This window comes from Hippocampus guttulatus, chromosome 4 (genome assembly GCF_054856545.1).
Source record: "Hippocampus guttulatus isolate MCC_2025c chromosome 4, RoL_Hgut_1.0, whole genome shotgun sequence".
NCBI classification, from domain to species: Eukaryota; Metazoa; Chordata; class Actinopteri; order Syngnathiformes; family Syngnathidae; genus Hippocampus; species Hippocampus guttulatus.
This window is the reverse complement of record NC_141264.1, coordinates 4,892,013-5,401,552: the sequence shown is the minus strand read 5'-3', so window position 1 is coordinate 5,401,552 and position 509,540 is coordinate 4,892,013. Positions and strand designations below refer to the sequence as shown.

General features: G+C 42.0%; 17 protein-coding genes and 1 pseudogene across 31 annotated transcripts; 10 read left to right on the top strand and 8 right to left on the bottom strand.

The window, feature by feature from the left end:
- Positions 1-5,955: 5,955 nt before the first annotated feature.
- Positions 5,956-9,899, bottom strand: il17c (interleukin 17c). Its single transcript, XM_086109457.1, has 3 exons — positions 9,375-9,899; positions 9,074-9,303; positions 5,956-6,647 (listed from the first exon to the last, which is right to left on the bottom strand). Exons 1-3 carry the CDS (start codon positions 9,471-9,473, stop codon positions 6,401-6,403), a joined length of 576 nt encoding a protein of 191 aa, XP_085965583.1. The 5' UTR covers positions 9,474-9,899; the 3' UTR covers positions 5,956-6,400.
- A 5,327-nt stretch (positions 9,900-15,226) lies between these two features.
- zc3h18 (zinc finger CCCH-type containing 18) lies at positions 15,227-48,421 on the bottom strand. Its single transcript, XM_086109259.1, has 20 exons — positions 48,275-48,421; positions 46,346-47,319; positions 45,931-46,015; positions 42,967-43,115; positions 40,077-40,172; positions 38,003-38,145; positions 35,591-35,620; positions 35,309-35,423; positions 34,103-34,368; positions 31,600-31,782; positions 31,264-31,389; positions 28,558-28,650; positions 27,284-27,589; positions 26,692-26,808; positions 24,164-24,172; positions 23,771-23,979; positions 23,458-23,672; positions 21,128-21,227; positions 16,631-16,730; positions 15,227-16,295 (listed from the first exon to the last, which is right to left on the bottom strand). Exons 2-20 carry the CDS (start codon positions 47,303-47,305, stop codon positions 16,097-16,099), a joined length of 3,501 nt encoding a protein of 1,166 aa, XP_085965385.1. The 5' UTR covers positions 47,306-47,319; positions 48,275-48,421; the 3' UTR covers positions 15,227-16,096.
- Positions 48,422-61,900: 13,479 nt separating this feature from the next.
- Positions 61,901-79,260, top strand: trhr2 (thyrotropin releasing hormone receptor 2). The gene is made up of 5 exons (XM_086109024.1): positions 61,901-62,292; positions 64,171-64,303; positions 64,688-64,839; positions 65,297-65,405; positions 75,239-79,260. The coding sequence occupies exons 1-5, from the start codon at positions 61,901-61,903 to the stop codon at positions 75,812-75,814; spliced, it is 1,362 nt and encodes a 453-aa protein (XP_085965150.1). The 3' UTR covers positions 75,815-79,260.
- A 34,875-nt stretch (positions 79,261-114,135) lies between these two features.
- zfpm1 (zinc finger protein, FOG family member 1) lies at positions 114,136-214,738 on the bottom strand. 2 transcript variants are annotated; one of them, XM_086109681.1, is made up of 10 exons: positions 214,259-214,738; positions 167,080-167,226; positions 158,483-158,620; positions 136,665-136,801; positions 121,548-121,650; positions 121,098-121,343; positions 120,478-120,711; positions 120,143-120,385; positions 116,780-119,263; positions 114,136-116,688 (listed from the first exon to the last, which is right to left on the bottom strand). In XM_086109681.1, exons 1-10 carry the CDS (start codon positions 214,296-214,298, stop codon positions 116,627-116,629), a joined length of 3,834 nt encoding a protein of 1,277 aa, XP_085965807.1. In that variant the 5' UTR covers positions 214,299-214,738; the 3' UTR covers positions 114,136-116,626. The 2 variants fall into 2 exon arrangements, with proteins under 2 accessions (XP_085965807.1, XP_085965806.1); XM_086109680.1 differs by having other exon boundaries at positions 114,136-119,263.
- A 2,465-nt stretch (positions 214,739-217,203) lies between these two features.
- ces3 (carboxylesterase 3) lies at positions 217,204-234,005 on the top strand. The gene is made up of 13 exons (XM_086109485.1): positions 217,204-217,457; positions 218,445-218,646; positions 218,742-218,880; positions 220,179-220,312; positions 220,494-220,647; positions 222,823-222,927; positions 226,277-226,378; positions 226,462-226,602; positions 226,718-226,798; positions 229,535-229,676; positions 231,568-231,717; positions 232,347-232,419; positions 233,582-234,005. Exons 1-13 carry the CDS (start codon positions 217,391-217,393, stop codon positions 233,763-233,765), a joined length of 1,674 nt encoding a protein of 557 aa, XP_085965611.1. The 5' UTR covers positions 217,204-217,390; the 3' UTR covers positions 233,766-234,005.
- An 811-nt stretch (positions 234,006-234,816) lies between these two features.
- Positions 234,817-253,492, top strand: kiaa0513 (KIAA0513 ortholog). Of its 2 annotated transcripts, XM_086109483.1 has the most exons (13): positions 234,817-236,634; positions 240,504-241,026; positions 241,486-241,585; positions 241,820-241,893; positions 243,264-243,334; positions 243,503-243,710; positions 243,798-243,838; positions 243,967-244,039; positions 244,891-244,968; positions 245,191-245,220; positions 248,289-248,369; positions 249,147-249,241; positions 250,105-253,492. In XM_086109483.1, exons 2-13 carry the CDS (start codon positions 240,671-240,673, stop codon positions 250,152-250,154), a joined length of 1,257 nt encoding a protein of 418 aa, XP_085965609.1. In that variant the 5' UTR covers positions 234,817-236,634; positions 240,504-240,670; the 3' UTR covers positions 250,155-253,492. The 2 variants fall into 2 exon arrangements, with proteins under 2 accessions (XP_085965609.1, XP_085965610.1); XM_086109484.1 differs by lacking the exon at positions 245,191-245,220 and having other exon boundaries at positions 235,384-236,634.
- A 1,187-nt stretch (positions 253,493-254,679) lies between these two features.
- On the top strand, positions 254,680-276,671 carry herpud1 (homocysteine-inducible, endoplasmic reticulum stress-inducible, ubiquitin-like domain member 1). The gene is made up of 8 exons (XM_086109385.1): positions 254,680-255,041; positions 262,405-262,482; positions 269,914-269,991; positions 270,526-270,707; positions 271,213-271,323; positions 272,420-272,794; positions 274,966-275,083; positions 275,172-276,671. Exons 1-8 carry the CDS (start codon positions 254,889-254,891, stop codon positions 275,355-275,357), a joined length of 1,281 nt encoding a protein of 426 aa, XP_085965511.1. The 5' UTR covers positions 254,680-254,888; the 3' UTR covers positions 275,358-276,671.
- Positions 276,672-282,843: 6,172 nt separating this feature from the next.
- cetp (cholesteryl ester transfer protein, plasma) lies at positions 282,844-296,702 on the top strand. Of its 3 annotated transcripts, none has more exons than XM_086109754.1 (18): positions 282,844-282,979; positions 283,348-283,684; positions 287,499-287,613; positions 287,688-287,819; positions 288,165-288,235; positions 288,349-288,436; positions 288,620-288,689; positions 288,789-288,849; positions 289,523-289,614; positions 289,885-289,984; positions 290,307-290,386; positions 290,486-290,536; positions 290,653-290,799; positions 293,195-293,262; positions 293,765-293,804; positions 295,583-295,652; positions 296,026-296,111; positions 296,193-296,702. In XM_086109754.1, the coding sequence occupies exons 2-18, from the start codon at positions 283,468-283,470 to the stop codon at positions 296,289-296,291; spliced, it is 1,587 nt and encodes a 528-aa protein (XP_085965880.1). In that variant the 5' UTR covers positions 282,844-282,979; positions 283,348-283,467; the 3' UTR covers positions 296,292-296,702. The 3 variants fall into 3 exon arrangements, with proteins under 3 accessions (XP_085965880.1, XP_085965881.1, XP_085965882.1); XM_086109755.1 differs by lacking the exon at positions 282,844-282,979 and adding an exon at positions 283,062-283,219; XM_086109756.1 differs by lacking the exons at positions 282,844-282,979; positions 287,499-287,613 and having other exon boundaries at positions 283,465-283,684.
- Positions 296,703-301,659: 4,957 nt separating this feature from the next.
- On the bottom strand, positions 301,660-326,341 carry chka (choline kinase alpha). Its single transcript, XM_086108635.1, has 12 exons — positions 325,842-326,341; positions 323,410-323,518; positions 320,047-320,100; positions 315,274-315,387; positions 314,645-314,778; positions 311,659-311,763; positions 311,235-311,293; positions 311,059-311,146; positions 308,067-308,175; positions 307,845-307,951; positions 307,666-307,747; positions 301,660-306,612 (listed from the first exon to the last, which is right to left on the bottom strand). The coding sequence occupies exons 1-12, from the start codon at positions 326,075-326,077 to the stop codon at positions 306,553-306,555; spliced, it is 1,257 nt and encodes a 418-aa protein (XP_085964761.1). The 5' UTR covers positions 326,078-326,341; the 3' UTR covers positions 301,660-306,552.
- Positions 326,342-327,399: 1,058 nt separating this feature from the next.
- On the top strand, positions 327,400-332,411 carry LOC147205723 (uncharacterized). 3 transcript variants are annotated; one of them, XM_086110013.1, is made up of 4 exons: positions 327,400-327,650; positions 328,483-328,604; positions 328,761-329,105; positions 330,443-332,411. In XM_086110013.1, exons 2-4 carry the CDS (start codon positions 328,575-328,577, stop codon positions 331,028-331,030), a joined length of 963 nt encoding a protein of 320 aa, XP_085966139.1. In that variant the 5' UTR covers positions 327,400-327,650; positions 328,483-328,574; the 3' UTR covers positions 331,031-332,411. The 3 variants fall into 3 exon arrangements, with proteins under 3 accessions (XP_085966139.1, XP_085966137.1, XP_085966138.1); XM_086110011.1 differs by having other exon boundaries at positions 328,483-329,105; XM_086110012.1 differs by having other exon boundaries at positions 328,438-329,105.
- A 3,356-nt stretch (positions 332,412-335,767) lies between these two features.
- Positions 335,768-359,864, top strand: anpeplb (alanyl (membrane) aminopeptidase-like b). The gene is made up of 20 exons (XM_086109922.1): positions 335,768-336,567; positions 340,445-340,587; positions 340,688-340,818; positions 341,217-341,337; positions 342,763-342,917; positions 343,893-344,006; positions 344,199-344,342; positions 344,474-344,539; positions 350,257-350,322; positions 350,425-350,573; positions 351,844-351,923; positions 352,193-352,317; positions 352,888-352,943; positions 353,078-353,225; positions 353,327-353,415; positions 355,089-355,205; positions 357,018-357,185; positions 357,336-357,476; positions 358,632-358,695; positions 358,825-359,864. Exons 1-20 carry the CDS (start codon positions 335,969-335,971, stop codon positions 358,975-358,977), a joined length of 2,829 nt encoding a protein of 942 aa, XP_085966048.1. The 5' UTR covers positions 335,768-335,968; the 3' UTR covers positions 358,978-359,864.
- A 1,416-nt stretch (positions 359,865-361,280) lies between these two features.
- On the bottom strand, positions 361,281-373,077 carry arpin (actin related protein 2/3 complex inhibitor). The gene is made up of 6 exons (XM_086108581.1): positions 372,978-373,077; positions 370,610-370,685; positions 370,175-370,307; positions 363,818-364,024; positions 363,512-363,675; positions 361,281-363,005 (listed from the first exon to the last, which is right to left on the bottom strand). The coding sequence occupies exons 1-6, from the start codon at positions 373,067-373,069 to the stop codon at positions 362,997-362,999; spliced, it is 681 nt and encodes a 226-aa protein (XP_085964707.1). The 5' UTR covers positions 373,070-373,077; the 3' UTR covers positions 361,281-362,996.
- fam169b (family with sequence similarity 169 member B) lies at positions 372,980-379,683 on the bottom strand. 3 transcript variants are annotated; one of them, XM_086108580.1, is made up of 8 exons: positions 379,328-379,681; positions 377,395-377,524; positions 377,203-377,305; positions 377,018-377,103; positions 376,324-376,486; positions 375,211-375,272; positions 375,090-375,139; positions 372,980-373,117 (listed from the first exon to the last, which is right to left on the bottom strand). In XM_086108580.1, the coding sequence occupies exons 1-8, from the start codon at positions 379,459-379,461 to the stop codon at positions 373,111-373,113; spliced, it is 735 nt and encodes a 244-aa protein (XP_085964706.1). In that variant the 5' UTR covers positions 379,462-379,681; the 3' UTR covers positions 372,980-373,110. The 3 variants fall into 3 exon arrangements, 2 of the variants coding, with proteins under 2 accessions (XP_085964706.1, XP_085964705.1); XM_086108579.1 differs by having other exon boundaries at positions 372,997-373,117; positions 375,133-375,272; positions 379,328-379,683; XR_015100644.1 differs by lacking the exon at positions 372,980-373,117 and having other exon boundaries at positions 375,121-376,003; positions 376,099-376,486; positions 379,328-379,680.
- Positions 379,684-379,690: 7 nt separating this feature from the next.
- Positions 379,691-397,558, top strand: ldhd (lactate dehydrogenase D). Of its 2 annotated transcripts, none has more exons than XM_086108574.1 (11): positions 379,691-379,910; positions 380,617-380,729; positions 381,729-381,870; positions 384,358-384,499; positions 389,037-389,196; positions 389,342-389,541; positions 389,704-389,832; positions 391,061-391,188; positions 391,687-391,777; positions 392,275-392,386; positions 395,320-397,558. In XM_086108574.1, the coding sequence occupies exons 1-11, from the start codon at positions 379,836-379,838 to the stop codon at positions 395,510-395,512; spliced, it is 1,485 nt and encodes a 494-aa protein (XP_085964700.1). In that variant the 5' UTR covers positions 379,691-379,835; the 3' UTR covers positions 395,513-397,558. The 2 variants fall into 2 exon arrangements, with proteins under 2 accessions (XP_085964700.1, XP_085964704.1); XM_086108578.1 differs by having other exon boundaries at positions 379,821-379,914.
- Positions 397,559-404,306: 6,748 nt separating this feature from the next.
- Positions 404,307-451,911, top strand: znrf1 (zinc and ring finger 1). 3 transcript variants are annotated; one of them, XM_086109383.1, is made up of 5 exons: positions 404,307-405,328; positions 427,598-427,693; positions 446,263-446,368; positions 448,018-448,108; positions 450,521-451,911. In XM_086109383.1, exons 1-4 carry the CDS (start codon positions 404,935-404,937, stop codon positions 448,073-448,075), a joined length of 654 nt encoding a protein of 217 aa, XP_085965509.1. In that variant the 5' UTR covers positions 404,307-404,934; the 3' UTR covers positions 448,076-448,108; positions 450,521-451,911. The 3 variants fall into 3 exon arrangements, with proteins under 3 accessions (XP_085965509.1, XP_085965510.1, XP_085965508.1); XM_086109384.1 differs by lacking the exon at positions 427,598-427,693; XM_086109382.1 differs by lacking the exons at positions 446,263-446,368; positions 448,018-448,108; positions 450,521-451,911 and adding an exon at positions 429,401-430,020.
- A 4,549-nt stretch (positions 451,912-456,460) lies between these two features.
- On the bottom strand, positions 456,461-458,575 carry LOC147205717 (uncharacterized; annotated as a pseudogene). The gene is made up of 2 exons (XR_015100672.1): positions 458,408-458,575; positions 456,461-458,109 (listed from the first exon to the last, which is right to left on the bottom strand). The product of XR_015100672.1 is annotated as an uncharacterized LOC147205717 (transcript).
- Positions 458,576-458,951: 376 nt separating this feature from the next.
- On the top strand, positions 458,952-465,447 carry gins3 (GINS complex subunit 3). The gene is made up of 3 exons (XM_086108845.1): positions 458,952-459,193; positions 459,589-459,822; positions 463,779-465,447. The coding sequence occupies exons 1-3, from the start codon at positions 459,023-459,025 to the stop codon at positions 464,007-464,009; spliced, it is 636 nt and encodes a 211-aa protein (XP_085964971.1). The 5' UTR covers positions 458,952-459,022; the 3' UTR covers positions 464,010-465,447.
- Positions 465,448-465,963: 516 nt separating this feature from the next.
- slc12a3 (solute carrier family 12 member 3) lies at positions 465,964-487,375 on the bottom strand. Of its 3 annotated transcripts, none has more exons than XM_086108843.1 (26): positions 486,980-487,375; positions 486,722-486,850; positions 485,093-485,168; positions 484,904-484,999; positions 483,507-483,646; positions 483,081-483,191; positions 480,720-480,831; positions 480,486-480,616; positions 480,295-480,379; positions 479,112-479,272; positions 478,565-478,672; positions 477,520-477,643; positions 476,943-477,044; positions 476,470-476,625; positions 476,289-476,388; positions 475,235-475,346; positions 474,704-474,829; positions 474,140-474,246; positions 473,947-474,029; positions 473,713-473,784; positions 472,597-472,698; positions 472,409-472,520; positions 470,395-470,481; positions 468,500-468,638; positions 466,677-466,744; positions 465,964-466,597 (listed from the first exon to the last, which is right to left on the bottom strand). In XM_086108843.1, the coding sequence occupies exons 1-26, from the start codon at positions 487,259-487,261 to the stop codon at positions 466,456-466,458; spliced, it is 3,063 nt and encodes a 1,020-aa protein (XP_085964969.1). In that variant the 5' UTR covers positions 487,262-487,375; the 3' UTR covers positions 465,964-466,455. The 3 variants fall into 3 exon arrangements, with proteins under 3 accessions (XP_085964969.1, XP_085964968.1, XP_085964970.1); XM_086108842.1 differs by having other exon boundaries at positions 472,597-472,701; positions 486,980-487,374; XM_086108844.1 differs by lacking the exon at positions 476,943-477,044 and having other exon boundaries at positions 472,597-472,701.
- Between the last annotated feature and the right edge of the window lie 22,165 nt (positions 487,376-509,540).

The window sequence follows — 509,540 nt, the reverse complement described above, 5'->3', positions numbered from 1 at the left end:
ATTTTGCCACAGTACATGACGTTCCACTGGGTTACACAATGTACACGGGAGTACACAATGCATTGTCACATGCAAATTAAAAAAAATGGAAATGGAGAGAACACATATGGCAGCGTCATCAACCATACTCTTTAAGTGGGTGAATGTTTTGTTACTGTCAATAGAATAGTTGACATTTATTAACTTTCCAACCTGGATTAGCGGTTGGCATGCTGATTACTTGGCAGGTTTGTCCACGACAAATAATTTTATAATTATAGGGAAAGTGTTTTTTTAATTGACTCATTTTGTGCTTCAAACTGTACCAAGCATACAGAAAGTATTCATACCGCTTTCATTTTCCACATTTTATGTTTCAACATTAAAATGGAACAAATTTTCGCAAGCAAAAAAAAGAAGATAAGAGCATGTACCAGAAAACATTGACATCATTCTACAGCATTTGTGCAAAACTTTGGCACACCTCCAGTATGTTGGGCCAGGTTTTTATTTCAGTATTCTTTATGCTGGTGATCGATACGATAATCCGTGGGAACAGGATGCACCTGAGCTCAAGTTTGAGCTTTATTGTAAAGGCTAAGCATAAATGTGTATGTAGATATGATTCCAAAGTTTTTAATTTTAAACAAATGTGGGGGGGGGGGGTTGCAATTTACACAGTGAGGCAAACGCTGAATAGAAAATGGATGGATGTTGTCTTCGTAGGAAGAAAAATAATCAATTATGGAATAAGGAGGTAACCTATCACATGGAGAAAAGGAAGTGAAGTACTGTTCACAAGCATGTGCATAAATAGATCCCGGGTGATGCTCCAGCACCAGCCCTTTTGCCCTGGTTGAGAAATGTTCCTTTTGCCTAGCGTCCATGTTTTGTGGATCACAGTATTCTGCTGACTCGTTTGCAGCACTTGGTGGGCATTGGCGGTAGCGCTCTTGAGTGGTTTAGGTTCTATTTAGCTGACAGAACCTTTTGACTGAACTTAGCTGCTCTGAGTCCCGCACTGCTCCCCTGTCATGTGGTGTTCCACAGGGCTCAATTCTGGGGCCGCTGCTGTTCTCGCTGTGTCTGCTCCCATTGGGTTCCATCTTAAGGAAACATGGTATTTCCTTCCACTGCTATGCAGATGACTGCCAGATCTATGTCCCACTGAGCAAAAATGACGCCTTCTCATTTAGGCCACTTCAATCCTGCCTGGAAGAAATCAAAATCTGGATGGCACAAAATTTCTTGAATTTCAATGAAAAGAAGACAGAGGTGATACTGTTTGGTCCCAGTGGCCCTTGTACATCCCATCCTATAGACTTGGGCCTCCTGTCTCCTTATCTTAAGTCAACAGTCTCAAACTTGGGCCTTAAACTGGACAGTGATTTCAAACTTGACCGGCAAATTGGTGCTGTTATTAAATCCAGCTTCTTTCACCTTAGACAGCTGGCCAAAGTAAAACCTCTCCTCTCTCATGAACACTTTGAGACAGTAATACATGCCTTTGTCACATCCCGGCTCGATTACTGCAATGCCCTTTACTTTGGAGTCAGCCGGTCCTCCATTAAACGCCTTCAGAACGCCGCTGCTCGCCTCTTGACTGGTAAGAGGGAGCACATAACTCCTACTCTGGCATCCCTTCACTGGCTCCCCATTCATTTTAGAGTTATTTTCAAGATCCTCTTATTTGTTTTCAAATCTCTAAATAATCTCGCGCCACCTTACCTCTTTGAGCTCATCCGCCCCTACACACCTGCCCGGCGCCTCAGGTCTGCGGACCAGACATTATTAGAAGTACCAAGAACTAAACTGAGGCTCGGAGGGGATCGAGCCTTTTCTGTTGCTGGTCCCTCTCTCTGGAATGACCTCCCACTGAACATTCGGCAAGCCTCCTCGCTGCCCATCTTCAAAACCCTCCTCAAAACTCACTTGTATTCTTTCGCATTCGACTCAGCATGACTTAGATTTGTTCTTGGTTTTGCTGTTCGGTGCTTTCTACCGTCTTTATTACCGATTTGTTTTACTGTTTGTTGTATATGTTAAATTGCTCCATGGACAGCACTTCGTATGCAGTGATGGCTGTTTGAAAGTGCTCTATAAATACAGTTGAGTTGAGTTGAGTTGAGATCCATCATCAAGTTTCCCCAAAGTTGGTTGATACCAGATGAGTATTTGAGTACTTGTGCGTATTGTACCCATCACTGATCTGCATCCACACAAGCCTTCACTATTTGAACAGGGGTGCGTTGTGACTTTTTATATCCACCGTAGCTTCCCTTCACCTCCTTTGTAAATCATACCCGAGCGCTCCCACAGAATTTACAAAGATCAAAAACTATATTCTTGTGCATTTTTTATACACAAATTGTACCCCGCCCCCTGAGATATGTATGTCATGAATAAGGCAGACTACACCCTGAACTGGTTGCCAGTGGGTCCCAGGGCACATATAGAGACAAATGACTATTCACACTGTCACTTGAGTGGGAACTGACCCCACCCTGCTTGCGCACACAAGTCCAGCGTGTGAACCACTACACCATCATCGACGATATATATACAGTATACACATACACACAATTTGTCAAGGCAAGATAGATAGATGTGCATATATATATATACTGTATATATATATATATATATTTACCGGTATATATATTAGAGCTGTCAGTTTAGCGCGTTATCTGCATTAATTTAAATAAATTTTATATTTACCGGTATATATATTAGAGCTGTCAGTTTAGCGCGTTATCTGCATTAATTTAAATAAATGTTAACGTGATTAAATTTTTTATCGCGAGATAAATGCGGCAACACATCACAGCGGATGCTACCTTGCTCGATAAATAAACCGGAAACAAAACAAAATGCGCGCTGCACAGGTCCACGCCCATGTCTGTTTTGCCAGCCACGGCAGCGCGAGACACCGAAAACGGATATTGAAAGAGTTTATGAATGGAAAGTTTACTTTTAAAAAGTTGCCAGATAGTTCCACTGACAAGACCAAAGTTACCTGGATGTTTTGCAGTCGTAAACTGAGCTATCATCATAGCACTTGGAGTCTGAAATACCACTTAATGGCCAAGCACGCAGCTGATGTGAGTACTCCGCCCCCTCGTCTAAGACAGACAGCTATGGAGAATTTCAAAGCGAAGAAAATGGATAACACGACGAAGAACAAATTTGCTGAAGCCAGAGCTAAATGTATGGCTACTGCATGCAAGCCAACTGAAGACCTTCTAAAATTTGGCCATGACACCTATTTTGAAAAGGTGAACTAAGAGAGCACTGGTCAGAACAGCAGCCAAAAAGGCCCATGGTCACTGGAGGAGCTGCAGAAATTCAGTTTAATTTTGGGACTAAATACAAAGCGCTCTGTGGCAAAAGACAAAGCACTGCTCATCACCCTGAACACACCATCCCCACTGTCAAACATGGTGGTGACATTATGCTGTGGGGATGCTTTTGTGCTTTCGCTCATCAAGGACAGGGAAGCTGGTCAGAATTGATGGCAAGGTGGATGGAGCTAAATACGGGGCAATATTGAAAGAACCCCTGTTGAGGACTGCAAAAGACTTCAGACTGGGAAGACAATTCATCTTCCGGCAAGACAAGACACTATACAAAAAGAAACAATAGAATGGTTTAAATCAAAGAACACTCATGTGTGTCGAATGGCCCAGCCAAAGTCCAGACCTAAATCCTTTTGAGCATCTGTGGCAAGACTTGAAAATTGCTTTTCATATCTATCTATCATCCTATCTAATCGACCTGAACATGGGGTGTGTAGACTTTTTATATCTATTGTGTATATTCCAATCTGCCTCAACAATGTTACCACCTTCACAATATTATGAGCTGCAACAAAAGAGCTATATTAAAAAAATACTTTGGAAGCTTCATTTGCAACTCAAATTCCAATGAAGCTGGGACATTACCGTATGTTAAAAACAAAAATAAAAACGATACAATGATTTGCAAATCATTTTCAACCTATATTTATATTTATACTTAAAATTTGCAACCCATTCCAAAAACTCTGGGACAATTGGCAACAAAGACTGAGAAACTTGAGGAATGCTCATCAAACACCTGTTTGGAACATTCCACAGGTGTATAGGTAAACGATAGGAACAGGTAGTAGTTGCTACACTTGGGTCGAAAAGGAGCTTACCTGAATTGCTCAGTCTTTCACAAGCAAATAAAGGGCGAGGTTCACCTCTTTGTGAACAACTGCATGAGATAATTGGTAAAGGATCACCACAGAGGCTCAGGAACACTTCAGAAAACCGATGTCAGTAAATGCAGTTCGGCACTCCATCCGTAAGTGCAACTGAAACCTCTACTACGCAAAGCAAAAGCCACGAATCAACAACACCCAGAAAGGCCGCTGGCTTCTCTGGGCCCGAGCTCATCTAAGATGGACTGATGCAAAACGTGTTTTGTGGTCTGATGAGTCCACATTTCAAATAGTTTTTGGCCTTTTTTTGGACGTCATGTCCTCTGGGCCAAAGAGGAAAAGAACCATCCGCACTGTTACAGACACAGAGTTCAAAAGCCAGCATCTGCGATGGGATGTGGCTTTGTTAGTCCCAAAGGGTAACGAACACATCTGTGAAGGCACCATTAATGGTGAAAATTACAAACAGGTTTTGGAGAAACATATGCTGCTATCCAAGATTTTTTTATGGATTGCCCCTGTTTATTTCAACAAGAAAATGCCAAACCACATTCCACGTGGCCTCTGTAAAAGAGCGCAGGGGTACAAGACTGACCTGCCTGCAGTCCAGACCTGTATTCCATTCAAATTTTGTGGCGCATAAGGAATCGTAAAAAGATTTCCTGGACTGTTGAACAGCTGAAGCTGTACGTCAAACAAGAATTCCACCACTAAAGCTTCGGCGATTAGTTCTCCTCCGTTTCCAAACATTTATTGAATGTTGTTAAAACAAAAGGTGATGTAACAAATTCTGTAAACATGACTCTGTCCCAGCTTTTTTGGAACGTGTTGCAGCCATAAAATTCAAAGTCAATGTTTATTCGCTAAAGACAATAAAGTTGATCAGTTTGAACATTAACTATCATGTCTTTGTTGTGTATTCAATTAAATATAGGTTGAACGTGAATTGTAAACCATTGTTGTCAGGTTTATCAATGAGACATTAATGAAACACCATAGAATGAGTGAGAGAAAGAATGACACCATTTTTTCTCAAGGGGGAATGTGAAGAAGCAGTTGTGGTTCTCGCCAACATTGCCCAAACTGATTCTCCGTGAACACCCTCCTTGGCTGGTCCAAGGTTGGAGACACGTGAATGTGTTTGACTATGTGTGTGTATATGTCGGTGTGAAGTTACCCAGTACATGTGTGAAAGCATCGGCAACAGTGAAAGTATTTGCAACACGTCAAGTGATATTTTGAGCATGACTCTGGAGACTTTATTCCTCTTTCCTAATTCTTATTTGAAAGAGAAGTGTATCTTTTGAGCAAGGATTTTTTTTTCATTGCACACAGCTAGCAAAACATTCATTAATAAGAGAAGAAGTATGTGTGTCGGGAATGTATGATAACTAAAACATATAATTATTCCTTCAATTGTATTCTGTTTTTACTTATGTTCGATACAATGTCCCAAGGTGATGGGGATTGGGGATTGCAGCTACAAAGGAGCTTAACTGTATGGGAACGGCTGCAGTGCACTTTCACATAAGGGGAAATTGCAACGGCAATTAAAGAGGGAAGGGTGACTTGTGGCTTTTGTATTTCTTGTACGGCGTCACATCTTATCCCGATTGTGCAAAGTGTCATTGTTGCTTATGGCGTGAATGATGAGAAATTTTGAGGAGCTACAGGACAGGTTGTTAATACTGTGAATGCATTTACAGTCTACGTCATGAGTATCGACAGTCAATACACAATGAAAACGTCATCATAACGTTTAATTTGGTTGAAGCTAACCATACAATTCCTGTTGACTGGATCAAGTCCCACTGGGACAATATGAACACCATATCAGCATCGATACATAAATTCACCGGCTTCAAAAGTCAGATCTTCTTCATTCACTCCCAAATCATCTAAACCTTGCGGAAAAGATCAAATGAGTCCAGTATACTGTATGTTACAATATTAGAACATCTTCATGAAAAACAGTGTTTTCGAAATATCTGGTGTACTTAAGAGACAAAATGCAGCTCTGTAAACATGAAAAATAAATAAATAAATAGTGTCAAATAAATAAAGGCTTGTTCAGCTTTGAGCCTCTTAAGTCTGACTGAATTGTGGCAAAAAAAAAAAAAAAAGAAGTAAATGATCAACTCTCATTGTTCTGGCATATGCCGCCATTCAAATGATCCTGACGTCCACAATCCAGGCAGAGATCAAAGTCGACCTTGCAAGAAGTGTGCCAAGTGGTGATTACACAAGATGGGGTCTAGCACAGGTGCAACCCACCGTCACAACCACCGAGACCGGCTTCAAGTAATACTTTTGCCCGTCAGTGCAGCGCTCCCGCTTGAGAAACACTCTGGTCTGGGTGAGGGGAACCGAGTTGTAGTCGTGGCTCAGCTCGGGGGTCCCTTGGTTCTTGATCATGATGCACCCGGAGCACAGACACTGAGCTTCAACGTAAGTGGACGGGTAGTGGTCCTTCATGGGTTTCCATCTGGAGAAAAACGGCACAGCAAGGTGAGCGATGATGATGAAGCCATCGCTGCTAATCAGAATCAGAATCATCTTTATTGGCCAAGTATGTAGAACACACAAGGAATTTGTCTCCGGTAGTCCAGGCTACCCTAGTATCATCAATAACAAGCAACTACGATAAACAAGGACAGGACAAATAGGTATGAAAAGACATTCCGTAATGTACGGGTAACGTTGTGCGGTGGTTCCACCCAATGATAGGTGCGAGACAATGTGCAAAGTATCAAGCAGAGCTAAAGTGATCAGTGGTTGAATACAATACTAGAATAGTTGGTGGAGAAAATCATTGCACCATTTTAAAGTGACCAGTAGCAATATTTGTGCAACATCTTTAAGTGTGTAATTGTCCAGATGTCCTTGAGTGCTTCAAAGTGTCTGGTGCTGTGGAATAGAGATCAGTGACAATTGTTCAAGTCAGAACACAGCTGGAGCTACAGTGATTATTGTGGGAATGCTGTGCCGCAGGGGTGTGCAAAATTGCAAAGAGGCACTATACAGGTAGATTTGGGTTGCTGTTTAGGGAGTTAATGTCTGGAGGGAAGAAGCTGTTTGAATGTCTGCTGGATTTAGTGCGCATGGATCGGTAGCGCTTGGCTGTGTGTGTGTGTGTGTGTGTGTGTGTGTGTGTGTGTGTATATATATATAAATGCATTCATGGAAGATATATATATATATATACACACACACACACACACATATATATCTATATATATATAGATAGATAGATAGATAGATAGATAGCTGTATATGCACACACACACACACACACAATATTAGTTAATCTGTCATCCTCACTCATGTTTTTGAAATCATATTTTGGCCGAAATTGGCAATGTGCTTTCGAGTTGGGCTCGTTCCATTTCGTCTGGTGAGCATTCCCCACCTGTTGTTTAACTGTAGTATCTGTGATCGCGTTTGACTGATGACAAATGAAACGCAAGTTGCGGGATGATGAAAGCCTGGGAATGCCGCCATGACACAGCATGACACAATTTTGCTAGGCAATACATTGCGTCAGGTTGCAAGTCCTTTTCATTGCTGAGCGGGACTTTCCCTTTGGGTGATCACACGAACGCGTCATAATGGCGAGAGAGTGATACCAGAGGCTCGAGAGCAAAAGAACAATTAAAAGTGATGACACCGAGAATCGCACGACAGAAACAAGTGACATCAGTCTGTCATTTTGTCATCGCGCGAGGTGAGTAAATAAAAACATGAGGTAATGTTTTGGATTTTCTTTGTTTTGAGGACGCGGGGAAAGACGTTTCAAACACCAGCATTCTTCCGCCAAGGGTAAAACACGTGTCACTTCAGGAAATCTGGCATGGAATGGATAATCTAATAAACAACAGAACTCACAAACATTTACGGCTACTCAGCTTTCAAGACGAATTGCATGAATACGGTAACTTCAAATCTTGAAAGGTGAACTTAATTAACCTTCTCGAAACTATTGAATGTCCAACTATTTTTTAATGCTTCGCTATTATTATTATTATTATTATTATTATTGAACTTGCTATGCTTTGACAAGGAGTAGAATGGCAAAATTCATTTCTCAGGTCAGGACGTTCACCTCGATGACTTTCTGTGACTCTTCCAGTCTCGCTGTATTAACTTGTTGACGAGACTGACTCTGACCTATGAAAACACCCTGTTTGAAGCCTTGCAATGCCGAGGGAGTCTTGAGCAATTGTTAGGGTGTCGTCTTTGTCTGATGGTGTCAAACGGTCAAGATGATGATGAAGAAAATGGCTCAAATATTACTTTTGATATAGCCAGGAACCATTGACTGTACATTTGCATTCAAAAGACTGAATCAAGTAATATTCTACTCGGCGCTACACCGTAGTTCAGGGGTGCTATACACCTGCCACGAATCTGTGGAGCCCTTCCAGCATTTTATTTGACATCTTAAAATATTAAAATTTTAGCCCTGGAGAACCCACGGGGTCAAATTTGGCCCCTATGAATTCTGCTACTCAAATGCTACCCTTAAATCCCAAAGGGTCAAATTTGGCCCTAATTCTAAATTAGGATTAAAGCATTGAATAAACATATATTTTGGTGTTCAGTGAACATATAGCAGTCATTTAATGTATAATTCATCATTTTCCAAAGAACAAAAGGGTTATTGGGTTCTCCAGGGTTAGAATATTTTTTTCAGCAACCAACCGCATTTCGGTCAAGTGCCTGATTCTACTGTAGTTCTACCAAATGTATTTTCTGTTCAGACACTGCTGTCATTTTATTTGATTTGCGTTAACGTAACCCTTAATTTATCCAGCTAAGACAATTAAGAGCTGATTCCGGGTCTCATTTGCAATGCGGTCTTTTCTACAGGACTGGCTCACGCACGCAGATAAGGATGACGAACATACTTACACATATCTCCAGGGAGACAGGGACCTCTGCTCCAGGTCCCAAGGCATGAAGAGGTCCAGGGGGCACGTCAAGGTGGAGTCGTGGGCCACCGCCCCCCGAGGCTCCGGAGGCTGCGGGTAGTGACTCGCCAGCTTCCTGTGGGCCACCTTGCTCAGCTCCTGCTCCTCGTAGCAGCGGTTGAGGTTGGACGTCCACGCGGGCCCCACCATGAGGACCACTATGGCCATCAACTGTGGGGGATGCAGACCGGCTTAGAAGCAAGACCGGAAACGGGACGGCCAACTGACGTGCACTCACTCACCTGAGTCAGTCCACCCATCTCTCGTGGTTCGCCTCGTCTGCTGTGTGTTGCCGGCAGACATGCTCGAGTCTTTATTAGACTGGGAAGTCTCGTTGGCATGAGGAAATGGTAAGATGGAAACGCTGCTCTGAGAGGAGTTTGGGTAACTTCCAACTTCCACGCACACACCCCCACGGCGAGCCCGCGGTTGTGTATATTTGCAGGTGAGATCACGTGATTGTCTATTTTTAGCTCATGGCTACCTTTTTTAATTGTTCAACAAATACAGAAGACAATGTCCAAGATGACGCAATATTACGTCACGAAGCGTGCGCTTTATTACTCAACAAAGTACTGTTTAACCAGCGCATATGTGAGGGAGGATGTGGCAAGGAGGAGCGCGTCGCTTTTTGAATGCGTCGATGATAGTTTGACCGCTTTTTTCTCCTATTAATATGTCCCTTGCAGTGATGAATAAAATCAATGAACGATAGGAACATTTTAGGTCAAGGTAAGGATAGGGTTTATGCTCCAGTATAAGTGAGAGCAAATTTCAGACAGAACTCCCAACTTGTAAAATTGCTTGTCCACTGACTGTGCTTACCTGTCAATCAAATCAAACCTCACTTCAAAACCTTGGCAAAATGGATGCCATCATATTTCTCATGCCTGCTCCATGTTTGAGTCGCAAAAATGTCTGCTTAAAGTCCTACCGGTTGAAGCCCCCCCCCCCCCTCCAAACGACCGCTGTCACATCAGATTTTTTACATCTCTTACCTCGCTTTTCCACTTTTTCTCAACGAAACGTGCACACTCGCGTTCGAGGCGCTGTCAAGCAGCCACGTTAGTCCTAAACGCCAGTCTACACGCTGGCTTTGAAGGCTGACAATTAACAAAAAATAAAAAATCCCCTCTCATTGCTATTACACCTTCACCGCCGACAATGAGGTGCTCTCAAACGTCATGCCAGCACATTCTGTTAAGGCAGTGGTTCTCAATTATTTTCTGTCATGCCCCCCCTAGGAAGAGGAAAACATCTCGTGACCCCCTCCCCCCGCACGACTATAAATAGTATCATTTGTCTATAAAATAGTAAAAGTACACCTTTGAATAACACTGTATCCTTATTAACGTATAAGAGAATAAAAAAGAAAGAAATACAGACTAACTTACAACAAAGAATAGCTTTTGTAACTGGAACAGAAAAGATTTAAAGTGCATCTGAAATTCAAAAATTACATCCATCCATCCATTTTCCGAACCGCTTGATCCTCACTAGGGTCGCGGGGGGTGCTGGAGCCTATCCCAGCCGTCTCCGGGCAGTAGGCGGGGGACACCCTGAATCAGTTGCCAGCCAATCGCAGGGCTCAAAAATTACATTCAATCCTTAATTTAATGATAAATATTTTTTGACTGACCATGTCAAACCATACGATACTGAAAAATAAAATTACATAAAATCAATAACTAATAATGCATTCAAACTAATCACCAACATTATCTCGGGAGCACAATATTAAAAAAAAACTTTAACCAGCAAAACAAAAATATATAAAATGATTTGTGTTTTTTTTTTTGTTTTGTTTTTTTAAAATCAAAGACGATGTCTGGATTAATGGCTACAATGAGCACGTTTTGCGAGGTTTGAAGCAGGAACTCTCGGCTCCTGCTCAATGTGTAGCCGGGACCTGTATTTCAGTTGACTGAATTAGCAGTCACAAAGGGCATGATTGTTGGCAATATTCGGCACGTTTTTGCTGGAAAAATAAACACTAGCAGCTTATCAGTGTGATTGGGGTGTAATGTCGTTAAGTGGCGCTTTAATTTATTTAGCACCGATCTTTCCTCGTCTGCCACCGTAGTCACAGGGAAGCCAAGTGCTACATACATCTTACTTCTTACGTACTACATACACCTTAGAATGCTCCCTGCGCAAACTCTGCCAATGAGAGCGCCACTGCCCCCTAACGCAGTGGAGGTGCAACTGCACGTTATTTTAGGACGGTAAAAAAAATTAAAAAGCATGTTCCCCGAGGTCACACGCGCCTGCCTTGACGGAGCCTCGCGCCCCGCCGGGGGGGCGCGCCCCACTATTTGAGAAACACTGAACATTCGGCAAGCCTCCTCGCTGCCCATCTTCAAAACCCTCCTCAAAACTCACTTGTATTCTTTGGCATTCGACTCAGCATGACTTAGATTTGTTCTTGGTTTTACTGTTTGGTGCTTTCTACCGCCTTTATTACCGATTTGTCTTACTGTTTATTGTGCATGTTAAATTGCTCCATGTACAGCACTTTGTATGCAGCGATGGCTGTTTGAAAGTGCTCTATAAATACTGTTGACTTGACTTGACTTAAGGGAAGATGCATTTCCAGGGTTTCAGCATACCGAGATGGGCATCAATGGTGTCAAATAACCGCTGGTGCGAAGACGTCAAATTCTTATGACATGGAAGGTGTCATCTGTTTTAGCCAACTCGTGGTCCCCAATTTTTTCTGGCCTGAACATATTGTACATTTCAACCGCACCACTTATCGATGGTTGCGCAGAGTGGGTATGACAGACGTTTGGAAGATATGCAAGCCAGGTATTATAAGATTTACACAGCAAGGTGAGAATATGCCTCTAAATTGTCAACAATAAAGACTTGACACCATTCCATTCACCCTCACTTTCTGCACATCTGCGGATCTTACTGCTTTCACTTTTGTCTTCACTATAAGGGAGAGGTGCCCAACCAGACATCGCGATTGATCGGTAGCACACGGACTGGTCCCGAGTCAATCACGAGAGGTGTAGCGGGAAATGGAAAAAAAAAAAAGATGTGTGTGTTTGTGAGCGTGTTATTAACATGATATATTTTTGTGTTAGTGCTGACTACATCCTATCAGTTTCACTTTCACAAAAAAAAAGTATTTAACCCTCTCAGGGACAGTGGTCACTCCAGTGGACAGCTCATCATGTCATCAGGTTACAGGTTATCGTGATTGGTGCCTGAAAGGGTTTAAAAAAAAAGCAGGTCACCTTTAACCTCTGGTGGCGGGTGACCCTGCATCACTGGAAGTTGTTAGCGGTCAGCAGTCTGCGATCACAGTCCACGGCCAATTACCAATTGGCCACTCTCACGGCCAATTACTCAGCAACTCTTTTTCCTTCTTTCTTTCCAGCATTCTGATACAAGTTGAACTTGATTTCAAGAAAGACGGCTGAACACCATTTCACTGTAAACACCATGTCATTGTAGTAGGTGTCAAATTTCATGTCGGTATTTTAAGTACCTGTCAAATGTCTGTCAGTATGTTTTATCCAGAGGGAAGTTTTGATTGTTCCCCAGGGCTCACATGTACCGGTATTTCATTTTTCAGTCCTTAGAAGACAAGCAAACGGCTGGTTCTTCCATGAATGCGTTTAAATTTGTCACACCACAACCTTTGTAGCCGTTTAAAAAAAAAAAAAAAAAAAAAAAAAAAGCACATCCATGCCCACTCATAAATTCATCATCACCTTGTTTCTCTCTGTACTGAATATAGCCAATCACTGTATGTTCCCCCTCAAATTCCCTAATGATGACCAAAACGATGAAGTAACTAATGTGGACAACCCAAATAAAGGAGAAATTCTTCAACCTTTTGCCCTCTCACCTTTCACTTCCCAATGACAAATCTTTACAGAAAAGCCAAAAAGGAAATGCCAACAGGGGCCAACCTCTCATAAAACACAAGTTCGCATTTCAGACTCAGCATACAAGTGCAGGTAACAAAATCATCGGATTCAGATTACAGGCATTAAATAACAAGTGTGAAATATTGACTCAACGAAGTAGTACTTCACTGACAATCACAGTGTAACCAAGTGCCGTGTGCAAGCCTCAACATAAATATACACAAGAAGTAAAACAATGTACTGTCTTACAATTCACGAAAATTATGGGATACAATATGGATGCTGAAATTGTAATCTCACACTCACTTGTAGGACATCATTTGCATTAGCTTTCAGAGTTCAAGTTTGAATGTAAACAACTGCAGTTTCCTAGCAGCTATTAGTTTGCCCATCGACAAGTAACGCACATTCAAATGAAACGATTCAACTCTCACCCATTTAGTCATCTCTACCGCTTCCCTTCATTTTACAGGAGCATCTGGGATTTTTGTTTCAAAGGTACAGTGTGTAGAATTTAGTGCCATCTAGTAGTTAGCTATGGGTCGTGATCGAAAGAACGAGATCCCAGATACAAGCGGCCGAAATGAGTTTTCTCCGCAGGGTGTCCTGGCTCTCCCTTAGAGATAAGGTGAGAAGCTCGGTCATCCGGGAGGGGCTCAGAGTAGAGCCATTTCTCCTCCGCATCGAGAGGAGCCAGATGAAGTGGCTCGGGCATCTAATTAGGATGCCTCCTGGACGCCTCCCTTGTGAGGTGTTCCGGCCATGTCCCACTGGCAGGAGACCCCGGGGACGACCCAGGACACGCCGGAGAGACTATGTCACCCAGCTGGCCTGGGAACGCCTCGGGAAGTGGCTGGGGAGAGGGAAGTCTGGGCTTTTCTCCTAAAGCTGCTGCCCCCGCGAACCGACCCCGGATAAGCGGTGGAAAATGGATGGATGGATGGATGGATAGCGGTTAGCTAACGGAATGCGATGACCTAAACTCGAAGTGCGTGCAAATTGAAGCATGTGCACTACGGTGTCTCGGAGAGACCACATATTTTTTACGCTTACTGAAGTCATCGTAGTGAGGAAATACGTTAAGTTTGTCTCCTTCGGTTATCCGTAACAGAAAGAGGTCTTTGAAACATGGCACCCATCTGTGTGAATTGCGCACCAAATCATATAATTAACGTTTACTTCACCTCTAATTTCATTTTTAAAAAATGGAGAACATTTTTTTTTTTGCATGTTATTGAAAAGATGTACCTGTTTTTTAAGTGAACATTGAGAATCAACATTTTTACACACTGGGCCTTTACCCCCTGACAGTTGAAGAATATTAAGTCCAATGTGATTTTGATGCATGTGAAGGTCATCATAAGGAAAAACAGTCTGTCTGCCAAGGAAAATCGGAATTTGTTCACAAGGCACTACAGACATGCAACCAAAGAATGCAGCATTTTAATTATTTCAATAGCTTGTAGCCAAAGAATACAACATTTTGATTATGCCACTAACATTTACTCTTATGCGACTTTGTTTAAATTCCTTGGAGCTCGCAAAAGGCCACACTCTCTCTCTCCACACTTGATTCTTTTGATGATGAGTATTTTAAATACATACAGGTATTCCAGTCACCAATGCTGTTGGGCTCAGTTCGCGCTCAGTGATGACGTGAAGAATTGTTATTGTTATTAAGTGGAGTGGGTCGGAAAAAGTGTGGGAGTCGCTCAGGTTTGAAGTGCTCAGTAGGCGTGGTCATGATGATGGCATGTTGGCACTATTTCAGACATCTGAGGCTGCTGGAGGTGGGGCCACACGGTTAACTCAGTCACCTCATTTCATCTCATCTTGACATGCGATTGTGCGGCCAATTAGCGTGATACGACGTTTGCTAAGTGCGCTCCGATTGCTCCTGGCAAAGGCACATTTCAAGCGCTTAAAATACTGAGGTGCAACGTACGTAATAAGCACACACACACACGCCATTCACACTTGTCAAACAGCTGTAAACAGAGTGCGTCATTCTGAAAGACCGCAAGTCAAAGGAACGGATTTTTGTCAATGGACACAAATGCAACAAGTTATATAAAGCTGTGTGTGTGTGTGTATTATATATATATATATATATATGCGTGTGTGTGTACATACAGTATATGCAGGCAACATGTTGGGACCCATGCTTTTAGGTCTGGGTGGGGGGGGGGGGGAAGGGGAGTCAACAGTGCTCTTTATCAAAATAGTTTATTTAGGCTTTTGTCACAAAATTTGTCTCGAATGTCCCATTTGCAACCTCTCTCCCCCAACTACAAATATGACAAATAAACCATTGGTTTATAACTTCTGAGAAGAGCTATGAAGAAAATAAAATGCTTTTTTTTTGTGTGTTAAAAAGGCATACCTCACCACAGCTATGTATACTTTTCTTGAGCCCCTGATGTGTGACAAACAGGGTGTCACAACAAAACTCTGGACAGACCTTTGGTTTAAGGTGGACCTATGAGCAGTGTTGTCACTTACAAATAAACACTAAAGACTTGCAACAAATTTCAAAATTTTACAAAGGATTGGGAAGCCTTGCAGTTGTCATGTCCTACTACACTGAACTTACACTTCATACAGAAAACAAACAACGGGGTTGGGTGGGGGGGATGATCTGTTGGAACAAAAATCAAAAAGAGTCCACAGACAACAAACAGCGAGAGCAGATTCTAGAGAATCTTGCTATTCATCAGGCGCACAAATAATAGACTGTTTTCCCACTCAAAGATCAGAGCGACACCTTCTGTTGGTTGGTAGACAAATTAGACTTTTCTATCCCAGCATGCCTGTGGTTCCCCTCCTGCTTTTCAACGACTAGGCCAAAGAGGGCATTTGGGAGTGAAAGATGCTCTAAGACAAAACCTGTGGAGGCCACATGTTCACTGACACAATGTACACATGAGCCATACATTTGTACATGTCCACTGGAGGCAGAAGAGTCAAGCAGGATTCACTGGGAATTGATCCGACCTGCGAGTGGCCTGGGCTCTGCGCACTGTGTGCTGGCGTGGACAGCACAGCCAGCCAGCCAATAGGAGCGGGGAACGGATTCTCTCTTATTTGCTGGGGATCTTTGCTCTTTTCCGAGCGATGGCGTCTTCCACGGCCTTCAGTTGCTTGAGTAGTTCCTCGCGACGAGACAGGGTGTTGCTGGGTTTACTGGAAGCGGCAGCTGGAGCCGTGGCGGCGAGCTTGCCAGACTGGACTCCGGGCCCTTTTCCAGATGATTTCGGGGGTGGTGACAGAGGACGCTTTCTACAAAACCAGACAAGAAATGCTTACATGATTCACGATGGTATTACTTGACCACACTCATCTGGAGATTTGAAAATTGTGTCAAATGGGTGGACGTGTTGTTTAATCATTGGGTTCTCATATATTACCGTAAGAGCGATTAATTTAGTCAATTTATGGCATGTTCCTCATTGAGGCCAAACATTTGTGTGCAGAGCAAACATTCCTGCAGCTGCTGCTAACGATGACAAATGTGTGTGCATTTGTCTGTGTGCACGCATGAATGAAGGGTTGGGGTAATTAAGAAACCACGCTTTTGACATCATGTCATGCCAACGTCGGACAGTTCCACTAACCTGTCCCCCTGGGGGGGCAGTGGCCCCCGGGGTCCTTGGCCTCTGGGGCGATCCATTCGAGGGGAGAGTGGGGGTCGACCAGATATCCTCCTATCACGAGCTGAAAGAGGTTGATGAGGCAATTAGCATTGATTCTTGGCTTTTTTGGGACCACTGCTAGATTCATCAGAGATAAGAGGACAATGGAAGACCATCCAGCATTTTGGGCACTTTTCAGTCAGGAAAGACAAACGTTTGTTTGGGTTAGGGTGGGGGGTGTTGTGTGGTGTTGCACTACAGTACCGGTACCAGTACCGTGATATTTAGCCGACAAAGTAATGCAGTATTATAATTCCCACATGGGGGGAGAAAATGCATCAAAAGTGTGCTTTGTGGTTTTTCTGGTACCAATTAACCGCGAAATTCGAGGGATTATTGTATATTCAAAACATTTGTAATCTACTCAGCTGAGAAAGTCTCATGGAAAGTGTGAATGCAGCACTGAGGGCGATCCCTACCGTAACGATCACGGAAACCAATGAGCTGATATACGCTTCAGCATCAGTGATCCTTGAGATGCTTGGCTATAAGAGCAACCATGGAAGCCATGAGATACGTTACCCACCATGGAAAAGACGGTTGGAGGCAAAGATCAAGGCGGCTCGGAAAGATGTGAGTCAACTGACGGAGGCCCAGAGAGGTGTGATGAAAAGGCCGATACCCGAGAGGTACATCCAGATGACCATACCTGAAGCACTCGAAACTGCCAAACAAAGGCTCCAAGCCTTGTCCAGCCGCCTAAAGCGGTACACGAAAGAGAATGAGGCCAGACGAATAAACAGGCTGTTCGCAACACAACCTGCGAAAGTGTACGTTCAGTGGCAGGGTCCTAACAACAGAGCTGACCCACCAAGACTGGAAACTGAAAGGTACTGGAAAGGCAAATGGGAGAAGGAGGTTGCACATAACAGCAGTGCACAATGGCTGGTGACCCTGAGAGAGGAGCACAGCAACCTCCCTGAACAGAACCCAGTTACCATAACAGTGGCAGACATACAGGAAAGCGGCTATGGCCAAATACCTCCAGCGAGTGAAGAAAGTCCTAAGAAGCCAGCTCAATGGCAAGAATAAGACCCGGGCAATAAACAGCTATGCCCTGCCAGTGATCAGATACCCTGCAGGAATAATAAGGTGGCCAAAGGAAGAGATTCAGACCACGGACGTTAAGACCCGAAAGCTCCTAACCATACATGGAGGGTTCTATCCCAAATCCAGCACCCTGAGACTGTACGCAAGCTGAAAGGAAGGAGGCCGGGGACTAGTGAGTGTAAGAGCCACTGTCCAGGATGAAACATCCAAGCTCCATGAATACATCAAGGAGAAGGCTCCAACGGATGACGTACTCAGAGAATGTCTCAGACAATGGGGAACAGAGGATGAGGCGCTGGAAGAGCGACCATCATGGGAGGACAAGCCCCTACACGGGATGTACCACCGGACCATAACTGAAGTGGCTGATCTCAAGAAGTCCTATCAGTGGCTAGAGAGGGCTGGCCTGAAGGACAGCACAGAGGCACTCATCCGGGCTGCTCAGGAGCAGGCCCTGAGCACCAGAGCCATTGAGGCCCAAATATAACACACCAGACAAGACCCAAGGTGTAGGTTGTGCAAAGAGGCACCTGAGACAATCCAACACATAACTGCAGGGTGTAAGATGCTGGCAGGGAAAGCCTACATGGAACACCATAACGAGGTGGCTGGCATAGTCTACCGAAACATCTGTGCGGAGTATGGACTGGAAACCCCAAGGTCAAAATGGGAAACACCTCCGAAGGTGGTGGAGAATGACAGAGCTAAGATCCTGTGGGACTTCCAGATCCAGACTGACAAGATGGTAATGGCGAACCAACCAGATATCGTGATCATAGATAAAGGGCAGAGGAGAGCCGTTGTAGTGGATGTAGCGGTCCCAAGTGATGGGAACATCAGAAAGAAGGAACACGAGAAACTTGAGAAATACCAAGGGCTCAGAGAGGAGCTGGAGAGAGCCTGGAAGGTAAAGGTGACAGTCGTGCCTGTGGTGGTCGGAGCACTCGGGGCAGTGACCCCCAAACTAGATGAGTGGTTGCAACAGATCCCGGGAACAACATCGGACATCTCAGTCCAGAAATGTGCAGTGCTGGGAACAGCAAGGATACTGCGCAGAACCCTCAAGCTTCCTGGCCTCTGGTAGAGGACCCGGGCTGAATGACGGACGGACACCACCCGAGGGGTGAGATGAGGATTTTATATATATATATATATATATATATATATATATATGTACGCACACACACCTGGCCGATCACCCATGAATTAGTTTACACAAAACACAATTCAAATACTCGACATTCAATGACTAATCTTCCTTTTGTGTGCACACGTGCACCCTTTGTGGCTTCCGTTCTCGCCAAAATTTCCGAGATATGGCGAGGCCATGAGAATGCGAGGCGAGGATATTACTGTTGTGGCGACGCCACTCAAGCTAAGCGAGCCTCAGCAGTAGATAGTCCGCTGCTCTCTGCTGTGCGTGCTTCAGCGCAAACACGTACGCAAGCGCGTCTTTTGATTTCAACCAATCAGCGCCAACGCAACGACGTCACACAAGACAACAGATAAGCTAAGCTAGCCGAGACGACACTCGAAGTCGGATGGACACATTTTTCTGCCAATCTGTGTGTTTCCCTTTTTGTCCAAATATATTTTTTACGACAACTGTCTTTTATTCGTTCCACTGCGGTTTAGCAAGTGTGTTTATAAAGAGACGAAAATCTCTTTACTGTTACTAGTGTTCGTGTCTCAACATGGCTACGCTCGTAAAAGCAAAACAACAAACTCAAACGCGTCTTCGTTCAATGTTGTCAGCTAACATCCGGATTAAGTATGTGTAATTGTCGGCTTTCCGTTGAATCAATGTACATCGGAGTATCTATTCATCCATCCATTATCCGAGCTGCTGAAATATTTTTTTCATCAAATGTACAGAAGATTCAATTCAAAGCCTTTGAACAATTAAACAAACATACTGTGATATGTTTTCCCCCAGTGCAAACGGCTCCTGTACATAAAAGTTACCATTCAAGGATGGCAAAAAAACTGCAGAACAGCAAACTCGCGTCAAAGGCAAGAACTAGTTTTGTGCATTTTTTTCACAGAATCTAACTCACTCAAAGTTATTATCGTATTCAGGTACAATATTTGTCCTGCATATCATTTAAAATTTACCAAAAATATTAGGCCTACTCACATTGCAGTACAGAGCAGTAGAAGACCCGGCATAAGCACAAGTATTGAATTGAATTGAATACGTACAGCACATTTGACAATAAAGTTGTATTCAATTCAAATTCAAGTAGGCCATGTTAGCAATCTAGTGGTGAATGGTAATATTCCAACTTCAAACTATAAAGTGGATAGGGACAGGGCTGGCCCTTCCATATCGAAAATCTGCATGTGATTGATGACCACTATAATGCATCGATCGTTTTTTTGTAATCCCCCAATTTATTTTTGACTAAACACTGATAAAAAATACATTTCCCATGAAAAACAGGGGTTGCTTCCAATAAAAAGCACCAAAACAGTCTTTAAAAAAACAAAACAAAACAAAACTAAACAAAAAAACCCCATCCCTGATCGACGAAACAGTGTGACTACACAAGCTGTCAAAGCTGACACCTATCAAGAAGAATTCCAAAAACCCGGAAGACTAAATTGTCCGTACGTGTGAAGGTTTGTCGATTTGCGCCCTGCGATTTGCAGGTGACGAGTTAAAGGTGTACGATGCCTCTTTCTCAACGACAACTGGGATAGGCTGCAGCATGCACGCAACTTTAGAGAGAATAAGCGGTTGGGAGAATGGACGGCACTTGTTTTGAAAGTCACTTGTGTCACAATAAATAGTCAAAAATCCCCGCGCCTTCATTCTCCATTCGACAGTTTTGGTGGTTGAGAAAATGTCAAACGGTAAATGTTCAATGATATTTTATCCTGCCAAAGGTGGATATAAGAAGCAATAAATCTATTGGTGCCATAATAGTTTTTGCACAGTACCGGATATAATTAGAAATATCTAGTGTGTTTAAAAAAAAAAAGGGTTGTTTTCCATTCTGTATTATATCAAAATGATTCCAATGATGATCCGTATAATAATTGTTTGAATTAATACGAATAAAAAGAAAAGTCGTCAGGCTGTGAGCTATTATTCCGCTGCTTTTTTTTTTAACTGATGACTTTAGCTGTTGCCATGCTATCGGTTCAATGCGGGCATTAAGGTACTTTATGCAGGCATAGTATGAAAGTCAATACTTTGGTATCAAGACTACAAGTAGTCTTGGGCTCCCTTTGTAGTCTGCCTCTACATTTGCAAGTATGGTAGCACTATTTGTGGCAACCCAAAAGAAAGGGTGCAATAATGTGGGACAGTTCAGATCAGTTGTTTTGTTGGCGTAGTGAAATGTGCATTAGGATGTTTCTCACCTCTGTCAGGAGACATGGCCATTCTCTTGCTGAGGGGGGAACCAGGCCGGTGTTTGTCTGAGGGGAGATAGCGCTTTCTGTTTCCCCTATCACCACCTTGCTGCTGGGGGAAAAAAACAAAACAACCCCCCCCCCCCGTCAATTTACGCGTTAAAAACAAAAACAAAAAACCCAGTTGCACCTTTCCTTATGTGTTTAACTTGTACCAAGCTCGTAAACCAATTTACAAGTACAATTGTGTGTCATTTTGCAGGTGCACGGCCTTGCAAATGATACCAGGAGGCCGGTGTCAGTTGCGCTAGCGAGTGTGAACGTCTCATCCATGCCCCTTGCAAATCTTTTCATTTTCGATTGACTATGTGCGCTGTTCAATAAATGAGTCAAAGGGGACAGGTGACTGTAGCACTACCGCCCAAAAACACACACACACATTTTACGGGGGATCTGAAGCTGCCTGCACCCGGAAAACCAAGTTGTGGCACTCATAAGTCATGGCACTACGGTATATTGAGGGATGTATACTGTATATTGTACCGTATTTTCCGCACTATAAGGGGCTTCGGAGTATAAAGCGCACCCTTCAATGAATGGCCTATCTTAAAACTGTTTTAATACATACGGGGCACCACATTATAAGGCACATAAAATCAAACCTACAGTCGTGGCTGAGGTTGCGTTATGCATTCACTAGATGGCACTATGCTAAAGTGAATACAATACAATCCAGCTCCATTTATAGAGCGCTTTCACAATTGCTGCAGCTGTAACAAAACGCTTTACAGAACATTTAGAATACTACGTCGAATAAATCAGAATATTGATCCATATGGAGCTCCAATAGGATGTAGCATGAAGCACGACACGTAGTCCATAAAAATAGTGTTTATATCCCTTGGCCAACTGTGAGAACTGGTCACAAACACAGATGTGCAACATGTAAATACAAATGGCATTACAAAACAATAAATGAAAGAATTAAGTTATGAAGACAACTGATTCAACAAACAGGCACAGAAACCTCATGGGCTCACATCCACAAGGGGCTAAATATCGCCTAGAAGTTTTGCTAGTAGTTAACTATGCTTTTGGTTTTATCTTCGTTTCATAATGGCTGCGCAGAGTTCACAAAATCGCTGTCTGTTTGTTTGTTTGAGTGTGTGTTGGCGAATGCACATGCCAATTAGTGTCAGGCAGAACTTTTTTCGGTTACAATTACTTCCTGCAAATAATCAGCACTAGATGGCATAGGAACATGAACAGGGAAACCACTCAATGGGGAATAGAAAGAGACTCTAACAGCATATCTAAGTGCTTTTGGGAAAATTGAATGCTTTTCAATTTTATACGCCTTATAGTGCGGAAAATACAGTATAATATAGCCTGGACTCTGACCCAAAATGTCACTTCCTGCTTACATGACTGAATGATGTTTGAATCAATTCACGTCATGTGCTTTTCTGAAAAAAACATGTCATAGTCCAATAGATGTCCAATCCAATTTGATTAAAATGGGAAATTGAGTGCACTTATCGAACACTATCTACAAACAGGTGTCAAAGTGCGGTCCTTGAGGGCCGGTGTCCTGCATGTTTTCCATCTCTCCATGCTACAACACACCTGATCCAAATGATCAGCTCACCAGCAAGCTCTAAAGCCTGATAATGATCCTGATCATTTGAATCAAGTGTGTTGCAGCAGAAATAGATGGCAAACATGTAGGACACCGGCCCTCAAGGACCGCACTTTGACACCTGTGATACATCATAGGGTGGGGGTGCACAAAGAGCTTCAGAGAGCCTCACATTCACTTATTTGCAAACTTAATCTAGTGACGCATCAAGCAACCACCAGCATTCAGTAAAGGTGTCGGCTGCCTGCAGCCGTTTTAACCTTTAAAAATGCCCCCCCCCCCCAAAAAAAACAACAACTAAGTTTTATTTTCAAAGGGCTTCCCACTCCGCATTGTGGTCTAATTTAAAATCCAGGTTGTTTGTTGCGCCTAGTGGTGTGGTACAAAAAAAAAAAAAAATCCCAAATTTATTCAATAGTTGAGGAGACGCCATGCATGATGGTGTAAGATAGAGGTTAACAACGCACGCAGATGTTGATACACTGTCGAGTTGGGCTTCATTGACCGTACTACTTAACAGTTTATTTAAAGCTCAATAGATGGCTAACTATTCCAACACATGTGCATCCACAATAGCGGTTTGAATTTGATCAATTGTTCAACCCATAACTCATTCACTCCCAAAGACGTTTTTAAACGTCTTTTCAGACTTGGTCCAGAATTGGCTGGCACTGAATGAGTTAATAAGATGGGTAATTACCTTACTGAGAAGGGTGAGTTTGATGTCTTTATGGGAACTGGGACCACCATAGATTCCCGGTGGGGGCATATTTCCAGTAGGGTGGTGTGCAGGGTGACCACCTCTGTTTCCGGGGACTGGTCTGGGCATGGGGTGGCCTCCTCTGGGTGGGCCGCCAGATGGGTTCATCTTCCTGCGATCCTCCCTTAAGGGTTCGTCTTTCTTCACCACCCTCTCTATGATAACGGACCACATGAGGAAAACATCTGTACGGGCTGATTCTACACCGAATTGCCCACAGTCCGAAGAACTATGCATTCCATTCCACACTGACCCCTGTTCTTGTCTCTGTTCTGTGGAGGTCGATCCCGAGGGGGGACCACTCGCTCTTTCCGTGGGTGCCCTGGCGTAGGTGAGCGAGTGCTGGCTGAAGACACAGGGCTAGCCAGGTCAGCATACATGTCGTCAGAGTCTGCGCTACGCATGGAACTACTGCCCGATGAACCCGATGATACCGAAGACACACTGCTCACACTCAAAGACCTGTGGCAAGGGAAAGCCGGTGATCCAAAAGCAATTGCATCAGTTATGTGGAAAGGAACAAGCATTCACACATTGCGCAACATTGCCATCAGCATGTCCACACACGAACATGTCAGGTTCATTACTTTGCCAGCACAAACACAGGCACTTCCCTTAACACACAATATAAGGGAAAAATTCATACCTGGACTTCCTGAAAGGTTTCCCAAGATCAAGCATGTGGAAACAAGAGAGATTTTAAAATTAATGTTTACAGTACGTGTAACAGTAAAAGGGTTGTTCGAGTTAAAAATACAGGAGGTGAATGAATCACTTACTCGGCACCTGTATTTCCACCTAAGACTGCTCAAACTTTACTTTGAAAATGTTCTTGTAAACACAATTTGTCCTCTTGAACAGATTTGTCTTTTCTCATCGCATTGAGAACTGGTTGACCAGGACAACAGATTTTGTTCAATGTGAAAGGTTCGACTACGCACTCAAACCATCCAATTCAACAACAGTCTCGATTGCTCCTGTCATAAGTGGATGCTCGGGTCACAATTTCACAACACTATGAAATAAGATTCAAACACATCTCAAATTAAATTTAAATCCATGTCAAAATTATCGTAAATTCAATTGAAATAGAAAGAATAAATGAAACTACATTTGTGGGAGTTATTAAAGATGAAAAATAATGTTAGAAATCACACATAGAAAAGGTTCAAAGAGAAATCTAAAGCTGTAGGTATCCGGTAAAACGCCAAGGATCTCCGAAATAAGGCATCTTTTTATACATTATATTGCTCATTATTGCCGCCATATCTGATAATGCTGTAATACTTGCAAAACAAATACTCCGTCTCAAATTCAAGCTACAAGAAAAGAGCTACACGAATTATTAAGCATGCAAATTATATAGAACAACAAATCCATTATGTATCAAATCAAACATTTAAACTCTATGATTTAGTAAATCCAAAACAGCACAAATCATGTACAAAGCACACAATAACCAACTTTTTCCACAGAATCCAGAAGCGGTTTGAAATCAGAGAGGTCTGCATTGTGTAAAGGGGTACAATAACAAACATTTGTTTCTGTGAAAAGTGTTAATTTATGGAACAAATTATTAAATACAATCGAAAAGTAGGTTTAAAACAGAGGTTTAAAAATATAGTATCACAAAAATATATCAATGATGTATTAACGTGAGTAACTGCATTGAATCTGTTATTCTCAGGACTTTAGGTTTTAGTTTTAGAATTAGATGATCTATATATATGTGTTTGAAGGGGCGTGCCTGTTTTTTTTTTCTGTTGTGTAAAAATTGAGGGTCGACACGTCACGCTCAGCCAGTTATTTGACTGTACGTAAAGAGAAGTGTTTTTTGGGGCCCCGGGGAGGGGTGTGGGGGTCGGTTTGGAATATATATTGGTACATATTTATGATTAAACCTATTTGTTTATTAACACGACAAAATAAATTTTCAATAATTTATAGAGAACAAGAGGGAGGACCAGATACGTTTTTCCGACTTATTCTTACTAGAGGTAAGATCTTAAGCCCGAGCCAGACCCAAATTTCGGGTCGGGCCTAAAATGTCAATCATTGCTTCGGGTTGGGTCGGGCCGGGCCGGGTTTCTCTCTCGCTGACTTTTTGTAAATAAATATGTTTAGTGCGTTGAGGCGTTTCGAGGCCGTGAATAGTTTTGGCCACGAGAGACTGTGGTTCGCAAAAAAACAAACAAAAAAAAACAAAACCACCCCCCCCAAACAAACAACCCCCCCCCCCCCCCATAAGATGCCTCATCACAACACGTACTGTACTAAACTCTTGCAATGACAATTCAAAGAACTCCTTCCTGTCGCTGTATATTATCCACCCGTCATTGTTCTTCTTTGTCTCTTTGCTACTCTCTCAAAGTGCCGCGCTAGATTCTTAAGGACGTACTGTGGTTAATGGCCCAATTTTCAACCCGTCAAAATGATGGACGGCCTTAAATTTTTCCGGTCTACTCTTAAAAAAATCCGTCAATGATGGAAAATTGTCGGTTACCCTCTAGAGAAACAGAAATATAAAAGATGTAAATGTTTATACAATCTTGTTTAACTTAGATTTCGTTACAAAAGACAGGCTTTAATTTGTTATCATAAATCACCCTCCTCCTCCCGAGTCCTCACAAATAAAATATGAAATTTCGGGGTTCCTTCGGGCTCGGGCCTGCAAATCAAGTAAATTGGTCGGGCTCGGGCCGGGTCGGGCTTTAATAACCGCGAGCCGGATCGGGCTGGATTTTTTAGGCCTGATCTTACCTCCAATTCATACTCTGAGCATACATACCGGACTGAAGCATGATCCGAATTGAGATTTTTTCTTTGATTTTGTTTCTGTCTTTCACGTTGGGTTTATATGTTCAATCAATCAATGATTTCTCATCAAGCCCTCCCACAATGTTTCCAACTTCTGACGTGACTTGCCACCTAGCTCAATTAATTCCAATGTTTTTCTAATGTGGATCTCATTGTGCGTAAACCAAGCAACATCATCACATTTACAAAGCTTAACTGAAAAAGTTATTGCAGTTCGATTGCTTAACTGTGTTAAACAAGGTACCTAATTATAAATACCACCACCACCACTACTACTAGGAACAGAAAAAACAAACAGAAAAAAACATCTACTTTTGCGGACAATTATATACATGCAACAAAAAAGTGTCGACGTACTTGGATTTTTTGGATCCGGAACGTGAATGTGACAGGGAGTTCGAAGACGATCTGGACCGAGAGCTTGAACCAGAGTAACTACTGCCACTTCCACTAACACTCCCACTTACAGTCCGCCTAAAAGAAGAGACGCAACCGTAGACGAAATAAGTGACAACACAGCGTAAACAGGCTTGCTTTAAAAAGAATGACCAATTATCAGATAATGAAAGGATACCACTAAATCTTGAATTATCCATTTTATGACTGAATAATTGCTCCATTGTTAAGTGTCGTCTTGGTCTCATTATGTCAAAATGTGAACCGCACGATGAGGTCGACACCAGCTCTAATTGAACCAGGACACTTATTGGTCAATGTCGTGAATTTTGCTGTTGAGCCCCTCGTTAGAGAAAAGCAACTAGTGCAAAAAGTACTGAAACATATCATAGTTGGACATGTGCATTCAAAAGCTTAGAGAAGGTCACATGAAGTTCACCTGTCAAGGTTTGAATGCATTTTTAGGCTCGTCCCGAATTTCACCCGAAAGCCAAATATCCCAAACAGTTTGTGAGTCGTGCAAATCAACATTGATTTTGACATTCCTGCCTACCTCCGAGGAGGATGCTGCTGCCGTTCTTTCTGCCTTCCTTCCCTCTGGTTGGGAGGCTTGCCAGGTTCCCGGGAAGGTAGCTGTCTCACCATTACACCGCCGCCACCACCAGCGGCACTAACATTACCACCGCCCCCAACAACAACGCCGCTGGTCTCCCGAAGATTCGCGGAAGGCTTTCCCCCCTCAGGCAAGGGTTTGAAAGGCCTGCTCATTGGTCCACTTGGCGGTGGTGGAGTCTGAGCTTTTTTCATGGGGGGTTTATCCCTGCGCGGAGTGGGTGCAGCACCCTGCTTCAACGGCATGCTGTGGAGTGGGGGTAAAGGGGGGGGGGGGGTTAAGGATATTTTGAAACGTTCAGACAACACAGGGAAAACATACTATCAAAAACAATACAGAGAATTACTGTCACATTTCATTACTGGAAAAAAGACTAACCCTGTATCGTGTATGGCAGGGGTCCCCAAACTACGGCCCGCGGGCTGGATACGGCCCGTCAGCACATTTGGCCCGGCCCTCTAACCCTCCTGTTGTCCTCGGGTCAAAATGACCCGTCACTGTGTTAAAAGCGCCCCAAAAAAACCCTAACTGCAAACAGCGGTGTCTACAAGCCAACTGGAACCTACAAAAGGATTATAAGGAAGGAACACAAGAACTTTAAGAGACTGCTCATATGTGTCAGAGAGATTCTGCTCTGACAACTGAGCTGAACTTTTATCTGTTAAGATTGTGCATGGCACAACAGAAAGTTAATGTTCAATGGCTTTTTTTTCTATGAAGAACCCAGAGAGAGTTATTTAGTTATTTATTTCCTGTTTTTTCTGTGAAGAACTCAGAGAGGGTTATTTAGTTATTATTTATTTCATTAATAGTGTTATTATTTGTTTCCTGACTTTTTTTCTGTAAAGAACCTGGAAAGGGTTATTTGGTTATGTGTGGCTTTCTAGAAAACAAAAAAATTTTTTAAGCTCCCCTACGATTGTCACACTTTTTCTGTTACAAACCGACACCGGCCCCCCATCAGAGAAGGGAAAAGTTATGTGGCCCTCACAGGAAAAAGTTTGGGGACCCCTGGTGTATGGTGACATCAAAACTCAAAGAGACAATGTGCAAAGTTTGTTTGGATGAATACTTTATCGTAGGAGTGGTAGAAGGAGCAGCTGAGGGGTTGAAACATGCTTTTGCAGAATAGAAATAACTTTGTCTGACCTGAAACATTTGATTCTATCAATCTATTGTTACAGCTCAATAAATAATATGAACTTAGTTTCTACCCTTTAGCAAGCAGTGGAGGAACGTCTGGTTTATTTTTGGCATTCCTTGGTACAACTGGAGCTGGTGAGGGAGACGTGGAGAACGATCTTGACCTGAATCAGAAGTCAACAAGAAAAAGTTTAATGTAGCACACAAGGACGTGTTTTTTCTTATTCTGACATGTTTTTATATACAGTGCTCAAAATAAAATCAGGGCAAGCCCTTTGTAAAGTAAGCCTGCTTTCCATTTCTCAGGGAGAAGGAAAAACTCACCTGTGGTTGATGATTTCTGTGCACTCTTGTTTTTGACACATCAAATCGTCCGCAAAATGACATCGTGTGTTCAAATCTCATTTGCAATCAATAGCTCCAGTTGTTGGAATTTGTAAGACTGCTTAGTGTCCCATAGAAATTACTCAAAGGCATGTCAACGTTTTCTGAAAAAATCAGTTAAGGTGTATCCATTTATGTCGTTTATTAGTTTGAAATAAAAACCACCAACCGCCCAAGGAGCTGAAACAATAGCCCTTGCTATAAACGTTTTGAAAGGGATTGCCTCCCTATTGAAACATGTTTATATTGCCAGTGTGTGCAAGCGGCAACTAAGTAAGTCCATTTTACTGACATAAGGACTTCACATATTTATAGAATAGTCACACAATAAATAACTTACATTCCTTCCGTTTTATTCATTTCGGAATCTGAAAGATGTTTTATTTTGAAAAATTACCGCATTCTCTGTTATGCGCGCATCTCGGTCACGTGATAGGTTACCGCATAAAAAACAAACGTCTTTGAAAAGTTTTTTCGGGAAGGGGAAAAGGCCCAGCCAGGAGACAGAAGAGGAGCCTATGACTTTCAAGAAAGAGAAAGCTACAATTAATAGACAGTATCAGGAGTCATATTTCAAATACGGCTTCATCTCAACGGGAGATTCACACGCACCAAGCCTACTCTGCATAATAAGCGGCAATGGTGAGTGGTATTTTTCATGCACTTTTAATTTGTGGCGTATCTTATTTTGAAGGCACGTTTAAACGTTACGTAGCGACCAGAGAATGTTGCGGCCAGATAGGACGTTCCTCGTGTCATGATTCGTGTTAATTTTTATGTTTCGAAGATACCACACTTTTCATGCAGGTCATATCGTATTATATTGTTGTATCTATCCGGCCTTAAAAAGACTGGTCCCTGAAAATATTGTCTGACATGAAACCGGTCCGTGGGGAAAAAAGGTTTGGGGACCTCTGGTCTATGTCATTCGGGAATAACTCCACAAATGTCAAACTAAACAAAACATATGCTGTCCGGTGTGGCTGCTCTTCATATGTTTTATTTGAAATTCTTACGGATCCAGACATGCTTTTTTTTGGGATGCATCAAATGAATCTCTTGGACAAGCATTCTTTTTTGTGTCAGCGTATAGAGGTTCCAATGACTAGAAGTACTTTCAATTTGATGTCTGACATTTGTTTCCATTTGGTCAAGAGTTACATGTAGATTTTTTTTAAACATGGGAACAGGGGAATAGGAATTCCCCAATGGTCAAACAACAGGGAAATACTGTAAACCCTCACAGGACCATCTGCTCAAGGTGATCGGCTGAAGTTAATATGGTCCAAATGAAATAAGATTAAGTTGTGGAGTAGGTACTAAGCATTACGAAATGGAAACTTCACCATGAAATATGTGGGTATGCCTTTTTTGACACAAGTTTCCTGGAAAACAAAAGATATCACCCCTGTAAAACAATGTATTTGCTAGGGAAGATGTGGGATGAATTTCAGGAAAGTTGATCAAGGTCTTGTTCTAGTGATACTTTTCTTTTGAAGATTGGTCCAGTGATTTCCAAGTTATTGGGGGTGCAAACGTTGGCTGCGACGCCTGCTTTTGACGAAATTTGAATGATTTGGCGGGCTGCTTCTCCCAAACTGCTGGCGCAGTGTCAGCAAAATTTGGGATTTGGTGCGGTCAGGTCATAATAAGCAAGTTCGTCCTATTATGAGATGCTCAGATTAATTGCATTGCGTGAATTGAGCTGGAACAATTCAAATAAATGGAAGTTCATTCCACAATTTGGCAGCAACGGACTGCAAGGCTCAATTCACCTTTAGTTTACTTCTTGTGAGGAACAATCGGCAATAGGCTGTCACGACAAATCCACGGCATGTGGAGCCTGAACACTCAGGGCTCTTGTGACTTAAAATGTACTGAATCCTAAAAGGAACGGAGAGCCAGCGCAAGAACGAGAGTGAAGTAGCTGAACGGAAAATCCAATCTGAACTCAATGGAGAGGGTCCAATGACGATATCTTGAGCACAGGTGAAAAGAGAATCGCAATTGTCAAGATATGAGGAAACCAAGGCATAAATGATCCTTTCGAGTTCTGACTGAGATTACATGGACCTAAGTTTAGAAATATTAGTAGTTGGAAAAAAGCAGGAATGGGTTAGTTTTAATATCTTAATTGAAAAAAAGCAAGGTATGATCGAATATGACCCAAGTTTTTTTTCTGCTGGGAATCAAAGCAGTGCTCTCACCTCTGTGTATGGGTGTGAGTCAAGTGTAATCCCCAGAACTATGGCCTCTAAAAAGTCAGCAAGGAATATGAATTTGAGGGCTATTTGAGCTCATCTCAATTTTGTGTGATTTTGTGAGCACCTGCATTAAAAGCAGCAAAGACTAGGTACAAAATTATTCCAAGGGCGCAAGTGAGGCAAACAAACCTAGAGCGGCTCCCACTGAATGAGCTGTGACGGGAGGAGTGGCTGGTGTAGGAACTGAATGAGGTGGAGCGGCTGTGGGACCTCGACGACCCAGAGCCTGTGTAGGACGAAGAGCGAGACGAAGACCTGCGGCAGACAAACAGCGTAACATTGCCGAGATTAAGGAACAAAGAAAAAAGGTGACACAAACCAAAAGATACAGGGACACCGTGGAGGGCTGTAAAAGAATCTCACATCATTTGATGCAGGTAAAAAAAAATAAAAAATCACAAGCTATATATAATTTCTAATTAATTTTTCAACATAAAAGGCATGGTGACTCGCTTGCGCGCATACCGGGAAGAGTTTGACGGTGAAACGGAGGAACCCGAATGATGATTTCTCCGACGACCTCGGGGTGGGGAGCCCAGAGCAGATCTTCTCCTGGGGGATTTTGACCGACGCCAAGGGTCCTTCCACTCATCTGGTTGTCTCATTGCTGGCACAAGCTCTTTCTTTATGGGAGGCTCCATTGGTCGGCTGAAAAGATGGGAACAAGATGAAACGTCTGATCAGACGAGTCTGTATAAAACGACTGCTTTGATGATTTCTTCAAGTGCTGCAGGTTATTAATATAGCATGTAAATAACCATTTTTTTGTTTTGTTTGTACATTTTCCTCACAAATGACTGAGTTTAGACTGATACAGCATCAAATTAATAACCGACTGCTATACTTCCAACAATGAACAAGTGGCACCTTGTCAAAACATTTCATACCATCAGAGACTACTTCTTGTGACAGTGCGAAGGATCAGAGAAGGGTTAATCTGCGGCAAGTTAATGTTGGAAAAAGAGGTCATCACACAGCAGGGGGCCTTGACATTTGTTTGTGTCAAGCCAGAATTTAATTTAAGCAAAGCATGAATCTAAATCTTGAAGGGGAGGAAATGAAAAGGCAATGGGAACACACCACTCTTGGGTTTCTAACCGCTGTTAGCAAAGTGAAATCAAAGCACATTTGCATGTTTTGGTTGATTGTGACAAATCTGATCGTTTAAGATGAGCACCACACTACACCAGGAAGAACAGAAAATTAAACTAAATGAGCTTTGTCTGGAGAGTTGGCAATTATCTCATCCAGCGCAGATGTGCTGACATATTGTCTTTGTACACTAACTGCATGATTTGTGGTCTATGACATTCCATAAGCGTGTGATGCCAGAGCAAATAAAAGACTCAACACACGCATTACGTTGCTCGAATTAAAAATAGACTCGCGTGCTATTTTTAGGCCCTGCACATTTGACCAAGAATTTAATTGGCTCATAAAATCAAACGAGTTAAATATAGCCTGTCAACAATAATGCAACGTAAACAAAGATGTTTTCACAGCTTATCAGGATAATGAAATTACTTTATGAGGCTTCAGGAAAACCATAATCCAGTCTCAAGTGAGGTCTTTACAGGAAGTTGAGTATAAACGCTGAAGCAAACATTGCATCACGCTTCAGTGAAAATGTCGAGCTGTTATTTATCAACCTTTACACGACATGACGCTATGATGAATGAGAACACCAATACAGTACAGTGGCAAAAAAGGCTAGGAGTTGCTGCCATATTTAAATAATTATTTCAAGGCAAAGACATGCACCAAAAGTCTTTTGGTAAATGGTGATCCTAAAACTATAGTAGTCATTTGTAGACCCCCAAGAAAAATAAAAAAGGAAAGGTTATGGAGGGATTTTAAGAAATGCTCTAAGCAAGCTGTATTGACTACAACTATTTGGTCATAACTGGAGACTAACATTCACGTTGCTAGCAATTTGGATAAAAATACCAAACAATTTGATAATATACTCTCACCATATGTAAAAACTCCAACACATACTCACGAGGGACATTCTTGATCTTATTATCTGTAAAGGTGTCCTCTGTTGATGTGAAAGATCTGGCTATTTCGGAGCAATTCTGCGTGTTCTTTGAACTACAAATAATCCCAAAAATTCAAAATCTCTGTTGCTCCCATTAAAAAAAAAAAAAATTACCTAAGATCATGTCAAATACCTTGAAGGTGCAATATGAGCATAATGATCCAAATCAAATATCGCCAAGACTCCTCTCAACCTTTCAATGCAATTAAGGTTATTTCGGCTCCACTCTATTGCGAGTTTTCATTTGTGACCATAACTTCACCGATTGCAGTTTTACCTCGGTATTTTGTGGGTTGTCTTGCTATTTTTTCTTGTAAGTCGGAACAGTCAAAAAAAATTATTATGGGTGCGTTCTGCAGAGGCGCAAAAGTATTGATGTTTATTACTCAAATAGAATTATAGATATTGGGATTTAAAAATGCTTTAGTAGAAGTTGAAGTATCATTCAAAAGGGTATGATGCAGTGAGTTTTTTTGTCCTTTGACATAAATAATGAATTGGCAGTACTGCACATGTGGCATTTCCTTCGAAGACATCTCCACAATAAAAGATAAACCAATACATATCTCAATATATTCTCATCTTTTAAATCAAAACAGATTTGCTGATTCAAATAGGTTTTTTTGTTACACCTTTCGTAAAAATGTTTGAAAACTACTGCCGGAATCAACTGATATTCTACTTTATCACTGATTAGCAAATCATCAAACCAAGCATGAATATGACAATGAGGACTTTTGAGTCATCAGTCTCAAGTTAAGTCCCGATTCTTGGACTCCCAAGTCAAATCTCAGGTATTTTAGTAGTAATTTAGTAGATAAACGGAGACTCAAGTCGACTCCAACCCAAGTCACAAGTACTCAAGTCACCATCTGTGCTTGCTTGTGTCCTAATATGTGAGAGAGGTTGACATTGGTGAAATCTTACTTGGGTGGCAAAATTAACGGTGACTGTGGTTTGAGTTTGTTGTCATCTTTCTTCTCCCGCATGTCTCGAGGGGGACGCATCTTCGGTCGTTCCTTTTCATCTCGCTTTATCCTGTCCCTCTCCCACTCCTCTTTCCGCCTCATTCGCTCCTTCTCCCGCTCTCTCTCCCGCTCTCGTTCCCTCTGCCGGCGCTCTCTCTCACGGTGATCTCTCTCCCGCTCTCGATCTCTGTGCCTCTCCCGAGGGTCCCGTTCCCTTTCACGCTCCTGGAATGGTGATAAAATCATGCAAATAAATTTGGTATTCGTTTAAATATTTTCAACAACCTACAGCAGAGGTGTCAAACGCCAGTCCTCGAGGACCATTATCCTGCATGCAACACACACACGCACACACACACCTGGCCGATCACGCATGAATTAGTTTACACAAAACAAAATTCAAATACTCGACATTCAATGAGTAATCTTCCTTTTGTGTGCACACGTACACCCTTTGTGGCTTCCGTTGTTGCCGAAATTTCGAAATCTCCGAGATATGGCGAGGCCATGAGAATGCGAGGCGAGGGTATTACTGTTGTGGCGACGCCACTCAAGCTAAGCGAGCCTCAGCAGTTGATAGTCCGCTGCGCTCTGCTGTGCGTGCTTCAGCGTGAACACGTACGCAAGCGCGTCTTTTGATTTCAACCAATCAGCGCCAACGCAACGACGTCACACAAGACAACAGCTAAACTAAGCTAGCCGAGACGACACTTGAAGTCGGATGGACACATTTTTCTGCCAATCTGTGTTTCCCTTTTTGTCCAAATATATTTTTTACAACTGTCTTGTCCACGGTGTCTTTTATTCGTTCCACTGGGGTTTAGCAAGTGTGTTTATAAAGAGACGAAAATCTCTTTACTGTTACTAGTGCTAGTGTCTCAACATGGCTACGCTCGTGAAAGCAAAACAACAAACTCAAACGCATCTTCGTTCAATGTTGTCAACTAATATCCGGATTAATTTGAGGCAATTTTTCCTCAATTCTCCAGAGATTTTCATAAAAATTTGAAAAACCCGGAATTCCGGAGGACTTTCATCTCTGATACAACTTGAAATACGTGTCCAAGTTTATTATTTATCTTTAAAAAAAAAAGGGCCGCCGCACTGTGAGCACGAAGCAGATGACCCGCCTATATAAATCATTGCACCAATGAGGCATACTTACATTGTAGTGGTAAGGAAGAGGAGCTTCTGTATACTGCACTCGGAAGTTTTCATACTGCCCACCTCGCCATAGAGCCTCCATTTCATAATCATAATATGGATCAGCATATTGATCACTGCAAACGCATGACAAATGTATTGAATACAAATATGGCTACATTTATATTCGAGTTAAAGGTTTGCTGATTACCCATGGACCCCTTGCCTTTTGCAATAGCCAGTAATTAACTGTAAAAACTGGGATAATAAAGCAAGCTTTCAACAAAGAATAGCCTATACATACCCATATATTGGCTCTCTGATGTCCACTTCTCTGAAAGGGCAAATCAAATGTTAATGAAGAAACTGATTCCGGTCTATTGATGGTCTTAGAAACAAAACGTAACATTGCATCACATAAAATTAAATGATTAATGTTGAATTTGACAATCTAAAGCTGTAAAGATCTTATTTGGTCACTTGGTGACTGAAAATGAAGAATACAAAACCTTTTCCTGTGATGCCTTATATGAAAATCATGAGAGCCGCCCTGAATCCCGATCATGTGATCAAATCGGGACATCCCTCGCAATGGCAACAGTATTCAGTGTCATTTAATCACCAATTCCATTTACCAGAGAAAAACGGACAGCTTGGTGATAATGTCATGTAGTGACAAACCTAAGTCACACCAGTTCTAGTCTCAAATACGTCTCATGTCTTAACCATCAAGATTGAAAGTCCAAAATCATTTCTTTCTTGGGGAAACTCAGGTCACCTATAAATGCACTCTTGCCTGCAGTATTTGGTCGTCATAGGAAAAAAGACCAATAAGGTCAAATAATATTGTGCAATTTATAGAACCTGCATGTATGCATAACACGTCCCTGTATATTTAATACACTTCACACGTCATAGCGACTTTAATAATCATGTAAAACCTATTTTAAAAGCCTAACTTCAAAATATTTGTAAAACATAATACTCTAAAAGGTCTTAATCTGCAAGATGAGTACCATGAGGCCTCATAATGATTCAATTTAAACACTCACAATTGGTGTGCTAGACTATGATCCCCCCCATTGTAACTGGGAAAAATACAATACAATACATGCTGATTTATATACAGTCGTTGCATTCTGAAATGTAAATCTTATTTACTTGAAAGCAAATTTATTCAATTGATGTTTTTTAAGTTAAATGCACTTCATTTTAAAAACATTGGACCCCCGCTATTCACAGCACACCGGCCAGCGAATATCAAAAATCCGCAAGTAACTGACACCTTCATTCAATTGGACTGAAAAGAGAACTTTTTTTTGCAACCCAGAAAGTTCTTGAATAAACACAGATTTTACAAAAATAAAATAAAACATTTGTGGGTTGCCCCCCTCCTTCCCAAAATGAAAATAAAATAAACCCAAAAACCTGAATAGGGTAATCCGCGGGTGGCGAAACTTGAGTCGGCGGTAGCGTTTTTTTGCATGGGGTTTGATTGATGGATTAATTGGCTTAGTCCTCCAATCACGATTCCTTTCCCTATGTGCACTCCCAAAGCGACAGGTTATATATTATATCGTATTTAATTTCACATTTTATCTTTAAAGTTTTTGAAGTCAAGATGGCGCCCGAGTAGGCAGCCGTCGGCAAGTGCTCTCATGAGCCTTGCTTTATTTTTATTTTTTTTTTGTGTTTGTTTTGTCACTTTGTGTTTGTTGTTACGTCGTGTGGACCTGATGTGGACTTTTTTCAGCATTTTTTGGCCACGACATTCATCAAGAAGGAGACTCTGTGCTTGGTGGTTGCGCCTTCTCGGCAGCATGGGTATACCAGCACTGTTTTTGACTGGGAGGAATGTCGGCGCCATTTGACTGTCGTTGCTGGACAGTCCCGGGGCGCTTGTGTCTTGCGCCTGTAATGGGCAGCGGAGAGATCGGTGCTGTTGAACGGTCTGCGGCTGGATGGATGTAAGTCTTGAGGAGCCGACGATGAGAAGAAAGGAGCGTTTAGCGCGGAGCGCCGATGCAGATTTGGAACTGGGAGTCGCGGCTTGGAGTTTGAAGCGGATAACGTGGGACAGGAGAAGTGAACTAATCTCTTTTCGTCAATGGACACTACAGCTTCGTGTTTGCTTTCAAAACTTAGCTTGTAGCAGACGTGTGCACATTTTCAGCATGACGTCTCTGATCCACTGGTGAAAGGACAATTTGATCCTCTCCTCTTTCATCTAGAACTGCTTCAGACAACAAAGTGTATGTAGAAAAGTGGTGAAGATTGCACGACTGTCTGTGTCCTATGTGTTGTGTTGTGTTATTTTTGTTATTTTGACTTCGAAATGGCGCCGCGAGAGTGGCTGCCTTTCAAGCAGCTCCTATATTTTGTTGTTCTACTTCTTCCTTTCATAACTTTGCTGCTGTGAATTGGGAATTTCTCCATTGCGAGACTAATAAAGGTTTTCTTTTCTTTTTCTTAAAACGTAAATGAACAACAGTCAAGTCTGTCAAGTCATCAGTCAGCTCAAGTCAGGGGACACTGTAACTTCCAAGACGAGTCTCAAATCTATTTTGATGCCAAGTGAATTCACAAAATAGTGCCAGTCGAGAGAATAGACTCGGGTCCCCATTTCAGAACATCCCTCCTGAACAATTGAAGTGGTTACATAAAAGGGGCTAATTTCAAATAAGGAATCAGTGCAGTAAATGCAAGTATAGCATACTCTCTGATTATGCGGTAGCTGCGTTCCCTGAAGAACTCATTCTCCTTGTCAAACTCTCTCTCATCTTCTCCAATTGTCACATTGAAACGTTTCTCCTCAAAGTCTGGCTCTTGTTCCTTTCGAATGGTGGCCTTCTTCAACATCTACAGGAATCAAACAAGCAAGCAGAATTTGTTTGAAACATGAACATAGCAATATCAGAGCGCATGTTGGTGGTTCCTATGCCCAACATCAACTTTGAAGATGTCATGGAAAGCATTATTCCCGAATGCTCTACTCCTTTCGGAATTTGACAAACATAACATCCATCACAAATGACGATGGCGCCCATCTTGACTGTCAGTGGTTTGTTTGCAAGGTACACGAAACCTAGCCTATCGCAACCGGCTGATTTTTGAATACCGTATTTTCACGACTATAAGGCGCCATTACAAGTCTTAAATTTTCTCCAAAATGGACAGGACGCCTTATGATGCGGAGCATCTTGTGTATGCACTGAGTTCCAAAACCTGACCGACAGCCGACACGCTGTTTATATAGAGAAAAGGCGGAGGTGAGTGTGGACAGCCATGCGGCAAAGAAGTCGGCCAATCAGTGAAGGGTGGGCGTGTATATATACTTATATGGAGAGAGAGAGAGAAAAGGCGGACGTGAGTGAGGACAGGCATGCGGAGAAGAAGTCCGCCAATGAGTGAAGGGTGGGCGTGTAAGTGGACGCTAAAGGGACGCCCCAAGCAGGTACCAACACCTGTATAAAGTGTGGCTATGTGCATTATTAGAAAAAAACAACTTCGGTTTTGGTTTCTAAGAACCCCCGAAAATAAATTCTACAAAGAGACACGCCTACGAAGCTCAGTTCAAACTTCAAGCCATCGGTTATACTTTTGGCATGCGTGCCCATCTCACAGCAGCGGTGAAAAACCAAGTCAAGCAAATTAACTCTGAGCTTGCCGTCATTCCCGCAGGCTTGACTAAAGAACTCCAACCGCTGGACATCGGCATCAACCGGGCATTCAAAGTAAAGTTGCGACCGGGCGTTCAAAGTAAAGTTGCGAGCGGCATGGGAACAATGGATGATCGATGGCAAACACAACTTCACAAAGAGCGAGAGGCAGCGCCGGGCGAGTTACGCCACAATTTGCGAATGGATTGTGGCTGCTTGGACGAACGTGTCTGCTTGCACTGTTGATCGAGCTTTTGGCAAAGCCGGCATCATTTCTGTGGAGCCACATGGCAATGAGAGTGACTCTGACAACGAGAGGGAACCTGGCATTTTTGATGGATTACCAGTACTTGCACAATTGTTCAATTCTGATACAGAAGATGAGGACTTTGGTGGATTTCTGGGTGATGATTGATCGAAAAACGTGAGTACATTGTACGATGGCTAAATAAAATACAACCAAACTCAGTTTTGCTTCCGTTGCCTTTTTAAAAACGTGTTTTTAGTGTGTATCCGTATGTCTTGACATGCTACCGTATGCTTCAAGCTAACGTGTTTTTAGCGTGCGCGCATGCATGCCGTATGTTTAAGCTGGCGTATGTTTTACCACTGTAAAACTGCGCCCAATAATACAGTGCGTTTTGTCTATGTGTCAAATACAGAAATAGCACCCATTAATGAGACTGCGCCCAACAATACGGTGCGCCGAATGGTCGTGAAAATACGGTACATGACAACGACAAGATATTTAATGTTCAAGCTGTTGAAGTAAAGTTTGAACATTGAAGGTTGTTGTTTTATGTCACTCTCATTACAAAATTAAGAATAATGAAATCATTGATTCAACCCAACAGCCTCAGCTAAATACTACATTCATGAAAGATTTTGATGTACTCTGCAAAACAAGTGTGCCAAAACATTCTTTGGCACACTGTATGAATATGAAGCGATTATTGACATCATGTTGTTCTCCAGGCCAGTCGAGATTTGCCATGACCCATCTCAACCGCTTATCTTTTCAAACTGGAATTATGTGAAAAATTATTCTTCTGCTAGTTCAGTTGCCTCTCCTCATTTACTGGCACAGCCCTTTCAAAACACGTATGTGATTTATCCAATTTTGACACTTACCTCTTTGGCGTGCCTTAGGCCCCTCTCCCACGCACTTTCCACAGGAGGTTCCACTGGAGGTGGGGGAGGAGGGAGCTCCTCTACCGCAGGTGCAGTCTAGAAGACAATAAATAATGGTCATTCGAAGAAATGGAAAGAAAGAAGTCTGTGTCAGTCGGGTTGATGCATCAAGTGCTAATTTGCAAACTGGTTGTGCCGCAGTGCTGTGCAACCAGAGGTAACGCACTGTCCGACACATGTAACTCGTTTTTGTGGTGGCCCTTTTTTCATGTTGTGATGGCTCTGCCAGAATTGGCAACGACTCAGTGTATTCATGATATCACACATTCAATGATAATTACATTAAATAGACTTTTATATCATTCTTGCTAACATTGCATAGTACAATATTGTGTCAAAAAATGTTGCCCACTCAGCATCTATGGCAGCCTGACGATCCTGGAAGGGGGATTCTCCCATCTGCGGCCCCTTCTCAATGTTTCTCATTTTTTCCCCAACTGGAGTTTTTAAGAGTTTTTCCTTGCCCTCCTGTGGGTTAAGATTAGGGGATGTCGTAAATATGTGTCAACTATGAGCATGTGAAGCCCTTTGACAATGTTTGTGATTAAGGTAATGTATATTATATAAGTAAATGTGACTTGACTTATATTTTGTATTTCTATACTGTATTATTTAAGCCTTAAAGAAAATACAACTTTAGTGCAGCTTTTTTGCCCTTATTGTATAAAATCTATTTGATAATGAAAAAAAAAAATAAACAGCTGAATGGAGGATCAAGGAGGCTGTTAGTTACAAAACATTCCTGGATAGTTCTGCAGCCATGAATCTATAAATCTTCTGAGTCTTTTTGCCACATACTGTAGTCATCTTGTGCATTTTTCTTATCAAACACTCCATGGTCAAAAAGACTGTGCTGTGTTGCCATCGTATTCTGGCAAGAAATGAGAATTGGAAATCCAAAGTCAATCTGATGCCCAAACTCTAACATGAGAGAGTGAGTGTTCTGAGCGTTAGAGAGTGGGCTCCCTTTCTTTGAATTAACGAATGGTTGTGGTGAGGGTGTGTGCGTGCTGGAGTCGTGGGGTGACGTTTCACATCATACTGCTCAAAAACGCACACAAACTAGCGCACGCACACGCAGACACACACGTCAGTTAAAATCATATGGGTATCCAGTCAGTTAGCTATTCGGTGGCACCTGGTCTTAACATGAACATATGCATGGCAAAAGTGTGCTGTTCCTATCTCAATTCAAAAAAGGAGAGTAGGGGTGTCCGACCACCAAGTAAGAAAAAAATGCTCGGTAACTCCGAACAAACAACATCAACAGTGACCTATGGTTAAATGAATTATAAATTAGGGCTGGTAATAATAATATTGAGAGGTAGAGGAAATTTGCCACATATGTAGATCTGTGGTCACCGGTTTCCACGTGACGTAATCTATTCTGATCTGCTGTTTACATGCTTTACAGGGTTAATCAGATCAGCCGTGAGACACATGGAGATCGATGAAACACCACGTGGTTTATCAAGACGGAGTGGATTCATCAACAGTGCTTGTGAGCGTTTTAACCGTTTTATTCAAGCAACAGTTTGATTAAAAACAAGTTACAATTACTGGAAAACAAGTTTGACTGTTGCAGACGAGCTTTGGTAATTCGCTAGAGCTGGGCGATAAGACAGTATATATTGAGAAGACAATAGATAACTTCTACTATCGCGTTATCGCCATCTGCAGCAAATTACATGCAATTAATAAGTTAAATAAGCTTGATTTGATGGGAAAAGGCTTTCACTTTTCAATCTTATGCCACACTTATGCCATGAAAATCGGCTTTTATGGTTTCGCCCTACCGGAATTCATTCACTGCTATCAACAAGATTTGCGTTGTTGGGAAATTCACTCTGACGCCATAACATCAATCTGAGAGTGTGTGTGTGTTCGGCAAGGCAGAGCGCGCTCACTTCCCATTAAATTCCGAACGCAGCCTATGCTCTAAAACAACCTGCAGCTCGTGCTATCTGTACTGCTTGACGCATTGGGCTCCGGCACATTTTAACAACAGTTTGAGTGAAGCGGTACGGCCTTGGAGTGTTTTTCCAAAAACATCTAACATTAGGGAACAAGGATTTTGGGTGTGAGTTCGAGCTCTGCTGTTGTTGGTATCGTTTTTTACTAAAATACATTTCCCCCAAAAATGTGATTTATATTCCAAGGCAACGAATGTTTATCTTCTTCTTCATTATGGCATTGTCTGCTGGTCAGGCAGCATCTCAGCCCGGGACAGAAAGAGACTGGAGCGACTGGTGAGGAAGGCCAGTTCTGTCCTGGGCTGCTCCCTTGACACTCTGGAGGAGGTGGGCAACAGAAGGATGCTAACTAAGCTAAAAGCTATGATGGACAGTCCCTCCCACCCTCTCCAGCCCGCCCTGACAGCACTAGGTAGCTCCTTCAGCCAGAGACTGTTACACCCGCGCTGCAAGAAGGAGAGATGCCGACGCTCGTTCCTACCGACTGCTGTCAGGCTGCTGAATAAAAATAGCAACAATAATATTAATAATAATTAAATGATGTGAAAAACAACTGTAAATAGCACTGCGATTTATCCATTTTGTATTTATATTGCACTTAATTGAACGGTGTTCGTTTGTTTTTTCTTCTTTCTGCCTACATTCTTGCTGCTGGAGGCTGTAAATTTCCCCAGTGTGGGACAAATAAAGGATATCTTATTATTATTCTTTTTTTTTTTTTGAGTGGTACAACTTCTACCCTGACGCAACAGTAATAATTTTGGCACGTGATGAATGTTACTGTTTTTTCCCCCCCGTATATACTGTCATTACAAATAATACAAATACCCATTTGAACAAGTGAGACGGAGACTTACCCAGGAGTTGTTGGGTATCAGTGGCAGGGGTCCTGCAGGCTGAGCGCCATTAGGTGAGAAGAGGTCTGGCTTCGTGATGAGGGAATAGTTACCTTTGTCATTGACACCAGGGTGAATAAACCGACAGTTCATACCCCAAGTACAATTCCCTGGTGAAACAAAAGAATTCTTGAAAGTTCAGGAAAACAGACCAAAAAAACAGTTTGGTATGACAGATTCTTGGAAAGATTTCGGTTCGTGTCAGGAGTGATTCATCAATGGCAATCAACAAACATCCTTACGCATACCTGTCAACTTTTCGGAACGCTAACCTGTATAAACTACCCAAAAAAATCCTTAAAGAGCAAAAAATCCATATAACATACCAAAGCATTTTATATGTCAAAATAACAGCAGAAAAAAAACCCACGAAATTTTCAATGATATTTATTGTAGATCTCCATAATACAATGTCTGGTTAATGTCTAATCATCATTCTACTTAGTGGCATTACTGTGTTCAGAGTTGTATTCCGGAAATGAAAGCATTCGAGTAGACGGGGGGGGGAACCAAAAAACGGAAATTTTCAGAATCCGTATGATTTGTGTGATACGGCCATATACGTAAGATTCACCACAAAATCCGTATGAACTATGGCTAAACCGTATGAGTTGACAGGTATGCTTACGAGCTCTGGACTTCAAAACACACTGACATTGTCAATCAGTGAGCTGCAAGTATGGAAAAGGGGCATATATATTACATTAGAACCGTTTAGCAGGGAGCTCCCAATGAGATCACATGATCAGAAGTAGAAATTGAACATCGGAATTTCAGCTGATAGTGTTATTTTCTGAACATTTAAAGGTCACAAAGCTACCAGATGTGCAAATTCCAAATAGAACATTAATATCTTAGTTTTAAAGTATATAATGCTATTTTTTTGTTTTTTTGGCGCAATGTAGTGAGTGATACACACACCCGCAGAGGCATCTCCTCCATTGTGCACAGGTCTACGACAGACACAGAGCGGTGGGTTTGTCTTCAAAGCTTGTTTGGAGGGAGCGGCAAGACGAAAGGTGCTCCTAAATAAGTCTGCCTTGCCTGATATAAAGCAGCCTCGTAGCTAAACGGCAATGACAAAGAGTTGAGAGTGCCGAGAGCGGGATAGACAGGTTAACAATTGTGACACGTCCAAACGACATAACTTCAAAGTTTGACGAGTATAAATGATTTGGTGACAAGCAAGCTTGGGCCCTACTGGTTGCACTTCCAACGTGGTCATAAATTAGTGTGTTTCTAAATGGGAGAAGCCTACACAAGCCTATAAATAACCGTGTATTGTCTGTTTTATGATGTCTCACCTATTCGGTTCTTATTTTGGTCATCGTGGTTTTAAAGTTTTATGTGTCTCACTGTGCTATTTTAGAAACCTGCCTTGGAAATACGGCTGAAAACTAGCATTTATGCTAAGTCCGGTGCATTTCCACTGTGTTGATTCTGAGCACTGTAACAAAGAAATATCCATCCATCCATTTTCTGATCCGCTTTATCCTCACAAGGGCCGCGGGGGGTGTTGGAGCCTATCCCAGTTTTCTTCGGACAGTAGGCGGGGGACACTCTGAACCGGTTGCCAGCCAATCACAGGGCACACATAGTCGGACAACCATCTGCGCTCACGCTCACACATATGGACAACTTAGCGCTCAACCGGCCTGCCATGCATGTTTTTGGAATGTGGGAGGAAACCGGAGTACCCGGAGAAAACCGACGCAAGGCACGGGGAGAACATGCAAACTCCACACAGGAAGGCCGAAGCCAGATTGAGTCCATGACCTCTGCACTGTGAGGCCGACGCGCTAACCACTTGTCCGCCCATCAATGAAATACAGTAAATAATTCAATGTAAATGTATTGTTTACCATTAGATAAGTCAAATGTATGAAACAGAGGAATCCCTTATTCTGTGGTAATGCTTATTGGGGCCATTCAACCAAATTGCTGACATTTGCGTCCCCAGGCAATTACATGTTTTTGTTTTGTTTTTTTAAATTAAGCGTCCTGCCACATTGATATGTATTGTGTTTAAAGTTAACTGTCAATTAGTGTACATTGAGGCTGTTACGCCGCCATCTTCCTACTACAGATAACCTAAGAAGACAAACTTAGCGAACATAGTTTCGCAAGATGATGACTACAGCATGTGTAACAAATGCCATGCACTGAACTCTGAGGGAATACAAGAAGTCGTTTGGGATGACATTTTGCTTGCACCTCTGCTAAAGAAATTGGTGGTCGGCTTTCAAAGTTTAGTGCCTCTGAGGCCCTGAATGCATGTGCTTCAAGCTTAGCTCGTTGTATTCTATTCGTTCACCACTCGATGGCACTAAGTTCTACACTATCTTTAACTTTCTTCACCACGTTTATTTTTTAGGGCACCTCCTGCTTCATAAGGTTCCAAAATACAGTATATCGCGATTTCAAAAAAATAAAAACGTTATTTTGTCAAATGCGCCACCATCCATTTCAAAATTGGGGAGGATAAAGTAAGCCAGCTTTTATGTACAAATTGTTTCAATAGTTTGCACCCGGATTGGTGAAGCATGCTTGCTGCTTTCAACACGATGGCAATGCATGATGGCAAAACACTTTGGTAATAGAAATACATTTGTACAACAAGCTCAGATGAATCATTCCTCTGTTTGAGCGAGCTTTCGGGATGCTCAATTGATAGCAAGCAGCTGGAAACCTTTCACTGATGGAGAATTTGTCAAGAAATGTTTGAATGCTGTCGCGGAGGAGGGGTGTCCCGAGAAGAAAGATGTCTTCAATGCCGTGAGTCTGTCGGCGACTACTATTACAAGACGCATTGAAGAAAGAGGTTTAGACACCTCTGCAATCGTCATACTTTTTGTTACAAAGTGCCTATTACGGGTTCTCTGCAAAAAAAGCTAAAGTGTGGTCACATGTTCTAACATTACTCACCTTTGATGAAGAACCGACAGATAGGACGTGGTCTGATCTTTCGATCTGAGGGATCTTTCACTTCCCCCTCCTCCAAATCATCATCCTGTACATAAAACAGAAACATACACCTTTACATTAGACAGATCAGTCTGATTGCCAAATGTTTAAAGACTGAAATAAAGTCTTACTCTCAAGTGTGAATTTGACCTAACAACTCTTTGAAGGTATGACCTGGCCCATTCAACATACAATGCCAATTACAAAATCCAAATAATGCAACACATCCATTATTTGTAGCGGAAAATTTACGATACACTGTCTTTTACCGCCGACATACTGTATAGTCAAGCCATCCAGTTAGGAGTCATACCATGCCATTGTAATTTCCCCATTGCGGGACAAATAAAGGATATCTTATCTTATGCCGACTTACATCAATCTCTCCTTCATCAATCTCTCCATCATCCTCTTCTTTCTTCTTGTCTTTGAAAGAATCTCTGTGGATTTTGGAGTCATCTGTTTTCCTGGATTCCCCATCTTTGGGGGATGGGGGTAGGATTGGTTTCTTCTCTTGTTTCTTTACCGTCGTGTCTTCGCTCACCTCCTCTTCCAAGGCTAGTTTTGCATCCTCTTCTTCCTCATCGTCGTGTGTGGGGATGTTGGGCTCCTCTGGGACCTCCTCATCATAATCCAGTTCATGTTCATCCAGCTCCCTGGAAACAGACGGCGAGTCTTCCTTAATCCTTCTCGACACAGCAGCTCTCCCCTCTCTGGTACGTAAAATATAATTCTGCTCTTCTGCAACTCTTTTCACTCCTTCCTCTTCCTCCTCCTCTTCTTCTTCTTCATCCTCCACATCAGCTGCATCCCTTCTGTAGTCTCCATATGCTTCTGATAAATCTTTGTTGTTTTCCATCGTGGCAAAGTTCTTGCCTTGTTCTGGTTCTGGTGACTGGGGAGGGTCGAGTACTTGATCATCTGCAACTTCTACCTCATCCTCTCCATCCAACTCATCCTCCTGTTGTCCATCATCATCTTCATCTTTATAATCATCTTCATCATCATCATCCCCTTCCATTAGCAAAATTGCCTCATTCTCTTGTCCTAGCCCACCAGTTTCTGCAACAGGTTCATCATCCTCTGGCTCAGAAACAAAGTCAGGTACAACCTCATCCTCTTCTCCCGTCACCGCCTGTGATGGCAGACCTCCTCCTGAGATTTCGACTGTATCCTCATCTTCATCGTCCTCCGCCAGTTCTCCATTCTCTTCATAGAGTAGCTCACTGTCTGAGATGACCCTATCCTCCTCCTCATGAGGAGAATCCAGGAAGTCACTGTCAGAAAGGTCCTTTTCATCTACAGGAGACTGCAATGGGCTTTCGGGAGTATCCATTTGAGAATATTTTACTGTTGGCAAAAAAAGCACAAGTACAGTGTAAGTTAATACAGCACAAGATACCCTTTATTTGACCCACACTGGGGAAATTTACAGTCTACAGCAGCAAAATTGGGGGGTAGAAAGAAGAAAAACAAAGTGTTAGCATTCGCAAAAATGCTAACACTTTGTTTTTGCTTGTGTTGTTGCATCATGAGGCAATAGCATAAAGTAAAAGTATGCTGCTATAGTACACTGAAATAAATACAATCTTTTAGCACACCCAAATTGTGAGTAATCAGGCTAACAATTTCCCGCTGTTCAAGCCTCTTGGTATTGTTAGTTTTATTATCTGTAATGATACTTGAAATAAAGAGGATGGAAGTCGAATGTGGCAGACACTTGCAGAAAGTTCTGTGTGAAATTAAAAGGGGAGCCACAATTCAAACAAGAGTCAATACTTGCACGTTGTAGTGAAATGTAAATGAGCAAATTGTGCACTGTAATCGAAAGACGCATTTGAGGTCTTAAGTAAAACCTCCCCTTAGCATTAGCAAACTAGCCAATTTGCTTGTTGGTAGTATGGGTTTAGGATATCAAAAAACCAAACGTACAGTCATTAGTGTCACCTACCAGTGCGTATAGTATTAGATAACGGTGCAGAGTAGGTAAACACAACAATTCAGTACAGGGTCATTGACTGGTAAGCATGCTAATAGCCGGGACGTGCTAGTCGGAAACAAGGCCCATAGAGCGAGGGAGCATATTTTACAGGCTAATCACCGAAGAACAACCAACTATCTTCGGAAAATTATGGAAGAAACTAGTTGGCTTTATGTTCTGGAGTTACATCCAGAATCATACCAGCGATATCGGTACACATTTACATTTACAAACAATTCACCAACAATGAGCGCCTGCCCCGGTGGTGAGCGATCAGCCGAACGCTACTATGCTAACAATTAACAAACCCTCGCTGTAATTCACCTTGCCGATTGGAACTCCTTAAACGTGTCACTGTTGCATTAAGAACAACCCATCCACACTGATACGGGTGTTTGAAGTCTATAATTACTCATATACGATACAATTTCACCAATAGGATGGAGAAAATAAAACACCCCACTCGACACAGCGAGGGTTGCCGTAAGTGACGTCATAAAGACACGACGAGCTAACGCAAAAACCCTGCGCCAGGGAGACTTCTCCGCTCGGGGAGAGATTTTTTAAACGCCTGGTCGTGGTGTGTAGAATGGGGAAAAAAGAGTCTAAATATTCTCCGTTAACAACGTGAGGTTTGGAGCAACCCGAAAATGCCGTAATTTCATTTCCTTTATGAGAAAAGAAATGACCGCAGTCCTGTCACATTTGCTACCCTGAATAATAATCCGCCAGTATGGAAAAAAATTAAAAAGCGGAGTGATAACCGTTTGAAGTTCGAACAGAAGCTGCTTAAGGATACTTGGGGAAGAAGGGGACGCCTGGAAACGTCGACTTCAAAGTGAGTGACGCCGAATACTCAACAGAAACTAATTCACAAGTGTGGAACACACAGAAACTCACGCCAAGGGCGCAATGGAGAACTCTAAAGTCCAAACCAACATCTCAACCCAGAAGTCTGTCAACAAACGGAAGAAAAGAGACTCCAAAGACAACAGTGAAAGTTCCAATTTTAGCGCCGACTTTTTGTCAACAAGCCAAGAGCTCTCGAATAAACACGAGACGTCCCATAAGATTTCAACTATTGAACTCATGATGGAAACAAGTTCAACATCTCGGCGCATTGAAAGGTTAACTTCAACAGTCGAACAGCTTGGAGTGGATGTTAATTGCCACAAAGACGTCCTGAAACAAACGAAACTGGAAATTGAACAACTGAAAAAAGAAAACCATCTGTTGAGAGCAGAAGTCATTGAAAACAAGCGCTACAGTCAGGGACGCTTCTAGAACAGAGTGCAGCAAGGAGAACCAAAGGGACCCCCCCCCCCCCCCCCCAGAAAGCAGGATGATCGATTTGAAAATATATATTTTTTACATAATTGACATATACAATTAATAAATAACGACCAACAGGACTGTAACTGGGATGCCTGGCATGTCATTGTTTCCAATTGTATCACATATATGGACCGTTATCAGCCAACAGCAAGTTGGGCCCTTATGCAGGGATTTCTGACACCGTGCCTTTGTTTTGTCATTCAATGGGACAGTGTCAGCCATCTCTCTCTGCAATTGTCTGTGTTGTCTGAGAGAAGAGGTGAATGGAAAAGAGCTGTGTCTCACATAATTGGGAAAGTTATTCCAAGATTTAAGGACTATTTTCACAGATTGTGTCAACACATTACATCAGCGAGGGCTTAAGAGAAAGGACAGTAACCATGGGCAACTATCCTATTTGCCCAATGCTGCATCTGTAGTGCTGTTTGGCACAGTACCAAGGGCTGCACATTTTTGAAGAACACTCTAAAAATGCTTATGTTTCACGAAGGCACTGTCCCCAGATGATCCGGCAGCCAGCGAGAAACTTTGTGGCTAAAAAAAAAAAGAAAATGGAAAGTGCATCATTCATCCTTATGCTCTGATAGATGGAAAGAAGGTTGACTAGTTGGACGATAGTTAAATAATCTTGAAAAACGGTTTGGTAAATTTAGTAAACCTCTTCCTCCTGGTCTTGAGAGAGAGGTCACACAAGTACTGGTATATTACAGTATGTTAAATCTGTACGATTAGCTGGTATCTCTCTGGGACGAGTGATAAAAAAAAGTTAAAGTCTCAGTTTGTTAATATTGCACCTCGTAATGTTTGCAAGCAGTTTTGGACAACTTTTTAAATGAGATTATAATTTTATGCAGTATATATATGCAATATGTCAGATATTTTCTTAATCCATTGTTCGCTCAGTTTCCATCACAATGTAATTACTCATTCAACTATTAATGTACCATTACTTTTTGAGCAATACGTTTGTGTCCTTAATACATAGTCTGAAAAATGTAGACCAAAAAAGGAAAGAACATTTTTTTTCGAATGGAAATATTCTAGAGTTGACCTATTTCTGAGTGTATATATATTTATTAAACAAGATCAATCGTATACATTTCTGAAGTCATATTTTTCACTATAACTTCCTTTAGGAATGCAAAACACTTCAATTAGTATTTGTTTGTCGAGAGCTCAGATTTTTATTTTGAACCTGTTTCATTCCCTTTTAAAATATTGTTTTTTAAAACATTTTTAATGGCTCTCAAGATTGATTCTCTAATAGTAATGTCATTGTCATTTCTTATTAGTGGTATATGCACCGGCACAGATGGCAGGTGGATCAGAGACCCCCCGCACCTCCCCCCCCCCCCCCCCACACCCACCCATTATGATGACTGCATTATGTCCCTCTGCTTTTGCCACGTCAGCAAGTTTCGAGCTCCAAACCGAATTTTGTTGAAACGCTTCGATTCAGCCCGTTAACTTCACCTTCTGATCACACGCACGCATGCACACACACAGACACACACACACGCACACGCGCGCGCGCGCACATATGTACCGTATTGGCACGAATATAAGACGGTGTTTTTTGCATTGAAATAAGACTGAAAAATTTGGGGTCGTCTTATATTCGGGGTCTAGACATTATACCCATTCACGACGCTAGATGGGGCCAGATATCATTGAAGCGAATGCTGAACTTGACTCCCCAGGCCAAAGTGACCCCCTGTCTCGAAGAATAAAAATAAAAATAGCGGTAAGAAAGAAAAGAGAAGAAAATAATAGAAGGGACAACAGAAAATGGAGAAACATAGCGACAATCTGGAGTAAAGTGGGTAGAAGATCGGCCAGGTTAATCGGCAGCTGAGGAGAAGTTATGATGTAATTTACATTTCAAAAACCAGAAGCCATTCATTGAAGAATGTGATTACACTTTAGTTTACATATTTAAATGTTCAGATATTAAGATTTGAATGAGGCAAAATAACATGCTTTTTCTCTCAAATATATTGTTAGAATCATTTGTTTTAGATGTACTGTCATTATTTTCTGTATAAAAATTAATTTGGTGTTCAAAAAGTCTTTTTTCAAACTTGAGTCTTGAAAAAGAGGGGGTCTTATAATCAGGGCCGTCTTATATTCGGGCCAATACGGTGTGTGTGTGTGTGTGTGTGTGTGTGTGTGTGTGTGTGTGTGTGTGTGTGTATGAGGCATCTCCTTACTGAGCATCATGGGGAAACTCTTCGCCCGAGTGGTCCTGAACAGACTCCAGAAGCTTGTTGACAGGGTGTACCCCGAATCACAGTGTGGCTTCAGGTCGGAACGATCCACCATCGACATGATTTTCTCGCTCCGCCAGCTCCAGGAGAAATGCAGAGAGCAGAACCAGTCATTGTATGTTGCCTTCATTGACCTGACCAAGGCCTTCGACCTTGTGAGCCGCGACGGCCTCTTCAAAGTCCTTGACAGGATTGGTTGCCCGGGGAGGCTGCTGAGCATCATTCGTTCCTTCCACTCCGGAATGAAGGGTGTCGTCCAGTTTGACGGCGTAACATCTTCCTCTTTCGAAGTGAAAAGCGGTGTTAAGCAGGGATGTGTACTTGCTCCGACCCTCTTCTGCATCTACTTCGCTGTCATGCTCAAGCAGGCTTTCGGGAACTCCACTGAGGGTGTCTACCTGATAGAGAAATCTATGAACAAAATTGTATCATGTTTAAAGTTTCGGTTAATTTGGGCATGTCTGGACATACTCAGCGCAGAGGTGTCGGCCGTTTGGGCGGAGGGCCTTTCCTTGAGGAATCACGTCAAAGCAAGGGGGGCGAACAGATGGAAGAAGGCTAGATTCAATCACAGAGTGGGAATAAACAAATTGGGAACAAAGAGTTGTTGAATACCAAAAGACAGTTTGGGAACAGCTGTCACGCCCAGGTGGACATTAGTCATCAGCAAAGTCTGTGACTTGTGTATTCGGGTAGATCAGATCACTACCGAGGGGCCGGACTGGGGGGCGCGGTATGCAAATCTCTGGGGCAGTGTCTTTCTTGTATTTTGCAATAAAAGTTCGAACCGGCGGAGAGGGAGCCGAGTGTGTATCATCGGAGCAACTAACCGTCGTTCGCTCTCAGAGATCCGCTCCCGCCGATATTGAAGACAATTTTCCTGTGTGCCGAGTCATTCCTTTAACTTAGTCCGAGAAAATCTCTGACACTACCTCCATACTCGCTCTGACGGTGGCCTCTACAACATGGCGAGGCTGAGGGCCAAGACCAAGATCCGCAAAGTCCTGATCAGAGACATGCTGTTTGCGGACGATGCTGCTGTCACTGCCCACAAGGAAGAACATCTTCAGCATCTCATGGATCGTTTCTCGAGGGCGTGCAGCGACTTTCAGCTGACCATCAGTCTCAAGAAGACCAACATCTTGAGTCAGGACCCGGAGAGCCAACCCACCATCTCCATTAACAACTACCAGCTGGATGTGGTCAAGGAGTTTACTTACCTTGGCTCCACGGTGACAGACTCGCTTGACTTGGACCCTGAACTGAACAGAAGGATCGGCCGAGCCACCACAACTCTTGCCTGGCTCACCAAACGCGTGTGGGACAACAGCAAGTTGACGACCAACACCAGGATGGCAGTCTACAGGGCCCGTGTTCTCAGCACCCTACTTTATGGCAGCGTGTCCTGGACCCTGTATGCACACCAAGAAAAGAGGCTCAACACCTTCCACATGCGAAACCTCAGGCGAATCCTTGGTATCAAGTGGTCCGACTTCATCACCAACAAAGACGTCTTGGAACGTGCCTACATCCCCAGCATGTACACCCTCCTCCGTCAGCGTCGCCTTCAGTGGCTCGGCCACGTCCGCAGGATGGAGGACGGTAGGATCCCCAAAGATCTGCTCTATGGAGAACTCGCAGTTGGAAAGAGAACACAGGGCCGCCCACAGCTTCTTTTCGAATACATTTGCAAGAGGGACTTGAAGGCTGTTGAGTTAGATGTGAAGGGATGGGAGTCACTGGCCCAGAACCGCCCAAAGTGGAAACAAGAACTGGCACGTGGTCTGTGCCGAGGGGAGGAGAAGATGAGAGCATCGTCAGAAGACAAGAGAGCCAGGAGAAAGAACAGCCAGGACAAACAAGCGCCCCCCTCCAACTGTGCGTTCAGGTGCATCCACTGCAACAGGTACTGTCACTCCCGGATCGGCCTCTTTAGCCATACCAGACGGTGCTCCCAGTCAGGCACAAACAGATAATCACACTGTGATTGAAATGCCAATGATGATGATCCGTTTTCGGTGTCTCGCGCTGCTGTGGGTGGCAAAACAGACATGGGCGTGGACTTCTGCAGCGCGCTTGTTGTTTTGTTTCTGGTTTATTTATAGAGCAATGTAACATCCGCTGTGACGTGTGCCGCGTTCATCTCGCGAGAAAAAATTTAATCCCGTTAAAATTCATTTAAATTAATGCCAATAAAAACGCGCTAAACTGACAGCTCTAATATATATACTGTATATATATATATATATATATATATATATATATACACACATACAGCAAGGATCCTGCGCAGAACCCTCAAGCTTCCTGGCCTCTGGTAGAGGACCCGAGCTGAATGAGGGACGGACACCACGTGTTCCGTGTCCATATAAATAAAGGGGGTGGAGCTTCTCTGTGTTCGTCTGACAGTGACGGTGCGCTGAGGCACGTCGAGAGTTCAGCGGTGCAGTGGTAGCGACCACACTGAAAATAAAACATCTCCAGAGTTGTGCCTCGAACCAAGTGTAGTCATCCGAAATGATGTCTACACAAAACCATAGAGAGACTTCCGCGCAAGAAGGACCAACAGAATCAACATAGCCTGACTCCTGTGTTCAAAGCAAATTTGAGAAAAACAAATTATGCAAACATAGCTTCAATCCACTATAGGCTGAGTACTAGTTTACCTTAGATGTACACTCTATAGTTTTATATTGCTCTGTTTTGATTCCCTAAAAAGAGCTGTCAAAGGAGCTGTTGTGTGACAAAATATTTTTTCACTGTTGTTGATGGACAGTAATATTGTGTGAGAGATTATGTGTGAATAACTGCTCCAAGTGAAAAATGTTCATGTAAAATTGAAAATCGGAATTGTTGTTTCAGTAAATATTTGCATTTTGCACGTAGAAAACGGATCCATGATTCCATGTTGATGAGAGCATTAAAACGGGAAAAAATAGGACAAAAAAAAATCTAAAAGGAAATTTAGAAACAATAAAAAAATATGTGAGTAATCACGATTAATTATGAGTTAATTATGGCAGTTATGTTTTTAATACGATTAAATATTTTAATTGTTTGACAGCGCTCATATATATATATATATATATATATATATACACAGTATATATGTATATATGTGTACATGTACTCTGGTTTCCTCCCACATTCCAAGATCATGGTCGATTAATGGTTCACTCTATTGTTCGTAGGTATGATTGTGAATGGGTGTTTGTCTCAGTGTGCCCTGCGATTGGCTGGCAACTGGTTCAGGGTGTACCCAGCGTACTGCGCGAACACAGCTGGGATAGACTCCAGTATGTCATCTTTAATTAAATAAAAGGGGTTGATAAACACAAGTCTGACACTACTCCCTGGGTATAATTAACATCAAACATGAACAACGTGATTCTTACTTCCAGTGCGTCAGTAAATTTTTCCAGTCCACCATTCATCATTCGCCAGTGGCCAGGGCATCCATCCATCATTGTCAATCCGTCATTATTTCAAACCAAAATTGTAATCGTCAGTCGGTCACTCAGTCATAGTTAATTTAGCCACGCTTCTGATTGCCAAATTGCAGTTCCTCACCGCAAATCGCAGGGCACACATAATCCGCACTCACACTCACACCTACGGACAATTTAGAGTGTTCTATTAACCTGCCATGAATGTTTTTGGAATCTGGAAGGAAACCGAACTACCTGGAGAAAAACTACACAGGCAAGGAGAGAACATGCAAACTCCACAGAGGAAGGCCGGAGCCGGAATCGAACCCTGTACCTGTGCACTGTGAGATCGACACACTCACCATTTGCTCACTGGGCCGACCTCTATCTGTCTGTATCTCTCATCTTGTCCATCATTTGTCTGTCTTATCTTTCTGTCTGTTTATCTTTTGTGAGCCCAATTATCAATTATACTGTACTTTGTACATCACTACTTGTGTGTAAATTAATTTCAGTATATTGATTATTTCATTTATGATTTACTGACTGGGATTATTTCCTGGAGCAAATATCTGTTCCAATAGTTGTACTGTATTTAAAGAAATGGCCTCAAAAAATCTCCATGAAGTCTGATGAAACGCACGTTGTAGGTTTTTTTCTTCAGTTGTTGTCAGCGACTTTGACAGATCAAAAGCTGTTGAAACATACCCAGGTGCTATAGCAGCCATTTCATTTTTGATTATCCTGTCAGAATTTGGCTTGCAGCAGAACTGTGATCCACCCGCCCTCTTTTAGTACGAAGCCTATGCAAGTTAATACAAGAGGGAGCCTATTTTGTGAGCAATTATCAAAATGAGAGTACAGCACTGTATATAATTGACTGTAAAATTCACTTTTACTTTTGTACTTAAGTACATTTCAATGTCTTTGTTGATTTACATTTCAGAGTGAAGTACAGTTGTTGAATCCATGGAGGACCCAAAGTCACATGGAAGAAAAAAAACTGATTACGACGTGAAGATAAATTCTCCAATTCTGGAATAGCTCATATCCTGTACTGTATACGTTTGTAAGGTGCAGGTGTCATTGTTGTCCGCCTGGGGGCACCATTCTCATGTCTGTTACCATGGGGGCGGGGGGGGGGGGGGGCTAAACGAGGATAAATGTAAATTAATAAATAATTTTCATGTGTCCGTCGATGTCTCGATATGTTCACAATGGATTGAAATGATTAAAATGTCATTACACCCTGAACTGGTTGCCAGCCAATCACAGGGCACACATAGCCGTACAACCATTTGCACTTGCAGTCACACCTGGGGAGTATTTTGAGTGTTCCATTCACCTTTTGGAATGTGATAACCATTCACTCACCAGGCTGCTAATCCATAGTCTTTGCAATCAATATTTTCAATCAGCTCTTTGACCTAACAGTTGGGTTAGCGGTTTTGGAGAAGTTACTCAAATGAATCATTTTCAATTATTTAGGCTTTATGAATGTTATTTTGCTCTTTCTACCTCTTTGATGTTATTTCTGAGTACTTTTTGTGTCCCGACTGTATTTGTTGATGCTCTTACACTAGTTTTCATTTTCGCGAAATCATTGTTGATATAATGTTTAATAGTGATTTGTTCAAATCATTTCTTTTTGTTCAAATTATTATTTTTTGTTTATTTTACAATGATGCCGTTTTATTCGCAAGACAAATACATCTGCGATTGGCTTGATGTACCCCGCCTATTGCCCGAAGAGAGCTGGGATAGGTTCTAGCACGCCTGTGTCCCTTCTGAGGTTAAGCAGGCTGGAAAATGGAGAGATGGATGGACATGTACATTTGTAAAGCTCAAACATTTTTGTTTTGGTGTTTTTAAAAGCAAAAAACTGTACCAGTAAGAATACCGTTAAGGCACACGGTCGATAAACAGTGTCGCTAAGAGTAGTGGTACTGTATTGGTAAAATCTTATTGATACCCATCCCTAGTCAATCTTACCATCAATAAGTTCATTTGAATCAATTTAATATCGTGTCAATCACTGAATTCAATCATTCTTATTTGTACTCTATCTTGAAAATAAAAATGTTTTCTAAAAATGTGAACAGAAGTTATTCATCAATTAATGATAACGTCAATTGAGAATAGTGGAGCCTGAATCGTGCAAGCCACAAAGTAATAGAGTAATTTATTGTGAAGGTATTTTGCTTTTATTTTGAAGTCTCACACGCACTGCTTCCCAAGTTGTACGGAGTGGTGACTGGTGACTTATCTTGCGAAGGAGTCTTCCAGCAGGTCTACCACCGACAGTGTCATTTTGAAATCGGTGCAACCAGACACGTGGGGAACAAGTAATAGTATTGATTATGTAACGAAAGATGAACTCCTTACATGGATTCTGGATGAAGATAACATATTGCAGAGAGACATAAAGTAAGTAACTTTTATTATTTTCTACAATTAGATTTTTAAAGCAATTGAGTTTAGGATCAACACGTGTGGATTATGTCACACTGATACATTCATTCCAGTGTTTTGCATTCAACAAGGTTTTGACACACAAAATGAGTCAATCAATTGAAGCAATTAAGGCAGAAAATGAGAATTATTACAGCCACATGTGATAATGATGTGAAATATTTTATACCTCAATACCGGTACCTTAACCTAATTATGCACCCTTTGAACATTTATCCTGTCTGCATAACGCTCGCTTTGTCACGTAGCAGGTAAGTTTGGACGGCTTGACACTCATGATAGACTGTTTTATTTTTTTCCCCCAACCAATCTTGCGCCCCTTCTACTTTGCATGTTGCATGCATGTGCAGGATTTTGGAGCCCAAGACATATCTCCTTCATCAGCATTCTGTGTAATACTTATAACTGTTCACTGTTTGGCAGCGTTTCAACATATAGGAAGGCATATATTAAAGTGTTGTATGCCAATTACCCTTCGTATTTCCTATGTACTTTATTTTTTAATTTAAGATTTAGACATCTACTAAAAAGAAATTGGGCACCTGATCATTACGCTTGTTTATGGAGAAAATATCTGAAAATATGGAGTTGATCTTTTTGGAGTTTCTCAAAGTGCTTTCTTATGTCAGTTACACATTTGGACAAGACTTGCTGGCTTGTCATATGCACTGTAGATCTCCCTAACGATTTCTGATTGTGTTAAGTTCAAATCTCTTTGTGCGCCAATTAAGTTGGAGAGACAGACAACCATTCACAGCAGGTGTCAAACTTGAGGCCCACGGGCCAAATGCGACCCACAGGACGGTAGTATAAGGTCCCCGCCTTGATAAGAAAGTTTCATGTTCGTGCGGCCCGGGTGAGTTTGATGTTGATGCTGTATGCGTGAGCACTGCCTCCGTGCTAAATCGTTAAGTCTGTTTCATTCAAAGGCCGACAGCTTCAAAGCACCCGGACGATAGCGGTAACGTGACCGTGTCCATGGTGCGCCGCACGAACTCCAAAAACACGTGTAAACCACGGATGTAAGCAACCTGTAAGCTGCCTTCTCTAGTGTTGCTGAATATACATTAAAAAAGTTGAACAACACGCCAGTGTGACTGTCACCGGAGCCGGGTGCTCCAAAGCGCCAGACCTGACGTGACACTTGCACAGGCACGGAGACGCTAACACTGAGCTAGTACTACAGTATTTCATACCCACAAGCGAAGTTTTAGGTACACGTGTCTGTGTTAGTGTTAGCTCCATGTTACCTACTAGCCGAACTTTTCAAACTTTATTAATTTTCAAATTGAATTTAGTATTAAATGGCTACCACAAACAATTTTTGTTTCCATGGATTCTGACCTTCAACTAATCAAGAGCTGTGCCGTGCTCGACGTCATATGCAGGCGCGGGACCCTGAGCTGATCTGCCACCAGTGGAAATTACGCTCTTTGATTTGTTTATTTATTTATATTTTTCATCTTATTTTGTGGGTGGCCCGGGAGTCCAGTGGTTAGCACGTCGACTTCACAGTGCAGAGGTACCGGGTTCAATTCCAGCTCCGGCCTCCCTGTGTGGAGTTTGCATGTTCTCCCCGGGCCTGCGTGGGTTTTCTCCCGGGACTCTGGTTTCCTCCCACGTTCCAAAAACATGCATGGCGGGCTGATTGATCACACTAAATTGTCCCTAGGAGTGAGTGTGAGCGTGCATGGTTGTTCGTCTCTGTGTGCCCTACGATTGGCTGGCAACCGGTTCAGGGTGTCCCCCGTCTACTGCCCGTAGATTGCTGGGATAGGCTCCAGCACCCCACCGCGACCCTATTGAGGATAAAGCGGTTCGGAAGATGAACGAATGAATGAATCTTATTTTGTGTAGAAAAATACAAATTAATATATTTGAGAACAGTGGAATGTTTTATCAGTGCTTTTTTTTTGCATATTTTCAAAGCATATTTTTTGAAAAGCACCTGTTGACAAAGGGGTTACAAAATTGAACTAAATTCAATTAAACTGAGCTTTACTAAACCGAGATTAATTTCCATGGTGCCACTGAGCTCTGCTTAATTTTAAAACCAGATTAACTCATTCTAAGATTGGTTTTACTCATTTAGAGATAATCTTTGATTACATTTAACCTTGGTGCAACCCATTTTATTTGTCTGTTTTGTGGTGTACAGTAATCCCTCGTTTATCGCGGTTAATGGGGACCAAAACCACCCGCGATAAACGAAAATCCGCAAAGTAGCGACCCCCCCCTCCATATAGTTACATGTACATAATATTTATGAGGCCAAATTTAATGGTATACATAAGATAAGATAAGATAAGAAACCCTTTATTAGTCTCGCAATGGAGAAATTCCCAATTCACAGCAGCAAAGTTACGAAAGGAAGAAGTAGAACAACAAAATATAGGAGCTGCTGGAAAGGCAGCCACTCTCGTGGCGCCATTTTGAAGTCAAAATAACAAAAATAACACAACACAACACATAGGACACAGACAGTCGTGCAATCTTCACCAATTTTCTGCATACACTTTGTTGTCTGAAGCAGTTATAGATGAAAGAGGAGAGGATCAAAATGTCCTTTCACCAGTGTATCAGAGACGTCATGCTGAAAATGTGCACACGTCTGCTACAAGCTAAGTTTTGAAAGCAAACACGAAGCTGTAGCGTCCATTGGCGAAAAGAGATTCGTTCACTTCTCCTGTCCCACGTAATCCGCTTCAAACTCCAAGCCGCGACTCCCAGTTCCAAATCCGCATTGGCGCTCCGCGCTAACGCTCCTTTCTTCTCATCGTCGGCTCCATGCATGTAGAAGTAAATTTTGAAGTAATTAACATGACTTAATGCTATATACTAATAGATTTAAACATGTATAAGTTAGGTTAGTTTATGAATAACAAAATACAGTAAACATATACATGTAGTATATGTTGCTCTATGTGACTCACTGTTGTTTTGCTGTCTTTCGCTGCTTCTCGCGGACCTTTTGTGGACTTTTAGTGGACTTAAAAAAAAAAAAAGAATATGTTTGAAAAAATCCGCGATGCACTGAAGCCCCGATAAACATAAATAGCAAGGGATCACTGTATTTGTTGAAAGTCTCTCCCCGATCGTACAGTCTGCTGAACGGCTTCTCAATTGATAGTCACACTAAAATCCTTGGATAAATCAAATTCCCAAAACTGAGTGTCAGTCTTGATTTAACTTTCAAGACGTTTTTGTGAACATTCAAATAAGAGTAGAGTGAAAGCAAGGTTGATTGGCCAATAAAACAGAATTTGCGTGACATTTGATTGTGGACTCCGGTTGGTGTTGGACTTTTTGGCTTAGTCCCTTTTAGTCAGCGGTTGCCACAGCAACTCGTCTGATTACTCACATATCTTTGTTACATCCGAAGACCTTCAAGTGCGTGGAACTCACTCTATAATAAATGTTTTTCTGTCTATTTGTCAGCCCTGCGACTGATGGGTGATCAGTCCAGGATTCATCCTGTCCTTCACTTGCTCAGAGTCTGCTGGTAAATGCTTCGTCCTTGAGATAATGGGAGTATGGATAACTATTGAAGAAAATGCATCAGCTGCAATTTTCACGAGAATGCAAATAGAATGTATGGGGACATCATTTCAAGGAGATGTAAGCAGGCCACTTATTTTGATGCGTGTGCTCAGATATGAGGTTGATGCATTTTGATGAACGGCAGAGTAGTGTAACGAAATTACTTTATTTCATGTCCACCTCAATTTATTAGAGGCGCCCCACCTGGGAGAGAAAGTCCAATATGTGCTTGTGCTTTGTCGGGGAGATGAGGCAGGAGAGTAACGTACGCCTCCTTCCCTTTCACACTGTTGTCCACGGTCACTACATTTTGATCAGGATGAAGACAACCTAAAAATTATGCCAAGGTTAAAGTAAATTAAACTGACCTCAAAGTCTACAATCACAATTTACTTCAATCACAAGTCCTCCAAGTGAAGGACATATCAAGCGTAGGCAGTTTGAATACAACCCTCTATTCAAGTGTTTGAACTTTGTGCTACTGTATTGGTTTGCTGCCACTGTGTTTTCCCTTTGAATGTTTACTCAACCAACAGTCACTGTGGGAATTAAATCCATTCACCAAATAATACCCCCGGTGACGTACTACCTCTAAACATGCTTGGAAAGATAATTGATACACATTGATCCCTTTCTTCTCTTTCTTATGTTTTCATTTTTCTAGGTGACTGATTATGGGATTTGAAATGAAGACCCGATGACTACATCAAATAGAGACTAAAGCCACTAGCAAGTTTCTTATCACAAAATAGTATTCCAATCGTTTTAAATCAAATCGCATGAAATGAGAGTCAGCTCTCAATGCAAGGGAAGGAACACGTCCCATGTCAATTTCTTTTAATTAAGTGATTCTAGACTTTATTAACTCCCACTTGGAGAAAAAAAACATCTCTGCTTGAAAAGCAGAGATGACTGACAATGCGAGCTCCAGAGTTGACAAACTTGACACCCCAACTAATATTTCCCTGAGTCCCAGCCTTGCCATTTCCCAGTCCCTGGAGTATAAGACGGTGTCTGTCTTCTTGGTCCTGTTGGTGTGTAGTGTCGGCATTGTGGGAAATATCATGGTGGTCCTTGTTGTCCTGACCACCCGTCACATGAGGACACCAACAAATTGTTACCTGGTGAGCTTGGCCATAGCTGATCTAACTGTACTAGTAGCGGCTGGACTTCCGAACGTCTCAGACAGTCTCACGGGAACCTGGGTGTTTGGGCACGCCGGCTGCTTGGGAATCACCTACCTGCAGTACTTGGGCATCAATGTGTCATCCTGCTCCATCACAGCCTTCACTGTGGAAAGGTGAGCATGACCAATTCACCTTTTGATAAAGCACATCAAAAAACTGGTTTTAACTTTCTGACATTGTATACAGAAACGTGATAAAGCAAAAAAAAAAAAGACAAACACGCACATGCAAATTAAAAACCTCACAAAACAACTGCCAAACAAAAAATGCCGCAAGTAAGAAATGTTGCACACGGCCAAATGCTGCAAACACAGGTATAATGCAAACAAAAAACATCAATGCAAAAATAAAATAAATAAATGTAAATGCAAGAAAGAAATGCTGCAATCACAGCAACATAGTGGAACCAAACATTACAAATTATAAACAAATGCAAAAAAAAAAAGGAAAAATGCTGCTTTTAGCATATTTTTTTTCTTCTCCATTTGTTTTTTTGTTTTTTCTGTTTGCATCTTTCCTGTGTTTGCAGTGTTTGGCCATTTGCAGCACGTTTGCCCATCAACCACCATAGTTTTAGGCGTCTGCAACTATTTCATCAAATAAAATAGCACAGTCATCAATCGCATTTTCTTTTTATTTGGTTTCATTGGTTGAGCCCAATCCTTTCTTATTGTCCGATAGTGAATGATAAATGAACCAAGATGGTGCTGTAGATGGTCACCTCGGTACTCACTTTCAGTATTACCGCACGACTGGACACCTTACATTGTTTAATGACTCTCTCTACTTATGTGTTTGTTCTAAATCTCTGGTCCATCATACATATCTTTTCGCAGCTAATGCGTATTGCAGGTTATCGCTGGGGTGTAGAAAGGTAATCACCGACAGGTGTGGGGTCTGGTGTAGGGTATTGCCGACGAGTTAACTACGGTAATTGCCGAGGTAGGGGGCGTATGTCCTCCTTCGGAAGGTAATGGCCGACTCCTTGCTGTCGTCCTAGAGTGGCTCCAACTACCGGAGACAAATATCCCTCACATACTTGGCCAATAAAAATGATTCCGATTCTGATGAGAACATCACTCGCAGTGTTACAGGCTTTGATGTTCCACGTTGTAAGAAAACGTCGGTGATATAAATGATTTGAAATGAGTAACATTCCGGCAGCACGGTTGAAGAGGAGCACATTTGGTTTTGACTTTCGGTTTGAGACATCTTGTGTGGAGACTGGATGTTAATGAGATTTTAGTTGGATAGCGCTATTCAACCGGCAAAGTATTTAAAAGTGCTTTGAGAAAGATTCCTCATTCATCTACTTGGTACTTATTGAATTTTTATCATCACTTTTATTCTTTGCTCATCAATTTTCTTCTGTATAACTTTCATTCTCATTCTTGTGCCCAGGTCGTCTATCCTGACTCAAGGTCCTTTTCACTCTATTTTTGCCTTTTAGTGTTACTTCACCTTTCAGTTCCTTCCTTTTCTCGCTCCATTGTCTTCCCAATCCTGCCATTTGCAGATATTTAATAGATGTTTGCGCAAATTACTTTACCTCATACAACCGAGTTGATTATCATAGTCCGCAGATGTGGGCAGGAGTCACCCGCCTATGCACACTCACCCGGGAGACTGACGAGAATCAAAATGCAAAAATACAGCAGTGGCAGACGTACAATTAGAATCATGATGTGCTCTGAGACATATGGGTCCCCAAACGAGGTTGTACTTTTTGACTTGCCAAAGATCAGTCGGGATAGGCTCCAGGTCAGCTGTGACCGTAATAAAGATACATAGTAAATCAAATGGATGGATGGGTGGATGGATAGAGTAACATTACATTTATAGCAACGCCAACTGTAACCTAAAAGCGGTTTCTACAAAGCTGTCGTTAAGAGGCTACATTTTTCCGAAGGCAATGTTTGATTCTCTTCAGGTAGAAGATTTAATATTGTGTATTAATATGGCGTGCCTTACCTGGTTGGTCACATATGCAGGTACATCGCTATCTGCCACCCAATGAAGGCTCAGACTGTGTGCACAGTGTCCAGGGCCAAGAGGATCATTGCAGGGGTTTGGATCGCCACCTGTATTTACTGCATATTATGGTTTTTCCTTGTGGATATACAGGTAACAGTAATAATGCCTTTTACGACACAAGTTGCCAATATATTGACAAGCAAGCATTAGCAACCTTTAAAGCAAAATGGAATATGAAATGCAGAAAGGACAAGTGTTTGTGTTTGAAACACTACAAAATAATCGAGCGGTCGGGTTACATTATGTTTTCAAAACGTGTTCCCCATTGAACATACTTAGTAGTCCTCCAATCAATAGCGGTAACCTTTCGTGGGCATAAAATGTTAAAGCGATCCTCTTTTGTACACCAGCTTGCTCAACAATAAGTGGATGTCAAACGGCATTTTGAGAGCATTATCAGTGTGCTGATGTAAAATGTGAATGAGCGTTCCAATGTTCACTCCACTCTTATTTCCCCAACAAATGTGTGATCAGGTGAGCCTGGATGGACATGTTCAGTGTGGGTACAAGGTGAAGCGGGAGCTCTACCTGCCCATCTACCTCATCGACTTTGCTATTTTCTATGTCGTCCCATTACTTCTCGCTATTGTGCTCTACGGACTGATAGCACGGATTCTCTACCTCGGGTAATTACTGTTTCATTATTGACAATATCGGTGCACTACTATTATAGTAGACATATCATTCATTTATATCAATGGTTTATATCATTCAAGTACGGTAATCTTCTACAACAGGTCCATTTTAAGTATTTGCACAACACTGTTTTTTGCAACAATCAGTCTTTCTCCATCTTTCAATGATGTTTCTAATTGAAAAAGATGCGTTTCCTTTTCTCATATTACTGGTACATAAATGTTTTATAAATAGTGTGTTTTTAAAATGCTTTTGATGTCTGATAGCATCACGTTAAAATCATGTCCCATGTTCCTAAGCCATAGAACATAATTGTTGTGGACATTACTGTTGGCAAATTCAATACTGTCTTCTGAGTTCAATTTAATTCAAATCAACAAACAGTGGAACAGTAGTGGAAATGCTGCATTGGGTCAGTTTGGAGTTGGTGTTCATATGTCCCTCCAGACCTCTGCCAAACCAACCCGAAACCAGTGCTAGCTGCCAACAGGTCACAGAAACGGGGAAAAGAAGTCGACCACGCCACCCGAAGAATGCACTGTCCTCCAGGAAACAGGTCTGTAAGTCACGTGCACATTTACATTTTACCCATCAACAACTTCTTCTTTCGCATTTGTCGTAAGACTCCTTTTTATTCTTGAACTTTTTCTTTACAATCTGGCTTTGTGGGGATCGCTAACATTATAAGGTTGAAACTACATACATCTTTTATTTTTCTTATGACAACTTGAGTTCTTTAGGTTTGGTAAAGTGAATTGAACACTCACAAGAGCACACGAGAGAACAGAAAACAAAGTTCTCGTCTTGTCTCAGCGGGAAGCAATGGTTACATTTCCACAGGCTTCACTTGCCTCCAATCTGCACACCGTCAACAAGTAAAATTGCAGCGTCAAATGCAACCAATATTGTCATTTGTGGGTGAAAATCAGAGGTTGCAAAAGTACTGACATTCTACACTTGAGTCAAAGTGGATAAAGAAGAATGTGGAAAAAAAGACAAAGATAAAAACAGAAGTACTGATAAAGGCCTTTTACCTAAAGGGTGCATGCCAGTATTATTTATTTTTCTCATAATCTTTGGTGTCCTAAGCACAGTGCTTTTGGCATAAATAATAGTGCATGCCTTCCTCGGTATGCCTGAGCTGGGTAAACGAATTCAGCCACTGCTTGTCAAAACCACTGGCTCGTGTGTTTTTGAGACGTTATGGAAAGAGGAACAAAACAGAATGTTTCAATGACGTACATATTGGCTTTGCGTGGTTATGCTCCTCATTGGAAACGGATTTATGCAGCCTCGCCTGACCGACTGGTCCTGTCCTGCATTCTGACCCTCACTAGTGTTTCAGACCAAATTTCCATTTGTTGTCACCACCATGAATTTTTCATGTTAACTGCCCGTTGCATTAATTTCACTGCTCTGTTTCACCTGGACTCGACTTTCCTCCTCACCGGGTCACTTTTTTAAAAAAGTGGCTAAAAATCATCGTTATTTTGACACGAAGGAAACGTACATTTTAATAAACGCGACATGTTAGGGCGCAAAAAAAAAAAACAGGCAATATTTATCAGTTTTTCTCATTGGCCAGGGAAAACGCCGATAGTACTGACTGGCGTAGAAAAAACACAATGTGATGTTTCTTCTTTGGTAGTTGCTTCAGGTCTTTTCTGTGCACCGCTGGGCTGTTGCTACAGCGCATTCATAGTGGCGCAACACTGCAACTGCAGTTAAAATACGAAGCTGCCGCTGAGGTACATCAATAATATTGATTGACTGAATAATATTGCTCCAAGGTAGCACCAGAAGGAGCAGCAAAACGTCCATGGAAATGAACAAAAAAATGTTTGATTCTTACCATTCTATTTAATTAGGTCTTTACTGTAAGGCCTAAGTATTCATTATAATAAATAGAATAGTTATGAGTCTGCACACAGAACAAATTGAATTTGTATTTTCAGGCACCACTATATCGAATAATCTGCCCATGTTTTTATCCCCCTAAGAAACAAGTTGAACACACTTTTGGATGCCACCTGAAATTTTGACGACTCAAAATATGGAAAACGTGTTATGTACAATCATTGTAAGGCTCCAGCAAGCCTGTGACCCTTGTGAGAATAAGAGCTTCCGATTATGGTTGGATAGCTGTTTACATGATATTACTGCTGCAGAGCATGTGTGCGTTGTAGGCCTGCACACGTGTGAGTTTATTTTCTTCACTCAATAAACGTGCTTGATCACACATTGTTTTAGTGGAAACAATGATTGATGGCTTTATTGTCTCCTGACTATATTTAGCACAACAATGGCTACATTTCTCGCATCATGGAAACAGCCGAATCATTGTTATTCTGCAGGTGCTGGCAAGCATTCTTGCCATTTCAAGGCATTCACTCATTGTTCCTGTCATACAACATAGTGATAATAGTATTTTGTGAGAGCAATATTCTGCTCAGTTCAACTTTGCTCATAATGTTGCAAACAGTAATAAGGCTCTCTAACAACACTAGGACAGATTAGTCACAGGTTTTGTAAGTATAGCTCGAGTATTTCTGGAATAATTGCTTTAGTAATCCACTGGTGGATAAATAGATACTGTGTGTTATGCCATCTCAAAAAAACATGCTAATGGCATCAAAGTGTAGTAAAGTTTTCTTGCCGTTCTCAGTGGAAACATTTGGAACGAGAAAGAAAGGTGCATTCCTTTCTACATATACAAGTTTCTTTCAAATGTGCGCCAACATCCTTTTTGCACTGCCAGACAGGGGCGTGCAAAGGGTGGGGGATGACGGGGCAGGAGTACTCCGGGTGTCCACCTCCCCACCCTAACCATCTAAAACACTTTAGGGGTCTAAGAATTAGGTGCGTGTCACAGGCATCCGCTGTCCTTTGCACACCACTGCTCCCAAGAACTCAGATAAAAGCCATGAACAAAACAAATTCCTCACTATTAACTCGACAATACTGATCTTGCTCATATACTGTATTTTTACTTTGTTTCATCTTCTTTTGTCATTTTCAAGGCAATGTGGTGAGTGATGTGCCTGCGCCTCGCACACTGTATTGGTCTGCCACTGCTGGACTTTTTTTTCCCTTGTCTCCTCAAGTAAATAAACCTTTAATCGCCCTGTGAACAGCACAGGCGTTACATGCTCTTACTGATAAAACCTCGGTACTGGCCGAAGGTGGATAGAGCGACCGAATGCTTAAAATAGGAACATTCGCCGGATTTGTACGGAAATTGGCTGTCGACATAGCCTGCTGGGTTTTTTTGTTTTTTTTTTAGTTATTCTATGTTTTGGGTCCAGAGGCCAGAGAATCTTTTACGTTTGGGTATTATATACAGTATATACATGAAAATACATATTTTGTTATATTTATGAATTAAAAATATACTGATATGTTGACAAACTATACAGTAGAACACCCAAAATGTCATACACTGTTCCTCCTAAAAAACGCCATTGCCAATTTGTTTACTACACCAATAATAATAATAATAATAATAATACATTTTATTTGTGGGCGCCTTTCTAGGAACTCAAGGACACCTTACAACAAGCAGTTAAAATAACGAATACAATGTTAAAAACAACATCAAATAAAATAAGAAAAAAATACAACAAAATAAAAATAATGGCTTTATGGTCCGAGTGAATAGGCTTGTCTAAACAGATGTGTTTTGAGGCTGGATTTCAAATGTGTTAGTGAGTCTCAATACATATAACCTTTTTAATATCAGTCATTATTTTTAATTTAAAATATACACCCTATCCAAAAGTATCAGGAAAGGTTGTCTAATTCCTTTTTTTTTTCTTTTCGTTTTCGGCTGATAACATTCGGGTTTGACATCAAAACATTAAAACATGTCAAGAGACTGACATTTGCAGCCCAAAAACAACTTTTATGAACACCAGCAACAACCTCTGACAGGAGCTGAGGTATCACAATGTAGTTTATTTCAGGGGTCTTGATTAACAAAAGTACAAAGGCTACACATGCAGATTCTAATGAGCAAAAAGAATAGAAAGGCCAGACTGGAATTTGCCAAAATGTACCAAGACAACCCTCAAAATTACAAGAGAGGATTTTATGGACGAAGATAAATCAATACCAACGTGTAAAACCCCATCCAAATCTTTGACAACAAATGCGACAGTTGAAGTTCAGAAACACTTTGGGCAGAACCGCACATCAACATACACAAAGATCCACTGCAGTCTTGGCAATGACGAAAACAGAATTTCCCTAATTTATTCAAACTGGCACTCACGTACCTTTTTTCAGCAGCATTATCTGTGCCCTGTGAGAAGATTTTTTTCCTTAAGCAGGAGAAATCGTCATCAACCCCCACCCCCCAAAAATAAAAAAAAATAAAAATTAACCCCCTCAGCCCAGCCACTTTAGACTTTTTTATTTATTTACAAGCATTAATACAAAGTAACAGAAGCATATTCCTATTTCTAATAAACTTTCCACTGTGGTCCTATGACTTGTTTTGTGAACTCTTGATGGCGCCATTGAGTAAATGAGTCCAACTGAAGTGTTGGTACATGAGCCGGCACAGTTGGCTGGAAGTTTCGATGGTTCATGGGGCTTCATCTCACCATCACTGCCCATGATACCACATGTAAAATCCAGATAATATCATGGCTTGTGTTAACATTGCTTCTTCTTGAAAAGACTCCTCCATCTTGAATAACCTACCATCCAAATGAAATCACAAGTCTACAGAAACATTTTCATTCCCAATATTTATAAACCAGGGCCGGTAGTCCAGTGATTAGCGCATCAACTTCACAGTGCAGAGGTACCGGGTTCGATTACAGCTCTGGCCTTCCTGCGTGGAGTTTCCCCACGCTTGCATGGGTGCATGGGTTTTCTCCGGGTACTCCAGTTTCCTCCACATTCCATAAACATGCATGGCAGGCTGATTGAACACTCTAAAATTGCCCTAGGTGTGAGTGTGAGAGCGAATGCTTGTTCGTCTTTGTGTGCCCTGCAATTGGCTGGTAACTGGTTCAGGGTGTCCTTTGGCTACTGCCCGAAGTCAGCTGGGAAAGGCTCCAGTAGCCCCCATGGCCCTCGTGAGGATAAAGCGGTTCGGAAAATTCCATACAAATGGCACAGGCACACAGTTAACGGAAGCACACAACTCTGTTCAAGTAAGAAACACCTACAGCAGTCACTAAAATAACTGGGGAAAGCATGTGGACCAGCCTCTTACCTACTCTCTGGAAATGCCCCTTGACGGATGAGACAAATATGGAGCTTTTTACCGAGCCAGCAGCTATAATCTGGATCAAAATTTCCTTCCTCGTGTCAGATGGCTTGGTCACAATTGCAGGTCATGTGACTTTCAACAGGATAAAGACCCAAATCACACGGCTTGAATTGGTATATTGAATATTGAATGATTTCAGTTCTTCTCAAACTGAGGGGTAGGATCCCCTACAGGGGCACGGTGTGATGTCTCGGGGGAGCGTGTAGCCTGGGAACATGCTTTCTTTTTGCTGTACACTAATAGTGTATTTGCACATCATCTACAGTAGGTGGCAGCCCTCTCATTGATTTGTTTATTAATTCATTTTTTAAATTTAATTTCAGGCAAATTGATGCACTTCAAATCTGTCCTCTGACAGACTAAGAAAAAATGTTAATAAAGTTATTCTGTGCTTTACGGAATCTATTTCTTTTTTATTTTCTTTAATAAGGACACAATGTTATGCAGAGCTGTACTTCTCACAGTTTTATATAGAAATGATACATTCATTCATTTTCCGATCAGCTTCATCCTCACTAGGGTCACGGGGAGTGCTGGAGCCTATCCCAGCTGTCTTCGGGCAGTAGGCGGGGCACCCTGAACCAGTTGCCAGCCAATCGCAGGGCAAGAAATGATACAATATTGTATTTATAGTGGCAATGGAGAGTTGTGAAAGCACAAAATGTTTTCTTCTCCCTGGGGGGACGTGATAGAAAATAATTAAGAATCACTGGACTATTCTGATATCCTCTTGAGCAGTGGCCCCCAACCACCGGTCCGCAGACCGGTTTGGTACCGGCCCGCACAGCGACAGACCTGCGACGTCGACACACATTCACTGTGTTAATTTATAGAATAAAATATTTGTTGTGCTGTAGAATAACACTGATTGAAAGGAATGAATGTTAATAAAATGTTGAATTACTCTACAATTATCATTGTTGTCAGTACCAGTGCTTTACAACTGGCAATGAAAAAAAAATGGTTGCTGGTCCACGAACAGTATGTACTTCCCTCAACCGGTCCGTGACACAAAAAAGGTTGGTAACCACTGCTCCTGAGCATCTGACAAGCAGCTGAAAGATGCAGCCTTGAGAAGGCAACTTGCTCACAAGGAGTCGAACAAAGGCCCGTCACCCGTGCACACAAAGCTCCGTCAAAGTTACTCGAGTCATTCGACTGCATTGATCGTCTCAAAAGGTTGTGCAACAAACCATTAAGGGTAACATCCCTTTTTTCCAGGCCAGTTTAATTTTTGAGTTATAAATAAATAAATACAAAAAAGAAGAACCCCAAAATAAAGCAATATGATTTTCCTCAGTTTTACCTTCTTATTACTTTTGTCAGTTTCAAATTACTGTGACCATTGTGTTTTTTTCCTTTAATGGTCTCCACGTGTCACTGCTTGACATTGACCTCTATCAGATGCATCGATGTCAACGGCAGTTTGACCCAAGCCGCGCACTCCTGTTCATGCTTTAAGAGCCTTACCTTTCCAAGGAAATGGCTTTTCATCATGCTTGCATTCTGAGGCACTGTGCCCAAGGTCTGAGTTTTCAAAGATGGCTATCTCCTGTAGTCAAGAGCCTCCATCGGAGAACAGAAGATTTGCATAATGTGATTTGGGATTTACAAAGAAGTGTTGTGAATACCACTGATGGTTTTTCCCTCTCTGTTCTTCAAAAGACACTTTTTTTTTCTTTTCCAGTCATCATTTGGTAGGCCCGCTTAATCTGATAGGATATTGATAAACTTTTGCACACTGAAGAATTGCGCTTTTATGAACGGAGATTAAAAGTGTGCCGTCAGTTTTAATCTCATTTGATTCCCCCGCGGCTATGATCTTATGATGTGCATCTTGAATAAGAAGATATGGGGTCATTGTTGCTTGTGGCATTTTGACAGCCCAGTGAGCTAAATCCATTTTATTTTTTGATTCAGAAGACAGAGAGAGATGTTCTACCAATTCCTAGAGTGGAATTTTCCTTATCTTCTTGTTATTTTAGACCCAAGTAGCCTACAAATCCCATTTTGAATTTGCATATTCAATAGTGCCCACTGCTGGTCTGCTCATAACGACATCATTTGAAAGCTTTAAATCAAACTTTCATTTTAAATCAAACTTTTTGCTTTGCATACACATTTTGTCTTTATCTACCTGCTGAAGTAGCTGCAGATGCCGTACCACGCAGTTTGGACTTGGAACCTTATCTCAAAACACACTTATGACATACTTCGTCTTAGCAAAAATAGTGAGAGGGAGGCTGCTTGGATTCCCCATTGTTCTTTACCTCTTGGTGAAAATACAGACTGCTGCATGAAAGGAAGCTTGTACACTTGAGTGAAAAAGTCATGGCTTCAACAAAGGTTGTGGGAAGGCTTTTCCAACCAAAAAAGAAAAAGGAATAATGACAGCGAGAGCACTGAGGCAAAGATGGCTACGAGGTTAAAGGTGTGCAGTATTAGTGGAGACTTGTAACACTAATCACTGGAGGCTTACAGACTGACCCCCCCCCCCCCACACACACACACACCCTTTGGTTCTGTGATGTTCAGAAATATCTGCGCTGTTACCATGGTCACTGTGTGGTCATGGCTAAGTGTTGGGAGGGGGTAAGCCAACAAATGATGTTCACAGACACGCACACACACACACACAGTAAATAAAATCTTGATAGTTAATGAATAAATACCTCTTTGTAGTTACACTTTCGTTAGATTTCCAACTTGTGGAACCTGATCTTCAGAATGACAGGTGAACACCCTTTTCTATCGAAGCCTATCTTCTGCATTCTCTTCTCCATCACTAACTGCCCTCCTGTCTTCTCTCAGTACCGCGATCAATCTTCTTTTAAGTCTTCCTCTAGTCTTCTCTCTTCACCTTCATCGCCCTTCTACCAATCGAAAGTACTTCATAATACCCTCGAAATGTGTCCACACCATCAAAGTTTTGTCTCGGCAACTTTATCTCCAATACATCTAACCTTGGCTGTCCGTCTATGAGCCAATTTCTAATCTCAACCTGGAGGTACAGTAACTCCTACTGAGTGAACCTCAACAACTTCATTTCCGCCACCTCAAACTCTGCCCTCTGTTGCCTCTTCAGGGCCACTGTCTGGAAGCCCTAAATCATTTCTGACATCACCACTGACTTATAAACCTTTCCCTTCACCTTCCTACCTGCTTGGAATCATTTTTTCCCCCTTCTTTCATCACTCACTATTGTTGTGGATCGTCATCTCAAGTATTTGAAGTCCTCCACCCTCAAAATCTCTTCTCTCTATAACCTCACTGTTCCCTCTCTACGCCTCTCATGCTTTCACCTAGAATTAATATATGTGGACAAAATATGCTAAAGTCTGTCATACTTCAGCTAGTCTTTTGCACATGGCTCTACAGTGCTTTGCCAAGCGTTTCTTCCACCTGCTCCCCGCTCTCACCGCAGACCACAATGTCATCTGCGAACATCTTGGTCCATGACGATTCCAGTCTGACCTCATCTGTCAGCTTATCCATCATCAATGGAAACAGGAAGGGGCTTAGTGCTGATGATCCCTGACGTAGTCACACTTCCACCCTAAACTCCTCTGTAACACCCACAACACACCTTGCCACTGTCCTCCAGCTCTCACACGTGACCTGTACTATTCTAATATACTTCTCTGCCCCATTAAATTCCGCACACACCACCACAGTTTCTCTCTTGGTACCGAGCTGTAAGCTTACTTAAGATCTACAAAGACAAAATGCAGCTCCTTCTGTCCTTCTCTGTACTCCTCCATCAACACGTACTCTGAATTCATCCTCAAAGTAGTCTTTCCAACCAGCACACCACTAGCACCTGTCAACTCATTTCCATGTCGATCCTTACTCACCCTAACCTGCTGCAGCTCCTTCCCATCGCTATCTCTCTGTCTGGCCAACCCGCATTGACCTTTCTCTTCCTCTTCACAACAATCTCCCGGTATACCGCACGTTCACTGATTTTTAAAGAAGAAACTGCAGACAGCTCAGAACAATCTCATTGAGCATTATTCTAAAAGTTCATGCTCGTACCTCTGAGCACTTTAATCCTTCCATGCACTCTGTAACCTGATAACATGATAAGCTCTCCATTGTAGTAACCGCTGTCCATGAAAGGGTTCAAAAAAATAAATAAACTGGTTACATGTAGCGAATCGCACAATTCACATGAAAATGTTTCTCATTTTGCAAAATCATTTCGAATAAGGTTCCCATGTACCTGCAAAATAATTGTTCGCTTGTCAGTAAAACTAACCAGTATTCTACTCGTTCAACAGATTTTGTCCAATGTAAATTCAAAACCATAATGGGTAAAAAACTGTGTATTTGTCCAGTACAATGCTGCAATTGAACAAAGTGTCAATGGAATTAAAAGCAAGTGGTTCCTTAACTACTTTTAAAATAGTCCTCAAACTTTGGCTACAAAACAAAACTTAAAAGGATCCCAAATGAAATGACACGTTTGCTCTACATCAGGCGTGCCCAATTGTGATCCTTGAGAGCCCCCATGTTTTACACGTTTCCCTACTCCAACACCTGATTCAAATGTTCAGATTTACTGAATCAAGTTTGGTTGACATTTATGATCTGTACAGGTGGTATTTTATCTCGGTTCCATTTGAACATTCTCAATTTTAGCATTTTATCAAGACTCTCATTAACGGTGCCCAAATTGCAAAATAAACAAACAAAAATGAAACACAAAGCAAAACCTGTGACGCCCACTACCGATCTCTCATGCGATAAAAATGAAGCGGTCCTGTATAATGTCAGAATCAGAATCATCTTTACTGGCCAAGTTTGTAGAACGCACAAGGAATTTGTCTCCGGTATAACACGCTGCATTAGTATCATCATAAACAAGGACATGACAAATAAGTATGGAAAAAATAAGTATGGATGGACATTTCGTAATGTAAGTGAACCGTAATGTCAGGAAAATGGGATTTCTCTCATAATTCCCTAGCTGATATATTAGAACCGTTGGGAATTGATTGTCTTTCCCAATTGTGGTACGAAAAACAACCCGTAATGCTTGTGATTCCGTGGAAACTAAATCACTGTTGTGTTTAATGCAGCCTCGCCTCTCTTCTTCCTTTCTATAGGTGACAAAGATGTTAGCTGTGGTGGTGATCCTATTCGCTCTGCTCTGGATGCCCTATCGAACATTAGTTTTGATCAACTCTTTTGTGTCCACACCTTATTTGGATGCCTGGTTCCTATTATTTTGTCGGACGTGCATTTATTCCAACAGCGCAATCAACCCCGTGATATATAATGCAATGTCTCAGAAGTTCCGCTCAGCATTTCGTGGTCTGTACCACTGCAAGCAGCAAGAGGGAAAACAGAGGAGATTGTCAGTCACCCCTGCAGGCTTCGTTACGGTCCGCGATCCTCATATGTCAGTGTCCAATATGGGTGGACCAAATGAAGAAGCCAAAAGAGCGATTGTAAATGCTGCTACAGACGTAAACATAAAATGTAATGGAAATGATCATCAAGAGACGAAGGGGATTGATGGCAACCAAGCAGACAATTTTATTTGGCCAGCATCTTATTGTTTACATGTCAGTTCCATTGACACGGCCCTCCTAAGTGATGTGAAGGAGTCTCATTCAAATGCTGACACAGTTTATTTTCCTGACACGCATCCAAAAAAAACTCAACTGGATGCTCCATGAATATATAGAAAGCTACTTAATTTAGAGAAATTTGAAATACCCATCGACCTATTGATGTCAAATTATTTCTCAGTCCCAAAAAAAAAAAAAAAAATCTGTAAAAAATTGCGGGTGGCCCAGTGATCCAGTGGTTAGCGTGTCGACCTCATAGTGCGGATCTACCGGGTTCAATTTCAGCTGTGGCCTCCCTGTGTGGAGTTTGCATGTTCTCCCCGGGCCTGCGTGGGTTTTCTCTGGGTACTCCGGTATCCTCCCACATTCCAAAAGCATGCATGGCGGGCTGATTGAACACTCAAAATTGTCCCTAGGTGTGAGTGTGAAACAGTTCGTCTCTGTGTGCCCTGCGATTGGCTGGCAACCGGTTCAGGGTGTCCCCCACCTACTACCCGAAGACAGCTGGGATTGTCTCTAGCACCCCCCGCGACCCTTGTGAGGATAAGCAGATCGGAAAATGAATGAATGAATGTGTGAAAAAAATTTCATCAAGTATTAACAGCAGGAAGTCAAATCCAAAATGTTCTCTGCGACAATATTTTCGATGTACCCGCACTGCTCTAGTCCGTATTCTTTGTGGAATAAGAATTAAGAGGACTAACCCACCTGTTTTCAGCCATCCAAAGAGGCTGACATTGTAAACAGTACTGCCACCTGCTGTTGACTGAAACTGAAGACCAAATGCCCTTGTTCTCGCCGAGGGAACACGCTACCCGATTTTCTAGGTTTAGTCTTGTGACTTTTCCAAGGTGAAAAAACAATCCCAACCAGCACCAGAACACCATAGTTCATTGACTGTGTTGCTACGGAGAAGTTGTGTTAATAAACCCAAAATAAATGTTCGTGTCATCATTTAACAATTTCTGTCTTCACTGTTGGTTTGAATAAATGTTCATAATGAGTTGATTGGATGAATTCCTTCAGGGAAATAAAAAAATAAAGAGTTTTTATGACGTTCCTTAAGAACACTATACAGGATATCAAAACGGCTCTTTTTCTTTTGGTATGACATCTTGATCTTGTATTTGTAAGGTTTAGTGCTGCGAGTGTCATGTGATCGACTACTTTTGCATAACTCTGCCTATCTACCCAAAAATACTCCATTTGTTTATTTGGCCCTAAAAAGAATGTATGCGTATATTGTTTGTACAGTATAGTAAGCAAATGTGAAAGCTCACGCTGAGTGAAGTAAAACCTAAATGTACAAACAAACTTATCATGCCACTGGCAGTCAAATTCATGAGTCAATCCAATATTTGTAGCATCTAGTTGCTAACTTTGTCTGGCTGCTGTTCTTTCCTACTGATTGTTATGTCCAGTTAATACATTAAGACGGCCTTATAAAAACTGCCCTTTATACGATTCTGTGCCGTGAATAAGTATTTGCCCATCTTCCTGATTTCTGTGTTCTTTGCATATTAATATGACACAAATATTTCAGTTTCATCAAGCCAATTTTAATATCACACAGAGACAACCCAAGGAAATACAAAATGCAGTTTCTAAATGACAATTGATTTGGATGCACAAAAAAATCCAAACCTACCTGTCCCAAAGTAATTGCCCCCTGAACCTAATGATGGGTTGTGCCACCCTTGGCAGAAATAACTTGAATTTGTTTTGGTGATGAGTCTTTCACATCACTGTGGAGGAATTTTGGCCCACTCTTCTTCGCAGAATTGCTTCAACTCTGCCATTTTGGAGGGCTTTATTGCATGAACTGCCCATTTAAAATCACACCACAGCATCTCAATTGAATTCAAATCGGGACTTTGACTTGGCCACTCATTCAGAGGTGGACTTGCTGTTGTGTTTCGGATCATTGTCCTGCGAGTTATCCTGGTCCTGAAGTAGCAAAGCAGCCACAGAGCATCACACTGCCCCCTCTATGCTTCACTGTTGGCATAATGTTGTTTTTATCAAATGCTGTGCCATTTTTACCCCAGATGTAACGGACTGCACATCTTCCAAAAAGTTCAATTTCTGACTCTACAGTCCACAGAATGTTTATCCAAAAGACCATCAAGATGTCTTTTGGCAAATGTGAGACAAACCTTTGTGTTCTTTTTGGACAGCAGTGGTCTTCGCCTGGGAACTCTGCCATGAATGCCATTTTTGGCTTGTGTTGTTCTTATGGCAGAGTCATGAACACTGACCTGAACTGAGGCCAGTGAGATCTGGAGTTCTTTGGGAGTTGTTCTGGGTTATTTTGCAACCTCCTGGATGAGTCGGTGTTGCACTCTTGGAGTATTTTTAGCTGGTCGACGACTACTGGGAATGTTTGCACTGTTCCCAGTTTTTTCCATTTGTAGTTTGCTGAAGCCCCGGAGTCTTGGAAATGGCTTTGTAACCTTTTCCAGACTCCGATTTCAATAACTTTCCAATTTCTTCTTGAATTTCTTGAATGGCAGGATACGTTTGTTTCTTGAGATGTTGTAGCCTATTTCACCTTGTCTGACTGATTCTTTTTATGTAATTTCTTGATTCAACAAATGCGGTGCTCGGGTGTTGCATGTGAAATTGAACTCAGCTTTCCCAAAACGGTTGTTTGTCACAGTCACTTTGTGATTGAACAGTTACTTTTTCACGTAGGGACAGATAGTTTGGGATTTTTTTGTGCCTTAATAAATTTAATTGGCATTTAGAAGATGCATTTTGTATTTCCATGGGTAATCTCTGTGTAATGAACTAAAACCTTTGTATATGATTAATATGCAAAACACACAGAAGTCAGGAAGGGGCAAATACTATTTCACAGCACTGTATGGCTTTCCGATTCAGTCTCAGCCTGTACTTCAGTCAGCTCCTTCCTGACTTCGTTCCATGTTTTGAGGGAAAAAATGTGAAATATAGTTAAATGATTTATGACAAGAATTGCAGAATATGTGTCACGAAACATTACACGTAATTGATGTACAAAGTTGTATTGCTTTATTGACATTAAAAGTCTGGTTTTGACAACTTGATTATTTGTGTTTATACTTCCCTGTAAAGCTGCTTTTGTTGCTTGGTGTATTCAATGTGTTGTAATTACATATCGCTGCGGTTGGGCCTGAATTTTCTGTGGCACAGTTTGGTAAATTTCCCATTTTTCCACAAACCTATAGCATTGGTCAGTACACACGTCGGTGTTATTTTTACAAATTACTGACCGGTATAAAATGTTGACAATGGATTGCTGTATTTGACAAAACAATGTTAATGGTTGAACAAGCGTGGCTTATTGGAGATCTCCTGAAAAGTGATGATTTTGGAGGTATGAGAAGTTCACCCGACATCAGCGATATATTTAAATACAGTATTTAGAGTTTCAAATTGACTTCATTTGTATAATATGTTGCCAATATTGTACTTGTTAACCTGTTCTCTTTTTGCTGTGTAATTTGTGCGCTAATAGTAACTGTTTTCCCCCCATGAAGTCAATGTGAATAAATAAATTAGTTTGCAGAGCATCTCTTGGTCACGGCTCATTTCTCAATAATTAAATGCCACTCAAAAGAATGACTTGGGCGGTGGTGGGCACAGACCATTTCTCTCTTCTCCACAAGGTTGTTTCTGCAGCTCTCAGAAGTAGTTCAGTTTGGGCCATATTCTCCAGTTTGCACATAAATCTTTTTTTAAATGGATTTTTCATTCTTATTTTTTGCCCCCTGTAATCTTTGATATCCTTTTATCGGGTTTGCAATATAATTTGAATTTGGGATGAGCAGGATGCCCTTTTTACAACCTGGTTTTGTTGTTCAGAAATAAGTGATTTTGAGCACTCAATTTTCTCATGAATATTCAAAAATCTGCAACAATTCAATATCGTTGGCTCCAATTGGGCCTGTGTTCTCCTTTATTTGACGTGAAAAATAGTTTTCCTCTGATTGGTTTCCCGGTATGTGGGCGTATTGTGGCCATCGTGTTCTTTCACTTGAAATTTAACCGGCCATCGAAGCAGTTTTACTCGGCAACAGTGCACCCAGAGGCAAGGCGGCGGCCTGATCCCCCCTGGAATGTGTATGTGTGTAGCTTGAAACCCGGAAATGTACAGTATTTTTGAACATGAAGGCTTATGTTTCAGAAAAGAAAATGTGCCCAAACACAGCGCAACCATGGTTCCGAAATGCTTCGGAGTGTCTCTTAAGTAGTTCATACCATAACTACTCCGAGGTTGGTAGCTAATGTAAAGTTTAACATGCTGTGCTGTCAGTCATTTTTCCTGAATTTAGTGGGCAAACAATGAAGTTGGCATTTACTTTAACAATAAATGATGCTTCTATGTCCCTACGGTCCCAAATTCAAATCCGATCATTTTGCAAGCCGTTGACGTTTATCTGCTATTGCTTCTAATCCAAAAACAAAGCCGTCACACTTAGAACAGGTCACGCTCATTTTGACAACAATGCGGGAAAAATGGAGTATGATGGAAGGGCACTTTTCTTTTTAGCATATTCTCCCAAACAGACTTCTGACAAATCCACTACATGTTAACTCAATGAATACTGAAACACACAAGAGGTGTGGTTCATGGACAACAGAGGCCACCCATAATTAATCCAAAAAAGTAATCTAATATCATAATATTGTGTTAACAACTGAATGTATGATTGGAAGTCTACAAATGGATGTGTGTGTGTGTGTGTGTGTGTGTGTGTGTGTGTGTGTGCCTACATGATGGGAATTGAAAACACATGAGAACCAGTTGCCAATCATTTGATAGCATAGCTGCTCAAGTAGACACAGAGATGAAGTTCTAAAGAGGCAAGTGATGATGTGTTAACGTCTCTGACGTTGGTTACTTGTGAGCTGATTTCAATAAACAGTCTGTGAAATGAGTGTCAGTTTATGTTGTGCGAGAATGCATCAGTGACAGTTTGGGAGCACGTCTGCTTCTCGCACTTCTCTGGGATGGGTACCAGTCGTCGACTTGGCGTGACACGGAAGGGGAACTCGGGGCGGGGCACCGCCGTTAGGCTAGATCTGTCGGGCCCCCTCTCTCTCTCGTCATCATGCTGGAAGTTTTGGCATGCAGGAGACAAGCCTCCAAAATCACACAATTAGCATAGGCTACACATTCACACCAATGGAAATATTTTTCACCCGACAGTTCTGAGCTCATAAATACACTATTCAAGATTTCTTGGGGCTAGTGCACGGCAAGTTTTTCATTCTGTTTCCTGGTCCAAATGCGCCACTACACGTTGTCCAGGTTTTAATGCATTGCACACATTCATCTCCTAAATTCTTTTAATGGATTACATACGTACATCCTGGGAGGAAGGGGCAGTTTGATCTGGATTGGAGGTGCAGGATAGTACAGCCCTGCCTTTTGCACCACGGACGTGTTTGGGACAGGCAGGATTGAAAGAAATAATAATACATCATGAAATAAATCACCATTGTGATGAATATACCGGTACTTGTAATTAGTGGGGACCCCATCAAAGGCTTGTCTTTTAATGCAGACGGCACAATTTTTGAAGTGAAATCGTTCAAGACATTAAAAAAAAACAATGACCAACAGAGGGAGACAGATTGAAGACGCCTGATGTGTCCCCAAACAGTGTGCCAATTTTCTTAGATGAAAAAGAAAATCACAAGGAAAGAGAAGGGTAAAAAAAAAAACAAGTCCCAAACTTTGCACTTATAAGAGAGGGGCACAGTATGGGATTGGAAAAAAAAAACTCCATGAGAGCCACGGGAATAGGAGACATAAACAACAATGACTCAAATACCAGCACATATGTGGGAGGGTAGGTTGTATTGCATGGGGGCAGACGTAAAAGCCCAGACACCCTGGGTGGTGACCGCTGCCTTTCAAGGTGCACTGCACCTCCTCTGCACACCGGGACTATCACTTGAGGAAGGAGGAAGGTTGGGGGCAAAAAGACGATGGCAGGTTTGTGTATTGCGTCATGAGATCATGTGAGTGTGTGTGCGTAAGTCTATGTCCTCGGTCACCAGCCAGCACACCAAAACACATTGTCTTGTTGCCATGGAGATGACCTCACCGACTCCTGAACAGTGACACAAAGTACATGCAAGAGAATGAGGGGGTAGGCAGCATGAACATCCAGGAGATAAGGGTCCAGGAAATCAGTTGCTTTGGGAACAGGCCAACACTAATTTGAGTCAGCCTTGAGTTTGTCACTGAAGCTCTCAATGGGCATCAATTGGCTGAATTTGAAATAGTTTATTTATAACGATCTTTGCTCGGTGTCTTTACAAATACCCTCCATATTCCAACTGTTTTCAAAATTCAAGTACTGGTGTGCTTGACTTATTCCAGTCTCTAAGGCGTGTACCAGAAGGCTTGCTGTATATCCCAGCACAGTGTGAGGAGTGTGGGGGGAGACAATTTGAGAAAGGGGAGGTGGCCAAAGAAGAACACTGCAAATACACTGTAAGCAAAGTTGTTGGACTCAACACTTATGATGGAATTTCTCAAATTCGCATCCCTCTTGCGGCCCACATGATTAAGATACAATAAAGACAAAGATGCAATACTGGTAAAACATATGAGGCAAGCATTAGATTTGCAGTGTTATTTTCTGTCAGTTTTTCTAATTGAGTAAACAAATGCAGAAATAATGTTACACCAATTATGATTATTGTAAAAAAAAAAATTACTTGAGTGCAAACAGAAGAAATACTATATGGCTCTATATGAACAAGTATAACGGATTGGATTGGAAAACAATCATGCACTGGGGCTCTTCAACCATCTATGAAGTGAACAGGAACAGAATTATGATCACATTAAAGTAAATAGTGACACTCTATGTCATAGGTGTCAAAGTCAAGGCCAGGGGGCCAGATCCGGCCCGTCACGTCATCTGATGTGGCCCTCCGAAAGAAAATCATGTGTGTCAACTTGCATGATCCTTGCTAAAATCTGTACCAACATGTCAAATTGTCATGTATGCAATAATATTGTTACCCTGTTTACACTCACTTATACACAATAATTGACTATTGTAGTTGACTGATTTCAAAACTAGTAATACATTAAATAATGTGATGAGACAACATTTTTGTGGTTTCACTGTGCCCGCGACAAAAATTAGTTTGACACCCCTGCTCTATGTCAAGTTCAAATCACCTTATTGTTGTGTTTCTACATCGAAAACGTATCTCTAATGAGTGTTCCTCAGATCCCGTTGCCAGGAACAGGGCACCTGTCAGGTGCCGAATAAAGGTTTAATTATAGGCTTAGCACGGGAACAGTGAAGAGTCCTCTTCACCTGTATAATGATATTTATGCTAATGTCTCACTGTTGAGAAATAATTACTCATTCCTCAGTCAACGTTAGGAAAACGAAAATGGTCCACTCTTCTTACCAACACCAGACCAAAGGTCACCACCCTTTTTCAAACTGAGAGCTACTTTTGGGGTACTGCAGAATGCGTGGGGCTAAACATACATACTCCTGAAATGAATTTTCTCAAAAGAACTATGAGCGATAAGAAATAATATTGTTCTATAGATGTGAACGTGTTTTTGTCAGTTGTCAGCTAAACAGGAGTGCGTCCCCAAAGGACGAACGGAACTTCCGTTGGTACTGAAGCACTTCCCACCACTGGCGTTAATCACGATTCGAGTGGCAGGTGAAAAAACGTTTCCGTCTGCGCTTAGTCCATCACTGCTTCAACGTTTCCATCAGTCGCCAGTCCTCTAGCAAAATGGAAATCCATCAGTGACGAACTTATGGACCTTCCGTCCGTAAGGCCCACCTCTGTAAATCACAATGTCTTATCACTGGTGAGCTAGTTTTAGAACAAGGCCTCCGGGCTACTCATGCAGTCCTTAAGGGCTACCTCGTGTTCGCGGGGGCCATGTACATGTAGCTGAATCCTGGTTTAGACGAGTCCATATGAAATAGCCCCTTATATCTCGAAGCAATTATCATCAATGATAACAGAGAGTACCTTCAATGAAAATTGCCAGACATAGCGGCATGCAATATTCATACACATGCACCACATATAAGGCAAATAAATTATGTATGAGTTGAGCTACCACTTGTAATGTTGATACAACTGTTAGTTATTCATCAACACTCCTGTTTTTGTCATTCATAGCTGCTATTTACATGTCAGTAAAATGGGGTTCTTACCGAGGCAAGGATGTGCATGCTATACGTTTAATCTCTCGTCATTTCATTCTATTCATGTCTGTCTAGCGTTGACTTGTAGCTGCATATGAGGTGCGGTCTCACTGAAGTTCTCACTAAATGAAACTCAAAGAAAAGTACATCAATAATTCCCAGTGCGACATCCATGCAGTCTTGTGGTGAACAACTGACAAAGTTTTTCAGTCCCAAAATCACACGCAGACTAACCGGAGGTCACGTCTGTTCCTTGTGCATATCCAATCTGACACCAAGTGTGTTTTCTCCCACTCTGTTGTCTCAGCTTGAACTGCAGTCTGGAGCAATGAGATTTTTTTTCTGCGACAAGGATATGAGCAGATAGCAACGGATGTGTTGGCCTAATAACAACAAACGTCTCCCACCCACACACACACAAGAGACACACACATGTCAACCTATACCGGATTATAATTTCATTCTGCAGCATTTTATTGTTGTATCAACACTTTTTAGCTTTGTTGTGATGAAAATCAATCTTTCTGGGGTCATGAAACACTTGGGAGTAGCCTTCACACTACCAAGTCACAGTGGCAAGAGGGTAAATGCTATATGTCAAAGATTACTGGACCAAAGCGACCCGGTGGTCCAGTGGTTAGCGTGCTAACCTCACAGCGCAGAGATTATTGTGTTCGGTTCCGGCTTTGGCCTCCCCGTTTGGAGTTGGCATGTTCTACCCAGGCCTGCGTGGGTTTTCTCCGGGTGCTCCAGTTTCCTCCCACATTCCAAAAACATGCATGGCAGGTGAATGGAACACTCTAAATCAGGGGTCAAACTATTTGCAAATGTATTTCAGTGATAAACAGTAAATATAGATATATACTGTATATATACAGTATATATATATAAATATATATATAAAAATAGATTACATTTGATCATAATAACAAGGCATTCTGTAAATTGAATGTGAAAATGATTTGGTAGTTTTGAGTGTATTTATGTTTTAAATACAGTGACATCAACCACATAACGGTCTATCAGACGAGTGTATAATCTGTCTTTCTGAGCCTGGATCAAATCTACCCAAAATTGCATTACGCTACCAGCAACACAACTTGGTCCTGATTTCACCTGGTCTAAAGTCTAGTTTACTTCCTGTCACCAAATTGTAAGGTGCGCTGGGGCATGGAAAAAAGATGTGGCCTTGGTTCGCTGGAATGGAGGGGCAGTGTGGGCTGCCAAATTCCCAAATATAATAAACTAGATTTCCCCCTGCACAATAATGTGCCTGTGTAAGAAAATAGAGCCCCAAATGTAAATATATAATGTTGCCATGGGCACTTTCTTAATAATATTTTCGTGTATTTTTGGCCACTTGTAAGACATCCTGAGTGTGTCAGAAAAGGTGACAGCATGCAAAGCGTACTCTTTCTGAGAAACTACACATGTCCCCAACTTATTGAGCCAGCAAGGGAATGGAATAGTTCTGCCAACTGAGAATTCCATCTTTGTGACCCTGTCTTCCTGTCTTGTCAGTGATTTGACACTTACGGCTAGAGTCTTTTGTTTGATAAGATTGCAAGGGAGCTTTGCTTCTGGGAAAACTGCGATGCTGCAGCAGATCCAGAAAAAACAACAATGTGAGTCTTTGTGAGCGTTTTTGCTCTGTGATTGACAAGTGATCAGTCCATCTTACTCAGTTTCAACACAAAATCTGTGAAATTGCTGCAAATGTGCCAAGACTGAGAACTAAACGAGGAACCATATTTCCTTCTGACTGATGACCCCTGCGTTTGTTCTTTAGGTCTTTCTTGACCGGCCTCAGCAGTTCACAGTAGTTGGCAAAAAAATTCAAAGTGATGATGAAGTCAAAAGTGTTGTGAACGACTGGCTGAGACATCAGTCCAAAGATTTTTATGCTGAGGGAATATCGAAGCTTGTGCACAGATGGGAAAAGTGTGTGACAGTGCTGGAAGACTATGTTGAAAGAAAAAAAAAAAAGCTTCTGTCTGTATTCGAAGTCCTTATACCGAAAATCACCTTATTCATATATATATATATATATATATATATATATATATATATATATATATATATATATATATATATATATATATGAATTTCTATAAGAATTTATAAGAAAAGAAGGGAAGAAATTTCATCTGTGCTGTATGTTACACATGCAGTACATTTGACAATAAAGCTTATCCAATCCAATCCAATCTCTCTCTCTCTCTCTCTCTCTCTATATATATATATATTTATATAGATTATATATACAAAAATTAGTCGTATACTGTATATATAGAAAATATATACAGTATACGACTAATTTTTGTCGCGGGCCACATTAGTTATGGTTTGCCGTGGAGGGCCGTTATGAATTTTGTGAAACCATATAAATGTTGAATCACCTCCACATATTACATACGCAGCGCACAACAAATTGATGAATAACTAGTTTTAAAATCAGAAGTCAACAATAATGACTGTTATTGTAGATGACATATGGCAATTTGAAATTTTGGTTCAGACTTAAGTAAGCATTGTGGAACTTGACATGCTTGATTTGCTTTCGCGGGCCACATAAAATGATGTGGTGGCCCAGATCTGCGCCCCCGGCCTTGGCGTACACAACAATGGAGTATACAAACACAGGGAATGTTTGTCGCATCGCTCATTTATTCATTGGTTTTCCAATCCGCTTAATCCTCACAAGGGTCGCGGGGGGTGCTGGAGCCTATCCCAGCCATTTTTTGGCAGCAGGCGGGAGACACCCTGAACCGGTCGCCTGCCAATCGTAGGATACACAGAGACAAACAACCATCCACAGTCACACTCACACCGGGGTAAAATTTAGAGTGTTCAATCAGCCTGCCATGCATGTTTTTGGAACCTCTGAGGAAAACGCAAAAAAAAACAAAAAACAAAAAAGAAAACCCAAAAGATGTACACATTGTTACAGCATATGCAAAACTGTATAAAACTGCATCAAGGTTCTCACAAAGTAAGCCAGGTCATTAATGTTCAATTCAGAAAAACCTACACACATGAGGGGCTTAAAAAAAAAATCTAATTTTGTTTGGCAGAGTCTTTTGTCTCAATCTGGTGGGTAATTTCGGGAAACACTTGGCATAATATGAATTTGACATTTATGCTCTTTCCTTTAAGTTTGTTTCAGGAAAATTAATGTCAATATTTCCAGTTAAAGATGGCTGCTTTTACCGAAGGTTTAACCAGGCTCGCCATTCTTCTTGCTGATCATTTCATCGCTCCTCACAACTTGTTCATTACTTGTGTGCTCATCTGTGCAACGGTCCTTGCTTTTGTTTGTGTCAGCACCTACCCAACTCTCCCACCGATTGGTGCGCACTGAAATTTGCCTTCGCCTCAGCAAGTCATCATCTCACCATCGCAGTTGTGGGTGTCAAAATGACTTCTGTAAAATATTTGGTGCTCATACTTGACTTTTTCTGCAATGGAAAAAACAAAAAAACATGTCTTCAATGGAAAATCAATTCGCATGGTAAAGCTTCTTCGGCTGATATTGGAATCATGAGAGAAAATGTCACGGTGTGGCCAGTATCATCCGCCTGACATTAAACCACCGGTAATTGACAACCATGTGGAGCATCTATTTCGACAGTAGTTGTCCCCCAAATAGCAAACATCTCAATTTAAAAAAACGTTTTTTTAATTGCTTCTGTAGTAAGACCAATTAAACCAAGATTTCGCACCTTCAGTATGCTGACCTTCAGTCTTGCTAAGTGAAGCAAGTACAGTTAGTCAGTGACCTTGTTTGATTCCTGTACTGTATGTGAAAAGAATGTTGCCTCACCCTTCTCAAACTCCCATGCACATTCATCTTGTTGCCTTGGAGATTTTAGATGGGCAGTACACATTTGGCAAATGTGTTTTAAAACTTGTGACGTGTATCTCCCAGTTCTGTCTCCTGGTGTATTTTTAACAGTGTTAACAAGCGTTATGTAGCAACCATGGCGTCACAGACAGATGATGTTTTGACCCTCACCCCACGCAAGCTTTTTGGTGTCACAGCAATCGCTTCTCTAATACTTCCAAATGTCAAACCCATCTGTTCTCACATCCCATGTTGTCTCACACGGAATGTACAAAAGGTGAAGGCATTTGCTGTACTGTCAGCAGGAGTTTCGATTCCAATTGTGAACTCACATTTATTATTTGGTCACAAAGGAGAAAAATCCACCGTTGCATCTGGATGATGTCTCATCCATTATGAGTTTGAAATCAAACGAGACAGATTTTTTTATTGCCTTATGTTTCTGTTGAAAACATATTTATTGGCACACTTTTTACCTTTGGTAGGTTAGGGTTAATTTTTGTTGTGTCCACGGCCGGCCTGAGCCCGTCGTAAGCGAGATTTTACATGGCCATCCACCCGCCCCCTTCATCGACGATTTACATATGCTTAACAAAGAAGACACATTTTTAACATTTCCTTTAATTCAGAAGGTACCATAACATAATTTAAAATATAAAAAGAAAGCTGCTCTTATTTTGTTTTTTACTGTTTTGTTACTGTCGAACAAATGCAAGTGACTTGTTACTTTTTGGGAAACAGTGATTTATTTTTCAGTGTATTATCATTAGTTGTAACATTAATTCGGAATTGCTTAAAATTTTAATATAAGATAGATTATCAGAGTTGGTTGTCCAATGTTTTAAAGATGTGAGGCTTCCAACCAGTTCAGTAGTGTGGTAGTTCTCCTCATGAGGGTTGCGGGCATACTGGAGCCTATCCCAGCAGTCTTGGGGCAGTGGGTGAGGTATACCCTGAGCTGGTTGCCAACCAATCACAGGGCACACATAGATGAACAACCATCCGTGCGCCCAATCACACCTAGGGGACACTTTGGAGTGTTCCATTAACCTGCCATGCATGTTTTTGGAATAAGGGAGCAAACTGGGGTTGAGATCAATTCACCCTGGTCCTTTTTTCATATTGATTTCAATTTACTTTATTTCCTTTTGATTTGAAATTAAGAATTATTTATGTTAATTTTTTTTTGAATATAATACATTGATAATTATTTTGAAGATGAATTTTGGCGCCCCGTACAGTCCACGGACCCCTAGCATCTGCCTATCTTGCCTAATTGGGCCCTGGGTGTGTAATGTTGCGGAGTTATTTGCACTTACCAGAAAATATTAGTTAGTTAGTTAGTTCCGCCCGCTCCTATTTGGAACATTGGGCGACGAGCCTCCTCCATTTGTTCCGGTCACTGGTGACCCTTCTTGCTCCATGCCAGCTGACACCCATCTCACTGAGGTCTTCTTTGGCAGTCTGTCGCCACGTCTTCTTTGGCCTACCTCTCTTCCTCTTTCCACCCTCTGGCATCCAGTCCACGGCCACACTTGCCGGTCTCTCTCTTGGCAGCCGGAGTACGTGGCCGATCATTTTCCTTCTCCTTTCAGAGACAATGTCTGACAGTTCAGCCACTCCTGCCCTCTTCATCACCTCCTCGTTGGTGATGTGGTCTCTCCATGAGATCCTCAGGATGGATCTCAGGCAACGCCGATGAAAGACATCTAACTTGTTGGTAATGTTGGCTGTCTTCATCCATGTCTCACAGGCGTAAATCGCTGTTGGGATAACCACTGACATATAGAGGCGTAGCTTGGTGGTCGTAGTGATGGCTTTCGATGACCAGATGTTGCGGAGGCGTTGGAACACTCCCGCAGCTTTACCAAGTCTACTGTTGACGTCTTTCTCCACACCACCTGTATTTGAGATGTTACTCCCAAGATATGTGAAGCTGTCAATGTACTCTATGTCATGTTGGTGTAGAGTGAGTGGTTGAAGGTGTTGGTGCTGTCCGACGGCCATGGCCTTGGTCTTTTCCTGGCTAATTCGTAAACCGACCTTAACTCCGTGCTCATGCAGATTGTTGGTCAACTCCTGGAGTGCGGGCTGGGTGTGACTTAACAGAGCCAAATCATCTGCAAATTCCAGGTCAGCTAGTCTGCTCCCTCCCCACTTGATACCAACTTTTTCCCCTGTGATGGACTTCCTCATCACAAAGTCAATTATGATGATGAAGAGTAGGGGTGACAGAATGCAACCCTGTCTTACACCAGTGACAATGTCAAAATCATCAGTTGTGCCACTGTTGGTTTTGACACAACAGGTTGAGTTGTGGTACAATGACCTGAAGATGTCGATGTACTTGAGGGGTACACCATACAGCTGGACGATCTGCCACAGTGACTCCCGGTGGATGCTGTCGAAGGCTTTCTTGAAATCGATATAGTTGATCATGAGTGGTGTCTGAAGTTCTTGGCACCGCTCTATGATGTTTCGAAGGGTAAAGATCTGTTCGGCGCAAGACCTTCCCTTCCTGAAACCGGCTTGCTCTTCCCTCAAGATGTTATCCACTTCATCTTTAAGGCGATGTAGCAGGACACTGCAGAATACCTTGCTGGGGATTGACAGCAGTGTAATGCCCCGCCAGTTATTGCAGTCTGCGAGGTTTCCCTTCTTAGGAAGCGTGACAATGACCCCACGTCTCCAGTCGGCAGGAACCTCTTCAGCATGCCAAATCAGGTTGAACAGGTGGGTAAGGCTCTCCACAACAGCGTCTTGGCCGTGTTTCAACATCTCGGCAGCTACCTCATCGAGTCCCGGTGCCTTGTTGTTCTTAAGGCCCTTGATTGCTCTGGCAACCTCAGTCTCGGATATCTCCTTCGATGTAATATTTAGAGCTGGAGCTGGTGTCTCTTGATCGAAATTGAAGAGCACGGGAGGCATTGGTTGGTTGAGAACCTCCCTGAAGTGTTCCAGCCATCTTGCTTCTTGCTCCTCGTCGCTTAGAAGTGTCCTGCCATCCTTGCTCCTGATTGGCACGCTAGAGCTGCTCCTGGAGTTGGTTAGCTCCCGCACGATCTTGTATAGGGTCGTCGTGTTGTTGTTCTCGGCTGCTTCCTGTGCCTCTCTTGCTTAACTTTGAAGTATATTTTAATTAACTCCAAAAATGATAGAATCATAATGTAAAACCAAACAATTACCTTTTCAGTTTCATACCGTTCATCAAGGTCGGACCAAAGTTGCTGCGCAATTAACCTCTTCTAACCCTGCATGGCAAAGTTACTGCTCTCAAGCTGCGAGCCTTTTGATGTGTGTGTGTGTGTGTGTGTGTGTGTGTGTGTGTGTGTGTGTGTGTGTGTGTGTGTGTGTGTGTGTGTTTGTGTGTGTGTAGTTCGATTGAATTTACAAAGTAATTTCCTGCTCAACAGTTCTTTGACACCAAGCAGAAAATGTTCACATCCGCTCACTTTGTGTGTGAAGATGACCCCAGAATGAGTAATGCTGCAATTTGATTGTAAAACAAGATCTTGGGCGCGAATGTTATACCTTATCTATTTTCTATTGAAAATAATGTATTCAGATGCCTGGAAACAGTTTGTGTGTACTCTGAAATGGACATGTAATATACACAGTCAAACCTCGGTTTTCGAACGTCTCTGTTCTTGACCAAATCGGTTCTCGACCAAACTGAGCGCACTTGAATGCACCACTCGACTCCTCCCGCCTTCCTTACACGAAGAAGTGAGGCTTTAAAAAAAGTTATTTTCCAGACTAGATCTATCTATCTATCTATATCTATATATATACATATATATAGATATATAGATACAGTATATACTGTAGATATTGGCCATGTCAGCCTATGTGACATTGTCAAGATAAAATATATTAAAAATATAAATAATCTATCTGTTGGGCTTCGCTAGAGATGAGCACAAGACCCACAGGCAGACAAAATGATCTCAGAACGGATTTTATTGTCAGCAAGTGAGACAGGTCGAGGTGGCAGGAACTGAGAAGGAGTCAGAATGACCAAGTCGAGGGATGCAGGAATGCTGGAGCGTAACAGCTCGGCAGAAGCGAGTACAGCAGGAAAGATTGCTGGCGGGTGGCTCTTCAGGCTGGCTTTTACGCTGCAAGTGGCTGACGTGATGACGACTGACAGGTGAGTAGGGGAGGCAGGTGCACTGATTAGGGAGACTCCCAGCCCACACTGAAAAAGGTAACAGAACAAAAGGGAGGGGCGACACCGTGGACTGGATTTAACTGCCATATGCTTATTTATGTGCTTGGGTCTTTTTTTATCCTGGACTTAAATTATCCTCAGAAGAGGATAGTTCGAGCGTGGTTTTTTTTCCCTCTCCCTACCCAGTGTTTTCCTTTCTGAACTCTGACTGTAAATTTCCCCATTGCGGGACAAATAAAGGATATCTTATCTTATCTATCCAGCTGGGAAATTTAATAAGCACCATTGGCTGAAGGGAGTTGGAGAGAAGTACAGTATGTGATGAAGAGAAGGGTCAGGACTTGAAGATCAGCTTTGATAACCATCATTACTTTATGTCGCGCTTGTGCCAGTTTTAATGACAGAATAATTCCAGGATGTGTCACCACAAATGTGGAGTCCAATTAAAAAAAACTCATCATCAGTCATACCTGCAGTTCAAATTGATGCACAAAGTTTAATAAACCGTGATACAGTTTGGGCCCCTAGTGGGTCTCCAAGGGGGCTGAATGCCAATTGCTTTGTATTTGGGGCCCCCAAAATGTTACGGTCCTGCGTTTTGCCAGCTGTCGTAGCAAAAATTTTGCATAATTTGCCATGTTTCAAGTTCAAGTTTCCTGCAAAATCAAAAGCAGACAGTGAAACACGGCAATTAAAAGGAGAAGCAAAAACCTAAACAATCGTATTCTTTCACCGTCCAACCAGCACAACACACGTGAGAGCATGTAGAAGAACTAACTGCTTCCTGTAATATTCCTGCTTTCCTAATCACGCCCACTTAACATCATATAAGAAGCTGTGAGCTGGAATGTTTATGTTTGCTGGCACCAGCCATGGAGGACCGGCTGAAGGGTTGGGGAACAAGTTGTCTTTGTCTCCTCACACATATCAACTTTCATGACCACACCGGATAACACTGGATATATAATAAAAGGAAATGGCTCCTGAAAGAGAGGATGGTAATTGACTGAATATGAATTTCTAAAACAGATTATAGAGACTCTGCTATCACAAAGTACCGTATTTTCCGCACTATAAGACACACCTAAAAGCATTCAATTTCTCAAAAGCTGACAATGCGCCTTATAATCCGATGCGCCTTATATATGCAACAATATTCTGATTTTGTGGACGTAGTATTTGAAATGTTCTGTAAAGCAGTTTTTTTTACAGCTGCAGCGGTTGTGAAAGTGCAATATAAATAAAGCGTTATTGTATTGTATTCCTTTAGCATAGCTCTATCTAGTGAATGCCACTATTGTAGCTTTTATTCTATGCTCCTTATAATGCGGTGTGCCCTACATATGAAAACAGTTTTAAAATTGGCCATTAATTGAAGTTGCGCCTGATACTTCAAAGTGCCATGTAGTGCGGAAAATACGGTACCAAGTCTGCTCTCATGCTACCTGCTGACAGACAGATAAAACACATTAGCAACTTGCTCAAAAACCGCCATTTGCCTTTACCATTTTAGGCTGTTAACCCTTAAAACACAATTTATATTTTTTTAATTTGAATTGGGTTGTTTTAATTTCATATATTTTTTTCCGCTACATACTATTTTCAACAATAGAGTGACAGGGCATTCAAAACGTTTGCAGTCTTGGATATCTCACTGGTCAGCATCAAAATTGATCTGTCTACATTTATATTTTTAATGTACTGTAGTTCTAAATACCCCCTCTGGACAGCTTCAAGGTAAATATTGCATATTGTATAGTGTTGACAGTCAGTTAGTGTTGTCTATATACTGTATATACGTATTAACTAACATTGCAACAATGTTAGTTAAGGCTCCTCAAATGCAAACCTCTTCGCCATCCGCATGACCAAGCACAAAACCTGGGGGGATAGAACCTTCTCTTTCGCCGCCCCCACCCTCTGGAACTGTCTACCTCAACACATCCGCAACTGTACTGACCCTCCTTCAAATTATTTCTCAAAACGTACCTGTTCCGCGATGTTTTAAACATCTTTGTTATTCATTTCTTGCTTTGTCTTTCTTTTCTTGACATTTGTGTGTTTTAAAATTTGTGTATTTTCTGTTTGAAACCATATGTTTTTATGTTGTCTCTCTTAATTCTTTCTGTAAAGTGTCTTTGAGGACTGTGAAAAGCGCTTTCAAATAACAATTATTATTCATTCATTCGTTTTCCGAACTGCTTGATCCTCACAAGGGTCGAGGCGGTGCTGGAGCCTATCCCAGCTGTCTTCGGGCAGTAGGCGGGGGGCACCCTGAATCGGTTACCAGCCAATCGCAGGGCACACAGAAACGAACAACCATTCGCCCCCACACTCACACCTAGAGACAATTTGAAGTGTTTAATCAGACTGCCATGTTTGTTTTTGGAATGTGGGAGGAAACCGCAGGACCCGGAGAAAGCCCATGCAAGCACGGGGAGAACATGCAAACTCCACACAGGAAGGCCGGAGCTGGAATTGAACTATCTCTGCACTGTGAAGTCAACGTGCTAACCACTCGACTACTGGGCCGCCCACAATTATTATTATTCTTATTATCATTATCTGAATAGTGCACACCGCGCATCTTTGACTAGTCACATCTTAAATGCAGATTTCCAAAATCCGACGTTCTATGCAGCTTCAAAAATATACTGATTCTACTTCAATAGTGACATTTCAAATGCTTTTCATGAGTCACATCTTGTCAGGATGAGCACGGTAACCATGATATCATTCTCTTTGGATCTGCGAAGGCGCTAGCTGTCACACTCATTCCAACTATGGACAAACGTGATGATCTAAAAGGCAAAATATCACCCAAAACAAAGACATTTCCCAACATTATGCAGTTCATGAGTAATGAGATTACAAAGCGCGCGTGTGTGTGTGTGTGTGTGAGAGTTGTGCATATTTGGCTGCTGTCTACCTGGCAGTGGGTGATCTTGTTGGTTCTCTGAGCAGACAGCAGCAAACAAATAAACACAGACTTACAGAGTGTTCACATGCCAAGTGAAAATTGTCACTAATTCAAATTAGTTGGACTGAATTGAGAAAGGTGTGCGCCGCCAGAGCAGTGACAGAAGGCAACTGTAGGACATGTACCAGATTAACAATTAAGTGTTACTAACATGACACTTTCGACCAGCCAGTTGGTGCAGCGTCCTCAGGCAGCCACTAAACCAGAATTGATTCTTTAAGCTACCACGGAGCCAAAACTGAAGGCTTGATCCCAGCCTGAACAGACTTCTGCCATGGAGGTTTGGGAAGAACAGAAACAATGGCCGCAAAGTGTGTAGGCATGAGAGAAGGTAAGCAAGGTCAAATCAAAGTCAAACAGATTTGCACCACGGAAGGTGAAGTGACAACAAACTCGATGTAGAACGATGTCACAATGAAGCAGGGTCAACAGGACAACTATGACATTTAATTTGGTCACTCTGTTGGCCACCACATTATGGCCCTTTTTAATGGCCAATCAGCTAATCAAGTAAAGGTCAGACGGCACATATGAATGTGAACAATGAAAACATGACAAAAACTGAAAGTGACTCAACAAACCACAAGACGGGAACCAGAGAAACCAACTTCCGAATCAAAAATCATGTGTGACTAGGGAAGAATGTTGCCACAGGATAAGGTAATGTATAAGGTGGAATATGATACTGAAAATGTATCATAGGAAACACAGTACAGCAGTGAGAAAGACACATGACAAATGATAAGTGGTCTGACTGGCTGAGGAATAACTTAGCAGCGGGTTCATAGCAGCAGTGAAAACAGCGTTTTGTTGCTAGGGTGATCTTTTTTTTTACAGTCAGGATGTTTGTCAGTGTAAAAATTAAAAGAAGGACACACACAGGCAAGGCAAAAACAGGTTTTTATTAAAGAAACAAAGGTGGTGAGCACTGTACTCAAGAGTGCCATCAAACAATATAAATGTTTAATAAATTCCACAAAACTGAGATAGAAAGAGTGAATGCTCGGAACCGACTCACAAGGCCACATGACAACATGGACAATGATCCGAAACCGGGAACTACATGCAAGCAGACTGATGAGAAATCAAGGCAAACCTGGACAAGACTAGGAACTGGCGAGAGCTGATTGGCTGACACCAGGAGCAGGGTTGACAAGAACAGGTGGAGACAAATGGTTGTATCTTCGTGGCACTATAGTGACTTCTTTTTCTTGTTACAGTACAAAGATAGGGTTGGATGAGTTTAGGGTTGAAGAGCAAAATCCCCAAAACAGAGATTGTGAGCCAGGGCTTTGTGATCCAACATCACTGACGTTGCACTTCTGAATGCATTTTCAGTTCCTGAAGGTGAATTGCCTTTGTGACTCAATATGTGTCGGTTCGATACCACTTTTTTTTCAGACTGATAGCAGTACATGTACTCACTTTTTTCAGTACTCACCGATACTGTGTCAAACTGCTGCAACGTGACACCAAATGCTGCAATGGAGGACTTACTTGATGTCCTATTTTATGGTGGGCCTGGTATCGTCAGCATCCATAAAATAATGGAGGTGTCTGCCCGATACCGATACCTGGTATCGGTACTCGCCCATCTCTGACTAGGTGTGTGCATTCGAAGTGCATACCTTACGTCTTCTATCACTGTCATCTGGCAGCTGATATGCAGACTCAGCAGGGCACAGTTAAGGCTACCTTTCTGAAGCTATAATGACATTCATTTATAATTGTACGTGGGATAGTGCAGTCACATGTTTCACCTTAAAGCAAGCAGAGCTCAAGTTTTTCAAGCCACTTATATTTATGTGGAATAATAGACGGATGATTTCCACTCATTCCTCTATTATAAGTCAAGATGGCGCCCGAGTAGGCAGCCGTCGGCAAGTGCTCTCATGAGCCTTGCTTTTTTGTTGTTGTTTTTGTGTTTGTTTTGTCACTTTGTGTTTGTTGTTACGTCGTGTGGACCTGATGTGGACTTTTTTCAGCATTTTTTGGCCACGACAATCATCAAGAAGGAGACTCTGTGCTTGGTGGTTGCGCCTTCTCGGCAGCATGGGTATACCAGCACTGTTTTTGACTGGGAGGAATGTCGGCGCCATTTGACTGTCGTTGCTGGACAGTCCGGGGCGCTTGTGTCTTGCGCCTGTAGTGGGCAGCATTTTTCACAGCCCCGCTCTGTTCAGCGGAGAGATCGGTGCTGTTGAACGGTCTGCGGCTCGATGGATATAAGTCTTGAGGAGCCGACGATGAGAAGAAAGGAGCGTTAGCGCGGAGCGCCGATGCGGATTTGGAACTGGGAGTCGCGGCTTGGAGTTTGAAGCGGATAACGTGGGACAGGAGAAGGGAACTAATCTCTTTTCGTCAATGGACGCTACAGCTTTGTGTTTGCTTTCAAAACTTAGCTTGTAGCAGACGTGTGCACATTTTCAGCATGACGTCTCTGACCCACTGGTGAAAGGACAATTTGATCCTCTCCTCTTTCATCTATAACTGCTTCAGACAACAAAGTGTATGCAGAAAAGTGGTGAAGATTGCACGACTGTCTGTGTCTTATGTGTTGTGTATGTTATTTTTGTTATTTTGACTTCAAAATGGTGCCGCGAGAGTGGCTGCCTTTCCAGCAGCTCCTATATTTTGTTGTTCTACTTCTTTCCCTTTCGTAACTTTGCTGCTGTGAATTGGGAATTTCTCCATTGCGAGACTAATTGTCATGATCCGTATTCGGCAGCAGGTGGCACGCGTTCACTTCTGCCGCCTGCACACCTGCTGCCTATTTGCCAGAGATTGCACCTGCTATATCTAGGCGCTCCGGCGGTCGACCCATTGCCGGAGTATTGCATGCGGTGCCATTGCTATTGCCTATGATTACACATATTGTTCGACACCATTCGCGGTTGGTTATATTATCGTCGTCCCACGGGAAACATTTTCTTAGCGTACGTAAATCAGTACTCGTTTAACATATTTTTCCTTGCCGTTGTTTTGCAAGCGTTTTCTGTTGTCGTATTTCCTTATTTCCTGGTGCTCGTTTTTACCAGCGCTTTCTGTTGTCGCGTTCCTTATTTCCTGGCTATCGTTCTGAGACCAGCGTTTTCTGTTGTTTTATTAGGCGGGATTTTATTATTATATTAATTATATTATTGTTTTACAAAGTCCTTGTCGGTGTCTGCTATTTCGGGGATCCGCTTGTTTTCGTTTTCTCCGTTACGTACGAAGCAGTTCCCTTTTCCTGCTTCGTGCGTAACGTGACACTAATAAAGGTTTTCTTATCTTTTCTTATCTTATTAAAATACTCAACTCCAATGCTTTCACAACAACCCCAGCTGTAAAGTACTATAAATCCATCCATCCATTTCCTGATGCGCTTATCCCCACAAGGGTCGCGGGATGTGCTGGATCTTATCCTGGCTGTCTTTGGGCAGTAGGCGGGGGACACCCTGAACCGGTTCGGTTTGCCAGCCAATCGTAGGGCACACATAGACAAAGAACCATTCGCCCTCACACTCACACCTAGGGACAATTTTGAGTGTTCCATGAACCTGCCATGTATGCTTTGGGAATGTGGGAGGAAACCGCAGTACCCGGAGAAAACCCATGCAGGCTCGGTGAGAACAAACTCCGGAGCCAGAATCGAACCCGGCACCTCTGCACCGTTAGGCTGACACGCTAATCACTCGACCACTAGGCCGCCAGTACTATACATAAAACGTAATAATAATAATAATAAAAAACCCGGTGGTAATAATGAAATTCCAGCTCCGGCCTCCCTGTGTGGAGTTTGCATGTTCTCCCCGGGCCTGCGTGGGCTTTCTCCGGGTACTCCGGTTTCCTCCCACATTCCAAAAACATGCACGGCAGGTTGATTGAACACTCAAAATTGTCCCTAGGTGTGACTGTGTACATGTATGGTTGTTCGTCTCTGTGTGCCCTGTGATTGACTGGCAACCGGTTCAGGGTATCCCCCACCTACTGCCCGAAGACAGCTGGGATAGGCTCCAGCACCCCCTGCGACCCTTGTGAGGATAAGCGGATAGGAAAATGAATGAATGAATGAATGAATAATCATGAAATAAAATATACAAGAGCTCCCTTCTCATTGTCATTTCAGATACAAGAGGTGCAGTTTTATTCCTTCTTGTTGTACAATCCACATGTGTTCAGTGTTTGTCTGTGAGACATCCATAGGTAACACAAATCCAATTTATTCCTCTCTCTCACATGTCGCTTTATTTTCATGCCAGCTCTCTTTGACATAAAAAAGTACTAATTTTGACCGAATATTGACTAGATTTAAATGCAGTCAATATTCGGTCAAAATTAGGGCTACTGAAACATCCGGAATAACCTGTATAAATGATAATTGCGATCTACTAGAATATCTTCATCGAAACCGCGACACACGGACAATGTCTTGATGCAAATAGATATAATTTCCACTTCTTTTTTTATATCATCAATACATGTCCCTCACCACACTAACTTTCCTCCTCACCCCAAAAGTGTGCTTTTACGCTGCATCTGAGTATCGCCATGTTTGTTTATCTCTATTTGTGTATTTTCAGTGGGTTGCACTCCAGAGGTGGCATACAAGTACTTCCTATACTCAAAAGACCAAAATTCCTTGCGGATAGAACATGCGCGAAACACAAACCAATGTTCCTTTCAATTGAGCTCTTCGGATACGCATCGATAAGATACGAGCAAGGGGTCTCATCCAGTTTAAAAAAACAAAAAACAAATATGAGAATATTTAGTTTTTTTTTTTGTTATTGTTTATATGGCATTTTAAACCCCCAATATTGCTAATATTTGGGTTTGGAAGGGGTTATTGACTGCATGTAAACATAGTCACATGTCTAACAAGGTGTAAAAGTAGAAAAAAAAGCACACAATTTAGGGTTTGCTGGCGTTAAACCTACAGTGTCATTCACCAATCTTGTGCACCAGAGTGCGGTGAACAACACGGTTTGTGTAATAAAAGCGATTTAAAATCTAAATTCACTCACAGTTCCCTCAGAATCACTTTGTGCTTTTGAATAAATTCCCTCTGTAGCCACGATAATTGCCTATGCAAAATGGTTACCTTTCGAGCAAATTTTTGCTGGATCCAATCTGACTCTCTCTCACACTTACTTTGAAAGGGCCCCATCCAGAGTAGTTCAAAGGGAACCCATGAACCTGCAAAGCCTAATTGCACCACTTGGAAATCAATCACTTTGACATTTTGCTTCAAAGACGTTTTTCCTCAAGCAATGCCTTATGTCCCTCTGAGTGTACACTCAGAAAATAAGCTTTATTTGATGCAAAGAGGTTTACATAAATAAAATCAGAGAACGTTATTGATAGACCTTGGGCCGAATGGGATTTTTTTCCCCCTTTTTTTGTCAACAGCTTCCTGTACCACTCTATTAATGCAGATAAATGCTTTGGTTGTGATATATCCATCTATCCATTTTCAACATTTATCCTGAACAGGGTCACGTGTTGTGCTATAGCAGGGGTCGGCAACCTACGGCTCGCGAGCCATATGTTGCTCTTTTGATGATTGCATCTGGCTCGCAGATAAAACTAAATATTCTCGCTTGTTTCATCGATCCATCGATTTTTCACTGCTCATTTCCTGTTCAGGGCTGCAGTTGGCTCCAGGAGCAATTTTGATTGGATGATATCGGCCTACGTTGGCTGTTGCTGCATAAACAGGTAAACGCCCCCTTTTGAATCAGCCCGCTCGGTCATTAGCTCAAATCTAATCCTTCGACGAATAAGGTGGCGAAAAGAAAAAAAGATGACGAGTATGGTACACTTCGGGACGAATGGACTGAAAGATTTGCCTTTGTGGAGAGAACAGGTTCTGTGTCTAATTTGCAATGACAAAATATCATCGATGAAACGGACGAACGTAAAGCGGCACTTTGACACGCGCCATGCTATGTTCGCATCACAATACGCTGTGGGAGAAAGCAGAAAGGAAGCGTGCAAGCTACTGAGCAGGTGCAAACTAGCCAGCAGCAACTCCGTGTATGGACCCAGCAAGCTGACTATAATTCCGCTAGCTTTGCTAGCAATTGTGAGGAACGGAAAACCATTCCCATTAATGGTGAGTATTATCACAAAATTATTTAAAAGAATGCATTCAGAGGCTTATTATGCTGACATTTTGTTGAATTCACTTTTAAAATACAGTTTTATACAGGTATACAGTATATATACAGTGTATATATACATACATACACAGTAATCCCTCGTTTATTGCGGGGGTTACGTTTCAAAAAGAACCAGTGATAAGTGAAATCCTTGAAGTAGGATTTATAAAAAAAAAAAAGCAAAAAAATGCGAGAGGGACGAAATTTCATGTTTCACATACAGCACATCCGACAACAAAGTTGTACCTGGTACTTGATAGTCAGCTTTATTTTTTACAGTTATTACACAATACTGAACTACATATGTACCCAATGCAGAGGCGATTGCTCTAAGACTGCAAGCTCAGCTTCCCCTTAAATGTCAAAAAGTAAGTGATCAAATATATGTGTGTACGTACAATTGTGTGGACATGTCATTGACTAAAGATGCGCTACAACACGCTCAACTTTTGTTCTGAATCAGCTTCTTACTACTGGTTACGACGACTCTCTTCTCATTCATTCCCACAGCTTCACTGTGCTTTAAATTGTGTGGACGCTGAGCATCGACCACGCGGACGCTGGGCGTCTAGAGCAGGGGTCCCCAACCGCCGGTCCGCGGACTGGTACCGGTCCGCAGGGCATTTGGTACCGGGTCACACAGCAAGAACTTGCCTTAATTCCATTTTATTTATTTCGGAATACGAAAGATGTTTTATTTTGAAAAATTACTGGATTCTCCGTTATATTCGTCTGTGTCATGCTTGACACACGTCAAGCCACGCTTCTCCGTCACGTGACCGATTACGCTAAAAACTAAATGCCGGAGCTTGCAAAATGAGTAAAATAACTGCTGGAGATCGCAAATGACAGCGGCCTTAAAAGTACGTTCGAGACAACTGGATTAAAGTTATGGCTGAATACTCTGAGATCGCCACAATAGCACTGTTGCTATTTCCGACATCCTACCTGTGTGAGGCGGGGGTTTTCTGCAGCAACGGCGACTATAAACAAAATTACGAAGTAGACTGGACATAAACCACACACTTGAGGTGTCATTGTCTCCTATTTCCCCGAGATGCGGCCATCTGGTTGCAGAAAATCAAGCTCGGGGCTGTGGTGAGTCGTCATTTTCATGCACTTTGAATTTGCGTTGTATCGTATTTTGAAGGCATTAAACATTCTCCTCCTTGTGTTTATTATTATTATATTTCGAAAACACCACAGTTGTCATGCAGCTCATACCATATTATTTTGTTGTATTATTTCCACCACACCTTAAATGCCGGTCCCTGAAAATATTGTCTGACATAAACTGGTCCGTGGGGCAAAAAAGGTTGGGGACCCCTGGTCTCGAGAGTTCAGGTTAGGTTGTCCCAATGCATTGAAACGAGACGAGTCATTGAATAAATGCTGGTTTTGTCCTGCCCATTGGACCCTCAGCGTCTCTGGGAGTCTATGGACAGTGGGCGTGCAGAAGCTCAGCTTTTCTTCATGATGATTGTATGATCTCGCTGAGGCTGAATCTCTTTCTGATTGACAGCGAAATGAGCCAATGATCTTATGGTGAAGGCATCCTTTTCCTTTTCATTTTTTTTTTAAAGGAACAGAGAGTAGAATTCACGTACAAAATAAACGGACACATTTTATGATGTAGGCCGAAATTGAGCTTCCCCTCCTTGACAGACCAGCATCGGTCACGGATACAATGAAACCAAAGACCAAAAATTTGCAAAGGTAAATTTGGCAAGCTGTACAGAGACGAGGTGTGGAGACTGTTCACGTCGGTCAGTGCCTTAGCCAATCAGGATGCAGAACGCAATTCACTGCTTAAAAGCATTTTAAAAACGGCACTAAAAAAATCTGTGAAACAGCGAAGCCGCGGAAAGTGAACCGCGTTAGAGCGAGGGATCACTGTATACATAAATATTGCTTTTATGGCTCTCTTAGTCAAAAACGTTTCCCGACCCCTGTGCTATAGCGTATTCCAGCTGACTTTGGGTGAAAGGCGCACCAAACCCTGAACTGCTTGCCAGTCAGTGGCGTATCACAGACATGATGATGAAGATGAACAACCATACACACCCACACCGCCATTGAGTCTGGCGAGTGTACAACTACACCACCAGTGACTACTAATTATGATATTCTCTATCAGAAATATTATCATAGCAAGTACCGGTGGCATTACAAATTGTACCTAAAATGCATAAGTACCTCAATCAATCCATATCTCCCTGCATCCAGCTATCCACCCATCCAACCAACGTCATCTTCCCCTTGTCTGCGTGTGGTCCCGAGGGCTGAGGTTTTAGCAGCAAAGCCCTGACTAGCCTCTTCCCAGGAACTCTGTCCACCTCTTTCGGGATTGCAAGACTGCAAGATACTATACTGTACTTGAACTCCTCCACTGGGGGCAGGATCTCATCCCTGTCCTGGAGAGAGCACTCCACCTTTTTCTGACCGAGGACCATCGTCTCAGATTTGGAGGTACGTATTTTCATCCTAACCACTTCACACTCAGTGAGAGTTGAAGATCGCATCTCAATGAAGCTAACGGAACCACATGATTCACAAGAAGAAGAGATGGAATCCTGAGACTACCAAGCCAAACGCCTTCATCAACTCGACTGCAGCAAAATCTTCTGTCCATGAAGGTTGTATATGGAAACACGGACTTAGAGCATCCGATCGGCGGAGTCCCACTCACTGGAATGAATCCGAATTATGGACGAGAATTCGGATCAAACTCTGGCACTGATTAAAAAGAAACCGCACAGTCCAAATCAGGGGGTGCACAAGTGCAACTATGTCCAGTTCTTTCGGGGGGATCCCAAGGCCTTCCCAGGACAGCTACGAGTCAGGGGGTGCACATTCCAGGATAGAACTTTGCCTTTCACCCTAAGTCACCATAGATAAGCTTTTTCCCTCACCTTGAATAACATCTAGCCATACAGCCAAAAAAACATTATTGAGATAACGGACTATATTCTAAGCAGCATTTTTAAGGGTTACCTTAAAAATGCATTCCAGTACAGTTACAAATCACCTTTTAAAACATATATTGTTAGTCCGTAAGGTAATCCAAGTACCATATTATTAAGATACAGTAATATGAGTAACAAGGTTACTGTTCAAACTGATAAACTTGATTGTTTTTAGCAAATCATTATTATCTTGGAAATGTATGGCTAAAACACATTCCAAAAAGATGAGACAGGTGGCTAAAAAGACTGAGAAAGTTGAAGGATGCCCATCAAACACCTGTTTGGAACATTCCACAAGTGCACAGGCTGACTGGGAAAAGTTCAGTATTACATGCTGCAATTTGTCCTGGGAACAGAAGAGAGGCTGAAAGGTACAAGAGTACAAAACAACAGATTTGATTTCTTCACTGCTTTAAAGTGCAGCAAGTGAAACCAGATTCCCATTCATGGTCAACAAAACTCTTCTTACTTGCATTCCGTATAACAGTGGGCTCTTTTGAAAGACATTTATATGCTGTGGGTCTCACACTTGTTTGTACACTTACATGCAAACAAAAAAGGTACAGAAATGTTCCCTTTAACTGTTTAGACCACAGGTGTCAAACTCAAAGCCCGGGAGCCAGATCTGGCCCGCCACATCATTTTATGTGGCCCTCGAAAGCAAATCAAGCAGGTCAACTTGATGCTTGCAAAAATCTGTAACAAACTTTCAAATTGTCATATGGAATAAATAGTCATGTTGAAATATTGGAAGCATTTTCTTGCCCCGTTACGACAGTAATTTGAATAACAGTTGAGCAAACTACTTTCGTTGCCTTTGGATTTCAAAGCTAGTTATCTATTAATTGTGTACTGTATATTTAATCGTACGAGGAGGTGATTAAACATTTATAGGGTATCACAGTCATAATGGCCCCTGGAGGGAAACTGTAATTACAATGTGGCCCGCGACAAAAATGAATTTGACACCACTGGTTGAGATCATTTGTGCCCCATTTCCAACCACAAACAGGACTCATTCGTACCTAGGGGTTCGATTCTTTGGAGAACAAAAACTGGACCCGTAAGTACCGTACCTTTTATTCTGAGTGTGTTCATGCACTTTTTCATGAAGTAACATTTTTAATTTATTGTGATTTATTTGCGAACCAAAATGACATGGAAATGATCAGGTAATATGGGCCAGCGCCAAACAGAGGGTTGAGATTTAAACAGGTACTTACGTATATGCGTGCATGGAGCCCCAATGTTTTTGGTATGAATATCTGAATTGCATTGCGTTTTGAGCCATGGCCTCAAAAAGAGATACCACATCAATTTGAAATGAGAATACAGGGATTTGTAGTGCTTTGTTTTGTTCTTGTGACAGTAACATTAGCATGTTCTCAACACTGAATGCAGGGGGAACAGCCTCAATTCATTTCCATGTCAATACACGTGGTGTTTAAGTGCTGAGATGATATGAAAACATGAGAGCCTCCACTCCAAGAGCGCTTTGGTGTCGATGTATATACAATACACACTCCTATCCAAGAGTACAGAAACAATGAGTCCAGGCCTTTATTTTTGCAAAACATTTGTGTTTAACAACAAACACTGGATATGAACTCACCTATTTTTCACAGGAGCAAAAGTATTGGAACATCTGATTGACGGGTATATTTGTTGCCCAGATCTGTGCTATTACACTGATCAATCAGGATGCTCGATTTCAGAGCACACTAAGGCATGGATAGAGAAGCCAAACAGCAGCTAATGGTCAAGAGTGCAATCACCCATGACTGTAAAACCAGAAGCATGCACTGACCTTTGCACTGCCTGGAATGACTTTAATAAAGCCTATGATTCATTTCCACACACCGCGATAGTGGAGTGCTTAGTTAGACCTATGTAACATCAACAGGATTCTAAGAACCTCCATCAAGAACTCCATGAGGCTCTTGAATACAACTATGGAGGCCAACTTTAGGCCAGTTGCACAGGTGAATAGTGAATGCCTTGTTTCTTTCTGAACACATGAATGTAATGAGTATACACTTAGCTCACATGGGTTTGCTGTGTCGACAGGCAAAAGCAGAGCACTGTGGTTACCCAGTTCAGATTAGCGGCAGGTGAAGTGCGTGTGAGAGAGAGAGAGAGTGAGAGAGAGAGAGAGAGAGAGAGAGACCTAACATCCCCACACCTGTAGGTACAGAGTTGATACTTTTGAGTTGATACATTACAGGGGGGGGGGGGGGGGGGGAAATAAGCCACCAGCAGAGTCTCTCAGCCACCAGCAGAGACGATCCCTACTGAAAATGGAAAGATAATAGCAAGAGTGCTTGGTTGCATTTCGTGGACGCTAATCATTTCGCAATAGACGCCAAGCGAACCTGCCGATACGGCATCAAGACTTTTCTGGACCAGGTAGGTAATGCACTGGTGAAACCTCAGATTGATAGAAGATGGTGCCCTACTAGAGAATCAACAGCTGCTGCAGCCATTTGTGAGGGACATACAGACAGAGGGGCGGCCTGGTGCGTTACCTCACAGTGCGGAGGTCGTGGGGTCGATCCCGGCTCCGACCTTCCGATGTGGAGTTTGCGTGTTCTCCCTGGGCGTGCATAGGTTTTCTCTGGGTACTCCGGTTTCCTTCCACATTCCAAAAGCATGCATGCCAGACTGATTGAATCTAGGTGTCCCTAGGTGTGAGTGTGAGCGCAGATGGTAGTTCGTCTCTGTGGGCCCTGCGATTGGCTGGCAACCGGTTCAGGGTGTCTCCCGCCTGGGATAGGCTCAGCACCCACAGCGACCCTTGTAAGGATAAAGTGGATCAGAAAATGGATGGATGGATATAGACAGAGATAAACACCCAACTCCTCCATTGGTACAAACCGCCGGCAAGAAACGTGGCAAGTGTCTCACACAGAATCCTCCCCCCCTCCCCCCCACACACAAAAAATATTTAAAAAATAAAAATTAACTCTGTCACAGCCTGTCCTATGCCCGTATAACTAGTGGAAGGGTATGTGAGACTTTTCTTTTGTGTGAGACAGATATGTGACAAAAAAAGTAAACATGTTCATGACGGGAGCGGGCGGGGTTGGAAAAGGAGGTTGCCAACATTAATCAATATACTGTGAGAGTCATGAATGCACACTCAAAATTAGAAAAGATTTGGATTAAACATAATCAAGCGTCTAACTCTAAAATGGAATTTTTGACCTGATGGTGGCGCTACACGAAAGGTCATTTCATCACCAAAACCAATAGGTTTCATCCTCTTGTGGCTATAAAATGTCAGAAAATTTCAAAAGATTTGTATGGAAACTTTTTAAGATGCCTTAATTCTCATTTTAAAGTTTGACCTGATGGTGGCGCTACAGGACAGCTCAACTTGCTGATAAATGTTATTATCAAGGGGGTATTTATGTATTCAACACACAATCAAAGCGCCTGACACAAAAACTGGGTCAACAAATTCACAGATACATAATTTTCTGGAGCCAAATATCCCTTGAGGTCAAATTAACCCCAAGGGTAAAATGTGTCACCATGGCAACGAAACCATACAGCCATCCATTGCGACGTAGTGTCTTTGAAAGGTGAGTCTGGATCGCTTTTGGGGTCGCAGGAGTAACTGCCTGCACAGGATTCTGGTCATGTCACATCACACACACACACACACGCGCGCGCACACAAACACACACATATTTCTTACATTTGTGGGTGATGTATGCATGTGGGAGAAGCACACGAGCCGTGTGACACCACATTGTATTCGAGAACAAATCATGGAAACCTTTGTGGTTGCACGGGAATATTTATCCAGACATCGAGCATTAAATTCATCTGTTAACCAGTGCAGGAAGCCCATGTGAAACACTATATCTACGCCTTTGCCTTTGTTGGCTCACCACTTGCCTCTTGCCCTCACAACGGCAGACGAAGGGAGTTTGGCCAGAGAGGACACCAAAATATACCGGCTCGCTGTGGAAACAATGCGAATAATTGCAATGATTTCTTTCTTTTTTTTTCTTTTTTTTTTTTAAATCGATTGACTGCCTTAGTTTGTGTACATTGTTTTTGTTTGTGATTTATTGTAATTTTCAATTTTAATCACGAACAAGGTCCACATGTAACTTGAATCACCTGAAACACTTTTCAACGGCATGTAGTTTATTCGATTCGTAACTATAACGAATTATTTTTTTTAAAGTCATTTGTGGAGCAATGTCAATGACTCAAACACCCGCAAACACATTACTGTGGAACGCTGAATGATATTTTCATCTTGAAATAAGTCATCCAGACATTTGCGCTTTCTTGCTAACTGTCAGCAGCCGAGTCAGGTCGAATCTCATTTACAGTAAATATTGGACAGTCTGTAAAAGGTTATTTCCAAAAACTGCTGTCGGTCGTCAACAAACCTGGCCCTGCAGTTGCCCATTTTTGTTTTTGTCAATTGAGACTGTACTTTTTATTGTTTTTCCCGAATGCTTCGTCAAAATGTAATTGCTTGGTCAGTACTTCATTTCAGTCAACTTGTGGATTGACAATTCCGGCTTGCGAATTCCTGCCTGTCCCTCAGCATTTCCTTCCATTTTGTCGTCCTTTGTTTGCGTCTACGACGCACTCTTAACGTCCCCCCTTTCAAGAATAAAATCCCCGTTTAACAGGAAGCTTTTAAGAAAGTACGACGTGATAGACAGCCTTCAGAGTGAAAATGAAAACCTTTTTTTCAGCGCTGCCTGCATCAAAGCATGATTAGGATTAGTACTTTCGTGCTTTACCACTTTAATGTGGCACCCAAGGCCCCACTCTAAAAGGCAATTAGCAACCTTTTCTTTGAATTCAAATTCATTTTCCTATGCATATAGGTTTTGGGGCTGCAGCCTTTAAGCCCTCTAAGAATCCACTCATTATGAAAACATCATCTTAGTGCATGTTATTAACTGACATATACGTGCTTTGATGCTTTAAACAGTACGCATTAAGTTCATCATTGCAGCAGTTACAAATTTTACATTTTTTACAGAGATTGTGTTTGAATGATGAGTTGCTGGAGCTGTAGCGCTTAAGACGTAAATTGAGGTCCGTTATTTAGTCCTCCACAATTGCAATCTTCGCTGGGTACACGTAACGTAAATGGAATAAAAACTCTGACAAACTGATTGCGCACAGCTTGTGACAATGTACAGCATGATAGAGCAACATGTTTCCATAAAGTTCACAATCCATATTCCCCCTCTTTTCCCAAAATGTACTGTATGTCTGAGCATTCACACAAACTATCAATATTCCTGTGGAATATGGTGAACAAACATTGGACATGCACACGGCAGCCAAACCAGTAAAAAACCTGTAGAAAGCTGTGATGATAAAAAGTTCTTAATGTTACCCCACCCGAAAAAAAATCGTAACAATATCTCAAACTCAAGGACAGAGATTTGGACCGTGGATAAAATGAGCCAGAGTTTGTAATGATCAGTTAAGGATGAAAAATTTGAGGCCAGTTTTTACGTCGTGATTTGGACCAAATTCCAGAAATCAATGTACCAGTAAATACCATATTTTCCGCACTCTAAGGCACACCTAAAAGCATACAATTTTCTCGAAAGCCAACAATGCGCCTTATAATACGATGCGCCTTATATACAGATCAATATTTTCTGCACCAACGCGCGCAGCTTTGAGGGAACGTTTCTCACAATGTCTTCCTTTTGATTGAACACTGTAAGTTTGACCTGCCCACATCAGGCTTGGTGAAAACATGTGATCCGAACATTCCATTCATTACTTTCAAGGTCGTTGACAAGAGGCTCATTATAACGGTGAGTGATTCATTTTCCTCTTCAAGGTGTTGTGTTTGTACCATTGCTCCACTCCAATATAAAGTGAATGGGTGACGTGCGGTCTTGCAAGTACTGTTTCGTAAGCTAACACATTCTCATCGTAAAACATGCCGTTCATTGGAACTTCTACTTTCTTAAACATCTATTTTACAATGACATTTTATTTTGAATTTCTTTTCGTGCTTCTTTTCTAAATCGGAGAATGCCGAGGAATGCAATGACTCGAGACCTGTTGCACTTTCATCCCTGGTCATGAAAGTGATTGAAAAAGTCAGAAAAGACGTGGAGAATCTAAAATCCCACGCAAGGATTCTATTGCTGATTTCTCTTCCGCTTTCGGTCAGATGCAGCCTCACATTTTAATTGGCCACCTAACATCATATTTTGAGTTACCCGCTCATTTCTTCATCTTGCCTTTAGACGTCTTAACAAACATAATCCAGCAGGTGCTGGTGAAAGAACACATGTCCAGCACCAGACTTTCAGGCTCACCCCACCGGATGATCCAGGGTTGTGTCCCGTCTCCTTTGCTTTGTATTCTGCACACAAACAGCCGCAAGACATCACAAGAAGGCTGTTGTATTGTCACATTTTCAGACGACACTGCCCTCCTGAGCCTTCCTCACAGACAAACCTCAGATAATCGTCAAGCCTTACTCGTATTTGGGTTAAAGATATTTGGGGGGATTGAAATGTACTTCAAACTAAAGAGTTGATCCTCAGTTTTAGGCAGAACAGCGATATGCCCAAAGAAAGCATCAATCATGAACCAAAAGTGGAAGTTCCAAATATCTCAGCACTGTTTGAATCAAATCTGAAAGTAATATTCCACATATACAGTATGTATGCCATTTGCACAAGTAAAATGCTATTTTGTGTACAATTTGATAACTTCATTCTTTTTCCATGTACATCGAATCACTTTAATAACGATTTTGAAAATAGCTGGCCCCTCATGTTCATGAAACACGTCCCTAGGTAACGTCCCATATGTGGCAACTTTTGGACTAGACTGCATCATGATATGCAGCCACAGCCAAGCCAAATGGAATGCATCTATCGTGTGAATTCTCAAAGAATGAAGTCATGTTGTTTTCAGCCCATTCTATGAAATAAGTCTCCCAAGTGAGATTACAGCGCCGGATGGTCCTTTGATGGCAAAAAAAAAAAAACATTTTGGAGAACGAGTGATGTTCATTTGCTTGCGAGTCAAACTTGCAATGCTGGAAATATTTTCCTACTACTTTGTGCACATGATGAACAGAGTGCTGCTTTGGTCCGGTGTCTCAGCAGCTTAATTTACGAGCGTTGACTCTGCTCACATTATGGACATACTGGAACTGTAGGAAAGGAAGATGCATTTACCGAACATTATTTGTAAGAAAAATAGGAAGTAAACTCGAAATGCAGCACACACACACACCAAAAAAAAAATCTCCCGTCCCGATCGCACCCCTCCACCCTTAATTACATGGGGTAATAATGTCAACAAACGTCACACAGGCCAAATGATTTCGATTCCAGAAGAGAGAGTATTTTAGTGTTGCAATGACACCTGCTCCATTTTGCAGCAACGTGTGTTTGTATGTACACAACAGACATGCGCACATACTGCCATTTTTCACATCCTCACTATATGATCCATGCCCGAGCCTGCAATGCCCGAGTGATCATGCGGACAGCTGGTATTGGCTCGTCACACTTGACCACTTTTGTCATCGACAATCATCGTCCAAATTCAATGGCAGCTTGCCGTTGGGCGCTATGAGTAAGTGTGTGTATTTGTGTTGGGGGGCGGTGGGGTGTGAAAGGGAATGAGTGATGGATTCTTATTTCTCCGTTTGTGAAAGTGAGTTCTGAAAGTGGCAATCTACCTCCTTTTGACCTTTCGCTCCATTCCGAATCTGGGGTTACATGGTCCAGACAAGAGCGTCCATGCTAACCGAGCCTTTAAATGAGAAATTAAGTTGACTCCAAAACCTTTGATGAAAGGCACAGGTTGACCTCCTTGACCTCTTCTTAACCATCATTGCAAACACATAAATACACATTTTTATACCTTTCCAGATATATACCCGGAGGACTGATGACATGTGGGTGTGTGTGCGTGAATGTGTGTGTGTGTGCGCGCAATATATCATATATGTTTTTTACACTCCTGCTTGCCCGTCGAGTACAGACCTTTGTCATCTATCAGGTATGGGTGGGTATATATACTGTATATATTTTTTTTAATCCTCGTCTCACCTCTCGGGTGGTGTCCGTCCCCTCATTCAGCTCGGGTCCTCTACCAGAGGCCAGGAAGCTTGAGGGTTCTGCGCAGTATCCTTGCTGACTGAGATGTCCGATGTTGTTCCCGGGATCTGTTGCAACCACTCATCTAGTTTGGGGGTCACTGCCCCGAGTGCTCCGACCACCACAGGCACGACTGTCACCTTTACCTTCCAGGCTCTCTCCAGCTCCTCTCTGAGCCCTTGGTATTTCTCCAGTTTCTCATCCACGACAACGGCTTTCCCCTGCCCTTTATGATCACGATATCTGGCTGATTCACCATTACCATCTTGTCAGTTTGTATCTGGAAGTCCCACAGGACTCTTTGTGTATGTGTGTGTATGTGTGTATATATATATATATATATATGTGTGTGTGTGTGTGTGAAAGTACATACATATTTTTAAAAATGAAATCAACTATGCTTGCAACCAGGCACAATCACACATAGACCGAGCTCAAGCACCTACCCTTTTGCACTGGATGAAAAAAGAGCCCTTTTTGCGGCAGCCCTTCCCGCCACCTTCATTTATCAATGTATCAAACTTCTCCCTCTACTCCTGCCTCAGCATCTGGCATCCGCTGATTGCACTTAAACATCACACTACCTAACTTTAACCCGCTATAATCACAAGTGCCCTTGCTTGTCTGTTGATTGCTATTTATTGTTTTATTTGTTTATATTATATACATATTTATGCAGTTCAGTTTCACTGACCTTATTTTTAGCTGTGTGTGGTTTCAATGCACTGCATATTTGCACTGCGGGTGAGAGGAAAGAAATTTCATCTGTGCTCTATGTTGTGCATAGAGCATATTTGACAATTAAGCTGACTTGACTTGACTAAAGGGACGGTTGGTTTCACAGTGTATTATACATTAAATGTGAAGTATGTCAAAGTGGCCCTTACATCTTTGGATTTTTCTGCATATGGCCATTAAAAGAAAAATACTCCTATGCAGTGCGACCACTTCAATTTTACTTTTCAAAATCATCTTTTTTCTTTTGATTAGCATTTTTTGGGGGGAATAAAGTACCTGTAGTAGCTTCAGGTCACAGATTTATACATTTCTACAGTTTTCTCATTGCATAACATTTTCAAAGTTTATTGTGCTCAACCTAAGAGTGAATTCTTTTATTAGACAGAACCAAATCAAACCTTCACGGTCTCTTAATAGTTTCTACAGGGAGGCTAAAATAGGGGGAATAATGTTTCCATCCCTCCTCTGTACCACTTGTCCTAATTAGGGTCGCGGGTAACAGGAGCCAATCCATCGCAGCGCACAAACATCGATAATTTCGACTCTTCAAATGACCTACTAAGAATGTTTTGTGGATGTGGAGGGAAACCGCAGTACGCAGGAAAAGAAAAAACAAAACCCCACGAAAACATACAGACTGCAGAGATGCTAGCCACTATTCCACCATACTGCCGGGAATCATGCATATTTCACAACTATTGATTGGTTTATTCATGGCATATTGTCTTCCCGTTTGTTTTTTCTATACTGTAAAGTATATCTTTGCTAAACAATATTTCCAAGACAAGAAGTAAATTTAAGCCTTGCCAGAGATTGCAATAGCTCAGTTATGGAAATGAGTTAAATACGTAATGAGATGCCATTAAGCCGTATCTCCCCAAATTAATGCATTTCTGCCACACGTGTACCGGAAGGATTCAGGTGAAAAAGCATAGGACACCAAATCATTTGTAAAAATAAGCAATATTGATAAAAGCTGTTTTTGTCTGTGTGTTTCTTTGCATTGATTTAAAAGCAATCAACGATCTTAGAGCCACCACTCTTCCAGAGACGATCTTCCATACATGTGCTTTTAAAAGGAAGGCTGATGAGTCATTCAAGGTCTCGTCACGAGCCAGCATCAAGGAAGCTACGTAGCAGTGACTAAGCATATGTATGTTTCAAACTTAAAATCTCCCATTTGGGCTCATCATGGAAAGTGCGTATAGAAGCTGACATCACAACAAAGTACATCGCTATAATGAGTCTCAAAAGTTGTTGTTGTTGTTTCTTTTTTTATTTCCCATGCATAGATTGGACAAGCTTGTAGTGGAAATGAAATATATGAAAATAAAAAATAGAGGTTTTGACATTCATTGTGGCGTTCTACATTTGAGGAAAAATAGAGTGGGAGGGTCCTTCATAATACAACAAGAATTAATCTTTTATTTTGATAGGGAAAAGTGCTGTATAGAATAAATATAGTTGAAGGAAAAAAAATCCCTAAAATAACACATTTCAAACAACACAGTGCAACAAAATGTGAAGAAGGCCAATAAAATGAAATGAAATTCCAGCACTCCACAATCTGATTCTGACTATGACTCAGCTCTCTCCCAGTAACTGTAGACTATTTTAGTGTAATGCATCAAGGTTTTAAAAAAAAAATCGATTTGAAGTTTTTGGGGGGATTTGTACATTTGTATTTGGTATTTGAAATCAAATGTGTCCGATGAAATGCAGCAGAGCAGAAAGATCACAATTAGGTTCCAGTTTTAGTCTCAGTCCAACATGGCACATGGCCTACCAATGACAACATTGTGTAACACTTTTCACAAATACGGGTTTGAGTTCATAAAATTAAGAGAAAGCACAGCACCTGGAAAATACCTGAAAGTGGCAAAATCATCAGCCTCGTATTTCGATTTAAAAAAATGGTTGTTTTCCCATGAGGCTGTTTCAATGTGTCCATGGAATTAAGTGAGTGGCAACCAACTGAGCTCGATGTACCTCATGGAATATTTAGGTCTGGATTTATTCAGTACTAAAATAAGGCTGATTCATTTTGTCTGATTAGTACAACTTTACTTAAAGATGAAAAGAAATGTAGGGACTTTTTGTTGTCATAGTTTATTATTATTATGATTAAAAAAAAATTATTGTAGGAAAACTGGCTTTCAGACACCTCTCACACATCCAATACAAAAGAGTCATGTTGGTCAAAAATGCTTGCGGGATGGATCAAATCCAACTGTACTGACATTTTTAATTAGAATTATATCTTGGATCCGATGAAATGAAATGAAACGAAATGAAAACGGGCCTTCGATATCTGCACTGCAACGGCAATAGCTTGCGACTGCGCTGCTGCGCGTGTATGAAAAATGACAAATAAAACGAAAGTGTCACATGGACTCTCACCCAACAAATTATTATATAATGATATGCTTCCTGTAGTGCACGGGGTGCTGTAATGTGACTTGACGATTCCTTTGCCCAAGAGAAACAATCACTATAATGAAAAACATTTTAGAATTGGGTGGGTTGATGTCTATCACTTCATATTACACAGAAAAAAAAAGTAAGAGCGTGAGCTCTTAAAGGTCAAAAGATGCCAGGAAATAAAGCGAGAATGAAATTAGAGATGTTATATCGCGTAAGGTTTGGAAGGTGACTTCATTGCCATCACAGTACATAAGCAGCTGTGTCCGAAATATACTCTTTTTTTTTTGAAGCGATGAGTGACAACTGGATGAAGTTGTGCTGCTCATCCACAAATGGACTAATCAAATTAAATTTGACTGTCACCATCAGACAGATTATAAAGCCAAAAAAATGTTTACATGATCAGAAAATTCAGTGTAGTCCCAGGGAGAAGACATTAGATATCTACACAAAAACACTTCAACACACCGAGAGCCACACAGTTCCTTCTAACAGCATGAAAATTAAGCAAAAACAAAAATACTCTTACACAATAACTAGGTAGCTTTGTGTTGTCATGAGATCAGTGAGGACAAGAAGATAAATATTTCACATTTGTCTCTCCTTTGCATCTGAAGAGGAAAAAAACGCTTGCATGAAGGGAAAAAAAATGTTAATTTTGAAATATCCTTCGCTAATTAGTAACATTTCAGACCACATAGTTTTCTCTTTTATTTTCTTTACAAAAAAATGCCGTAGCTTCTTCGAGTAAGCATAAAAGGGCCAGTGTTGAAACCTAATGCATTATAGAATTCTTTTTTTAGACATATGCACAGATATGAAAAACATTACGTGATCAAGTCTTTTCCATCCAAGAGGTTATTCCTCTGTTTACAACATGAAAAGACTGGAGATTTGGGAAAATCGGCATCATCGTTTATCAACTGTTAGAATCTAATATCTGCTCAGTTCGACAAAGCCAGAACGAGGCTCTTCACACAGAACCTTTTAACGTCCCACAATGCAAAATATTGAGAAGTGGTTGCTGTTTCATTTGGGATGAGAAAGTGACCCAAGGGACGAGACACACTTTAGTGTGCAGGTAGACACGTGCGTAGAACGCCTCTCAGCTCGCAGTTTTGCGACCCGTGGGAGAGGAATAATCAGTGAGTAACATCACTGGCAAATTCTGCTCGGGAGCAAATACGCATCAGGCCCTGTTCGTTGAGTGACAGCCATTCTTTGCGACTTTGCAACTTTGGCACCTGCCTGCGAGAACTGACTGACTGCAGAAAAGGGTGCACGGGGAGCTTCTTGGAGCTGAGCGAGGCGTCGCATCTACTCAATCGGATTAACGGAGGGAAGGAGAGAGAGGATGATGTGAATCGCTCGGCTCACTTGACATGCTCAGCACTGTGGGAGGAACAGTAGTATTTTTTATGCGCTATGAATGTAGAGAGGCTGCTGAACTTGATATTGCACAGCCTACAGAAGCGAGAGTTACCGTTCTGGACCGGGGAGATGGCGGGGGGTTTCGGACTGGAGGTTGGGGCAGGCGGCGGTGCAGGGAGGCCAATGGAGGCAACGGTTGCTGAAGTCTTGTCTGGAGGCAGGGAGATGCCCACTGTTTCTCTTCGGTGGTCAGGCACAGGTGACAAAGTCAGAGGGGGAGCCCTTGACGGGGAAACGGGTTGAGGCGAACTCGCTGATGAGGATCCGCCTTCAGCTGACGGGCTGCCATTTAGCAGAGGGGAGGACGGAGAATTGGTGTCGCTCCTTGCCTGCCCATTCATACTATCTCTGGGAATGCGAGGGACCAATTTGGACGGGCCGATTTGGCTACGGGAGGTGGTGGCTGGGACTCCATCTCTCGGACTAAGGCTTGGGCTGGGACTAACTATGCTGCCTGGCTGGGGTTGAGCCTCTTGGGGTGACTGAATAGATACAACCAGGCCGTGGACAGTCTTGAAGTGCTCCATGAGGTCACATGTGATGGGCTTGTTAGGACAATATGGACAGAGCATCTGGGAAGAAGCCGTGCTAACGCCTTTGGCACCTGCTCCTGGGGTGGCCGCATGTGTGCTTGTCGCATCAGGGGGAGATGTGGCATCGGAGGCAGTTAAGGCGGAGGTATGAGGACTGGTTGGTGAGCCTTGCAGCTGGGTCATCCAATCTGCGGGAAGAACTTTAGCTTCCATGGGCCGAAGAAGATCTTGGCGCTCCTGGTGAGACTTGCTCTTTGGAGAGGTAGAAACGGATCTTTTTAGCCTGTGGAGCTGAAAGGTATGCTGTTGGAGGGTGGTGGCGGGGCAATAGTAGGTTTTATGAGCCAAGTAATTCTCAATGCTATTGAAGCTGATACTGCAGGCGGTGCACTTATGGTAGTCATTGAGCGGCAAGGCAGAAAGAATACCGCTGGCGCCATGATGAGGAACTTCGTGGAGGCGGGGCCTCTTGCTCAGATCAATCGGACCATCGCCTTCGGGGCTGGAGCTGCCTGCGGCATGAGGAGAACCCTCTTGCTTCACCGCCAAGCCAAGTACAGAAGGAGACGGAGCAGAAGCGGCAGCGGCGGCAGTGGCGGCGGCAACCGCCGCCGCCGCCAAGGCTTCTGTCCGCGCCATATGAATTTCATACATCTTCTTCCTTTTGCGTGTACGAATGGGCTGAGGTTGAAAGGCTGATGTGGCGGTCGCCTTTGCCATGTGTGTGACTCGTTGATTGGACGGGTCGTGACGCGATGCACAGTAGAAGCGCTTGTGAACAGTGTAGTTTTCGTGGCGGCTGAAGCGAATGTTGCAGGCCTCGCAAAAGGTTCTGTTGGGATCATCATCCAGGTCTTCAGCTGACCCGCTGGCAGGACTCTGGCTACCTTCACTGGCTCGCCCTCCTCGACTGCCTGTACCCTCACCTTCAGAAGAGGATGATATTCCATCCCGGCCCGCAGGAGTTTCGGTCTTCACCGACACCCTCTTGGACTCCGCTGCTCCCCTATCTGCAGCAAGTTCGGACTCAGAGGGAGAGGCGGAGGCCGCTCTGCTCATTGCTCCATCATAAGGAGACGCTGACGAATCTTGCGCCTTGCTGGAGGGCAAAGTGGGTGGGGAAGTATCTCTTGCTGATCCGGGGCCTGAAGCTGTGGTTGCACCTTCCCCGTGGTGCCTACTTGAGCAGTAAAGCTTCTTGTGTGCATAGAAATTGTTTATATTGTTGAATGTGATGTCACACTCAAAGCAGGTTGCTCCTTTTAGAGGCGGAGTTGCTGTGGCCGTTGGTGCAGTTGTTGCAGAGGGGAAGAAGGGGGCTGCGTTACTCTGGGGAATTGTCTGGCCCTGCTTCAGACGGCTATGAACCATCTCAGACATTTTAGCCAGGATCTCGGAGGCCTGGGGCAAAATGGCTGTTTCAGGGTTAAACATGTACTGAGGCAAAAACATTGACCCGCCGGGGAAAACGGAGCCAGCACCACCTATATGACTTGGGCTACAACCAGGCGTGGGACTCGTTGGTTCTGCTTTTACTGCTGTGGTGGCAGGACTCTTTGGCGAATTTGTTGTCTGACAAATGGAGTTGGGGGTTTGCTTCTCCTTTGTGTTCTCCGCTTTCTGGTCAGCCTCCTCACCATCGTCCTGAACGTCCATCTGATGTTCTTCTGTCTCAGATTCTGAAGGAGGCTCTTCTTTGATTTTTAGAGTGCTGGTTTGGGCATCGGGAGGACTGCAGCCACGTGGAGTCGCAGAGCCCCCGTTAGCACCCGGGCTGGAGGAATCCGACTGTGGCACGCAGCCTTGGGGCTCACCCTCCGGTGTAGCCGGCTGCAGCTGGTCGACAGATGACGGGGTACTTTGACGAGGGGTGGGACTCCTTTCAGCGGGGACTCTCACTTCTAGGTGGGTTCGGACATGCTGCTGCAACTGCGAAGGAGAATCAGAGTTGTGGCCGCAGACTTGACACTTCAGCACCACACCAGAGTCTCCTGGGCTGAGAACTGACAAAGAAAAAATACGTCAAGTCAGTCGCGCCTGTCTGGCAAGAACACATGTTGCATTTCATTTCATTTCAAATGTAAAACAAAACCAAGAGGTCGACATAAAACCGTTTTAAATTCCAACTTTCACTTGCCTGCCACAGACAGCGGAAACTGGCATGTAACGTACACACACAAGCCTTGACTACCCGCTTTATGAATTATTATGCATCAAGAAGGAGTGGGCCTAAATTTCCTTCAGTGATTACGATGAAAATTAACAACAACATTCTCTCTGATTGCTCTGAACTCCTGCATTGACAGCGTTGCTGTATTGAGCAGAAGAACACCAGCGAGAATGTCTGCATGCATGTGTGGAGAGTGCCGCTGCTGGTTATAAAGAAATAGTCCACGCTTTATTTTATTACAGCTGCCTAGGATTTTCCAAATTAAAGAGACAATCCAAGACTTTGCTGTGTATAGGTGAAACGCTTCTGTTAGGTCTTCCTTAAAGACCCCCTGGAAAGTTTGGCTATGCTCCTCATTAGTCTCCTGACCGAAGAGCTGTAGTAGTTTTGCAACTTCTTGTTGCAGGACTGTTAATGGTCTCTCATTAACAGTGCCCCAAAATAAAGACACCTTTTTTCACTCAAGTTCAGAGGTCTTCGCCTGGATAATTATAAACAGAGATGTTGCAAATCGCTATTGCTAAACCAACTGTTGCTTTGACTTGGACACAATGGAGAGGTTTGCCATGGTTTTTACTCAACAACAGAAAATGGAATGATCAATTCTTGCAAAGCTTGAAATGTCTTCATAGATCCGAGTTAGTCAGAATGGAAACCAATAAATCCTTTGACATTACATCTGACACGATTTTCCAATGACTGTGTGACTCACCAGTGGACAAGGGCAACTTGGGAAGGCCAGGCCCTGGAGAGTAGACCTCACTGCGAGATCCAGGCTGGCAAACCATGTGGCTCGTCACCAAATGGCTGTACAGAATATCCCTTGTAGTCGAGACAAAGCCACAGCCATGGCACACCCCTTTCAAAGTGTCAGTGTGGACCTTCAAATGGCGCTCACAGTTTGCTTTAGTGGTGAAGGCAGACAGACAGATGAGACAGACAAATGGACGCTCACCTGTGGGAAGAACAGCAAAGTGAAATCAGTCAAGGAAACAAAACTGTTGCTGTGATTAAAAGCGTCGAGTACACGGTGCATCTTGTTCTCACCGCTATGTGTACGCATGTGAATCTCCAGTGAACTTGCGCTCGGGCAGCTCTTGTTACACTGAGGAAAGGGGCAGATGCGCTCATTGGGATAGGACTCTTTAGGTTTGTCTTGTGGGGGTGACGAGGCCGCAGCCGGCTGTTTCTGTCGGCTGGCACAGTAGTACATGAGGTGGGCTTGCAGGTTCCTTTCACTTCTGTACCAAATCCCACAGTCTTTGCATGGGAAAATGTCCTCTAATCACAGACAGCACAACATACGTCCCATTGAGTTCATCCAAGATGTACAAACAGAATTTAAGAGCCTTTGTACCTTTTGGAATGTTGCATTACTCGCAGTAGTCATCTAAGTTAATTTTTATCAAGTTAAGTTTAGCTACAAATGCATCATGCATCAGCCATAGACAATGCGGCACTCTGTTAAACTAAGGGTCAGAGCTGATACTTGCTGCTGAAGACTCACATTGCCCTCATGTGGCTAAAAAGAATATCACTACAGGTACCTGTTAAAATATTCCCATTACAGAATGTGTAATATTAGAACGGGATCAAAACTCTGAACGAGGTGGCGCTCTATTGATTGCAATGCCTAATTATATTCATGGCATTAAAACAACACTTACTATTGACGACAGCTGTAGCCAAGATTGCAGCCATGCCTGCTTGCTGTGGGAGGAGCTGGATGTCCGTGTGGAGCGCTGCAGGATACAGTGGCTCCTCTTTGACCACAGATGTTTTTGGGGTGACAATGGTGAGAAGAGGTGAAGCCCTGGCGACAGGGGAGGAGGGTTTTGGAGGAAGCAGCGGCGTGGCCAGGAGTCTTTCTGCCTCAGGAATGTCTCTGGTCAACTTACAGAATAACTCTTCACCTGAAAACACACAGGGCCAGGACACATGATTACATAACTGTCATCTCTTCCCATTTTAACTTCGTTTAAGGTTCACGAATTGCGTCTACGTATGGCTAGACCTCACATTATTGTTCTGTTAGTATGTGACATGCAGTGCAGCTCTTCAGGCAAAAATAACCATCTGACATGTGTCAACAGCAATATCTCTGTTGTAAAACTCACCTTGGCTGGAGATGGTACAGTTGGCCTCTGATGGGTTCGTGGTCAAAGCAAGACAGGTTATCCAACAATCTGGATCATCACATACCAAGGTCCAACTGGGATTCTACATACAAACAGATGCACAGCAGAATATATGACCATGAAGGCACACATCTCCCTAATTTCAATGCACATATAGCCAGTATTTGATAATGTCGAATCAACGACCAAATAAACAGAAAATGGATGCATGTCAGGTAGGACATCGTCCCAAAACCATGAATCATTTGTCGTATTTTCAAGACTACAAACCTCTACTTTTCTCTCTCCCATGTCCTGAGCCCTACGGATTTTAATTCTGACGCTGTTTAGTTCTTAATTTTAACTTCAAACCATTATATAATCCCCTATATTCTCGTCACAACTGACCAATGAAACTGTCCATGTCCGCCCTCATACTGAATATTCATCAGCCATCTTTGGTTATGGTGCACATGCAGGCTGCCTAAAATGTGGAAATTTGCATGTATAGCAGTACCAGGGCTGTGTAGAAGTGAATATAAATGCTATAGCTGTTCAATAGTAGGGTGAAAAATCAGCAACTTGAATTGATTTTAATGAGCATAGGGCACGAGTGCCATAAATACAGCCATCCAAGCAGTGTGACCGCGTCCATCTCTGTTGTTCGTCTGTTGACTGACTCCTACCGACGGCAGGCGCTAATGGCTAGCCATGGAAGGCAGCATTTCTGGACATGGAGCGACATCCCGGATAGGCAGCCATCGGCAAGTGCTCTTCCAGAGCCTTGCGTTTTTTGTTGTTTTTTGTTGTTTTTGTCTCTTTTTGTCACATGGTGTTGTTGTTACGTCGTGTGGACCTGATGTGGACTTTTTTCAGCATTTTTGGCCATGGTATTCATCAAAGAAGAAGAATCTGTGCTTGGTGGTTGCGTACCAGCACCGATTTCTTGATTGGGAGGAATGTCGGCGCCATTTGACTGTCGTTGCTGGACATCCTCGGGGCGCTTGCGTCTTGCGCCTGAAGTAGGCAGTATTTTCACAGCCCCGCTTTGTTCAGCGAAAAGGTCAGTGCTGATGGACAGTCTGCGGCTGGATGGATGCATGGATTGAGGAGCCGCCGATGAGAAGAAAAGAGCATCAGCGCAGAGCGCCGATGCGTATGTGGAACTGGGAGTCGCGGCTTGGAATTGAAGCGGACTTACATGGGACAGGAGAAGAGAGCCAATCTCTCTTTTTCGTTAATGGATGCTACAGCTTCTTGTTGCTTTGTTCTTGGTTTTACTGTTTGGTGCTTTCTACCGCCTTTATTACCGATTTGTCTTACTGTTTATTGTGCATGTTAAATTGATCCATGTACAGCACTTTGTATGCAGCGATGGCTGTTTGAAAGTGCTCTATAAATACACTTGACTTGACTTGACTTTCAAGCTTAGCTCGTAGCAGACGTGTGCACATTGCAGCATGATGCCTTTGATCCACTGGTGAAAAGGACACTTTGATTCGCTCCTCTTTCATCTATAACTGCCTCAGACAACAAAGTGTATGCAGGAAAGTGGTGAAGAGTGCACGATTGTCTGTGTCTCATGTGTTGTTTTGGATTATTTTGTCATTTTTTTGTGAACTTTTCTTTTGATAGCGGCGTGGACACCCGCAGCGGCTCCTCTTGTTTTATGTTGAGAGGGAAGAAATTTGATCTGTGCTGTATGTTTCACATAGAGTACATTTGACAATAAAGTTTATCCAGTCCAATCCAATCCAATCCAATCCCTTGCGTCTCTCAAAAACGTAACAAACAGATTTCCAAATGCTGCACTGCTGCCCGATGAAGCTCGTCTGCGAATTGGCTTCGTGTGAAAACAAGTGTGACTAAGAAAGGTTCTGGGACCCCACTGTGTAATTCACCTGCGTTTGGCATGGTTTGGGGTGGGGGGTGGGGGGGTGTCTACCTGTGCTTAATGTAAATAAAAGTTTTGAAAGTCAATCTGTATGACCTCATTCTTTGCAAATATTCCATGTTATAACGTGGCGACACACAGCTATTTATACGTTTTTGTGGCTAAATTTAGCTGGTGCGGTTTTTAATTAGGTGTCTTTTCTCGTCTGAAAATTATGATGGTCAAATTGAGGAATTTTGAAAATCAATGAACAGAGACTTGGAGTTAATGAAAAAATGTTGAGAGATGCTGAGAAACAAACTGTCAGATACAAATGACATGACTGATTCCAGTCAGTGGTGCCACCAGGGATTTGGGGCTCATTAAAAAAAACAAAAAACAAAAAAATTGCGCTTTGGGGTTAACCCGCCACCAATTGAAAATACTGTTTTCAAGTGCCCCGTTCAGGAATGGGCTCTTAGAATCATCATCACTTTCTCTGATTCTTATGGCTACATTGGAACTGATGCAGATTCGTCAAGTACACTCGTCATTCATTCATAAATAGCAGACATGGTGGCACATGCAGTCACTTTTAATAGCCAGTCGGGGGTAGCATTGCTTCAATGTTACGTCATAGAAAATGGCAGGGAATTTTATTTTCAAGCACATTTTCATCAAAGAGAAATTCCAAGTGGAAACAATGACAATACTTTTTAAAATTAAAAAACGGGTACGGAAAGGCTTTTTAGATTAGAAAACAGTTTTCCCTGAATGCAAATAATACAGCAGCACTACATGTGATTACTTATGTTTTATGCATTAGATAGATATCATTTCGAAGTAATCAGTACAATACCACATTCAAATGCTTCATGGCATGAGTGAAAATATCAACTCTTTGTAATGTGAGAATGTTTATTTGTCTGAAATGTTGCAGAAGAGGCCAAGATTATCAAGTTTGTTCAGGCATAAGCCCTGATATGAAAGTCTCGCATACATGTACACTTGTGACTAAAAAACAACAAGGTGAACTGAAACACCTGACAAAGATGGAAATTATGCGTGGGGTTGTGTGGGATGGAAAGAAGAGTGGGAAGAGAGGAAGAAGCTTCTCATGCCGTTCTCCAGCAGAGATCGAGGCCGAGCGTATTGTATTTCACGGGGAATTTAAGCTGATGGGACGATACGACTGCTTTTGTTTTAATTTGTAACCCAATGCTGGAGCCATCTGAGTCGTAAGTACTTCTAATTTGTTTCAGACTAATTCATCATGACCACGACTTTGGAATGCATTACGAAAGGGCAATTGGGAGATCTGAGGAGCACGCCGGCTGAAAACACAAACACACATCCGTACGTGTGCAAAAAAGCAACAACACCGTCTTCGAAGAATCTTAAATCAAAAAGTTAAAATCTCAAAGGGATGATGTTTAGCATTGTACATGTAGCTTATCAGTCTTGGCCAGGTGGAACTTTGGCCACGCCGCAGCAAATTGATTTTATCATTTCATCTGTGGTAAAACTGTAACAGTTACAAACTAAACATACAGCTAGTGTGTTCCGTCAACAAAATAAGACACAGGGCTAACTGTAAGACTGTAAACATTTGTAACACGGTTAACATGTTACGCGGGGAGCTACAGACACACAGACATTGCTTCACAGTAAGATAATGAGAATTACAGGCGAAGGGTCAGATCATACTTTGTGAGCGCGTGTGTAATTAACGGGGCCGAGAGAGATGTGAAGCAGTTAAGGAGAACGGAGAGGCCATCGTACGGTTTAAAAAGCCTTTTCACCTAACTTGTTCTGTTGCCCGTCCCGCTCAATCAATGGCCTCACATGAAAAGCATTGTTGGAATGTCATTATTGAAACTCTTTTGTATGAAGATTCAGGTTAGGATTTTCCAAAAACAAAACATGGCTGGCAAAAGTTTTCAGTTTTTAAAGCCAATAAGAACAACCAATGATATAAAAAAACAAACAAACACTTGTCGAACTTCCATAACAGTTGTGAAAGAAAAAGTGGTCATGTTCTCTTATGGACTTATAAAATCCTTCATGGCTTAAGGCCTATTACAGCCCAAAGTCGACCAAAGAACTGTTAACATAACGAGCATGTTTTACGCCATCATTCCAGTGAGTGGGCCACTTGTTGGAGCGTCACTTTGCCGGCTATTCCACAATGCAGTGTGTTGCATCACGTAGTACTGAGTTCACCCTGCGTGCGTGTGTGCGCGTGTTCGTCAAGGATGACGAGTGGACTTCGCCATGCTTTTTTTTGAATTTGAAAAAGCTCTGTTGTAGAGTTAGCTGCCGGTATTCATCCATGTTCTCAACACCACACTGCTTCCGCACGTCACCTCGCAATGTAGGATCACCGTACCACACCCCCACACCCACTCACACAGTGTGCGATCATTTGATTTATCACAATTGAAGTCATTCACTCGTAAATATTTTTTAATCCAAAAAAGAAAACATTCAAAATGTATTCTTACGTTTTGGCATTAAATTAGTTAATATACAGGTACTTAAGTACTGAATCTGTACTGTAGCACGCACTGTCAAAAACTAGCTCCCATGGGAGTCCAAAACAAGTTTTCGCCATACAGATAAATAATTGATGATAAAGGCCTTTTTACAGGGAGACCCCACAAAGTTAGGACCACCCAGGTCATGGGCACAGAAGTAGGATTATAAGATTTACTTGATCACATGATCGGAAATCAGGGCCAATGATGTGATTTTCAGATGATCGATATCATTGAAAAAGAACGGCTTTTTAAATGTTCTGAATTTCCAAAGTAAGAATAAAATATTTCGGTTTTTGACTTCATTTGAACCACTGCTGACTTACAGCCACCCAAAAAAGGCATCATTTTGGGATTCCTTTGTTCAAAATAAATAAATAAATACGATAATGGAATGAAAACGGAATTATTTTTCTTCATTGCACTGCATTGCAGAGGTATTGGATCAAGACTCAGTATGGGCAGATACTCAAAATCCAGTCATTTGGACAAAAAAAGTGGTCGGGACATCTCTATATGCTTCAAACAATTGCTCATATGACAAGCCACGTCGTACCTTTAAATGTGTTGAATGCGCATATTTCAATGATCGTTTCAAATCGGGAATTGTGGTCTCGGACTTTAAGAATTGCTGTTCTGTACTGATGATTCTTGAATAGAAACTTTGAAAGTCATCACCTCATTTTCCATGACCACAAAGAAGTCATCCAAACACAACCGCAATAAAAACAGCAACGTATAATCCAGTCAATCTTTTCAAAGGAGTTTGGCCGAGCTCTGCCTTGAAGAGCTCGACTTCGCAATGATACAAATCTAAATCAAGGCATCAACAGCAGTCAGTCTTGATCATGTGGACTCAATTGTGATTATGGAATGATGTCTCAGTTGTGAGATATTATCATCTGATGCCCGGACGTCTGAGACTAAATGACAGTTTATATGTGGAGTTGGGCAGATACTCCTAAACAGTCTGCCCCCCGAATCTAATAGAGGCCTAAACTATTTCTATACTGACAACTGAAATGCAAGATGATTGAAGACTTGATCCTGGAGGATATATGCTGCGTATATTGTTTGTTAATATCGCATGCCAGCCATATTTCAGTTATTAGTTCATTAGATAATGATCAATAAATCCACAGAGATGAAGATGTATTCAACAGCAAGACATTTTCTTGGCTGTCATATGAAGCGCCAATGCAGCCGTCCACCTATCTATCAGTCAGGCGTCTCCGCTACAGCTCCATCTCTTGGTGGAGAGCGCCGCCTTAAGCCCCATCAGCCGGAGGAGAGTCTTTGAGCCGCAGTCTAAGCCCGGACCCTGGTCCCCTCATGAATATTAACTAGCCTTGAGCCTGGCTTTAATCTGCCTGATCCTCGCACTGCTGCTGCTGAGACGATAGCGAATCTAATTATTTGGTCTGATATTAACGCCCCGCTCCCAACAGCCCCACCACACGCACACGTACACACACACACACACACACATGCATACACAACGCGCTCACTCGCCAAAAGCATGTCTTCGCTGTTATGGCTGTAACATTCAAATGTGCGCGCCGACGTAAACACACACGGACTGAACTCTAAGCCACCTTCTCTTGCTAAAGTCAATTCATGCATCACATTTGTAAGCACACTCAAGCTCGCACGTCTCTCCACCAACCCCCGTCACCTCCAGCACAGCCTACGACGCACTCTCCTTATCAGGCCTCAAAACACCCTCCTCCTTCGCTGATAAAACTTGAATGCAAATGATGCCAGGCTGATTTCATTTCTTCATTTTCTTCCTCCATTCTCTTGTTCACTATCAGAATGCCTCCTTGCTCTCTATCCCTCTCCTCGCTCAATCTGTATGAAACTGGCATATGACGGAAATGGGGATGAGAACTTTCCTTGAATTAAACCGAAGAGCCTCCTACTTCTCACACTGGCATGCGACGTGTGCACTCACCTCAATTATTGTCAAAACAGGAGGTATTTAAAAGATGGAACTTTGAGCGCTTGGCGGCTTTCGCGCAATTATTTGGAGCGATTCATTTATTTTCTGTAACTCAGTAATATCTTGGTTTGGCCTTTCCCGCGAACACTTCCAATTCCATCATTTCAAACTTGATTTTGCGCTTTTGGGGCTCTCACAGCTTTTTCATGTTGAAAACCATCAGACCCACTCAAAGCACAAAACTCTCTTTTATATACAGCAGTCTCCATCATTTTTACACCTGTTGCAAGCGCAATCTGTTAGCGCAAACAAGTAATTTAGCACTCGCTCTTTAGGATCCTAGAAAATCAGACCTCGAAGGGTTGCAGTTATACTCTGCAGCCTCTCTGAAATTCTCAATATTCAAAGACTTTGTCATAATCTTTATCAAGAACTACTCATCAGGTTTCCTGAATCCAAAATTGTATCGCACGGGTTCACAAAAAATAGCAGATGGCTATATGTACATTATGTCACAAAGCTTTATGCTTTCCATAAAACGGGGTCATTGAGCAACATTTAGACAGATGCAGTGTGTTGAATACATACATGAAGAAGACTTTTCAAATAGTGATTACATTTGACTGGAGTGGACTTGAATCGGGCCAGGTTTGACCACTGTTATGACAAGCATTATCAACAACACCAACAAAAAAATCCAGTCAGCAAAAAAGAAAGAAAAAAAAAAGCTCCTGCTATGTTGAATGACACGGTTCCAGACTAATTTGTTTTCACTTGGAGGAATTTTAAGGATGCACCTAGAAAATTTGGCTGTGCACACTGTAAGTGGACTTGCAAAGTTCACTATACTCATTTTCACTATAATGCTGATAAATGGGCTAGAGTGGTGGTTGGCAACATGCGGCTCCAGAGCCGCATGTGGCTCTTTAGCGCCATCTGGTGGCTCCCTGGAGCTTGATAAAAAATGTTTGAAAATGGAAAAAGATTTTGATAGTAGGCTAATATCGCTCAAATAGATATAGATACATGTTGCAGCTCCGAAAAAGGAGAGCTGTGGTGTTTTGTTTTTAACGTACACTTTATTTATGCTTTTAACAGTCTCGACAAACACAGACACGTCTGCGTCCGCCTCCGTGCCTTCACTCTTCTCGTTCGACTCGAGAGGCGTTCAAAGACAGCCTCAGAAAAACGGAAATTAATGATCACTTCACTGACACTAAGAAAAGCGAAAACAATGCACCAAAACAAAACAAAACAAAAAAAATCACGCGAGGAAATTACAAAATAAATTCTATGGGGGCGTTTGTGAATACACAACTAAGGAATGAATAACACAAACAATTCTGAGACAGTCCAGTCTCCTACATACATACAGCATGTGTTTCCTTCATTGTAAGTTTTATAGAAGGCTTTTATTTTTTTGCGGCTCCAGACATATTTGTTTTTTGTTTTTTTTGTCCTATATGACTCTTTCAACATTTTGGGTTGCCGACCCCTGGGATAGAGTGTAGAAAAAAAAGTTTACATCAAATTTAGTGGTCACACAGACACAAGAAGATGACAAATTTACTTGCGATGTCCCAAATGTTAGGAGCATAATGCCACCATTAAGGGGCAGTATGGAGGTAACTGAAAGGTAACTTTTACTTCTGTGATTATTCTTTCAAGTTACGCCCAGTTGCAGTTTGTCTATTTGCTTGCAATGTGATATATTTCCTCGGGTCGCCCATATTTCGAAAAAAATAGATCTAAGAACTAATTGACTTTCTGTTACACACCTGAAGTGTGGGACGCAATTTCATTTGAAACGCTTCATGACTTTAGTAGTTGAACAATTTCATCTATTTTGAAATTCTTACTCATATTGCTTATTTCTATCTGGTACTCCACTGGTCCCCCACGACAACAAACAAACAAGAACCGTATATGTTAAATCAATTGGCAACTCATTTCTCCAAAGGTGCAGGTGAGTGGGCAAAGGTACAGTGTGTGTGTGTGTGTGTGTGTGTGATTGAGTGCGTGGGGATGATTTGTGGTATTTCTGGCATAGACTCCAGCTCACCCGACCTGAACAGGATAACGGGTCGAAAAATAATCAATAAATGGAAAAAGTTGGGCTTGAAATACCGCCTCCCTATTGGCTTTGCTTTCCTTTTGAAATTTAAGCCTGACAGAAAAAAAATTCTATCAAAATAATATTCCAACCCGGAGGTAGTTGTATTCCCAGCCTTATCATTTTGAAGCATTTGGAGCTCCTGTAGCTGGGAATCCTACTCCTCTTCTGACCTTTTCAACCATTGTTCATTCATTCACCCCTTCACAAAACCAATCACTCAATCGTCCGATTTGCCCACTTCCTCTCATCTCCCCATTCAACTGTCTCTCCGACGACACCCTCTTCCACGCACACACTCTTTCCCCCCCCCCCCCCCCCAATTCGCTTCCTCTCTCAAAGTTCCATTACTCCCCTTCTGTCCACCAGCCTCGTCATCTCCACCATAGCACTCTCTCCTCGATCTCTCTTTTTTTCTCCTCTTCCATCTCTTACTACAGCGAATAGTCTCTTTGCCCATCCAGGGGGTCACCGGGGGGTACTCACTGTCCCAAACAAAGAGGTCACTGTGTGAATCCTCCAAAAATGCAAAGAAGAAAATGAAGGCAGATAAAAATCGGAAACCTACTCCCGCTTGTCCCATACACATCCCCACTCTGAGGCTTATTCCTGCTCGCAGCAACGTGCAAGTTGAATGTCAGAAATGTCAGAGCTTCTTGAACAGAGGAGCTTCAGAATGATGCTCTCGCAGGGGCATGAACGCATACCTCCATCGGGAAAAAAATAAAATCAGAGTCAAGTTTGATTGAATGCGTGCTAATGACATGTAAAAATATAAATGTGGAATACTGACATCTGGACTTTTGACAAGAGATTGGAAAAGGAAGTGGGCTCCTGAACAGCCAAAGATGAGGTTCAGAGATAGAAAATGAAGGAGCACTTGCCTTCCTCCTCCACCAGGCAGGAGATGATGCAGGTGACAGTGAGATGCAGATATCAGTCGGTCATTGCGCCAATCTGTTTCATCTTCCTCTTTTGCACTTACATCACATTCCTCCCAACATTCCTTCTCTCGCTGTACCTCTCGCAGATTTGGTTCCAGGTGATAGAATTTCCTCGCTTTCTCTTTATTATTTCAATTTAACATCAGAAGCCAACAATCTGAGGTTGTTTGTCCTTGGGAAAAGTACAAAGCAGCACATCCTTTACTGTAATGTGTTAATGCTCGCCGAGTTTCTTTGACCCGCGAGCCGAAAAAGCGAACATCACAATTTGGTGTTCATTAGGTAAAAGTATGAACATACCATTGAGGGAAGGAAGCAAGGATCAAACTTGCAAAATCAAGTGTGCTCGATACGCGGCGTGCCCGTTTCTTGCGGTTTTGTTGCTTCCAAGAATCTAACTGGTGTATTTCTTCTGGGGGGCATCACGGAAGATGCCTCACCGTAAACATCGATTTATCATCTTATGAAGGAGCATCATTTTAATTAACATTCTAATTTGATGGGCGGAGGAGACAGACAGCGAGAGAGGAAAAACTGCTGATGAGTCCAGATAAATGCAAAGATGGAAATCAAGACATAAACAAATTGGCTTTGGATGAAGGAAAAAAAAAGAGAGAGAGAAAGGAGGCCGCTCTTGGGAGGATAAGGAGGTGATCACCTTCACTCGTCCTTCCAGAAGAGGAAGTGATGATGGAGAAGCGGCGGGATGACGAAAGTGGAGGAGTTCGAGAGACGCAGAGATAGAGAGTGGGAAGCGACTACCCCAAAAGTGTTTGAAAAGCCGTGGGTGGCGCGCCTTATCGCCCAAGTTCTCCTGGAGAGATTATTGGGGGATTAGTGCGAACGCTTGTTTCTAAAACATGATGAAAAGACGTTTGCGCGTGATAACGTTTTGAACTCCACTACTCTTCTAGGATCGTGCCTTGAGGCTCCCTTTTCCAAGAAAGACAGCGCCGGGGTTTGGTGAGACTCTGGGAAGCGCTGAAGGAGAGAGAACAATCGGAATGATGTTGTACACGGGCGTTTGTGCACGTCGCCTTTGGACGTCCGTCAACTGGAGAACGAACGGATGAATTTCTGGGAAGATTCCTGCATCATCCCCGTTCTTCAACTCTGAGGCCAATTGCCAACAAAGATGAAACTTTGGTCCAATGACACGCATCTGTACTATCAGTTAATTAAAGCAGGATCCAATCAAATAAGGGACGATTTTATCTCAGATTAGTGATAGATGACCCCATCTGTGATCAGCTCACTGTGGGGTTGCCATGGGAGTCCTGCCGAGGAGGACCCGGTTGCTCACTCAACCAAAAATTGGAGGAATCGGCAGCCATGTGATCAGTCGATCAGTAAACATTATCATGGCCCTGTTCTAAACTGCGGCGGCCATATCAGCTGGAATATGTTTAACTAGATAAATGGCTTCACGCCTTTTTCTCCAGAGATGCAAACGGGAGGGTTTCCATACGACACAGGCCAGTTAACACGTTGCTAATCTAATGAAGGAGATCTGTTTCTCACCACTGACAAGCTCGCTGCTACCCACATGATAAACAAGCACATATAGCGGTTGCACACGCCAACACCCGCACACAGCAGCAAATCCAGAATATATGTTTACATTCATTTAGATAAGAAATAAGTCTTATGTATCGCTGTGCAGCATCTGCACTTGAACTTAAATAGGTTGCTACACACACCAAATTCTTTCCGTCCAGGTAGTGTTGCTAAGTAGACCTCCTACTAAATTGATAGCTTATCTTGCTGGGCCAAATACGAAGCATATTTGTTGAGGGATAAGTTGAGAGAGGAAGAGCGATGCCAGAAGGGCCATCGCGGGCCGGGCTGTGCCAATCCCTTCTAGAAATGGGGGGCAAGGCCTGCAGGTTTAACTGACGACTAAGGAAGATAGGTAAAATGTGATAAATATAATTTTTTTAAAAAAGTGACACGGCAAAAAAAAAAAAAAAAAAAAGTTTCAGATTATAATACGAGAGGTTAGTGAAAGCAATTACTAAACAGGAGGATGTGGCACAATACAGCTGCATCTGCAAAGTATGAATATTGAGCCACATGGAAAATCTTGTACTGTATAAGCGAAAAACAAATTCAAGACTACCGTATTGGCCCGAATATAAGACGGCCCTGATTATAAGACGACCCCCTCTTTTTCAAGACTCAAGTTTGAAAAAAGACTTTTTGAACACCAAATTAATTTTTATACAGAAAATAATGAGAGTACATCTGAAACAAATGATTATAACAATATATTTGAGAGAAAAAGCATGTTATATTGCCTCATTCAAATCTTAATATCTGAACATTTAAAGATGTAGTTGTAGTTGTAGTTGTAGGACACTAGTGAAGTCCCTGGAAAAGATGCCTTGTTGGTATGACAGGGTCACGGAAAATCCCATCTGAGGAAGTGGCATGTGCGTTTTTAGCATTTTGACGGCTCACGTGTCCATACTATCCTACATAAACAGCAACGGTGGGAGGAGAGAGATTCGCATTTTCAAGACGGAAATAGTCACTATTTTGAGTTTGTGTCATCTAAAAACAAAAATATGAAGGTTTGTTGCATACTACGTGCTGTTGACAGTGCGTCTTCTCCCTTCAATAACACGACGTCAAAGCAAAACCAAGCCATGGATCTCAGCGCAGTGTGCAATCAAGGCCACTCAATTGTGTGACTGCACGTGGTCCCCAAATTTAATTGTTTCATTTATAAACAATGATCATTATAATGATGAGTTTTGCCACGACAACACAATATACAGTAATCCTTAAATATGTAAAGTAAAAAAAATGTTATTCAAAAATGTATATATGTTAAGTGATATATTAAAACCAAGCAGCCCAAGAGAAATTCAGATAAAAGACTCATTATTTGTTTAAAATAAAAGTAATTAGGAAACGTCAAAAATGTGTCTTTATTTTATTGAAAAAAAATCGTAACTGTCACTTCCATTTCAGTGGTCATTTTTTTTTGTTGAGCAGGGTTGTCGGTGTCTGCTGAATGTAACTATTGAAGTCACTTCTAATTTCACTCAGTTCCTTTTAAAACCAATGAATCAGAATCAGTTTTTCAAGAAAATTGGCAACATTGCTCCGCTGTCATTCAAGTTCAGTCTCAGTGTTTTATTACTTTCCCGCGCTACTATTAAAAGTCATTTACTGATTTATTTGTATTTTATTCTTTTTAGAATTGTATGATGTTACGTTAGCATGGCTTGTCTAGTTACTCGATGTTTTATGATGCAAACAGACTCTCAGCATTGAGTTGATTACTTCCATTATTCCCACAGGAGGAAAACTATCAAGACAATTCAGTCGCAAAAAACATTACGAACAACTTTCGACTTCCACTATAATCAACTGTCTGAAAGATTGTAATTTCTCAGTTTGCTTTACATGGGCACATCTCTCTTTTTCCAGGATAGCCCTGACCCCTGCTGACCCTCGGAGGGATGGAGGGAAAGTCAGAGGAGGGGGAGGATATAGAGTGAAGGGGAGAAACAGGAGGAATGTGAGATTACGACGGCTATCTCCTATAGATACTGAAGAGCCGACTCCTCCCTCCTTCAGTCCACTTGGTAGCACGTGAGGAGATGAGGAGGGAAAGGGAGCAGAAGATGAGGTCGAGGAGAGAGCACTAGTATTCAGGATGAGTGCTAAATACTGATCATATGAATACGAGCCTTCAAGGACAGTCTTCAGGACAAACCGGACGGTACGGACAAAGGAAGGCAGAAGAACAAAAAGATGATGGGTGATCAAGCGGGCGCCGGCTTAGCCGACTGCACTGGTGTGTGTGAACACGCACGCTTTATCTGTCAGCTCCCTGCTAATAAACAAAATCTTAGAAATGAGAGCCTATCAAACAGAAATCAATCACTGGGGTTTGCTGTCCAGGAGGATGGCGCCACACGGAGATAAAAGTCAGGCGGATGTCTGGGGAAGGAAGGGAGGAGAGGTAAATGACCGGCTTAACTAGAGGAAGCCTCAGTCAAAAAATGAACCAGGCACAACCTGAGTGACCAGTTGGTATTGAGCATGATCCTCTGGGAGAACGTGGAACAGCGAGCACCCCGTACCAGGAAGCCTCGCCCCGCATCAGCATCATATGATTAGACGGACTAGCGCATGATGCAAAATGACGGACTCTGATAGGGCTCCATCCGGTCCCACGCACACGCATGAGCGCACACAGACAGACGCATGCACGCACAAATGTCAATCATCCGTTTTCATTTCTAGTCAGTCAAACAATCAATGCAAGAAAATCTCTGTTCTCGTCCGGGCATTTGACCCCTGACCTTTCACCTTTCAAATTAAAACCGCACCTCTTCTACTTCAGCTTCGTGTCGGTCTACAACAACAACGAGCGTGTGTTTCGGAAAACAACCACTTTGTAATTCTGGCCCAACGACAGATGTCATATTCAGAGCGTGAGGAACGGGCTGACAAAAAAAGCAGACGCTCATACTCTCACCCAGCAAAGTGCGGATTTTAAACACAACACCAACTTATACGGGATTGTCTCATTTTATAGCTCAACAAAAAGCTTCTGGCTATACAGTATCATAAAATAAATACATAATTAATCACCCAGCCCTGCTCTCATTTATTGCAGATGTACAGTATGTCTAAACGCTTTCGCTACAACTACTCCTACTACTAAATTAATCATTAATCATCTTGTTGTATGTTGTCTTGAGAAGGAAGGAAGAAATTTCATCTGTGCTGTATGTTGCACATTTGACAATAAAGTTGTACTTGACTTGATTAGCACTCGTGAGGTCATCATTGTTCCACTAACTTGTTTAAATCTGCAAAATAGAGCGTTAAACCGTTTGGCAGTCAATCTGGAATCCAACCTAAGATTTAAAAGAAACTATGCTTCAAAAGTCAAACCAAAAAGGAAAAAGCAGCTAGGCATCAAATGATCTCCGCGCCTCCATTTCCAAGTTCAATGTCATGCGTTAAGGCGTACACACAAAGACAATCTTGTTGCTGTTTTTGTCCTGATTTTCCCCCTTCCCGACTAAGGACGTCAAACGCTTATCATATGTCTTGTAAGGTTGTCCTAAAAGTTGATCCTTTTGTCTGAAGTGTGTTTTGTTTTCTCTACATCCCTCGCCGTCGACCTGAGACTAGTCCGCAAGCTACCGGGCGATCGACGGATTGGGCCCCCTGGTGTAGCCAATCCAAAAATCAACCTGACTGACGATTAAAGAAGCAGCGGTAAGTAACACAAAATAGGTTTTATCTGACGTTTTTGGAAACACTTGGCCAAGCTTCTGTTTTTCTTCATTTTCGAGAGGTCATGTGTGATCAGGTGGACATCGGTGATGGAAGAAAAGCTTTGTGTGTGTGGAGGTCTGTGTTGAGATTACACAAAACTGTTAAATGTTTGATTTTCCATCTTTGTGTGTGCGATCTGTCACAGATTAAAATATGTTGTAAACGGCTTTATTTCAACATCTTTGGTTTTTGTTTTTACACTGTAGCTTTTGACAAGGGTATTATTGACTTGAGACAAACGTTACTAGCAATTCAAACCACACTTCAACATAATTTCAACCTGCAGAGTATTGCAAGGTTTTATGGGAAAACGTTGGGTCCCTGCACCTAATTCCTCTCCTTTTGTTTCGTATATTTTCGTTTCACATGAATCCTATAAGAATTTTGGTTAGAGTCCTCACCCCTGATGCTGCCCCATCATCTGCGCTGGCATCTGACTGGAGGCTTCCAGGGTAGGGTCCCCAAACTGTGTCCGCGTGGAGGTCCCGGCGAGCGACAACCTTTCTGCCGTTGCCTTCTTCATTAAAATCCAGCTCATCTGTCAAGGGATTAGAAGAATATCAGTATTACATTCAGCACCAAATATTCTTGTGTCTCAGTAAGGAAATAATACACATTATGACCATATTTAGAGATATTTAATAGCATTAGCCTTGTGTTTTGCTTTCAGGTATTGCCATGTTAAGTGCAACTTTTAATCCAGTCAGTACATTCTTGTGGTTAGTATTAATGATCACATTTATTGGGAAATGAATCCTTTGAACATCAAATCTGTCCGTTGTTAAATTATTGGAAAGATTCCCATCACATTAACTCAGGAGCATGTGAGGGCTTTCAGAAAACATTTGACCTGAACTTGACCTGAACCCTTGCAACACTAACAGCAGTGCACCGAAACAAACAGTCCATGGCTCATCAGCAGGGGGCGTTTGATATGAGCTGAGCCGTTTCACTTCTGGCTCAGTTCAGCAGCTTCTTTTTGTGTATTTCCTCTACGTGATAACTAGAAGGATGGCAGTGACAGCTGCGGTCAGAGCCCAGTGCATCCCAGACAGATAGTGGGCTGTGGGAGTGGTCTGCACTTTCGAGACGTTCCAGCAGATCTGAGGATTTGTGACGAGCCAGTCGCGAGCTGGCTATGGTTGGACTGGATGACCACTGCTGAGTCTGAGGGTTGAAAATCTGTTGAAAATCTCAGTCATTATAGTCATCCACGTCACCCGGATAAAAACAGATCCCAATTTGGCCAAACCTCTTCTTATTTCGCCATTTTCATCCATGGTTCAGGAGACTGTTTCAGGGGGTCGGTCTAAAGTGTTGGGCCTGATAAGACTGTTTGTCTAACACTCTCCATGTCAAAACACTCATCTATCTTCTCTGTATCTATCCCCACCAGAGAACAACGGACAGACGCTGATAACATGTCTTTCCCACAGTTGGTGGGGGTGGAGGTAGAGGTGTCGGTGTGGGGAAGGGAGGGGGGAAGATTTATGAGGAGGTGCAGAAAGCAAGGTTTGAGAAGGAAAGTTAGGTTGCAGTGCATTAAATGCTACGCTAATTACACACAGCAGTGGTCAAATCATCTTTGAATGATCACGTTCATTTCTCTTCTGTTGACACTGAAAACTAAACACTGACACTACATTTGTATGTACTATGAAAATCAAGCGCCTGAAATTGTAAATCAGAATCAGAATCAGAATCAGAATCATCTTTATTGGCCAAGTATGTAGAACACAAGGAATTTGTCTCCGGTATAACACGCTGCATTAGTATCATCGTAAACAACAAATCATTGAACCATTTTAGAGTAACCAGTAGCAGTATTTGTAGTACAAGAAGAGTGACTACGTCAGTGACTGTTTAAGGAGTTAATGGCTAGAGGGAAGAAGCTGTTTAAGTGTCTACTGGATTTGGTGCGCATGGATCTGTCGCGTCTGCCTGAGGGGAGTAGCTGGAAAAGGTGGTGGGCAGGGTGCGGGGGATCCAGGAGGATTTTCCGTGCCCTTGTCTTGATTCTTGCAGTGTGCAAGTCCTCAAGAGTGGGTAGGGCAGTGCCAACGATTTTTTCCGCCGTCCTAACTGTCCGTTGAAGTCGGATTTTGTCCTTTTTTGTGGCGGCCCCAAACCAAACCGTGATGGAAGAACACAGGATTGATTCGATGACTGCCGTGTAGAACTGTCGTAGCACCTCCTGTGGCAGGCCATGCTTCCTCAGCAGCCTCAGGAAGTACATCCTCTGCCGGGCCCTTAAACCAGTAAAACTGTCAACTTCACCCGACGTGCCAGTCAGGGTCAGGACTGGGAGCAGTTCGACTTTTTGTTCGGTCACCCTGTTGCACATCACAACATGGCGCTGACACTTTAGTGCTTACATTAGTGCTGGCAGGATGTTTAGTTCTTCCATCTTGAAGACAAATTAAAACAACTTGTAGGCAAATTTGGGTCATGTCAGCATCAGATAATTGTTCCAGGTCAAAAGCCCGCCCAAAATGACTTGTTAGTCAGTCGTTAGATTGACTGCTGGCATCAGTGCTTGAAGGCCAATGTCCGTCCAGTCTCTCTCCAATATTCCCGTGGACTTCTCTTTGGCCGCTGCGACCCTTCTTATCGCAGCAACCCATCGGTGCCCAGCCTGCATTTGTGTTATTGGCTGATCCTCACCACACGGGAGTCTTATCAACCTGACCAGCGCCGTTCACCCTTATTGTGAAATAGTGCAAAGATTTGACCTTAGTGAGCCAACACAGTTATCAATTTATAAACAAGCCTGACAACAGCGTTAGCTCGTCATTTATCAAGACCGAATACACACGATCACATTTGCTTCCATGGTCCGTGGAACAATATCTTCCCGTGTCATCATATCCACAGGTGACTCAAACTAGCCAAATAATTGTCTGGTGTGCAAAAGGCCAATGTTCATATACGTTTGTTTCTCTTAGTATGCAGATGCAGTGCTGAAATGATTAGAGACACTGAAATCCACTTTTAAAAAATGGCTACAATTTTAAACATCATGATTAAATGAGTGGAATCTCAAAAGTCATACTGATGAAGCAACCACACAGCTACAGAAGTGTTGAAAATGTAAACTTTAAATGATGCCTACCGACAGACAGACAGACAAGACTTCCTTATTCCAGCAATATCTATAAAAATAAAACTAGCTGACACAATTGCTTTGCAAACACCATCAATGTTGGCCACGCGTCATCAAAAATGATTAACATCTCTTTGTGCTGAAATGTTCATGTTCATGTCAACTTTATTGTCAAATGTGCTACATGTGCAAGGTACAGCACAGATGAAATGTGTCAGGAGAGAGAGGAGCCGCTGCGGGTGCCCGTGCCACCATCAAAAGAAAAGTTAACATAAAATGACAAATAATACAATACAACACAACACATAAGACACAGACAGTCGTGCAATCTTAACCAAGGAAAAAAAAAATCAATGTTGTCTCTGCCTTTTTCCACCCCCTCCATCCAACCCAGTGCACAGTCTCACAGACCCCCAGACTTTACTAACCAATCAGAGGAGGAGGAAAAAACACAAAGTTAAAATCCATTCACTTCTTGAAAAATTGCCACTCAACAGTTGACAAATGAAACGAATATGTTGCTGACAAAAGGAATGAAAAAATGTGTGCATATTAACACTTAACATACCAACCTTATCGACACTTATTAATTATTTCTCCAATTCAATTGCCTCAAGAACCAGTAAATGTGCCATAAGGCATGTTTTCTATTTTGGTATATTTTCAACAATAATATGCTACATGACCCCTCAACTCCCGTTACTTTATAAGTTAAATTTTGACAGCGGTAAGAAGAGGAAAACAGAAAATAATGAACACGGTGCAACATGACCAGTCAATTCCATTCAACCCAATGATACATTTCTATTTGTTCGTAGCTGCACGCATTGGCTGCAACAAAGCCCAACAAAAGACTGCAAACTTGCAGAATAATTTTCTGTATTTCATGTGAATGAATGATTGTAATTTTTCAGCTAACGAGAACACAAGGCAATACATAGTGTATAAATAAATGCAAATGATGGAATCAAGTGGGTTAATTAAAGGAACTCTGTCAGGGTGGTGCGCTTTATAAAAGCCTTACTTTCGGATGGTTATAACAACTTCACTAATTACTACCTCTTGTTAATCTCAACAGGTTTACTGTACGTACTCGCTGGGTTACCATGAGGCCTACAACAATCTTAATCCCTTTTAATTACCCCCCTTGCTCGCCATAGACCTGAGCAATAGCCTGACAGGCCTTATCAATATGACTGCATGCTACTCTCACTGCACTGTATGATACTATCCCCGTAAACGGTACACAAATTGTGAGTGTGCGTGTGTGTGCATCTCACACACCTTTTCTCTGTCAGTGCTTGATGACCCATTCAAAAAAAACAAAAACAAAAACAAAAACAAAACACAAGGCAGCACAAGCTTGTTATCAATACTAACCAGCTCTGCTACAATATAAACCACACTGCCATTGTCTCGCACACACACACACACACACACACACACACACACACACACACACACACACACACACACACACACACGCACGCACACACGCGCACACACGCGTGTGGTGTGATCAATATGGATGCTTCAGCATCCACAATAGCATCCAGGTCTCTGTGATGAGCCAATACAAAAAAACTATCAGTCGACTATTAATTAAAACGAGTAACACAATTAACCGTGATTTGACGGTTGGAAGAGAGCGGGAGACACTGACATTGTGTGAAAGAGAACCTAGAAAAGAGGATGATGGGATTTTGAGTGGACCTCCTGAGCACCTGTGCTTTGCGTAATGTTTGTCACTATTTTAATCACAATAATAATGAATGTGGGTGCAAAAACACACTGATGTGATCCCGTTTTTCATTTTTCTCTTTTTTTTTTTTTTTGAATTGTTAAAATGACTGAATGTGTGCAGTGCTAGGCCGCACTGAGCGGCCTGTGGCTGAGGGCCGGGACACAGGATGCATGCATTTTTGCCATGCTGAACCTGATGCTGGTGTGCGGGAAAACGGCTGTCAATGCGTATTTCTCGGACTTTCCTAATGATTTCCTAATATCTAGTTCTGTGATTCATTTTTAAAGGGGGGAAAAAGCTACTTCCAGAAGGTTTAAAAAAATAAATAAAAAGAGTCACCCTAAGCATGAAAGCTGTTTCTAAGTTACAGTACATCCACACAATAAATGGCCATTCCTAAATCTCATCACTATGTATATATCACATTTTAAAAGCTGAACGAAACTAAAAATGATGTTTCTGTTGTAAGCCTCTCAGAGAACGAACTTAACTGTTTGCATCGACCATTCAGAGTATTAACTCAATATCGTTACTTGTGACTGAGGTTAGGTTTGCATTTTGCAGGAAATTTGATCTCGATGGGCTTGGCTTTAATTTCATTGTTGGTGGTTCTCAGAATATGATGCAGACAACTCTTTGAGTAGCACTCAGCGATGTATACTTTGTAAAATCAAATTTAAAATCGTATTCTTACCGATGAAATATGCATGTAGCGCTTCTCCCTAACTTCTTAGTACAAACCGTGTGCCATACAGAATTTTCGCCATCGAGACAGAAAATAATGTGAAAATGCAGCAATGAAATCAATGTGTTCAAGGTAGGCGGGCTCAGCGAATGGCAACTATCAGGTGGCCAATGGTGGCTTCACTTCTCCCGATGGCGAGTAAGTGGTCCATTAGTCCATTCATTTATAAGTCTGTGTCTGGATGACAAGAGAGTCAGAGAGAGAAACTCAGCGACTCAACGAGAGTGACAGAGGGAGAGAGCGAGATCGAGCGAGAGTAGTGTTATGTCCTGTGACTGATTTTTATTATCTTGGATTTATCTACTACTGGGTTACTGATTATTGATTGAATGTTTGAGTCAAAGGGATGATTGTAAAGCTTGACTGCAAATACTATGGAATATATGTGTTTTAGTTTTCACGGTACGTGGCATGGTTCTTTATTGAAGAAGATACACTGCTTGTGCTGCGAATGCGTGTGAAGTCGTAACTAGTCAGCAGCAGTAGTAGAAAATGGAGAAGCTCTGTCTATCCTATAACAGTGGCCTCAAACTGTTATTTAGAGACTATGAAGCGCATTTAAAATAACGATGACGGAGTGACGTTTACGGTCTGGTTCGGCTTGAAACCATGTCTGACTGATGATAACGCCGCCGGCGAATGACGGGCCAGCAAAAAAGAGAAAACCATTCGCTTTAAGAAGCCTGTCAATGTACATTTCGTTTTCTTCTGAAGCATGTTCCAGTAAAAGTAAATTGGGAATGTTCTTATATTCCCAATTATTTTCATCTCTTGCGTCAAATATTATGCAAAATGCTGAGACCTTGTTTTGACTGTCAAGTGCAGATGAACAAAAAGATGATGGCGCAACAAGGCTTTGCATGAGTTCCTGACGCAGTCAACCAATAAGCATCTTTCCTAAATGACGGCTTACGAATAAGTATCAGAAAGGAGGAACCCCACGCTGATGCTTTCCTCTATTGCACCTAATTGACTAAGAAGAACTATTGGTGATATCAAATGAGAAGATCACGGCAGAGCTATTGATTTTTTGACATGGTACAACAGGAAATCTTTATCAAGGTGCTACTCCGACCCCACACTAATAGTTTTGGGTTAAACTAGGTTGATTTTCACAGGCAAATCCCGTCCCTCTCGCTCTCCTCTTCTTACAATCATGATACGAAGAAAGGCGCAACTAGCAAAGTCAGGAAAAAAAGAAATGGTGTTCAATCTACCCGCTACTGTCAGTTTGTCCTGGACTGGACAGTCCATTCCCAGTTTTGAGGAACTCAAGTTAGATAGCTCTCGATATGTATAAAAACCAAAGCTTCATACAAGTCCACACTTGTTCCGTGGCTCTCGCATTTTCTTTCTCCACTTTTCACAGTTGGCCCTTTGCCGTAAGTCTGTGCGCTCGCTATTCAGTGCTAAACGTGGCCAATTGGGCGATAGGCTTTTATAGCTAGTAAGAGTATTCAAAGACACGATGTTCATTTTACAACTCTCGCGGCCAGTTTGTTCGATAAAGGGCCTCATCCGAACAACAAGAGAGGTCTGATTGCTTTTCATTTTCTCCTTGTTACTCTCTCACAATGATCTTCCACGTCGCACCCGAGAGTCCAGCAGGATGAGCTCAGTGGCAGATACGTATTTCTGGGATAGGCATCTACTGCTCCGGACCACGCAATCATTTCCATTTTACCCTCTGTTGCACAGTCAAGATAAGACACCTGCGTTGTCGCGCTAATCAGATGAGCTTCAACAGAACTTTATCATTGACATTTACCACTGTTTACCCAACTAATTTCTCTTAACTGCACTGCTGAACTTTTATCTACAAAATACATACACTACCAGAAAAGAGCAAGAAGCAAACATGCAAATTCACAAATATGCAAAGAAAGATAAAATGAAAGGGCGGGGGGACTAAAAGCATTTTTATTCAGAAGAGGAAGGAAGTGCAGACAGAGGTAAAGTTGCCTTGCTGCTGCTGATGAGATGAAAACAGTTTCTCCCACATCCACCTGCTCCAAACAAACAAACAAACACAAAGAACATTGACATTCACCAGAAAAAAAAAAACGTGTTCAAACTGACTGATGGTAACCTGTTATTTTGTTTGCTGATTACCATCCATCCGCCTGCCCCAGGAACACCCAATCAGCACCATCTTGGCCTTCAACCCCCAGTAAGCTGGCTGGAGACGACCCAGAGGTGCCCCATGCACTCGCTGGCTGGACGTAATAGCCCTGGACCTTGGAGCCTGCAATGTGACCCTGGCACAAGCTCAACATCTTGCCCACAATACACCCAGATGGAGAGACCTGGTTGCTATGGCTGGCTCTATGTGCCATGTAGTGCCAGAGGATTAACGAAAGAAAGATGACCAAAAACAACTATTCTTTGACCCCGTTGTATGAGCCATGGGATCATATGGGAAGAAAATCCCATTATCTACCATAATGTCACATTTTAAACCCGTTGACTGACCTGCTGCATACAGGTATATTCTAACTAATAATTTGTTCATGTGTATACTTGTGTTTTTGTGCCACTGTATATACAAACTTCACCATGTACTCGAAATCACACCCCCTCAAAAACATGCACTCCGACATATGTCAGTGCCGTAGGGGAAGAGTTATTGTACTTAATAAATAAATACATAAATAAAAGGTGAAAATACAATTATTTAGATTTCCTTCGTTTCAATCAAACCCACAAAATTTGAACATTTGAATATTTTTTTCAGACTTCCACCTCAGGATTCATATAATAGCCTGATATTAGCGATCTAAGTATCATCATCGAATGCTGTATCGCTGCTACCATTTTGTGTTTTGACCCAAGTCCAAAGCTGATTGTTTTTATCTTTATTAAAATAGTGTATCATGCTCAACAAATTTATTAAACCACCACCCAATGCAAGATTGATGCCGCAGGTGACCATTAAGAGCACTGCCGGCTTACCAAAAATTTCTGTAGCGCTTCTGCCGACAAGGTCTCGATCGAGCTGGACTCGATTCCGGCTGACTTCAGGAGAGGGGCGGTGTACGCTCTGGACTGGTTGCTTGCCAATATCAACTAACCAGCATTCATACTCACATTCATGCCGAACGACAAGTTAGAGTCTTAACTGAACATCGATGCTCTTTGAATGTCAGAGGAAGCTGGAGTAAGTACCCTGTGAACACCCACACAAGCATGGTGGGGGGGGGGGGGGGGGGGACATATATTTGAACCCTGAACTTCAGAACTTTGAGGCACCAGAAATGGCCTAGACCAGTGGTCCTCAACTAGAAATGCTGTCGGTCCACTTTATTTTTTTTAATAAGACCAAGGTCCGGTCCCATGCACGGCGGTCATGGGGAGCAGGGCTATATGCCCATTTAGTATGGTCAAGCCAAGCTTATACAAATCAACATTCCTCACAACCAACCAATAATGGGGTGCATGAAAATAACAATTATTCACTTTGCCAGTACACAGCAAATAATGAGAGGTATTGTGTTGAGGCACAGGAACTCTTTTATTTTGTTAAGTTGTGCCTGCTTAATAATAGAAATAGCCCTTTTAGGGAAATAAGACATTTTTACTTTAACTTTGTTAAACAGTAGTTGTCTTTTTTCCCCTTAATTTAACAAAAACAAAACAAAATACTCATTTTACCAAAATAAATACTAAACATGAAAACAAAAATATCCTTTTCATTTGTACAATTCCCCTTTTCACATCCCCGCTGTAATCACTGAAAAATATATCAGAAGAGGAGTTAAGAACCATTTTAAATACGGACACAAGGGAGCACAGGAATGTGCAGTGCTGTTCTTCCACTAAAGGTGAATGCAATGTCTGAGGCATGCAAATATTATTTGAGGACGCCATTGTGATGTTCATTTACCATGTTGCGCTGTTCTGCTGTTAAACAGCTGCAAAGATCCCCGGGTAGACGGGAGCAAAACTGCACACAATCGAAAGCTCCCGCGATTCGTCTTGTCTAATTGTCTGTGTGCGGCTCTCCTGGGCTGAAGCTGTGAGCACACTGTGGCGTCGCGCATGCGTCTGCTTCCTGACACAATCATCCATTTTGAATGCGTGACGCTTATGTATGGGCACACCTTAAGTTCAGAGGAGCCAATCAGCGCATCGTTATCGCCGACATGCCCTGCTCAGCCAGGGTCTCCAGTTAGTCAAAACATTATACACACACAGTCGCGCTGCTGTGGTCCTCTGCAATACATCTGTTAGTGCACGCAAAGAATACAACGGATAATTTTAACAAGCGATCGCGGTAATGCGCAGATTATAGTCCAAAAATATAAAATGTACAACGTAAAAATCACTTTATAATTTATTATTTTATACAATTTGACGAGGGTCCGGTCGTGGATCGCGGTCCGCCAGTTGAGGAAGACTGGCCTAGACCACTGCCGTGCGTTGCCGCAATAAATGTCAAAATATGTTGTATTATGTTATTGCAATGAGTAACACACTATGTGGAAGCTCTTCCACCGAAGTGATAGTTTCAGTGCTAAAATATAATTAGCATTACCCATATATTTTCAAAGGTAAAGGTTAACCTTACTTGTATTCCTGAACAGGAAAAAGAAATGTGGCTGCATTTTTCATTTGATTCAAGTCTGACTTCTCAAAAAAAGCTTGTTAAAAACATCAAATCCCGACTGAAAATCAGTGTCCACATAAAAGCGCTTCATAATACCGGATGATCTCTGAGACAAATAAGTGGCGGTGGTGGTCTAGGACTTTGTCAAAAAATGTTCTTTACAATTAACATTTGACAGTTAACATGGCTGTTTGTGCCAGAGGCTTTTAGGGCATGACCAATCATGGCTCACCTGTTTTGGGGGTTTTGTCATGTGATGTTCGCAAGCTGAGCTTTTCGGCCAAAGGTGTCCAACCTCGGTCCTCAAGGGCCCATGTGCTGCCTGTTTCCCATCTCTCCCTGCTGCAACACACCTGATTCAAATGATCTGAAGAAGGAAGATAATGAGTCTGACCATTTGAATCAGGTGTGACATCGGCCCTTGAATGCCGAATTTAAACACCCCTGCTTGAAGCACTGTGATGTCATTTTCAGTCAACAGCAAGTGGCAAAATGGCCACCCCGAGATGGAAAAAAAAAGGGTGGATTTTGCTGTTTACGTCATATTCCACAACCACAATAGTAATCAGAATACAGTGTTTAGAGCTTGCGAGGGATTTCTTAGGTACTCTAGAATCCACCTACATTGCAAAATTATGCGTCTTAAACTGAAAAATATCAATCGCCCATCGATGCGAATGGTTTTCTAAATGTCATGCAATTGACTAGCGGCTGGGTGTAGCCCACCTCCCGCCCGAAGGTATCTTGCTCGCTAGCTGAGAATGGATGCCCGTAATTTGCAGCCTGAATGCCCAGCTTTAAAGTCCACTTTTCCGAGTTGCTACCTTTGAGTCATTGATGTTGTCTTTGAGCCTTCTCTCCTCAAACCCATTCATAATGAGTCAGCCATTGTTACAGGGTGGGAAATGCTAATAGGATGTTTCGAACAGTGCAAATCTTGTTGTTACTTGAGTGAAAAGTAAATCAGCTGTGAAAGTTTGAATCAGAGCAATCAAGACAATGTAAGTCCATCCAAGCATGTGTTTTAGGAGCTCAGCCAGTCGCTTAATCACACGCTGGCCTCCATTTCCATCAGCCCTTCCTTTTTGTTCATCTGTAGCCTGTCACAAATTGAAAGTGAAGACCTTCCAGAAACTATCTCTGATAATCACGTAAATTAATTAGAAAACGTTACTTGACATTCTCCAAGCGCGGACAGAATGGGGGGGCGGGGGGGGGGGGAGTGAGGCAAAGCCACAAAATTAATTGTATGGTATGTGACTCTGATAATTAATTCATGCCTTCTTTAAAAAATCCTTCTGGCACTCAATGAAAAAGGATGTTTCAATCAAACCAGTATCGGCAGTGGTCAGGAAAGGAAACATCGAAAAGTTAAAGAGTGACAGACTCACTCGACATGCTCAGGGTCATTTGGAGGTTCACCAATTAAACGGAAGCGACCAGAAAGGGAAGCGAGAACAAACGAAGACAACATGAGAGGGACCCTTAAAGACAGACAGTGTCCATATCTAGAAAGAGTGCCCAGATAGTGTGGGACAAAAGCCGTGACTGCTTTAATGGTAACTCAGAAGTTTTTGATTTTGAAGTGGAGAAGATTTGAGAGTTTGGATGATTATTGCAATTATTCTTTGAAGGCATCAGCCCAGCCAGGATCGATTCATAGAGAGCAGCAGGTCGCAACCTTTTGTTTGCCCTGGAGCTCCTCTGTAGATGTTGAATGATTTTGTGCACAGCCTACAAAAGTAATATACTGGAAAATAAGAAGGTACATTCGAACAAGATATAGACATGAAAAATTCATCAAGTTGCTTTGCCGCTGAATTGTTCCCAGACCTGCTTTTGTGTGTCACTCCAAATTCTAAATGCGAGTTATTATTCTGGAATTTTAAATGTGGTCAAAATTGAGTTTTATTTGAATAACTTAAACACTTTTTTTTCATCCATCACATCAGTCTCGTACATAGTCCTGCCTCAAGTGCTTTGATCATTCATTGATTGATTCCCTTTTATATTTAGTTTTATCAACGTTACAATGACAGAACATAATGGCTACTTTTTTTCCGAACGACTAAATATAAAATAAATAAATAATGTTGCACTAGCATAATATTCACAAAGAGCATCTTCACCTGTTAACCCTTTCATGCACTCTGTAACCTGATAACATGGTCAGCTGTCCTCTGTAGTAACCGCTGTCCCTGAAAGGGTTAATCTTAAGACCCACAGTCGAGTGCCGTTGTGACATAAGGCATATATGTCAGGGATTTGTTTTCAGAGGAGAGGCTGCGGTTCAAGCCAAAAATGTGATGAACTGGGAATCGGCCTGCCAATGTGCTGTCTGGCCGCAAACACCCTCCAGCTGTGTGGCAGCCGTACGTAACTGAGAAATGTCCAAGACGACGAGCACATCGTGTTTCAGGAAAGGACGAGGTGAGTGACACCTCACAGGGAGGCCAGAGAGAGAGGAGATGTACTGTAGGTGAGAGAGAGGACCGTTTTTCAGTCAAATCAGGAAAGGCGAGGGAAGACAAAGGCTGCAGCCAAGTGCTCCTCAGAGTGCTCAGTTCAGATCATATATTTAACATTAGCAATGACCAGAACTGATCGCTAACCAGGAAGACTCATGGCAGGGTTCTACATTAACCGTGGTCACCCTAAGTTCACTTATGCTTTCTCGACCAGGCCGGTACTACAAAATCAACATGTTTTTGCTTTTCTAATATTCTATATTTTGAGTTCTGTCTACTTCAACTGATCAATCGGCATGGATTGTTTGTATTTGTTTGTGCATCAGGTTAAACCCTTCCATGAGGAATGACTTGAAGAAGATGACCAGAAAATGTCAAATGTTAAAAATTCAGTTTGATTTTACACTGCAATATATAAAGATACTAAGTATGAGATGATCATTGAAAGTGACCATATTATATTCTTAATAGACAGGGCCGGTGCCGGTTTGGGCAGGGCGACCACAACATGTCTCATGATGGTCCGACAAGCCCACCTGTACATTTTTCTTGCACATCTCGGTTTCAACTGAATAAAAAGTAAGTCAATCGTAGTAGAACATTTCACATGGCTGCCGACCAGTCCAGAGTACCCCGCCTCTCATCCAAAGTCAGCTGGCATAGGCAACAGCTCACCCCTCAGCCTACTGAGGACAAGTGCCTTTGAAAATGGATGGATGGAACATTCTCTGTCAATTTTATTCTGATCTAATTGAGAAAAAGATATTGAATTGAATAATTGCAATGTCGTCATATAATGTTACGTTCACAGGAGGGTGAAAGGCATCCTCAAATACCCCACGACGCATTGACCCCAATGTATTCTTAACATTTATTCAAGGCCTAAATACCACCTGGGGCCAAACAAATGGATGTGCTGCCTGCAGATGACTACTTGGCTTCAAGGAGCAGCTGTGCTCTCTTTAGTCTCAACTAGTTTGAAAACAAGAACATCAGCGATGAGAAATTGTGATAAATCCACTCAGGCGTCTTGTGCACAAGTTCTCATGGCAGTACGACAGTGCTTTAGACCCAGATATCCAGAACACATACAAAAAACAAACATACAGTATATTTGATCAAATAACGATCAATCCTTTAATTTTCTCTGCAGCTGATCATGGAAATGCAGTCGAACGGCACTGATGGCAATAGCTGGGTTATAGTACAAAAAACAAAAAAGAATGTTCATACTGACCAACAGAAATCGCCATACACAGATAGGTTAAATTGTTGGTCATAGTGACTCATTCAAGAAAGAAAGAAAACCCCACAATGATCACTGAAATTACTTCAAATGATGAATGACAGAAAATGGAATGAAAATGAACCACTGACAATAAGGGGTTGCTTTTTTCCTGGTTCTCGCAGACTTATGAAACTAACACTGGACAAAAATGATACTGAGGATAATGAATAATATTGATGGCAACCTGACTAAATATTTTTATGCCAATTTTTTGTGGGGAATGTAACATGAACATGTTATAACAAAAGACTGACCGGCAGCTCGGCGTCGTGCAAATAGCGTCGCTCGCCGAAGATTGCTGAAAAAAGCATTTTCGTTGTCACGCGCGTTGCTCTGGGTCTAACTAGGAACCTGGGTGAGTTGCGTTTAAAAAGCGAATGATCGTATGCTTGAAATAGTTTTAGCCCTCAATATTACACAAAACATGGTTGGCCAGGTTTACTTCACACCTGACCTTTAAAGTCTCTCAGTCTTTGTCCAGACCCAAACCTTTCTTTAAATCCTCCCATTTTCTTCAATCCTTTTTAATGTCATTGTTTGTTTCAACCATGTATCGCTCCATTGTTCTATCTCGCCTCATTTAACTTTTTAAATAAATACATACGGTACATATTTATGTGAAGTGAACATCTTTAAAAATAAACGGTTTTCCAAATAGTGCAATGAACACATTACATGATTGCAAGTCCTCAAACATCACAGAAGCTATCAGTAGTTTTCGGAATAAACCCCGTTTCCTTCAACATGTTTTCAACATCCATCCAAAAGGAGGACACAACATAAGAATGCCAAAACAAGTGTGTCAAGGACTCTGACTCCGCGAAACAAAAACAACATTCATTAGACTCAACTACGGGGAATCTCTAAATATTTATTATTTTCCTTGAGCGCAGAAAAATGACATACAACTTTAATAAGATGATATCTGTAGGTCTACAGTGGCATTATAAATTAACTTAAATAACCCAGGGTAAAGGTCAATCAAATACGTGTTCCCACCGCCTGCATGCATTGTATGGGGCTATCCCAAATGGATTAAAGCCTGATATTGTACCATTTGTTTTCAAACATTTGAACAATTTTGAGCCTTGGATGGGTGGATGACAAACTCTAAGTTTTACAATATTTTCCTACTGCTGCAATTAATGGCATGCATGAATGAAGGGGTTGAACAAACTGGACCGTCTGGGTCTAAATTCTTCACAAAAAGTAACACCTTGGTCCACAAGTTTTTCCCAACAAAAAAATATTCCATCAATTAGGAAATTGGAGTTAAACAAAATAATTTGGTATAAAATATCCTCTCTTTTTTCTGGTTTACAGAACTGGAAAGAAAAACCCCACCAGGACTACATAATTTCCTTAACAAATAAAGACTTTTCAAACAAAACTTCTGCATGCAAGAAATAGGAAGGACTTATTTATATAATGCATAAGTTAATAATAAAAAATAAAAGTTTTTAAAAATCTTTTTTTAGTCCAAAAGTACACTAGTGTATAATTCTTCATGGTGCCTTTTCGTGACTGACACAAGACTTGGAGCTTCAGCAACACATTACATACAATTTCTACCTTTAGACCGCTAATCCCAAATATTTCACATTCATCTCAATTAATCTTAAACACAGATTGCATCCAGAAGATACGAAAAAGGAAGCCTGTATCATCAGCGTATATTGATATTTTACTGTCAATATTCCTGGCAACCTTTTGAGGCAATCTCTACATTCAAACTAGTTTGCTAACTGAACAAGACTTCTGAACTTGTTGACAGGTACCTTGTTCATTTCCGTCGATTTGTATTTTGAAGTGAACTTCAGTCAATTTCAAGTCACTTCAATCGGCATTGTGGCTCTTTCTTTCTTTCAGGGTTAGCTTACCGGTACCAAGAATTTTGCTTAGCTGTGTGGACCAAGACAAACCTTCACAATCTCTGTCAAGTGTGACCCACACTGGCAAGACAAGCCCTCTGGCCATGTGACAGCCAATCACCACCCCCTGCCATTTTGAGTGACATCTGAAATTGACAGCCCGCAGAGGGGCACTTTTCCCCTGAGATGCAAGGGGATCTGCTGGCTGGAGATATGGTGCAAGGAGACAGAGTTGGAGCACAGTCAACTCCACGTTTGCAAGAGATGGATGGATGTGGGTCAGCTCAACTCTCGCGCAGCTCACGGTTATTCTGTCAAGACGCTAACTACTCTCCAGTCCTTTGCGTTTCAATCCTTCCACGACAACCCACTGAAGAATTTGAATGAAATTACAAACAGGGACTTTAGAATAAAAATATTTACTTTCATTCCTTCAAAGATGTCTTTTTGCACAAATTACAATTTTGTCCAACATTCCACTGCCATAATCCAATCTTAAAATTTCTACTCTTGACTGAGGGCTTGAAAAACAAAACCAACAACAAAATAGAACTTCAAAACAAAAGATGAACAAATATATAATTTTTACCTCGCGAGAATGCACCCAGATGTTGCGTTATTTAAAAAAATCTCCCCCGCCTCCCCAAAAGGTGACAATGTTCCTCCATCTTTTAATTCCAAAGATCCTCCTACATACTAAAACGTAACATTTCAATGATGGCTATGATAAGAGAGAATCTTAAATTGAGAGCCAAGCTGAAATGTGATGCTTAAGGTACTTGGGTTGACAGAGGCAGCAAGACAAATGATATCTCCCTCAGCCTTCCAACTCTTAACCCGAGCCACTTCCCATCGTTCACCTCTAATTTGACTATCTGAATTGGCCCTCTTAAATCTCTCACCCCTCATCTGTGCCTCTCATTGATCCTTCATCCCTCACCCATTTTCACCCCTCATTATCTCTGTGCTCTCAACTGCATATTCTTTATTCTTCACGGTCTCTATAAGGGTCGTGCTCCCTCACCTTTATCTCACCTGTCCCTGTAAAGGGGAAATACTATAGAACATGTACTTGGCAATTGCTTGTGCAGGATTGTATATAAATAAATGGGTGGTGGAGTATCTTCCCACCCATCAAGTGTGAAAATATACCACAAAGTAAATCTGTTGTGAGCAGAGTATCGCCTAAAACAGGGGTGCCCATTACGTCGATCACGATCGACCAGTAGATCGTGGACTGGTCGCAAGTCGATCGCGAGGGGTGTAGAGGAGAAATCAAACAAACAACCATTTGTGTGTCTTTATGCATGTTAATAATATCTTTTCTTGTGTTGATGTACGCTGCACCCTAATCATCCTATCAGTCTCATTTTCACAAAAAGTATTTCATATAATAATATATAATAATAAAATACTATGAAAAATAAAATAAAATAAAATAGAGCAGGTAAATCTTTAACCTACGGTGGCGCGTGACCTGCATCAACGGAAGTTATTAACGCTCAGCAGTCTGCAATTGCAGATGCATCTTCTACCTGCGGAGTTGGAGGAGTTGTTTAAAAGTGACAGAGAGGATGAAGGTTTCATTGGATTTAGTGATTTGGAGTGACACTCATGGTTTGGTAAACTTGTTAGCATGTTCTTTATGTTATCTGAATAACTCTTAAAATGTTACGTGAACATACCAGGCACGTTCTCAGTTCGTCGTTTATGCATCATGTAACGTTAGCATATCGTACATTTATTCAGCCTGTTTTGTATTTTATTTTTATTTCAAATTGCCTTTCAACATGGCATGTACGTTCTTGGTGTTGGATTTTATCAAATAGATTTATACTCAAGTGCGACTTATTTTCTTCTTCATTATGCATTTTATGGCTGATGTGATTTATACTCTGGAGCGATTTATAATCTGGAAAATACAGTAATACTTATATACAGTTATACCTCGGTTTTTGACCATAATCTGTTCCAGAAGGCTGTTCGAAAAGCGATTTGTTCGATATCCTAAACTATTTTATTAGCCCATGATTAGGGGCTAATACACTAAGCAGAAATAAAAAAAATCAGTCAGATTTGCGTAAATCACATCAAACACGTCAGCTCACAATGAATGTTATGTCACTTCCTCGTGTAAGGAAGCCGAGAGGAGTCGAGTGGCGTATTCGGGTTTGCTCAGAAAACCGGTTTTCGGTCGTAATCCGAGGCGTAAACATCTCGAATTTTCGGGTCGAAATCCAATTTGGTCGATAACAGAGATGTTCGAAAACCGAGGTTTGACTATACCACCATTAACAAGCATGGGAAGTACATGGCTTCACTGTGGCTACAATAATTGGACTTTTTTTTTTAAACAGAAACCAACTGTAAAAAGGTATGGATTTTCTGCAGTTAATTGCTATATAAAAAAGTGCAATGTTAGTTGTTTTTTTTTTTAAACATGACTTTCAGTCTCAAAAAAAAATCTCTACTTAAATTTTTGATTGTTCCTTCATATTTTTCCCCCCGGTACAATTTTGGCAACTGCAGCTGTCAGAATTTTACTGTAAATTTGCCAAAACATTTTTTACATTGAATGCGGGTTTAACCTCAAGGGTTGTACTGTAGACATCAAGGTTATCTTCTTTTTTTTAAAGAGCTTGCGAATTTGATCATTCATCACACCGTATATCCATTCATGCTGTGTTGTCCTTGCAATTGGACATAAGGCACTTGCACAATTTAGATGGAGAATCTCTTTGGCCACTGACAATGGAGTTATAAGGCAAGTATGCAGGGAGACTGCCAGGCAGCCAGCTAGCAAATGACAAGGGATTACTGTGACACCATTTGCATATCAAGAAGTTAAAGCTGCGAGGGGAGAAAATATCGAACCTTCAAGCCTGCAAGGTCATTCAAAGATTTTTTTTCTTCACTTCATAATTTATTTTGCATATCATGCAATATGGACAAACTGGAGATTAAAAAATGGGAGCTTTAGCAAATCATGTCGTCCCTGATAGGAAGCAGCTCCCACCTAGACCTTTCTTAAGGCACCTTACTGCCATTGCTTGATCAAAATGACAAAAGAACACACACGCGCACGCACACACACACACACACATATACACACTGCTGCAGAAAGCAGATGTCATCTTGATTGTTTCAAAATAGAGTACACATCCGAGAACTGAAATTTGCTGGACTCACTAATCCATTCTGAATTATCACTACTTTAATTTATGTCTTTTCTTATATCGGCAGAGGCCACAAAGTCATTGTCTTGTTTCTCACTCCGCTGCGAATAATAATGAAGAGAAAAGCGTTGACCGCCATCTAAAGTTAACATACGCATTTCAGCCAACCACAGACAACTGCACCAAATATATTGAATGAAAAAGGTCTAGTGATTAAATAATACTTTAATGTAACAATATAGAACATAAATCATTCTAAATGAGTTTAAATATTCTATTTTGCCAGATCATTGGTCGTGGAAGAAAAATCATTACTGTATTTAAATAAATTAAGAGACATTATGCGGTCGCAATATAAGGGCAGATTGCTATTTAACAAATCCTAGCAATTCAAAGTAAACAGAACTGATGCACCAAAACCGTGGGCAAATATACAAAGTGTAGGTGGATGCAAGAAAATGGTGTGGCAGTGTCCAAAAAGGAAAAGAACATTGAAGGAGATAAAAAAAAGAGAATGAGGAAAAACAACTATTTTTTAAGAGTAAAATCCCTGGTAGCTGGAGCTCGAGGCCGCATTCAACAATAGTTTCCAGCTGATCTTGCAGGAGATAATGAAAACCTCAGCCAATGAAAATGCAATCCAAATCGGATTGCATTTCAGTGCATTGGAAGGCAGTGGTGGATATACTTCATTATTAGTTGCCTTTACATAGAAACGGTGATTTCAGTCATCGGCCATTTGTTCTCCGTGAGTTGGCTTCTTAGTGAAGTTCTGCGCCTTTATGTGGAACATCAAAAGTGGAGTGCTTCTGAAATCGCACATTTCTTATTTTGGCAACATTTCGGAGAAGTAAGTCTCTACGGTATTCACACTTCAACTCAGCTCCATTTTAGCCTTCATATGAGGTGCAAAAGCAATTAACTCTCTCTGTGGGTTCACCACAGAGTTAGTGAATACAGAATCATTTATAAAACAAATTCCTGTTCACAGCGTTGAGATTTTATTTACATTTGTACGACAGTGAAGAGTGTTGACAAGTGAATTCTTCCCCCTCTCCACTTTTTTCACTCTGCGGTCAACAAAAATTCAAATTTATTGTGTGCATGCACTTGCATCACTGTTAAAAAATGTTAAAATATGGCAAGAACTCCATTTCCATTATTTCAAAATAGCTGCAAGGTCAAATCAAAGGTCAATCAGTGTCCACTAGAGTTTGGGGTCACACCTAAAATGTTCCCCTCAGTTGATATTAATAAGTTAACACAGCTCCAAACATTGTGACACAGTGCTAAAGGTGGTTCATGTTGACACTCTTGAACAACTTGGCACAAAGTAAACGGCAAAACCCCAAAAGATTTAAACACTAGGAACTTCTCGTCCCCAAAGCCAGTGTCTACAATCAACAAGAGTGAGAAACGAGTGGAATGCCAACACTCCCAAAAGAGATAAAACCCTGTTTACTTCCATTCTAGCCAACACACACTTTCTCTCTCATGCGCTTCTGGGAAGTGTCTGATACATGATGAGCATTTTGTATGGACAAGAGTACATTGGCTGGTGGCGCTCCTCCACAATGAGAGAAAAGCGAAGAAAAGAAGCAGCAAAGAAAAGCGGTTAGCGATGTATCGTAGGGTGTTGGAGAGGAGAGAAGGAGGTGGCAGACGGTTAGCAGACTTGTTAGCTCGGCTGTGTGATGGAGAGACCAGAGGAGGAGAAGGTGGATGGATGGAGGAAGGGACCCAAGGAGGAAGGGGAGGCTCGACGATAAGAGAAAAATTCAGACTGGTCAAAGTTTCCTTTTTGCCAATCGTGCTCCTGATAAAGACAGCGCCTGCTCCGGAGCTGATAGAGGGGCTATCTCTCTCCCTTTCTCTCCCCCACTCTCCACCACCTCGCTCAGCCGCCAGTTAGTTTGTGCGGAGGAGTGCGGTGGGGGGGGGCTTAAAAAAACACGAAGGACCATATCAAAACAGCATCTTGGTGCTACCATCAACCAGCCACCACGCAGCAATTAATATCGCTCCGATTACTGTTAAAGGGACAAGGCTGGGACAGGACGATAATGAACACATCCTCCCCACTGGAGGAATTAAAACAGACACACACACACACACAAACGGCACTGTGTTCACATGCTCAAACAAGCAAACACATAAAATGACCACAGCTTGAAAAGGAACTAGTGAGAGATGTCGCGCTAATCTTTGTGCACCGTTTAACTCATTGGAGACAAAAGAAACAGCAAAATAAACAAAGCTTGATAAGAAAGGTATTTTTCTTGTTATCTCCTTCTCGCTGTATGTATGTCCGTTTTGTGTTGTTGCTGTTTTTGAGTTGAATACATTTGCATCCATGGCCTGTCATATTCACATCTCCAGAAGGGAAAAGGTAGGACAACACAAAGGACATTGGAAGACGCTGACACAATCGAGGACCTGTTCAGATCTACGGGGAAAACGTTCCATGTTTTTTTTCAATCGATTTCTGACGACTATGATTAAGGGGACTATGCTCACATGGACCTATTTTATTATTGTTGTTGTGGGGGTGGGGGGGGGGGCGGGCAATGAGAAAATATTATACATGTACATTGAAGTCTGATTAAAGTTGCCATTCCCTGTGTGCCCCTAAGGTGGCGAGTGACGACATATTTTCATCAAAAGTAACAAAGGCATGCAGGTTGAATGTGGCTGGCTGCTGAAGATGAATAACTTTAAGTTGAGGCGCAACGGGTGAGAAAAGGCTCCACAATTTGTCAAATAGATTAGTTACCCTGTTTGTAACGTATATATGGGTTTATATATTTGAGATGTTGTGATTCAGGATTTCTGAAAAAGTCAATATATCAAACATATTCACAAAAGAGATGTTTTTCTATTAACTAGAAATAGAACAGCATATTTGTTCAGAGCACTCCAGTAGGAAGGTGATCACACGAGGATCCTTTTTATGGCTTTCTGCGATCAGAACTCATGCACAAGTCAGGATTTGGGGAAGGACAGTGGTGCCACCATGGGTTGGCACCACACATATTTTATTTTGATCATGAATTTCTGCTGACTTCCCAACCCGAAGTCTGCATGGCCTTGAATATTGCACATTTGATTGGAGTCAACGCGAACAGCAGTGAAGGCCCAGCTTACTGTAAAGGACCTCAAGGGTGACACAAAATAAAAATGATATGAGCATGTGAGTTCTCTGAAGGGTCATTACTCACCTGGACCGCTCCACTGCAACACCCCATCCTCTTCCTGCCCTTCCTCTTTCTCTTTACCACTACTGTCTGCCAGGCGACGCTCGCCCTCAACTTCACCAGCCTCATCAGCGTCTCCATGAGTGTCCTGCGTTCTGGGCTCTAGATATAAAAACATACAGAGTCGTTCAGGACAATGCCTGCGAGCTTCAGACTAAACGACATATAATGGCGGCCATTCAAATCTGGACATTCATTCAGCTAATCTGGTGTGTGTTTCCAAGCTACGCGTTTTTGTCCTTGCGCTGTGTGAGAATGTGTCTGGGCAGTGGCTGTTCCCGTCTGCTGATCAAAGGCTGCTGTGAAATGACTAGCTGAGCTGTGTAATACAACACCTCGCCACACAGAGATGGGTCCTTTCATACAACTTTGGAGAATCAGAGATGATGCTTTCGCTCTTCTTGCTTTCACCCCCCTCATTTTGGGGCTACATTATTGCCTCTTGTCTTTTGCCAATATCTCATTTTTGGGGCTTTATCGTTGTCCACCACCCTTTTCTCTCGTTCCCTCCACTAAATGTGAGAGGGTAGCGGGATGGTGGTGGTGGTGGGGGGGGGGGGGGGGGCTGTTCCGGGCTTGCTCTTTTGTCGCTATCTCCTTCTTGCCCTGTGACATTTCGCAAAGACTGAGACTGCCAGTGTTGTTCTAATCAACACTGATATACCTGCCATTGATCGAGCTGATTACACAGCCCCATGCTCAGTGATCAAAGAGATCAGCGCGGATCTAACCAGTGTGTGTGTGTGTGTGTGTGTGTGTGTGTGTGTGTGTGTGTGTGTGTGTGTGTGTGTGTGTGTGTGTGTGCGTGTGTGTTTGTGTGTGTGTGCGTGTCCTGAAAGTCCTCACGTGTGTGTTAATACAAAGCGTTTATCCATGCATGTGTATACGTGAACTTTGCCTGTGCTGCCGTTATCAGTCTGTTTATCAAACGGCCGAGTCCCTCCCTATTAGCACAACTCGTGATTAGTCAAGATTAGATCAATAGTTACATCACAGCACCTCCGACTATCTGAGTAAAGATCACGCTTTTCTTGTTCTAGAAGTCTTGCGACACAATCAGGACAAGGGTTATATGAAATTTGGATGTTTCCATCTGCATTTGTTTGTCATTGCGTTTCCGTTCTGACTCAACACCGCCTTGCATCTTTCAGGACTTAATGCTTTTTATTTTCTTATCCGACCCCATGCAAAACCACTGCTCTTTTGTGCCAAAGTACAGAACTAATCCTGGGGCCATCACACCCATTTGTTGACGCTTTGTCTGCCAAATTCTTAACGTGAGGACAGAAGACGTTTCCATTGTTGAAAGGATGAAAAACACTCGTCACTCTCAATTGCCAAAAAAAGACACACGAGGATGTGTAACGACTGCATCTACAATATAATTTTGTTTTCGCTGCTTTGACTCCTCACCCCTGGCGTGTTTTTTTTAAGGCGCCGACGCTTTCGCTTATACTGCACACAGGCCGTGTTTACCCTTACATTCCCACTTTGATAAAGAGCAATAGTGTCCAATCAATACCCATCATAAAAGGCCAGACGACCACGAGACACACCCTTCAACGCCAACATTAATAATGTAGCCGTTGAAAGATTGGAATCGGAATGGTCAAATACAGCGACGCTCTCATTCTCACTCATTTGACGTCTACCTTTCAAACCATTCTCCATGCAATCGCTTTATGCGGCAACGTACTGTACAAACAACAAAAGGGCAATCCAAACACAAGCACGCACAAGAACACACACCCACACAAATACGCCACCCCCACCACCCCCACCCATTATTTTCAGCTATAAATCACATTGAATGGCACATTGATTTTATCCTGCGGGGGACGGAGAGTGGGAGGGGAGCTCGAGACACAGTTATTGCGTTTAATATTATCAATATTATCTCCCATATCATCTCAGACAGGGAGGCAGGTATCAGGAGGAGTCGACAGACACTTCTCTGCCAAAACCCTCCCTCCCCCCACATAGCAAGACAGTCTCCATCAATCTGATAAGCTGAACTTGCCCTGTCAAACTGGCAGGGCAAAGTCATCCAAGAATCTCACCCCCTAACTCATTTCTCTCTCTATATATTTATATGTTGTTGTTGTTGGGTATTTTCTTTGGAGTGGTGGGGAGGAGGGTCTTCATTCTGCCCTTTTGTGTTTTTTTCCCCTTCTTGCAGTACTGTAGTGGCTGTATAGAGGCTGACACAAGGTAGATGTGACCTTGCCATAGCCGTGTAGCTGTCTTTGCAGCACCTGCACCAACGTCTGGAATGGTACCATTCCACCACAAACTCACAGCCCACTGAACAATCTAATGTGGTGAAGAGCGGAATAACAGAGGAGGAAAAGAGTCCGTAAGCGTCCGTGACGATTCACTGCATCATACAGACATGATTCGCACCAAAATGATGCGTTACTGTACTGTGCAGTTGTATTGCATTTTTTGTTATATCGTCAACGAAATGTTTAACCGCTTGAACAATCTGCTACAGTCCAATTTAAAAATATATATTTTCATAAGTTACAGTACATTACATACACAGATTTGTTTGGAGTTTTATATATGATATTTTGAAAATAAATTTGGCTTCTGATTTTTAAATAATATACAGAAGGCCTACTTTGACTATGACATTTCTGGCCAAACTCTGGCACAAACGGCTATCGTATTAAAGGGGCCATACCATGCTATTTTTCAGCTTTCCACCATATATATAAATAGGTATAATTATGACTCTTGGCACAATGGCAATCTAATTTACCATGAAATATGAATATGTTATTTTGGTGGCTATTTTTCTAACTCGTAAGTTAAGACGCCTGTTCCACGAAAAAAAAAAAAAGCCTCTAACTTGTGTGGCTGCCACACCACCTTTCATGACGTCCTAAACCTGGCCGCTCACCACCCACGGAATGGTAAATAGGAATAAAGATATATTGTGGAGCCTTATATCCTCAGTCTAGGTCAAGATGCAATTTTAATACGGCATCGATGTAGTATTCATCCATGTACATGGTAATATGTGTAACAAGTCCATTTTTCTTTTTTATGCATTGAAATACGTCTGACTTATCGTGCTTGACAACAAAGCTAACGTTAGTGCATTAATCATTTATGTCATCACTTTACTAGCGGTTTGATTTATGTACAGTTCTGTACTCTCCAGCAGGTTTGATAGTGATAATTGTGCCAGTTTTAACGTTTAATTTCCACTTTTGCTCTGGCCAAAGTTCACCAGACGGTGCTCTGAGAAATGACGATCAGACAAACAGCTCCTGATTGGCCTGACGCAAGGGAAGCCGGCGCCTATGCCTTCACCGGATACGCTTGTCGGTTGTACCGTTGTCGGCTTGGAGAAATTGAGCATTTGTTTTAGTCTGCAGGGCCGGTCGTGGGGTCCTGACTTTGTGATGTAGAAAAGTGAGGACCTTTACTTGGAATGGGAGGGGCTGGTGCGCAGAGAGCAAGAAGGAGCAGGAATGCACCTTTGGGGTTGTTTTGGTGAGGAGTTACCAGTTATTTAAAATGAACCCCCCCCCCCCCCAAAAAAAAACTAGAACACACTTCAAAAACAAGTTTGGAAAATAATTTAGTTTTTTCTCAATGGAGCAAAGCTTAACAAGTTTTTGGATGATTTACTGGTTACTGTTTATCGATAGAATGTAATTCATCTCCCTCTCTCTCTCTCTCTATATACAGTATATATCACGAATCACAGACATATACTGTATGGACAAAGAAGAGTCAACTATCTAGCCTGTGCACACACTTTTAAACAAAGGAGACTCATGCATCCGGTCTCTTGAGGCCAAGGTGAAGCATGAGAGAAAGAATGTATGAGTCCAAACATTTCCAGTGGGAGGCCAGCCAAGTACCATATCTTCAATTTCCCTCTCATCTCACTGGCGGCTATCAAGCCATAAATATTTTTTCAATGAAACACAAAGGTCTGCAAATTCTTTAACCTTTAAATTAGTCAAGTCAACTGAGTCAAGTTTTAAAATTATTTCCGGTTCCCAAATAATGGTAAAAAGAAATTTACCGGTAAATAAAAACAAAGATATATGGATGAATGGTTTTGTACATTGCCCCCTCATGCTTTTATGTGCAATTTAAATGTTCTACCTGTAATGTTGTATGTCAAGTCAAGTCAAGTCAACAGTATTTATAGAGCACTTTCAAACAGCCATCGCTGCATACAAAGTGCTGTACATGGAGCAATTTAACATGCACAATAAACAGTAAGACAAATCGGTAATAAAGGCGGTAGAAAGCACCAAACAGTAAAACCAAGAACAAATCTAAGTCATGCTGAGTCGAATGCCAAAGAATACAAGTGAGTTTTGAGGAGGGTTTTGAAGATGGGCAGCGAGGAGGCTTGCCGAATGTTTATGTGATCCGACTTTCTCCCACAGTCCAAAATCATATTATGTTCACTACAGTAGACTCTAAATTGTCTTTTGGTTTGAATATGAGTGGAGATCGTCAACTGTCTCAATGTGTCGACCAATGTGGTTGACTGGTGGGTGATCTGTCCAAGGTGTCCCGGTGCTCACCCTAGTTCAGCTGGAGGAGAGTCTGCCATCTGCATGAGCCTACAAATGATTAAGTGGTGTCGAAAAAAGATGAACAGATGGTTATAGAGAAATAAAGGTGAAAATATCCTCCTAAACACGTTTTTTTAAGATTTGCACTCAAAATGTACAATGCAGTATATCACGGTCCATCATGATGCAACAGAATAGGAATAATATTTATGGATTGCATAAACTTCATGTCTCCCAGTCAGCAGTAGAATAGATTTAAAAATTCTGCGCGAGGTCCATAAATGGGTGGAATGGTTTGGGTCCTGAATACATTAAAGAAATGCTAATTGAATACAAACACAGTCGGGCTCTGAGGTCTGCGGGCTCGGGTCAATTGGTGGAGCCCAGAGTTCAAAGCAAATGGGTTGAAGCGGCATCCAGCTGTTATGCCGCAAACAAGTGGACTAAACTGCCACGAGAATTGACCTCAGCCCCAAGTGTAAATGTTTTTTAATCCAGATTAATTTTATTTTCCTCTACCTTTGATGAATGTGGTTTAAGCATGAAAAACAATTTCACTGTGAGTAAGAAAGCTACTTTTTATTTCTCTAATTGGCTTTTGAATCTTTTTGTGGTAAATGTGTTGCCAACGTTGATTCTTTTATTTCTAATTTTTAGTCAGTTGCTTTGGTTCTCTCGGTATTGTCTTTGCCTTTGAATGTCTTTAGCTGTTTATTTGTAAATGTTTTTAGGTGTTGTGTGAAGCACATTGAGTTGCCTTGTGTATGAAATAAAGCTGCTTGGCCTTGCCTACAAGAACAACACATGATCAAAATTGGACGCGGATGGCTCCAAAAAGGACATGACAGTCAGAGGTCAAAACTGGGTCACGAGTCAGTAAGCTTTTGGCCTGGCTTCCTGTGATCTAGAAGAATGATTGTTGAAGGTTTTTGTGAAAAAGGAACACACGTTTGCAACTGTGGAGAAATTCTGAGAAGAGAGAGGAAAAAGAACAGAGGAAAAACAAAAACCCACAACAGCGAACGAAAAGAACATATGGCGGGAGGGCTGTGTGTGTGCGTGTGTGTGTATGCGCGATAATAAAATTTCCTTCAAAATCTGGAGTGTGTTATGGATGGAACTGAATGCATTGTTGTGGTGCTTGTAGAATGTGTTTTTCTTGCTAGTTATCAGGTGTGTTTATCACCTGTGTGTGTGTGTATGTGTGCGCGTGTGTGTGTGTGTGTGTGTGTGTGTCAGCGATTGTCTCTCTCTCTCTCGCACTCGTTTCCAGATTGTGGATAAGAGGCCTTGCCTTATTAGCCAGCGTTGGCCAGATAAAGACCTGGTATTGATCCCAGGTTGAAAGAGCAGGTTCGTCAAACATGGCTGATTTATAGTGAAGTGATAATGGCAGCGCTGTGAAACCAAGGAACCCCAGAGGAGCATGTGAAGGGACGGTGCATGTTGGGGGCCGAAGAGAACAAAAAAGCTAAAAGAGCTTCACGAATGACAAAGTTGGTTATATTCTATTGTAACCATAACCTACCGCTCACCACCTTTTTTTCTCGCATGCACACGTGCACGCGTGTTCTCAGAAACACACGCACACACACGCGCACGCACGCACACACACACACACACACACACACACGCACACACACACTTTCCTAATCTCTAATCTTGTCTCGATTAGCACCTGACAGAATTTCCATGGCTTTATCAAACCAACCAACCCAACAGACGCTTATCACTCCCAGCCCCAAAATTTCACAAGTGCAGGAATTTTTGAGATTACAAAAACACAGCTAGAGAAATCTTGAATAAGTCAAAAGAATATGACTGAACACTCTGCTATCAGACAGTACAAGCGGGAGGCATGGGATAAGAGGTGCATTGAGGGGACAGATTTACCGGGCTCTAGATTGAGCCAGAGGATTTTTTTTTAAAAGAAAGATATATTTTTAAAATATGATGAGGGGGCACTTTATTGGGTATGTATGAAAAAAAATGTGTGTGTGTGTGTGTGTATATATATGTATATACTGTGGTATATACATATATACATATAGAGAGAGAGAGAGAGACAGAGAGAGAGAGGTGCTTGAGAATTACATTTAGTATGGTTTCACATCTTTCTTGTCGTGACCTATCTAATCACACTCATCAATATGATCAGGAGCTGTTTTACTGGAGTTTAACTGATTTGCAAGGCCTTTGATTATTGTGTTCTATTGCAAACTAAACATGCTGAGAAAAAATGTGTGTTTCTGTCTTTTTCCATTCTTTAGCAATCAGTATCAGAGAATAGTTAAATTTCATCAGCTTTCCATTTTCTGAGGAAAAAACTGAGAGAAAGACCTTTTGGCAAAAGCGTGCATTTCGAGCATAATTTCAAGTATGGCACCACATTTTTTTTTCTTTTGTGACATCTCAAACACCTAAATAAGACTTTCTTTCTACAAAACAACAAAAACAACACCACAAAAGCACTTTTGATAACAAAATTATTTATCTGCACTCCATTGAAGTGATGAAATGAACTTTGAAGAGAAGTTCAGTGAGTGTGCACTTGTATGTTTGCATGTGTAAGTGCACTATACGTGCATGCACATGCATGTGTGCTCCCTTCACTCTGCAATTTATGCACATTTTTTTGTGTGTGATGCAAAATGAATCAATTGCCCTGATACGAGGGCACACAATATGTCTTCGGGCACATTCTGGTTTCACTTGGCTTGCTTTTGCGAAGGCACCTTTGCTGCGGTGGGGCTTTTGCATTAGGCAGATGATGTTCGTGCGCACGAAGCCTCTTTTGATGGCTGCTTGTTTCTTTTACGCGGACGAAAGCATCCTGCTGCTTTCAGCAACTCCATCACCCTCGTCATGATGGAAGATTTTCTTCCCCAAAAGCAATTCTCATGGGTTAATTGTTATGTTTTCTCTTCTTCCACCACTGGTTCGAATGCACATGCTACTCCACTACTCCACCCATGCATCCCTCCCCTTCTGCTTCTACTTGTTTTGCAGCATGATTCTGGCTGATGACTTACACACGCCGCTGGACAGATTTTAAATGATTTACAATGCAGACAAGCCAGATCCTGAGTCAGAGGCTTCGTCAGACCCTTCTGCACTCTATGACACTAACTAACTAACTAACTGACTAAATAGGAAATGACGTATAAATATGTCATGGGTAAGCGGTTGTAGTGGCAATTTTTTTTTTACATATTTATACATCATGGGTAATAAAAGAGTTTAAAAAAATATTTCTAGACTTCACATAACCACTTTACTTCCTGCAATAAAACATCAGCGTGCTGAAAATGTGACTTGGTGCATGAGTGACATCACTCCCCTTGACAACTGGGCATCGAACATGCGTGCAAGGTTAATTGAACACTCCACATTGTCCCTAGGTGTGATTGTGAGCGCGAATGGTTGTTCGTCTATGCGTACCCTGCGATTGACTGGCAACCAGTTCCGGGTGTACCCCTCGTGAGGATAAGCAGTTCGGTTCATGAAAGAATTTTTAAAAAATCCTAATAAAAATAATTATAAAACAAGAGAAAGGGGCAGAGTACAATGCCATTAGATTGAGTAGGCACTTTTAAACTCGGTGTGTTTTGTGTTGTGAACGAGTGTCTTCCGAACTGCCATTGTTCTGCCGCTGTGTTTTTGCCGCAAAAGCAGCAGCATTTTGACTTTGCCATATGTGCAGTCAGGGGGAAAACAGGTACCAACCGCACTCAAATGTCAAACTATCCTTTGTGAATAGGGCATGAAGACGAAGCAAAATGTGGGTGCAAATAAAAAGTGGAATTAAAGGTGCTATGACTGTTTGTGGTAGAAGATCAGTCCAGATCAGACAAAAAAACCCCACCAATTTTAACGTACTCACCAGCATTTTCTCATAATTACCATGAACAAGAATCAGAACAAAAAGTGTTTTCGCTTCAAAGGTGCTGTAATCCAGATACATGTCAGTGAAGCTGAATCAGCTTTATTGGATTGTGCCGAGCATCTCACCATCACTGTATGGCGGTGTGTAGGGCGGTGGACTACTGCTGTCCCCCTCTGCTGAATCAGATAGGTCTGAGGCCTCTGCCTCCTCTCCTGAGAGGCTCAGGTTGTCAACGGTGTTGTCCTCATTGCCGTCAAGCTGGCCAAGGGAACCTGCAAGGCAAAGTTGAGAAGTAAATTTGGGTCCGATGCTTCTTTCGATTTACTTTTAAAATGCGACACCGCTTGCTCCGACGACAGAGGACTGTTGACAGTACGGTGTAAAAACAAAGAGCCATCTTAAAATTGAAATGCCTTTTTTGTCTTCTTTTCCAATCTATTTTCCAAACCATTCATTGTGTTTAGTGAGAAGCATTTGAAGGACTTGAGGAAATTGTCCTTCTACTCATAGCAACACACATGGATTGCCATGACGGGAAAGGCAAATTGCCAAAGCATAAAACAGAAAAATACTTGCAAATTGAACCACTGGTTAAAAAAACAAAACTAAACGGTTTCAAGCCAGGGACCCGCTGAACGATCTAATCCATAAGATTAATGGCAGAAGCCAAAGGGGACCTAAAGCCAAATTGCAATATACCTAAAATTGAAGCTAAAAGAGTGATTAGTGAAGGGCTGATCTATATCAATTACAATTTCACAATCCCTGCTGACCATAGTAATTATGCAGTACTTTTGATCTATTTTAGCCTGTTTGAAGATTACATCCATGAAAAGGGAAGGAAAAAAAAAAACGGTTTCATTATTAATGCCCCCCATTTAAGATTAATATATCAGCCTTCTTAAAACAGTACATTGGGACCTCGGAACCGTCTCTTGTTTGCTATATTTCAAACCTCGGTTGGGATTCCTCATTTGCTGGTTTATTGCCAGAAAAGAGTAGTCGCCATTTTCATTTTCCGAGAGATGGTGAAAAACTGAATAATTGAGTCCAGGTGGCCATTTCTTTTCAGAGGATTTGAGAACTTGAGTGAGACTGAAACGGTTACTCGAATGCGCTCCCTGTCAAGGGAGAACACCAGATGACCAAATACTCGAAAGAAGGAATGGCGCAAGGTTTTAACGCTTTTACATTGAATCCAGAGAGAAAGCCATGATTCTGCTTGCCACAGCCCGCTGCCTCAACACACACAGGTTGAAAATTAATTCTAATTTGGTTGTATCAAACCAATAGAGGGATTGTTGCAGAAGCAAAGCCGTGACTTGGGGCGTATATATTTACAATGCTGAAACAAAGGAGTCTATAATCTATACAAAGCGCACAACAATGCCTGTGAATGAAGAAGCTTGTAGAAAAAGGGAGAGGCAATTTTTCTAATTCTGTTAATTTCACTTGCAAAGCAATTAAAAGCAGGCAGAGATAATGCTTGGAAACAATCGCTGCCTGACAAAGTGTTTCTGTCTTTGTAAATGAAACATCTTTAGGCTAATTTCAACTTCCACGCCTGCATGGTTCGCTCTAATTTCAGATAAAATTAACACAGCTAGATTTGGACCTTCATAAGAGAAAAAGATAGTTGAGGGGGGGGGGGGGGGGGGAAGAGATCGATCCCTTGCACAATATTTTTAGAATTAGGCCCATGCCGTCCAAGCGTTGCTTTATCTGGCTTTCAGTATCTATGAGGACATTTTCATACAATTAATTTTGCTTTAATCATAATTGTACAAAGGGACTTCTCTGTATAAAATTCCAATTACATTTTGTGTTTCAAATGTGAGTTTGAATTGTGATTTCTCTTTCCTCATTACAGCCCTGGTTTAATGAATCAATCACTGCATCACTGCTTTCGGACATGGAATGGTAACAGAAAAAGTTTCAGCTTTCTTCTCTTATCCAAGGAGAAATATCTTCCCCTTCTTGTGTCTTGGAGAGTTGGTCGCGAGGATAGTGGGAGGCTGTAAGATTGAAGCGGTGCACTTTCCGCTTCATCTGCCAGTTGAAGTGTTAAGGCTATATTAATTGTTATTCTGTGATATATCCATCAGGAAAATTGGACTGAACTAAAGGAGATGTAGAAAGAGTCAAAAAAATATAGACAGAAGGCGCACTTGTATTATCAATTGGGCTGAACTCATCAAATAGCACTGAACTTTCTGACTTTTGAAGTAATGGCGCACAATCCGCAGCTCATAAAAGGAACCTCGGGCAGCCTAATTCCCAAACTAAACCATCACAGGAAAATAAAGTTTTAAAGAAGTTTTGAAACACAGAGGATAGAAAGTTAAGAGAGATGGAGACCCCCAAATACCTCCGTCACACAAAGGGGGCGGGGGGGGGGGGGGGGGTGGTGGGGGGTGGCTTGATTCAATAAAAATAATAATCAATTACTTGAGGTTACTTGGGTTCAATTTTAAATGGTGTTCTCTAAAGTGACCCAAAACCATTAAAAATAAATAAATAAATAAAAGGGTTTCCACGTGATAGTGAAAGGTATTTCCAGTTAAGATAATGAACTAAGAAAATGCATTTTTATAATCTCTGATAGGATAAAATGAAATCTAGTAAATGAAGAGGTTGCTTCAGATAGATTAATTTAATCCATGAAGTGCTTATAAATCCTGACGTCTGAGAAAAGCAAGATTTATTAGGATACATCTATACATTTTTTACAGCAACTGTTTTATTTGTCTCGTGTAACAAAATATGCAACTCAAATCTATATTTTCAAAACCACTGATTCCCAACCAATGTGCCGTGGCACATTATTGTGCCATGAAAGAGCACCAGGTATGCCGCCGCAAATGCTCTAATGTCAATTACTTTCATGAAAAATAAAAAATTTGTGACTTTCGATTTTTAAAAAAAAAAGTTTTTAAAATATATCTAGGTCAACCACCTATAATTTCAGGCACAACAATTAAATGTTCATTCACTAGATGACGGAAGGTACATAATTGGGTTTCTGAAATCACAGATATGAAAATGTCAGCGTCTCATTGATTTTAAAACGGCGCAAATGGCGTGCAAAGCAAGACATCATTTCTTACCATAAAGCATGTGCATATCGGCCCGGAGTGTCGGGTGGTCGAATGGTCGACCTGACCAACTTAAAGAAAGCCCAAGAGCGATTTATGAATTTTAAAAAAGATTTCACACTTAATTGTTTGAGAAAAATACATAGTCAAAGATGAAACTTTGTATTTGGAAACGGTAGTTTTGATTGAGGTATATTATACAAGGCTGATTTTTTTATTTAATATGGCTGCTTTTTTTCTGCTTTATTTTGCTTTTCATATATTTTGTACATGAGGATTGGTCATTAGCTATTCAGTTTTGCGATTATATATACAGCATATAGGCTGGCAACCAATTCGGGGTGTCCCCCCGCTGGGATAGGCTCCAGCACCCCCGCGACCCGAGTGAGGATCAAGCGGTGCGGAAGATGAATGAATGAATGAATGAATGAATATACAGTAATCCCTCGTTTATTTATATATATATATATATATATATATATATATATATATATATATATATATATATATATATATAATGTGTGTGTGTGTGTGTGTGTGTGTTTTGAAGAAACTCAATGAAATGTTTTTTTTTTCCGGAAATTAAGAGTGGGGTTCAGGCATTTATAAAATCTTAATTCAAATTCAAATGAACCTGTGTATCCACTTGTTGTGAGTCGGTGTTGTGCCGTGAGATGTTTTTTTTCCACTGTGAAAAATGTGCCTTGGCTCGATAAAGGTTGCGAAACGCTGATATAAACTACAAAGTACAAGAGCCCTAATGTATGCCAACCTTATGTTGATTGTCGTTTGAGTTGGCATTTATTCTTTTGGTGGTCACGTCTTTATAAGCACGGGGTGGGCGTGATTTTCACTGAGGCGCCACTTCGATATTTTTCTGTTGACCGGTAAGTAACATTTAGATGTTTCATGTCATTTAATTACATTTTGATATGTTCTGTTCAATTTATGTTAAATAAATACTGTGAACTGCACCTAGACTTGAATGTGCTGAGGAGCCCACTCAGTCTCTTCAGCGGCTTTTTTGACACAAAATCGTGGCTCCATAAACCTAAAAATAAATGAATGAGAATTAGGCGAAATGGGTCAGAAATGTATGATGAGCCTTTTAGGACATTTTAATTTTTAAGAACTTGCAGGGCTGCACACTGCCCCTAAATGCTGGCATTTTGCCACCAATATTTGAAGGTTCTGCGAGTAAATGTTTCATTTATTTGCACATGTGCGACCAGTAAATTTGATGATGGAATAAAAAAGACATTAGACTAACTGCTCCACACTCCAGGTCTTTTATCAGGAATCTAGCGGGACAAAGAAAATGTGAAGATTTACTTTGCATGTCAATTTAAAATATGCGCTAACTTTTATACTGACGCCCCAATAATTCATCTTAGATGCTGTTGTGTTCCTAGTAGAAAAAAAAATGAGTCTGCACCCCTGACCAGTATAAATACAGTATGTAAACACATTCGGTAAACATGTGGAACCTGTGATCGAGATGAGTTGATTAAATAATTACTAAACCTAATTACATAACAAATAAAACCGCCATCCATCTACTGTTGCATGGTAAACAATACCTGCACATTTCAGTCAATTCGATTATAAAATGCCGTGTCGTATCAGTTCGGCCCATAATTATTCCAACTTTTTATTTGAGAAAAAACATCACAGTGCATACATGTGAATTGATCTACAATGGCAACGAATGTAAATGATGAGGTCATGTGTAGAATCTATGAATTAATGTTGATTCAAACGAAAACTTTGTCTTCTGAGCTTCAGACAGAATGAACCATTTCCAATTAAACAGTCAACTCTTTCTGACGGACGTTTTATCAGTGTAGGCCACAAATGCAAACAAGAGATGGGAGAATCTGAGCAAAATGCATCGTCATAATAGTCTGTCTTATGATATTATGATGATGACCAGAAACATGCACTGCATCTCTTCAAACTTTATCTATCCATCCATCCATTTTCTGAACCGCTTTATCCTCACAAGGGTCGCAGGGCACGCTGGAGTCTATCCCAGCTGTTAAAACTTTATTTTTAAAAAAAAGAGGACAAGAGAAGATGGTAACATTTATGTGAAATTTCGAGATGCAGTCAAAACTGTGTTGTCATTCGGGAAAAAAAAAAAGCTCTTGGAAAGTCTTTGTCAAACCGAGCAAGTTTTGGTGCACCTAGCACTTCATGTCCTGCAAAAGGGTCGCAACATTTTTTTTAAGCGGGCAATGTGGACATGACTCGGCAAAGTACACCAGATTTACTTTGAACTACTCATGACGAATGAACACATCCATCCATCCATTGTCCGTATTGCTGATCCTCACAGGAGTCACCAATCCCAGTCGACTGAATGAGAGGCCTGCTGCACTCTAAATTGGTCACCAGCCACAGGGCACATGTGGACATGCCTACTGAAAATTTAGAGTCTTCAATTAACCAAAATGCATATTTGCGGAAAACCAGTTTGAGCGAAAACCGGAGTACCTGGAGAAAACCCCCCGCAGGCACAGGGAGAACAACCCTTACCCAACTCCACACAGGAAGGCCGGAGTGTGGATTTGAACCCGTGACCGTTGAACTCGGTATTGATTGTAATTGGGCTGAATTTCATTGTTGACGGGGTGTGCTTTGCGCCGCCTCCGGTGATGGACAAGAACATCCCTAATTCATTCACACACACACACACACACACACACACACACACACACACACACACACACACACACACACACACACACACACACACACACACACACACACACACACACACACACACACGATGATGGTGTGAAGGTATGTCAAGGTTAATATTGAAAGCAGGACTTAAGGGTGTTGATGAATCGAAGCTCTTGCTGACACAGAGCAGCATCAAGATGAAACGAGAAGAATTTCGTCGAGGAGGAGAATACTTGAGCTGCTGCTCAGGGACTGTCGCTGTCTGTCTTCGAGAGGCACGAGGAGAGGCAGAACAAAGTGATGCAGCTGATGAAGGCACCCAAGATACTGCTTTATTAACTCTCCATCCACATCAAACCTGCGGCAGGCAGCTCGGTGATTAAACACTGAGACAACACACATCAAACCTGTATGCTCAACAAGCCTGATTAAACAGACGCAAGCCTCGCTGCTCTTACGCTAATAACCCAACGCACGGGGAAAAAGAAAAGGAGAGTGGGGGGTGTACTTGTATCAGACAATCATTGACTTAGTAAGAGAAAAAAAACACGAGGAAAAGGATATTTAAAGAAAGACAGGAGAGGATGGGAACGCGGCAAACGTGACTGGAGAGGGGCCACTTACTGATCAGTGTCAAGAGAAAGACGTGAGAAAATCATTCGCTCAACTTTTCGCTCCCTTCCGGCCATGCGCTCCCTGCCTACAACCCAAACCAACTCTTCGAACACCCCTTCGAAATACATCTTATTGCAGTGTAGCGCCTTGACTTAAAACGAATTATTTCTGTGGCTGCGCTCGTAAGCCAAATCATTCCTTGCAAATCAAGGTGCTTTAGTAAAATGTATGGAAATGCCTTTAATCCATATTTAGCCTCCCCGCAAAAAGTTCTGCTTGACATTTTTATCCAGCCATCTATTTTCTGATGCGCTTTATTTACACAAGAGCCTATCCCAGCTGTCTCCGGGCAGTAGGCGGAGTACACCCTGAACTGGTTGCCAGCCAATCGCAGGGCACACATAGGCGAGCATCCGCGCTCACACTCACACCTAGGGACAATTTAGAGCATTCAATCAACCTACCATGCCTGTTTTTTGTAGTGTGGGAGCAAACCGGAGTACCCGGAGAAAACCCACACATGCAGGAAGACCAGACCCAGAATCGAACCCTGCACCTCTGCACTATGAGACCAATGCGCTAACCAGTCAACCACCGGGCCACCTGACATTTTTATTCATGCAAAAAGCTATTTTCCTCCACAATTTAGGATAAACCAGCTGAGTTTCTAAAAAGTTACCGATGCACAACTGCTGAATACTAGAGAATGGAAAAAGGTAGACATTTTCTTTTCTGTTACAAAGCAGGCTAACCTGTAGTTGTGCTGGTGTGTAAAGCCAAGTTATGGATCAAATGAGAGACATGCCATTTGTAAGAATGAAATGTCCCTGATAAAACTTCAAAATGTGGGTTTTTTAAAATACAGTGGACCCCGTACATTTAAGGCACCCGCGGAGTTGCATGTTTGCAGATTTTTTTTTCTCAAAAATTTCCCCACTATTTTGTATTATATTTTGGGGGTTTTGAGGGGGATTCTTCATTTCCCACCCCATTTTGTTTTTGTTGAAATAACACAGTGAATGTTTCTCAGCCGTATTTTGAGGGCGTAACATTTTTCAGTGTGGGGGTGGGGGGAGGATTATGCATGGATTTTTGCTATTTGTGAGCCAGCCTGGTCTCGCCCGAGGTATCTCAGACGGGAAGAATGGGCTGTTGGCATATTATTTTAAGAATCATCATGGCCTTGACAAATGTCCAATTTACTGCCACAACATATAGGGGAGATGGTTTGCCATCACAATTATCGCATTACATTATGGACCATAGAATAGCTAAAGTCCTTAGAAACAACATTCAAGTCCAGTAGAAGTACAGGTAGATTAATTTTTTTTTAAAAAGTTATCGGTTGCACAAGATTAGAATGCGGTATAAGAATGTAATTTTCCTCCCTTTTCCTCGGAAGATATAGAACAATACATGTTAGGCGGTGGGTGGGTTTTCTCCGGGTACTCCGGTTTCCTCCCACATTCCAAAAACATGCATGGCAGGCTGATTGAACATTCTAAATTGTCCCTAGGTGTGGATGTGAGCGTGGATGGTCGTTCGTCTCTGTGTGCCCTGCGATTGGCTGGCGACCGGCTGAAGGTGTCCCCCGCCTACTGCCCAAAGATGGCTGGGGTAGGCTCCAATGTTTACTATCATTCAGTGAGATTTTGAAAATGTATTCAAATTGTTGAAATAATCAATAAAATTACATTTTTTAATTGTTTTTAAAAAACAAGACATTCCACGTGGAACTTTTTTTTTTTTAAATAAAGACCAAATACCTACACGGCAACTTAAATACCTTGAGTTCAAAGGAATTCAAGGCCTCTTTAGCACAACTGAATGCACGTATAAATGAAGAACATTCTCTTGGTCTCTATCCCTCATTCTCCTTTCTGACCTGCCGTCTTCCACGTTTCTCTCCTTATCTTTCTCATCTCCTCTTTTACTTTATTCCTCTTTGTGGCCCTTTTAATATCTGCTCTGCTCTCTCCCCATTCCTGAGAGCCTCACCTTCCTGTTCCCTCTATCTTTCCCTTCACCTCCGTCTCTTCCTCCTCCTCTTATTTTTCAGCGAAATAGCAGAGTGACTGGGAGCGTCACTCTGTGCGGATAGCTGGGAGCCGTTGGCGGTTATCGGCTCCTGCAGACTCTCTCTGCCGGTCTGATCTGTCTCCTCTTCATTAAGCAAATACGCCGACGTGGAAATGAAAACATAATAGCTATTTGATTTCCAGCGAGATATTTTGCATATTGGTTCGGAGCTGATAGCGGAATTTCATCAAGTCGTTTTTTTTTCTCGCCCCTCTCTCAGTCTCTCTCCCCCACTCCCTCTCACGCCATCACCACTGCCGCTGCTCCCACCCCCCAAAACTCCTTGTTCCCCCTTCCCCTTCCCTCCATCCACACACTTTAAAAACGGAATTACTGAGATGGGCCGACTTTCAGAGAGATTTCTTTGCATTGCTGGGAAGAGAGGGGGGTGGAAAAAGAAATCTGGTTCCCCAGGAAGACTACTTAAACGATTAAATACCCCCCATTCTCATCTCTTTTTTTCCTGCTTCTCTCTCTTTTGATAACAAGGAAGAAAATTTAAAGAATTCACAGTGCTTTAGGTTGACTGCACTAATCAGAGATAGGAGGGAGAAAATTAACTCCTTAATGAGCAGAGCTGTCTCCCCGATAAAGGTCCTGGTGAGACAGCGAAGTGGGACACTGGCTGAACCTTGGGAGGGAGACTGTCAGGCGGAGATGGAAAGCGATAGAGCCGGCCAGTGGACGGCTTGTAATTGAAACGGAATGAGTGAGACCTGACACCATGCAGGGGAACAATTAAGTTTTGCCTTCTTTTCCTCTGGGGAGACATTTGCTTCTGGAGGTAAAAGCGGGGCAGGTAGTGAGATAATAGCGATTCCGGCCATAGAGCATCACAGATACCCTTCGCGTATTGCTTCGGCACCAGACGTGATGAATGGCCCGGCAGTGGGGTGTATCCTTCATGACCCACCGAGAGGAAAAACTACTGTAGGACTGGGAAAGAGGATCTGCAGCTTCTTCACCACAGCCATACAGTATCTGATAGTCCTATGTCTCTCACCAGGACTGTTCAGTGCCCATGAACCCAAAGAAATAAATCGCCCTGCTGCTGTGTTCCATGTTGGAACACTGTTTTGCTTCAAGCCTGATAGCAGTGCTGCCCTGTTCGAACTCCAGCTCGTGTGGCATTGCACAACTTACAGTACCGGGTACACAGATGTGGAAGATAAAATGCACTGCGTTGTCAAAAAGAGTCTTAATTGATGAAAACTGACGTCTTGGCTTTTTTTCCCTCTCCAACTGTTATCACACGGATTCATTCCATACCATTTCACCTCAATTCAATAACAAGTACTTGAGTCGTGCCAAGGCGGAAAAAAAATGGGAGGGTTGCATCAAGAAGGTCATCTGGCATTAAAAAAAAACAACCTTCAAACGTCATGGCTCCCCTGTTTTCTTTGTTTGGTCACATGATGATCACAAAGCGAGACGTCATTTTTCTGCGTTAATCTTTTTATTGCACATGGTACAAATGATTGCAAAGAACATATTTGACGTGGCTTCTGCTTTCAGGGCTTTTGAATGACTAGCTCTTTGTCTTAGTTGATAAATCTGTGTTGACTGCGTGCCTATCACATTCATTTATGGTGAGTTAGTATTGATTTGTATGTGTTGTCTTTTTAGGTAGAATTATGTTTTGCTCGCCATCATAGATCATGATTGTTAACATAGTAGGGAAGGTTCTACTGTAAGAAAGTCAATCATCTCCACTACACTGCCATTAAAGAAGAAATCTTTTTCTTAGTTTGACAAAGTATAATTCAGCAAAAAGTTTAAAGTGCCATGAAAGTCATCAGAAAATTGTCTCGATATTTAGTGAGGCATGAAAAGTTTACACACGTCACATCAATACTGGCATGTTGTTGATAACATGTTTGAGATGGTGCATGTCATATTTCATCACCTCTGACAGAGATGTAATCAGTCTTATTTGGCTCCTACAAAGTCAACTCCCTGCTCCACACATCATCTCTTCTTTCATCGCTATCTTCAAATACCGTAGCTTATTGAGTATGGCGCATTTTGTAAACAATTCCCATATAATAACAGAATGGCCTTCAGACTGCATTTTGGAGCGGAGAATAAAGGGAATATCGAACATGTTTGCAATTTGTTGTCATGTGGGACCAAAACAAGTATTTGACTTAGTACCCTAATACAGGGGTCCCCAACCACCGGGCCGCACAGAAAGAATAAATAATTTACATTCTTTCCGTTTTATTCATTTCGGAGGTGGGTCGTATTGTTCATGCACTTTTTATTTGCGGCGTATCTTATTTTGAAGGCACGTTTAAACGTTAACATATAGCGACCAGAGAATGTTGCGGCCAGATAGGACGTTCCTCGTGTCATGATGTTTATTATTATGTTTCGAAAATACCACACTTTTCATGCAGGTCATACCATTGTTGTATCTATGGCCGATCCCTGAAAATATTGTCTGACAGGAAACCGGTCCGTGGGGGCAAAACAGTTTGGGGACCTCTGCCCTCATGTATCAATGAGGTGTGTCACCAACAAGGAATCAAGTCTTTACTCTGGTACTGTATTCAGTTTCTGTGTTTCTGTCAGCACTTCAGACATTACCCACATTCCACCCCATTCCTGAATAGACCACCAATAAGCATCAGTTGGAATAGAAAATGAGCAGTGCGTGTTCATAAAAAAGGAGCGTATGCGTATCGTGTATCTATTTGTTAACGCCTTTAAAACACAGACAGCTTGTCAAAATATGTAACTTGTTTCTGTGTTGCTGCACTCCAACCTTCACTTGTTTTCCACTAATCATATAATAATAATAAGAGTTCGTACCAAAGAAATGTTTTGTTTAACAAGTATAAAGGCTGCTATTTTGAATATTGAGAGGCCCACAGTAGTGTGAGTTACTATATCTTTACTGTCGGTTCAAACCTTCCGATGCTCAAATTTTGGTCAATTGCTAATCTTCTCATTTACATGTAAAGAATGCCAAATCATCTGCACTCTATTGAACTTTGTACATCTAGTTCAAGTCAACTTTAACATGCCATAGTGCGCTTGAATCATATTTAACATGACCTGCTTAATGTGGAATGTCACTTGACCAAAACCACGGCTGATTTCTTGCTGTGTGTGATAACTAGCATAGCTACGAGCGGATGATGTGATGTTTAAACCGGAATATACTAAAATGTTGTTTTCTTTATGGTTGGTGTTTTTTATTTATTTCATTTTGTTTTTAATGTGATACATGTTAAGAGAAAGCCTAAACATCTGACATGGTCAACTTGGTAGTTCTTGAGGACATTTTGTGTGTGAATCATTTGCTATTTCTACAGTTGTGTCTCAGTTGCCTGCAATTGGGCTCCACCCGTCACCTGAACCAGAAGCAAATGTTTCGACTGCTCTACCAAATGTGGAAGACCTATACTATCCGACAACAAAATTGTGGCTAGTGGAAATGCTGAGTGGCTAGTAACTGTGGCCACAGTCACTCGTGAGCAAAAAAAGTCAACGTTAAGCCATGGATGCAATGCAGTATTTTGATAGGAACAGGTATTCTGGTCGAATCACATTTGACTGTGCAGTTGCACCTAATGCCATGGCTGATTCATGAAATAATCAAATCGATACCATGTGCATTTATGATGCAGCAGTGATGGTAAAGATGGAGGAGAATGGTGGTTTAAAACAGGTGTTGGTTGAAAATGCAAAAAGAAAAGAGGGGAGGAGTTTTGAATCAGAGTGATAAAGAGCAGTTACCATGCAGCCTGAGCTAAGACCCTGGACTATTGAAGCCAGGCATGCAGACGAGAAAGCCAGCTGATAAGCCCTGCTGATAAAAGATGGAAAATAGCAGCAGATTTGAACTTTCCCACCATCCTCAGATCCATGGGAGAAGGAGGGGTTGAGTCTACTTACTTATTGAATCCCTCTTCCTATCTAACCCCTCCACCTCCCACGACACACACACACACACACACACACACACACACACACACACACGCCACCCGAACCGTGTTAACTCGAGACACACACACACACACACACACACCACCCAAACCGTGTTAACTCGAGACACACACCAACAAGGCCAACGGACAGTAAATGATTTCACCAAATGCACACAAAGTGCAGGGGACTCTGAAATAACTTCCAGCCTTCTGAAGAAAGAAGAGCAAGAGACAATGACGTACGTTATTCATCTCATTCATTCCAAAATACGTGGCCTTGAGGAAGACGGTGAGAATTTTCACACACACAGTGTGATGAAATAAGGTCCTCCCAGTATCCAGCATGGGTGGGGCCATGCCGCGGAGTCCTTGATGAGGTCTTTTGATACTTGGAGAAGCCATTATTCCGCAGGTATTATCATAGATAAAAGCATTACTTTGTGAAAAATAAATATAATACTCTTTGTGCAACAGCTTGCCTATGCAAACACATTATCATGTCAAGCTTGTCCTGGAACAGCTGCTTTATCAATTCAGCAGCATGATTATGAGCACATCAATGTCTCCTTTAGAGTACAGTACATGAACCAATGGTAGCAAGGTCGCTACCTAATTGGAAAGCACCAGGGGGTGAGGGTTTATTATTTCCCTGAGACGCAAGAATAAGGTTACCCTTAGATGTGCAGATTGTCTACTAATTACAGGCTATTATTACAAGTCTGTGGTCTACAGTATGTCCATTATGCTATGATTCAAGTACCCGCTGCCAGCAAAATAGGATTCCAGTCCTGGACATTCAAGAAGCTCAGACCCACTTCAGCAAACTTAACCACCTTACGATGACTAGCATTTCAAGCTAGCTCTTCCTGGTGACAGACACGTTTGAAATGTGAAGGACAGATGTAGTAAAGTGAAATTGAGAAGTTTGATTGTCCCAACATCTTATCTCTCCAGATCTTTAATTCAGTTCTTCATCACTCTCCATGGTTGTTCCACAAAGTAACCCTCTTCCGCTCATCCTCTAAATAACCATGGCCTTCGTGCTTACACTTTATCGGAATGTCTCGTGAAAACTCATGTCACCTGTAGAGCCACACGGGCAGATGAAACGCACGAACGCACACATTTCTGCTGCTTCGAGAGACTAAACAACTCAGAGGGAGGAAGGAACAACAGTTCCTGCAAAGAGACAAAAACATTCATGGAAAGTGTAACAAGATTTTCCCCGAGGGTGGCTTTCCCTTTGGCGGTGTGGTGGGATTGAGGAGATTTCATTTCAATATGATCAAAGTGAAGAGACATTTTGAGTTCTTCTTAAAAATTGACTGTTAATGTTGCAACAGAAGTACCCCAAGAGAACCGACACAAGCACAAGGAGAAAACTTCATACTGTTTCTTCTTTTCCGATGATCACTTGGGCTGCAAATTGCCGCCAAATACCAACTAATTGACTGTAATTCTTAAATGGTGGTCATTTTTTTAAGTCTGAAAAGCCCACCCGTCAGTCTCATCTACGTTTTATTTATACTCCATTGTGGTGGAATATGAAGAACTGAACTTTTTTTTTCATTTTCCAAGCACTTAAAATGGACATTGGATGTCAATCTTCATATTAAGTCAGAGAATAATGTTAAGATTTAGGCCATTAACTTTCACTTCTACTTTACATTGTGAATGTGTAAGATCAGAAACGGATTCAAAATTCCATTTGGTGAGACAAAGCTCAAACCTATTGACAGGGAACCAGTTTCGTTTTGATTCGTTGCTTGAGATTAGAAAGTCTGGATTGCGAGAGATATCGGTCCTCTCATCTCTTGGTTGGAAAGGAAGTCATTATAAAGATATCCAAAAATGTTAAGACAGTCAAGAGTCAGCAGCTCACGGCCTGCTTTTATTATTCAATAATTACATTGTAAAGATGGCCTACTTTTAATATGCCTCTTGGTTCATGTCCATGCCAAGTTCCAACACTTAACATCCAGCGTGTGTGTGTGTGGGGGGGGGGGGGGGGGGGGGGTTAGAGATGAAATGAGATGGGCTGGGTTGGGGGTTGGGGGAGGGCAACAGTCACAACTTGGCTCTGCATCCGTTATCTCCGCCTCCTGTCACAAGGCTTAAAATAAAAATAAAAATAAAGTGAGATGGTGGCAGCAGTGTTGGGCTGATAGCCCTGTGGAGCATGAAGAGAGGATGTAAAAGAGATAGCTGGTTAAATATAACCTATTGCATGGCTGGCAGCAGCAAAGAAAGGAGGCATTTTCAAGAGGCAGGGCATCAGTGGCGCCCTCGTTGCCCTGATAACATCCACGTTAAGTGTGTGTGTGTGTGTGTGTAGGCAAAAGACATCCATAATTACTCTGCAGATGGAAAATACACACAAAGCACACGACTACGAAAGCTAAGTCATGAAGGATTACTTAAACGCACGGACAAAGAAAACACACAAAGCGGTAGCACAGCCAAGAAACGATGCGCTCACCTACATCCCCGCATCTTTCTGCCTTGGCAAAGGAAGTATCAAAAGCCCCCTCTCGCTCACCCCCTTTACAACGCCAAAAGTCACAACAGGATTTTTGATAGGAAAAATGTGCTTTCCTCAGATGATGGTTAGATAAGGGGGGACTACGGCCAAATGTCAAATATGATAAATGGAAGGGTGCAGAGACGAGATCACTCACGCAGCACAGGCAGGCAGACACACGGGGAAATACTCCTTTTCATTTTTTGCGAAGAAGAAACACAAAATAGGGTACAACTGTTTCTTCCGTGTTAAAAGTCACGAAGATAACGGCAAGAGATTTTCTTGTTGGCTAATGAAGTCTGATAAGTTATCTGGAAGTAATGACATATTGTGTGTTCGATCTCAAAAATACTTGCAAATTCCATTTTTAGGGATCACATACGCAGGGCGATTTTGCACCAAAAAAAAAAAAAGTGACAATGTAGTTTTGGCCCCTCGTTCATGGCTTGACGAAGACTGGAAATACAAACTTGAAAAATGGGCTCAAAGATGTCCTGTAAAAAAAAAAAAATGTCCTTGTAATGGATTTCTTTTGGGGCGAATACATTCATGACTCCTCATTCGCAACTTTGCATGCTTCTGTGACAACCTGCTATCCCCCCCACCCCCTCTGAAGAAAATGTCCACAACACTTTTTTTTTCATTTACACAAAAGTATTTCAAGCCCGTGATGAAACAAACACTAATGTACGTTTCAATCATGCCTAAATGTAAGTTTAAAAAAAGCTGAACTACTCTTCTCTGCCAGGATGCGAATCCATCCTGGAAGAGTATGTCATTTTGGCTTTATTTGTCACTTCTGCCATCGCTGAATTTGGACATGTTGCTCCTCTTTAAAAATGTCATTCTGTTGACTAGATTAGCTCATGGTAACCTCAGCACCTCACCATCTGCTGACATCTGTGATAGCATCATGTCTTTGCAGGACCCTGTCGGGTCTTATGTCTTTTGAGGCCATGTCGCCTGGCCTTGCTGAGCGTGTGTGTATGCGTTTGCGTGCGAGAGAGAGGATGACAGAGGAGATTATTTTAATATCTCACTGGTGTGGATTCCTGATAAAGTTTTAAGGCAAGGCCCAGTGGAACGAGTGGTGGTGGTACCTATCTGTAATTAGTAACCATTCGCTATCACCGATAAGATAAACTCGGCCTGACCTTTTCCATTCGTCACCATGGTAACCCGAAACACCCCCAACCAGCACTCATGCACTCCTTTTGTATTATTTTTCTGATGAACCTGCAAATGATGCCACAGATGGGAGAAGTCGATGGCATGATGAATAATTGTCCTCCGCAGGGTTCTTTCCTATTCTCTGTGCGCACATACATGTGGACTGAGAAGGGAGCCATCCGTGTCTATCGGTCCCGAGACTGGCATGGCTTGGCTTTTGAGGTGAATAATGCTCATTCAGGAGGAATCCAACAGCTTTTCTAACCATGGCAGAGCTACACGTTGATAGATAATGAATGCAAGATGCCAGGGTAACCCCCCACTGCACTTCACACACACCTTGTGGTTTTAGAGTGCCGATAGGAAGCACATTCTTCAATTCAAGGAACTTGAATTGAGATACCAGGTGAAATCTGTGATGAATGTCAGTGACTCAGTGGCTTTTCCTGGAAAATCTTTGTGGAACTTGTGTGAGATATCTTCAAGTGTAAGAAAAACAACTAATCCCAGTGATAATAAATAAAAATGTGATGGAAATTAATTAATTTAGTGCTTAATTGTCGATTAATCATAATTAACTTTGACACCTTGAGTGTATACTAAGCACTATGCGTACAGTACACTTTAATTGCACTCCATTTACCATTTTGATCACATGGGGTTTTCATTTGTGGGACTATGATGTAGGTTTTTTTTCCAGAAAACTGCATGGAATAACCATTCGATTCCATTCAGAAGTCATTTGTTACTGTAAACACAAATAGCAAAGCGGCTCCTCTTGTTGCATGTTGAGCGGGAAGAAATTTCATCAGTGAAATTGTATGTTGCACATACAGCACATTTGACAATAAAGTTGTATTTGACTTGACTTGAATTGGGCAATTCCAAACAATACCATATCTTCACACTTCCGAGCACAGAAATGGCTTTGATGATTTGTCCACAATTGTTTAAAAGGATTCAGTTTGAGCCTTTGGGAAGGCCATTTCAAATGTTCAATGTTAGCCTGATTTATCTGTTCCAACAACAATTTTTTTTAATCCTTTTCGAATAACCCTTCATGCAGTGAATTTGAAGCATTTGGTTCTTAAATGTTCTATCCATATTGTTCAGTAATTGGGACTAATTCTCTCAATCATTGTCTCGTCTGACCACAAAACTCTTGGCCTAAAAGATGTCTTTTCCATTATAGTGTGTTTAGAAGAGGGACTTTCCCACTCACAGGTAACACGCATGGTATCACAAGTGGGAATGCAAAGCATGACTAGTTGAATAAAAGGTCAGTATCGGAAAGAGAGCAAATCTGTGGCCTCCCAGGTCTTATCAGTGATATCCCGTAAATCAGGCATGTCCAGCTCCGGTTTTCGAGGGCCGCTGTTTTCCATCTTTCCCTGCTTCAACACACCTGATTCAAATGCTCAGCTCATCAGTCGGTCGGCTCTGAAACAGCATGAGGACGATGATCCTGACACCCCTGCTTTAAATGAATGATATCAAGATGAAGGCGGTACTTTCCTATGACTATATTTATGAGGAGGATTTAACCTTCCAAATTTTTCAGAGTAGTACATTCAGGGCTCTAGACTAATTTTTTGGACTGGTTGCAGAGGTGCACCCAATTTTTTTCTTAGTTGCACAGCAGTTAAGATAGTTGGACCAAAATATTTCACCGCATCACATTCATAGAGCTGCCAACCAAGAGAATCGGAGGAGCTTTGAGTGGCAAGCCAGTAATTTTAAAGAGTGGTCTTACTGAGTTGGCGGCGTGTTACTTTCATGCATAGCATGTACACTTCTTGCAGTTGGCTTTACTTTTTCCTGACAGTGTACACGAAACAAATATATAAACATATGGGTACCCCAGGCAGAAAAATGCCTCATGCATTATTTATTAATCAGTGAAACTACTCAAGGACTCATTTTAGTCCTATCCATTCACTTACAAAAACGCTCTGTCAGCCATGCATGCCATTTATTTCCAGATAGTAGAAAGGGCGCCAGTGACAGTATCGGTGATTGGTGTCGGCAGCCTTTTGGACACTCGATATCTTGAAATAAGACTGGTCTAGACCTGATACTGATAACTGGTATCGATACTCTCCCAACCCTAGCTTCACAAGGTTGTGCAACAAAATATCATGTTAATGATACAATCACTTTCGTCCACGCCAGTTTCATGAGTTACATTTTTGAAATGTTTCTATTGGACCGCAAAAATAGAGCAATGCCTAATTTTCATTATTTAATTTTTAGTACATTTGTCAATCTCAAATTACTTTAATGACAATTTCTTCCTCCAAAGAAAGAGCACCAACAGGGTGTAAAATGTAGTGACCGTGAACTCATTAGTAGAACGAGTGACCACTTGCTCCCCAGCGCCAGCATAAAGATGGCTGTCACAAAACTGTAACCTTTAGGGTTGGAAAGGTCTGCGGTATGTGCTCGGTGAGAAAGACTTAAGCCAGATCAGGTGAGTGTCAATGTGATATTTTAAAGATCATGAACAAACCTGGGATATTTCTGGAAAATTTGTAGAGAGGCTGGTAACGGATGCAAAACAATGCTGAGCGATGTGGCTTAAGGTAAGATGAGAGTTACACAAGCAATATACATGCACACAAACAAACACACACACACACACACACACAGAATATATGCTTATATACTGTGTGTGATGCTCGCAGTCCTCCGAGCACATTGTGTGTGTAGGATACACACGCATACGGATACACATCCACACTATGTCTGCATGAATGCTTGAGTAAGCGAATTGGCTTCAGCAATGGCTGAGGAGGCAATATGTTTGCAGAAAAGAGGGATAATCTTTTATCTTTCCCCCTCCCAAATGATTTCTTAAAGTCTATATCACTTCTCTGGCAGTTGACGTTTCGCTTTTTCTGCTTTAATTATTTATTTATCTATTTCTGCTTTGTGTGGGTTCAGCTAAAATACTTCTAAAGCGCTTAATGGCCCTATCACTGCCACAGATCTGCTGCCACATGCTGCCTTTTCCTCGCTTCCCCATTTTTGGGAGATACTCTGTGGCCCGGACCCAAAAGAACCGACACTTTATCAAACAGTCTTGACGAGAATGACACGGCCAATAATTGATGAATTGTTCCTTCACAGAATGACAGTAATACAAGGAATGGTGAAAAAGGGGGAGAGTGACTATTGGCATAATGAGTGCCAACCCCCACAACACGCACGCGCGCACACACACACACCACCCTAAAACAGGCCTGAGGAGACAGGCATCTATCAGATTCTATTAAGAGCTTGACACTTTGGGGAACAAAGCTGGCCGCGCCCCGCCACGCATTAACTGCTATTATATGCTCATGAACTCATTTTCTCTTCTTTTTTTTTTCCTCAACATTTTTTCTGCTTTTATGCACTTAAGAACAGCGTCAACTTGTGTGTGTGCTTGTTTGAGCACAAAGCGTGGTGTCAAAGACTACTACTGTACTGTTAGTGTGTATGCGGAAAAGACGACAACAACCAAATAATATTATAATACTATAAATACATATATAATTATACTCATCCGGTTATCCTCACAAGGGTCGCAGGGCGTGCTGGAGCCTTTCCCAGCTGTCTTTGGGCAATAGGAGGGGTACATCCTGAAGTGGTTGCCAGCCAATCGCTGTAAAATTTTCCCAACATCCTAATTATCTCACCTGAAGTTATGATTCGATGTAAAATCTTAATTTAGTAGGAATTACTTGCCTTTGTCTTTCTGAGGATGACACACTGGTTCAGCAAAACTGCAAGTAGTGAAACATGCAATTGAATGTTTTCTAGAATATATTGAATAATATTCACATTATCCTTCCAGCAAACTGAAATGTCAGCAAATACGCAGGGCTGCATCTTTTATTGAGCAGATTGCCTCCAGTAACTACCGTATGATTATGCGTATGATAGTACTGTACTATAGACCTTTAACAAAAACCTTCAGTAACAGTGATCTGGCTGACACCGGTTGAACTAGAAACAGCTGAGCAACTTCAATAAGCTGAACATTGGCCATTTAGAATGTCAGAAATTATAAGGTCCAGTATTAACAGTGTGATTCATCATCATTCCACCATTGAATGTTTTATCATTTGTCCTATTGCTTTTTTGAGCAACCACTCTTATCAACTGCATTATAGTTGTGGGACTTTGAGGCCTTACAAGACCAATTAGCCGCAGAATAGAGGCTGGTCCAGTCTCATGTGGACAGATAGACAGCGGAGCAGGCGACCAATGACAACCTTCATCTTGAAGCATTTCAGGCCAGCCAGAATAAAAATAAAATAAAAAATCACCCCAGATTCAATAGCATTGCTGTAGTTGATGCTGTCATTTTGGGCAGGATGAGATTTTAACCATTCATTTGCTGTTTTATTTTTTTCCAACAATGTTCCTAAAACAAGACTGGGAATTTAACCAAAATATATTCTGAAAGCCACAAGGTAAAATGAAAGAAAGGTAAAAGTATTGTCACAATGGGTCAACAGGGGTGAAGACTTTTCGTTCTTAGACCAAGTGTAGCACAAAGCACTGTCTAACTGCGCATGGGTGGAGTTTTTTTTTTTTTTTTGCGCGACAATTTGCACAGGTAGAATTGGGGGGAAATGAGGCATTTGTGCCTGTGTGCGCTGTTGTGGAATGGAAGGAGCTTTTCTTTGCCAATCCTTGTGACATAAAAATCAGGGCGCAATACGCCCAGGTACACCATGCTTGACATTGAAAGAATAGAAATAGACTCGCTGGCGTGCATGACATTGGCAGTTAAACTGCAAGCTCTTTCCTTGAAGATGATGTAGTCGGCATTGCATGTGACGTGGGCATAGCTACGGGGGTGCTATTAAAATATTGTGAAGATTCTAATTGTTATAATCCGTTCAATGAATTGATTTCTACGATGATTCAGAGGGATTGCACCACGCTAATGTGATATTTCTGAATGAGATCCGATGACATCCATCACAGACAACGAATTAGTCTGCCTGAGCCTCGATCAAATACACCAAAGTCACATTACACCACCTTAGGTGTAGACCTGCTAAAATCGAGTTTACTTTTTGTAATCAAATGAGCAGATGTGGCAATAGCAAATCAGCAGATGTGCCAGTAGCCGCTGCAGAAACATGCTGAACTATACCATTGCCCTGGCACGAAACTGACAATGCACCGTTTATTACGCCAAGCTACTTTCTGTTACTAAATTGCTGGATGAATTGGCAGTGAGGCAATTCTGTGTGTCGGAACACCTTGAGAGGTGCAACATGGCCCCAAATAAGGTAGACTAGACTTGGACTGGCACGAAAATACAGTTACGCCCATTTTACACGCCAAACGCACGGACGCCATTCTACCAAAATATAGCCCTAAATGTTCGAGTCGTCATTACATTAACAAACAGAGGAAAGTTGTGTTGTTAACTTGTGACCACTCACTGATGCCTCTCTTTCTTCCTCTCATCAATCTGACTCTTTTAATCCGTCGTCCACTTTTTCACTCCTCCGACTAGTACTTGCTTCTGCTCCACTTTGGCAAGTCCACGTAAGCGGCAACATGGGTGTAGTTTCTTAGCATTTATCATCGCTGAATTTTATCAGCTCCGGAAAGTGGCGCCACAGCCCCGGCCTCAGCTTTCTTAGCTCTCAGATAGGGCTGATAATAAACTGATAGATTACAGAAGATTGTTTAACTTCAGGGAACACTGCTGCTGCTAATGCTAATACACAGACAATAGTGTGGTGACAGAAGGAGAGGCGAGGGGAACCGAGTAGGGATTAAAGGGGCACATGGATGTGAGGGAAGAATGCAAGGGAGAACTAAAGGCTGATAGTCAACATGTCTTTGAAAATATCATTTTGTGTAAAAATCTTCCTAATAAAATGTATTTTAAATGATTTTGATTATTATCAATACTGTTAATTTGGGCAGTTTTGGCATAAGCCATACATTGGGTGGCGGTCTAATAAATACATCTGTCACATACTGCATACCGTACCTCAGAGGGAAATGTGACATACAAACAGAAGAAAAAACAAGATAATCTAAAATGGAGCTGCATTCCATTTCATTCTTCTTTCCACTTATATTGTCTGGCACAGTCTTTTTTCATACAAGTGCATGCCAAACACGATTGCATAAAAAAAAAAAAAAAATCCATGAATATGAGGAATGACCTTTTGTGGATAGCTTCAGGCCAGGTCCAAATGGCAGCGAACGCTAAATGAAATTGGGATGCCTGCAGCATTTGAGGACAGTATGCAAATGCTTCTATTTTTGCCAATGGTCATATAATGAGATTTATATCGTTATTCAACTTTGTGTATAAAAAAGTGAACTTTGCAAACTAGTGTTGTCAGGATACCAACATTTTGACTTTGATACCATGCCTGTGTAAAGAACCTCGATACCGGTATAGAAATGATACCATGGCATTTTTCTGTTTGAAATGTTCAACTGTGTTTGAACGGGCCTAGCGGCTAATGCCGATTGCGAGTGATGGCAGAGTTTACTCCCATTATAAAAATTTAGACAGAAGAACTAAAACAAAAATTAATTCAATTGAAATCATCTGCATTTTACATAGCATGAGTAATCCAACAGTGAGCCACCTGTTTTCCCTTCACACACGTTGCCAGGGTTTAAGCTTGTAATCGCTTGACAGTTCTAGACATTAGTGTGTGTGTGAATATGTATCAAGCCGGGCTTGATACATATTCTCTTTTACAATAGTACCTAACAGCATTTGTAATTCCACATGCACCATTGGATGAAAGAGATAAACGTGCAGTCTCCATTGCCAAATTTCAAAGAGTGGGTCACACGGCGCTTCAATGATGGGAGCGTTGAGAAAACCAGCTGAAAATGTTTTTTTTCAAATTGTGTTAGTTGAATGAGGGAAAGTTAACATCCAAACTCTAATATTAATTTCGTTATTTATAAGGGAAGGAATTAACCTAATGCGCGTCACAGACAGGCGTCCACCTTCTGTGTGATGTGCTACGTGCAAGTCCCATGGAACGCAGTTTGAGGACTTTGGATGCATTTTTTTCCCCCTGAAGTATCGATAGACGTGTTATTTTTGCCCCTTTAAAATTCACAATACAGTACTGTTACCGGTACTTAGTCAACTATTGCAAACCGTCCATCTGTTCATTTGAGTCCTTGGCATTTAAATTAGTCTAAATAAGACATGCATGGATAGCGTTATAAAATATAGCCGTAGATTTTGAGTTTGGAGGGGTGGGGCTGGGGGAATGTACTTTCTTACTACTATTTGGGATGAGGGAAGTGTTTACTTTCAGCTGGTCAATTGAACATTGTACATGCATGAGCTAACACACTGCCAATCAGCTGGTACTCCAGGGGTATTGTGTTAAGCACAGGCACAATTAGCGATTCAGATGTCAAGTGAGGTCAAGTCGTTGACCTGCCTGTCATCATGTGCCTGCCTTCAGTTGAGACGCCATCAGATGTCTCTGTCACAAAACGGGGCAATCGAGGTGTCCCATTCATGCATCACTGACGTTGTAGCGCTTCATTGGGGAAACTAAAACCTGTCCATCATGAGTTCTTGCCTCTCTATTAGCATTAGATTAGGGACTGACCTTATCTGCATCCACCAGAATGAGTGTGTGTGTGTGTGTGTGTGTGTGTGTGTGTGTGTGTGTGTCCTACTCATAGAAAACAATGACAGATTGCACATTAAAAAAAACACAAAAAAACAATTGTTCCAATTAATTACTACAAAAATTATAAAACTTGCTAGAGCGATGACAAATACCTCTCTGTGTTGTCCCTATTTTCCTAACCTCATAAATAATCCACACAGTATTTTTTTCTTTCTACTCTTTCTGTTCTTGGCATTTTGGTGCAATGAGATAAGGGCTAAAAACAACAGAAGGGCTTACAGAGTGAAAAAAAGGCAGATAGATAACATTGATATCAACCCCTACACAACACAGTCCCTCGCTTATCTGTGCTTTTTATCATTTTTCATTTTTTTGTGCTTTCTATTTTTTTTTTCTTTTTCGGCCGTCGACTCCCCGTCCTTTGTGGACCTAAGACTCGTGGGACACAAACGTTGAGACATGGTTTTGTATCAAAAGTAACTTGATTCAGATTTTCTTTCTCCAAATTGAGGTAATGTGCAAGGATCAGTTACACAAAGATGTATGCAAAACAGTTGACCTAGTAAGGTGAAATTGAAGATGCCGACTTGGAGCCAAAAATGGAAAGATGTGTCAGACGCACACATGCGTACACACCAATAACCAACCTTGTCCAGTCCCGGACTGAAACCATCATTCTGAGCGAGAGGAAAACTGTTTCACATACACAGGCTTATCATTGCTATGTGTCAGACAGAAAAGCCTCTCTGACTCTAATCTATCAAGGTCAGCTATTGCGGCCTCGGCCAACAGCTTGTTGTTTCATTCCAGCGCTCCTGGTTGGAGAACACAACATTAAACTTGCTTGATGATGAGATGACGAGCATGCCAGCGTCACCAACTGTAATTTCACTATGTTATAACATGGATAAAATTATCTGATGACAGACAACTTCTCAATAAGTGATGATGGATCTGTTATTCTAGTACCAAGAATAAGTGAAAACTTAATACAACTACAGTGATCCCTTGCTATTTCGCGGTTCGTTTATTGCGGCTTCAGTGCATCGCAGAATTTTTATTTCTGCTTTGTGTGGGTTCATTTTTTTAAATTCATTAAAAAAATGATAATAAAAAAAATTCATATACACTGTACACGGAGTACAGTGCTGTATATGTTGCTCTATGTGACTCGCTGTTGTTTTGCAGCTTCTCGCGGACCGTTTGCGGACTTTTTGTGGACTTAAAAAAAAACTATTATATGTTTATTGGTCGCGACTTCGTGGATTTTCGTTTATCGCGGGTGGTTTTGGTCCCCATTAACCGCGATAAACGAGGGATTACTGTACATACACAATGGAAGCTCAAAGGTTTACAAACAATTCGAGTGACGCAAATTTTTCTGAGAAAAATTACCTCTATTTATATGGTACATACAATAGTGCCAATATTCGGCATTTGATAGGCCATGTAAACCGGCCAATAAATGAGCTCCTGGGGGGCCTGTTTGAGTAAAAGTGGATGTGGCTAAAGACAAACTGTGTCAGGCATTTTAATTTTGGACCTAGATTTGACACTTTGATGTTTTTCTTATTCTGGCACAGCGTAACGATCACTGGCAAGGTGCATAAAACGCATTGCTGTAAACTGAAAAATCATTGTATCCATCTGCAAAGGAGGAAATCAGTTACATATGTAGGCAGAAATGCTTGACTTCTTATTTAATAATAAGAAATACTATCTACACTGCGTACAATTTGTTATTTATTAAATTATAGTGTATCTTTAATGAAGACAACTAATGTAATCACGTCCAAATAGCCATCCGCGCAGGTTGTCGCAAGAAGGAAGTTCCACTTATATGTACACTTAATTCACCCAATCACGTCAAAGAAGCCTTCTGTAAATAGAAAGCACTCACTGGTGATAGCTTGTGCGAAACAATCCCAAAAAATTGGAAAAATGGCCAAAAGAAATGTTCAGGGAATTCATCTTTTCAATGACAACGTGACATCCAGCTCAATTATTTTTTGGAACAGAAAAACAAAAGTTTATTTGAATTGGTCTGCCAAAATTAACCAATAAATTAGAAAAAAAAAGACAAACTAAAAACACAACAACAACAAAACACTTGAATAAGAATTGTCACATTTTATTATGGACTCAGACTCTTTTTCAATTGAGGACCTGTAGTCCTCATGCACTTTATCCCCTCTTTAGTTATATTTTATAAGCAATAAAAACTTTGCATATTTTTAATTGGATTGTTTTCTCTCTAAAAGTATGCTTTTACCTACAGTATTTCTGTTGTATGATATATTTATTTTTAACCACAGATTGGTTGAAAAAAAATTAAGTATCACTAAAATTATAGGGCTGCAACGGAATAATTGCAATGCTCTTCATTTCAATGGGAAGTGTTACCTTGATTTATGAAATTTCAGGTTACAAATGGGTTCACAGAACCAATTAATTCATTCAATACTAAGGACATTTTTTCATGTTTTTTTAAAAGAATCCAAGCATTCAATCCCATAGTGTCGATGTTTTTTGAAATGTTATCAACGTGGGAGGATAATTAAGAGTCAGAAGATGGCTGGCACTGAAATTAAACGCGTAATTTGAGGCTGTGTGTATAGTTCATGAAAACAGCATGATTGTCAAGCATCACGGGTGCATGTAATGCAGCCAGTTGTATGGGAACAACTATATGAATGCATCTTCTCCTCATTGTTTTACATAAGGCCGGATTTGATTATTACTGGTTTTAGCAACATCTATACATAAAAATGTCAAAAATATTTGTCCTGTTTCAATGTCAGTGTTGTATTAAGCAAATTACACCCCGATATTTTGCTCTTCTGCAGACCACAAAGTAGTTGAGACTGAATCAACAGCGCCTTAGCTGAGTGCCGCCAAATAGAGTCGTCAATTTGGCAGGCTGATTGAACACTCTAAATTGTCCCTAGAGTGAGTGAGTGTGAGCGTGGATGGTTGTTCGTCTGTGTGCCCCCTGCGATTGGCTGGCAACCGGTTCAGGGTGTCCCCAGCCAACTGCCCGAAGACGGGTGGGATAGGCTCCAGCACCCCCCATGACCCTTGTGAGGTTAAAGCGGATCGGAAAATGGATGGATGGAATTTTGTCTCATTTGCTTCAAGATATAATTAAATCCTAAATGCCAGACAGTCTACCAAATTATTTGAGTTAACCATTCCATTAATATACCAATCCCTAACAGGCAGAAAATCGCATTATTTGTGTTCTTGCAAGAGTGGGATGTCATGTAAATTGGCCATTCGTGCCTTGTGGTGAGGCGCAGAGGATGAGGTAATAAAGTCGAAAATTGTTGTGTCGCATTCCACGTGATTGGAGTAAAATAAAAACAGTTTGTTGGTTTGCGCCAAAAGAACACAAGTTCCTTCATTCTGGTCTACCAAACACGTGACTTTAGAAGCCTCTGGACCTCAGACGCTACATTATTTGAAGAAAAATCCCATTTACAGGTCAAGACATTTGCAACACACTCTCATCAAAATCCAGCCGGTTGTGAAAACTGTTGGTGGTTGTTTGCCGCCATCGCAAGATGAAGCTGAATTAGGGCACATGTAGTTATTGGTCACTGTGGTCTGTAAAGCAGCGTAGAAATTATTCTAAAGCAACATGTTTTGAGAATCCACACCATATTCCACTTTTCAAATGTACACAAATTAATCAAATCATCGAGAATGGCTTCAGATTTTATTGTAATCTCTTTCACACAAAATGTCCTTCAGTAATCATTTGGAATCAGTTTCTGCCCCAGAACAAAGGGGGGGTCAAAGTCAGCCACAGAGGGACCGCTGATCTGTAGTTACAGACATCAACACAAAATGGGAGGATCGGAACACCTGTCAATTAAATTCCTATTGCCAGACAGTGAACAATTTGGAAGGCAGATGTCACTTCACAGCAATGTTTGCCAACTGGCCTGTTTCATGAAAGGACTTACCTTTATTAATTATACAAGAATCCCGTTTTGGATTGGCTTCTAGATTTATTTAGCCTTTGGATTGCTAAATGGTAGCACAGTAGAAGAGCGGCCTCAGAGTGAGAAGATGTGTGCTCGAGTGGGATTTGGCCAGATACTCTCTCACATTCTCTAAAACTACACACGAAGCAGAGAGAACTTTCTAACGATCACGTAGATGTAAAAGTGAGTGGGCATTTTGTCTACATGCTCAATTTGCCGGTGATCAGTTCACCCCGCCACTGAATGGAAGGGGGACGGAGGGAGATGCAAATTTGTTCGAGGATCTAGATGCAGGGAACATATCCATCAGTGATCGCTACTGATATCAAAGTCACAGGATCAGTGATTACAAGAAAAAGTCTACCTGGAAATGGCTCAAGCTGCAGTTCAGTGGGCTACAAACAGACCAGTGTAGTCTCCATTGCCAATCTGTCTGTCCATCTCTGTGTCTTACTACACCTTCTAGCCATTCTTGTTCCCTTTATTATGACAGGAAATGCCAGTAATAGAAATTTACTTTTGGGTCTCGGTCACTTGCATTTCTGTATGTGTTTGCCACATGTTTTGTACAGTTCATGATATGCTAATAAATTACAGGTTGACACTTCAACAGTTTCTCCAATCAGACGACCATTACGAAACATGCCATTCCTCCTTTAAACGTGCTCTCTGCACTTCCTCCTCAAGAGAAACAATGGAAACGAGAAATGAAAAGAGTAAAGGTTTTTCTTTCCGCTACACCCACCCCTTTCTCAATAGAGAGTGAGAGAAGAACAGAAAGGAGAGAAACATAATTTATCTGTGTATTATCAAGAAAGGCAGACACTTTAATCAGTCAGCTATGAAGTCAGTATTTCCATCCTTATCTGTCGCAGGAGTGGAAATGGAGAGGAGATAGCGTTCTGGGAGCCCATCGGTGGGCAGGAATGATAATGGTGAGGGGGTGGGGGTGGGGGGTGCAGGGCGAGGCTATTGGACCGCTGTGTCAGCGCTATCTGCACCCATTATCAACGCCCTTATCGGACCTACCATCAGCCTCGCTGTAATGGGGCCAGTTCAACTTTCCACATTATCATACCGCCAAGACCTGGTTCGCCAAGGCTAGGGGTCTGGCTGGAGACAGAGAAAGGGGGTGGAAGCGGGGAATAGATAGATGGAAAGAAAGAAAAGACGATAGAGAAGTTGAGGTGGAAGGCTAGCGATCGAGAGAGTTTAAAAAGCAGGATTGAGAGGCAAGATTGTTTGCAAAAGGAGTAGAAAATTAGAGAAATGATAACATGATGGAATTGTACGAGGTCAAGGCGGAGGGGTGTGAGCGTGGTCGCATGATGCTATAGGATTCAGAAACTACCAGGGAGCGAACAAACACATTACAGGTTTTGTTCACGTCAACTACACTCAGTTGTTGTGTCTACAAGCCTGGGCTGTGTTTGGAGTCAAACATCCGGCCTCTATGGGCTCTTAAGTTATATTAGATCAACACACCCAAAAAAGATGCTATCACAGTGTGGCTTTAATAAGCTTGAAAAGTACAAATTAGTTTAATCTTGGTCATCGGGGGAAAAATGGGAGAAGAATTTTAATGGACTATCACAAAAAATTATTCTATTATTATTATTACTATTATTAATGCAATCCACCCATTCATTTTCTATATCGCTTGTCATCATTTGGGTGTCGGATAAGATCGAGCCTATCCCAGCTGAAGGGACGAGAAGCGGAGTAAACTCTGCACTGGTCACCAATCAGTCGGAAGTCACATATAGACAACCAACCATTCACACTCAAGTCTTCAATTTACCTAAGATAACCTTGATTATTTTCCAAGTATGTGTGCTACATGTGGAAAAATATTAGATGTTTATTCAGAAAATAACACTTTTGACCTCAGGCACTTGTATGTCGGATATAATGTCGGAGAAGAAAAAGCAGAAGATGCTTCGCTAGCTGTTAGCTTATCTGCAACTAAATGAAGGTGACAATTTCTTGCCATTTCTTCTAGTAGTCAAATTTTAATTTTAGTGAATGACTAGGTGGGCACATTCTACAAACACTCAATGTAAATGTGCTGTCATTTTTGTTTGTTGGTTTAACATTCACGATTGTTTGCACCAATCATTTTCAGAGCAAATGGGGAGAAAAAAACAAAACACCCTTAATACACCCCACACAACAGGATAACGAAGCAGGATCATAATCTTTACAGATGTCACCTGATTTTGGCCGGAAAGGATTAATTGGGATTAAAATCGACCAGATTCTATTCATCAGGGGTGACCATTTAGTTGATCGTGAGCTTCTGATGTAGATCGATCGCATGGCATTAACTCAATCATTGGTAGCTCTCCCAGGTTTTGGCTATTCATATACAGTAACTGCCTGTGAATGGTCGTGAATGTGTTTAAAAAAAAGTAGGTCTTCCTCCCATCATCCAGTGTGAAATTTGTCACTTGATTGACATACAAGGCAGCCAGTTATACGTCTGTTGCCAGAGGTGGTCATTCTGTCAGTTTGGATTGAAGGTCCATCGATCCGCCACTGACGGACGCTTGATTTTCTGACGGATGATGACTAATGACAAAAAAATAAAAATAAACATCGAATAAGATCTAACGGAGGTGAGTTTACTTCCATCAGTGTAACTGTCACAAACCGGGTCAACTACCGACGGGCCTCTCAGTCCGTCACTGACGGAGGCCCCGCTTCACTGACGACTGTTGGAAACACATCCCACCTGTCTAGCGTGTGTTTGTTTGAGGCAACAGCAGGCTTAATGGACTTGCTTGAGTAGACTGTATTGACGATATATGTACAGTAGGTGGCGGTAGGTGCCAAAGAAACAATAAAGCATGCATTCGAACATGCCATACAACAACTAATTAATGAGCTAATAGATCACAAAGTGGGCGGCCCGGTAGTCCAGTGGTTAGCACGTCGGCTTCACAGTGCAGAGGTACCGGGTTCGATTCCAGCTCCGGCCTCCCTGTGTGGAGTTTGCATGTTCTCCCCGGGCCTGCGTGGGTTTTCTCCGGGTGCTCCGGTTTCCTCCCACATTCCAAAAAACATGCATGGCAGGCTGATTGGACGCTCTAAATTGTCCCTAGGTGTGAGTGTGGGCGTGGATGGTTGTTCGTCTCTGTGTGCCCTGCGATTGGCTGGCAACTGATTCAGGGTGTCCCCCGCCTACTGCCCGGAGACGGCTGGGATAGGCTCCAGCACCCCCCGCGACCCTAGTGAGGATAGAGTGGTTCGGAAAATGGATGGATGGATGGATAGATCACAAAGTAGCTTTTTATAAGTAGATTTTTTTTTCAAGAGAAATTCTTGTAAGTTAAGTTTCACATTTGTGTTTTTATTTTTGGAAAGAGAAGGGTTAAATAGGAGGCTCTGTCCTATTCAGACCCACACTTCATCTCAGAAGGTGGCGGTAATGCACCAAAAGCTGTTTGACAACCGGCCAAAAGATAGAAGAAGACAAAGATGAAGACGAAAATGAACACAAAGAAAAAGAATCTGATTAGGATGAGGACGTTGGAGAAAACCCATACATTAATTGTCATGACAACTTGGTTTTGTTTTCCACAAGGATTTAGGGTGCGCTTTAAACCACCAGGATTGTACCTTTGGCAACAATGAGACACGAGATTCTGGTGAAGGTAACAAAAACGTTAAGTGCACGTTTTATGGGTCAAAACGGTGGCAGGCAGCCGCCAGTGTGCTCCAGGGTTCAATAGATTGGCAAATAAGTGTAGGCTCTGTGAAATGAATGAAAGTGGAAAGCTCTCTGAGCAGCACCGTATGATGTCGATGCACTGATATGCACTGATGATGTAGTGCACTCCATTTACCATTTTGATCAATTTGGATTTTTTTTGTCTGTTGGACTATGATGTGTTTTTTTGGGGCGGGCTGACAATAGATGGACTATTCAACCACTGAAATTTACTGAGGGAAGCGCAGTTAAAATAACTTGACATGCTGATCAACTGATGATGACAGCTTGGTTCGGCTTGGAAAAAAAAACGGACTGATGAGGACGTACCCAGGCTACTAACGAACGACGAATGACCAGCAAAATTGAGTAAATTGCCCATTTCTGCCTGGGCATGCACATACAAGGGCAATAAGGGGCAAAATCTGCGGTTTCTATTGTTTTGTCTGATCTAAATTTAATAACGTATAAAAATGACTAGGGGACCAAGTAAACTAAGTATTTCCACATATGGTGAAAGGGGTCTCACTCCCACCTCTGGATAATTACACCACAGTAAGCGCATCCACAAAGTGACACAGCATTCTGCGAGCAGATGTGTGATTTGTACCGTCCACTGTACTACAAAATACTTTTTGGAGAGAAGCAACCCAACAGGGCAGGAGAAGTGTGACCCTGTAGTCCAGAGGTCCCCAACCGCCGGTCCACGGACCGGTGGCGGTCCGTGGGTCATTTGGTACCGGGCCGCACAGAAAGAACTTACATTAATTCCGTTTTATTGATTTCGGAATACAAAATATGTTTTATTTTGAAAAATTACCCGATTCTCCGTTACATCCGTCTGTGTCACTCTTGACGCAGGTCAAGCCACGCTTCTCCGTCACGTGACAGATTACTTCAAAACAAAACGGAGGAGCTTGCAAAATGAATTTAAAAAACTGCTAGAGATCGCAAATGACGGCGGCCTTAAAAGTATGTTCGAGACAACAACTCTGCCGGTGTTCTGGATTAAAGTTATGGCTGAATACTCTGAGATCGCCACAATAGCACTGTTGCCATTTCCGGCACCCTACCTGTGTGAAGCGGGGGTTTTCTGCCGCAACGGCGACTAAAACAAAATTACGAAGTAGACTGGACATAAACCGCACACTTCAGGTGTCATGTTCTCCTATTACACCGAGATGGGACCGCCTGGTTGCAGAAAATCAATCTCGGGGCTCGCACTGATTTAGCATTGTGGTGAGTGGTCATTTTCATGCACTTTGAATTTGCGTTGTATCGTATTTTGATTAAACATTACCATAGCGATCAGATTAGACGCTCCTCGTGTTCATTATTATCTTTTGAAAACACCACGGTTTGCATGCAGCTCATACCATATTTTTTATTTATTTATCCGCCACACCTTAAATGCCGGTCCCTGAAAAGATTGTCTAACATAAACCGGTCCGTGGGGCAAAAAAGGTTGGGGACCCCTGCTGTAGTCTATTTTGCATTGTCACAGAAAGAGGTGCCCTTGGTGAAAGGACTACTTTGTCCTGACATTCTGCATATTTTATACAAAATAGTAATATACTGTAGGAAAAATGACGGCTTGACCTGTGTGTGTCAGACACTGTCTCCATGGGTATAATAAATAATACAGAGAGTCAACATTTTTCCTCTCAGGTTAATTAAGTACAAAAAAATTGTGTAACCTGTGATATGACCCTTCAATAAAATACTAAAATATGGCATTGTATTCCCAATTTTAAATCCTAGTGCCAGTGCACTCAAGTTAATAATGTGCATAATACATAACAAACGTAGTAGACAACAACACTATGATTTGCATGCAATGAAATGGAACCTTGAGTTCTCCATTTTTTCAGACAGCCCAATATACACAATGTACTATTGCACTGTTTTTATGCCTCAAATGCATAGCCAATCCTTTCTTCAATTGCACGCACGCACGCACACACACACACACACACACACACACACACACACACACACACACACACACACACACGCACGCACACACACACGCACGCATGCATCCAAAGTGATCAATAGAGCAATGCTCGCTCATAAAGTACAAACTGAGGCGCTTACTTGTAATGGTGTTCGTTAGTTCAACAAATGCAATCAAGAAGATAAATATTGCATTTAAAAAAAGGAGACGTTATTTATGGCTTTTATCATCCTCTGTTGGCAGCCAGATGTAACTGCAACAACTGACTGAGCTTCCGGAGGTCTTGTCTGCAGCTGATAAAACACAGAGGGAAGCAGAAGACAAACAAGCAGACAACAGTCTCTTTTAAAATGGAAAGTATTTAAAGAAAACGTTCGTTATTCCCCCCGCCCCCCATATTCTTTTCCAATACATTTATCGCTGAAGGTGAAGTCAGATTATAGAGATTGATAACAAGAGGTGCCACAAGTCTAAGCTCCTCTGTTAAGGTGGATCCCAGGAGGATCACACGGCATCTCGTCTTTCTAGTCCCATTGTCTATGATGCTGAGTCACCCTTATCACCCCATTGCCTCTCAACCTCCCAATTTCCTCCTTCAAACACATGCTCTCCTTTACACTTGCCTTCTTCACCTGGGCGAGATCATATTGTATCCTCCTCTTTTTTTATGTAATTGATATACAGACAAGGGACATTCAATTAACACTTTGCTGTATATTTCTTTGCACACTCCACAGAGGACCAAACCACACACATGAATGCATACATGCATGCAAGTACTGTATTGATATCTGAGTAATGTGGAGTGTAAATATAGTGACTGCGTTTGTGATCTGAATCTGGGAGAGGGGTTCAATGCCTTGGCTTCAGGGCACCTCAACAGCAGTTTGGAGGCACAGAAGTGTCTCACAAAGAACACTGCAGGACAAATTGCAATTTCAATCATATACTTTCACCTTGTATGTCACATTTTCCATCCACCCATGCATCCATTTTCTGATCCGCTTGTCCTCACAAGGCTTGCGGAGCGTGCTGGAGCCTCTCCCAGCTGTCTTCTGGTAGTAGGCGGGGCACACCCTGAACTGCTTGCCAGCCAATCGCAGGGCATACATAGACGGAACAACCATCCGCGCTCACACTCGCACCTAGGGACAATTTTGAGTGCTCCATTAACCTGCCACGCATATTTTTAGAATGTGAGAGGAAACCGGAGTACATGGAGAAAACCCACGCAGGCACGGAGAGAACATGCAAACTCCACACGGGAAGGCTGGAGTTTGCGAACCCTGTACCACTGCACTGTGAGGTCGACGTGCTAATCAGTCAACCACCGGGCCGCTCATGTTACATTTTATGACATAATATTCAAGCACGTATGACTGTAAAATTATTATTTGGGGGAATCTAAATTCCTGGAAAAATGCGCCTCTCTTACAGCGGATGTCACATGAAAAAAATTCCTTTACAATATGTTCTATTCAGCCTCACTAGTCTAAACACAGTATTCTGTTGAATACTGCGTTTGTATAATATGAATTGAGCAGCTAAACCCACCCAATCTGATCCCAGAAAATGATGTGACCATTACTCGGGGTTCAGGTAACCAATTACGTCTCACCTATTTTCTTAGCTTAATCATGTTACGTTAGCAAGCTGAGCTGTGATTGGTTGTTCTCTGAGCCCTGAGCAATTATGATACCATTTTTAGTCAACAGCAAGCAGCAAAATGGCCGCTCCTGAAATCTGAATTTTTCTGCTTCTCTCATGTTCCACAAACACAATATTAATCAAAATGCTGTTTTTAGATGAGTGGATACGCAAAGAACATATAATTGTCAAGAAAATGTTTGACTTGACTTTACCCTTAAATTTCCTCAAAATGTAAATGTAAACCAAATGAATTAATAATGCAGTTCACCACGACCAGACTGATGCTACTATCCATTCATCCATCCATCCATTTTCCGATCCGCTTATCCTCACAAGAGTTGCGGGGGGGGCTAGAGACTATCCCAGCTGTCTTCGGGCAGTAGGCAGGGAACATCCTGAACCGGTTGCCAGCCAATCGCAGGGCACACAGAGACGAACATCCGCACTCACACTCACACCTAGGGACAATTTGGAGTGTTCAATCAGCCTGCCATGGATGTTTTTGGAATGTGGGAGGAAACCGGAGTACCCGGAGAAAACCCACGCAGGCCCAGGGAGAACATGCAAACTCCACACAGGGAGGTAGGAGCTGGAATTGAACCCGGTACCTCTGCACTGTGAGGTCGACGCGCTAACCACTGGACCACCGGGCTGCACCTGATGCTACTCGAGTACATGAAATTCCATTGCAGCAGTCTCTTATACTGTGGATATGTGGACAATAAAATATTGTCACAGATGAATGACACTAAAAGTACCTCATACATATACAGAAGGCAAAACAGTGGAACAGATTACGACAATGGCAGATTGTTTAAATCAAACATATTGTGTTTCAATGATGCACATGGATATCAGAGTGAGAGTTGAATTTCCCCTTGAGGGACCTGTCAGTGTAATAAATAATAAATAAATGAATTAATAGAATCCAGTGTGTCGTTTTCAGAATCTCCTCTAAAATATATAAATAAACCAAATCAATACACAAAAATTAGACTTCCAGTAACCCACCTCCTGAAGGAACGAAAAAAATGTATCGTCAATGATCCTCCAAAATATTTGTAATTGCTTATATGAATAATTTAAACCACAAAATAACAACAAGCAATGATCCGTTTAATATCCTTTCAAACTCATCTTGCATTAACCTTGAAAATAAATTACCAACAGATGATTTGATTTTGACAGAAAGTCACATGCACTGAAAGTGCGGATGTACATGCGCATTCTGCAAAGACTGTCCATAACTTCCGCTCCAAACCCAGGCTAAAATTAGCTCCTCCCCAACATATCAAGCTTTTCTCCGAGTCGAGATGTACCATGAAACCAACTGCAATACGACTTAGCCGTTTAGACAGGGCTTGGGCAAAGTGTCGTGGGATCGAATGAGCAAATGTCAATCGGTCTTTTTTTTTAAAATTTACTACATTTTACGGTGGTGTGAATGAAAAGAGACAATTTCAAAAGAAATATAAGTGAGGGGAAAAAAAGACACTGAAAGGGTACGAAGGGTCACATGTCAACCTGTGTCAACATCTGGATGTGGTTCTTATCTCATGAAGTGGTTTCTGCTTTTCTCCACAATGGTATTGATAATAGGCAACTTGTCCAAGAGCATATTATCTAGGCATGCTGGCAGAGGTGCAGCTGTAAAAGCAGGCTGCGCTGCACTGGACCTGAGCAATCCGAACAGTAGGAGAGAATGGTCTGCCTTATCAATGCCACTGGGGGGGCCTTGTCATAACAATCGCTGTGTGTGTACATCTCTCTTAACTACACACCTTCAAGTGTCCAGCGGCATTCTGAGCGGAATGCTCGGGGACGTGCGGCTCCACAGCCGTCTCCTAAACAAACATCATCTACGACTTGATGGACTTTAACCAAAAAGAACCAACACTGATGACATTAAAACCTTGCAGGTGGACACATGAGAATGTTTGTTCAAGCAGGGATCTGAAAGCAAATATCGACTGGATAGTGCAAAGACTGGTGGCCTTTATGAGTTGGTCGTGTCAAACATCCACCGTGTCTTATACTGTATATCATCTGTGATCTAAGTCCTCGCAAATCTCCCAGGGAAAAGCTGGCAGAGTGGTAATTACCACTTGAGCAAATAGTTTGGACATAGATTAGGCTACTGCTCGTCAGGGCGATGTTTTCTTTCTTCCCTCATCTATGGAGCTGTCAGCATCAGGGTCAGGGCATGAATCGAAAAATGGGGAACCGTTGCTGTGTTACACAATCGCAAGGGGGGGGGGGGGGGAGAAAAAGTTGACAACGGACTAGTTAATAAAAGGAATCCTGCTTGGTGGAAGACGGACTGAGCGAAGCCTAGTTTCAGCGATTGCTTGTCAGCTGTAAGATGAAAAAGATCAACTTTGACAAACGTCCGTCCCAGGCAAGGGAATGCACCAAACATTTTCATTATAATATCACTGCTATATGTAAACGTTTTGTGATAAAGAGCCATTGTGTCCATTGTGGTTGCCTTTTTATTAATCTCATTTAAATGTGTTTGACAAACAAGGATCATTTAAATTTGAAAAAATATAAATGAGAGAATTATCGGCCAGGCCGATTATCTGTGCGTTGTCATTCCGACAAATATTGCCATCCGACTTGTTTTTCGTTTTTAATTTGATGGCCGATAAGAGATCTAAATTTTTTTAAACTAGGTTAACTTCGGGGAATTATTTATTTCGGGGAACTCTGCACTTTTTGTTCTTGTTTGAAATTAAATCAAAGAAGAGTGAAAGTTTACCTTTTCAGTTATTTTGAGTAGAAATGTTGAAAACTTTAGGGGACTATTTACATGAACCCTAGAGAACCCATAGGGTCAAATTTGGCCCCTATAAATTCTGCTACTCAAATGCTACCCTTAAATCCCAAAGGGTCAAATTTGGCCCTAATCCTAAATTAAGATAAGATAAGAAAACCTTTATTAGTCTCGCAATGGAGAAATTCCCAATTCACAGCAGCAAAGTTATGAAAGGAAGAAGTAGAACAACAAAATATAGGAGCTGCTGGAAAGGCAGCCACTCTCGCGGCGCCATTTTGAAGTCAAAATAACACAACACAACACATAGGACACAGACAGTCGTGCAATCTTCACCAATTTTCTGCATACACTTTGTTGTCTGAAGCAGTTATAGATGAAAGAGGAGAGGAATTAGGATTAGAGTATTGAATTTTTGAATAAACATATATTTTGGTGTTCAGTGAACATATAGCAGTCATTTAGCAGTTCATTTTCCAAAGAAGAAAAGGGTTCTTGGGTTCTCCAGGGTTAAGTTCTCATTTAACCATTCACTGAATGCTTGCACATTGTGTTACATTTTCAAATAAAAAAATAAAATAAAATAAAAAACTTCAAAATGTTGGCAATCTGAAAAGTTGCCTCATAAACGTATGCTTAAAGGCATTTCAACAAAGGTAAGAGTTGGAGTTTGTATGGATGTATTTATTTATTTATTCAAACCAATATTTTTCCTTTTACTGCAAATTAATCTCGGCTCCAAATATCAGTTATCGGCCTCCTTGACTATTAGTAATCGGTATTGGAATCAGCCCTATAAAAAAATAAATAAACTATCGGTCCACCTATCAGAAAAATTACACTTGATTCTCAAATGAAGAAGCACGACTATAACAGAATTGCAGCAACGGTGCACACGATTTATGGCTCGCAGGTAAGCGCAAACCTCAAAATGTGTTTACGACATGGTGCAAATGTGCATGTCATATTGATCGCTTCAAGGTTGTTTATTGTTTGTTCGCCGGCGCATCATCTGGAGGTCGTGCGTCCAGCCATTGGTCAACTGCACATGAGGGGCTAACAATTTACAACGTTGAAACTTCTCCAAAATGTAGCCACACACGAGGTAACCGAAAACATCAAGCTCCCACAAAGGAGGCCGATGCTTTGCCATCCAGCCTGCCCTTGCAAAATGCACCGGTTGCTTGCATTTGAACTCGTTTCCGACTTGCCAAGAAACGCAACAAATGCACAGCCTTTACATCAGCCAACAACGCGCCTTTGTTTGCATGGGCCGTCGCTACAGAACGGTGGATGATGATGTCATGATGACGCGGTGCCCAAGCCCAATTCAATATGCCTTTCCCAAGGTAAATAGCAGGAAAGGGTCATAACTCATCTGCACACTGAGCACAAATGGTGTTTCCTCTGTAAGCCGGCCAACTTCCCCCTTTAGTGTATTTGACCATATGTCCACATGCATCCATCCACACACACTTTGCTCAGATAAACGCAAAGCAAACATATACATATTTTTGTGTCACTAAGCCAGTACTCCCAAGTGTTGGTTATAAACGACAGCTTTTACGAGCAAAGTATCCAGATGAATAAGGGGGTTGAGGCAAAAGAAAACATGTCCACAATCAGGCCAACTTACGGGACCTGACAGCTCATGTTGTTAAAGTGCGTGTGGTGTTTGCACAAACTCCACAGAGCACGCTGAATATGCAGGCATACCGTTGGTTTCGACTAACGACAGTTATATGCAACTCTCAAGCGAGAGCCATCTGATTATGAGCATGAGAATTCGTAGGTTCCAAAACCAAATCAGACACCATCTAGCTCGTTCAATATCTGCCAGTGGAATCAAACCCAGTGCGAGTCATCTTGCTGATTCAGCAACTTTGCTCTTTTTTTTCTCCCCTCGCACTGACTGCGCTCTCATGACTTTACAGAGAAAAGAGGATTTCAAAGAGAAACTGGCGATAAGCATCCGCAAACATAAAAATTTCCTAACATGTCAACTCTATCTTACACTTCATCGGAATGAGTAATACATGTTATTAAATTTAATTTAATTAATCAATGACAATGCTTGTTAAGAGGTGCAAAGAAGGAGATAGGCGAGGCGAGGGAGAAGGAGGAGAAAGATATGGTTTGAATGAATGCGAAAAGACTGAGGGAGGAAAGAAGCGCATTCACACCTATCATCTAATTATACAACAACATTAATCCCATTACGACTGGAACTGATTGCCAGGGTCCAGACCGTGGCTGCTCCTACCGAGGCCTGTTGTTATTGCGGTGGAGCTTCGGCTCCCGCCTGCTCTGGCCAGATAACAACTTTAATCATGCTTGGCAATCTCTATCTGCACCGGAGATCAGGCCCTGCGGCTTATCGCAAGTTCACATCAAGCTAAAAGCAGAACAAAGAAGGAAAAACAAGGCAACGCCACCAAGGCACAATGAGTGCGTCTGTGTGTGTGTGTGTGTGTGTGTGTGTGTGTGTGTATGTGTGTGTGTGTGTGTGTGTGTGTGTGTGTGTGTGTGTGCGTGTGTGTGTGTGTGTGGGGGGGGGGGGGTTAGAGAGGGAGAGAGACAAATGTAGATTGCTTAAGCATTTCAAGTGGGTTTTCTTAAAAAGAAGTGAATTCATTTCTCGATTGTACATCCATGACATAATTACATAACAAGCATGATGACTGATAGCGCAGTCTGACATTCCTTTCACAAGGCAAACCACAACTTATAGAAGAGGGGAGTGGGGGCAGTAACTGTCATCTGACGAATGGGAACCTTAGTTGTAAATTTCCGTGAAGTTACCTGGAAAAATAAGAGTACACAAAAAAAAAGAGGAGGTGGGCTTAGTGATTTCCTTGTCAGGGATCTGCAGGCTTCCAGGTTTGCTTAAAGCTGTAGGAGGGAGCTATTATTCATACTGACCTCAGAAGCTCCAGCTTGGCTGTCATAGAAACCAAGCTTTCTCACACAGATACACACACACACACACACAATCAGCATTCTGGATCTGCTTGCTGTTATCTATCTATCATCAGCAGGCCTCCTTATCAGCATCAAACATCTTCCACAGAAGGGTGGGGGAGCAGCAGAGCAGTCTGCACTGCCATTAAAAACACACCACAACACATTCATCTAACAGCTATATATTCGGCAGGCTTTTTCACTCTACCGCTGCCTACCCCCACCACCCAACTATGTCCACTCCTCTGCATCTCGTCTCTTTTATCACCCCGCTCTGCCTTTCTCCTCTTTACTTATCTGGAGATCCACCCCCAGCCAATCGCAAACAAAACTAATGACAACAGCGCGACAATGCTGGAAGAATGGCATGCAACAGCCAAATGTAATTAAAATGTGCCCTCCAATCTGGATCTTTCCTTCCATCTGCCCTACCTCTCATCTCTTTCTCTCTCTTCTGCTTTGTTATCATCAGCGGTGATCACCGCCGTGTTTTATCATGTCTCCCATCTCAACTGCCAAAGTATAAGCCCAGGGATCCAGCCTCAGTGAGCTGCCTGCCCGCCTTCCGAATCCCCTCCCTTACTCCTATCTCTCCATCATGGAGAGGAGCATTATCAGGCTCAAAGATCTCCAACTGCAGGGGAGGATGACGCACAAAAAAAGGCACAGACAAATATCTATCTGCTTCACAAACATCCTCTTCTTCTATTGGCCACAAGAAAGCCTGAAACATAACGTACCGCTGTTAGGGGATAGTGCAATGTTGTCCTCATGTACGACTTCGCTGTAAAGGGCCTGTAGGGGTGGTTTGCCTTTTGGGTGGTTTTAACAAAAATGCAAATGAAAAGGTTGGTGGATGTCACATGTTGGATGATGTTGAGCAACACAACTACAGATAAATCTTGATAAAAACCTGATAAATATGATACAGTAACTTATTTGTTTTTTTAATGAAGCAAAGGCCTGCTCTGGGATACTGGTTGACTGTGAAAACTATTTTCCAATAGGAAAGAATTAACCTCACTCAATACGTGACAAGCTGTTTCCATCATAAAAACTACCCATAGAGGCAGGTAAGTTATTTTTTTTAATTCTTAACAACGATAGCAGTGTACAAATAGGTAAAATGACCACTGTTAAGACAGAGAAATGTTAACTTTAATGATGACATCTCATTTTTAGCATGTACTTCATATTCACACGAGTATATAAAACAGTTAGCACTCTTGCATGCAGATAGCATATAAACAGCTGGCCAGTCCACAGCTAGGTGGAGGCTATCTGTGGCAGCTAATGTTAGCAGTCAATCTTTTGAGGCTTAAAATCTTCACTTTCTGCTCCTTTTGTGTGGGGGAGGGTGAAAGTTGCATCCTCTCCAATTTGAACATCATGTGACCAAACCCAGAAAACATGTCCGATGCATGCTACGAAAACTCGCTTAACTATGGGTTGATGACATGGTGATTCCAACCAAACTTGCTAAAATGTGTTTTCCTGTTTTCCTACTGGCTGGTGTCTTTGAACAAAAGTTAAATACAGCGGTATCTCTACTTACAAACGTCTCTTCAAACGAAATTTTCAAGTTACGAATGCCTGAACAAGAAAATATTGCCTCTAGTTACGAAAGAAATTTCAAGTTACGAAAGGTAAAAATACAGTATGGGCTGCAATCACAGCTCCGAGTATCCTGAATGCAACATATAGCTGCTCTGCTATTGGCTTGCACCGAGCATCATCCGGGCATCCCATTGGCTAAGAGGAACCTCTACCGAATGTGTCTCTGTGTGTAGATAGATAAATAGATAGATATGTCGATGCAGCGTCCGCGTCATTTGCCTCTCGGGCCATGAGGTGTTCCGATAGTTTTACGTAAATGTGAATCACCCTCAAAAAGTTTTCACCAGTCGGGCGACGCTCACGATGCATTTTCGAAGGATTGTTAAAAGCCTACAAAAGCAAACGTCCTTGGATTGGTTTGTAACAAAATACCAAGCAAAAACCACTTCTGAAAGAACATGAACTAAAGAAGGCAAAAAAACGGTGAAAATTGTCTGTTGAAAGCCCGGGAGCCGCATTGAACCAGCCAAAGAGCCGAATGCGGCTCGCGAGCCACGGGTTGGCCACCGATGTCCTAATGGGTAAGACAGACACCAATTCTCAGCCACCATTGGGACCGAACTCGCAGAATAAAAGAGTTGGGCGCATCAAGAAGGCCAACCAGTGCAAAAACATACAGCATAATCACTGTGGCAACACCTAACGAGACGTGTCCCTAACATGGTACTGTAACTGAGTGCAGTGACAACTATACACAAAAAGTTTTTTACAATGAATTTATGTGTCCTGGAAATTCCTGTGAATGGTGCACAATGCTGTCGGCAATGCATCGGGGCAAAGAATTTTGCATTGACCATTCTTTGTGATCGACTTGGGTCACTTTTTTTTTCTCCATTCCAATTATAATTTTTGAGTTCCCCCGCCACCCCACCTTTTTTTTTGGTTGTTTTTTTTACAGTTGCTCAGGGCTTGGTTAATTAACACCCAGTCAGTCATAGCTCAGCTTCAAGCAACAGGTGAGCCAAGATTGGTTGTAACCTGAGCCCTCAGCAACAGTGATCTCGTTTTCAATTGACAGCAAGTGGCAAAATGGCTGCCCCCCAAGATGGCTAAAAATGGGTAGATTTTGCTGCTTTTACTCATATTCTCCGAACAAAATATGAACCAGAATGTCGTGTTTCGACGAGTTGGGGTGCAGGGAATATATTATTGTCAAGACAATTTTTGGGTTGACTTCCCCTTTAAGAATGTGTAATACCTACAGCATTGGGTTGCAATGTTTGCCAGTTTCACAATTTAAGTGGAAAACTGGGAAGCATGCATCCCATAACCCATTATTTTTTCCCTGATATGAGAGGTAACACAACATTTTGTGCTCCCATGAAGCCTTTCCTATTAAAAACCTGTCGTGTGTTTTGAAGCCTTTAAGCAATGCGCCTTAATTTCAAATTGCATTGTTGAACTGACATTATGAAAATTCCTGATCCACCTCTTACCAAGACAAATCAAGGCAAATATATTTAACATACAAAAACACTGCTTTCCAAATGTTTTGCATGAAAGAATTGCCTCCAACTGCAGCATGTTGATGACAACAGAAAAGAACAGACCAATCATCATTATCTTTAAGCATTATCCCTGCAGTGTAAATAACACTGCAGAAACGCTGCATTGTTCTGAAGAAGGACAGGAAGACAGAGGCATGTTTAGTGTTATGCTACCTTGTAGAACTATACCTTACGTGGCCAATACCTCACATCAGTGACTAAGTATTAGACTCAAAATAACATGGTGGACCCACTGCTTTAATGGTGGTTATGTAGTTGTAAGAGCACAGGCCCACACCTCTGCTGGACCCCCTCATAACCTAGATTAACAAAGTCCTTATCACTCCTCACTCTTTCCTATCAAAATGTCTGCCAAATCACAAGAGAGTCACGGGGCTGAGAGCCGGCTGGCCTCGACTACAGCCGGGTCTGCTGCACTGGGAAGCATGAGGGACCAAAAGCACTGATAAAGACGGCCATGACATCCCTGAGATGCACACATACAGTACAGTATGCTCTCTGTGTCTCCTGTTGTCACTCATACGCAGCCCAGATTAGACACTCCAGCATTGCATTTGACATTCTCAAAAGCATTTTTTGATTATTTTCTAACCCCCCCCCCCAATGTATCCATCAAGGCTGCCCTCAGCCCCTGGAGAGGAAATTTCTGGCACCGTGTCAGGATCCATCCATCCATTTTCAACACCATTTATCCTGAACAGGGTCATGGGAGGGTGCTGCAGGAGTCTATACCAGCTGAGTTCAGGCAGAAGGTGGACTATACCCTGAACTACTCGCCAGTCAGTTACAGGAGATGTTTCGAGAGACCAACAACCATTCACACCGTCACTAAGTGGGAACCGATCCCATGCTGCCCACACATAAGATGGCAAGTGTACCACTACACCATCAGCGGCTGTCGTGACTGGATGTGGGGCAAAAATGAGATGCACTGCTTACTAAAATTTCTGAAATAATGTACCAGTTAAAACCTCAATAAGGTGATTTGTCACACATTTTGGCCTTCTGGTGACCAAATATTCTCTTTTTTTCCTGGTGACATCCACTTCTTCGGGTGTGGGAAACGCATCCTGCTGGGACTTTACAATCATTTGTGATTCCATTAACTTCGTCGGGACGTATGACGCAACTTGCTGTCACTTGCGTTTAAGTCACAAACTGCCTACCACAATTAACTGCAACTATTGTTTGGTTGTTTTTTCTACATTTGGAGCCGGCAATTGAATATAAGTAAGCTAAGGGTGTGTGTTTGTATGTGTGAGATGGTGTGTGTGTGTGTGTGTGTGTGTATATATATATATATATATATATATATATATATATATATATATATATATATATATATATATATATATATATATATATATACCAGTAATAATAATGTCAAAAATTTAATACCAATAATATCATATTTTAATACCAAATAAGTCTTGAGTAGCCCCTAAAATGCCTTTTTCTCTTGTCCCCCCATGACCAAATTGAATCTCAAATAAAGCACTTTAAATGACATCTAAATTTCTTTTATTTTAACATTATTTAATTCATTGCTGTCTCTCATAACTGTGGAAACATTTTATTTAATAAACATAATATTTTAAATAATAACTATTATTCATGGAACGTGTGCCCCACAAGATGCAACTTTGTTATTCATTTGTTCAGAATAAGACAATTCTTAAAAAGAAAAAGCTTTACTTATTTACATACGGAAGGTAAATTTGTCCTCTTGGTCATCAGCAGGAGCAGCTAGCTAAAAAGCTAGCTTCTACTCCTGAGACAAAGCTAACATTTATCTGTTTTGCAACCCTGTTACCTGAAACCTTGGTCCTGTGATTAGATTACAGTAACGATAGATAGATAGATAGATAGATAGATAGATAGATAGATAGATAGATAGATAGATAGATAGATAGATAGAAAATTGTATTTTGTTTTAGGTCTTAATAATAATAATAATAATTAATAATAATAATATTATTATTATTGGTGACTCAACAACCCCAATACTTGTTTGATTTTGCTAGGTTAAGTTAGAATGCTACAGCACAAATTCCCAGTTTTAAGATCAGATATCTAATGCTCATACTGTACATAATCACATCATGACATGGGCAACATCCCATGAATTTAAAGTTGAACAAATATAATTTTCTGATGGCTTCTTGAACAGCAACAAAATTGCAGCCCTTGTTGTGCAATCTCTTTTCAACTTACAAGAAACAATTTGTTGATCAGTGATGGTGTTCATAGAAACTAATAGCAACTGATTTTCTTTCAATTCACAGTCCGGTTGTTCAATATTGTCCAGTCGTATGTTAATCAGCTATTTATAGTTGCAATTACAACACACAGGACTCCTATACATAAATAAAGATGATTCAAGTTGAGTTGGTCCACAACTGCATACTGTACAGTACGTTGACAACACGGCACTGAGTAGTTAAAATGGCTCCTGAAACTCATGGGGGGTTTTTTTTCAGTGATGCCATGCAGTTCTAAGTTTCCAAATTGTGTTTTAATGAAAAGTGGAGGTTTACATTACTGGTTGAGTTCTCCTTTTTTTTACATACTGAAGGACTGCCAAATGCTGCACTCAAGGTACAAATTTACTTCTTAGAAAAATGCAAAGTTCCATTTTCAATGAACTAAGAATGATTCGAACCGCATAGCACCAAAAGCAAGTAACCAAATAACCAGCAAAGAACCAGAATAATTAGTACTGACATAAAAGGACACGTGAACAAATGTCTAATTGTGAGCAGCGATGGGGAGGAAAGATCAGCCGATCTGACGCCCCATCTTTGGGAAAAAAGAAAAAGAAAAGTGAAAAGCCGAGCGGGAAATGCACCGGCGGCCTTGGCGCTGCTTGAGACGGAAAAAAAGATCCATTTTAATCTTTATCAGGGCTCACATCGCAACGCTGTTTTATCTCAGTTCACATCGGCTTTCTCAAGCAACACTGACGTTTTCACAACAAAATTAAACAGGAAGTCTCGGCTACAGTTTAGGCTAACAATGCAAACAACTATTTTGTGGAGAACATTGGACTGTATTTTATTTTCTGCGTTGGGTGAAGAAATAGCGTAGTGTGACACTCAAAAAAAAACTTTTTCAGGTGGGGGTATGTCATCTGCGCTGCATGAGAAATTCAGTGAGATTTCAAATCTAAAAGAAGCAAGAGATTGTCTCCCATAAAATGGTACAATAAAACTCTGCTACTGTACGAAAAGTCAGGCATTATAGTTGGACCTTGTCCTTCACTTACTAACTTTTAGGATGGAGCGGCCCCTCTGGTACGTCACTAGCGAGGTTCTTCTGTTTGGCCGACAAGTTTGACTCCCAGCGAAGACTGTCAATACCAAAACAAGTGCTTTCGTTTCAAGTTACTTACGCTTTATCTGCCGGGGTTTGCTCTGCTTTCTCCTGGACATTGTGGCTCTTCCTGGGACCAGGAGCCCAGTCGGACGGACGCGGAGTCGGAGCGGCGTGTTCAAGTCTTCTCGGTTCTGCTTGTGTTCGACCTCCGCCGTTCCACAGCCGCGACTCGTCGCTCGGGTCAGAGACTAAAATCTACATGACCCACTTGCACTTTGAGATCTTCTGCCACGACAGCTTCCTACCTGTGGCTCCGTCCGTTTACTGTCCTCCCTCCAAACGTGTCCAACAACACCTCGCCTTCTCAGGGCTTTGCCACTGACGTTAGTCCGCGTTGTTCTTCAGCGCCTCGCGAGGCAAAAATGCCAGATCTTGTTCGGATTCAGATACGAACACTTGTTTGGAAGCTCGTTGTCTTCTGTTGGAGTGTCGGCTCATCGGTCCGCCCGCCCCCTTGTCGGTCTGCAGCGTATCTCTCAAGCGAGGTCCTGGACCACGATCCAACAACCACAGTCAAGTCGGCGTACTACTGACTGCCCCTTATTTGTGACGTAAGAGATCGCACTCTTCTCCTATTGGGTCAAACTTGATGCACATTTCATGAAGGAACTCAAACACGCAAATTGTTGATGTCGAGTGACGCGTCTTTCATTTCATTAAAACTCAAAACGATTCTTGCTTCATCTGTTATGTCTGCATGTGTTTAAACCAGACACATTATATTATTTCAGTACCTTTAACAATATTAGTGGGTGGACCATGGGCCTCCCTTTAAGCTTCGACTATATTTTATGATATTATATATCACTTGTTTCGATTCACAAACACAAAATGTTCTTCAAAAAATACAAACACAGCCTAATGGGGTAAGATCCGTGTAATAACGTCAATATACAGTATATGTAACCCAAATTAAGGTGTGACCAGTTCCCTCTCATTACAGTAAATTGTCTTTTCCAAACTAATGGGCTCGCCACCATTTATTTTCGATTAGAAGATCCAATGCTGTCATCTAGTGGTTAATCTTTGTACTACGTGAAAATCAAGTGAATATTTGTTTCTGCTCGTGGACTCAACCTATAGGCGTCCAGTGGAATAGCCTTTCAAGCAACTTATAAATACGAATGAATATACAGTATCACCGACATTAATCATCCCTTCCCCCCTGCGATCGATTGATTTCATTTAAGCCTCTTCCAACCCAATTACTATCACCTCTATACTGTTTTATCCGCTTGCTGTGACGAATGCTGTAACTGGAGGCCTGAGTGCTTGGAGGAAGAAAAAAGACATTCTTTCACACATTGCATGCACATTCATCTATGTCTGCAGTGTTGATACGCATTTAGGTCGCAGGTGAGCTGCAGACCATCTCATCTGAATTTTGGGCAAGAGGCACGGTACACTCTGGTCTGCTGGACTGGTTTCCATTCTGTCACAAGGCACATAAACAAACGTTCACACACACTTTCACACTTCATGGAATATTTACAGTCTTGAGTAAAACTAACATGCATGTGTTTTGGGACATAGAACCTCAGAACGGTAAGGCAGAGGTGCTTTTTTTTCAATCTATTTTTAGGAAAAGTCGACACTATTTCTTTATAATTGTTGATCTTCTGCAAAACAAAATGTCATGGTTCTGTTTGTTTTGTTTCAGAGTAGGCGAGATCGGAGGACATTCCATCTAGGGCCGTACCTGTTCAGCATCTTCATCATCTGCCTTTAAAAGATGCAAACGGTCAGCTCGATGTCAGATTATTCAGCCTTGCTCACAACTCTCGTACAAGTGGTTGTATTTTCTAGACATTCATCATCTTGCTTTGTAGTTCTCTTGTCACGTTTTGTATTTTGCAACTCATAAGTGCTATTTTTGTGATTGTGTGTATTTTGGCGTTTTCTCGTTTCACGTAGTTGGATTTTCCTTGTCCTTTTGTGACAAATGATTTTGCGTTGTTATTTCCCCTTGCATGTTGCAAACACTTTTTGTTTTGTTCCATCCTGGTTCTTTGTTACAGTACCAGCGTTTTACGTTGCACTTTGTCGGGCTTGCATTTTTCCTCAATAAACATTTGTTATTAAATAATATGAATCCGTCTATGTTTGTGGGATCCGAGACTGGTCTGGGTAGTTTTGGAACTCTAGTCTGACACAATATCTCCTTTTTCCAAATTCATTGTTGACAAAAGTAGCTACTTACACTCATGGTACTTATCATAACACCTTAGTATAACACTTAAACACTTATCAATGTGTGTACTTAAGTAAAGGTACAAAAAAATGTAAAGACTCTGAAAATGAAAATTTAATTCTAAATTAACATTTTGCCATCACGTATATAGAATTCCTATTTGTATACTTGGGGTACACCAGGAGGAGGCCTCAACATGTAGAAGAGACTCTGTCTGCTGGCTGGCCGGAAAGTGCCTCAGGATCTCAAGGAGGAGCTGGATGAAATGTCTGGGGTGGAGTGAAGCGGCTTATAGTATTTCTCCAGAAAATTATGGTGTCACCATTCATATTAACAATAAAGTTTGCGTGCAAACAGTGGCGGATGCTGGTCTAGCAAGAAGCTCAATTTCGGCCTATATCATAAAATGTTGATTAATACGTGGATTCTACTCTCCGTTCCTTTACAAGAAACCGTTCCTTTACTTTGCACTGCAAAGCAACAAGATAGTTTCGCCCCTGCATCTGTCGTTAAGCAACAAGTGCATCAGATAGCATAAAAACAAACAAAAAAAGATGCACCCATAGTCGTGGGAGTATTGAATTTCTCTTGTCTAGTCATCATAAAAGATTCTAATGACAGTTTTCAGACTTGAAGTGGTTAAAAAAGAGGTTTTGTCTTTCATGACTGTGGTCAGAGTACTGTTTGTTCATTGGAGGTCAAATCAATGGAGAAGTGGCTGTGACGCGAAAGGTTGACAACTGCTTGTGTGTGCAAGGGTATGTTTGTTTTGTGTGTGTGTGTGTGTGTGTGTGTGTGTGTGTGTGTGTGTGTGTGTGTGTGTGTGTGTGTGTGTGTGTGTGTGTGTGTGTGTGTGTGTGTGTGTGTGTGTATGTGAATGTAAGGGGGTCGACAAGAGGACTAGGAGAAAAACAAGGCAATCATTCTCAAAGTGGCTGGTTTAGGTTACATTCGGGGATGAAAATAATACTGATCATTTCTTATCTGCTTTGTCCTGTTGCTTTGAAAGCACAGGAAACACAAGGTAAGGTAATTATTATATTTTATTTCAACACGTGGTCAAGGGTAAATTTCATGAAACTGTAAATGTAAAACATCGGCTTTATCATAAGAAACACATAAGCCCGTGGTGTGATTTGTTTTCTATTGAGCGTAAGCACAATAGCAAAACCTTGTACATTGTATGTGATAGGGGGCTACAAATTGTTGTGCTTGTAAAGACAAATGTGTGAATCCTGCTGTGCTTTTGAGGCAAAAATAAAATATACTACTTAAACAAGATACACATTACCATATTGCAAAGAACAGCCCTGTGAATACTTTTGCCTCAATGAAGTCGGTGGCTGTCGATAGCGTGGTTAGATTATTGTATAGACGAGGATCAATCAATGAAAGTTGAGTGGAGACTCAGTTAAATAGTTGGCTTGGCTCGAGTGAGTCATGGTCTAAATCTGCGTGGAGGCGGGCTAGAATGGATTTTAATATTTTTGCTGTGACAGGCAACTAAAAACAAACGTTTAACGCCATTGTGGGAATCAACAGAGGCTATCTTTAATATCTGGACTGCAAGTCAAAGATTTTCATTGTTGTACAAGTGCCACTGGTAAGGCATGCAGGCTCCCTCTAGTGGTACGTGAGATAATCAATTACAATTTTATGCTCTGCATGTTACAGGACCATAAACGGTTTAAAATCCAGAACACTTAGTTCCAGTTCCGTTGTATTTAACTTTAAAACACAATGCATTTCAATTTAATATTTAGAACTGTTTGGACTGAAACATTTAGGTACAATTTTTATTTCTCTCCCCATGATGTCCCTGGAGTTGCATTACAAAGTAAAGGCAGACATGATCATGTGGGACAGAAGGGGAACAAAGAAGGAGGGCTGAACTATCAAAGTACTGCATGATGGATGGATGGAAGGATGGATGGATGCATGAGCAGAGAGACAGAAAGGACTTTTTAATATATGCATTTAAAACTAGATTAAGTGTCTTTTACTTCTTTAGGGAGGAGCATTGGCCCTGTGGTCTCACTGACAAATGGCCAAATCAGAGGAGAAATTGTTTCTGTGAAAGGGACAGAAGTCAAAGTGAGGCAGTTCCTGGGAATACCTTTTGCCCAACCGCCAGTGGGGCAGCTCCGACTAGCTGCTCCCAAAGAGGCAGAGCAATGGGAGGGGGTCAGAGATGGCACACGCCAGCCTCCTATGTAAGACCACTCAATCACGAAGGACAAAGAACATGAAAAAATGATCATATTACAGCTTCCATCTGATTCTCCCTTCTTCTTTTTTTTAATCTCAGGTGTATTCAGGACTCCGATATAATTGTGAATGTTTCCAGAATGATGTCAGTAGAATACACTCCTCCAGAACTTTCAGAGGACTGTCTTTATCTGAATGTATACACTCAAGCTGAGGCGAAAAGAGGTGAAAAACTGCCGGTAGGTTGAAGAGACTGCACATGTGGTACATTGAGCACATTCCCCTTCATTGGTATCGAAAAAGAGAGGCCAATTCCAATTTTCATCTAATGAGCTGCGAGAAAACAGATCGACATTTTGTTTTTGTTTTCAGGAATTTTCTCTTGTCTGATACACAATTTGAAATAGTAGCCTACAGCTGTTGTTAGAAGCCACTCATTTTTCATGTGAGCAAAATTATTATAAGGACATGTGCCCCAAATCTTTTTGCCCGGGTAAGTCCTAGTACACGGATGTCAAACTCATTTTTTGTCACGGGCCACATTATAGTTCCCGGTTCGCTTGGAGGGCCGTTATGACTGTGAAACCATATCAGGAAGTCAAGAATAATGGTTTATTCAACTCTAGTTTAAGTTACTGTCATGAGGGTTTTGGTTACAAGAAAACTTACAAGAGCTCTCTTGCATATTATATATGAGAATTTGAAATGTTGGTTCAAATTTTAGCAACCATCATAGAAGTTAACATGTTAGATTTGCTTTCGCGGGCCACATCAAATGAAGTGGCGGGGCAGATCTGGCCCCCGGGCCTTCAGTTTGATACCTGTGTCCTAGTACATTGATTAATGCAGCGCTAAATTTCCAAGTTCAGTTTCAGATCCGAGGTATTCGTGCTGAGACTGCATTTATATACCAATTACAGGTGTAACCAATGTAAAAACCAGAGATAGATGTCGAAAAACAGTCAGAGCCATTGCACATACATTAACCCTTTCAGGGACAGCGGTCACTACAGTGGACAGCCTATCATGTTATCGGGTTATAGGTTATCATTAATGGTGCATGAAAGGGTGAATATAGAACCAATAACTATTTGGGACATCAGCAACAACATCCGGAAGGCAAGAGTGAAGGCATCGCAATTTACTGTTTCTAGAACAGAAAATGCAAAGTACACATTTTCAAGATCAATAGGAAGCTCAAGCTCAAGTTTTCCCAGCAGTACAATGATAATCATCACAAATTCAACTTTAAAAGTGATGTGGACAGATAAAACAAATATGAGCCTTTATCAAAGGGAGGGGAACACTAAATCAACGATCCACATGAGCGCAACATGATGATTGCAGTTAAGGTGAAGCTATGCTGGCATGACACATAAAACGGATTACATTTTTTGTTCAACTTTCGAAGTAAACTGTTACTGGATTACATTTTCGTATGCCCAAGGGACATTCATCTTCCGATCATCCATCGTATTTATATTTGCCAAATGTAAATAAATAAATAAATAAACAAATTATTTTCTGGGATTGTCAGGTTATGGTGTGGATCCATGGAGGAGGTCTGGTAATGGGCGCCATCTCTCAGTATGATGGCGCGCCATTGGCTGCATATGAAAATATTGTAGTGGTTATCATTCAGTATCGCCTTGGCATTCTGGGATTCCTGGGGTAAGACACTATTGTTCACCAACTTCAAAGACACTTACTTAAACATAACCATAACATCACTGAAATGTTGTCTCGTACATTCGTACACATTACACATGGACTGTATTTTTCGGAGGTTAATGTGGGCAAGATTTTTTTGTGGTGAAATAAGCTGAATAAAGGCAACACTGCCATCCAACAGCACTGGCGATGAACATCTTCGGGGAAACTGGGGTTTCTTGGATCAGCTGGCTGCTCTGAGATGGGTGCAAGAAAATATTGAGGCCTTTGGTGGTGATCCTCTAGCTGTTACCATCGCTGGCGAATCTGCAGGTGGCATCAGTGCATCTATACTGGTAAAAAAAAAAAAATGCAAATCACATATATCTCATTTCATATATGTGTGTGTGTGTGCGTGTATACGCACACACACACATTATATATATATTAGAGCTGTCCGTTTAGCGCGTTTTTATTGGCATTAATTTAAATGAATTTTAACGGGATTAAATTTTTTCTCGCGAGATTAACGCGGAGCACGTCACAGCGGATGTTACGTTGCTCTATAAATACACCAGAAAGTTTCTGGTTTATGTTTTGTTTCTGGCAGAAACAAAACAACAAGCCCGCTTCATAGGTCCACGCACTTTGTTTTGCCAGCCACGGCAGCGAGAGACTTTTAAAAAGTTGCTAGATTGCTCCACTGACAAGACCAAAGTTACCTGTATCATACAGGTATACGATGTATACCACTGACGCGATTGTTACTTGTTTGGAACTATTTTTGTGTGGAAGGTTACAGTGTTGGGCGGCCCGGTAGTCCAGTGGTTAGCACGTCGGCTTCACAGTGCAGAGGTGCCGGGTTCAATTCCAGCTCCGGCCTCCCTGTGTGGAGTTTGCATGTTCTCCCCGGGCCTGCGTGGGTTTTCTCCGGGTGCTCCGGTTTCCTCCCACGTTCCAAAAACATGCAGGCTGATTGAACACGCTAAATTGTCCCTAGGTGTGAGTGTGAGTGCGCATGGTTGTTCGTCTCTGTGTGCCCTGCGATTGGCTGGCAACCGGTTCAGGGTGTCCCCCGCCTACTGCCCGAAGACGGCTGGGATAGGCTCCAGCACCCCCCGCGACCCTTGTGAGGATCAAGCGGTTCTGGAATGCCCTGCGATTGGCTGGCAACTGATTCAGGGTGTCCCCCGCCTACTGCCCGAAGACGGCTGGGATAGGCTCCAGCACCCCCCGCGACCCTTGTGAGGATCAAGCGGTTCTGGAATGCCCTGCGATTGGCTGGCAACCGGTTCAGGGTGTCCCCCGCCTACTGCCCGAAGACGGCTGGGATAGGCTCCAGCACCCCCCGCGACCCTTGTGAGGATCAAGCGGTTCTGGAATGCCCTGCGATTGGCTGGCAACTGATTCAGGGTGTCCCCCGCCTACTGCCCGGAGACGGCTGGGATAGGCTCCAGCACCCCCAGCGACCCTAGTGAGGATCAAGCGGTTCGGAAAATGGATGGATGGTTACAGTGTTCCGTGTCCATATAAATAGAGCGGGTGGAGCTTCTTTGTGTTCGTCTGACAGTGACGGTGCGCTGCAGTGGTAGCGACCTAGTGAAAATATAACGTCACCAGTGTTGTCATCGAACCAAGTGTAGTCATCCGAAATGATGTCTACACAAAACCGTAGAGAGACTTCCGCGCAAGAAGGACCAACAGAATCAACATAGCCTGACTGCTGTGTTCAAAGCAAACTTGAGAAAAACGAAGTATGCAACCATGGTTTAAATCCACTATAGGCGGAGTTATAGTTTACCTTAGATGTGCACTTTATAATGTTATATTGCTCTGTTTTGATTCCATAAAAAGACCTGTTGAAGCAGGCTGTTGCGTGACAAAATATTTTTTTCACTGTTGTTGATGGACAGTAATATTGTGTGAGAGATTATGTGTGAATAACTGCTCCAAGTGAAAAATGTTCATGTAAAATTGAAAATCGAAATTGTTATTTCAGTAAATATTTGCATTTTGCACATAGAAAACTGATTCATGATTCCATGTTGATGAGAGCATTAAAATGGGGAAAAACTGACAAAAAAATATCAAAGGAAATTCAGAAATGATCAAAAATGCGTGAGTAATCACAATTAATTTTTAGTGAATTTGAGTTAATTATGAAAGTTGCATTTTTCATTAGATTAAATATTTTAATCGTTTGACAGTTCTAATATATATATATATGTGTGTGTATATACAGTGTATATATATATAGTATATACATACACACACAAACAATTGATTGTTTATTAACATATAGTATGCCTAAAATATCAACCAATTACTATTTTAGAGCTATTATTATGGTGGCACGGTGGGCGACTGGTTAGCAGATTAGAAAATGGAAAAATGGATGGAAGATGGAGCTATTATTATTTCTTTGTATGTATGTTGTGTACAAGAAGCATATTGTATGTATGTCCAAATATTTTTATGTACTGTACTATTTATGTTCATTGATTTGTATCCAATATGTTGTATTTCCTCAGACATTGTCTCCGCAAGCTAAAGGATTGTTCCAAAAGGCAATTTTTCAAAGTGGAGTCGCAACAGTTGGAAACTACATAAGCATCCATTCATTGGGTCTTGTCAAGGTATAGGCCCTAAATCAGTTAAGATTAACTTTTGAATGGGGCGTCAGTGACTCAATATGTAAGATCTTGGTTTGATAAGCATTGGATTGAGCGTTTTAATCATGCTGCAGACCAAAAGTATGAACATTTGTATGGCCTGCTTCAATCATAATCATGTTCAGGATGACACTGTTGGCATGTTTGATCACGCAGCCATCTTTTGCTTGCATGCCCACTGAAGCCATTTATGTATTGGGTCACTTTCACCTGATTCAGTTTATTTTGTTTATTGACACGTACGTATACATTTGAATGCAGGCCTACGGGGTACGCAAACCAGCGTAAACTGTTAGCTGGTCTCAAGCCTGGGTAAATGCATCCGGCTTAAAACTTTGTCAAAAAAAATATGAGAGTTCATCCTAAGAAATGCATCCCAGATCAGTCGTCGCCTAAGTTAAGAACAACGGCATCAGCAAGGTTAACCCTCGAGGACGGCAGTGGAAATTCAGCTGCTGTGGATCGAAGACCAAGGAGAGGTGGATAGCGAGTTCAAAGGCAGAAAAAGACGAAGAAAATACAGACCACAGATCTGAAAGTGGTGTCTTTGGTTGATGGGACTATGACGGGACAAGCTCGGGATTTGGTTGACAGACGATGATTATGAGAAAGGTAGCTTGTGTGTCCAGAGACCAGGTGGACAGGCAGCAAATGTAGAAGCTAAGCGGCAGGGTTCCAATTATTTTACCATGGTGTGGATGGGAAGAGAAATGGAGTAGAGGTTCTTTTCAAGCAAGAGTTAGTAAAGAATGTGATCGAGTAATGAGGCGGAACCTTGAACTCGAGGGTGTTACGTTTAATGTAATTAGTGGTTATGCTCCACAGATATGGCGTGAACAAGAAGCGAAGGAAAGATTCCGGAAGAAACTAGATGAAGTAGTTCTGAGCATCCAAGCTGAACAGAGACTCTGGATTGGTGCAGATTTTGATGGACATGTTGGGAAAGGAAACAGGGGTGACGAAGAAGTCAATATGGTATCAAGGAGATTAACTTGGAGGCACAGATGGTGATAGACTGTGCTGAATGGATGGAAATAGCTGTGTCGAGCAGTTTCTTCCAGAAGAGGCCCGGAACATAGGGTGCCCTACAAAAGCGGAGGTAAAAGCACGCATCTTGTGCAGACAATGTCATCTGAAGGAGGTTAATAACTGTAAGGTGGTAGGGGATAGTGTGGTGTGAAAAACAACCATATTGAGGATGAGGAAGATTAGTTTTCGGAAAACCGGACTGCTACAGACAAATTGACCAGGGAGACAAGCAGGAGAGTGCTTGTAGTGTCTTCTGGAAGGAAAGGTTAGAAGGACACTTGGTGGTGGAACCAGAAAATGCAGGGAAGCAAACAAGGAAAGTTAGCTCATAAAAGTTGCACACAAAGAGGACTGAAGTAGAGGAGAGAAGAATCAAGGAGATGTGACTTAGGGCAAAGGTGGAGGTGGCAAAGGCCAAAAAAGATGCATATGATGACATGAATGGCACGTTGTACAGTCAAGAACGTGAGAAAGAGGTTGCCCAGACAGAGAAATAGAGATGGAAAAGACATGCAGCAGGTTAGCGTGATTATTTATAGAGAACGAAACACCAGCACAACTGGTGCCAGTTGTGCTGAATAGATGGAAGGAACACTTTGAAGAGTTGATGAATGAGGAAAATGAGAGAGAAGGAAGAGTAGAAGAGGTCATTGTGGTGGACCAGGAAGTCGCAATGATTGCTGAGGAAGAAAGTAGTAAGAAAGTTTTAAAGAAATGACTCGGCACACAGGGAAAATTGTCTTCATTATCGGCGGGAGGGATCTCTGAGGGCAATCGACGGTTGTTGCCCCGGTAATCACGCTCAGAGTTCCCTGTCCGCCAGTTTGAACTGTTATTGTTACTTATGCAAAATCTAAGAAAAACACTGCCCCCGATACAGTATTTGCATACCACGCCCCCGGTCCGACCCCTCAGTAGTGATTGGTTACCTTGGTTTAAGCTTTGAACCACGGGTACGTTGACGCTTTTCTGTCTGGTCTACAACGAATCAACAAGTTGTAGACTTCACAGATGACAAATGTCCGGCTGAGCGCGACAGCCGTTCCCAAACCGCCTTTTGATGTTCAACAACGCTTTGTTCCCGAATTGTTTATTCCCACAGAGTCTAGCCTTCTTCCCTCTATTTGCCCCCTTGGTTTGACTTGATAATTGTGGACTTCAAAAGCCCTCCGCCCAGACGGCCGACGCCTTTGCGCACAGGCATTTGGGGGCGCTGGATACGCACCCAAACGTCTGGACGTGCCCAAATTAAATGAAACTTTAAACATGATACAATTTTGCTCATAGATTTCTCTATCAGAAAGGCAGAAAGGTTTGAAAAATTCTCGAGGGTGAGAAGATGCCTTACGGGGGGGGGGGGGGGGGTGATTCATGGGGGAGACAGAGATTTATGACGCAGGTCAAAAACATGACCTGCGTCATGTTTCTACCAATGCAGGGGGGTGGGGGGGGGGGGGGGCGCGGTTGTGCCCATTTTTAGGGCGATATGCAGAGTTGTGGGATCTATAGAGCAAATAAGTTGATGAGCCAAACAAGGAAGTTATAGGAAAGAGTAGTGGAAGCTCAACTCGGGACAGAAGTAAGAATTTGTGAGCAACAGTATGGTTTCATGCCTAGGAAAATACATTATTGGCCTTGAGGGTGTTAATGAAGAAGTACAGAGTAGATCAGCTCTAAGCCCCTTTCTCTTTGCAATAGGGATGATAGGCTGGCATCCTCATGGAGGATGATGTTTGCAGGTGACATTGTCACCTGCAGTCTAAGGAGGGAGGAGGTTTAGGAAGGTAGACGCATGCACTGGAAACGAGAGGGATGAATATTAACCGAAGTAAGACTAATGCATGCAGAATGTACAGTATGTGAATGAGACGAGGGGAGGAGGAAAAGTTACGCTACAGGGAGAATAGCCAGCAAGTGGAGATGACTTTAAGTACTTCATGGTCAACAGTCCAAAGCAATGGTGACGGGGGCAAGGAGGTGAGAGGTGAAGGAATAGATGGATGAAACTGTCAGGTGTGTCATGTCATAGAAGAGTCTCTTGGATGAAGGGGAACATTTATAAAACAGTGGTGTGGCCAGCCATAATCAATCGATCAATCAATCAAACCTTTATTTATAGGGCACCTTTCACACTTAAAAAGCAAACAAAGTGCTTCACAAAACAAATGTTGCAACACAAACAAATTTCTTCCATCGCACCCGCGTTCTGTGGACTGCCAAGGCAAAGCTGAGCAAAGAGACTGGACTGGAGAAGAAGTTAAATTCACCGTTTCCTTTCAATCAGATTGTAGCCAACCTGACTGGGTGTGATGACAGTACATCGCAGCAACTGGTTCAGTGCTTGAGAAGAAAGAGCAAAGAAGATTTAGTTGCTGCAACTAAAAAGGTACATGGAATGCATTCAGTATGCAAAAGCAAAAGTTGAGTGGCCTGGATTTATTTTTTATTTTTTTTAAATGTTGTTTTTAGATGAAAATTTACCTGGGAGGCGTGGTAGATGGCGTCTTTCTGACTGATACCGCAGAGGAACTTCTAAAGAGAAAAGAAGTAATGGCTGTTCCGGTTTTGATGGGAATAACCAACCATGAGTTTGGGTGGATTCTGCCTCAGGTAATTTAATTCTAAACATCAGAATATAAGTGTCCTCGATATTAAGTGCATTTGTCTTAATACTGATGATAAACAAATCATTTCAATTTGTACACACTGTTAATATGGTTTGCAGAGTTTTGCTCCTCCTGGCTGGGAGAAAGGAATGACCAGAGGGTCTGTGCTGGCAATGCTGAACATGTTCAACCCTGGAGGGGTGAGCTTCATGAAATTTGTTATGAAAATTATGATGACAAAAAGGGACATTTTTCTGGGACTCATTCTTGAACAGTTCTTACAAAGCTTTTCTTCCTCAAAATGGTGTTTTAAATCCTTATGAAGAACACCCAAAGATTTATAGAGCAATTTTGAGCCCTGTATATTATGGTTGAGCAAATGATATTAGGAGACTTCACAGTGCAGAGGTGCAGGGTTCAATTCCAGCACCGACCAGAAAATGGATGGATGGATAAACACACACACGCTCCTTTAGATCTCATATTTACCCGTTGTTCTTTTTGTATTGTTCTAATGAAGCTAGAGTGGCTCGGTGGCCCAGTGATTAGCACGTCAACCTGCAGAGTTCGTGGGTTCGATCCTGTGTGGAGTTTGCATGTTCTCCCCGGGCCTGCCCTGGGTACTCCGGTTTCCTCCCACATTCCAAAACCATGCATGGCAGTCTGATTGAACACTCTAAATTGTCCCTAGATGTGAGTGTGAGTGCGGATGGTTGTTCGACTATGTGTGCCCTGCGATTGGCTGGCGACCGGTTCAGGGTGTCCCCTGCCTGCTGCCAGAGACAGTTGGGATAGGCTCCAGCAACCACCGCAACCCTTGTGAGGATAAAGCGGATCGGAATATGGATCCATGGATGGTTGGATGGATGGATATACACACACACTCACACACACACACAGTCACAGACACCCTCTCCTTTCGTTCTCATATTTACCTGTTCTGTTTGTGTAGTTATAATGAAGCTACAGCAGCCAAGGCAATCTGCTTCTTCCTTGACAATCACAGCATGTTGTTTATGATTCAATATAAAAAAAAAATAATAATAATCATAATGCAGTACAGTGTGTGCACAGCCTCAAAATATGGTTTCCTGACGAGAACATCAGGCAATAATTTGTTAGATGTGCGAGGGTTAATTGCCAGGTGCGCAGGTGTGAGTCATCGACTGTCATATGTTTGTCCACCTCAGTCGTGTTCGGATGCATCACTCAGTGAGTGGCGGGGCCTTGGTGGTGATGTTGAGATTACTGCTTGTTCCGACGGCTTTAACTTAATTCTGGGTCTTGATAAAACAGCCGTGGTTACCTCAATGAAAGGCTCGGTCAACCTTTTCTTCTGATTCGATCGGACGGAGGGATACCTGGAAAACAAATCTCCACACATAGCTCAATGAGTCAGGTTGAACAAGTTGAACATTACCTGAACACATTCTATTTGTTTTCCCGCAACCAGGGGAACAGTTCCCTGAAATGGTTTTGCCTTTGCTCAGGCGATAAAGTTGGTTAGTTCAGTGTTTAAAATGAGATAAGATCAGACAATCCTTTAATGAGCCCACAGAACCCCCACTTCGAAAAATAATGATTGGAGCCACATCTTTCAGCGATCACAGAGAGATGAAGGGTGCATATAAGGAACATCGATTGTGAAAAATGTCCATCAACACCCTCCTCCTAACTGGTCACGGGTCTCAATCTCAATTGCTGTAGATCGGGTCTGGGTGTGTCTGGGCAGCATCAAGTATTCTATGAAAAATGGGTTCAAATATTTAAAAGAAAAAGTCCAACGAATCCAATCTTCTCAATCTTTATTAATAACAGTTCAAAACTTTAATGATTCTTCAGAACTTGTACATGGTTGATTACCAAGTCCTTTGCCTCTTACTTTACATACTCCTCAACAAAAAAACATATTCTCCTATTTTCCTTAAAATTGGCTGTTCTCATCTCAACATTTCTCTTCATGGCAGGTTTTGAAAAATACATGACTTGGACTGGGTAACTGAGGATCTTTTTCTTCCACTCTGTGTCACTTCAGAATAACGTTTCGTCGAAAGCCGTCATGATCCTGAGCTACGGTAGCCCATAAGGGACTTACAAACACAGACAAACAAACACCATGGGCAACAACACCGCAAAAAATGTGGGGGCCGCACTAACATTAAACATTGATGTCAAGTAGGCGGCAGCAAAATACCATCCTATGGCCCACAATTGTCCCTTGGCTGTGAGTTTCAGACCCCTGGTTTAGGTTTATGTCTGCCATCGTCAACAGTGGCTCATAGCACTTGTAGAAGAGGCATATCAACTTCAGAACCCCCTTGAATACAGAATTGAAAATGAAAAATGAAAAAAGCCTTACTGTGCAACTAAAAGAGGATGTTTTTTTGTTGTTGTTGTGTTTTTGTTTTTGTTTTTGTGAGGGGGGGCATTGTTTTTGTTTTATTTGAATTGACTTTACTGTACATGAATATTAAGATACCACGATCTTCCTGTTCCATATTATAAATTCATTCATTCATTCATCTTCCGAACCGCTTTATCCTCACTAGGGTCGCGGGGGGTGCTGGAGCCTATCCCAGCTTTCTTCGGGCAGAAGGCGGGGGACACCCCGAATTGGTGGCCAGCCAATCGCAGGGCACACAGAAACAAACAACCATTCACACTCACACTCACACCTAGGGACAATTCGGAGAGTCCAATCAGCCTGCCACGCTTGTTTTTGGAATGTGGGAGGAAACCGGAGCACCCGGAGAAAACCCACGCAGGCCCGGGGAGAACATGCAAACTCCACACAGGGAGGCCGGAGCTGGAATCGAACCTCTGTACCTCTGCACTGTGAAGCCGACGTGCTAACCACTGGACTACCGGGCCGCCTATATTATAAATTGAAAACATCAATTTAAACTCTAATGGGCCGACCATTATTTTTGGTTTAGGCGTCTTTAGCCAATGATCTTATTGTGGATGAATACCTGAAAACTGCCCAAACTTCACATGCCATCAGAGACGGATTCACTGAACTCATGGGAGACCTCCTGATGACGCTACCTGTTGTCAAAGTGGCAGACTACCTCACAGGTCAGAAATGTATTTATTTATATGTATATATCACTTGCGGATCTCATCTGCACATGCGTGAAAATCAAGCTTTTCAAAAAATGGCTATCAAAACAACAAGTGGTCATTGAAATGTATTATGCCTGTGCTAAGTGTATACCTAACTACACGTTAAAGCTTGCAGGTGTGTAAGCCTTAAGTGAGAAAAGAGCAAATGCACTTTCTGCCCTGTTTAACTGCTCCAATGGAATTTACAGGCTTGAACCCTGGGGGACAAAAACACCACTGCAAACCTCTAATAAGTTCACCCAAAGACAGAAAGAAGAAATGCGGTTGCAACCTCTTTTCATTTTTCACAATTTCCCGACAGAAAAGAAAGATACAGACGGCTGTAAAAGATAGACTAAAGTTGTAAATTTCCTGAGCACATTTATTTTGTCAATATCTTGTGAATGAGGGAACAGACAGAGGCTAAGTATGGTAAGCAACGAGCGGACAGCAAGTCCAATGGAATTACAGAACGTGAAATTATTTCCAAGTCACTGTCACCTTTTAAATCCTGAAACATTTCCACATTGTGCGAATTGGCGATCGATTCCCTTAGTCACAGGTGTCAAACTCAAGGCTCGGGGACAGATGTGGCCCGGCACATCAATTTATGTGGCCCGCCAAAGCAAATGATGTGCATCCACTTCATATTTTTTGCTGAAATACCAAAATTGCAAACTTTCTTCACTTTTAAAAATGTTGAGATTATTGCAAGCATTTTTGTTCCCAATCCCACTTTTTAAAATAAATGTAATAATATTTGAAAAAAAAAGTTTTTATTGGCCTCTGATTTCAAAACTAGTTTTTCACCAATTTGTCATGTAGCCCACACGTAATTTGAGACGGTTCTACATCAATTTGGGTTCGTAGGAAATCATAGCTATGATGTGGCCCATGACAAAAATGAGTTTGACACCCCTGCTAAGTGTTTCACTGTCTTCAGATCAACTTCATTCACATTGGTTATGTGGTCAAAACAACACTTCCGTTCATGCTATTTGTGGTTTGCTAGCAGCGTTGGGAGCAATGCATTACAAAACTAGTGATTTACTGAGGCATTACATTTGTCAGCAAAGAAGCAATGCAACATAGAATACTATAGGAAACTAAAGTGTGCGACAAAGACATTGTGTTACGTTCTATTATCCCCATGCACTAGGGCCAAGCCCCGCAGCCATTGATTTAGAGCTTTCTTCCAGCCCTTGACCCATCACTAAGGAAAGGTCCTACCTGTCTCTTCCCCAGTGTAACTACTTGGTCCCGGTACAATACACATACTGAGCCAAATGTCATGAAACACTTGACTACCGGTAAGCTTCATAATAGTGTCCCAGCAGAGAGTGGCCATTGCACTGCATATGAAATGACACAGGCTGTGCATTTTCCAGTGGTTGAAATGGTCCAAGACACAGCTTTATTTGTTGTTTTCCACTATTTATGAATACTGTTTGGTAGTCAAAAAAAAAAAATCCCATTCCCCATAATGCGCCCGTGGCCCAAAACCTGCAAGTCATTTATAATTAATTTTCAGACACAGTGCTACTATAATTTGTTTTAAACCTCATCCAGTTTGATGAAAGGTAACCCCTTGAGGTGCCAAAGTAGCAAAATTGCACCAGGCAACATTTATAGTATGCCTTTATCTGTAACCATTTTCAAGCTACAACCTTTTGAAACAGTGATATCAAAACTGAATATTTTGTTGAAAAATAATTCTGGCGCCTAATGGGAAAGATATTTCAGGCCTGCCTCTTACGTACTGTAAACAAGTGATGACAAACACCAATGACAAATTTGTTAAGCTGCATCCTTTAATTAACCTTGTCCATCCATCAGCTGTATTGAAACTGTCTTTTATGTTTAGATGCGGGCAATCCAGTTTACATGTATGAATTTGGATATCGTGCTGCCATGCACAAAGGCTCCAGACCCACTTTCGTGAAGGCAGATCATGGTGACGATGTCGGCTTTGTGTTTGGTGGATGTTTCTGGAGTGGAATTGTAAAAATGATTGGTATGTTGCATATTATATACAACCTTGAATTCATATAATACTATAAAACAGGGGTGTCCAAGTCCGGTCCTTAAGATCCCCTATCCAGCCTCTTTTAGATGTCTCTCTTCTCCAAAACAGTTGGAGGAGAAACACATTTACACACCCGTATTGCTCAACCCGTATTGTTTTGTGTTTTTTGTTATTGTAAAGTGTCCTTGGGTGTCTTGAAAGGCGCTTATAAATAAAATGTATTATTATTATTACTATTATTATTTAAAACAGACTGAAGAGGGGCTCTGTATAGAACCACACTATCAATGAATGAAGTAATTGTTCGGAGGTGCTGTTGATGCCGAAAATAACATTTACTTCTCACATGCACCCACAAACCTCTCACAGTCTCTTACCTTTTTAGTATGCGGGTGGTGGGGGGTAGTTGCTGTGAGAAAGTTGTTGGGGTTTTTTTATTTTATTTTTTTTGTGAGTGATGGTTATTTCGGTGTATGTGACATGTTTTTGCATGTGAGAGGATTTTGTGATGAGTGTAATAATTTTTGGGGGTGGAGAATGTGAGAGGTAAATGTTATGTTTGGCTCATTGCATCGTTGTCCATATGACTTATCTGATTACCTTGGATGTATTTTCAGGAAATATGACCACAGAGGATGAACAACATTGTTTAACGATAATGAAATACTGGGCCAATTTTGTCCGTGCTGGGTAAGTAAGAATGACATAAAGCAAAATAGCTTTCCATCTATGTATTTATTTATAAAGCTTCCATTATCATCATGGTAACAATTTCTTGGGGGTGTGTATCTATGACCGCTTGAACAATCCAAACAGAGAAAAGAAACACCAGCAGTCTCAAGAGAAACATGAACACTAAAGTGATGGACAGGAGTACATGCCAGAAATTTTTCAATGGGGTGGAAGTGTGACGCAATTCACTGAGGACAGCACGTGTCTCATATCTCTCTGTAACTGAGTCATTGTTTATAATAACTTGTACAGTCGGGGTTTCATGAAATAAAATGTACAAATACACGTATACAGAACCTTGCCCAACACATTCATAACACAAGAAGGAAAAACGGTCATTTTAATTGTCTACATCATACCATTTTCTTTGCTGTTGCTTTGCTTTTGTGTACTATTTCATAGTTTACTTCTGGCTCATGCGTTCATTCATTAGCTATCAGTCAAATAGAGTCATCAATTGTCATCGACGGCCAATGACATTTGGCGTATTGCGATCGATGGTTTGTTCATTCAAATCATATCTGAAGAGAACAATGACACAAATATCTTGTAATTCTTCACAAGTCTAAATGTCGCTTTTTATATACCGGTACGTTTGTTCCCCCCTTGTATTATGAGTGTGCTGGGCAAGATTGGTATATGTGTGCATTTTATTTCATGAGAGCTGACTCTGGTCGGTGTGATAAACCCTGACTTTTCCGCCATGTTGGTTGTTGTGAATGTTGTGAAAGTAATGATTTTGAATGGCGTTGACTGTAACAATCAAATGTTCTTTAGTGAATACAGATTCAGTTACAGTTTGCAGAAAAATCCATTTTAAATATACAATTAATATAAATGTTTTGCGGCAGAGTAACAAGGGATCTAACAAACTGCGTTTGCGTGAAAATGGCAGGCCGCCCCTAGTGATGAACAAGATTTGTAATTTATAGGATCAAGACACTTGTTTTTTCATTAACCACTTAAGCATTGTATAACCCCCAACAGCAGAATCATTTATCATCAAACCTTGTGACATACATACAGACATATATACATACACACACACACACACACACACATACATACATACATAATACGTTGACTATTGCAATGATGGCCTTTTTATGTTTCTCCTTAGTTCACCCAATGGGCCAGGCCTGGTCGCTTGGCCTCAGTATGACAGGCAGAAGCAGGAGTACATGGAGCTTGATGTGAAACAAACTGTTAGAGAAAAACTGAAGAAGGATAGAGTCCATTTTGCAACGGTCCTTCTCCCTCAGAAAGTGGAAATGTTAGGTGCAACAACCATATCTGGAAACTGAAATCTAAAAATGGTTGCTTTGTGTCTATTGCTACTCCTTCAAGGATGGAGATTGTTTTATACCTCTGCTGCAAATGAGTGGCATGACCCCTTGTAACCTTTGAATAATGATTACCGGACTAGAGTATGTTCAAGTATGTACAAAAAAACATGGCCTGGTTATTCACCTGATGTATATTTCATAATAATTGATGTAATCAGTGGAAATCATTCTCTGCTAATAAATACAACTGCCATGACACATTTGAAGGCTTAAATGCCTTTGTGAACTATCTTTGGCGTTGTGTTAAAAGGCTTCTACAGGGCAAACACACATCTATTAAGTGGCTTTTCAGATTGTTTCATGAAATATAAATTATGGACGATGAAACAGAATTGCTGAAAACGTGAAAACGACTAAATGAGAACGACGTAGTATTGAATGTTGTAGCTGTAGTGTAAAATAGTTTTCTAAACTTTTTGGGCGTGGCCAAATCACGGCCCAGTGAGGCCAATGGGCAGCCATCATTTGTCGGCCCTCATCCCCCAACATAAGAACTAAAACCCTTCATTGACATCAGTACTTATGCAACGCCCTTACGAGTAACATAGTGATTTCTAATATGCCCATTTCTACCTCTAAATCATGCGGTCAGCTAGGTGGCAATGCTGAAAATGCATCTTCATATAAATTATGTGGGCGGCCCGGTAGTCCAGTGGTTGGCACGTCGGCTTCACAGTGCAGAGGTACCGGGTTCGATTCCAGCTCCGGCCTCCCTGTGTGGAGTTTGCATGTTCTCCCCGGGCCTGCGTGGGTTTTCTCCGGGTGCTCCGGTTTCCTCCCACATTCCAAAAACATGCATGGCAGGCTGTTTGGACGTTCTAAATTGTCCCTGGGTGTGAGTGTGGGCATGGATGGTTGTTCGTCTCTGTGTGCCCTGCGATTGGCTGGCAACTGATTCAGGGTGTCCCCCGCCTACTGCCCGAAGACGGCTGGGATAGGCTCCAGCACCCCCCGCGACCCTAGTGAGGATCAAGCGGTTCGGAAAATGGATGGATGGATATAAATTATGTGGGACCCATCCATAGTCGAAACAGGGTGTTCTGATTCATATTACGTTCATGCAAGAACAGTTAACCGCATTCATGCATCCATTTTCATCAATGTCAAAGATTCTGCCATCTTGTCCTCGACTGTCCTTTGCTGGCACCTGACGTTGATGTCAAAGTATCCACGGACTCACATTACGAACATCTTATGTACCAACACACAAAACAGGTGAGCCATGAGGTTCGCAATGCAAGCCTAAGGGCACTTTGATGCATGTGACATTTAAAATACAAGCACTTTGACATCGATTTCAGTCGACAGCAGAGGGCGGTAGAATGTCAAGATGGCTGCTTCCTAATATGGAAGAAAAAAGGTGGATTAATCTACTTAATTATTATTTCATACAATATTAATCAGAATACCACGAGTACACTCGTAAGGGCACATAGAATATAGTATTGGAAAGAAAATTATTGTCTTGTGTCAGAGGGGTAATATCATGGTGCTCGGCCCTGGTGCAAAAACAAAAAAAAAGAAATTGTTCCCAGACCCCTGCCCTAAACACAGGCGCTTGGCCTCACACACATACACAGCCACTCGGGAGAACTGCAGTTGTCACCATGTATTGTTGCTGTATTTGGTAGTTTTAATATTGTGATTAACAATATCACGAACAAAAATTGTCTATTTTATTATATTCTGTTTTACAGCCTCGAATACTGTTTGAATATATGCAAAAAGCTCATCACGCCCGAACAAAAAACAAGCAAACAAAAAAAAATTAAACAGCAATAGATTGCCATCGATGTAAATCCCACTAATTCCCCTTCACAACAAAAAGAAGCTGGACCCACCCATGAGAAACTCATCTTACGGGCCTTGCACTCAGCAAAGTCACTTCGGTCTAGAGTGCACAAGCAAGTTGCTGTTAAATAGCTTCAAATACCGTGCCACTATCTCAAAATATAAATACAGTATTTTATAGATATATTTTATAGATATATATTTCTAGAGACTTCATTTAATGATATAATGTAATGATAATGATGATAAGACGACAAAAGTAAATAACTTAAACTGGCAAAGTCATTGTTTCCTAATGTGCGTGTATTTATTCACTGAGTACATGCTGTTACTTTACTGCAGTGACTTTACTTTACGAAGTCACTAGGCGGGATGCGAAAAGCAGAAAAGTCTAAATTCAAAACAATAAATAAATGCATACATACTACATACACGCACACACTCTCTCTCTCTCTCTCTCTCACACGCACGCACTCACACACGCGTACGCGAACGTACGCGCACACACGCACACGCACGGTTTCGGCAAACATCTGCACGGTGCATTGGCAGTTACAGGAGAGCACCAGAGAAAACGAGGTCACTCAAGGGAACTTTTTGCTGATGAAAATAAGAAAACGTGAGCATAGATTTCATTCAAGGGGGTCGCAAATAAGCGTAGGAACACAGAACTGGCACTTACGCTGTAATGACCAAACTGACCTGGCAGAAGGTTCACATAATGATAATTTAGCGTTTTTTCGCAAATTTTCGCCCAATCTTTTTTTCCGTCGTACCGTACTATAACAAATGTTTTACTAGTCACGATAATAATAATATATATCAAAGAGTTATCAACACCTGAAGGAGCTGGATCCACATGGCGCTGGTGATTGGCTGCACTGCCTTCAACGTCATTTGGGTTCTCCTCGCGTCATTCCGTTCTTGCGCATGCTCACTTCTGCAAGACGAGAGTCACCACCAGCGAAAGCAAAAGCGACAACACTAGACAGCAGAGAGAAGCAGCTCATCTTCCTGTCGGCAAACCTCCTCTCCTGTACGTACACCTCTACTTTATGTTTCGTGACATTCATAAATACATTGTAAATGCCTCAGACTTTGTCAGTGTTTAATGTGTGAACGCAACGATTGTCTGTTTGGTTATTTGAACGGTGTCAGAGTTCTCTGTCCTGTCCTGTGCTTTCTGTCAGCGCTTTATTTTTGGGAACCGTTATGGATGCTTGACCATAATAATTTCGCGAGTGTTTGGCCTCTCAACGAAACCGATTTCTTACCGTATTTCGTAAAACATGGCCACGCATCGACGCTTATCACATTGCAGCGTGCAGCGTTCAGGAAACGTCAGCCAGCCAGCCTTTTGCTGTTTATTCAGTGCTGCTTCCTTCCTTAACAACTCTGCGTGCACCTCTCAGGTTCAAATTACAAGTCTGCGGTGATGAGCAAGAATGATCCTTTTATTTAACATTGCGCAATAAAGCAGACTTAAGACCATAGAATGGAAAAATAAGTTATTGCCACTGTTTGAAGATGTTCGTGCTTCATATTTTAATACTGTCCTACTGTTCGATTAGATGAAAACACAAATGTCCCCCCCCCCCCCCCCGCTGTTTTATTTCTGTCTGGGAAGCCTTTTTCTTGTGTGACTTTTCTAAATAGAGGTCTTGTTTAAGCTACAGTGTACTTCGATGCGGTGATTGACAGTCAGCCTATCTTCTGTGTCGTTCTATTCCTCTCACTGTCTCCCCTGCAGACGCAGGAAGCAAGTCATGTATCTGTCATATTGTGGTGGGTGATACGCACGGTTGGGAGGGGTTTTAATTCAAGTAGCTATCTTAATATTACTCTATGTATATATGGCTGGCTGCACGATAAATAAAAATACATCGTCATCAAGATAATGGCCCGTTCAATATGCGTTTTGCAAAGACGTGCGACAGACATACATACGGATAGATAGATAGATAGATATCGTCGCGTGCATAGAATGAATGAATGCACCATGTTGCTTGAGTAGCAATATGTCGCATATGTGATTCAGGACTCCCTGCGTGTGCTTCAAGCCTTTTCATGACACCCCAGTTAGAGTTCACTGTAAAACTAAAAGCATTATAGACATTGTACATTTAAATACAAGACGTGCTTGGTTCATTAAAAAGAAAGAAAGAATGAAGACAATGAAGACATTGCCAGTGCTAATTCGAAAGTCACTGAAAATCCCGTTGACATGCAAGCGGAAATTTGCATCCGCTTCCCAGAGTGGTATTCCTTCAAATAACGAATATTCATGCACACACTAACAAATGTTGGAGGAACACATAAATACAATTAGTATAACAATACTCAAGTGCACATATTCTTCTCAATGTCAAAAACAAGTTCAATTAATAGAGCTCTTTCGCAACTTTCTTCTACTCTTATGTCATTTTAAGTGTGTGTTCTATGCATGCACATAGTGCGCTGAAGAAGCCAATAAGGAACAGCTTGTATTTTCATCCATTCATCATCTGAACCACTTATCCTCATGAGGGTTGCGGGCATGCTGAAGCCTATTCCAGCCCTCTTTGGGCAGTTGGCGGGATAGAGCCTGAGCTGGCTGCTGGCCACTCGCAGGGCACACATATTTTGTATTTCTTGTTTTTGATTGCAGTTATTTTAGGTATGCCTCCCATTGATTGGATGCAAGACTCCAATTCCTTTTTCATATGGTGATTTAAGCAACACACCGCGGAACTAAAATTTAGACAAAAAACACAAAAGCCAGCATTGCTTAGCATCAAAGCTAATCACAATATAGGCCATGTATGCCGGTGTGCATTATGTACATATATTTATCTGTCAGGGATGAAATGTTTGTTTTGTTGTACTGTAGAAAAAAAAGGAAAACAATAAAAAAAAGCTATTCGCGGCAGGCAATGCAAAATAGTACTGACCACTATGGCCTAATTTCAACCAACGGTAGTCTTCTCCCAGAGAGAAACCCGTACAGTCAAAAATGTGATGCTTCGACAAACTTCTCTTTCAAACTTTGTATATTCACTGTCCTTTGGCAAAACAGAAGAATGACCAGGGAAAAAGGAACCAACACGCATAGCCAATGCCACGATGATAAGTGCTTCTCAGTCTATACATGAGGCTTATGGAGATGCTCTAACACGCAACTTCTGGTTTAACTTTTTTTTTTTTTGAGCCAACACACATATTTATGGCTCAAAATACAATACCCAGTGTCCCAGGTTAGTTTGCATGTGTCTACTGAGTGTATGTTTGCTGTCTCGTTGTAAATAAACCAGACGTTACTACATGAAATGACACATCAAGTAAAATATTCTCTCCTTATCGGTCTGTGGTGGTACTCATTGGCTAACCTCACTCTCACCTCCCGTATCTTGTCAGCTACTTCTGCTTGTCATACATTTATTGCAGCATTTGATGCTGTGAAATTGTCACAGTGCTTCTTTGAGAGATGGGAGAGCCACTCCTAACCATATTTAATTTTCTTCAAACCCACGCTTGTAACCATAACATACGTATACACAGGACATTTAGATATAGTAGTAATCCTTACAATGACTGTATATAAAATGTATTCTTATCTTTTTTTGATTTCTTCATAAAACACATATGTAGAAAAAACAATAACAGGAATAAAAGACATAAAAATGCACTAAAACATAGAAATCCGGTGGAATAATAACATGAAAAATATCTGGCAGTCCAACCAAGGAATGTACACTGCTGTATTTTACATGGCATTGTAGTGTAATGCACAATAACACTGCTTTATTATGGAAAATAAAACAATCACGATTGATTTTGGTTGATATTGAAATCCTGTTTCATAAACACCATTATTCATTGTTGTAACTGAAACAACCACAAAATAAATAACAGCTCACCTGGGGGTAGCAGAGGCAGACATACTTAAGTCATTTGATTCCCCTCTTGTGCATTACTGGAACAATGCAAGTCATCAGATTTAATGTCCGAGTCAATTTAAAGCACATTGCAGACTTTATGTTGAAGAAAAGTTGGAGCCAACATTCCTGTCTAATTGCAATCACTGCTGCTATTTATAAGCCATGAAAGAGGTGTGAGTACGCTCACACGTGCTCTACACCTCTCACCGTGGGCAACTCCAGGGTGGAGGAGAGTCCAACCCCTCTTGAGAGAGAGCTGGTACCAGAGCCCAGGCTGTGTGTGGAGGCAAGTCCGACTATATCCAGTCGGAACTTCTCTGCTTCACACAGCACCTTGGGCTCCTTTCCTGCAAGAAAGGTGACATTCAATGTCCCTAGAGCTAGCTTTTGTAGGTCCCACGCTCCCCCCGCCTTTGGCTGCCGCGCAGCTCGCATTGCACCTGACCCCTTAGGCCCCTCCCATAGGTGGTGAGCCCATGGGAAGGGGGGCCCATGTTGCCTCTTCGGGCTAAGCCTGGCCGGGCCCCATGTGTGTTGGCCCGGCCACGAGGCGCGCCAGCGAGCCCCACCTCCAGGCCTGGCTCCAGATTGGGGCCCCGGTGACCCGCGTCCGGGGCAAGGGAAACTCAGTTCCATATATTTTTGTCATCATAAGGGGCTTTTGGAGCCGTGCTTTGTCTGGTCCGTCACCTAGGACCTGTTTACCATGGGTGACCCTACCAGGGGCATACACAAAAGATTGTGTGGCAAAATACATTTAATTCATGATGCTGCCACAAGACTTTTTTTTCTCCAAATTGCATCAGTTGCTAATTACCAATCCAAATCCTTGTTGTTTATGGCAGTGAGTGCCGCTTTACATTTGCCAAACCAAATTGTGGTAACTCGTCGTTGCTGAAGACCTGAGCACCCCAAACGCAATCTTTTCACAGAAAGCAAAGCACAATCATGTCATACAGTTGCCATGTTTTCTTTCTTTTGTTTACAGATGCAGAGTGTTGGTGATGTCCAAATTAGCAGAGATTTCAGTTCAACGCAATCAAGACAAATTAAACCTCATGCGGCCTCACTTGCAGCCACAGTTCTGTTCCCGCAGAGCACTTAGTAGCTCAGTCTGAAACCTAAAAGGCACGAACCAGCGTCGAGTCGATTGCAATGGACAACCTCATAGACTTTGATCTGCCATCTGAGGCGACAACTCTTCATGAGGCGCGAGACAATCTTCAGGGCCATTCAGACGTACTCTCCCCACAGCACCTGTCCTCCTCATTATCTGAGCCAATTACACCCACCAAGACCAGTTCACATCACCATCATGACGACGAAGAAGAAAACGAAAGTGATGCCACAGGATCTGCCGACAGTGAGAATGACATGGATCCCCCCTCCACTATGTGGGAACTGAGGCGGTCGTCATCCTCATCTGTTCACAGTAGTGAAGACGCTGATGCCGAGGCCTTAGAGAGAAGGGAGTTTATGAAGATTTATGTGGAGAAAGTGTTTCATGGAAGGTAAGGCACGTGTTCGTACCTCGGCCAAGCGTGAATCAAATTGAGTCTGGTAGATACTTGAGTCGTTCATTTGTTTGTTTGAGGAATGACACCAAACATAGCCAATCCATTTGGAGTGCCACAAAGAACATTGAAATGCTGTTCTGACTTAAGGTGCAGAGAGCATCTTATTTTGTTTATTGTGACATCCATTCTGCATTGAGCCAAGTGGGACAGTAATTCCAGCAGATGGAGCTGTGTCACAATTTTGTGTAGTTCACATTCTGATCTAAAGGTACCTTAATTTGGACATTTTTGTAGATTTTTACATCCCTGTTCTAGTAGTTTTGAGATCATTTGTGTCTCTTGTGTCATCACGTTTTTTCTGTGGCATTCATCAACCGTTGTACATGTTTTTCCAACTATAGGCTTTTGGTTTTAATGTTGCCTTCATTTGATTTTTGCACACTCTTTTCTCAGGCAGGACTTGGATCAAGAAGAGAAAGCTCGTTTTGGAGAGCTCTGCACTGGCGAGAATGGCAAAGGCAGGGAATGGTTTGCGAAATACGTCAGTGCACAGGTGAACAGGAAGAATTTCTGAATCTAGAACGACATGGTTTTGCTAGACTATATTTACGAGATACCAAGTGACAGAAGTGTGACCCCCCCCCCCCCCCCCCATGTAATCATTTACTGTATATTGTGTGTTCTTGACTGACAAATTGTCCCTCTCGATTGAAAATCATAATACCTGAATACTGTATAGGAAATGCAGAAAATAGGTTTCATTTTAAATTCTCTCCTCTCTATTCAGCGCTGCCACTCTAAATGTGTGGCCGAAGCTACTTTCTATCGACTGGTGCAGTCATTTGCAGTCGCGCTATTTGAGTAAGTGAGTTTTGGAGATCGTTTGAGTGTAAAAAAAAAAAAAAAAAGATATCCATAAGTGGGGATGCACGATAGCTGTTATTTTCTACCAATACAACAATCGATAACTTTTTGCTTCACCAAACTGAATATTTTAAAAGGTAGCTTTTTTGTGTGTGTGCTACAAATACAGTAATCCCTCGTTTATCGCGGTTAATGGGGACCAAAACCACCCGCGATAAACGAAAATCCGCGAAGTAGCGACCAATAAACAAAAATAAAAAATGTTTATGTCCGCAAAAAGTCCGCAAACGGTCCGCGAGAAGCTGCAAAACAACAGCGTGTCAGATAGAGCAACATATACAGCACTGTACTCCATGTATATGAATTTATTTATTTATGTTTTTGGTGTTTGAAAAAATCCGTGATGCACTGAAGCCGCGATAAACGAACCACGAAATAGCGAGAGATCACTGTATATTTGTTGTTGTATCTTAAAAGAATGAAACATTTCAATCCCACTTCTTACTCATGTAGCGGGGCGAGAGGATGACATAAAATATTGGCCAATGACAACGTAGAGCATGTTTTACTACGGTACTTTCTGAACTCTTGTCCCTGAAATTGTGAGGCGATGAGGGATCTCAAAAGCATTGATTCGTGTTCGTACCTCTTAATAACATCACGTTGGTCATGTTTCATTATCACCCCCACTAGTGTTTTATATATATTTAATATGAATGCTTCAAACAATAAATCACTCATAAAATTATTTATTACTTAGCAACGATAGTTCGAAACTTATACATACACACGCTTACACATATCTTTAAAGGTAGCACCTGAAACATTTTAGTGCTACTGGCCATTTTCATGTGAAGACGTTTTCAAGGACCCAAATAAAAAAACAAACGATGAAAACTATCACACATTGTAGCTGCATTTCACTGAGCCATGGCCATTTGTATGCAGTAGGACACAGTGCAGTGTCATAGCCATCCATCTATCTATTTTCAAAACCATGTTTTTGCACCAGAATCACATGCTTGCAATAAAGTTGTTGTTAGTTGTTGTCTGTGCCTATTTGACAAAATAATCTGGCAATAAAAGTTCACTTGAAGCCGCTGCGAGATTCTGAGTAAGTAGTCAGGTTTCAATGAGTAATAAAATGCAACAGTCCACAGTCAATGTATTTCAAACGGCTCTTTTTGTCAGTCAGTTTTCATTTGGAATCTGATGTCATTCCTTTTTATCGGTCCAATAGGTTATCGTGCATCCCTAGCTAGAACTACTATTTTTAGCATTATAACTGTCAACAAAATAATGAAATTCATGACCGCTGCTGTAGACATCAAGTGCAAGTGTTATGTTTTGGTTCTGATTTTTTTCAGATGTTATCAAGTGGATGACTACAGCCCAGCCAAAAACCTCATGACTATGTGCTTTACGTACTACTATGTTGGTAAATTCATTTTTCTTAGACTTTCATAGACTTCTACTAATATTTAGAAGAATAATATCACATAGAATGGAAGGTCATTTAATTATTTGTAATGTATAACTCGGGGGTTAAGTTACCCGGCAATTGGATGGAAGTGCCTTTCTATTGACTTTTTTTTTTCCTGTATAGGAAAGTCCCAGCTGTCTCCTGCAGAACTGTTTGATCGAGGTGGTCCTCCAGCTGGTCTGGACTCATATTTAAACAAAGCCAACTCCTGGCTCTCTGATAAGAAGGACGCTGCGGAGCGGCTCCTGAAGAACTCATCGAAGACTGATGTCAAAAGCTTTTTTGGAGGCTTAGAAAGTAAACTGAGAAGCACAGTCACTCCAAAGACAGAGTATGCAAATATGTTCTTTTGGATATTCTCATAAACATAATGCTTGTTTGCCATTAAATGCACCCTGTCCTCTTACATTCAATACAGGGATGGTGAAAATCCAGTAGAGCCAAAACCCAAATCAACAGGTAAGGGGCATTAAACTTAAATTGTGTGGGGGGTTTTTTGGGGGGGGGGGGGGGGGGGTTCATGAAAAATTTCTCTTGCACTACTTTCTTTCATATTAACAACATTTAACACGTTATTTTCACCCTAGTTTCAGAGGCTCCAGAGGAAAAGAAGGGAGAAAAAGTTTACTTGTACACCCATCTGAAGCAGCAACCCATCTGGTATTTGTTTTCTCTCTTTGCGCAGTGAAATGGAATTTTTAAAAAAGCAAAAAGAAAAATCACTGTAGTTTCCATCTATATCTCGTATCGACAGTGTTCCCTCGTGACTTTGCAGTTTAGTTACATGTTTTGTGGCTTCACTCTATCGGGGCATTCATTTGTGACCATAACTTAATTCATTGCAGATTTACGTTTCTCTGTTGTGGGGATTCTTGCTATTTTTCTTTCTTCTAAGTCAGACCAGTCAAAAAATTTGATATTATGTTATTTTATTTCTTTTTATATGTTTTTTGGAGGAATGTGTCTTAGAAAAACCAAGACCATGAGCATGAGACAACTTGACGCACCCAAAATCCCCGTTCCGTCATCGCGGGTGCATTTGGAAATACGCTTCGAACACGCTGCTTCCCTCAGACAGTTCAGAAACGCAGAACATTGTTCAAAATGCACCGTTCAGTTATTCAGAGTGCCCCCAAAAACGGAGCCCAGTGCAAGCGTAACATCCCACTGTATTTTAAAAGCAAATACATAAAATAGGTTTCTTTTTTGGGGGGGAGGGGGGATGCGGAGTACGGTACCTTGAGAAACATGCAAACGCCACACGATAAGATATTTGAACCCTGAACCTCTCAAATGTCAGGCAAATCTGCTAACCACAAGCACACTGTTCTGCCAACAGGACAAAATATAAAAATGTATATTTCAAAAAAAATATGCTTCCTTTCTTTCTCAAAGTGCATTACTTTTTGTGCAAAGGCATAAAGAACTTAAATACCATAAGAATTTCTTTAGAAGTAACAAAAGCATATTCTCAATCTTTTTTTCATGTGATGTTGTTTGCTCCATGTCAGGCACACGTTGCGATTTTGGAATGCTGCATTCTTTGACGCAGTTAATTGCGAGAGGAAGAAGAGGTCGCCAACAACAAGGTGAGTCCAAATGTCATCGGAGACTAGATGAACAATTCATTTGATTGTTAACTGTGTTTTCCTCCATTACGTGATATTGAATTGGTTGATAAATTACGAGAAAATGTCCTTTCTTATGTGTGCTTCTGTGTGTCTGGGAAAAGTTTGCTCCTCTTTCTTTGATTCGCCGTCTTCCTGCATGTCGACTTAACCCTTTTCTTCTTGTGCCTTGCTGCCGAGCAGGGGAACGCAAGATGGGGATAAAGATAAGAGGTCGGTCTTCCATTTGTCTGCTGCTCTCAAAAAGGCCCAAAACAAAACAAACAAAAAAAGAACAGCAAGACTTGAGATTTTGCAGGAAAATCTGATGTAATTGTGGCTGTCCTTTATTCGCATGGCTTCATGTGATTTATGAGGTTCTTTGCAATGGAATGTTTTTTGGTTATGTCACATGTTGGTTTGTGATTTTTAGTTTGCTACATTTGAGGTCTGGGGTCCTATTTTCGTGCCCAACGCAAGTGTAGTGTAATCTAACTGTGTGCAAGGGTGGAGTTTTCTTTCTTTTGGTGGTTTTGTAGACGGGCACAGTTAAACATGGGCGTTTGCGCCGTTGTGGGAGTGAATACAGCCGATGTGATTCCCAGCCAATCAAAATGGCTCCTTTCATTTTCTTTAAATTCAGTGCAGGTGAGGTTCACGGTCAGCATTGGCGGAAGCATACTCACTCGCCGGAGTGCATGTGCACAAAATATGTTTATAAGTATTCTCCATCATCTCCGCATTCAGATGATGAAAAGTTGGCCGCTGTAAAGCGAGCACTTGGAGACCGCATTCTGCCCCCAATCGTGTGATTGTGAGTCAAGACTTGAAATAGTGGGTTTCACAACAGTTTGCGAGGCAAAATTGGCATTTTACGGCACATCAAAACATATTTGAGTAGCACGGTGCTACTTATGCCGCACCAGCTAGCTACAAGTCTTGACTTAGTGCCATTTTTCTAATGAATTTCAAGGATTCTGTTTCTCTTTGATTTTTTTAGTTTTTTTTTTTTAGATTTGGTCTGTGGATAAGTACATTTACTCCAAAACTGCGTGTTTTAGTATTTTGTATGTGGATTATTTAAAATTTGATGGGTGGGCGTAAATTCTAAAGTTATTGTGGGAGCAGATTTCGTATCCCTTCATTAGTGTCAGAGTAGAAAAGAGACTATTCTCGTTAGGGAATAGAAAACATGATGCTAAAACTGCTGGTGCTCAAAGGAACGCATCCGGGCGAAAAAAAAAAGCATTCATCCTACGGTTGTGCCATGTTCTTGTGTAATGCATACAAACATTTTCATTTCATTTAGCCTTTTTTTTCCTCTATAAAATATTTTTGGGTTGGAATTTTTACTCATTTGTACTCATCCTACTATCTATTCTTCTGTCTTTATTTGGCATCGGCTTAGCATGTGATGCTGTTGAAAGAACGTCTTGTTTCCCGTTTGCTTTTCAAGTGACGCTTCCATAACTAGCAATTAATGTCATGAATGTGCTGCTGAGACATTGCCTGGAAATACATTTGCTGTATTTCTGGAACAAACAGATCCACTGCTCGCTGTTCATATCCGCGTCACGCCTCACTGCATCATTTTCTCCTTTCCTGTATGCTCTCGTTTTTTGAAACATCCTGCTGCTATTTTGCCATTTTACAGCAACATATTTCGCACAAAAAAAAAACTGAGCACAAGCACCCAAAATGTTTAAATGTATCTTCTTGTGTGTGTTTATTTCACCTTTTCCTGCACCCTGTAACATGATCATGATAAGCTGTCCAATGTAGTAACCGTTGTCCCTGAAAGGGTTAATGTTCTGAAATGCTGACGTGGACATACTCGATTTCTCCACCTGTGGTATCAATGGCAAGGACATACTGTAGTGAACACTACTGACAACAAGTTGGTGCTTGATCCAAGACTGGGCCAGTACGTTTCCTGGTTGACTTGTAATTGCTCTTTAAACAGTCCTCTTCCTCATGCTGTTCGCATTGTGACATCACAAGACCACAACAACATCGAGCTGTTGATGAATAGTACCTCGCCATTGCGACACTTCTCAAACTGGATGTTTTTTTGTTTAATTCTGTTTAATTAACCAGACGGGAAAAAACAAAAACATTGGACTGTTGGTTTTGATACAAGTACGCACAAAAGTAAGATGGGAACATTCCGACAATGGAATTTGAAACAAAAGTAAACCAGTGTGAGAGTCTGTGGACATACTGTACAGAAATGGATACTTCGCAACCGCATAAAGCGTGCAATGATGAAAACAATTTTCACAACCAGTAACAAAACCAGAGCACAATTGCACACACTCTCCAGTTTCTTCAGGTGTTGTGCTGGTGCAGTCATTTAAAAAAAAAAAAAAATCTGATCACCGTAATCTTTCTGTTCTCGGAAGGGAAGCGGCCACTGAGTTTAGGGTTTCAATGTCCGGTTGAAACAGATATACTGAAAATTTCACAGAAAGGACTTTATTCATCAAAGAAATCATTTTGCCATTCAGCCCCTTGTTCGAGCAGTGCCAAAAATGTACTGAAACATTGCGGACTTTGTTGAGAAAGTCCAAGGAAAGTCAGGTGTAAAGGTGAGAGTCCATTATGGTGCAGCCCAATAACGTTTTGTGAGTAGTGTATGTGGAAACATAATCATATAATAATAATAATAATAATAATACATTTCATTTATAAGGGCCTTTCAAAACACTCAAGGACACCTTACAATTAAAACAAGAACAATAAAACCACAGATAAAATTATAAATAATAAAAGGAAAGATGAATTTAAACTGAATATAGCGACTCGAAATAGTTGACGCATATCTCTCAATAATCCATCAGGTTTTTTTTGGGCGGTTTATACACCATACCACCGAAGCAAGTCTTTATGTAATGAGTAGGTACTTACTTTACTGAATGACTCGGTAGTAGTAGCAGTGTAGTGGAAAATGTAGCCACTGAACGGACCGTAACTACATTTAAACCTGCACACATTAATCAGACTCATTTCACAGGAAGTCTGCATTTTTTTATTCATATTGTTAAATGATTACGTTCATGAAAACCCACCGACCCGTGAACAATGTTGATGTGTGTTGAAGCCGCTTAAATCATCGTTTTCGTCATTCCTGATAGCTGATGAACTTGGTCTGTCCATGTATTTTCTTAAAGATAACCCCTTCAAAGTAAAAACTTGCTGATCGTCTTTCTAATCTCGATATAAACTATAATTTCGAACCGGAATAAGAACTTTTTATTTATTTATTTTTTGGTGAATTTAAGGCAAACTTTTTCTGTCAACAGGGAGAAGTGGTGTCACATGACCCAGGAGGAAAGAGACGACACCTCCAAAATGGACGAGAACATTGCCTTTGGCCAACTCGGGTGAGGAAGCTGCCGACGTGCACATTGTTGCAAATCTTATTTGTGTGGCCCTGACCAGAAATGATACTGTCACCTTAAAATGTCAGTTAAAAAAAAAAAGCCTCTGCTAATTTTGTGTTTTGATCACAAAGGTGCGCAGGCATGGGTTTGAGCCCTGCCGCCTTCTGTTTGACACTTTTGAGTGTAACTGAACACCACGGCAAATTAAAAACACAACAAAACTGAGCAGAACAGTAAAATAAAAAAACAAAACAAAGAAGAATAACAAAAAATGATGGCAGTTAAAAAAAATAGAAAATAAAAATAATGAACCACAACAGCAATTCAAGAAACACACCAAAAAACTCTAGCATAGCATCATATAAAAAGCACAACAACAAATAACGAAACACAATTACATTGTTGGGATTAGTTAATTTTTATCCCTCCTCTGTTTGGCATACAGTGGATAGTTTTACCTTGGGAATCCCGAAAGTGTTGGGTGTCGTCCTCAAGAGGAGTCCCCTTGTTTTATGAGATGCAAATAAACTGCCAACACTGCACCCCCAAAAAAACTGCACGCTACGGTTGTGCCATGTTCTTGTGTCACGTTTGCTTGGTCTCACCAATGTTGAGGTCGTTACACTCCTCACTGCGGTCCTCGAGAGCCCCCATCCACACCTGATTCAAACGATCAGCTCATTGGTGAGCTTTGCAGAAGCTTGATAATGATCCAGAGCTACACCTAAAAATAATCATTTATGCTCTTATGTTCGCTTTTATGGATGTGTTTTTCAGGACATTTACTCACAACATGCTGGCATTTGGGCTCAGTAAAAAACTGTGCAATGATTTTCTGAAAAAGCAGGCTGTCATCGGAAACCTGAATAAAGGTAAGACATTCTAAAATATGCAGTATGTATAAGCCATCGGCGTTATTTTAAGTGTGCAATCTATCAAGTTTTCAGGCATCTTACTTTAAAATGTCCTACAGTGAAACTCCTCGACAACGAAACCTACATGGGCGAAAATACCCCCTAGTGTGAAAAAATTTCATGCATGAACGCCATTCCCACTTTTCTGCTCCCCCTACAACGAAAAGTCCCCCTGTTCCGTTATACGAAATGTTTTTCCCTGTGCTTGGTTCGCAACGAGATTCACTACAACAAAAACAAGCCTTCCGTCTAATCCAACCTCAGCATGCCACAGCGACCTCTACTGATTCGTTCGGAAACGGCAACAGCAACCATCACTCTGGTTTACACATGCGCAGTAGTACAGGAAGTATTTGTTTCAGACGCAGCATGAACGTTGAATTGCTAAAATGGCGACAAAAGGGACTTTTGCATACCAAGGAGTTAAGAAAAGAAAAGCTTTAACGCTTGAAGACAGGATAAAGGTAATAAAAATGAAAGATGGAGGAAGCAAAATAAAAGACATTATGCAATAAATGGATTTAAGTTAAAGTAAATGCTGATCGTAAAATTCGCAATTTCTTTCCCTTTTTTTCTTTCTGGGCTGGCTATATGAAGTGTCAAATAAGTGTATGCTCATACTTATGCACTATTGGAATAAAATAAAATAAATTTGTGTGTTCGTGTTTACGTCTGAGATCAAATTTGCTACAGTGAAAAGTCCCCTGTTGTGAAAAATTTCTTACTGCAAACATGATTTCGTTTTAGAGGAGTTTCACTGTATGTTGATTTTTTTTTTTCTTCCCAAGAATACCAAAGTGACACCATTTGAATCTTTTCAGAACAGTACAAGTTGCTAAGTGACCATATTGAGAAAATGGCTACAGAGTGAGGGTCCGGACGACATGCTGAATTTCAAAGCCTCCAGTCTTCGCGTCGCATGAACCTCGCCTAATCACTGTCAAGTGGAATGGCAAAACACATGACTGTATCATAGCTGTAGCAAAGCCTATCCGTCCAGTTTGGGTGTGCTCTTCTAAGCACATCCTCCATCAGCAATAATAAATCAATATTGGCAGCAAAGCAACTATTTGTGAAACCTGTAAGTTCTATCTGCCTCTGTGTTGCAACTGTGCCGCTCTCCATAAGTGTAGTACACAGTGCAATAACTTCTTGTAACTGGTTTAATCTGCTACTAACTATGACTGAGTATCTTTTTCCTCTCATGAGAGCGCATAATACTGTACTTCGTCAGAAACTGCTTTGACAAAAAAAAAAAAAAAAGGAGTAGATCCAAGTGTCTGTGTAGCATTTACAATAACGCAAAGATTGTTCCGGAAAAAACATGCCTTTCACTCCATCTCTGTCTCCATTAAAATAGCATTTCGCTGATGACTGAAAATGACATCGAAGTTGCATGGGGCTCAGGTCATGGCCAATCACAGATCACCTGTTTTCTGACTTTGGCCATGTGATGTCCGCAAGCTGTGCCGTGAGCCCTGAGCAACTGGGTTGTCATTTTCAGTCGACAGCAAGTACTAAAATGGCTGCCCCCTGAAACGGATTAAAATGGGTGGCTTTTGCTCCTTAATTCATATTCTACAAACACAATATTAACCCTTTCATGCACCAACAATGATAGCCTGTAACCTGATAACCTGTTAAGCCGTCCACTGTAGTCACCGCTGTCCCTGAAAGCTTTAATCAGAAAGCCCTGTCAAAGCAAGTCTGCTTTGAACATATCACTGTCAAGACAGTTATTAGCCTTCCCTTTTTATTAAATTACCGGTAGATACGTATATGGATCCATTGCCATGAGACTGTCACCTATCTTAGAGCATAAAGACTCTTCAAATCCATCGTCCAGTTTGTTACATAATGTCCGACTGCATGTGTGCCACATCAGTGACATCTGGGCGTTACGACAATTAGTTTTCAGTTACTTGCGGAATAAAACTCCACTGTCATTGTAGATGATCGTTATGTTGAAGGAGTTTTAGGGTTACACCTATATTTGTTTTCAACATAATCGTATTACTTCATAAATATACAGGTCATGAGTGGAATTGACACAAGCGAATATGTTTAGAATTGATTATTCTAGTGATTATTCCATCAATTAATCAGATGAAATTTTATTTTGCATGAAAGTGTATTGCAAAACCAAGTAGTGATTGATAATAAATTGTTTTTTTTTTAAAAAATATTGTTTAGTGATTGTAAAAAAAACACTAAAGAACACTTAAATATCAGATGAGAAGTATTGATATAGGGCGGCCCGGTAGTCCAGTGGTTAGCACGTCGGCTTCACAGTGCAGAGGTACCGGGTTCAATTCCAGCTCCGGCCTCCCTGTGTGGAGTTTGCATGTTCTCCCCGGGCCTGCGTGGGTTTTCTCCGGGTGCTCCGGTTTCCTCCCACATTCCAAAAACATGCATGGCAGGCTGATTGGACGCTCTAAATTGTCCCTAGGTGTGAGTGTGGGCGTGAATGGTTGTTCGTCTCTGTGTGCCCTGCGATTGGCTGGCAACTGATTCAGGGTGTCCCCCGCCTACTGCCCGGAGACGGCTGGGATAGGCTCCAGCACCCCCCGCGACCCTAGTGAGGATCAAGCGGTTCGGAAAATGGATGGATGGATGGAAGTATTGATATACTCGCCAGCCTTTTTGAAAGTGATTCACTGACTGATTTGGTCATTGTTTGCAAATGTCTTTATTTTGATTAAACAGCAAAGCTGATTGGTCTGCTTTAATGAGGGGCTACAGAAATCTGTGAATATTTACTCTTGCGAGGCTGAAATCTGAAGATTTGGACAGTTTTAAGTGAAACAATAGCCCGAAACAATAACTTGATTATCAAAATAGTTGTTGATTTGATGATTGATTAGTTGTCGATTAAACATGAATTTTGACGGCCCTAGTCTTGAGAGGTAGATCAGGGCTGCCGGTGTCAGTGTAGGTTTGTGATGATGCGGTGTCTTCGCAGGACTATATTCTTGTAAGATTACAACATTTTTTCCTGAAAATGTTTTTGAAAGTCTTTATGCTAAATAAAACCAACAGTCTCAGAAAAGAGTGATTTAAAATAAATGATGTCGTCTAATTCTGCAATTCTATCACCAAAAATGATCACTTAAAAGATTTCCTCATCTATTTAATTGAATATTTCTTACCTTAAATTGGACAAACAAGTCTCGCTCAGGATTGGTTTAGGAAGAGCAACTGATGGCATAATTCTTCACTGGAAGCACAATTTATGCTTTTAAATGCTTGTTTCATTTGAGTGTTGCAAATCTTTTAATGCAGTTAAAATGAAGTCATTCAGCAGATTAGCAAGTCCTACAGTATGCTCTGTGAAGTATTTCTCTATATTTGTACATGTATAAACAATATATGTACTGATGATCCATTAATGTCGATGAACCTGTCGTGTACTGAAAACAACCCAAATCTGTTATACATCCTCATTTCGAACGATTGTGTATTCATGAATAAACCTGTCTTTACGAGATGTTGCACATCCCCTTCAGAATATCCATCAGCTTATTTGCCAAATTGCACTATTTTGTATGATTTTTCAACTGTCACTTACTGTGCTCCAATGTTGGCCACTTTAAGGCTCGAATATCGGTTAGGTAACCTGTTGTTTATTTGTCTTTGTTTGTTTGTTTGTTTTGTTTTTTCCTGGTGTGAGGTTGAACGCACCATGTGGCAGCTTTAGGATTTTTTTTTAACAACACCTATTTTGCTGTTGTACACAAAATGCATGTCAATATCTTGTTTGAAACATTTATCTGTATACCGTAGTCTATCTGTACAGAAAATAATACTCTGCCTTTACTTTTGATACCTGCTTCAGGTATCCAGCCAGTTCCCCCTGGATAATAATGCCTTTGTTCGACTCATAGCAGTGCACCGACATTCCTCACTCGTGAATTGTGAACAAAGGAAGCATGTGCAGGGGTGATTATAATGTGGCACCACTTGTAGCACCACTTAATATTTTGCGGTCAGAGAAATAATTAAGATATCAAAGCAAGTACGCTTATATTTCAACTAGTAGAAATTCATGAACTGGGCACTCATAGCAAAGAACGCACGGTTAATATTTCAATTGACTGACAGTTGCAGCTCTCAGAAATATGTGAATATTGTTTGCTGAATATTTATTTTAAATGCATGGAGAAGTCAATGTTAAATCAAGATGCTGTAATAAATGTATTTTTCTGGTGACATTTTGTGTTTTTCTAGGATATCCATTCAAGTCCCTGAAAAAAAATACAATACGTACACCAAGCTAAAATACAAATGCAACACTTGTTTTTTTTTTTTTTTGTAAGCTGACCATAGATAGCTAGGACATTTACTACATAGAGAAAAGTTCCACTTCTCTCAAATATTGCTCACCTTTGCTGGGATAATCGACCCACCTCACAGGTGTGGTATATGATTAGATAGGATAATTGCACTGGTGTGCCTTAAACTGCAACTTCACAAGGACACTAAAATGCGCAGTTTTATTGCACAATCACAATACAATGCCACAGATGTTCAAATTAGTTTGCAGTTACTGAATATATATGTACATACTATACATATTGCTGGCGTCAGGCAAAAACCTCCGATGTCACAATTTGGTAAATGTCATTTTTGTTCACTTTATACTATATATAATATATATAGTATATATAGAGAGAGAGAAAGAGAGAGAGATACACACACATACTGTATCAGTCCACACGTTTGGCTGTTATTTTTTTTTTTACAAATTATTGACCAGTCTTAAGTGTAGCTGAGAATATAAACGAAATCAAATAAGTGCAAGATGAAAGACAAAATAATTTCAATCCAAACGAGGAACTAGAGAGCAAAAACGACTGACGAGAGACGAGGAGTCTAACTTTTTTTTTTTTTAGAATTCGAAAAATATGTTGTTGGCAGTAAATAAGAAAATGTTCTTCAACTGGTCATTTACAATAGCGATGAGCTATTTTTATGACGCCTTCCAGCCCTCCTCAAATGATGCAACATTATTTATGTAACCAATCATGGCTGTGTGCTGCTCGTTGTACAGAACCTACCAACGAGCAGCACACAGCACTCACTCTTTGAGTTTCCACATGAACAGCACTTTCCGGGGATGTTATAGTTCCCCAGCCTTTACTGTAAACCTTTGGTTGCTAAGAGAACTGAAAATCACTCAAAAATCATTTTCCTCGATCACCTGAGGCTTCTTTAATACAGCACATATAATTATCACACGAAATGGCATTGCAGTTCAAAAGCTGATTTAAAAATTCAGTTTAAATAAATAGACGATCTTTTTTTTCAAGTAGGATATGCGCATGCTCAGTACACGTGAGTTTCTGAGACTCCACGTCGGAACGCGAGCAAGATTTGACCAATCAGGAGCGGCCACACTGTTTGTTTGGAAACAACATTCCGTCTCGGCGCAGTTTCGACAGCATATGAACAGCGCCTTTGTAAAAGGCTAGCTGTTTCGATCTTGACGTCAAAAATATATCTCATTGGTTCATTTTTGATGACCGTAAAATTGTTTTTTTGCACATACTGTGCTGCGAGATAGAGTTATCACCGAAACGTGACACCAAACGTGAGAAGTGGAAAAATGGACACGGAGGGCTCTCGACCGAAGACCATCGCGATTCTCATCAAAACACCCAGCCAGGCCGTGGAGGACCAAACAATCGAAGGAGTCCATCTGAACTGGACGGTGAAAGACCTCAAGACACATCTGTCGGCAGTATATCCAACTAAAGTGGTGAGTGTTTTGAGGCGTTGGCTAATGTTAGCGGAACCAGCTAGCCCAGTGTTGGAATGTCAAGACGAGCTGCCTGGTTGGCTCGGTCACGTGACGGACGCTTCTGAACAACTGTTAAAACTGCAATATGCAGCTTCTCCATTTCCAGCTCGCATACTTCAATGACTTCCATAATAAGGGCCGTTGTTCATTGCTACAAAATAAACAAGACGCAATGTATATTCCTATGAACACAACCCTGTTTGTATTTGGAATAGAGTGTCGTGTTTTTTGTTCATCAACTGCAAAATAAATTCAGCACAGATGAATATGTATGTCTAACCAAATACTGGAATTTGTGCAGTGTCTTGCATCATAATTTATGCACCGAGCAGCAACATTCTGACCTTTAATACCCCTCGGATACCTCCATCAAAACCGAGCGTTATATTCGACGGCAGATTTTTTTAAAATTCAAAGCAAATTTAAAAAAAAACGAAAGAAATATATATATTGGAGAAAGAAATCAGAATCTACAAGTCATTCAAACGTAGGTACAAACCCAATCCCATTGAAGTTGGGAGCTTGTGTTCATTTTAAATAAAAACAGAATACAATGATTTGCAAATCATTTTGAAACCACTCTCCAAAGATAAGATATTTAACGTTCAAACCATTACACTGAATTGTTTTTAGAAAATCATCATTAATTTTGAATTTTATAGCTGCAACACGTTTCAAAAAAGCTGAGACAGATGGCAAAAAGGAATGAGAAAGTTGAAAATCCTCAAGCCATTTAACGACAATGTTCCTTAATTGAAGAATTTAGGGATTTCATAATCTCCGATCCATAGTATTATCAAAATCTGGAAAAATCACTGCATGAAAAACAACAGTAAATGCCCGTTAAATTCGATTCCTCAGGCGGCACTGCACCATAACCGACATTAAGGTGTAAGAATGTCACCACTTGGGCTCAGGAACACTTCTGAAAACCAGTGTCAGTAAATCTGGTTCAGCGCTACATCCATAAGTATAACTTAAAACTGTACTTTGCAAAGCAAAAGCCATTCATCAACCACACCCTGAAAACCATGACCCTGTCGCAGCTTTTCTTGGAATATGTTGCAGCTATAAAATTCAAAGTTCCTCATTATTTGCTAAAAAAAAAAAACAAATCAAGTTTATCAGTTTGGACATAAAATATCTCACCTTTGGAGTGTATTCAATTGAATATAGATTACAAATCATTGTTTTCTGTTTTTATTTATGTTTCACACATCATCTCAACTTCATTGGAATTGGCTTAATAAAAGCACATATGCAAATTTTTCTCCACTGTGGGACAAATAGAGGTTTTCTTGTCTTCTTATCTTATGAAGTCATTGCATCATACTCCCTCGAACTGACCACTGAGTTGAACAGAATCAATTCATACCACTTTCAAATCAAACTGTCTTTAAATTGCTTTGCACCCCATGTATGGAAAACCGTATCAAATCATCTTTTGTGAAGACGCACACCCCTGAAAGCTTGTATTGGATTTCATTATACAATATAAGACAATACAATACATGCTGATTTATATAACGCTTTCACAACAGCGGCAGCTGTAACAAAGCACTTAACAAAACAGTTAACATAAAGTAAAATAATAAACACAATACATAACATAAAACACGTACAGTCGTGCAGTCCTAACCACTTTTCCGTCACACGCTTTGTTGTTTGAAGCAGTTTGAGATGAAAGAGGAGAGAATCAAAGTGTCTTTTAACCAGTGGATCAGAGACGTCATGCTCAAAATGTGCACACCTCGGCTACAAGCTAAGTTTCAAAGTCAAGAAGAAGCTGTAGCATCCATTGACGAAAAGAGATTGGTTCACTTCTCCTGTCCCATGGAAATCCATTTCATTTCCAAGCGGCGACTCTCGGTTCCAAATACGCATCCGGGCTCTGCGCCAACGCTCCTCTCTCCTCATCCTCAACTTCAGCAGCCATCCATCCAGCCGCACTAACGCCGACTGTCCAACAGCGCCGACATAGCCACTGAACAAAACGGGGTTGTGAAAAATGCTGCCCATTACAGGCGCAAAAAACACAAGCGCCCAGGTCTGTCCAGCACCGACAGTCAATGGCGCCGACATTCCTCCCAATCAAAATCTGTGCTGGTACAGGCATGCTGCCGAGAAGGCGCAACCACCAAGGACAGATACTTCTCCTTTGACGAATGTCGTGGCCAAAAAACGCTGAAAACAGTGCATATCAGGTCCACACGATGAAACAACATGTGACAAAACAAAAAGAACAAAAAAGCAAGGCTCTTGAAGAGCACTTGCCGAAGGCTGCCTACTCGGACGCCATCTTGGAAAAAAAAATCAACGCTTGCAACAAGCTGTGTCTAAAATCTGGACCAAGTACAAACAGCATGGGAAAGTTGTTAAAGGCAAGCATACTGGTAGACAAAGGAAGATTTAAAAATGTCAAAACAGCAAACTCAAGCAACATGTCTTAAAAACAGAAAAGGCAAAGCAAAACAAATGAGAAACCACTGGGAGGAAACAGGAGTTAGTGTCTATGACCGAACTGTAATCCACCATCTGCAATATAAACAGCATAAACAACAACATAAACAATGGCGCTTGTGGCTATTGTGGGTAGAGTGAGGTAGTGCATTGTATACACGTCATCATCAAATCAGTTTGTTCAGTCTGTCAAGTGGGTTGGCTGCAGGGATTTTGAAGGTCCAGCAGGTGGCAGTGGTCAGCGACACAGTATCAGTACAGTATCAACACAGTGTGTCATTGTGTCGACACGCCTCATGAGGCCTCATGGACCCATCACTACAAAGCGGTGAACAAGAGCAATAGTCTGACGAAGGAGACAGGTGGTCGGTGTCTTAAGTAGGCAGCACAGATTGCCTGATTCAGCACAGGTGCACCGCTGGAAGGTGACGCCCCACACTCCAGCTGGTGCTGAAACACTCAAAACAAAGACAAAGCAAACCTTGACACCTATGTTATACGTCCCTGCTATTTTCAGCCATTTTTATCATCCATAAAGTTTTGAACAATGATAATTATATACTGTACCATGCAAAAACCACCATGAAATTTGTTTTTTTTTTTTTAACTATTCTATCGTGATCGTAACTAGAATGTCACTCAGAAGAATGAAGATCTCTATTAAGTCTGGACTGTTCACAAAAATTTACTTCACTTCGAGACACTTTATTTACAAGTCCTCTTTTATTGTTTAATGTGAATGTTTGTTATGATGGTGTGATATACTGAAGTCTTGTTTTACGACACCTTTGCCATATTGTCATGTTTTTAACTGTGAACTACAGGTACTGACCTTTCCTTTTTTTAATTTGATTATCACAACCATGCAACAAAAATCTATTTGCAAAGAAAATGTGAGCCGACTTAAACAATAAAAAAGCTTCACCTACATTTAACAAAGGCTAATTCATGCAGATACATGCTGTACATTTACGTAATTTCGAATTTAATGGACACACTTGGATAAGCAATTTAGTTATTTATTTTAAAATTTTGTAGTCATATTAAAAGGACAATGAATAGTGCGAGAAAATTCACACTGAGTTTACATGAAACGTCCAGAAAAGACTCAGCAGACAACATGAAGTTAGATATTGTGACTGAAAAACTGAATCCCTGAATTGTTTGCAATAGACTAGGGATCGGGATCTGTTTGACTAAGAGAGTCATGAAAGCAAAATATTTGGACATGTATTTCGGTGAGAACCATATATATATACAGTATATATATACAATACAATACACTCGCACTGCTAGTCGTTTCTCTGATGCCTTTAATAACCTTTGCGTACCCTCGTCTAACACAGAGGAACTCAGCTCTTGGTTCAACTCATCATGCCGTGCCATCCTGGATTTGATGGCTCCTTCAAAAACTGTGCTCCCAAAACCTAAACCCGAGCCATGGTTTAACGACATTACCCGCGCAGCTAGGCAGGGGTCTCGCAAAGCCGAACGCAAGTGGAAAAAAGACAAATTGCATGTCTCTTATCAAATTTGGAAAGACTGCTGGCGTAACTACCAGCTCACAGTGAAAGAGGCCAAAAGAGAATAACCGCCACAACCCATGCGCACTATTTAAAACGATAGATTCTGTACTCAAACCCCCTCTGCCTACTTGCTCGGATTCTTCACCCGAAATGTGCAACAGATTCCTTCAGTTTTTCATTGATAAGGTCTCTACAGCTAGGACTCCGGTCTCAAATACCGCATCTGACCCCTCTGTCCATGTTCCATGTTCAGCTGTGCTAAATTCTTTTGAAACTGTGTCCTTGACGCTTTTGGAGGATGTAGTTCGCCAGACGAAGCCATCTGGCTCCCCTTGTGACTCTCTTCCCCCGCACTTCTTTCAGGAGGTTCTCCCGAGTGTTGGCGCATCGCTCTTACATATCATCAACAGCAGCCTCTCTTCTGGTATAGTTCCCCAACAGTTTAAACATGCTGTGATCCAACCCTTGATCAAGAAACCTGGTCTTGATCCAGATGTGCTGTCAAGTTTCAGGCCCATTTCCAAACTGCCTTTCATTTCCAAAATTCTGGAAAAAGTGGTGCACATGCAGTTGAAATTTTTCTTGGATGAACATAACATCTTGCAGGTCTTCCAGTCAGGTTTCAAGACAAGCACGGAGTAGCCCTGTTACGTGATTCTAATGACATCCTCCTGGCAAATGACGCTGGAGACCACGTGTGTCTAGTTTTATTGGACTTAACTGTAGTATTTGATACTGTGGATCACAGTATTCTGCTGACTCGTTTGCAGCACTTGGTGGGCATTGGCGGCAGTGCTCTTGAGTGGTTTAGGTCCTATTTAGCTGACAGAACCTTTTGTGTCAGCCTTGGCTGCTCTGAGTCACGCACTGCTCCTCTGTCATGTGGTGTTCCACAGGGCTCAATTCTGGGGCCTCTGCTGTTCTCGCTGTATCTGCTCCCATTGGGTTCCATCTTAAGGAAACATGGTATTCCCTTCCACTGCTATGCAGATGTCTGCCAGATCTATGTCCCACTGAGCAAGAAAGACGCCTTCTCATTAAGGCCACTCCTATCCTGTCTGGAAGAAATCAAAACCTGGATAATAATAATAATAATACATTTTATTTATAAGCGCCTTTCAAGACACCCAAGGACACTTTACAATAACAAAAAACACAAAACAATATGGGTTGAGCAGATGGCACAAAATGTCTTGAAATTCAATGAAAAAAAGACAGAGGTGATATTATTTGGTCCCAGTGGCCTTTGTACATCCCATCCTGTAGACTTGGGCCCCCTGTCTCCTTATCTTAAGTCAACAGTCTCAAACTTGGGCCTTAAACTGGACAGTGATTTCAAACTTGATCGGCAAATTGGTGCCGTTGTTAAATCCAGCTTCTTTCACCTTAGACAGCTGGCCAAAATAAAACCTCTCCTCTCACATGAACACTTTGAGACAGTAATTCATGCCTTTGTCCCATCCCGGCTCGATTACTGCAATGCCCTTTACTTTGGAGTCCGCCAGTCCTCCATTAAGCGCCTTCAGCTGGTCCAGAATGCCGCTGCTCGCCTCTTGACTGGTACTCGTAAGAGGGAGCACATAACTCCTACTCTGGCATCCCTTCACTGGCTCCCCATACATTTTGGAGTTATTTTCAAGATCCTCTTATTTGTTTTCAAATCTCTGAATAATCTCGCGCCACCTTACCTCTCTGAGCTCATCCTCAGGTTTGTGGACCAGACATTATTAGAAGTACCAAGAACTAAACTGAGGCTCAGAGGGGATCGAGCCTTTTCTGTTGCTGGTCCCTCTCTCTGGAATGACCTCCCACTGAACGTTCGGCAAGCCTCCTCGCTGCCCATCTTCAAAACCCTCCTCAAAACTCACTTGTATTCTTTGGCATTCGACTCAACATGACTTAGATTTGTTCTTGGTTTTACTGTTTGGTGCTTTCTACCGCCTTTGTTACCGATTTGTCTTACTGTTTATTGTTTATGTTAAATTGCTCCATGTACAGCACTTTGTGTGCAGCGATGGCTGTTTGAAAGTGCTCTATAAATACACTTGACTTGACTTGGCAATACAATACAATACATGCTGATTTATATAGCGCTAACAAAACAGTTAACATAAAGTAAAATAATAAACACAACACAGAACATAAAACACGGACAGTCGTGCAGTCCTAACCACTTTTCCGTCACAAGCTTTGTTGTTGGAAGCAGTTTGAGATGAAAGAGGAGAGAATCAAAGTGTCCTTTAACCAGTGGATCAGAGACGTCATGCTCAAAATGTGCACACGTTGGCCACAAGCTAAGTTTCAAAGTCAACAAGAAGCTGTAGCATCCATTGAGGAAAAAAGAGATTGGTTCACTTCTCCTGTCCCATGGAAATCCATTTCAATTCCAAGCGGCGACTCTCAGTTCCAAATACGCATCGGCGCTCTGCGCCAACGCTCCTCTCTCCTCATCCTCAACTTCAGCAGCCATCCATCCAGCCGCACTAACGCCGACTGTCCAACAGCGCTGACATAGCCACTGAACAAAACGGGGTTGTGAAAAATGCTGCCCATTACAGGCGCAAAAAACACAAGCACCCCAGGTCTGTCCAGCACCGACAGTCAATGGCGCCGACATTCCTCCCAATCAAAATCTGTGCTGGTATAGGCGTGCTGCCGAGAAGGCGCAACCTCCAAGCACAGATACTTCTCTTTTGACGAATGTCGTGGCCAAAAAACACTGAAAACAGTCCATATCAGGTCCACACGATGAAACAACAAACAACATGTGACAAAACAAAAAGACAAAAACAACAAAAAAGCAAGGCTCTTGAAGAGCACTTGCCGAATGTTGCCTACTCGCGCGCCATCTTGGGAAAAAAAAAATCATTACACTTTGCAAGTGGTCCAGTGCTGTGGCTGGTGAGTGTATAGGGTTTAATCTGCTGTGAAGTCAAGTTAATGCTCTGGGCCGACAGCAATAACATGATCATTCTTCTTTTCTTTTTTTTTTTTAAACGAGTCATGTCTCTTTACTTGCCACAGCAAAACTGACTGTTGCAAGCTGCAAGCCACTCCCTTTTAACTTTTCATATTCAACATTTAGTTACAAGAATAGTGCAAAACAAAAAGAGGATGTATAAGATTGAAATTACAACATACTCAAAGGATTGGAGTAATGTTGCTCTCAAGGGTGTGGTCTTGGATTTGCTCCATATGGAAAGTGCCTGGAGATTAGTGCTATGTAAACAAGTGCTATGTAAACAAAATGGATGGAAGGAACTTCTACTTAGGTAGTTGTACGATAAAGTCCAAACCGACTGTGTCATTGTTTTCTTTGTATTTGTTCTCATCAGGCTGAGAGCGACCAGAGACTCATCTATGCTGGCAAACTTCTACCTGACCATCTTCACATTAGAGACCTCTTCAAACAGGTGTGTTTGTGTGTGTGTGTGTGTGTGTGTGTGTGTGTGTGTGTGTGTGTGTGTGTGTGTGTGTGTGTGTGTGTATATACACACACACATATGTCTGAGTTAGTATTTGTCTGTCTGCCCATGCTGCTTTAAGGTATGGTTCACCAATGTGGGAAGTAAACAACACAAGGGTAACTATGGAAAATTCAGTTCGCGATATCATACAGAATTTACTTACAAGTGGATCATTTAGGGTTGGGCGATATGGCTGAAAAAATTATCACGATATATGCAGGGTTCTAAATTAACACCCGCCAACCTGACAATTGCGGGTTAAAATTCCTTTTGGCAGGTGCTGATAAAAACTTACCAGCCAGTTTGATCGGTGATGTCAAACTCATTTTTGTCACAGGCTAGTATGTAGTTAGTTTCCCTCAGAGGATTATTATGAATGTGAAACCCTTTCCATGTTTAATCACCCCCTTGTAATATTACATATAAAGTATGGAATTAATGTGTAACTAGTTTTAATATCAAAAGTCAGGAATAGTAGTTTGTTTAACCGTTTGTTCAAAAGCTTCTGTTATAACATAAGAAAATGCTTGCAAAATTGTAACATTTTTTTATTACATATAGCAATTTGACATTTTTGGTACATATTTTAGCAAGCATCATGGAAGTTGACCTTGATTTTCTTTCTCAGGCCACATGAAATGACGTGGTGGGCCAGATCTGGCCCCCCGGGCCTCGAGTTTGACACGTGTGTTAGGCAATTGTGTCAATCAGATATACCGGTACTTTGAGTTTGGTCTCAAATCTCAAGAATCGATTGGAACCAGGACTATTCTCCCAGAATCGTTTGCATTTCAAACGTTTTTTATATTTCAAAATCCCCGTTAGGTGCCTCGTCCACTGGCCAGAGGTAGCACTTGCTGAGACCAACGAAAAGTGCACGCATGTCGCACAGATGCACCCGGTACTAAACATAAGCATGGCTTAAATTGGTTAAACTGAATAAATAGTCGCCTCAGTGCAACAGGTAAAACAAGATAATATTGTGCAAAGGCGATTGATGTATAAGTTAATGGAGTGGCGTTCCTCCCGCTCCAAGCCTTTAACCTACACCACACTGAACTTCAGTGTCTTAATCGAGTGAGTTAAACAATAAAGTATGTCTATTGCCCACAGTGACGCTCTCGAACGAGGAGCTTAACGGCAAAATTCACAGCAGGCATTTGATCATTGAATCGACCAATAAATGTCCTGGTTCAATTTGAGCTGGTGTTTACACAGTCGTCTTCATCATGCTGTTCACATTTTGACATCATGACACCAAGACCACTCTAACAATGGAGCAACAGTACCTTACCATTGTGATGCCTCAAACAGGACGTTCTCAGACAGAAGTGGCCACTGAGCTCAGAGTGTCATGGGGTGTCATCAGCAGATTGTAACAGATATACCGAGAGAGTTGAAGAGTCGCAGAAAGATGTAAAAGTGGACGTCCGTTGGCCACATCCCATGCTGATGACAGCTACATTGTGAAAAATGCCCCGAGAACCGGATGTTGAGTGCCAATCAACTCCAGGCACATTTAAGGGAGGTGAAAGGCTCCCGAGTGTCACATCAGACCATTCGAAAGCGTTTACATCAGCGTGGTCTGAGTGCTGCGAGGGTACCTGACCACACCACCTGGCATAGGCGTCATCATCTTGCATGGGCCATGGAGCATTTACGCTGGACCATTATGTGGGCCAGTGTTCTCTGATGAAGGTTGATTCAAGTTCAGCAGAAATGATGGTTGCTAATGATGTTAGAGAAGTTGAGGAGAGCGCTAGGTATCAGTCACTCTTCTCACCATATGAGCTTTTGGTGGTGGCGGTATCACAATGTGGGCAGGTGTGTCCAGTCGGTACAGAAATGCCCCATGCCTTGTGAATGGCACAGTGACAAGCCCGTACTACCTGAATAACATTATTAATCCCGTGATTGTGCCACCAAAAGAACAACACGGGCCTAATTTCATTTTAATGGAGGTCGCATAATCAGGGAACATCTGTTGGGAGACTGGTGTACCTCAAATGGAATGGCCTGCACTTTCTCCAGACCTGGATCCTATTGAAAACCTGCAAGATCAGCGGAGTCACTGTGCAGAGCAGGGGTGTCAAACTCATTTTTGTCACGGGCCACATTGTAGTTACGGTTTCCCTTGGAGGGCCATTATGGCGGTGAATTTTGTGAAACCATATAAATGTTTAATCACCTCCACATTTAACATACACAGTGCACAACAAATTGATGGATAACTAGTTTTAAAATCAGAAGTCAAGAATAATGACTTGTTTCAACATTTTGTTTTACTGTTTATTGTATATGTTAAATTGCTCCATGTACAGCACTTTGTATGCAGCGATGGCTGTTTGAAAGTGCTCTATAAATACAGTTGACTTGACTTGTTTACATGAATATAAAAGAATCAGAATCATATTTATTGGCCAAGTATGTAGAACACAAGGAATTTGTCTCTGGTATAACACGCTGCATTAGTATCATCATAAACAAGGACATGACAGATAGGTATGAAAGGACATTTCGTAATGTAAGTGAACCGTACTGCGGTGGTACCACCCAGTGACAACTGTGAGACAATGTGCAAAGTATCAAGCAGAGCTAAAGTGATCAGTGGTATAATACAATACTATGACAGTTGTACAGTTGGTGCAGAAAGTCATTGAACCATTTTAGAGTGACCAGTAGCAGTATTAGTTGTACAAGAAGAGTGACTTTGTCAGTGACTGTTTAGGGAGTTAATGGCTAGAGGGAAGAAGCTGTCATTATGGATTACCGTATTGGCCCGAATATAAGGCGGTGTTTTTTGCATTGAAATAAGACTGAAAAGGTGGGGGTCATCTTATATTCGGGGTCTAGACATTATACCCATTCACGACGCTAGATGGCGCCAGATATCATTGAAGCGAATGCTGAACTTGACTCTCCAGACCAAAGTGACCCCCTGTCACGAAGAATAAAAATAAAAATAGCGGTAGCACGAAGAAGAAAAATGAAAAATAGCGGTAAGAAAGAAAAGAGAAGAAAATAATAGAAGAGATTACAGAAAATGGTGAAACGTAGCTACAATCTGGAGAAAAGTGGCTCGAAGATCAGCCAGGTTAACCGGCAGCTGAGGAGGAGTTATGATGTAATTTAAATTGGGCAGGTACTGGTGAGTACAACGCTTTGCTTGAATTGTTGCCACCTGACTGTGGTTTCCTCGATACCCCGAGGACATCAGGCCGTGGTGGAGGAACGGTGAGCATCTTTAAGAACAATTTCAAATGTAAACGGTGCACATTCACCACATCGGCCACCAGCTTTGAAGCAACCTTCTTTGAAGTCGGTCGTGTTTTCCCGGTGCTCTGTGCTGTCATTTACCGTCTTCCTAAATACAACAAAGACTTTTTAAGCGACTTTTCAACCTTTCTTGCGGAAATCAGGCTGAGATATGATCATATCCTCCTAATGGGGGATTTTAATATCCATGTGTGCTGTCCGGAAAAAACGCTAGCAAAGGACTTCTTAAGACTTATCGACTTTTAATTTCGTGCAGTATGTGACCAGCCCGACACATGAACAAGGTCATATTTTAGACCTTGTCCTTGCTTATGGTCTACCGGTGTCAAATCTGGAAGTCCTTGAAAATGGGATTTCTGATCACATGGCAGTTTTATTTGACGTAGTCTTATCGCATGCTGCTGTGAAATCTGCCACTCCTAGTTTTAAACGCCGAATTTTTAACCCTCGCACTGCTAGTCGTTTCTCGCCTTTAATAACCTTTGCGTACCCTCGTCTAACACAGAGGAACTCACCTCTTGGTTCAACTCATCATGCCGTACCATCCTGGATTTGGTGGCTCCTTCAAAAACTGTGCTCCCAAAACCTAAACCCGAGCCATGGTTTAACGACATTACCCGCGCAGCTAGGCAGGGGTGTCGCAAAGCCGAACGCAAGTGGAAAAATGACAAATTGCATGTCTCTTATCAAATTTGGAAAGACTGCTGGCGTAACTACCAGCTCACAGTAAAAGAGGCCAAAAGAGAATATCTGTCGGACCTTATTCAAGCTAACCGTCACAACCCACGCGCACTATTTAAAACGATAGATTCTGTACTCAAACCCCCTCTGCCTACTTGCTCGGATTCTTCACCCGAGATGTGCAACAGATTCCTTCAGTTTTTCATTGATAGGGTCTCTACAGCTAGGACTCTGGTCTCAAATACCGCATCTGACCCCTCTGTCCATGTTCCATGTTCAGCTGTGCTAAATTCTTTTGAAACTGTGTCCTTGGCGCTTTTGGAGGATGTAGTTCGCCAGACAAAGCCATCTGGCTCCCCTTGCGAATCTCTTCCCCCGCACTTCTTTCAGGAGGTTCTCCTGAGTGTTGGCGCATCAGTCTTGGATATCATCAACAGCAGCCTCTCTTCTGGTGTAGTTCCCCAACAGTTTAAACATGCTGTGGTCCAACCCTTGATCAAGAAACCTGGTCTTGATCCAGATGTGCTGTCAAGTTTCAGGCCCATTTCCAAACTGCCTTTCATTTCCAAAATTCTGGAGAAAGTGGTGCACATGCAGTTGAAATTTTTCTTGGATGAACATAACATCTTGGAGGTCTTCCAGTCAGGTTTCAAGACGATGCATAGCACGGAGTCAGCCCTGTTACGCGTTTCTAATGACATCCTCCTGGCAAATGACTCTGGAGACCACGTGTGTCTAGTTTTATTGGACTTAACTGCAGCATTTGATACAGTGGATCACAGTATTCTGCTGACTCGTTTGCAGCACTTGGTGGGCATTGGCGGCAGTGCTCTTGAGTGGTTTAGGTCCTATTTAGCTGACAGAACCTTCTGTGTCAGCCTTGGCTGCTCCGAGTCACGCACTGCTCCCCTGTCATGTGGTGTTCCACAGGGCTCAATTGTGGGGCCTCTGCTGTTCTCGCTGTATCTGCTCCCATTGGGTTCCATCTTAAGGAAACATGGTATTCCCTTCCACTGCTATGCAGATGACTGCCAGATCTATGTCCCACTGAGCAAGAAAGACGCCTTCTCATTAAGGCCACTCCTATCCTGTCTAGAAGAAATCAAAACCTGGATGGCACAAAATTTCTTGAGATTCAATGAAAAGAAGACAGAGGTGATATTGTTTGGTCCCAGTGGCCCTTGTACATCCCATCCTGTAGACGTGGGCCCTCTGTCTCCTTATCTTAAGTCAACAGTCTCAAACTTGGGCCTTAAACTGGACAGTGATTTCAAACTCGATCGGCAAATTGGTGCCGTTGTTAAATCCAGCTTCTTTCACCTTAGACAGCTGGCCAAAATAAAACCTCTCCTCTCACATAAACACTTTGAGACAGTAATTCATGCCTTTGTCACATCCCGGCTCGATTACTGCAATGCCCTTTACTTTGGAGTCAGCCAGTCCTCCATTAAGCGCCTTCAGCTGGTCCAGAATGCCGCTGCTCGCCTCTTGACTGGTACTCGTAAGAGGGAGCACATAACTCCTACTCTGGCATCCCTTCACTGGATCCCCATTCATTTTAGAGTTATTTTCAAGATCCTCTATTTGTTTTCAAATCTCTGAATAATCTCGCGCCACCTTACCTCTCTGAGCTCATCCGCCCCTACACACCTGCCCGGCGCCTCAGGTCTGTGGACCAGACTTTATTAGAAGTACCAAGAACTAAACTGAGGCTCAGAGGGGATCGAGCCTTTTCTGTTGCTGGTCCCTCTCTCTGGAATGACCTCCCACTGAACATTCGGCAAGTCTCCTCGCTGCCCATCTTCAAAACCCTCCTCAAAACTCACTTGTATTCTTTCGCATTCGACTCAGCATGACTTAGATTTGTTCTTGGTTTTACTGTTTGGTGCTTTCTACCGCCTTTATTACCGATTTGTCTTACTGTTTATTGTGCATGTTAAATTGCTCTATGTACAGCACTTTGTATGCAGCGATGGCTGTTTGAAAGTGCTCTATAAATACTGTTGACTTGACTTGACTTAAATTTCAAAAACCAGAATCCATTCATTTACGAATGTGATTGCACTTTAGTTTTGTTCAGATATTAAGATTTGAATGAGGCAAAACAACATGCTTTTTCTCTCAAATATATTATAATCATTTGTTTCAGATGTACTGGAATTATTTTCTGTATAAAAATTAATTTGGTGTTCAAAAACGTCTTTTTTCAAACTTGAGTCTTGAAAAAGAGGGGGTCGTCTTATAATCAGGGCCGTCTTATATTCTGGCCAATAAGGTGCATATGACAAATTGAAATTTTGGTTCCGACTTTAAGCATCATGGACCTTTCCATCCTCGATTTGCTTTCGCGGGCCACATAAAATGATGTGGCAGGCCAGATCTGGCCCCGGGCCTTGACTTTGACACCTGTGGTGTAGAGGCTTGAAACTTTGCACCGCAGAACCTCAATGACACGAAGGTTGCCCTTCAAGAAGAGTGGGATGCCATGCTTCAGCAGACAATAGGTCGACTAGTGAACAGCATGAGTCTTCTTTGAGAAGCTGTCATCGATGCTCTAAGGCAGATGACGAGTAATTGAGGCGCTGACATTTTTTGTTCTGGTGTACTCACCATTCTTGTTGACTTTTGTTTTGAATGAATTGTTTGAATGAGGAAATGTAATCAATGCATCCTTCTTCTCAAATGTCCTCCTTTCATGATATGACATCACTGCAGCGGGAACTTATTATATTTTCCATAAATTTCAGCTGAAAGCCAAATATAAAAAAAAAACAATGAATAGCTTTTTGTGAGTAGTGTAGAATGACTGAGGTGTGCTGGCATTCTTACTCTTTGGGGTATTTCGATGAAAGCATGTCAGATGTTAAGACGCCAACAAACTTTTTTAAATTACAGGATAAAATATGTGTACATTGTGTCGCCTTCAAACACTAGTAGCGTTGCCCTGCTTTTTCCATTGCACTTGAGCGAAATGAAATGTGTGTGTCTATCAATTTACTGCTCATGCTGACTGTAAGAGTGTAACACATTGCACATACATACGTAAGAAGTAGAAAGGTTTTCATATCATTTGCTTTTCATCGTCATTGTGGTCCATGAAGCCAGCATCAAAGGTGAGATATGATGCAGTTCGATGAATCCCTCTCTGACAAAAAAACAAAACAAAAACTAAGTGGGAAGATATCTGAGATGTTTGCTTTTGTTAATGTACTGCATCGTTTTGTGTAACTCGGCTCAACATGTTGTGACGACACTTTAAGCAACACAACAAGCCTCGAACTCTTTGATCCAATTGGTATTTCCAAAATAAAGGAAGGGAATGCAAAAGATGAATCTATGATGAAAGTGGAGACAAACTGAGCCTATTTTCTTTTTTTGGGGAGGGACACAGTTATCTAATGCCTCTCTTTGCTTTTTCAGACAGATACCATTCCCACACTGCATCTAGTCTTTGCTGTTAAAATGCAACCCGACGCACATCTGGGCGCAAGACCAAAGGTGAGAAGAGCAACATTGCACATGGTGTTGAATTGCTCAGGAAATGTGGCACTGACAGCTGCAGTGCGATGAAAAACTATTCGTCCGCTTTCTGAGATATATACTGTATATGAATATATACAGTATATATATATATATACATATATATTTGCTTTTTTGTCATACTTTCATTCCGATGGTTTTGGTATCCCACTAAGACAACACAAGAAATTCTAAAATGCTTTTTTTTTTTATCCCAAAAAGTGAAAAAGTAATTGGCCTCCTTTTTTGAGTTGTTTTTTTTTTTAAACCTTAAATTAAATTCCAGGCAACACCCAGACAACATCTTTGCCAGATTAAAAAAAAAAATCCTTCAACGTGATGTGAAAACGAAACTTGACCTGAAACGTAAGTGCTGTAAATAGTCAAACACATTGTCATTCAGGAAGTGTGTAAATACTTTGTCACGGCACTGCATGTCACCCAACATCTCCCGTTTGATATCAGATGATTGTCCTTTCTTTAGAAGTAGTGTCTTTTATTTGTATTCTTTAGGTGAAGGAACCAGGCCAGCCTCATCCCTCTAGTCCCAGGCCAGTGCCATCCTCTGCCTCATCCAGTAGCACAGCCGAGCTGAGACAGAGGAGGCAGATGTCTTCAACTTCAGCCGCCACTCCAGTCAACACGCACATGCCGGCTTCACCCGCAGGAGTTCCTGCATGGCCCGGTGCTAACGGGTAAGAAAAAAAAATGCAAAGGCTATTGTGTCAGTCAGTATTTTTGGATGCACGCTTGAGTTAAATATTCTGACTTTGAATTGTTTATGTCGTCTGAGTGGATTTCAAACTTTCCCGTAATCATTTTAATATTAAGCCATTAAACTGCATAATTGCTGACCAATAGTCTTGGTTTTACAGAATAATTACAGTACCGTATTTGTTTGACGACAATAATGTGACGTGCAGCAAGGTCTTTTTGAAAATCAACTCCAAGGGTCTATATTTAGAAACCGCAAAGGAAGCAGGTGTTGAAACATACCACTGACCCGATTTGCATCCTGTCAGGTTTGCCATCTTCGTCTTTACACGACTTGACAACTTGAGCCTTGTGTAACACAGATAATGTGTTTTTTTGCGTTAATACTTCTACCTCTGTGGTTAAAGCTCAACACGTATATGTGGCGGTGTTGGGCAGATGGTTCTGACTCAAGACTGTAATTGACTCCCTCATTTCGTCCTGCAGGACCGGAACACCCGAAATGGCTCAACCAACATTTCCAGCCTACTCTCTGTACAGCCCCCAACAACTTCTGTGGCTTCAACACGTCTATGCTCGACAATATTACATGCAATAGTGAGTTTATTTCCCTATCACTTCAAAGGGACTTTTCAGATGTCAGTGGTACATTCCCAGCAGTTTACTTTTGTAAATTCAGTGGGGGAAAAAAAACTTGAAAAGTTCACCACTGCCTTACTCCGGTGTCTCTTGTGTCGAGGAGACATGAGTGGTTTGGTGTGTGTTTATTTTTCATTCTGTCATCATTGATTCCACAGTGCATCCAGTCAGACTAATTGATGATAGACACCGACAGAAGCAAATGTTTAAGTCTGGCCAATTTCTGTGTTCTCCTCCAAACATGACAGATTTGCTCAAGATAATAGTTTAAAATATAAGTGCACAAAAAAAGGACAACCTTCAAAAATGTTTACAAACAAGTACTTTAAATATGAAAAATGAATCACAAATTTTCAATTTTATTGCATCATTCCAATATTTAATCCAACAACAAAAAGACATCTCCTTTTTATTCCTTTAGCACTTTTTTGCTCAATAAGGATGAGGAAGAGCTTGTTTTTGAACTAAGCAACATCTAAATCTAAACGTTATTGTTTTCCTAATTTTATAATGAGTCTTAACTTTGATTTCAGAAAGCAAAAATAAGTCTTATTAATAATGTTGCTCTTTTTTGCAAAACCGCAATTGCATTTATTGCCCCTCAACTCTACACAATGGCACAAATAGGGGAAAACTCAAGGAATAATAATGTGGAAGTAAGGCTTTATGATTTAAATGTCTGCTGATGCCTTCCATAATAATTGATGTTTTTTTTTAAGCTCCATAACTCCAAGGAATTTTGTTTCAAAAAGCTGTTTAATACTGACATTTCAAATTTCTTGCATGATACCTCTTTATTTTTTTTCTGACCCCAAAAACCATAAACGAGGCTATCTTGATTTTAGGAGATAATTTCTTCTCATGAAATCGCAACTTTAGAATTTCTAGCTCTATTCTGTCACACAATCGCTCTTTGGAAGTTTTGCCCGAACAAAGCAACTTTGTGTCATCTGCTTTTTCCAAAATCTTTAACACTGCAAATCATGAATGTATTGGAAAAGTAGTTATGGTAACTTTTTCGAGTTGTGCTGATACTCGTGTGTTCTCCTTACAGTCAAGCAGCCATGGTAGCAGCTGGCACCGGTCCCTCCATAGCCCCTGCAACTGTTGGCCACCACCCACCCGTACCCGCCCACCAGGTACCGGTGCCGGCACCCATCGCCAATCAGAACGCCATTGACAACCTGCAACCAGCAAACCAGAACCCTGCGCAGGATGGTGCGTTCATTGACCCAGGCGTTGCCAATCAGAACATGCAAATGAACGCTCAAGGGGGACCCGTAATGGAGGACGAGGAAGACATCGAGCGAGACTGGTTGGACTGGTTATACTCGGCGGCGAGGCTTGGTGTTCTGCTCATGATTGTGTACTTCAACTCCAACCTGAGTCGCTTCCTTCTGGTGATGGGCACCCTCTTCCTCATGTACCTGTGAGTCTACTCTGTTCACCTGACCTATGCGGGCAAACAAACACACACTCTGTTCCAATAATCCTAAATTGTGTGACATCTGTTAAATGTGATCACGTGATTTAACATTTTAATGTGAGAGTAGAGTAAGTCTACCCATGCTAAAGAACTCCCTTTCAGTAGTGTACCATCCCTGAGTGTGGCACACTGCCTAAAACGAGTCAATCAATCACGTCAGATGTGTACAAGCTTGGTGTTGTCTTTCCACAAGTTAGTTGCACTTTCAAGTCAAGTCAAGTACAACTTTATTGTCAAATATGCTGTATGTGCGACATACAGCACAGATGAAATTTCTTCCCTCTCACAACATACAACAAGAGGAGCCCCTGCCGTTGCCCGCGGCGCCATGAAACTTAAGCTCAGTTCCGTTCTTTGCAATTAATCTTTACGGATCATGATCACAATTTATTTTGAGATTCAAATAACACATTGAAGTTTTGAATAAGCACGACACTTATCACTTTATCATATTTATTTGATGTTATTTTCACAAGTCATGGACTTACTGAGCTAGGGGATTGCTTTTCACGGTTACTAATGAAGAAATGTGTGTTGGGAGGACAAAAAAAGTCATTTGTATCCTTGAATTTAGAGCAAAGGAAATGTCTTGAATCCTTAAACTGAATTTTGAATATAATTTGGACAACAAGAGAATGAATAAGTCAGAAATTTGGACAAGAATACACTAAAGTGGAGGCCTCATCTGTGTGGAGTTTGCATGTTCTCCCCAGGCCTGCGTGGGTTTTCTCCGGGTACTCGGGTTTCCTCCCCCATTCCAAAAACATGCATGGCAGGCAGATTGATCACTCTAAATTGTCCCTAGGTGTGAGTGAGGGCGTGCATGGTTGTTCGTCTCTGTGTGCCCTGCGATTGGCTGGCAACCGATTCAGGGTGTCCCCCGCTTACTGCCCGAAGACAGCTGGGATAGGCTCCAGCACCCCTCCCACGACCCTAGTGAGGATAAAGCGGTTTGGAAAATGAATGAATGAATAAAGCAATAGCAATTGAAAAATAATAATACTGTACCGGCTGTTCCTGCATGTTTTGGCCTCTTGGGGTCAGTGTGGTGCCATGCATGAATGAAGTACACGCTTTCAATGAGAACAGAAGAAAGTAGCGATTTCACTCAATTTAAAATGATTCTTTTCTCACAGATTGGGAAGAATTTGTGCCTTTGAGTAGCGTTATCGTACCCGTGTGCATGTGTTGCCACAGCGTTTGAGCGTGACAAATCGTAATGTGAAGGAATATTCAGAAGTCGATTTTGTCCTGTCAGCATTTGAATGGGATCCTCCTTTGACTTTAGCTCTCGTGACCGTTTTAAAAACGAAGCACGTTTTGTATTTAAATACACTTTTCGTGTAATTATTTTTGTCGTATGTTTAGTTTGACTCCAACTGTGATGTCATTAACGTGCTTAAAGGACGCTCGGGGACACGTACTCTACTCATGCATTGATGTCCCCATTTTGTTAGAATCAGTGAACCTGATTTGAAAAGGCACACTCATGTCTATAGAAGGCTAAAATATTTTCCAGTCAATTAAATAATGGACTCTAGATGAACAAAATCAACAAATGACTGCTTAAAATCCAAGTGTCACAGCAAAGGGATTTATCACACATTTGAGTTTTCCTCTTTTTAAATGCATTTGCGAATATAAAAATAAAGTTTGAACTTGTTCAAACTTCATGTACATGATTGAAAAAATATTTTGGCACAAAACTGCCCTGAAATGAATGACTTTATCGCACGCTCTATTTTGGCTAGAGCCATGTTATCATCGGTGGCTAATGATAGCAACCTTATTGTTGCCATGGCAAATGACAGTTGGGAAAAAGTCAGTGTGGCCAGGTGTCTTTATCTGCCTGTGCCAGTGTTATCATCACTTCTCACCGGCTTGATCACGTCCTGCAAATATTTGGTTTGTATTATGTAACCCAAGCCCACTTGTATCTACATACACGCAAATTCTCAAGGACGAATCACATCATCAGACATGTGGCTCATATACAGTAAATATATCTATATATAAATTGGGTTTTCCGTCTTTAGTAGAGTGTTCTTAGGAGGGCTTGAGAAAGTGACATAGTGGAGTCATTTTAAATAAGTTGTTGTTTCTTGTATGTGCAGTCATACCACAGGATGGTTCATCCTTAGAAGACGACAGCCGTTCCAAGAAGGACCCAACCGCCTGCAGCCCCCCGAAGTCCAGCACAACCAGGAAAATGAGAACAGAATCCCAAATCCTGTATGTAGACTACCACTGTTCATATTGACTTGATGATAAATTCACTCAGTCATTTCTTTTTTAAACCCTTGCCGTCATGTGTTCTTAGGATGCTGAGCCTGCTGAAGAACAGAGGGAAGTGTCTGCTGAAGCTGAAGGTTCAGATGAACGTGAGCCAACGCCGGCTGTGTTGGTACCTCCGCACAGGGTGTCTGTCATGTGGACAGCCTGGGTCTTTTTCAAAACCTTCTTCTCCTCGCTCATACCTGAGGCTCCTCGGGTTGTTGCCAACTGACCTGCTCGGACAGACCATCCCCAAGCTACTTGAGGCGCAGTTTGCCATGGAGTTGTTCTTATTCATAGTGGAAGCAAAACTGCCACGGTGACCAAAAAACAGCCGCATCATCTGCGCTGGTGTGAGAGACTGGGGCCGGCCCAGTGGGCAGGAGCAGTCCTGTAGCTCTCTAATAAAGGACAAGAATTGAAATTTAAAACCTAACCAAAATCCTGCGATGCTAAATAAATACGTCGATGACTATGAGGTGGGGGAGGCTGTCAACTGATTGTCTGACTGGTTGCCTCAAGGGCGCTTGTGAAGCTCCGAGCTGATGAATGATTTGGCCTGTGCAGAGTTTAATGCCTGTTAGCCTCTTCATCCCAAAAATAGACCCATGTGTCAAAATTAGATGGTTTAGAAAACCAAGCTTCACCTTCTATTTCATGTACTTTTGCTGCATGTTAAAATAAGCGAATGGGATTACGCCGTGTCTCATGTGTAAAGCAGAAAAATAAGGTTTTGGGTGGGGTGCGTGTTCATTTTATAACCTTGTTCAGCAACGATAGCCAAGAAGTTTAAAGTGACAGTTAAAACGACTGACTGGATACATACAGTATACATTGCTATGCATAAATTTATTTTACGCAATGAGAAGAAATACTGTAAGCGAAATCATCAATCCAGCAAGATTCACAGGAGAGCACATTGTACAAAGACTGCCTCTTTTTGCCCTCTGTAAATTCCATGTTGGCATGATGAAAATATTGTACATACCTTTATAACGCACTTTAATACGATATGCAAGCATCTTTACACCAGGGGGGTTATTGCCATAGTTGTTATTAAAACAATTATTTAAAATAGAAATGGTAGAGACTGAGATTCGACAGGTCTATTGGAATCTGTTTCAACACTTGTGAATATGGGGGGGTAAAAAAAGTAATTTACTTTTCAAATGACTTGAAAGCCCTCCAGATGGAGTTCCAACTCTTTCCAGCATTTTCCTCATCAGATCTTGTTGCTAATCACTTGTGATCATTGTTGACAGCGTGCTATAAGTGCTCCAAGGGTTGATAGTTCACTGTTACCAATGTTCATTTTCAGTAGTCTTTGGATGAAATGTGCTTTTCGTCCCCTGCAATTAAATCATTTGTATGTGGGGCAAACAGTGAGCCCCATTTGCTGGCTTTATAACCCTGGTGAGGGAGAAGATTTTCTGGCCTTGTCCACCATGGACAGTATAAATGAACATTTGCTCAATGACGTTAGATTGAGTTGATTTTGTATGTTGGAAATACTTGCAACAAGATGCAATAAACTTCCTAACTTAAACATTTTTGTGCTTGTTATTGATGGGCCTCAGTGTGATTGCATTTTTGAGTTCCCCAAAAGACTTCAAAGTTGTTTTTGACCCCAGGCTGAAATGAATGGATCTGGCATGTCAACACAACGGCGTGATAAATATTTACTCTTGAACAAGAGTTTGCTCTGTAGTTTTGAATAATAATAATAATAATAATAGATTTTATTTATAAGCGCCTTTAAAGACACCCAAGGACACTTTACAATAACAAAAAACACAAAACAATACGGGTTGAGCAGCGGCAGCCAAAACGCGCCAGCGTTCACTCAACCCGAAAGTCAGAAAGAAACAAGGGAGGGAGAGGGGGAGAAAAAAAAAACCCACGCTCGAACTACCCTCATTTGAGGATAATCTGAGTGAGGCAAAAAACTCCTGCACAAGCATATGACAGTTACAACAGGTCACAAGACATAAATAACTCGCGCATTAGTCAAATGCTCCCAGTGAAAACAGTGGAACATCCATGTGATTCAAAGGTGTGCCATGTCTGCAGGAGCCTCCATCGTATCCATTGGTCAGTGCAACAGTGGATAATAAGGTTTACTTTGTTTGGCAAATACTACTGAGTCCTCCAAGCCAGTGTTTTTCAAACTTTTTCGAGCCAAGGCACATTTCTTTCTTTGAAAAAAATCCCGCGGCACACCACCACCTGAAAATGTGGGGAAAAAAGTTAATTTTAACAATTAATTGTTATATTGTTACAATAAGCATTTTTTTTAACATTGAAAATTAACGCAATATTATAACACATCGAATAGGAATAAAACATCAATCCAATATTTGGTGCTTTCGTTTTAATGGCAAGTAAAATATAGTCAATTCGAACTTTAACTTGTTCAGGGTCGGATTTTTTTCTGTGTGGCCGCCGGTTCTTTTTCTCCCTGTCGTTTGCGCTCTCCTGCAATATTGTACCAACCCTTTTCCCACCTTGAGTCTTTGAATAATTCCAACATCATTCAAATGACTTTTCTGCAGAATGTGTCGCTTGAGGTAGTGTATCTTTCATATAGTGTAGTCCATATCGGAAAATGTGCTTAGAGCTAAAGCTTTGCTGCATGTTTTGCAGAGCAGACCTTTCACCCGAAAAAGAAAATATCTCACCCAGTTTCACTGCTTGTTCTTCCATTTGCACATACTCCGACAGCCATTCCAACTTGGAAGAACCGCACTTCATTCTTATTTTGGTTTGGGGAGTCGACGTATCACGTTCACTGCCCGGTCGTTTCGCCATGATAAAGGATTAGCATTAGCGTCACTTACCGCCGCCGCACCGTTATTGTTATGGAGCAGAGAACATGCGCAACTACTGGCAATGCCGTGATTGCCTGCATAGCGTCATCGCATCGTATCGTGTGATTCACTGGACACCTGTCTCTCACTGAATTCCACAGCAAATTGATACAGAAAAATAAGTCATAGATTGAATTCATTTGCAGTGCGTTCACTGCGCTGGATAGGTTTTCTCGTGCGCTGAGAGTGTGCGACCAGTGCGCAGTTGCGCGGTTTAGAGGGAACATTGGTGCCGTTGCATCTCCAGTAAACGTAAACCTAAATGAAAGAGACCTTTCACTGTTTTGCCTCGCGTCGTAAACTTCGCTTGTCTCGAAGCATATCCTCCCGACTACCAGTCGTTCAAATGTGTCCTCTGTAGAGAACATTTGTGAACTTAAATATCTCCCACCCAGTGCCTCCAATCGCATTAACTCATTTTGTGCTCGAAAGAGGACACTCAGTGCTTTCCAATGATACCAAATTTGTAGGGAGAGGGGGTTTGTTACTTTGACTTCTCAATAGAAGAAAATGGCTTCTCTCAGTGCAAGTTTGCGTCTCTTGTACAGCAAATGACTCCACAAGGGGGCGCAAATTCCAAGTGATGTCACACAATTGGGGGGGGGGGGGGGGTGGGGGGGGGACTTAAATGGTTTTCTAAATGAAGCAATGGCGCCCTGTGCTGCAGCACATAATGCATAAACTGCAACTGGTTCTACATTGTGCAAATTGAGCTGTTTCTTGTGTTGATTACAATATCTATTGCTGAAGAGGACCTGCTTTCTGCTGATGGGCAACAAACATTCCGGGATAAAGTACAAAATTTTCGTTGTTCCCTAAGAGCAGAGGTGTCAAACTCATTTTTGTCGTGGGCCACATTGTAGTTACAGTTTGCCTTGGAGGGCTGTTATGAATTCTGGGACACCATACAAATGTTTAAACACCTCTATGTATTACATACACAGCGCAAAACAAATTGATGAATAACTAGTTTTAAGATCAGAAGTCAAGAATAATAACTGTTATTGTGGATTACATATGACAATTTGAAATGTTGGTTCAGACTTTAGCAAGCAACATGGAACTTGACATGCTTGATTTGCTTTTGCGGGCCACATAAAATGATGTGGCAGGTCAGATCCCGGCCCCCGGGCCTTGACTTTGACACCTGTGACTAAGAGCAACACGAGGGCGATCATGAGATCATACCAAGTTCACATTTCGTATCCCTTCACCCTTGGGGAACATTTTTGATACCTGCATACCGGCCTACTGCCCGAAAACAGCTGGGACAGGCTCCAGCACCTTGTGAGGATCAAATGGATGGATGGATAAATATCTAAACGACTCTGATCACGAGCTGCAATTGTAGACTGCTGAGCTGACAAGTGCCTGTGATGCAGGTCACGCGCCACTATAGGTTAAATCGACAGATAAAAGTGCTAGGTTGTGCATGTATATAATCCCGATCCAAACCAAAAATTGCAAAAATAGAAAAGTATAGCACAGATAAGGGTAAAAGCATTAGTTTTTATGCTGACTTCTCCTTTCTTTTCTGAATGATACTATATAAAAATGATCTGAACTCTTGCAAGGCATGCATTTTTATTTTCTCTTTAATATTTAGGCTAATTGGGACCTGATGAGTGTAAAAACAAAGAATTATCTTTTTACATGATGTAGTTTCTGAGAAAAATGATGTCCACATATGAGGACATTTGTTTTAAATGTGAGCGAATACAATAACGTCACAATTGAGCAATGATGTGCAAAACTTTATTTGTTGCCTGAACACAGCAGCATTTTTTCCGAGTGCAAAAACAAATTTCAAAGCAACAACTTTACGCAAGTCATATGAAGTGCTGTCAACAGTTTCAGGAGTACAGATATAAAACAAGTAGACCTTCAATGCGTTCTTTGAGTGTACCACTTCTGGCAGATGTTAGGGAGGGGCCGGCCAGGCAGCCTCCTCAGCCAGGGTGCTCTGCACCTCACACCTGAGACTCATCAGCTCATCACCCACCTGTTGCCTATCTGCTCGTTTGGACTGGTACAAATTGACTCACAGACCATTCCTCAGTGCAAGTTTGTGCCGTCACCACGCCAGTGGACTCTGTTGCCATCTCCCGCAGCTTCTTGTTCCTTGTGTAGACATTTCCTTGTGGACTCCTCGTGCTTCTCCCTGAGTGACTTTGTGAAAACTCTTCAATAAACTACGCCAAGCGTTGGCTTCAACGATACCTGCCTGTTGTCGCGCTATTGGGGTCACATCCAAACCCTAACAGCAGATGTGCATTAGCCTTCCTGTGGAATGAGATGTGGGGCACTGCCTGCACTGGACGCTGTTTCCCTTGGACTGAAACTTCTGTGTCATCTTCCTGCTGTGAAAAGTCAGAGTTGTCATTGTCTCTCCGAGCCAAGAAGGTCATGGCCACTTCCATGCGGAATTGAAGGAACTGCATGATGTTCTTCTTTGGTGCACCATTCAGAGTGATGTCTTTGCGGTACAGTAGCCAGCTGTTGGCTAAAGCCAGATCGGTAAAGTGCATCACCATCCGCAGTGTCCATTTTTTGTACGGACACTCATTCGATAGTCGCTCATCATTCTATCCACAAGGTCAACTCCACCCATCCTGGAGTTGTATTCACGGATAACACATGGTCGAGAGAGAGATGGTCACATGTCTTTCTGGCTCTTGAGCATGTACAGTAGACATCCTCAACACTGGTTTATTGTCAAACCACTTGGTGACACAAATGTTTCCATCCAGATTGGTAACTTGTGCTGAAGTTCCTCTTCCATTTTTTTCATGGTCTTGTCACTTGGCAATTTCTGCACTGCAGCAGCAACTCAATTCCAATATAACTGTACCAGTTATATCCACCTGCTTTTACATCATGTGTTCCACTGCCTGGATTGATGTGAAGAATCAATCACAGTACACATGTGTATTAGTATGCAGAGTCTGAGACGGACGATCGATCACCAAGCCTCCCAAACCCAAATTCCCTGGTTCTTCAACTTGTTCACGGAGTCCATCTGCACCTTGATAAATCTCAAAGTCCAGTACTATACCATCTGATGTTGCGCAAACAAAGTTTTTGATGCCAACTGGGTTTGGTTTCATCGACAGATATTGTCGACATCCACAAGCTCCTGTGAATTGAATCATCGCCTGGAGGTGCGTGATGTGGCAATGTCACGATCTGACCGATATCCCTCGTATTTTTCCTGTAAATTTCCCCAGTGTGGGACAAATAAAGGATATCTTAAATATTCCTCGCGCAAGCTTTTGCATCCCCTGATAGGCTGACAGGGCTGTGGCACGGGGCCCTCACACCCCACTACTGTCTTCCTCACTGCTGGTGGGAGGAGGTTGATATTGAGCATCTCCCACAGGATAATCGATGTCTGATAAATCCTCCACCTCTGAGTTGTCTCCACCAAATGACATTTTCTAACAAAATCATCCCAAAATACAAATTTTAAACCAAACTCCCTCTGTCCACATTTGTGGACATGTTCAACAAAACCAAGTCCCTCTGTCCACATACGTGTACATCAAGTTTAGCAGCATGGTAAATTGTCAAATTTGCTTACTTTTGCAAAATTCAACTTCCGCAACACACATCGAACACTTCTAAACATATCTGAGCAAGAATCAGCCATGAAACGTGTTTGAATTTTTTATCTGGTCGACTTTTGGATTGGGAAGAGGCATCTGAATGTTTGGGTGGGTTGTCTGCCATCTTGAATTTTGACATGTGCTTGTTACACTCTACTTCCACCACCAGGGGGTAGTTTAACGTCCTCATAAGTGGACACCAGGCCCTTGTAGTTCAAAATTTAACATTGTAGTCTTGACAACCAAAAATGTGATGTCCACGCCAGGTCCTAGGAGTAATACTGTACATAACTTGGGGTAGGACTAGATAAGTGTTTTACTTCTTTCTACTCCTTTCAACATATAATTGTGTTGTACGATGACTGTTTTCGTTTCCTTTTTTACTATTTTACTTACCTTTACTTTCTGTCAATTTATTCCTGCATGTTTTTTTGTTCAATAAACAAACAAACAAATGTGACCTACTTTATTTACGATACTTTTTTGTGCTTGAAGTGCAATGTACACTATCACAAAAATATATAGTATTAATAATGCGCACACAGACACGCACATCTTTTAAAAACTTTCCCCCTTCCATTTACCCCTACACACCTCACGGTCATTTTTGGGACCAGTCCGCGGACTACCGGCGGACCATGATCCATACCTGTCAACTTTTCGGAGCGCCAAACTGTATAAACTACCAAAAAAATCCTTATAAAGAGCAAAAAATCCTTATAACATACCAAAGCATTTTATATGTCAAAATAACGGCACAGAAAAAAACCCACGAAAATTTCAATGATATTTATTGTAGATCTCCATAATACAATGTCTGGTTAATGTCTAATCATCATTCTACTTAGTGGCATTACTGTGTTCAGAGTTGTATTCCGGAAATGAAAGCATTCGAGTAGACGAGCACCGTTCTGGGCAAAAGCAAACGGAACTACCTGTCGGCGGGGGCGGGGGAACAAAAAACGGAAATTTTCAGAATCCGTATGATTTGTGCGATACGGCCATATACGTAAGATTCACCACAAAATCCGTATGAACTATGGCTAAACCGTATGAGTTGACAGGTATGATGATCGACTCGTTGGGCACCCCTGCACTGGAGTAACCTCACCGAATTGTGAATGTGGTGTACACTCATACCCCCACTAGATGGTGCTATATTAAAGGTCTCATAGACAGACTTTTACTGTTAATCAGTTACCTCCAACAAATACAAATAAAAGTAGCCGGGTTCAAAAAGGCTTACTGTTGAAAAACGTGCTCATATTGGAATGGTCTCCTATATTGGACTGCATGGATTATTTGCAGTTCTGACTGGGTACCCCGTTATAACCTCTTAATCAGAAAAGCAAGGGCAGAAGACATTTGAGGGGGGAAAAAAGGTTTGTTCTCTTCATATTGTTATGCTCGCCATTTCCAAAAGACATAATGAACTCGATAAGTGATATTTGCTCATTTTAAAGGTGTTGTTTTGGTATAGCATTCCATTCTAGTTTGGCCCTTTCTGCAATAAAACCCAAATTGATGTAATCTTCACGAAGACCTCTTTGAATGTTGCTGACTTTTTGTACTGCTGACTGCATGGGAAAAAATCACGTTTTGGTCAGAGAATGACAGACTTTGTAAGTGTGGCAGATCAATTGAAATCAGTACAGTATTTGTGTGTGTGTGTGCGTTTGTTTTGAAATAAAACGATTGACTGAAATTATAAAACTGGATAGTTACTTTGCATTTACTCTCTTTCTTTCAGAGGAAAGCTCAACATTTGAGAGATAACAAAGTCAAGATCACAAGTAGGGTTAAATGAGGTAACGGTAGCAGCTTCGGTAAAAACCAGTCGCCACACTGACAAAAGAGCCCAACTGTGAAAATGAGCCTGAACTCCAACCAAAACTCACAGATCCCAGGGGCCAAGAGAGTGGGTACAGAGTCCGCTTACAAAATGACTCATGGCGTTTCTCCACTGTTACTCGTCCTACTCCTGTTATCTGTGTATGGATCATCTCATGGATGCCTGCAGGATACGACCTCAGCCTACAGATTCACTGGGGCCGTGTGTCGTTTCACCTACCCTGCCGCTGTTGTGTGTGAGTATCTTAACAGCCTGTCAAAGTACTGCACTCATTAAAATGGTTATTTCTCTTGACTTGGTATCTGACACTGGCAATTCTGCCTTACCAATGTAATAATAAGCGGTTTGTCACTCTCAGTTTAGAGAGGAAGTCGAGTCAAACTCTATTTTTTTTGACAATCATGTTTTATGCTCCCCCACTTCTCTAAACACAGCGTTCTGATTAATATTGTGTTTGTGGAATATGATTTAAGCAGCAAAATCCCTCATTTTTATCCATCTGAGGGGGCGGCCATTTTGCCACTTGCTGTCAACTAAAAATGACATCACAGTTGCTCACAGGGCTCAGGTAACACCAGTGGCGGATGCTGGTCTGTCAAGGAGGGGAAGCTCAATTTCGGCCTACATCATAAAATGTGTCCGTTTATTTATACGTGATTTCTACTCTCCGTTTCTTTTCAAGAAAATGATTTGCGACCCTGTCATACCAACAAGGCGTCATTGTAAATGGCACAGCCACCTTATGCTGTGTTTTCTATTCTATTGATAATATATTAAATTTATTCTACAAATATACTGTTTTAGTTAGTTAGTTAGTTAGCCTGAATGCCACAGTTGGACCACATGGGTCTGCAGGCTCCACGAACGACAACGGGGAGAGACTGTTGATGCTAACCAGTACCAACGGCCTCAGCATTGGCAACACCTTTTTTGAGCACAAGCGGATCCACAAAGTAACCTGGGTTTCACCTGGTGGCGGGACCCAGAACGAACTGGACTACATCTGCATCAACACAAGGTGGCGCTCGTCATTGCTCGACGTTCACTCCCACAGAGGTGCAGATGTGGGTTCAGACCACTTCCTTGTGGTGAGTAAAATCAAGCTGAAGCTGAAGAAGGTGAAAAAGGTGCAGCCCAAGAGACCTTACGCAGTGGACAAGCTAAAGGATAACAACATCTCAGAAAGCTTCTGTGAGGAGTTGAGTAGGAAGCTCAAGGTATCACAACACCTTGCAAACATTGAGGAGCAGTGGAGTATGTTCTCTTGTGCCATTGCTGAAACTGCAGAAGCAGTTATCGGCAGAAAGAGGGGTACCAACAAAGAGAGATGGATAACAGACAACACCTGGAAGTTGATTGATGAAAGGAAAGTGGCCAAGATAAAAAGAGAACAAAAGAGGAGGCTCCGGAGCTGGAGGATGGAAGACGAGGAGTACAGGCGCTTGGACAGGGCAGTGAAGAAGAGTTGCAGGAAGGATAAAAGACAGTGGCTAGAAGAGAAAGCAAGAGAGGCACAGGAAGCAGCCGAGAACAACAACACGACGACCCTATACAAGATCGTGCGGGAGCTAACCAACTCCAGGAGCAGCTCTAGCGTGCCAATCAGGAGCAAGGATGGCAGGACACTTCTAAGCGACGAGGAGCAAGAAGCAAGATGGCTGGAACACTTCAGGGAGGTTCTCAACCAACCAATGCCTCCCGTGCTCTTCAATTTCGATCAAGAGACATCAGCTCCAGCTCTAAATATTACATCGAAGGAGATATCCGAGACTGAGGTTGCCAGAGCAATCAAGGGCCTTAAGAACAACAAGGCACCGGGACTCGATGAGGTAGCTGCCGAGATGTTGAAACACGGCCAAGACGCTGTTGTGGAGAGCCTTACCCACCTGTTCAACCTGATTTGGCATGCTGAAGAGGTTCCTGCCGACTGGAGACGTGGGGTCATTGTCACGCTTCCTAAGAAGGGAAACCTCGCAGACTGCAATAACTGGCGGGGCATTACACTGCTGTCAATCCCCAGCAAGGTATTCTGCAGTGTCCTGCTACATCGCCTTAAAGATGAAGTGGATAACATCTTGAGGGAAGAGCAAGCCGGTTTCAGGAAGGGAAGGTCTTGCGCCGAACAGATCTTTACCCTTCGAAACATCATAGAGCAGTGCCAAGAACTTCAGACACCACTCATGATCAACTATATCGATTTCAAGAAAGCCTTCGACAGCATCCACCGGGAGTCACTGTGGCAGATCGTCCAGCTGTATGGTGTACCCCTCAAGTACATCGACATCTTCAGGTCATTGTACCACAACTCAACCTGTTGTGTCAAAACCAACAGTGGCACAACTGATGATTTTGACATTGTCACTGGTGTAAAACAGGGTTGCATTCTGTCACCCCTACTCTTCATCATCATAATTGACTTTGTGATGAGGAAGTCCATCACAGGGGAAAAAGTTGGTATCAAGTGGGGAGGGAGCAGACTAGCTGACCTGGAATTTGCAGATGATTTGGCTCTGTTAAGTCACACCCAGCCCGCACTCCAGGAGTTGACCAACAATCTGCATGAGCACGGAGTTAAGGTCGGTTTACGAATTAGCCAGGAAAAGACCAAGGCCATGGCCGTCGGACAGCACCAACACCTTCAACCACTCACTCTACACCAACATGACATAGAGTACATTGACAGCTTCACATATCTTGGGAGTAACATCTCAAATACAGGTGGTGTGGAGAAAGACGTCAACAGTAGACTTGGTAAAGCTGCGGGAGTGTTCCAACGCCTCCGCAACATCTGGTCATCGAAAGCCATCACTACGACCACCAAGCTACGCCTCTATATGTCAGTGGTTATCCCAACAGCGATTTACGCCTGTGAGACATGGATGAAGACAGCCAACATTACCAACAAGTTAGATGTCTTTCATCGGCGTTGCCTGAGATCCATCCTGAGGATCTCATGGAGAGACCACATCACCAACGAGGAGGTGATGAAGAGGGCAGGAGTGGCTGAACTGTCAGACATTGTCTCTGAAAGGAGAAGGAAAATGATCGGCCACGTACTCCGGCTGCCAAGAGAGAGACCGGCAAGTGTGGCCGTGGACTGGATGCCAGAGGGTGGAAAGAGGAAGAGAGGTAGGCCAAAGAAGACGTGGAGACAGACTGCCAAAGAAGACCTCAGTGAGATGGGTGTCAGCTGGCATGGAGCAAGAAGGGTCGCCAGTGACCGGAACAAATGGAGGAGGCTCGTCGCCCAATGTTCCAAATAGGAGCGGGCGGAACTAACTAACTAACTAACTAACTATCTCATCTTATCTTATCTTATCTTATCTTAACTGTGGTGATACAGTATAAGTCAGTCTGCGAACACAAGCAACTACATTAAAACCCACCAGAATAAAAGATTAATTTGTCGCTTGTAGTTTTCAACAAAGAGAGTGCCGCTAATATTATTAGAAGAACTCTCCAGTTCAACTCAGAACAGAATGAGAATTGAAAAGTGCTCCCACGGATGCCGACATCAAAAGGTCGGTGATTGGCTTATTTCGCTGTCAGTCAAAAAGAGATTCGGCCTCAGACAGATCATCCAATCATCATGCAGAAAAGCTGAGCGTCCGGGCCAGCCCATAAACGCCCACTGTCCGTAGACTACCAGAGACGCTGAGCGTCCGACGGGCGGGACAAAAGCAGCATTTATCCAGTGACTCGTCTCGTTTCAATGCATTGGGACTACAGTACTCTCTCGACGCCCAGCGTCCGCACTGCAGACGCTCAGCGTCCACACAGTTTAAAGCACAGCGAAGCTGCGGAAATGAATGTGAAGAGGGTCGCGTCATAACCAGTAATAAGAAGCTGATTCGGAATAAATGATTTAGTCAATGACATGTACACTCAATTGTATGTACATGCATATGTTGATCACTTATTTTTTTGACATTTTAGGTGAAGCTGAGCAATTTGCAAGATCAGATGGAAGACCACGTGTCTTCCATCTGATCTTGTGTAATGTGTAATGTGTTTCAGTTCACGACGACATTAATCTCGTTTTTGTACAGTGAATGAGAAAACCACTAAAGTGATCGAGGCAGCGTTCCAATATGCTAGATATCCAGGTGTTAAAGGAGAGAAGTCTATGGCCCTCTTGGGCAAAATCTCATATGGCCTTGAAAAGTGAGTCCATGCAAAACATACACACAATTGGAAACGAAAAGGCTTTCAAGGCACGTTTGCGCTTCTTCCTCCAGCATGGAGATTCACAACCTGACGATAGGTCAGAGCTCCTTTCAGCTTCTTCCCGGTGAAGGCATCGCCATGGAGATAAGCAACGTATCTGCAGTCTTCATTGGGACCCTCCATTACGAATATGGCAGTTGGCTGTGAGTTTGTCTAGGAAATCAAATGCACCAAATACTGTAAATGTGTTTATATCACTACTCTGATAATGATTCCGTTTATTAGCTGCTGTTTGTATTTCTGATGTGGGCAAAATGTACTGATCCAAAAAATAAAGGAAACACTTAAACAACACAATGGAACTCCAAGTGTTCCCTTTATATTTTTGAGCAATTTATGAAAGATCCTTTTGAAGAAATGCAGTTTAGAGAGCTAGCACACACACATTTGGGAGGCTGTTACTTCCCCCACTCACCTGGTAAATGCAAATGTAATCATATAGTTCTTACAGCATACAAAAATGTTTTGTTGTTGTTTGTTTCATCTAGAGTCAACGTTGCTCAGTCAATTAATTTTGAGATTGAGTCACAGATTGACCTTGGTATCAACCCCAAACTCTGTAAGTATTTATCTATAAGTCAGTTAACGTTATTTCATTCAAAAACAGCTTGATATGTGTGACGAAGCATATCATCATTATTTTTCCCATTTATATTGTTTGGCGTGTCTCAGATTGCGGTAAGGGGAAGGTAGCAGCAGACACATCGTCCTGTCACTTGAACTTTGACAAACTGCGCTTGCACCTGCAGGGAGAAAGAAAGTGAGTTAGGCTACCCTTTCTTTTCTCCTCATCGTCAGGCTGTCAGATGAAGACTCTTTATTCACATTGAGTGCTTTGTGTGTGCGTGCGTGCGTGCGTGCGTGCGTGTGTGTGTGTGTGTGTATGTGTGTGTGTGTGTGTGTGTGTGTGTGTGTGTGTGTGTGTGTGTGTGTGTGTGTTCAGACCAAACTGGCTCAAGAAGCTCTTCACTGACTTCATTACGTTGACGGTCAAGCTAGTCATCAAGGGACAGGTAAATCATCGTTTAAATGTGAGATGATCATCAAAATCAGAGCTACAATATTGTCTTCCGTTACAACAAAACAAAACTATAAATTTTCTTCCTATACAGATTTGTAAGGAGATCAACAAGGTGGCAAACATATTAGCTGACTTCATACAGGAGAGAGCAGGTGTGTTCACTTTCAGTACAGTACCTCATAAGGTACATCCCTTTTTCTGTACTTCTTTCAATTTAGCGGTTTCAATAGTGTCAACTAGCATTGACCTCACAGTGCAGCGGTACCCTGTGTGGAGTTTGCATGTTCTTCCCGGGCCTGCGTGGGTTTTCTCCGGGTCCTCCGGTTTCCTCCCACGTTCCAAAAACATGTATGGCAGGCTGATTGAACACTCCAAATTGTCCCTCGGTGTGAGTGTGAGCACGAACGGTTGTTCGTCTCTGTGTGCCCTACGATTGGCTGGCAACCGGTTCAGGGTGTCCCCCGCCTACTGCCCGAAGATAGCACCCCCCGCGACCCTCGTGAGGATAAGCGGATCGGAAAATGAATGGATGAATATTCAAAACGACAGTAACATTTTTCATGACATGAAAAAGAAAGATAGCCAATTAAGAAGTGACCTGAAGCTCATGTTGTCGTCACTTGTCAAGAGTTTGGAACCACAGGATCGTTAGGAAATGAGCTCACAGTTAGCCTGGCCCTCCTTTTTCGTTTTCTGCTTCTCTCTTGTCCTTTCTCTCACCTTTTCCCCAATCTTGCTTCATTCACTACACAATGATCGTTTAGCTGCTTTGTTGACCTGTATCCATCAGTTCATGCCGTGCGTTGTGTCTCGATGTGTCTTCAGAGCAGTTCCTCAGTGACGGAGACATCACTGTAGATATCGGTGTGACCACTGCTCCCACCGTCACTGCTCACTACATTGAATCATACCACAAGGTAGAAAGATCTGTACATTTATTGTACACGACCAGGTAAGTGAACTACCTAATTAAAACACACATTCATATTTTTTTTTTAAAAACATACTACCGGTAGTGCTTAAAAACGCATTCATAAAAGAGCAAGCTCGTGTAAAAGCAAATTACAATGTGGAACAGCAAACAAGTAAAACAGCAATGAATCCTCCAGCCGTCAGAAACAGCCGCCACATTCGGAGGCTTAGTTACTGTATCAAAATGGTTGTTTTTATTTCCTCCCATTTACCAGGGGCTCACAAAGTACAACAACACTTCTAGTGTCATTCGTGATTCCGTTTTCAATCCCAGTCAGCTGACTGAAAACCGGATGCTCTACTTTTGGATCTCAGGTCAGCATATTTAAAATACAGTGTGCGTACTTCGAAAAATGATCAAATATTACAAGACCAATTTCAGTTGTTTTGAGTTGTTGCTGAATTGTGTAAATGAACATTATAAGCCGTCGTGTTGAACAACAACAACAACAACAACTAAACCGACCATTTTCTGTAAAAGAATTACTGCTATTACAGTAAATGGGCATGGTTGTCGGGATACAGTATGAAACCTGACCGGACTTTATCTCTCAACAATGCATCCTCACTGCACTCCCTCGAGATGGTTTTCGATTTTGTTTTTGAGAGTTTAACGCTGCGCTGTTGTTACCCCTAGACCAGGTCTTAAACCCGATGATGACTGCTGCCCACCAAGATGGTCGCTTCCGGCTTAACATCACTGGAGCGGAGTTGATTGTAAACAAACAGCTCAGATTAATACTCATATTCACCATGATGTACTAAAATGATTCTAGAAATACAGTACGTCAAATAATCTTGTGAATGTAATTTCAGGAACTTTTCAAGTTAAATGTCACGGCAGCCATGCCTGATTTTTTAAGAAAGGTAATTTGGACAATGAAGTATATCGTTGCCCATTTAGATGAGCACTAGGATTTTTTTTTTCTTCATTCTGGAGATACTTACATATCACCTTGCTGTGTGTGTGTTTGTGTGTCAAGTGTCTTGTCGAAACAAGTCATCCAGAATTACGTGTGTGGAGTTCGTCAGTGCCCTATATCAACACCTCCACTTTCGGGACAACTGTCTGGGCCGAGGCCTCTGGCCAACTTTGGTGTGAAAGTCAAGAAACTCTCTTCTTTAAGACGGTAAGGATGCCAAACTTGGGTTAAATCAACCAAATTTAAGCTAGCATTCCAAAAACAAAGAAAAGTGAGGTAGTTCCCAATCAACGCATATGCTGAATTAATATTTACCCATTTGAGCATTAAGAAAACTGTAAAAGTCTTTGCCCCCCTTCCTGATTATTTTTTGCGTATTCATTGCACCCCACGAATGGAGTGATGCGGCCAAAAACAACTGGAACGGACAATCGCAAACAAATTACAGTTGGCAACTCAAAGCTGCGCACCTGGCGATTGACCCTCCCACACATGCTGCAATGCAAAAACTGCAGCCGGGAGAGAAAGACATTTTCAGACAAGACAACCCGTATACCGTAATGCCTGACTGGAAGGAGTCCGGAGGCTACCAGCTGGCCAAGCGAAATGCAGCTTTGACGCTCGCTGAGGCAAAAACTGGCGTGGGAAGAGTCTGGCAAGGCCATATAGAAAGACTTGCGGTTGGCTTTAAAGATATTCTGTTCGGTGGGGAAAATACTCCTCAATTTCACTGACATGCCTTTCCACGAGGAAGCAACAAAGTCAATTAAATCAACCATATAGAGTTTCACCTCCATAGGTATATAGTATTCTATTTCAAACAGAATCACTGTCATTCGAGCCATCAGAAGTTTGGTGGCTCTTGTTAACGCCACCCTAATTTTGGTTGCTCTGTTTGAGCAATGGATCCTTTTTTTCCCTTTTTTTAATCATGATTTCCAGGCGGCATGGGGTCGACTGGTTAGCGCGTCAGCCTGACAGTGCAGAAGTGCAGGAATCGATCCCGGCTCCGGCATCCCTGTGTGGAGTTTACATATTCTCCTCGCGTGGGTTTTCTCCGGGTACTCCGGTTTCCTCCCACATTCCAAAAACATGCATGGCAGGCTGATTGAACACTCAAAATTGTCCGTCGGTGTGAGTGTGGGTGCAAATAGATGTTCGTCTGTGTGTGCCCTGCGATTGGCTGGCGACCGGTTCAGGGTGTCCCCCGCCTACTGCCCGAAGACGGCGAGGATAGGCTCCAGCATGCCCCGCGACCGTTGTTAGGAGAAAGCGGATCAGAAAATGGATGGATGGATGAAACGATTTCCAATGTATATTTTCGTGCTATCCATGATACAGCAGCCCAGGTTTCAGATGAAAAGCTTCTCCCTGCGTTAAAAAGAGAGGACATCAGGCCCAACCAGGGCTGCTTTATGACCACACTCAAAACAACCTTGTCTTGACAGCATTTGACCCCCGTCTTACTCTTTTTCAATGTGGGGTATACCTTTTGCTAATAAAAGTTTCATACCATTTTTTTCACACTTATCTTTGTAATGCTTCAACTGCAAAACTTTAATGAATTTATTTCATTGTATTACTTCAGTACTAGTGCTATTTGAAACCCGTTTCACTGCAGCATAGAGAGAGAGTTGCTACTCATTCAAACCACGATGCAGCTTTTCAACACGCCTTTAATTTACATCTCTAAAACACTGTTTGCGGAAGGACCCAAAGCGCAGAAACGAGTGGGAACAAGGCCATTGGGACAGTGGGCTATTTATTGACCGGGGGCTAGAAGCAAGCGGGTGGGCAGGGAACAAGGGCAAAAACAGTACAAAGAGTGTTTTGTTGACATTGACATTAAAAACAACCCCCCCCCCCCCTCACCCTAAAAAAAAAAGTCACTTCTTTGTTATTTGTAGAGTGCAAAAGTCCATGAGCCTCATTTGGGTTTGTTGCTCAACATAATGTCAGTGTATATGTGCCGTTTAGAACAACCTGAATAGTCTCCCCAATGAAAACGACAACTTTCTAAAATCTGCAGACATTTTTTTTTTATCTTATTGGGATTCAAAATTAAGTATGACTTATTTGACCACTCAAAAAAGGAATCTAAAAACGGCCCATGATCTAACTCCCCATCCTGTTGCCGGCACACGAGAGCTGTGTCATCTGCAAAATTAATAGAGTGCCTGAGCGTGAAGTTGTGCTTTAAATAAATAATAAAGGCAATAAAACGGCTCACGAAAATGGAAATTCACTGGCAAAAATGTCCGCAGGAATTTTAGGAGGCAAGGTATTAAAAGGAGATGAAAAGTGCACAATTTGAGTCTTGGCATGACTCTTTGGCTTTTCAAGGTGAGATTCCACACTAATGTCCAAATCGCATCATCCACCTTCTTGGGGACTTGATAAGCGAAATGCAGGGGGTGTGGGGGGTCCTTAAAGTGTCCGGTTTGGAACACAATGTACTTCTTAACAGGCGCTTAAAGTCAATGGATGTCACCCACCACACCAATGACGACGCCATGGTAGTGTCCATATGCGAGACAGGTAGTTTTTTTTCTCTGACTAATGTGCTTGCCATAACGTTTTTTCTGTGTTTTTTTTTGTGCAGTTCATCACTGCAGATGTCACGGTCTCTTATGTCAACAAACACGTCTCACTGCATGGCGAATCTTTACAGTAAGACCGTTCTCACTCACTTTTATAATCAGCCGATCTCTGTTTCATGCATTCTAACTGGATCTCACTGGATCGATGGTAATTTATCGCACCTCCGCGGTGATGAGGAAACAAAAATTGGGTTGCACTTTCTACTAGCTACCGTCTTGTCGCAAATGCATGAGAAAATCCAAGAGTCGTGCATTGTGTCTGGAAATGATCGTTTCTACTGTTTCGAGTTGTACCGAGGTCGAGTTAGGACAGGGCAACGGTAGCCCAGTCTCAAAGAACTTGACTTAGTACTGCATTTTGAACCTAAACTCACTACCTCACTTGTGAAATAATGAGCAATATCTGAGCCGTTTCATCTGATGGCACCCAAATTTCGTATGCTATACAATGACAATAAAGGCGATTCAGATTCTGATTCTGATTCTGATTAGTAACCAAAGGGTGCATTTTGAATCGAGCACCCACCTCGTATGCTCGATACAAATCAGTGCTAATTCATTTCATCCTCCAGGGTTGACGTACTACATGCTGAATTGCACCAATCTCCTCTGGTAAGTGGATTGCTCTGATGTCGTCCTAAGCGCTCACAACCACTGGTGTCATTTTTGTTCTCTAGGGGATGCCTTCACACTTTTTAAACAGTGTCTCCTTGAAGGTCTTTGGCATTCTTTGGTCAAAGTGAACAAACGATGAAATAAAAGTACAACACCTCCACTTCGAACAGTCTGGTTGAAACCAGTTGCCATTGAGGGTCGGTTATGTCTTGTGCAAATGATGGTGGCGATGCTGTGCTGTGACTTGCATGGTTACTTGCTCTCATGCAACCCAGAGTCTGAAGAGAAAGGCAAATAAAGCCGTAAAGACAGTAAAAGTATTTGGGATCGGATCGTCACTCGTAGAAAGCAGCACTTCATCACTAAGCTGCCAATTTGCATTTGTCAGCTTGCGGATTCGCCTGACTGATGCATGCGGCCGACACCTCGCTCAACCCAAATACGTTCACCGCGCAGCAACAACCCCGTCAGGGATTGACGTTTTTGCAGGCTATCAAGCAAACGCCGCTAGCATAATTTACACAATGCTGATCAGTGCAAACAATGCAGCTCCGTTTTTGGCTTTGACACATATATCCATCCAACCATCCATTTTCTGATCCACTTTATCTTCACGGGGGCTGCTGCAGCCTATCTCAGCCGTCTTCAGGCATTAGGCGGGGGACACCCTGAACCGGTTGCCAGCCAATCGCAGGGCACACAGAGACCAACAACCATCCACGCTCACACTCACACCGAGGGACAATTTAGAGTGTTCAATCAGCATGTTTGTGTTTGGAATGTGGGAGAAAATCCACACAGTGTGAACATGCCACCCAGGGAGGCCGGAGCTGGAATTGAACCCTGTACCTCGGCACTGTGAGTTCAACGCGCTAACCCCTGGACCACCGGGCCGCCCTTGACGCGTAAAGTCATGGAAAACGTTTTTTTTTCCTGCTTTCTTGTTCATTTCAAATGGCTGCTGCAACTCAAGATAATGACGACAACCAAAATAACTCATAAATGTTTAATTTTACAGCTGATGTCTAGCCATGTGCCGTGGTTTTCTGGATAAAGCAGAATCACTTCGTACATCAATAGCAATGCCATTGTGCTGCCCGAAACAGTGGTTTCAGGCATTCTGTCTTTTCTTTTCTGATATAAAGGTGTATCAGGTGGGAGCAGGCATCAACATGAAAAAGAAAGAAACTAAAGTGGTTCAAATGGTTTTATTTTTCCATGCCTGTGTAAAAATGGCAGTTGATTTTGTCCAGCAAAGCTTCCAAGTCATTGGTGGGGGAACTCAGCGTGTGGGTCAGTCGGTAGATACAAAATTCAAAACGGCTCGCTTCAACAAAGCATAACTGGGTGGAACTCCAGAGACCCAATCATTTGTGTTCAAGCAAAAACACTGTCACTTTTACAGAACATGTCACCGTGAATGGACTGCAGTGTACTCGGCACCATTATAGTTCAAAACAAAGTTGTTTGTGTTTGTAGAGGGGAAAAAAAAATCGGTGGAACTTCTGTAGTTCACTGTTGCACCTTTTATTCTTATCCACAGATCGCTCTCATTACATGCTCTTTATTTTAAATGCTACATTTATTCCAATCATTTTGCCACTATTTCATATTTTGACATCCCGTTTTTGGCTGTCAATGGCAGTGAATAAGTATTCATATATGAAACACAAGGAAATGTCCTCTTGAGGCACAAACATTTACATTCTGAGCAATTATGGACAATCATACACTGAACTCAACGTGCGTTTTGATTGACTGATTTCTCTTTTCAGGGAGCTCAAGCACAACTGGATTTCATACGAGAAGCTTTGATGAAGATCGGCATCCCCAAGGTACTTTCTGGTAAGAACATTTTATACAGTTACAATAACAATGTGTTTTAGTCTCGATAATATGAAGGTACGCATGGTCATAGACGGGCAGAATTCCGTCTCACAACACATTTACTGATTCAATACATGATACACTCTGCGGTATTTGTCTAAAGTAGCTCATCTCCAGAAGATTTGAGATGTGAGTGCGCTGTGTACCACCCTCCTCTCATGGCAACATACACTATCATCATTCTGTAAAAATACTGCCAATAAAAAAAAAAAAGTGAAAACCCTAATGTGAACCAAAAACATTTCATGCGTGACTTTTTTGTAAAAGCAACATTTTATTTGACGTGATTGATTGAATAAACTGTGGTACTCTTCTCCGTTTGTTGTTCCAGTACTTGAAACCGAGATAACCAGGCTGTTGGACAAACAGGGATTATACTTATTTGACATCTACAACCCAGAAGTGCTTCCTCTGGATGTAAGTCTCACTTGAACACTTTTTTGTCATCTGCCCATTTGTTCTCGTGTCTTACACTCAGTGTTACTCCCTTTCGCTCAGGGATTTGTTATCATACAGATGGACTTTGGTTTTCCTCATCACCTCCTTGTTGACTTCCTCAAGATGACACTTCAGCAAACAGGCGGTCTGCAGCCCTAAAGGCTCGAGGCACTTTTTCCCTAACCTCCATTTCACAAGTAACTGGGTAGTTTATATGCAGTATTGTTTATTTTTTGGGGGTGTGAGGTTGTTGTTTTAATTCCCCTAAAAATCTTTCGTTAAGCAATGTAAGAAATATCAAGAAGTTTTGAAAAGAGCTAAATTCAATCAGAATGACCTGAAAATGGACATGCACAGGAGATAAATCTGGCAGGTGTCAAGTACTTTTGTCACTTACCTCAAAAGACTGAATACTGTTTTTTTTTTTGGAGGTAGACTACTTCAATAATTTGAAATTTACATGTAGTCTATGGTGTTTCAGGTCTGTTGCACAGGAAAAGAAATACATATTTCCCAAGGAGGCCTGATTCCTTGAATATCTGTAATAAACTGCTGCAGATGTTTTATCAATCTGTTGTTTCCAGTGTGGTTTTTTTTTTGCGCCGGTGTTCAGAGTTGCATTATAAAGAAGGATGCTTGTATCAGGCTATATGCAGGTGGGCTTGATCTGGAACCCACAGTGGCCGACAGAAAGAGGGTAGGTAAGAAGGACTTCAAGTGGCTCTGAAGGTGTATTTACACCTTAAATATTTTCAATGCATTCCTTACAGCAATACTCAGTATTTTTATTTATTTATTTGAAATAAACGGTCTTTATTCTGATTTAATACTTTTGCCATGTAAACTCTAGTTGCTGTTAGAATTATTTAATTGAAAAGGGTGAATGTCTTCAGCGTAGTCATTGCACATTAATTCCATCCATCAATTTTCTGTACATCTTTAGGATTATGCGGGGCTGGGATCTGTCACGTTTCTGTTTGCGGTCTGGCCAGCAGGTGGCATGAGCGGACTTTCTGGCACTGCTGCCAATCTGTAATTAATAGATTCAGTATTTAAGGAGGGCGGCCCGGTAGTCCAGTGGTTAGCACGTCGGCTTCACAGTGCAGAGGTACCGGGTTCGATTCCAGCTCCGGCCTCCCTGTGTGGAGTTTGCATGTTCTCCCCGGGCCTGCGTGGGTTTTCTCCGGGTGCTCCGGTTTCCTCCCACATTCCAAAAACATGCATGGCAGGCTGATTGGATGCTCTAAATTGTCCCTAGGTGTGAGTGTGGGCGTGGAGGGTTGTTCGTCTCTGTGTGCCCTGCGATTGGCTGGCAACTGATTCAGGGTGTCCCCCGCCTACTGCCCGGAGACGGCTGGGATAGGCTCCAGCGCCCCCCGCGACCCTAGTGAGGATCAAGCGGTTCGGAAAATGGATGGATGGATGAAGTATTTAAGGACTCCTCCGCCGTACACCTGTTGTCGGAGTATTGTCTATTGCATTGCTGTTTTCGCTGTTCCTTGACTAGTTGGCTTTAGACCTCGTCGTGATTTCGCGTTGTATTTCTCGGTACCCATGGTAGAGTAAGTACTGGTTTTGTTTTGTGATTTGGCTTTCTGGCGTGTATTTGTGATACATTGTTTTTCGTTTGTAGTCGCGGTCTTTATTTTTCTCCCTTGCCCTTTTGTGCAAGCGCTTTTTGTTACTCGTTTGATTTGCCTTCTGGTCCTTATTGTGGACCAGCGCTTTATGTTCTCTCCTTATTCGGTGCGATTTTGTACATTAAACTTTATTTTTTCCTACGGAGACCTTGTTTTCGTCTACGCTTTTGGATCCCCCCTAAACTCGGTTTGTCCGAGACATAACAGGATCATATTTTAGCTGACTGGATTTGTTGCCAGTCAAATCAATTGCAGCAAAAATAAAACAATTCAGGGTGTTAACAAAACGTAACATGCGCTTTTCTGAAATGGTAGGAAGCCGGAGTACCCACAAAAGACAGTGTAAGGCCTGAATGGGAAGTGAAATCAAGAAGCTCAATCCTGTGAGGCATACTTAGTATCCACTGTTGTGCTGTGCTGCCTGTTCCATGAATTTTAAAAGATGAATAATATTGTGCGATTTGATTTACACAATAAACCAAATAAATAAAACAGACGTTTTCTCTTTCTATTCTTGCTCTTGTTGTCACAGTCGCGGGACATCAAAAATTGATCAACCTCCCGGTGGTATCATCTCGGTTCTACTATTTGTGCACTCTTGCCAATGTCAGTGGAACCTGTCAGTCTTTCCGCAAATAGCGATCTGACCTGTTTTCTCAATTTTAATACGTACAGTACGGATAGTATCACGTGTAAAGAAGTGAGCGATGATTAGGAATGGTCGCTTCATGGCATCGTGGTGGTCGAGTGGTTAGCGTGTCTTCTCTGAGATCTTAACATCTGAACGCTCTAAATCTAACTCATAAAGATTGTAAGCTTTTGTTAAATTGTTAATTACTATCATTTTATATTTACGCATTATATTATTTTGTTAGTTACCTAAATTATTTTCTGTTTAATACTTTCTGCAATATTCTTGTTGCTTACATGTGATTGGGGAAGAAAAGCAGGAAGGTGGGTCATTACCGAAAGGGGGAGTGTTCGCTCGAGAGTTAGGAGGCAGACGTTAAAAAAATAAAAAGAATAAAAGAGAAAGCTGTGTTCAAACGAAGTCGTCCTCTCCTTTTTGCCCATTCTAAACGTAGAGCAATCCATCTAAAACCTACGAACCCCTCAACCTACAAGATCAAAAGAGATGGTGCCTCTGCTTTAGTTTTTTGGGCTTTCACTTGTACTTTTCCACTCTTTTTTGTCGAATGTTTTGACAATTAAAAAAAAAAGACATTTGATAGTTGTGTTGAGCATTATTGTCAGTACCACTCCCTACCAGTAGATAGCACCAGTTTGTAAGGGACTGGCAGCAGACTACGAAGAAGCTGATAGAGTAACCTTCGAGTAGGGTAGAGGAGGGGAGGACGAACAAAGGAAGGGAACAGCCTGCTACAGTACAGACATTCATTGGAGGAGGGTATCTGGGTTTATTTCTGTCTTCACATAGCGAATGTTGCGAAGGAGAGGCTTCAATGTCGGTACTTTTGGGGCTGTCACCGCTAGACTGAGATGGTACAGACCAGAAAATTCAACCAATCTTTCTGTACTTGCGTTACTCGCCAACGGATGAACTTTCGGCTGTGGGAAAATGGTAGTTGCTATGGTTTACTTGCACAGTCTGCTTGTAGCCCAGTGATTCCCAACCTTTATCGAGCCGAGGCACATTTTTTAAGTTCGAAAAATCGCACGGCACACCATAAAAAATGTCACCAAAAGACGAGACATAAGTTAATTTAATACTTTTTGCCATCTAATAGAATATCATTTATTTGCTCTTTCTGTCACTAAGTTGCTGGCATAGATAGATGTACAAAAATCATGATTTATGAGTCACAAATAATGTTTCTCACCAATTATGAGAAATTTGATAAGTTCGGGCGGCACCCTAATGTACCCTGGCATACTCTTTGGGAATCACTTCTGTCACAAATGTGGGCTCCGTCCAAGTGTTTGGATTTTTTTTAAGGCAATTTAGTGAAAATTGGTAAAGCAAGCATACAATTTTGAGAGGAGAGGAGAATGCTGAGTGAGATGAGAGTCTCTCTCTCTCAGTATTCACCACATACCAGCCTAAATGCACATTTTCCCTTTATGGATACCCTTTAAAACCCACAACCCTAAGAGTAAAAACTATTGAGCCTCACAGTCCTCTTTATCTGTGATTACATTCCTCGACGCTGCATTCTTGCCACTGTCTGTGTGTCAGCAGGTGCTCCATGCCAAACAATTCCTTGCTACAAGGTCAAGATGGCCAAGAGGACAACTGATACAGTATTTCAGATCACCATCCATCCATTTTCTATTTCAGATCACAGTTTAGTAAATCGTGCTCCCTATTATTAAATAAATTAATAGTGAATAGTAATTCTGGATTAGTGGGTATGCTGCACGCTAATGCAATAAAAACTGCCAACATAACTGAAGTCAGCCTCAAGTGTAAATGCTTTTCAATCCAGGTTAAAATGTTCTAGCTTTCCCATAACTATGGTTCATGTCTTTTGAAGCATTTCTAATCTAAAATCTTGTTCTTGCGCTGTACGCTCTTTTAGTAATTTTAGCAAAATACTTTCTCTACTTTGCTTTTAAATGTTTTAAATTCTTCTCTTTGTGTGTGGGTTGTTTTTTTCCCCCTTTGTTTTTAAATGTTGTATTTTTTATTATGTGAAGCACACCTTGCGTCTGAAATGAGCAATATGAATCCAGTTGATTTACCTTGCCTTGAAAAGCATAACCAATTCCATCACCGATTTGGATTGTTTTTGTTTGTTTCTTTTTGGCAAGAAAGTATTCGTTTCTCATATTTTGGTCTAAAAGGTGACACGCTCTGTTGGTATCTTTAAGGTGCATGTGTGAGCTAATACCAAACGGAATAAACTATATATTTTTCACTCTAACAGACGCTGCAGATCATTTAGTCAATACCTAAATATACGCCTCTTCCCGAATAGATGCATTCGCCATTGCTTGTGTGCTTAGCGTGAGCTGGCAGGCAAATGGTGTGTTGCCATCGCAGCAGGACAGCGCGTAATTCACTCTAATGCAGCAATCCATAATTGCTTTCATCCTCTGAAACTCTTGCACGGTGGTCAGTTGTAATATTGCCCTGGCTGCATCTGAGCAAATGTAACGCCGCAGATAGGACATAGGGTTGTAAAGACGCAACCTGTCTGGACAAAACGGCCCAGCTGATCATTTCAACTATTTAGCCTCACAGACCTCTTTGTCTGTAACAACATTCCTCTCTGCTGCATTCTTGCCCCCCGTCTGTCTGCATGTCAGCAGATGTTACAGGCCAAATCATCCCTTGCTTTTATGTCAAGAAAGCCCAGAGGGCCAATTATTATTTCTGATCAACTCTGCTCACCTTACAGCAAATTGCCATATTTCTTGTGATAGAGAGAATATACCCACTAACTTTGCTTTCTTTGCTTCAAGACAGTCTCAGAACGGATGGGGCCAGCTAAGTGCTTGCAAGTCAGTCGCCTTCATCCTTCCCCCACTTGTTTTCTGTGGGTTTGCATTCCTTTCAAGTAAAAACGCAGTATTACTCCGCGGTGAAAGGTCAGGGCCAGCAAGGCCTTATATGCTGGCCTAAAAACAGCACCTACATTTGCAACTCGTATGCAGTTCCATTTTTTCTATTCAAACTGTGCTAATTTAATCCCAACAGTTGAATCTCTTGATTAGTTAGCATTTCCCTTGGCTGCACTGCGTCCACTACATGTGGTTGTTCGATTTTTATTTATTTTTTCAGTTCTCCCTTTTTTGCTAGCAAATGCTTTTAGCAGGGAGATGACATTGTTAAATTGTTGTTTGAATGTGAATGTTTGAATTTAGATCAAAGCCAGTCCCACCATCCCTCCAAGACAAAAAGCCAAACCAGATCTTGCCACAGCTGTAGTTTATGCTTTTAATTTTTTTTTGTGCAAAGCAGAAATACAAGTGAAGGGGGTCATTCTTTCTGTGCTGCAGTAGTTCAACCTCAACCCTTTTCAGTTTCGTTAATGATTCATCACCACTAGTCTTGTACTGAATGTCACAACGTGTGTATTACAAGTACAAGTATAATCACAGAGAATCACAATCTTAGTTATTTCACATTGCAAGAAGTGACTATGTTGCTTCCATTCTGTTTCTATTGGCCCAAAGTGAACACGAAATATGCACTTATGCAGTGTTCAGCAATAACGACAACAATCATTTTTCTTTAACATGGAAATGTTTTGCATCAACAATTTACAATTACCAAGCAACTTTGGAAAAAAAGTGCGGCAAAAATATACACAGTCTAAAAAAACAAACAAACAAAAAAAAACCCCAACAATAATAAAAGAGCCATGGACCAGTGATGTTAAAATAAGCACAGTGGTTAAGACTTTTGCCTCAATAGGGATGAACTTTTAAAACTTTTGGGGTGGATGTTTAGGTTTGGACCAAATTAAAAATTTGATGGTGGGAGTTGCCTGGGTAAGGGACTAAAATTTGGTCTCAGTGTGATTTGTTCAAGACATGCAAATAACTAAGATGACTTAGTGTGACTTAATGATGCTCGAGGCTTGTGGCACTGAGTTAGTTTGTTGGTCCTTGGCCAGATCAACAGGAGCTTCAACCAGGCAGGCCCTCTTTATGACAGATCATTTCATTCATTCATTCATTCATCTTCCGAACCGCTTTATCCTCACAAGGGTTGCGGGGGGTTGCTGGAGCCTAACCCAGCTGTCTTCGGGCAGTAGGCAGGGGACACCCCGAATTGGTTGCCAGCCAATCGCAGGGCACACAGAGACGAACAACCATCCACGCTCACACTCAGACCTAGATTGTGATAACTGTTAAACATTTGCCCAAAAAAGGGATCGACCTCTTTATGACTATGAGGATACTGAAGGTCATGTCACACAAACCAAAAGCTAACACACACATTCTATTAAACGTAACTAAAGAATAAAACTTGGCTCATATTTTCACATGTGAAAACCAAAATGATTTTGTTTGGTCGAATGGACAATATTTTGATGCACCCTTAGTCCCATTGCATCTCCAAATTATGGAACACACACGTACGCGCACACACATTTAAAAAGGATAACTGTCAAGTACTTAAAAAATACTGCATGCAAAATAAAACAAGTCAAATGAATCCCAGTTTAATACTGAAGTACATATTTTTACTTTCTCCCCCCCCCCCAGTCCTTTGAGATCAAAAATGCTACACTGGGCATTCAAAGACATTTGTGGATGGTTCAAGCATCAGACAACTGGCGTATACAGTAGTACAGAGTAAATCACATATGTTAAGAGCCATGACTTTTATATCAACACTATGAGGTAATGCCAACGGTACCTTTTACAGGATCACATTTTGGGGGTTTTCAAAATCAAACTAAGTGGCTCAAAAGTCAGACCCTACTGTAGAATGTTACATGGATGCAGCACTAAACACATTTGTTAGACCACCACCCAGTGTTAGCTTATTTCAGGGTTGCCAACTAAACCACTCTGTCAGACTGTCACGATACTTGGCGAGCCAATTGTCGCTAGATTAGCTGCTCACAACTAGTGGGTTTGGAAAAGTGAAGTATGTTCAATATTTAATAAAACATTACATACTTGCATTATATTAATACGTATACCGTATGTTCCGCACTATAAGGCGCACCTAAAAGCATTCAATTTTTCCAAAAGCTGACAGTGCGCCCTATAAATCCAATGCGCTTTACATATGGTGTTGCAGTCTCTTTATATTCCCCAGTGAGTTGTTTCCGTTCGTGTTCCAATGCCATTTAGTGGTGATTATTAGCAGGAACCAATTGGAACCTAAAAGTGTTCTGCCCGACACTAATTGACATGTCCATTCACTGACACACACTCAGACAACTACTTTGTGAGCTCTGCGCAGCCATTATGCAACTAAGCTAATACCAAAAGCATCATTAACTGCTGAAGGAAGGAGACAAGCAAGACTTTTAAGGATATTTAGTCCCTTGTGGGTGTGAGCCCACGAGGTTTGTGTACCTTTTTCTTGAAGCAATTGTCTTCATAACGTTTCATTCATTGTTTTGCAATGCCATTTGTATTTTATGTGTTTCACATTCGTGTTTGTGACCAGTTCTTATTGTTACAGCTGCAGTGGTTGTGAAGGCTCAATTTAAATAAAGCATAGCGCCAGCGAGTGCAGGGGTCGGGAAGCTTTTTGACTAAGAGAGCCATGAAAGCAAAATATTTGGAAATGTATTTCAGTGAGAGCCATATATACTGTATATATATATATATATATAAAGTGAATTCAACAAAATGTCAGTATAATAAGCCGCCGAATGTATACTTTTAAATAATGTTATAATACTCACCATTAACATGAATGGTTTTCCGTTACTCACGATTGCTAAAGATCCAGCAAAACGAGTGGAATTATAGTCAGCTTGCAGCCTGCTCAGTAGCTTGCACGCTTCCCTTCTATTGTCTCCCGCAGCGTATTTTGATGCGAACGTAGCATGGCGCGTGTCAAAGTGCCGCTTTACATTTGACCGTTTCATCAATGGTATTTTGTCATTGCAAATCAGACACACCGCAGAACCTGTTCTCTCCACAAAGACGAATCCTTCGGACCATTCGTCCTGAACTCTACCATACTTGTCATCTTTTTTCCTTTTCGCTATTTTATCCGTCGAAGGATTGGCTTTAAGCTTTGAGCAGGCTTATTCAAAAGGGGGCGTTTACCTGTTTCCCCAGCAACAGCCTACGTAGGGCAGTATCATCCAATTGAAATTGCTCCTGCCGCCAACTGCAGCAACAGAACGTGAGCAGTGAAAAATCGATGGGTTAAACTAGCGGGAATAATTTTGTTTTATCTGCGAGCCAGATACAATCATCAAAAGAGCCACATCTAGCTCGCGAGCCATACGTTGCCGACCCCTGATCTAGTGGATGCAACCGCAACCACAGCAACTATTGTAGCTTGTATTCTATGCGCCTTATGATGCAGTGTGCCCTATATATGAAAACTGTTTTAAAATAGGCCATTCATTGGAGGTGGGCTTTTGGATCCGAAGCGCCTTATCGTGCAGAAAATACGGCACTTGCATTCCTCAACAGTAAATTTGTTTCAGTGGTTGAACGCTACGCTAACAAAATGTCTTGAATTCTCTGAGGAAGTATACCGTCTTGTAGCGCTTCAGCATGATGTCGGATGGTATCAGGTGTTCAAATGCATTTGTAAAGCAATGCAAATCCATGAATCTTTTGAAGTATTGCACAGGTTTCGTCACAAAGCGACATCAAGTCGAAAGCATTTCAACAGTTGACGTAAAATATTAAGTAAAGTGGATGCCCAATGATGAAGAGGATTGAGTAGAATAACCATCCAAGCTGCATTCTCCAAGAGCAGCAGTATGTTTCTTTTGATTTCCTTGACAGCTCTCGTAGGTATTGGCAATTGTGCAAAACAATGAATGTTTTTTTTTCTTCTTTAGCCAATAATATACTGCCTTGGTATAAAAAATAGTTTAATACTGTGCATAATTCATTTTCCATGGAACTGTAAATAATGTAAATCAAAACAATTTGTCTGAATTGTGTTGACATGTAATTTCCCAAATGCCAATGGAGAGTAAGGCAACAAAGACCGCAAAAATGGAATGATGTCGTTCTGTTGAGCCGTCACTACTGGGATCTGTTCTTATCGCACTTATCCAAGTTCACACCACAAGTGTACAAAGATGTGTGCAGAACGAGATCCCAGATACAAGCGGCCGAAATGAGTTTTCTCCGCAGGGTGTCCGGGCTCTCCCTTAGAGATAAGGTGAGAAGCTCGGTCACCCGGGAGGGGCTCAGAGTAGAGCCGATTCTCCTCCACATCGAGAGGAGCCAGATGAGGTGGCTCGGGCATCTAATTAGGATGCCACCTGGACGCCTCCCTGGTGAGGTGTTCCGGGCATGTCCCACTGGCAGGCGACCCCGGGGACGACCCAGGACACGCTGGAGAGACTATGTCACCCAGCTGGCCTGGGAACGCCTCGGGATCCGCCAGGAAGAGCTCGAAGAAGTGGCTGGGGAGAGGGAAGTCTGGGCTTCCCTCCTAAAGCTGCTGCCCCCGCGACCTGACCCCGGATAAGCGGTGGAAAATCGATGGATGGATGGATGGATGGATTAATCTACGACGGTTTCACATTGATGATTTGAATTGAAGCATGTTCAACCCAGAAACTCAAAATTCACATACATGGAAATACAACATGATCCCTTTCACTGGCCTAAAAATCATGGCGACACCTAAAATTGCATGTATACCAACTGTATAATGTCAAGTCCTAATAATCCCACCAGCAAGACGATCCGTTAGTAACAGAGAGTTATTGGTACTTTGAGGTTTATATATAATATTGGATGCTTAAGTAAGCAGAAAACTACCACAAGAAGTTCACTTTTGGCTCTTTCCCTCAGAAGGAGCAATACGTTGACACATTGATGCAATGTTAATGCGTCCAGTCTAGCTTCAACCGAAATCCATTTTTGACCTGCTTCAGTCATGGCATATATTAGTTAGATTCACGGAGCAATGCACAAGCAGAGATAGGCCTGACAAGATTATCTGTCAGCGAGCAGTTGAGACTTTGCGCTGCAGCGGAATTTGGGGTGAAGATGAGCACCCGGACTTGTGATTCAATTTGGCACCACCGGCACCAACAGCAGCCAGCACATACTCTTGTGGCAGAGTGTAAGTAAAGCATGGAATCTGTATCGGCTAGCATGACCTCGCTCAGCTCAAAAGGTGGTCCAATCTTCTTGCTCCGTTAGACGGCCCACATTTTCTTCTGCTGGAAGTAGGCATCAAATCTGTCCAGGGCGTACTCCTACAAAGTAGAACATTTGCAGAAAACACAGATTAGGAGTCGGGGCACATCACCCACTTTGCATTTTTAATAGAAGTATTGTAAAAGTTGGATGATTTCAGTCATCTTAGACCAGTGGTTCTCAACCTCGGTTTGATCAAACCTCAGGCGTTCGTTCGGTCTCTTGACTGTGAGACAGGTGTGCTAACTGTGCTTTGCCAATTTGCATCATGAGGTATTTAATACACTATTTGGAAATAAAATTCATCATGTTGTGCATTCAATACATAAAAAAAACATACTGTACAACCTCAACCAGGAAACAGACCAAAAAATAATTAAAAATATACAAACAAATATACAAAAAATAACAATTGGGAGCAGGGGGGGGGGGTGTTGCATTCACTTAAAGATAGCATTCATACGGATGTATTTTCTCATTTAAAACATGCTCCGAATCACTTTTTAGTGCAAACTTATACCGCATTTACAAGTCCATCAAGAGTACCGGTACTTGTCTTCAGTTTGTGATACAACAAAACAAATGGTTTCTAATATTGTTGCATACAGAGAGTGTCTTGTGATAACAGGTTGTGAAGTGGCACTTTACAAATACAATTTATTGAATGTGTATTTGTCAGAACTGTTTTGTTTTGTTTCCTTTGATTTATGAGCTGGATTTGGGTCTAGCACATGATATTGCAGCTGCTCGCACATGATTTGAAAGCTGACAAATGGGCAGAGGTCTCAAGTGTTGATAGGTGTGTGTGACCCACAAATTCGAGTGCAATGTGTAGAAGTGCAAACACTCAAGACATTTTGACATGGTGGTTGACAATCTGACCTGACCTATGCCGACCAGTTCTTACCAAAACATATGAACTGCTCCAACTCTGCAGGTCATTCGTGCTTACTGTTTAGTTTTCGTATTCACGTTGATTTGCCTTTCTTAACCCTTTCATGCACCCTGTAAGCTGATAACATGATAAGCTGACCACTGTAGTAGCCGCTGTTCTCGAAAGAGTTAACATTTAACCGAATAATAGTGTCAAAGTAGGTAATTGCATCACTCACCAGATATCCGAACTTGATGGTCGATAGACGGGCCTGGATGATGGACCACAAGCCCCAAAAGAAGTGGGATGCAAGGGAGAATCTGTTTTCCAAAGCAAAGCACACCGACACTTGTCTCCGATGTTGCTTGTCTTTGCCATCAATTGTCTTACAGTGTCAAATGTGGTCATTTTACTGACCTGTTGACCTCTGTGTAAAGCTCCTCCTTCATTTTCATTTGGTCCTCTTGACTTAAGCAGTCGAATCCTTCAGGGGACGCACGCAGGTAATTTTCAATGAAGTGGAGCTGCTCAGAGACGACACAAGGTTGCTGAGGTCAGTATTTGACGCGGAAAGCACCAATGTGTTCAAGGCAACCCCCCCCCCCCAAAAAAAAGTTCATTACACTGTAGCCCACACACCTGCTGAGCCTTGCAAGGGTAAGCTTGCGCTTTCACTTTGAAGAAGGGAAACTCGTCACAGTTGTAGTCATACATCCACTCACAGAAATGGTTGCCAATATCAAATCCCCTGCAACAAATGAAAAAATAGGTTTCTGATGATTTATGTTCCCACAAAATGACCGAATATATGACCGATGGTAATAAATCTTCATATACGACGGAGACAGCGGACCTGACATTATTTTGGTTTTCATTTGGCTTTATCCAGCAATAATCTCTTGTAGCAAGGGCTCAATGACGTGTTGTGATTCCAAAAGATAATAATGTTACTGAACCCAACATCCGTGCTTTAATAACAGTGCCGCATCCAACTCAGTGTGTTTTCATGCACTTTTGTCCACTTGAGAGCATGAGATCTTGTTTTTCAAGTAGGTTCACTTCTTTGTTGTGAGGCTCCCTGCACTGAAGCCCTGCATGTGGCTTGTAGCTCTTCACAGCAACAGAAACCCAGCAGGCCAATTCCAGAAAAGGTTGAACCAAACAACCACAAACTGAAATAAAGAACTGCCATCTAAAAATGGATAATGCCTGCTTTAGAAATTTTAAAAGATACCAATGTTGAGATTGTCACTTTTCTCTCACTGTTACTAACATAGTGCAAAGCAAAGATCGCTCCTGTACGCACCAGGAAATGTTCCATTTGCACATTTATTTCAATCCCAATGCCTATTAGATGAAGCCTTGAGAACATCGCCTCCACTACGCAACTACGGCAGACATGTTTCTCGTTCACTTGACACAATTCAGTTCCCAGAAGTGGGTTACATTTAAACTGTGTTTAAAGCCCACTTTCTTGATATACCAAATCCTAACAAATGTTTTTTAACATTATTTGTTTGAATTGTTGGAATTCAAATGCAATCTATTCATCGGTCGATTGCTTTTGATGGGCCATGTTGACGCAGCCACGACATGGCCTTCTGCTTCAAAGTAGGTCACGTCATGGTGGACAGACAGTATACGCATTACAGTGATCCCTCGCTATTTCACGGTTCGTTTATCGCAGCTTCAGTGCATCGTGGATTTTTTCAAACATATTCATAATTTTTTTTTTAAGTCACATAGATTTTTTTTCAGTTCGCAAAAGGTCCGCGAGAAGCAGCAAAAGTCAGCAAAACAACAGCGAGTCACATAGAGCAACATATACAGTACTACATGTATATGTTTACTGTATTTTGTTTTTCATAAACTAACCTAACTTATACATCCTCTTGTTTCTTGTTTTATGTTGAGAGAGAAGAAATTACATACAGCACATTTGACAATAAAGTCGTATCCAATCCAATATTTAAGTCTATTAGTATACAGCATTAAGTCATGTTAATTACTTCAAAATGTACTTCTACATGCATGTATACCATTAAATTTGGCCTTATAAATATTATGTACATGTACCTATATGGAGGGGGGGGTCGCTACTTAGCGGATTTTCGTTTATCGCGGGTGGTTTGTTCCCCATTAACCGCAATAAATGAGGGATTACTGTATATAATTTTTTAAATATATATATATATATAGAGAGAGAGAGGGAGAGCGATTTATAGATATAGAGTTAGTTGTACTGTGTCTATTTTGAGGGCTGTTTTCCCACGGAAATTCAAGAGCAGTGTTCACAGGTTGTGTGTGTGTGTAGTATGCCATTTGTGTCCAGTAAGTTACATGGCCACAGCATATGGGGAGCCTTAAAGGGGCTGTGCAAGGGTGGGGTGGGGAGGTAGAGCTTGGGGACCGGACAAAAGGACTGTGGGAGAAAAATGAAAGCTTTGTCTGCTCTTCACTGTGAGTCAAGACCAGTGTCAGCTACAGTGTTGCTGTGCTATGCAGCGCATTCGGTTTCCCATTAAAAGCCGTAAACTGTATGATGAACATGCTCTCAAGGACTTGACTGCCGCCGTTTTAAACACAGGACGGCAAACATAACATGCCATCATTGCGTTAGGTCCGGATACCGTTACTCTATGCATCCACATTGTTTGCTCTCACTGGCCTGCCAAATCTGGTTACATAACAAGTGCAGAGAGTATTTCCACATTGCAAACCGCGAGGTGGCCATGAATTATGACTGCTGGGAGGATGTATTGATTCCATCCAGGCTATGTGCCAAGTGGTGTTCTTTTCCCTTTCCTTTGCCCCATAAATCTAGATTTGTGCTGAGTATCTCGGTTTTGTACGGGTTTTAAGCGTTCTGATTCTCTGCCAGCATGCGCACGTTCTCGGAGATGCACAGCAAGTTCTTTATCGGAGGGGATAATTAAAAGAGGATGAGGGATGTTGGCTGACAAATTCTGCAGTGTCTGTTGGTCAGTCTGCAGACACTATTTGTATCAGACTCAAGGGATTTATGATGAAACTTCCATAAATGTTCAGGTTTTCAAACTGGATTTGGAAAGATGTTGACTATTGTTTTAAAAGAACAGATAGAGGCAGTTATTTTCGGAATTCGAGAGACTCCTAACTCTATAGGACATAAGCATGTGTGTGTGTGTGTGTGTCGTTATACACTTTTCATGATCTCAAAATTCAACAGGAGGAAAAAGCGATTTCTCTCACCCTTTCAGGGACAGCGGTTACTAGAGTGGACAGCTATTCAATGTTATTTTCTCTTATATGAATGAATCTTAATGTCACAGTTGTGCATCAACATCAACAAAGGATCCCTATGTGTGTTGCCATCCCCTGCCATTGTTTTTTTTTTCATGCCGAAAAGACTTATATTAACACTTGAGGAAAAAATCTTGATGTAAGTTATCATTATTTGTGCATGAAAGGGTAAAGATGATTAGTGACACAAAAGCGGTGTTGCTGTGCAGGATCCAACAATGACCGTACGTAGACCATAAAAAGAAAATAAACTTTGAGGAAGAGAACAAAGGACAATAAAATGGTTGGTGTAATTTGCAACTGCGCACTTGAATGGCTTGTCAATCCGGTGAGGAGTGTGCAAGCATACCTGTAGTTATAGCTGCTGTACTCAAAGTCAATGAGCATCAGCGTCTGTTTGTCCGACTGATGATGGTCTTTTAGTAGTAAGATGTTTCCTAAAGCAACAAATGCTGTTTGTCACCTTTAGTGTCGATTTTACAGTGCTTATATTGCAAAAATGTGAATATATCTGCATGATTTTACCTTCTTGACAATCGTTGTGGCAAAACACCACTGGAGAGTGGGTGGATTCCAGCAGAGACCTGAACATAGATCGACAACAGGCAGGTCAGCAGTGCACTTCACAAAACTTGCGTTATGAGGTTCACTTGATAATGATTTTTTTTTTTGTTGTTGACTGGCAACAAACGTAATCAGTGTTGTAAAGGTCATCTGTGTAGAGGAAACTATGACACCAAGCACGGGCGTCATCAAGTTAATCACCCATGAATGAACATAATCGGCTTTAATACCGGTGCTCCGTTGGCATTCAGTTTCGCATTCTCACCACAACAATGTTCTTGATGTCACTTTCAATTTTGTTGGTAGTTAGCAAAATCTACCGAATGGAAAACACCTTCACATACCCACATTTTTGATGATGACTATTAGAATAAGAACAACATACTTGAGCCAATCCATCTCCTGCTGTAGGTTGTAGCTGAGCAAGCGGTTGAAATGGCGCAAGTGAGACTCCCGGGTGAAGTTCAGCCTCATGACTTGGTTTAAGTACCTGATGACGAATGTAGACAAACACAAAGACGTATTCACTCCTCGTGTCAATTATGCAGTCAGCGCAATGCTAAAAGAGGCACCAGGAATCCCTCTATACTTGCAGGTCGATACACTGAAAGTGGATGTCACATGCAGTAAAGTAAAAAAGGCAAAGGAACATATTTTGAGCTTTAGATTATTAATATGCAGGTCGGTGGCAACAGAGAGGTGACATGGTAACAAGAAACCCTTTATGAAGATAGTGCTGCGATGGCGAGTGTCTGCTATTGGCGTTGGCATGGCAAACAGCATTCTCACTTCATAATACATTCACAGTATAAATGCAGACTTGTCACTGAATCCGAATGATGTATTCTCATTTATTTTGTCTCAATGACAAATTTAGGAGTGAACTGTTTTTTTTTTGTTCCCTTACAAATACACCTGGAATATTTAGCGAATATTTAGTCACAACAAATAAAATTGCAATCTATGCATCTTTTAGTTGTAAGATTAAGATCGTTTGCAGCGTGTGACCTAAAAGGAAACAGCAATCCTGCCACAGCATACGAGTAATATGAGTACTACACTTACTACCTTGATGTCATGTCATAAAGCCCCGCTTTGAAACTTTCCATGAAGAAAAGTGGAACAGGACGATGGACTTTGTCATGACATATTGGCAATAATCCTGGAGTGTAATCTTTGTAAACAGCTAGCAGACAAACTTTGGCTCGGTTCAAACGGAACTACGGGTGATATCGATGGAAGTTATCGAATTTTAGATGTGTTATCTTTGAAAGTGGGGAATGAGGACTTTACAGTGATTTAAACGTGGAGCAGTCTTTGTTGACTCATTGTATAAACTGGCCTGACACATAAAGAGGAAGAAGGACGTGTTGTTGGAGTTTTTATCTTTGTTTTTGTTTTTTTTTTGGGCCAGCCAAATTGCTAAGTAACATTACGGCATGTAGGAAAACTACTGGATATGCAGTAGGTTAAAGGCATAGCCTTTGTCTCAAAAAGATAGCTAGAAAATAAACATTCACTTTTGTTAAAGCAGTCATGTGATATCAAATCCTATAATATTAACTTCTGGATAAATTCACCTGGAAAATCTGCACTGTGTTGACTGCCAAGGCCATTTCATGCCGACCTAAAATCACTCTGGGGGTGAACTACAAACGTCACGACTTTGAAATTGAAGTGCGGGAAAGCGGAGCATATGTGGAGAAAAACTAAACTCCCAAGTTCTTTTGTAATTTGAACAAAGAGTTAGCGAAAACTAAACAACACTTTTCTGAAATCATGACGAAGAACCTCAACAATACGCAAACTCAACTGGGGTCGACAAACTCATAAATCCCCCAAACCAAATAGCAACAGAACTCTTCTCAACAGATAAATGCAAATAATTTGCATGCTACTTTAGTGAAAGATCATGCAGTACTTCAAATCACCCAGGAATAACTCAGTGACTATGACAGAATTTGATATGGTGGATGAAAAAACTATCACAGATTTGGTTCAGAAGTTGAAACCATCAACGAGCTGTCTTGAGCCAATTCCATCTGACTTTTTCAAAATTATTGTGAAATGTGTGCAAACCGAGTTACAGCAAATAATCAACTGCTCACTTCAGGCAGGCGAGCTTCCTAAAAACCAAAAAAACCTAAAAAAAAAAAATGTAGCCGCCGTCAAGGTGAACGTAAAAGAGAACGCTGGATGTCTCGTTAGTAAATTATAGACAGAAAGTGCTTTTTAGTGGACTTTTTGATAAATTCCAAACATGTTTCCGACATGCAGGGAATGTGTCGAAAATTGCTGAGTTACTTTGTAACCATTGGAAGTTTTGAATCTGATTGAATAGCCATAACATGTGGGGCCCCTCAAAGGTCAGTCCTTGGACCCATTTGTTTAGTCTGTAGATGTTACCGCTGGGTCAGTTGCATCAGAGTGCCAATGTTGGATATCATGGTTATGCAGATGACCCACTGCTATATTTATCAATGTCCCCAAATGACAGCAGTTCAAGTAACGAATTGTGTCACTGTGTCTAGAGCAAAAAATAGCTGGATGAACCAAAGTCTGAAAATTCTGGTCTGTAATTTCTCTTTTTTTTCCCTTTACTTTACTTTTACATATTTTTAATGTTTTCTGTTTGTGTGTTTTGACATTGTCAATATATGGTCTTTTTGTATTTATTTTTTCTCTGCTTTGCCTCTCATTGCCTCTTACAGTGTGTTTAGCAAAAGTGTGTAGGCGTTGTTTCCTTGCTTGTGTGAGTTCCCTTGTGTATGAAATGGGCTATGTAATAAAAGTTGCCTTGCCTATTATATTGGAACAAGTAATAAAAAAATTAATACATTCAAGAGTGTCGGCGCTCACGTTAGGCACATTAAAGTCTCAAGTATCCTATTCATGTTCCTGTCAGTTTTGTAACCTGCTAGCTAACCCACTCACTCCATAATGTTCATGATCAATTTAAAATTACATATTCAAAGAAAAAAAACATTCTAATCAATATTTAAGTACTCGGTTGTTGTAGTGAAACACAATAAACACAAGGAAGTACAAAGTGAAAGGACAATGCTCAATTCAAAGCGAGGCAGTGCTGCAAAGTGGTCAATGGGTCAAACGAATAGGCGCTCAATTACAAGGAGTGAGTGGGTCAGGGCATTTTTGCTCTTATCTAATTTCATGTCAAAGAAAACTACTGGATTTTGAATTAAAGTAGGATTTAAGAAGAAGAAAATGACAGATATAGCTACATTTAAGTACTTCACAGAAAGAATTCGGCCAGTCCGTGTTACAGCATACACACAATTGCAAAGTATAAATGACACCACCTCTACCTCAATTTGGCCCAGGAAATCCTCGGAGTTAATTTAGTGACTTACTTGTCCATGGTTCCAAACAACCATTTGGGCTCCTTGTTGAAAGGCATTCTCATTCCATGAAACTTGGCCATTTTCTCAGCAACCTCTGCCGAAATGCTCGGGTCGCTCAGTTCGCACGTTTCCAGCTTACGGCTCTGTCGATACATAATGTGCTTTATTTAAAGGCATGATGTTATAGTCTCTTTAATATGCAACGACTGGCGACAGAATTACAATCAAATCATAAACAAGCATAGTCTCTCTTAAATGAGCTAGCCAAAATCTAGACATAGCTCTCCGTTTGATGAGGTTCAGTTCGACAACGCTGAAGCTGCAACTACTACTCCAACAAAACCAAAATAATAAACCTATTAGTAATGTACATTTCTCTGACAGTGTCAATATATACTCAGAATATTTGAATCAGTTCTGGGGTTTAAGTGTACATAGAGTTGTGATCACTCAGTGTTTTTCAATTGCTATTTTTTCCATACGATCACATCAAATAAAATCCAAATTGGTTTTTTTTTAACCACTTAACAACGACAAATATTGCATGAATCATATAGATGCTCAAGAGTCGAGTACTAATAAGCATGGTTCCCCTCCATTAACATGAACATACATGCTGTCAGTAAATGGTGACTTACCGGCACATACTGCTCCAGACGTCCCTGAGGAAAAATCCCGTAGAGTTTCGGTCCCAATTCTCTCTCTGCCAGGATTGCAAACATCACACTCTCCAAGACCATGGCCTCTGCCCCCTAAGATAGACATGCAACAACCATAAGTAACAGCTGCAGACGTCTGATACTGCCCTAACGAACAACCCAAACAATGTGTGCTGTAAAAATGATGCATGAGGAAAACAAAAACAGGACTTTCAGAAAACTTGAAAGGGGGGAGAAGACACGATAGATTCCCTGGCGTAAAAATGATGCCAAAACAAATGGTGGTGTGCCACTCGCGGTGGCAGCCTCCGATGGGACAAGCTGAAAGCCACAACTCATTGTTCCAACATTTGCGTTAATCAACCAAGTTTGAATAATTCTCACAAGTACAAATGAATGCCCTACAGTTCTCATCTCAATAGCTTTAGTCATCTGATGTGCACGTACCATATTTTCCGCACTATAAGGCGCACCGAAAAGTCTTCCATTTTCTTAAAAGCTCACAGCGCGCCTTACAATCCGGTGCGCCTTGTGTACGATCATTACGGTAATATGTCGACCCCAAAATGGCTCCTTGCTGGAGACATGCTTACAGTGTTATAACTTGCTGTTGGTTCAGTGAACTGTGTCGCTGCTTTATTAAATACGTTTTTGTTGCAGCTCCGAAAAAAGGAGAGCTGTGGTGTTGTTTTTTTAAAACGCACACTTTATTAATGGTTTTCACAGTCTCAACAAATACAGGTACGTCTTTGTCCGTCTCCGTGCCTTCTCTTCTTCCGTTCGACTGGAGAGGCGTTGATGACCGCCTCGGAAAAACGTAAATTAACGATTACTTCAATGAAACTATGAAAATTGAAAATAATGCATCAAAACAGAAAATCAAACGAGGAAATCACAAAATAAATTCTGTAGGGGGGCTATAGAATTTATTTTGTGATTTCCTCACTTGATTTTCTGTTTTGATGCGTTATTTTCAATTTTCGTAGTTTCATTGAAGTAATCGTTATTTTACGCTTTTCCGAGGTGGTCATCAACGCCTCTCGAGTCGAACGGAAGGAGCGTAGTTCCATCTCCTGGATGCATTGTAGATTGCGTTTTATAATCCAGTGCGTCCAATATATGAAAAAAAAATTAAAAAATAGCCCATTCATTGAAGGTGCGCCTCATAATCCAGTGTGCCTTTTAGTGCGGAAAATACGGTACTTTATACTCCATTATCTTCAAGAGTTTAACTTCTTTTATCTCATGCAATTAAAGATAGCAATGCCATTTTGAGTTTCCTGAATAAGGTGACGTTATTTTGTTTGTACAACTATCTCTGCAGGGGTCTAGCAAAACAATGTGATGTCTTTATCATAACACCAACTGATCAAGGACTGTTCAAGAAAATACTTCAAAGAAATGTTTTCTTTGTTTTCAATATGCATGTATGAGCGATAAATCTATGTCTGATACAGGCTGAAGGAAAGAAACAAGATGGTGGGGAAAGATGGTGGCTCGAGTCAAAGACAAATCGGCTGTTGTTGCTGGTTAGTTGGGTTCGCCTGTCAGAGCTGCGAGGCAAACACAGCCGATGGATTCAAACTTCCAAGAGGCCTTGGCCCACCGACAGCACCGATCACTGTTGAAGCTCCTGAAGCCAAGTAGACAGCCTCGTCTTTCTTCCTTTATCTTGCTAATACAGTACACACACACACACACACACACACACACACACACACACACACACACACACACACACACACACACACACACACACACACACACACACACACACACACACACACACAATGAACTTTGCCAGAGAGCCAATCTTGGTTTTGCCTCATCAAATTCACAGCTTCGTTTCACATTTGCCGTGCAGCTGTCAAAAGTATTCGCAATCGCAAAATCTTCGCTGTGTTGATGTTTTGAAAGTCTTAAACTGTTGGACTGTGTTTTTAAATGTAAGCGACATATGCTGAGTTGATTTTTTCTCCTGCTCAAACCATCCTCCCATTGCGGAGAATGGTTGGAGTCAATCGGTTTTTCCCCCCTCCTCATCCCGACTGTTTCCTTTCACATCTAAGATATCGGTGGCGCTTAATAGCGACGCGCCAGGCTTCTCTTTCTGTCTCCCCCATGTTGGTTATTGCTGTGCCGATTTTCACAACTGGTTGTAACTGGGAAGTCAATTCCTTATGTGTTTATTGCATACTTGGCCAATAAATCCTGATTCTGATTTCACTACAGTGACTTGCTGCAATGTCTTTTGAGCTTCAGTTGTTAATCTTACCAAATCGACATGGCATATGGAACAAAAAAAAAAACACATTTTCACTGGAAAGCATAACAATGCCAGTGTAGGAATTAGTGCTGCATAAAACGCTGCTACTTCGACTTTAGTGAATAACCTTGAGATAAATGGCTGCCGTGGCAGAACGTTAGTTCTTTGGCCATCAGCCAGGGAATGCCGGACAGTCCAGCAGGAAGACGTCTTGCCTTAGAGGAAACGGCTCTGCTTTGCGAGCCCTTCAACGTCACGTCAAATCTTTTTGCACTGCATCACGAGGACAATCACTGAGAGATACTGACATCTCTATTTTCTGTAAGATACAGTTCTCTCAAAGAGCATTGGAAATATCAGGACTCACATACACTTTCAGGAATTCATTTCAAGTAAAGAACAAAATGATGGCAGACTGTTGAAGCAGTCACTTAAAATTCGGCATTGCTTTCAAAAGAAACATGTCCTTAAGCGACCTATATTTTGAGACAGGTCAAGCAACTCGATGTCCACTCAACAACTGATCCTCAAATGCCGAAACCAATGAAAATCCAACTAAACTGGTTCAAGCCCATACATACCGTTTATTTCAGGATATTCACCAGAGCAACATGAACAGTCACATAATTTAGACACCATGAATAGCAAGTCAGCCTGCTCAGAAGTGGAACATTGTCATCCTTGCCAGTGCGGAGTAAGCGCCCCATTCTTACGTAATCCCCTCACGCAGGGCTGATCACGTGTGGTTTTAAATCTCCAGCGTACATTATCTAATATGTCATCATCATCTCACCACGCGCATACTGTAATTATATCACCCAACTGTGAAACTCAGGATACAAATATTCAGAACGCGCTTTGCTCTTTCGAAGCTCTCTAATGTTGCACACGAAGCAGTTGGCCCGCTTGAGTCTGCAACCATCCAAGTCCAGTGTTTAGTTTCCTCGCTCTGAATTGAATGGGGGTGATGCCAAATAACGTCTTTTTTTCTCACCAATTCTCTGAGAACAACACTGAGAACTACAGCGGTCTTAAAACATGTCACAATTTGGTTGTCAAATGGGAGAGCATTTTATCATTCCCACAACAATTGGCACCTTCCTGATACCCTTTCCGACACTGGAAGTTGATGAAATCTTAGTCTGAAAGCTGACGTACGCTCCGGGATCAGAGCTACTGCCATATAACAGTGCCCCGATGTTACGTGGCTAGCCTTGGAGTGTTTCAGCAGGTGCACTCTGAGCTATGTGACATCTGCTCCAGCAACCACATTGCTTATCTCATGCTTGTGTCAATAAGCCAGTCGAGGCAACGATGATAACTACATTTGACCTGAAACGGGAACATGATCTGAGGTACGACTTGAGAACCTCAAAGTCACTGAACGATACGAGAGGGCCTACTAAAATTTAACCTCTTGAGTTGATGTTACGTAATACTAGCCGTGGTCTACGTCGAAGGACGACATAAAGAGGTAACAGATACCGCGCTGTGCTGCAGAGCAACCTGGTATCACCTCAAAGGGATTTATGCGGTGTCATTCCGTCTAAGCCAAATAGGATTAACCTGCGCCAGACAAGACTGCAGATGTCCAAGGTTACATTATCTCCCTAACAGGCGGATAGCTGCAGCTCAGTCATTTTGAGACTTTGCTATGGAGAGGAAAGGGCTGCGGCCCTAAATCTTCACACTGGACCAAAACAAGGTCAAAGATAAGAGTCGCTGAAGAGATGTTAGCTTTCTTCAAACTGTTTCAGGCGTCCTTGAACAAGGCACTGAAAATGCTACACAAATGAGCTACCCGCATGCTCTCTTGATGAAGTTACACTGCGCACGTGTTTGGATTGATTCGGTTTGGGGTGCATGCAGCGCAGTGTGTTCAACTAATTTGGGTCAATGAAAAAAAATCACAAAGAAAACGGCGCTGTCACCACTCGAGCCTACAATCGAATGACTTCATTGCGATCACATGATGGAGGGGGTTGTATTTCACCCTCGCAATGTGAGAGGTCTGTGTGACTAAGAGGTCATTGTGAGGCCTCAAGCTGCTATCTAAAACTGAGCCCATTCTTGTGGTTTCCGAAGGAAAAATAACGCTTGATGAGTCATCAACTGCCGATTGTTTTAAACAGCAATTCCTGAAACGTATGACAAACGATTCCCGGACAAATATTTTATTCATTCATCTATTTCACGCCCTGGGAGCTGGAGTTTTATTTCCAGTCCGTGATTGGCACATTCACGCCGCAGAAATGTTCGAAAGGGGAAAGGTGTTCAATTCAAACTTTTAATTGCAATCACCCAAAGGCTTACAAAGATGTGGTCATCTCTTTGACTTCCCAAAACAAGAAAATAACCGCCACACCCCAACAAGAGAACTGAGAATTTTGAGGGAAAAGTGTTTTCGGACACACTGGAAGGTGAGTGTTGAATGGGTTGTCATTAGGAACATGCTAGAGACATTGGCACCATCGTCTGTTACTTACTTGAAAAGGATTCTCTTTGTTTGACTGTTGGGATTCCCCTTTATTACAGGACATCTATCAACAAAAGAAAAAGGAAGAACTATCCATGAATACATGAGAATCCATCCATGAGCATCCAAAGCGAGCCATGCGCATGGCGCAGACAATACAGTACGAGTTCAACCACACGCACGCACGCACGCACGCACACGCACGCACACACACACACACACACACACACACACACACACACACACACACACACACACACACACACACACACGCTCCATGACGTTTGCTTTCATGCATAATGCAAGAGACAGAAGAAGACGGGAGGTCCTATCAAGTTGTGTTTTCTGACCAAACCTTGTTGAAAGTATTTACTAAAGCTGGGCGAAAGATGCCAACACCTATCTTATCAATTTACTCAGGGTGCAATATTCCACTCACATATTTTCATCGCTGAGAAACGCCGTCTCCAGGCTAAGTAAGCTTTGTTTAATCATCAGGAGCTGTGCACTGCGGCGATGAAATTAAACTTCCTTAATCGTGTTAGCTTTTTGGATCAAACATCAGTCATTCCTAAGATGAGACACTCTTTTACAGAAGATGGCTACCCGTTACCTGGGTGAAGGACACTGTGTCTCTGCTCTCAGACATCTCGAGCAATAAAAGCCAAGTTTAGATTGGACCCATTAGCACGGACGGCCATAGCCAGGCAGTTATTAACTAGTGCGGGTCTCATGTAACCTGAAACTATTAGGCGCAGCCACAACAAATGGCTTCATGAGAGAACGTCTTTCACTTAAAATACTCTGTCGACTGCATTTTTCTTTGCAGTTGTTTTGGCAGCACTTCAAACACATTTCCGAACAACACAAGTACTCGAATGTAGGGACAGGAAAAAGTGCTACCATTTGAAAATCTCGATTATTGCACATAGAATATTGGGCAAAATGTGCTTTGCTGAGGCAGCGGCCTTTTTTAAGAGCAGAGAGAAAGACAGAGAAAGAAAGAGACAGAGAGAGAAGTCCAGTTGAAATGGAGCTTTGTGTGAGTGACAATTTGCACATCAACAATGAGAAAACCCCAACGAGAGGCTATTTCCCTGCATTCCTCCACTGGGGAGAATGCAGGGAATTAGCCCTGAAGTGCAAGTATCCTTGACTTAAGCCTTTGAGTTGTATACAGTACCTCGCCCATATTGCACTTGTATGCGTGCTCTTACATTTTTTGACCAAAGTCCAACTGTGATCTCTGATTCTTCGATTGATTCATTCCGAATAATGAATTATACATTGCTTTAATATGGTCCCACCACTCTGAAATATCACTGTCATCGTAGTCATTTTCTCGATGTTTTGTGGGCTCTACCATCTTGCATACATGGATGGTCACTTCAATTGTCACTGCTCATAATTTCAAATGTGCAAAAATGATCAAGGGTTGTTGACTTGACATATTTTTTTTAGTTCAAAGAAAAACGTGTTGCCGTGCTTTCAGATTGTGTATCTGGGATATTTTTGTTTATTTTTACAAACTTGAAATAATACCATTGTCGTCGTCATTATAATTGTCGCATTAGCTTTTGATCTCCACTCGAGAGTACTTGCATGTGTGTTGAAATCATTGTACTCGGTTGCCGGAAACCTGACAATGGGATATCATACATGTTGATGTGATGGAGAAAATGGTTTGGTTGCGTTTTCAGTGTAGTGTTGGGTGCGTCGGCCCTATGACAGCTGCGGTGATGAACTGCAGACAAACCAGTAACGTCATCTTGAGATAAAAAACGTTTTGAGTTGGCAGTCCAGTAAGTGTGTAGGCTGCGAAGAAACCATGAACTAATAGCTTCCAAGCAGCGAGTCGAGTAATAACAGGCCCAATGGCACTCAGGCGGATGACTTCTTGTGCGCCTTCACTCACTTATTGAGTGGAGAATATTGACGCTATTGGACCTCTGCCGCTCGACTGCCATGCTACAACTGTGAGGAGCTACGACCCAGCGTGGAGGTGGACGACGTGCATTCAACCAAGAATGCATCTCAGAGGAGATATGGAAGTGAAGTGAGTCCGAGCACTAAATGGGACAGGAAAATTGAACTAAATCTGATGCACAAGGTATGCGTGTTACTCGCCAATGGTCGAAGGATCGTCTGTGAGGAAACTGCAGTTGTTTGTTTACATTCAAATTCAGCTTGCAGCAAACGTTAGTTACGTCACGCATGCTATGATTGTGAAACTATAGTTGCAGTGTCCTGACCATCTATCAACACTGCACTCTCTTATTGGTTGTTGGAGACTTCAATCTAATCTCTCTGTCTCTCTCATCTGTCTAATAAGAAAGAATACAATTGTACACCTCCGGTATGCTAAATGCAAATGTCAAGGGAGCGCAGTTGTGTACTTTACTTCTTTAGTTATTTACCGTGATATCTTTACAATCCTTAGTATCGTCATTTATGTTTTATGCAGCTGCAGTTGTTGTCGAAGTAGCCTACAGATAACGCTGTGTTGAGTTGTTTTCCCAGCTGGGCAACTGCAATCGTGCCCTAAGCCCCCCTAACTTGAATCATTTTTTTTTCTTCAAAAGTTGTCCCAGGTGACTGCATGAGTACAATCACTTGGGTGTTTAAAAGAGAAAAGAAATAGATAGAAGAAGGGTTTATCACTTTGTTCTCTTACCACACTTTAACGTATTCATGTTGGCAGTCAGGGTTGTGCTATACATGAATGTGTCATATGACTTCGTATTAGTCTGAGATTTCAGAGATCTCATACTGTACCGTGTTTTTTGGTGGGTTCAACAGGGAACAAGAGTGCCCAAGGCACGCTCCTTTGGGAAGCCTACGGCAAAGAACACATGCATGTACGGCCATGGGGGTACATCACGATGTACGGCAATGGCTAACACGTGCGTAAACACACGGACGCAACAGGAGTGAAGGCATCACTGCGCATGCATGCTGACACATTCATTGGCCTACTATGACCTTCAGAAAAAAAAACACACACGCGCACGCACTCAACCACACTGCCCTTCCACCTCTCCTGTCTGTGTCCCATCCCCTTGCGAGAGTGATCACCTTTTCTTTGTTTCTTGTCTAGCGAAAGCAACAACATAGTGCTCGGGCAACAAGAGTAGTATCTCTCCTAAAGGCAGACAAGCCAGCCTTCATGCCAATTTGGTGATCAAACTGTGCATTACTTCACATTTCTGCCGACTGCTCGTTTTGAAACAAGCCGTCAGAAAAGATTCCACAGTGTGTGCAGGCTCGTAATGCAAGAATTGCGGACTTATGAACTGCTCATCACATTTTTGTATGTAGGGAAAAGACAGCCGTGAGCTGTGAGAGAAATTAAAATAATAGAGAAGACTCCCACCTGCAGGATGGCCCCATAAAGGCGCAGCAGAATACTCCTTGGCTCATCCCCAACAGTGTTCACACTGTCTGGGAGGCTGCACAGGAAGAGCTTGTTACTCAGCCCACCCCTGGAAGACACATAAATAAGTCACTATGATAAATAAATAGGCTAGAATGAACCACCAGATCCAGCAGTCTCTTTCGTTCTTTCTAATTTGACTAAGTAAAATTGTGATTACATTGCAGTGGTTGTGTAATATACGCTTCTGTCTTTCACAGAGACAGTGTGAGTTCAATTCTCGGCCAGTGCCCCAATCCCAAGTCGCTTGCCCCAAGACTGGATAAATGGGTTATTTTTTCATCCGGTGTAAAAATTGCACCAGAGTCACGAGTGACTCATTTTAGTGCGCCCAGACAGGACAAGCCAAAAACAAAATAAAGAGTTTGATATCATTGATGATGATGAATTTGGAACACTGTTTGCTGTCAGACTCCCGGTTTCCATTCCTTTGTGTGGGGCGAATGTCGCAAAACAAATTGGCATCCACCTATGAAGCAGTTTCAAGTGAACCCCGATTATTACTGACTGGCAACAATGGTCTCTTAATCCCGAAGAACCTGACCATTAATATATTCAAACTAATTTCAGTTTTTACTACAATTGGACAGCTTCAATCATGATTTATTTTTGGTCAGTTTAAATTTGTCATGCATTGCTAACTTTTCAGTTCAATTAAGAGGAAGTATAATTGTCTTTCAATCTTAATGATTGGTCCACATGATTCAAGCACCATTATCATTTACAGCGCAAATTATTGTTGCTTTGAAACAAATCCATTCGGCTTGACAAATTAGTCAGTAGCTACAGAATTAGCAAAGGACTGACGGGTAGAGCAAACATAGATCCATCCATCCATTATCCGAAGACATGTTCAGATTGAATTTATCTAGAGTGCAGGTGTCAAACTCAAGGCCTTGGGGCCAAATCCAGCCCACTACATCAGTTTAAGAGTCCCACTAAGGCAAATAAAGTGTGTCTTCAGCATGTTTCTTGATAAAAGGATTTGTTCTTTTAATTTTGGCAGAAAATATGGATTTAAAATGCTATGTCTTTTCACCTTCTCTTCGCCTTACTTCACCCTGGGCTGTCTCCAACCAAAGACATGCCCTTCATTAACGAGTTGGGTGCGTTCATAAACAAGACCATAGCCGTTTCTCAATTCATGTTCTTGTCCATTCTTTCGTCCTTGTGACCTAGTGAAAGGTCATCAGTCTTGACTCAAGTCCTGTTCCAATTGAAAGGTCGCATTCACCAAGAATGCACAAAATACACCAATGTTGTTCTTATCTGTTCGCATAAAGCAAGGATTGATCAGTTGGAGACTTCTGAGTCCCAAGATGCATTTCATGCTGCTACAGGTATTCAAATGGCTGAGGAGAGGACTCATAATTGTTTCAAATCTTTTTTTCCCCCAGCGTTATCATATTACGGCAATACCTCTCAAAATCACAAGTACAGAACCGTTCTAATTACAAAGATACTACAATCTTGGGAAGTACGTTCTTAGGAAGGCTGTACTTGCTGAGTTCTCAAGACTGTACTTAGTGTTCTTGATATTGACAAAAAGCTCATTTTAGCCACAGCTGCGACATTGCTAGCATGACTTATTCAGGTTGGTTGGAGTGTTGCAAAACACTGAATGTTGCCGGTTTGATAGGCTATTCTTGCCAAGGTCTTGAGTGTTTTAAAATAATTGAAATATAGTTACAGGCACAAGATAGGACCAGAGAGAGATGGTTTTTCAAACAATCATTTTAAATTCTACTGTCACGTCATTTTTGTGAAAAATCCCAAATTTTACCCTTTGACGTTTTTACAAGCAGTTTCCCCACCAAATCACTCTTCAAGTTAAATGAACATTCGTTATACTATTCTGCCACGGAATCCGAGATTTCTGATTTCACATAGATTTTTTTTGTTTAGGAAAATACACACTAACAATGAAATGTAGGGGCAATATTGTGGCAGTAATATGTTGCGATTACGATAACCATAAGTAACCATCGCTGTAATAGGTGATGAATTCAAATATCAAATAGCTCGAGTACTCCCGAAATTGTAGAAATAAATGAAAAGTATAAAAATAAATGACAAATAAAAGCATAAAAGTAAATGACCAAATAAACCACCCGATTTTCGAAAAAAAGTGTGAATTCGGGAATGACTGTGGCTATCAAAGTAATAAAGACTCTTTGAGGGTAACTGCAAATGTGGCCCATGAATTCGTTGAACAACATAACTGTTTTAAGTACGTTTACAGTCAACGTGAAAGCACTGTAATTTAAAAGCAGAAAATTCGCTACCCCTGGGGCCAGTGTGCCCAGTTTCAACGATGTGCCTTTGCTTTGAATAACATTTATCATCGCCGACACAAAAAGAACGTGACCTACCTTATAACGGTGATCTCGAAGTCGTCCTCCGCCAGGATTTTCCAGGACCCATTGAGGAACTCCTTGCACCAGAGGTAAGCATTTAACCGTGTGTCCTGGTCGGGAGTCTCCGAGCGGACCAGGTCCTTGCAATCCTCTTGAGCACCAGGCTGAACCTGCAAGGCGTTCTCGGTTACCAGTAAACCCAGCGATAGAGAGGGGGAAGAGGAAACCCCGTTGATAAATTTGGTCTTCATTTTAGCTTTTTAAACAGAAAAGCCACAAATTAAAAAAAGAATCTACGACGAATTATATCCCTAAATTAGGCGTTCACCGGTTTTGTTTCTCAAAATACTAAGATTCGTTGACTCGCTGTAGAATTTATTTTCAAGCAGTAGGTTTTCACGTCTCCTTCAATTTTAACGTGGGAAATTGCGACCGATTTGACGTTCAAGCTTCGTAAAGGGAAAGTCGCCGGACGTAGAGAGATCCTGCTTGGGAATGGGTGAGATGTCGCGGTGTTGCGGATTTACAGCGAAGATGGAAGGACGCGGAGGGCGTGGTCACATGACTCACATACGCCAATTTAATTTCTTCTCCTGGTTGGTCGACCCAGACACAGCCCAGCGGACGATCATTGTGGGCTGGACCAAAACAAACGAGATGGCCGTGGTCAACTTCAAACATGCATCACGTAACACACGCAACACTCCCGTCGACATGACGACGTTGTATCAGTGAAGTGAACACGTTGGTTAACCACAGGTAGAAATCAAGACCGTTAAAGTCATCCCACATTACACACACAAACCTATGTATCTATATGTACTACACTGTACATGTTAGGTTCGTATAAAAATTCTGTTAAGGTTGGCTGATCAACCTCAAGGTAATGCATTGCGCAAATGTCCCGCAAATATACCTAACAAATAAACGAACAAATAACGTAACGCATGATTGAATCTACATTATTCTTGTCTGCCAAGAATGTGGCTAGATTACTAGAGTATATGAGTATTAATTTTGCAGTGCGCTGTCGTCGGTCTTTTCAAACGTGATTGAAATCTACATGTGTAACTCAGGACAGTTATAGCGGGGAATGAATGAATGAGCCTTTATTGCATGAGCTCAGTTTGTAAATATTTTTTATTATACTCACAACGGCCAGAAATATTAATTGGCAGTTGACCCTGTGCTGAGGTAGAAGGCCTAAACAGTCTTTTTGTACATTGGAACTTTAGTATGATTCTTGTTTTAAATATATGCCTACTTGTTTTATTATCTAACATATTTTGGTTGACAGCTAAATTATTTATACATATATATCGCGCCATCTTGATTAATGCACACATACCTTCAAATGTACATTTATATTTAACTATATTTCGCAGTTAAAGAGAAGACCAAACGGGGACGTTTCACCTAAACCTTTATTTGGAAAACTAAAAACTGCATCCAGATACTTCTGCTCATCGAGCTTCCACTCTTCGAGGTGAGCGTGCGCGCGCCCTCTAGGCCTCCACTTTACAAAGTACAACTCGGCGGCTTTTGATGACGTAACGGGTAGCTCAGCCGTCAACACACAAAAACAACACAAGTCAGCTGTCTGGCACAGGTTGCCACAAGCGGAATTCGCAAAATACCGCTTTTTACCGTTTTACATTTTCTGTACGACCAACAACGCTTGAAGCGTCTCTATGCAACCTTTGATACAACGTGGGAATAAATAGCATCGATCGGAAACTCCTTTGTTTCCGCTTTGCTTTAGCCACTAACAGGTTAGCTTCACAAATTGGGGGATCGAGCGTGCCGAGCCTGTTCGACACAGAGGTAAATTACACGCCTTCAAAATGATGACCTATAAACGTCATTATTTTAACAATATGAACTGCTCCAGAATCTAAATATTGACTTAAATTAACAGCAGTAAAGTTGTCAATTGAACTTATACTGACTGCTGATTAATATCTTGTTAAAATTGTCATGTGTTTTCACGTGGCAACCAGTTGGTGTGTGTACTACAGTCAGGATATACAAAGGTTTCTGAATCTGAAGAAGCGTCACTTGCGTCATTACGTGCCTTTGAGTGGTTTAAATGTATTTATACAAAACAATACATCTTTATTTGTCTTGTTGCTGCAGCTGTAACAAAGCGCTTTATCGAACATTTAACATAGAATCACAAAATATTACAACAGAACACGTTAACATAAAACAACAATACAATTGTTACAATGATTCCTACATGTGCCTTGTTGTTTGAAGCTCAAACAAGAAGCTGTAATGTCCTTTGAGGAATACAGAGATTGGTTCAATTCTCCCATCCCATTTAGATCGACTTCAATTCCAATCGCTGAATCTCAGTCTCCAAAAGAAAAATCATGTTTGCCACCCTTGAGAAATGCACAGAATTACACCATCCTGAAGGATAGCACAGAAAACTGCAAAAACTTTTCAGTCATCATTGTGTCTGTAGTCATGTCCATTCAAAATTGATTTGACTTCAAATATCTGTCGGCCAGCATTCCATAAGCTGAGTTATTCATGTGATAAAACACCCTTTGTTACAATCTAGATAGGCCTTTCAAAAGATTATTTTTTTATTTATTTTCTGCAGCCAAACAATTGAATCCCTCCCGACTTTGTCATTGCTTACTTTAAGCCAAAGAGACAGATTTATGGCAAAGCCAGACCGCAAGACTTCCCGGTGGAGATTCTGACACCCACCATCAGCCGCCGTTCTGACCAATCAACATGTCTCCGCGGAAAAGACCCTTGGTTCCTGTAAGCAACCGTCGCAAAACAGAAGACGACTACTTCCCTTTCCACTTCCTGCCTGCGGAGTGCCAGCTCCATGTGTTGTCTTTCCTGAATGAAGTGGATAAATGTAGCTGTGCTCTGGTTTGCTTGAGCTGGAGTTGCCTTGTTCGTTCCTGGAAGCTGTGGCGGGTTGCTGACTACTCCCGTCGCGGCGTCTTCCACCTGGGGCAAGAGGGGTTGCTCGTGTCCAATCGCGAGTTTGAGAGGTGGAAATCCTGGGTTCACCTCTACACGCACCATCTCATCTCACGCCGAGCCAGCCTTCTCACACTGAAGGCCAGCTTTGATTTGGGGGATCGCTGTAATCAGTGGGCTGACCTGCTCAGTCACCTGTTGGATAATGTCCACTGCAGGGATCTCAGTCACCTTGACCTCAACTGGACGTTTACGCATCTTGAACCTCTGGATCTCAGGGTGCATTCTAGCTCCAGTTCCCACCAGGACAACATTACTAAGATGGACCAGGTAACAATATTTAGCTGCATTTTATTGACACATTCAACAGACATGTAGTCAGCCATTCACAGACAGTCACGGGTCGGTTAAAATTTTGATATTTGATGGTCATGTAGCTGAAAGATAAAACGACGAAACACATTTTTGGAAACTTATACTACCACTTCACAAGTGTTGTTTTAGAGAGTTTGCAGGTGGAGATTATGATTTGACTTTGTTTGTCCTGCAAAATTAGGGGTGTGCATCTCTCCAATAAAAGATGACTCGATACATATCTCAATACACGGAGTGCGATTCAATTCAAGGATTTTTCGATTTTAAAGTGGAATGATTTGATTGGTATTGTCATTTTACATATGAATGAACTTGTCAGTATTGTAAATGTGGCATTTTCTTCATGGCTATAGTTCACCAATAAAAGACGATTGAGCGTCATTTCCGGACTCCAAAAATTCAAATCTGCAACGTCAATATTTCGCCATAAAAACAAGCGTTTACATCCAGTACACTGGCCAAATTTTATTAGTTGTCATGGGCCTCTGTATTTTACCCCGGTGTTCCAGTGGTTAGTGCGTCGCTCTCGCAGTGCAGAGGTGCAGGGGTCGAATCCAGCTCCGGCCTCCCTGTGTGGAGTTTGCATATTCTCCCAGGGCCTGCGTAGGTTTTCTCTGGGTACTCCGGTTTCCTCCCACATTCCAAAAACATTTGTTGCAGGTTAATAAAACACTCTAAATTGTCCCTAGGTGTGAGTGTGAACGTGGTTGGTTGTTCGTCTCTGTGTGCCCTGCGATTGGCTGGCAACCGGTTCAGGGTGTCCCTTGCCTACTGCCTGAAGAAAGTTGGGATAGGCTGCGACCCTTGTGAGGATAAAAGCGGCTCGGAAAATGGATGGATGGTCCTCCGTATTTTACCATGGAACATTTGCAATGAAAGGAGTCACGCAGATGGATTTAGAAAAAACATTTATTTACCATACTCGCACCCCCCCCCCCCCCCCAAACAATGCCAAACACAGCTATTTACACAGTAGCGTCCCAGAGGCTTTCTCAGTCACTCTCGTCGTCACATGAAGTCAATTGGCTGATGAGCTTCACCACCCAGCAATGCAGCCTTTGGGAACCAGTTTGTTATGTGCTGGGGAGAGACATGGAAGCAGATGACGCTCCATTGTCCTATCATTGCCAAAAGCCCAGCATTTGATCTTGATTGTGTGATTTTTTTAGATCTACCGTACACTATATGTTTCATTCCCGAATGTTAGGACACTGTCTATTTTTTCCCCCCTCAGGTTATACCTGCAGCTTGTGAGTTCCTTTTTGTTGAACCAATTTCATTTCTTTTGACAGGTGACCAATTTCCAGGAGCTGTTGACCAAACTCACCCAGAGTTGTCCTCGTATCACCAAGATGAGGTTACACTTTGACTGGTCAGATTTGTCTGTGTCGCTGCTCACTCAGTTCCAGCAGCTCAAAGTCCTTGAGCTGAAGTACTTCTGGGTTTTCAAAGGATTGACTCCATCCACACTGCAGACCCTAACAACATCCCTTCCCAACCTAAAATCTCTCACCTTACATATCCTGGTGCCGCTGAGGAACCTGGGTATTTCTTACACACTGGAGTCGCTTTCTTTGGAGTTCTTGGACGTGTCACCGAGCAGAGGCCTGGTCTTCTCTTGTCTAAAGCTGCCCGCTCTGCGTGAGCTCAGAGCCAAGAAGATCGTTCGCGGCATCACATTGGACAGGCGTACCAGGCTGAGGATCCAGAGTCGATGGCCTTGCTTGTACCATGTCCTTCGGGAAGGAACGCCAAGGCTCCAGGCACTCAACAATGAGAGACTCCTTCCTACTTGGAGAGAGAAGAGCTATGGGGAACTCTCGGCCATCCTGGATGGTTCTTGTTATTGTGTCCAGCATCTAGACAGCTGGCTTTGGTAACCAACCAACTCTGTGAAAGTAGTTTTATTTCTCAAGGATTGTTTTCATTTACTCCTTTTTTTTCAGAGGGACACAAAAAGAGGCATAAGAAAAGTGGCATTCATATGATAAAGTCGGCCATTTCTGCATACAGTATTCCCCAAATCTCCTGCTGTTTGTTTGCACAGCCCCATAAAAGTTTTTCAGTAAGCAGTGAGTTTAAATCCTTTCAGTCAGTTCCAAAAACAAAGGACGCCCTTCAAAGGAGAACAGGGACATGTAAGATGTTTCCATGATGGCGATCACAAATGTACACACACACACATTCAGTTTTCAAAGATGTCAATGTTGATTTTAAGGAAGAAAAAGTCTGGACCAAAAACAGTGAAACAAGAAAATGAATGCTTAAAATACGATTAGGTTATACAAACCCAATTCCATTGAATTTGGGATGTTGGGTCAGACATAAACAAAACCAGAATACAATAATCTGCTAGTCATTTTCAACCGATATTTAATTGAATGCACTGCAAAGACACAATTGTTCAATGTTCAAACTCATAGACGACGTTTTCAGCCAATAATGATTCATTTAGAGTTATGGCTGTAACACTTTCCAAAAACGCTGGGACTTGGTCATGTTTACCACTATGTTACATCACATTTTCTTTTAAGATTCAATAAACGTTTAGGAACAAAGGACAGTAATTGTTGAAGGTTTGTATCTGGAATTATTTCCCATTCTTGCTTGATCTGCTGTTTTACGGTCTTCTTTGGAATTGGGTTTGTACGAATATGAAAATGAATGAACTCGTAGCAGCATCAAAAAAAAAGAATGCAAATATGGAAAAAATCAGTTGTGCATTGGTTTTTTTTTTCTATTTTTGGTGGATTTTTTTTTCGAATGAAATACAACTATTCAAAGTCATTTGTCTATTCAGTAACAGTGAAAGACCACATTCTGTCGCAGTGAAGACTACAAAACGCTTTAAAAAAATCTTTCGGACTTTCAGCTTCTGTAAAACCTTCCAGTCGCAACTGGCTGCTAAATTAACTTTGAGAGAGATATACTTTCTGCTCTTGTAATTCTGATTCAAGCCTATCAGGAATGCAGCACGGCTTAGTCTGGGTTCAAGCAAGTGCTGGACCAATAATTGACTAAAAGATTTCTTAAATTGTCAATCATGATGTGTCTTAAGGAATTTCCGTTGCTGTCGTACATAGATATTTCTAGCCCATTTTTTGGGCGGGGGGTCCTAAAGTATCCTTAACTTGAAACTTTGCACCCCTATAATGTATGATGTTTTTTTTTGTACTGTCTGTCCTTTTAAATTAAGCTAGATACATGTGTAATCATATCGTAATTGCAAATGTAATATTTTAACAATAAAGATAAAACACCCGTTGCTTTAAAAAAGGTTTGTTCCACCCAGGCCCTCCCTCTAACCTCCCTCCCACTTCTTCCTGACACAGAGCAATATGGTGCCTTCCAGTGATAATTCAGTTGTGATATAAATCCATGGCATAAACCATACCCTTCAATTACAACACCCTATGATTATTATTATCATTATTAGCATTCCTAGTGTTTCCTGCATTTAATCGTAATTTATTGTTCATGTTGTTAGGTTGGGGCGGCCCGGTAGTCCAGTGGTTAGCACGTCGACTTCACAGTGCAGAGGTACCGAGTTCGATTCCAGCTCCGGCCTCCCTGTGTGGAGTTTGCATGTTCTCCCCGGGCCTGCGTGGGTTTTCTCCGGGTATTCCGGTTTCCTCCCACATTCCAAAAACATGCATGGCAGGCTGATTGAACACGCTAAATTGTCCCTAGGTGTGAGTGTGAGCGCGCATGGTTGTTCGTCTCTGTGTGCCCCGCGATTGGCTGCCAACCGGTTCAGGGTGTCCCCCGCCTACTGCCCGAAGATGGCTGGGATGGGCTCCAGCACCCCCCACGACCCTAGTGAGGATTAAGCGGTTCGGAACATGAATCAATGAATGAATGTTGTTAGGTTGGAGTCAGCTGGTATTTTTTCTAGAGGTGACATGTTTCAGATGGTCAGAGATGGCGCCATTGTCCTATCTTTGAATTAAAATGAGAGAAGCTAGCAGTCGTGTCGTATTGATTTTAAAGCCCAAGTGCGAATGACAACAGGCTTTGCATTTCAACTCCTTTTAAGACACAGAGAAAGGGATGGGTACATTTGCGTTGAAATGTACAAAATAATGAAATTATTTTGTTCAGCACCCCTCTGATCCGAGAAAGCCCCCCGCTGTGGTGCACGGAGTAACATTGCTGTACTGCAGTGAGCGAACAGTGATGTTGAATTTAGATTATGGACTGACTGTATGAAGTATGTGAATTTTTTTTTAAACCCTAAACAGGATTTTACGTTATGAACTTTCTGTTTGGTTTCTCCAGCTGAGAGAAACGAGCAGTGCTTTTGCAGTGACACACACTGTTCAGTAGAGGCTCTTATTGTCAATCTTTTGCCTATGAACACAGACTGCTGGTCATTTTGCACATTGATAGAGTAACATTGTTCTCTAAACTACTGGATTGTGATTATTTCATTGGATGATATATTTAAAGCGTTCTTTGCTGAAAATAACTAACTGTACTTTGTGTTCTAGTCCCCTTTAAGAACTGTTTTTGAGTCATAGGTGTTGCATTCATATCGGCTTTTCTGTGTGTGCCGCTCAGCACAGATGATTAAACCAAGTCATTCCAAACCTGCTTTGCAAAGACTTAACTACATGTGCATTTTACTCAGCAATGGTGTAATCTTTGACTGTGTTGAGTTGGAGGCCCCAAGATTAAGAGTGATGTCATAACAACAGGTCCATTCCACACCTTTGAAAAATATGAATGGGTCTAACGGGACTTGAACTTGTGAGGAATAAACACTCATTGCGGTCTTTAAATCACAGAATCCATGTTAGTGTTCCAGCTGTCAACTTGCTTTGATCAATACTTTGACTGAAACTGCTTTTATCACCTCACGAGGGTCACGGGTTTGCTGAAGCCTATCGCAGCCGTGTTCGGGCAGCAGTCGGGGTATACCCTGAACTGGTTGCCAGCTAAGTGCAGGGCACACATAGAAAAACAAACATTGGCACTCAATCACACCATAGGACAATTTGGAGTGTTCAATTAACCTTGCGCCGTTGTGGGTGTGCCACGTGTCACACATTTAAATACTCCAGAATGGTTAAGAACAAAACGTTGCATTATTCTTGAGTGGCCCTGCTCTAAATCCTGTCGTCCATCTGTAGAAGGCATTGATGCATCCGGTGTGGCGATTGGAGAAGTTACCCTCAAACCTGTGATAGCTGCAGCCGTTTGCTCCCAAGGAGCGGACCACAGTAACCTGTTGGCAAATGTACAAATCTCATTGAGAGTTTCAGAATTCCTTTGATCCATTACAGAAATGACCTCAAATGGTCGTGCAACAATATGTTAAGATGACTATGATATTTTCGACTGGTATTTTCAACAAATTATTGTGGACCACAATTCAAACGCAACACTCAAATTTTACTATTATGTCAGTCCACCGTATGCAACTTTAACAGCTCTGCTTTTTCTGGGAAAGCTTTCCACAAGGTTAAGGAATGTGTTTTTTGGGAATGTTTTCTCCTGTCTATTGTCCAGAAGTACATTTGTGAGCTCACACAATGATGGTGGATGAAAAAGCCTGGCTCTCAGTCTACTCCAATTCATCCCACCGGTGTTCCATCAGGTCAAGGTTAGGACTCTGCAGGGCAGTCAAGTTCATCCGCACCGAATTTGCTCATCCATGTCTCTATGGAACTTGCTTTGTCCACTGATGCACAGTCATGTTGACAAGATGGCTTCCCCAAACTGTTTCCACAAAGTTGAAACCAAAGACGTGGATGGAAAGAGTTTGGTGTGGATGAGCTTGACTGGCCCGCAGGGAGTCTGAGACAAAGGAACTCTTTCGGGATGAATTAGCACCCAGACTGAGAGCCAGGCCTTCTAATCTATCCTTGTGACCAGGCAAATGCGTCTCTGGAAGAATAGTCATAAATTCCCATTAGCAGTCTCCTAAACCTTATGGAAAGCTGTAAATCAGTTATGGACCAACACCATGAGTAAGAATGAGTCAAGGCATGTGAACAAATCATTTTGGCCACATACTGTAACGCACAGTTGAACAATGAGATCTCTCTGTTGTGAAAACTCTCTATAGAACATGGCTTGTGCTTTAAGATGTGACTACAATGATGTCAGGAAAAGCCTACTAGAACAGCACAACTTTATTCGGGGTTTAGAGGGACTTTAAGTGGTGCCATGGTTCTTCTGACTCACAATTGACATGATTTAACATGACACATGATTGATTAGTTTTGAACACAGCCAGAATCCCAGTTATAAAGGGACGCACACGCTTGAGCCACCATATTACCTCCGTTGTTTGTTTTCACTTCTCTTTATTTATTTTCAATTGGATTGCACAGGTCATACATCACATTAATGGGGAAAGGTTTTGGTCTCATTTTTTATATCACAAAAACCTGGCGTTTGTACGGGGTGGGGTGTCGACTTTTCATATTGCCTTTAAGTTATAATGATCACACTGACAAATGCAAGGTGAGGAACATGAGGCAGAGAGATCGGCAGCGTTGCGCTTCATGAGAATTAGCTTTGAATGTGTGGCTGGACCACAAGTAACCACCTCCAGATGTGTGAGCACTATCTATGACGGACAATTTACGACCCTCCGCACTGAATCACTTACTCTTTGCTCCCTATGCAATGTCCAGGTTAATACTTAATCCAAAAACAGACTTAGGATAGTTGGGCCAAGCCCCGTTTGTGGGAGGGTGGTTACTTGGATGCAGATAAGTTCTTGGAGATCAGAGGTATACAAGTCCAGAGATCTGTGAGACTAAGCTCAGCTCGTCGAGCAAAACGGGAACTGCGGTACCGCAGCCACCATGCCGAAGACCTCGACGTCCAAGGCCTTCGCCGCTACTTTTGGCATCCTGACTGCGTCTGTCATCGGCGGCATCGTCACGATGATTATTTTGTACGAAACTCAGATTGCGACAATGAACCCGACGCCGCGACCGACCTTGGCAACCACCACGATGGCACCACCACCTGTCATGCGGCTGCCGACAAATCTTGTGCCTGAGAACTACAGAATCTTTCTTCATCTTCATCTCTATTCCAAAATCATTGAGGAAGTTAACGTCACCACTCCCAACCAGACGATACTGTTCACCGGTAACTCAACTGTACATTTTTACTGTGTTGAGACGACGCGGAGCATTTACCTCCATAGCCGAGACCTGAGTGTTTATGATCCGTTGGTGAAGAATGAAAATACAAAAAAGAAGATTGAGATCTCTAATATGAAGCATCATGCGGATGAAAGTGATTTCTTGGAGATCCAGTTGACAGATAAACTGGAGGCTGGAATGAACTACAGCTTGTTTCTGGCGTTCAAGGGACAGATATCACAAAATCTTCAAGCCTTGTATTTAAGCACATATAACGAAGGTTTTCCACATTCTAAAGATAACACAGACAGGTAAGTGTGAGAGATTTTGATTCATATATTTCTTTTGAGTACTATTTTCAATGTAATATGTGATGGGAAAAAAAACTGATGCTAAAAGATAAACGATCATCTTTAAACACTCGGGAGTTCATATAATGTAGGCTGAATTTGTTATGTGTTCTGAAAGCCAGTCATGAATGGAAATACAATACAGGTGACTGATCTCATCTTAATGACTGAGTCTGAAGATATATTTTGAAGGCAAATTGACTTGATCGAGTTCAGTGGTCAGCAACTTTTTTGAAAGTGAGAGTTACTTCTTGACCAACGATTTGTGCAAAGGGCTACCAGTTTGACATACACACTTCTAAAACAACAAGTTTGCTCAAATTACCTTTCATCGTATGGAATGACTGAGATTGTCTGGCAACCGGTTCAGGGTGTCCCCGCCTACTGCCCGAAGACGGCTGGGATAGGCTCTAGCACCCTCCGCGAAGCGGATCAGAAAATAGATGGATGGGTGGATGGAACATATGGAATTATATTACTTTATGTAAATACACGGATCATATTCAGCATCTCTCACAATAATTAGGAAACATTAATATCAAGATTCAACACCTTATTGCTATAAATATCAGTCAGTGTTTACATTTTCAAATGATCACTTGTACAACATTCCCAGAAAATCACTGCCCCATCACTGGTGTCCTGTTTTATAACAGGCCCATGGCCAACTCATGTGGTCCTTGTGGGCTACCACGTTGGTGACCCCTGATGAAGTGATTTGAACATCAAAAACAACACTGATAACCAAAGGTGAGGAGCTCCAGCCATGCAACTTGATTGGAATCACCAAAATTTCGGCTTGGGACTTCCTTGGCCAAAATAATCCTGACTCCTTTCCATTTTTAATTTGCAATGAAAGCTACAGTATAACAAAAAACAATAGATTCTTCACCGTGAAATGTCAAATTGACTTTATTTCAAATTCATCTAAGACACTAATAGTTACAGCTTCAAGTGGTACTTAAAATACGCATTTTAAAGGGTCACCACGTAATATTTTTGTGTGTTTGAAGAGATGGAACACGTTCCCCTCGCACACAACAGTTCAGCAACTTTCACAACAGATACTTCAATGAGGAATACATTTGGATTCTAGGAATATTTTGGGGGTTGAAAAGCGAGAGAAAAACTTTTACCAACATGCAAGATTTACAACTCAAAGATAAAAGGCACAACATCTGCGACGTTTACCTTCATCTGTTAGACACATGCAAACTAGCTGTGTGAACTGTGATGTCAAGCTAGCTAAGTTAGCCTGGCACTTTTAGCTCACCAATTTCTGCTCAAATATTAATTAAACTTCATGTCAGTTATGCAGATCATTTAGAAGACAATAAAGTGGTTGGTTAGACATTACAGAGACTATAATCTTGAACCCATACCATCAAAACATGTGATTTGAAGCATAGACAACGCATCCATAACTCTACTTTAAATTTGAGTTGCAAACTTTTCTGGTCATGAGCATCTATCCATCTGTTACTTGAACCACTTCTCCTCATGAGGGTCGCGGTGTGCTGGAGACTATCCCAGCTGCCTTCGGGCAGTAGGCAGTGTACACTCTCAACTGGTTACGAGCCAATCGCTGGGTCATGAGCATGTCCACCATGTTTGATTTGACAAGGCCCTCATCAACTTATACATGTCCACTTGACTGAACCTCATAAAATGCACCAAGTTTGTGTCTCTGATTCACCAACTGAACCACATTGAAATCAAAAACAGCTGATGTCGTTTTGAAGTGATGATTAGAGTACACGTGTTTACTCTTTATTTCAATATATATTGTAAGAGTAAAAGTGTTAAATAGGTCGTTGTAAACACTCATGCAAACGTAAATTGAAAAAAAACATGCATTATTCATGCGGACGTTGTATCGGTCTGTCGTGGTGAAGAAGGAGCTGAGCCAAAGGGCGAAGCTCTCAATTTACCGGTCGATCTACGTTCCAACCCTCATCTATGGTCACGAGCTATGGGTCGTGACCGAAAGAACGAGATCCCGGATACAAGCGGTCGAAATGAGTTTTCTCCGCAGGGTGTCCGGGCTCTCCCTTAGAGATAAGGTGAGAAGCTCGGTCATCCGGGAGGGGCTCAGAGTCGAGCCGCTTCTCCTCCACATCGAGAGGAGCCAGATGAGGTGGCTTGGGCATCTGATTCGGATGCCTCCTGAGCGCCTCCCTGGTGAGGTGTTCCGGGCATGTCCCACCGGGAGGAGACCCCGAGGAAGACCCAGGACACGCTGGAGAGACTATGTCACCCAGCTGGCCTGGGAACGTCTCGGGATCCCCCGGGGAGAGCTGGAAGAAGTAGCTAGGGAGAGGGAAGTCTGGGCTTCCCTGCTAAAGCTGTTGCCCCCGTGACCCGGCCCCGGATAAGCGGTAGATGATGGATGGATGGATGCATTATTCACGAAGGAGATATCATTTTATTTCATATTCTCCATTTGTTTTTTAGAGCCCTCCCATGAGCCGTCACCTTAGCGTGGTGGCGGTGTTTGTGTGTCCTGATGATACTAGAAGCTAAGTTGTCTGGGGCTTTATGCCCCTGGCAGGGTCACCCATGGCAAACAGCTCCTAGGTGAGGGACCAGATAAACGATGGTTCATATGATCCTTAATGATGATTGATATGAATGGACCTCGTTTTCACTTGCCTGGATGCGAGTCACCCGAGCCCCTTCTGGAGCTAGGCCTGGACGTGGTGCTCGTTTGCAAGCTCCCGAAAAACAATATCGCTCTCCTTTTCCATGGGCTCACAACCTGGGTGACGGACCAGAGGTGTCGGGTGCTTTGTGAAGTGGGCGGTGGACAAAGGCTGTAAGGAATCCCATCAAGCTGAAGAAGAAATCCTATCAGGCCTTTCTGGCCTGTGGGAATCCGAACACAGCTGATGGGTACCGGCTGACCATGCAGAATGCAGCATCGGCAGTCATAGAGGCAAAAACTCAGGCATGGGAGTAGATTAGCCATTGAAAACGACTTCCAGACGGCTTTGGGGAAATTCTGGTCCATCATTCGGCATCTCAGGAAGGGGAAGCAGTGTACCATTAACAGTGTGTCTAGTAGAGATGGAGGACTGCTGGCCTCGACTCGGGACGTCGTGAGTCGTGGGGGGATACTTCGAAGACCTTCTCAATCCCCCCCGACACACCTTCCTTTGAGAAAGTATAGTCTGGGGACTCTGAAGTGGGCTCTCCTATCTCTGGTTTTGAAGTTACCGAGGTGGTTAAAAAAACTCTTCGGTGGCAGGCCCCAGGGGTGGATGAGATCCGCCCAGAGTTAGGAAAGATTCCGGATGGATTTTGGGGCTGTCCTGGTTGACATGCCTCTACAACATCACATGGACATTGGGGACAGTGCCCCTGGACTGGCAGACCGGGGTGGTGGTCCCCCTTTTTAAGAAGGGGGATCGGGGAGTGTGTTCCAACTACGGAGGAATCACACGCTTCAGCCTCCCTAATAACGTCCATTCAGTGTTGCTGGAGAGGAGGGTCTGTCGGGAGGTCGAATCTCAAATTCAGGAGGAGAAATGTGGTTTTGGTCTCAGCCGTAGGACAGTGGAGCAGCTCTACTATTTAATTAGCACTTCTATATGGTATTACTGAGCAAGATTTTTTGCCTTGATTTACAACTTGCTTGAACCAAGTAATGATTTGACTGAACCGAAATGTGGTGGACTCGACTTGCTTGACTTTCTTTTCCTAAAGTAACTTGGGGACTTGCTGGAAATGTGAAGTTTATGACTTACGAGGCTTGCTTGTGACTTGCACATATTTGACTTACTCCTACGTCAGCCCTTAAGTACTTGATGGTGAGGATATTGAACTTTTTATTTCATAGATTTCTTGCCAGTACACATCTGCAGCCAACAGACGCCAGGAGAGTGTTTCCTTGTTTCGATGAGCCGGAAATGAAAGCTGTGTTTGATGTGTCAATCATTCATCGAGAAAACATGATGGCACTTGGAAATGAAGCTGTGGCAGGTGAATAAATAATATTTAGAATGAAACTGTGTATTGAAACAAGGAAAAATGTATACTTTTACACAATCTACTTAACACCGCCCTCACGCCCTTCTTTCAGACTCTGGTCTTATAGATAACTGGGAAGTCACGCACTTTCATCCCACACCAAAAATGTCCACGTACTTGTTGGCATTCACCGTTTCAGAGTTCACACCCACCCCATCGGAGCACGACCGTGTGAAAATCCAAGTAAGTTTGCTCTGATTTGAAGATGCATGGAGTTGTTTTGCTGTGTTGACTGGCAATGTCTTAGGCTTCCCTTTACACTACCATTTGTTTCGGTACTTATGAGGACAAAATTGTTGGTTCCCTTCCGTTAAAGAAATAATAACACAGGTGCCACTGGTGCAGAAGACTCGTTGTGCAGTTAAAAATCATTCTGTTAGACCACAAAAAAAAACCCAAACAAATAAACACAATATTTATTTATTTTACGCAATATATATTTTTTCATTCATTTTCAACAAATTAAGCTAACTCTAATGGGAGGGCACCAACATTTTTGTCCATGTGTATAAATGTTTCAGTGGAGAATAAAAACCAAACTGGACCTTATGTATCCTGCCTTCTATGGTTTTCTCATGCAGATATTTGCCCGGCCAGAGGCTACTGATGCTGGACACACTCAATATGCAGCAAATGTTACTGGAAAGATTCTTATGTTCTACGAGAAACAATTTGAAATCAGTTACCTTCTGAAAAAGCTTGGTAAGAATTTATGTGAGGTCATGATCGAGAAAATTCAGTGTGTGGCTACAATTTGATGATATGTCATGAAAGGTCTTCTAAACCTCAACTGAATTGTTTGCAGTTATGTATCATGACTAGTGTAATTAGTTTGAATCGTCTGTGTCACTATGAGCAAATGGTGTCATTTGCTCCGCTTACCAACATCACGGAACTCTAGGAGCCCGATTTTCGTTCCGAACACAAGTCTAGTGGAGTTTTCTTTATTTTTGTACTTTGCTAGATTTTGAGTTGGTAGAATTGGGCGTAACACGAGTATGCTGTGCATGGCGTTGCGGCAATACAAATAGACTCACTGCGGTCCGATCGTGACATTGGCAGGTGAACTGCAAGATTTCCCCTTGCAGCTGCTGTCGTCAGCTGTGCGTGTGACATGTGCAATTGCCTTATTGTGTAACCACCCCACTAACCCACCCCCTCCCACTGCAATAGTGAGATGTCATGGGGGTGCTATTAAAATATTTTTTAAGATTTGAATGATTATAATCTGTTCAATGAATAGATTTCTACACTGAAATCCCATGGTGGCCACCACACACATCTGTGGTGCGGTCAATTTGTCTGCTTGGGCCTTCATCAAATCCACCAAAATCGCATTAGATCACCAGCGCAGTGAGATAGACCTGCTTTTTGCGAGTCTAAAATCTACCCTACATTTTGAAACCAAATATGTCGATGCCCCGTAGCGTATCTACCAAACAATTTACAAACAAGCTGAACTAGACCGCACGAATATGATGATGCACCCGATTTTACATCCAGGGCTGACTACTTTTTGTTACCAAATTGTCAGATGAGTTGGGGATGAGGCAACTCTGTGCGATGGCCCATCCAGAGATGTAAAACACAACCTCACTCACACACTATGCTAGACTTGCACTGGCACAAAAATAAACTGACACACATTTTTACGCCAAGCGCATTTGTCAGTCCACCAAAATAGGGCTCTAAGGGTTTCTAATATTCCCCCGATGTGGTGAGTGATGCTGACTTTGACTCTCTCACTGTTTATTGAACTTTAACATTACGTATATGTGTAACCTCGGTGACCGTTGTAACTCCGCTGTAAACATTTTTATCTGTCTAACCATCCAATGACAACTCCTGTCTTTGTTTTTCCATCATAAAACCATTATTGATAGAGAGGGAGCAATAAACGATGTTATCTAAACGTTATATGCTAAAAACTGTTTGTCCATGTGGACAATCTGAGGCTTTGTTGCTAATTTTGTTGGTGGTGGAGAAGGCAGATTTGAAACATTGTTCATATGTCGCCAACTTCTGAACATCGGTATTGTTTTCCCTACATATATTGTATGCACCTTGAGAGCATTTCATGAAAAAGAACCTCAGTCTTACTGTAATTGTGCTTCATCATTCCCCCAGATCAAATTGCACTGCCGGATTTATCTGCTGTAGCGATGGAAAACTGGGGATTAATCACATATGACGAAGGAATCTTGCTGTATGAAGACGGAGTGTCATCCCAGTTGCACAAGGAAACAATCTCTTATGTCATTGGACACGAACTGGCACACCAGGTTGGTCAAGAAACAAACAAACAAAAAAGACAGCTGATTATATAAAACTTTCCTTCCCAACAAAAACTTTTCCACACCAGACTTGACAAAATCACGACGGTTCATTCTGGACTGCTGGATGCCTCATACCAGAAGCTTCTCGCTTTGAATCTCAGCTTGGATCTTTCTATGATTTGGCTTGTTCTCAATTTGAGTGTGTGGCTGTGGGTCATTTGACAGTCCATGTTAGGGCCATTGAAGACTGGTTGTGTTTTTGTCAACAAATGTCCATTTTCTACTACCGTATGTTGTTCTGTTCGTTATGCGATTGACACTTTCATAGCTCTGATGAAATACCACATGTATTACCTGGTCTGCTGGGTTCCAAGCGGATACTATATGAGTGACATAAACACCGCTCATCCCTGAGTTTGCTGTGGCATCCGTCAAAATATTTTGACAGATGCAATACATTTAGGAATCCCTGAAACAGTACCTTCCGAACCGCTTGATCCCCACTAGGGTCGCGGGGAGAGCTGGAGCCTATCCCAGCCGTCTCCGGGCAGTAGGCGGGGGACACCCTGAATCGGTTGTCAGCCAATCGCAGGGCACACAGAGATGAACAACCATCCACGCTCACACTCACACCGAGGGACAATTTAGAGTGTTCAATCAGCCTGCCACGCATGTTTTTGGAATGTGGGAGGAAACCGGAGCATCCCTGAAACACTGACCATAAAATCATGAATCAAACTCTGCTGCAGTATTATACAAGTTGCACCAGTGGTCTGCGCACTCTGTTTTGAAAATAAAACTAAAATCACGTGAAAATGTATCTTCCTGTGGCCACATGCCGCGTGTAATTAACCAGCCACAACTAAGTGAGACAATTCCTCGTTTTCTTTTTTTGATGGTGTGTCACATTTCAACCTGCGGATTCAATGCTGCCGTATTCGAAATGGTGCCTTGTAAGATTCAGTCTCCTTTTGTTTACAGTGGTTTGGAAATCTTGTGACAATGAAATGGTGGAGTGAAATTTGGCTCAATGAAGGCTTTGCCACCTACATGTCAACTTTGGCACTGGACGAAGTCGAACCGACGTTTAAAGTGGTGAGTTCAGAATTATGTACAGAATGTCTGCAGTGTATAATTTTGCCAATTATTTGAAGGTAGCGATGGATTTGGGCAAGCGATATTTGAGAAGTGGCAGTTTTGGTTTTTGGGTTTTTTTTTGGTCATCATCTCTGTCAAGCACTTTGCCTTGCATTTCTGATGTATGAAAAGTGCTGTATTTTCTCCCAGAGAGAAATGTACATCATGCATGAACTCCATGGAGCACTTGAGCAGGACGCGTTGGCTTCTTCACATCCTCTTAGCGTCCCACAAGAAAATATCCAGTCCACTTCACAGATCATCGAGATGTTTGATGTTATATCCTACTACAAGGTATACCAAAATGCATATACAACTACAGACAGATGTCATCATCCAGTACTTATATTCTTGTTTGCAGTTCAGATAAGAGGCCGCGTACTTTGGATATTAGCATTCAGATGACTTGTTTCTTCTTGCGGTAGGGATCACTTGTGCTCAGAATGCTGGCCGACGCTGTGGAGCAAAGAGTTTTCGACAAAGGGCTTAAAGTAAGTGTTGAGATACCCTTGTTCGAATCAGCTGAAACACTAACCGATGTATCGTGCGTCTGTGGCAAGACACATTTTGCTGTTGGGAATAAATTCTACGCTCAGTGCAAAAATAAATAAATAAATAAAGACCAGTTGGGACTCAGGAACACTTTTTAAAAATTATTGGGGGGGGGGGGGGGCGTTGTCACTGGTTGTCTAATCAATTCTAATTTCTAGACATCATTGCACAAATTAAAATAATTTATTCCAGAGTTGAAAGATGGCCGTCATAAAAACCTTTATGAACTGTGTAGGCTTTGTGAGTAACATTTAAAATTCTTGACTTGCATGTACATGTGTAAGTTAACCACGCTTCAGAAAAAAAAAATTGTTAAAACAATGTTTCCCAACAAAGGTCCTCTTTTTGTCATAAATGAGCATTTCCCTGGAGTTCAAACACTGCAGCCTTTTTTTGATCATAATCAACAGCATTGGACTGACCAAGCAGTGCATGTCGAATACATCAAACGTATTTCGCCAAAGTGAAATATTAATTGAGGAACATCCGAATTAAAGAAAACTGTACACAGCATTTAAAATTGTATGTAAAAGAGAATATATTACTAATGTATCAAATTCATTATGAAGTACCGGTACTTGGTTTTGATCAAGACATTACACAGATAATAACGAGAGTATTTAATGAATGAATGTGAATCAGGTGACACTTCATACAATATTTCAGTGTACGTTAAGGACAGTACCAAGATAGTCATAGAGGGAATTCAAAAGATTTTATTGTATTCCGAAGTATTATTGAAATTCAAATGTGTATTTCGTCTGGACATTGTTCCACCTTTTTTTTTTTTTTTTTTTTTAGAGTGAGCATCACGGAACGTAGGATGCAGATTTTCAATTTCAGGTCAAATCATTCACAATGTTCCCCCAAAAAAATAACATTTGGTGTGAGCGGCGCCTGTTGAGCGGAACAGAGCTTTTGATACGCACATCACAAGGCTCGGTACAAGAACAATTGCACTGTTTTGTACTGCGCACAGTCCGCCCACCAGGTCCAGTGAATCAGAGCAGGATGAGTGAACCCTTTGACTGCCAGGCAATCACTTTATATCCCAACATCTGTTTTGCGTTTTTATCTTTGTTTAGAACACAAGCCTACATGCAAAAGATTTCGATGAAATCCATCCCTTCTGAGGGTCCTTTTTTCTTCTTCCTTGCATTGTTTTTTCGCTCCCCTATGAGACTTTGGCGTTGTATTATTTAAAATGCTTCTGTCAAGTCAATTTCACAGACCAAGGAAACAACGTTTTTACAGACCTACTCGAAGAGGCTTTGAGGCTCAAAAATGTCCAAAGAGAAAAGGTGTAACAAATTTCAATTTAGTGTTTGTGATGTTATGAAATGAAATACTGTATCGGTATGTGTAACTTATTAATAATACTTCAATGGACCCAGGTTCATGAAAGAGTATCCTGTAGATCAGTGGTGGGCAATTATTTTCCTGGGCGGGCCAAATGAGAAGCAGAAAATATTGTGGTCGGCCGGGCCAAAAGTTAGAAATAGAAAATAAAGAAGATAGCACAATGTCTTTGTATGCCAGTAATAATGTAACATTCTCCTCCACCATCACACTCAGCACCGGTTCTCCTCAAGGATGTGTATTGAGCCCCCTGTTGTTCACGCTCTACACATTTGACTGCTCTCCGACTCTTATTAGCGGTCCAGTTTGCGGAAAGTTTTTAACATGATAACAATCAAACCATTCTAGGAAATGTTCATTTACTCGAGCCACAAGCAATTCACTCTGAGCGTGGAAATTGCCAGAATCGGACTGAGTAAGAATCGCTTCCTTGTTTTTCAAAGTCTCGTAGATTTGAGTCTTTCCGACTCCAGGCGTCTCCTGAATGTTTCGTACTTTGTTACCCGCTTCGTTTAATCAGATACATATCACTTTCCCTTCCATGGTCATTACTCTCTCGCTCGTTCTTCGTCTTCCCCTCCCTCCCTGTGCTCTGCAACTTGAAGTAACTGCGCCACCTGGTGTTGAAATACCTGTCATTAAAAGTCCAAACGAAATGAATGCAATCAAACCTTAATTGTGCACCAATCTTCGGCGGGCCGGATTAAAAAGACCAACGGGCCGGATCCGGCCCGCGGGCCGTAGTTTGCCCACCCCTGCTGTAGATCCATCCATCCATTTTCCGAACCGCTTCATCCTCACAAGGGTCGCGGGTGTGCTAGAGCCTATCCCAGCTGTATTCGGGCAGTAGGTGGGGGACACCCTGAACTGGTTGCCAGTCAATCACAGGGCACACAGAGACGAACAACCATCCGCGCTGACACTCACACCAAGGGACAATTTGGAGTGTTCAGTCAGCCTGCAATGCCTGTTTTTGGAATGTGGGAGGAAACTGGACCGTGCCACCCATGTACCATCTATTCTTTGCTTATTCTTGAAAAATATTTACCAACTTACAGTCGGTCCATGTCCTGTCCTAACAAAACCTCCAAATGAGCACCCAATGTTGTCGCGAGGCTTTTCTTTAACTCCCATAGGTTGAGCCTCATCAGTCCTGTTTGCCAGTCTTGCACTGGCTCTCGGTTAAGTTTAGAACTTACAGGCTCCTCAATGGAGTTGGAACGTTGTGTAAAACATCATTAAAAACTGAATACACTCTACATTGATACATGACATTTTACGCCTTGTTACAACTTCATTGAAATTGAGTTTTGTGCTAATTATATTATCATAAGTTTCCCACACATAAATGGCCCTGCCTTTGGGTATGTGACCCCAGGAGGTCAGCTTCTCTGCCATCTGTATCCATGATACTCCATTATCTCCATAACTGGGCGGGAACCGATAGCCAAAGGATTCAGTGCCCTGTGATTGACTGGCAACGAGCCTACTTTTGCCAAATGTCAACGATGATAGGCTCGGGCTCTCCGGGACCCTGATATGGATCCAGTAGTACTGGTATAGAAAATGGAAGGGTGGCATTCATCGCTGTGATAAGAATCAGAATCAGATTTGTTGGCCAAGTATGCAAGAAACACTTCAGGAATTTACTTCCCAGTTAGAAGCCGGAACATAAACAAGACAGCAATAGCCAACATGGGGGAGACAGAACAGGATGTGGACTTTCCACAATTGTTTCTCATAGAGTTCTGTCCATGAGCCACTCCTGTTTTCTACTCTCATTCTCTTCTTTAAAATAATTCCGTCTACTCTATGTTGATCCAATCTTGTTTTTCTCAACAGATGTTTTGCAGTGTTATATTTATTACAAGCAGCAATTTAAACTTGGACATAATGGGAAGCATCTTATTCTCGAGAATTACTAGATAGAAAAGATTGTCGGGTTACAAAAAAAAAAATCTTCAGAAGTGGGCAGGTTTGACGAGGTCAAGCCTGGTGTAACATTGCAAAATATCTGGAACCAATTATTTTCCTCCCAAGTCGTCTGCACAGCAGTGGCCCATGTGGAGGTTTGAAATCCTGACTTTATAAAAATATAACGATCTGCAACTCGCCCAGCCGCAGAGCAGACAGGCTTTTGTGGAATGCAACAAACAGTTGTTGTTGTTGGGGGTTTTAACGTCGAGTAACAAATAATGATGCAACGAAAACAAGCAAACAAAAATAAAGCAAAAAAAAGTGCTACTGATGACAAAAAAAGGTTAAAAACACAGAGGAATTAAGAGATAGGAAAACAGAAAACGGTGGTGTTGATAATGGAGCACCCTCAAAAAAAAGAGAAAACAAGGGAAACTGTCGCTTCATGGTGAAAGGAAAAGAGAGATGGAGGGTTGGCAGCAGTGGCGGGCCGTGCATTTCAACCTTAGGCCTTCAGTGACGTCACATACATGAACACAATATAGGCTCGTCAGGCAGCACTTAATTTCAGGAGCATTTCAAACCATCAAGTATGCATTCACAATTAAGAGCAGGAAACTAAATTTACAGATACTGTCAAAAATAAAAAGATTTAAAAAATACGAAATAAAATGCCACACAAATTACGCTGTGTGATCATAAACAAGTCTGTCCAATAAATTGCGCAATGTCGCAGTTTCATATAAGACACCAACCACACAATAACAAAACAAACTATTCTTTGAAAATAAAATTAACAGATCATTTGCATTTTGAGAATAGGCTATACAACAGCAAATAACTGAAAATATTGAGCAGCTGATCTTGAACGAATTTTAGTGCACGAAGCTGACGACAATGCGCCATTATAAATTGCAGGTGAGCTGATTTATTTGATACATTTTTGTATCTTTGTCATTTTATTTCTTTACCATTAATTTAATACTAACGAAATAAAATAACAAGAAGAAATGTAAAATAAAATTCATTTACTCACCAATGTAGTGCCTGTTCACTGAGCTGCAGATCTACGCGAGTGTCCCCAAACGTTTTTAAACGCACCGTAGCTTGTAAGTGCCCAGCCGTGCTCTGATGTTTCCTTGCTGCCTTGGTAAAACAACTTAAATTGGTAAATCCAGTGGAAGGTCCGTCTTGAAAATTGTGTGCAAAGTAGTTCTGCAACCAGATCAACTTCTTCTCCTTCGGCCATTTTCGGTCAAAATCCAGCAACAGCTCCCTCTAGCAGGCGCTAATCCAATCACCGAAAGCGCACGTCCAGTGTCGGCGTAAGGCCTTCTAGCTGGCCCTGGTACTCAGACTCGTGATCTGATTGGCTATTGCAAGCTGACTGTGCCCGTTCATTTACAGCGCACAGGGGCCTGCTCTGTTTCATCTGAAGGCCCCGAGCAAGTTTAGTTTACCTGGCAACACAAGCTAGCTGAAATATGATTGGTTAAAAACTCTACCATAATAAATAAGTTATTTATCGAGTGGCTTTCAATGTTCTTTAAAATAACATTGAAAGCCACTCGACTAAGTGGAAATAATATGACGTAAAGAATACAGAGAATAATTTTGTTGACATATTTATGAAAATAAAATAACAAATTAAATTTATGTTATTCTCAGAAAAGTAAATTTATTAAATCGACTTTTCTGAGAATATTTAGGCCAGCAGAGAAGGCCTTGCTGGCCCTGACGGAACGCCACTGGTTGGCAGCAAGATCTCAAAACTAAACAGATCGAACAAACTCAGGATCCAGTGAAGCAATATCATGTACTGAAAATTGTCACCATTGTCAGTCGGTCGGAAGCACGAGGCTGAGATCGCGGGATGATGTGTCGTTTTGTCACAACATCTTGGAAAACATTCTGTTCAGCCCGCCCGAGGTAGCTGCTTTCCCATTTTGTCATTCAGGTGGATCCATAAACTTGGTCTTTTAAATGGACGGAAAGTCAGTGTTCCCATTTTTTTTAGATTGAACCAAGTCTGAAAGCAGTTCCAAGCCCACGTTGTTAGCTTTATTTCAGCTCTACTTAAATTGGTTGAGGTCAGCTGATGTCACCCGATCACAACTGGACGTTTGACATCTCTCTTTGTTCCTTGCCTTCATCCTCATCTGATCATACTTGAAATGAAACCTTCTTTCTGGAAATGTGTCCAAAAGGGAGGAAAGCGAAACTAACCTCTGAGTGGATCATGACAAAAAAATTCTTCTGCTGCTTCTGCCTACTGGCAAATATTTTGTATTTTCAATCTTCTAATAGTACAATTAAAAAAACAAAACACCCCAAATAAGAGGAAACCTAACCCTTTGCGCTCCCTTTTTCATCTTCGCAGATGTACCTCAGTGCCTTTAGACATGGAAACACTGACCAAGATGACCTTTGGGGCTATATACGAAAGGTAAGTTCACAAAAATCAAACACCCTCCCCCCCCGAAATAAATCTTTGGAAGCCTATACAAAAGGAAAGCACCTTTTACACCGTTTTGTTCCGTGCGTTCAGGCTGTTGTTGATGACGGGGGTCACACTGATGTTGCCGAGACAATGCACACATGGACCAATCAAAATGGATATCCCGTCATTACCATCAACACGACCACTGGTGAAATTGACCAGAAGCACTTCCTCTTCAACAGTTCTTTGGACTCGAGGTATGTGATGTTTTACATTTCCGAGCAAAACAGATTTGGTTAGAGTTACCTCTTATGTTAGCTCTTATAGACAGCCAACAAGAGCAGACGCCGTTAGCAGTGAGCAAACCCAACAGTAGTTAATCAACCAAAAGTACGCATGAGTACAAAACAAAAATAATCAGCAAAAATAGAAAACTATGCTACATTCTTTGTTCTTCTCATTAAAAATAGAGGAAAAATGTTCACACTTTTCATTCGACTTTGTCAAAATGCATTTCGGCCAGGAAGAAAAAAGGAAATAATAAATTCAGCGTTCCATCCAATGCAGAGTAGATGCACTCTTTATGTAAATCAGGGGTGCCCATTACGTCGATCCTGATCTACCGGTAGATCTAAGACAGGTCCCAAGTAGATCCGAGGAGTGTCGAGGAGAAAACAAACAAACAACCACTTGTGTGTCTTTGTACATGTTAGTAATATTTTTTTGTGTGTGTTAATGTACGCTGCACCCTAATCATCCTATCATTCACATTTTCACAAAAAAAAATAGTTAAAAAATTAAAAAAAGCAGGTAAATCTTGAATTTACGGTGCCGCGTGAATACGTCACCGGAAGTTGTTAGCGCTCAGCAGCCTGCAATTGCAGTTTGTGATCAGAGCTGTTGCGCTCTATCTTTTATCGTCATTATTCTCATTCAGAGTTTGCTTCGTGTACAATTCACCGAGGGCACGGGCAAAGAATAGGAATCTAGGAGGACCCAGGGAAGCACTTTAAAACGGTACGTGTGAGCTACGATCGTTAACAGGCTGCAAAAATGCATCGCATGCTCATCATGTGTGCGTGTGTGCGTGTGTGTGTGTGCGTGTGTGTGTGTGCGTGTGTGTGTGCGTGTGTGCGCGTGCCGGTAAGGGTAGGTCCCGGGAGGTTAGTTGATCGAAAAGTAGATCTTCGGTCCAAAAAGTTTGGGCACCCCTGGTGTAAATGATGAAGAAGTATAGCCTCAAAACCATTCTAGTTTCAGTTCCAACCAGAGTTCTGAAGGCAACTCCGACTCGAAAATGGGCTTGATTTCCCTTCATTCGATCGCAGCTCAAGATTACGTGGTCCACGTTAGCAGTAAATGACAGCGACAATATTTTTTACGTCAAATGTTACCCCTAAATTGACTGGCCACAATATTAGGCACACCTATACAGTGAGGCAGCAGCATCATTTAGCTTCTGTAAAGCTTATTGGTGACTTGATCAAACGAATCAGGTGTGGGGGGGTTTTTTTGTTTGTTTTTCAGCTTTTTGTGGCATATTCCAATCCGAGTGTTGTCAAATACATCGGGAACTTCTCTCGTCTGGTTGAAGACCAGAAGTGCAGGTAAGAAAAGAGCATTTTTCCTTCCCCCCCAATCAAACCCGTGAAGATCAGAAAGGAAGAATTCTAGCAGAGTCACAACACAACTATCATCTCCATTTGGATTTGAGTGTACCTGATTAGCAGTCTGTCATTGAATTTGTGATCTTCTACAAATATGGTGACTTCCTTCTTTCCACACTATCCTTCATTCGTAATTATTTTCCTTTCTCTCTCTCTCTCTATCAATCTATACACACATACAACATTAACCAATGTTTCCTTTGGAGCAGTTAAAGAGCCATTCATTTCTAAGCAGTGGATCCTTGCAAATGTCAACTGTACTGGATACTATCGGGTCAATTACAACCCAGAGAATTGGATGAACCTCCTCAGTCAGCTGGAATCAAACCGCAATGTGAGTATTAAGCCATATTGGCTAATAATAGAACCGGTGTGCATATTTTATAATTTAATTTGAAAATCATGACTTAGATTGAGGACATGGGAGAGAAGGCCCACTGTCGGTAGGCATTTGTCTTAAGATGTTTGTTAAAAAGCAAAATTATGACTGGATGGACTCTTGAGCAAGACACCAGACCAAAATAGTTGGAGCTTGTGTTGCAGGGTCACCACCGCTCGCAGGTTCAATGTCTATTCCTTATGCCCCCCCCCCCACCCCCATTGAACTGACAATGGTTGGAAACTTTTTTTTAAAAAATTACACATCTATCACAAGTTTTGTGTTCCTGAATGGGTGGGTTAATTTATTCAATCAGCTGTAAGAAAAACGAAACAGAACAATCAATACAGAGTTTTTCAGGGAAACCAGCCAATCGAAAAGGTGTTAATGAAGTTTCAGGTGATTTAACTTATGCCCCCCCCCCTTTTTTTCCCATGAATTGAACATGTCTTGTAAATTACATATTGTACACAAAAATTGTTCGAACATGTCTCATCTTTATTTATTTATTTTTTTGCTGTCTAGCGCATTCCAGTGATGAATCGAGGGCAGCTCATTGATGATGCATTTCATTTGGCAAGGTATTACTGCTGTTGTATCCTTAAATCTTTGAAGATGAACATTGATGGAATTGGACCCCCACAGATTAATTTTCTGTGGATCAACACAATCGAATATGGTCTTGATCAGTGACTTTGCTCAACTTTTCTTTTAGGGCCAAAATAGTTGATGTGACTCTGGCTCTAAATACAACGTGGTTCCTTCGCGATGAGAAAGAGTACATACCCTGGGAGTCGGCAGTTCGGAATCTTGAGTACTTCGTCCTCATGTTTGACCGCTCGGAGGTGTATGGACCGATGCAGGCATGTTCCATTCTGTTCCATGACCAGCAGTATCATTACTTACAAATCATACTGTACCTGACACTACTATTTGTCACTCCATAACACGGTTTTTCCTTCAGCTCTATCTTCGGGCTCAAGTTAAAAACTTGTACAGTTACTTCAGAAACTTCACAGACAACTCGGAAATTCCAGTGGACCATTCATTACAGTAAGGAACAAATGTTTTCCTTACACTAAAGTTCTGTTTGTATTTTTAACAATTTGATGTACTGTGTCACAAGCGTATTATACAATATATACATCTTAACCCTTTCAGGAACAGTGGACAGCGTATCATGTTATCTGGTTACAGGGTGCATTAAGGGTTAAGATTCCCTCGAGGATTAAATGTTTTTTAAATACATAAATACACGTCAAAAAATAAATCAACGTGATCCATATATTGATCACCAATAAACAACTTTATTGATGATCAATATATTGGCATTAAAATAAAAGATAATTAAATAATTTCTTTTTTTCTGTAGTAGCTCATGTTATTGTTGTTTAGCCTATCCCGGGTGAAAGGTGTGCTACATACTGCTCGCTTGACAATCGCAGGGCACATAGAGACAAACAACTCAATCACATGCCAAGTCTACAACTAGCCTACGAAAAAAGTAAACCGGTGGAAGCAGGAGGAAATCGGAAGACTGGGAAAAAAAACCCCCAATCAAGCACATGTAGGCTGAGTGACATTGAACGCCAGAATCAATGTTGAGTATGGCTGTCATTAATATTACAAGTAGTGGTGGAGTTAAGGGATTGCGAGGTGAGGCAAGGGGTGAATCTTTAAGTGTGTGTGGGATGGTGGGGGGAGGGGGGCAAGTGCACGTAAAGACACGCAAAGACTATACAAGCATTTTTACTCGTGGAGGCCTCACTTCATCTCCGACATTTGATCCACTCTTCATTTTGTTGAGCAGAACCGTAGTTCTGCCACTCATAGTGGACACCAAACGCAACTGCCTCGTGCCCCCAACACGTCTGCAACTTTTCTGAGCAATCAATGATATGCTCATTATCAGTGCTGACACTGGTCGATAAATTGCCCCCTTTATTATTTTGTTCCAAGGCAACACAGTATGACGAATGGTTAGCATGTCTGCCTCACAGTGGGGGCGCTGCTGTGTGCCGTTAGCATGTGCTACATCCACTTTTCCACAGTCCAAAAAAATATCCAGGACAGCAGTTTGACACGTGTGCTTTTCCAGGCTTTCACCATGGCCTCTTTTACTTTTTGGATTGTTTTGGCGGTTACTAATTTTAGTCTCCTCTTTAGTCGACAAACTTCCGGATTCAGATGGTTGAAGTCTGGAGATGGACTTTCCCATTGTCAAACCTCCCACTTCTTTCCTGCATGAACTCCTTTGTGTTTTGGGTCATTGGCTCGCTGCATGATGAAGGATCTTCTAATCAGTTTGTTGGATTTTTTTTTTTTTTGGCAGACAAAATGTTTTGTACACTTTTAAATTCATTTTGCTCATGACATCATGTCTTACATCTGTGAAAAATGTTGAGCCCATCCCAGAAGAAAACATGCAAGCCCATTGCCGCTGCTGAGTTTCTCAGATGTTTGGGAGCTTTAACTGATCCTTCCTTTACGGAGGTTTTTGCCTTTCCATCAATATGATCAAGGTTCAATATCAATAAAGGTAGGTAAATAGTTGGCTTGGGGTTGGGTCAGTAGGTAGGCATTCAGTGCTATTTATTGTTTGAAAAGTTATTGCAATAGGCCATCACTGGACAACAAAACATGCAGGCTTTGCTTCGAGAATCAATATAACAAAGCAAGTTGACGGATTATTTTACAAAAGAAATAACACTGGGTTTCATTTCAAGGCACAACCAGATCACAGCCATTGACGTGGCTTGTTCCAATGGACTCCAAGAATGCATCCAAAGGGCTACGTGGATGTTTGACGACTGGATGAATGGCAATGATACCAACGCCAACAGGTAAAGACACACCTGGCAATGTAAAATGTGTTACAGACTCAACCTATTTCTTCTTTCTGATTGATTTAAATAATCTAACAGTGTGGTGGTCTTAAATATGTAAACTGTTATTATTGTGTGGCTTTCGTCCCCAGCAATGGTGTAGCAAAGGCAAGTATAAGTTTTAGATCAGTGACTAACTCTCAAAAAGTTTTTGAGGTCACCTTATCGGAGGCAAAGCAAGACCTAAGAATGTATTCCCTCATCTCTAAAATATCCCATATAGAAAATGAAATCTTAGGATCCTGAACCTACAAGAGCACAAAACTGCAGCTCGAACATGTGGGTGTAATGGCACATAAAGTCATGTAAATGAATAACGCATAACACACTTTGGTAGCTTGGAAACTTCATATTCATGTCATCGTAATTTTGCTTTTCCTATTAGAAAAGCCTGGATGTGAATAGAAAACGTATAGCGACCTATGAACACCACTATGCAGAATGCCCCGATTGACTTCTTTGCTGCTGAGCCAGGGAGTGTAATTGTTGGGTTTTGGCTGGTAATCGCACGCTAAGACTACATCAGGAATAGAAAGACTCAGCAGGCAGGCATGGTTGTCATTGCTTGACGTTGACATCCCACAGTCCGTCGTCCTTGAGTTGATGTTATCTTCACAAACAACAGTTAACTTTTATCAAAAGCCGTTAACTTCAACAAAAGGATGTTAACTGAAAAGCTGAGAGTGGGACCATTTTGGTCACTCCAAGACGGTCCAACTATCCACTATTGTAAATGAGATTTCTGCAGAGTCACACTCTTGAACAAACCCTCTGTAACTACAAAAGGAGTAAATATGGGATAAACATGATCATTTATTCTAACAGTAATTAAAGGGGACGTCAACCCTAAGATTTTCCTGACAAGAATATGTTCTATGTGCCTCCATGAGTCCAAACACGGCATTCTGATTAGTAATCTGTTTTTGGAATATAAATTAAAGCAGCAAAATCCACAGTTGCTCAGGGCTCAGGTGGCAACTCATCATGACTCGGCTTCAGAAAACAGGTGAGCCGTGATTGGCCATTACCTGAGCGCCGAGCAACTGTGATGTCATTTCAACTTGACAGAAAGTGGCAAAATGATCACCGCCTGAAATGGATAAAAACCGGTGGATTTCGCTGCTTTACTCATATTCCTAAAATGTAAAATGAATCAGAATGCCATGGTTGGACTCGTGGGGCTACATAGAACATAATATTGCAAAGAACATTTTCGAGTCGATTTCCACTTTAATTTTAATTTAATTTGTGCTGTGTGAAGGCGTAGTTACGTCCCTAACAGCATGGAATGTCCCTTCACGTCATAGAACCATAGTTAAATATGTAATTGTCATTTTATTAGAGGGATGATCAAAGCCCAAGTTCAACGCCGTTACTTTGTCTTCTGCGTGTGCTATTGCCAAGCCATAAGCCTCAGTTAGTCACATGTTTATCTTTCAGCTTTAATCATCGTTGCCATAGGAACTGTGTAATAGAATACGTTATATTAGAGTATAATTTTGGGCTGTGCGGAAAGTGTAAAGCACACATTTGCAGAAACTTCATGAATTAAAAGATTTTAATTCAGCTCAAGCCGATTAAAAAATTAGATTGGAAAATTAAGTCCACCATTTAAAGGTCTTCATGTCACAGACACAATAAAAACATTGCAATACGGTCGAAAAAAACGATTTCACTGCATTGCATTTGCAGAATGTCCGTAGGAAGAAAGAAGAAAACAATGTCTCCCAGCAATTGTCATCATGTTTTGTGTGTTTCTGTGCGACTCAGCATTCACCCCAACTTACGGTCAGTCATCTACTGCCAAGCTGTGGCCGCCGGAGGGAAAAAAGAGTGGGAGTTTGCTTGGAATAAGTTCCAGAACACCAGTAAAATCTCCGAGAAAGACCAGCTTCGTAAAGCCCTGTCATGCACCAAGAAGATCTGGCTTCTAAGCAGGTGACCTGAACAATGACTTTCGAACCTGGTGATGTTTCATACTTAGTATTAAATCTGAGAAAAGGTTGAATAACAAGATGTCATTTTATGACGGCCATAGATAAGCCAAGTCTGGAAGACTTGCTAAAGAATGTCTTGGTTATCTTGCAGATACTTGGATTACACTTTGGACCCTAAGAAGATACGTCTGATGGATGTTACTTCGACTATTAACTACATTGCCACAAATGTGGCGGGGCATGGATTGGCTTGGAATTTTATTCGTGCACACTGGGACTACGTTAGTCAGGGGTTAGTTCTTCTTCTTCAACTTTTCAACACTGTACATCTGTGCTGCCATGACGTATGTCAGAATGCAGAATGTGTATCTATCTATCGATCCATCTATATATCTAACTATATCGAGAGAGAGAGAGAGAGATCCATCCATTTTCTGATCTGCTTATCCTAATGAGGGTCGCGGGGCATGCTGGAGCCGATCCCAGCTGTCTTCGGGCAGTAGGCGGGGGACACCCTGAACCGGTCGCCAGCCAATCGCAGGGCACACATAGACGAACAACCATCCATGCTCACAATCACACCTAGGGACAATTTAGAGTGTTCCATTCACCTGCCATGCATGTTTTTGGAATGTGGGAGGAAACCGGAGTACCCCGAGAAAACCCACGCAGGCACGGGGAGAACATGCAAACTCCACACAGGAAGGCCGGAGCCAGAATCGAATCCTGCACCTCTGCACTGTGAGGCTGGCGTGCTAAACATCACATTTGTTGAGCTATAAGCCACCGTCTAAAAAAAACAATGAATAATCTTCCTAATGGCAGTGTTGTGATTTTTAGTTTGTAATGCATTGTGACCCATTTCCTAAACCGGTATCAAAATGAAAGTAGAATGCAGAAAATCCGGAGGCACATTTGTTCATTCAAGGGAAGAAACTGTTCTGTTTACACGACAACAGCGTTTTAGAAACAAGAAAAACAGGCCTAAAGGAGGCTCAAGTAAAAAAAATTAATCATAGGTCATGGCTTGTGTTTATTGATTCATACAAGGGATCTGTTCATCTCTTTGTATGAAACCACAGATGTGAAAAAGTTTCATCTTACTGCTTGCCAATTGCCTGTTTACTGTACATCGGCCACTGAAGAGAGCAGTTCTTTGAATCAACGGCTGCCATAAAGCTTGTGATACACGGTGGCTTGTTTAAATTAGCTGTCATCAAGTACAAAGGTCATTAATTGGAATCGGTGCTTATCTTGATTTCTTTCTCACAAAAGCCACAAGGAAGTGGCGCTTATTCATTTCAATTCAAACGTGTGTCATGTGATCCTTATGACATTGTCAGGAAGTTTATTCAAGCTTTTTTTAATCTTCAGATCAAATTGTTTCAACATTACAATTGTGTTGTTCAAATGTAATTCAATATATCTTGTTTTTGCCTGTCACCAGCGATGGAGCCAAACTGATCGAGGGTGTGACCAGGAGGTTCTCAACTCCGTTTGAACTGGAGGAGGTAATTTATCCTTAGCAGTGATGTCATTCCAAACATATCATCACACACAGATCATAAAATGAGTCACTAAACTCAAGTTGTTGTTTTTTTAAATATAATTTTAAAAAATTCACCTCTGAACCTCTGCAGTTGAAGGATTTTGCCACAAAGTCTGACCTTGGTGCTGCTTCGGGGGCTGTGGACCAGGCTATTGAGCAGGTTAACGTCAACATCCAGTGGGTCAGCGAGAACAAGGGCACCGTGCTCGACTGGTTTCGTAGCAGAACTGATGATGACATTTAGCATTTGATCGTGAAGTCCATTAGATGGTGAAGGCAGCTTTGAAAGGCCTTCCTCTGCTACCTAATCCAGAATCAAAACTTACTCCAAAGACAAGTCCAACAAGATGGACCTAAAAAACGGAGTGATGCACTTTTCTAAAACCCAATTCATGAGATAAGGAACAGAATGTAAGCAAAATGCAGGTTACAGTACAAAATTAAACATACTTTTTTTCTGCTAAAAACAGTCAGCAATACTTATTTATTTATAAAACATTGTTCCAGTGCAAGTGGAAGAGATGAATGCTGCCAATGTCCATGTCCAACTTCTAGATATATCGGAGGCGAAGAACAGAATCTTATAAAATACAGGTAATAACATATTTTGGATAATCGAGGTGTTTGTTGGAATCATATGACCAAATAATTTGTATACTAGGCTGAAATTGAGCCTTCTGTACATTGGTGTAGCATCAGAACTCATTGCAATCTTATGGTCAGTGGGATCTACTATACAGTTGTGACAAGAACCGATCCCTTTTGTGTTTGTTTGTTTTTAATTATTAACACTAACAAATTCAGTATACTTATTTATTTGTCATTCCAAATAGCACCTGTTGACCAAAATCATCTCTGAATTCACAAGAGTGAGTTCAGAAATACAAAGAAAAGATGGCAGTTGATGGTATTTGTTTATTGTTTACATTATTATATTATTTTATTAGGGGGAGAAAAAGCTAAAGATGGTATTTTGTGTCTTATAGTGCAAGAATGGGAATCGTTTATATATAAAGTGTGTTTGAAATTTCTATGTTTGTCGTCATATATGACGAGAAAAGTAGGGACTACTCACCGACAAGTGATGTATACTAACGAATTGTACGAAAATAAAATTTGAATGTCCATTTATTTTACGCCCTTCCTTTTACAGCAATAAATACACTCAACTGACAAAGGTGCATTCATGTTTTTATCTGAAAAGGAGTTCATGTACAGCAAACTCAATCTGCACTCCACCCCAATTTTCAATGTATGTATTGAACGCAGCTTCATGCATTTTATAGATTTAATAGTATCAGATATCGTCATTCGAGATTCGAAAATTAAGCAGTGTTACTTTTGTAGGGAATTTCGGGAGTTTAATGTTTCACAGCTGACTGAGGTACATCTGGCATGGAAATAATTACCGTAGCTCTCAATGTTCCACCATGGCTTCTAATCACCATTGCATTATTGCTGTTATTAATTTCTGTCCTACAGTCAGGCACGACGCCAAGATTTTTTCTCTCCCGGGGCTACATGTATGCTCGATCGATATGTGGGGAGGTGCTGAGGAAAATAAACAATTTTCATGACTTATTTGAGATGTGTATTCAGTATGAGGTATGAATTTTCCCAAAGGTACCATCCAATGGCGGTAATTGATTGTCTTTGTATCCCCCTCCGTGCACACTGTTCATTGTGTCAGAAACGCTCAAATTGTGAGCCTGCGCTGTTTTCCACTGTTCTTATCAGGGAAGACTTGTTGAACACCATTCGGAAGCCTTCGCATTTACAAGCTGCAGCCGATGCTCATTCAGGAGTTGGACCATGCTCATTTTTCCAACTGCCCTCCTCTTCTTTACCCCCCTTTGGGAGACTGCAGGAAGATTTTTTTGGGGTGAGTCGGGGGGGGGGGCATTGCTGTTGCAATGAGTTGCAAATCATGTTCAACCTACAGTATATTTAATTGAATACACTACAACAGGGGTCACCAAAGCGGTGACCGCGGCCACCAGGTAGCTCCCTAGGCCCTCATAAGTAGCCCACAGCCCTGTTCTACAAAAAAAATAATAATAAAAAAATCCCCCCAGGGATAGAACATTGTGATTTCATAGTAATACTGACAAAATAATCATGTGGAAAATGTAAACATTTGCAGAGATTGAGAAATAGTGTATGTGGACATCTGTTTCTTACCTTGTCAAATAATTTTACATGATTGGTGTTTTAATGTAGGTCAATTGTTAATAATAACATAAAGGTCATTTGAGTACATTTAAGAAATGTTCGGGGCAGCATGGCTCAGTGGTAGAGTGGTCGTTTCCCAACCCAGAGGTTGGTAGTTTGAGTCCTGGCCTTGTCAATGTGTCCTTGAGCAAGATGCCGAACCCCAAGTTGCTCCTGATGCTGCATCATCAGTCAGTAAAATGAAGTAACAGCGTGAAGCGCTTTGAGTACCCGAGGTAAAAACGCACTGTATAAGTGACAGCCCATTTATTGAACTGGTATCCCTTGGCATTAATCAGGGCCCAAGAAATAGCTCTCACTTTCAAAAAGATGAGATATTTAATATTCAAATGGAAACTTTATTGTTGTACCAAATCATGAACAATTTTATGGCTGCAACACATTCCAAAAAAAGTTTGGACAGGTGGCAAAAAAGACGGAGAAAGTTGAGAAAAGCTCATCAAATACCTTTTTGGAAGATGCCACAAATGAACAGGCTAACTGGGAAAAGGTGGGCGCCATGATTGGTTATAAAGGAGCTTCCCTGAATTGTTAAGTCATTCACAGGCTAGGATGGGGCGAGGTTCACTCTGTGTGAACAACTGCGTGAGAAAATAGTCAAACTGTTTAAGGACAATCTACAGTCCATAATATCATCAAAAGGTTCAGTGAATCTGGAGGAATCACTGCATCTAAGGGGCAAGGCCGAAAACCAACATGAATGCCCGTGACCTTCCATCCCTCAGGTGACACTGCATCACAAACTGACGTCAATGTACAAAGAAAATCACCACATGGGCTCAGGAACACTTTGGAAAATAATGTGAGTAAACACAGTTCACAGAAACGCTGTCAGCTTCTCTGGGTCCGAGCTCATCGAGGATGGACTGATCCAAGGTGTTCTGTGGTCTGACGACTGCACATCTCAAAATGTTTTGAGAAATTATGGACGTCATGTCCTCCAGGTCAAAGAGGAAGCGAACCACCCAGACTGGTATCGACATAAAGTTCAAAAGGCAGCATCTGTGCTGGTATGGGTGGAATGGGAATTTGACATACTGTATAACAGCGCTAAATGGAAGTAAATGTTCGTACTATTGAATGCTTACCGTACCTTTGAATGCTGACCAATTATTTTGCAGATAAGCAAAGTTGCACTAGTCTGTACGCTGTGTAGCTGCTGATTGCGCTGGCCTTCACCACCTCCCAACAAGATAAAGACGCGGAGGGGGAGAAGGCTCCCTTGACAGATCTGTGAACGGTGTCCCTCCATGTTTTTTCTTTTCTTTTTGTTTCTTAAATAAATCTCATCATTTTTTATAAATATTTTCATTGTCTTGATTTCCCTGGACAAGACATGGGTCTATGTTAGTGCCAATGGCATGGGGAACTTATATATTTGTGAAGGCACCATTAATGCTCAAAGGAACAAAGAAGTGTTGGAGAAACATACACTGCCATCCAAGCAATGTCTTTTTCATGGATGGCCCTGATTTTTTCAGCAAAACGATATCAAACCACCTTCTTCACGTGTTACAACAGCGTGACTTTGTCGTAAAAGAGTAAGGGCACAAGACTGGCCTGCCTGCAGTCCAGACCTGTCTCCCATTGAAAATGTGTGGCGCATTATGACGCATAAAATACGAAATCGTCGACCCCGGACTGTTGAAAAGCTGAAGCTGTACATCAAGCAAGAATGGGAAAGAATTCTTTGGTCATATTTTTTATATTGTTGCATTATAACTGTCCACACCTTCTTTTGCAAGGAATTCAATCTGGTGTGGTATGTTGGGTTTGAGCTTTCTCTCTGATGCAATACGACAAGTCCAAATATGCATAAAAGAAACAGAGCAAGTCCAATAACAGAGCTTGTGTAGGTATCCAATGTATCTTTGTCAGTTTTACTCATGGGAATGATTCAAACCAAGGCCACATGTGCAATACGTTTGGTGTCTTGTTTACCAAAGCAATTTGATCCAAGACATCAGGCTGAAGTTGAAGCAGTTCAAACTGGAGATGGGCCAAAAGCTGCAGGATTATGATGATTTCTCTTTAGTCATCCTACGAAAGAGACAAAATAGTGCTTTTGAACCCTTTCAGGTGCAGCGGTTACTACAGTGGACAGTTTATCATGTCATCGGGTTACAGGGTGCATGAAAGGGTATATACAACAGATCTTTACTTGTCCATAACCATGAATTATGCTGCAGTTGACACAGTGCCGTTTAGTCCTTTTTGTTCATCCTTGTTTACATTTTGTGAAAGTTATCTCCTCCCTCCAAAAGCTTTATTTCTCATGCTCCCTTATGATTGATAACAGTTTTGGATACAATGTAAAAGTTGCTGGGGGAGTGGCGGGTTTCCGAAATGCATATTAGGCTTTGAGAAATAAACTATCCATACAAATAAGAGTGAGTGACTGCATCTGCCTGGCTCTCATTTGAGAATGAGTACTTAAAATCTGGTGATTTCGTTGGAAAAACACACTCTTACATACATTGTTCTCGGAGTCAATTATGTACGGATGTATGAACTCGCTTTCATTTGACTGTAGCTGTTTCTCTCACCCATTCATCGTCCTGAGGTCCCTCTCCTTCATCTCCAGTCTTCTGAGTGTCAGCTCCTCCAGTTTTGTTGGCCATAATCTTGTCTGTCCAAGATGCTCCAGTATTCTCATCTCCAGCAAAATTACACTTGGACACGGTGCCACCATCTACTTTAGCCAAGGAGACTGTAAACAGCAAGAAAAGGTGTTCAAAATTCCACCCATCTCTTCACCTGAGTGTCCAAAACACTTTTTTTGTTACTTTGTCCTTTGGAAGGACTTATGAAATAGGTGAAAAAATGGTCACATCATGACCACGCAGACTCACATATAAAAGGGCTGTTTCCTCTAGTCTTCAGTCGAATGTCTGTTTCAGTCTCAAGCTCCGTTTTCTCCATTTCGCATTCAGGGTACCAGAAGGCCCATGCGCCGTCAGGTCTGTGCTTGTCAGTTACCTTCACCAGCTCGGCTTTACGTATCAGTGCTGACAGCTGCTCCTCTGACAGGATGTCTGACTCCCCTTTAGCTTCCACCTCTTTATGGGAATTGATAGAAATACAGGCACACGCATGTACACATTAGAAGATGTGAGGGTTTTTTTTTTTAATAAACTCGTTGGAGTCTCCGGTGTTACCTCAATTTACTTCCTTCTTCACTAAGCACCCTAACCAGTGTATCTGCAGATTTAAGGAATCCTTGAAGACCTTTTTTAATGTGCACTCAGATCATATTTAATACTTCACGCTGACTGAATAAGTTGTCATATTTTGCTTATCTGTGGTCAGGTTGCAGGGGCAGCAGCTAAAGCAACCTGGACTTCACTTTTGCCCTCCGCTTCATACAGCTGTGAAGAGGGGATGCCCATACGTTAACAGGCCAACAGGTGTGTCCGAGGTCTTCCCCAGGACCTCCTTCCCATAGGGTATGCCAGGAAAACCTCATGTTGTTTGTTTTTTTTTTAAAATAGTTGTACATCCAAATACTGTATTGCAATGTTTTTATTGTGTCTGTGACATGAAGACTTTTAAATGGTGGACTTAATTTTCCAATCTAATTTTTTAATCGGCTTGAGCTGAACACAGAAAATATCAGCAGCAAAAAAGTTTCTTTGTTTTTATCACAACATGAATACTTCCCTTTAATACTACCGTCACTACTATTACGACTAATAAAGATAATAATAAAAGTGATCACTGAAACAAGTCTGATTGAAACACATCTCAGGTGTTTTTTTTTGGGGGGGGGGGGTCCTTTACTGAGGATAAATGTTGCTGCAACGCAATTCTGTCTCGTGTAAGCGTACCCTCTTGCCTGGAAAAATCTGCCCAACGTTTTCCAAGTTGTCAGCTTGATTAAATATTCCATTTCAATGCAGAGCTCAAACAAAAGGCCAAATATGGCCTGCCACATCATTTTTGTGGCCCGCAAAGCAAATCATCAGTGATAATTCTACAGTTTACCCCCAGCGAGTCCCAGGGACTCGCTGATCAGATAAGTATGAGTCCCATTATGCATTTAGAGTGTCCCAAATTTCTAATTCTGAAATGGTCTACTTATTCAATTGCATATGATAATGATAATAACACAAATAACAACATAATAACAACTATAAACTGTCATGATTCAGTTTAGGGACCAACAGGTGGCACTGTAGGGCTCCCCCGAAAGCTGCACACCTGTTGGTCATAACTAATTAGGGCTTTAAAAGGACTCCTAGCCCGAACAGTCAGTGTCGGGTCATTGTTGCTTTTGCTACTGTCATGTGTGTTGCTGTTTGCTCTTAGTTTCTGTCATGTTTAGTTCATTGTTATGTTTTAGCTTTATCCATCCATCCATCCATCCATCTTCTACCGCTTATCCGGGCCGGGTTGCGGGGGCAACAGCTTTAGCAGGAAAGCCCAGACTTCCCTCTCCCTAGCTACTTCTTCCAGCTCTCCCCCGGGGATCCCGAGGCGTTCCCAGGCCAGCTGGGTGACATAGTCACTCCAGCGTGTCCTGGGTCTTCCTCGGGGTCTCCTCCCGGTGGGACATGCCCGGAACACCTCACCAGGGAGGCGTTCAGGAGGCATCCGAATCAGATGCCCAAGCCACCTCATCTGGCTCCTCTCGATGTGGAGGAGAAGCGGCTCGACTCTGAGCCCCTCCCGGATGACCGCGCTTCTCACCTTATCTCTAAGGGAGAGCCCGGACACCCTGCGGAGAAAACTCATTTCGGCCGCTTGTATCCGGGATCTCGTTCTTTCGGTCACGACCCATAGCTCGTGACCATAGATGAGGGTTGGAACGTAGATCAACCGGTAAATTGAGAGCTTCGCCCTTTGGCTCAGCTCCTTCTTCACCATGACAGACCGATACAACGTCCGCATCACAGCAGACGCTGCACCGATCCGCCTGTCGATCTCTCGCTCCCTCCTGCCCTCACTCGTGAACAAGACCCCAAGATACTTAAACTCCTCCACTTGGGGCAAGATCTCTCCCCCGACCCGGAGGGGGCACTCCACCCTTTTCCGACTGAGGACCATGGTTTCAGATTTGGAGGTGCTGATTTTCATCCCAACCGCTTCACACTCAGCTGCGAAACGCTCCAGTGAGAGTTGGAGAGCCCCGTTTGAAGGAGCCAACAGCACCACATCATCTGCAAAAAGCAGGGATGCAATACTGAGGCCACCAAAACGGACGCCCTCAACGCTTCGGCTGCGCCTAGAAATTCTGTCCATAAAGATTATGAACAGAATCGGCGACAAAGGGCAGCCTTGGCGGAGTCCTACCCTCACTGGAAACGATTCCGACTTACTGCCGGCAATGCGAACCAAACTCTGACATCGGTGGTATAGTGACCGAATAGCCCGTATCAGGGGGTTCGGTACCCCATACCCACGAAGCACCCCCCACAGAACTCCCCGAGGGACACGGTCAAACGCCTTCTCCAAGTCCACAAAACACATGTAGACTGGTTGGGCGAATTCCCACATACCCTCGAGGACCCTGCTAAGGGTGTAGAGCTGGTCCACTGTTCCACGGCCGGGACGAAAACCACACTGCTCCTCCTCAATCTGAGGCTCGACTTCCTGACGGACCCTCCTCTCCAGCACCCCTGAATAGACCTTACCAGGGAGGCTGAGGAGTGTGATCCCTCTGTAGTTGGAACACACCCTCCGGTCCCCCCTTTTAAAAAGAGGGACTACCACCCCGGTCTGCCAATCCAGAGGCACTCTCCCCGTTGACCACGCGATGTTGCAGAGGCGTGTCAACCAGGACAGCCCCACAACATCCAGAGCCTTGAGGAACTCCGGGCGGATCTCATCCACCCCTGGGGCCCTGCCACCGAGGAGCTTTTTAACCACATCGGTGACTTCAACCACAGAGATAGGAGAGCCCACCTCAGGGTCCTCAGACTCTGCTTCCTCCAAGGAAGACGTGTTGGTGGAGTTGAGGAGGTCTTCGAAGTACTCTGCCCACCGGTTCACAACGTCCCGAGTCGAAGTCAGCAGTGCCCCATCCCCACTGTACACAGTGTTAGTGGTGCACTGCTTCCCCCTCCTGAGACGTCGGATGGTGGACCAGAATTTCCTCGAAGCCGTCCGGAAGTCGACTTCCATGGCCTCACCGAACTCTTCCCACGCTCGGGTTTTTGCCTCGGCGACCACCGAAGCTGCGTTCCGCTTGGCCAGTCGATACCCGTCAGCTGCCTCTGGGGTTCCACAGGCCATAAAGGCTCGATAGGACTCCTTCTTCAGCTTGACGGCATCCCTTACTGCTGGTGTCCACCAGCGAGTACGAGGGTTGCCACCACGACAGGCACCAACCACCTTACGGCCACAACTCAGATTGGCCGCCTCAACAATAGAGGCACGGAACATGGTCCACTCGGACTCAATGTCCCCCGTCTCCCCCGGAACATGGGAAAAGCTCTGTCGGAGGTGGGAGTTGAAACTCCTTCTGACAGGGGATTCCGCCAGACGCTCCCAACAAACCCTCACAATACGTTTGGGTCTGCCAGGACGGACCGGCATCTTCCCCCACCATCGGAGCCTACTCACCACCAGGTGGTGATCAGTTGACAGCTCCGCCCCTCTCTTCACCCGAGTGTCCAAAACATGCGGCCGCAAATCCGATGATACAACCACAAGGTCGATCATCGAACTACGGCCTAGGGTGTCCTGGTGCCAAGTGCACATATGGACACCCTTATGTTTGAACAAGGTGTTCGTTATGGACAATCCGTGGCGAGCACAGAAGTCCAATAACAAAACACCACTCGAGTTCTGATCGGGGGGGCCGTTCCTCCCAATCACGCCCCTCCAGGTCTCACTGTCATTGCCCACGTGAGCATTGAAGTCCCCCAGCAGAACAAGGGAGTCCCCAGCAGGAGTACTCTCCAGCACACCCTCCAAGGACTCCAAAAAGGGTGGGTATGCTGAGCTGCCGTTTGGTGCATATGCACAAACAACAGTCAGGACCCGTCCCCCCACCCGAAGGCGGAGGGAAGCAACCCTCTCGTCTACCGGTGTGAACCCCAATGTACAGGCACTGAGCCGGGGGGCAATGAGTATGCCCACACCTGCTCTGCGCCTCTCACCATGAGCAACTCCAGAGTGGAAGAGAGTCCAACCCCTCTCGAGAGAACTAGTACCAGAACCCAGGCTGTGTGTGGAGGCAAGTCCGACTATATCCAGTTGGAACTTCTCTACCTCACACACCAGCTCGGGCTCCTTCCCTGCCAGAGAGGTGACATTCCATGTCCCAAGAGCTAGCTTCTGCAGCCGAGGATCGGACCGCCAGGGTCCCCGCCTTTGGCTGCCGCCCAGCTCGCATTGCACCCGACCCCTTTGACCCCTCCCACGGGTGGTGAGACCATGAGAATGTTTTAGCTTTAGTTATGGTTTTTTTGTTTGATACTTTGGACTTTGTGTGTTTGGGATTTAGTTTTCTTTGTTTTAAATACAATTCTTCAAATACACCCTGCTCCTCCCTCCTGCCTGCTTTTTGGGGTCCACCACCACCACGCAACGTGACATAAACAAATGCTGCAAAAATTTAAATAATTCAGGAGCAGGCCTGAGGATTTCGGAAATTCACGGAAACCGTTTTTCGGTTCCGTCGGATTACCCAATGGGAAACCACGGTAACTAATTTTGGGTTCCGTAAACATTCATCATGGGGACCCATTTTTCTATTTTGAATGATATTCATAATCAAGAATTCTGAAACTCAAGAGTATGTTTCAAGGGCAAATGTTTGAAAACTATCCATGAACAATGAACATTACATCAGCAGCTGTGTACTCCAGGTTTATTTTTAAAAAATGGATCAAAATATGGTGTAGTCATATGGCATCATGAATACAGAATACTACAAAATCTGAGTATTTTTTTCCAATCTCACACTGCAGAGATTAATTTACTGGTAATCATTAATACAGGTAAGTATTGATGTGGCTTGACATCCTCTTCCCAAGACGATGCATGTGTAATCTACTATCAATTTGACGAAAGAATTTAACCGACGTCATCATGAGTTCTACCAACAGTTAACATTAGCATTACTACACCTTGTGACGAATGTTTTATTCCTAAAGTTACCATGCTACAACCAGTAAATTATAGAATAACCAATACTGTTTCATCATATTTTTTATAGCGATTAGCCTATAGATCTAATGACCAACTTGCCTCGTAATCGTGCCTTCCATCGTATCTCGCTCTCGTGTTCTCTGCATACGTCACAGGTGAGTTTAGTGATACGCCCTTCGGATGATTCATACGAAAAATCAGACTGGCATTCCCATTTCTTAAATGTCTTAATTAGTAGACCTTTGTGAGTTTTTTCGCCGCCATCTCAAACTTCCATCCGCGCGATTCCCCAGTTTTCAGACGAAAATAGCAACCCGCATGTGCACATAACGTTATCTGTTCCGTCCCCCCAACACTGAAAACAAAAGTAATTTCGAAGAAACACACTCACACACCACACCACAAACACCCATACAGACACAGTGAAATCGCGTTGATCACACAGGAGAGACTTGATCGCGTACAGTCAACTCGTGTGCGGTGACTTTTATGGTTAAACGATTTTTTGGTACCGTCAAAATGACGCCACAGAAACGATTGTTACCGTGAAATCCTCAGGCCTGCCGTTTTTTGTTTGTTTGTTGTTGTTGTTGTTTTGACTGAGAAATTTCCTTGCGTCCCAAAAACGCACATTACTGTATTTGGAACTGTGCGTCCCGCGGGAAAATATGCGTTTAGGACGCGGGAAGCAGAGGTAACGAGATGGCTGATCATGTGTCACTGTCAATATCCATGACCCTTGCTAAAATCTGTACCAAAATGTTAAATAATCATATGTAATAAATGATAACCTTGAGATTTGTCAATATTTTTGTATCCTTTTTATACGAATTGGAAAAATAATTCATCAAATTATTTTCCTTCACTTCTGATTTCAAAACTAGTAAGCCATCAATTTGTTGTGTATATCCAACAATACGGTCAGACCATTCAGCACTTATTTGGTTTCACTGGAATAACAGCCCAATGAGGGAAGCCGTAACTACAAAGTGGCACATGACAAAAATGAGTTTGATGCTGCTACTCTATGAGGAAATGCAAAATGATGATAAAAGTAATAAAACAAATTAAGAGTGTAACTACTGATCAAGTATCAGTTAGTCTTCACTTACTGTAGGAGGACATGAGGAAGCCCGTGTTGACCTTTCTGGTGTCACTGAAGTTTGGTTCTATCTCCTTCCCACTAGGGTCATACTTTCTGCGATGGATGCGTCGAGGTTTGACATAGAGCACATGGTAACGAACCTGCCAAATGAAAAAATATAGTTTTTTTCCCTGTAATACTGTATAATTTTGACTGATTCAATGTGTAATATTTTTGCAATAAATTTGTTTGGAAGAGAAAGCAGGCATGGGTCTGTAAACTTCAGTTTGCAAAGAACATTTGAGATGAATTTCTCAATGTCAACACTTAATTTCAAATGGAGGGGTAATTTCCCATATGACTTCTTTTAACTATTAGCCTTGCATACACATGGATTTTGTAGCTTACGGATGAAGAGAAACTTCCACTTCCTGTATTGTGATCTTAAGTCTCCATACGGTACCTTCTGATTGTTGACGTCAGTCAGTGCATGTCTTGAAACATCAACAAGCGTTCCTTCAAGAATTACTCCAGGTCCACTATAACAAGAACAACAACAAAGCATTAGTTATACATAAAAACAATAGAAAAAGAATCTTGAATGAATTGTGACACACTGCAACAATAAAAACACAAGAGCATCAGTTAATATAAAAATACAGTTCCTTTAAAGTCACATATGGGTGCTAAAATATGCTGGTATTGCAAAATGCGCTAAAATAATGACGTCTCTTCCTTTCAATCAAAAGCTACTGTAACAGCGCCGTATAGTAGTTATACATATATGCACGTGTGTGTGTGTGGTTGTGTATGTGTGCACACACGACGGTGCTGTACACGCATGACCCCTAGAGGCCGTGAACACAACGCTCTTCCAAGCTTTCCCTTCCTTGTATGCAAATAAATGATGGGCGTTTTTTCACCCCGACGAACAGAACAGTTGTTTCCATCTGACTGCGCTGTTATAACGTAAAGAACACCAAATCAGAAGAAGGAAAATACACGATTATATTAAGTGTCGAAATTGTTGTTGACAATCGTTTGCTCGTACTAACATGAGCTGACTGCGCTGTTATAACGTAAAGAACACCAAATCAGAAGAAGGAAAATACACGATTATATTAAGTGTCGAAATTGTTGTTGACAATCGTTTGCTCGTACTAACATGAGCGCATTTAGCTGGATTTAATGAATTCATTGTATACAACAGTTTTCACCTACCTTTCATGAGATCCGGGTGACCACACACGGTCATATTTCTCATTGTGTACTGGTTTGTTTTTTAAAGATATGTTATGGTAGATTCGGCTCATTTTTCACAAATTATTCTCAAAATTCCAAATAATCCCGTCCGTGTTTTTCCCGAAACTGACATTTCCGTTTCCGTCCACATGGACGGTATGCTTGTGATGCATTCCATGAACGTGGGAAGTCCGACAACCGAGTTCCGACTAGGAAAGGTCACTTAGAACGCCCTTTGAACTGGGAGGTCCCAGTTGCGAAGTCCGAAGTAAGGGGGAGGCAAAAAAAAAGTTCTCCGACCGACTTCAATGTGACGTCACGACAATGGCGACGGCATGGAGACACAGAGAGTGAATGGCAAAACATAATTTACAAGATTATGACCAGTGGCGGATGCTGGTCTGTCAAGGAGGGGAAGCTCAATTTCGGCCTACATCATAAAATGTGTCCGTTTTATGTGGATTCTACTCTCCGTTCCTTTTCAAGAAAATTATCTGTGACCCTGTCATACCAACAAGGCGACTTAACTAGTGTCCTACAACTACAATAAAACCCACCAGAAATGAAAGATTAATATGTCGCTAGTCGTTTTCAACAAAGAGAGTGTCGCTCAGATGATTAGAAGTCTCCAGTTCAACTCAGAACAATGAGAATTGAAAAATGCTCCCACGATGCCTACACCAAAAAGATCGGTGATTGGCTCATTTCGCTGTCAATCTAAAAGAGATTCAGCCTCAGACAGATCATCCAATCATCATGGAGAAAAGCTCAGCGTCCGTGCCAGCCCATAAACGCCCACTGTCCATAGACTCCCAGACCCAGAGACACTGAGCGTCCGATCGGCGGGACAAAAGCAGCATTTATCCAATGACTCGTCTCGTTTCAGTGCATTGCACGGGCTCTGAACTCTCTCGACGCCCAGCATCCGAGCTGTAGACGCTCAGCGTCCACACAGTTTAAAGCACAGTGAAGCTGCTGGATGAATGAGAAGAGAGTTGCGTCGTAACCAGTAATAAGAAGCTGATTCGGAAGAAAATTGAGCGCGTTGTAGCGCATAGTTAGTCAATGACATGTACACACACGTATTTGATCACTTACTTTTGGACATTTTAGGGGAAGCTGAGCTTCCCTTGCAGTCGTAGAGCAATCACCTCTGATTATGACATACAGTATATTTATCCATCAATTTTCCACACCGCTTATCCTTAACAGGATGGCGTGGGGAGTTGCTGGAACCAACCCATCTGACTTCAGGCAGAAGGCAGACTGCACCATGAACTCATCACCTAAATCTTAAATTTGACCCCACCTTGCTGTTTAGTGCTGGGGGGGGGGGGGGGGGGTCACCACATTTAATCCTCCATGAGATGTGGCCAGACAGACAAATAACCTTCTGGAAAATACCCCGCCTCTCGCCCAGTCAGTTGGGATAGGCTCCAGCACACCCGTGACAAAATAAATGTATCGATACGATACGAGAGACGACTAACATAAGAGTTATAAAAACAAAGGATGCCGAGTTCTATCAACTGGTACAAGATGAGTTATATGGACACAGTCTTGGATCAAATGAGGTTTCCCACTCGTACAACTTCATCTCCACTGAGTGAATAGCGGGATAGTTGGATGTTGAGCCAGACGTTTCGCCGTTGAGTCCATTCCCCTGGAGCCTCAACTTCATACAGACGGTCTCTGTAGTCTTCATTCAGCTGCAGAAACTGCCTACACACTAAAAACAGAGGCATTTTATTACATAATGCATAAAATGAATGTCTTCTTTCCAAATAAATGCAACACCCATGTTTTGCAATTGATGCAATAACTTATTACAGCAGTTTATCGCATCCTGTCATGAGATCAAGAATTTTATCAGAAAATGTGGAGGACTTAGAAAATGTGGCATTATTACATCAGGAGATGAAAATATATTTTTGTACATTACATATTGGTTCACAGCGTGAAGGCTGCGGCTGTGTTTATGAGCCATAATTTGTACTTGTTTGTTATCATGAAACAACGCTTGTTTTGGTCATGTGTCATGTTAGCACAGGTTGTGGTTCCACCTCTTTATTTTAAATACATATTTTTACATTTTCTACTCTGGGTGTGGCGTTTTAATAGAATTTGAGGGAAAATGTATAGACTCATTCATTTCAATACATTCTTATGTCACTGTAAGTCTCAAACATGCGATTTGCTTAATACAGACTAATGGGGGGGGGGTGCATCTGTTGGTTGATGAAATCAGAGGATGATGTAGTCTGACAAGACAATCTCCCTGGGATAAGAGAAAACTTAAAGTCAGATAGAGCATGGACATGTTGAGGGAAGCTATAGGAACGTGATTTACACAGATGTCAAAGAGAGGCTCAAAGGAGCATTCTTTGAACAATCACTGTAAACTGCTTTTGTTGTAGAGTTGGTCTTGTCCGTGCAAGAATATTAAATCATTGAAGCATATCCAGGTTTCTTAGATATTATGCAAGTAATTTGAAGTCGAACATGAATCATGCTTGTATTGGTCTATGTTGTTTTATGCATTTCCATTTGAGGACGATGAAATTTAAATTAAAATGTCACTGAAATTCCCACTGGAGTCAACCTTCAAAAGAAATTATTGTTAAAAAAAACAATCTGAAAGCATTTTGGGTTTGTGTCGTAACCAGTAATAAGAAGCTGATTCGGAAGAAAATTGAGCGCGTTGTAGCGCATAGTTAGTCAATGACATGTACACACACGTATTTGATCACTTACTTTTGGACATTTTAGGGGAAGCTGAGCTTCCCTTGCAGTCGTAGAGCAATCACCTCTGATTATGACATACAGTATATTTATCCATCAATTTTCCACACCGCTTATCCTTAACAGGATGGCGTGGGGAGTTGCTGTGGACAGTGATTTCAAACTCGATCGGCAAATTGGTGCCGTTGTTAAATCCAGCTTCTTTCACCTTAGACAGCTGGCCAAAATAAAACCTCTCCTCTCACATGAACACTTTGAGACAGTAATTCATGCCTTTGTCACATCCCGGCTCGATTACTGCAATGCCCTTTACTTTGGAGTCAGCCAGTCCTCCATTAAGCGCCTTCAGCTGGTCCAGAATGCCGCCGCTCGCCTCTTGACTGGTACTCGTAAGAGGGAGCACATAACTCCTACTCTGGCATCCCTTCACTGGCTCCCCATTCATTTTAGAGTTATTTTCAAGATCCTCTTATTTGTTTTCAAATCTCTGAATAATCTCGCGCCACCTTACCTCTCTGAGCTCATCCGCCCCTACACACCTCAGGTCTGTGGACCAGACTTTATTAGAAGTACCAAGAACTAAACTGAGGCTCAGAGGGGATCGAGCCTTTTCTGTTGCTGGTCCCTCTCTCTGGAATGACCTCCCACTAAACATTCGGCAAGCCTCCTCGCTGCCCATCTTCAAAACCCTCGTCAAAACTCACTTGTATTCTTTGGCATTCGACTCAGCATGACTTAGATTTGTTCTTGGTTTTACTGTTTGGTGCTTTCTACCGCCTTTATTACCGATTTGTCTTACTGTTTATTGTGCATGTTAAATTGCTCCATGTACAGCACTTTGTATGCAGCGATGGCTGTTTGAAAGTGCTCTATAAATACTGTTGACTTGACTTGACTTGACATTGAAAGCTTTATATCTAAATTGTTTTTATGTGCGGAACATTGGAAACTGCTCCAACCTGCAACCATGCTGGGTGAAAGTGGCACACTGATTCCCAGCACCTGCTCGCTGGGGAAGGACGAGCAGAAGTCACTCAGCATCTTAAATCCCAGTCCTCTTTTCCTCCAGCTTGGCCTTACCAGCACAGTGTCCAGAACAGGCAGCTGGTAGCAGCGGCTGCTCCAGCTGTCACACAGACTGCCTGAAACACCACACAGATGGGAGTCAAGTGTGTACAGCATGAGCAATACTGTAGTGTACGCTGATAAAATGACTTATTTAAATCGACATATTTTTCGTGTTATCAATTGTTCTGGAGTATACATTGCATTTGAGGGGGATAGAGGCAATGGGATGTATTATTTAAAAAAACAAAACAAAACAGACCAAGAACCGTACAGCTTAGACTAACCATCAAAACACCTGCTCCAAATGCGTACTGCTTCACTCCGACCGTTCGAAAACTCAAGAGTGTTCTGCAAGTGTTGCGCTCAGTTAATCAGAGTGCCCTAACAAAGGAGTGTCGGAGCCAAGTGCGTCAGGCGCTACAGGTGGACACAGTTCAAGCGCGAGCTGCTGATTGTTTATAACACAGGTTGCATTTGGAAATTAATGGGAGGGGAGCGCACTCCTCCTCTCCGAACGCACATTAAGAGTGGTGTTTGGAAGTCAGAGTGAATTTCCTGACGGCAGCAAATGAGCTCTGAATTGTGGCCAAAAGTAGAATCCTGGTCACCTTTTGGTGCTGTAAATCCTTGTTGTGGGGTAAAGAAGCCGCATGCTAAACTTGCGATATGTCCCGCATTTATTGCCATGACTACTGTTGCAACACCAACACTAACTACGACTACTGTACTACTGTACTATCCTTTGAAGGTTGGCAAATACGTTTGGTGCATTACCACCACCTTCTGGCCACCAGCGGGACGTCTGCTACAAATTGGAAAGCAAACATGTAGCATCTGTTGGTGAGTAAGATACACATTAAGAATGGTTCAATTCTTCAGTTCCAACTAGAGCCACTTTACTTTTCAAACGCTGACTCCCTGCCACATGGGCTCCTGATCCTCGGCTCCTCCATCCATTAGTCCATCTGCACCATCGCAGACAGTCCATTAGGACTGACATTTGAGCTGAACAACATGGTGTCGCTGCAAAAAGGCTCCCCGTTAAAGCTCAAAAAAACAAGTGCCCTGTGGATGTAAACCAGCAATGGTCAAACAGCGCCAACTTTTCCCTCAACAGCAAGACACCTTTGTGTTTGACTGTGTAGAAGCCAACTGCTTGGCCATCTCGCCACAGCAATTTGGCGCTCTCTGTGCGGGGGTGCAGGGAGAAGAGTGCTTCCTTATGTGAAGGCCTCTCCACCACCTGACTCAACAGGAACATAACGAGCCTCTCCATTAGGGACTGGACCTGAGGAAAGCATGTTGCCGAATGGTTAAAAGGTACTTTGTGTGTTGGCGTGAAAGTATTTTCGATATCGGAATCAGACATTAATTTAGAAGCTAATATTGTTATCGAAATCCAGGTCACTAAATTATGAAACAATGTCAGAGTGTGTTAACTTGACTCTGCTGTCACCATCACCTGATTCAGCAAGACTGCTAGCCTATGTTTTGGCTACACTATAATACATAAATTACCTTAATGCATTTCCTTACTATTAGTTTTTTTTCTCTCCCCCCCACAAATTGATAAAAATGTTAACTGAAACAGAAAGAGTTGTTACGATCGTTTAGGTTCTGTTGTATTATTGTTATTTTAGGTTAAACACTTTTTGTTATAGCCGCAGCTGTTGTGAAAACACTATAAAAATAAAGATGTATTGCAACAAAAGCTGCTACTTTTTCCAAACTGTTCATTACAAGGATCAAAATGTTGGAAGGACATATAACATATACATATACTGTGTATATATATATATATATATGAAACTGGGATTACCGGAAGCAAGTCAGTTCTTGAGTTGCAGGACGTCCGTATAACATCATTCACAGACCACCAACTTCCATGCAAGTATAAGGCCACCACTAGAAGGCAAGGGGTGAGCAGGGAGTGTCAGAAGGAGTGTGTGTATATGCATGGGTTTTTTCATGTTTGTATGCCTGTGCAAAAATGTGTCATCACACCTTGAGCTGGATCATCAGGTGGGTGAAGTGCCAATAACGAAGATCTAGCTTGGTCATCCTCAAATAGCTGCAACCATTTGATGTTATTTGCTGTTATTTCCAACTGATTGGACAGACACAACATACATTCCTTGAAACCAAGGGAACACCACAATATAATGAGAACATAATTGTGCTCGAGGACCCCCAGACCTTAGAAGTTTTGGATGATTGAAACCAGTCATTATCTTCAGGCCTGGACTTTAGCGACAAAAGATACTGTTCAGATGCTGACCTCAGGTCAGTTTCGACAACAGGTGGCAGGTCTACGGGGAACATCTTCCTGCACAAAACTTTCAAGTTCATGTACACATTGAAAACAACAAAACATGAATGCAACACGTGAGTTTCAAAGAATCGACATCCAACCAACCGACCTTCTTCAACGTTCATTTAGGCCGCCATAATAAACAAGATAAAACTCGCAGAAAAAACATTTGAATATGAAATATTAACTTTCCAGTCAAATGTATTTGCGCATTCGGTGAGGACAATCATACGCCACTTTGTGAAGTTTGTATCGCTAACGTTGCAATGCTGAAAGGGAAAGAAAATTCTTTGAAACATCCAATCGACAAGAATATTGTAACCTATTTTCTGACAGATTCAGTTGTGACAAGAACGAGAGATTATCATTGTATTTTTTTAACAGAAAGACGACAGATACACCTGTTCCTATACTGCTCTTCCTTGGCACACCTGACAGCATCGACCTGACTTGCAGCGCTACCTTTCGCGAGGAAGTGGTTACACGTCACCTTGTACAAAAGCATCAAGTTACAGACACGAGCAGGAAAATTACCGGAACTACAATACTTTCTAAATAAAAGTATAAAGGGATTGCGTGTAATTGTGCTTTTCTCATTTCTTATTTTTTTAACTATCACGTTGTCACTTTGTCTGAATAGAGAAAACGGACGTGTTTAGCGCATTCTGTACGTGTTTCTTAGTCCTTTGCGCACAGGTTATTTTATTTCTTTCTGTGGAATAAAGACCCACAACTCTTCGACGTATTTTCTTCTCTGTATTCCAGCATCCCAACTCGGTACGAATCAATTCGGGTCTCTGTACTTTTTGATGTTGTAGAGCGCGTCGGTACAAAGAATGCATGAAAATATATCGAGGCAGTATGCAAAAGAAAAGGCGGGCAGTCACGCCCCATGTTAAACAGTTCCAAAAAGACATAAAACACATAAAATCCAGTGTGATCCAGTGTAGCCATAAAAGTTAGTGTGTGTGAGGAGACAGACAACTCCATCCACCGTCCCTCCAGCCTGTCCTCTCTGGCTGGCGCCAGCAAACAAAAGCATTCGAGAAAACAGCTATATGATGTTGATTAAACATGTTCGCTGGAAAACCCCACACAGGTGGGCGTGATTGGAGAGCAATAAAGAAAGTAGTAAATCACTGTCAGCAGTTATTTGTACACATCCCTCTCTTTATCACACTGAAAATTGTCATCACAAAATCGTTGACAGAGTATCCTCTCTTGCCATAAGAAGAATATCTGCTCTATCTTTCTCTATATGAAGAGGAGAAAACCAATATTTTACACCATATCCAACCTCAATATGGAACAACAGTGCAATACAAAATCAATCTTTTTTGCAGAATTTTATTTTTTAAAAGGAGTTCCTCAATATATCAAGCACCAGATTCAGAACACGGACCTGAAAACTTTGGCAGCTCCTTGCTGTCACCACAACAAATATTTCATCAAAACAAATACACGTTAACCTTTTAAATAAAATGTATCCATCAGTGAACTGCGTAGGAAAAAGTTCAATATGGAACAAAACATCTGTTTTCTTTTTTTGTGAGAACGACATTGAAACTGCATATCTATTTTACCATTGCAGTGACACAAAGACATTCTGGGAAGACCTTTGGAAATGGTTGTTTTCAAGAATCCATTTGGAATAGGACAAGTAAAAAGTGTGATGAATAATGTATTACCGCTGGCAAAATATTTCATCCACACACCGCAAAAAGGGACACCATTCGCAACATGAGGGAGCACCAAAACCTCTGGGTCTGGCAGTGTTAAAGGCAGGTGTGGATGAAATATTTACCAGCTTCCCTATACCTCTCTCTCTCTCCATATCTCCCCCATATCCTCACGAGAGTCGCAGTCATGCTGGAGCCTATCCTTGCTGTCATCGGGCAGAGGGTGGGAAACACCTTGACCGGGCCCGTACAAAGTGGAGCCATAGCTGCCATGCACTGGAAGCCCGAGCCTGAGTTTTTATTTTACTACCCTTTTATTGCAGTTTTAGCAGCAAAATTCACAAAACAGCAACCTGTGCCGCAATGTTCGATGACGCATCCGACACACTGGCGCAAGTGTATGACGTCATAAGCACATCCACGTTCTGCAATAATAATAACATTAATAATACTTGTAATCTGCACTTTCGAACTCTACGCGCACTTCCACTGCGTGTATCCTTCAATGAGGACCGTAAAGTGTAGTGTGGGTAATAGTATTCGGATTGGGTAAATGGAGTCTCGGGATTTTGTGAACTCACAACTACCGCGAGAATTCAATTTGTAGGCAAGATTAATACATAACAGTTACACGTAGACGCAAACCCATGTCGCTTCTGCTGATGGCAAGTCAGCGACTTTTCTGTCAGCATCGCAGTATTAAAACAGTCAATATGGCCAGAGTAAGTAAGTTAGTTTTCATTAAAATATACGCCAGTTTTCATTTAAATCGAGGTCATGTGCGCTCTGTCAAGTCTCAATGTGTTATTGGTAACACCAATGAAGTTGGAACACGTAACACGAAGTAGTTACGTGTGTAGTATTGTGCGGAAATTAATTTAGAAATCGTTGAATGTATGCTATTCCATTTACATTTCTTTCGACAAAATGGCTATTGGCTAGACTTTGGATGTGCTTGTAACAGAAATTAATATTTGACTCATCCTATAATGAAAAGATATAACCAATGATATAATTGTAATACAGTATACTGCGGGCAGGGGCACAGTTTGGACTTTTGAACTGGAATGAGGAATGGGGGGGCAGTGACCAAGCGAAAAGAACAACTTTCTTAAACTAATGTGCAATACGTTTACATTTAATTTAGGTGCATTTTTCTTTTATTCAAGCACAAATCTTATGTTCAAACTGTGCATTATGTTAGTGTGGCTTACAATAATATTAATTCACTTTTTTTGAATAAAGCCTCTGCCTCGATTTTGTCGAGTGCGTAGAGCTACTATGCTACCGTATTTTAATTTCGGTCATTATGGTGGTACTTGTAGATCTTAGTATTGTTTTATTTGGTACTCAGGTGATAAAGTTTGAGAACTACTGGTCTAATTTACAGTGCATTATTTAATGTATAATTATATTGTGTTTTCACAGAATGCATCTTTGGACAGTGCACTTTCCACATTCAGGTCAATATGCGGAGAGGATGGAGTGTCAATGGCAACTGCTGTCAGAGAGCAACACGGCAAAGATGAATCTGTACACAGGTCACTGTTTCACACGTCTACTTTGAGCATTTGCTTGATCAAGATTAAAGACATATTATTTCCATTTTTGATGTTAGATGGTGCAAAATTCTAACTACATATTTTGTTTTCCATGTAGACATATATTTGTTTTAAGGGATAAAAAAACACAATGAAGATGAAAACAAGTTTTGAGTGTGAAACCCAACAAAACATTTAACGTAAATTTGCAATATAAAACAAAAAAAGCAGTTCCATCTGATTGCTTTTTGTTGAGAAACATCAGCATGTCAACACAGTCTATAGACAGTGATCAGTCCAGCAAATACTCAGTATTGTCAAGATACTGACATGTTAACTTGCCTAGCCCGCGTGCAAATGTTGATATTTTTTCCTGGATAAACTAACTCTTGTCTTTATAGCGTTCAGGGTTGCAATCAAAGAAGGGAGAATCGCTTCTTGGATGTACTTCTGTTACCATGCAGTGTTACATTGACCACATTAATGTAGCTCAGACAAGGTATGCCATAGTGTAGTTGTTTTTAAAATCCCTTATAAAGATTGCAAGCACTATGAATACAGCAGATGAATTCCACAAAATCCCCCCAAGCCATTTTGAATCCACGATCTGTTTACAGTCTACCAAGTCTGTCCAGGGAGTCCTCGGACAGTGCCCCTTCCAATGACGTTCGCGTAAACCAAATTTGTACGAAAAGTCGAAATGTACTGTAGTCTATTATTAACCGACTACAACACAGTACTGTAGTAAAGTTGTGATTACTGTAAATATTTGTCTGTCAAATAAAAAGCAGTGCGTAAAGAGGTAAGTAAGCATTATTATTTTTTGTGCTGTGTAACACTTTTGTCTTATGCTGCCGTGAAAACATAGTTTATGATGTACCGTTCCTTACCTTGCAAGGACTGTTATTTTGCAACTTTTGACAAGGGCTCCACTGCAGCTTCACGCCAGAACGTGCTTTAGAACAAATCCAACGAGCTCCTTTGTTAATGTCTGTCTAGATGCCGTCCACCGGATGTGGTTGTTTTTCCGCGTTGTGTGGAGGAGGTTAGCGCTCTGGCGAAAGTCTGCCATGACAATCGCCTTCCCATGATACCGTTTGGAACGGGAACTGGCCTGGAGGGTGGGGTAGGAGCAGTGAAGGTGAGAGAAAATACCATTGATAGATCTTATATGTCTTGTGACAGCACTGGAATAATTTCACACTTTTATTAAGATTAAGATTAAGATATCCTTTATTTGTCCCACACTGGGGAAATTTACAGCCTCCAGCAGCAAGAATGTAGGTAGAAAGAAGAAAGAAGAAAAAAACAATTATTATCATTATTATTATCATTACCTTGGGAGATGGTCTGCATTAGGGATGGGTAACTTTCACATTTGAAGCGGTTCCTTTCTGGTTCTCTCTAACTGGGAATCGATACCGGTGCTCAACAGTACAAATTTTCGGTACTTTTGTTGTGTGTCAGAATAAATGTTACATGTATTCACAAAAATTGCAGATACATTTCGATGAAACAGTTATTTTTCAATGTTTAAAATGTAATTCGCAACACATGATGATCTTAAAACAAATGAACCAGAGGATGTAGTAGCGATCAATGTATAACATTTAACAAATAATAAAATCTAAACAATACAAACAATAAGTTTAATATTACAAAAAACAAAGTGTGTTCTAACATACTTTTGCACTGAACATCAAAAAGAATGAATTTAACTAGTAATACAACAAGAGAATATAACTAATTATATTACTGTATACTGCGGCCCGGTGGTCCAGTGGTTAGCGCGTCGACCTCACAATGCAGAGGTGGGTTCGATCCCGGTTCCGGCCTTCCTGTGTGGAGTTCGTATGTTCTACCCGTGCCTGCGTGGGTTTTCTCCAGGTACTCCGGTTTCCTCCCACATTCCAAAAACATGCATGGCAGACTGATTGAACACTCTAAATTGTCCCTAGGTGTGAGCGTGAGCGCGGTTGATTGTTCGTCTCTGTGTGCTCTGCGATTGGCTGGCAACCGGTTCAGGGTGTCCCCCGCCTACTGCCTGAAGACGGCTGGGATAGGCTCCAGCATGCCCTGTGACCCTCATTAGGATAAGTGGATCAGAAAATGGATGGATATTAGTGTTTACGTTTTGCAAGAACACAAGGTCTGCCACGTGCATCGTGATCCGTTTGAACCCAGTTTGGACCAAATAATAACAAAAAATGACAGTTGGAAGAGGATGCGAATGAGAAAAAAAGAGAATAATTGGAATAAAATTAATAATTTGAATGTACCCCACGCAGTAAGTAATGCTCACTCCATTTTGGCTCCAAGCAAGGGCCAATACAAGGGGTCAATACCGAGAAGGCCACCTGCCATGCATAACCAAAGCATGCTAGGAAGTGCGTGGCTTCACCATTGCTGCAATGTATTTCATAAACCGCATTGGTTTCCCTTGGCGACAGGCAAATATTGATTGCTTCCAAACCCAGAAATGTACGTTGAGCATGTGCGAAATCCTGTGTGAGTGAGTGATATCATTACGCTGGTGTGCATGCACTGCTGCGTTCAATTACGGCATGGAAAATTGACAACTTTGCTAACTACCGCGCTTCGGAACTGAAACATGGTAGGGTTTGATTTAATGTGAATCAGTGCCCCCATAGTACCAAGTCAAAGAGGTCTCTACTCAAAAAAGTACTGTCCTCCGCACCCATTCCTAGTCTGCACTACAAAACCCACAAATAATATCACTAACTTGTACGCTTGCATACAACTCCTCACCATTGTGTTGATGCACAGTGCACTGCCTACTAGTGATGGGACGAGCGACACTGGTGCGTCAGCACAGTGCCGAGAGCTCAAGAGTGAAACCCCGTGTTGGTGCGTGTATTGCTTTAAGAAAGAATCACGTGACCAATCCAGGAACTGAATCGTTTGAACGTGCTGCGCCAAAGTGTGTTTATAAGGACACAAACTGTATCAACATGTCGTGGGTTTGTTGGCTGGAGTTTTGCAAAATTCTGGGCGCATTGCACCCATTTTATCAGTTTATCAAGTGAATGGCCTGTTATACATATGATTGTCAGTTAAAGAGCCTTACAGTTGCTTTATTAATTTTATCTTATAATTGCGAGATCCTCCATAATTGAAGTCCAACGCTGCCCGTCAGAAGCAAACACACCCAGAAACCAAGACCCTTTACAATATTGGAAATGGAACCAGAAAAAATTTATACATCTGCATCAACTTTCATTTAAAACTCTCTGCTCACTATCGTCATCTGAACCATGTGAAAGAGAATTTTCTGAGTTCATAAACTAATCACTTTTGTCTTTTATTTCACATGATTTAAACAAAATGTTCTACGTAAGTTAAAAATCTGAATTGTAACTCAAATTTGCTATATTTTACATACCAACTTTTACACAAACAAGGAATTTCTTTACCTGCAATGATTTTATAACTACTGCAGGGGTCACTATTGGGTGACCAACACAGTGTCAATATAGTGCTGACACAGTTTGTGAAGTGGGTCAATACACTCCTTGAGGTATCATCGTCCCATCACTACTGCCTACAAGACTGAATTTACGTGAGGTACTTTAAAAAGGCCAAGTAATGTAGCCTCCCTTTTCCTTAGGGCGGTGTGTGCTTCAGCCTGAGGAAAATGAACCAGATTTTGGATTGCCACCCGGAGGATTTTGATGTGACAGTTGAGCCTGGTGTGACCCGAAAAGCCCTCAATGCCTACCTGCGAGACACCGGACTGTGGTTTCCTGTTGGTCAGTTAAACCCCAAGCCCATGTTAACTGAAGTCTCAAGTCCAGAATCACAAATGATACAATGTCTAAAATATGCAAATGTGTCGGCATAAATGACCACATTCCAATTCACCAGTGGATGAAAGCTCATTTTAAAGAGCCTTTCCGGAACCTTTTCAGCCCTGTATGCTAATCACCATCCCAACAGAACTCGAGCACATTATTTATGTCTTTCTGGACATTGTATGTCGGCAAACAACATCGGTTATTAGCTGTTCTGTAAATCTGGCCATTTAGATTTAAAAACAAGAAAAAGAAAAGTGACTTCTGACTTACGTTAGCATGCTATGTATTCAGAAAAAAATCGCCATCTGTCTTGTCCAAGGAAACCAAGACAACGAAAGTACAGTATTTATAAAAAATGATGAGATTTATTTCAGCTATCAAAAAATACAACAAAAAAAACATGGAGAAGCAGCATTCACAGATCTGGCATGGAGCCTTCTCTCCCGAGAAGAGTTATCCGAATAACGATGCGGATCCAGAGAATTTGTTTTCATTCCATTTTAGTTGATACGTCTTCAGTGGAATGGTCCACCCCAAAATCACAGTGGCCCTACGTTCCTGCATGAACAAGGAAGAAGCCAATGAACTAACAAAGAGTTGGGCATCCATTTTCTACTGTTATCTATTTCAGGGACATGTGAGATCCAATCGCAGCTACCTTTGGACAAGAGGCTTGTTGTCACCAGTGTGAGACAGCAACCCCCTCTGGGGTGGTAAAAGGATAAACCCTCGGCCCCGGAGAGCTGTGAAAAGAACCGGCCCAGAGCACGTGCCCTTATCAGGGCATGCAAATCCATCTGTTGCATGGGCCGGAGTGACAATAATGCAGCTAAATGTGGAAGGCCTTACTAAAGCAAAATGTGCGATCATAGAACACCTTATGGAAAAGCACAATGCAACAGCAATCCTCCTGCAAGAAACCCACTCACTGGATCATTCCAAACTCAAGATCTCTGGTTACAACCTGGCTGCTTGCACCAACAGCAGCATACATGGAATAGCCACTTTTGTGAAGAACTTTGCCACCTGGAACCCGATCAACTCATCGCAAAGTGACAGTAAAGTTGAATGGACGGCAACGGAAATTGACGGCACCACCGTAGTCAATGAGTACAAACCACCAAGCACAAAACTGCAAGGCAATTCCATCTCTGCCTTTGCCTCTCCTTGCATATACTGTATAGCGGAGATTTCAATTCCCATAGCACCACATGGGGCTACCAAACCACTAATCCAGATGGTGAAACACTTGAAAGCTGGGCCTCAGCCGCTGGCTTGCAACTGCTCTATGATCCAAAACAACCGGACAGCTTCCACTCCAGAAGATGGAACACAACAACTAACCCGGACTTGGCCTTTGCCGACATTAGTGGACCCATTCCAGAGCAGTTGATCCTCAGTCCGTTTCCCAAGTCACAGCATAGACCATCACTCATACTCCCGGCTAATCCAATCAGGCCAATACCAAGCAAAGCTGTGAAGAGATGGAACTTTCGAAAAGCCAACTGGCCTAAATTCAGGCGCTTAGTTGATAACAAGATCTGTCACCTACCAGATCCAACATCAGCAGACCTGAATACGTCTTATATGTCGTTCTGTAAAGCCCTATACAAAGCCGCAAAAAGAACAATCCCACGCGGTTACCGTCACCAACTCATACCAACATGGGACGAGGAGTGTGACAGCCACTACAAAGACTTCCTGTCTGCCGCTACCAGTGAAAAGCAACCAAGACTTCCACCGATCTAGTGCAATGCCTCAACGCGAAGCGTAAGAAACGTTGGGAAGACACGGTCCAAAGCATAGACTTCACTCACTCCAACAGAGTAGCTTGGAAGACCTTCAATCGCCTCACAGGACACAGCTTTCAACCCAAACGCTGCCCTGTCACTGCCAACTCGATTGCACATCAGCTATTAGCGAATGGAAAGTATAAAGAGGCTGACAAAGTCCATGACCTCCGAGTGAAACAAGAATGCACCAGATTATGGAATGCTCCAAGCGTTGATGGCTTCCTCTCAGCTCCCTTTTCCACCAAAGAGCTAACCTCTGTCATCAAACAGATCAAGACTGGCAAAGCTCAAGGCCCTGATAATATTCCATCTGAGTTCTTGAAATACTGTGGCCCAAAATGCATGAACTGGCTATGCAAATACCTCTCAGCCTGTATGAAGCACCAGTCTATACCTAAGATCTGGCGGAAAGCTACTGTGGTTTCCCTGCTGAAACCACATAAACCTCCCGATGACCCAAGGAGCTACCGCCCTATCTCACTACTATGTGTTAAGATCTTGGAACGACTTCTCCTGACCAGACTTGACTCAGTGGTTGACCCCCAGCTGCCTAAAGAACAAGCTGGCTTCCGACATGGACACTGTACCACCCAGCAAATAATCAAGCTGACCAGTAATATTGAAGATAGCTTCGAGAAGGGAAACAAGGCTGGAGTTATCTTGGTTGACCTAACTGCGGCACATGACACTGTATGGCATCAAGGCCTGATACTGAAGCTTCTCCAGATGATTCCGGACAAGCAAATGGTACGCTTCCTGAGCAATATTCTGGCAAACCAAAGCTTTGTGCTAAAGACCAGCGACGGACAGCACAGTCGACCCCGCCGCTTGAGAAACGGAGGACCACAGGGATCATGCCTCTCGCCTATGCTCTTTAACATCTATATCAGCGATATGCCCAAAACCTAGTCTCATCAATATGGATATGCTGACGATCTTGCACTATGCTACTCCCACAAAAGCTGGCGCATGGTGGAAAAATCACTAACTGCTGATATGGCACTGATATCGGAATACCTGAGAACGTGGAGACTTAAATTGAGCTTGGCAAAGACTACCACCACACCTTTCCACCTAAACAACATGGAATCCAAGCGCCAACTCTCTGTCTACCTGCATGGGACTCCACTCCCACATAACCCATCCCCCACGTATCTAGGAGTGAAGCTCGACCGACAGCTCACATATAAACAGCACATAGATGCTCTTCGTCTCAAAGTAACAGCTCGAAACAATCTGCTAAGACACCTCGCTGGCTCGTCCTGGGGTGCAAGCACTCACACACTCCGTACAAGTGCTCTTGCGCTTGCTTACAGCACAGCTGAATATGCAATACCAGTGTGGTGCCGAAGTACCCATTCAAAGAAGATCGATGTTGCCCTCAACCACACCATGAGGATAATCACCGGATGTCTGCGTCCCACCCCCACGGAGTTCCTACCAGTATTGGCAGGCATTGCCCCAGCCAGCTTACGTAGAGAAAAAGCTACCCACTGCCTTGCTCAACATGCTGTGCTGGACAAAAACCATGCCCTAAACCAGTTGATCGCCGAGGTACAACCTGGAAAGCGCCAAAGGCTAAAATTTCGCCACCCTTTTCCTCATCATGCTGCAGAACTTCATGATTCCAACTTTAACATCCTGGAAGCGTGGAGAAGTAGTTGGGATAAAACTGCAAGACCCAACCAGTTCATGGTCCAACCTAACACCGAACCCCCACCTGGCTCAACGCTACCCCGGAAAGTCTGGGTACGACTCAACCGCCTAAGAACTGGGGTAGGCCGTTTCAACGGCAATATGTTCCGATGGGGTCTCGTCGAATCACTATTCTGCGACTGTGGACCAGAACTCCAAACTGCAGAACAGCTCATCTACTATTGTCCCTTTCATCGACCACCAGATGGCAACTTGAACCTCACAGCACCTAATGAATCCACTGTCCAATGGCTGCAACGTCTGGACATATAACACCGCAAAGCTGCCCTCACACGCAAGAGAGAGAGACCAGTGTGAATGGGTGTCTGCCATTCACACCTGTGGAAATGATTAGATGTGTTTTTTGGGATGTGGTCAAAAGCAATTTGGACACAACCCACGAAGAGAACATGCAAAGTCCATCTAGGGCCAAGCCGAGATTTGAATCGTGCAACATTGACGATGAGGCTGACGTGCAAGCCACATGCTCCAGCATGGTGAACAGTTGGAGACACAAACATGGTGCTTCGTGTTCGGGCCTCGTGGTGGGCTGCCATGTCATGAGTGGCACTGCAGTCATGTACTACGTGGTCAAAGTAGTATTTCTTTAAAAGAAAAAATACAAATACAAATCCAATGTTAGCCCAAGACGTTTATGATTGCATGACATTTATTGTTTGTGAAGAAAAATGACTGCATTATCACGATATGTACCACGTGGTTGTAATACTGGCGAGAAAACTGGTGTAAACTACAAGTATCTTAAAGATGTATGAAATGCTATGAATGACCTTTTATCGTGTTTTCTGATGTTGGACAACAATGTTTGAAGAACAGCAGGTATGGTTAAATGTAGTGGAACAAAGTGGGGCCAAAGCAACGTAGTCCTTTCATGTTCATGTAAGGACGTCTTTGTTTCCAACATGTTCTGACTGCAAATGACTTAGCTGCTCCGTTTTGTAAAAAGATTCAGAAAACAATACTGAGCTTGAACTTCCCCTTAGATCCTGGAGCTGATGCTTCGCTCTGTGGGATGGCAGCCTCGAGCGCATCTGGTACCAATGCAGTGCGATATGGAACCATGAGGGAAAACGTGATCAATCTGGAGGTGGTCCTTGCTGATGGAACTATTATCCACACGGCTGGCGAGGGCCGACGTCCCAGGTAAACAAAAAAAAAAAAGAGAATGGAACTCATTCCAAATTTCAGATATTGTCCAAACAAACTCTTGCTCTTAGGAGCAACAATCATGGGATCCCACTGTGCTTATGTAAGTTTTCCCCCTGTCTTCATTCTAAATAAACTACAGGAAGACTTCTGCGGGCTATAACTTGACAAACCTGTTTGTTGGATCAGAGGGCACTCTGGGAATTATCACTAAGGCAACTCTGCGCCTCTACGGTATTCCCGAAGCCACGGTGTCTGCGGTCTGTTCATTTCCTTCAGTGCAAGCTGCCGTGAATAGCACTGTGCAGATTCTCCAAGCTGGGGTAGCCATCGCTCGCATTGGTGAGCAGTTGCCTGCGCTAAGAACACATCACAAATGACACAATTTGCACGTACACAACTGCATGTGAAATCCGTTGCTAGAAAAAGATTGAGGATTTTGGTGTAGAATCCCATCGATGCTAAGAACTGTTTTTTATTTTTGTTTGTTTTTGTGTGTTGAAGAGTTTCTTGATGATGTAATGATCAATGCATGCAACATGTTCAGCTCACTGTCGTATCCCGTGACTCCAACTCTATTCCTGGAGTTCCATGGTTCTGAACAGAGCCTTGCAGAACAAGTCAACACAACGGGTAAGTCTTTCAATGATATTCATAAATATATTTCAACGCGGCGGCCAACTACTTGGCGTGTCTGCCTCCTGGTGCAGAGGTGCTGGGTTCGAATCTGGCTCCGGCCTTCCTGTGTGGAGTTGGCATGTTCCCCCCGTGCCTTTGTGGGTTTTCTCCAAGTATTCTGGTCCCTCCCCCCTCCACTCCCACCACCACATTCCAAAAACAGGCATTGCATGAATGGCACACTCTAAATTGTCCCAAGGTGTGAGTGTGAGCGTGAATGGTTGGATGTCTATTTGTGCCCTGAGATTGGCTGGCGACCAGTCCAAGGTGTCCCCCGCCTGCTGCCCAAAGACAGCTGGGATTGGCTTCAGCAGTCCCCGCGACCCTTGTGAGAAGAAGCGGATCAGAAAACGGATGGATGAATGGATATTTCAAATCTCGAAACAATTACTTCATTTTAGGATCAACTTTTGAGGAGTAGGTTTTTTGGGGTTTTTTTTTTTTTTTTTTGCAGGTTAATCTTGCGGACCTGAAGCAAGGGTTTTACAAAACACAAAAAATATGACAATATAACAAATGAGGTTTTCATTTTTTATATCATCAACTGTTGTTGTTTTTTAAAATTAACATTGTGTATAGTGGCTCACTGTATTTTCTTGTCAAGAAACCGTCTGTGTTGTGATCATATTTGTCAGCCTTAATCGGGTTGAATTGTGAATGCATCAAATCCATACATCCTTTTTTTAATTGATTGTTTTTACCCCGCTTATCCCCACGAGGGTCACGGCTGAGCTGGAGCCTCTCTTAGCTGACTTTGGGCAAGAGGCGGGGTACACTTTGGACTTTTTGAGAGCCAATCCCAGGGCTCAACCAGACAAACACACACACACACACACATGCACACAGAAGCACACAGACCAAAGGACACTTTTTAGAGTTCTCAGTAAACCGAACATGCATGTTTTGAGAACGTGGGCAAATACTCACCTTTGATGGCGTATTCAAATGTTCTTTTAAAATCTTGACTTAGCATAAGAGCGGATTGCTGGTAAGGGCATGACCTGTCAAAACAGCAGGACTGTAGTTCTCTGCCGATTCGCTCGTAATGTTTTTTCTAATACAAGTCTACAGATTGCAGCATTTCAAATTTTGTACAGGTAACAGTCTGATTGTGTTCTCACTGCACAGCTATGAAACTTATGCATCATAAAAATTAGACATGATCTTTATCGTGTATCCACAGAGGAAATCACCCAGGCTAACGGCGGCTCAGATTTTCAATGGGCTCGAGATGTAGAAACACGCAACCATTTGTGGAAAGCTCGCCATGACGCCTGGTATGCTGCTCAGGCTCTAAGGCCTGGTTGCAAGGTAAGCAACTGTAGCTCTATTCTCCTTTGTGAATGTGCAAATCCCCACAAAAGTGTAAATGTAGAACAAAACTGGGGGAGATAAATGGCGTACTATATTTGTTTGATAGTCCCACCATATTGTGGCAAGCAGGTTTTGCAATCGGCAATATGTGTTCTACCATTCATTGTTTGCATTTTTTTTGCCCACTAGTGTTCTTGGTGCCGCCGAATGTTTTTGTCTTTTTTTTGTTGACGTTTTTTAAGAGATTTTTAACTTTATCCTAAGTGTGAATAAAATTACATATTTTAAAGAACAGTACTACATACATTAAAAAATGAATTTGGCATCCTGGAATTGTAAGAACTCTGAAGTTCATTGTCAACTTACCATGACAACAGTGCGGTTTATATCAAGTCATTTTGTTCTTTTTTTTTTTTTTTCAAATTTCTTTTCCTACAACAACATTTTAATGCAGTTCAAAGTTCAACTTTAACTCCCTAGTGTGTTTAATTGTAGGCCTATTCTACAGATGTCTGTGTTCCCATTTCCCAACTGCCTCAAATCATTGTGGAGACCAAAACCGACCTGATTGAGAACAAACTTACCGGTGAGCTCACTGCACACGAGACGGCTCTTTTCTCCACATCAGCAGTGACACACAACATCAAATTTGTTTCAAATAAAATCGTCTCAGCTTCAAACCCTGCACTAACACAAATACAAAATTGGTGTCACGAGAGAATCCCTCTAAGTTACACGTTTATGATAAACCATTGTTTGTTGTACTTATTTAGTTCACGGCGAAAGCGAAGCGAGCTAAGCAAGGCAAGGTCATTGTGTAATACTAGAAAGCTGCTCAACGGTATCCTGGGCACGAGAGTGTTTGAAATGACTATTTATATTTTTTCGCCCCCTGTTGTACATCGATCCGTCCTTCCATACTCACACACAGAAAGCAACCATCATTCTGACAGGGCAAAGCTAACAGAGGTCTTGACAGTGTGGACTTGGAGAGCTCCAGTACCATGGATGAATCTCTCCAGAATTTCTCATTTCCATTTTTACCACAAAACAGCTGAGTACATTGATGTCATGCTCACGCAGGTCCCATCGCGGGTCATGTGGGTGACGGGAACTTTCACTGTCTGATGGTCGTTGATCCGAACGACCCAGAAGAACTTCATAGGGTCCATTTGTTCAGCGAGAGGCTGGCAAGGTAATGTTTTTCCATTTATTTTTATTATTTGTCTTTTATATCGACTGCTTTAAACTGAGACTCACACACTAACTTTACAATATGATCACATCCTTTTTTTTCCTTTTGTTTTTGTCATTGTCAGTCCTACACTTTGATGCACACGTTCTCTCGAGCGTTGTATTTAGAATTGTTTTTAGTATGAATATCTCCATTTCTCAGGCCACCATTACATTTGTTGTTTTAGAAATATAAATACCGTAATATGTAATATGACTCAGTTGCCAGGAGAGTGCACCAAAGATTCTGGAGTGCCATCCATTTGTTTGCTTGACCAGGCTACTTTCTAGTTAATGGAAGATAACGAACAGACGGGTGGTGTCATTATGAATCTGGGCTGAAACCAAGTGATGAGTGACTCAAATTCATTATTTTCGAAAAGGAAGAGTGTACATAAATTAAGAGAGGCTGGTTTTCATTGTCTGTCCGTTCGCCTGATGTTGACATAAATAAAAACAACCCTCCCACCCCCCCAAAAAAAGAAGTACCGGTATATGTACACCAAGTAAATCTCTATATTGTCGGTAAAAGCCGACATTACGGTTAATAACATTTGAAAATAACTTTATATAACTCGGTGGTGGCCTCGGCCATCCATTATGGCATTGTCTGCTGGTCAGGCAGCATCTCAGCCCGGGACAGAAAGAGACTGGAGCGACTGGTCAGGAAGGCCAGTTCTGTCCTGGGCTGCTCCCTTGACACTCTGGAGGAGGTGAGCAACAGAAGGATGCTAACTAAGCTAAAAGCTATGATGGACAGTCCCTCCCACCCTCTCCAGCCCGCCCTGACAGCACTAGGTAGCTCCTTCAGCCAGAGACTGTTACACCCGCGCTGCAAGAAGGAGAGATACCGACGCTCGTTCCTACCGACTGCTGTCAGGCTGCTGAATAAAAATAACAACAATAATAATAATAATAATTACATGGTGTGAAAAACAATGGTAAATAGCACTGCGATTTATCCCTTTTGTATTTATATTGCACTTAATTGAACGGTGTCTGTTTGTTTTTCTTCTTTCTTCTTTCTACCCACATTCTTGCTGCTGGAGGCTGTAAATTTCCCCAGTGTGGGACAAATAAAGGATATCTTAAAACTAAATCCACTATTGTGTGACACAGAAAAGTAATATCACGATCCGTAATGTGTTGAAAATAAAGTCCTGTACATTGAACAAATTCTTCTTTGTTCTATTGACCGCCTTTGTTCCAGTGACTGTTGTTGAAAAGGGAAATAAAGCAACTAAGCTCGTGGTGGGCTGAGACTACTGGACAGAACTACTTTTCTCCAAAGTCACATTTTGAAACTCAGTTGACACCGCTGCATTTACTAAACCGAGAGGGAGGTTGTACGGAACCAAGTTCAATATACCGTAATTTCCGCACTATAAGGCGCACCTAAAAGCATTCAATTTTCTCAAAAGCCGACAGTGTGCTTTGTAATCCGATACGATTTAGATATCGATCAATTGTCTGGACGTAGTATTTTAAATGTTCTGTAAAGCACTTTGTTACAGCTGCAGCAGTTGTGAAAGTGCAATATAAATAAAGTTGTATTACATTGTATTGTATTGTATTCACTTTGGGGGAGCTCCATTCAGTGGATGCATAGCACAACCCCAGCCACTATTGTGCCTTCTATTCTTTGCGCCTTATAATGCGGTGCTCCCTATATATGAAAACAGTTTTAAAATAGACCATCCATTGAAGGTGCACCTTGTAGTGCAAAAAATATGGGTAGTCCAAAATTTCACTTATCGGTATCACTCACGGTGGCAAACTGTCGTAAAATTTTGTCAAAAGGTGCATGTCCAAAGCTGACCTTCTGGTATGATAATCCATCCAAAGTGGCAGCTTTGTCACGGTTATCAGTACATGAACTTAAAAAAAGAAAAAAGAAATTAGATTTTTGGTGCTTGTGCACATTCTTTTTAATGCTCGGTTTTAGATCTTTACCCATTTTTAGGCAGCCGTGTTTGGCAGCATTTTTAAGGGGGGATTCATAGCTTTCACTTAAACCCATTTTTATATCTGTTTAACAAAATAGGTCACAGAGACGGTGTGAAGTTTCAACTAAACTAAGTCTCTGCAACTCATGTTAAAAAAAAAAGACAACTTCAGTGTTAGTCAAACTACTGAGCCTTCTTTCGTGTTTCACACCTCTACTTGGTCTGTGGTTTGTGTCTGCGCTGACGTGGTTGTCACGTGAGTCACCTACTCAATATGCTGTATTCTTACATCCGACACAATTTCCGCATTTCAAAGTTCAAAAAATAAATTAAGACAAATTTGGGTGTCAACCTCACAGTGCAGAGGTTCAATTCAATTCCAAACTCCCTGTGTGGAGTTTGCATGTTCTCATGTGTGGGTTTTCTCTGGGTACTCCGGTTTCCTCCCACATTCCAAAAACATGCATGGCAGGCTGTTTGAACACTCAAAATTGTCCCTAGGTGTGAGTGTGAGCGTGGATGGTTGTTTGTCTCTGTGGGCCCTGCGATTGGCTGGCAACCGGTTCAGGGTGTCCCCCGCCTACTGCCCGAAGACAGCTGGGATAGGCTCCAGCACCCCCCGCGGTGACCCTTGTGAGGATAAACGGATCGGAATATGGATGGATGGATGGATAGACAAATTCAGAGATTTTGTTTTTCTTTGCTGATGTGACTGAAATACGTATAGTTTTTTTTACCTTGTAATTCTGTTAAAGAAGTCTTGAAAAGTCTTAAATTTAACTTGAAGAAACCTGTAGGAACCCTGATTGTTGTGACATGGATCATATCCGATGTTATGAGCAATTTATGCAGAAAACCAGCTGAGTCTAAAGGTTGTCAGACATTTTCCTTACTATGTTTTGCCTTGGGAAAAAAAGAAATAAATAAAACCTTGCTTTGTATCTCCTAGACGGGCCCTGGCTATGAATGGTACATGCACAGGGGAACACGGAGTGGGCTTGGGCAAGCGAGCACTGCTCTATGAAGAGATGGGATCCATGACGATGCAGGTCATGCAGGGCATCAAGGATGCCCTTGACCCAAACAACTTGATGAATCCAGGGAAGGTTTTGGTGCCAAGAGAGCCTCAAAGTGAAAAGTGAACCAAGTAATTAAATTGTTTAGAACACTTTCCGTATATGGGCACTCTCCTCCAAAATTATTGGAACAGTGAGGCAAATCCCTTCATTTTTGCCGTTGATTGAAAATATTTGGGTTTGACATTGAAAAATGAATAGATTCAAGGATCAGTATTTCAGCTTTTCTTTCCGGGTATTTATATCTGAATCAGATCCACAACTTGAATAGAAGCTTTTGTTTGAACCCACCCATTTTTTAATGTGATGAAGTAATGGTACATGTGATTGACGGGTGTGTCCATTGCATTGATTATTCAAACACTAAATAGTGCTAAATGTCAAAGCTCCGCAAACACAGGCCATCAGCAATACAATCACGTGGAACGCCCTGAAGAAATACATTTTAAAAAACCAATGAAGTGTGAGGAAAATGATAGCTGTTGACGACAACAATCTTTTGATCGCTGTGTTGGAAGGCACTGTTTCATGGTACGAGTGATGGTACAATTGATAAAGTTAAATATGAAATTGACCTAAAAACTAGACTCCAATTCAGCCTAAGGATGTATTATCCAATTTGGGCACAAAATGACGTCAAAACAATTGTTTACTAAGCTCTCGCCAGCTCGCAACAGGTCCATTTACAGCGTATAGTATATCAATCAAATATGGTTAAATCCAACATACCAAAGCCAATGCTTTTAAAATATGCCTTAAACAAATGGTTAACAAAGGGTAATGCATAGGATGTGCTTTATAACGGGATCATACAGTTTTACAGAATTACTGTTAACTGTTGTTTTATGATTATTATTTTTCTTTCTTCTTTTCGAATGTTGTCATGAAATGACAACATGGTGTTATTCCTTTAATATAGAATAGTTGTGTGCTGTGATAACAAATGCTTTGAAACTGCTTGGTGTAAAGATTATTGCCGGAGAGCGTTATTTACTCCCAAATGATGTCTCCTGATGAAGAACCTGACAAGAACGAAACCTGTTGATAGCATGGGAGATAATGTATCAATATGAATTGTGAAAACATGATATCCTTTTTAAGCTGCATAGATGTGATTTTGATAGGTGATTTTAATTCAAGTATGTGCATGATGTCTATCATTGATTTGAGGGAAGATTGCGAGTTAAAGCGCCAGAGATATACCGGAAAGTACTGAATTAAAATAGAACGGCTGTGGGGGTGTGATAGGACGCCTCAGTGCACAGCAGTAGAAAATTCTGATCAGCTAGAAAATGAAACTAGCCGCCGCGCCCGCGGGAAAAACAGCTGTGAACAGAAAAACATCATTTTCATAACTCGGACCAGCTGTAGGTTGACATAACCAAAAGTAGCCTCTTCGGAGCTATAAAAACCTCGATCCGGGGGCGATCGAGCGGACTCGTCAGGGCAGAGCCCTGTTCCCCCGGACCAACAATTACCAGTTCCAGACGAAAATAGCATCACAAAGATGACTCCTTATCGAGAAATTCAATATTACATTCAACTGCCAGCACTCGAATACAGGTATTGGCGTGGCTTTTCTCTAATACTCTGTATTATTCCAACTAACCTCAGTTATTATGAAGCCGTTGTGTCTGTAAGGAGACGTAGACAATATACTACTCTTGCGTGTCGGAAGAAACGAGCCAATCGTATGTATTGAATGTCTCTAACCCAAAATTGTTGGCCGGATAATGTAAAAATAGGAAGTATAGAAATGATACTAAGATATTATTATAAAAATTAATAAGTAAATCACGGGGTACTTAAGACTTGATCAATCTTGACTCCCTCAATGATGATAGACAAATACTTATTTCATTTATTCATTTTTATTCTTATAATCATTTTTACTCATTTATTCGTTTTAAATCTTTTACCTTACTCCCCTTTTATTCTCATTATAATCACTGTGTGTTGTGACATTATTCTCATTTGATTTTAACCTGAAAAATACCATTTTAACAATGTTTTTGTTGTTGACGATAGTATTCCGCGTCTTGCGGTTACGATGGTTGATTAATGCATGTTTTACTATAATTGTCATATTAATAAATTTGTCAAAATTCATTATATCGTCTACCGCAGTTGTTTTTATGATTGAATTCATATCACCTGTCAAGTTTTGCGTGGTGGTGGTCGGAGTACCCCAAAAAGCAGGGAGACAGGGGGGAGCAGGGTGGATTGACCAAAATGTATTTAACAAAAAAATACACACAGGAGTACAATGGAAAAAACACGAAGTCGAAGTACTCAAAAAAATGCCTGGAAATCACAAGTATCAAACCAAACTATAACAGGAAACAAAACATGACAGGAGCACACGTATGCTCACCAGTGGCGGATGCTGGTCTGTCAAAGAGGAGAAGCTCAATTTTGGCCGCCATCATAAAATGCATCAGTTTATTTATACGTGAATTCTACTCTGCGTTCCTTTTCAAGAAAATGATCTGTGACCCTGTAATACCAACAATGCGTCTTTTCCGGGGACTTAATGAGCAGTGTTGTGTCCAAGGACCGGCAACCCGAGGCCAAGGCCAAGGACTTGGAAAATTTTCCGAGGCAAGGCCAAGGCCAAGGACTTGAGAAATTTTCCGAGGCCAAGGCCAAGGACCAAGGACTTGCCTCCGAGGCCAAGGCCAAGGACCAAGGACTGATTTTGAAGCTGAGGCCTAGCCGAGGACATGTATAAAACAATGCTATCATACCACTTGGCAGGTCTTCATGATTTGCAACACCCCTCCATCATAACCCCTTGCACTCCCTCACGCTTGAATGAAGTGTTTTTATTCAAAGAGTAGAACAGTCAGGGTACGTGTTATTTATACTTAGAAAAACAAAAATAAAAGCATATGATATACATTTATGAATTAATGTTTTAGTGCAGTCGTTTCTTAATATGAAGTAAATCAACACTCAACAGGCATGACATGGCACGGAAGACAAGTTGAGAAATGACTTTGCATAGAAGTCAATCACTGAGTGCAGAAAAAGCGGTAATCTCTGCAGTGATAATTTTACAGTTTACCGGCAGCGAGTCCCAGGGACTCGCTGATCAGAGAAGTATGAGTCCCAAATTTCAAATTCTGAAATGGTCTACTTATTCAATTGCATATGATAATAACACAAACAACAACATATACATACAATTATAAACAAATGCTGCAAAAATGTAAATAATTCAGGAGCAGGCCTGAGGATTTTGGAAATTCATGGTAACCGTTTTTCGGTTCTGTCGGATTACCCAATGGGAAACCATGGTAACTAATGTTGGGTTCCGTAAACGTTCATCATGGGAACCCATTTTTCTATTTTGACTGATATTCATAATCAAGAATTCTGACACTCAAAAGCAGGGGCGGTTCTGGATCAATTTCACTGAGGGGGCCAGGCTGGGGCCAGGGGTTTTGATGGGGGGGGCACATTCAACCCAGGGCTAAAAAGACACATTCGAAATCTTATTTGACTTTTTATTTCTTCAGACTTTGAAATTGTAGTCATAACATTACAGTAATGAGAAAAAAACAGTATTAGGAGGGCTAAAATGTCTGCAAGCGTAACAATACGTCTGTTGAGAATATTCAAGCCAGGGGATGATATGGTACCAGCCTGCCGGGGACAAAAATTGCAAATACACTGAAGCTAGATGTTTTACATACATATAATCATCCAAATTTTAAAAGGCAATGTCTTATATATTGATCCTGTTAAATAAAAATTAAAATAAAAAGGGAGACTAAAAAAGTTACACTCACACACACGCACACACATACACACGCACACACCGCGCACACACACACACTCACACACCGCGCACACACGCACACGCACGCAAATAGCACTCGTGTCGTGGTAATTTCCTTCTCTGCGGACTGCTTCTCATTTTCCCGCTCATTTTTAAGTGGCGCAGCGCACTAAAGGGTCCGACTACAATGTTAAATAATGCACTTTGTTTCCACCTTTCGCGTCGGCGACTCGGCACGACTGCGTAATCTACACTCGGAGGGGGGGCCAGAATCGGTGCTACAGGGGCACTGGCCCCCGTTGCCCCCCCCCCCCCCCCCCCCAGAGCCGCCACTGCTCAAAAGTATAATGTTTCAAGGGTAAATGTTTGAAAACGATGCATTAACAATGAACATTACATCAGCAGCTGTGTACTCCAGGTTTATTCCAAAAAATAAATGGATCAAAAACTGGTGTACTCATGTGGCATCATCAGAGTATTTTTTCCAATCTCACACTGCAAAGATTAATTGACTGGTAATCATTAATACAGGTAAGTATTGATGTGGCTTGACATCCTCTTCCCAAAACGATGCATGTGTAATCTACGATCAATTTGACGAAAGAATTTAACCGACGTCATCATGAGTTCTACCAACAGTTAACATTAGCATTACTACACCTTGTGACGAATGTTTTATTCCTAAAGTTACCATGCTACAACCAGTAAATTATAGAATAACCAATACTGTTTCATAATATTTTTCACAGCGATTAGCCTACAAATCTAATGACCAATTTGCCTCGTAACCGTGCCTCGCATCGTATTTCGCTCTCGCGTTCTGTGCATACGTCACAGGTGAGTTTTTACGAAAAATCAGACAAGCATTCCTATTTCTTAAATATCGTAATTAGTAGACCTTGGTGAGTTTTTTTCTCCGCCATCTCAAACTTTCATCCGCGCGATTCCTCAGTTTGCGGACTAAAATAACAACCTGCATGCGCACACAACGTCATCTGTTGTGCCCCCCCCCCCTCCCCAACACTGAAAACAGAACAAAACGAAAGTAAATTAGAAGAAACACACTCACACACCACACCACATCACAAACACACATACAGGCGCAGTGAAATCGCGTGGATCACACAGTCAATTCAAGTGCGGTGACTTTTATAATTAAACTATTTTTCGGTACCGTGAAAATGACGCCACGGAAACGACACACTACCGGTAACGATTTTTACTGTGAAATCCTCAGGCTTGCTGTAGTTTTTTTGGTTGTTTATTTGTTTTGACTGAGATATTTCCTTGCGTCCCAAAAACGCACATTGTTTGGAACTGTGCGTCCCGTGGGAAAATTATGCGTCTAGGACGCGGGACGCAGAGGTAACGAGATGGCTGAATCTCGAACCATTCTCTGAGTACTACTATTATTACCACTACCACTAATACTACATTAATTAATAGCTTCAACTTCACAATAATAATAATAAATAATTAAATCACCCATGATTTTAAACTATGTATTATCAATATTCATTATTCCAAACATGAGAAAGCATTCAGCAAACAAAACTGGAATCGAGCAAAAGGACTCCAAATCCCAACGGCCAAACCCGGAAGTGAACTGCCGACATTATTGATTCCAGCTGTAACGCAAATTACTTGGTTCAAACAAACATTCTAGTGCGACCGCACAAACGTGACGACTGTGCAAAAATAACTAGATAAAAGACACCACTGTTACAGAAAGGCTTTACACGCTATTTAAACTGCCGATCGCGAACGCAACAAACCGTGATTGAAACTAACTGTGATGCCGCTCTTTATACGTTGCGCTAACTGTTATCTGTCATTGGCAGATGCGCCCCTTTTAAAGCGCCAGAGTTAATCCATCAATATGGGTTTCCTTGGACTAAATTTATTAGATTCCTTTGTAATTATCGCGGTCCTTATACAAGGGATTCGAGGCTCTAATCCAGGGGTGGGCAAACTTTTTGGCTCGGGGGCAGCATTGACTTTTAAAATTTGACAGAAGTGCCAGGTCAGCACGAGCTATGGTACATCAAAAAAAATAAACTGCATTTGTTGACAGTCCATATCAAACATCAACAGAACAAAAGCATGAAAGTACTGTATTAATATACTTTTTTAAAATGACGACAGTGTTGTTGATGACCTATTTTAGCCTGTGCATTTCTGCAGATGGGTTGTGATCAGACCAGTAAAAGTAGAGCGATACAGAGGTCCTAGGTGGTCGAAAAGATCCCGCCCCCCCCCCTCCCTGTGTTCTGCAACTTCAAGTCAATGCACCACCTGGCGGTGAAATGCCTGTCATTACAAGTCCAATTGAAATGAATGCAATCATTTACATCGAACCTTAATTGTGGACCGACCTTCGGCGGGCCGGATTAAAAGGACCGATGGGCCGGATTCGGCCCGCGGGCCGTAGTTTGCCCACCTCTGCTCTAATCCCTCATTGTGTCCGACGACCGGCAATCCGAGGCGAAGGCCAAGGACTTGACTCCCAAGGCCAAGGACCAAGGACTTGACTCTGAAGCTGAGGACCAAGGACCGCCCCTCGGTCCTCGAGGCCAACGACCGGCTCGAGGAACACATCTCTGCAAAGTACCACTCCTTTCTGAATAAGGTGCTTTTTTTGGAGGAACAAGGTGTGAGTGTGAGGCTGCAGGATTGCGCTTGCGATGAGTGTGCTCGCGAGTGTGTACCAAATGATTGACACCTTGTAAATGATTGCTCCTGTTTCTGATTGGTTGGTTTTGCTCTGGCGTAGTGGGTCACGTTTCAAATTAGATAGGGCCGGGGATTGGTGACTTTTTGACAGATCACGTTTATCTTGCATTACCAGCAAGTCATAATGACTGATTTAACAGAAATGAAAACGTTTTTTTTTCTTACGGAACTGCCAATTCCCCCTTGGATTGTTCATTTTCCTCTATGGCGCATGTAGCAAACATGACTCACCATATTGCATTCCGCACAGCTGTTTCCTGTGGCAGCCTGCTCATGCTCTCTGTTTGAATGACAGGACTGTTGCGCCACTTCTGCCATAATTTAGCCAACTATATTTTACTCATGTATGCAAAGATACCTCCTTCTTTATTATTTGACTTTCTATTATTCACCCTAGTGTCAGAAGTGTATTGAGGTCGAACGGGCTCCTGGCTCATAGCAACAGAAGAGGCCATCAACATCAGATTTATTGGCCAAGTATGGAAAAACATGCACAAGAAATTTGTGTTCACGATCCTCAAAGTGGCATACAATACTATCCATCACTATTATTTGGATAATTGAGTTAATATCAGGGTTCCCACCCATCCTGGAAAATGAGAGACCAAATTCCCGTTATGGAAACCCATGGGAAATGAAAGGGAAAAAAAGGAAAATGTCCTGGAAAACCTTGAGTTCTCCTGTGAAGTTGTTTTTCCTCCCTCTGCTTTTCCTTGCCTTGTGGGTGAACGTAATTGATTAAACAAACATGTCTGTTTTCACTGTGTGCAGGCTTGCCCCCCCCCCACCCAACACTGCCCACCAACCAAATTGCATATTCTCTTAGAACACTTCTGTTGCTCTGTGTTTTCAATTGACTATGTTGCTAGATTTACTGACTTTTCAGACACGATTAGGGATTTACTTTCTCCAAAGAAGCATGAAAACTAGAGAGTTTCAGTTCAAGAGTCTTACTGTAGGGGTATATAATGACTGTGCGTTTGTTTTCCTCTTTCTGTTGAGTGGTTAAATGTACAAAATATAAGGTACAGCTGTAGAAAATAACACTTTTCAAATGCTTGTGGGTCAAATTTATAAGTGTGGGTTGTGACAACTTGACTTGTGCTCGAGCAGAAGAAAAAGTCCTTGAAAATAATTTCAAGAAAAGAGTTGGAACACAGAATATTCTCTTTCCAGTTATTAACAGCATAATTCAGTTTCATGTGATATATATCATGACTCAACATTTTGGATGACAACAATTTCTGACAAGTATTGTTCTTCCTGTGCATCTTTTCATTCAATTCTGATTCTGTTCATTGATTCAATATTTAATGTGTCTAGGCCAGATTATTGACGATGATAGATTGAAAATGTTTGTTGTTCTGACAACATCATAGATGAACATAAAGTATATTGCATTAAGTACAGTCATGGTTTATTTTATTAGGTTGCAAGGCAAGCAAACACCCACACACACAAGGGACTAGACCAAATCATCTGCAACAAAACATTTGAGCCAGTAATTCAAATTATTTGTCATATGGTGAGAAATTTGTCAACAGTGAAATGGCGGAGATGTGGGACGAGATAAGAAAGAATCATCCATCCATTCATCCATTTTCTGACCCGCTTATCCTCACAAGGGTCGCGGGGCATGCTGGAGCCTATCCCAGCTGTCTTTGGGCAGTAGGTTGGAGACACCCTGAACAGGTTGCTCGTCAATCGCAGGGCCCACAGAGACAAACAACCATCCACGCTCACAATCACACCTAGTGACAATTTAGAGTGTTCCATTGACCTGCCATGCATGTCTTTGGAAAGTGGGAGGAAACCGAACTACCCGGAGAAAACCCACACAGGCACGGGGAGAACATGCAAACTCCACACAGGAAGGCCGGAGCAGGAATCGAACCCTGCACCTCTTTCCTGTGAGACAGACACGCTAACCAGTCGAGCATCGAGCCGCCCATAAGAAAGAACAATCCCCATTAAATAAGAAATGAATTCATTGGATTTTGGGTGCATGGTGAGCGCACCTTTGCAGGGTCCGATCGAGTACTGTTGCTGCTTGATGTTCTCCACCGGCAAGTCTTATCTATACTCCAAAGTAAAGTTAAGGGGTAGATCCTAAATTCCCAATACGTAAAGACCAAGATGGTACATATTCCTCTCTACCCTTGAAAGTGCATATGCTGTCAAATAGCAAACATTCTTACCACCATCCAAATTGACTGGTGGTTTAAAATAACTTAAAGTAAGGCTCTTTTTTTTTGGCATCTAGGACAGTCCCATGTATAGGCCTGTCTATATTTATTATCGGAGTTTGCGCACTGAGCGCTTGCTTCCATTGTCTGGCGGGCCGCGGCGAAGATTCACGAGAAGAGCTCGGGGGGAAGCCACCCCGATTTCCAGTACACCAGCTTAGTTGGAGAAAAACGCCATCGCGGACATATTGCCGTGCCGCGACAACCAGACAGACCGCAACAGTTGTCACGATTCCTGAGTCGAGATGAGACGGGAGCGGCGGAGCGAACATTGCGGCGCTGCCGCCGCCGCCGCCGCCGCCGCTGCTGCTGCTCGACTGCCGCGTCCCGCCTACTGAGGCGCAACCTCGTTTATCACCTGGACCGGCTAGGGGACGTCGTATGCGTGCCCGTGTGTGCGTGCGTGTGTCATCCTGGGATATCTGCGTCATTTGGCGTGCCAGCCGTCTGTCGGTGGGAGAGCCAGATCCAGACGCCCGGGCTGGCCAATGATCCGCTCAGCGGGGAAACGAGCTGTTGCGTCTGCACGGAGTCATAGCTGACGTGCCTGCGGAGTCGGACGCACACAGGCGCCAGGGTAGATAGACAGACAGACGGACGGGCGGGCGGGCCGGGAGACAGACAGGAGCGTGAGGAGGGGGCGACAGCCTGTTACGGCTCCCTCGACCCTTTGCGGATCGAGCCGAGCCCCCTCCCGCTTCGACCAACAACCCCCCGTTTGTTGGATGGGGGGGAAGCAGAGCACGACGGGGCGGTCCCGGGGTGCTTTTCCCGGCGTTTCTACGGATGACAGCGCGGTCCCACCATCGGCCCACTTCGGCCACTACCGATCAAACGGCACCATGGGCCTGCGGAGCCGCTCGGTGAGCTCCGTGGCCGCGATGGGCATCGAGCAATCCCCCACGGTGCCCTTCGGCTTTTACACCCCCAGAGGCACGGGCTCGGATCGAGCCGGAGGAGGGTCAGGGAGCACACCCGCTGCCTCTCACGGAACCGACTATCAGGACAGTGGCGGTGGACGGCATCACACAGACGGGGTGCTTTATCTGGGGTCCCGGGGGTCGCTGGCTGACACCTTGCCCCTTCACATCGCTCCCCGCTGGTTCAGTACGCACAGCGGTAAGAGCAGTCGGAACACCTTCACACATGAGAGCCATCAGCCGTTCATTGTAGCGCGTTGCAACCCCCTCACGCCCCTTCCAGTAGACAAACAGGGCGGGCGGCCGGCAGCCAAAGCATTAATGCGCTTGAAAGGTTAGTCTTGTCCACAGTTTGCATCCTGAACTGAAAATGACTTGCAATTGTAGTGCTGCGATACATTTCGCTTTGTGTCTCTCCAAATGTGTTAGTATACAATCATGTGCTAAGGTGAACATGGGTACTATACATGGAAAAGACTTTGCTCAGTCTCTCTGGACATGTCCAGAGTTAATGATTCAACAATGTTTATCAGTATGGCTATAGCATAAAAGAGAATCGCATTGCATTATAGAGTTGGGGCTAATTATTTCTATTTGGCTTTGGGTAACCACTATATCAACAGCTTGCAATATAATGTATACCCTCATTAATAAGCTTATCCTTAAACAATGCCAAGCTGTCTGGGCATTAGTATACCGAATGCAAAAGCAAAATTCTTGTCCTTGTATTGGATCTACTTACAAGCAGTCATCATGTTCGGGCCAGTCAGTGTTTGAATGGGTTGTGTTGAAGTTAACATTGCATGCGGGTTCTCGCTCAAAAGCATGTGTTGCACTGCACGTGTAGGTCCTTCCTTGTTGTGTGAAATGACACTAATAAATCTGTTGCTAAATCTGGCTGAGTCAATTAGCTCAACGATGAGAGTCCAAAGAGGGAGGGGGCAGAAACGGGAGAAGATGGAAAATAGTGAGACTTGGAAGGATGGTATGAAAGGGAGGGAGCAGGTTGAGGATTTTGGCTCATCTGCAGCTGACCTCATTCATAATAAAACATTTCAGGGTGCGACTTGGCATTTCAAGCTCGGGTATAAACACAAATTCCTCGCCGCATGGTTTCGGCTACTTCGGTGCATGTACAATGGATGTGCAGAAATCCACAAGGGAGGCACACATCAGCAGCCACAGCAGACAGCCCCCCAGGCTCTCATTATTGAAGCCCCAGCCGGTGCACAGCAGGGGAATAACAACTTGGGTGTCAGCGGCTCAGTTGTTTTGCCTTTGCCCGGCCACTGATCTTATAAGTGTGACAGCTGTATGAGAGGAAGTCAGGACTTTGTTCAAAAAGACCTTCTGTAGTTAGAATCCATCCATTCTCTGTACCGCTTATCCTATAATAATCACTATTGTGATTGTTATGTGTTGAAATAGCAACAATTTCAAAGAGGTGACAACATGGGTGTGTAAAGCAAACGGTTGGTGTGGTTAAAACACTAAAGCGCAGTAGCCCAAACGACAATGAACAATTATAGACAGTAGAACCTGATCCAGCTTGCATTCTCGAGTGTATGGGCCCATGATCAATTACCAAGAAACTCAAATGGTTTGATATCCTCTGCCAGATGGACATCATGACGCAGACTATTTATTTCCTGTTGAATGATCTACAAACAACACTGTTTTGAGAAACACCCTTTAAACTTTTAAGGGACAGCGGTTACTGCAGTGGGCAGTTGTTATCAGGTTACAGGGTGCATGAAAAAATTCAATTGTAGCCGGTGTTGTAGGGGTGGCAAGAAGCAGTATGGCATGCAGTGGTAATAACTTTTGTGAACTGAAAGATGAAAAATTGTGTGCATACAGGTCATACAACTGTCACTGCCTGACTTCTTGTCATGTCAGCTCACTACCCAAATACACAAGTTTTCTCAGGGTAATCGAGAGTCTTTCCAACATGAAAAAACAAACAAGCGTGTGATGACAGTCATAGTATTTGAAAACTATAAATTGAGATTGGCTTGCCCAAAGTCAGCTGGGATAGGCTCCAGGTCACCCGCAACCCTAATGTAACACAAGAGCGATTTAGGAAATGGATGAATGGGCGTCCCCTCGGTTTTTGCTGCATCACAAAGCAATGGCATCCAAAATTGGATTTTTCTTGTCAATTTAAAAAATGTGCCCATGTTAAGGGAAATGTGAAGGCATTTCTGATGAGGTCTGTGGTTTTCAAATATTTTGGCTGCATTTCTTCACAGGGAATTTCTCCCAGAGAAACCTCATGCGCTACATAATAGTCATGTCTATGTGATGCATAGAGAGAAGTTCAGTCACATATGGATTTAATGAACATGACAACAGTAGAAAATGAAAAATTATTTGAAACTTTAAAAAAAAAACGATGAATAAAAACGTTCACAAAGTCATAAAAATCTGCCTTTTTTCAGGGTTCGACAAAAGTATTTTTAAAAACTGAATGAAACTGCTTGAAAATTTGTGCAAGGCTCCAAATAACTTTTCTTGTTTGAGGAGCATTTTTGCAAATCAAGGAGCAATTCGAGGAGCAACTTTGTGATATTGAGGCGCACGTTAGCATGTCCGCCTCCCAGTGCAGAGGCCTGGGATTCGGCTCCAGCCTTCCTGTGTAGATTTTGCATCTTCTGCCTGTGACTGCGTAGGTTTCCTTTGGGTCCTCCGGCTTTCTCCCACATTCCAAAAAACATGCACGGCAGGTTAACCAAACACTCTAAATCAGAGGTGGGCAAACTACGGCCCGCGGGCCGAATCCGGCCCGTTGGTCTTTTTAATCCGGCCCGCCGAAGGTTGGTCCACAATTAAGGTTCAATGTGAATGATTGCTCTCGATCCCCTCTCGATACTCCACATCGAGAGGAGCCAGATGAGGTGGCTTGGGCATCTGATTCGGTTGCCCCCTGAGCGCCTCCCTGGTGAGGTGTTCCGGGCATGTCCCACCGGGAGGAGACCCCGAGGAAGACCCAGGACACGCTGGAGAGACTATGTCACCCAGCTGGCCTGGGAACGTCTCGGGATCCCCCGGGGAGAGCTGGAAGAAGTAGCTAGGGAGAGGGAAGTCTGGGCTTCCCTGCTAAAGCTATTGCCCCCGCGACCCGGCCCCGGATAAGCGGTAGATGATGGATAGATGGATGGATGGGTGAATGATTGCATTCATTTCAATTGGACTTGTAATGACAGGCCTTTCACCGCCAGGTGGTGCATTGACTTGAAGTTGCAGAAATACGGGGGGGGGGGGGGTCTTTTCGACCACCTAGGATCTCTGTATCGCTCTACTTCTACTGGTCTGATCACAACCCATCTGCAGCAATGCACAGGCTAAAATAGGTCTTCAACAACACTGTTGTCATTTAAAAAAATATATATTAATATAGTACTTTCATGCTTTTGTTCTGTTGATGTTTGATATGGACTGTCAACAAATGCAGTTTTTTTTTAAATGTACCATAGCTCGTGCTGACCTGGCCCTTCTGTCAAATATTAAAAGTCAATGTGGCCCCCGAGCCAAAAAGTTTGCCCACCCCTGCTCTAAATTGTCCCTAAGTGTGACTGTTGGTGTGAATGGTTGTTTTGTCTCGATGTGCCTTGCGACTGGCTGGCAACCAGTTCAGGGTGTGCCCTGCCTACTGCTCGAAGGCAGCTGGGATAGGGCTGTAGCACACCCGCTACCCTTGTGAGGAAACGCGGATTAGAAAGTGGGTGGATGGATGGATGAATGGATACTGATGCCAAGTAAAGTGGCTTTAAATGTTGAAAATCATCGTTCTCTTTGTAAGCAAGAAAAAGGCATTTTGAAAATGTATTCTGTTAAATCGGAAAGTAGGTGGCCCGGTGGTCCAGTGGTTAGCACTTTGACCTTACAGTGCAGAGGTATTCCAGCTCCAGCCTTCTTATGTGGAGTTTGTATGTTCTCCCCCGTGCGTGGGTTTTCTCCGGGTACACCGGTTTCCTCCGACATTCTAAAAACATGCATGGCAGGCTAATTGAACACTCAAAATTGTCCCCAGGTGTGAGTGTGAGCGCAGATGTGTCACGATGGTTGTTCGTCTGTGTGCCCCGTGATTGGCGAGCAACCGGTTCAGGGTGTCCACCGCCGACTGCCCGAAGACAGCTGAGATAGGCTCCAGCACCCCCTGCGACCTTGTGAGGATAAAGCAGATCAGAAAAGGGATGGATGGATGGAAATTGGAAAGTGAAGTCATTTTTTTCTGCTGCCGAGACCACCTCTCAAATTTGATATTGTACAGTTGGTAATTTCAGTTGAAAATGGACTGCTGCTGTTTTTGCAGTTCTGAAATTCAGTAACAGTGACAAACCAGCAGTTGGTGGCCTTACCAAAGGAGATAAATGAATTTTTCTTCAATGTTTGTGTATAAAGTAGAGAGGCTTTCATTGAATGGATTATTGTAAGCATTTGAGTATGAGGCAGACCAAATCCCAGGAAACAGCTACAGTGAAAAAAAAGTACTTAACTACGCTATCTATGACTGTGTATGTGATTGTGTGTCTATAAAACCTCCGAAGATCTACTTTTCAAGCCGCTACCATCCCACCATCGACGCGTTATCGCACATGCCGACATATCCCCCCCTCCCCACAACACACACACAGGCGCACACACAAACGTATGCCATGATGAGCAATAACCATAACAGCTCTTAACATGAACGAAACTGAAAAAAGTAGATACAAGAGTTTGTGAGATTGTGAAAAATAAATAACTGCCTACTTTAGTGGGAGACCTGACACGGAGGCAGTGACGCACTTTTGCAGGATCACTGTCGTAGCTCACGTGTAACCTTTTAAAATGTTGCTCCTGGTGCTCCATATTCCCATTCTTCGCCAAAGCTGGCAGTGAATTGCAGATTAAACAAGCTCTGACTGAGACTAAACGAAAAACAGATCCATTTCACTAACTCTGACCGCAAGCTGCAATTGCAGACTGCTGACCACTAACAACATCCGGTTATGCAGGTCATTCGCCAAAAGTTAAAAGTGACCTGTTTTTTGAATTTTATTTTATAAATACAGGTACTTTTTTGTGAAAGTGAAATCCTCAGGGTGCAGTGTACACTCACAAAAATATATAATATTCATAACATCCATCCATTTTCTGATCCGCATATCCTCACAAGGATTGTGGGGTGTGCTGCAGCCTATCCCAGATTTCTTCAGGCAGTAGGAAGGGTACACCTTGAACTGTTTGCCAGCCAATCGCAAGGCACACGGAGATAAATAACCATCCGCGCTCACACTCACACCTTGGGACAATCTAGAGTGTTCCATCAAATTGCCATGCATGTTTTTGGAATGTGGGAGGAAACCCACGCAGGGGGAACATGCAAACTCCACACAGGAAGCCCGGCGTAGGAATCAAACCCTACACCTCCTGACTGTGAGCCAACGCGCTAACCAGTCGACCACCGGGCCACTCATAATACACTTTACATGACTAAATAAAATAATGTTTTATTCACTATAAAGAATAAAACTAAAAATACAACTCCTGCAGATCAATGAATTTCCTGGGGGGGTGGTTTTGCATTGTCAGGGCTAAATGGAAATATTGCTTCCATTTTAAGACTGTGCCTGAAGATTAATAGACTTTGCTCTTGCAGTATAAACTTATTGACCATCATCGTCTTTAAAAAGGGGATTAGACTCATGTTGAGGAGTAGCAGGGCACTGAACAAAACGCTGTATTTCGACTCCTTGTGCTCTGAGCATGTTTGAATGATGTCAAAGATCTTGTGGAAGGCCCTTTCCTTCTTCTGTATGACTGTGCCCCCATGCAGTTTGAGTTGCATTGGGTGTAAAAGAACCAGAAAGGTCCATATAGAACCGCTTTCCACTTCAAACATCTTGGAGATGACCTCAAATAAAAATTCTGAACCAGGCTCTCTTGTTCAACATCGGTGACGCACCGACCTTGTTCCCTTCATACTTTCTGCTGTGCTTCACACACATTTGTCACTTTGAAAACTTTGCTTCCGGGTGGCACCACAAAGACTGCCTGGCTCAGTTTGGTTGTGGTCAAATGGAGTCAAAACATAGCTAGTGAATTGATGAAACAGAATGAGATGATGACGTTTCTCTGGCAAACCCAAACAAATAGATTGCACGAGTAATAATGAATTGACAGATACAAAAAACAAAAACAAAACAGATACTAGCGTAATGACGCCTTAAGTCATGGAATAAAAGTCTCTTTCCAAAAATACTCAGGTAAAAGTAAAGTGTGTAGCATTAAAACAACTTTGACAATTTAATTGCATTACTACCCGCTGTCCGGTTTTGTGAGACAAACAAGGAGTGTGGAAGTATCAGGAAAACTAAATTAATAAAATTCCCCAAAGCAACATTCAAAGAAACAAGCACATGACATTACTTAGGAATGTGCCTACTGACAGGAACAGAGATAACCAACAACAGCATAAAGAAATATGTGTGTCCAAAAGAAGAGCAGCCTTGACTGCTAAGCGCAGTTCTAGGTGTGGCTTAATTCAAACGTTTGAGCTGCCCATATATGGATTCGAACAACATCTTTTCTTTCCTTTATTTTTCTTCTTGTTATTGGAAGCTTTACTGATGCACTGTCGTATGACATTGCACTGATGTTTCACTAACACTTTATTGAACATCAAAAATGACACTCTCAACCTTCAGTCGGTGGAGGCAGAGCTAAGTGAATTATGAGAAGTGCTCGAAATGGCCATTTTGAAATTTATGCTGGGTGAACAGTGGGTCAGAGCCATGGAAGCTCATCCAAGCGTGTTTAGGATCCCTGAAAATGGTGCCTTGCTCAAGGGCACCTCAACACTAGCTTGCCATTTTTACTTTTTGTCCGCAGCTGGACTCAAACCCATAACCCACTGGCTCCAAAGCGCAAATTCTTATGTATGAGCTACAGCTGTCCAAAAGAAAGACATCATTATTTAAGAGTGGGGGAAATGAAAAATTCGATTCATATTTGTTTTGGCAGCGGTTTTCATTCTCGGAGTGATCTTGGCAAGGTTCTGTTTTTTAAATTTTTTTTCTCAAACAATAACCGTGTTAGGAATTAAGCCTGATGAGATATCTGACACCTAAAAGAATCCTTCATATCTGACATAATGGCGTCCGTAGAAGTCTGCGATAATACAAGCGAGTCTGAAATCTGCTCCGAAATACCTTGTCACCCATCTTTCCTGACACACACTGCAATGCCACACACCGATAAAAGGCAATGGCACTAATGTATGTATGTGGGACACACAGATATTGTATTGCACTGCATTGCTTTCAGCAAAACGAATGGGATCACACACTGGAGGGTTTCAGGAAGACAAAGTAAACATATTGTATGAGGTTCTTTGCAGTTTGGGTGTGGGATTCACAAATCCACTGTAGGTCAGCCCTAAAATGTTTTTTTTTCTTCCTGCTTCTCTCATACACATGTATGAGATGCATCTGCATACTTACGATGTCTCCCTATCTTCTCCGTGGTATCGCTGAGCAGTGAAGGCACTGAGCAGGCATTTGAGGACAGGGCATGCACATATTTTACATTCAAAAAAAAAAAGCTGCCGAATTCCATCGAGGGGAAGGTGGACGGATTGCAGAAGTGGCAGCAAAAGATTTGAGGATTGCATATTTGTTTCGTGACCACAACATGAACAAATTTCATCTGTGCTGTATGTTACACATACAGTACATTTGACAATAAAGTTTATCCAATCCAATCCAATACACACTGTCTTCACGTTTCCTCGTAACTGCATTTCATTTTACTCAAAACACATATTCACAGCAATGATATTAACACACACACACACACACCGTAGAGAAGAGAGCATGTGGGGTGAAAAGACATTGAGAAAGTACAAAAGACAGACAATTATTTATTCATCACAGATCCATCTTCAGGGGGCAGCAGCTTTATCAGGAAAGCCCAGACTTCCCTCTCCCCAGATACTTTTCTGATGTGATCCCAAGGCATTTCAAGGTCAACCAGGAGACAGTGGCTGTGTCCAAATTCACATCTTGCGCCCTCCGAAGGCCGCATTTTTGTTCACATAACGTCACATGGAACAGGATGATCCCTGACCTGGAGAGGCCACTCCACTCTTTTCCTATTGAGGACCATGGTCTCAGATTTGGAGATGCTGATTCCCATTCGGCTGTGAACCGCTTCAGTGAGAGTTGAAGATTGTGGCTTGATGAAGCCAAGAACCACATCATGAAAAAAACAAACAAACAAAACAAAAGGCAGAAATGTAAGACTGAAGTCACCAAACTAGACACCCTCAACAACACTCAGCTCGTCTTGCACCTTACCCCTTGGGCCCTCCCACAGATTGGGAGCCCATGGGAAGGTGCATTCCCATTACATTTTCGGGCCGCGCCCGTCCCGGTGCTATCTGGCTTCTTTTCCTGGCTTGCCTTGACACATTCTGTTGTCACTTGGTGTCTGAAAACGGTGACCAATTGTCACTAAAACACCCAGATGCACAGCTTTACTAGGGTCCACTTCAACCGGTGGGGGGGGGGGGCGTCGGCGCAATATTTTGGATTTTATTGATATTAAATGTAATGAAAATCAATTATCACACCACAAAATCGAAAATAGTGTGCAAAGTGCTTTTAGATTAGAATAGAATAAATCATTATTGTCCACCAGGAAGTGGTCATATGTCTTCGCCTCATAAAACACAGTAATAATAATAAAATTAAGTAAAATGATGAGAAAGAAAATTTATAATAAAATGCACATACAGTAAATGAAATTGGATACTTCATAACATTGACCATTAATTATTAAGAGCAGCTCTTGTCCTGGCAGAGTTAAGAATACTAATAGCACAGGGGCCAAAGGATTTCTTCATTACATTCTAAGTTGGCACTCTTTCGCATCTCTGAGAGTTAAAAGGCTCAAACTGGCTGACAGTGATCTGAGAGAACTGTCCTCGCCTTTTCGTTCCAATTATCTTGCTTGCCAATGACACAATCCTAGAAAGTATATTCTTAAGTCTGCAATTTAGGTGACTGTTCCGAGCAGAAAGATGAAAGGTAAAAAACAGCTTTCACCGTACTCTAGTTTTATAAACAAGCTCCTTAAACTGCCGACTAACTCCAAGGCCACTCTAAGGAGATAACAACACTGTGAGATTTGTCGATAAACTCGGCATTTCCATCTACGCTTAATTGAGAGTCTAAAAATGTGCCACGGTAGTTATCCAGTTTCAACACATTGACCATCAAGAAAAACTCTCTGCAAATCTTGTTTTGTACAGATGACGAGACAACTACTATGGCACGATGTTAGAAGAGTCTGAGTATAAGCTCAGTCGGCTGCTCCAACCCACAGGATCTAGTTTTTGACGAAGGCCAACTAAAGTCATGTCATCCACATAATTTAAACAATTTAAAATGAGTGTCATTGACCTTTAATTCATTCTTAAAAAGTGAGAATAGCACCGGGAAAAGAACATAGCCTTGTGGGCAGCCAGTGCTTACAGTGAGCACATCTGACATGCTCCTCCGGACACAGACCCTCTGTGGGCGGATTGAGAAAAATTTCCTGATCCAAGGCGCTATGGATGAGTTCGTATAAATATCAATGTGCCTTTTCAGAAGGATATACAGTGTATGTCTTGAACTGAATTAAAAGCTTAGCTAAAATATCTATTTTTACAGGTTGAAGTGGGCAAGAATATTGATGTGCAATCAGAATCTTGGTGGCAATTGGTCAGTTTTCAGAAATTTAGCGACGCAAAAGTTTTTTAGATGCCATAGCCAGGCAGCCAGCTCTGCAAGCTATCAGGACAACAGGTAGCTTTCGGCCGCTGAGGTCAGCGGGACGAAATTGGCTTCTTACAGGTCAGACATGGAGTTCTGTGTCATGGAAAGCAGTCAGCTGAACGCCACTTATACAGCTGCAGTTAGCAGGGCAGACACTGGCTTCTGTCCTGTCAGAAAGGGAGCTCCGCATCATGTTGCAGTTTGCCCCCATGAAGCGGTCGCTTAGAGTGCGTCAATGTTGTATAATCAGCTGCGCGACAAAGCCCCGAGGTTGGCTTGGCGAAATGACAAAATCCAGAACGACCATGACCCTAGTGGGGATATGCGGTGCAGAAAACAAATGGATGGACATTGAGAAATTTGGAGCACAGGACCTCCGGCCAGGTGGCCGACCTTCGACCTGAGTGTGACCGCCTCGGGCAGACGTGTGCAGCTCCGGGCCTGGCGGGCCACCGTCCTGCCTGTTTTTCCTTCTCTCCCGGCTGCAACACACTTGATTCAGATGATCAGCTCACCAACCAGCTCTGAAGCAGCATTAGAACGTTGCTGATTGTTCGAATCATGCGTGTTGCGGGGGAGCTGGAAAACAGGCAGGGCAGCGGCCCTCCAGGACCGACTTTAGACATCCCTGGCTTAGGGTGTCCTTTTCGGATACACGGTGGTGGGCGTACACCTTGGAGAGCGGATTATGAAAAAAAAAAGTAAGTCAGGCTAACCTGTATAACTGGTATTTTATCTATAAAGCTCTAGAAACAATGCAGCTCACGAAAAAGCCTCTTGTAACGCCTTGTGTTCGTGTCTTGGAGACTTACCAAAGAAAATAGATCTGGCATGAGAGAAACTGCATGTAGGCTGCTCATTTCCGTATTTTCTCCCAAGTGGAGAGGCTATTGTTGTGACATTTTCAGAGGTTGAAGTAGGCATATGTAAAGATATCCGGATACATTTTAGTGCCGATTGATCACCGTTTTTGGACATTATTAGTGATATATGTACAATGATTTTGAATGGACTACCCATACATGTCAACTCATACGGTTTAGCCATAGTTCATACGGATTTTGTGGTGAATCTTACGTATATGGCCGTATCGCACAAATCATACGGATTCTGAAAATCTCCGGGGTTTTTTTCACCAACTCCAAATCATTTGGAGTTGGTGAAAAAAGTAATGCAGGAATACAACTCTGAACACAGTAATGCCACTAAGTAGAATGATGATTAGACATTAACCAGACATTGTATTATGGAGATCTACAATAAATATCATTGAAAATTTCGTGGGTTTTTTTCTGTGCCGTTATTTTGACATATAAAATGCTTTGGTATGTTATAAGGATTTTTTGCTCTTTATAAGGATTTTTTTGGTCGTTTATACAGGTTGGCGCTCCGAAAAGTTGACAGGTATGACTACCGGTAATTGTGTCGGGTTCCTCCGCGTACTCCCACCAAGACATGGGAAAGCCATGGACAAGACATGGAATTCTGTGGAAAATGGGCCATTCTTGCTGGACCATTGCTTAATTTGACTGATTGCACCACTGAATAACCCATTCCTTGTTTGGTCAGCGAACTCAGTACAGTCGGTGCCTGAAAATATTTGTTTACAGACCTGGTTGGACAAATTTAACACCTCATTTTTAACTGGGGATTCTCAGGGGACCCACACAGCAGCTGTGTGTGAAGCTCCACTTTGATTGCTGCTTTGCCTGAGTAGTGTTGTTTACCGAGTCCGCTGTGCTCCCTGGAGAATGACTGTAGCGTTGAATGAACGTTCATGAACTCCTTCAATTCCAATGACCTAATTTCAACCATGACGGTGCTAGAATGTACTTGCAAATCCAAAATACAAGCCATGTCATCTCCAAACGAGATGATCGTGACCTTCCCTTCTTCTTGTTCTACCTTTCTCACCCAACAGCTTATAACCATCGAAAGTCTCGTCACCTATTTGACACATAAAAAATATGCTTCTCCTCTGTTACTGTAAGCTCTCTTCTTTCCACACACTCGGCATCCATCGTCTCAACTTCCTCTGTCTCCCTTCAGTCTATTTTCCTTTTCTCTTGTTCTGTCCTGTTCCCATGGAAACGGCTGGTCGTTCCAGGAAGGTATTGAGAGGTTTTTGGCGAGGGGTGCATAAGTTGTAAGGGATGGATGATATAATCAAACCAACATTCTTCAGGAATGCCGTTTTTGGTCATGGCGGCAGACGGGTGTTCAGCCTGCCGACTTTTCAGCTCTGGAGGGCATTCCTAGGTGATGGTTTTGTGTGTATCTGTGTGTGCGCAGTCTTGGCTGTGAATACATGTATTTATAAGGAGTTCCAGGCCACGTCCCACTTTGGTTAGGAGCATTTGGTTGGCACGCCGACTCGCTCATACTCATGTTTGGTTATTCCACTAAATGAATGAGAAGTTAGCCGATACGATATAAACCTTAAATCAGACACACAATTTGAAGAGTACTTTTCCATAACGATATGAATCTATTTGGATTCTACTAAGACAAAAGACATCTTTTTGTATTGACCCTGTCATGCACCCTGTAACCGGATAACATGGTAAGCTGTCCACTGTACTAACCGCTGTCCCTGAAAGGGTTGAGGACACCCAAATTATACCAACATGAACATGTTCAATCACAAAAAAACCTATGTAGGAAATAACAACATGCAGACGTTTTTGACACTTCTTGGCTTCATACAGGTTGAGGTGAGCTCGAACCAACTAAGGTTTGGTGATCGCCAGCCAATTGCAGGCCACATATAAACAAACAAATTCATACCTCTTTAGAGTTTTCAATTAACTGACCGTGCATGATTTTAGAATGTGAGAGGTAGAAAAGCCACGCAAGCAAAGGCAAAAATTGGCTATACACTGTGTGACACGAATAGCAAAATGATCTGCGCAACCAGCGTTGCTGTGCTTGGTAGAGAAGCGTTTGATAAATTTGTCAAGTCTTATTGTTAGATTTCCACAGTCATTCGACAGTAAGTGAATAAAGAGTAAGAGTTCTATAGTCCTCTTGGCATGTAGCTTCCCCAACATTTTTGAACACCACCGCCCTTCATTATTTTGCCGGGTGATACTTTAAAGTAGAATTCAACCCAAGATGTCGAACTGTTTTGTTATAGTCCACATGTGCAATTCTCCTTCGTCAGCTGCTGTTTACTAATATCGAAAAAGTATTTATTTGAAAAAATATAGATTTAAAACATCGCATCTACACCCTTATGGCTTCAGTGCGAATTGACAAAAATGTGACGTACATTCACCAACTCTTTCCAACTTGTTTAGAAAGGAAATCACACAATTTGTCAATTGTCATCAACAACAAGCTATTTATATTATTTCATTATGCGTTTGATAAATTACATGTAGGTACGTGACAACAAAAACAGAGTCAGAAGCCGAATTACAAAGATGATACACCACAAGAAAGTTTTTGATTTCACAAGCCGAGAAATCATAATGATAGTTATTTAATTAATTAGACGCAATGACGTTGACACACGCCATCGCTGGCAACGGACGGCTGGTTAATCCCGGTGGACGGCTCTCCTGCGTCTCCCCCGATTCATGGTTAGCAACACAAATTTTGGAAAGGTGTCATGATGTTGGGCAACCATAAATTGGATGTAGTAACTTAATCGGCATGTCACCTGAAGCCCCCCCAAATTATTTGTGATAGGTCGATATAAATGTGCCAGCTCGCTTTTGCTAACTTTTTGCTCGCCCAAAGATGAGTTATCCCGCCGCGTGTGCGATAAAAATCTAAATACTGCAGGAAAAGGATCAAATGGAAAACAAGATGACAAAGGGCATTCCATTGTACATCATACACATTTGTGTACATGTCAGAACTAATTTTTCAGAGAGGACTGCAAAACAGACCTGTGTGACGTGATCACGCGTAAAGGCTGACACGAAAAATGGCGGAAACAAGTCAGCTCTTGCTGTGAGCTGATTTCTTTTCGTGGAGATCTTTCACATCAAGAAGTTGCTGGACAACACTTATTACCCTTTGCCACAGTTCCTCGGATGGCCGATGCCTGATTTCCATTTTGCCCACGGTCTACACAGGATCAAATGGTTCAATCCATTGCTCTATAAAACAGAGTTCAATAGCATGCCGTTTCCGAAGGCAAGGCGTTGCTTGCTTTCCTTCCAGTCTGCATCTTATGATAATTTCGCCGAACATAGCGGCACCTTCTGGTGATGAATTATTCCGTGTATTTCTTACTCCACGAAGCCAAGATGAATCAGAGGATCGTGTTTCGACTGGGGGTGACACAAACAATGCATTCTTGCAAAAAATAATTGGGTTTTATAGCCCTTTTAAGAATATTGCCTATAAAATGGTGGAAATTATTTTCACTTTTGAATGTTAGACATTCCACGTTTTTCAAAATGAAATGGCCTTCCTTTGTTTGCCTGAGTCTTTTCCTCCTCACACACTTTATATCTGCGAGCCATTCATCGTCATTCCCGTGATTCACCTTTTATGGTGTCTTACTTTTCTGGATTGCTCGATACTGCACTCATTTTATAAGTTACTGTACATTCTCAACTTGATGCCTTTGGGAGGCGTTCTGTCAACTTATATTTTTCCCTTTGCCCACCTCCTCCTAATTTTTGCAGCATAATGTAGATGAATCATTTCCCTCCCACTGCCCCCTTGTGATCTTTATTTTTCAGTACGGTTCAACCAGATTCCCCTTTGCCACCACGTCTACCTGTCCTCTTCAGCTCTTGAAAATTACCAACCATGTCTGCTTTTACAAAGTACTGCAAAAGCAAACGATAGCCGGGTCTGAGAACTGAAGAAAACATCTAACATATTCAATGTGCGTTTTAATTATCGCAAAGCATCTACAGTGCTATTGATCACAATGAGAGAGAGTTGATTGTGGATCCATTATGCTCCCAGGCTCTGTCCTGTTCTAAACTGGCATCTGTTAGTGGCTGTACCTAGCTATAGTTTAGACAGCAGTCATGATTAGTTTTCATAATTCTGAGCCAATTGTTCTCTTTTTTCACGTCACGTTTTACCAAGTGAGGAAAAAAAGATGAATAGACCTGTTTCATGTTGATAAGATTTGGAGTCAATTTGTGTTTTGACATACAAATAAGTGGAATGTACTGTACATTTTAAACTTCATGACTTAAAATTTGGAGAAAATCCTGAACAGCCAATTCCTTCCAGGTCGACTTGAGTTGGAGTTTTTTGTTTTGTTTTGTTTTGGGGGGGGGGGGGGTGAGGATAAGTGCTCACCCTCTTCCCTGGTGGAGATTGGAAATTCATACACCAACACGGGCCACGATGTTATAATAAAAAAGATGATGCCATGTTGGTGTAATCAGGCTTTGAATTTTCCCGAAAGCCTGTCTTGTCGACTGTAGTTTGCAGCTCTCCAGTTCATTTGTTGCCCTGCTCGAAGCAGCATCCATTAGACTAGCGTTGGCTATGGCTCAGTTGGTGAGCAAGTCATTGCCAAAGGGTCGGTCATTTGTAGATAAAAGGCATTATATCACTGCACTCCATGCACCATTTCGCAAGTAGTCAACAGTTTGTTTTTTCCAAAGCTCTTCATGGGCTTCTCTGTGATTGATGAGATTTGGATAATTCCTTGGGAAAAGTGGAATCGTGCCGCTTCACTCCCTTCAACACCAGGCACCTGGATTTTTCTGGTTTTATAACACACCATAACCTAGGTCAGGGATGGGCAACTTAAATGATGGAGCGATCCACATAGGACGTCCTCATCAGCTGTATGACAAAAAAATGCCATTGTGTCATTTTTTTTTCTTATCAAACCAATTAATGTACATCACAGTATCTTAATATATTTCATTTTTCATCATACATTTCTCAACTCAAGTCAACTCAACTCAACTGTATTTATAGAGCACTTTCAAACAGCCATCGCTGCACACAAAGTGCTGTACATGGAGCAACTAACATATACAACAGTAAAGCAAAGCAACAAATCAGGATCAAAGACGGTAGAGCGCACCAAACAGTACAACTAAGATCATAATTTGGGTCATGCTGAGTCAAATGCCAAAGAATACAAGTGAGTTTTGAGGCGGGTTTTAAAGATGGGCAGCGAGGAGGCTTGCTGAATGTCCAGTGGGAGGTCATTCCAGAGAGAGGGACCAGCATCGGAAAAGGCTCGATCCCCTCTGAGTCTCCGCATAGTTTTTGGTACTTCTAATAATGTCTGGTCCGCAGAAACTGAGGCGCCGGGCAGGTGTGTAGGGGGCGGATGAGCTCAGAGAGGTAAGGTGGCGCGTGGTCATTTAGAGATTTGAAAACAAATAAGAGGATCTTGAAAATAACTCTAAAATGTTTTGGGAGCCAGTGAAGGGACGCCAGAGTAGGAGTTATGTGCTCAATGTACTGTATGTATAAAAGATTCTGCCTCCAACAACAATTTGGCCAGTCAAAACATAACCACATACTGTTTTTGGGGCAAGGGGGCGGTTCCCAGTGATGGCACAAAACTGATGAACAGAGAAGGGAGGGGGGGTTTTTTCCCCAAAAAAGTGACAGACTCAAAATTGTAATATTATTCAGGTACTCTCCTGCAAATCAGCCCCAAATTTATTAGGCCTACTCACATATCCGACAAAGGTGGACGGTTTTTTGCTCTGCTCCTGCTCCTGCCCCCTCCACCCTGCTTGCCACTCAGTCTATGTGCTGTCTTTTCCTAGCCTCCGCCGTATTTTTCATCCTAAGAACAAACCATGGAATTGGTTGGCTGGTCTCTTGATGCAATCGACAACATTTTTCGACGAGAAGAGCAGGCAGTGGGGAGCCTGCTTGCCCCTCGGGACATTTGCTGCCGGGTACACCCTAATTCCATGGAGGAAGCGGAGAATGGTGTGCCTGTCAATACTGTCCGTTGAGGAGGAGGAAGACATTGACATTATCGGCCTTCTGATAGCAGGTATGCTGCAGTTTGGTGTTAGCAGTTTCCTGTTCTATCGCGAAATAAACCAACGGGAGCAGCTTTATTGGAAGTGAAGAAGCTCCCGGTCATTCTCGATGGTATAGCGCGAATGTCCAACACTCAGACTCAAGCGGTGACTTAGCTCAACCGCAATTGCGGTTCTGGAGCGTCTCCGTACGATCGACAACAACATGGAGAAGTCGGAATTCTCGCTTCGAAAAGGAATTGAGGATTTGGCTGATCGGCGCCAGTGAAGGGATACAGCCACGGACTCAAGGCTGTCTGAAATTGTTGGCGGCCGTCCCTCCAAAACAAACAACGCTATTTGGACCCCTTTCCCCTGGATGGAAGGTATGCACGGAAGCTAGTGCCCCCACCATCACCCCCTCCTTCTCGGCCATGGACTGATAAGCCAGGACTGTCTTCATGAGCAGACCTTGACGAAGCAGCTGCGGCCTGTTCACACATACACAACCAGACAATCACACGCGCATACACATCCTTATCATCACCGTCTTCATCGTTCCTATTCTTTTCCCCCCGCGACGTGGAATGATCTGCGGAGCGCTCGGTGGACCGTGCAGCTGGTCGGACGGGCCGCGTCGCGGTCGCCCCTCCCCCTCCCCCCTTCCCATTCATCCGCCCCCTCATTACATGTTATGTCTTGTGACTTGTTGTAACAAGTCAATGTGTAATATGCTTATTTATGTGCTAGCGTCTTTTTTTTATCCTGGACTTAAATTATCCTCAGAAGAGGAGAGTTCGAATGTGTTTTTTTTCCCCCCTCTCCCTACCTAGTGGTTTCCTTTCTGAACTCTGACTGTAAATTTCCCCATTGCGGGACAAATAAAGGATATCTTAATATAGTATAGGGCAGTATAAGACCCAGTTGAAGCCCAACAGTCTAGTCGTCAATGGTGATATTGCAACTTAAAACGATACAGTGGACCCCCGCTATTCAATGGGTATCGGGACTGGTTCGGCCCACGAATAGTGTAAATCCACCTTAAAATCAAATTAATGTGCTTGGAAGTGCTCGCAGCTGGGATTTTTTTTGTAAACTATTCTATTAGTTGGCACTATATTCTACACACTGTACCTGTAAAGGTACCTCCACATAAACAAACAGAATGCCATTTCATTGGATTTTATTTTAAAAACAACTGTTTTACTCATTACAACATGTAAAAAAAAAAACAATAATAATAATCGGATATCAGAACAAGCTAGTTGCCTTCATATTCTAGCACAAACAAAGTGAAACAGAAAAGCTAGTTCTCTTTTGAATCACCAACTTACTTTATTATCATAATATTTAGAGAACATTTAATGGATTAAAACGTCAATGTAAACAAATCCTTTTGATGAAGTACTTCATATGTCTGAACAATCTTAAACATTCATTTTTTTGTGGAACCAAAAAATATATTTACACAAGTGTTAAACTTGTATATTTTCACATTAATTTTTGCTGCTGTAAATTGGGAATTTCTCCATTGTGAGACAAATATGGTTTCTTATCTTATCTTAAATTAACCTGCTCCTATGATCCCTCCATCCATTATTTTTCTATTCCGCTTATCTTCACAAGAGTAGCGGGCGAGACTGTCCCAGCTGTCTTCGGGCATGTTTGTTTTTGGAACATAGCAGGAAACTGGAGTACCAGGAGAAAACCCACACAGACACAGGAAGGCCGGAACTGGAATTGAACCCTGTAGCTCTGCATTGTGAGGCAGACTTGCGAACCAGTTTTCCACCGTGCTGCTATGATAATTCTGTTTAAAGAACAACTGGATGTAACAGTAACCAATTTTGCCAAAGGCTGGCATACTCAAAAATATAAGATGGTCAACATGGTCTGGCAGTAAGAAACATATCTGCGTGCTGCACAATAAGTAATTATTTTAAGTAGGAGGAGATTTATGATCACATTTTTTTAATAAATAAGGAAGCAACACCGAGATTTGTTGCTGATTTTCATGCCATGGCAACGCCTGAGACGCGTCGACAAATAGTCATGTTCCCGTTATATTTCACTCGGCATTTACAAAGGCTATACATGGTGTGAGGAACCTTCTTCATTATGTCAACAAAGAATGGGGTCTAACATACATGTGGGAGCGAGAGGAAGTAAAAGCTAGTGATGGGACGATGATACCTCAAGGAGTGTATTGACCCACTTCACAAACTGTGTCAGCACTATATTGTCACTGTGTTGGTCACCCAATAGTGACCCCTGCAGTAGTTATAAAATCATTGCAGGTAAAGAAATTCCTTGTTTGTGTAAATGCTAAACTGAGTTGGTATGTAAATTATAGCAAATTTGAGTTACAATTCAGATTTTTAACTTACGTAGAAAATTTTGGTAAAATCATGTGAAATAAAAGACAAAAGTGATTAGTTTATGAACTCAGAAAATACTCTTTCACATGGTTCAGATGACGATAGTGAGCAGAGAGTTTTAAATGAAAGTTGATGAAGATGGATATGGATGAAGGTGGATATGTTTTCTGGTTCCATTTCCAATATTGTAAAGGGTCTTGGTTTCTGGGTGTGTTTGCTTCTGACAGGCAGCGTTGGACTTCAATTATGGAGGATCTCGCAATTATAAGATAAAATGAATAAAGCAACTGTAAGGCTCTTTAACTAACTATCATATGTATAACAGGCCATTCACTTGATAAACTGATAAAATGGGTGCAATGCGCCCAGAATTTCGCAAAACTCCAGCCAACAAACCCACGACATGTTGATACAGTTTGTGTCCTTATAAACACACTTTGGCGCAGCACATTCAAACGATTCAGTTCCTGGATTGGTCACGTGTGTCACGTTGCGAGGTGGTGGTGGACCCCAAAAAGCAGGCAGGAGGGAGGAGCAGAGTGTATTTGAAGAATTGTATTTAAAACAAAGAAAACTACATCCAAAACAAACAAAGTCCAAAGTATCAAACAAAAACCATGATTAAAGCTAAAACATAACAATGAACTAAACATGACAGAAACTAAGAGCAAACAGCAACACACATGACAGTAGCAAGAAGCAACAATGACCCGACACCGAGTGTTCGGGCAGGAGTCCTTTTATACGACTAATTACCAAATGGCCAACAGGTGTGCAGCTGCCGGGCGAGCCCTACAGTGCCACCTGTTGGTCCCTAAACCGAATCATGACAACGTGATTCTTTCTTAAAGCAATACACGCACCAACACGGGGTTTCACTCTCGAGCTCTCGGCACTGTGCTGACGCACCAGTGTCGCTCGTCCCATCACTAGTAAAAGCGGTGCCCTGATGAGGTTTGCTTTTTCACACACCACATACCATAATTGTGAAAACAGAGGCATGTCACAACAGAAGGGGTGTTCACACAGCACACATTTGCTCCGGCGCTGCACCGATGTATTTTGTTGCGATATATTTTGCACCGCAGCAAATTGTGTGGAGCGTTCACACGTACAAAGCCGCTGAGCATGTCTGCACGGGCCGGCACAGGGTCGGTGCAGCCCCACTTGCGTTCACACGGCAGTTTCTGCAGGGGGGCAAAACGACAGAAAACAAATGAGCTGTCGTGTTGGTTCTTTTTAAAACGTATACACAACTCAAGCGACTACTGGACAGGCACGTCCTTCTCCTTCTCGGTCTCCGTGCCTTCTGCTCGAGAGTGACCGCCCCCGAAAACGTAAATCAACGATGACTTCAATGACACTCAGAAAAGCAAATACGTAATGCGCCAAACAGAAAATCAAGAGAGGAAATCACAAAATAAATTATATGAGGGGCGGGGGTTTGTGAACACACAACAAAGGAACAAACTACACAAACAACTCCGAGACAGTCCAGTCTCCTACAAAAGGAAAGATGTTACCAGCCAAGTCTTGTGTCGTTATTAAACAAACACATGACGGAAGTCCGACAGAGCGCGAAAGCAACGCATTCTCGCCGTACGTAAACTCTTCACAAGCATTTGCTCTGGAGCAAATTTAACCCAGTTGCGTTCACACGTGCAAATTTACACCGGTGCTGCTTCGCTAACAAGCATTTGCTCCGGAGCAAATTTTTAAAGCACCTCCCTGAGGTGGATCAAATTTGGTCCGGTGTAAGCTGTTTTCCGGGGCTACGCCGGAGCTAATTTGCACGTGTGAACGCTCTACTGGGGCAGTCCCGGCGTAGCACCGGACCAAATCTTGCCGTGTGAACACCCCTAGAGACACACACGGCACGATACCTTAAAATTGAATAAATACTCAAAATCCCGACTGTCTAAGTGCAACATAGGAATGGTCTGACTTATTGAATGATTTAAAGACGACTATGGCAAAGGACTCAGTCCACATGTCACGAATGAAAGTGGCTAAATGGATGAATTGGTGACAAGGAGGACTAACATGATGCACTAAAAGTGACAGACAGCAACACAAACACACATACAATATAGGGACTGACTGCACACGAGTCACAGCCAGTATCCTCTAAAGCAGGGGTGTCAAACATACGGCCCGCGGGCCGGAACCGGTGTGTCAAACATACGGCCCGCGGGCCTGAACCGGCCCGCAAGGAGGTTCAATCAGGCCCGCAGGATAATTTAAAAGTGAAAAAAATGCATAAAAGACACAGAATTAATATTTTTCATAAGGTGCAATTCATTGAGTATCCGCTGGGGGGGGCACTGTTTTGATCAGAGAAGAAGACAACAGCAGCCTCAGTCCGTCACTGAGACAGACCCATGACAGCAGACGCTATCAATAGCACTCTCAAATTTACACATTTAATAGCACTCTCCTTAGTTTGTAAGGTGTAGGCAGGGATTACATTTAGATTTTATATGCACGTGTAAATGGTTTAAAACTTCCTTTCTTTATAAATCTAGTTTAATCTTAAAGTGCATTACTATCCAGTATTTTTCAAGACCAATTACTTGTTAAAGTTTGTACAATCAGTGGGTTCAGTTGCAATGCATATTTGTGAATGATAAAAGTAAATTGCACATTTGTCGAAGGAAATGTAAGGTGCTTCATGAAATGTTTTGTAAAAGATATGTTCATTAAATTTCAACATTTTCCTAATGTTCTTGTGCTTCTTTATACCAAAACAAAGGAAAGACATATTGTTTTGGTTATTTATAGCAAAGTATGGTATCATTTTAATGGTCCGACCCACTTGACATCTACCGAGGCTGTATGTGGCCCACCATGTGAAATGAGTTTGACACCCCTGCTCTAAAAAGAGAAGCAAGTCCGATTGAAAGGGTGGTAGTTAATAACTGCAGCTGGTCGCACTCCTGATACCAATTACCAATTAGGCCACTCTCCCCTGCACCGATTGGTCGGTTGAGTTTGGGGACGAGGGCCAACAATCAGGGAGGAGCTCATGGAGATTTCCCGCACACGTGTGCACACACACACACACACACACACACACACACACACACACACACACACACACACACACACACACACACACACACACACACACGCACACAGACCCAGAACACAACAACAATTTAACGCCCACAAAATGTAGTGGGCCGTAACATACGGCAACCGTCTTGTCAAGTTGATATCCTTTCTTGCGAAATCCAAAGTGTTTCCAACAGACACAAACACATTGTTTCGTCCTAAAAATCGCTTCCTTCCTCCTTCTTATTTTGATCTATATTGCTTGACACAAATCTTTTCTTTGACTTATTCTGTGATATTCTTTTAGGATTCAAGTGTCCTGTGTGCTCCAAATCTGTGGCGACCACTGAAATGGAAGTTCACTTCATTATGTGTCTGAGCAAGCCCCGACTCTCATATAATGGTGAGCCTCACTTCAGCCCTTTATTATTATTATTCATTTTTGTTGTTTGTTTTAATTGGCAAAATGACTTATTTACATGTATTCATAAAAATGTGAGTAGATGGACAAAATACATGTGGGACAAAATGAAGCTTAAATGAGGCATGTTATGTACATTTTTGTTTGTTTTTGTTTTTTTTCCAAGAAATATTCTTTTGTGCCTTACAAATACAGTGATCCCTCGCTATTTCGCGGTTCGTTTATCGCGGCTTCAGTGGATCGCGGATTTTTTCAAACATATTCATAAAAATTTAAAAAAAATCCATATACAGTACATGGAGTACAGTACTGTATATGTTGCTCAATGTGACTTGCTGTTGTTTTGCAGCTTCTCGCGGACCATTTGCGGACTTTTTGTGGACTTAAAAAAATAATAATTTAACCTGTATATGTTAATTGGTCGCTACTTTGCAGATTTTCGTTTATCGCGGGTGGTTTTGGTCCCCATTAACCGCGATAAACGAGGGATTACTGTATACCTGTGACATGCTATAATCATACTACCCTGAAGATCAAGAATTACAACACAATTAATATTCACATTATATACTGTACACTTTTATCATCCTGGCTGAAATCAGTCGGTTATGAGGGGTGGTCCTGTCTCATACAAATCAGCCACTGCTCACCCATCGAATGCGGGGCCAATTCCAAAATACAGCCTTGGTAGCATGATGACGAGGAGCAACGCCCTGGGAGTGATTACTTGTTGAGCCCGGAGTCTAAAAGAGGGAGTGTAAACACAGCACTGGGATGGCTATTGACAATTGATTATTGATCAGATTTCTTATTGATTCTCTTTTCCAATCTCATTCGGATAGGGAATTAAATAATACAAATAGTATGTCACTGCAAGCATTATCATTATGTAAAGACCCTGTCATAGTTGGAGTGTCCAAACCTTTCCTTCGAAGGCCGCCAATGGCCCCCGGCCGCAGTTTGGACACCACCACTCCTGTATGAGGTAAAATCTTGGAAATCCATTAAATGTGAAGTCTAGTAAATGTGACAAAGCACAGAGTCGAGGATGGATAAAAAATATTTTCAATTTTGAATGAATGTAAAAATTGCCAAGTCGGCCTATATAAAATAAATCAGGCTCTAAAATCATGAAAAATAGAGCACTGTGTGGGCCAGGCTTGTCACGAAGAAATCTTGTTAGAATTGATTGCACTGTATAACAAAATTTTAATCAGAGATGGTTTTATGGAGATAGTCGGACTTGCCTCCGCACACAGCCTGGGCTCTGGTACCAGTTCTCTCGAGAGGGGTTGGATTCACTTCCACTCTGGAGTTGCCTACGGTGAGGGGCGAAAAGCAGTTGTGCACATACTCATTGCTCGGTGCCTGTAAATTGGGGTTCACACTGGTGGACAGCAGCTCAGAGTACCCGCCCTTTCTGGAATCCTTGGAGGGTGTGCTGGAGATTGCTCCCACTGAGGACCTGTAACAGAGATGTTATTTTCCAGTCGACAGCAAGTGTCACAATGTCCTCCCCCTGACATGAATAAAAACTGATGGATTCTGCTTGATATTCCACAAGTGTCGTGTATGAACTAGTTAAGGCGCATTGAAGAGATTGTAAAAAAAAAAACAAAAAAAAACGTTTTGACTTGAATTCTCCATTATCATTAGAATGGCTATGGTGTTTCTGATCTTGTTTTGCAGCTAGGCTTGGTGAAATCCAACATCCTTTGGGGTGCAAAGCGTTGAGTGGGAGCTTCCAGCCGTCTGCCCCAACTCACCCGCACCGCAGCAACGGTGGTGGTGGTGATGGGCGCAGGGGGTCTTGCGTCTTGGCTTCTCCACATTATATGTTCAGTATGAATAAAGGTTCAGAGATTTCTTTGACAAAAATCAAAAACAAGTTAAAGATAACCATGAACTAATTCATTCTATTTCCATTCATTTTAATGGCTAAAAGCAATGTTCCCTCAAATTTTTCGTATCTCTGGGCAAACAGACAACCTCCCTGAGCACACGAGGACTGCTGTGAGCAACATCAGAAGTGCTTGCTGTGGCCACACACCAGTATCACACCTGGGATCATAGAAATGTTCATGGCTTATTAAAAGAAACAAATTATAACAACAATTAATGCATTAATATTAATGGCAATTAATATATTGTCAATGAGAACTTTAACTTGATCAGATTTTTTGTCTGTGGGACATCCGATTCTTTTAATCCCGTTTGTTTGCGCTCTCCCGCAATAATCTACGAATCTGTTTCCCCATCTTGAATCTTCGTATAATTCCAACAGCATTAAAGATGACTTTTGTGCTGAATCTGTCGCTTGAGGTAGTCCAGCTTCCATTTAGTCTATATTTTTCCATCGGAAAATTTGCTAACAACTTGAACTTCGCTGCATATTTTACAGAGCAGACCTTTCTCACTCGAAAAAGAAAAGATCTCACCCAGTTTCACCGCTTGTTCTTTTATTTGCACATACTCCGACAGCCATACCAATTTAAAAGAACCGCAGTTCATTTTTATTTTGGTTTGGGGAGTCAACGTATCACATTCACTGCCCGCTCTTTTCGCCACGATCAAGGTTTAGCATTAGCGTCACTTATCTCCGCCGCACTGTTTTTATGTAGCGTGTATGAGGAGAACACATGCGCAAGTACTGTCAGTGCCGTGATTGGCTGCATAGGGTCGTTGCATCGTATCGCATAATTGGCTGGACACCTGTCACTTGCTGAATTACACAGCAAAATAACATCGAAAAAAAGTTATAGCTCAAATTCATTTGCAATGTGTTCACTGTGCTGGATAGATTTTCTTGTGCGCTGAGAGTGTGCGACCAGTGCGCAGTTGCGCAGCTTAGAGGGAACATTGGCTAAAAGTGCCACGATATGTACAAACGTTAACTTCACAGTTCACCACACTAACAGGTGGTCACACATGAGCTAAGCTTCATGTCTGTTACACGTTTAGTTGGGAAGATTGGAAAAAAATAGACAATTCAGAGACTGGTTTTGCAACCATTAAAAAAAAACTACGATTGACTTGCTAACCTAAGTAGCGACTTGACTCAACTTGTTTGAAATTTAGTTGGGACTTGACTTTCTTGATTATGGGCAGGGTAACTGGACTTGAGGGTTGCGACTTGAGGCATGACTTTCCAATGTGAAGTACTCCCCCCTCTCCTGATGACCCTTTTTAGCCGCCCAGTTCAGTTTCACTGGAGCTGGAGCCAATCCCAGCTGACAGAGCAAAAGGCAAACTACACCCTTTGCTGGTCGGCATGAAATAATAGAATCAAGACAATCTCACTACATGGACAATCTATCAGAGAGGCGGAAGTAAACCCAGACTGCCTGTCGAGATTGAACCACACGATCACTTTATCAGTGATCACTCACTGGTTGCTTGACTTGCTTGGTTTCTTCAGTTACTTGAGTTAATTTGCAGCAAGCATTACTGATTATATTACAAAATCAATATTTGTTCTTTCAAATGAAAATATATCTGATAGCCGATGAAACCCCCTACAATTCGGGCAGCTGCAGCTCATCTGTAAAAATGTTGGCTTTGGAACCGGAACTGATACAAGGATGCAAGTCTGCTTCCTGACGATCGTCTGTGTGACCTTGGGCAAGTAATTGACCCCAAACCCTAGCTCAAAGAGGTGCAACACTGTTTATACACTCCTTTAACTCTGATATCTCTCGCTGCATGCTAGCATGTGTGTGTTCTGACCCTCTTTGTGGTTTGCAAAACAAATACTGTAAAGCAGTGGTCATTGAAATCCCTGCGATACACAATGTGAATTTCTATTCATTGGATTATCATTACAAATTTACTTTGACTTTTTATATTTTCTGATATCCTTCAAGTTAGTATTTTCAATGTTATTCGAATTGCTGATATACATACAGTCAGAAAGGGAAATCGGAGGCTGGTGGCCACAGATGAGAGAACACGTGAAGTGTCTGCCAGATCTTTTTTGGGCTTTGACTTTGCATGATGACATTTTAAGGCCTCTCCACTAAATATAACCACTCATACGGGCAGCAATGAGTGGGCGGGATTCTCATTCTAGCAAAATGTAGAAATCAGCCAAGGAGAGGAAAGAAAGGCTTTCATGTGCGGCCTCGGTCAGATGAGGACAAGCTTACCAGAAAGGAGAGAACGCAGTGCTGAAAAGCACAGTGTGTGTTGTTTTAACTTAAATTGATGTGAAGGTGCTGGATGCCAGCCTGAAAGTCCGAACAAAGTACGACGGGTGTGGATGAGCAGGCAGCACAGGACTGAGACAAATCGAGATTCCACATGTGCATTTTCACATATTTCAAAAGTGAAGGAGCCACTCTAATGACTTGAGAGGCATCAGCAAAAGTGGAAAAGCTCCATTTCCATCACCTCTGTTTGCTCTGTGCACACGCAAACAGAGGTGATGGAAATGGAGCAGCAGCGAGCATCATTGTAACGCTCCCAGCCTGTTGAGCAGTTACATCTAAAGCGCTTTTCATCTCGACATCTGCCATGATCCAGCGGCATTGACATTCTAACCTACGGTGTGCGTTAGTATGCAACGTGTTACCATTTTAAAACGGAACTATGCACTGTATTTGTCACAATATGCCCGAATATATGACGGCCCTGATTATAAGACGACCCCCTCTTTTTCAAGACTCAAGTTTGAAAAAAGACCTTTTGAACACCAAATTATTTTTGTACAGAAAATAATTACAGTACATCTGAAACAAATGATTATATATATTCGAGAGAAAAAGCATGTTATTTGCCTCATTCAAATCTTAATAGCTGAACATTTACATATGTAAACTAAAGCGCAATCACATTCGTAAATGAATGGCTTCTGGTTTTTGAAATTTAAATTACATCATAACTTCTCCTCAGCTGCCGGTTAACCTGGCCGATCTTCGACCCACTTTTCTCCAGATTGTCACTACGTTTCTCCATTTTCTGTTATCTTTTCTATTATTTTCTTCTCTTCTCTTTCTTACCGCTATTTTTTATTTTTCTTCTTCGTGCTACCGCTATTTTTATTTTTATTCTTCGTGGCAGGGGTTCACTTTGGCCTGGGGAGATAAGTTCAGCATTCGCTTCAATGATATCTGGCGCCATCTAGCGTCGTGAATGGGTTTAATGTCTAGACCCCGAATATAAGTCGACCCCCACTTTTTCAGTCTTATTTCAATGCAAAAAACACCGTATTATATTCGGGCCAATGTAGTACAACAGAATGAAGAAACATCTGCATTGAAGTGTGCTCTGACAATCCATATATATGGCCAGGAAAACTTCACATGATAACTTCGGAGCATTCTGGCTATCCAAAGAAGTTTATTATGTATCTTAAGCTTCCGGTACAGGGCATTTTAGGTTTTCTCCAGCTTCTTTCCACTTCCCCTAAATATGTGAAGAAGTTGAAAGAAAGACTCTAAATTACACATAAGCACAACTATGGCTGTCTCTATATGCGCGCTGCGATTGACTTGCAGCCAGTCTCGGATGTACTAGCTCCCCGCTCGTCAGCTAACATCCCTAATTAGGCCAAACTATCTCTCGTGGTGCATGCTCATGAAACAGGACGGTTGAGGCTTTCCGTCTCGAAGCGATAGGTCTGATCTGTGGTGACAGAACTGTAAACACCTATCCTTCTCTCATATATTAATTACTTCACTTCATCACATGTATATCATATAGATTTTTCTGAATTTTAGCAACAGAGAGAAACATGTCCAAAGTCCGGCCCAATAGTGGCACGTGTTCAAAGTTCTACCGGGCCGCAGCCTCTGGCATTAACTTAATCATTTGTGGCCTGTCAGCTCTGTAGAAAATACATACATACAAAAATGCTATTTTATATTTCGCCGTGATGGCAGCAAAATCATGGCCACTCTCTCAGGTGCGTTCGGAAATAACTCCAAGCGAGCTCTGCCTCTCCGAACACACCACTCTCACAGTCGTGTTGGACGTCAGTGTGAATTTCCCAATGCACCTCTCGCTGCATGACCCTTGTGTGACCTTTCCCAGCCTATTTCTAAAATGGAGACTGTCGCGAAGAAAAGAAACAATGATAGACATAGACGGGACGGTCCTTCCAGTACAAAGTGGAAATTGGCACGTTTCTTTTCACCCAATGCAAAACAATTGTGTCTGCCGAATTTGCCAAGAGACTCAGACTCTGGCTGCTTTCAAAGAATCTTAAGAGGCATTACCAGAAGAAACATGGAAACCATGGCAAGCTGATGACTGGGAATGAATGCCGTGAAAAATTAAAATAACTGGAAGGTGAATGGTCTGCCCACCACAGATTTTCACCTCATAAAATATCTCCCTCTTTGCAAAATGTTTGGACACCCCTGACATAGAGGTTGTGCATGACCTCCAGTTTGCAGACTCATTAGGATTGGCATCCACTTTTCACATGGCAGTGGCTAAATACAGTGATCAGACCAGACCTACCACATCCCGTTAAATCTATGTACCCCAGAAGGTTTGCCATTCAAACAAACATGTGGATACACCAATGTTGTCTCTGAGCTTTGGGGCACAGATGATGCTCACCAAATTCCGCAGCTGCAAATGTATGACGTGACTAGTCAACATAATTTGAGCAATTCTGTTGATCTCCATTCCTGCATCTGGCAATTAGCAAAAAATATATAGCACTAGTGCAGTTCTTATGATTGTTTATATACATCTGTATTCAATACACTCGATAAATTTGAGGAGGAAAAAAAGGCAATGGCAGAAGACTATGAGAGAGAAAGAGCACTGTCGTCACCCTAAGAGGTGTTGTTGTTGTCGTTGTTGACTGCGGTAGTTTGAGTTTAGTTGCGAAATATTTGCAGCTCAACATCAAAACTAGAAATGTTGATTCAAATAATTGTGGGCTATTTTTAGATTACAAAAAGGCATTACCTGTCTTTGCGCCTCTGTGGGGAATTGTGCCCCGTTCTGGAGTCACCTTTTGTAGGACTATTACGAGAGATGCACGGTGACACACTGTCTCTCAATAAATGCACGTGAGAAAACCAAAGCAACTCTCAGGTCTGAAATTTAAATAAAACGTCGGAGCACATCGGCATCGTTGATTCGATTGTCAAACAAACAGGCTCCAGATTTAATTTATGCCCAGTGCAATTTATTTACTGGTAATTAATGTCAATTACAGCAGCCCATAGGCTACTCATGTTCTAAGGTACCACTGCTTATTTACACATCTGCATATTGCACTTTTCGCAATAGCTGATAATAATTGTCAATTTTTAGTAGGGCTGTCTTGAAACCGAGTCCTGATCCGATACCTCGGCCATACTTTAAAAAAAAAGGAGCGCGCATACAAATTGGCTGAATGAATAAATGTACATACAGACAGACAAGTGTATACAGTATGTAAATGTATGTTGAACTTGTCTTGCACTGTCTTCTTATTGGTCAATGCCAAAGAACAGATCGAAGGACGACGTAGGAAATGTCACAGTTGAAAACCACCGGCCCAGATTTCCCATCATGTGATTATAGGATTAGCTGAACAAGTGTTAGCAATCCTGTGTATGATGTTTCCTTGTATTTAGTTATTTCATATTGAGTCTGGCTTTTAGTTTTTAAATCAGTGGCGTTCCGTCAGGGCCAGCAAGGCCTTCTCTGCTGGCCTAAACATTTTCAGAAAAGTAAATTTAATAAATTTAAGAAAATTAAAAATTAAATTTAATAAATTTACTTTTCTGAGAATAACATAAATTTAATTTGTTATTTTATTTTCATAAATATGTCAACAAAATTATTCTCTGTATTTTTTACGTCATATTTCCACTTAGTCGAGTGGCTTTCAATGTTATTAAATTGACATTTTTAACCAATCATATTTCAGCTAGCTTGTGTTGCCAGGTAAACTAAACTTGCTCGGGGCCTTCAGATGAAACAGAGCAGGCCCCTGTGCGCTGTAAATGAACGGGCACAGTCAGCTTGCAATAGCCAATCAGATCACGAGTCTGCGTACCAGGGCCAGCTAGAAGGGCTTATGTCGACACTGGACGTGCGCGTTCGGTGATTGGATTAGCGCCTGCTAGAGGGAGCTGTTGCTGGATTTTGACCGAAAATGGCCGAAGGAGAAGACGTTGATCTGGTTGCAGGACTACTTTGCACACAATTTTCAAGACGGACCTTCCACTGGATTTACCAATTTAAGTTGTTTTACCAAGGCAGCAAGGAAACATCAGAGCACGGCTGGGCACTTACAAGCTACGGTGCGTTTAAAAATGTTTGGGGACACTCTCGTAGATCTGCAGCTCAGTGAACAGGCACTACATTGGTGAGTAAATGAATTTTATTTTACATTTCTTCTAGTTATTTTATTTCGTTAGTATTAATGGTCACGAAATAAAATGACAAAGATACAAAAATGTATCAAATAAATCAGCTCACCTGCAATTTATAATGGTGCATTGTAGTCAGCTTTGTGCACTAAAATTCGTTCAATCTGAGCTGCTCAACATTTTCAGTTATTTGCTGTTGTATAGCCTATTCTCAAAATGCAAATGGATCTGTTAATTTTATTTTCAAAGAATAGTTTGTTTTGTTATTGTGTGGTTGGTGTCTTATATGAAACTGCGACATTGCGCAATTTATTGGACAGACTTGTTTATGATCACACAGCGTAATTTAGGTGGCATTTTATTTAGTATTTTTTAAATCTTTTTATTTTTTACAATATCTGTGAATTTAGTTTCCTGCTCTTAATTGTGAATGCATACTTGATGGTTTGAAATGCTCCTGAAATTAAGTGCTGCCTGACGAGCCTATATTGTGTTCATGTATGTGACGTCACTGAAGGCCTAAGGTTGAAATGCGCGGCCCGCCACTGTTTTAAATGATATCTGATCCTCACCGTTGATATTGTGAATGTGTACGTTGTCCTTTATGTGCTCATGCTGCAACAGCAATTTCCATTTAAGGGAAATAAAGAGCTTCTGATTCTGACTCCCTTAACCAACAAAACTAGCTTGAAGTTGACAAAAGCCGAAAGCACAAATTCACAACAATGAGGAAGAAGGTGACCGCAGTCAAAGGGCCCTCTCTTCACAATGACAAGGGCAGGATCTAAAGATGGGTTCTCCCTCGCAGCAGCCAATCAGCAATCAGGAGGCAATTATTGAATCACGAATGAGGCATTACAGCACAGCCACACAACACACACAGAACCTCACAAAGAGATGGAAATGGCACGAGCTAGAACACACATTAGATAAACGTAGGCCAACCAATTCCCACATTTAGAAAGGTTAACACAAAATTACTTCACTTAAATGATTAATTTCTCAAACTTTTATTTTCTAAGAGGTTATTCTTTATGTAGTTGTTACCCTCTGATTGAACAAGATCCGTTTCATCTGCTCCTTAGAAAGACCGATCTGGACCTCTCCACTCTCGGTTTCCTTCCTAACGAGATCCATAAAGCCACCTTCTCGCCTCTTTGGATGTGTCTCAAAGTTACATGTTTTGTGACACTTTTCTTGTAGTGTTGTGAGAGAGGTCTTTGTGCTTTGCCTTCTCCAAATTTAGGCTGTTTTCTCTATCTTTTTTAACTCATAGCATCTCTGATGAATTTTCCATACTTTACAGTCCAAACTCATCACCATGAGGGACTAACCGGTTTCCATGTCGAGTCTGAGATCTTTCTCCACTAATATTGCCCAGAAAGATGTCTCTCAAGGCAATAACTCCCCACCCTCTAGCCATTGCTAGGATCAGAATAAATTATATTTGCCCTGTTATTCTCATGACTTGCCATCGCAAATGATTATCCAACTCTAGCCTGGCATTTAGCCTGGAGCAGAAAACTCCTTGTCGTGTGAAATACACCATGATCAACAATTTTGCATCACAGCAGTCCTATGATGTCAAAATGAAAAGCCTCACACTGGGTTGTCAAACTTATTTCTGGTGTGGGCCCCATCGTAGTTATGGTTTTCTTGGAGGATCGTAAGACCTGAAACCACATGATGTTTAACTCATTCAGTACCAGCCAATTCTGGATCAAGTCTGAAAAGACGTTTAAAAACGTCTTTGGGAGTAAATGAGTTAATCACCTCCTCATATGATATAACATATACAGTGCACAGTAAATTAATGGTTAGCTCATTTGTCAATCAGAAGTCAAGAATAATAGTCATTAATAGTCTGAGGGTCATTGGAACCCAGACATTCTGACTTTCCCAGAATCGTTCGTAGTTTAAATTTACAATTCCCCAATACGGTGCCTCATCCGTCGACCAGAAGAAGAAGAGACCAACGAAGAAATGCCCGCCTCATGCTGTTGCATCGGGTGCCGATTACAAGTGTGACTTTATGAAAGCAAAAGAAAAGTCGACCCAGTGCTACAGTTACAATAAGATTTTATTGTGCAAAGGATGTGTGTAAGAAGATCAAGACGGCACCATAGTTGGCAGTCGTCTTCAAGAGCTCTACTTTTTTGTTTTTGTTTTTGTCTTTTGCTGTGTCATATGGTGTTTGTAGACCCATTGTGGACTGTTTTCAGCGTTTTGGCCACAACATTCTTCTGTACCAAGCAGGCGTGTATTCTCAACTGCAGTAAGAGACATGACTGTGTGTGTCCACATTAAGCACACGGTAAACACACTGTACCTGCTGCTAATCGGAACTGGGTTGCCAAATTGCTCTGCTTTTGTTGTGTCTACACAGCAGGTTAGCCCATCTGTGTATACTCATTTACAGTCGTGTGAATTTATCTCCATGTTAAAGCTCTAGTGAACATTAAAACAAAAAAAAGATAACATCAGTATTTATAAATGTGAAATAAAGACTGGTTAAAAAATACCCCGGTGTAGAAGTTCAAAGCAGAGTCAATGAAAAAGTTGATGCGCTCATCCAAAAATATCTGGGTAGTGTCTCCATTTCAACTAGAAATTTCCATTCAACCCTAATCCAATTAATCACTGTTGGTTAAGATAATGGAAGCCTGCCTCTCTCTCTCTCTCTCTCTCTCTCTTTCTCTCTCTTTTTGTTGTTCTCTGTCATTTGCACCCCTGGCTGGGACTCCCAGATTTTTAAAAAATTGGGTGTGCGAATGCCTGGATTTCACACGACAGTCAAGAGTGCAACCTGCATAAGAAACAAACAGAGATAGTGTGAGGGAGATAAACAAAAACAGTGGAGCTAGTTTTCTTTAAAAATGGCTGGTTCTGATAGGCTGGTAACTTTAGAGAGTCCCCAACCACAAAGGCTGGCCATAAAAAAATAAACAAATAAATGACTTTAGAACCCTGTTTATAACTCGTAGCATTGAGATGTTTTCCGGTCCCGCCTCCACACACAGATTGATTTGCCAAGAGTAGCCCAACGATCGTAAAAGATTATGATATCGTAATGTATGTCGTGTAGTGTTGCCAATGTTCTGACCGAGACATGTCAGAATTTTATGGCATAGTGCCATTGGGAGACTAAATCTACAGGGTTTGTTGCTCGTCTTTGGAATTTGAATTGTCTTCTACCTTTGAGCAATTATTGCTGTCATATCCACCATGTCTATCTTTGACAAAGCATACTTGCATCAAGGAGGCCTCAGATACTTTGACTAGCACAACAGAGACATATCTTCATTAGTCATTGAGTGCACACTTTTAATCCAAACCACTTTGAATTGCTTCTACAGCAAATCCACAACTCCATTTTGTCTCATATACATGAATAATCTCGTACTGAAGGCAACATGGAGAGGAGCGGATAAAAAAATTAACAGGTGGAGTTTAAAATACAGGTGGCCCGGTGGTCCAGTGGTTAGCGTGTCGACCTCACAGTGCAGAGGTTCAATTCTAGCTCCGACCTCACTGTGTGGAGTTTGCATGTTTTCCTCATGCCTGCGTGGGTTTTCTCCGGGTACTCCGGTTTCCTCCCACATTCCAAAAACATGCATGGCAGGCTAATTGCACACTCTAAATTGTCCCTAAGTGTGAGTGTGAGCACTAAGCGGATTGGAAAATGCATGGATGGATGAGGTTAAAATACAAGTTGGATAAATCCTGTCAGTATATCCAAAAACCACAAGTGGGTCTCATACACAAAGTGTATGCAGAAAAGTGGTGAAGATTGCACGACTGTCTGTGTCCAATGTGTTGTGTTGTGTTATTTTTGTTATTTTGACTTCAATATGGCGCCGCGAGAGTGGCTGCCTTTCCAGCAGCTCCTATATTTTGTTGTTCTACTTCTTCCTTTCATAACTTTGCTGCTGTGAATTGGGAATTTCTCCATTGCGAGACTAATAAAGGTTTTCTTATCTTATCTTATACAGGGTGCCGTTGCAGGTCGGACTGCCAGTGTGTATATGGCTTAAAATATGAATATATGAATTTGAATATAATATGATGGCTGTTCTTTATCTGAGCTGTGTTCTGTATCACTATCTCTTTACGTAGGATAAATGCTACATTGTGTGCCTGTGTGTGTGTGTGTGTGTGTGTGTCTGTGTGTGTGCAGTATTTTAATAACACAAGCTTAGTGCTCATTTCACAGCCATCAGGCTGAACACATTTGATTAACAAATGAGTCATAAATGCATTCCCCATAATGAATGACCACAGACTGAAACACACATTGAAAGTAAAAGACACATTCATGAAAATCACATCGATCAGATGTCTCACTCACTTGCAATTTTTTTTTTTTATTTAAAAAATCAAAGCATATGCCCTTGATACAGACACGTTAATGATAACACATTTGACGAGATGTTTTTCAGCAAATGAATCGAATGTCCTTGAAAATGGGTGGTTGCTGGACACATTTTCCAATATTTTAGACTACCGTATTTTCCACACTAAAAGGCGCACTGGATTTAGAGGTGCACCTTCAATGAATGGCCTATTTTATAATTTCTTTTCATACATTGGACATTATGAGACGCAATCTACAATGCATCCACTAGATGGAGCTGTGCTCAAGAAATGCCAACAAAACGATAAGAGGTCAGGAGAACGTATGCGCAGCGACAGAATTCACTTAACCAACAGCAAGTTATAACATTGACTCGTTAACGTTGAACTCTTTTGCCGCTGCTCTTTTCCCGTGTTCAACTGCGTAACCGATTGACTTTCGAGTTTGAACTCTGCATTGTAAGCATGTCTCTAGCTAGGAGCCATTTTGGGGTCGAAATATTACCGAAATGACCATACACAAGGCGCATCGGATTTAAAGGTGTGAGCTTTTAAGAAAATGGAAGGCTTTTAGGTGCTCCTTTTAGTGCGGAAAATACGGTATGATATTAACATGTGTTGAAAGTGTATTGCTACTAATAACAGATGGAGCCCAATTCACTCTGGTGTAAATAAAGACAACGATAAAAGAGAGAATAAAATTTGTTTTACACATATGCCTTGCACATTTCTGATGAATATCATTGAATAGCAAAAAATAAACAGCACAATACTTAACCTTTAACATCAGATTAAAATACTTGGCTTGATTTTTTATTTTTTGCAAAGCAGATTTGCGAATCATTGACTTCATTTGAGAAATAACTTTCTAATTTTGTCATTTTGTGGAGCATTTTTTTCCAGGTTAATCCCAGTGACAGTGCAAGGGTTCTATTCAACAATCAATCAAAAAAAAAAGACAAAATAAAAATTTAACAATTGTTTGTTTTTTGTTTTTTATAGAATTAACAGTTTTTATTTCTTAAATTCACTTTGTGTAAAGCAGTGAACTATGTTTTCTTGTCCAAAGGCAAAGCTAAATCGATGTTAAAAAAAATATCAGCTCTGCAGTTTTTCTCTGTAATTTTAAACAGTCATTGTGCAGACCACAAAAGTCAGAGTCAAAACTCAGGATTCCATTGTGAAAACAAACAAATGCCATTATTGATAAATTATAAATGTTTATAGTAACATACTTTTAATCTGAGAGGCCAGTCCTCCTGGAATTTAATTTGTTTCTGGTTGCAGTTCTATTTAGCAAGCATGATTTTCTTTCCAGATTTGAGACGCATATAAATTTGGATACTATTTTGCTGTTTAAATTTATCCCCTGTAATCGTGGTTCCAGCCAGACATCTGTGAAAATTGTAATCAAGCACCCAAGCATTTAATTGAGGTTTGAAGTCAATACAGTATTAGCTTAGCTTAGCATTTAGCATGGCTTCTTTGTCTTTTCTCATCATCGTTGCCACGCAGGCGATGAATCTTCACATCGGAGCGCCACCACAACGTATTTTGGCGCACTAGTAGCCTGCTGAAGCTGTTGCTAGCTGACTGCTACAGAGCTTCCCTGAACCTTTACCTACACGTGGTAGGTGAGGCGAGCCCAGCAAAGCATTTCGGGACCGTCTCAGTGGTTCTTCTTCATTTACTTTTTTTTGACGGTTGTCTCGGTGGTTGTGTCTCAGTTTTCCTTTCAATGAGGAGCAAAATGCTAATTTTGCCTCGCAAGCAGTGATGCGAAACCTCTTACTTGGATCCTTAACATAACATCCTCCAAGTTATGATTTACACATTCAAGCTATCATATATTCTATGATTTATTTTCATATCTGACAAAGTAGGACTGTAGCCTGTATTTATTTGAGTGCAGAATGTTACCCTTTGTTAGGGTTTGGATGTGACCCCAATAGCACGACAACAGGCAGGTATCGTGGAAGCCAACACTTGGCGTAGTTTATTTAAGAGTCTTCACAAAGTCACTCAGGAAGAAGCACGAGGAGTCCACAAGGAAATGTCCACACAAGGAACAAAAAGCTACAGGAGATGGCAACAGAGTCCACTGGCGTGGTGACGGCACGAACTTGCACTGAGGAATGGTCTGTGAGTCAATTTGTACCAGTCCAAACGAGGCAACAGGTGGGTGATGAGCTGACGAGTCTCAGGTGTGAGGTGCAGAGCACCCTGGCTGAGGAGGCTGCCTGGCCGGCCCCTCCCTAACACCCTTTGTATGACTGTACTGCAATGACCCAGTTAGTTAATGGATTAATGTGGCTGCAAGATACATGACAGACATTATACATTTACCATTACATCTTACAAAGATTAAAAATCTTTGGAGTCAGGTGACATTAAGTGAAGGCGATTCACTCTTATCTGCTCTAGTTAAAGGAGCAATTTGGGACCACACAACGATGTTGGGTGTTTTTTTCGCTGCGTTTTTGATTTGATCTTTGTGAGGAGAATGTTTTCCAAGGTAAGTGTAACAAGCATCTTCAATTGAGTATGAAATTTCAGTTGAGTTGATCGATAGCGTTTGGTCTGGGGTCGTGGATTAATCTCCGTTTTCCTATTTGGATTGGTACGCTCCAGTAATGTAAACGAGAGAAAGGGCCTGCTGCATAGATGCGCTCCTCCAATATCACTGAGGTGTTTTTAGGGCGATAAGAGACGCTGAGGGAGAGCTACCATGAACAATCGAAAATGGGAAGAGAAGGAGAGCAGGTTGATGAGAGCATGTTTGAGCAACTAAACTGATTTGCAGTCAGAGCAGATGTCTCCTGTCTCTTAGTGCTGATCATAGGCTCTCCTTATCTGCCCCATATTCTGCCTGGTACACTGCAAACACCTTCTGTTGAACTGACAACCTTTGAATAAGAATTTATATGGTATGGTATGATATTTTAAATGTGTATATATATATATACATATACATTTATTTTGTTTTCTTTTTAAGAGTGTTTTTCGATACAGTGTCCTAGTTATTTTGTGGCTACTGATGGCCATGACAAAAGGTTATTTTTAATTTCGTTAACATTGATTCCAATGACAAAAGTATAATTGTCCTTCATTGCTTAATGTGTTTTTTCAGAGCGGCTCATTCAGACTGTGCGCAGATCTGTTTCAAAAGATCAGATTTTCATCTTGAGCTCTTTCAGAATAATTTCACCATGAGACTACATTCCCAAGAACTTGGAACTGAGTCACTGTATTGAGAGTGCAACATTTTGGAGCCCGTTAAACTCATAATAACATCTGAATGTCACTACACCATAAAATAAACTCAATCAAATGTTATGATAATGGACTTCCAATTTGTAAATGTAATTGTATTCCAATTTAATTGCAAACATCTCTATAGCAGGGCTCGAAATATTTGTTTTTCTTTGTGGAACAGTTTTGCGAATGAATGACTTCATATGATGAGCAACTGTCTAACTTTGTGGAGGATGTTTTTTTTTCACAGATTATTCTCAGCGACCTGAAGCAAGGGTTTTATTAATGACATTATAATGAATGCACAATGGTCTTTTTTTTCAATCAACAGTTTTTATTTCCTAACTGGACATTTTTGTGTAGCATCAAACTTTATATTATATAAATCTCTAAATGGACCAAAAAACATGCAAGATGTACCCAAGGGGGTGGGTATACAGACCCCTCAGGTAGTCTCTTATTTGTTCCCAGAACCAAACAAAGTGAAGCAGCATTTAGTAACTACGGTGTTGTGAAAAAGCATTTGCCCCCTTCCTGATTTCTGAGTTCTGTGCATATTGAGCACATACAATGGTTTCTGTTCATCAAACCAATTTCGATATCACACAGAGATGGGATGTGGAATCCTTAAAACGCTAATTAACCCTTTAATAGTGACGCCTCTGAAGTTTTTCATAACATCAGGCAGCAGTTTCAACTCCAAATTTTGTGTGACATTAGAAACATATTGTTTTTATATATGATTTTGGCAAGACTGGTGAAAAAGGTGCATTAAAGAGAAATAAAAGGTATTCTATGTCTTGCTGCCGAGTTTTACTTCTGTGCACTTAAGTGTGGTTGGCCAATTCTTGCCCTCTCTGAGATTAAAACAAAAACAAAAAACTGAACACTTGTGTTTTTAGTTTTTTGATGCCACATATCTCATCAGAAAATGTTTGATGGACAAGACAAACAAAGATTGATTTGTGCTTTTCACCACACCTGCAACCTCAAAACCCAGGAGTCATACCAGTTGTAGCCCCAGTCTAGCTCTTGTCCATCCCACCCCCAACCTGGGCAGCAACCCCAAACCGCAAACGCAGTATTTAGTTGAATTTCATATTGTATGATCTTTAAACTAGTGATGGGTCCATGAGGCCTCATGAGGTGTGTCGACACACTGACACACTGTGTTGATACTGTGGTGATACTGTGTCGCTTACCACTGCCACCTGCTGGACCTTCAAAAACCCTGCAGCCAACCCACTTGACAGACTGAACTGACTGATTTGATGATTAAGTGTATACAATATCATTCACATACATGCATTCATATTGTATCATTCAATTGTGTTTCAATAATGTGAAAATCATGTGAATGAGTATGCTTGTGGGCTTTGTCTTCACAAATTTATATTTAGAAAAATAAGATGCTCCAGTGTTTTAAATTTCAGTCTGTTGCATTTCTTGCATGCTATTTCCCCTGCTGTGGAGAACACACACACAATGGAATAAGACATGTCAAAAATCCGAGAGGCACTTGGTGAGACAAGATTTGAATACAAGGAGATCAAAATAGCTATACACAGTGCATTTGCGTTTGTCCGGAAGCTGCTCCATAATATGCACGTACTGTAGCAACGTGACTCGAGTGAGCACTCGATAGTCCGCTGTTCTCTGCTGTGTGCGCGTGAGCGCGAACACGTACTCACGGCGCTGACGGAACCCACGCCACATATTAATGAAGCTTTGAACTACAACAACAGCTAAGCTAGCCTAGCCGATGTAATGATGGTCAGCAGAAAAGGTTTACGTTTTATGTGACTTTTAATAACAACGTGGCAGAGTCGTCAAACATGCGGTGTGCTAACTCGCAGTCACTTCCTGGAACTCCCCCTTATAGGCGGGACCTCTCAACTGGAGTATGACGTACAGTACAAACTTTCATAAAGCACTTCTCATATAATAATACCCTATTATATGGCAGCCGAGACGACGCTCAAAGTCAGACGGACACGTTTTTCTGATAATCTGTGTGTTTTCCTTTTTGCCCAAATATATATTTTTATTCGAGCGAGGGTGAGGTCTGGCTTGTTTCAGCAGGCAGCATCTGTCGCCAGACGCACTTCCTTCTAAACACTGTGAGGCGGGCTTTGGCTGCGTCGACGCCCCCTGGACTGAGTCGACGGCCCCTGGACTAAGTCGACGCCGCCTGGACTGTGTCACGCAGCCTGGAATGTGTCAACGCAGGCTGCACCGACGCAGTTCACGTGTTCATCATGTTATCTCATGAAGCAGCACACGCACCGACACGTGGATTGCTCTGTGAGCTCGACGCATGCGTCGACGCATCGGTGTCGGTGGACCCATCACTACTTTAAACTATTGTGTGAAGAATACCTGATTTTATTCTAACTTGTTATTCTTTATGAGTAAATTATTGTTCTGCATGGTAACAGACACACATGTTTTAAGCTTCCAGCTCACACACAAAGTTGTGTTAATGTGTACTGACTGTACTGCATGTGCGTTCCCAGCTTTATCTCCAAACGGCTCACTCTAGTATGTGTCAAGTTAAAAATGTTTGCTTTCTGCGTGCTTATACCTACGGTACTTTGATCTGTTTGTGTATGCTTGCCACCTCAGATGATGTGTTGGCGAAGGATGCCGGCGAGTGTGTGATCTGTCTTGAAGAACTGCAGCAAGGAGACACCATAGCCAGACTGCCGTGCCTCTGTATCTACCACAAAAGGTGATGCAAAGAGAACTATTGTTATTATTCTGTATTATGCTTTGATTTTTACTGGTCCGGTCCACTTGACATCAATTTAGGCTGTGGCCCCTGAGCTACAGTGACTTTGATGTTTTGCACTGTCCTTCTGTAAGTACAGTATGTTCTAACATCAAGTGATGTAGCAGTGTGGGGAAGCCGATAAATATACTTATTTATGACTCAAACAAAAATTCTAGTAAGGTTATATAACATAATAGAGTGTTGTTGCAACCCTTTGGTGAATAGCTACCGTATTTTCCAGATTATTAAGTCGCTCCGTAGTATAGGTGGCACCAGCCATAAAATGCATAATAAAGAAGAAAAAAAACATACAGTAAGTCGCACTGGAGTACGAGTCGCATTTTTGGGGGGAACGTATTTGATAAAATCCAACACCAAGAACATACATGTCATCTCGAAAAGCAAATAAAACTAGAGAACAACAGGCTGAAGAAGTGTATGATATGCGAACGTTACATGACGCATAAACAACAAACTGAGAATGTGCCTGGTATGTTCACATAACATATTAGGAGTTATTCAGATGACTGTAGCAGAAAAAACACGTTTCCCAAACCATCAGTGTCACTAAATCCAATGAAATCTTAATCCTCTGTGTCAGTTTTAAACAAATCCACCAACTCCAGCTGTAGAAGATGTGGCGCTTTCTCTCCGACGTCTCTTACATCAGACTCATCGTCGACTTATCAACAGGCCCAGAGCGCTCTCTTGTGGTATAATGTGAAATCATATCATAATGTGTTAATAATTTCACACATAAATTGCTCTAGAGTATAGGTCACATCCCCCGGCCAAACTATTAATAAAACTGCGACTTAAAATGTTTTGCACCCCGCCCAGCTCAGCTCTCCGCCTGTCAGAGTTTTTACCCGGACAAAGTTAAACAAATGACTCGACACACAGGGAAGCTTGTCTTTCTGATCGGCGGGTGCGGATCTCCAAGAGCGAACGACGGCCAGTTGCTCTGTGATCACATTCATAGTCCCTCATATGAATAAGCAAGTCGCAGACTTCGCAGATGACAAATGTCCGCCTGAGCGTGACACCCATTCCCAAGCCGTCTTTTGATGTTCTCCAACACTTCGTTCCTAAATCGTTTACTCCCACTTCGTGACAGAGTGTGGCCTTCTTCCATCTGTTCGCCCCCTTGCTTAACATGATTACTGTGGACTTCAAAAAGCCCTCCGTCCAAACGGCCGACACCTTTGCGCACAGGCATTTGGGGGTGCTGAATAAGCACCCAAACGTCTAGACTTGCCCAAATTGAATGAAACTTTAAACATGATATCATTTTGCTCTTAAATTTCTCGATCACCGCCATAACAATAAATAAGATCATTTGACTATAAAATTGTTATCCGTTCACCTCTGCAGAGGATCTTATACTCCTCGCGCACTCTCTGACAATGAGCGTGCCACCGCCACCTACTGGAATGGATGTGTATTTAGGCATTATTTTAGTGCGGCAAAGAAAAAAAACATGTTTCCTGAGGTCACATGCGCCCTTCCTGGAATCGAACCCCACACCACCATTTGAAAAGGACTGCTGTCGAGCCATCATTTCACGGAATTATGTGGTTTGTGCATGTGTGGCCATGTGTTTGCAGCTGTATAGACTCGTGGTTCGAGATCAATCGGTCCTGCCCCGAACACCCGTCTGACTGACTGACCACAAGCCCACTGACAATATTGTTCAAGGTAAGGCACACATGCGTACTGCAATTGCAAACACGACATTGAGGGCCAAATTCACGAAAATATTGCGTGGCTTTTGCGTGGCGCTGACTGGTAAAAATGGAGCAGACAGATAGTGTCGAATTCACAAAGCATGCGCAGATGGTAAAGTGCTGCACTAACTGCGATGCCAAGCAGAATATGTCTCAGTGCGCAGGTGGTATTTGCAAGTATTTAATTGAGGTAATATGCATAGATTTGGCGAAGAAATTGCTCACCTCTATGCAAATGAGCCTAATTGATAAACAAACTCCAGCGCTAATAGCCACATACAGCTTGAGGGAAGCAAATCTATAGAATGCTGGTCTAACATTCGGGCTCCACTGTGAAAGTCTCTTGGATGTACTGTGACCTGCGACAGCTGAAAAATGTGAGGGGACACACCGACAGGTAGCCTACGAGACATGTCCTAAATTACGTACTGTATGTACCAGCCCTCAACAACATAATTTAGTGCCAAAAAAGATGGCCATTCGTTTCGGCCCGGTCCCATATGCTGTTGAGATGTCACCCAAGTTTCTGTCTGCATTCCCTCTGCCTGCTGAAATTAAACCTTGCATGTGCCCACAATTTGTCAAGGGCGCCGCTGATGCCAGGCGTGCTCGTGAGGGAATATGTAGAAAGAGAAGCTGTTTTGTCTTGCCTGGAGTTCTGAGGAACTGCTTCGCACAGGCACGGTCTAAAACGGTTCCTGTGTTAAAGCGCAACGTTGGTTCGTGTCAGACAACGACAACCAATCGTTATGACTATTCACATTCACATCCCTACGGATGCGCATATTAATATCTGAAATTATTAAGATGATTGCGCCAAATATTTTGGATTTTATGGACATTGAACGAATGAATGAATTAAATGAATGAATGAATCAATTACGCCGTCTTCCGCCTGAGGCGCTCACTACAGAGTATAATATTGCTTATGTCGATGAACTCCAAAATATTGAATCGGCTGTTTTGTGGCCATGAGTAGTGATGTGCAAGTGAATTTTGGTGATGGTCCTTTGTCAGGACCCTAAACTGCATTCCGATAATTTCATATTTTGCTTCCAAACTGCCGTTACACTGCCCCGGTGGTCTGAGTACAAAATCGGCATTTATAATTTGCCATATGTGGCAATCGGGGGCAACAAGTGCAAACTGCATTCAGTTGTCAAACTTGGTGGGCGTGTCGCAGAACAGTATATCATTCACGCAATATCCTTCATGAATAGGACGTTAAGACGAGCAAACTGCCAGTGCACATGAACTGCAGTTTAAGCGTCCGCAGTTCATTCTTTGTGAATTCGGCCCTGAGTGTATAACCAAGACACATCGGGCCTATGGCTAAAGCTAAAGTCTGCGAATAGCATCGGCAAACTTGGCATATTACGTCAAGGTTACTTTCGTCTGCTGTAAATGTAATATTAACACTGTACTGAAGTAACTCAGGCGAAATTAACACAGCTTCTTACAGTTCCGGATTGTACCTACCGGTAATTTGTGACGCAAATCTCTGAATGATATCTCGTTATGGCCGCAACATGTGGTGTTCCGGATATTTTTTAAAAATCATGCGTCACATAGCCCAAAAAGGGGAAGAATGAGCAAAAATACTTGGTCGATAATTGCGATTTATGTTTGATAACACGCCGCTTTTCCCAGTGGCTCGAGTGAAAATAATGCGTCGCTGTGGCTGCGAGCGGCGAATCAAACTGCTAGTTTTCATCGTCATCATATCAACGGTGACAAACAAGCGCAGCCGCACAAAGTGAAGCTTCACCGTCAAATTATTATGTTCATTGATAGGCAGACAATTGTGTGCTAACAACTTTATCCATCAAATAAAAACAAATGGCATCACGCTGCACTATGTAATACTGTGGCGAATATAACACTTGGTGAAACTTGGTGAAAAGTTGATGAAGTACATGTATAGCTAACGGTGAGTGACAATTTTAATGATGTTTTTATTTTGGTCCTTGAAAGTACGTCTTCTGATGAAAATGTGTCAGTGGCATTGTGCACACACACCTACACACACACGCGCACACACACATACATGTAGTAGCATCGGTGGAAGAGTGGATGCACATGAAATATCTTATCTTTGTAGTCCAGTCAAATGAATATAGGTTGAAAAGGATTGCAAATCTTTGTATTTTGTTTTATTTACATTTCACACAATGTCCCAACTTCATTGGAATTGGTGTTCATATATTAACATTCGATAGGATAATGGTGATTTGTCTTTGAAAGCCAGCCCAAAAAAATAATGAAAATGCTGTGCTACAAAAGTGTTTTTGTCACTATGTTGCTCAGTCTACCTTGTGAAATAGTTTGCTTTGATGTGTATTTTGACATGTTTACCTGCACACTTAGGACCCTTTTCTCTCAGTTCTTAGGAGGGCTGAAGGTCACGCCATGGTTATCTGGACGCAGGTGCAACCAAATCAGAAGAAGCAATCAAACCAATATGTATGTCTGAATCTTTCCCTAGGAAGATACCTACTCGAAATGAAGCAACCAAATCATAAAAAAGTGGCTCATCATGAGACCTTCCTTTCTGCCAGAGACCTTATACAGTTATCTGCTCAATAGACTGAATACAACCCCAACAGTCCTTCAAAGGGCGTCATCTGCCTCATCTCCCTCCCCAAACTCGTGCGTGGCCACTTTCCTCTCTCACGTGTTCAGATCGTCCTCCTCGTCAAGATCAAGGTCTGCCTGTCTCCAGCCCTCCCCATGGCCTTAACTTGGAAACAGAGAGGTAGCAGACTGACAAAAGTGGAACAGAGACTGGAATCACATCACACCAAGAAAAGGGAACAGGAGCACAAGGAAAAAATGTTTGAATGAACAAGATCGAAGTATCTTGTACAATATTCAGTGAGTCACTCAGTTGTCAACTCCTTCCCAATGGTGTCATAACATACCGGGCCTCAATGTGCAGCCATTCCATTACCCCCCACCCCCGATGTGCTGTTCCTTGCAAGCTTTGAATAATCTGAACGCTCATTAAATTACGAGCGAAATTGATCTGATTTGGAGACATGTCAATGTCAAGCATAACATCGAGGCAGATGGGTGTAGTAACGCTCTCTGAATGCGTAACATTTTGGGGGTACTGTAACCAGGCTTTCGTGCATGTGTGTCTGAGTGAAAGGTTGGAGACTGACTGGAACAGTACTCTGTGTGCCTGTGTGTTGGTCTGCGTATTCAAATGTTTACAAGCTAATGTTGATGTTCCCTGTGTGTGACTGGCATTCCTCCCTTTACTTTGCTGATGTTTACAGCTACTGAGAAGCTATGTGGCATATTGTACACATTACACATGTACCTCTTTTGGTTTGCCTCTCTATTTTTTTTTAGATGAGCCTGATTTTTCAAATGTTGTTTCCTTGTGAAAGCCTCAAGAGTGAAGAGCGTCTCAATGTGTGCCACTTTTTGATCTATGCTGCTCTACCTGCTAGCGTAGGTCAGACTGCTCGAAGCCGAACTAGTAATGTGAGCGACTTGGACCCCAAAATAGACTGTGGTCCCATTATAGAGCATTTCAAGGGGCTTATTTGCTTAATTGTTCATATTTAACACAATTTGTTTAATATTACAATCATGTGAGATGTTACTCACGCTTCAGAATGCCATGAGGTGATTTATGAAAAGACTACTCCAAAAGAAATACATGCATAAACAAAGCTACTGTAAACACATGGTGGAATAAATTGTGCTAGATGACATTCTGCTTTGATTTACATGAACAACTTTTCATTAAATGTCTGAATCATGTGCACGCTGAAATCTTTACATCTGCAATACGATCAGAAAATGGATATGTGACCCAAGTGGAAGGAAAACAGAAGTGATGAGAGAGGATTTATCAAACAGCTGGCATGACATAAGGGTTTTTAACATTATGAATGGCCATGCAAGTGTATAAATAAGTGTACAGTACAACATATCAAAAAGCAAATGATGCATGAAAGATATGGGTGACAAACCTTGCCCCGAGGAATACAGCATTTGCCTGGGAGGTAAGTCTCTTAGATACAGCATATGCTGACATAAATGAATGATTCTGGACATATATGAGGGTATTTCAAGTCAAGTCAACTCAAGTCCAACTTTATTGTCAAATGTGCTGCACATACAGCACAGATGAAATTTTTTCCCTTTCAATACAACATGCAACAAGAGGAGCCGCTGCGGGTGCCCGCGACGCCGTCAAAAGAAAAGTTAACATAAAATGACAAAATAATACAAGGCAACACATAAGACACAGACAATCGTGCAGTCTGAACAGAGACGATTGCGCTAAGACTGCAAGGGAAGCTCAGCTTCCCCTAAAATGTCAAAAAGTAAATGATCAAATATATGTGTGTACCAGTGGCGGATGCTGGTCTGTCAAGGAGGGGAAGCTCAATTTCGGCCTACATCATAAAATGTGTCCGTTTATTTATACGTGAATTCTACTCTCCGTTCCTTTTCAAGAAAATTATCTATGACCCTGTCATACCAACAAGGCTTCTTTTCCAGGGACTTAACTAGTGTCCTATAACTACAGCAACTACAATAAAACCCACCAGAAATAAAAGATGAATTTGTCGCTACTCGTTTTCAACAAAGAGAGTGTCGCTAGAATGATTAGAAGAATTCTCCAGTTCAACTCAGAACAGAATGAGAATTGAAAAATGATCCCGCGGATGCCTCCACTAAAAGATCAGTGATTGGCTCATTTCGTTGTCAATCAAAAAGAGATTCAGCCTCAGACAGATCATCCAATCATCATGCAGAAAAGCTCAGCGTGCGGGCCAGCCCATAAACGCCCACTGTCAATAGACTCCCAGAGACGCTGAGCGTCCGATGGGCGGGACAAAACCAGCATTTATCCAATGACTCGTCTCGTTTCAATGCATAATTTTTTTGGGGGGGGGGGGGGGGGGGCGAGACTCAGCTTATTATGAATAAAGTGAGTTGGGGCAGCCCGGTGGTCCAGTGGTTAGCATGTTGACCTCAAGGTGCAGAGGTCCGGGTTCAGTTCCAGCTCCGGCCTCCGTGTGTGGAGTTTGCATGTTCCGGGTCTGTGTGGGTTTTCTCCAGGTACTCCGGTTTCCTCCCACATTCCAAAAACATGCATGGCAGGCTGATTGAACACTCTAAATCAGGGGTGCCCAAACTTTTCGGATCGAAGATCTACTTTTCGATCAACTAACCTCCCGGGATCTACCCTTACCGGCACGCGGGCACGCGCACACACACACACACACACACGCACACACACACACACACACACACACACACACACACACACGCACGCCATGATGAGAAACAGCCTGAAACTGAGGCATGCGACGCACTTTTGCAGCCTGTTAACTATCATAGCTCACACGTACCGTTTTAAAGTGCTTCCCTGGACCCTCCTAGATTCTTATTCTTTGCCCGTGCCCTCGGTGAATTGTACAGGAAGCAAACTCTGAATGAGAATAATGACAATATAAGATAGAGCGCAACAGCTCTGATCACAAGCTGCAATTGCAGACTGCTGAGCGCTAACAACTTCCGGTGACGTAATCACGCGCCACCGTAAATTCAAGATTTACCTGCCTTATTTTATTTTTTAAATATTTTTTGGGTGAAAATGAGACTGATAAGATGATTAGGGTGCAGCGTACATGAACACACAAAAAAAAATGTTACTAACATGTACAAAGACACACAAATGTTTTGTTTTTTTTCTCCTCGACACTCTTCGGATCTACTTGGGACCTGTCTTAGATCTACCGGTAGATCAGGATCGACCCTATGGGCATTGGGCACCGCTGCTCTAAATAGTCCCTCGGTGTGAGTGTGAGCGTGGATAGTTGTTCGTCTGTGTGTGTGCCCTGCGATTGGCTGGCAACCGGTTCAGGGTGTCCCCTGCATGCTGCCCGGAGACAGCTCGATGGATGGATGGATGGGTGGATAGATGGATGGATGAATATAAATACAAAATGCTGCCTCAAAGATTAGCGATTATGGACTCTCGGGATGGCACTGAAAATGGGAATCCTTGATCAACTGCCCTACCAAGATGAAGAGTAAATAAATATAAAGATGAGTATACTGTCGATTCATTTTTGCCAGGTGGCTGTCATTGTATTGTGTTCACAAGAATTTCCACCTGCCCTTATTTGAATGCACGATCCACTGTGATTCTGGCTGTGGTTGTCTTATTTGTAGCTCCGCTTTGTTTTTTGTTACTGCCGCCTGCTGGACAAGAAGGGTAGTGCCGTTTGCTCTCCCCCTACTCCAAACGTCATTAGAGTAATTTGGGTAAATTACCTGAACTATGGTTATGTGTGAACGCAAACTGGACGGGCCACACATGGTTCTTCCGACCAGGAACTCCCGCACGATGAACTCAAAGACATTCGGCTTTTTGGTCTGAAAGTATTGTCACGTGGGCTTTGCTCAGTATTTTTACTTGTTGGTGGGAATCCAAAGAACTGAATTTGAGGTAAGCTGATGTCATAATTTGACTGAGGATAGACCGATTATCAGCACCAATATTTCAATGTTGCGCATTTCGGCATGGACATTCACGCATACTGACATTTTATAAAAACTTTTATTGGGAGATTCTTTTTTCACGTTTTCAATGTACATTCTGAGACATACTGCTGTGCCTGGGAGCTCCCTGCACTTTTAAAAACAAATATATCTATTGTCTAAAGAAAAAAAACTTTAATATGTTGCAAATCTGAAGTGTTGGCATCCTGATAAAATTTCAACCTAAATATTTTCCTTTTACCATGAACAAATATCAGCTCCAAATACTCCAAAGAAATACCTCTAAAATTACTAAATTGAATTAGGGTGGCATGTATGGCTGTCAAAAGTAGAGTGTTCTTTAAATTTTAAATCACTCATTTGTCATTTTGATCCATATGTGTAAACTTGATCTTTTAAAATAGTGCGACCCGCCCCAGAACTTTGCTTTGCTGGTTGGTGAAATGCTGAAGCCTGCAGTGACGTCCTGTGTGACACGCTGTGGTCCTGATTGACTGGCTGGGTGAGAATTTTTTTTTTTTAATTATCTCTTAGGCGGCAGTTTTGCACAACTGACCAAATGTGGCAAATTGCCAATTTCTTCTTGGGTAAAGTGAAGACTTTAATTGTCCTTTGATGTGAATACTGTCCTGTAGTTTTCTCTTGTGGACTGCTGCGATATGCTGGTGGTTGTCCATGGTCCCGCCCCGCTTCTTGCCCAATCAACTGGGCTAGGCTCAGCTCACGGCACTTAAAATACGCACGCTCGTGATGAGATTGGTGGACAAGCACAGGATCTTATTCAATAGTAAGCTGAAATGCTTTCTTTACCGTTCTTCGATTGACTTTTTACGACTGTAATGCCTTGCTCTTTGATCCGTTTTAACTCATTCACTCCCAAAGACGTTTTTAAACGTCTTTTCAGACTTGGTCCATATTAGGCTTGTGTTGAATGAGTTAAAAGTTAGGCTGCCAGAATGTCGTTTTTTAAGCAGTTCATTTTGCCTATTCAATCTAAAAAAAAAGTAGAATATTGTTCTTTTACTGCATACACGAACATGAGTTCTTACCATTAGCATAAAATATGAATTCATTTGTATTTTATAACTACAAATTCCAGTGTGTTTGCACATTGCTCAGATTTAAATCTGTCTCAAAAATGGCATTTTCAGGTCTTGTCATTTCCACCTTTTATCTTATTTTGCTAATAATACCGTCTTTCGACAGCCACTAGAGCAGGGGTCGGCAAACCAAAATGTTGAAAAGCCATATTGGACAAAATAAAACAAAAAACAAACAAATACTGTATGTCAGTAGCCATCTATCAGGGGTCACCAATGTTGTTAAAAACGAGAGCTACTTCTTGGCTACTAATTACCGGTACCGTTGAAGGGCTACTAGCTTGATACACCCTTCAAACATAAATTTGCTCAAATTGTCTTCAGTTATAAGTTGTTAATAATAACTCATTCTGCTAACCGAGGTGACAACACCACAATTGTTTTGTGCAAGAACGAATACAATTTATAACTATCACCAAATTATTAAACAAGGCAGGAAACGAGTATCGCTACACACGTGTTCATTTCTATATATCTCTGCAAGTGATTAAATATGGAAATCACCTCTAACAGTTCAAGAAAATTACAATGTCCCATTACTGGTTTCTTATTTTAAGAACAGAACTACGTGCTATTCATGTGGTGCCCAGAGGCCACCACGTTGATGACCCTGGTAGGCTAAATGTGAAATACAAAAGACAATGAATACATGACAGTTCTATCTTATTTTATTGTGCTGTTTATGACGGTGTTCGAATTCAGTGGGGAAATTCCATATGGAAGAAACTTTTGTCACCGCACAATATGTCATTGATTTTTTAAAAATGCAGACGATAATCACTATAATAGGAAGATGAAATGATGATATTGTTTCGAAGCAGACAAGTGCTGATCAAGTAATAGTGCAGGACGTTTACATAAAAGGAAGTATGGGTGGCTCTTACAAGAGCCGTTTTGGGTGTGCTTGTGCATCACACTGTGTCCTGCCAAGGGACAGTTCCCTCAACTGAGAAGGAAGTGAAGGCTTCCCTCACCTTCATAGCCTTTCTTGTGCAGTCGCTGGTGGCAAGTCTCAGACTTGGAAGTGATTCTGCCTCTTGCACCTGGATGTCTGGACTCTCAGCAGATCCCAGGCTTTTCCTCAGAAAATGATGGACAACACAGGTGGCCTTCACACACTGCTCTGCAACCTCGAGATGCACCTCAATGACACGCCTGCACATTCTCCACTCAGCAGACAGGATAAAGGCATTCTCCGCCACCGCCCAAGCTCGGAAGAGATGGTTGTTAAAGACAGCGTGCTCTCTTCGAAGGATGCGTCCCCAGAATGGCATCATGAGATTTTTCTGCAGTGGGAAAGCCTCATTTGCAACAAAGACATGTGGTTGGGGTGCTAGGTGGTCAGCTCCTGGGAGAGGCAAGTCCAGTCAGCGGGCAGTTGGAGAATGCCAGAGCACAGCGCTTTACCAATAGCTGAGATGGCCAGAATCCCATGATCACTGGGATACTCCGTACTGGGTACTCTGGTTTCCTCCCACATTCCAAAAACATGCATGGCAGGTTAATGGAACACTGTAAATTGTCCCTAGGTGTGAGAGTCGATGGTTGTTCGTCTTATACAGAAAGTAAAAATGTGTTTCTTTTCAAAAAGCGTTTATTAGCACACAATCAATGTCACAATCTTGAACAGAAACATACCATGCCATTTGTTAATTTCATACCATAGCATTGACCACAAATTAATCATAAACAGATTACATAAATGACCCCCAGATAACCTCATTTTGGGGGTTCTATCCCAATTATTACGTGTTTGCTTTCAAAACTGAGCTTGTAGCAGACGTGTGCACATTTTCAGCATGTCGTCTCTGATCCACTGGTGAAAGGACACTTTGATCCTCTCCTCTTTCATCTAGAACTGCTTCAGACAACAAAGTGTATGCAGAAAAGTGGTGAAGATTGCACGACTGTCTGTGTCCTATGTGTTGTGTTGTGTTATTTTGACTTCAAAATGGCGCCGCGAGAGTGGCTGCCTTTCCAGCAGCTCCTATATTTTGTTGTTCTACTTCTTCCTTTCATAATTTTGCTGCTGTGAATTGGGAATTTCTCCATTGCGAGACTAATAAAGGTTTTCTTATCTTATCTTATTATTAGTAAGACTGAAAAAAAGCACACAGTCCAACACACAATTAAGGCGTGGCCACCAGGGGGCGTTGTGTTCACAAGAATCTTCACGACCTGAACCTTGTTTATGAACGAGTTGGATGAAAAGCTTCAATTATTCAGAAGGCTTCATCTGCCCATCACAAGCTGCAGAAGGCGGTGAAATTCGCCAAGCTGTGTGCGCCTCTGGATGCTGTTGTGTAACCATAATCGACGGCATCTGGCCCTCCAAAGTCTGTAGCAGTTCAACGACAAGTATAAAACAATTGTGTCTATTATGTCTGGTCCATAATATATCGCAATAAGAAGACCCTTGGCTTTTCCGTTATTTCTGCTTCCAATTGGTAATGCCCCGCCTCATATCCAGGACAGATGCCGAGAATGACCAAATGAAAATGAACACGCGCGATTAAATTCCCGCTAACGCCAGGTGACAGTGGTTCCGCGCCCAGCATTATTCAACGACTACTCAAACATCATGTTGTGACTAAAATACATAACATATGTATAGTACGTTCAAACCAAATACTTACTCCATCTTCCGACCTCCACAGTTCCACTACCCTTACATCATCATCACTTCCGCGATTTTATAAAGTAAGAGCATTGGACTATTTCATCCCACAGTGGGGAAATTCACTCGTTCGTAGCAGCAAACGATATTACGATACGACATTGTTAAAAGGACAAGCGTTGTCAAAATAAACCAGGTAAGAGCGAAAGAAATAGTGTTTTAAAAACAGCATCGAGCTGGGGGGGGGGGGGGGATGCACATTGTGCTTATGTAGTCCTTGGAAATTATTGCACACAAGTGGCGTTTGACCGAAAGCAAAGCTTTTCTGCAACTCCATCTCCAGTAATGGCCGTTATTATGAATGAAACTGATATAAAACACTGAAAATCGAAACGACTGAAATCTAATAAATGTAAACGTTAGTGTTATATTCCATTTACATGCTTTTATTTACAAAGCAGGTCTGACACATCGGATACGGATATAATGACGTAGACGGCGTTTAGCCAATCCGCATAATGAGGCCGAGCTGGGCGCCAACAGACCAGGAAGTCCAAGTTGTAGGTTCATTTTAACATTGTGCCGTTCGCTTCCACTGCTTCCCATAATTGTCCGTGTAAGTCTGGTTCCGAAAATGGAGTCACAGTCGTATCTTCCCGTACAACCCGGTGTGTGCATGGAAGAACATTTCTTTTCCTTGGACGATATTTTGCTTTCCCACCAGCGACTTCCTATCCGCACCGAAGTTTCTTTTCCTCGGCTTGGATTCCTCGAGAAATCGAGCGACTCGCCCGATATTCCCATGGTAGGCAACCATTCAAAGGGGGTTATTTAACTTTTCCTTGAAGAAAATGGGGAAGTAATTCAGCCGTCATTAAAATTAAGTTTGGGACCTTTTCGAAAGTTGGGAACAAGTTTCATACCGCATCAGGCGGTCAGTAAAAAATGCTGGCACGATCGCTTACTCGAGTGCAGAAATAAAGCAAACGTTTTATTGATTGAGACTAATCATTTCGTGACTGTTTTGAAAAAATAATGTCGGTGTCATCAGAAAATTCTTATTCACTCAATAAAAGAAACCATACAAAGTACACTTCGGAATGTGTAATTTAAAGTAGCACGTTCACGTTTATGCGAAGTGTGAATTTCAGAGAGTAGGTTCTGACAATTCTTACCCTGCTACCAATGACTCCTTTACAGGGTACAAAAATGGAGTTGCCTTTGTGGCTGTCCAAGGGTTTGTATGAGCAGAGCAAAAGGATGCTGTCAGTCGAGCTCCCCAAGGTTTATCGAGAAGGCTGGCGGACGGTTTTCAATGCAGACCCCAATGTGGTGGATCTACACAAGTTGGGGCCTTACTATTATGGCCTGGGATCCCAGATGCTGCGCTTTGACAGTCCAGAGAACCCAGAAATTGCACAGACGTTGCTACAGGTAATGTGGTATTAGCATACACCATCATATACCAATTGGTTCTGTCATACTGTTGATGCATTCCTGAACGCAATATGTCTGTGCACACTACACACACACACACACACACACACACACACACACACACACACATATCCATCCATTATCTGAACCACATTTCTTCATGAGGGTCACGGGTCTGCTGGAGCCTATCCCAGCTGACTTCGAGCAGTAGGTTGGGTACACCCCAAACTAGTTACCATCTAATCCCAGGGCAGGCATACACGAACAACCAACAGATCTTGCACGTTTTGGGAATGTGTGAGGAAACCAAATGTAATGCGATGTCCTGTTGCACGCCAACATATACTATGGATTACAGAGGCATTAGTTAGTGTCCGATGCCTAATTTCATTTCTGACATAGAGACAGTTGTGTTTGGAAGCTAGCCGAAGTTAGCACAAGTTAAGAAGTACGTTTTTTATTTATTTTTTGGTAGTGCTGTAACGCAATGTTTTTTGTTACACTAACATATTGTTGCATCTACTATGCATTACAGAGGTGTTAGTCAGAGAACTTGCATTTATCAACAACTATAGTGCAGTTTTTCATGGTCACAAGTGTTGTGTTCACAAACTCGGAATACATAGCACTACCAATATGACATATTTGCCACGAGCCCTCAACGGCAGCGAATAACAATATAACACATAACCTAGTTTGTTAATACTGTATATGCAATTTTATAGCGCTAAAAAAAAAACCTCCTTTAAGGATTTTTTTTTTCATTTCAGGTGCATACCACATCTTGATTGCCTAGATCACTTTACTACTTTTAAATTATGCAGACTAGTGAAGGCAAACAAGATATTTTAGATAAAATTTAAATAAAAACAAAAGTAAACACCATTACAAGTGTTGATTGTAGTTTTCTTTTTCACAGTGCTTTTCAAGTATTTCTTTTTTTATTTATAGATAGTTTCGTAGTCATGCAGCAACTCTGCTAAGTGATGGTTTTACGGGTACAAATTTTAAGGCCACAGTATAGTATCGCCTTTGAGTTAAGTTGCACAATCATTTATAAATATATCAGGAATGCGGGTACAAGATGCAAGTTGAATCAAAGTTGAATGTACAGCCATCTTAATTCTCTTTATTTGTATTTACCTTTAAGAATTTAATCTGTGAGCTAATGATGGTTTTATATAATGTACACCGCGATATCTCGCGGTTTACATTATCCAATTAGTTGACTCATCGCAACTACTGTTGGTGATTCGTGGACTAGCAGAATAACTGTTTGTGGCAGCCCTATTGCAGTGCAAATAATAATTTTGTGAGTATTATGTTCTTTGACGCTTCAAAGTTATATATAGATATAAATCACTCCCACATCTAGTACCGCAGTACTGTTACTGACATAATTTAAAAAAAAAAACATTGAGGTAAATTGTTCAGGAAATGAATTTTCATACGTTGGCAGCTCTGTTAATGGGATGCGGTCAAAAGTTCTGGTGCAACAAACTTTAGCACCGGTGCAACCAAGACAAAAATTTAGTGTGTGTGTGTGTGTGTGTGTGTGTGTGTGTGTGTGTGTGTGTGTGTGTGTGTGTGTGTGTGTGTGTGTGTGTGTGTGTGTGTGTGTGTGTGTGTGTGTGTGTGTGTGTGTGTGTGTGTGTGTGTGTGTGTGTGTGTGTGTGCGCGCGCGCGCATATATATATAAACACACACAATTATTCCCCATAATTTGCAATCACCAGCTCGGGGCTGATTGGTTGGCATGACCTGTCATGAGTAGCATGCCGTTTCTGATTGGTTAGCTTCCCGGAGAGGAAGGCAACTGTTTATGCGTGAGATAGGGGATGCAACAGATTCTTGGGTCAGTCAGGAGTGCTGGGGGGGGAAAAAGAAAGCAAGCTTTGACAATCACATGCAAGAGTTGTCTGTAATGCTGATTTCAATCAAAAATTTAAATTCTTCAGCCCTTGTATATGGCTGGTAAAATACAGTACCCGTTTTAGCTCAATCAATGCTTCAAAAATCAGAGATGAAAGTCCTCCGGATTTTCCCGGAATTCCGTGTTTTTCACATTTTTATGAAAATCTCTCCAGAGAATTGAGGAAAATTTGCCTAAAATTAATCCGGATATTCATTGAAAACATTGAACAAAGACGCATTTGTGTTCGTTGTTTTGCTTTCAAGAGCGTAGCCATGTTGAGACACTAACACGAGTAACAGTAAAGAGATTTTCGTCTCTTTATAAACACACTTGCTAAACCCCAGTGGAACAAATGAATAAAAAACACCGTGGACAAGACAGTTGTCATAAAAAATATATTTGGACAAAAAGGGAAACACAGATTGGCAGAAAAACGTGTCCGTCCGACTTCGAGTGTCGTCTAGGCTAGCTTAGCTGTTGTCTTGTGTGACATCGTTGCGTCGGCGCTGATTGGTTGAAATCAAAAGACGCGCTTGCGTACGTGTTCGCGCTGAAGCACGCACAGCAGAGAGCAGCGGACTATCTACTGCTGAGGCTCGCTTAGCTTGAGTGGCGTCGCCATATCTCGGAGATTTCGAAATTTCGGCGAGAACGGAAGCCACAAAGGGTGCACGTGTGCACACAAAAGGAAGATTAGTCATTGAATGTCGAGTATTTGAATAGCGTTTTGTGGAAACTAATTCATGCGTGATCGGCCAGGTGTGTGTGCGCGCGCGCATATAAGATAAGATAAGAAAAACCTTTATTAGTCTCGCAATGGAGAAATTCCCAATTCACAGCAGCAAAGTTATGAAAGGAAGAAGTAGAACAACAAAATATAGGAGCTGCTGGAAAGGCAGCCACTCTCGCGGCGCCATTTTGAAGTCAAAATAACAAAAATAACACAACACAACACATAGGACACAGACAGTCGTGCAATCTTCACCACTTTTCTGCATACACTTTGTTGTCTGAAGCAGTTCTAGATGAAAGAGGAGAGGATCAAAGTGTCCTTTCACCAGTGGATCAGAGACGACATGCTGAAAATGTGCACACGTCTGCTACAAGCTAAGTTTTGAAAGCAAACACGAAGCTGTAGCGTCCATTGACGAAAAGAGATGAGTTCACTTCTCCTGTCCCACGTAATCCGCTTCAAACTCCAAGCCGCGACTCCGAGCTCCAAATCCGCATCGGCGCTCCGCGCTAACGCTCCTTTCTTTTCATCGTCGGCTCCTCAAGACTTACATCCATCCAGCCGCAGACCGTTCAACAGCACCGATCTCTCCGCTGAACAAAGCGGGGCTATGAAAAATGCTGCCCATTACAGGTGCAAGACACAAGCGCCTGTCCAGCAACGACAGTCGAATGGCGCCGACATTCCTCCCAGTCAAAAACAGTGCTGGTGTGTGTGTGTGTGTGTGTGTGTGTGTGTACACACGATCTATATCCATCCATCCATCCATTTTCTGAACCGCTTGATCCTCACTAGGGTCGCGGGGGGTGCTGGAGCCTATCCCAGCCATCTCCGGGCAGTAGGCGGGGGACACCCTGAATCAGTTGCCAGCCAATCGCAGGGCACACAGAGACAAACAACCATCCACGCCCACACTCACACCTAGGGACAATTTAGAGCGTCCAATCAGCCTGACATGCATGTTTTTGGAATGTGGGAGGAAACCGGAGCACCCGGAGAAAACCCACGCAGGCCCGGGGAGAACATGCAAACTCCACACAGGGAGGCCGGAGCTGGAATCGAACCCGGTACCTCTGCACTGTGAAGCCGACGTGCTAACCACTGGACTGCCGGGCCGCCCCATATATCTATATATACTGTATATATTTAAAAAAAAATCAGAAAAGTCCACTTTCATCTCTGAAAAATAAAGTCACTGAACACAAAAAATTGCAGTTTGAAAGTGAATTGCAAATACATGGAAACATAACATTATTTTTTTTACCCCCTAATGGCAAGTACCTTTCTTTTCTCTTCTTTATTCAGACATTCATTGGGCGTTTCAGACGGACGATGGACTCTTCTCAGAATGCTTACAATGAGGACACCTCGGCGCTAGTGGAACGTCTAGACTGTCTTGAGAAGACGCTGTTTGTGTCGGGGCAATGCGGCCTCAACAGCTTCCAGGGCTGGGAGAAAGGACAAGCCTCCCAGCTCTCTGCCTCAAGCCTGGTGCTCAATTACCGCAAGCGGAAGATAACAGATGTGCAGTCGTGACCTTGCCTGCTCTCTAGTGTACACGTCAGCAACAGACTCTTCACGCTTACTTCTTGTCCTGCAGAGACTCTTCTACCTGATTCGCATAATACACATTCCTTCGATGGGCGCTCTTCCCAATGTACTCTGGCTTTTTCCCACTTTCCAGAAACATGTAATAGGTTCATTGAAGACTAAAAATTGCCGTGTGTGTGTGTGTCTCACATGCAATGACAGGCTTAACTTTGAAACACAAAACATATCTGTGAGAGACATGCTCCATGGGCAAGCTCTTGGAATAAATCAACTGTTTCTGAATACATGAGCAAACTTGGCTATATATCCATCCATCCATTTTCTGCTTGGTCGCGGGGCGTGCTGGAGCCAATCCCAGCTGTCTTCAGGAAACACCCTGAACCGGTTGGCAGCCAATCACAGGGCACATAGACGAACAACCATCCGCACTCACACTCACACCTAGGGACAATTTAGAGCGTCCAATCAGCCTGACATGCATGTTTTTGGAATGTGGGAGGAAACCGGAGCACCCGGAGAAAACCCACGCAGGCACGGCAAGACCATGCAAACTCCACACAGGAAGGCCGGAGCTGGAATCGAACCCGGTACCTGTGCACTGTGCGGTCGGTGTCGGGGGGGGGGGGGTATCTGCATGCATGCGTGAGAGCGAGGTACACACACACACACACACGGATCAATTGTTACCATAACCAACCAAATCATCACATTTCTCACACTTGTAATGATAAAGGCATCCTTTTTTAATACTCAAATTATTAATATTTCCATCCGGCGAGCCTGCTCCCGTCGGCTGAATTTTGTGATGGATCGGGAAACTGCCAACTCCAATCAGCAGGACGCCTGTTATCAGAAGGCCTATCATGATTATTTCTTCCACATCCTCTACGGACAGAATTGACTGGCACACCATTCTCCAATTCTGTCAAGGATCTAAGATGTACACAGCAGTTAATGCCCCTGAGGGGAAAGAGGGCTCCCTGCTGCCTGCTATTTTCATCAAAAACATTTTATCCATAGTGCTGAGAGTCCAGCTGTCTGATTCCATGATATTGAATATATTTGCATAGCACTCCTATTCAATAGTCTTGAATGGAGCCCATAGACAACATTTATAATACATATACAGGTACATAAATGCCTTATTGAGTACGTCAACGCGTTAGTCATTTTGGATGAGGAAAAGTGATGCTGTTTGTGAAAATGCCTCATCATTTACTTGATCACTGGAGATGCATCATCAAGCAAGAACTCGACACCAAACCATTGCTTACAATGGATACATCCAATATGGATGTGCTGACATGTCGTGGGTGTCTGCAGCAGAAATGAAAAGAAAAATGTTGTCAAATAATCGGTTCATTTGAGATGTCCAAATGGTTTCTTTTATGAAATGGGATTAAATGGCTCTTTTTTTGCAGTGCACCATGTCCCTCCTCACTTGCTGGACACATGACATGACAGTCTAAACGTGTAATGTTGGAAACTAAAGGTCGCCTAATGTCAAAAACTGTGATCTGTAGTCACCAAAATGTGCTAACATCTCAACTTATTCTCACATCAACCTCTGAAATAATATCAGAATGAAGCTGAAAGTTTTTTTACGCTCATGTTTACTTGGCTCTCGTTATTGACATTTCCATACAAATTTGACAGACATTTCTTAAAACGTTACATAGTGCAAGACAATAAAACCAGCAGGTTCACATTGAAAAATGCGCAGGACTCACACACACGTATTCTTCAACCCTGCATACCTAAAATTTTCAATAAGGCCTGTTGCAGGTAAGACTGGCAAATAAAAATCACAACAATGTTTCTTCATATTTTTAATTTCTTTGTGATAGTCAAATCAACATTAGTATTTCACAACACAAAAATCGCTACTGGGATAAAATAATACAATAACAAAATGTATTTTGAGAAATATGTGCCCATTTACCATTTTAGTCATTCATTTTGAATAAAAACCATCACGTTAAATAAACATAATTGTTACTCAATTGTGGTACTTAAAACATTTGAGTGATTTGTCATCAAATAAAATTTCAAACTTGTTTGAGGTAATGTATTGAACTGAAATGAATCCTTGCCACTGGTTTCCACAAACAATTTGAGTTGAACTAAAGCATCAGGTTTTCACTGTATTACCTGGTGTAGAAGTCACTAAATCCAAAAGTTGTGAATACAAACATTATTGACACTAATCGTGACTGAACATGTTAGCAAATGATGCATATCATGGTTATTGTTCACTGTGATTCACTGCACATTGTATGAGTTTGTCATGTATAATCATTAAATTTGACATTGTGATTCAGTTTTGATGACAGAATAACATTATTAAATGAGCTTTTTAATTATGATGTCGATTTGCCAGAAAGAATACTCTTTCTGTTGATTACATACGCACCCAAAAAGGGGGGCCAATTCATTGACAGTAGAAGGTGAGGACGTTTTCTTGGTTTCCTCTGACCAACAGGACAGGGGAACTTAAGTCACGTGACAGGAGTTCCAGCCATGCCAGATACAGGATACTGGGGCACACTCCTCTCCTCCCTACGGGCATGGTGCTGAATGCATACAAAGCCAGATTAATGACATTCCCAGTGTGTGTTAAATTTAACGGAATACACTCTGAACAATACTCACATGACAATCAGTGTGGCTTCGCGGGAGTAATCCTGCAGAATTTCATTGAGTCGAATCTGACGGAAAGACTGATGTCCACAGAAACATGGGCAAGATTAGTACAAGATACTTCATCATCTATAGCAATGTTGTATCAGTGGTTCAATGTACTTTTTTTCTTGGTCATGATGTAAGAGGCCATCACCACACCAAGAAGACCATGCAACTTGCCAACATCAGCAAAGTTTTGATAGGACTAGAACCAGGAACATTAGCCGAGTCTCAAGGCGACAGAAAAATTGATTGACGGCAGTGATCAAGAACAGAGGACATTGGTAAATGGAGCCTGTTCAGTTGCTGACAAGATAACGAAGGAAATCACTTAGTGAATTGCTGATGGCACCATGGTGGATAGAGCATGCTTGATTATCGTTGATGTTCAATATAACAGGGCCCGGGTAACAAACTCGATTTTTGCTCAATACATGAACCCTTTCATGCACCAATAATGATAACCTGCAATTTGATAAACTGTCCACTGTAGTGACCATTGCCCCTGAAAGGGTTAATGAAAATGTTGATTTGTGTTCGACTTTACCGGCTCAATCCGTTCGACTGGATCGAGATGGGTCGCTGATTTGCATTTTATGTGAAATCGACGATCGACTATAATGTCAGCCTTTGCAAAACTATCAGTTATGAGGTCGTTGCTCAAATCCGCAAAATAAGGCATGACAGCAAACACAACCTCGTTTGCGTCGTCGTTGTTCCGTGTACATGGGAGCCCGAAAGCTAATCTATTTTTAGTCGTCGCATGTCATGTGAGTGGAAAGCTTTTGCGCTGGGAACGGAAAATTCTGCCTTCGCGCCCTCGACCATTTCAGTTTGAACATCTCATTAATCGAAAATAGCATAGTAAGTAATAATGCGCATTCAGCCAATCAAGATGCAACCAGCATGCAGGCTTGTTGTTCAATACTACCAAGGCAATACAGTAGTTGCGTTGTTGTCAGAAGCAGAAAACTTTTTGTCCTGTGAAAAACATGTATGTCCGTCTTTGTCATTTAAAAAATGTTGCGTTCGTTGGATGTCTGAAACGCAGAAATGCTGATCGTGTAAAGTGTATTTTAGGTATTATTTTTCAGAGAGCTAACAATAGATAAGCTCATTATTCCTCCAGACAGAGGTAAATGAAATGTCACAACACCAGACACGCAAGCCACTACCATGAGCTGATTGGCCCTATTCTAATTACTTTAGGTAAATGGCCACGAAAGAAGAACACACCTCGAAGCAACAGAGTATCCCAGGCAATGAAAAAGCACATAACTGGTGATAATGCGTTGTAAAAGCAAAGCATGACTGTGAGAAATGTTAAGCTCAGTACAAGGGGACGGGGGCTGGAAAATTGTAAAATTCTGCATTTTGAACTGCGATACAGCCAGGAGAAGGAAAATGCAATGTGAAGTGTGAAGCTGAAGTCAGTAAGTTATATTCAATGCAAGTTCAGCGAGTAGTACTCTTATTTTAGTCACTGAAGCTGGTCCGCCAGAAGGACCCAGCCATTGCCGTGCACCGCTGTGACCCACTTCTCCATCACAGGCACCTTACCGGGCACCTTCTACTAACAAAAACAAAAGCTTGCATTGCAGCTATCGCGATTGTGAGGTGGGGTGGAGTGGCTGTTCCCCCAGCCGCTGCACGCACCTAACCCCTTGCCACTGCCAAGGGAAGTTTAAAAAACTCATTCCTCATCTCACATGGGAATTTGAATGTGTGTGTGTGTCTGTGTGTGAGTTGTGTGCGCGTGCGCGGGCGCTCGTGTGTGTGAGAGCCAAACCTACCTTGGCTCTGTTCCTCTCCAGATCCTGGTCAGTGATCCACCAGGGCTCCTCCTGTGCTCTTGATGAGCCCGAATCAGATTCAGTTTTTGGGTTTGTGTCTAGCTTGAAGGAACGCATCATATTCTCAAACTGATGAATGCTGTTGTAAACAATGAGATAAAGGAATCACAGGTTAAAGGTGTGACAAAGAGTAAATATATATTGGATTAAAAAAAAAAGGTCTACACGCACAGCATGATGCTGCCACCACCATGTTTCAGTGTAAATATGGATTTTTTATGCGAATAACCAGCTTGGCTACGATGCTTTTCTCTAAGACATCTTTTTTGCCACTCTCCCTCATAGCTGACACATAGGAAGAATGATGTGAGATTGTTGTTTCATTTCTTAAACAGCCAGTACGTCCCAGGAATTCCAGCAGCTCCTCTTCTGTTATCGTGGGCCTCATGGCAACTTCCTTGAAGTTTCTTCTAGTCATTTCAACAATTTGGGAGGGACTTACGGGTCTAGAAAATTCCACGGTTGTGGCATAGTTGCCTTGCAACACTTCTACTGACTGATACATTTCCATCCATCCATTATCTGAACTGCTTTATCCTCACGAGAGTCGCGGGCGTGCTGGAGCCGATTCCAGCCATCTTAGTAGGCGGGTACACCCTGAACCGGCTGCCAGCCAATCGCAGGGCGCACAGAAACGAACAACCATTCGCGCTCACACTCACACTCAGGGACAATTTAGAGTGCTCCTTTAACCTGCCACACATGATTTTGGAACGTGGGAGGAAACCGGTGTACCCAGAGATAACCCGCGTAGGCACGGGGACAACATGTAAATTCCACACAGGAAGGCCGGAGCCAGGATCGAAATCTGCACCTCTGCACTGTGAGGCCAGCTTGCTAAACAGTCGATCACCGTGTCAGCCTTGAGACGTTTTTACAATGAAACAATGAAGAACACTCTATGTGTTCATTTCAGATGTCAGCATCAGGAATGGCTCTCCTGAGACACAAAGGCTCAAACACCTGAATTGGCGTTGGCTCAACAATGCAGAAATAGGGAATGGCTACTACGGTTACCTGTAAGTGTGGCGCAGAGGAACAAACGGCTGACCACGTCATAATATCGCGTCCCCTTTTCTGTCTTTCAAATGATGAAATGATGATGTGGATGATAATACTGCGGCCTGGCTGTCCATTACAAGCCCAAGCATTTGAAGCACAGGTGTCCAACTCAAGGCCTGGGGGCCAGATCTGGCCTGCCACATCATTTTACTTTGTTTGCAAAAGCGACTTATGCTGAAGTGAGACCACACATTATTTCGCTCGATTTTGAGCCGACAGGCGTATCACAGACAAGCATCATTTCGTCACAGATTTTGAGTAGTCGTGACGCCTCCTAGCCCACGCATGTAATGTGACGTACTGAACGATTGGTAATCTGGCATGTTTCTTGCTAAAATGCAAAAACTGCAAATTATCTTCACTCTCAAAAAAATGTGATTGAGATATTGCAAGCAGTTTTGTGACCGATCCCTCTTTAAAATAAATGTAATCATATTTGAGCAAACAGTTTTTACTGGCATTTGATTTCGAAACTAGTTCTTCATCAATTTGTTGTGTATATGTAATATGAGGCGCTCATACATTTACAGTATTTGGGTTCAAAGTCAGAACAGCTCTCTGAAGGAAACCACAACTATCAAGAAAATTAGTTTGAGGCCCCTGACTAAAGGATTTTCACACCTCTTCTGTAACCATCGCTATCACATGCAGAAGATGACTCAAATAGGTATTTTCTCTCCTGATCTAATCTGTAATGATGCCTTCCTCTGCAAATCAAAGGTGCTATTAATCATGATTCAGCGTAATAGTGGTAAACATCCCAACAAGCTTACTTTCCAGGCTGAGGTTTTTGAAAGAGGTCAGGAAGCACTTCCACGTCATGAAATCCAAGACGGAACTTCTTGATTAGTGTCATCACCCTGCAAAGAGATAATAAAGCGAAACTCTAAACTCCTTCCACTGATCAAGTTTCTATACTGTATCACCATTCCTCAGTAGGGTTGCGGGTGTGCTGGAGCCTACCCCAGTTTGTTAGGGACATGTGGCGAGGAATGCTCTGAAATGGTCACCAGCCAATTGCAGTACAGTAGTGTTTTTTGCATATGCATACTAATCTTTTGCATCATGCATACAAACTAACAAGCAAGCCAACCGTTTCAGATGTCAAAAAGTGTTTGCGGGTCCCAGTGTTTTTCTGTGGAAACCTGGTTGAAATGGCTGAGTGTAAAAGGTTGCCACCCCCTAGTGTAGTCTGTAACATTGGCTAAAGTGAGAATGTTGTTGTAGTTTTAAATGCACGCCATCAGTTGTGGCTGAGTAAGGTGCCCTATTTGTGCTTTCCCTGCATGCTTGTTGCATTGACTGTGCTGTTTTTCTTTTTTTTTCACGGAGAAACAAAAATTGCAATGAGCAACTTGAACTTTACTAAACAGCACAGGTATCAAACCCAAGGCCCAGTGGCCAGATCCGGCCTGTAACATCATTCTGTGTGGCCCACCTAAAGCTAATTATGTGCATTAACTTCATGTTTCTCGCTAAATACCCAAAATGCAAATTGTCTTCACTTTTTAAAACATTGAGGTATTGCAAGTATTTGTTTCCAATCCCTCTCTTAAAATAAATGTAGTATTACAAAACTAGTCATCCATAGAGGTGTAATAGCATACAGTATGTCATCTGAGACAACCATACATTTATTCTTATTCACACTGTGAACTTCAATCATAATGGCCCTGAATAGGCAATCCTAATTACGATGTGGCCCGTGACAAAAGTGAGTTGAAAACCCCTTCTTCTTCTTTTCCTTTCGGCTTTTCCCCTCAGGGGTCACCACAGCAAATCCGTTGCCTCCATCTAACCCTGTTTTGTGCATCCTCTTCTCTCACCCCAGCTACCTTCATGTCCTCTTTCACTACATCCATAAACCTCCTCTTTGGTCTTCCTCTCGGCATCCTGCCTGGCAGTTCAAGACTCAGCATCCTTCTCCCAATATATTCACCCTCTCTCCTCTGGACATGTCCAAACCATCTCAGTCTGGCCTCTCTGACTTTCTCTAACATGAGTTGTCCCTCTGATGTACTCATTTCTGATCCTATCCAACCTGGTCACTCCCAAAGAGAACCTCAACATCTTCATCTTTGCTACCTCCAGCTCTGCCTCCTGTCTTTTCTTCAGTGGCACTGTCTCCATCCAAGCAGCATGGCTGGCCTCACCACAGTTTTTTACACCTTTCCTTTCATCTTAGCTGAAACTCTTCTATCGCACATCACACCTGACACTTTTCTCCAGCCATTCCAGCCTGCCTGTACACGCTTCACCTCTTTTCCACACTCTCCATTGTTCTCGACAGTTGACCCCAAGTACTTAAAATCCTCCACCTTCTTTATCTCTTTTCCCTGTAACCTCACTCTTGTACTTGGCTCCCTCTCATTCACACACATCTCCGTCTTGCTGCGACTGACCTTCATTCCTCTCCTGTCCAGTGCAAACCTTCACCTCTCTAGTTTCTCCTGCACCTGTTCCCTGCTCTCACTACAGATGACAATGTCATCTGCAAACATCATAGTCCATGGAGAATCTTGTCCAACCTCGTCTGTCAGCCTGTCCATCACCATAGCGAATAAGAAGGGGCTCAGAGGTGACCCCTGGTGAAGTCCCACCTCCACCTTGAATTCCTCCGTCACACCTACAGCACACCTCAACACTGTTTTACAGTCCTCATACATGTCACGCACAGCTCTAACATACTTCTCTGCCCCTGCAATAAAATATTAATAAAATAATACAAAATTAAAATTGAGCAACAATCAATACTTGAAATCTTAATTAAGCGATTTAAGTTCTTACTCTTGTCTCCGCTCGTTATTTTTGGAATTGTCTCCTCCCACAAACACTCGAACTTTACATTTGGCCCAGCGCTTCCTCCGAGTTAGGAGATATGGGAGCAACAGAGTAAGACCTGGTTAGGCACATTTCAACATGAATGAAAAATGATGTTTAACATGACTGAAGTATATAGGCTTGCACATTCAGACCTCCATCATCAGACAGCCAGTAAACGTCAATTGTCTTCTTTCCTTGTTTTTTCTGAAACAGTGTAGTCTGACTCAGTTGAGCCTCTGGGTCAATGGGCACAGCTGCTGCAAATAAAATGGGTGTGTTATTAAAGTCATACCTGCGTGCAGTTCGACGCTCGGCGGCCACCGCATTGGCTAAATCAGAACTATAAAATAGGACCCAACATGAGGGCTGAGTCATAAAGTAGGGATTTGAAAAAGATAATGCTCCTTTTTTTTTTACTGATACTGAAGAGGAAGTCAAGTCAAAAATCTTAAATAATATGTTGTACGTGACATTACTATACCGAAACACAGTATTCTGACGAATAGGCTGTTTGTGGAATAAGAATTAAGGAGCATAATCCACCTGTTTTCATCCATGTCAGGTGGCGGCCATTTTGCCACTTGCTGTTTACTCAAAATAACATCACAGTTGCTCAGGGCTCAATCACGATTCATCTTGCAAACAGCACTTGACCAAAATCAGAAAACAAGCATCATAGAATAGGTTATTTTAAAGAACATTTTTGAGTTGACTTCCCCTTCAAAGAGTTGAAATTTTCATTATGTCGAACTGCATCATACAGTATGTATACAGTATATGTATGTATTAGGGGTGTAACAAAAAAAACCCAGTTTGAACCAGAAAATCGTTTTTGGATTTAAAAGATGTGAGTGTATCGAATGGAATCATTCCACTTTGAAATACAGCGACATATGCCTCAAACTGTCTGTTATTGGAGAGATATATTTTCAAAGGAAATGGCACAGTTACAGTACTGACAATTTTGTAAACTGCATGTAAACGGACAACAACAAAAAAAATCATTGCTTCATACCCTCTCAAATTGAAACCATGCCATATTGAATCGAATCATTTGTAACTGACTGTCCCTGATTCGTTTCGCATGCCACCAAAACCGGATTAAATCGTCTTATCTGAAAAGATGCACACCCTTAGTATGTACAGTATGTGTGAATGTATACATCATGTAGAGACATATATTGTTTACAGGGGCGGTCTGATTGAAGGGACAGACATTAAATTCATGACCTACAGTATATGCTGTAAAGCATGCAACATCTACATACATGTAATGTTGTTAAGTCCAGAAGTGTGTACGGTGGTCATGTTTTGGAGTTCTCCATCGAAGCCCGGATTGGCTGTTTAAAACAATCAAACCAAGTACAAATCACAGTGTTTTCGATGATCGAAATATTTTGGCAACACAACCTTATTGACCACCTCTAACACGTACTGGTACTGCTTCTGTTTCTGTTTTATTATTTATTAAAAATGACTGTGTTCTAATTTGAGATTCTCACCGTATGACTGATATGGGCGAGAGACATCCAGTCTCTCTCTTGTTCTCAACACGCACACACCATACTGAAGGTCAAATGCATCCCTGCATAAATGGACAAATAAATGTACAGGCACCAATTTCATGTCACATTTTACAGTCTTGATGCCAAATCGTATCTATGAGTCATGTCTATGCATACAAATGTCACTCACTGCAATATTCCGATGTAACTGTGTGCGGCCTGTGGTGAGGCACTGTGCCAATCCGTCTTGAAACCCATCAGAAGGACATTGGGTCGCATCCTACCCAAACCTGACCCCTGGTGGTCACATGACAACATTGCAAGTAGAAGGCGGAAAGACTTGATTTTGCATCTTTTACCCTGTCATTGCGCATTCATAGAGTTAAACAAAGTAGGAAAGTCAGATATGTAGTTTCATTTTGGTCCACTGTGATATTCTATGTGTAGTCTATGAATATTCTGTATTTCCTTCAGAAAATACTGAAGGACATTTTTCAACTCATGCGGTCATGTAAATTTAAAGGAACATGCATTAGCGAGATGTCGTATTATCTGAACACTGCCTGTAATTATGTAGTCTGTAAATGTCTGTAAGATTGATGTTCTCCAATCAAATCAGTGTGCTGAAAAAAAGATAAAGATTTCACTCATTAAAATGATGCATAGCTTTCCATGAGTTCTGAATAAAACATACTGCGCAGCATCAAAGACAGGCAGACAGACAGAGTAATCAATGAAGTGCTGTATATCAGACCTGTAGCAGCATGTTCACCCCTGAACGGAGATCTGCAGCCACCACATGTTTGTAAAAGGACTTCACCTTTCTTTGTTTCAACCAGGAAATGTGACTTTCACTTTGCACTAGTGCAGAGAGATCATTCTGGAAAAGAACAGGTGTTGAAAAAATATTTGAAACAAACAGTATCCAACATCATTTGTAACAATTTCATCCATCCATCCATCCATCAGACCACTTATCCAAATCATGGTCATAGGTGAGCTGGAGCCTATCCCAGCTGACTTTTGGTCGGGTAATAGGCTGACTAGCCCCAAGAGTGATCGTCAGCCAATTACAGGGCACATATTGACATGTCTCACATTCACTCCGAAGGACACTGTCGAGTCAATGAAGTGTCAATAAATCGAACATACATGTTTTGGGAATGTGGGAGTACCTGGAGAAACCCAACGCAAACACACACATAACTCGCAAATGTAACACAGGAAAGCCGGAGCCAAGATTGGAACCCAACACACGTGTCGTTATGCAATGTGTTGCACTCACAGTCACCACATGGCCACACATCATGAGACTAAGATTCTTTGTGAAACAGCTGACAAGATCCACGAGAGCTGGTCGGCTGCTGGGAGGTCCCGTCAGCACCAAGCACTGTGGTCTGCAATTGAGGCAATCTATATCAGGTTCATCAGATGACCAAGGGTTAAGTCATATGTACAATATCCATCCATCCATCTATCCATTTTCTGATCTGCTTTATCCTCACAAGGGTCATGGGGCATGCTGGAGCCGATCCCAGCCGTCTTCGGGCAGTAGGCGGGGGACACCCTGAACCGGTTGCCAGCCAATCGCAGGGCACACAGAGACGAACAACCATCCTTGCTCACACTCACACCTCGGGACAATTTAGAGTGCTCAGTCAGCCGACTGTGCATGTTTTTGGAATGTGGGAGGAAACTGGAGAACCCGAAGAAAACCCACGCAGGCATGGGGAGAACATGCAAACTGCACACAGAAAGGCCGGAGCGGCAATCAAACCCTGCACCTCTGCACTGTGAGGCCGACGCACTAACCACTGGCCCATCAGGCCGCCCTATGTACAATATGTGCTCATACAAAAATAAGATAATAAAGTACAATCACCTGCTGGTTGGTTGTGACTGAATGTATGTGAATCAACGAGGGAATAACTTGTTTCAAACAAACAGACCTTCCGCGCTCTGCATCCTTCATTGAAGGCAGTCCAGAACTTATTGTCGAGCTATTGAGGTCAAGTTAACACGAAGCACTCTGCATTCTTCCTTCAAATACATTTTGTTGTTTGTTTGTTTTTTAATCTTGAGTTTTGCACCATTGCATTTAAGCCCACGGATAAATATGTTCTTTTTGTATTATGAGGCATTATGCATTTACATTGCGCAGCAAAGAAACTGGAAACTAGATCAACCAAAGAAGACAGACAAAAGTAATTTCACATCATTAATTCTGATGTCAAGTGTGCAACTTGAAATAATTTCACAATTTCTGACTGACCTGTGCTTTTCATCGCAATTAATGATTCAGGCGATAGTCGGGACAACATTCAGTCACTGTCACTGACCTGTAGTTCTTCACGTGGTCTTCCACCTGGTTAAGGCTTATACATTGATTGAGTGCAATGTTGTAGGAGCTGGCTTGCACGGATGAGCCCCAGTTCACAGCTAGGCACAAAGTATAGGCAAAGTGAGTTTAACGACAGCTACTGCGGTGTGCCTTGAACTGGAAGTGTGCGGTGTGCTTACCGGGCCTCTTGTACAGCGTGTATCCTAAAAGGAGCAAGACAACACCAAAGGCAATGAGAGCTGCCCACCAAGTCAACAAGAACATGATAACCAGACAACACACAGCACACAGCAAGGAAAGCCATTTGTTGTAGAATCTGAAGGATGGGCGCCAACCTGTAAAAAAAAATGAACGTACAATCTCAGGATGGATCGTGCAACTACTCAACACATAAATTTAGTTTATAATTCTTTCCAAAATTAAGTTCATAAGGTGTGACTCATTACTGCTGTAAAACGATATTTACAAAAACATTTCTTGCATACTAATCCATACCTACAGTAAAAGATACAGATAGTTGCTATTTTGACTTCAATCCACACACTTGTGAATTCATACAGCAGAAAAATGTCAGAATGCGGCCTAATAAAATGTCAATGAAAAATGATAGCTTCGTGTATGCAGTGTACGTTAATAGGTTCTCTCATCCTACCGGGTGAGTTAGTGATTGAGGCGTGGAAGCAGCTGAAGTTGATCAAACAGTAAGAGCAGAGGAAGAAGTTGGAGATGATTGGCGCTATCGTGTTCAACTCGGCTGCAGTAAAAGGGCAAGGAGCAGAAAGGATCCGTCAACATCTGCGCAATATCACCGTCTTTTATTCGCTCAGAAAAAAAGCTATATTTTGTTTTTCATTTTTGAAATCTGAATAAATATGAATTTAGACTGCAATATGAAAAGGCTTCTGGTTAATGCAGTTTTAGGGTGAGACTGGCCAAACGTAGATGATGAGCGGTTGCAAATGTTTGGCTTTGTCGGCAAACAGTTTGGTCTTAACTCTTTCATACACCAACACCTGATAACCTGATAACATGACAAGCTGTCCACTGTAGTAGCCACTATCCCTGAATGGGGTCATTTGAAATGGCCTCTTGTTAAAATCGTCAGATCATCAGACCTATTGGATATTTATCAGAAAAGGTTGTACTTTACCTGATTGCTTGAAGAAAAAAGGGTGAGCCAAAACAGCACATTCTAAGGTCACATATTTCCATATTGTTCCAGTCCTCACCAATGAGAATGAAGCAGACAGCAATTATGAATGCCAAGAGGTAGCTTCGCAATGCTTCGTCATTTTTGCCATAACCTTTGCCAAAGAAGCCAATCAGGGGGTAGAGTTTGTCCTTGCATAGGCACTACAGAAAGCAGAGACAAAATAAGATACAATGTAAATACATAAATATATGCACACACACACACACACACACACAACATGCAAAGAAACACACTAAAAATATTTTCATAAAATAAAAAGAATCATATAAGAGACAACTGTGCCAGTGTTTCCACATCTGGTTCTGATGTCATGTAGAACTCCATCCATCCATTTTCCGATCTGCTATATCCACACAAGGGTCGCGGAGGGGTGCTGGAGCCTATCCCAGCTGTCTACGGGGACACCCTGAACCGGTTGTCAGCCAATCGCAGGGTACACAGAGACAAACAACCATCCGCGCTCACACTCACACCTAGGGACAGTTCTTAGTGTTCAATCAGCCTGTCATGCATGTTTTTTGGAATGTGGAAGGAAACTGGAGTACCCGGAGAAAACCCACGCAGGCACAGGGAGAATTTGCAAACTCCACACAGGGACGCCGGAGCCAGGACCGAAAACACGACCTCGCCACTGTGGGGTCGAAGCACTGGGCCGCCTCATGTAGAACTTATATTTGACAATGACATGATAATTTCATTTCTAGAGTCCTTCAACCCGAAAATAGATGCACACATTAGATTCATTAGGGCTCCCTGTGAAGTATTGACTCTTGCAGTTACAAACTAGTCATTTGCCATCTAGGCCTAACGAGTGCTAATCTCAGAACATAGATACCCAGTACATCCAGTTTTATGAGAGAGAGTTGTGTGATAGGCTCAGAAAATGGACACATTTTTACCACACACTACATATCTAGATGTCTTCATCATCTGTTCTTTGACTTGTTGTAAACTATGAGAGACCTCGATACAGACTGTGAGATTACTGTCCAGAAAGACACCATTTGGATTGTGCGTGAGTGTGTGCGCATATATACCAGTGTCTGAGTTGTGAATCGTACCTGGAACACTTTGGGTGCAGACACTAGGCAGGCCAAAGCAGAAGAGAGTGTTGCACCAAATATGCCAGCTGTGATGAGTGGAGCAAAGGCTGACACCATGCTCATCGACTGTAAAAACAAAGATTCTGTTTACCCGTTGGTCACTTTCTGTACTACTGGTAGTCAAGAAATTGCAGTTCCCAAAACGACTGCCTCTATAAGAATAACGGATTGAGGCGCACTGGAGGAAGAGATAACACACTGAGCGGTGGGGTGCTTCGTTTTCTGCATGGAGACATGGCAACGGTAGCTACATTTTGACACACCTCGATTCACAAACTCTAATTTTGACACTCTGCTCTGTTATGGGATTTGAACTAAGACCAACAAAATATTGAGTACATTTCCAGGCCTAATCAGTTTTTTTAAGCAAACCAAATCTGTGATTGTTTTGTTTTGAAAAGAAAAAAACATCAAAATCCTCAAAAAGATTTACATTAACAGAGACCGGAAGAAAGAATATGTAAGATCATTCCTTGTGATGCTGTGTGTATTTGTGTATGTTGACCTGATAGTAATTACTAATGCCAAAGATGCATGTGTTGTTGTTGATACAGTCAGTGAAGTCCCAGCCATACTGGCAAGCTATACCAACACAATTCTTGTTGGATGAAGAGGAGGACAAAGTGTCATTTAAGAGTCCAGATGCATCCCTGACCACACAGGACCCTAGATTAACACACACACACACACACACACACACACACACACACACACACACACACACACACACACACACACACACACACACACACACACACACACACACACACACACAATGAAATATGGGTTTCACACGAACTTATTACTTACAAATCAGTGGAGATAAGCAGTTTGGGAAATGGATGGATGGATTGACAGTATATGATGCATTTGGCAACTTTAAAACTGGGTTGCTCTGAGAGTGCGCGACTTTCAAAGATGAGACTGTCCCCAGGGTACTGCCAGATTTTTTGGGGATCCGTTAAACAAATCTCATTTTGGTCCACGATTTTGACTTTTATTTTGGAACCAGCTCTCTTTTTTGGCCTTTTATGGAGGTCATATTTTGATGAACTCCTCATACAATTTTTTCCCGATCGTTTTCAGACTTTGGGTGTTTCATCTAAAGAAGTTTAACTTATTCACTCCCAAAGACGTTTTTAAACGTCTTTTCAGAGTTGGTCCAGAATTGGCTGGTACTGAATGAGTTTTAAGATGAAAGCATTTGAAAGCTTTTTATTCTGTTGCTTTGGCAATGTGAGTTTGAAGGACCAAACCAATACTCATGTGACTGCACACATATGAGGACTGACTGGCAGAAACTTTTTTTATTTTATTTATTTTTTTAGAGTAGGAGTCCCTAACTGGGGTCCACGAGGACCCCCATCCTGCATGTTTGAGATGTTCCCCTCATCCAACATACCTGATTCAAATGATCAGCTCATCAGCAAGCTCTACAGAAGCCTGATAATGATTCTGGTCATTTGAATCAAGTGTGTTGGAGGAAGAAGGTATCTCAAACATGCAGAATCGGTGCCTTCAAGGACCAGAGTTGGTGATCCCTGTTTTAGACAGTTTGTCTCTTATCGGTCAGTACCCCAAGGTGTGAGGGCGCTTTTTCGCTGCTCGCAGCTCCAGTTTATTTTGATCTTCAACAACATCCATTTATATAGAACACGGCTTTGGTTTCTGATATGAGCATACAATACCAATGGTAGCAGAGATTATGAGGTATGACAAAGTGGTCCAGAATATAGCCATTAGTGTCCCCCTGGGGATAGCCACTGTTGGATCCTGACAAGGGCAGAGGCAATATTTCGAACAAGTCTGCAGTTTGACATTTGGCACAGGTAGTAAACATGAGAGAGGAGAAATGTTTGGGGAGGAAAATGCGACATACCTTCAGGTCTCCGGAGATGTTAGCTCCTGCCAAAATGCCAGTCGCAGAAGGAAAGAAAATCGAAAACATGCCAAAGAAGCTGCCCTCATGCCCCCGCCAATCGGGAACAAAGTTTTTGGCAAAAATATCCGCTGTCGGGAGTACATTTGGTCTGTTACTTAGATTCGTGAAACTGAGAGTCAGATACTAATAATTTTGGATGAGCAAACACTACAACAGAAGAAATTCAGTCACCTTTATAGCTGAAGAAACCTTTGGCCTGTTTCTGTGGCGATGCGGGGATGATGGTTCCAACAATGTAACTGGTAAATGACACCATGATGACCAGAAAAAACAAAACCTGGGCCTTTAGAAGACAAAACACACATTCATGTCGAAATGATATCTTTGGAAAAGTTTTGACAAAATTTACTCCACGCACAGCTTGGGCACCATTCCTTTTGAGAAGCGTGGGCATACTGACTGCGCCTCGACTTGGCACCTGTACCTTGGTGTTCAACCCGGTGGATGAGAATGAAGCCTCCCTCCACTTTTTCCTGACTGTTTTTTATGCCTATGCACGTAAAAGCAGCCCCCGATTGGAACCCAAGCGGTGTTCTGTCACTGATTGATCACATATATGCATAACGGACACCAGGTTCAGACATAATAGTGTCTTTTTGTGTACTTGGTGGGTGTTTCATCGGACTTGCAGCTGCATTTCTTGAACACTCGGGTGAAGAAAGAGGCGGAGCTGTCAACCATTCACCACCTCGTGATGTGTTGGCTCAGATGGTAGGGGAAGATGCCAGTCCGACCAAACAAACTCAAACGTATTGTGATGGGGGACATCTGGCATACTTCCCTGTCAGAAGGAGTTTCCTGCCAACGTCACGGCTGAGGACATTGATTTGGTGGTTGAATGAGGCAAAAACTCAGGCATGGCAGGATTTCAGTGAGGCCATGGAGAAGGACAACCTCTGGATTGGCAGACCAGGGGTGGTGGTCCCTCATTTTAAGAAGGGGGACCAGATGATCTATTGAAATTAGAGGGAGATCACACTCCTCAGCCTCCCTAGAGAGGTCTATTAAGGAGTGCTGGAGAGCGCTGGGTCCATCCGAATGCCAAATCTAAGATTCAGGAGGAGCAGTGTGGTTTTAGTCCTGGCTGTGAAATAGGGGGCCAACTCTCCACCCTCGGCAGGGTCCTTGCATGGGAATTTGCCCAACTCGTCGAGATGAGCTTTGTGGACTTGCGAGAAGGTGTTTGACCGTGTGTCCTGAAGAGTTCAGAGGGTACTTCAGAAAATGGGGTACCGAACCCCCAGATATGGGCTCTTTGTTCCCTCTTTGACTGGTGTCAGAGTTTGATCCGCATTGCTGGTGGTAAGTCAATTTCATTTCCAGTGAGGTTTGGACTCCGTCAAGTCTGCCTGCCCTTTGTCACAAATTCAGTTCATAACCTTTATGGAAAGGATTTCTAGGCACTTAAGGGCTGGAGATTTGTATGCTCCAAATAGCTACTCCTCCACATGAAGAGAAGCCAGATCAAGTGGCTCCTGATGCCTCGTGGATGCCTCCCTGGTGAAGTGCTCCGGGCAGATCCGACCAGGAGGAGGCCTCGGGGATGAGCGCATGTATGATTGGGCGTGAAAACTGGCGCATTTTGATTTGCTCACTGCAAAGCTCGTTAAGTGTGTTTGAGAAGTTGGCAGACCACGCTGCAATTGTGTGTGGTTTGATCGAAGTACAGGCAGACAGATTCCGTGTGGTGGATTTCATTCCTAAATATGACAATGGTGCTCATCAAACTCCCTGAATCAATGCATTACTATTTTTATCATTTTTATAACAGTATCTTTTTAAAATGACACCCTGGGCAGCAGCACAGCTATGTGTAGGAGCTCACATATGGACACAAATGAGCGGGTATGAAGGTGGTCTCCAAGTGCCCACTTCACAGCTGTGATTTGTACCCTAGTTGTCTCCTTGCAGTTCCTTATAAACCGCGTGCTTCGATCTCCTGTATGGACTACAGCGAGTCTGAACTGTCAAATACGTGCACCTTTCAAAATTTAAAGGGAATTACAGGGGGCTCTTTCATTGGCTACGTAACAATGGCGCAAACTGCCTGTTTCTAACTGTGTGTCTGTAAAAATATCCAAAGAAAGTAAACGGCACCTATGTACACAATTAGACCGCACTTTGTGTGATAGAGTGGCGCTGGGCACGAATCTAGAACCCTGTGTCTGTGTTGATCTTACTCAGTGCCAAATTATGCATGGTTATTAGAACACTCTCCTACTAACAGAACAATTTTTGATTGTTAGCAAAGTCCATTCTGCTTTTGATTTATCATCAGCAAATAAGGCTCTGTTGTAATATGTGATTGAAAAAAAATGTGTGATGGAACACTGGAATGCTAAAATATATTTTAGCATTAAGGCCCAGTCTTCCATTGCTCCACTAGTACAGTAATTATCAATTAATTAAAATACAGTAATCACGCCCAAGTGAAATGGTAAGCCCTGAACAATGCCTATGAATTAAAGTCTGTTGAAAAGTTACTCTGAAGGTTTGCCAAGCGAGTACGGTCTTAAGTTTAGTCGAGCTTACCTTTGACTCCCATGCCATGCCAGCCATTGAGATACCTAATAGACACGTGACTGTGATGACACCAATGATGCGGATGTCATTGATTCGGTTCACCATCACAGCACCATTTTCCTTAGAGACAAAGTAAATCTCTGTGAGACTGAAACTGAGAAAAAAAAGCATTGAGCACCAAATAAACAACGATACACAATTAAGAAAAAAAACAAAACGAAACAAATGAGTCAGCGTGAGCATGTCTATCCATGTCAAATTATAATTTGGCCATCTTTTTGGTCCAAGAGAGATTTTACCTTCTTACTCTTTCCAAATAATTTTCACGAACTCTCGAGGCTATTTAAACAAAATAAGCCACCCAGGCTGAATGGAGTGCATCGTAATTAGAAATCAGTCAGTTAGAACTTCAATAATTGTTGATAAGGCACTTACGTGCATGAGGTCAACAACAGTCTCAGCGAAGCCCACAGTGTGCATGGCCACAGCCACAGCATTGGCAAAGGCAAAAATCAGACCAATGGACCCACCCAGCTCTGGACCGAGGCTACGACTGATTAGGAAGTAGGTCCCACCTGAGGAAAATGTAGGAAAATTCATCCCATTTATGAACATTTAGTCTGGTCAAAATCAAGTATCAGCAATACGTTAAAATATATCTCAAAAGCTATTGTTAGTGCGGCATATTAAATGGAGTTTAATTCAATCCTTGACTACGCTTGTAACTTCAAACGTTTGTATCAAAAAATAAATTCCCATAGAAATAAATGGACATACCATTTTTTTGGCACGTGGGAGGAAGCCGGAGTACCTGGAGAAAACCCACGCCCATGCTAACATTTCATCACATTTAATCAACATTCACACAAAGAGGTTTTTTTTCTTTCTTTTAAAAGTTTTCTGATATTACAAGCACAACCCACAATTAGCCATTCTTCGGTCTCCCAAATCATTACCAGGGAAAATTCCTCGTTTCCCTCCACTGTGCAGGAAATAAGATTGTTGCTCAAATGAGGACCATCATTAGTTATCATTGGCACTATATCATTTTTATTTTTATTTTATTTTTTAAATATTTGCTCAAATGTTCGGAAAAAAAATCTATATATGCAGTGAGAGTATATCTAAAATGGCGACAGTGAAGAGAAGTAGTTTGTCTTGAAGCGTGCACTGCTGACATGTGTGCACATTAACCCTTTCATGGCCCCTGTAACCTGATAGCATAATAAGCTGCCCACTGTAGTAACCGCGATCCCTCAAAGGGTTAAAATAAGAGAAGCACATACTTTACGTTTTTTTTAGCCTCATAAGGGCTTCGAGGGTTGCTCAGTGATTATGGACTGGCGGGATGTGGCCTGCAGGCCCTTTCTTTGTCTTGACGTGCCGTACATCTTTAAATTCATCCTTGAGGTTGGGTTAAAATATGTTTTTTAAAAAGAGCACCAAACAACAATCTCTGGCACTCATTTGAAAACCACGCAAAAATCGTGATGTGCACCCCTCGATATGCGGTAGTTTTAAAAACTCAACATGTAAGTTTGTTGATTTTTTTGTTTAGCTTGGCAGTAAGCTTCAACAGACTGGGAATAAACAGCTTGAAGCCTATTTTTTGTGAAGATTATCTACTACTATCTCTGTTTGACAATGCCACAACACCCCGCTCTCAAGTCTGGATTCGCAAGTCAAAGCATAAAACTGGCCAACAGCGCAAAAAAAAACCCCTCTCAAGACGGGACACTCGTAGCGCAAAGCACCACTGTACGTTTTCTTTCAGGTGGCCATAGTGTTGTGTTAGTTGTATTGGTCAATGATTGATCACACGTGGAACAAACCTCCTTTCACTTTGCCGTTGGTGGCGATGGCAGATGTAGAGAGCCCAGTGATGCCAGTTATACACGAGGACAGCAGGATGATCACCCAGGTCAGACCTGGAGAAAACAATCAGATGAGAACGATGATATTTTGTATGTTTTCTACAGAACAAAACAACAGAGGAATATTTGTTTTTTCTTTCCACTTGCCTATGCCAGCTTGTGCAGTAATCCAAGGGAGCCTCAGGTACAAGATCACCCCCCAAATGTTTAACATGCAACGGATCTAAAAAGACATTAACGGACTGAATATTCTCACATGTAGTGGCAGGACATGTTAATGAGCGTGAAAATCGATTGAATTCAAGCACCAACATTGTAAAAAAAACTTTTTCAAAGCTTGCTCATGTCGGAAAATATTGCTTTTCATAATTGCTCATTGTGCACCTCTATCTACTTTGTCAGCAATGATTCAGTCAAAATCCTCAACAGAGTGATCCAGAAACAAAATGATCTTACTGCACGTCAAAGGTGTCCAACGTCATGCATGAAATAAGTTGACCAATCAGTCTCCTTTGAGAAAATGAAGTCAGAAGCTTGGGTTTTTGTTGTGCCGAATGCAAAACATTTGTAAAATTGACATGAGATGTCCCTGAAGAAACTTTTATCAAGGCTGGACAACATTACGTGCTTCATTTCAAGACGTGCCAAGAATTCCTCTTATTGTGTTTGGCCTCATCAGCAACTCATATATTTTCTCTTGGCTGTACTCAGCAACACCCGAGTGCATGATGGTACTGAATATCAATTTCCCTCTTTTTTGTTATTATTGATAGATTTTTATAAAGTATGCCTGTTCTTTAAGTATAGAGCTCCAACTGCTTTTATTTTGAAATAATCTGGGAAGAGGCGGCACAGGGGGGCGAGAGGTTAGCACATTGGCCTCACAGTGCAAAGGTGCAGGGTTCGATTTTGACTAGGGCGTTTGCATGTTCTACCCTTGCCTGCACGGGTTTTATACAGTACTTTGGTTTCCTCCCACTTTCCAAAAACATGCATGGCAGGCTGATTGAACACAGTGTCCCGAGGTGTGAGTGTGAGCGCGGATGGTTGTTCGTCTACGAATGCTCTGCGATTGGCTGGCAACCGGTTCAGGGTGTCCCCTGCCTACAGCCCAAAGACGCAGGGATAGACTCCAGGATGCCCCACGACCCTTGAGAGGATAAAGCGGATCAGAAAATGGATGGATGTATTTACTGGGAAGAATTTTCCAAAAAGGTGAGGCACTGGAAATTTATCATCATGTTCCACTGCCTTACTGTCATTTACTATATTACTTGAACAATAATATGTCCTGTGCATAAGAGCTTTATATTGCATTTTATATACTATAGCAGGTTAATTTGCAGAAGTAAAATATATTTGTTCATGGGTTGTTTTGATTAAAGGACAATTCACATAAACCATTTAGATTCTTGTCTAGAGGTTCTTAATAGCAGTTAAGACACTTGGAAGTAAGTTGGTGTGTTAGGAGTGAACATTTCAGCGCAAAAAAAATGAATGAAATTGTGAATACATCACGACTCTTGTTGTTTGCTGCTGATAGTTATTAATGTTTCGTATAATGCTTATTAACAGTGAAAAATACAAAGCAAAGTTGGTGAAACTATAGATTCACCGTGGTCGATTTTCACAAAGTACTCATGATCATCGATACGTCATTTGTAAGAAATTAAAGATCCTTCTTCCTTTAGCCAAGCGCTTGCCATGAAATCTTAATCAGGGCAGATCATTTGTATCCTTGGCAATGAGTCACAGGCACTTTTCAGTGGTACTGACCATCACTCCATGAACCCAGCCGAATCGTGTCGGTTCAGGCAGTGGCTCCTTTTGCTCCTCATCCTCGGAGCTCTCTCCTTCCATGCCATCGGGTGTTGTCTCTTGGTACATGGGAGGTTGAGAGTCATCCTAGTAAAGGCAATCAAAGGTTGCCGACTATTTCAAATGACAAATTTGCTTCAAATACAAAACACATGCAATGATAATATTACACTTGTATAGACGGTACATTTTCAAGACTGCATGATGCTTCCTCACCTCAGGCTTGGCGTAAAGCTGGTAGAGCGATGGCCTGAAGCGCTTCCGTCGTCCACAAACTTCGGTGTTGGCGTAAAAGTCCGAGTTTGGTGGTGCATCCAGAGTCTCATAGTGACTTTGGATATCAGGTCCACAGGGCACAACAGGACTTGTGTCCCCGTACAAATGATAAAAATCAGACTCATACTCTGCTGGTGTTGTCTTCCCGTTGGTCACTGATTGAGGAATTCTGGATCTGTACGCAGACAGATGTATGCTGTCACCGATAACTTGGACCTCCATTCAGAATGCAAATATATACTCGATCTTGGTATGTATTTGCATTCAAGCAGTTGAAAAGAGGCCAGTCAAGGGGACTAAGTCATTCTGTTGTCAAGGCGGTATGAAGGAGGCTTGATTGTGTCGCTCAGTTTTATATTCCACCCGAGAGTCAGAGCAGGAAGAGCTTCAGGCTATGTACGAGGCCATGTTTAATGAACAGTTACAGAAGTCATTACAGGCTCTATGAAAGCACGTGACTATTTCCAGAACTGTTCTCATGTTGTACAAGGAAATGAAGGTCAATTCTTCCTCTCGCTCTAAATTTGTGCATGATGTCAATCATTAATCGTCAATATCCATTAGGCCTCGGTACATTGTAAATTGTTTCAACAAAGCATTTAAAATACTTCATCCAAAAACAATAGAAGGAAATGACTGGCCACTGATCATGACTAGTGTAGAAAAAAACCCCCTGCTTGTTGTGACTGTTTGTTCCTCCTTAATGTTTCAGTTGCGATGCAGTTGCTATGGCTCTTTTATGCTTTGATCCTTTATTCTGTCATACAGGCTTGATGTCTCACAATATATACATTCGGATTACTCAGTGACACGTCACGAGTTCGTCAAGCTGTCCCCCAGTCAAGAGCGTCAGCTCTCGTCCGCATCTTCTGCATCCAGCCCTGCTCTCTGTAGTTACTTTGTATTTTCACAGATAGACTTTTCTCAACTTCAGGGTCCAAAATCCTGTTCCTCACATGACAGCGCTATTTTTTCCCCCTTAAAATACGATCTTGCTTTGTGTGTTTTTTCAGGAACTTTGTATGGTGCTTTTTATTTTTTTTGCGTTGCTTTTAAACATATTTAACTCTTGTTTGCTTATAAATGTCGTACCTTTAATTATGTGAAGCATAGTTTATGTCGGGAGGCCCGGTGGGCCAGTGGTTAGCACGTCGATCTCACAGTGCGCAGGTACCAGGTTCGATTCCGCCTGCAGCCTTCCTGTGTGGAGTTGGCATGTTCTCCCCATGCCTGGGTGGGTTTTCTGTAGGTACTCTGATTTCCTCCCAGGCTAATTGGACACTCTAAATTGTCCCTGGGTGTGAGTGTGAGCGCGGATGGTTCATCTCTGTGTGCCCTGCGATTGATTGGCAACCGGTTCAGGGTGTGCCCCGCCTACTGCCCGGAGACAACTGGGATAGGCTCCAGCACCCCCCGCGACCCTATAAAGGAGGGTAAAGCGGATCGGAAAATGGATGGATGGATGGTTTGTGTCAGAAATGTGCTAAATCAAAAATTCTGTCTAAACATTGCTCAAAGATGAATGACTTACAGGATTTACAGCATGCAGTATATATTTTGTAATTTATGTTTCTTTCACTTGCATGAAACAAACTAGAATGTGGCAATATAACAACATAGCCTCATCTCCAAAATTATCACCCAGAGGATTTTTTTGATGTCTACGAACTTGTTCAACCAAATGTTTCAGGACCATATAATTAGCACGTTTTAGTGGTTTCCTCGACCTTTAGTTCCTCACTTCCATACCATCCTTGCCTTTGTTAAGTGACTGTTCCCCATTCCTGCATATATTACACAACTTTATCCAGGACCACTGGAGCATTCAAAACTTTTCATGTTCCAATAAAAAGGTAATGGCTTGTTCTTTTTGCTTAAAGCAATAGAGGCTGCCTAATTGCCTGAAAACTTGGAACATAAAATATAATTATTAACTTAGAATATAAAACAAGCACACACACACACACACGCATGCGTGTGTATGTGTGTGTGTGTGTGTCCAATTGCACAAAACTTGCAACATCCATACATCGCCTCCTTGACTGCGACATCTTACCTCAGAGTGTAAAAAGGAATTTTCTTTCTAAGATCAATACAGTGTATAAAAGGTTCCTTTATCCTGAAGGTTGAGGGGGGAAAAAAGTACAGTATATGTGTAGTGTCTTTTAACACGGCGGCAATTTAAAGCGCCACCTCAGTTGAGTGGATGCGCATCTGCTATATTTCAGCTAGTAAAGCCTTTGGATCATTTCCATCGATGGATTTAAATGGGATGTCGGCTGCTCTCACCTCGACAGCTCTCAATTGTTGATCACGCTCCAACTGTAATTACTCATTTGAATCAAGGACAGCACCCTCGTAAAGACGAATATTGTGCTTGTGTTAAGATGTGAAGAGTGTGTTCACAATAAACACTAAAAGTCAACCACATAAATACTTTGAGGATGAATAAATTGTTTGGTTCACTGCTGTTGAGGCTTAATGATCAACAAACTTTGCTATGGTGCTTTGATCTTCAGAGTAGTTCTTCCAACATGTCGTTGTTGTACATTATTAAGAGACTGTGATTCACAATTACTCAGTATTAAAACCAGTGACATGAGAACCAAGTTTCTGGACAGGAGTTCTTTGAGACTCTACAGAGAGATTAGAGATGCAACGTCAATTTCGATGACTACTGTGTAGAACTTTCTTAGCAGCTCCTGTGGCAGGCCGTGCTTCCTCAGCAGCCTCAGGAAGTACATCCTCTGCTGGGCCTTGTTCAGGATGGAGTTAATGTTGGCCTCCCACCTCATGCCCCGAGAGACTGTGATTCCCAGGAACTTGCAGGTCTTGACAGTTTACATAGGGCAGTTGGATAATGTAATGCAGCTGTGGCAAAGGATGCTTTCTGAAGTTCACGATCCTCTCTACAATCTTGAGCGTGTTCAGCTCCACGTTGTGTTGGCTGCACAAGATCGCCAGCTGCTCCAATTCTTGTCGGTACGCAACCTCGTCACCGTCTTTGATGAGGCCGATGACTGTGGTATCATCCGCGAACTTTTCTGAGTTTGACAGCTGCTCGCATTGAGGTGCAGTCATTCGTGTAGAGGGACAAGAGCAGCGGAGAGAGGACGCATCCTTGGTGAGCCCCAGTGCTGATGGTGCGTGTTGATGATGTTGTCCTTCCCATTGTCATCTGTTGAGTCCTTCCCGTCAGGAAGCTGACAAACCACTGGCAGATCGTAGGGGACACACCGAGCTGGAGAAGCTTGGTGAGGAGTTCCGGGATGATGGTGTTAAACGCAGAGTGGAAGTTCACAAACGGGATCCTTGCATAGGTCCCTGTGCTGTCGAGGTTCTCAAGGATGTAGTGCACGCCCAAAGTGATTGCGTCATACCTGTTTGCCTGGTAGGCAAACTCCGGGAGGTCCAGCAGTAGTCCGGTGATGTTCTTTCGCTGGTCCGACAGAAGGCATTCGAAGGACTTCATGACCACTGACATCAGTCGCAATCGCAGTACACAAATCAATCCACCTTTGAATAGAAGACTTTTTTTAAAAATGGACTTTTCTTTTTTTTCCATGTTTCAACTTTTATTTCAATCCCAAAGTCATACCGAACACGACAAAACATCAAGAATACACAGTGTGATCACAATTGCTTTTTTTTTTTTTTTATTGTCTCTCATTCCACTTATGATTGTTGCTTCTAAGGGTGGCCCAACCCATTATTAGGTTTAGAGGGCAAACACCTTTTCCACACAGGGCCATATAGGTTTCATTTCATTGGATTTTGGTTTTCCCTTTTATAATAAACATTTTAATTTTAAAAACTGCATTTTGTGTTTACTTGTCTTGTCTTTGATAATTTTTTTAATTAGTTTGATGATCTGAAACATTTATGTCTGACAAACATTATAAAAAAAAAAGAAATCGGGCAGGGGACAAATACTTCTTCACACTACTGTACTGTATTTGGTAAAATCAATGAAATGCTTTGAAGATATGATATTCCTTTATTATTATTATTTCATAAACAAAAGAAAATGTGAATAAAAGCGTGCCATCATGCCATGAACCAGAACAACAAAAAAATCATTGGAATCAGACATGTTAATATTCGCCTCGAACTCTTTGAAGTCAAAACTGGGACAATTCGAGTCGGATCGGTCCGACTTCCCACCGTCCTCGAATGCAGCCTTATGCTGCATTCAAGTAACACATGTTGGTTAATATGAATTTGTCTTTGTTTGTTTAAATTAATTTAAGTATGTTGATAATTTCATTTATAATGTAAAGTCTGGGACTAAATATCAGTTCCAATATTTATATATTGAAAAATACCTTTTAGAGATAAAAGAAAAATACTCATCATTGGCATTGATCGCCCATAATACAGTCGAAACATTCAACATTACTAAATAGGTAAAGATCCTCATTAGAAGTTGACTTTACCAGCTAGAGTTGCAAATTTCCCACTCCCTTTTAAATGTCGAAAGCGGTCAATGAATTAATCATCAACTAAAACAAAGTAACTGAAAAGTCACAAGCTATTACGATACCCGAATGATAATATTGCAAGAAACCTATTCCGTTCAAATGCAAGAAACAAGTAGTCTGAAATCTATGACATTTTTTAGATGATTTGCCCACTACTGATAAAGACTCACATCATTCACTGCTTCATAAAAAACTGGCGAAAATGGGACAAATGATAATTGTGACCGCATTACTGTACAATATGCTAACTGTAAATGTGGTTCAGACAGTCACGTACATCATTTTAACATCTGAAGTAATTAACACCTTTTAAACCATAACATCATTTTTACCTCCATAATGTGCAAAATGTTTCTCAAACATGTTTCGTCGCTATTTGTAAGCCTTTTACAACCAGTAACCGTTTAAACAATAATAAGATTCGCCCGCAGATGGAGCTAATGACCTTTGCAGTCGTCTTTCGAGGTTCGTCAAGCTGCAGCACTTGTGTTTTAGGTCATGCTTCCGTGCAACACATTTGAATTTATTGCTTGGATAATTTCGTGATATGTATGGATGTATTTCTTGAGTTGTCATTTGCATTTAAAAATTATGATTTAGTTGTTTTTACTTTGTACCATGTCTTTTGTTGTTTGTTGTTGTCTCTCCAAAATATATTTGCTTGCCATTATTTTTGCACAGTGTCTCTCCTATAACTGTCAGAATACATTGCGCGTTCTGCTTTTGAATTGTCAATTGGAACAGATACAGCTAATTAACACACTGGAGGAAAATGTCATAATTTATGGGTTATTTGAGGTAAATATTCAAATACCTATTTTCTCTCTTACCAAACATTGAAAGTGCATCTTAACAAATAACAAACAAGAAAAACAGATGGAGTCACCAGACTTTTGACATGATTGATGTCCTTAGGCCACTTGTCTCATCCATCAAACCGCTGTATAGCATTTGAAATGCTGCTGCTGTCGTTTTACCTCTCGCGTCATCTTGTGCTGACCTCAGGTTGAGGTCACTTTCGGGGAAATAGAGGCGACAGATGCTGTAGTCACCACCGTGCAGGCCTGTGTGCCTGAGGTATAAATCACATACACTATAATGATAATGCATAGTCACGTTGCAAGGGCAGTGTAGAGATCTGGGACCTGTCCGCAACCCCTAGATTTGCCCAAAACTTGGTGTTTTGAAAGATAATCAATGATTTACCATGATCTTCAATGATATACTCAACATGTAATCAGATTCATTGAATTCAGTTTAATTAGTCAGTCGAGCTCAGGGGTGCCCAAACCTTTTGGGCCAAAGATCTACCGGTACTTTTCGATCAACCAACCTCCCGTGATCGACCCCTTACGCGCACGCATGTATACGCATGCATGCCGTGATGAGCAACAGCCTGACGCGGAGGTAGGCGAAACACTTTTACAGCCTGTTAACTATCGTAGCTCAAGTGTACCGTTGTAAAATGCTTCTCTCGGCCTTCCAAATTGCCATTCTATGCGAGTGACATGGGTGAATTGTACATGAAATGCACTTTGCCTGAGAATAACAATAACATTAATCATAAAGGCGACATCGCAACAGCTCTGATCGCAAGCTGCAATTGCAGACTGCTGAGCGCTAACAACTTCTGTTGATGCAGGTCATGCGCCACCATTTATTTTATTTTTAAATGTATTTGTGAAAGTGAGACTGATGTGATTATTAAGGTGTACTGTGCATTAACACAAAAAATATATTACTAACATGCACAGAGACACACAAATATTTGTTTGTTTTCCCTCCCCTCTACACCCCTCTCGATAGACTTGGGACCAGTCCAGGAGCTACCGGTCGATTGCGTAATAAGCACCCATGCTCCTTCATGGTACATTTTGTTGAACGAGCATTAATTACAGTTCTATTGTCCTCAGAGAGAATGATATTTTTTTCTCTGCCTTTTTGCGAATCAATTACTTTAAAGAGCAACTTTCTAATTTTGTGGAGCATTTTTTATTTTTTTTTTGCTGGTTAATCCCAGGGACCTGAAACGAGAGTTTTATTAAACAATAAAAATGACAATACACTGACAATATAATCAACAGTTTGTCTTTCTTAAATGAACAGAATGTGTAGCAGCAAACTCTATGTTTTTATCTCGAAGCGAAGCTTTAGCTTAAACAAAGAAAAAAAAAAGGATCTGGTGTGATGTTATTTGCAGGGGTGTCAAACTGAGGTCCCGGAGGGCCGCTGTCCTGCAAGTCTCCCTGTTGCAACACACCTGATTGAAATGATCAGATCATCAGCAAGCTCTGGGGAAGCCTGACATTGAACCTGTTCATTTAAATCAGGTGTGTTGCAACAGGGAGACTTGGAAAATGTGCAGGACAGCGGCCCTCCAGGACCTGAGTTTGACACCCCTGCTATTTGTTTATTGGGCAGACCTCAAAAGTCAAAATCAAAACTCAGGACTCTATTGTGAAAACAAACAAATAACATATTTGAAATAAGTATTTTATTCTATTACAACTATATATTTTTCACCTTATAGGCCACTTCTCCTGGCTGATGAAGCGCATAGGACCAATTACGAATGACGTACACATTCAATGATGTTCCAATGCGTCCCCTCGTGCAAAATGGGGGACCCCTACGGATGAGATGCCCCCCCCCCCCCCAACAAACTATGATGGCCTACGCACTATTTGTATTCTGCATATAGGGAGTGGGGGACCTGAACGTGGTTCCAGCCAGGCTTTTGTGAAAAGTGTACCGGTACTTAATCACCAAGCACTTAATTTCGCTGTTAAACTCGCTTGCTATGTCACTCTCAGTCTGGTCACATCAGGAAATTTTGCCGGTTCATCACTGGTCATATGTTCATCAAATCCGTCATTATTTCAAGCCAAACCAAACTGTCGTCATCAGTCAGTCACTCTGCCCCCCCCCCCCAAAAAAAACATATAACAGATGAAAAATCCAATTTAATTAAAATAGTAAATGGAGTGTACTATGTAGTGCATCTACATGATACGGTGCCTTTCCAAAGAGCTTTATACACACACACACACAGACGCAAATACATTTCACTTATTTGCCAGTCTTTTGAACTCAACTTCAAACGCCCACTGCAACTATTAGAATGATCTCCTCCAATATGTTCAATTTTATGAGCTTAAGGCCTTCCTTGCCAAAGGCGCTTCAATACAACTTACTGACAAAAATGCTGACTCGCCATAATCCTTCGGATAATGGGTGACAAATATTAAAGTGTTATAATATTATTGTAGCACTTGGCAGTGGCAAGTCTTCTCCGGTGGTGTGTCGCAATGGAAGTACATTAGCACAAAGTTGAATGTGACTGTTGCGATGTGCTCTTTGTCCGCAAAATGAAAAGGAGCACATGTAGAACATTGAGGTGGTCTTTTCTTACGACTCTCTGACTAAGTCGTCTGTGTTCTTGTTCCTGTGTGGGCGCTGGAAGCTTTGTTGAGTCTGAACAACAGTCTGTGCTCATCCAGGAAGCCATTGAAAAAAGAATACTCTTCTTGTCACAGATTCAACTTTCTTAAACTTGTTAGTACAACCGCAAATAGCGCAACAAATTTCCAAACTCTGCAATATAGTTTTCAATGCTATGAGGACGCATGATTGCTTTGAAAAGGGAGTGAAAAAAAACAAGTTGAAATACACCGCTCCGTGAAACGAAACCCGCTGTAACAAAGAGCAAAATATTTCCGGAAGAGAGAGAAACTTTAACCAAAACTACAATATCTTCAACCCGCACAATGTGTGGAAAAACTTGGCTATCATTTTTTACTCTGAGCTATTCTAAAAATGTATCTACGATTGGATTTTATCATCTGAAGAATATAGCTGTAGTCCGCCCGTTTCTCCCCCAGGTTAAAACGGAAGTGTTGATGCATGCTTTTAATTCCCATTGCTTCGATTGTTGTTATCTTCTACTCTCAGTCTCTAATCTCAGTCTCTTCTTTAACAAAAAAAATGTACTGCTCGATTCAACATGAAAAAGCAGGACTGAACATCACACTTGAAAGCATAATGTGTATAGTGAACAGTGTGTCGGTTCATTTAATTGTCCAATGCCCTTCATAGAGAGCCTTGAGTAACAATGCCGGAGATGCTCCCTTTTTTGTTAGACAGTCTGCCAATTGATCTTTGGTACTTGACCATAGCACCCGTTGGACTCCTTTTGATTGGATCAGCTCTTTAATCGAACTTATTTCCAAGCGCAGCCTTTTCTCAGCAACAGACTTGGTGGATTTCAATGCCTCCATAAGCGAATGATTATCGGTGACACAAATAATCGGCACAGGTTGGTTAGTACTACCAGCATAGAGCTCAGAGAATAATGTTGACCGAAAAATGTCATTGTCAATTCCCTCAGCCATAGCCAATGTCTCACCCGCTAGTGTACTCCTGACAATTCTCTTAATTTTCTTTGACTGCCACGAGATGGGAGAAACCCGGCCGCTTTTGCCCATCAAAACAACAAAGTGCCCACCTTGGGTGCCCCCATCAGAGAGATTTGCAAAAGACGCATCAGTGTATGCAACCAACTTAAGGCTATCATCTTTACCGAGGTGTCTAAAGCTCAACTCAACTGATTTGGCCTTAAGCTTAGACACAACTCTGTTTGCGTCATGAATTGTTTGTATGGTAGCACATTTGAGATTTGCAGCCAGATTACTTGGCATCAAACATGGCATCGGGTCTGCTCTGTCTTGCAACCCACAAAAGTTGCCCTATTTTCGACCGTAGCTGATCTCTTTCCTCATCAGTAACAGGTGAAGCTTGCTCAGCTGCTCGCGATGGTGTCAGATGTATAGTCTGTAAATTCTCGACGTATGTGGCTTGGTGTATTTTTACCCTGTCGTCAGAGGTTACAAAATCTACACCCACAAAAAAAAAATTATCATGAGCTTCACGACCAACACTGAATTTCTCTTTGAGATGCACCATGACAGTCAGTTCAAACATATGAGATCCACCCCAAATGAAATCATCAACATGACAAGCAAGAACCCCAGTTACTTCTTTTTCACTGTCCAACCAGTAGAAAACCGCCGGGTCAACTTTGGATATAGTACCTCCCGCACCGATCATTATATCCTTCACTCTGTTGTACCAATACAGAGATGCATCTGCCAGACAATACACACACTTTTCAATTTCCAAAGTCTTCCCGTACAGTTAGCTTCCGGAGGAGGCTTGACAAAAATGTCTCTGGATAGTTCCATGCCCTGCAGGAATGCCGATTTTATGTCCATCGAATGAAGTGTCCATTGTTTTTGACAAATCACTGCTACAAGAAGCCTCAGTGACTCTAAGGCACAAGTAGGCGAGTCCTTTTGTAGCTCTGCAACTTGCAGCTCTTCAAATCCTCTTGCTACCAGTCTTGCTTTTGGTACCACACCAGTCACGATCTCTTTCAGAGTGCACACCCAACGGGTGGATATTAACCTGTGCCCCTTGTCGTCAACTACCTCAAACACATCATTTTGTCTCCAATTCTGTATTTCACTTGTTTTGGCGTCATCAAATAATACATCATTCGCCACATATATATCCTGACTTCTGAAGTCCGATACATTTTGATCCACCTGAATTTGAAGATTCTCTAATTGTGACACATCTGCGGATACGCTGGTGCCAGCCACTCCAGCAGCCTCAAGAAGTTCCAAATTGTACCAATTCTTATATTTTCCGGTTGCTTTCCCTGCACGTCCTAAAACCTTTGCTGTTTGTTGAACGCTTGTTTCTGTGGTTTTGAATGTTACAATTTGACCAGTCTTCAATTTTGTATTTCTGTCATGCTCTTGTCCTTCAGCCCTTGTGTCTGCCACAGCTGGCTATGAATCATTCTCTGTGTACTCAGCAAGAGGCCCTTCTTCTTCCAACTCCAACTTCTCAGTGGTACACCGTTGCTTGCTGTCGGTCTCTTCATCACAGGTTGGTTGTCTGTGGGTCAACATCATGTTCCTGAGTAACCTTGTTTAGTCTGAGGTGATGAACTCTAATGCAGGTGCCTCCATGTCGAACAAAAACAACAGCACCATCTTGTCCAATGACTACCCCTGGCCCTTTCCATTCTGGACAGTCCAACCGCTTGTAGTAAACCTTGTCACCCAGTTCATACTTCTCATCTGTGTGACGCAGCCGTTTCTTGAGTGCTCTCCGTATTCTCTTCCGTATTCACATTCCGCTTCAGTAAAGGCCTTTCTCGCTGCATGCAAAGCTGAAATATGCTTTGCAACCCATTCGCTTTTTGTGGTGCCTTCCAGAGCAGGTGCTTTGTCAATTAACACAGAGGGCAAGTTGGGGTTCTCTCCGAATACCAGTTGATGTGGACTGTAGCCATGGACACTTTGCATGCAGTTCTTTGCCATTAGAGCCCAATCCATAGCTGTGCTCCAGCCGCATCCAGTGCTTGTTTTTACTTTCATTATAATCTCAGTTAGCGTTTGATTGTGTCGTTCTAACAGCTCATTACTCCAAGGACTGTAGGCAGCTATTGTCTTAACTTCCATGATGAAATTCTCAGCCATGTCTCTCACTTCTTCATTGTTGAACTCCCCACCATTGTCACTGAACAGTCTTTTAGGGGGGCCGTGCACACTGATCCAGTCATGAATAAAATGCTTCACAATCTCAGAGGACTTCTTGGTAGTCAGGACACTTCCTGCGCTGAAACGAGTGAACTGGTCAATAATATCTAGGTACCACACTCCTGGCTCGAACTCATGCAAATCCACAGCAACAGTTTCATTGTATGTTGATGCAAGTGGTAAGCCAACAGCAGGTTTTGGTTTGACACGGCAATATTTCTTGCATACCTCACATTGACTCACTACCTTATGTAGCAAGGTGACACAGCCAGTGTCCTTGTTGCCAGAACTACTTAAGAGTCTTTGCAGCTTGTCAGCAGAGGCATGCCCAAATTGCTTGTGGAGCTTCACTAAAACTCTCATCTTTTCATCGGTTTTCATTTCATCTGTTATTGTCAGCATCTCATCTTCAGTAGCTGATATGGGCTCCATGTTGTCGTTTATATTGTCACAGGCTGCTAACAGAGTAATGTCCAGAGCTAGTAAAGTCCAGTTTAACAGGCTGCTTGAACATTACTGCACTGTCACGCTCCATGTCCAAAACAGTTCCAGCTCTTTTCAGTGATGCTTTGCTCAAAAGCAGTGGAATTTCGACAGGTACAACTTCAGTTTCTATGTAACACTTTGTGTGCCCAATCGTAGCCGGTATCTTCACACTTTTCACCGAATAGACCACTTTTCCATCTCCAAACTTAAATGGCCTGTGACTTGGCTTTTCTGTCTCTCTCATAGTATTTGCACTGTTCTTTCCCAACACTGTACGATAGTGTTCAAGCCACTGTTGTCCACACAGTGTTCTAGTACAAGCAGTGTCTATAATAGCGGTGCCAAAACATTCTGTCATTAGTATTTCTGCATCTGTAGGCAATTCCTTGGTGAGCAGTGAAACATTACACTCATCAATTTCCGTTTGATCATCCTCCGTTATTCTTACATTCTCACTTTTATGTGGGCAGTCTTTTGCCCAATGAAACGTGCTGTGGCATACTGCACATTTCGATCGCCGTCCATACTTGTCAAGCGGATTAGTGCCGATCCGCGGGGTTTTCTGTCGAGGGTTTTTTTTTTGCCAGTCACCGCTCTTTTTTCTTCGCTGCTCCGTAGCATACACTGTTTCCTGTTTGATGCCCTCCGTCCCCGCACTCGCGCTCGCGCCAAATATCCTCTTCAGCGCCGACTTCATATTAGCGAATGTTAAGTCACTGCATGCTGTTAAAGCCAGTTGTCTGTCTGTCGTTTCCAGGCACGCCGTATCCAACAACTTGAAAGCTAAAACAGCGTCGGGCAGCTCCATTTTGTATTTCCGCATACGTGAATATCGCTGTTCAAATTCAATAATATAGTCCACCATGGACCCGTTCACGTCTTTCACAATCCGGTCAAAATTGGAGTAAGCCTCATACGTTCTGTCCTTTTCTTCTTTTAGGAACAATCCATCAAGTTTGCCGAATAAAGTGTCCATTCGCGTGCCCTGATTTAAGTCATCAGCGGGAATTTCCATCGCTGTCTCTCGTGCCCTACCTGAAAGCGCCAAAGCCACCGCGAGGGCTTGCTTTTTCTTCTCCAAGTCGGTGACTCTTGTCCAAATTCCGACTTCATTTTTCCAGCTCTCGTAGGGTTTTCCCTCCTCAAAAGGTGGCGGGATTCTGTAGTTGCCAACCATCCTCTGCTAGCAGTGTTCATCCGAATAATAACTCCACTTGTATGATGGTCGTAGAACTCTTTATTTTGCGACCGTCCACCTTAACCCACAGAAGGATCACACCCCCACACTCCACAAAACCCGTGCTATGTACCCCCTTCCTCAAGGCAACACTGCCCCCTAGCATTCTAATATTGTAAAGGTTATTACTAAAAATAAAACAACACTCTTTTCCTCATGTTTTCTCTGTGCCTTGCGTCATGTCTTTTTTTAATTTTTATATCATTCCTCAGGTGCTCCGCTGACACCCAACCTCTGTTTTGAGTGTCGAATGTCACCTCCAGCCTGCTGTACTCTTGAACCGCTGCATGTAGGACAGTCTGGAGATGTTCTGGACCACATTCGTCTGCATCCTGCAGTTTGAGAACCCTCGCCCGGTGCAGCTTAGTTGTTGTTTGTAGGCATAGGAGCAGTTCAGACAGTGTAAACGTTTCCACTGTTAAGCTCATTTTCAGTCCAAATGTAGTGGCAATGCTGCTTTTTGAGCACCAACTACTATAAGATCTGCAGATGACAAAGGATGTTGGAGGTAGGATGAGACACTTTGCACTCTGCAAGAGAAAGAAATGCAAAGCCAGTGGACACTGAGTGCAATGAGATTCATTCCACTAAATGCAGTCATGCAAATGAAGCAACAGTCAGTTTGGGGCTCTTGGCAGAATACATTGCAAAATACTTCCTGGGAGATGTTATGTGACATTCCTGATGGGTCTCGCGTGGTTGTATGTTCTCTCTGGTGACATTCCGCTTTACATAAAATCTGTTCCACATTCAGCATTTTGTAAACATATTTTGGGATGATCAAGAGAATGAATGCTGACAGACCCAACAGCTGAGACACCATGTCACTGAGACTTGATTTAAACATGTTATCTGTCAACATAGACAATAATTAACATGACATACAGTATGAACAAGAAAATATGAATATTAAATCAGGCCTTTTAGATGCTACAGATATTTCCAAACATGCCAGGAAATAGGAAAGGAAGTATGTGTCTATCATTATCTTTGAATATGAAAGGAAATATCCATCTACCATTATATTGCTATGTCAACACAAATGTATAATCTTTGTTTGAATCCCATTACAATGTTTCTTAGTGTGGTATGCAACACTAAAATGTACAGCAGAGTGTATGGTGAATTTCTCCTTGATGGGTTAATAATGAGCATAATGAATGAAAATGCCATGAATGAAGGTGAAAATTATAATAATTTTGCAGTTCGGTACACAGAAGTGAATGGCCCCATGAACAGGTTTGCCTGGGGCCCCCAAATGGCTGCTTTCACACTTGAGTCAACCCCCGGCTCCCTGATGAACAAGAAGCCTTCCACCAGCGCAGCACACCCGAGAGTGAAGCTACTAATGACATTGAATCGAGCGACCAAAAATGTGACAAAGCAGGGACTATTCAGGTGGACTTTAATGCAGCCAGCCTGTGACAGAGTGTGGCATCAGCGTCACAGGCTGAACCCTATCTGATTGCCACATTGTACATTTAATCCTCAACATTCTTGCCAACAACGGTTTATCCTTTTTAGAAAATTCCAACCTGGCCTTCCAATTCGTTTTGCAAATGAGTTGTTTGCATCTTCTCCTGTAGCCTCTGTCGGTTGATTCATGTCAATGATCTTTGCCAACTGGAGGTGTTTGATGATGTCACTAACCGTCATTACAGAGCCCTTCTTTTCATGTTTGTAGTTGTCATGTTTTGTGTGATAGCAGACCCAAAAGCAAACACAGTCCTGAAAAATCCCATGACAGTAGCACAATGATCTGAAGCATGAGTGGCCGGGTGTGGCAGTCCTTATAAACAGGAAAAAAGATGATGACAAAATGAGACAAAATGCACATCTGGCGGAGAAGGCCTCTGATGCCACCTGCTGGAGATAAACAGAAGTATGACAGTAATGGCTATTTCCTGTGAAAAGATCATGGCTGTGATTGATTTCCATCTTCTCATAGGATTATTATTATTTTTACCTGTAGGCTGCTCACTGGATTTCAAGTTGGTTATACCTCTTTCGTGTATACTGTCAATGCCTTGACAGGCAATTATTTCTTTTTTTGAATAATCCCTGTACCGTACTTTCCGGATTATAAATCACTCCTGAGTATAAATCGCACCAGCCATAAATGCGTAACAAAGAAGAAAAAACCCCAGATAAGTCGCACTAGAGTACAAGTCGCATTTTGGGGGGGAATTTACTTGATAAAATCCAACACCAAGAACAGACATGTCATTTTGAAAGGTTATAAATAAAAATATAGAACAACAGGCTGAATGAGTGTATGATATGCTGACGTTAAATGAACCTAAAACAATGAACTGAGAACGTGCCTGGTATGATCATCAAACATATTAAGAGTTATTCATATAACTAGAGCATAAAGAACATGCTAACATGTTTACCAAACCATCAGTGTCACTAAATTCAATGAAAGCTTCATCCTCTGTGTCACTTTTAACGAACTCCGCGAACTCCGGAGGTAGAAGATGTGGCGCTTTCTCTCCGACGTCTCTTACATCAGACTCATCGTCAGTTGTTTTTTTTTTTTTAAATCAACTTAGCACCAATGTGGAAAGTATCAACACAGGCCTCGAGCACCCTCTTGCCGTTTAATGTGAATATAACATGTGAAATGATATAATGTGCGAATTATGTCATAGAGTATAAATCGTAATTCCCAGGCAAACTATGAAAAAAACTGCTACTTATAGTCTGGATAATACGGTAAGAAGACAACTGGGAAAAAAATGATACCTCTCAAGTATGTTACATGTTCAATTTCTTTGCTCACATGAATATTGGATGGGTTCAATCAGAGTCATGATCCTGTCGTTTGCTTTGTTTTCTCAGTCTCCAGCTGCCGTTCCCTCTCAAGTGGCACCTGTCCTCCAATCTGTCCTCGTTGCTGTTTCGGGAGCCGGGCCACGCTGACAGCTGACTGTCGGATTGTTAGCCTTGCTCACGAGTCTGTCTCCAAGTGCTTCATTTTCTACGCGTTCTTGAGATTTTGACTCAGAGATTCTCGTCATGTTTTTTCTAAGTCTCGTTGCATGTAAGTCATTCTTCTTGTTATATTTTGGTTTGTATTCTTCCGTATCGGATTTCCTTGTTCTTTGCGCTTGACATGTGATGTATGTTTTTCTCGTTCCTCGCCAAGCGTTTTAGGTTTGTTTTCGCGTTTTCCCAGTTCTTTGTTACAAGTGTGGGTCATTGTGCTTTGTTAGTCTTGCGTTCTTTGAAAATAAATATTTTTTTGTCGAATCTCTTGTCTGGGCCTATGTTTGTGGAATCCAATTCTGTCTGGAGCACTCTTGACAATTAGAAGGTTCTATTTTCTGAGTTCCTGTATTTGATCCAAATGTGAATACCTAGAATGAAAGCTGATTGTTGATCTCTTATCTATTAGTCTTATATTCATCGTTTCAGTTTCTGTTCTCAGTGTGCACCAAATATAAAGGAATTGGCCTCACTGTACCTTAATGTTTGCAGTGGAGCATTTATTCTCACATGACACCAAAAACCAGGCTCTTATGGACCTTGAATTTTTGTGCGCTCGGGCGCAGTCAGATCATTATCTGTCTATCTATCTATAAGCATTTCTATTCAAGGGAAGTTAAGGTTTTATGTCCAACACCCCTGGTGATCAATATCCTCACACTAGTCTCCATGCCCCTGGCTGATTACTTAATTGAATAAGAGCTTAGTTAACCAATCACCCACTTACCTCCCTTATCATCCTCCATGTAATTTATTTGCGAATGTAAAGCTGACAACAATTCTAAACGGAGCCCTAAGTCACAAAAAGTAAAAGGCTGTTATGGAAGCAATCAGACCACAAATTGCATTTGACCAACTGCTGGCATATCCGAGCGAGAAAAAGAAAGAACAGAAAGAGAAAAGCAATCAGTGTCTATTCAGAGGAAAAGCATAGTGACACACATGCTGCTGAAAAGAAGTCGATGTATTCCTGCTTGCTTCGTTCATGTCATTTTAGCACAATGCTTGGGCGGCTCCAGGAGACCAGTGTCTTTTATGTTTTATATCTGGGTTCAAAGAATGTTAGGTCAAATTTCCTAAATGTGACAATAATATCCCTATCTAGTTTGCTGGCCTCTTCAGATGTTTGTGTGGTTTCTTCGGAAGTTGAGAAGATTCTCTCGTCACTCAAATCAGACAATTCCATGTGGACTGAGACGAATATGAGGGTTGTCATGTTTCGGTTTGTGACCAACAGGTGGCACTGTGGGGCTTTTCCCTGCAGCTGTACACCTATTGGTCGTTAGATAATTAGTGGCTTTAAAAGGACTCCCAGCCCGAGCACTCATTGTCGGGTCATTGTGCTCTTTGCTACTGTCATGTTCGTTTGTTGCTGTTGCTTTGCTGCTGTCATGTTTGTTCTGGTAGCGTTTTGGTTATTGATCGTTTTTGTTTCAGTCATGGTTTTTGTTTGTTACTTTGGACTTTGTTTTGGATTTAGTTTTCTCTCTTTTAAATACAATTCGTCAAGTACACCCTGCTCCTCCCTCCTGCCTGCTTTTTGGGGTCCACCACCACCTCGCAACGTGACAAGGGTAAGTCGGCCATATGATAGAGAACACTAGCATTACAGACATGTATATTTAACCACCCTACTTCCCTCCAGTTCATGATTGTCCATAAGAGATTCCGGCATATGGTATATACAATGCTTTAGGATTTCTTTCCTGTTTTGCAATATTTTTCATCCATCCATTATCCCAGCCACTTATCCCCAGGAAGGTCACGGGCATGCTGGAGCCTATTCCAGCTGTCTTTGAACAGAAGGCGGGGTACATCCTGAACTGCTTGACAGCCAATCGCAGGTTTCCAATTTTTTGCCACATATTTATACACCCATGTTTACGAAAATCAATTTAACAAATCGTTAATCTCAAATCCTACCATGTTGTTACACCTTGCTCACTAAAGGAAAGCAAAGACTGTTTATTGATCGTAAACACTTGCATGCATACTATTATGACTACCATTTGACTGGCATGTTAGATTCAGTGAATGCTCTGAAAGGCTCCTAGGTGTGAATTTCAAAGTGATGCAGTGTTTCAAGCAGAGGTGATTCACATTTTTATATAATAGTTTACATACCCGATGAGATTGCGCTCCGTTTTGTCTCACTGCAAGACATGAAAGATTTTCCCCACTATTCATATCATTTGATCATTGTGCTAATGAAACAAATGATGAATTATGAAGTATCTCAGTAAGGCCATTTACTAAGCCATCATTTCAAATATAGTCTTACAGCATGCTCAGTATGCTTCTTTTTCCAGTCACAGGCTCTGTGAGGAAGCTTCAGTGTTTTTCATCACCTGCCCACACACTTTTACACCAATTCTATTTTCTGTAGCTGTGGGCTTGTCAAAGTGTAGCCATAATGGGTGATAACAGCAGCTGGAGTTTACTGCCTGCAGTACACTCCGCCACCACTAGCAGCACCACTTTTTAAAACTTTCTTTTTTTTAATCTGAATCGTTTTATCCTCATGAGGCTAGTGGGGTGCTGGAGCCTCTCCCAGCTGTTTTTGGGCAGGAGGCTGGGTACACCCTGAAGTAGTTGCCAGCCAATCATAGGGCACACATAACTTTTAACAACTTTTAAAACTTTCAGGTTACTTGAGTGGACAGCTATTCAAATGTTGTTTTCTCTGACATTAATGAATCGCTACAATGGACCCATATGTATGTTGCAATCCAATGCCATTTTTTTTCTTTTCTGCCTAAAGCCTCAAAAAACACTTGAGAAAAAAATTCTGATGTAGGTTATCATTGTTTGTGCATGAAAGGGGTAAGCACCCAAACATGTTCACAATGCAATTTTATGATATGAACGTTTATTCTCGAAATATACATGGAAATAATACGAAGTACATCATAAGGAAACTATGGTGAAAAGGGTAACGGAAGATGAGAATTTAATAGGATAAAATAAAACAATAAAAGCAACAAAAAAAAAGACAGACCTTACCACGAGATGCTGTTAATGTTCTAAAATGACTCAGACTAACTTAACCTCCTTTAACTCAGTTCAAAGCACCAGTTTTGTACACGGGTAATATGAAAAATGTTGGAGTCGCGGTCTCAGAATGGATGAGCTTGCAAATGTTTCTGTTTGTTTTGGTTTCAGTTCCTGCAGGAATGGAGGCTGTTCCCTCTAGCACCGCATCTGTCACGCATTACCATTAGCGGACTTCACGCAGGCAATCACCTGTTGGATTATTAGCCTCACTCACGCTACAAGTCTTAGTGTTCAATCTTCTAGACGTTCCATGGTTTGATCGCTTTCTTTGTACGTTTTTATCTTTTTTTTTTTTTTTTTTTAGTATCGTGTTATGTTCTATTATTGTTCAGGCTCTCGCGTTACTGGATTGCCAAGTTATTTTCAGTTTTTTTATTACTGACTACTTTTTTATTACTTATGTTATTTCGTTTATCCTGGCTCTTTGTCACCAACGAATTTTGTTGTACTTTGTACATCCTGCGTTTTTCTGTAAATAAATTTCTTACTTCATCCACGCATGTTTTTGGAATGTGGGAGGAAACCGGAATGCTCGGAGAAACCAACACAAGCACGGGGAGAACCTGCAAACTCCACACAGGGAGGCTGGAGCCGGAATCGAACCCACAAACTCTGCACTGTGAGGTCGATGTGCTAACCACTCAACCCCCGGGCCGCCTAGTCATGAAACAGAATACTGTAACGGGTAGTTTTATTCTCTTGTGTAGCATTGATATGAAGCGGTGTTATTTTGATGCCCATGAGATCCACTCTGAGCCAGTGTTAACAGGGAGCAATCAAAGTTTAGTGCTAAGCGTCAAGTTTTAACCATTGCCAGCGTGAGCAATCTCATCTGCAGCTTCTCATCCAATTATACCTCTAGAACTGAGAGCATCTGTTACAGGAAGATAAAATCTGACCCTCTTTAAAACTGTCCCCTGATGCTGCACGCTGAATAAGACATGACAGACCTTTCTCACCCAAATGAAACTGGCGGGTGAAAAGCACTGGCAGAAGATTGAAAGCAGTTTAGAACAGATAGCCTTCATATTCGTCTAAGCATCGAATGCATTATTTATAATGAGGGCAACTTGGCAAAATCTGCCAGTAGGTTTGGAGCCGCAAATATGTTCGGAACAGCATTCGTATATGTAAAGCTATTCCCCTGAAGATCAAAGTAACTGTTCAAAATCCACTGATATTTTCTTTGAAGCTTTTTGTGATTAGGGTTACTTGTACCTGCAACATACCAGCTGACGAGCTGTGAGAGAGTTTTCGTTGTGGCACCAGGTTACCAATGAGTCTGCACATTTGCTGTCAGAAATTCATGGAGGCAGAGAAAGGCAAAAGCAAAAATTTAATACCTCTAAAATTATTTTCAGATGATCCCACTCCCATTTCTATGATGAATGACGCTTGGGAAAAACTGCTTCTTTCTAGCAAATGGTGGCTGAGCATTGGATACTAAATCTAAAGGAAACCTTTAAAGGTCAAGTGTGAAGTAATTTTAGGAAATCCCAAATTAAATATTTTTATGTCACAAGAAAATTATTAACTATTGTTGAAATGACGAGACACAGAAAGGCAGTTTTTGCAAACAAAATACATTAAATAAAGCATGAAATAAATCACTTCTGTTTCATCAAGTCTGACAAAGTTCCAAAGTGAGATTCTGATGAGCGACAAATCCGGAAGTGAGACGTCACTTCAAGGACAACAATAGCAGGGCTCACTAAGGAAAGTGTACAAAGCCAGTCAGAAATTGGTTCGCAAAGCGACGATTCAAACTTGTCTGACGGGATCCGGGTGTTTGAAGAATTGGAGGAATAGGAGGTTGTTCACTAGATGTGTGTTGGACCATACATGTACGAGCCAGATGCTCAGGATGCGGAAAATGTTGTGCCCGAACGGCTGGACATGGAGTGGAGACAAGACCCATCGGGATTGGAAGAACGTTAAGCTAGCTAGCTTTTAGCCTAGTGTTACTGTTTCCAACTCGATAATGTGCCATGCTGTAAATTATGCATGGTCCGTGTCCCGCTAGCACTGAGATCACATGTCATCGTGGGTTAGTGTCCTGCATTGTCATTGCTAAGGTCGTTGCATTGTTGGCCACTCGGCCCATTATATCGATCGGCAGTACTGTATTGTTTGTTGGAAACTATTACACAGGATTACATCCATGCACCCTTATGGTTTGAATGTTTCAGTTCATGATTCCATCCATGTACATGTATAATATTTTGAATCAAATGTTTTCACAAACATTTGATTTATGAGTTATTCACTGATGATCACACTTACCTTTTTTTGCAAATTATTTATCATGGTTGAGAAAACTGACGTTTTCAAAGTGCTTGTAACAAAGAACGCTTGTCGATATCGGCGTGTAATTCATTCTCTTTGCGAGAATTAAATTGCATCTTTGTTCTGGTCCATTTAGTTGCCCAAAATTATTTTCTTTTGGCCACTCAAACAACTGTTTGCCTGAATGTGAACAGTGCATCGTTACACAGAATACAGTTAACAGGACAATCAACAATGCAGTGCAATGGCTGACTGGCGACTCGGCATACTGTAAATGGCGTCACTTGCCAAACAAAAGCATTATTGTTGTAAAGCGTGTTGCTCTGGGTCTAACTATCAACTTGTGTAGGTTGTGTAAAAATTTAAAAAGCTAACCAAGGTATGCTTGAAATAGTTATAGCTCTAAGTATTACTCAAAAGATGGCTGGCCAAGTTTTCTCCACACTTGATTTTTAAGGATTCCATTCCATTCTGTTTGTTGTCTGGGGCGATATGTTGTTTTTATGTGGTTTTGAGTGCCTCCAGTTACCGGTACCTCTGAAATAATTTGCTCTAAAAAAAACAAAAGGTGTGATTCTGTGCCTTGAAGGTCCTCATCAGGGGCGTAGTCATAACTTTTTTTAGTGGGATGGCCGGGGTGGCCAAGAGAGGCCACATAGGGGCCTACATGAACCTGTAACCGCACAGCTGAGAAACGGTGAAGTCTGTCTTCGCGACACGGCTACATTGTAGTGACAGTTCAAATTGTGGAAGCGTGTGTCGAACAATCCAGGATGGAATTTCTGAAGTGTGTTTAGAAGCATACTTCATTAAGGGAAATGACATCCATGGTGATGTATGACGCCTTGCTGTTCTGAGAATTGGGTTCATGCCTCTGCGCTTTTAATAATTACATTAAGAAAACAGCTAATGAATCAGTGGAAATTCCTTTTTTAGTTGTCCTGTTGGACTTGACCAATTTCCTGTGAAAAATACAATGGTTTATTCATGGGGTCTCTAAAAAAATTAAATCCAAAATAAAGATGTGCTCTCAAGGCTTTGAGTAGATCTTTCCAAGTTATTACACATCGTATGCCTCTTTGCCATGTAATACTTTACAGTAACTCTAGGTTATTAGCAGTGTCAAATTTCATAATTTCTAGGCCTATATTCAGAAGTCTTTTTATATTCCAATCCCAAGTTTTTGTTGTTCTCCAATCGTTTTTTGGAGTTCTGACCTCGTTATGAAAACTACAGGTTTTTCCTTCTCTTTTACCGAAGTGGTTTGACTTAGAAGTGCAACGACACCTCACAGAAACCAAATTTGGCAACATTGCTTATTATGAGTGTCATAATACATCAGCATTAAAAAAAAAAGA

What these genes read in the sequence shown, in the direction of transcription:
- slc12a3 (XM_086108842.1), bottom strand. Translation starts at nt 487,261, where the DNA reads ATGGAGGTCCAAGTTATCGGTGACAGCATACATCTGTCTGCGTACAGA. An exon ending in GCATGGCATGGGAGTCAAAG is followed by an intron (nt 480,832 to 483,080) that starts GTAAGCTCGACT and finishes TGTCTTCTAAAG; the next exon opens with GCCCAGGTTTTGTTTTTTCT. An exon ending in GACCACGTGAAGAACTACAG is followed by an intron (nt 475,347 to 476,288) that starts GTCAGTGACAGT and finishes CCTCAATTGCAG; the next exon opens with ACCACAGTGCTTGGTGCTGA.
- fam169b (XM_086108579.1), bottom strand. Translation starts at nt 379,461, where the DNA reads ATGGCAGCTATGGCTCCACTTTGTACGGGCCCGGTCAAGGTGTTTCCC. An exon ending in AATCATCCAAAACTTCTAAG is followed by an intron (nt 377,306 to 377,394) that starts GTCTGGGGGTCC and finishes CTGTCCAATCAG; the next exon opens with TTGGAAATAACAGCAAATAA. An exon ending in CTACACAGTCAAACACAAAG is followed by an intron (nt 375,273 to 376,323) that starts GTGTCTTGCTGT and finishes GTGGTGTTTCAG; the next exon opens with GCAGTCTGTGTGACAGCTGG.
- kiaa0513 (XM_086109483.1), top strand. Translation starts at nt 240,671, where the DNA reads ATGGACAACCTCATAGACTTTGATCTGCCATCTGAGGCGACAACTCTT. An exon ending in GAGAAAGTGTTTCATGGAAG is followed by an intron (nt 241,027 to 241,485) that starts GTAAGGCACGTG and finishes CTCTTTTCTCAG; the next exon opens with GCAGGACTTGGATCAAGAAG. An exon ending in GATGGGGATAAAGATAAGAG is followed by an intron (nt 245,221 to 248,288) that starts GTCGGTCTTCCA and finishes TTCTGTCAACAG; the next exon opens with GGAGAAGTGGTGTCACATGA.
- ces3 (XM_086109485.1), top strand. Translation starts at nt 217,391, where the DNA reads ATGAAAATAATACTGATCATTTCTTATCTGCTTTGTCCTGTTGCTTTG. An exon ending in ATTCATTGGGTCTTGTCAAG is followed by an intron (nt 222,928 to 226,276) that starts GTATAGGCCCTA and finishes CCTTTCAATCAG; the next exon opens with ATTGTAGCCAACCTGACTGG. An exon ending in ACATGTTCAACCCTGGAGGG is followed by an intron (nt 226,799 to 229,534) that starts GTGAGCTTCATG and finishes TTTTTGGTTTAG; the next exon opens with GCGTCTTTAGCCAATGATCT.
- anpeplb (XM_086109922.1), top strand. Translation starts at nt 335,969, where the DNA reads ATGCCGAAGACCTCGACGTCCAAGGCCTTCGCCGCTACTTTTGGCATC. An exon ending in GACACGAACTGGCACACCAG is followed by an intron (nt 342,918 to 343,892) that starts GTTGGTCAAGAA and finishes TTTTGTTTACAG; the next exon opens with TGGTTTGGAAATCTTGTGAC. An exon ending in GATGCATTTCATTTGGCAAG is followed by an intron (nt 352,944 to 353,077) that starts GTATTACTGCTG and finishes CTTTTCTTTTAG; the next exon opens with GGCCAAAATAGTTGATGTGA.
- il17c (XM_086109457.1), bottom strand. Translation starts at nt 9,473, where the DNA reads ATGCCAACGAGACTTCCCAGTCTAATAAAGACTCGAGCATGTCTGCCG. An exon ending in AGATGGGTGGACTGACTCAG is followed by an intron (nt 9,304 to 9,374) that starts GTGAGTGAGTGC and finishes CATCCCCCACAG; the next exon opens with TTGATGGCCATAGTGGTCCT. An exon ending in CTGTCTCCCTGGAGATATGT is followed by an intron (nt 6,648 to 9,073) that starts GTAAGTATGTTC and finishes GTTTTTCTCCAG; the next exon opens with ATGGAAACCCATGAAGGACC.
- LOC147205723 (XM_086110011.1), top strand. Translation starts at nt 328,575, where the DNA reads ATGTCTCCGCGGAAAAGACCCTTGGTTCCTGTAAGCAACCGTCGCAAA. An exon ending in ACATTACTAAGATGGACCAG is followed by an intron (nt 329,106 to 330,442) that starts GTAACAATATTT and finishes TTCTTTTGACAG; the next exon opens with GTGACCAATTTCCAGGAGCT.
- trhr2 (XM_086109024.1), top strand. Translation starts at nt 61,901, where the DNA reads ATGACTGACAATGCGAGCTCCAGAGTTGACAAACTTGACACCCCAACT. An exon ending in TTTTCCTTGTGGATATACAG is followed by an intron (nt 64,304 to 64,687) that starts GTAACAGTAATA and finishes ATGTGTGATCAG; the next exon opens with GTGAGCCTGGATGGACATGT. An exon ending in CACTGTCCTCCAGGAAACAG is followed by an intron (nt 65,406 to 75,238) that starts GTCTGTAAGTCA and finishes TCCTTTCTATAG; the next exon opens with GTGACAAAGATGTTAGCTGT.
- herpud1 (XM_086109385.1), top strand. Translation starts at nt 254,889, where the DNA reads ATGGACACGGAGGGCTCTCGACCGAAGACCATCGCGATTCTCATCAAA. An exon ending in GCATGGCCCGGTGCTAACGG is followed by an intron (nt 270,708 to 271,212) that starts GTAAGAAAAAAA and finishes TTCGTCCTGCAG; the next exon opens with GACCGGAACACCCGAAATGG. An exon ending in ACCCTCTTCCTCATGTACCT is followed by an intron (nt 272,795 to 274,965) that starts GTGAGTCTACTC and finishes TTGTATGTGCAG; the next exon opens with TCATACCACAGGATGGTTCA.
- chka (XM_086108635.1), bottom strand. Translation starts at nt 326,077, where the DNA reads ATGAAGACCAAATTTATCAACGGGGTTTCCTCTTCCCCCTCTCTATCG. An exon ending in GTCTGGAGCAGTATGTGCCG is followed by an intron (nt 314,779 to 315,273) that starts GTAAGTCACCAT and finishes ATGTATCGACAG; the next exon opens with AGCCGTAAGCTGGAAACGTG. An exon ending in CAGGAGATGGATTGGCTCAA is followed by an intron (nt 311,294 to 311,658) that starts GTATGTTGTTCT and finishes ATCTATGTTCAG; the next exon opens with GTCTCTGCTGGAATCCACCC.
- gins3 (XM_086108845.1), top strand. Translation starts at nt 459,023, where the DNA reads ATGGAGTCACAGTCGTATCTTCCCGTACAACCCGGTGTGTGCATGGAA. An exon ending in ACTCGCCCGATATTCCCATG is followed by an intron (nt 459,194 to 459,588) that starts GTAGGCAACCAT and finishes ACTCCTTTACAG; the next exon opens with GGTACAAAAATGGAGTTGCC. An exon ending in TTGCACAGACGTTGCTACAG is followed by an intron (nt 459,823 to 463,778) that starts GTAATGTGGTAT and finishes TTCTTTATTCAG; the next exon opens with ACATTCATTGGGCGTTTCAG.
- zc3h18 (XM_086109259.1), bottom strand. Translation starts at nt 47,305, where the DNA reads ATGGATACTCCCGAAAGCCCATTGCAGTCTCCTGTAGATGAAAAGGAC. An exon ending in CAGCAGCATCCTCCTCGGAG is followed by an intron (nt 26,809 to 27,283) that starts GTAGGCAGGAAT and finishes CTCTTCTTTTAG; the next exon opens with GCGGACTGTAAGTGGGAGTG. An exon ending in GAACAGAGACAAGAACAGGG is followed by an intron (nt 23,673 to 23,770) that starts GTCAGTGTGGAA and finishes CCGTTATCATAG; the next exon opens with AGAGGGTGGTGAAGAAAGAC.
- znrf1 (XM_086109382.1), top strand. Translation starts at nt 404,935, where the DNA reads ATGGGGGGGAAGCAGAGCACGACGGGGCGGTCCCGGGGTGCTTTTCCC. An exon ending in CTGGTTCAGTACGCACAGCG is followed by an intron (nt 405,329 to 427,597) that starts GTAAGAGCAGTC and finishes ATATTCTTTTAG; the next exon opens with GATTCAAGTGTCCTGTGTGC. An exon ending in GCCCCGACTCTCATATAATG is followed by an intron (nt 427,694 to 429,400) that starts GTGAGCCTCACT and finishes CTTGTTTTGCAG; the next exon opens with CTAGGCTTGGTGAAATCCAA.
- arpin (XM_086108581.1), bottom strand. Translation starts at nt 373,069, where the DNA reads ATGAAGTTGAGGCTCCAGGGGAATGGACTCAACGGCGAAACGTCTGGC. An exon ending in CACTCAGTGGAGATGAAGTT is followed by an intron (nt 370,686 to 372,977) that starts GTACGAGTGGGA and finishes TTCTTGTTATAG; the next exon opens with TGGACCTGGAGTAATTCTTG. An exon ending in CTTCCTCATGTCCTCCTACA is followed by an intron (nt 364,025 to 370,174) that starts GTAAGTGAAGAC and finishes ATTCCCATAAAG; the next exon opens with AGGTGGAAGCTAAAGGGGAG.
- ldhd (XM_086108574.1), top strand. Translation starts at nt 379,836, where the DNA reads ATGTCGCTTCTGCTGATGGCAAGTCAGCGACTTTTCTGTCAGCATCGC. An exon ending in AAACAGTCAATATGGCCAGA is followed by an intron (nt 379,911 to 380,616) that starts GTAAGTAAGTTA and finishes GTGTTTTCACAG; the next exon opens with AATGCATCTTTGGACAGTGC. An exon ending in GGTAGCCATCGCTCGCATTG is followed by an intron (nt 389,542 to 389,703) that starts GTGAGCAGTTGC and finishes TGTGTGTTGAAG; the next exon opens with AGTTTCTTGATGATGTAATG.
- cetp (XM_086109754.1), top strand. Translation starts at nt 283,468, where the DNA reads ATGAGCCTGAACTCCAACCAAAACTCACAGATCCCAGGGGCCAAGAGA. An exon ending in CTTCATACAGGAGAGAGCAG is followed by an intron (nt 288,850 to 289,522) that starts GTGTGTTCACTT and finishes ATGTGTCTTCAG; the next exon opens with AGCAGTTCCTCAGTGACGGA. An exon ending in CATCCCCAAGGTACTTTCTG is followed by an intron (nt 295,653 to 296,025) that starts GTAAGAACATTT and finishes TTGTTGTTCCAG; the next exon opens with TACTTGAAACCGAGATAACC.
- zfpm1 (XM_086109680.1), bottom strand. Translation starts at nt 214,298, where the DNA reads ATGTCCAGGAGAAAGCAGAGCAAACCCCGGCAGATAAAGC. An exon ending in CAAACCCCGGCAGATAAAGC is followed by an intron (nt 167,227 to 214,258) that starts GTAAGTAACTTG and finishes TTTGCCTTGCAG; the next exon opens with GTTCCCTTGGCCAGCTTGAC. An exon ending in CTGTACCATCTCCAGCCAAG is followed by an intron (nt 121,344 to 121,547) that starts GTGAGTTTTACA and finishes GTGTGTTTTCAG; the next exon opens with GTGAAGAGTTATTCTGTAAG.